Source organism: Schistocerca americana, chromosome 5 (genome assembly GCF_021461395.2).
Source record: "Schistocerca americana isolate TAMUIC-IGC-003095 chromosome 5, iqSchAmer2.1, whole genome shotgun sequence".
NCBI lineage: Eukaryota > Metazoa > Arthropoda > Insecta > Orthoptera > Acrididae > Schistocerca > Schistocerca americana.
Window position 1 is genome coordinate 241,524,821 of NC_060123.1, and position 461,485 is coordinate 241,986,305.

At 41.4% G+C, this 461,485-nt stretch overlaps 1 protein-coding gene across 2 annotated transcripts; it reads left to right on the forward strand.

Moving 5' to 3' along the window:
* The first annotated feature begins 112,697 nt into the window (after positions 1 to 112,697).
* Positions 112,698 to 400,564, forward strand: LOC124615460 (potassium/sodium hyperpolarization-activated cyclic nucleotide-gated channel 2-like). Of its 2 annotated transcripts, XM_047143365.1 has the most exons (10): positions 112,698 to 112,862; positions 199,150 to 199,286; positions 222,215 to 222,352; positions 285,732 to 285,833; positions 331,365 to 331,514; positions 360,930 to 361,148; positions 361,232 to 361,378; positions 381,862 to 381,979; positions 383,425 to 383,701; positions 398,140 to 400,564. In XM_047143365.1, the coding sequence occupies exons 1-10, from the start codon at positions 112,718 to 112,720 to the stop codon at positions 398,468 to 398,470; spliced, it is 1,764 nt and encodes a 587-aa protein (XP_046999321.1). In that variant the 5' UTR covers positions 112,698 to 112,717; the 3' UTR covers positions 398,471 to 400,564. The 2 variants fall into 2 exon arrangements, with proteins under 2 accessions (XP_046999321.1, XP_046999322.1); XM_047143366.1 differs by lacking the exon at positions 285,732 to 285,833.
* Positions 400,565 to 461,485: the final 60,921 nt, after the last annotated feature.

Below are 461,485 nucleotides of genomic sequence, written 5' to 3' on the forward strand. Positions count from 1 at the left end.
GAGTTCACAAATTATTCTGGTATGAAATACCCAGCTCAAACCTCTAATTGATGATTAGATCCTTGACAAAAATGTGTAAACGAGGCGAGTGGGACACTATTCCTTGTAGACACGATGGACAGTCTGCGTTGACACACCAACAGATTGGGCAACTTCAGTCACGGTGTGGCCATGAGCACGTCCAAACACAATAACACCTTTCTGCTATTCCGTGATGTCTCGACGTCGAACACTCTTACAGTGCTGACTTCATACAACCGACTGGTCGTACACACGGCTTCCCAGCCGTAACTTACGTCTGAGGTGGAGGGTCACATGACTGCCCACAGTGGGGATCGAGAACAATGGCGATTCGCACAGGTCAAGGCACAGACGGGGATTTCACCGTTGTCGGTTCCATGCGACAGTTGCAGTACGCGCATAAACGTGCTTTGCGCTTGAAGAAAGCGTGTATACCGCAACTTATGTCTCTCGCTTGCTTACGTGGTATTTGTCGATTACCATCACCATCACCATCAACGATGACAGCTCGTAAAACAGTTGAATAAAAATGCACTAAATAGTTCGCTGCGACTACATGTAATGCTCGCGCTGGCTACGACGTTCGCAAAAGGATGCTCAGAACGCTATTGAACACTCATTGACTGTCGGAAAATGTGGAACGTGGGTGCACAAAACAAGCCTAAACTCGACCGCATCGTTCGTGGCTTCAGTTATAGTACCAGTTCTACACTACCCATACTCGACAAAGCGACCAACGAGCTCGTTTCGGAGAATAACTAATATTTTTTTTCCTGTGAGCTTAGTTCCTTAGTAATGAAAATGGTTCAAATGGCTCTGAGCACTATGGGACTTAACAGCTGTGGTCATCAGTCCCCTAGAACTTAGAACTACTTAAACCTAACTAACCTAAGGACATCACACACATCCATGCCCGAGGCAGGATTCGAACCTGCGACCGTAGCAGTCGCGCGGTTCCGGCCTTAGTAATGCCAACAGTCTCGTTTCTTCTTGTGCGAATGACGGGTTCGAATATGGATGTAGAAACTTAAGGAGGACTAACACAAACTAATTAATAGTAAATATCTGATCACTTTTTTTACGACTAGGTAGTACTTTCGGATAGAAATTCTAAACTACATGCTGCTCATGAATTACAGATACCGAGCTAGATGGGCCAGTGGTAAGTCACTGAAATTTCGTTAGGAAAGACCGGGGGTCGGCTCCCGGTGTAGCCTCCCACATAAGCTCTCCAGTGCTTTCCCTAAATCGTTTTTCCCATTCACAGCAATCTCTTTTTTTTTCGAGTGAGAGACGTTAACGTACGGTAATTTTAATTAAATTTCGCAGTCAGAAGTAACAACAGGGAAAAAAAATCCCGGCTACTTGAAATTCCGATGTGTGAACAGATGGGTCAAACAGGGTTATACGTAAACCTCTGGAATTTTACGAGACGACTTTCAAGACATACAGACACACATCAGCGTTTAGAGCATCTCTCTACGTGTTTAACTCACACTACAGGTGCTCAATATGGCCACCGTTTGTGATGCAGCAAACGTCTATAGGTGCGTGTAGTTCTTTGACAGAAATTGTCTGGGCACGTCGGCAACCCGCCTTGCAAATCTGTTCATTTGGTCGCCTACCTGCAGGCGAGATCTAATGCGATGCGGTAACACAGAGCAGTTTGTAAACAATGAAACATGAAGACAGCACAACCTTCAGGTGCGGGCTGTAATTCTGCAAACCATTAGCAAGCTTCTCTTTATCTGTGGGACAAAGATACACGGCAGTAGCATGTAGCAAATTCCCGCTGGTTCTCTAATAACCTATTGCAAGACATCTACGTCACAATAGCAGCGAAGGAGCTAAGCAAAATAGTACCACTGTTTCTCTAAAAGGCACAGGCTCAGTTTTCTCCCCCATCTGTGTCCAACCCGAGACTGTGTTCATCTCTAATAGCTACGTCGTCGATGAGAACTTAAACCCTAGCCTTCTGTTCATTGTGAACACCACTTGATAGCTGCCAAGGGCGAGGTTTACGCTTGGGACAAGAAGACTGAACCTGTGGTATTTAAGGGACTAGAACCATTTACCTGCAATACAATAATAATGGAAAATAAATTAATTAAACCGGTACATTCAGTCAACTTCTTAGAATACTCTTTATCTTTTCAGTCAGAAGCTTACATTGGAAACAAAATAAGAAGATTCAGTTCATGGTATATTTTCAGTAATTTTAAAAATAGAGGCGAGGGTTAATTCCTGCAAATGCCTGGTTACGGTTGCGATGCTGCATTGAAGTGAGGTATGGGTTTACGCGAAAGAGAAATGAGTTTTTTGAGGAGAGTAGAAATTTATACGAAAACAGAGAGGATGAGAAACATAAAAATAAGAACTGAGTCACACGTACACACACAAACAATAAGAGGTTACTTGTTGTCGCTGTTGTGGCCCTCAGGTCTTCAATCCTGAAATCTGTGTAATTGGTTGTTAAGCTACAAATATTTTATTTTTGTATATATATTGTATCATGGAAGCATTTTTAATTAAAATTCTTACACGTATGCGATTATGGTTTAGCACACACATTTTATTTCTCCGTGCGCTAGGGAGCGCAGTGAACTTTGGCCGCCTACAGAGAAGGTGCTTCTTGCTCATGGAGTGAACGAAAACATAAAGGACATTACTAACTCCACTCAAAGGAAAATGCGAATAGTGTGCGTTTTCATGTATTTCAAGTGGACTTTGGGTATACGTAGAGATCTTTCCATGAAATCACGTAATCGACTAAGTGTTAATCATAACCTGTTTAGTTTAAAGTTTCCTTTTTTATCATAGTATGTTTGACATACTGTAGCAAGCGAGGAGCTGGGAATACTAAGGTACCAAACCACAAAACACTGTCTTTAGTGAAAATTTTAAATTTCTTTTTTTTTCCTTTTAAACACATGAGCTCTAACAATTCCAATTACACGTAAGAAAGAAGCCGAATAATTTAGTAATTCTAAAATGAGAAACATTCAGTTAATATTTGGAAGCACTTTAATAATTCCAATTAAATGTAAGGAAACTAGGAAGAATTAATTATAGAAAATTTAGACACTTTCTGTGGATATTTGACAGCACTAGATAGAGTGGACATTCTATCAAATAATTTCAAACATACAGAATAAAAACCAGGCGTTACAACGGGGCTGAACTGAAAAGTAATGCCTCAGAATTTTTAATGAAAATTCTTAAAGCTTCTTAAATAAAACAAGCGTTATTAACATTCTCCATCTTAATCCATCGTGTCTCCACTAAGAAGCACAGATTTGGATCTCTCCACACAGAGAGAGGAATGATGCCGTTCCTAGTGGCGAAATCAGCACTTTCGAAACTAATGGTGAGACTGTTCACTGATGCTTTGCCAGCAGTGTCTCAAAACGCTATCCAGCGAAGTGTGTCCCACCGACACCTCTCAAGTGTGTCTCTCAAAATCACTGTCTAGCCAAGTGTGTCCTACTGACGCCCGCCAGTGTGTTCCCTCATCGCAAAGAACCCAGTTTAGAGCAAACCTCACCTCAGTACCGTGAACTCTCCTTGCAGCCAATCATCGCCCCCTTTTATAAACGAAATACCTCCTACTCTATGCGTCATAAAGCTGTTAGCGTGAACTCTCCTTGCAACCAATCACCGCCTCCTTTTATAAACCGAATACCTCCCACTCTATGCGCCAAGAAAGCAGTCAGCCAACCGCCTCCAACTCACACTCAGTTCGGTGTAAACTTCTAGAACAAATTGCGATCACTCCTCCGTCTGCAACTCAGCCAATCAGGTACGTTTCTGTGTCTTCTGATAGGTATACGCCTTAGCAGAGAATTTCTGCAATCATTAGCCTGCATCTGCGGTAAGCATTCAACGTGCATTCTTCGTATTAGAATAGGCTGGTCGCGGCTCTTGTAGGACGCTATCTCTACAAACTTACGATTTCAGCATCGTATCGCCCCACCTCCTTAGCGACCACGTGACTGTAGTGAGAAGCCCCTTTCCACCGGCCTCACGACGTGGTGGCAGTCTTGGGCACTAAACGCCCGGCGTTCTCTTTACAGACTCATAACACTGCCCTCGCTGCAGCCTTTGTTCCATGTCGATCATGGAGCCACGAAGGCACACATTCGCCCTGCTGTCAGAGCCAGCGTGAAGTTGCACTCAAAGCATACATATCTACAGAAATTTTAGTATGAGGCTACCGAGTATCGACCAATAAATAATGAATAATTGGATACACCACCTAAAAATGTGACCCCATACTTAGTACATGAAATATTAACTGTAAAAATTATTCATGTATGGCGCCAAAATCTTGGCACCTTACAACCCGCTTGTCACAATTCTGCATGTCACTTTAGATAGTTTACCATACAGCCTTGTTATGCATTTTACTTGACCTGGATGGTGGTTAGTGGTTTGCTGAAGGATCACAGAGACTGTAAAAGGTAGCAGCAGAGTGGGAATTTGCGATGGGGAGGGCGGGTTGGTGGATTGCATGGTGGTGGGGGCACTTTCGTGATACACACACACACACACACACACACATATATATATATATATATATATATATATATATATATATATATATTCAGTACCAGGATATCGCCAACATACTGGGATCGAAATAGGCAACGCAGTCTCATGTCATAATAACAGATGAGAGGACTCACCCTCCAGCTCATAAAGAAAAGAAATTAAAAATGTTTAATGAATAAAAAGGAACTAATTGAACTACAATATTATCACTTTTTACAACTCAGCATACAAAATAAAACATGAAACAAGAAATACTTATAAAATATACAGGTATGTAACTAAAAAAAGGAAATACACACACACATATATATATATATATATATATATATATATATATATATATATATATATATATATAATAGAGGGAAACATTCCACGTGGGAAAAATATATCTAAAAACAAATATGATGAGACTTACCAAACAAAAGCGCTGGCAGGTCGATAGACCGTTTGTTGCGAAAGCTTGAATTTTGTGTGTGTGTTTGTGTTTGTGTGTCTATCGACCTGCCAGCGCTTTATATATATATATATATGCATGTGTATTTCCTTTTTTTAGTTACATACCTGTATATTTTATAAGTATTTCTTGTTTCATGTTTTATTTTGTATGCTGAGTTGTAAAAAAGTGATAATATTGTAGTTCAATTAGTTCCTTTTTATTCATTAAACATTTTTAATTGTTTTTCTTTATGAGCTGGAGGGTGAGTCCTCTCATCTGTTATTATGACATGAGCCTGCATTGCCTATTTCGATCCCAGTATGTTGGCGATATCCTGGTACTGAATGTTCAGCTTATATGGAGTTGGTAAACTTACTGTTGAGTGCCCTTATGCGTTATTTTTCTCTATTACTCGAGTTTCTGGCTGTGGTCCCATTAAACATGGAGCTACAGCTATTAGTTTTCTTGAGCAGCTATTTTATATTTTTTTCCTGCAAGACGTAGGCTGTGTGGTGTGTTACTCCTGACTGATGGTGTTAGTGTCTCGATCACTGCGTTGCTCTTCTCACCTATCCTGACGTGTACCAATGAGGAGGTTGGTCCTTAACTACAAAAATTGGTTCAAATGGCTCTGAGCACTATGGGACTTAACATCTGAGGTCATCAGTCCCCTGGAACTTAGAACTACTTAAACCTAACTAATCAAGGACATCACAGACATCCATGCCCGAGACAGGATTCGAACCTGAGACCGTAGCGGTCGCGCGGTTCCAGACTGAAGCGCCTAGAACCGCTCGGCCACATCGGCCGGCTCCTTAACTACAGGCACAAACGTTGTTAGGCGTCTGCATTTGTAACATGGGATAGAAAACATCATACGAAGAACATTGTATGGTAACTCGTAAAACATATTAAACGACCCACACTACAACCAATAACGTGAATGAGAGAAGAGAGTAATTCCATGGATCATGTTCCTTTGTTATTTTATAGCCTTTAATAGAGTCATAGATGCATAGGTTTAGCTGTGGAACGTGCAACACACGGCCCCCCTGTCACCCACGCCAGCCTCAGTGGAGCACAGATGAGCGCGCAATTTTCTCCTCACGTAGCGCGACCTGCGTCTCATTCAAAGCTCGCCGAGCGTTGCAACTGATACAGCCAACATTATTCACAGAATTGCTCTTTCACCTCACGCAGGCTGTTAGCTAAAACCATTTTAGTTTGTGATTGTTAAGCGTGACTACTACCTTTGCAGATGATTATGCAACGTGGTTTATACGGTACAGTAATGGAATAAAACTCCACACGGTTACAATCACATTAGCTGTTTTACACCAGTATTTATTTAAAAATCGGTTTCGAACAAGGTTCATTTACATGTGAATTCGTAACAAGGAAGTTCAAATTTTACAACAGAGTAAATATTTCTTTTAAAACATTCTACAAAACATAGTTAATCACTCACACATTTACGAGTGTTCTTGAAAATGAGCCGTGTTGGAAGATAGTTGTGAACAATAGCCGTTTAATACCAGCTGGTTGTAGCACTGTGTGTTATCTTCCATTACCGCTTAAACGACTCTTTCATCTGAAATTTTGTGTCTTCAATAGCGCCCTGCTCCCTTCGGATAGTCAAAGAGAGTTTTGCAGACAATATTGCCAAAAGCCTTCTCTAAATCTACAAATGCTATAAACGCATGTTTGTCTTTCTTCAGTTTACTCCTGCTACAAGTCGTAGCGTCAGTACTGCCTCAGGTGTTCTTACATTTCTTCGGAACCAAAACTGATCTTCTCCGAGGTCGGATTATTCCAGTTTTTCCATTCGTCTACAAATAATTAGCGTCAGTGCTTTGCAGTAACAACTTCTTAAACGGATAGTTCGGTAATATTCACATCTGCTTTCTTTGAAATTAGAATTATTACATCCTTAGTGAACCCTGAGGGTATTTCACATGTGTCATATATCTCGCGTACCAGATACGAAGTTTTGTCAAAACTTTACGTACGGCACCGTATAATATTTTGTATCTTATTTTGGGCCTATTTATACCTTTAGATATGAACCACTCCGTATGTGTGTAGAGTGTGTGTCGTATCGATGCAATTACATTTGAAAATAGTCCGAGCCCGAAAGAGAGCAGTAGCGTAATACATAATGTAATAAAGTTCATCTGTATTAAAAATTTCTGAAAGTCTCTACAGTGGAGACAAAAATGATTTTAGCACTCAAAAATTATGTTGAGGCTGTGGTCCACATATAAGGTAACCAATGACATGCAAGAGTTAAAAACTGTAGACTTCACATCTAGGAGGTAATCACAGTATGACACAACAGAGTATACCTGGCTGTGTACGCTTGTCAAAAAGTGCCACAACTCTACTGTAATAGCGCACTTATTTGCAAGTTTGCGCACTACTGTAATAGGAAGCTTCGAGACTTGGTTGCTAGTTTGTTTGGTGCCATGCAGAACGCTGTTTACTCAGGAATCTTACTGCTTATGATTCCGATTGTGGAAAGTGCCACATGCATTTTTTTTATCAAAACTAATGAAATGAGCTAACGTAAATGTCATCTCATCTGATCAGTAACGTTTATTACGTACTATCTTTCATCATTTTGGCATCTTTGAAATAAATCAAAACGCTTCATTAATTTTAACTTACAAGGGGAGGCCGCCAATTGTGAAATTCAGATTCGATTCATACTGCGCATAATAAAAGCTCATGGCCAGAGGTGTAATGTGGCAAAGCACCAAGATGCACTTCTCAGCCGTTGTCGAGAAAATCGACAGTTAAAAGAAACCGTTGCGGTGAAATACTCTCTACGATTAATAATTTTTCACAGCGTCGTGGCGCAGCGGTAAGCGCTTGGGTTTGTAATCCGAAGGTCGCCGGATCGAATCTCGCGCCATGCGATTTTTATTATTATTAGTTTTTTGTAATTCAAATATATATATATATATATATATATATATATATATATATATATATATATATATATATATTAATGAATTGCTTATGCATGTTGGTGAAGGCGGATCGCTCTCCAATTGTACCGCCTCCATTTTTCCGTTTTTTTGACAGGGTGTACCAAAGCTCTCCCGTCCGCACTGATTTTCGACGATGTTATAAGTTGCGCTAGGGACCGCATCTACCTTCTTTCGAAGTTAGCAGGCAACTACGCTGTTATGCGGCGGCTCGTTTCGGCCCATTCAACATCTGTCCTTCAAGTGTAACGAGCGAGTAACGTAGTTTATATTTCATACCTGCCACAGCGAATTTGTGTTCGTGGGGTCTCTATTCTAATTCGAACGTTTGACTTACTCTATACGTATTCGTTTCGGAATATCGTTTCTACGTCTTCCGTTAACTATACGTGGTTAACATTATGAAGACAATAATATTTGTGAAATACAACTTTGTTTGCGGAAAACATAATGATGTTCGAAGTCGCCAGTTTTTCCACGACAAACGACATTCAACAACTTATTGTATGCATAATTGTTGCAACTGATTTCCGGGAATTATATATATATATATATATATATGTGTGTGTGTGTGTGTGTGTGTGTGTGTGCGTGTATATACACATTTGAATTACAAAAAACAAATACAAAAAAAAGTTGCATGGTGCGAGATTCGATCCGGCGACCTTCGGATTACAAACCAGAGCGCTTACCGCTGCGCCACGACGCTGTGGAAAATATTTAACCGTAGAGAGTATTTCACTGCAACAGTTTCTTTTAACTGTCGATTTTCTCGACAACGGCTGAGAAGTGCATCTTGGTGCTTTGCCACATTATTCCTCTGGCCATGAGCTTTTATTATGCGCAGTATGAATCGAATCTGAATTTCACAGTTGGCGGCCTCCCCTTGTTAGAGCTACACTATTCGACGCCATTTGATTCCGAGCTACAACTTGAATCTACTGGCTAGTGAAGATTCCACATTCGGCAAAAAACTTGAGGCCCAGGAGCTTAACGTAAACCCTATTAGTAGAGTTTTTCTTGTTCGCAGCAACCTTTGGCTCCGCTGCAACGTGACAGTCGAAATGACTGAGCAACAGCAGCTGTCAGGGACTGCCACTTCTAGGATGTGCCAGTGTCGCAAATAGCTGGTGGCGTCTTAGCACAGTGACGATGCAGAGGAGTATAGTGTTGTTCGTATACTTTTTAGTGCCATTTGCGACTGAATTCACCCCCTTTACTGCAATTCTCGCGGAATGTGGCGCACGATTTGCATTCGGTGACATCAAGTCACGTCCAAGTCGAGATTTACCAGTCACGCCGTCTAATAACCATAAGTTGCACGTTCTGGTTATTGTGCTGTTGCTCAGGCGCATAATAAGGCTGTTTGCTCACAATATCCCAACGCGTAGCCGCTCGATTTGGAACAATTCTGTAGAGTAATCTCGGGCTGTTTCTGCAACGAATGTATTTGCGGGCGTCGTGAACGCTGTTTTTTGCAGTATTATTATGCGCCAGTCACGTCTGGCTGTGTCAACAGTACCATACTCCTCATACAGGTATTTTTCCGCACACAGGCGTACTGGCGTCTGGCCTGAAGATAGCCAGGTGAAATCCAGGTGATAACATAAATTAAGCGCTCGGCAGAAGAAATTGCTAACCCACAATTTTGGAAGGATTAAACCGGTCGCGGTATCTTAGTTACGTGTCCCAAGATCATTTAAACGATTAGTTTATCGAAATGATGTGGGACGAGACAGCTTACAGGATAGGTATAAATGATCAGTGTCTGCATTAAGGAACACATGTTTTTGTCTTACTTATGCAACTGTGGTTAGAAGCACGTTTTCTTCAGGCTACCGGTTTTTGGATAGAAATTCGTCCACGGAATAGGAGTTGTCCAGGAGAAATGATTTTATGCTAGGTTTAGGATTCGCATGGCTACCTGCCAGACCTTTTATTTATTGGGACAATGATCAAAAAATTTTGTTACCGCTTATTGAGATTTTTTTCTGTACCACTGGCAGCTTCAATAATGGGCAATAACAGTTATTTTTCCTTCTAGTGTTTTACATATGGACATCGCTGTGCTTCTCAAATTGTCATGGATTATTTATGACAATTAGGAAATAGATGTATTGTGAAGACGAAGTTAGAGTGCCTAGCTCCTTGAAGAGATACCTACAGGACGTCCATGGCTAATCACCACACATTACTCTTACTGTTCGCTTTTGTGCAATCATTACTTTCTTTGTAAGTGGTGAGATATTTCCAGAAAATTATTTCATAACATGTGGAAGTATGCAAAATATATCACGATGTTTATTCGTTTGTTTGCAAGACTAGCAATTATACGAAGAGCATAAGAAGTTGAACTTAATTGTTTGAGAAGCTTAGTGATATGCTTCTTCCATTTCAAGTTTTCATCAATATGTACACCCAAAAACTGGGACATCTACCCTATTTACTTACTACTGTTCATATGCTACATCAGTTGTTAGTATAACTATTTCTTGAATAGAACTAAATGCGGTACGTTTTTTTCAAAACTTAGAGAGAGAGTCCATTTTCTGAGAACTAGTTAACAATTATTTTGGAAATATCATTTACCATCTCTTCTATTGCCTTTTTCCTAAAGGGATTTACTTTAACACTAGTATGGTCTGCAAAAAGTACCAATTCTGCTTGTTGTGTTGAGAGGAAGGGAGTTCACGTTTGTAAGAAAAAGGAGTGGGCCCAAAATTGAACGTTGTGGACTCCCTATGGAATTTCTCCACACTCACAAAAATTTTCTACTGTTCCAACATCGTTTGACTTATGCAGCACAACTCATTACATTCTGTTTGTTAAGTACACAAGTTATGTGTAAACCCATCAATTCCACAAAACTTGAGCTTTTTGAGAGTGTAACATGATCAACACAATTAAACGCCTTGGAAGGATCACACAAATACCAGCTGGCAGTATTTAATTATTTAACGCATGAAACGTTTGATGAAATTGTGAAATGCTATAATTGTTCCTAATTAAATGCAAGACTGCTCTTGGACACATTAATTTTTCGAATATTTTGGAAAAAGATGTCCGTAAGGAAATTGGATGATAATTATCCAAGTCTTCCTTGTCACCTTTCTTCTAATATATACAGCAAAATTCCTTTGTGCCGTTGCTGTATCACGTATGTAGCTGAAGACATTATTTATTAAATTAGAACAACTTTTCAGGATTCTGTTTGAAATTCCATCAAAACACAGGAAATTTGTTTTGCTGACTTTTTATAATTCTATCAATGTCACTGAAGGATGTTGGTGCTACTTCTACTTGCCTAAAGATTTGTGAAATGACATTTTTAATATGTTATCCTGTTTCTTACGTTTAGAAAGCGATTGTTGAAAGTTCTCATAACTTGTGAATTATCAGTCACAAGATTTTCATTCAGTTTAATTATTGTAGTATCTTGTACACTGATTGGCTGTCCTATCTTCTGTTTGACAATATACTATGTAGTATTAATCTTATTATCTACATTATTAATTTCTGTCAACTGTGTTGTCGAATTCGGCACATGCTGGCAGCAAGCAGATAGACAGAAAGCACTGTTCACTATGTGAATTGTTCTGTATTGTTGAATTTATGTCCTTGTACTTGAATTTATCCAAACATACAAGAAGAAATAGCTCAAAGGATGCTCTTGTAGGTTAGCACTTTCTTCCGTCAACCCCTTCAATTTTCAGCAGTAGTGCATCATATGTTGGCCCAGGAAAGGAAGGTCGTGGGTACATAGTTCACAATCGTCAATCCAGTTCCAGTGTCCTAGGTTAAATCCCAAACCTCTCCCTAGTACATTTTGGAGGGAGGGCACATAACATTGTTCGTCCTCATCATCATCATCATCATCATCATCAACAACAACAACAACAACAGCCGGTCACTCCAGTCTCCTGATTCCAACAGAAACTAATGGAGGGCTACGAAGTTTTTATTTGCAAAAGAAGCATCCGACTGTACACTGGTATATTTACTGCATGTAGAAACTATCTTTCTCGATTTCGAAGCCCCTGTTAGTGTTTTTTCCGTGTTTGCGAATTAAATTGTTTTTTTTAATTTTTTTAAAACTCCGCCTAATACAGAACAATGTACTTATCTTTCTTTCACCCGAGCATGTTTCGGCACCTACGTGTTATCTTCTTTGGTTTTCGATCTATTTCTGTAAAATATCATACAAAGTTCATGGTTGTTTTCCTGTTTTAGTCCTAAAAACTGTAATATATGAATTTTGTTTAATTTGTGTCGATTACTAGCCTGGAATAACATTGTCTGTGAAAATTGATATATAGAAGTGCCTTTTTGGGCCTTCTTATCGTTTTGACAGCGTGTCATTAGCAAAGTAGTTATGAAGAAATAGGCTTTTTTTTTAAAAAAAAAAACTTTTTAGTGAGTAGTGGTTGTACATGTCACTGTGCTTACATTTCCGTCGAGTTTTTACATCACTGTAGATTTCCTTTTTCTATTGCTGTCCACCACAGACGCACAACTGGACGGAAAATGCAGGTAACAGTGACATATACAACTTTTACTCACAAAAAAGTATTTTAAAAATAAGCGAATTTCTTCGCGACTACTTTGCAGATGACATGTGTCAAAACGATAACAAGGCATAAAAACATGCCGACCTGCAAAAATCCATTTTAGCAAGCAACGTAATTCCAGATGAGCAATCGAAACAAATTAAACAAAACGCACATGTTGTATTTTTCAGGCATAAAATTCAAAAAACAACCATGAACTTTGTGTGGCATTTGACAGATATAAATCGAGACCCACAGAAGACGACGCATAGGTGTCGAAACATGTCTGGGGAAATAAAAAAGAAATACATTCTGTCCCGCATGAGGCGGAGTTGAAAAAATAGAAAACAAATTTATTACTTGTATCACATACAACCTTGCGGTATTTTTCACAGTTACGTTTAGGATCAAAGTTTTCATGTACAGCTGACAAATGTTCATTGTTCCCACCACCTGACGCACGACAAACTTCCAGTCTCTAGCCAAACTCGTGTTGTGCTTTTGTAAGCATTTCTGGAGCCACTACAGTCATTGCTGTTGCCGGGCGGCATCGCAGTTCACCCAGAGTTGTTGGAAGGGGAAGCCCACAGACAGTCTTTCACAAACCCCTTCCCTCTCAAAGAAAAAGGAAGTGTCACCTACCGTGAGACCAAGCGACCTTGAAGGCCTACGGCGAAACGGCGACCTTGAAGGCCTATGACGAAACGCGAGATTCGTACACCTCTTACACAGCGAAAGGGGCAGTGCCGTGCTAATGACGAAAATAATACCGCTCAGTTCTAACTGAAATACACCTCTTAAAACGGGCAACGCAAAACGTATTTTTCTGCTGTGTTATCTCCAACTCGACTCGACACTAACTGGGTAACGAAAAGGAGAACGAGCGAACTGCACCAGGAACCAAATGAACCGGCAACTTAACTCACATGCCCAAGTAAACTTTTAGCTAAAATGCGTCACTTACAACTTACTCCAAGTTTCCATCTACATTCGTGTAGATTTGTAGAAGGTGGCCGGTGAAATCGGATGTATGTTTGTGAAATATCTACATATTTAGCGTCGAAAGATTCCTATCAGAAAGGCCGCAGTTTATAGCAACTGACAGAAAGTCATCGAGTCAAGTAGTTATATCTGGCGTTCCCCAAGGAAGTGTTAGAGGCCCTCTTCTGTTCCTAATCTATATAAAAGATTTAGAAGACAATCTGAGCAGTCCTCTTAGGTTCTTTTCGGATGATACTGTCATTTACCGTCTCTGAAAGTCATCGGATGGTCAAAACCAATTTTAAAATGATTTAGACATGGTCCGAAAGTGGCAGTTGACCTTAAATAATAATAAGTGGGAGGTCATCCACATGAGTACTAAAATAAATCCGCTAAATTTCGGTTACACATAGATAACGGCATGCGGAAAGCAAATTAAAGACTGCGATTTATTGGCAGAACAGTTAGAAAATGTAACAGGTCTACTAAAAAGACTGCCTATTCGACGTTTGTCCGTCCTCTTCTGGAGTACTGCTGCGTGGTATGCGAACCGCATCAGATATGATTGAGGGAGGACATCGAAAAAATTCAAAGAAAGGCAGCTCGTTTTGTATCATCGCAAATAGGGGAGAGAATGCCACGGATATTACAAGCGAACTGGAGTGGTAATCGTGAAAACAAAGGCGTTTTTCCTTTCGACGGGGTCTTTTCGCAAAATTTCAATCAGCTACTTTCTCCTCCAGAAGCAAAAACATTTTTTTGGTGCCCGCCCGCATAGAGAGAAATTATCATTGTAATAAAATAAGAGAAATCAGAACCCATTCGAAAAGATTAAAGTGTTCGTTTTTCCCCGACGCTATTCGACTGTGGAATGTGGTTCGAATAACCCTCTGCCAGATATTTAATTGTGAATTTCAGGGCAGTCATGTAAACGTAGATGTAAATGTAGATCTTATACGATGTGGATCAGTCCTCCAGGTAACCATTTCCATGGACAACGATTGGTTAAATTTCAATATGTAATTCTACTATGTGTTTCCCGAAACGCAAATGAAGTTTCTTTACATTTCCCACAATTCTGTTTATCTCTTATTGTTATCAGTCCTCGCCGATGCTGTGAATCAGTGTTGCACTGAGCCGCGAGTTAGCCTGTGACAGGCCTATCAGGACCCAGCTACCATCCCCCACCCCCAGCCTCTCACTGCAACCTGCCACGCCCAACCCCCTCCCCTTCTCTGCGAAATCCGAGAGCGAGACACGGGCTCTGCCGGCAAACTAACTCCCAGTTAGAGTTGTGCCATCGCAGACGTCAAACGGGAGGCCACACAGCATGCCTCTCCGCCAGTCCTCCTTGATTCCGGAGATGTTTATCTTGCTTGCACCTAACGACAAAGTGAAGCAACTTAGGGAAATTCAGAAAGCAAACAACCCTAATGCAGTAAATACTAGGGAAATATCTTATTTTACTATCCACTTGTCAAGATTCACGACTAAGCATTTGTTTGTTTTTCCAACACGAGCGACGCTTTACGATTCACAAGTGGCAGCAGTCTATTCGCTCTTCCATAACTGAAATGAGCAGGTGCTGTTGTGTGTCGGTTATTCTAATAAATGTTTTAAGTTACTTGTATCTGCTTCCAGCTCAGATACATCAATGTCGGTCACACTCTGTTAGTCATGAAGATAGTATAATATTAATAACGAGTCAACTCACATAGTCTCCTAAAACTCTAACAAAATTTTTGTTGCCAAAAGCGCGCGGTAATTGCTCTAGAATTATACTGTGAAGAATCTTTCTAACAGCTGCAGAGACTGTGACTTAAGTTAACCGACAGCATTTATTACCATGTAATGTCGCCACTGATTTTATTTTCTGCACTCTCAGTCATATGGTTTTAAATTCAGTGTTCGACTGATGTAAAGGTTGGAACACGGACTATCGGCATTATAAGAGATTGGCACATCTGAAAATTTTGAGCCCGAATTTTGTTAAATGAAAGGAACGTCGAAGTAAAGTAATTATATCAAAATATTGGAGAGTTAGAAAATAAAATTGAGATACTTCTGACTTGTGTGGAAGCTAACACATGAAGTGCCTAGAAGCTAAAAAGAGCCCAAAATATAGCAACAGTAACCTTGTTTGGCTGAATTTAATCTGTTATGTAATGCGGTTTCCACTAAACCAGCAAGCTGAAATTTATGCCGAAGACTGAAGCCCACTGGATCTATTCTAAGTTGACCATGTTAGGGAACTCCTTGGCAGTGCATTGCACTTATTTCCTTTGGCTTCAATGTTTTAAATCTTAATAGCATAGTAAGTACATATTTCTTTTATATTCTGGCAAAAATTGACTCTGACAAGGAACCCTTGAGTTCGAGGTCGCAAGTTCAATTTTTAATAAGGCTCATTTGAAAGTGTTGTGTTAACCATTATGACACAAAAAAATAATAGCTGTTAATGGCCCATCACGCCCATCATGAGGGCGACAGAAAATGAGTGCAGGGGTGCAGAGATCAACCATCTACGGGATGTATGTTTTACTCTCAGTGATCTCTATATAAACTGAATGGAGAAATCTGGTCTCTGAGTAGGGAACTGCAGCGTCTCTGCAGATTCATGTGCTTTGCATCGTCCACCATATTGTAGCTTGGCAAACAAAATTTCCATCGGTCTCTACGTGACAAAGAATTGCAGACTGATTTCTTACTTTGAACTTTATTGCAACATGTTATGTAAGAGGCTGATGTGGTAGTGGTGTTCTAGTGACATTTCCTAACAGCCATGCTGTGGTTTGGCAGGAAACGAAATATGAGCATCTATGGCTGGCCTGATTAGACAGGTGAAGTTCAACATCCAGGTTGTATAGAGATCACTGATTACACTTTACAAAACGGAAATCGTAGACATTCAAGAAATGTGCAAAACGACGCGTTAACTTGCACCATGAACACCTTATGAAAAATTGCGCTCCACAGTGATCACAAAGATTCGCATCATCAAGATTGGAGGCGAACTGGAGAGTTACAAACCGTGCAGGACGTTCAGCTAGGAATACCCTTTTGATGGATGCATATAGAATCTTATTCTGAAGCCGTATTGACCATTAATCGACCGTGACTGTTTCAAATATATGAAAATGTTTTCAGATACCGCTACCAGCCACAAAACTTATTGATTACTAAATTATTTATTTACCGACGTGTTTCGAGGTGATACCTCATTATCAGGCTACATTGGCATTACAAAACATTTAACATAAGTGTACATATATAATAAAGGGTCGACAGAAGCGTCCGATCCCACGCGTCGGTTTTGACCCGTGACGTAAGGCTGTTGTCGTGAGTGACGTCATGACGGCGCGGAGTTTGGTTTGAGTGTGGCTGCCTCCAGTTCTGTTTTATCTTATTTTATTTACTTTTCTGATCTGTTCGTTCTATCTCGTGAGATTTTTTTTTAAATTTAAAAACACTTATTACTTATTTTAATTATCTGTTTCCTCCAATTTCTGTTTTAGTTTATTATATTTATGTTTCTGATCTGTTCGTTCTATCCCGTGAGATTTTTTTTAAAAAGACAAAAAACACTAATCAGCTACTGAAGCATCTTTATCTTCCATGGGTTGCAGGGGTTACGACTCCTGTGGAGGTGGGTGGGTATTCATGCATGGCTGTCTTCACTTACACGTTGTAGCTACGCAAGGCGTCTAAATTTGTTTACATTTAGTTTGCCCCCCACCCAAAAAACCCCATTTCCCGCGCTTGTCCCTTAGTGTCAATAGGCTTCTTGTGGAAAGTGTGTGTGTTTGTTTTTGTTTCCGCCATATTTGTGACGTCATGGGTCAAAGCAGACGGGCGGGATCGGACGCTTCCGTATTTCCATAATAAAGTTTCTTTACATGACTGTTGTGAACATACTGTGGAGAGGGGGAAGGATAACCTAACATGAAGCAATGTCTCTATGTATACTGGTCTGTTGTTCACATGAAAATATTTGTACAACAATCACTCACTTCGTTCTTGTGGTGTGGACTTCTTCTTGTGATGTCCTGAGGTACCGCTATTTCCAAGGCTCTCTTCGATTTCTTCAACGTTGTTCACCAACTGCACAAGAGTGACTTTATTACACGATAACACAAAACAAATGAGCAGTGCAGGAAACAAGATGGCGGTCAAAACAAGACTAGTTTCGATTTGACTATCGATATGTCGATCGTGGTGTTGTTAGTAGCATCTTGTTTTCTCAACAGCCGATTTATTTTTTCTTGTTGTATATAAAGTCACTCCTGAGAAATTTGTGAACAACAGTGAAGAAATCCAAGAGACCCGTGGAAATAGCGATACCTCAGCACATCAAAAGAAGTATGCCACATCACAAGAATAAAGTGAGTGATTGCTTTATAAAAAATGTTCATGTGAACAATAGACCAATACACAAAGTGACATCGCCTCATACTAGCTTATTCTTCTTTCTCTCTCTCTCTCTCTCTCTCTCTCTCTCCACAACATGATTACAACAGTCATGTAAAGAAATTTTAATATATGTATACGTTTATGTTACATGTTTCTGTAATGCCAATATAGCCTGATGATAAGGTACCACCTCGAAATATGCCACTAAATAAATAGTTTAATAGTCAATAAATTTTGTGACGTATCTGAAAACGTTTTCATAGAGTCTTATTAGTGAAATGGGGTGATGAGAACAGATGGAATGTTATGACATGCAATCGAAACAGTGTGATGTGGAGTTTACCGTGAAGCTGTCTATCGTTTAAGGCGTAGCTGCAGATAGTGCGATAATACGTTTTATAGGCACGGAAAAAACAAACATCCAAAGAGAATTTGTCTATTGGTTCCAGGTGGTAAGAACTGCAATGTCACATTTTTTCAGGAGGGATAGTTTGCTATAAAGGAGTATGATTTTTATACGCAGACCAGGAAGCAAACAAAAGAAAGTTATTTTAACCAGCTATTGGCCAAAAGCAGTGCTCATACCCCACTCTTGCTTGCTGTGACGTAAATATTCGTTACTGTCATAGCAAGATCACGCACACGAGAAAGAATGTTGCGGGGCAGAGCACCCCCAAATTCTCGCAGCACATTAAATGACTTTCCAGCCAATTTACCGTCCAGATTAACAGTCGACATCATTGTATGCTGCTGTTAGTTGATCTCGATACAACTCTATCGGTACCACAAATTTCCAGGATTCCTTTCATATGCATTTCCTCTTCAAATCCCGATGGTGAGCGTAGAAAACGAATTTTCTTACTCCATGAAGGGATATATCCCATCAACAAATTTTCAGGCCGATTCTATAGTTTTCTGTGCATCATCAAGTTGAGACTTTGTTTGAAATTTCGTTATCTTATCTCTTTCAATTCTGTAGCACTGTTTGAAGTTAGGCAACCATCACTGCTTCCTTTGAAATCACTGTAATCTATGTCGCGCGCAATTTGATGTACGTAACGTCGGCATCAGGCATATCCAGTAAATTGTGTTTAACATCCTTGAAACGTGCAAACTTCAGTTTTTGTAACAAGTGTACCCTTTCCTCCCTTGAATACGGACTTTTTCCGAATTTTTTCATAGTTTTTATTTCACTGTGCTGCGGATTATCTTCCACATACGTAATTATGTTTAGTACTCGGTACTTGGACAACGAGGGATTGGTGGCTCCCTGTCCGACAAGGATAATGAAACTACATGGCTCGACACCTGTGTCAATACCACTTTCATTTGTTAAGCACATATCGTCATTATTGTGCTCCTCATGTACATTGTCTACACAGACGAGCGTATAAGAAACCATACTTTCAAACGACTCATCTTGCAGAAATGCCAATATTTCATCTGCTACTTCTTTCTCACTCTGCGAAATTCCTTGGGTTCCCTTGTGAGCAAGTGTCAACTTCGGCAACTGTTGTTGTAGACATAATGCAATGTTTGCTTCGTTTATCTTTGCCGTTACTGTGCTTTGTATCAACTCCACTAGCACTGTAGCACTGCTGTGAGTTTCTCGTCGACTATGCAGTTCAACAACGCTCCGTAGCCTCATGCTGTGCTCACGATGGGATACCTCCAGTCCCGTCCCCTGTTGTCATGTAGCAAATATGTTGAGCGTCGATTGCCATAAACGTTGTTGGCCTTCTGGTACCTCGTACTCAAGGGGTTCTTCGTGAGCACCTGTAATGTGAGTTTAAAACCGCGTGAGATGTTCTATAAAGAGATATGTGTGTTTTCGCATGCTTGGAGATTTAGCACAGTAGTCTTCTGCAACTGGAGACGTACTACGAACAACGCTGGATGCCCACCCCTCCCTATCTTGAAAAGCTGTACGGCTATATAAGGACAAATTGTGGTTTAGCGTTGTAACTGAACATTTCAGAAACTTCTTGGCATTTTGAGACGATATGTGCAAGTTGCTCCAGGCGAACATAACCTACATATTCATTGAAACTGAGGCACAAAACATTATTACAATGGCCTCGAACAGTTTCGCAATTTATTCCCTGCAAGCATTTAGGGCTTCAACGTTTTTTAAACTATAATGTACAGGTCGTCCGTTGAAACCGACTGCGAGAAATAAAATGTGTGCTGTGCTGTGGAAACGTGTGGTTTTGATCTTTCTCAAACAGTCAATTGTGACCACACTAATAGGTCATTTGAACCATTCGACAAATTGTTTCTCTCGTATATTTTCTTTTTATTACATTTGATTTCAAACAACAATTGTATATACGGCAAGGTGCTGTTTAGTTTTCTTCCTTGCGTTCGGTTTTACAGTAAACAGGAAGGTTTATTTATGGCTTGTTTGTTTATGATTACAATATTACTACATGTTCGGAACTGCCCGAAACTTTGTAGATTAAAACTATGTGAAATACTGTCGCTGAAGCTACTATCCTCATAGACGCAGCAGTTGCAGAGGTGTGTCTCACACCCCGTACACCAGTGATACTAACCGATCTACCCATTCATTTTAAATGACGTCGGTTCTCAATCAAGGTTCCGTTTGCCTAATAATAAACAAGGTTCAAGGTCAGTGAGAAGAGTAAGAAGATAGAAAGGGTGGGAGGGGGGGGGGGTGGAGTGGACATAGAGAGGGGAGAGCAGGAGATGGACGATGAGGGGGAGGGAGGAAGGAGGAGATGCGCAGAAAGGGAGGGGGGGGGAGTTTATGAACAGAGAGGAGGGGAGAAGGAGAGGGTCAGAGAGAGGAAAGGGAAAGAGTTTTGGATATTTATCCAATTCCCGTAGGGTACGTATTAAGCAGTTGGGAAGTATTTCAGGGTTCGCTAGTTATTATTATACTGATGGAAAAAAGTCGCAGCACAAAGTAGTTGTGCGGCATAAACGGAAGTTGGTGGGCTTGGTTCTACATCTGAAAGATGTCGCGTAACAGTCGCGCTAGCAGCGCCACTATGAGGATGCAGATCAGATTTGCTTTAAATACACGCTGTAGCAGTCGTGAGCATTAGTTACCTTTGAGACTGGACGTGATGAGTTAAAGTGTTAAGAATCCCTTTAAGGCGATAATGACGCTATTATCAACCCATCACAGAGTTTGAACAAGATCGTGTAATATGGGCACGGAAAGCTGGAGGTCCCTTTTCGATACTGCAGAACGACTTGGCAGGACTGTAGCCACTACACATAACTGCTGGCGCGGTGTTCACGAGAATATACGGTTACAAGAAGACCGAAGTCCGGATGGCCACGTACCACTACCGAGAGGGGAGATCATTATGTTCGGCGTATGGACCTGGCCCACGGTACTGCAACTGCAGCAGCACTTTGAGTAGCTGTTGGCACCACAACGAACTGTTAAAAATGGGCTACTTAAAGGGCAGCTCCGAGCCGAACGCCCTGTACCATGCAGTCCGCTGACCACAAACCACTTACATTTGCGACTTCAGTGGTGTCAATCGAGAACTCATTGTAGAGTAAGGTGGAGGTCTGTTGTCTTTTCTGAGGAAAGCTGGTTCAGCCTCTGTGCCAGCGATGGCCGTGCGTTGGTTAGGAGGAGACAAGTTGAGGGCTGCAACCTATCTGTCTGCATGCTAGACACACTGGACGTACACCTAGAGTTATGATCTGTGGTTCGATTTCGTATGACAGCAGGAGTGCTCTCGTGGTTATCCCACGCACCCTAACTGCAAATCTATATGTCAATCTGATGATTCAAGAGCGGTTCTAGGCGCAACAGTCTGGAACCGTGTGACCGCTACGGTCGCAGGTTCGAATCCTGCCTCGGGCATGGATGTGTGTGATGTCCTTAGGTTAGTTAGGTTTACGTAGTTCTAAGTTCTAGGGGACTGATGACCTCAGAAGTTAAGTCCCATAGTGCTCAGAGCCATTTGAAGTATTTGATTATTCAACCTGTTGTGCCGCTATTCATGAATAGCATTCAAGGGGTTGTCTTCCAGCAGGAAAACGCTCGCCCAAATACCGCTGTTGTAACCCAGCATACTCTACATAGTGTCGACACGTCATCTTGACCGGCGCAATCACCGCATCTGTCTCCAGTCGAGCACATATGAGACTTCACCGGACTCCAGAGTCATTCGCAACCACCATTAACCCTCACTTTATTTACCGATCGAGAGCAACAGGCATGGAATTGCACCCCAAAAACTGACATCCGGCACCTGTACACCACAATGCATGAACGTATGCACGCTTCCATTCAACATTCTGGCGCTTACACCGGTTATTAGTGTATCAGCATTTCGCATTTGCAATGGCATTTACGTTAACCTCTGAGCTTGCAATGTTAATCACTCAAATATTTTACATATGCTCGAAATTTCATGACTCTACATTGTAAAGTATGTATGTAGAACTGTAAATGGATCCTAGCCAAGGCTCGACGTACGTTAGGTACCAAGAATAATGCAGACGTAACACTTGTGCGCACTTTCTGGTTAAGCCACCTCACAAAGACAATTATAAATTTAAAATTTACAGGGTCGCCACCAGCCCAAGCCCTTCCTAACAATTAAGGAAAGACCGAACTGGAAATCAGCAGTTTAATTAAATTAAGAATTTAATTATAAGAATGCAATTTTTTTAAAGAAACTAACAAGATGAACAGCATTGTATGTCGTACATCAATTAGCTTGTTTAATTAAATGTGATAATGCCTTAATTTTGAGACAGTACACCGTTCACTTTGATTTTTCCTCCCATTTTTGTTCATCACAAGCAACCAGATTAACTTAAAAAAATCAGAGAATAGAAAATTAATTTGAAAACTGCCATCAATGAGAAAGACAAAGGATGCAGTCCGCCTTCTTAGCTGGGTGGTAACGTGCTAGTCTCCCATGCAAGCGGGCCCGGGTTCTATTTCGACCAGGTTGGAGATTTTTCTCCGTTCGTGGACTGGGTGTTGTGTTGTCCTCATCGTCATTTCACCCTCATCACCGGCGCGCAAGTCGCCCAATGTGGCGTCGAATGAAATAAGACTTGCTCTTGGCGGCCGAACTTCCCCGAATTGGGGCCTCCCAACCAACGATGCCATACGCTCATTTCATTTCATAAAGGATGCAGAGTTTATCTCCTACGTAGCACATTTATTTCATTACTGAATTTGATGCACATCCTATGAATACACATGACTGGTGTCTGAGTGAAAAATTTAACTAAATAATTCGCCAAAAATGGTAGAATAGCGCATTTAAAAAAGGAAAAAACACACAAAAGGGAAGTGGAACACAATAATTCAATCATTCCATCTATATACCCACGACAGAAATACTTCAGAGAGATACCTATCACCATTACGCTCATGCACTAGCTTGGAAAGAGCTTTTTCCGATTCGCAAGGCTTGTATAGTAGATATACGAAATGGAATCCGCGCCTGCTGATTACGAACGGCCGAACTTCAGCACGTGGTAAACTTGATTACGAGTTAACTGTTCAGAAATTAGACATTAAACCAGGCACAAATGTAAGAAATTTTAATGGTGGAATAGCAGAATGATTTTGCCGTCACGAAATAAAATTAACTCGGCAAGGCAGACCTACGAACTGTACTCACCAACCGCTAGCCGCAGAGTGTCCTTTCTCCACCGAGCTTCGCCGAACTACCGGTGCAACGGAAGCTACCAGATGGGTAGGCTTCCGCCACCAACCTGACAGACAAACCAACCTCAGACTAAAAGGGGTAAACCTCTCAGTCCAGGTACTGGGATCCTAAGCTAGTCATCCTGTGCTGCCCTCCAAACGAAAAGCAAACATCACCTGCTCTTAGCAGACAACAACCAACTCAGCGTCCCCCATAAAAGAAACTTGAAAACACTCGTAAAAACACTCGTTCAGTCACATATACGCACACATAGGGTAGGATGAAGGGAAAAACGTAATAAATACAGGTCATGATTTCCTATGAAACACAAAGAAAATCAACCACAATATCATTAGTAAGCCCTACTTTGATTTCTCAGTCTTTCTGGGAGAGTTAATAAATTAAACCGCAATCAGGCGGTGAACAGAATAGGATGCACAGAATGCAGTGAGACAAGCGTCTATGAAACGACTCCACAGAGACGTTTCAACATTAATTACTTGTTGGTGTTGCGATTTTTTTTTTCGTCAATGTACTGGGTGATCAAAAAGTCAGTATAAATTTGAAAACTTAATAACCACGGAATAATGTAAATAGAGAGGTAAAAATTGACACACATGCTTGGAATGACATATGGTTTTATTAGAGCCAAAAAAAAAAACAAAGTTCACAAAATGTCCGACAGATGGCGCTGGACAGCAAAACGTCAGTGACTGCGCGTGACAATCGTGTATAAAAGGAGCTGTAATGAGAGAGAGAATCAAATGCGCCAGCAGTCGCAGCATGTTGACGTTACCTGAAAAGGCGCTTTTAGTGAAGCTGTATTATCAGAATGGGGAATGTGCTAGTTCAGCGTTACGACCCTATCGCCATAGTAAGGGGATTCGAACGGGTAAAGGTCCGTTGACAAATGCAGCAGTGGCGAGAATGATTTCGAAGTTCAGAGCCACGGGTTGTTTGGACGATAGACCCCGTAGTGGCCGACCGAGCACAAGGCGTAATGCTGCTGAGACAGTTCAGGAAGAAATGGAGGCTGTAGCGGGTTCGTCTATGCACGGGGAAGTCAGCGATCGTGCAGTCGCACTCCGCACCGGCATTCCGTACACTACTGTTTGGTTGGCACTTAGGCGTACCCTCCGATGCTATCCGTACAAAATCCATCGGCATCGTGAACTGTTACCTGGCGATTTAGGGAAGTGGAGGGCATTTGCGGTGTGGGCGTTTCAAAAGATGGCGGAAGATGACGATTGGTTGAGTAACGTGTTGTGGACCGACGAAGCTCATTTCACGCTCACAGCTGCAGAATTTGGGCTACCGAAAATCCTAGAACTGTCGTGGAAACTCCATTGCACGACGAGAAAGTCACGGTATGGGTTGGATTTACCACATCTACCGTTATCGGGCCTTTTTTCTTCGAGGAAATGCGTCATTCTGGTTTTGTAACTGCCACCGTGACGGGTGATAGGTACGCCGATAGGTTACAGATTCGCATCATCCCCAGCCTGGCTGATAAACACCTGGTGGAACGTACGATGTTTATGCAGGATGAAGCTCCACCCCATATTGCTAGACGCGTGAAAGATCTCTTGCGCGCGTCATTTGGTGATGATCGTGTGCTCAGCCGCCACTTTCGTCATGCTTGGCCTCCCAGACCTCAGTCCGTGAGATTATTGGCTTTGCGGTTACCTAAAGTCGCGAGTGTATCGTGAACGACCGACATCTCTAGGGATGCTGAAGACGACAACATCCGACGCCAATACCTCACCATAACTCCGGACATGCTTTACAGTGCTGTTCACAACTTTATTCCTTGACTACAGCTATTGTTGAGGAATGATGGAGGACATATTGAACATTTCCTGTAAAGAACATCATCTTTGCTTTGTCTAACTTTGTTATGCTAATTATTGTTATTCTGATCACATGAAGCGCCATCTGTCTGACATTTTTTGAACTTTTGTATTTTTTTGGTTCTAATAAAAACCCATGTCATTCCAAGCATGTGTGTCAATTTGTACCTCTCTATCTACATTATTCCGTGATTTATTCAGTTTTCAAATTTATACTGGCTTTCTGATCACCCGGTATATTAACATTTTATTGTTACTGTTATTATTATTAAAATTCTGGGTGTCTGTGCCACATTTCAAGCGGCAATGACAAATTGTATGTGTCGTGTGGGGGGAGGGACCAATGACGAACAAGACTCCCCCTACGGAGGCCTGAACGTGGGCTCGGTACCAGGCTCGGAGCGCCGTGGCAGGGAGCCAGCCACCATTTTAGGAGTAAGGCACTCTGTCTCGCGACCTGATCCTCTGAGATATACGTGCCGAGAGCGAGGCAGAGGAGAGGAGAGGAGTTCGCTGGCGCCTGTGCGGCCATCATTCTGCGGGAAGCGGAGCGCACCTGCGCCTGTGGGCAGCCCGCGCAGTGTCTGTGGCGGCGGCCGTCAGACGTCACTCCCTGTGGAGCTTCTCCTTCGGGCTGATTGTTCTCAGCGACCGTCCGTGTCTGGAGGGGTAGTGTCAGAACTTCTCGGTTCTCCTCGTCTCGCTACAAGACAATATTTTTATCAACGTTAAATGCTAACACTGCTTCACTTTCAAGTACCTTGCTCAACACTACCGTCCACCGTCCTTACGTAGCATTAGCTGTTCCCGGTCGCGCTTTGCTGTTCCTCCATTGCTCAAATGGAAAAGAAAGAAAAGAGAAAGCATTCGTGTCTAATATGTTTGGGAACTGGAGGTACGTCCTAATCTCCTTTTCTTCCCTGTCTCCGTCCACCTCCCCCTCACCTTTTCTTCGTGCATCTCCTCCTCCTTCCCCTCCTTCTGCCCATCTTCTCCTCTCCCTTCTCTCTCCATCTCTCCTGTCGCCTGTCTCTCCATCACCTCTTTCGCGTTTTCGATGTCCATTTCCTCTCACCTCTCTCACCATCTCCTCTCCCCCTCCTCCCCCTCCTCCTCTCTCTCTCTCTCTCTCTCTCTCTCTCTCTCTCTCTCTCTCTCTCTCTCTCTCTCTCTATGTGCTGAGTCTTGTTTAGTGTTATCGCAAATTCAGATTCTGTATAGTATTGTAATCACTAACCAATAAGCCATAAATACAACTTTCTTGTTTGCTAACAACTTTTCGCTACTGTATATTTTACACATATATTTATATACTAAAAATTATGTAGCCTATACGTGTCTAAACATTGATTACAAAAATGGCTCTGAGCACTGTGGGACTTAACATCTCAGGTCATCAGTCCCCTAGAACTTAGAACAGCTTAAACCTAACTAACCTAAGGACATGACACACATCCATGCCCGAGGCAGGATTCGAACCTGCGGCCGTAGCGGTCGCGCGGTTCCAGACTGAAGCGCCTAGAACCGCTCGGACACTGCAGCCGGCCATTGATTACAGTAAAGTGTATAAATCTGAAGTAAATCGGAGAGATACGTGTCGAGATTTTTCCTTATCAATCTCTCTCTCTCTCTCTCTCTTTCAACGTTGTGCCAAAATTTCAAAGCTATCATTCAAGAACTTTCGGGATCGTCGATTTTGAACAAACCAGCATTTACATTTTTATAACGTTTCCAATTATTCTTGTATGTATAATCAGTTGGCGTTCCAATAGCTGTACAGGGCGATCAAAATAATGCATTGTGTATTACACTAAGCACCTAGAAACGACGGAGAGGTTTCGTCTCACCATAGCCCTCAGTGGTTCACAACCCCGCAACAGGCCACAGCAGTCCACCCACCCCGCCGCCGCCGCATACCGAACCCAGGGTTATTGTGCGGTTCGGCCCCCAGTGGAGCCCCTCCCCTCTCCCCCTCCCCCCTCCCCCACCCCTTTGGAACGTTTCATACCAGACGAGTGTAACCCCAAATGTTTGTGTGGTAGAGTAATGATGGTGTACGCGTATGTGGAGACAGTGTTTGCACAGCAATCGCCGACATAATGTAACTGAGGCGGAATAAGGGGAACCAGCTAGCATTCGCCGAGGTGGATGGAATATCACCTTAAAAGCCATCCACACGCTGGCCGGTACACCGGACCTCGACACTAATCCGCCGGGCGGATTCGTGCCGGGACCGGCACGTCTTCCCGCTCGGAAAGCAACGCGTAAGACTGCGTGACTAGCCGGGCGGACTTGAATAATGCATACTTTCTGCGATAAACACCTCTTGACAAGAGGTATTCAACGTGATGTCCATTCATGATAATGGACTCCTCTGCCCTCCAGCGTAAGGAATGACGCACCCCTTGTAGTATACCCGGTTGTTGTTGTACCTTCTGGAACGCATTGAAGACGTGACCCCTCTAGTGCCTGCGCATCGTTGATTGGCGTGGCGTAGACTAATTCCTTCAAGTGTCCCCGTAATCAAAAATCTAGGCAATTGAGGTCTGGGGAACGAGCATGAGCATGTGCGGCCCTCTCCCCCCCCCCCCCCTCCCCGTCTATCCCCCCCCCCCCCACGCTGCCGACCAATCCACGGAGCCATAATGCATAATGCATGATCCAAATTTGTATTCGTTACTGCAGTGGCACAGCGTCCAGCAAGATAGGCATTTTATCAATGAGAAAGTCTAGATAGTGCGCTTCAGTTAACCTTTGTGGTAGCACGTATGGCACTATTAATCAATCGCCAAGTGCGCCTGCCCATACGTTGATTGAGAATCGGTATTGATGCCCTCTTTCCTGAATTGCTTGGGGATTTACATCTGCCCATACATACTCGTTATGGAAATCCACAACACCATCTCCTGTGAAACTTGTCTCATCGGAAAATAGAATCTTGGGCGTGAGCTGTGGGTCTGCGGATACTTCCGCAATTCTGCAACAGCCATTGACAGAACTGCCGTTTGTCATGATGATGCTGTGGCCTTCGAGCGTGAACGCAGTGCAGATGATGTGGGTACAGCAGTTGTTGATGAAGTATCCACTAGGTAAGAGAATGAGACACGCCTTCTGCTGCTGCTAATTGTCGCACACTGGTCCCAGGAGTTTTTCCACCGAACGTAGCACTCGCTGCTCCACGGCAGGCGTGCCGACTGTGCGGGGCCTTCCACTGTCAGGCTTCCGAAGTGGAAGGGTGTCCCTCAGATGCTGGAAAAGTCTACCTAACAGCTTATTGGAGGGCACTCTACGCTGTAAATATTTTTCAGAGGGCACGAGATCGTAGGCATTTGCTAAACCGTAGCAGAATATCCGCCATTTCATTTGTCGAATAGTAGGATTCCATTGCTAACAAGTCGCGGAAGAGAGAAAATGTGAACGTACTTCATGAAACGTACCCAGGGTTGGCAGTAACATGCAATAAGGCACACAAACAAGACGGAAACTAACTTAGCCTACCAAATGACTCGGAAACCACACAGCTGACTGCAGACCACCTAATGGCACGTAGAGTACTGTGAGTAAGACATCATAATACACTGGTGACACATGTGACAGAACGCCAGTGCAACGACTGTGCTAATATCCGCAACCAGGCGTCGCGCAGCCATTCCTATAAACACGTTTTTATCTCGTAAAGTATGAGTTTCCGGACCTACCATCTCTCAAAGTAATAGACTTTTTTTTGAACACCCTGTATAAAAACACGTAAGTATTCGAATGCAATGTTGGGGTCAAGATTTCAACGCAATCCGTGATAAACTTTCGCAAATTTGATATCTGAAGGAACGAACATCTATGAATGCGCTTATATAGAAATTGTAAATGTTCCTAATCGCAAATCTCCAAAAGTTTTTTACCAAATGTTTTGAAATTTTGACACAACGTTGCAATGGAATAGGCGTGTGTTTTATACACCTATCTTTAATAGATGTAGTATATTATTCTTTAGAAATATAACAATAGGGAAACGTTGTTACAGAAAAATGTAGATATACAGTGTAATTCAGTGATGTTACAATCTGTCAGGAATGATGGAGAAGGATATATGTATCAGTTTGAGGTAAGAGATCCCGAACCGGAAACGGCTGACTAGGCAACATGACCAACTTGACCTCACATTTTAAGAAGAAAAGTGAAAATTTGCAATATATCAACCCCAGAAATCCATCCTAAGCGAAAACTTGGGCCATTATTCTGAAAGTAAGCAGTTATGACCTTGTGAAACTTCAAAGCTTCTAGCGCAACGGCTGTTCGGCACTCGCTACGCCTCACTGCATTTGCGGCAAGTAATGTACAGAGGAGTCACAACCACAACCCTCCTTTTAGACGGATGTTGAACGCGAGGGAAGAGGTGGGAGGAGGCCAACTCATCTGCCCAAAGTTTCTTGAAATCTCGTTTGAGAAAACATGTTATTCTGCATCAAAAATAATGGGTGTACGTCTGAGTATGTAATGTCAATCTTTCGCACATATATGTTCAATATTATTTCAACAACATTCTCGTATCGATATTCTGCAGAAACGTAAACACATCAAAATTAATAAACCTAGCTAACTAAAGGACAATTATGAAATTAATTTAGTGAGTTTCGATTTACAATTTAATAATGCTAGTCACGCGAAGACTAGCGCATCTTCTGTAAATGTAATTCGCTTTGATAGTGCCAGCCTTAAAATACAAAGACGTATATAATTAAATAGCGCTACGCTACTTTTTTAATGACACACTAGTTCATTTCAACTCCCTTAATGAATCGCAACATAAAAATGTTCAAAGCATAGAGGCCTGTAGCATCAGCTACAGGTTAGAAACCACGCACTTTGACACAATAAACACAGCGTGTTACCAATGTCAAAACAATATTTCAGAAACGTCCTACGCTCTCCACTGTACAATACTTAGCACTCCTGCGTTAATGACTGGGTGTTGTGTGATGTCCTTAGGTTAGTTAGGTTTAAGTAGTTCTAAGTTCTAGGGGACTGATGACCATAGATGTTAAGTCCCATAGTGCTCAGAGCCATTTTGAGCTCCTGCGTTAGACGGGGGCGAGGGAGAGTGAGTGAGAAACTGTGCGCGGGGCAGAGTAAAAGCTCTACTTTCAGACGGTCATAACAGTGTAGTGTCAGAATTATGCGCCAAATACTCCCGCGGGATCGACTGCAGGGGCTAATATCCTTAAAACATGAGATCGAGTTGGTTGTGCTTCCCTTAGACTCGAAAGGTATAACCGAAAATCTACTCATGTTCCGCTTTAGCCTCGCGCAACGCTGAAACTGAGGGTCCTAACTTTAATTGCTGAATACTTACCAATACCCCCTGATAGTTTCCACTGACGATGGACTAGTAACGGTGCACGTAACTTGACGTCAGAGAGACCCAAAATTCTAAGTCTGCAGTACAGTAATAACGAATTTCATTTACATACACAAGTTTCACAAGCTGCTCCACTTACAATAGTTGCATAAAATGGCTCCCCCCCCCCCCCCCCCCCCCCCCCAGCGTCAGTGCAGACATGGAATCGTTGCACTAAGTTCTGTCGGACCCGTTGTAATATCCCCACTGTCGTTTGAACATTGCTGCAGCCAATGAGGATTCTTGCTAGGTAATCCTCTTCATTTTCAACGGCCGTCCCGTACACAAGACTTTCCACGTTGCCCCACAAGAAGGATCAAGTGGGGTGAGATCAGGTGAACACGCTGGCCACGAAACGGGACCGGGACTCGTCTGAAATGATGACACGCTATGACGGCTGTGACCTGTGTTGTCGTCAGCTCGCCTTTCTCTATCTCTCTAGCTGTCTATTCCTACCGCTCTCTCTCTCTCTCTCTCTCTCTCTCTCTCCTGCCGCGCCAAGGGAAGCTTCCTCGAGAAGTCTTTGTCGCACTGTCCATGTGGGCTCTTGTTCTCTTACAAGTAAACCCATTTCCTGACTCGAGGTACGTGACGCTGCTGAACGATCCTGCATAGCCTAGCGAATAATATGGCTGTTTTCTCGGACGTTATTTGCGAGGGGCCGTTGAGAACCTTTACAGCATTGAGTATGGCCCTCCTGAACTCATATACTACACATTCGAATGACAGCCGTAGGATCCCGACCAATGCAAGCAGCAGTATCGCGGAAGGGTAAACCGCTATCTCGAAAGGTCACGCACTATCCTTTCCCTGCCGAATTCCGTCACTGTTCGTACGTTCCTCCTCTTTACAGGAGGCACAATACCATAGTTATAACGAACAAACAACATTCAGATACTATCGCTGGATGAAAAACCCTCTGTGTACTCTTTTCTTGTGTACAGAATGTAGATGACTTTACTGGTACCCACTGCACGCTGAAGTGCTGATCATTTGTATATAGGAGGGTGTACTACATTTAGTGCAGGTTTGACGTTTGTTACAAGCCGCCTTCACCGTGTTGTAATTTTAGAGGTCAGCATTGTACTTAGTTGTTCTCGAAGCACATGTAAAGTTGGAGATGCACTGCAATTAAATCCACGACACACGTAACTAATTTATTAGGAAGGTAGCATGAGACATCGGATGCCCCACTTCTAAGTCTTTTAAATAAACAAGAACATACTCGGATTTTACTATTTTTCCGCTGGTTACTTTTTCTTCAATAATTGCATGTGCGAGAAACCTGTTCTGTGAACAGTTTAGAAAGTAAACACTTTCTACCAGCTTACGATCACTGCAAAAAAAAAAAAAAAGAATGTATTATATTGTCGTTATGTGGACAACATATTCATTGTATTTGATGGCTCTTTGGAAGATATATCTTTAGTGAAAGATGAATTTAACGCTTTACATTCTAAAATGTCTTTCACTTATGAAGTAATGAGTCCAGACAAAGTGCTTGATTATTTGGGCGCAAATCTTCAGCTCACCAATTATGAAATTATTTTTGATATCTTTCGCAAGCTATCAGCGATTCAATAATCAATGCGTCATCATTCCATCCATATCAACACAAAACCAATTTTTTAGAGCCATGACAGACCTCCTATGTTAACTTTCTTTAACCCCGACCGCTGTTGACTGTGAACTAGCCAATTTATAGTTCGGTGACAGTGGGAATGGATACAACCTGTACATTGTCGATAAGCTGTACAAACAAAAAGCAAAGGAAATTAGTAGTTTAACAGAGCATACTTTGGTAATTTTTTTCCTCCTCTTCTTAGTCAGCATTTCCTATCACCTCGCTAGGCTGTTTAAGCGATGTAATGTAAAAGTAGCTTCCACCGCTCATGACAAGATCCAATACCATTTTATGCGTAATGAGCACCCATTTAAAGACAAATTCTCTCGTTCTGGCATTGATAAATTAGCATGCTCTCAGTATCCTGTATCTCATATTACGCAGACTGGCCTAGATTTCAGCACCATATGCTCGCTAAAAAAGTCAGAATTGAAAATAATTCCTCGTTCGCCGTCCATATGGAAGCTAGCGTACACGTAGAACCCGTATTCGAATCGCTCCAAACTTTGCGTCGTGTACTCAAGAGCAAAAACTTGACTTTGCTGGAAGAACTGGAAATCGTGAAACGCTCTTGTGTAGCTGAAGATTTAAGTCTTAATGGGAGGCTGATTACCAAGAATCAGACCTTTTTTCATTCAATTATGTCAATTTTTCAGAGTATGGGTAAATACTGGCATAGCTCTTCTCAGCAAGATCTTAATTTATTTCTATGTCCTATATTTTACATTTGACCCTTCAAAACTTTTTATACATTTTATTCCTGTTTTGTTTAGGAGCTGTGCTGCCTGTATATTTTTTAAGTACATTTTATCTTTACTCTTGATGCCAACAGATGTCGCCATGAGTTAGATATTTTATTCCATCTTTCTTTCTATACCTGTTTTACTTCTGTCACCCATTTTATATCTATTTTTCATCTGCATTGACTTTAATTAGCACTATATGTTATTCTTCATTCTTGTTTATTGTCCTTTCTAACATTTAAACGCCGCCTAGCGGAGGTTGCACCCGTTACTTCGGCTGCTTCCTACTTCCCAAACTCAGGTAGTGTGTTCATATGTGGTCATGTATTCACGGGCACTACGTCTTGTATCACAGTGTTTCTGTTTCGAGATTACAAGTGTAGCTCTGTCTTAGCATAGCTGCTTTCCTTGCCCGAGGATAAGAATTGTCACCTCTTACGTTTCGACTAGGAATTTCACTTTTCATTGCAAGTGTATGGCATCATTTTTTAAAATTTTTTTACTTTTCCTTTTTAGGTGCACATCAAAATTTTGACTGTTTATGACTAATGCGTTACGCGCAGTTCCTAAACGTAAGTCCTCCTTCACTCCGCTAAATATATAGGAAAAAATTGTTTGGAAATTTGCGGTAAGTTCCTATGGGTCCAAACTGCTAAGGTCATCCGTCCCTAGGCTTACAAACTATTTAAACTAACTTAAGCTAAGGACAAAACACATACCCATGCCCGAGGGAGGGCTCGACCCTCCGACGGGGGTGCAAATGGTTCAAATGGCTCTAAGCTCAATGGGGCTTAACATCTGAGATCATCAGTCCCCTAGACTTAGAACTACTTAAATCTAACTAACCTAAGGACATCAGACACATCCATGCCCAAGGCAGGATTCGAACCTGCGACCGTAGCAGCAGCGCGGTTCCGAACTGAAGCGCCTAGAACCGCTCGGCCATAGCGACCGGCTCCGACGGGGGGAGCCGCGAGAACCGTTGCAAGGCGTCTCAAACCGCATGGCCACCCTGCGTAGCTTTTACATAGGATTTAAAAATGTTTGATCACCTAATGTTAGATAGGACCATACACTTAATCTGTTTTTATGTCTTTTTCCCATGTAGAGATACTGCAGATGCGGCAAAAAGATGAAACGCGTCAATAAAGCCTCTGCTGTCATTGTAACGTAGACAAATAAAAATTCTCTCCTGCTTAACGTTAGTCTGTATTTAGCAACTGATTTGTAAGTAACAGTTAGGCACCTGATGATGACAACAGAATGCCGAAACACGCCCTGCCGAGAATTGCTGGAAAAGAAATGTAACTGAACCTGAGGAACTGTTATTTTATAAATTAAAATAAAGTTTGCAGAGCACATTAAGAGATTTCACATCGAATGAAACGGTGCAGCGAGTGGGTGCGTTATGGGAACTGCACGATAGTCTCTCAGATGAAAAAAGAGAGAGAGTCGCGTTGACATGATAGGTGGTAGGCCGCAGCACGTGCCGTGCCGGCCTAGCGCCTAGCCCTAGCGGAAGCGCCGTGATCGGCTTTCGGGCAGTGGCGGCGGCGTCGACGGTATCGCTTACCAGAAAAACAGGCCCTTATCGCGGCAGACGCGCACTCGGCTCTGCTGACCTTCCCTTCCCTACCCTTGCCTTCCGCGGGGCGAGCATCGACCGCCCTGCCCGCCTGCAGCCCTCAAGGTATTGGGCCAAAGTGACGTCACTTGGGGTACGCCCATCGACCTGCGATTCGGGTGGGCCTGACCCACATCCCGCCACTGTCCTAGGTCTCCGGCACACATGCGGCTGCGGGAACTCCTCTCACTCGAGACTGACGCCAATCCCTCTTACCCCACCACCAACTCACCCATCTCGATATGTGCAAACACGTTCACACCGTGCAGAATAGAGCACGGGATATGTTGGAAATGTCTCCTACCAATATTTTCACAGACAAACATACACACTCTGAAAGGCACCATGCAATGCACAGCTCAGGGTACCTTGTGTCACTACTAATCGTGTCTGTCGCAAATGACGGCTCTTTAAACTACCTCAGTAAAGTTTCGCGATAACAACGTCGTATTCCCTTCAGGGATTCCCATTTGAATTCACAAAGAATCTACATAATACCAGAGTGTTGACCGAATCTACCAGCACCCTTATGAACTGCTTCGATATCCTCTTTTAATCCGACCTGTTGGAGATCCCAAACACTCGAACAATACCCTAAAAGGAGACGCACAGACGTTCTGTACGCAGTCTTCTTTATAGATGAACTGTGCCTTTCTAGAATTCTCCCAATAAACTGAAGTCGACCGCTCACCTTCCCTACTACCGCCATTACATGTTCGTTCCATTTCATGTCGATCTGCATTTTTAATCGACGCGACTTTGTCAAGCAGCACATCAAGGGATTGTTTTTCCTTCTCATTTGGATTAGCTTACATTTTTCTAAATTTAGTGCATGTTGCCATTCATCACATCAACTACAAAATCCGTTGGTTGGCTGATAGATTCGGGGAAAGTGACCAGACAGCGAGGTCATCTGTCCCATTGTATTAGGGAAGGATGGAGAAGAAAGTCTGCCGAGGCCTTTAAAAGGAACCATCCCGGCATTTGCCTGAAGCAATTTATCACGGAAAACCTTCAGAATGGCCGGATGCGCGTTTGAACCACCGTCCTCCCGAAAGCGAGTACACTGTGCTAACCACGGCGCCACCTCGTTCTGTCTGGACTCGCATTCGGGAGGACGACGGTTCAATCCGGCCATCCTGATTTAGGTTTCCCGCGATTTCCCTAAATCGCTTCAGGCAAATGCCGGGATGGTTCCTTCGAAAGGGCACGGTCGACTTCCTTCCTCATTCTTCCCTAATCCGATGAGACCGATGACCTCGCAGTTTGGTCTCCTCCCCAAAATAACCCAACCCAACCACGCTCTGTACAAATTACGTCTGTCATCCTACGTATATCCTACAGTCACTCGACAACGACGCTCTCGTATAAAGCCTTCCTGTAAAACAGAGCTTCTGCACTCAAAATCCGTAAATCACTGCTCATCCTGTCCGTCAGATCGTTTACGTATACAGAGAACAAGACCGGACTTATCACACTTTCCTCTCCCCTCTCTTACAAGGAATCGCTTGAGTGCAAGGCCGTAAGCTCAGTCATTAGTAAGGCTCAGTTGAAAGTGTTGTGTTAACAATTATGACAGGAAAAGTATTAGCTGTTAATGACTCACCACGTGCATCAGGAGGGCGACAGAAAATGAGTGTCTAGTAGGTGCAGAGATAAACCTTCTTTAGGGTGTATGTATGAACCTGACAAAATGGACATCGTCGACATCCATAAGTGTTCAAAACAAACCATTAACTTGCACCATGAACACCGAATGAAAAACGGCACGCCACAGTGATTACACAGGTTCGCGCCATCAAGATCGAAGGGAGTTACAAAAGGGAGTTACAAAACATGCTGGACTTTCAGCTACGCATCCACTCTTTAGGTAACGCATACAGAATCATATTGGTGTAACGGGGTGATGAGAACTGATGGAATGTGATGTTATGCAAACGAATGCGAAATAGTCTGTCGTGGAGCTTATTGTGCAACTAACTATCTCTTAAGGAGTAGCTGCAGATAGTGCGATAATATGTTTTATAGGCACAGAGAAAACAAACGAGGTTGAATTTGTCCAGTGGTTCCAGGGGATATGAACTGCAATGTCGGGAGGGATAGCTTGGACAAAAGGAGTACGATTTTTATACGCACACCAAGAATCAAGAAAAGGCAAGTTATTTTGACCAACTATTGGCCAAAAGCAGTGCTCATACCGTGGCTGTAGTTCTCTTACACTCAGGTTCCCGCTATTGCTTGCTGTGACGCAAATATTCCTCACTGCCTTTGCAAGATCACGCACACGACAAAGAACTGTCGGACGCAAAGCACCTCCAACTTCTCGTAGCACATGTAATAACTTCCAGTCAATTTATCATCCAAATTAACAGTTGACATAATCGTATACGAATGCGTTAAGTCATTGATGTTACTTGATCTTGATACAAATCTCTTGGCACCTCTATTTCCAGGGTTCCTTTCAAACTCATTTCACTGGATTCGCAGTCGGGAGGCTAGCGTGTGGCTATCCTGATTTAGTTTTCTGTTATTTGCCTAAATCGTTTCAGGGAAATGCCGGATGGTTCCTTTGACCGGGCACTGCCCATTTCCTTCCCCATCCTTCTCTAATCCGAGCTTCTGCCCCGTCTCTAATGATCTCGTTATCGACGGTATGCTAAACACTAATCTACTCCTCTTCCTCATATGCATCGGCTCTTCAAATCCCAATCGGTCGAACATGAAAACAAATTCCTTGCTGAACGATGGGCTAAATTTGTTCATCTCATCTACAAATTTTCGGTCCGATTCCGCAGTTTGCTCTGTATCGCCAAGTTGACGCTCTCTTTTGAATTTCGTTTCTCATGTCTTCTAATTCTCTAGCTCTATTTGAAGTTATGCAATCATCCGCTGCTTCCTTTGAAATCGCTGTAATCTATGTCCAACGCAGTTTGGTGTGCAAAGCGTGGTAGGTCATTACCACGCACATCTTGTAACTTGAATTAGCATCCATGAAACGGGCAAACATCAATTTTTGTAACAAGGACGCCTTGTCCTCCCTAGTATATCCGTAGCTTTTCTTGTGCACTACACGGCCATATTGCTGTGGAGGTATTAGAAGTGTGTTCATAATTTTTTTTTTTTTTACTGTGCTGCAGATGGTCTTCCATGTACGTAATTTTGTTAGTACCCGTGTACTACGTTTCACAAGAGATGGAATTTGTGACTTTCTGTCCGACAAGAATGATGAATTAATGGCTCGACATCTGTTTCAATAACACTGTCACTTGTTAAGCACATGTCGTCCTCATTGTACTCCTCATGTACATAGTCCGCACAGTCGAGCGTATACGACTCCATGCATTCCACTGAGTCATCTTGCAGAAATGTTACCATTTCATCTGCTACTTCTTTCTCACTCTGCGAAAATCCTTGGGTTCCTTTCTGACGAAATGCCACCTTCGCAGTTGTTGTTGTCGATATAATGCAATGTTTGCTTTGTTTATTGTTTCAATTGCTCTGCTTTGTATGAAAACCAGTAGCACTGTAGCACTGTTGCGAGTTACTCGTCGACTAAGCTATTCAACTACGCTCCGTAGCCTCATGCTGTGGTCACAACTGGACACCTCCTGTCCCGCCCCCTGTCGTCATAAACAGCCCATATTGTGGTTGCGTGTGAGATGAAATGTGTTGCGCCCAGTGCCACAAACATCTCTGGCCTTTTGCGACCTCGCCCTCAAGGGGTTCCTTGTTAGCGGGGAATCACAAGGAAACATGACCAAGGTAGTCCGTGAAGCTTTGAGACTGCAGCCACATGACGTCGACATTTTACGACGATAGTTCAGCTGACACCCATTCAGCCATCATCAGAAGAGCGTCTTCCATTGGAGATAGCTGGCAAACCCATGTGACGCCAATTACTGATACTATTAAATGTATCGTGGCGACATGTCGAGTTTCTGCAACAAGACCCCTCTTGCATTATGCACAGTTTGCTTGAAAGATGGCGGTCGCGATCTTCCTCGGACTATCTTCCCTCGTAATGTTCCTTCTCAGATTTTTACGAGGAACTGGTAGGGTCGTATTGCGTGATAAGTCCACTCGTATCTTCTTAGCTCTCTTGTTCTCCTAAATGATCTTTCTTCGCCAGTTGATTGTTGGAATTCCTAGTCTGCTGTTTTATCTATCCATTTTATCTTCAACGGACTTCTCCAGCACCATACCTTAAGTACTGGGAGAGGCTTCATTTCATCCGTACCTATTTTCTATCTTTCACAGCGATGAAACGCCACACTCCAAATGCAGCTCTGAACCACTTTTTTACTCGCTTCATTATTTATGTTGTTTGAACGAAGTATTTTTCTTTTATTCATGATGATCGGTTTGCATAATCTTGTTCGTTTTGTTTTATTTCCTCTAATTTTAACGCATATTTTTTCTAATTCCTGGGAGCACAAGTGTATTTATGTTTTTTTTTAGTTAATTTCCATTTTGTATTCATCCTTTAGTACTGTACTTCTAAGATTCTTTGAAGATTTCTTTCATCTTGAGCTATAACAGCTATGTCACCTTCTTACCTAAGCATCGTATTCTTTCTCCATTTATTCCGATACCAATACAGATTCTTTGCACTCGTGAACTTTTTCAGGTTTCCAACAAACTCATTGTTCTTGGTTTCTATTAACGCAGCGAATCTCGTCCACTTTATAATAACTTAAATATCTTGAAAGCATGTGTTATTCATTGTAGAAAGTCAACACAGAATGATCACAAAGAAAACCGGCCAAGAACGAAATAAGCTGTTAATTGTAAGTTTTGAGATGAACAGACGCTCGAAATCAAAGCTGTTGCCAGCGCTATAAAGGTATCACATGTTTGAACCAAGTACTGCATACAGCACTAAATTCGAAGGCAGGCTGAAATGGCCGATAGTTGTTGACTGTGCTGTAGGGATAGGTGTAGGGAGTACTATGATATACCCTGTCAGTCCAAAAAGTTTTCAGAGTGGATTAATAAAAAATAGAGAAAAGTTACGATGGTGTTGTTAGTGATTCAGTTTTTCCACGCAGTCTCCCTTCAACAGAGTAGAACACAAAAAACGTTCATACAACCGTATGAAACAATCCGAATCGTCCTTCTTTGGGATGTTGTTCAACTCGTGCGCACATTGGCTTGAATGTCAGTTACGTTGTCAAAGCGTTGACCCTTCATGTGAATTCTTGCACTTTTCCGTTTTGTGGTAAGTTCGTACTGATGACACTAAGTCTCGTCAGCTGTTATGATTTTTCCAGAAAAGAGATGTCCGTGTTTTGCAAGGCGTGCGGGACGCACGCTGCACACTATCTTCTCTTCTTCAAAACATTTTGGAGAAAGTATAGAACACTTGATTTAGGGACGTTATTCCATTGCGACTTGTGATACAACCACGTTGACACTACTATCGCACGTCCACTATTTATCACCGCCTTCTTGAAACTGACTTGTCGAATGCACAGCTGACGTTTATAGTCGTTAGTTCAAACTCCCACCGTAATTACTGCGTTGAAGTCACTTATGCGCCAGAAATACAATGTCGTTCGGAACTTTATGGACGGACGGTGCATATGCGGTGCTCCTGAAGGAGAGACCAGTTGAGCAGACTGGACAGTGTTTTCAAAAGATATTGTAAGACTGATGTCAACAATAGAAAACAAGGCCAATGTAGTGTAATCGAATTAAATCAGTCATTTCTGAGGGAATTATATTAGCAAATGACACACTTAAGGAACATAAGTTTAAGTCCGGAGATTTCTCCGTGTATTTGTTCATAGTAGAGCCTTGTGCGGAAGTGAAGTGAGGACGATAAATAGAATACTCGTGAACAGAATATAAGTTTTTGAAATGTGTTGCTACAGAAGAATGCTGAAGATTAGACTGGTAGATCGAAGAACTCGTGAAGCAGAACTGTATCATTACATACAGAAAAGAAATAAAGACAGAACTTGAGTAAAAGAAGGGATCGATTGATAGGATACATCCTGACATATCAAAGAATTGTCAGTATGATAACTGAATCAAATGTAGGGTCATACAGAGATCAAGAGACTTGCACAGGATAGAACAGTATGATAAGCTGCGTCAGACCACTCTTCAGACTGAAGATCACAAAACATTAACATCTGGATGCACTAGGATGTGGTGTCAGTACGCTGTTGTGGAGTAAATTGTCAGTATCAATGAAATTCTCCAACAGCCGTGTAATTAAGATGTTATTTTATTTTATTTTGTTATGACGACAGTTAGTTCAGGTATTCCACAATGTCATCTTCTGGCTCCATTTGTATACCTGAAAATAACGGATAATGCCATACAGTGCCATATATCCCTGGATTGCGTGAGTTGGTAGAAGCTCTGCCAAGTCTTCGACGAAGCACTTCGGAAACGGTTTGAATTCACGAAATCCTGGGACATGTGGCACTGTATGGCATTATCGTTTATTTTCAGAGATGCATATGAGGCCTGAAGATGGCATAGTGAAACGCCGAAACTGACTGTCGTCAAAATAAAATAAAATAACATCTTAGTTAAACGACTGTTGGATACTTTCACTGATATTTAGACAATTAATTAACCAGCTGATGTCCCCTGTCCATGACGGAGTTTCCTGCAGTGTGACATAGTAACAAACATTTAAAAAAACTGATGGGCAAAATATTCTCTACAATTCAACTTTGTCGACCTGCTTCGTGTAACAAAGGTAATACATAAAATTAAACATGATTACTACACGGTAATAAAGCTGGCACGCTGCTCTCCCACCCGATAATGCCAGCTTCCGTAATTCGGTAATTAAGGCATTAATTGTCTTTCATGTAGACTGTCATTTGTCCTCAAGAAATTGCGAGGGCTCTGTAAAATTTCTCCCTCCGCTGAAAACGTCTTTTCTGACTTGGGGGGGGGGGGAGGGGGAGGGTTCGCTCTAGAGACCTCCGTCTGGCAGCAGCACTGATCTCGCAGCTATAGAGGCGGATCTTGGAGCAGCAAGCTTCTGCGAAGTATCGTGCTGAAGTTAGATGTAACAACCATGCACAGGGAACACCGGTTGTATACTTGTACATACGGAGGGGAGGCTAGCGCACATGAGGAGGGAGATCTAACAAGCAGACAGCTCGTCGCGCGCGGCGGGTTGCGCATCCACAGGGGCAGCCGCAACTGATGAAGCAACCGCTGTCAGTTAGGGTTGGCGGTTGTCACAGAAAGAACCGGTTTTCGGTTTCACTGATTCTTTCCGTCTCCAGTATAACCTGACTGTTAAAACTGCCCGAAATAACAGGTTTCTGAAATAGCTTCCTGCAATAAACGTTAGACTTCCAGCAAAGACTGAAAAATTCTAATGAAGGTGAAGGAGTGTGTAAGAGGTCCATGATTAAGGAATTTGTTGTTAGCGCACTCGAGCAGATGTAATCTCGATGGATTGCTCGCGCTGCCTGCGATATGTAAGCTATAAGAGAGTCTCAGACCAGAGAGCAGTGTTGTATGCAGTAGGAACTGTGTAGCAGTTGTAGTAGCTAGCAGTCGTGTGTATGAAGTCGGCTGGGCCGGTTGTGGGGAGCGATGGCGGAGCCTGAGCGATATAATATAAGGTAAAAGGAGCCTCGCGCATATGTAGTATTGTTATATCAAGTCCCATGTAAATGTTTAAAAAATCTCTTAATAATAATCTTTTTTATAAAAATTAACTTTTGACAATCATTCATCTCAATTTAAAGAATTTACTAATTTCTCCAGTCCATGGTCATCCCGATTATTGTAAAGAAAAATCAGTTGTTTCCTTTTATACATGACAAATCTATCGGCCAGCATTGCACTGTGCTGTGCCAGAAAAATTTATTATAAGAGCAGATATATATATGTGTTATCCGGCGACTTAATTGAGGTAAGAATTTTGATTTTTTTCTTTTTTTTTAAATTTTTATATTTTTATAAGAAAGATTATTATTAAGAGATTTCTTTTTTAAAATCATTTACATGGGACTTGATATAACAATACTACATATGGGCGAGGCTGCTTTTACCTTATACTACAACGCTCAGGCTCCGCCATCGCTCCCCACGACCGGCCCAGCCAACTTCATACACACGACTGCTACCTACTACTACTACTACTACTACTACTACTACTATTACTGCAACTGCTACACCGATCCTGCTGCATACAACACTGCTCTCTGGTCTGAGACTCTCTTATAGCTTACATATCGCAGGTAGCGCTAGCAATCCATCGAAATTACATCTGCTCGAGTGCGCTAGCAACAAATCCCTAATCATGGACCTCTTACAAGTGGATCACGATCGATATGGTGTTGAGGCTGCGGTAGGAATCTCCAGGAAACATTGCGAAGGTGAAGGAGACGGGCGTAGCGTCAGCGAGAGCGAAAGGTAGCAAGCTGATGACTGCCCCCGGTAGTCGCTTTTGAATGGTATCAATTTTTCAACCTGAAGCAACCAAAAATTAAGGGCTCAGTAATTATCCCAAGCTCACAACGTGACAACAAAATTGTGTATCAACCAAATTCATCTATTCTTGCAAGGTTATATTGTGAATGTTTTCCCCTTAAATGATGTCTCAAGTTTGTTGTGCCTCCTCCTTGTTTTGGTCTTTTAAACCAAATCAAGCATTGCACTTTACTGTTACCGCACTTCGTAAAATACTTCCAAATTAGGCATGGAAGTACAACTTCTCCATTACAACTGCAGTACAACTGACGTCTGAGGACGATAGCGAGAAAGTACAGTATCGTCCAGTTGCGGGCAAATGCTGCACACTGCATGTACTCTTGTACCGTCTAATAGGCCACGCCACACGGCAGCAGGTATACTACCTCTGCTACGCTTAGCGATTCTTGTGACTTGTGTTTGTTGCTAGTTTCAAACTGTAGCTGTTGTTATTAAAACAGTGTTGATCACTTTCCCCAATTGCTAAAATATTCAATATTTCAAAGCAATGAAAATCTTACAAATAAACATTACACGTTTTTAAAAAAGTTTTACGTATTTATAAACCAAACATTCTGGCACTGCAGGTATGGCAAATGTATATGCCGGATTTTTACCCAGTTATTAGTAAAAAATGAAATAAACTTGTTATAATCGAGAACAAACAAATACCCAAAACTACCGATTTATTCTGATCTAAAACACCGGTATCGGTTTGAACTGGTCGGTTTTTTTCATCCCTATTGGCAGCATTCAGAGCCGAAGATAAGCCGCGGATAACAGCAGTGGCAAACGTATTGCCGCAATGCAACCACAAACCACCTGAGGCGCCTTCTTTCCAATCAGTGTTTAGTTAATAGATAATAGCTAATTAGTCAGAGTTAATTAGATGCCATTGATTTCCCAAAAGTGCAGTTCAGCACACATTGCTGAAAATGTCGAACGGCGGCAGGGAACGATGTCACAACAACATAATAAGTACTTTTACAAATAATAACAAACAAGTCTATGAATCCTACACAACAGGTTTCAAAACATATTACGTAAAAACGTAAGTCCCATGTTACTTACCTAGGTGATGGAAAATAAATAAAAATGATTAACTAAAAACCACGTATATATTATACACTGAAGAGCCAAACAAACTTGTATACCTGCCTAACATTGTGTAAGGCCCACGCGAGCACGCAGAAGAGTCGCAACAAGTATGGCATGGGCTCGACTAATATCTGACGTAGTGCTGGAGGAAACTGACACCATGAATCCTGCAGGGTTGTCCATAAATTCATAAGAGTACGAGGCTGTGGAGGTGTCTTTTGAACAGCACGTTGCAAGGCATCGCAGATGTGCTCAACAATGTTCATGTCTGGGGAGTTTGGTGGCCAACGGAAGTGCTTAAACTCAGAAGAATGGAGCCAGTCTGTAGCAATTCCGGACATGTGGGTGTCGCATTGTCCTAATGGAATTGCCCAAGTCCGTGGATGCAGGTGATCAGACAGGATGCTTATATATATGTCACCTGTCAAAAGTCGTATCTAGACGTATCAGGGGTCCCACATCACTCCAACTGCACACGCCCCACACCATTACAGAGCCTCCACCAGATTGAACAGTGCGCTGCTGACATGCTGGATCCATGGATTCGTGAATTCACGAGATTGTCTCCACACCCGTACACGTTCATCCGCTCGACACAATTTGAAACGAGACTCGTCTGACAAGGCAACATGTTTCCAGTCATCAACAGTCCAGTGTCGGTGTTGACGGGCCCAGGCGAGGTGTAAAGCTTCGCGTCGTGCAGTCATCAAGGGTACACGAGCGGACGTTCAGCTGCGAAAACCCATTCGATGATGTTTCGTTGAATGTTTCGCACGCTGACACTTATTGATGGCCCAGCAGTGAAATCTGCAGCAATTTGCGGAAGGGTTTCACTTATGTCACGTTGAACGATTCTCTTCAGTCGTCTTTAGTCACGTTCTTAAAGGATCTTTTTTTGCCGCAGCGATGTCGGAGAGTTGAAGTTTGACCGGATTCCTGATATTTACGGTACACTCGTGAACTGGTTGTAAGGGAAAATCCCCACTTCATCGTTACCTCAGAGATGATGTGTCGCATCGCTCCTGCGCCGACTATAACACCATGTTCAAATTCACTTAAATCTCGATAACCCGTCATTGTAGGTGCAGTAACAAGTCTAACAACTGCGCCAGACACTTGTTGCCCCATATAGGTGTTGCCAACTGCAGCGCCATATTCTGCCTGTTTACATACCCGTATCTCTGTACTTGAGTACGCTTGCCTATACCAGTGAAGCTTCAGTCTTCATTGTGTAACATAATATGACCCAATGAACAGAGGAGAAACATCTCCATTGCGACGCGTCAGGTACTCCACCAACAAACTTACAAATCTGGGATGCAAATGGGACCAACTATCTTGAGCACGTCCTCTCTTTGAGCAATACTCGTGACGTACGGTTCTACTTTTACACAGAGAATATTTTCACAGCTGTAGGGTACTCAGATGACAACAATTTTCAAAAAAATTGCATTCTCAAGGTTTTCTCTGCGTGAAAAAAGGCGACCTGGCCCCTGGTGTTTGGAGACCGTATTTACAGCCGCATCCTTGGCAAACACATTCCACCAATTAGGATGAGATGTTTTCTTTCCTCGAAAGAGCGGAGCCGTTACAGAATAGGCATCGCTCTCCCCCCCCCCCCCTCCCCCCTCCCCCTCCTCCCCCCGACAGGACGGAGAGTAATAATGTACAGAGATACCACTAAAATCGCAATACGTCGTGAAGCAACAAATGCTAAATTACGAATTATTAGTACAGTGAGCACATCTAGTGATTAAAGGGAAGGCGTACGCTACCAGTACGCATACAACAGCATGCATACCAACATGTTCCGAAACCCCGCGCATAAAATCTGGATTTTTCTGGGGCTCAGGTTCTATCGGTGATAGGAAAGGAGGGTCAATAGCTCTGGATAGGGACCGATTGTGTACCCAGCAGAACGATCGTCTTAGTGTACTAACCTACAGTATAGCTATGAATATTACACATTTTCTCAAGATTCGCCAAATGGAGCAAATCGGTTGGTTCTTTTTGCATTTGATGTGGTCAACGGTCAACCTTATTATCGAGAAACATCCCAAACACGTGGTTTTGGGTCCAAAACCGAGCCCCGGATTCCAAGACGGCTATGAACAGTAAATGAGTGTATTTTTTACGATATATTCCTACGACTCCGTCTCGAACAGCTTTGAAAATTTTTTGATATGTTTATCCGTTTCCGAGACACAGAGGTTCAATGTTAACCTACTTGTACACGTAAAAGGCGCACGTAAAATCTGGTGTAAGGCGAAAAAATAGTTTGTCAATTGACGTAGAACGGCGAAATGTGCTGTACAGTGTCTCCGTTATCATCACAAGGTGTCTGGGAACCTCACGTTGTAGTACCGAATCATAAGCAATTTTTTTTTAATTTTTTTGCATGTATAATGCGATCTGACATATAAAATTTGTGTTGCGTTTTTTGAGTTTAACATGAGCAAACCATAAAAATTTTACTGACCAATGGATGTCTTTTCATATGAGTTATGGGCCCTCCAGCAGCAGGGAAGGAAGGGAACCAGCGGAAAAATGCTCCTGTCGGAGCACAAAAATTGCGAATATGCTCCTCTCTATAAACAGACTCGACTGAAAAGTGGGGTACCAGCTGCCTCATCCTATCTTCCTCAGTATCTTAACAAATTTTCCCAAAAACTTTGGCTTGAGAACATAGTCGCACTTTTTACGCTGAGACAGATGTAGACAGTGACGGGGGGGGGGGGGGGGAGGGGGGGGGAATACGGAAAAGTAATAAATGCTGGAAGATAGTAGACAGTGCTTGTGCTAATAGAAAGAGCGAAGGAGACAACGGCAGTGTGAGAGACAGAGAGAGTTACAGTGGCAGTGGAACATAATTGACAGTGACAGAATTGCGGAAGAAAAAGTGTGAAGGAGACAGTATAGTGCGAGTGGAATAAAGAGAAAAACTAAGTGGATGTTGTTGAGAGCCAGTGATAGTGAGTGACAGAAACTATGACAGTTATAACGAGGTAGAGAGAGATAGTGACTGTGAGAAGAGACAGCATCAGAGGGAAGGAATGGATGAGACAGAAGCAGTAAGAGGGAGACAGTGGCAGTGAGAGGAAATAGTAGTAGCAGACCAGAGCGAAGGAGTCTGTGGCTATGACACAGGACACAGTGACAGTTAGATAGACACAAAAAGATAACGACAATGAGTTGGCCTGGACGAGTAAGTGAGAATTGGCAAGTGGGAATGGGTCGGTATGAGCACCTTACAGCGATGAACTAAGATGTAAGTGAGCTACATGTAGGAGAGTTTGTGGGAGTTGCAGGTGAGCTGCTTGTTAAAAAGAGCGTGAATGTGTTCGCATGCCAAAATTTTTGGGAAATATTTTAAAGATGCTGCCAAGGAAGGTAGAATCAGACAGCTGGTACCCGACTTGTCACTCAGTCTTTTAAATGAACGGGATTATATTCACATTTTTTTGTGCTCCGATAGGGAAATTATCCCACTGGCAAATACTACGTAATTGGCTGTATCCAGCCACACTTTGCTTAAATGGAAAAGAAAGGAAAGAGAAAGCTCATGTTTCTAATATGTATGAGAATTTGATAAACGTCCTTATCTCCTTTCTCCCCTGTCTCTTTCATCTCCTCTTCGCCATTTTTTTGTCCACCTGCCCCCTCTGTCCATCACCTCCTGCCCCTCTTCTCCTGCCTCTCTCCATCTCCTCCTACCCCCTCTCTCTGGCCTTGAACCTTTTTTATTGTTATTGCAAATTCAGATTGTGTGGTACTATACTAATCACAAACCATTAAGCCACAAATACTACTTTCCTGTTTGCTAATACCGTTCACTGACGTGTATTTTATGTGCACAGTCATATGTTAAAAAGCATGTAGTTTGCATACGTCTAAATGTTTCTTACAGTAACGTGTAAATATGTGAAGTAAATCGGAAGGGTATATTATGAAATTTTTGGTATAATGTTTTTCCTTATATATATATATATATATATATATATATATATATATATATATATATATATATATATATATATATATATAGGATATTACAAAAAGGTATGGCCAAACTTTCAGGAAACATTCCTCACACACAAATAAAGAAAAGATGTCATGTCGACATGTGTCCGGAAACGCTTAATTTCCATGTTAGAGCTCATTTTAGTTTCGTCAGTATGTACTGTACTTCCTCGATTCACCGCCAGTTGGTCCAATTGAAGGAAGGTAATGTTGACTTCGGTGCTTGTGTTGACATGCCACTCATTGCTCTGCAGTACTAGCATCAAGCATATCAGTACGTAGCATCAACAGGTTAGTGTTCATCACGAACGTCGTTTTGCAGTCAGTGCAATGTTTACAAATGCGGAGTTGGCAATGCCCATTTGATGTATGGATTAGCACGGAGCAATAGCCGTGGCGCGGTACGTTTGTATCGAGACAGATTTCCAGAACGAAGGTGTCCCGACAAGAAGACGTTCGAAGCAATTGATCGGCGTCTTAGGGAGCACGGAACATTCCAGCCTATGACTCGCGACTGGGGAAGACCTAGAACGACGAGGACACCTGCAATGGACGAGGCAATTCTTCGTGCAGTTGACGATAACCCTAATGTCAGCGTCAGAGAAGTTGGTGCTGTACAAGGTAACGTTGACCACGTCACTGTATGGAGAGTGCTACGGGAGAACCAGTTGTTTCCGTACCATGTACAGCGTATGCAGGCACTATCAGCAGCTGATTGGCCTCCACGGGTACACTTCTGCGAATGGTTCATCCAAAAATGCGTCAATCCTCATTTCAGTGCAAATGTTCTCTTTACGGATGAGGCTTCATTCCAACGTGATCAAACTGTAAATTTTCACAATCAACATGTGTGGGCTGACGAGAATTCGCACGCAATTGTGCAATCACGTCATCAACACAGATTTTCTGTGAACGTTTGGGCAGTCATTGTTTGTGATGTCTTGATTGGACCCCATGTTCTTCCACCTACGCTCAATGGAGCACGTTATCATGATTTCATACGGGATACTCTACCTGTGCTGCTAGAACATGTGCCTTTACAAGCACGACACAACATGTGGTTCATGCACGATGGTGCTCCTGCACATTTCAGTCGAAGCGTTCGTACGCTTCTCAACAACAGATTCGGTGACCGATGGATTGGTAGAGGCGGACCAATTCCGTGGCCTCCACGCTCTCCTGACCTCAACCCTCTTGACTTTCATTTATGGGGGCATTTGAAAGCTCTTGTCTACGCAACCCCGGTACCAAATGTAGAGACTCTTCGTGCTCGTATTGTGGACGGCTGTGATACAATACGCCATTCTCCAGGGCTGCATCAGCGCGTCAGGGATTCCATGCGACGGAGGGTGGATGCATGTATCCTCGCTAACGGAGGACATTTTGAACATTTCCTGTAACGAAGTGTTTGAAGTCACGCTGGTACGTTCTGTTGCTGTGTGTTTCCATTCCATGATTAATGTGATTTGAAGAGAAGTAATAAAATGAGCTCTAACATGGAAAGTAAGCTTTTCCGGACACATGTCCACATAACATATTTTCTTTCTTTGTGTGTGAGGGATGTTTCCTGAAAGTTTGGCCGTACCTTTTTGTAACACCCTATATAAATATGATGGGAAACATTGTTACCATATATATATTGCTTTGAAATTTTGACACAACGTTGAATATAATACGGGCGTGTTTTAGATACCTAATTCTTTAATATGTAAAGAATTAGAATTCAGCGTTGTGTCAGAATTTCAAAGTAATCAGACAAGAGCTTTCGGAGATTAACGACTTTGAACAAAATAATATTTAAATTTTTATAACGTGTCCCGTTTTGTTTATATATTTCATTTAGTTTTCCAATAGATATGTAAAAACACATGAGTATTCGAATGCAATGTTGTGTCAAAATTTCAAATCAATCCGTGAAAAAAATTCTGAAGAATATTCTGAAAAAACGAACATCTACGTCTGTACTTAAACAGAAACTGTAAATATTCCTAATTGCAAATCTGCTTTTATATGTCTATTTTTAAATTACGTAATATATAATTTTTTTATAAATTCAATAATAGGGAAAACTTTGTTATAAGAAACCTCAAAAAGTTATACACACATATCATATATCAAAGAAAATGGTACCTAAAGACACGCCTGCGCTAGAATGCAACGCTGTGTCACAATTTCAAAGCAATCGCTGAATAACTTTCGGAGACGTTCGATTTTGAACAAAAGAACATTTATATTTTTATTTATATAGGTAACTCAGTATATGCAGGAAGTTGGGGAGGAGTGGCCTGACTTGCGGTGGGGTATCTGGCGTAAGCTGATTTGCTCAGTTGAAAATCGTGTAATTAAGTGTGAGGCGGATCCCAGCCCGCCAAAGCCGCTGGGCAGGAACTCACTCTCCTTTGTGATCTGACAGGGGAAGGACTTGGCTTAGGTGCTCCATGGGACTGTCTGAGAATAAGTTCCATGGAAGTACAATAGAAGGCACTGATCGTCTGTAGGATTAGCTGTGTAGACACTTTACTGTTATTAATTTACCTGTTGTATCATTTGTAAGATTTTTTGGATTGTGCTAGTAATAAATTTATTAAATACCGATGAATTTTAGTGTGACTCATGGAAAGAATGTCTTGTTATAACTTGTAGGTTCTACCAGCAGTTGGCATGTGGTTAGAAAAGTAGAGTCGTTACTCTGTCGTACACATAAAGAGCAACAGATCTTATTCCTTTCTCTCCAAATATTAAAGGCTAGTGGAAACCCTGTTATTCAGTTCTTAATTTATTTTTATCATATTCCAGAGTTACCAGCTGAATTACAACAGGGTCTTAGTTAAACTGCAATGGCAAGCTATGGGAAAATGTGGAAAATCAGTGGAAGTGCTAAGATAATAAAATAGCTCATACTGTGAAGGGCAGTACATAAACAGACACTAAGAATATCCGCCCAGCTCCACACTACCCGATAGTGATGCTACGGAATATGAATTAACTTCCAGATTTTAGGAATGTTTAAAAAAATATATACACACAGCGCTTAGCATCTTGAGCAGGACAGCAAACTGGTCATTATACAACAGAGAACCCCGTGTGAGGAAATGCACAGTTTGGTCGCTGTCGTAATTAGAGTTTTCTGTACATCCAATATGCATTATTCATAATAAGAAATCAAATACTGAGCGCCACCGACAAGCTTATCATTAAAAGTTGATGGGAAGTTTTCGGGTTTTCAGTCACGCTGACGATTCCACATTTCGAAAAATATTTTGACAGCTGACCTAGTCACCTTGTTTAGGTGCTCCGAGGAAAGTGACAATATGATTAGAAAGCCTCTCGAAATAAGGTTGTACAGGGACGGACGTTTCAATTTGTGCAAGACTTGAGATCCGGCAGTCAATTCGTTAAGGTTTCGCTGTTTGTCCCGCCCGTCAGAGGCGGAAAATACCGAGATGATGCGCGTTTCACGGAATAACGACCAGGGTGCACGAAAACAAATGCAAATCAAAGGACGTAGTAGGAGCGGCGAGACACCTAAATTACAGTACCTGAAGGCATATGAAAAACAGTAATGATTTCACAGCGACTCACAGACGGGTTGGAGACTAGGCTGCGACCACTCGTAAGACCACTGCTCGGAACTCCTAAAGGCAACCAGATCAGTCGTCTAAGCACTGGGTCCAAAAATTGAATCACATACTGCGTTAAACACCTGAGAACTGACCATCACTTAACAACACAGAGAAAATCTCAGAAATTAAACTGTCTAACGTGTTACGTACTGATTATGACAGCGATCTGTTCATCCAGCTTAATTCATAAATCGCAAGCACGCTACAGCCACACCAGTAACGAATATGTGCACCACCTTAAACTCCGGTTGATGTGTGTTGTAAGTAGGCTGTTTAGCTTTTTTTTGTTGGTAACGACACGTAGCGCTCTGTATGAAAATCACTGGCTGTGCTGTGTGCAGTCTGTGGCTGGTTGGCATTTTTGTATGTTATTGTAGTGTTGGGCAGCTGGATGTTAACAGCGCGTAGCGTTGCGCAGTTGGAGCTGAGCCGCCAGCAGTGGTGGATGTGGGGAGAGAGATGGCTGAGTTTTGAGAGCGGATGATCTGGACGTGTGTCCATCATAAATGGTAAATTTGTAAGACTGGATCTCTTGAACTGCTATATATATTATGACTTTTGAACACTATTAAGGTAAATACATTATTTGTTCTATATCAAAATCTTTCATTTGCTAACTATGCCTATCAGTAGTTAGTGCCTTCAGTAGTTTGAATCTTTTATTTAGCTGGCATTAGTGGCGCTCGCTGTATTGCAGTAGTTCGAGTAACGAAGATTTTTGTGAGGTAAGAATTCATGAAAGGTACAGGTTATTGTTAGTCAGGGCCATTCTTTTGTAGGGATTACTGAAAGTCAGATTGCGTTGCGCTAAAATTATTGTGTGTCACTTTAGTTAATGTCTGAGTACGTTCAGTTTTGCTCAGCTGTTTGAAAATCAAATAACGTAGGGGTTTATCAGCACAGTAATTCATTAAGTTTTCTAAGGGGACGTTTCAGTGTGATTCTAGCCGGTTTTCCACTATTGCGTAGGCAAATTTTGGGCTGTTTCTCCATGTCCTCCTAATACTTATAATAAAAAAACACACTAAACAAAATTGATAAGTTTGGCTGACAGGTTTTTTATGCGAATTTTCCTGTCATTTTGAGCCAAACGTAGACGTTACGACAGAGTTGTCAACAGGGAAAATCCACGTGGCTCCAGCACAAAAGACGAATTGAAGAAGGTCCCCATTTTTAAGGTAGACGATGTGAATGCATGAAGTGAGAACGAAGCATTGTAATCTTGGTTGTCCAGTGTGTATACCAAGAAACCTGACTGGCTAAAATATTGAAAACGTCTCACTTCGCCCAGAGGAGAATTAGGTCATCTGAAATCCTTCTGCAGCTCCCGCCTATACTCGTTTTTATTCTCTCCGAAACACTTGAGACTAAAGCTGAGTTTTTCCCTTGACGAATTCTACGAATGAGTCTCTTCCATATTCGCGTACAGTGTAGTTAACTCACCACCTGTAAAGCTTTCGATGTTGCGACAGTGCCTGACACTGCTTGAGTGTAGTTGCTCTTCCATACAGCATCCCATAGGAGCAAATCAGTTGCGTCTTCACCTGTGATTACTCGTGCGGTAGGTACAAGGGATATGCACGGCTCTGCCCAAAAGAATAGCTCGATGTAGTCATAGGGTTGAGCCGCGAACGTCTGCTGATGCGCAAAAACGAAGTCCATTTCGTGCTCACAATATACGAAATATTCACCAGCTCAAAACAGTTCAGAGTTCAACATAATGATTCGCAACATAACAAATGCGATGCAAAGAACAGTACGTCATACTCTGTCTATTCTCAGTTCCGTAAATCAAGTGGAAATAGTCCTACTTTGGAGCACATTCAGATCTCCCGAAATAAAGTCCCTTTAGAAGTTAAAGTATGGTGTCAGCCGTTCACCGCCCAGAATCAGAAACCTCTACTATCGAGTATTTCTCGTTACCACAGGCAGGTCTGCCTCCTTCCAGAACTCGCGTAAAAGTTATAAGTTTCATAGCGACCGTACACCACCGAGAATCTATCAGCTATACGACCGAATAAAGTATTATGTCACAGGCGGGTCTGCCTTCTCGAAGAATGTAAAGGTGTCCATAATCGCTTCCTTGTGCAATTCACTCGAGAAATGTCAGTCTCCACTTGAGTTCTGTATTGTTCCGATACTGTCCGCTTTTCCATTTGCTAAAGGCCATCCTCAAGAAACATAGACCGTTTTTACATGCTACAGTCGTGATCTGACTCATCTTAATCACTTCCCGGGCTAAACTAAAATATTACAACAATATTTAAATAAAGAAATGTTATAAATATTCGGTCACACTGACATGCTAGTATTTTTGCAAAAGAGCGCTCGAGTTAAATGACAACGAACGGTCGTTAAACATTATTTAAACTTCTTGACAGAGGCATCTTTTGGATCTCTTTTCGATTGTGGTATCCCCTAACACATGAGAGTGACTACTTTTAAATTAGCACGGACTTGTAATAGCATTTGCAATCAAAATTCGAATAAAGTTATTGGCAAAATAGTAAACTATTCATTAAGTACACAAGTATGACCAACTATGAGATACTCATGCTGTATTCATTTTACACAACGGGCTAGCCTACGATCTCCACGTTATGTGATTATACGCGGACGTCCAACAACTTATCGCTTTGTAATCTCTCCCCTCCTTCCTTCTTCCATCTATTGTCCACATTAAACAAGTGCCAATCCAAGTAATTAATAAGCAAAGTCTTTTGTGAAGATTTGAAAGAAGCGAAGATTACAATAAACTTGTCCGGCCCCGGTAGCCGAGTGGTCAGCGCGACAGAATGTCAATCCTAAGGCCTGGGTTCGATTCTCGGCTGGGTCGGAGATTTTCTCCGCTCAGGGACTGGGTGTTGTGTTGTCCTAATCATCATCATCATTTCATCCCCATCGAAGTGTAAGTCGCCGAAGAGGCGTCAAATCGAAAGACTTGCACCTGGTGAACGGTCTACCCGACGGGAGGCCCGAGTCACACGACAATAAACTTTAAAGTTTACTTAGCTTTTCATGTTCAGATGGGTCCAGTTCTTCTTGTCTATGGGTCTGATTCTTGAAGGTGAAAATCTAACTTCGGGTCCTAACGGTTGGTTTGAACTACATAAATTGGAAGATTGTTGTTGCAGAATTTTTTACATAAATACATTTTCCACTGATTTTCTCACATTTTAGTATATCATACAGTATTTTGATTTTTGACATTAACAAAGCCGAAATTACATTGTTCACACCTATTATACAGAAATACGTCCGATCGCACCATAGGCAAGCTTACGACTCCCACACTCTGCGGAAATAACAATATTCCAAAGGGTTTACAGTTTTTCTTAAAAAACGAATTCCTACTAGTTTTCGTTACATTATTAATTTCGATTATTATTTCATAAATGAATCCACAAATAAACATCGTAAACAGTACAGGATTGCGCAGTTAATAATAGAAATTTTAAGTGTACAAATAATTCGTAATTTCGAATGTTTCTCAAAAAAATAATTTTAACTGTCCATTCAGAATTAATGTTTATCGATTATAACATCCAAAGTAAAATATTTTATAAGGTAATTTATTTTCATAAAATTTAGCTTGAAACATAACATACTGTGCATATATGAATGTTTTCAGAAAAGCAACTAATATAATATTGACTTCTCCAAAATTCGAAAAACTATACGAGTATCGACAGCTACTGTTGAGGAAAAGTAATGTTAGAGAATGAAGGCCCGTCACCGCTTCCTCGTAGTTTCACCGCTCTTCAGTCACGCGAACAGCCGACCAGACTCGCCGTTTCCGAGATCCTTTTTCCTAGGCGCTGAGCCTTAGCATCTTGTCTACTGCACTACAGAATTGTTTGTCATAGTGTTTCCAAGTTACTGCTATATTAGTGACAATTTATGAACAGTGACCAAAAGAGCCACGGAAATGGAAACACCTCAGCACATCACAACGAGACTGCCACGCCAGAAGAACAAAGATGACCACATTATTGTAAAGTTGTTTTTGTAATGCCATTTAGCCTGAAGATGAGGTGTTCCCTCGAAACATGTCGCTAAATAAATAAGTAATACAATAGTTGACAAGGTTTGTGAGTGGTAGCGGTAATTTAAAAAAACCTTTAAATATTTCATGAGACAGTCACGGTCGAAAAATGGTCAAAATGGCTTCAAATTGGCCGTTTCTCAATGTCGCGTACTTCAGCACGTTTCCCCATTTGTAACCCTTATCGTTGCTAGAAAAATTTCCTATTCGTCTCTTCTCCGCGTTAATACTTTGCCAACGCTTCACGTTTCCGTAAAACCACCAAGTGGCATTTATTGTTGGAGGGGCAAAGATCGTACTGTTTCGCTCATCAGTACAGGACTACGTGCTACTTATTCAAGTTACTGTGTGTCCGTGAAATTGGTTTTAATGGTTTTAGAACTTTTCCCGAGTTGTCAGTCAGCCCAAAGAACTACTTTTCCCTGACTGGAGGGAGAGACGGGAAATTTCCGTGGGCTGTAGCCGGCAAGTTGGGGCGAGGGCGGCCGAGCTGCGGCAGCGGGTATTTTGGCGCTCGACATTTCAGTCACGTGTTCGCCGCGCCGGCGGGGCCCGGGGGAGAGCGAGGGATCCTGACCACAAGGCCCTCTCGATCGGCGCACACCGACCGGTTATTCGGCTGCCGCTCCACACTCACTCCCTTTGTTTCCGCACTGAACTGGTGCTACCAAACGTATTTCTTTCAGGTACCGGCGTACGACCGTAACAGAACTTGACATTTACTCGAGTTTCATTAATTTTACCGCCACCGTAATAAAATACCCCTCACTCTTTAAAAAACAGTTACTCGATTTTTTATCTTTACAGCCGATAAGCGGAAAGGAATTTCGTGCTTCTGCACACAAACTCATGAAATTAAAGATATCAGTGACTGTGCAGGAAGGTCGATGCTCTGTTCTAAGAAAAGTGACGCTTACAGAGCGAACTCGGTGGTGTATGATGTTTACACATCACTGTAATCCCGAATGTCACGATATACCCACCTACTGTGCTGGATCTCTTATAACTACTGGCCCGGATTCCGTATTTCGACGGAGAAAGTCATTAATCCTACGACGCTACTCTTAGCGACGACATTTGGTACTGGGATGTGACAAGCGTTAGGCATTTACTACGAAATGCGAAGAGACCAGCTCATGATTGGTCCTGGTGCAATGGTTGACTGCTGACAAAATACAACCAACGATCTGTCCCGGTCTCACACGAGCAGCACTAAATGTTTATAGCTGGAAGACTTGTTTGTAATATGTAGTGATATAAGCAAACCTCGGTCGTGAATCAGTCTATCTGTCTGAACCAAAGCAAAATCCCTATGCTAGTTCCTCAGTTTAGCAATAACGTAAAGACAGAAAATTGCGGTCATGGAACTTTATAATATGTAATACAGTGTGACCTAGACATGTTACGACGAAATTCGAGGGGTTGTAGAGAGTGTCTTGAGGAACGAACAGAGGATAGCAACCCGTGTTTGGAAACGTCGTCCAACGACACTACAAAGCTCGAAGTTATAGGCGCCCATCCTGCCACTAGGCGACCCCTTCGGCAAAAAACGGGACTTATACTAACACGAATTCTTTACAGACGAATGGAAAAACTAGTAGAAGCCAACCTCGGGGAAGATCAGTTTGGATTCCGTAGAAACACCGGAACACGTGAGGCAATACTGACCTTACGACTTATCTTAGAAGAAAGATTAAGGAAAGGCAAACCTACGTTTCTAGCATTTGTAGACTTAGAGAAAGCTTTTGACAATGTTGACTGGAATACTCTCTTTCAAATTCTAAAGGTGGCAGGGGTAAAATACAGGGAGCGAAAGGCTATTTACAATTTGTACAGAAACCAGATGGCAGTTATAAGAGTCGAGGGACATGAAAGGGAATCAGTGGTTGGGAAGGGAGTAAGACAGGGTTGTAGCCTCTCCCCGATGTTGTTCAATCTGTATATTGAGCAAGCAGTAAAGGAAACAAAAGAAAAATTCGGAGTAGGTATTAAAATTCATGGAGAAGAAATAAAAACTTTGAGGTTCGCCGATGACATTGTAATTCTGTCAGAGACAGCAAAGGACTTGGAAGAGCAGTTGAATGGAATGGACAGTGTCTTGAAAGGAGGATATAAGATGAACATCAACAAAAGCAAAACAAGGATAATGGAATGTAGTCTAATTAAGTCGGGTGATGCTGAGGGAATTAGATTAGGAAATGAGGCACTTAAAGTAGTAAAGGAGTTTTGCTATTTGGGGAGCAAAATAACTGATGATGGTCGAAGTAGATATAAAATGTAGGCTGGCAATGGCAAGGAAAGCGTCTCTGAAGAAGAGAAATTTGTTAACATCCAGTATTGATTTAAGTGTCAGGAAGTCATTTGTGAAAGTATTCGTATGGAGTGTAGCCATGTATGGAAGTGAAACATGGACGATAAGTAGTTTGGACAAGAAGAGAATAGAAGCTTTCGAAATGTGGTGCTACAGAAGAAAGCTGAAGATTAGATGGGTAGATCACATAACTAATGAGGAAGTATTGAATAGGATTGCGGAGAAGAGAAGTTTGTGGCACAACTTGACCAGAAGAAGGGATCGGTTGGTAGGACATGTTCTGAGGCATCAAGGGATCACCAATTTAGTATTGGAGGGCAGCGTGGAGGGTAAAAATCGTAGAGGGAGACCAAGAGATGAATACACTAAGCAGATTCAGAAGGATGTAGGTTGCAGTAGGTACTGGGAGATGAAAAAGCTTGCACAGGATAGAGTAGCATGGAGAGCTGCATCAAACCAGTCTCAGGACTGAAGACCACAACAACAACAACGCTGACGGATCGTAGGCGGAACGTCTTGCAATGTTGTTTACTATTCAGTGTCTGCGACTGATGACCACGATTGCCAGCAGAGAAGATGGAGCTGTTGCTGCTTAGAAAGGCGTTGTCTCCTATGATGCGATGACCTTTTGCCTTGATGGATGTCGGTTTCCAATACGAGTTTCCAAATACATTTATTTTTCTCCTGGGGCCCTCTAAAATCTCCAATGCTTTTCGGTATACAACAGAAAGCTAAACTGCAGAGGTAAAGCTATGTCCGGAACCGTCACCCACTAAGACAAAAGAGCATCGAATTCTATCTTCTTCACTGGCAGTCGTAATCATCAGTCGCGATGACTGAATAACGGACAACAATGCGTGACTTCTCCCGCGGTCCATAAGCGTACGAAGTCACGTTTGCTGCAGAAGGGTGGTCTCGTGGCAGGCGCCGGCTCCTATAACTTCGTTGCTCTGCAGCATCGTTGGATGACGTTTCTGGACACGGGTCCTCAGGCTCGATTTGTTCCTCAAGACACCCTTTACAACCCCTCGAAGTTTGTCACAACATTTCCGGTACACCCTGTAGATGTAATGTGATCCGTGTAAGGAAGGGCGAAATCGTACCTCTTTTGATAACGCGATGACCGATAGTTTCTGGAATCTGTCAACACCTTCAAAAATGTACTAGTTTGTATCAGGCGAATTAAATGCACTGAAATGAAGTTAACGGACTGGTGCGTACGAAATCAGTGACGATGCAAGACTTGTGATATCGGTGCAAACCGTTCAGATACGCTGAACCTGCGTTTGAGTGAAGGCTCGAGGCGCACTCAGAGAGCCCAACGGTTAAAGCGAGTGTCCGCGCGAAGCAGGAGTTCCGAGTTCGAGTCCTGGAGTGACACAGATTTTCACTTGTCACTTTATGTTTATCTGGGAGTTTCTGTTCCAAGTGATATAATGTGGAACGATGACATGAATAAATCGCGCACAAAAGAGCTCGCTTAGTAAAACGTATTCGACAAATCCATGCGTATTTTTCGTTGGTCATCTACATCTACATGGTTACTCTGCAATTCACGCTTAAGTGCCTGGCAGAGGGTTTATTGAACCATTTTCATACTACTTCTCTACCATTCCACTCTCGAATGGCGCGTGGGAAAAAGGAACAACTAAATCTTTCCGTTCGAGCTCTGATTTCTCTTATTTTACTATAATGATCATTTCTCCCTACGTAGGTGGGTGTCAACAAAATATTTTCGCATTCGGAAGAGAAAATTGGTGATTGAAATTTCGTAAATAGATCTCGCCGCAAAGAAAACCGCCTTTGTTTCAGTGACTGCCACCCCAACTCGCGTATCATATCAGTGACACTCTTACCCCTACTGCGCGATAACATGAAACGAGCTGCCCTTCTTTGCACTTTTTCGATGTCCTCCGTCAATCCTACCTGGTAAGGATCCCATACCGCGCACCAATATTCCAGCAGATGACGGACAAGTGTAATGTAGGCTGTCTCTTTAGTGGGTTTGTCGCATCTTGTAAGTGTTCTGCCAACAAAGCACAGTCTTTGTTTCGCCTTCCCCACAATATTATCTATGTGGTCTTTCCAATTTAAGTTGCTCGTAATTGTAATTCCTAGGTATTTAGTCGAATTGCCAGCCCTTAGATTTGTGCGACTTTTCGTAAACGCAAAATTTATCAGATTTCTTTTAGTACCCATGTGGATGACCTTTCACTTTTCTTCGTTTAGTGCTATTGCCACTTTTCTAATCGTACAGAAATTCTCTCTAGATCATTTTGTAATTGGCGGAAGAGATAGAAAAGATTCCAGGAAAGCTATACTATTCGTCACCGGTTTCTTTATTCTGTGTGAAAGTATCTCAGAAGTGCTCAACGACCTGCAGTGTCGGTCGTTACAACAAGGATATTGTTTATCACGGAGAGAATAGCCCCATTTAAGAAGTTCCGAGAACCAACATTCCAAAATGAGACAGGAAAAAATTTACTTCGTGCAATACGTACAGGCTGATTCAGGTGGAACACTAGACACATATACAGAGGTTCTAGCATGGACTAAAAGGAATAAAATATTCCATGTATCTTGTGTCCAATTTTCATTGGATACTGAGGTAAACAACATCGGCGGAAGGAATCGCTTGAGATTGAAACTGCTATCAGTAGTCCAGCTAGCACAGTGGCTGTGCCTAAGGTGTAAAAAAGAATGGAGTACAATGATTGAGTAGCTTCTCCTAAGCTACACGTTTCTGTACTGATCCTGCTGTGCGTTTATTTATCGACTCTCGTTTTTGTTCTGAAGTTAAAGATGTGAAGCCGATGTTTGAGTTTACATAATTTCTATTGTATCATTTGAGCACGCAGCGCTTATTTACATTATCTGGTCAAGAGTATCCGAACACCCATAAGTAATGCGGAACTAACCGATAGATGCCAGAAGAGGCGGACCCACCGCTATAAAAGGAGGTAGGGAGTACTGTTTTTTCTGTACAGAAACAGTAGCAGCAGAATCGGTCGGTCACGTGAGCTCGGTGACTTCGAATGTCGACTGTTCATCGGATGTCACTTGAGTAAGAAATCCAACAGGGACATTTAACTCTTCCACCGCTGCCCAGGTCGACTATTGGTGATGTAACTGCGAAGTGGAAACGCGAAAGAACAACCGCAACTAAACAAACACCGGGCTTACGCCATTCACTGACGGACAGGGGCCGTCGAGCAATTAGGAAATTGGTTGTAAAAAACAGCATAACATCAGCAGAAGGAATCAGTTGAGTGCCGAAGTGCTACCTGTAACCCACGTAGCAAAGTGACCATGCGAAGGGACTCAAAAAGAAAGGGCTACGATGATCGAGCAACTCCACCTAAGCGATGTGAAATAAACGTAAGTTAGTTACAAACTACGGCGTGTACACACCATATTCATCATTTAAACGTCACTACACATATGCGTATTTAGGTTATGACATGTACGATATGCCTGACATCATTGGTGGTGATGTAGCGCAGACTAATAGCGAACTTCTGCATGATCCGCTGAAGTGTCGGAACATCGCTGCTACTACGATCTCCTCCAGAATGGCTGTTTTCTGCTCAACAATGGTTTTGAGATTATTTATGTACACCTTGTCTTTCATATAGCCTCACAAGCAGAAGTCGCATGAGTTCAGATCCGGAGAATATGGCGGCCAATCGAGATCCATGTCAGTGGCCCCTCGGTACCCCAGAGCCAGAATGTGGTCCCCAAAGTGCTGCTTCATTACATCAAACACTCTCCTGCTTCGCTGGGGTCGAGCTCCGTCTTGCATGAACCACATCTTGTCGGATTCAGGGTCGCTTTGGATAATGGGGATGAAATCACCTTCCAAAACTTCACGTAGCGTTCGGTAGTAGCCGTGTCATCAAGGAATATCACATCGATTATTCGGTGACTGGACATTGCACACCACACAGTGACCCCTTGTGGGTGAAGAGACTTCTCGATGCGAAATGCAGATTCTCACTCTCCCAAATGCGCCAATTTTGCTTATTTGGAAATCTGGAAGTTAGTGGTAAGGACCATGGGACCAAACTGCTGAGGTCATCGGTCCCTAGGCTTACGCACTACTTAATCTAACTTAAACTAACTTACACTAAGGACGACACACACACACACCCATGCCCAAGGGAGGACTCGAACCTCTGACCGGGGGGGCCACGCGATTTTGCTTATTGACGAACCCACCCGAATGAAAGTGAGCTTCGTCGCTAAATCAAGCCATAACCCTCACACTAATTCCCATCATGCCCCGCGGCCAAGCGTGCAGTCTGATCGTCCTAACGCAAACTGTTCAGAAGTTATTACTACTTTATTTCATACAGTTCAATAAATGTCACCCTGTATTTCTGCAGTCAGTGCTATGACAATAGCTTCTATTTATTGACTGTACCAAAATAGTCTACACAGGACTTCTTCTATTTGTCTAAGTGTCTTATAGGAACCAGACAAAAAGTTCTATCTACAAGGAAATCGATTTATCGTCGTTCGAATTAGCAAGAGTCGACTATAGCTACAGGTGAAGGACTGTGACCTTGGGAAAGCTCAAGAACTCATGAAGGCCTCACGAACAGACACACGTAGTCAGTTATAAATTGCGATTTTTATTTCAGGAACGAAGTTCTAATTTCCGACGTAGTCACGAGTAAAACTAAATTGATTAGTTCTCGTTATTCACTTCTCACTTTAAAGACATGTTTGTCATCTGACTTCCAGTTGTTCCAGCCTGAAAATAAATAATCCGTAAGACCATCCGTCCAGACAAGGTGGTCATAGCTCGATCGCGCGGCGCACAGCTCACGGCTAGGGCTAGGGACGGGCTAGAGAATGGAACAGCCGCTTACACCTTCGAGTCACGCTCCGGCATCGTCTTACAGCCCTGATAGATCTATCAGCCCACCCCATTTCGTCACATCTATTTCTCCGCAACTGCGACACGACTGGAATTACACTGTTCGTAGTCCATCTTTCAGCGAACCTTCCTATTTACGAAAACTACCTTTAAGGGAACGAATCGTTTACAAGTTCTGCACTGAAACCAGACTTACTATCACAAATGAACACATAATAAATGTACACATTTTGAAAAGTTTCAATTAAACGACCACACTTGTGCTTCGATGGGTTTTTCGCACAGGCAGTTTGTGATTTTTAACACGTATTTTACGAACCCCACTGAATACTGAAGACCGCCGTCTGTCATTTAAGATAAGCAGCACTGTTGCTAATTTTTGGAAATAACATATATTTTTAAAACTTTATACGAAAATTAGATTTCGTGATAGCTACAAAGACAATCATTGGTAAACCGAGACGGTAAAAAATATGGTAATCTCAGTAACAACATCTGTCTAATGTTATTTCTAACGTTTTCAGCACGTTAATGTAGAATCTGAAGTCACAGCTTCATCATCAGACTTTCTGTTGTTATGTAAGGACCTCAATTGTGATGTCAGCATGCTGAAAAAGGGTGTCTGCGGAAACAATCACAGATACGCATTTCTTGCGTGTTGAAATCACAACCGAGATCCTTACGTAACTACAGATACTGTGACTTCGAAATGTACACTGGCATAGTAGGAACAGTATAGAAGACATTAGACAGATTCTATTATTAAGTTTTCCGAAAATAGGTGTTTGTGTTAATTAGTTTTGGATTACAGTGTTCTGCAACTATTGTTACTTTCCTCGGACTATAAATGCGCAATCATTGTGGATTAAAACAATTATTTTACAACTTGGCAAACAGCTCGATACAAACATATCAAATGCTTGTGTTTGGACGACTCTGAAGAGGTCTTCCTGTAACTTCGGTTCATCTCATAATACCATCTTCTTGAGAGTGATGCCGATACACTCTTCACATATAATCAACTACATGAAGGGACTTAGCGTAGTACTGGATAGCGCTGTTTCTGAATTATAGTCGGCCGCTGTGGCCGAGCGGTTCTAGGCGCTTCAGTCCGGAACTGCGCTGTTGCTACGGTCGCAGGTTCGAATCCTGCCTCGGGCGTGGATGTGTGTGATGTCCTTAGGTTAGTTAGGTTTAAGTAGTTCAAAGTCTAGTGGACTGATGACCTCAGATGTTAAGTCCCATAGGGCTCAGAGCCATTTGAACCATTTGAACATATCTCGATTTGCTTAATAACTTTCTTTTCCCAAAGTTGCAAACTGATTCGAACGATTTCATTTACCAACAGGATGGGACATCGCCACTCTGGCATCTGGAAGTGCGGGAATTTTTGAATCAAAGGACTATTGAACGATGGATCGGTCGCGCTGGACCAAATCAGTCAGCGTTACATTACTGGCCTCCAAGGTCACCGGACCTCACTGTATGTGATTATTTCTCGTGGGGGTTTATAAAAGACTCTGTTTATGTGCCTCCGTTACGAACAACAACTGAGGCGTCCCGTAATAGCAGTTGTGGAATCTGTAACTCAAGGCAAGTTCGCTGCAGTGGGGGAACAATTCGAATACTGCATTGACATATTCCATGCGTGTGAAGGGGGGCCATATTGAACATCTGTGAAAGGGTATGAAAAAAACTTTTTGAGTTTCCCGCTCATCAAAAAAATAAAATTCATTGTATGTGTTTGTTAGTTTCAGTAATATAGACTTGCCAAATCGGATGATTCTTAGAATGAGATTTTCACTCTGCAGCGGAGTGTGCGCTGGAAGGTAGGAGACGAGATAGTGACAGAAATATAACTGTGAGGACGGGGTGTGAGTCGTGCTTGGGTTGCTGAGATGGTAGAGCATTTGCCCGGGAAAGACAAAAGTCCCTAGTTCGATTCTCGGTCCGGCACACAGTTTTAATCTGCCAGGAAGTTTCAGATGATCCTTTATGATACACCCTATATTTGCTTCGGCTGACTCCAACAACAGAATGCGGAAACGAAATCGCAAGCATCTGCTGAAACACCAGAGAAAATGCGCATGACGACTCTTAGGAGACACCCAGTATACTCTTAAGACATCGAGTTTTTGAATTCTGTTAGATAAATTATCATTGTATTGTTTAGTGTGTGTAAAATCTTGTGGGACTTAACTGCTTAGGTCATCAGTCCCTAAGCTTACACATTACTTAACCTAAATTATCCTAAGGAGAAACACACACACACACACACACACACACACACACACTAATCCCGCGTGGCGTATTGTTTAATGTGAAGAACGTTCCAATGCAACCTTCAGAAAACAGTATAATTTCGAACAATCTTACGCGTCCGATACTATCCACCCTTCCCCTATAGATGTATTCACGTTACACATACGTTGTAAATTTGCACTCAGTTACTCACAGTAGATTAACAATTGTTGTACTTTCGACAGTAGGTAAAAGATAATTTATACTCAGTAACAGTAGATTAACAATCGTTGTACTTTTGACAGTAAATAAAAGACAACGTGAGCCGTAGACGCTGTTTTTTCCTATTCATGGAAAGCAGTTTAAACTTAAATTCTTATCCCGGTTGAGAGCGGCTGCGGCCAGACGCGCAGTGCGCGCGCTGCCTCGTTGTCTGGTTCTCCAGCGAGGCTCGCGGCGGCACCAGCTGCGCTAATTCGAGTCGGTACGCGCGGCAATGACCGTCTCGTATCTCCATCCTTTTTCCTCGAATCTTCTCTTGTTGTGCACCCGTCATTGAGGAGAGACTACCGCGTCGTAAATTCTCATTATTCCCACTTACAGAGGTTAAATCCTTGAAAACGATCTTCATTGGCATTAAGTAGCTTTTTAAGCACCCGCGGCGCATGCGAATGTGTCAAGTGCGCTGTTTTTGCATTCCACAGACCTCTGGACTTCCCAAGACCCGCTAGCCAGCATTACAGCTTCCATTATCTTGAAAGGATCTAGCCTCTAACGTACTTTCGAGGCAGTGCTGAGATGATACTGAAACGCCTCAACTTCCCGTCAGCTTTGGATGTCAACGAAAGGAAAAGCGGCATATAGAAAAATTGTTTTGTCCTACGGTAATGATGTAGTAAATTCTAGGATCACCTGTAGTAGTGGTAGCAATGGTATGGAAAGAAACACAAATGAATGTGTAAGAGAGAAACCGGGAGCAGGTGACTTCTCTTTGTTTTTTCTGTTTGTTTGTTTGGTTGTTTGATTTGCGTATAATTAGAGCCGCATATCATTCAGTGCTACGCCGCTGTGTATCTTATATCCTTATAGAATATAAATTGTATTTTACAAGCAATAAAAATTAGCTGATCGCGTAACTACTGCGCCTTTATGTAACTAGAGCAACTGCTTTTGATGCAAGTATAGTTTACATACACCAACATAAAAAATATGTACAATTACTGTTATTTTGTATTCAATAGAACGTTCTACATCATGATAAAAGGCTAGAGTTTATTACTGATACTACTGATAGTGCGAATGTTGTTTATGAGTAGCACAAAAATGTATCGCGTATGTCGACGAAGTATTGAAGCGATGTTTGACATATTTTTATTTGCGGTTATTTAATTTTACCTTTTATTGGGGACATTGCGTTTCTAGCGCTATGTGATAAATGCGTATCGTTAAAAATCACAATTTTCGAATAAAACCTGAATTAAACATTGAAAGTTTAAGTTTTACTACAAATAATCTTTAAGTAACGAACAGCAGGATAACATTCTAGAACAAAAATGTTCCTTGTGTTACGTGGCCCTTTATATATCGTCACTCAGTTTTTAGACAGTTCACTGCATTCAGTTTTTAGGGGAATCCGGTAATACACGTGTAAATAAAGCAATCGTTATCAGATAACGCCCGATGGATAAGCAACACACCTAACGTACATGGCCTTAACAGACCACAGCTATTAGGGAAAGTAACGTAGTCTACGCTTAGATTAGATTAGATTAGATTAGATTAATACTTGTTCCATAGATCATGAATACGACACTTCGTAATGATGTGGAACGTGTCAGGTTAACAAAAGATGTCTGTACAAGATATTACATTACACAAAATATTGCATATGATAGCCTACGGCAGCCTTATAACTCTAACTGAAAGTGATAGAAAGAACATCGAGCAATAATGAAAAACCCTTATTTTGTATTTCATTCAGAGGAAAAAGCCTCCTCGGTACAGAAACTTTCTACTTGTATTGCAAACAATCACGGGTGACGCTACTGAAGCCATCTAGATTGCTTTTTTGGGCCTCTGCAATAGATCAGTGCTGTTGAATGCCGGGATGTCAGCTTCAAAGACAATACGGACAATTCGTGGTCGTCTTTCTTGTCAAAGCAAATGCACACATATAATGGTCTGCCTGTCGACGAAAAATTCATCTACATCTACATCTACATTTATACTCCGCAAGCCACTCAACAGTGTGTGGCGGAGGGCACTTTACGTGCCACTGTCATTACTTCCCTTTCCTGTTCCAGTCGCGTATGGTTCGCGGGAAGAACGACTGTCTGAAAGCCTCCGTGCGCGCTCGAATCTCTCTAATTTTACATTCGTGATCTCCTCGGGAGGTATAAGCAGGGGGAAGCAATATATTCGATACCTCATCCAGAAACGCACCCTCTCGAAACCTGGCGAGCAAGCTACACCGCGATCCAGAGCGCCTCTCTTGCAGAGTCTGCCACTTGAGTTTGTTAAACATCTCCGTAACGCTATCACGGTTACCAAATAACCCTGTGACGAAACGCGCCGCTCTTCTTTGGATCTTCTCTATCTCCTCCGTCAACCCGATCTGGTACGGATCCCACACTGATGAGCAATACTCAAGTATAGGTCGAACGAGTGTTTTGTGAGCCACCTCCTTTGTTGATGGACTACATTTTCTAAGGACTCTCCCAATGAATCTCAACCTGGTACCCGCCTTACCAACAATTAATTTTATATGATCATTCCACTTCAAATCGTTCCGCACGCATACTCCCAGATATTTTACAGAAGTAACTGCTACCAGTGTTTGTTCCGCTATCATATAATCATACAATAAAGGATCCTTCTTTCTGTGTATTCGCAATACATTACATTTGTCTATGTTAAGGGTCAGTTGCCACTTTCTGCACCAAGTGCCTATCCGCTGCAGATCTTCCTGCATTTCGCTACAATTTTCTAATGCTTCAACTTCTCTGTATACTACAGCATCATCCGCGAAAAGCCGCATGGAACTTCCGACACTATCTACTAGGTCATTTATATGTATTGTGAAAAGCAATGGTCCCATAACACTCCCCTGTGGCACGCCAGAGGTTACTTTAACGTCTGTAGACGTCTCTCCATTGATAACAACGTGCTGTGTCCTGTTTGCTAAAAACTCTTCAATCCAGCCACACAGCTAGTCTGATATTCCGTAGGCTCTTACTTTCTTTGTCAGGCGACAGTGCGGAACTGTATCGAACGCCTTCCGGAAGTCAAGAAAAATAGCATCTACCTGGGAGCCTGTATCTAATATTTTCTGGGTCTCATGAACAAATAAAGCGAGTAGGGTCTCACACGATCGCTGTTTCCGGAATCCATGTTGATTCCTACAAAATTTCTCACCGACGACGATTTATGCAGGGAACGTACACAAAGTCATAGTTTTAGTCTTTGTTTCCCAATAGAGAAGAGATGAGTTTATATTACCATATTTATTGTTTCGTGCAGTGAATGAATTTGACATTTACCTGCTGCCATTGTGTTATTCTGACGCTTACTGGGCTATGAAGGCTATGAAACTGTTAAGACTATGCGCCATCAAACAAACAATGTTCACATCGCCCGCGTTCCTAGACATTTATATTTTACTGATTATGGTTCCGTTTCTAATTTACAATTACAATGGAAGACTAAATATTGTGTAAGACACTCTGTAGTGTAAAAGGCTGCTCTTCAGCGTCATTTCACTGAACCTAAAGGTGTTTTACTGCTCAATCCCCCACCTGCATTTGCAAGAGTGAGAGGCCGGAAGGCACGCACGCCATCTCTCAGTGAATCTGAAAACTTTGTTCTGTGCGTGTTTTCTGTTTTTGTCTAAATGAGTGCGCAAAACGGCAAGAAAACCACACTCAGGCTGACCAGTACATCAGGTCAATAATCGTTAACCCGCCACGTGGATTCGATCCAGATATTGGTCCTCGTCGCTATACGAGCTGTTCAGCATCTCTCTCGTCATCAATAATCTAAAATATCTTCGCGCATACAACTGTTCATATCTGCTGCCTCTCCCAACTCCAGAGCAACTAACTATTCCGGGATGTTTTACCTCGCGATCACAAACCGTTCCCCTCCTCTGATAGTGATTTTCCATAAACTTTTAGCAGCGTTCTATAGCAACACATTACGCAAGCTCGCAGTTTGTTCTACCGTGCTGTTCCCACGATTTACGTGTCACTGCTGTGGTCCCAAGAAACTCTCTTCTCTGAATTTATTATTAATGTACACTGAGGTGACAAAAGTCATGAGATACCTCCTAATACCGTGTCAGATCTCTTTTTGCCCGGCGTAGTGCATCTACTGGAAGTGTCATGGACTCAACAACTCGTTGAAAGTCCCCTGCAGAAATACCGAGCCATGATGCTTCTATAGCCGTCCACAGTTGCGAAAGTGATGCCAGTTTAGGACATTGTGCACCAGCTGACCTCTCGATTGTCTTATAAATGACCAATACGATTCGTTACGGGCGATCCGGATAATCAAATCATTCGCTCGAATTGTCCCGAATGTTCTTTAAAACAATCAAGTCATCCATAAAAATTCCATCGTTGGTTGCGAACATGAAATCTGTGAATAGCTGCAACTGGTCTCCAAGTAGCTGAACATAATCATTTCCAGTCGACGTTACACGCAGATACAGCCCACACCATTATGGAGCCACCACCAGCATGCAGAGTGCCTTGTTTACAACTTGGAACCATGGCTTCGTGGGGTCTGCGCCACACTCGGACCCTACCATCAGCTCTTACCAACTGATATCGGGACTCATCTGACCAGACCACACTTTTCCAGTCGTCTAGAGTCCAATCGAAATGGTCAAGATTCCAGGGACAGGCGCTGCAGGCTATGACGTGCTGTTAGTAAAGGCACTCGTGTTGTCTAGCTGCCGCCATAGCCTATTAAGGGAAAATTACGGCGCGCTGTCCCAACGGACACGTCCGTCGCACGTCCCACATTGATTTTTGCGCTTACGAGGTACGACAATAAAGTAATGAGACTGATTTGAAAAAAAGAATGTTGCTTACCGTTTTAGTGAAGTTAAGTGTTGTCTCCTTCAAAATAGTTCCCTTCTGATTGCACACGCTTTTTCCAGCGCTTCTGCCATTGATGGTAACAGTTCTGGAACTCATCTTCTGTAATATCCTCCAAGACCCTCGTCACAGCTTTTTAGACATCTTGTGTTGTTTGAAAATGGTGTCTGTTGACCGCCGTTTTGACTCTTGAAAATGGAAAAAAGTCGCATGGAGCGATATCTGGTGAATAAGGTGGCTGTGGTAGTACTGAAATTTGTTTTGAGGTTAAAAATTTCTGTACTGACAGAGCAGTATGGAATGGCGCATTATCGTGATGCAGGATCCAATTATCAACAATGTTGGCACGGACACGAACCGTTTCTCAATTGATGTTCAGTTCTTCTGCAGTCATTTTCACAGATAATCTTCGATCAGATCGTACGAGTTCACACACCCTGGCCAAGTTGACAACTGTCTGTGAGGTTGATGGTCATCCACTGCGGTCTTGATCTTCAATATTCGTTCTGCCTTCACTAAACATTTTATGCCAACGAAAAACTGGAGCTCTTGACATAACCTCCTCTCCAAAAGCCTTATGAAGCTTACCGTAAGTTGTCGTCTGGTTTTCACCCAATTTAAAGCAAAAAGAAATGGCATACCGTTGCGTAATATTATACGGTTCCATTTCCGTGACGAGAGACACAAATACGTGTTAACTTATTACAGCACAACTCACGACTGAGCAGTTGCGTCGATGTGCTGCTTGGACCAGAAGCAGCTTATAGACCAAGGTCAAAGATATTGTGCCTATGCAAGCCTGCAGGGTTGCCACATCTTGCAAAGAAAATCAGTCTCATTACTTTATTGTCGCACCTCATATTTCATGCAGTGATGATTATCTGTGAGCATTGACAACTCTATGCAAACGCCTCTGCTCTCGGTCGTTAAGTGTAGACCGTCAGCCACTGTGTTGTCCTTGGTGAGAGGTGATGCCTGAAATTTGGTATTCTCGGTACACTCTTGACACTGTGGTTCTCGGAGTATTGAATTCCCTAACAATTTCCAAAATGAAATGTCTCATGCATCTAGTTCCAACTACTATTCCGCGTTGAGAGTCGGTTGATTCCCGTCCTGTGGCCATAATCACGTCCTAGACCTTTTCACATGAATCACCTGAGTACAGGTCCGCCAACTCACCGGTGTTTTACATGTTGTGTAAGCGATACTACCGCCATCTGTATATGCATATCGCTATCCCGTGACTTTCGTTCCCGAAGTGTATTTAAGGGCTAGATATAAAAAAAGTTAAATTGTTCATTATTTCAAAAGTAATCGCCATAACTGTTAATACATTTATCCCACTGTGGGACAAGACGGCCAATGGCCTCATGCAAAAATGTCTGCCATTGTCTACAGAACCACTATTGTGCCCAGACATGCACCTTTTCGTCCGAAGCAATTCGACGCTCACGAATGTCTTTCTTCAGGACACCAAATACATAAAAATCACTTGGGCAGGGATTGGGACTGCATTGGTTATGTGTAAGGGCTTTCCAACGAAACGTCTGCAGCATAGTCGAAACAACATTGGCAACATGTGGGCCGCCATCTACTTTCCAAGTTGTTTCGACTATGCTGCAGACGTTTCGCTGGAAAGCCCTAACACATAACCAATACAGCCCCAATCCTTGCCCTTGCGATTTCTATATATTAGGTGTCCTGAAGAAAGACATTCGTGGGCGTCGATTTGCTTTGGGCGAAAAGGTGCGCTTCTGGGCACAATCGTGGTTTCGCAGACATTTTTCTATGAAGGCACTGGCCTTCTTGTCCCACAGTGAGATAAACGCATTGCTGATAATTGGATCCTGCATCACGATAATGCGCCATCCCATACTGCTCTGTCAGTACAGCAATTTTTAACCTCAAAACAAATTTCTGTACTACCACAGCCACCTTATTCACCAGATATCGCTCCGTGCGACTTCTTTCAATTTCCAAGAGTCAAAACGGCGGTCAAGGGACACCATTTTCAAAACAACACAAGCTGTCCAAAAAGCTGTGGCGAGGGTCTTGGAGGATATTACAGAAGATGAGTTCCAGAAATGTTACCATCAATGGCAGAAGCGCTGGAAAAAGTGTGTGCAATCAGAAGGGCACTACTATGAAGGAGACAACACTAAACTTGACTAAAACGGTAAGCAACATTTTTTTCCCCATCAGTCTCATTACTTTGTTGTCGCACCTCGTGCTTCAACCACAGGGACACCTGAACAGATTACAGACATAGTGGTTTCGGAAATGCTTCCGGCCTTGGCCCGAAAGCCGATGATCATGCCATTTTGGACTTCTGATAAGTTAGTACTTTTCCGCGTGACGACAACGACTGCACTGTATCCGCATCCCCCCCCCCCCCCCCTCCCCGACACGCTTTATATACCCTCCACTGCTAGTACTGCCACCTGCTGTGTCTGAGCGGTTATTGCACGTTGAAATCGAACGACGGTGATCACATTAATGTGACTGGGCCATGTATAAAATCTAGCGAGGGGAGGGCTGCGAAATTCTTGGACATGGTATCTCTGGCTTCGCCCCATTACTTTGAGATTATCAGAATTTTCATGCGGTGACGCAGTAGCCGTGGGAATGTCGCATTAAAAAGAAGCGCGCGGCTAATAATGTTAACATACGCTGCGCCTCGCATCTCATTAGGCTGCCGCCAAATGGCGGTGCGGGACATTAAGCGCATAAAAGCATCCGGAACGGGCGGCGCTGTCTCGCTAAGAGGATTGTCTCTGCCCAGACAGAAGTGCCTCGGTCCGCGACACGGTCCCACCAGCTCCACGCCGCGTGTTTCGTGTGTACTAGAGCACTCCTAAGCGTGTTTGCTCACTTTTTCTGACATTCTTCCTGCTACTGTCACAGCAGAAAGTTCCCAGCGTAAGCCAGTATACAGTAACCAGCTGATCTTACTCATTGTTTCCTTCACATTCAACGCCTTTGTAGTGATAAATTAATTAGCAGCTGTTTCGAGACTCTGTGTGTCATCGTTTGCTGAAGTCATGCTGAACCACTCTTCCATCGTTCCTCGAAAGATCAGTTTTATAATTTCAAACACAAACATTGTAACTCTTCATTGAGTGGCAGCCTATGGAGGTTCAAATGGCTCTGAGCACTATGGGACTTAACATCTGAGGTCATGAGTCCCCTAGAACTTAGAACTACTTAAATCTAACTAACCTAAGGACATCACACACATCCATGCCCGAGGCAGGATTCGAACCTGCGACCGTAGCGGTCGCGCGGTTCCAGACTGAAGCGCCTTTAACCGCGTGGCCACACTGGCCGGCAGCCTATGGAGGGTTACTTACTTTCACTAGCAGGAGCTTCTTTTGATTATTATTATTTCTTTTGTTCCAGCCTGCTATAATGGAATATCCTGTCCACATTCGTTCTTATTTTTCTTTGGCTACGTAACCTCCCCTGAATAGTTTTTCCCGTTATTTGAAATAGATTTAGGCCCATTTAAATTTTAGGAACAATTCCTTCACTGATTGAATTCATTAAGCTCGCAACGGACAACGCACTGGTATTCTATGGGACAGTCAGAGAATGCTACGTACCGTTAGCTAAACTTGGGCCAAGCATTTTGGATTTTAGGAGCGTAATCATCAATACTACAAACGTGATGCTATTTTCAGATATATTGAAAATAAATTAACGATCACGGAAATAGCTTCAAATGATAAAACATTTATTTTTGACTAATATTTCGCATGTTAACAGTAATCTTTTTGTATTTCATAGATGGACAAAAAATTCCTGGTACATTTATATACGATCCTATGGCTTTCTCATACGAGAATAACAAGCCACGTTGGCCTTTCTGTGGAGTTCTGTGGGGTGGGAAAGTCTGGGGAGCACGTGGTCACTACTCAAGTTTGTAACACAGACATTCACATGCACTAATTCACACGGAAAACAAAATGTCGACAGCATTTATTGGTGGGAAGAATTGTATGCACCTCGTGGCTGGCGTCGAGCAGGATTTTGGTGGCTGCATATCTTTCCTTGAAGCGCTTGGAATCAAATCGATTCATCTTTTGCCGAATATACGCTCGGTACAGTTTTGTTCATAATTTAAAATGTCCCGCACAAAGAAAATAAAATGGCAGACAGTATATTTTAAGACTTGGGCTGCACTTTGAATCTATAGACCACGCGGTCGCGCCTAACGGAAATCACACTATTATGACACTGATTAACTGAACTAAAAATTGTAACCAGAACCTAAATGGTAATTCAAAAAAAATGGCTAGGAGAATAAATTGTTGAGATTAACAAATTATTATTAACAGATTCAAATACCTTTTGTCTCTTGTTCGACACAGACGTTCTGAGGGAACGTCTGGTCGCTTACCAGTCTTCAGAACAACTCAACCTGTAACAGTCGCGCGGAGCTCTCTCCGAACCGCCCGAGGTGGTGGGGGAGGCCCATGACCAACCTCTGCTAGGAAAACGTTTTGCTTTACTCACCTTAGGCCAAGCCCTCCTGCTCATGCTCTCTGCCTTCCACCGACACCGTTTAGGTTGGAAGAAGAGTAAGAAACCCACCACTTCTCTGGTTCGTCTGCTACTGCAGTCAAATCATTCACACTTGACCACACACTTTCAGGAAGGGTGAAAAATGGAAATCAGGACACAGGACGTGCACATAAGAATGAAAATGAAATGTTTAGACCCTTATTGCTTCTACAGGCATGCGGTTGTTGGGGCTGAGATTAATTAGTTGCATCACCCATTTTTTTAAATCATGTAACGACACCTATTGTGATGTTACAACATGAACTGTAACTATTTTACAGTATTTATTTATTATGTTATTGCTTTCTTGGCTTGTTGGCGAATTACTTCGGAAATAAATAATAGCCGACGGTTGTTTAGAAAATTTGGAGAATAAGAAGTGGTACTTCGCTGTGCAAACAAGTCAGGGCAGATAACTTACACGGTCCACTCACATTAACATGATCACCGCGTATGTTCGACGTCAACGTGTGACAACCAGTGAGACACCAAGGAAGGTGACGCAGTGGCTACCGTACTGTACACCCATTCGGGAGGACGACAGTTCAAACACGCGTCCGGCCATCCTGATTTAGGTTTTCTGTGATTTCCTTAATCGCTTCAGGCAACTGCCTGGATGGTTCCTTTGAAAGAGCACTGCGAATTGCTTTCCCCATTCTTCCCTAATGAGAGCTTATGCTCCTACGAGGCGTTAAACACTAATTTGCTCCTCCTCCTCCACCTCCACCGCCAGGGAGCACCATAGCGCAACTTTCCGCGGCGCTGGAGTCGGCAGGGCTGCACATCGCTGTTGGTATCTTCCAGAACTTCATTCACTCTCGACCTGTGCAGCTCGCAAATGTTCGTGCAATGAATGGTGGTTTCTCAGGCTTCCGACATGATGTCACGTTAATGTCACTGGAAAGTGTGTATACATCTACAGCCATTTTTTTCATTTGCTACTCCAGTGCTGTTTATCTTACGGAGAAGAATAACTGTTTCTGTCTTTTGCAACTGTTTTTTATCTTTTTTAATCAAACATGTTTCCCATATTTCTATGAGACATCTTTAGTAATCTACAAAGAAATACAAAACATATCTGTTTGCTTAAGTATTCTCTTTTAACTCTGGTACGACAACTTATGTCCAGTCTATATTTTACGATATACAAGTATTTGAGACTAAATAACAATATCTCCATCCAGTTATCATCTGTTATAACAGTAGGACTAGCAATTGTTTATTGAAATCTTTTGCCAAATCACACTACATGCTGTGCCTGCAATGATTACTTCATGGTCAGTTTTCTTCGTGAAATTCTCACCTTATGCCTCGATCTTTCTTCGTAGATGCTGTCTTTTTTTTATTTTTTTTTTACAACCTTAGTAAATGACGATAAAACTGAAAACAAAATGACATGCAAGAGAAACAACAGATGCTTCTAGTTCAATGCAACGTACTAAAATTAATTTATTTTAATTCTCTCCAGTGCTTGGAAAACAGTATACATTCAATTTAGTTCGTCAGATTCCGTGGGACCATGTGAGCCCCATCTGTTTGATCGTGGGAAGAGCCACTACATAAATCACAGAAAGCTGATAAAAAAATGTAAAAAACTAAAAAAGGATTTTATCAAAATTTAAAAAAACACACACACAAAGATTTACAGTAGTATATACAACAAATAGTAAGTTACAGAGCAACGCTCGAAACTACAGCGATGGCCGAGCGGTTCTAGGCGCTTCAGTCTGGAACCGCGCGACCGCTACGGTCGCAGGTTGGACTTCTGCCTCGGGCATGGATGTGTGTGATGTCCTTAGGTTAGTTAGGTATAAGTAGTTCTATGTTCTAGGGGGCTGATGACCTCAGAAGTTAAGTCCCATAGTGCTCAGAGCCATTTGAACCAAACTATAGCGAGGAACACTTGTGTACAATGAAAGGACTGTGCCGCAGCCTTTCCTCTCCCTAAAGGGCTGTGCAAATGACTGTAATCGGTTGGGCCTAATCTGACCAATAAATAAGGCAATCGTTTCCGGAATAATAACTGATTAGCGGAGCAAGGGTACAACATGTCACTTCTACAAATAACTTACTCCATCTAATTCTTATGTAAATTTTGAATTCTTTTTTTTTTGTTTTTGTTTTTTTTTTTTTTGTTTTCGCCTTTGTCCCGAATCTACGCAGGGTCAGCATGGTTTATATCGACACCCCTGTCAGAGACTATGCGTCAGGGAACAGTTTTTCTGTATCGACAACGGCCTCTCAATTCGGAAGTTTAAACTGAAGTCTTACGGATCGTATCGATGGTGCTGAGACGACGCCATTGCCGTTTTCGACAGTCCTCCGTTTTCTCCGGTCATTACGAGAATACTCTGGTTAACTCCAGACGAATTTCGGACGGACTCTTGACGTTGTTTGGAGCGTAATTCATTTGCCCGCATACGTAGCCCCCCCCCCCCCCCCCCCGCCCCCACTGTTGTCTTGTGCAGTATGACTTCTTGACCTCACATATCCAATTTCTCGTCTCGTATGGGATACACAAAACCACTCTGTATCCTGACTAGTATTCAACTGCCGAGCGCAGACGTTGCCACCATTACAGTTTACTCTCCGACAAACAATATTAAAACTTGCTAATGTTTGGTAAATTTATATTTATTTTGGTCACCTATTTTTCCCTACCGACATGACTTAGTGCACCAGTATTAACATAATACGAAAAACATGTTTTGCTTTACTCACAAGCTAAATATTGAAGTTATAGGAAAAACTATATCTCTGCTTGTACAAAATTAGGTAGCAATAAAGAAAATATTTTTAATGTCGTATTTGTGTTATATTGTTATAACCTTCCTTAGATTTGAATATTCTGGGCCAGCCGCTCAATGTTCTTCGGGTCTGCTGGAAAACTACTGAAAATGAAACCTGCGAGATGGTGCACATTTTTCTGTATGATGATTAATGAAGTACTACCCAAGAACAAATCGATTTTGCGTCTAGCGTTCACTCATGAACGTGCGGTCTGTTCAGAATGAATCAGTGTTGTAAACAATAAATTCCCTGATCAAATATACACACATCAAAAAAACTTTTGCATCACCCCGGTTCCCAGAACTCCTGACGATAGACATTGACTATGGATATTGTATCACAGACACAGTCCCTTTGACTATTCAGATATGTCACTAAACAACCATGCATGAGAAACGCCTTTTAGACGGAAGGGGTCCGACAGCCGATCAGTTCCAGTCATTCCACCAGGAAGGAGGTACACAGCTCGTGTTATTTGTAGTTCAATCATGCCTAGACGGTCAATACCGCGGTTCGATCGCGTCCGCATTGCTACTTTGTGCCAGGAAGGGCTCTCAACAAAGAAAGGGTCCAGGAGTCTCGGAGTGAACCAAAGCGATATTGTTCGGACATGTGGGAGATACGGAGAGTCAGGAACTGTCGATGTCATGCCTCGCTCAGGCCACCCAAGGGCTACTACTGCAGTGGATGACCACAACCTACGGATTATGGCTCCGAGGAACCCTGACAGCAACGCCAGCATGTTGAATAATGGTTTTCGTGCAGTCACAGGACGTCGTGTTACAACTCAAACTGTGCGCAATAGGCTGCATGATGCGCAACTTCGCTCCCGACGTCGATGGCGAGGTCTATCTCTGCAACCACGACACCATGCAGCGCGATACAGATGGGCCCAACAACATGCCGAATGGACCGCTCAGGATTGACATCACATTTTCTTCACCGTTGAGTGTCGCATATGCCTTCAACCAAACAATCGTCGGATACGTGTTTGGAGGCAACGCTGTCGGGCTGAACGCTTTGCACACACTGTCCAGCGAGTGCAGCAGGGTGGAGGTTCCCTGCTGTTTTGGGGTGGCATTGTATGGGGCCGACGTATGCCGCAGGTGGTCGTGGAAGGCGCCGTAACGGCTGTACGATATGTGAATGCCATCCTCCGAGCGGTAGTGCAACCATGTCGGCAGCATATTGGCGAGGCATTCGTCTTCATGGACGACTAATAGAGCCCCCATCGTTCACATCTTATTTTATTTCTAGTGGCTGAACTGTGTCATTGACGTATATAATTTATTTCGTCTGTAGATTACGATACGTCTAAAGCAGCGCTCGATCTCAGTTACAGGTTGGGGCTTACAACGGCTTCTAGGGACAACAAAACTTTGCTTTTCATAGCATCATTGACCGAACAGAAATTTTTAATATGCTGTCATAACCTACTCATGAACTTTTATTATCTTAAGTTACATTTTTAAGACTATAAGCCAAGTATAAAACTTAGAAACTGTGTATGTGTCTTGAAACGAAATGGGCGTATGACATTGTTAGCGGGGAATCCCGTCCTTGGGAGTTGGGCCGTCTGGTGCAAGTCTCTTTATCTGACGCCACTTCGGCGGCTTGCGCTTCGATGACGAGGATGAAAGGACGATGGCAAAACACCCACTCAGCATCCAATGGATAAATATCTCCGACCCGACTCGGCTTCTAACTCGCGGCCCTAAATCGAAAAGTCAGCAACGGTAACCACAGGACCCTGAGGCGTTGACAGTATGTATCCTCAGGCAGCGCAGCTCATAGCGCGTAAATTACCCACGCACTGTTCACCGAGTGTTTGAGAATGACTTCCAACAAACTTTACACATAATTTCAAACCTTTTCGAAACTCTTCCCGCTTGCTTGTCTCACAAAATAAAGAAAGGAAGAAAGATTATTGCTTAATACATTTTCGCTGTGCATGCAGTAAAACTTCGGGATGAGGCATGACGTTTTAATTTGTTACTTCTCTACAACTGAGTCCATTCGCAACACTTTTGTAGACAGTATCCACGTATGCCACTGGATGTACCCGCAAGTTATCATTGTACGACACATAGTTCAGGAGATGTGACGTCATAAACATAGAGAAGGGTGAAAAACTAGCTCTTCTGAAAATGGAGCGCAAGTTACCCAGACTATACTCAACCAGTGTGTGACAATGGGAGCACCTAGCGACGTCCAACCAACTTTAAACGTAACTTCAATATTTTCTAAGCCTTTTCTCGCTTACAGCCTCACAAAATAAATGAAAAAAGTTTCCTGCGTACTAAATGCTCGTCGTTCAGACGGTATAACTTCAGCATCAATTATGACGTTGTAATTTATTATTTATTTACTGATAAATCAGTCTCTACTCATTTTTCAGACAGTATCTACATCTACCAATTATCATACCCACAAAATCATTTCATTGTACAGCATATAATTTGATAGTTCGATTATTTAAATAATATGGGTTGGGGGGGGGGGGGGGGGAGGATACGGGGGATACGGTACAGTCAAATGCTAAATGTAGAATTTAAATAAAAGTAAACAAAATTGTGAAAATGCGAGTAGGACTCACGCACTGACAATCTTGGCTATGCATGGGAAGTTCGTCCATTCCACGAATCGAGAATCTCGACAATTTTTTCCCGTTATCTACATTGATACTGGCAAGATATCGGCCACAGTGGTTCCAAGATTTTCCAGAATTTTTTAATTTCAGTAATATAAATGTGACCTAAACTCATGCAGGTCCAGGCGACCATTATTATAATAATCACCAGTTCCCCTTCAGGCTGACTTGGCCGCAGTGATAAAAGCCAAACATCAGGTAAGGAATGACTGTACCGCTCTTATGACGCGTTTCAGAATTTATCCATCATCAGATATCCAGAAGCGATTCCCAGACGTAGATATTGTGCTCCAAGTTGTACGTGAAACAAACATTCGCAGACTAATTACAGATTAACAATTCTCGATTTTTTTCTTTTCTTGTACTGTAAAACCTTACTTTTTGCCAAATTTCATCATTGTAAATCAACGGCAAGTACCCTACGAATTCTAATTAGTTAACTTGCGAGTGTCAAAATATGTGACATAAATTACCGTACCTTTTTATTGCATTGGCCTAGAAGCTACTGTTTTTCATAACGCCAAGGAACCTGAGACGTCAGTATATGGCATAAATTTCAACTTGATATGTACACCCGTTCCTGAGAAAAGGCGTTTTTAACAGTCGGACAGACAGACAGACGAACAGACAACAAAGTTATCACATAAGGATTCCGTTTTTAGTGATGGAGGTACGGAACCCTAAAAAAATCATGGTAACGAGAATAATCGAAGCAGAGACTAGATTAGAAAAATGTTTACGGTACGCACTCAGCTACCAGCAATTACGTTAATACGTTTTAAGTATAGTTAATACTGCTGTAAATCTTCTAAGCTTCAAAGACGATTTTTTTTATTTAGAAATGCATCGTACAGCTTTAGAAAATTGACGTCCGCGCACTGACCTTAAAATCTTATACGTATGGAGAAACTCGAATAGAGACAACCATACAGTCCCCTTGTAAGTGATAGTTAAAATATCTCAAAGTGTCGCGGACTTTCGAGGGAAGTGCCAGCGAAGCAAGCGACCTGGCCCTGAGGCGCGTCGTGTGTAGCTGACCGCGAACGGGCCAAGCCGGCCGCGAGGGCAACTCGAGGCTGCCGCAGTAGTGGCGGGACGGCCTCTTTAGAAAGTGCTGTGCCAACTCTGCAGTCGTGGCGCCTGCACCCCGTGGCCCGTGGCAGCGGCACTTAACAGGGAGAGGGGGGGAGGGGCGGGGGAGTACTGTGTGCTGGCCTTGGAGCTGCCGTCTTCCACTCACAGCAGCAAAAATCACCTCGCGCTAGACTCGGAAGTGTAATAAGGGAAGTAAAGTCGTAGAAGAGCCTGTATTTCCGACAATCAGAGTCTTGCAGGCACATTAATTATTCTATTTTTAATCTACCCCCTCCTTGCCGCTTCCATCTATTGTCCACCTTTGAGAGGAGCGAATATTTCAATAAACTTTCTAGCCTACTTAGCTCTTTATGTAGGGTTGGCTCCAGTTCTTCTTGTCTAGGGGTCTGATTCTTGAAGCTCACATTTTACACAACTGGCCATTAATATTGCTACACCAAGAAGAAATGCAGATGATAAATGGATATTCATTGGACAAATATATTGTACTAGAACTGACATGTGATTACATCTACACACAATTTAGGTGCATAGATCCTGAGAAATCAGTACCCAGAACAACCACCTCTGGCCGTAATAACGGCCTTGATGCGCCCGGGCATTGAGTCAAACAGAGCTAGGATGGCTTGTACAGGTACAGATACCCATGCAGCTTCAACACGATACCACAGTTCATCAAGAGTAGTGACTGACGTATTGTGACGAGCCAGATGCTCGGCCACCATTGACCAGACGTTTTCAATTGGTGACAGATCTGGAGAATGTGCTGGCCAGGGCAGCAGTCGAACATTTTCTGTATCCACAAAGGCCCGTAGAGGACCTGCAACATGCGGTCGTGCATTATCCTACTGAAATGTAGGGTTTCGCAGGGATCGAATGAAGGGTAGAGCCACGGATCGCAATACATCTGAAATGTAACGTCCACTGTTCAGAGTGCCGTCAATGCAAACAAGAGGTGACCGAGACGTCTAACCAGTGGCACCCCGTACCATCACGCCTGGTGATACGCCAGTATTGCGATGACGAATACACGCTTCCAATGTGCGTTCACCTCGATGTCGCCAAACACGGATGTGACCATCATGATGCTGTAAACAGAACCTGGATTCATCCGAAAAAATGACGTTTTGCCATTCGTGCACCTAGGTTCGTCGTTGAGTACACCATCGCAGGCGCTCCTGTCTGTCAAGCAGCGTCAAGGGTAACCGCAGCCATCGTCTCCGAGCTGATAGTCCATGCTGCTGCAAGCGTCGTCTAACTGTTCGTGCACATGGTTGTTATCTTACAAACGTCCCCATCTGTTGACTCAGGGATCGAGACGTGGCTGCAAGATCCGTTACAGCCATGCGGATAAGATGCCTGTCATCTCGACTGCTAGTGATACGAGGCCGTTGGGATCCAGCACGGCGTTCCGTATTACCCTCCTGAACCCACCGATTCCATATTCTGCTAACAGTCATTGGATCTCGACCAACGCGAGCAGCGATGTCGCGATACGATAAACCGCAATCGCGATAGGCTACAATCCGACCTTTATCAAAGACGGTAACGTGATGGTACTCATTTCTCCTCCTTACACGAGGCATCACAACAACGTTTCACCAGGCAACGCCGGTCAACTGCTATTTGTGTTTGAGAAATCAGTTGGGAACTTTCCTCATGTCAGCACGTTGTAGGTGTCGCCACCGGCACCAGCCTTGTGTGAATGCTCTTAAAAGCTAATCATTTCCATATCACAGCACCTTCTTCCTGTCGGTTAAATTTCGCGTCTGTAGCACGTCATCTTCGTGGTGTAGCAATTTTAATGGCCAGTAGTGTAGGTACTCACGGTTGAGCTGAACTAAATACATTTGAGGATAGTTGTTGCAGAATTGTTTATACGTAAGTGTATACAGTATTTTGTTTTTGACATTAACAAAGCCAAAATTAAATTGTTCGCACAAAATAAAAGAATACGCCCGATCACATCAGAGGCATGCTAACGACTCCTTCACTCTGCGAAAATAACAATATTCTAAAGGGTTCATATTTTTTCTTAACAAATGAATTTCTATTCGCTTCTGTTACATAAATAATCTCGATTATTATTTCATAAATGAATCCAGAAAAAAAATGTAGTAAACAGTGTAGAATTGCGTAATTAATAATAGAAATTTTAAGCGTGCCAGTAATTCGTAATTTCAAATGTTCCCAGAAAAAATAATTTTAAATGTACATTCAGAACTGCTACTTACCGATTATAACATCGAGACTAAAATACTTTATAAAGTAACTCCTTTTCATAAATTTTACCGTGAAATATAACATAATGTTTATAAAATTACATGAAAGTTTTCAGAAAAGCAATTGAAATAATACTGATCTGTCCAAAATATGAAAAATAATACTAGTATCGACAAATACTGTTGAGGAAAAGTAATCCTAGAGGAAGATGTCCCATTACATACTGCAATCGAAAGAAATTTTTCAATGGCAAGGATTCTGGCACTACGATTTTTTTTCAATCTTATGAGACTTAACTGCTAAGGTCATCACTCCCTAAGTTTACACACTACTTAACCTAAATTGTCCTAAGGACAAACACACACACACACACACCCACGCCCAAGGGAGGACTCGAACCTCCGCTGGGATCAGTGGCACAGTCCATGACTGCAGCGCCTTAGACCGCCATGGATCATTAATGAGATTTTGGAACACACAATGTGTTCCAACATTATGAAATACCTCGTTGAAAACGATCCATTGACACATAACCAATAAGAATTTTTTTTTAAATGTCGCTCTTGTAAACACTACTGGCTCTTCATTCACACTAAGTAATGAGTGTTGACGACGAAGGAACTTAAGCTGATTCCATATTTCTAATTTTCCAGAAAGGTTTTGACACCGTTCCTCTCAACCAACTTCTAACCAAATTTCTTACCTATGGAGTATCGTCTCAGTTGTGTGACTACTGATTTCCTGTCAGAAACTTCTTTTTTCTGGTGACTTATTATGTCTTGCAACGAATCATACATAGTGAATATTAATAAAACAGACAAACTGCAGACAAACAGGAAAAAGGTCGCATGAACATGTGTGTGGAAATGCATCGCTGCCACGGTAGATGGCGCTGACGAATGACACTTCCTCTGACCAGGCCACGTGTCGTGTGTTCCTAGTCTGTTGTAGGTGGTAGCTATAGTAACGGTTGTCATGCAGGATTTACATAATTGTACTTTGGCTTACACGCTGTTGGCGGACCATTTGCCTGGAGCTTGTACTAGGGTTCGTCTCAATATCCGATCCACCAAATCTGGTGTACGCGCAGTCCGCCGCCTCCTTGCACTTTCGTCTTTCTGAAAGGATCCATGATCTCACAAACGCCTAAAAAGAGGTTGAAATGTTCTGTGATGCGGTTGGTGCCTGTGGGGGTTCTTATTTTGGTATAGCCGTGCTGCCTCCCGATCGTTTCTGTCTGCTTGGCCGTACACAAGCACCATCTCGGCTTGTACCTGACATGAGTACCGGACTATTCTGCTACTTGCAGTACGCCGCATCAGTCACACAGCCTGCATGAGACAGGGAAGACACGGCACGTGATAAGAGGAACTACCATTCGTCAGCGCTATCTACCGTGTCAACGATGCATTTGCGGACATACATTTATCTGACCGTTTTTCCTCCATTCCCACTCAGGAATTCGTCCCTGCAGTTTGTCAGTTTTATTAATGTTCACCCTCTATTATGCTTAGTTTCTTCCCGACATACTCAGTTTCTTAGGTCGCAAATCAGTTAAATTTACAGTTTCTTGGGCTGTAATGGGATACATGGCGTTGAGAGGTAGAATTCTTTCACTTTACGACTTCTTAATTACTATTTAATCCCAATTAAAATGGGATACAGGGTCTATAATCGAACATCTTTTCCACGTAATCTCATGGCAAACTGTTTTACACTTCGTCAATCTGAAATTCTAAAATGCATGCGAAAAACCTCATTAGACTCTACCATAACTACAAACGAAATACAATGAATCTGTTTTGTTTGGTAACTGACGAACTATGACTTTCAGATGGTACGAGCAAATACCGTTGACGATGTACAGTTTAGTGACTGGAGCTCTGATATGTGTTGTGGAAGCTGGTACCTATATCCCGTTTGTTACAAAAGAAAGCTAGCAGGGCGGACACCAGTAGCATACGACAAAACTCACAGGGACATCGGTATAACTTCCTTGCTAACAAACCAAGAACTGAGAAACCAAGTACTATCGTTAATGTGATAAAAATTTAGGCAATAGGAAAAATTATCTAGTGTGTCACCATTTTGGGAGTACTGTGGTACGCTCGCATCGATTTCGCATTTTGTGATTTAGCCGCCAAGGTAAATAGGGTTTGATGTTACTTAAGACTCACTGTTATTACGAGTCCTCTTTGGGAATGATTCGTATATAGTATGAAGCACCACTTGCGAGAAACGTTTTATAGTGCAGATGCCTATAAAGAAAGTGATGTAAAATGTATACCTGGAATTCATTATGTGACGATCGGAGGGAGCCACATGGCGGACATCATCCTGAAGGGGCTGTGTGGGAGCGACATCAAGGTGTTTTCCTAGATAGCGGGGATGGTTGGTATATACTCTTTCCTCGCGATCCACGACCGACTTGGGACCCGCACTCGGGAGGACAGTGCTTCAGATCCCGGTCCGGGCAGCCATGTTTAGGTCTCCCGTAGTTTCCCTAAGGTGAATACAGAGGTGATTCCCTTGAAAAAGACAAGGCCGATTTTCTTTCCCCCACTGCCCTAGATTCCGGATACATGTAGTAATACACGAGGCGGTACTGACCGTGCGACTGATTTTATAAGACGGTTTAAAGAAAGGCAATCGTCACGTTTACAGCGTTTGTAGATTTAGACAAGGTATGAGCAGTCGGGTGACTCTCGGACCTGATTCACTAACTCACTTTAAGATAGCTGGCCGCCTCGACACACGACACGACAGCAGCGCTCCCAGAGCATGCAGTCAGAACTATACCGATATGTATGGCACGCCTTTCCCGATTATATTCGTTGTATGTTCACTCATCCTTGAGCTGTTTACATTCATTTGCACGTTGTGAACGCTGTTTCTTTGCTTACGACGATTTACAATAGATGTCTTAAAACTTCCGTTGCAAAAATTTTGCAACCCCGTTAGTAAAGAGCAATGATTGCAACAAGTATCGAAACACCTGAAGATCGAATACCAGGCATCTTGAAATGCCATCGTGGAAAAATTATAGCCTATAACAGCAACTGATCTCAATTAATTCATTATAAACTACCTTCAATGTCAACAGTTGAAGTGTTCTAATACATCCGAAAGGCACAAGAATTATTTACAACTGTTAGTAAGGGAAAAAAAACAGAAAAATATAAAAATGAGGTAGAAAATCCCAGTCGGCAAACACTTCGGAATAACTTTGCGGTTTTTGGCCAAAGACAGATAATTGAAGTGTTAATTTTCACAAACACTAATAGCAAGCTTTTTTTAAAAATATTTGTCAAAAATATTTTTGATGATCGATCGTGTAGCTAATGGTTGTTTCCGTAACTTTAAATAAATTAAACAATCATTTCTCTGTTAACTTTAAAAATTTTAAAAGGAGAAACGGAGAAACGCTTGAATTTAGCATATGTCGGCAGTATTACAGAGAGGGCATGCTTCAAAAATCCGAGCAACAGAATGGCGTATTGTCAAATTGCTAAAACTCCCCCTCACACTGTCAATATGTATTGGTAATACTGAGAACGCTTTGGTCGCCATCAATATTTATCGTCTATATTTCTGGCATTGACCATACGACAATACTCGTGCACAGACGATCATCATATTGACTTATTGGCAATAATAGTACACTAGAAAATGTGTGAGGGACTCTTAACTAGTTCTCTCTCTCCCTCCCTCCCACGAATTTCTTCCTCGCGGCCGGTGAGGCTCGCGGGCCGTCGGTTATCACCTAAGATTTATACAAACACTTGACAATGTTAACTAGACTAAGCTCTTTGAAATTCGGCAGGTAGCAGGGATAAAAGATAGGGAGCAAAAGTTTCTTTACTAGTTTTAAATTAAACTTCAGTTATAAGACTCCAAGAACAGAGGGGGAAATCAGTAGTTGACGAGGGAGTGAAACAGGGTTCTGGCCTATTCCCGATGTTACTCAGTCTGCAAATTGAGCAAGCAGTAACGGAAACGAAGGGGAAATTTGGAGAGAAAATTAAAGTTCCAAAAGAAGTAATAAAAACTGAAGGTTACAAATGACATTGTAATTCTGTCAGAGAGGCGAATTATTTGGAAGATCTGTTGAACGGAATGGACAATTTCTCGAAAAGAGAAGAGATAATCTTCCACAAAGGAGAAGCAACGGTAACAGAATATATTCGAATTAAATCAGACGACGCTGAGAAACTTGGAATAGAAAGTGAGAGAACTTTAAAGATGAGTTTTTTCAATTGGACAACAAAATAATGATGGTCGTATCAGACAGGATATAAAATGCAGACTGGTAATAGCCAGGACATCATTTCTGAAAGAAAGGGCTCTTGTTAGCATCCATTATAAATTTGTGCGTTCAGAGATATGTTATGAGGGTGTTTACCTACAATGTACTCTTGTACGGAAGTGAAACATGGGCGATTAACAGTTCAGACAAGGAGAGGATAGAAAGTTTTTCCTTCATGGTAGTTACTCTTATGCGTATTGCAGTTTGAATAATCTGCAGTATCCATGGTTTGCAATGTTTTGCTGGAGGGATGTCCCGATGAACCAATAATAAAACATAAATTTTAATACTTGAAACTTCCACAGACTTGCTCGTCGTACATTGAAGTAATCAAAGTCACTGCTTATTTGAATAATGAAAAACATTACAATCTGTGTATTGTACAGATATTTTCCACGATTCCTGACACTAATCATTCTGTAAACCGAGAAGATAAAGTAAGTCGTAATTCTGAGTGTCCGCGTTTAGTAGCTCCCATACGTTCGATAATTGGTATGAATTTGTAATTCGTGATTTAATTTCGTAATCGACCGTCTATTTTCGACGCAAAGTCGATCGCGTCACCTAGTAACAAACCATTTGACTCTAACCTAAATATATATAAAGTGAATTCTATTTTTTCTTATACATAAGGCATTTTTTTAACTACTGCACAAAAGTACTGATGACATGCTGCTTTGACAAATATCGTACAAGCCTTCTAAAATTGTATTTCTGGAGTCTTCTAAGAAATTCATATTTCTAATGTTGAAATCAATTTAATAGGTGACCCCATAATTTGCTACAATGAATTTTGGATGTGCAACAACTAAAGACAATAGTAGTTCACTTGCGGGACCTAATCATTTAGCTAATTCCAAAATTGTTTCATATTAATAAAAAAAATTTGCGCAATATTAAAATTCAATAAATCGTTTGTTCTGAAAAGTAACATTTCTTCAGCCGATGCTGGAAGACAAAAGATCATCTATTACACATGCAAGTATAGCCCAAACGCATCAGCTGAATTAATACAACTAAAATATAAGTCATAATAGTTAATTCTCCATAAATTCTGCAATACTCTCAAAATCTATGACGAGTGTTGGAATCAGCACGAAAATTCCTTTAAGGCGAGATACTTAGCATATCAATTCACAATCGTTTTTAAATTCGTAAAAATTTAATTTGTTGTATGCTGGTAAGATAATAGTGGACACAAGTATCATTGCTAACTCAAACAAATTTTTTATTTTAAGTTAATACTAAAATATAGCTTAAAATATCGCAAGCCTCCAGGCAACTTAAATCTATTATTAAATATATAAGAATGAGATTTTCACTCTGCAGCGGAGTGTGCGCTGATATGAAACTTCCTGGCAGATTAAAACTGTGTGCCGGACCGAGACTCGAACTCGGGACCTTGGCCTTTCGCGGGCAAGTGCTCTACCAACTGAGCTACCCAAGCACGACTCACGCCCCGTCCTCACAGCCTTACTTCTGCCAGTATATTATTAAATATATGTTTGCACTCAGCTTTCGGACTTCACATCCCCTAAATTGGGGGGAAGTGACACTAGTCTTGTATTTTGAGAGTTTCTAGATTTTGTAGAGACGCCAAATAGCAGTTCAGAAGGAACAAATGCTGCTGTACGTCGTGCAGAACTGCATTACTTTTAATTTCTAGGAAGTCATCCAAACGTAGGTTAACAGCGCGTAAACATGTTTGATGTCAGTTGTCACTGTGAAATTGTTTTGTGGGTTTTTTCGTAAAAAATATTATGCTGTGAAGACATATTATGATTTGTCAGTATTTATGCGGCAAATAGTTACTAAAGCCAGATAGCACAAGTGAATATTGGAACCATATCTCTGGAATTGACTGCAGCCTTTAAATTCCTCTCACAGCAATGATGAAATCCACCAGTTTGATTTGCGGTATGATTTAATAGCAGCTCAGACTTTAGTTTATCGACCCCAAATGTACTACACCTCACAACTTACAGATCACCGACGTCCGACTTGCTTCCATTGTTCGCAGAGATCGAAATGCGTTGAAATTTTTTCACGTAAAATGCTGTTTATGATTTCAGACATGTGTGTATGCTATATACATAAATGTGATGATACGATTCCTAAGTACATACCTGAGTGATTAACTGATGACATGTTTCGCATTTTTAGCTCACAGTATTCTGACTAGTTACCTGGTCAGACACTGCGAGTGGCGGTCTCGTGTGAGGTCGGTATTTTGACGCCAGTATCTTTCTTGGAGTTGAGATAGCGTGTACGCATTGAGATCACTGCTCAGACTAGCTCAAGAGGACCGTCAATAGATCAATAGATCTAGAGGCTTAAAGAAAACCATCTCTGAACTGGGAACAAAAACGCGATTGCATAAAGTCGACGGTGAAAACAGAAACACGAGTAGTAACTGCGAAAATGATTATAATAAAATATTCACGAACTACCTCTTTTGCAGACGTCGCCAGCGCAAATAAAAAGGCACGCGACTATCTTTCATTGCGTTATACTTAGAATCTCCTTTCCTGCCTAGTGAATGATGAACTACAGTAACAATGTAGGTTGTATCTCTGCAAATCTTACTGAGCTCCTTAATCTTGGACGTTGCAAACTTGTCCTTCTTCGTAAAGAATGATGCTGCATGCTGGATGTTTCGACTTGTAACCGAATTACCCTTCTCGATCAGAATTTGTGAGAACCAAAAAACAAAAAACTTATATGAAGTTAAATTTACGATATTAGTCCTGATTATCACACATTGCCTGTGGTGAAATTCACACTATAGTGCTCTCTGTATCTATAGTTTCCAGGTAATAATATTTAATCGCTGTAAAATAATTAAATCTTTCTTTAAGGCAGTAGTAGAATTTAAAACTTGATCCGAAGTAGCTTTGTTGGGCCTGTCCATGAGCTGACGACTGTACCATTCCACATCCATTCACAAATACTTTAAGGAAAAAAAAGACAAAGATGGTGAGTAATCAGGAAATATCTAATTACAAAATTTATTGGTAGAAACCTGAAGTATTCTCACCGTATCCATATTTTCAATGTTTTCTTTGATACCGAATGATTACAATTCACTCGACACAAAATGGCTGTCTTACATCCTTTAAAATTGCTTCTTCTTTGCGACGTCAAGGAAGAACAGACACAATGTAGCAGCAGTGTTTTAGCATGAAACTAAGGAAACAATGGAATGAGGCAATGATGCTTTTACGCGCGGTGACGAGTAACATCTTAGCTGCTTAAATATATTCTGTGACTTGCACGCGGCCGAATACGGATAATAAGTATTATGCAGCCGGTCTCAGTGAGTAATTACCAAGGTATGCTATAGACTGTAATCACTACGGTTGCTTCTTGTCGGCAGAAATTGGAGAATGGTTAGAAATTGAGCTCTCTCCCTTCTTCTCTTTTGGAGCGATCCTGTTCTGCTACTGATTGTGCTACCTGGCACAAGTTAGCTGGTACGATTTTCAGTCGTGTAACTACGCACTGGCATAAAGTAATAAAATCTATAGGGTATGGATTTTATTGGGAGGAGCCCAGCGGTTCTGGATTCCGGAGTCGTCGCAAGCGGAGTTTTCGGAACTGTACCCCTGGGACTGGGTCCTGCGGCCTTCTCTGGACTTCCCGCTCCCGGAAAGTGGCGGTTACAAAATCTCATTTCTTCCCTCAGGGGAAACGGCCCACACGGTGTCCAGAATACGGCTGTGACCCCTGTACACTGTACAGCGGACTCTCCACGGAAAACTGTCTGTTTGCTGAGTTGACGTGACAGTAGTTCGCAGGTAGTGAAGTGACTCAGCAGGGTGAGAAGGGTCAGTAAATACACATAACGTTATCAGTGTTTCCGCTTGGATGATTAAATACAAGGATATCGTCAGGAGGGCGCTATGGAAGTGTGATACGACTGCTATTATTTTTTATGTATATAAATGATCTGGCGGCCAGGGTGGGCAGCAATCTTCGGTTGTTTGCAGATGCTACTGTGGTGTACGGGAAAGTGTCGAAGATGAGGGACTGTACAACGATACAAGATGACTTAGATAAACTTTCTGGTTGGCGTGATGAATGGCAGCTGGCTCTAATAGTAGAAAAATGTAAGTTAATGCGGATGAGTGGGAAGAATCAACCCTTTATGTTCGGATACAGCATTAGTATACGCCGTTTAAATATGTGATTGTAACGCTGCAAAGCGATATGAAATTGAACTAGCATGTGAGGACTGAGGTAGCGAAGGCGAATGGTCGACTTCGGTTTGTTGGGAGAATTTTGAGGAAAAGTGGTTCATCCGTAAAGGAGACTGCATGTAGGACGCTAGTACGACCCGTTCTTGAGTATTGCTCGAGTGTTTGGGATCCCCGCCATTTCGGACTAAAAGAAGACATCGAAGCAACCCAGAGGCGGGCTGCTGGATTGTTAACGGTAGACACGAGCAATGCGCAAGTGTTGCGGAAATGCTTCTGGAACTCAAATGGGAATCCGTGGAAAGAAGGCGACGTTCTTTTCGAGGAACACTGTTGAGAAAATTTAGAGAACCGGCATTTGAAGCTGACTGCAGAACGATTCTACAGCCACCGACATACATTTCGTGGAAGGCCCACGAAGATAAGATGTGAGAAATTAGGGCTCGTACAGAGGCATAAAGACAGTCGTTTTCCTCTCGCTCTGTCTGCGAGTGAAACAGGAAAAGACATGACTATTAGTGGTACAGGTTACCATCCTCCACGCATCTTTCGGTGGCTTGCGGAGTACGTATGAACGGTAGTTGATTCGAAATTTTAAACAGTGCATAGGATATATCCTGTTCAAGAGGTCACCTACTATAACGTCCACTCGTTGAGAGTAAACATAGACTATATAACAATACACCCCTCCTTAGAACAAACCACACTTGAAGAACCACCTCATAAGACACTTTTATTGGATCCTAGGTAATTACAGGAAAATAAGTAACTGCGTCCAGTGAGTCAAAATTTTGAAAGCTCAGTCATGGTATGTAGGAGAGAATGTTCTACCATAGTAGGCTTATCAGGCTTTCGTCTCTAGCCAGCCCTGTAATTGACGTTTAACGTACACTGACGGAAAAAATCGCATCACCAAAAATTGTTAATGTAGTGTAATTAAATTTCCAGAATACATTAATCCAGGTAATGTATTTAGGTGATTAATACTGCAAGATCACAGGTTAATGTAAGCGCGACATCGGCCATTGCAGATGTGGAATGCTGCGACATTAATAATTGGTGTAACCGCCAAAATGTCGAATGCAAGCACGCAAATGTGCATGCAGTGTGCTGTCCAGGTGCCGGATGTCAGTTTGTGGGATCGAGTTGCATGCCTGTTGCTCTTGGCCGGTCAGTACAAGGTCAGTTAATGCTGATTCTGGATGACGCTGGAGCTGGATGACGCTGGAGTTGTCGTCCGATGATATCCCATATGTGCCGATTGGAGACATATCTGGTGATCGAAGAGGCCAAGGCAACACGTTGCACTCTATAGAACACGTTGGGTTACAGAAGCGGTATGTGGGAGAACGTTATCCTATTGGAAAACACCTCCTGGAACAGTGTTGGCAAATGGTTCAAATGGCTCTGAGCACTATGGGACTTAACATCTGTGGTCATCAGTCCCCTAGAACTTAGAACTACTTAAACCTAACTAACCTAAGGACATCACACACATCCATGCCCGAGGCAGGATTCGAACCTGCGACCGTAGCAGTCGCGCGGTTCCGGACTGAGCGCCTAGAAGGAACAATGTTCATGAATGGCAGCAAAGAAGGTCGAATCACCAGACTGACGTACAAATTCGCCGTCAAGGTGGTGGGATAACCACGAGAGTGCTCCTGCTGTCATACGAAATCGCACAACATATTATAACTCTAGGTGTTGATCCAGTGTGTCTAGCACGCAGACAGGATCGCTGCAGGCCCACAACTGGCTCATTCTAATCAACATACGGCCATCACTGGCGCCGAGGCAGAACCAGGTTTCATCAGAAAACACAACAGGCCTCCACTCTGCCCTAGAATGAGTTCTCCCGTGACATCGCAGAAGTCGCAAGTGTCGTTGGTTTGAAGTCAGTGGAATACAGGCTACAGGGCGTCTGGCTCGGAACTGTGCTTGAAGTAACCGACTTGTAACAGTTCGGTCACTGAGGAGCCAATTGCATTTCAGATTGCTGCTGCAGATGCAGTGTGATGGATCAGAGCCATACAACGAACACGATGGTCTTCCCTCTCGGTAGTGACATATGGACGTCCGGAGTCCGGCCTTCTCGCGACCGTATGTTCCCGTGATCACCGCTACCAGTAATCAAGTACATTCCTACCAAGTCTTTCTGCTGTAACGCAAAAGGAACCTCCAGCTTCTCGTAGCCCAACTACAAGACCTCGTACATAATCAGTGAGGTGCTGATAATGGCGTCTTCGTCGCCTTAAAGGCTTTCTTGACTAATATCAACTCACCGCGTCCGTGTATCTAACGCTCAAGACCGTTACAGGGTGTATTTAAAGTAAACCTGCTTGTATCCTCATAGCAGCGCTACTAGCACCACTGTTATGCGACTGGAGCGAAATATAAATAGGTATAAATATTAATAGACACCATCTTTTAGATGTATAAACACTCCTACCAACTTCCTCTAATGTCGCACAACTCCCTCTTGTTGTTGCAGTTTTTTTTTCTCCGCTAGTGTATTTTCTTACTCCATTTTTAAATTAGGTTAAAAAAATGGTTCAAATGGCTCTGAGCACTATGGGACTTAACATCTATGGTCATCAGTCCCCTAGAACTTAGAACTACTTAAACCTAACTAACCTAAGGACATCACACAACACCCAGCCATCACGAGGCAGAGAAAATCCCTGACCCCGCCGGGAATCGAACCCGGGAACCCGGGCGTGGGAAGCGAGAACGCTACCGCACGACCACGAGATGCGGTCTTTTAAATTAGGACATTCAGTTTTTATATTACGTAGTTTTTTTCTGAAATTGCAAAATTTACTCCGGTAAATTAAGGTTCCTCCAAAAGCGAAATGGAGTCGCATACGTGAGGACGAAGGTTCAATCCCCGCGCCCAGACATCCTGATTTAGGTTTTCCGTGATTTCCCTAAATCGCTTCAGGCAAATGCAGGGATGGTACCTTTGAAAGGGCACGGCCGACTTCCTTCCTCATCCTTCCCTAATCCAATGAGACCGATAACCTCGCTGTTTGGTCTCTTCCCCAAACAACTCAACCCAAACGCGGAAACATGCTCCAAGGTGTAAAGGCCAGTCAAATGAAAACGAGACGGAACGAAAAACGCAAGTAAAATGTTTATTATTTCAAAACTAATAGACATAGCTGCTAATACATCTAACCCAGTGTGAGACAAGACGGTCAACCCTTCCATGGATAAATGTTTGCAGCTGCCTTCGGAACCATGATTGTACCCAGGCGTGTACATCTTCATCTGAAGCTAATGGGCGGCCACGGACTTCAAACATACGGAAATCGCATGCGAAGAGATCGGAACTGTACGGAAGGTGGGCAAGAAATTCCCAGTGAAATTTCTACAGAGTAGTCGAAACAACGTTGGCAACACGCAAGAAAAGTCATGTAAGACATTGACAATCTTAAACGAGATCTACACTTGCAGTTCATGCAATATGTGCAACGTCTTAAGGCTGAACCGCAATGCTGTGTAAAAATATGTAAAACAGTATTCTGTGAGACATTTTTAGATGCTTCACTGTTGCTCCGTCGTTTGGCGACACTCAGTTCCAATCTTCGATGTGATGAGAACAATTCGTATCTACCTACATGTACGATGAAGTTTATATTCTGACGTAAAAAAAGATGTTTCACCCTCGGCATATATACAGAGAATGTATGTGGAAGTTCCGTTCTTAAAACACTGAAGTCGAGTCTGTCTCTGGCAAACACTGGTCTTCGTTCCCTTCCCGTGTACACATCGTTAGCGTTTCTATGGAACAGCGCGCACCCGCTGTGCTGCCGTCGATCCCACGGCAGCTCTTCTACCACTGAAACCTGTGCAGGGACCACCATAAGAACGGGAACAGCTGTAGTCTTACCGACAGACCAGTATGCTATAAAGTAATGACCAAATAAAAGGATGACATACGGATGAACTAGCAAGGAGACTCGCTGTAGCATATCGGGATAAGATCGAGGGGTATCGGGCAGTGTATTATATTGGACAAGAGCTGTTACTAAATTCTAGCACTAGTGGAAGTACCTGTCGCGCAACTGCCGTATCGCTATGGAGGAACAACACAACTCATGCGATTTTGAACCAGAACAACAATACGTTTCAGAGTTGTAACAAGTTATTTGCCCCTAATGAGTTCTTAGGGCTACTAACTTTGGAGTTTTCTTTTTCCTTTGAAGTAAGCTCAGGGACTGGGTGCTGTGTTGTCCTAATCATCATTATTTCATCCCCATCGACGCGCAAGTCGTCGAAGTGGTGTCAAGTCGAAAGACTTGCACCCGGCGAACGGTCTACCCTACGGGAGGCCCTAGTCACACGACATTTACATTTTAGTAACAGAATATTTTTATTAGATGAAACTCATATTATTCTCTACAACGTGTGTTGTGACAACGTCTAGTTCAACTAATAACGCTCGGAGTGTTAAGTTACCACACCGGTGTAACATAACTGTATCGGATAAATATGGAGAATTCATGGCATAAATGGGATGAAAATAGCACGGAGAAATCCGTAGAAAAAGTCAGACTTTTGAAACGACGCTCAGGGAAGGGAATGAGAAATATTGACTTCCAAGAAGCATATTAAGTGAGAGACTTAAAACTTTTCGGGATAACAAGGCGGTGGCCATTGAAACCCTTTTCAGGAAACAAGCTTTTTTTCCGAGAATATTACTGATGAAGAAGCTCGGTCAAGTTAAAAACATAAACTGGAGTGACAAACGCCGTGAGATAGCGATATGCATATGTGCAGATGGCGGCAGTATCGCATACACAAGGTATAAGCGGCAGAGCTGTCATTTTCACTCAGGTGATTCATGTGAAAATGTTTCCAACGTAACAATGGCCGCTGGACGGTCTTTAACAAACTGTGGCCTTTGAATGGTAGTTTCCATTACGGAAATCGTTACAGAATTAAATATTCTGAGATCCATAGTGTCAACCCAACGTTCAGGCATTACCTCTCACCACGGACATCGTAATGGCCGACGGCCTTCACTTAACGACTGAGAGCACCGACGTTTGCGTAGAGTTGTCAGTGCTGACAGATAAGCAACGCCGAGTGAAATAACCGCAGATATCAATGTGGGGCGTACAACGAACGTTTCCGTTAGGACAGTGCTGCGAAATATGGCGTTAATGGGATACGGAAGAAAACGACATACACGAGTGCCTTTGCTAAAAGCACAACATCGCCTGCAGCGCTTCTCGTGGGATCGTGACCGTATCGGCTGGACCCTGGAAGACTGGAAAACCCTGGCCTCGTCAGGTAGGGTCGAATGTCGCGCAGACTGCACGAGGTTATGGATAGTGTGGGCTGTGTTTACATGGAATTAATTATGTCTTCTGGTCCAACTGATTCGATTATTGACTTGAAATGGGTGTGTTCAGCTACTTGAAGACCATTTGCTGCCATTCATAGATTTCATGTTCCCAAACAATGATGGAATATCTATGGATGACAATGAGCCATGTCACTGGGCAACAGTTGTTCGCTATTGGTTTGAAGAACATCCTGGACAGTTCGAGAGGATTATTTGGTCACACTGATCGCCCTTGAATCCCATTGAACATTCATGGGGCATAATCAAGAGTTCAGTTCGTGCACAAAATCCTACGTCGGCAACACTTTCGCAATTACGGGCGTCTATGGCGGCAGCAGGGCTCAATATTTCTACAGGGGACTTTCAACGACTTGTTGAGTCCGTGCTATGTCGAGTTGCTGAGCTAAGCCGGGCAAAACGATGTTCGACACAATATTAGGAGGTATCCCATGACTTTTGTCATCTCGCTGTAGGTAGCTAGCTTATGCCTTCCATTATAAATGGATCCTTAATCTACCGTATAAATAGACCTATGCAGAGCACCTGAAAATAAAGAATCGATTCAGTAAGACAAAAATTAAAGTAGGTTAAGATTTTACTATGAATTTATGAAAAGACCACTGAATTCATGAGTTTGCAGATAGCAGCGTAGTTCAGCAAGGAACAAGCAGACAGATTATTTATCAGATTAGCTGAGCCGATGGAAAAATTTAATTTTATAACCATTTGCCACGCGGGGTAGCCGCGCGGTCTAGGGCTCCTTGTCACGGTCCGTGCGCCTTGTCACGGTCCGTGCGGATCTCCAGTCGGAGGTTCGAGTCCTCCCTCGGGCATGGACGTGTGTGTTGTCCATAGCGTAAGTTAGTTTGAGTTATATTAAGTAGTGCGTAAGCTTAGGGACCGATGACCTCAGCAGCTTGGTCCCATAAGACCTTACCACAAATTTCCAAAAAGGAAAACAATTTTCATAACCATTTACATTGCAATCAAAACTTTTTTGGACCACAAATCAATTTTTACGCATTACACTTTCATGTCCAACGTAACCCTCATAAAATTTAAACTATCAAAATTCAAGGTGGAACAAATATTTAAAAAATTGACGAACGGGTACTGTATTAAATAAAGTGTTTTATTCACTGTGAAAAATGTTCCAATATGGCCTTCAGAAACTATTGTAATCTCAAAAAAGCTTACGTGCCCGATGATACTCGACTCTCACACAGATCGCGTTAAGTGTTCTCCGACTCTTCCGGTAGTTGTACACTCCTGGAAATTGAAATGAGAACACCGTGAATTCATTGTCCCAGGAAGGGGAAACTTTATTGACACATTCCTGGGGTCAGATACATCACATGATCACACTGACAGAACCACAGGCACATAGACACAGGCAACAGAGCATGCACAATGTCGGCACTAGTACAGTGTATATCCACCTTTCGCAGCAATGCAGGCTGCTATTCTCCCATGGAGACGATCGTAGAGATGCTGGATGTAGTCCTGTGGAACGGCTTGCCATGCCATTTCCACCTGGCGCCTCAGCTGGACCAGCGTTCGTGCTGGACGTGCAGACCGCGTGAGACGACGCCTCATCCAGTCCCAAACATGCTCAATGGGGGACAGATCCGGAGATCTTGCTGGCCAGGGTAGTTGACGTACACCTTCTAGAGCACGTTGGGTGGCACGGGATACATGCGGACGTGCATTGTCCTGTTGGAACAGCAAGTTCCCTTGCCGGTCTAGGAATGGTAGAACGATGGGTTCGATGACGGTTTGGATGTACCGTGCACTATTCAGTGTCCCCTCGACATTCACCAGTGGTGTACGGCCAGTGTAGGAGATCGTTCCCCACACCATGATGCCGGGTGTTGGCCCTGTGTGCCTCGGTCGTATGCAGTCCTGATTGTGGCGCTCACCTGCACGGCGCCAAACACGCATACGACCATCATTGGCACCAAGGCAGAAGCGACTCTCATCGCTGAAGACGACACGTCTCCATTCGTCCCTCCATTCACGCCTGTCGCGACACCACTGGAGGCGGGCTGCACGATGTTGGGGCGTGAGCGGAAGACGGCCTAACGGTGTGCGGGACCGTAGCCCAGCTTCATGGAGACGGTTGCGAATGGTCCTCGCCGATACCCCAGGAGCAACAGTGTCCCTAATTTGCTGGGAAGTGGCGGTGCGGTTCCCTACGGCACTGCGTAGGATCCTACGGTCTTGGCGTGCATCCGTGCGTCGCTGCGGTCCGGTCCCAGGTCGACGGGCACGTGCACCTTCCGCCGACCACTGGCGACAACATCGATGTACTGTGGAGACCTCACGCCCCACGTGTTGAGCAATTCGGCGGTACGTCCACCCGGCCTCCCGCATGCCCACTATACGCCCTCGCTCAAAGTCCGTCAACTGCACATACGGTTCACGTCCACGCTGTCGCGGCATGCTACCAGTGTTAAAGACTGCGATGGAGCTCCGTATGCCACGGCAAACTGGCTGACACTGACGGCGGCGGTGCACAAATGCTGCGCAGCTAGCGCCATTCGACGGCCAACACCGCGGTTCCTGGTGTGTCCGCTGTGCCGTGCGTGTAATCATTGCTTGTAAAGCCCTCTCGCAGTGTCCGGAGCAAGTATGGTGGGTCTGACACACCGGTGTCAATGTGTTCTTTTTTCCATTTCCAGGAGTGTATATTGACAACAAACAAGACACACAAATGGATAACTGTTATTAAGCATAGTGCTCTTAAGTACCCACTGCACTTATTTAGTGCATATAAATGCCCAGTGGGTTCACATAGCACTGTTATTTTCTGCTATGCTCGTTGCTTCATTGTTGGTAGGCCCAATTGGATGGCACGAACACTCACTAATCTTAGCAAGCTGATGGTTCAAAATGGCTCTGAGCACTATGGGACATAACTTATGGGGTCATCAGTCCCCTGGAACGTAGAACTACTTAAACCTAACTAACCTAAGGACATCACACACATCCATGCCCGAGACAGGATTCGAACCTGCGACCGTAGCGGTTACGCGGTTCCAGATTGTAGCGCCAAGAACCGCTCGGCCACCCCGGTCAGCCCTTAGCAAGCTGAATCTGTTGTACAGTTTCATGGATTGATCAACACTAGAGAAGGATAAAAATTTGAAGGTTACTTATCTTTTATTCTTTGTTTTATAAAATACTATAGTGGTGTGGATATATTTAGAGACAAAGCTTTGTACGAAGCATCTTTATGAGCATATTGGCTTGTTTAATTAGGTTGTTTTTACTAGGTTGCAAATGGACACACTAGGAATAAGTGTATGTAAAATGATGTTTCAACTGGAAATGTTATAGTTGTTAAGTGATTAGTTACATTACTTCCAGATGTCAGAATTATTGGATAAATAGATTCTGGAGCATTTGCTGAACGGCGATCTTTGTAGCGGACACCTGTCACACGCACGTGACCATCAAAATAGTCAAACAAACAGGATTTTAAATGATCATTAGGCAAGCACGAGGTTCGACCTCAAAATTGAACTGCTTCAATGGGTAATAGATTCCTGCTGCTACTTAGACCAAAATAAGTGCCAGTTGCTGGACATCACCTGAGATCCCGTGGGCAATGAAGTGCTTTTCAAGGTAGCCAACCTAGTTAGCCCATGGCTGTGCCTTGTTGCGAAATGCCTGGAACAGCGGGGACGCCATCCGGAATCCTTTTACCAACGAGTCGTTGTGAGACACCGTACAAGGATTCACGGTGCCGTGGTGATGATGGCATCTATCTTCTCTAACATCAGCTCCTGAGCCTTTGCGCGCTTTGTAGAGTCAGTAGGCCTTGAGTGCTCAAGTCCATTGATGTAGACATACTGGAACAAAGAGCAAACTTTATTCTACCAGAAAGTTGGAAAACACACGAAGAAACGCCGTCTACATGGGGCGTAGCACAAGCGTGCAGAGTGAGTCCACAGAAAACAACGTCAACAAAATGGTTCAAATTGCTCTGAGCACTATGGGACTTAACAGCGAAGGTCATCAGTACCCTAGAACGTAGAACTACTTAAACCTAACTAACCTAAGGACATCACACACATCCATGCCCGAGGCAGGATTCGAACGTGCGACCGTAGCAGTCGCGCGGTTCCGGACTGAAGCGCCTAGAACCGCTCGGTCACCGCGGCCGGCACAACGTCAACAACTGAAGTAGCCCACAGTATATTCAACGCACAGAAACTTAAGTCTAGATAGACAATGGAAAGCAAGTTTATTGAAATGAACGTAACATTCAAGTTCTCCTTCTTCGGAGCATAATTACACAATGGATTCAGATAGTTCGACAGTAAAGTCTCTCTCTTGTAAGTGAGTAAGGTGAGTGATTCTGGTGGACTGTCAAGCACGGATATGTGAATCACGGTTGCTAGAGTCAAAGTACTGGTACACAAGGAAGTAACTGTCATTAATTACACGAACACTTTGTCTGGCTAGAAATATTAAATCCCGGGAGGTTCATGCTGTAGAGGCCAAGTCTCAGCGTAGTTCGAGGACGACTGCTAGTGATTCCGTGTAGCGGCAGAGGCGAAGATCCCGGGCTGGTAGATTCGCGCTATATGACAGGTCGTGGGAGGAGCCCTGAGAGCTTGTCCGTGGAGAACCGACTCACCGTAGGTGTATGTTAGCCCAATACCGTTGAGGCTCCCGGATAAGGTGAGACCTGTTTTGGGGCACGTGACCCTCCGGAAGCGAGCAGCGATGTCGCTGCCGCCTGTTCACAAGGCGTCCGCTCGGAGCTGAAGGAGCGCTGTTCGGCGTTGTAGCCGCTGCGACTTACGTCATAGTCCACCCACGATGCAGCACTCACACACACATGGCTCTGAGCACTATAGGACTTAACAGCTGTGGTCATCAGTCCCCTAGAACTTAGAACTACTTAAACCTAACTAATCTAAGGACATCACACACATCCATGCCCGAGGCAGGATTTGAACCTGCGACCGTAGCGGTCGCGCGGTTCCAGACTGTAGCGCCTAGAACCGCTCGGCCACACAGGCCGGCGATGCAGCACTATTATGCGGGAGGGGTATGAGTCCTGTCATAGGGTATAGTTAACAAACAAAAGTATAAATAAGTAATGAAAAATGTAGATCAAAAGTTAATAAAATAAATTAATTTTTCTGTATCTAAACATATAATAAAACTGTAACCGCCCGATGTCCGTACATAAGAGATATTTAAGAGAACTTAATATGAGGGATCTTTATACTTGTAATAGAAGGCAAAACAATTATTTTTAGAAGTTTTGTTTGTTTGTCTGTACGCGCATCACGCAAAAACTGCCGCACAAAATTCGATGCGTTTTTCATAATTGTATTGTTGGAGATCGAACTTAAAATTTGGTACATGCTTCATTTTGATACGCCGCCTAGAGGCCAAGTTATCTACACATGCATAATGTTTTCTTTAACTGAGTCAGTAAGGGGAAATCGGAATCCATAGGAGATAGAGGTAAGCTGTCTTAGGAACCTTTAGGTGCTGATTTTGTGAGAACAGTTTTGCCATAATCAAAATGTTGGTTAAGTGTGAGTTGTCCATGAAAATGAGTCAAATTGGTAAAAATTTTTCTTGATCTGGAGCGACTCTGTTTCGTGTAAGGATCATTTCACTGCATTGGAAGAAAAAAATAGGAACAGCAAAAGTTTTATAAAACTAAATTAAATAAACCATGATTGAAATAGTAGACTCCGTGAAAAATAGTATTTTGGAACGTTTTGTCATAATAATAATAATGTTAACAGTTTAATGCCGTTATCCATAGATATTCTTGAATCCACTCTCGAATCGCGGTAATTATTATCTTTGATACGTTTGTCGAGTTGATGCTACATTATCGTTGATAAGTTTGTCGAGATAACACTAAAAATCTCCGTTGCGCTCTTTTGACATCTTTACCTGCAGTTTTTTTATGTCTGTTTTTCTCGCCGATAGTAAGCTTGACGATTTTTCAAAATTTATGCGGGTTCGAATTCAATGCGGACGAATTCGTTGGCAGAAGCTAGTATGCAATAAATATTGTGTGTTAATGTCAATTTCGACTTCATCTAGTGCCATACTCGAGGTTACAAGGAGAAATACACTCCTGGAAATGGAAAAAAGAACACATTGACACCGGTGTGTCAGACCCACCATACTTGCTCCGGACACTGCGAGAGGGCTGTACAAGCAATCATCACACGCACGGCACAGCGGACACACCAGGAACCGCGGTGTTGGCCGTCGAATGGCGCTAGCTGCGCAGCATTTGTGCACCGCCGCTGTCAGTGTCAGCCAGTTTGCCGTGGCATACGGAGCTCCATCGCAGTCTTTAACACTGGTAGCATGCCGCGACAGCGTGGACGTGAACCGTATGTGCAGTTGACGGACTTTGAGCGAGGGCGTATAGTGGGCATGCGGGAGGCTGGGTGGACGTACCGCCGAATTGCTCAACACGTGGGGCGTGAGGTCTCCACAGTACATTGATGTTGTCGCCAGTGGTCGGCGGAAGGTGCACGTGCCCGTCGACCTGGGACCGGACCGCAGCGACGCACGGATGCACGCCAAGACCGTAGGATCCTACGCAGTGCCGTAGGGGACCGCACCGCCACTTCCCAGCAAATTAGGGACACTGTTGCTCCTGGGGTATCGGCGAGGACCATTCGCAACCGTCTCCATGAAGCTGGGCTACGGTCCCGCACACCGTTAGGCCGTCTTCCGCTCACGCCCCAACATCGTGCAGCCCGCCTCCAGTGGTGTCGCGACAGGCGTGAATGGAGGGACGAATGGAGACGTGTCGTCTTCAGCGATGAGAGTCGCTTCTGCCTTGGTGTCAATGATGGTCGTATGCGTGTTTGGCGCCGTGCAGGTGAGCGCCACAATCAGGACTGCATACGACCGAGGCACACAGGGCCAACACCCGGCATCACGGTGTGGGGAGCGATCTCCTACACTGGCCGTACACCACTGGTGATCGTCGAGGGGACACTGAATAGTGCACGGTACATCCAAACCGTCATCGAACCCATCGTTCTACCATTCCTAGACCGGCAAGGGAACTTGCTGTTCCAACAGGACAATGCACGTCCGCATGTATCCCGTGCCACCCAACGTGCTCTAGAAGGTGTAAGTCAACTGCCCTGGCCAGCAAGATCTCCGGATCTGTCCCCCATTGAGCATGTTTGGGACTGGATGAAGCGCGTCTCACGCGGTCTGCACGTCCAGCACGAACGCTGGTCCAACTGAGGCGCCAGGTGGAAATGTCATGGCAAGCCGTTCCAGAGGACTACATCCAGCATCTCTACGATCGTCTCCATGGGAGAATAGCAGCCTGCATTGCTGCGAAACGTGGATATACACTGTACTAGTGCCGACATTGTGCATGCTCTGTTGCCTGTGTCTATGTGCCTGTGGTTCTGTCAGTGTGATCATGTGATGTATCTGACCCCAGGAATGTGTCAATAAAGTTTCCCCTTCCTGGGACAATGAATTCACGGTGTTCTTATTTCAATTTCCAGGAGTGTAGTTTCGTGTTGGTGAAAATGTATCAAACAAAATGAGATGGTTATTAACAACAACAAGAAGTGCTCAACAGAAAATAGTGGATGCTGTGTTACAGTGTCGAACAATATAAGACAAATTATTTCAACTTTATTTTGTAAGATGAGAGTCAAGGCAATGAATGGACATAACTCTTTTTAAGAAATTAGAGTCCCTGTTGAGAAGTTAAGATACGTTATAGCAGGAAAGAAAAAAATCAGAACTATATCTAAAAGAGTCCAAATAACAATCCACATGTTAATGTGAAGTAGGACCAAAAATCATTGTGGGAATTCCCGTTGAGATCATACCTGAAGCAAATGTGTCTCCGAACTTCAGGAACATTAGATCTTCCAGTGTTCTAAAAGACGCTGCATCCTCCAGCCCCTCCAAGACAGTAAATTACAAGAAGGGTTTAAGATTTTGTATGTCCATCCTTTTAGCAGGAGGTCTCTCAGACGACGGCCGTTTACTATTGCGACAAAAAATAAAAACACCTTCAGCCGTACTTATGATTTTATTTTATTTTGTCGCTACCAGTTTCAGCGCTCCATTGCGTCACCTTCAGGCCTGTATGCATAAAACATTAAAGACAGCATTATCAACTTCTCAATCAAGTTACCATTTTCATACATAATTGATTTCAATGAAACTGTGACTCATATTTTTGATACTGGATTGTGAAAACAAACTATCATCGAGTGAGAACAACGAAATAAGAGAAAAATTTGATAATATTTGGGATTTTGTTTATCATATGGGCCCCATCTTTTTGTCTATTAAATTTTTTACATCAAATTATTACCACGATGAACTACACAAAGGCACCAATTTTCGTCAAAGAAGTCGTATTTCTTTCGAATTTAGTTCGCCATATTGAATCCGCCATTTCTAGTCTCTCAGTGCAGGTATCAGATCCGCTATCATCAAGGTCAAAAATCCCATTATAGCGATTTCTGTCCACGATGACCGATGTTTTGAATTTTGGCCAGATTTTTGCAGCTCTGGTCCTTTTTACAGAATCATGGTTACTGCTCCATGGCATAATTACCTCACGAGCTGAGCCACTATGCTGAGACGATGGTCCTCACTTAAAGTAAAATGTACGCACGGTGGCAGAGCAGAGAAATGTTCCGTTACCACCTTACCGTGGGCGCTTTTATGTGGGTAGGTTGCTTGCCACCTTAGCTTCTCTGACTAAAGCATTTCCGCGACTTCCCGGCTTCTGGCGAAAGTCAAGGGGATGCGCACTGCATGGATATTAGCCGCATCTTGACGTCACAGTACTAGTCAGAATTGCTTTTGAGATTGCTTAGAACTGAGTCCCTCGGCCCAGACGGACGTCTTTTGTTCCCGTGACATTTTAATTAAGCGTTTTTTGTTGGAATGCGCTGCTCCCGCGCCACTCCCCTAGTTATTAACCGCATTTCTGAAGGAATTGCCCGCGACCATGCCAACTACGTCTTCCGTCTGTGACGACAGATAGCAAAGTTGCTGATCCTTAATAAACACTTAAACAGTATTTGAATTATTTTTATATAGCTCCTTACTCAATGAAAAGATAAATATAGGAAAAGGCCTCCAAGAGAAAGTCAGAGAACTTAAGAGTTCATGCGAAAATTTACTGGCAGTCATTCTGCCCTAGCACCGTTCGCGAACGGAACAGGGAAGGGTAGAAAAGACAGTGATGCCAGAAGTTTGCCCTCCACACACCGTAAGGTGGCTTATAGATTATATGTTTTTTTTTCCTTGGAAGCAAGAACTCATCGTTCCCCTAATGGTATTTTTTTTCTTTACTTTAGCACATCTCAGCGGAAACACTAATCGCCAGTTTCATTTATTTAACAGATAAAAACGCAATATACGTGTTACATTACGTATCATTACACTTTTATTATCAAATAATGCCTTTGGGATTGCTTACACTTAACACACACACACACACACACACACACACACACACACACACACACACTCGAATTAAAAAAGATTTTGCTTGTATAATGAACAAATGAAAACACCTGTAACATGTACTGTTTCTTGTTTAAGAGTCATCTTAATTTGTGGTGTATCCTCCAGACGCGCATCTGCTTATATCGTTTACAAATCTAGCGCCTGATGAACATTGCTTCTGTTCTGATAACAGTGTTTTGATTGAAATCGGCGACTAATACTGCAGTTCGCCAAAGTCCCATAACCAAGCACTGATAAAGACTAAATGCCCTGGTTACTTACTAAACAGGTTGCTGACATCCTCCTCTTCTCCGCATTTCAAAATGGCTCTGAGCACTATGGGACTGAACATCTTAGGTCATAAGTCCCCTAGAACTTAGAACTACTTAAACCTAACTAACCTAAGGACATCACACACACCCATGCCCGAGGCAGGATTCGAACCTGCGACCGTAGCAGTCCCGCGGTTCCGGACTGCAGCGCCAGAACTTCTCCGCATTTCCCTGAACTTAGAACAAGATATTCACGATTGTTAGGATGGGAAATGACAGTTCTATCTTACAGGGGAACGTTTGATAAATATTAATGGCAAGAGTACCTTTCACTCTAGTATTCCCTCTTCTACAATATACACACATCGAAAACGGTTTTGCATGACCTCGGTTCCGAGAGTTCCGGAACCCGTACAGAAAATGGGAATACAGATGAACATAAACATCATTTCCGCCCTTTTTATTGCTCATGAAAACCACACATTTCATACGGTGAGATCTTCAAAGATGGTGGTCCTTATTGCTATACACACCGGTACCTCTAATACCCAGTAGCACGCCCTCTTGCATTGACGTATGCCTAGATTCGTCGTGGCATACTATCCACAAGTTAATCAAGGCACTGTTGGTCCAGATTGTCCCACTCCTCAACGGCGATTCGGCGTAGATCCCTCAGAGTGGTTGGTGGGTCACGTCGTCCATAAACAGCCCTTTTCAATCTATCCCGGGCATGTTCTATAGGGTTCATGTCCGGAGAACACGCTGGCCACTCTGGTCGAGCGATGTCGTTATCCTGAAGAAAGTCATTCACAAGGAGTGCACGATTAGACGTCCATGAAGACGAATGTCTCGACAATATGCTGCCGACATGGTTGCACTATCGGCCGAAGGATGGCATTCACGTATCGTACAGCTGTTACGGCGCCTTCCATAACCACCAGTGGCGTACGCGGGCCCCAATATAATGCCACTCCAAAACAGCAGAGAACCTCCACCTTGCTACATTAGCTGGACAGTGTGTGTAAGACGTTCAGCCTCACCGGGTTGCCTCCAAACACGTCTCCAACGATTGGAGGCATACACGACACTCATCGGTAAAGAGAACGTGATGTCAATCCTGAGCAGTCCATTCGGCGTGTTGTTGGGCCCTTCTGTACCGCGCTGCATGGTGTCGTGGTTGCAAAGATCGATCTCGCCATGGGCGTCGGGAGTGACGTTGCGCTTCATGCAGCCTATTGCGCACAGTTTGAGTCGTAACACGACGTCCTGTGACTGGACGAAAAGCATTATTCAACATGGTGGCGTTGCTGTCATGGTTCCTCTGAGTCGTAATCCGTAGGTAGCGGTCACCCACTGCTGTAACCCTTGGGCGGCCTGAGCGAGGCATGTCATCGACAGTTCCTGTGTCTCTGTATCTGTCCACTGGGGGCCGAACCACACAACAACCCTACGTTCGGTGTGGGGCGGCGGTGGGGTGGGTGGACTGCTGGAGCCTGTTGTGGGGTTGTGAACCACTGAGAGCTATGGCGGGGACGAAGCATCTCCTTCGTTTCTAGGTCCCCAGTTCCACACGATACAATATAACATTCTAGATAATTGACTCATTTTTGTAACATCAACCGACATTGCCTTGTCTTGCAGGTACTGCGAAAGGCTGAAAGCAATGGGAAACGTGTGTCGTTATTTTTCCGAGGGCATGCAAGTCTACTGTACTATTAAATGGTAATGGCATCACCCCACTCCAATCTCCGGGTGTGAACTACTCTGGAGGATGTCATTATCAGGCAAAAGAAAACTCGCATTCTATGGATCGAAGAGTGGGTTGTTAGATCCCTTAATCACTCGCGTAGGTTAGAGACGTTAAAACAGAAACGAATAAATTGGAGACAGTTACGGTGGAAATTTGTGAAGTTCGATGGGAGGATGAACAGGATTTCTGATCAGGTGAGCACAGAACTATAAGTACGCAATCCAATAGCGGTAATTTAGGAGTAGGTCTAATAATGGCGTGGAAAATAGGAATGCGGGTCAGATTCTATAAACAGCATTGTGAACACATTATCGTAGCCAAGAAGGACATGACGCCAACACCCGCCACAGTAGTACAAGTTACCATGTCATGATGAAGAGATTGAAAAATGTATGATGAGACAGAAGAAATCCGCCAGATAGTTAAGAGAGAGGAAAATTTAATTGTGATGGGAGACTGGAATTCGACGGTATGAAAAGGAAGAGAAAGAAGAAAATAGTAAGAGAACATGGACTGGGGGAAAGGATTGACAGGGGAAGCCACCTGGTAGAATTTTGTGTAGAACAGAATTTAATCATCGCTAACACTTGAGTTAAGGAACATGAAAGAAGAATGAATACATGTAAGAGATCGGGGGACAATAGAAGGTTTCAGATTGATAATATAATGGTAAGACAGAGATTCTGAAATCAGATTTTAAACTGTAAGACATTTCCAGAAGCAGATGTGGACTCTGACCACAATTTACAGATAATTAGGACTATGACCACAATTTACAGGTAATTAAATGCATATTAAAACTCAATCAAAACATAGGAAATTAAGGAGATGGGACCTGGATAACTTGAACGAAGCAGAGATTGCTGATAGTTTCAAAGACAGCAGTAGAAAGCGGTTGACTGAATGGGTGAAAGAAATGCAGTAAAATATGAATAGGTAAATTTGAGAAATGAAATAATGAAGGCGACAGAGGATCAAATAGGTCAAAAGACAAGCCCTTGAAGAAATCCTTGGGCGTCACAGGAGATATTGAATTGAATTGATGCAAGGAAAAAGTATAAAAAAAGCAGCATGTAAAGCAGTTAGAAGAGAATACAGACTTCTAAAAACGAGATTGACAGAAAGTGCAAAATCCCTAAGCAGGAATGGCTATACGAAAAAAACAAGTCTGTAGAAGCGTGTATAACTAAAGAAAAGATTTTGCCTGTAGGAAAATTAAAGAGGAAAACAGTGCTAATCAAAGAAGAAAAAGCTGAAAAGGGAAGGATTATATGGAGGGACTATATAAGGGAAACCAACTTGAAGGCAGCATTCTAGAAAGGTAAGAGGAAGAAGCTGAAGACGAGATGAGAGATACGACACTGCCGGAAGAATTAGAGCGCTGAAAGACTTATGTCGAAACAAGGCGCCTGTAGCAAACGACATTCACTCAAAACTACTGATACCCTTGGGAGAGCCAGCCAAGAAGAAACTATCCCGTCTGCCATGGAAGATGTATACCCAAAGACTTCAAGAAGAATGTAATAATCCCAGTTCCAAGAAAAACAGAGGTAAATATTACCGAACCATCAGTTTGATAAAGCATGGTTGCAAAATACTGGCACGAATTGTTTACAGAAGAAGTTAAATGCTGGTAGAAGGCGACCTCGGGGCATATCAGTTTGGTTTCTGGAGAAATATAGGAACGCGCAAAGCAATACCGACCCGATGACCTATCTTAAAAGATAGACTGAAGAAGGGCAAACCTACGTTTATGGCACTTGTAGTTTTAAAGGAAGTTTCTGACCATGTTGACAAGACTACACTCTTTGTAATTGTGAAGGTAGCAGGGGTAAAATACTGGGCGGAAAAGGTTGTTTATAACTTGTACAGAAACTATAGTTCAGTATAAGAGTCGAAGGTCATGGAAGGGAAGCACTGATTGAGAAGGGAGTGAGACGTTGTTGTAGCCTATCCCGGATATTAACCAAGATGTACATAGGGCAATCAGTAAGGAAACAAAAGAAAATTCTGGAGAAAGAATTAAAACGCAGGTAGAATAAATAAAACTTCTGAAATTTCCCAATGACCTTGTAATTCTGTCAGAGACAGCAAAGGACCTGGAAGATCAGCTGAACGGAATGGACAGTGTTTGAAATGTATTATAAGTTTAAAATCAGCAAAACAAGGGCAACGTAATATAGTCGAATAAAAATCAGGTGGCGTTGAGAGAATTAGATTAGAGAAAGAAACACTAAAAGTGGTAATTGAGTTTTGCTATTTGGGCAATAAAATAACTGATAGTCTAAATGGATAGGACATAAAATGTAGACCGTCAATGGCAAGGAAAGTATTTCTGGAGAAGAGAAATTTGTTAGCATCGAATATACATTTGTTACGAAGCCTTTTCTGAAGGTATTTGTCTGGAATGTAGCCTTTTAGGAAAATGTATGCTTTTTTTAATGTGGTGCTATTGAAGACTGCTGAAGATTAAATGGCTAGATCATGTAATTAATGAGGCGGTACATCTACATCTACACACATAGTCCGAAAGCCACCACAAGGTGCATGGCAGAGGGTACCGCGTACCACTACTTGTCATTTCCCCTCCTGTTCCACTCGCAAACAGAGCGAGGGAAAAACGACTGTCTTTACGCCTCCGTGTGAACCCTAATTTCTCGTATTTTATCTTCGTGGTCTTTACGCGCGATGTATATTGGTGGGAGCAGTATCGTTCGGCAGTCAACTTCAAATGCCGGTTCTCTAAATTTTCTCAGTAGTGTATCCCGAAAAGAACGCCGCCTTCCCTCCAGGGATTCCTATTTGACTTCCCGAAGCATCTCCATAACACTTACGTTTTGCTCGAACCTACGGGTAACAAATCTAACAACCCTCCTCTGCAATTGCGGTCAAAAGAAATTTGTGGCATAATTTGACCAAAGGAAGGGATCGGTTGATGGGATAGGGAATCACCAGTTTAGCACTAACGTGTCAGTGGGGAAGAGAGGGGGGAGGGGTCAAAATTGAGGGGGACCACGAAACGAATACAGTGAGAACGATCAAATGTAAGTGGATTGCAGTAGTTATTTGGAGATAAACAGGCTTACACAGAATGGATTAGAAGTAGGACGTTGCATCAAACCAGCCTGCGGACTGAAGAGCAAGAAAAATAACAACAAAAGTGAAACAACATCGTTCTAAATGAAATTGGCATTTCACGCATAACTGTAGTGTACTGCCTTGGCCAGACATTTCTGTAAGATTATGCTCCGGCAGAAGCTGATTGCTCGTCTGAGTTAAAATTGAGACCTTTTTTCAATATTCCGTGGAAAATTAGATATCTGTCATGTTTGTTGTATTACGGCGTGCCCCGCCACCCTCTAACGGAGGCGCCTCTGCCGTGTTGCAGGTTTTACTGGGACCTGTGCATGCTGCTGCTGCTCGTCGCCAACCTCATCATCCTGCCCGTCGCCATCTCGTTCTTTAACGACGACCTGAGCACGCGATGGATCGCCTTCAACTGCCTCTCCGACACCATCTTCCTCATAGACATCGTCGTCAATTTCCGCACCGGTGAGTACACACATACGCGCTGCCGCCGAGATAGCAATCTGCCATTTCTTCCGCTCGCTGAGCTCGTCAGTAGAAACGCACGTCAGCAGGAAAAGCCGTTTCGTGCGTGCGTTAAATGCGTTTTGTCCCGTTAACCTCTTCCAGATGGTTGCTTGCAAGGGAAGCTCCCCATCGCAGATCCCTTAGATTTATTGGTAAGAAGTCCCAGTGGACAGCCAGGCAAAAACTGAGCATAGATCGAGCATGAAAACAGGGAGAAGGGTACTAAATTGTGAAAAAAAGCAACATGGCAACAGCGAACGGTCCAATCATAACAGGTGTAATATTGAGGGATGCTAATCAGCAGCGTGGTCGCGCTTTTAGAAATCTAAAGCGGACGAGCCGGGTTCGAAACTCCCTCGAGCCATTTATTTTTATTTTTTTCCGCAACCTGTCCATCCGGTCATTGAAATGTTTGTTCTCTTTCTGTAGTCTTGGCACCTGTCATACTATACATTGGCTGTAGAATATGAGTCGTGTGGTAAGAACACGTTACCGTCGCAATTAAATGAGATGAATAGTGTGAGCAGGCTAGATACCACATAGACGTCTCACAGAAATGAGAACAAATAAACTGGTATGAACTACGTCACAACAAAGGAATCTAAGAGTCAAAACTTACAAAACGGAACTTCAAAAACGTTCAAAACATATGTTTTGACAGAGCGCAATGAATCTGTATGATTGTGAAACTGTTGCGTTCATTTGTTGCAGCTTATGTGACAAACTATTGTGTTTTCATCATTTCATTGGCAGTGATCACATTCACATTCGTACGAACACCTAAATCGGGCAAGAAGGCATATGTCAGTCACTTTACCAGGTGTACAAATTAAGTGCGTCGGTAAGAGGTTCTTTTCATATGACACACGTACTCTCACTAGTGTCGTGTATGTATAGCACACCAGGCGTGTTTTCCGGTGGAGGATTCGGCTGACTTGTCACCTTGTCACCAAAAGATTGCGGTTGCCACTCGAAAGCCAGTTCCTTACGGCTGCTAATAGAGTAGTTGAGCAGAATCAACTGTCATTATAGCTCCGTTCCTTACACCTCGATGTTACAAACGGACGTTACACCACGACACAGACACAAATTTGAATTCATTGAATAGCGAAAACAAAATAATTGATGTGAGAGGCTTTGAACACTGCCCGCCCGCTTGGCAGTCCAATGCCGTGATCACATACGAATGGCGCCGTCGCTCTGGCATGCTGCCCTCTATTGCTCTTGGACCATTCAATGTTTCTATTTTGCTATTTTTTACAGTTCGATACACTTTCTTCCTGTTTTCATGTTTGACATGTGCTAAGTTTTTGACGGGCTCACTGGGCCTTCTTACCACTGAATCTGAGGGGGTGCGATAGGGAGTTTCCCTAGTTAGAAACCTCAACAGCTGTCAGTAAGTTTAATGCCATATGTTTCCACATAGCAGGTATACAACGGAAGATTTTCACGAAAGTTTCTATGCTATTCAAAAACCAGTCATCTCTCTGCTATCTGGATATACATCTCTGGTCTCTGAGTACAAACTACAGCAAGTCCGCAGATTTCTGTTGCCAGCTTCATCTGCCACCTTGTGGTGTTGCAAAACATTTCGATCGATCTTTGTGTGGTTAAAAATTATTTATCTAGTTCAGATTATAAATCTTATGTCATGGACTACAACAGTGACTGAAGCAGGAAATTGTCATTTCAGGTCGGAATTGCAACACTTCACCAGATGACATCTACGTAGCCACACAAATTGCTACTGTCACATAAATTACGAATTTCAGAACCTCTCGCGTGTTTTTTTTTTTCCCTGCAAATGATAACAAAATTTATTGCTCAGGAAATATTTCATGGGCTTCGTACCTTTATTGTTCGATTCATCCAGGCATTTGACGAGCGCTTCCAACCCTATTCCCGACATCCATTATATTTCAGCTTGTATATGAGTTTTCAAAACATGCCACCTCCAGCGACCATAAGTGCAGATCATTTTCCTGGAAGCTTGATATTTAATGGCCTGTTGAAGAAAATATATTGTTTCATTAGCAACACCTGCCTGTGACATTAAGTGGCAATGTAAATTCTAGTAGTCAGTGCATAACTTTAGATACGAAGTACATACAAATGTTATGCTGACAGATACCACTTTGGATCCGGCTAATTACAACTGACTTGTTGGTGTCCTTCGTGTTTCGCCTTTATTATTTCAAAGACGTCAAGAGTAGCGTAAAACGTATACAGTTTTGTTATTATACAGTTTTATTTTACATAATGGACATCGTCCGTTGAGATTATAAACAGTCCTGGCACTTTCTGATTTCCTATGACGTAGTAATAGTTTAAATTTCTACTACAAATTTAGTAGACGTTGCTCTATGTGTGTTCAAATCCAGTTCTAGTGCTATTCTCCGGCTTGTGACAGTTCGAAATTTTATTTGCACAGAATTACGAAACTAACACTTTTTTTTCATTTTATGTTTTGGAGTTCATTGGTGACAGTGGACTTTACTGCCAACTGTCGAATGTGTGCTTGTGATATCTCTGGCCAATGGGTGAGTGTGTGCTTGCATGTGTGTGTGTGTGTGTGTGTGTGTGTGTGTGTGTGTGTGTGTGTGTGTGTGTGAGAGAGAGAGAGAGAGAGAGAGAGAGAGAGAATTTGTTAATTTTAGTATGGTAACAAACTGGTACAGTGTTATTTTCTGTACATTATAATTTCTTTTATTAAGCTTACTAGACAGTTTATATTGATATATTTTTGGTCTTTTATCACTTTTTTTCTGCAGTGGATTTCTGGTTGTGGTAGTGTTCCTGCATTGATATAAGGTGTGGTTATTTATCTCGACGATTTTCATACCTTGTTCTAAGTTGGTAGGACGATTGTTAGCTGTGATTCACATGTGGAATGGTTTGTTTCATACTTGAACACCTAATGTGCTCTTTTCAAGATGTTTTAAAATTTCTGCATGTGATCCTTATATAAGCTGTACCACAACTTTGACATTGAAGTTTGTTTATTCGTAATCCCTGGAATTTGTCCTCCTTGACTGTTGCTGGCTTAATTTTGTTTGGAGAGTTTGCGCAGTTTTATCTCTACATCTACACAGATACTCTGCAAATCACATTTAAGTGCCTGGCATAGGGTTCATCGAACTACCTTCACAATTCTCTCTTATTCCAATCTCGTATAGCGCGCGAAAAGAACAAACATCTTTCCGTACGAGCTCTGATTTCCCTTATCTTTCCGTACGAGCTCTGATTTCCTTTATTTTATCATGGTGATCGTTTCTCGCTATGTAGATTGGCGTCATCAAAATATTTTCGCATTCGGAGGAAAAAGTTGGTGATCGAAATTTCTTGAGAAGATCCCGCCGCAACGAGATGTGGAGGCCCTGTTTCTCTATTATGTTTACCATTCTGTGTGTCAATTTACATGTGTAATTCACAGTGTGCTATGTATTTTGTTTCTGCGTGGTATTGTCATCGTGTATGTGTGTTGCGCGTATTTGTGGGTTTGGGACTTGTGTGTTTTCCTGTAATCTGGATATATTGGACGCGTCGTGTTTGGTTTGTATTTGTGTTTTAATTTTTTAGTCAAAGGAACGGTAAGGTTAAAAAAAAGAAAACTGTAAACAACATGAAGAAAATGAGTGTTCGTTTCCTAATGCTATGTAAATAATATTTCTGACAGTAGCAAGCAGAAGAATAACATTAAACCGGAACACGGGCACATACCGAACATTCACAAAATTTGTGAGTAAAAAGTTAAACTATTATTGCGTCGTAGAAAATCAGGAAGGGCCAGAATACAGTACAAAATTACAACAGTATATAAAAAAATATATATCTTTCGGGCCACTGATGATGCTTTTCGAATAATAAAGACTAAGATGAATGCCACGAAAAGTTTGTTTTATTCAGGTGCTATTAGACGGATCCAAAGTAATAATTATCGACATAATATTACACGCAACAGAGGCAACAAAAGTTACAGCTGTAAAAGTGTATTTAAGTTTAAATTGAAATGACCCTTACTCATTTTAATATGATTTATTCGAAATAAGTACTTGCTTTGTTAATACATAATATTTTACCGTATCACTAGTCAGTTTCACATACGATTTCAACTTTATTCAAGAAAGATTGAATTGTTTACATCTCTTTATTTTAAGAATGACTGGTATTTAAGCGGTTTGTTCTTATAGAACCTAATTGATTGAATTCTGCTGCATGTTGTGTAGTACTTTTGCACCACAATGGAATGCATGAGTAAAATATAAGTGAAATAACGCGAAATCAATTTTCTGATCACCCTGAAATACTAGGGTCAAACGAGATTTTTGAAAAGATGAAGCAGAATTATCACCGTTATTAGGGATCTAGTCTTGAGAAATAGTGCAAATAATGGTGATAATTCATGCACAACCTTCTTGAATGAAGTTGACATTGTTTGCTCATTTTGTTCTTCTCCAGAAAAATGCTACTAACAATGTGCTAGGCTAATCTGGGCGGAGAATCGGGCATGATTTTCTTTTGCTTTCTAGTGATACTTCGTGGCCGCCATATTGTAGATGAGCAAAATACGAAATATGAGGGTTTTTGGCTGGTACGCTTAGGCAGCTGGAGTTTGATATCCTGTTTCGATAGAGATCACTGGTAAAAACGTATGAAATATTGCAGGAAATCACAGATGAAATAATATTTAATTGGTGTAACTGTAGTAAACAAACCATATAAAGGAGAGTTCTGACACACTCCTTGCATAAGGAATGCGTCAGAGCTCTGCATTACAACCAATAAAGTTAAAACATCTTCTGTTACTGGCGTGTTTTGTAAAAAAAAATCCTTACGATGAGTCGTGAAATCTTCAAGATGATGTTACAAATAATTTCACGTGATACTTCAAGATACACCCCATGCGAAACAGAATGAAGGACTTAAAAGCAAAATACACGTATCGCTTCTGCACAGAGTGGATGTTCAGTCTATCAATAAATTTATACTCTCAAAGAATTTTCGCTGATTGGCTTGGAACGTGATACGAAAAGTTTATCCACCAACTGCTCGCTATTAAGCAATCATCTGTTACTTTATTGGAGATGTAATGTCTCCAGGGCCATGCCGAGAAATTTGTATGTGAAAAGTAAAGATACCGATCCATTTCATAAGTTATGACAAGTGTAGTGTAGTGCAGAAGGGGATGAATAACCTAACTCGGAAAACGAAAACCATGAGTAATATAACAACTGTTAGGAAAACCGCTTACATTGTTATTAGGCTGATGTTCAATATCTTTTCTTTTTACGTTGCTCCAGGAACTGACACAAATGCTATTGCACCTCCTGAGATTTATGTATTTCAGCAACTGCGACCACCCTAGCAAAGAGTAGAGTTCCTTTTGTCTATCGGCAAATGATGTTCGAGTTAACCCTGGAACCAGCACATCACAAACTATCTGTTATTTTCTTGACTGTGGCGTTCTGCCTTGAGGGTGAAGATGAAATAGGACAATTATACTTTTTTGTCAACAGCGTGGATTGTGGTGTAATGGATACATGTTTGTAGATGCTGCACCGTGACGTAAACAGCTATTACGGTAGTTAATGTAAAAAACCGAACTAAATTATCTTTCTCCGCAACGAATCTTTACAGCCCAGAAATCACATTCGTAACCATGTGAATGACCCCTCATAGTTTTCCACAAATTCCCCTAAATATTACTGAACTTTCGTTGAATAATGTGTTTACAGTTTTCTAACAAAATATTTATACGTTACAGAAGTTTTAAAACTAACTGGCTTTTGTATTTTGTACACAGTAATCATGTAGTTCCAAACAGTTTTTAACGTTTCAGCATGTCTGTGTTGATTTTGACACATAACTATGTTGTTAGAAACCTAAATATACATTACTGCATGTAACTGTAAGTATGCTTCAAGCACATCTGATGTTTCAGATTTGTTGTAAGCAAACCATCTTATGCCCACACCCACTAGCTATTAATCACCTCTCTCCCTCCCTCCCTCTCTCTCTCTCTCTCTCTCTCTCTCTCTCTCTCTCTCTCTCTCTCTCTCTCTCTCCGCGCGCACGTGTGTGTAGCTTTGCATCTTCTATTACGCATAATGTATAATGGAGTTTCGATCGAGTGTAAACGAATGTAGTGTGTAGTGAAAGTTACAGAGTTGAGAAGCGATAAAAATAGCGACTTCCTCTTGTATTCTTGCAGGGTTTTAATAGTGGAAACTTATTTTTCTAAGCAGAACATGCTGAAATGCTTTGACATTGTTGGGAGATAATCTGTAAATTTCATAAATTCTTCCCGAAAATTTTAGGAGTACTCTAGAAATCCTAGGAATGTTTTAGAACTTACTCTGATGTTCTGGAATAGGGCATGTGAATGCTTTCGGAGGTTTTTGAATGATCTTCAGGGCTTAGAACTGGGAATATTTAATGATATGTTCTATAAGTTTCCATGTTTGAGAGTACATTAGGTGATACTCTTTTCGATTAGGTCAACAATAAAAGAAACTTCAGAGTGACTATTTAAGTGAGATTTTCAGTGAACAAATATTTAAATGCTATTTAGTGAGTGAGTGACATGCACTACTCAGTACACAAACAGAAGAGATTATTTACGCAGTTACAAGTGAAGAAAAGAGAGAGGCGCGAAGAAATGAAGAACAAGAAGGAGAAAGACGACTTCTCAGAGACCGGAAATATCGTAAACGAATGAGAGTGGGTCAGATAGTTTATTTTGTTGGCACTTAATGTGTCAGAAAAAAGAAAAAAAAAAGTTATTTTCCATCTACACAAAAACATGTAAGATTTGGCGAATGGCTTAGGTTGTGTTCCAGACGTCACAAAATATTCGAAAAGCTGAGAAACCTAGTAATTATTAGTTTCTCCGTGTTCGGTGGGAACCGATTTCGTAGTTGGATGTTCAGTTTACGAAAAACAGCTTGCGACGTTAGGATGTCGGCCCACATCACATCGTCGAAATCTCTACACTTGCCAGTATACCTATAAGACGGTACCAATGAGCTTCTTAAGTAGACTGGAGGCCTGGCACTTGCATATCGAGGCACGTAAAACTACCTAAGCCTACACCACAAATGGGACATCATTTGAGCACCTAGTCAATCTTGAATTAGTCATTCTGTGGATCCTCAAGCACCTTGGAAGCCTGAGGTCTCAAAGTGACACACGTTCAGATAGGGAATAATTTTCCTCGACGTAGAACTTTTTTTTTTGTCTCAAAGGTTGTGAATTTCTTTGAATGGTAGATGTTCATTCCGGCTTTATCGACGAAATGCTGTAACAAGTTGGCATGGTATGGGAAGACGAGAATTTGCATTCTTAATGCTGAATTGCGATGACGGCGACGGAACTGCCTATTTAAACTTACTTTCGGGAAAATAATAATTCAAACAAAATAATTCTAAACACCTTTTATTCGATATCAAGATAATGTGTCTTCTGTCGCGTTCGATTTTCAAGATATTACATTGTAGTTCTGGAACACAGAACCGACCTTTTAAGGCTTTCAGGGCAGACCAACATGATAAATAAATTTCATCAAATGCAGGTCTTTTTTTAGCAAATACACAATGTGTCTGAGCTAAAACTGTTGTGGTACTGTTCGTTATGGAAATATGACGAGTTCTTTGGTGTATAAACTGGTAAAAATATTCAGAAACATTTACAGAGCGATCCCAGCCACTAACATTTTTCTAGTTTAAAACAAGGTGCAGTTAGCGTTATCTCGCGATCAATTAACATGTGTTAATTGGCAGTGAATTATAAATGCTGACCGCAGGTGCTGCATTAGCGATAAATGATGGAATATAATTAGTTCTTCTCCCCCCCCCTCCTCTCTCTCTCTCTCTCTCTCTCTCTCTCTCTCTCTAATGTCACATGAACAAGCGGCAAACGAATTTTGTTGTCAGTACAAGAAAAACAACAATCTTGCCTTTACACAGTGCAGATACGAACCTTAATACACAACAGAAATATCGGGTGATCAAAAGTCAGTATAAATTTGGAAGCTTAATAAACCACGGAATAATGTAGATAGAGAGGTAAAAATTGGCACACATGCTTGGAATGACATGGGGTTTTATTAGAACAAAAAAAAAAAAAAACACCCCATATTGCTAGATGCGTGAAAGATCTCTTGCGCGCGACGTTTGGTGATTATCGTGTGCTCAGCCGCCACTTTCGTCATGCTTGGCCTCCCAGGTCCCCAGACCTCAGTCCGTGCGATTATTGGCTTTGGGGTTACCTGAAGTCGCAAGTGTATCGTGATCGACCGACATCTCTAGGGATGCTGAAAGACAATATCCGACGCCAATGCCTCACCATAACTCCGGACATGCTTTACAGTGCTGTTCGCAACATTATTCCTCGACTACAGCTGTTGTTGAGGAATGATGGTGGACATATTGAGCATTTCCTGTAAAGAACATCATCTTTGCTTTGTCTTACTTTGTTATGCTAATTATTGCTATCCAGATCAGATGAAGCGCCGCGCCATCTCTCGGACATTTTTTGAAATTTTGTATTTTTTTTGGTTCTAATAAAACCCCATGTCATTCCAAGCATGTGTGTCAATTTGTACCTCTCTATCTACATTATTCCGTGATTTATTCAGTTTTCAAATTTATACTGACTTTTTGATCACCCGGTACATCGAATAAAAAGAAAGCGGTCATCTTATTTCACTAGTCTATTTTCCGTCCCTATTTCAACCCGTACATAGTTTCACAACAAACAGCCTTTTCTTAGAACGGAATTTTTAAGGTAAAAATATTCTTTAAATTCATGTAAGAAACTTTAAATTCCTTAGGTTTTAATCTTTACTGAACTGAAACATTTTTAGAGAATTTAACGACTGTTGCACACCTATGTTTCGTTTCAAAATATGTGTGGTTGGTTGGTTTGGGGAAGGAGACCAGACAGCGTGGTCATCGGTCTCATCGGATTAGGGAAGGATGGGGAAGGAAGGCGGCCGTGCCCTTTCAGAGGAACCATCCCGGCATTTGCCTGGAGCGATTTAGGGAAATCACGGAAAACCTAAATCAGGATGGCCGGACGCGGGATTGAACCGTCGTCCTTCCGAATGCGAGTCCAGTGTGTAACCACTGCGCCACCTCGCTCGGTCAAAATATGTGTGAACTCCAGTCCACTCACAAAGCTGAGGCGCCTTCAATTCGAATCTCCCTCGTTTGCTGAGAATTTCAGTTCATTTATGACGGCGTCAGAGCTTTCAGAGTGTTTGCAACCAACTCTACGTCACTGCAGACAGGTTTCAATCAGTACAGTGTTCACCATTTTGAGGATCTTTTAACGTGGAAATAAGTCTCAATGGAAGGACGGGAACCTAAACCGATAGTGCGCAGTTAAGTGAAGAGCTGGCTCGTTCTTAATTCATGATTACTCTCCACTCGTATTTTATGTAAAAGACATAAATCCAACGACCGTCGTCGTTTGGATCATTAATGACAGATTGCTGCTGGAATTTGAGCTGCAATTCGTGGAATTTTGAGTCAACACGACTATTTTAAATTCACAAAAGTGTCACAGCTGTCTGGTGAATCGTGGCACTTAATGCAATAGCATTAACACAGTATTACCAATTGTAAAAAGTAGCGTCCCTTCCGTTTTCATTAGAATTGTGCATGTACTCTCGAAAAAACATTCGTGCTTTTAAATTCTCTCTTCTAGGTGCGGGAAGTACACATTGGAACCTCTTTCATCCGTCCCTCATTAAACTGGATTTCTGCTTCATTCGAATCGTTGTTTTTGGAAGTATTGTGACTGTACAGTATTTAATACTCCGGGAATAATAGTGGAAACAGTAGATGACGACCATCATTAAGTTTAAATTCAGCTAACCGCCTTACACGAATCCTGGGACTTTGTCTGTTAACAAGTTAACACTGTGTTCCACAGTACTCCAATATCGCTGTTTGTTGCAAGTGTAAAATGACTTGAAAAAGGTAGAAGCTGGCAGCATCCATAGACAAAAATGCACTAGCCCAACCGTTGTTGAGTCCACTGACACAGTTTGCGCACGGATTATGGAAACTGGTTCAAATGGTTCAAATGGCTCTGAGCACTATGGGACTAAACTGCTGAGGCCATTAGTCCCCTAGAACTTAGAACTAGTTAAACCTAACTAACCTACGGACATCACAAACATCCATGCCAGAGGCAGGATTCGAACCTGCGACCGTAGCGGTCTTTCGGTTCCAGACTGCAGCGCCTTTAACCGCACGGCCACTTCGGCCGGCTGGAAACTGGTGGCAGCAAATCGTCGAAGTTCGTTGAAACCCGGCCGTTGTGGCCGAGCGATTCTAGGCGCTTCAGTCTGGAACCGCGTGACCGCTACGGTCGCAGGTTCGAATCCTGCCTCGGGCATGGATGTGTATGATGTCCTTAGGTTAGTTAGGTTTACGTAGTTCTAAGTCTAGGGGACTGATGACCTCAGATGTTGAGTCCCATAGTGCTCAGAACCATTTGGACCAAGTTCGTTGAAGTATTTTCAAACATACAAGGATGCTCATACATAGATGTTAATGATTTCAATGACGGTATGATGTTTGACGAGAAAATTATCGCCGTTTTTCATCTGCAGACGATGATGATAATGATGACGGACTAGCTGCCGAAGCTGGCGCTCAGTTTGAAAACGTTATGACCCACAAAGAGATAAGGAAATAATGGTTAATTTACAACACCAGATAGAATAGTGATGGTGAAATGCCTGCTTCGTCATGCTGCACATAAACGAAAAACGTATCCCTCTCAAAATAAACTTGCTGATTGTTTCAGCTTTTTTCAGTGTTTTTTTTTTAATTTCCTGTCACAATATGTGAAAATAAATATACTGTTTGTTCTTATGGCATTTAATCAATGTTATTCCAATTTTTTTCTGAATCTGTGGGTTGTCTGGATTTTCGATAACCTGGCTGATCTACGATTCCATTTATTCGAGATAAGCAAGGCTCGACTACAACTCCAATTTCCACAATTTTGCGAAGACAAAGAAACATAAATATAAAATGACACTTGGTAAAATTTTACCGGCCAATTTTTTTTATTTTTACTACTCTATGTTGCCGATCTCTAAATCCCATTCGCACTGGCCGGCCGCTGTGACCCAGCGGTACTAGGCGCTTCAGTCCGGAACCGCGTTGCTCCTACGGTCGCAGGTTCGAATCCTGGCTCGGGCATGGATGTGTGTGATGTCCTTAGGTTAGTTAGGTTTAAGTAGTTCTAAGTCTAGGGGACAGATGACCTTATATGTTAAGTCCCATAGTTCTTAGAGCCATTTGAGCCATTCGCACTGCTTAGCATACCATTAAACTCGTAGACTATTTTTGCACCACTCGAAGTCTTTAAACAAGACAGTCCATCCCACTTACTGACATCTTATTGCGCTGTATGGGAGAACATTTACATTAGTTTCATACCGGGCGTCGCCTAGCAATATTATGAACAACAATACGAAGTTAATGATGTTTTGAAATCGTTGATATGTAAGTTTTCATGCAGGTTAAATTCATTTCACTTATGATCTACCCGGAGTCCTCCGATGGGTCGTCTGGAAGAGCGTTGCTAGCATCGCGCGAATCTCGATAAGGGTGCAGATAACTTCGCTTGACATTGGAGTCGCTTAGCGCCACTCGCGGAGCAGTGCGGCAGAACGGGAGCAGCGTGCAGACGCAGCTATCGGCGTGCCGTTTGTCCGTGCTGCCGCCGCCATTACGCGCTGATGTAAATTCATTGGCCGGCTGGCTTTACGGCGTGTTTTACGCGCGGGCAGAGCGCCAGACAGGGCCAGGTGGCGGGGCAGCCCTTTGCCATCTCCCTCACACTCTTTCGCGGCCTGCTCTCTCTCTCTCTCTCTCTCTCTCTCTCTCTCTCTCTGTTTCCGAGCCCGATACGCAGGACACACGACTTCCGCGGCCAACGCCGGCCCTCGGAAGCCGCTAACGGCTGCGCCCGCCGCTTCACCACGAGTCTAAGCCCTCTGATCCGCTCTCCGCAACAACATCCTTGCTTCCAAACAGCGCACAACTTGCCACTGCGCCTTCGTTCGCGTTTTTATCGCCTTTTCAATTTACCGCAGCTCTCTTTGTTTCTTTCTCTTCGCTACCGTGCTGTGTTTCTTTCTCTCAGTCAACGATAATCTCTGTGCTCACCCCCTCCTACGCAACAGAGGCACGGCGAGTTCACTAACGTCCTCAGTTCCTGTTAGACCTCTTTTGTTAAACCCTTTAGCGGTCTTTAAGTGTTTCTCCGTCCGTCGGAAAAACAATTTGCATAAATTATGCACATCGCCTGGATTTCGGCTGGTAGCCGGGTTTTCTATACCTACTGGTGTCCGCCCCATTAGCTGGCCTACTACATAGCACAGGTTCTCCCTATTCCATCATTGGTGCCAAACACGATCATATCCACCTTAGCAAAGTTTTTGTGAAAAGGGGAATTGTTTCGAGTGCCGGTTAAGACAGCACTTTTGGATCCAGTCAATGGCGGAATGGGACTTATCGACATCAAGTCTAAAGCGATGGCATTGTATGTCAAATGAACATGGTCCAAGATGCTACTCTAGGCGGATGTAAAATGAATGTGCGCAACGGAAAATAATAAACGCTAAAGGAAGATTTGTCCTTGTCGGACTACCCCCTAAGCAGATCTTAGGATCTCTTAACTCTCTAAATTACAATCTAAACATAAACGAATAATGAAGACAACTAATCCTGCTAAATGATAAACGTTGTTCCTGCTTATATATATATATATATATATATATATATATATAAATATATATATATTGTAGATTTAAAAAAGCTTTAGATTACAAAGTTTACATTTCCTAAGTAAAATTACTAATCAGTTGCCCAACTCTGCCCCTTATTATGACTGCGCAGTCTAATAGCAATAACGCAAAATGACTGACAACATCTACATACTGAACACTAGAAGACACTACTTTCAAAGATAATTTACGGTAGCGTGGAACCTCAGTGGAAATAAACTAACGTGATCAAAGCTCTTTAGCTTTTATAGCCCTAGTAAGCCGAAGCAATTTGCGATATCACCGTACGTACTGCGTCCGGTGCGTCGAAGTGATGGTTCTCGTACTCGTCTGCGACGATGGAAGAACTCCAGCCACAAGTAAACTCTTTCAAACACTAGGACGGCAGAAGACGGTCCTCTGACTAATATACTCTAATACTGTCTTCTCCTCTCTGTGTTCTATAGACGAGAAACACAAACTCCCAGCTACATGGACGGAGTTCAGATAACGTCTCAACGTACGTATAGTTACATGCAGTGCTGTCAATTACTGAACGCTGCGTATTCAACGACGACTTCCAGACCGGAGGTGAAGTCCAGAATCGTATAGGTTCGCAACACTACAGTGCCTAACTGTTCTACCTACAATCTCTCCTGAGAGCAAGGACAGCAAGTCCGTCTGTATCAAGAAAGCTGATATCGAGCGACCGTCATACACGGGCGCTCATAACGGAAGACCTCGTCTCTCCATCGCTGGCTTTCCAGCAAGGCTTGCCTCCACACCATCGTAATTCCGTAAACGAATCATATTCCCGAAATCACGGAATATTCTCCCTCTCTACAGATTCTTCCGAACGCCGACCAACCATATTTTAATCTTTTGTCGTCCAACGCGGAAAGTTTGTGAAGAAAAGCCCATACTCGTACAATGGTACGCTTCTGAGCAAATATCCTCCGAAATAACCCAGCCTGCTTGGTTTGCGAGGTGCCGCTTCTTCGTTCCTCTCACCTACGTCGAAGATTTGCAAAGTTCGGAAGTATTATCCGGTTATCCTTCCGGCCCTACTACAATAGCGGCCGGCCGTCACCCTATTGTGCTCCAGAGTTCAGGTGCCACGACGTCCGTCTAGCTACTTCCTGTGTTTAAGCAGGACCAACACCTGTGCGGGCCTTCCACCCAGAGCTTGAGTTCTGCCTGCCGTTTCATCTCCACTGGCATTCCAACCTCTACTAGTATAGGCAATCATTCATTACGCCGTTTGTATAATAAAGACACTCCGCCACCTTCCATGCAAAAAGCGTTGACAATTATTTACAAGACGTACGTGAAAATGTCAGTCTCCTTTATATATTCATATATACGATGTACACCCTATCACATGGTACCTAATTGTGTTTGTAGATCACGGCAAAGTATGTGGATGAGTTCTTGTAAGGTGCGAAATTGAAGCCACCTTACAATGGAGCATATTGTGTAACGATCCAGGGTGCATTACAGCAAAACTATACGACATTGTCAGGCACGAAAGCGTAGAGCCGCCGATAAATATACCAAAAATAAGTTTTAAACTAAAACATATTCGGAAGTATTATCTTGAACTAAGCTATCTCAGCAAAAAGCTTTTAAACTCCTAAAATGTCACAGCAAAGGCGATTTTAGCTGAAAGACGGAAACATGAAAGGAAAAATAACATAGAAACTCAATATGCTGGAATAGCATGGAATGTGGTCTGGAAAAACATCATTAGTATTGTTCTTTTGTCTGACGTGAGAACAGCATGGTGCAAGGTAGTCAGTAACATCACCAGCACTAATGAGTGTCTCTTTGCTATCGGTTTAAACAACACTAACCTCTGCACAAAATGCAACCTTGTTGATAGTATGCCTCATCGATACACATGTGGAGATCGGCTTATCATCTGGAGGTGGACCAGGGAGAAAATTGCCCATATAACAAGAACTTCAGCAAACAATATACCGACTAACATTTTCTCCAGACCAGAAGAAAGTTACTACTCTCAGGCAAAAAATAATGCAGTGATTTGGTTAACGGGCAAATATACAAGTTATATTTTTAACAATATTGGGAGCGATGAACATATTGAATACAAGATGTATATGGAAAATGAATTCGAGAAAACACTTAAGTATCAGAATCACAATGACAAATATGTTAACATGCTCCGAATTGCCTTCAACAGAATGGGCAAAGGTTAGGAACACATTGGATTCCTCGTGGAGACGGGATGGGTTGGGTCACGTTTCCGACCCTAACCTCACGTGTAAGTCACACATGAAAAATAAATCAGTACTACTGCTGATGCAGGAATATGACGGCAAACTTCTGGTGTCTGTTATAAAGGAAGATCTTGAACTCCCTAAGGATGCGTTGAGAAGGCTGGATCTGACAGAAATAACAAGGCAGTGAAAGACTTTGCGATGTCGCTGTTCGGGACTGCTCTTCTGTCCACGTATTTACCCTGGAAGGAACACACATCAAGGATTTACTGAATGAGTAATTTGGGTCTGGAAAATGATGATGAGGAACCTCAGGCTGCAGAAGAAGAAAATGTGCATGATGAACTGCCACCAGTTGAAGGTGACAGTGAAGATACTAAATGTGTGCTACTGCTAAAGACTGAATGTTGTTGTGGTCTTCAGCCCTGAGACTGGTTTGTTGCAGCTCTCCATGCTACTCTATCCTGTGCAAGCTGCTTCATCTCCCAATACGTACTGCAGCCTACATCCTTCTCACTTTGCTTAGTGTATTCATCTCTTGGTCTCCCTCTACTGTTTTTACCCTCCACGCTGCCCTCCAATACTAAATTGGTGATCCCTTGATGCCTCAGAACATGTCCTACCAACCGATCCCTTCTTCTAGTCAAGTTGTGCCACAAAATCCTCTTCTCCCCAATTCTATTCAATACCTCCTCATTAGTTATGTGATCTACCCATCTAATCTTCAGCATTCTTCTGTAGCACCACATTTCAAAAGCTTCTACTCTCTTCTTGTCCTAACTATTTATCGTCCATGTTATCATTCCTCATTCTATGAATGCTGTAATTTATGATTGCAATTATCTGTCACCTTATTTATGTCACTTAATTGTAAGCTAGCCATTTTTGCTTCTGTTTTTGTGAAAAAAACCCCATGACCCATGGACCTTGCCATTGGTGGGGAGGCTTGCGTGCCTCAGCGATACAGATAGCCGTACCGTAGGTGCAACCACAACGGAGGGATATCTGTTGAGAGGCCAGACAAACATGTGGTTCCTGAAGAGGGGCAGGAGCCTTTCCAGTAGTTGCAAGGGCAACAGTCTGGATGATTGACTGATCTGGCCTTGTAACACTAACCAAAACGGCCTTGCTGTGCTGGTACTGCGAACGGCTGAAAGCAAGGGGAAACTACGGCCGTAATTTTTCCCGAGGGCATGCAGCTTTACTGCACCACCTCGCTCGGTAAAGTATAGAAGCGAAAGCAGAAAGGTGGAAGGAGTATACAGAGGGTCTATACAAGGGCGATGTATTTGAGGACAATATGATGGAAATGGAATAGGATGTAGATGAAAATGAAATGGGAGATATAATACTGCGTGAAGAATTTGCGGACTCTTTACAGACGAATGGAAAAACTGGTAGAAGCCGACTTCGGGGAAGATCAGTTTGGATTCCGTAGAAATGTTGGAACACGTGAGGCAATACTGACCCTACGACTTATCTTAGAAGCTAGATTAAGGAAAGGCAAACCTACGTTTCTAGCATTTGTAGGCTTAGAGAAAGCTTTTGACAATGTTGACTGAAGGTGGTAGGGGTAAAATACAGGGAGCGAAAGGCTATTTACAATTTGTACAGAAACCAGATGGCAGTTATAAGAGTAGAGGGGCATGAAAGGGAAGCAGTGGTTTGGAAGGGAGTGAGATAGGGTTGTAGCCTCTCCCCGATGTTATTCAATCTGTATATTGAGCAAGCAGTGAAGGAAACAAAAGAAAAATTCGGAGTAGGTATTAAAATCCATGGAGAAGAAATAAAAACTTTGAGGTACGCCGATGACATTGTAATTCTGTCAGAGACAGCAACGGACTTGGAAGAGCAGTTGAATGGAATGGATAGTGTCTTGAAAGGAGGGTATAAGATGAACATCAACAACAGCAAAACGAGGATAATGGAATGTAGTCGAATTAAGTCGGGTGATGCTGAGGGAATTAGATTAGGAAATGAGACACTTAAAGAGATAAAGGAATTTTGCTATTTGGGGAGCAAAATAACTGATGATGGTCGAAGTAGAGAGGATATAAAATGTGGACTGGCAATGGCAAGGAAAGCGTTTCTGAAGAAGAGAAATTTATTAACATCGAGTATAGATTTAAGTGTCAGGAAGTCATTTCTGAAAGTATTTGTATGGAAGTGAAACATGGATGATAAATAGTTTGGACAAGAAGAGAATAGAGGCTTTTGAAATGTGGTGCTACAGAAGAATGCTGAAGATTAGATGGGTAGATCACATAACTAATGAGGAAGTATTGAATAGGATTGGGGAGAAGAGGAGTTTGTGGCACAACTTGACTAGAAGAAGGGATCGGTTGGTAGGACATGTTCTGAGGCATCAAAGGATCACCAATTTAGTATTGGAGGGCAGCGTGGAGGGTAAAAATCGTAAAGGGAGACCAAGAGATGAATACACTAAGCAGATTCAGAAGGATGTAGGTTGCAGTAGGTACTGGGAGATGAAGAAGCTTGCACAGGATAGAGTAGCATGGAGAGCTGCATCAAACCAGTCTCACGACTGAAGACCACAACAACAACATTTTGTGAAAGAAACGGTCAGCGCGTTGGAATGCCACGCACGGGGGCCCCGGCCGGCCGCGGTGGTCTCGCGGTTCTAGGCGCGCAGTCAGGAACCGTGCGACTGCTACGGTCGCAGGTTCGAATCCTGCCTCGGGCATGGATGTGTGTGATGTCCTTAGGTTAGTTAGGTTTAAGTAGTTCTAAGTTCTAGGGGATTGATGACCACAGCAGTTGAGTTCCATAGTGCTCAGAGCCACGGGGGCCCGGGTTCAATTCCCGGCTGGGGCGGGAGATTTTCTCCACTCAGGGACTGGGTATTGTGCTCTCCTCATCATCATTTTCATCCCCATTGTCGACGCGCAAGCCGCCCAATCTGGCGTCGCACTCAATAAGACTTGCAGCTGGCGGCCGAACTTCCCGCCTGGGAACTCCCGGCTACTGACGCCGTACGCTCATTTCCATTTCCATATGCCTACTGGTGACGTTATCCAGCAGGTACAAAGTACATAAACTATATTTTGAAACATGGTATTTTCATGTAGATCACATGTATACGTATTTTATTAATTTATTTGTCTAATGTGATGAGACCGAGACAATCAAGTCTTCCGTAATTCTTTTAGGAAACAATCACCGGTTACAAGATTAATGACGAACATCTGGAACACGTTATACTGTTGAAAGTTTTAGGGTTAAACTAAGAACTGATTTGAAATTGGACGCCGGCCGCCGTGGCCGAGCGGTTCTAGGCGTTTCAATCCGGAACCGCGCGACTGCTACGGTCGCTGGTTCGAATCCTGCCTCGGGCATGGATGTATGTGTTGTCTTTAGGTTAGTTAGGTTTAAGTAGTTCTAAGTTCTAAGGGACTGATGACCTCAGATGTTACGTCCCATAATGCTCAGAGTCATTTGAACCATAGATAGCATCTTTGTTTTGCTGCTTTTCCTAGTCCGATCCAATTTGTACTTTCTCCTCTCACTTTAACTGAGGCTTTTTGATTATTCAGAAACAGTGAGTTTACAAGTCTCAGCTCGTCCCAAGCCACATTGTCAAATGCCTTTTCTAGATCGATGTAGCTCATATAGAGGTCTCTTCCTTTTTCAATAAACCTTTCTCCATATATTCGTAGGAGCCCCTAGATATACACTCCTGGAAATTGAAATAAGAACACCGTGAATTCATTGTCCCAGGAAGGGGAAACTTTATTGACACATTCCTGGGGTCAGATACATCACATGATCACACTGACACAACCACAGGCACATAGACACAGGCAACAGAGCATGCACAATGTCGGCACTAGTACAGTGTATATCCACCTTACGCAGCAATGCAGGCTGCTATTCTCCCATGGAGACGATCGTAGAGATGCTGGATGTAGTCCTGTGGAACGGCTTGCCATGCCATTTCCACCTGGCGCCTCAGTTGGACCAGCGTTCGTGCTGGACGTGCAGACCGCGTGAGACGACGCTTCATCCAGTCCTAAACATGCTCAATGGGGGACAGATCCGGAGATCTTGCTGGCCAGGGTAGTTGACTTACACCTTCTAGAGCACGTTGGGTGGCATGGGATACATGCGGACGTGCATTGTCCTGTTGGAACAGCAAGTTCCCTTGCCGGTCTAGGAATGGTAGAACGATGGGTTCGATGACGGTTTGGATGTACCGTGCACTATTCAGTGCCCCTCGACGATCACCAGTGGTGTACGGCCAGTGTAGGAGATCGCTCCCCACACCATGATGCCGGGTGTTGGCCCTGTGTGCCTCGGTCGTATCCAGTCCTGATTGTGGCGCTCACCTGCACGGCGCCAAACACCCATACGACCATCATTGGCACCAAGGCAGAAGCGACTCTCATCGCTGAAGACGACACGTCTCCATTCGTCCCTCCATTCACGCCTGTCGCGACACCACTGGAGGCGGGCTGCACGATGTTGGGGCGTGAGCGGAAGACGGCCTAACGGTGTGCGGGACCGTAGCCCAGCTTCATGGAGACGGTTGCGAATGGTCCTCGCCGATACCCCAGGAGCAACAGTGTCCCTAATTTGCTGGGAAGTGGCGGTGCGGTCCCCTACGGCACTGCGTAGGATCCTACGGTCTTGGCGTGCATCCGTGCGTCGCTGCGGTCCGGTCCCAGGTCGACGGGCACGTGCACCTTCCGCCGACCACTGGCGACAACATCGATGTACTGTGGAGACCTCACGCCCCACGTGTTGAGCAATTCGGCGGTACGTCCACCCGGCCTCCCGCATGCCCACTATACGCCCTCGCTCAAAGTCCGTCAACTGCACATTCGGTTCACGTCCACGCTGTCGCGGCATGCTACCAGTGTTAAAGACTGCGATGGAGCTCCGTATGCCACGGCAAACTGGCTGACACTGACGGCGGCGGTGCACAAATGCTGCGCAGCTAGCGCCATTCGACGGCCAACACCGCGGTTCCTGGTGTGTCCGCTGTGCCGTGCGTGTGATCATTGCTTGTACAGCCCTCTCGCAGTGTCCGGAGCAAGTATGGTGGGTCTGACACACCGGTGTCAATGTGTTCTTTTTTCCATTTCCAGGAGTGTATTATGGACGTAGCTACTTCCTGCAATTGCTGTCTGATTGTGTAATCATACAATAGAGAATCTTTATGTCTATGTATTCGCAATACATTACTTTCGTTTATGATGAATATCAATTGCCACTCACTGCATCACTAATGCGAAACCACAGGAAAATAAGTGCAAGACCCCAGTGTGACCGATTCTAAAGCACTGCTAGCGCATTTGGAGACACTGTCTAGTAGATATGACAGCAGATATGGAACAGACTCAGAGACACGCCCTAGGATCTCAACACATCGTTGTACGCAGTACGAAAGTGTAAAAGTTGCTCGTCAAACTTAATCGGGATTCTTTGAAAGAAAGGTAACATAGTTCTGGCGAGAACCTTTTGTAAATTTGGAGAAACTGCACATCGCCGCCACCATCGTATCAGGGTGCTACACAATTTCTGTTACAGGCTTCTAGGGGTTGCATAGGGGACTTAGAACATAAAAATTTTATGTGGAACCCGTTTTCAGAAATGAAGCGTTTGGATGTGTAAGTAGAATATATCTGAAGGACATCCTTACAAGGTCGAGAGTGCAATGTTCCGTGGACAACCATCGTCAAACCTCCTAGTATGTAATTACAACAGACACTGACGATGACGCACTCTTCCCAGTTTGTGTGCATATTGTCAAGCGGGAGATTTGAAAGTGATTAGATCTTCAGCTTATTTTACATCCCAACGGTACATTTCCGGATATGGGTTCGTTGTCAAGACTGCATCTACTAAGTCCTCTCCAGAAACTCTACATGTTTGCAATAGCAGTTGAGCAACACCCCATACATTGCGTGGGAATGATGAGAATATAAGCAGAGACATTGCTACCCATACAGTAGCGTACTGACGGCCGCTTTTCCCTCGGTCGATTGAGTTTGCAATAAGGCAGAAAATATTAGGTTGGTATGTAAGTTCGTAGCGTTTTTGTTTTGCGCGTTCGTAATGTGTTTGCTATGGTTTAGTTATCGATCATCATTTTTGATTTGTTGTTCACTGGTGCTATTTGAGTTTATATTTCCTCATTTTGTCATTTGAGATACTGAGTGGAGCTGTGGACGCTAGAAAATGTAGTGTCAAGGCTAGAAACTTTTCGACCCCCGTCGTACGGTATAGATGAAGTATAGCACAAGGTCTTTAACACGTCAGTGAGGAAATCCAGATATAACTTTGTTTTCGCTATAAAACGTTCCTTGAGGTACTACGAACTGTACCTTTCCGACTGAAAATCACGAACTCAGTCGAGCATTTGAGACGTTTATCTGTAACTAGTATTAAACCACATCGTGGACACGTCATAGACGATTTTGTGTTGTTTTCAAGGTAGCGTCACCGCCCACCAGAACGTTGCTGGTTGTTCTAAAACGTAAGCAGTTCACAGAGCTGCATCTCAAACGCATTGCACATTTAAGATCTCAGGACTCTTTGAAATATTCGTTTTAGGTCACTGCTCCCCAGCTAATATTATTTAATTCAGGATCCTCTACCGTCAGGATAATTCTAATTGTAAAAGTTTGGGACAGCCTGTACGTTTTACTCAAATATTTTTATTCTACCAAGGATTGTGCTGTCTTCTGTTGCTTTAACATGATGCACTGAAAAAATGACTTTTTGGACTTCTTGAATGTACTTTTTCAATGAAACTAATGTTATTAAGAGGGTGTGCAGAAGAATGATGCCTCCGATTTTTTTTTTATGTGAAAACTCAAAGCTTTTAAATAAAACAAATATTATTAACATTTTACACCTTTGTTATTCATGTCGTCGCAACGGTCTACCACTAGAGGACTCCAAATTGTAGCGTGTAATTGGTGGTGTGTAATGTAACTACAGTATGTCGGTGTTTGAGAAACGTCTTGCTGTAATCGAGTTTCGTCCACACATGGAGCATCCTCCCGTTCAGCATAACAATGCCAAACCACGCAAGAGTGCTGCGACATCAGCAACAGTCCGACGGCTTGGGTTCTCTGTCATCGGTCATCCCCCATACCGTCCCGACTCCAAGTTTCCACAAGTTAAACAGCACCTTCGAGGAGTTCACTTTGACAGTGATCAAGTGGTCCAAGTAGTGGTGAGGTGTGGGTGGCTCTGTCAACAAAGTGGAAAATTCTATAGTGACGGTATCAACAAACTGGTGCCTCATTGGAAGAAATGTGTTCGTCCTCGGGGTGATGATGTTGGTAGTAAATATGTTGATATGAAGAATAAAAATCCAGAATCTTAATAATATTGATTTCATCAAAAACTATTTTCACATAAAAATTTCTGAGTCATTGCTTTTCAGTACGCCCTTGTATTAATCAGTACCCCGTCAGCCGGCCGCGGTGGCCGCGCGGTTATAGGCGCTGCAGTCCGGAACCGCGAGACTGCTACGGTCACAGGTTCGAATCCTGCCTCGGGCATGGATGTTTGTGATGTCCTTAGGTTAGTTGGGTTTAAGTCGATCTAAGTTCTAGGGGACTGATGACCTAAAATGTTAAGTCCCATAGCGCTCAGAGCCATTTGAACCATTTGAAGTACCCCGTCATATGTGAGCCCTCATGGATTCAATAAAACGGCGTCAAACGTTTGAAAAAGCACTTAGAAGTACATAAACCTTCAAAATATTTAAAGGACGTCTCAGTCCCCTACTGGCTGTAAAATGTTTAATGCAGTGCTGACGATGATTACTTTTAAACAGCTTATTACACTACTGGCCATTAAAGTTGCTACACCACGAAGATGACGTGCTACAGACGCGAAATTTAACAGACAGGAAGATGATGTTGTGATATGCAAATGATTAGCTTTTCAGAGCATTCACACAAGGTTGGCGCCGGTGGCGACACCTACAACGTGCTGACATGAGGAAAGTGTCCAACCGATTTCTCATACACAAATAGCAGTTGACCGGCGTTGCCTGGTGAAACGTTGTTTTGATGCCTCGTGTAAAGAGGAGAAATGCGTACCATCACGTTTCCGACTTTGATAAAGGCCGGATTGTAGCCTATAGAGATTGCGGTTTATCGTATCGCGACATGGCTGCTCGCGTTGGTCGATATCCAATGACTGTTAGCAGAATATGGAATCGTTGGGTTCAGTAGGATAATACGGAACACCGTGCTGGATCCCAACGGCCCCGTATCACTAGCAGTCGAGATGGCAGGCATCTGATCCGCATGGCTGTAACGGATAGTGCAACCACGTCTCGATCCCTGAGTCAACAGATGGGGACGTTTGCAAGACAACAACCGTCAGCACGAACAGTTCGACGACGTTTGCAGCAGCATGGACTATCAGCTCGGAGACCATGGCTGCGGTTACTCTTGACGCTGCATCACAGACAGGAGCGCCTGCGATGGTGTACTCAACGACGAACCTGGGTGCACGAATGGCAAAACGTCATTTTTTCGGATGAATCCAGGTTCTGTTTACAGCATCATGATGATCGCATCCGTGTTTGGCGACATCGCGGTGAACGTACATTCGAAGCGTGTATTCGTCATCACCATACTGGCGTATCACCCGGCGTGATGGTATCGCGTGCCATTGGTTACACGTCTCGGTCACCTTTTCTTCGCATTGACGGAACTTTGAACAGTGGACGTTACATTTCAGATGTGTTACGACCCGTGGCTCTACCCTTCATTCGATCCCTGCGAAACCCTACGTTTCAGCAGGATAATGCACAACCACATGTTGCAGGTCCTGTACGGCCCTTTCTGGATACAGAAAATGTTTGACTGCTGCCATGGCCAGCACATTCTCCAGATCTCTCACTAATTGAAACGTCTGGTCCAAATGGCTCTGAGCACTATGGGACTCAACTGCTGAGGTCAGCAGTCCCCTAGAACTTAGAACTAGTTAAACCTAACTAACCTAAGGACAGCACAAACATCCATGCCCGAGGCAGGATTCGAACCTGCGCCCGTAGCGGTCTTGCGGTTCCAGACTGCAGCGCCTTTAACCGCACGGCCACTTCGGCCGGCTCGTCTGGTCCATGGCGGCCGAGCAACTGGCTCGTCACAATACGCCAGTCACTAGTCTTGATGAACTGTGGTATCGTGTTGAACCTGCATGGGCAGCTGTACCTGTATACGCCATCCAAGCTCTGTTTGACTCAATGCCCAGGCGTATCAAGGCCGTTATTACGGCCAGAGGTAGTTGTTCTGGGTACTGATTTCTTAGGATCTATGCACCGAAATTGCGTGAAAATGTAATCACATGTCAGTTCTAGTACAATATATTTGTCCAATGAATACCCGTTTATCATCTGCATTTCTTCTTGGTGTAGCAATTTGAGTGGCCAGTAGTGTATAATGTGAAGCCGTAAGTCACGGAAAAAGAATGTTACATTCTTAAGAAAGACTTAGTTTGGTAACATACAGTAGGATTTCTGCGTCTACGTGCATCACGTGACTTAGTGAATGAGGTGATATGCAGCAATATGGGTCTGAGCGAAAGTGATCGAGGAGGCGCAATAGCAAGACGCTAGAATCGCATTTGGAAAGACGGCGGTTCAAACCTCATCCGACCACCCAAATTTACGTTTTCCATGATTTCGTTAGATCACTTCAGCAGTTGTCGAAACGGTTTCTTCGAAGTAGATGCGGTCGATATCCTTCTCCAATACGAGCCTCTTCTCCTCCCTAATGATTTCGCCGTCGACGGAACGTTAAACCCTAATTTTCCCTCCATCATGCTATCATAGAGCACTGAACGGCAAATTTATTAATACAAAAGACTCTGTATGTCGAGACCAGCGCTAACTATCTTAACGACATCGGCGCCGCCCCTTTGTTAATAAGGGCGGAAGACGAGCAGAAGGATGAAGCATCTTCTCTGTGGCAGAACTGGTTCATACGAGTAGGAACTGCCAATAGCTAGACGAAACTTGAGTTTACAGCTGTTGTACGTCGATATCACCGACGTTTACGGCGCCGTAAATTGAAATATGTGTCTCAGAGCCTGTAATTGTACAGCGACCGACGCAGGTCACCGTACCATTCTTTTCCACGACATTAGTTCCAGAACAGTAAGCGCATAAATCTTTCTATCTTGGCGTTTACTTTCAGTAACAGTTGGAGTGCATAATTCGCTTAGGTTCGCACTACAGTAAGTGCAGGCTGCCTTTTATTTCAAGTAGAGAGATGAAATAAAGTAAGAGAAGAAGTTTATGTGGTACTTAATCTCTCTTGTCCACCCAAGAACGCGCCGAGAATGCAAAACTTGGCTCACTCGCTGTGAAAAATATGTAATTCATACGAAAAACACAAAACGCACATCTACTCCTCTCTCTCTCTCTCTTTATCGCTCTTCGCGTGTGCGCGCGCGCGTGTGTGTGTGTGTGTGTGTGTGTGTGTGTGTGTGTGTGTACGGACAGAGTCATTTTCTGTAAAACTTAAAATTAGGAATTAGATTGAAACCACGCTTTTGATAACACCGAAAATTTGTGTGAGTCAATTGCTGATCAGACAAAATGTATCAACATTATCGTTTCTCTAAAAAAAAAAAAAAAAAAAAAAAAAAAAAAAAAAAAAAAAAAAAAAAAAAATCATCGTCGTCATCATCATCATCATCATCATTTAAGACTGATTATGCCTTTCAGCGTTCAGTCTGGAGCATAGCCCCCCTTATACAGTTCCTCCATGATCCCCTATTCAGTGCTAACATTGGTGCCTCTTCTGATGTTAAACCTATTACTTCAAAATCATTCTTAACCGAATCCAGGTACCTTCTCCTCGGTCTGCCCCGACTCCTCCTACCCTCTACTGCTGAATCCATGAGTCTCTTGGGTAACCTTGTTTCTCCCATGCGTGTAACATGACCCCACCATCTAAGCCTGTTCGCCCTGACTGCTAGATCTATAGAGTTCATTCCCAGTTTTTCTTTGATTTCCTCATTGTGGACACCCTCCTGCCATTGTTCCCATCTACTAGTACCTGCAATCATCCTAGCTACTTTCATATCCGTAACCTCAACCTTGTTGATAAGGTAACCTGAATCCACCCAGCTTTCGCTCCCATACAACAAAGTTGGTCGAAAGATTGAACGGTGCACAGATAACTTAGTCTTGGTACTGACTTCCTTCTTGCAGAAGAGAGTAGATCGTAGCTGAGCGCTCACTGCATTAGCTTTGCTACACCTCGCTTCCAGTTCTTTCACTATGTTGCCATCCTGTGAGAATATGCATCCTAAGTACTTGAAACCGTCCACCTGTTCTAACTTTGTTCCTGCTATTTGGCACTCAATCCGTTTATATTTCTTTCCCACTGACATTACTTTCGTTTTGGAGATGCTAATCTTCATACCGTAGTTCAAAAATGGTTCAAATGACTCTGAGCACTATGGGACTCAACTGCTGAGATCATTAGTCCCCTAGAACTTAGAACTAGTTAAACCTAACTAACCTAAGGACATCACATACATCCATGCCCGAGGCAGGATTCGAACCTGCGACCGTAGCGGTCTTGCGGTTCCAGACTGCAGCGCCTTTAACCGCACGGCCACTTCGGCCGGCTTCATACCATAGTCCTTACATTTCTGATCTAGCTCTGAAATATTACTTTGCAAACTTTCAATCGAATCTGCCATCACAACTAAGTCATCCGCATATGCAAGACTGCCTATTTTGTGTTCACATATCTTAATCTCACCCAGCCAGACTATTGTTTTCAACATATGATCCATAAATAATATGAACAACAGTGGAGACAGGTTGCAGCCTTGTCTTACCCCTGAAACTACTCTGAACCATGAACTCAATTTACCGTCAACTCTAACTGCTGCCTGACTGTCCATGTAAAGACCTTTAATTGCTTGCAAAAGTTTGCCTCCTATTCCATAATCTTGTAGAACAGACAATAACTTCCTCCCAGGAACCCGGTCATATGCCTTTTCTAGATCTATAAAGCATAGATACAATTCCCTGTTCCACTCATAACACTTCTCCATTATTTGCCGTAAGCTAAAGATCTGGTCCTGACAACCTCTAAGAGGCCTAAACCCACACTGATTTTCATCCAATTGGTCCTCAACTAATACTCGCACTTTCCTTTCAACAATACCTGAGAAGATTTTACCCACAACACTGATTAAAGAAATACCTCTGTAGTTGTTACACTCTTTTCTGTTTCCATGTTTAAAGATTGGTGTGATGACTGCTTTTGTCCAATCTGACGGAACCTGTCCCGACTCCCAGGCCATTTCAGTTATCCTGTGTAGCCATTTAAGACCTGACATTCCACTGTATTTGACGAGTTCCGTCTTAATTTCATCCACCCCAGCCGCTTTATTGCACTGCAATCTATTGACCATTTTCTCCACTTCCTCAAATGTGATCCTATTTCCATCATCATTCCTATCCCATTCTACCTCGAAATCTGAAACATTACTGATCGTATTTTCACCTACATTGAGCAACTCTTCAAAATATTCCCTCCATCTGCCCAAGGCATCCACAGGATTCACCAGCAGTTCTCCTGACCTGTCCAAAATGCTTGTCATTTCCTTCTTACCTCCCTTTCGAAGACTGCTAATTACACTCCAGAATGGTTTTCCAGCAGCTTGATCCATAGTCTCCAACCTGTTTCCAAAGTCTTCCCACGATTTCTTCTTGGATGCTGCAATTATCTGTTTGGCTTTGTTTCTTTCTTCAACATAACTTTTGCTGTCTACCTGGGTTCTGGTATGTAGCCATTTTTGATACGCCTTCTTTTTCCTTTTACAGGCTGCCTTGACTGTATCATTCCATCAAGCTGTTTGCTTCATCCTCCTTTTACACACTACTGTTCCAAGACATTCTTTAGCCACTTCTAGTACTGTGTCCCTGTACCTTGTCCATTCCTTTTCCAATGACTGTAATTGACTACATTCAACTAACTGGTACCTTTCTGAGATCACTGTTATGTAGTTGTGCCTGATTTCCTTATCCTGGAGTTTCTCCACTCTTATCCTCCTACATATGGACCTGACCTCCTGCACTTTCGGCCTCACAATCCCAATTTCACTGCAGATTAAATAATGATCAGTGTCATCAAAGAATCCCCTGAATACACGTGTGTCCCTCACAGCCTTCCTGAATTCCTGATCTGTTATTATATAGTCAATGACAGATCTGGTTCCCCTGCCTTCCCAAGTATACCGATGAATGTTCTTATGTTTAAAAAAGGAGTTTGTGATTACTAAGCCCATACTGGCACAGAAATCCAAGAGTTGTTTTCCCGTTCCTGTTGGCTTCCATATCCTCTCCAAATTTACCCATAACCTTTTCATACCCTTCTGTTCGATTTCCAATCCTGGCGTTAAAATCACCCATGAGCAGAACACTGTCCTTGTCCTTTACTCTAACAACTACATCACTGAGTGCCTCATAAAAACTATCCATCTTATCTTGATCTGTCCCTTCACAATGCGAATATACTGACACAGTCCTAATTTTCTTGCTAGACACTGTCAAATCTATCCACATCAGTCGTTCGTTTACATACGTTATTGCAACTATGCTGGGTTCCATTTCTTTCCTGATGTAAAGCCCTACACCCCATTGTGCTATTCCTGCTTTGACTCCTGACAGGTAGTCCTTGTATTCTCCCACTACCTCTTCTTTCTCATCCCTTATCCGAATGTCACTAACAGCTAAAGCATCCAGCCCCATCTTACTTGCCGCCTCTGCCAGTTCTACCTTCTTCCCAGAGTAGCCCCCATTGATATTAATAGCTCCCAATTTCATTACCATTTGTTTGCCAAGTCGTATCTTAGGAGTCCCTGGTTTGTCAGTTAGAGGTGGGACTCCGTCACCTCCAAAGGTCCGAGGCATTTTGCTCTGATTGTTGCCAGCATCATATTTAAAGTACCAGGGAAGCCGGTTGCTAGCCTTACTTGCCCCGAGTCCCATTGGGTTTTACCCCTAACGGCTGAGGGACTAACCGGTGGATTTGGTAGTCTTTGCCGTATGAGCACAAAGGTGACCACGACTCAGAATATGTCCGAGATGCCCAGCCTTATTCCAAAGCAACTGGTATCCCGACTGTCGGGACCACTTACTTGGCCACTCATACGTTGCCTGTGGTTCATGAACTAGGACATGACTACAGGAACCCACACCGTGAACCACAAAAAAAAAAAAAAAAAAAAAAAAAAAAAAAAAAAAAAAAAAAATACAGCGAATGAGCATCGTATTATACAGAATATTCCGTACTTTCACCTGAGAACGATTTTAGCAATTGAATGCTGCAGTTTTTCATTCGGTGACAACTGTATCTTTCTCGTAGTTGGGAAGGGTAGAAACAAGCCGTCAAACGCCGTGTTGATAATTTTCAACTCTACTGCGTTCTTAGAAGTAGAGACTGTTTATATAATAAAACTTTTTTACACCTGTAGCACAGATCCAGACGAATATTGATCATCCTGGCGGCTAATACACAATTCTGTTGAAACTAGAAGTTATCCTATCTTTCTCCTAGATACATTGTCTAACAGATCAGCTAATACCTTATGATCACCCGTCTACAGGCGTAATCTTGCGCAGCGTAGTCAGCAGCAGTAACCGGCCGAGACACAAACAGCAACAGAGAAGTAACCGATTTCGTGACTTTTACGAGTTTCTAACCACGAGCAAATTTTAAAATATCATCTGTGTGCTTTAATAGTTTAGTTTCCTGAGTTTCTGCGTGTTTGTTTAATACCTAATAGCCACAGCTCTCGCGTATTCGTTTACGTCGGAAAGTAAACCGATTTTGTGACATATTACAAATTCTCAATAAGGGGCACGTTATTTAGATTCACCTGACTGCTTCGGTAGTTGGGTTTTTGAATCTCTGCGTATTAATCTAATTTATTAGATACAGTTCTTGCGTTTTCGTCAGACTCTACAGTAGAGTTGTGCCGCACGTGCCGATAGTCCGTTTATCTGCATAGTTTAGTTTTCCACGGTCTTTAGTATGGACAGGGACTGGGATTGTTGTGGGCGGATGCGAGCTGAGCCGAGTTGGTGACACTTCGCTCTCAGCTTCAGGCTGTGATGGCTTCGGCTACGCAGCTTGAGGCTGCAGTGGATGAGCACCACTGTTGTGGGACGGCCGTGGGGATCCAACGGACGTCCAGCACGTCCGAGTCCTCCGGTCGGTTCTCACCGGTAGCCAGCCCAGTTACTGCTCTCATTGCGATTGACCCCTCACCTGTGGTCGAGTGGGAGGTCGCCCCGGGGCGTATCAGGCGGCGAAAGACTTCCCAGGCGGCCGCACGTAAGGCCTCCCCGGTTTGTCTGACAAACAGGTTCCAGGTGCTGTCTGTGGCTGACAGCGGTGGCCGTGCGGTTCTAGGCGCTTCAGTCCGGAACCGCGTGACTGCTACGGTCGCAGGTTCGAATCCTGCCTCGGGCATGGATGTGTGTGATGTGCTTAGGTTAGTTAGGTGTAAGTAGTTCTAGGGAACTGATGAAAAAAAATGGCTCTGAGCACTATGGGACTCAACTGCTGAGGTCATTAGTCCCCTAGAACTTAGAACTAGTTAAACCTAACTAACCTAAGGACATCACAAACATCCATGCCCGAGGCAGGATTCGAACCTGCGACCGTAGCGGTCTTGCGGTTCCAGACTGCAGCGCCTTTAACCGCACGGCCACTTCGGCCGGCAGGGGACTGATGACCTAAGATGTTAAGTCCCATAGTGCTCAGAGCCTTTTTTGTGGCTGACACTGTCGCTGAGGCGGATGCTGTCACCTGTCCTGTTTCAGAGGAAACCTCTCAGCCTGCAAGATCCAGACAATCACAGAGGGTGGGATTATTGATAGCTGGGAGCTCCAACGTTAGGCGCGTTATGGGGTTCCTTAGGGACATGGCTGCCAAGAAGGGTGAGAAAACCAATGTGGATTCCGTGTGCATACCGGGTGGAGTCATTCCAGATGTGGAAAGGGTCCTCCCGGATACCACGAAGAGCACCGGGTGCAGTCAGTTGCAGGTGGTTGCTCACGTCGGTACCAATGATGTGTGTCACTTTGGATCAGAAGAGATTCTCTCTGGTTTCGAACGGCTAACAAAAGTGGTAAAGGCTGCCAGTCTTGCTCACAAGATGAAAGTGGAGCTGACAATTTGCAGCATAGTCGACAGGACCGATTGCGGACCTCTGGTACATAGCCGAGTGGAGGGTCTGTATCAGAGGCTCAGACGGTTCTGCGACCGTGTAGGCTGCAGATTCCTCGACTTGCGTCAAAGGGTGGTTGGGTTTCGGGTTCCGCTGAATAGGTCAGGTGTCCCCTATACGCAGGAGTCGGCTACACGGATAGCAGGGGCTGTGTGGCGTGGACTGGGCTGTTTTTTACATTAGAAGGTCACGGGAAATCACAAGGCTTCAGTCACAAACGGTGCAGGCCGAACACAGGAATAACGTTGATACAGAAACCATCGGTATAACAGTCGTAAATTGTCGTAACTGTGTTGGGAAAGTATCGGACTCCAAGTTCAAATTCAAATGGCTCTGAGCACTATGGGACTTAACATCTATGGTCATCAGTCCCTTAGAACTTAGAACTACTTAAACCTAACTAACCTAAGGACATCACACAACACCCAGCCATCACGAGGCAGAGAAAATCCCTGACCCCGCCGGGAATCGAACCCGGGAACCCGGGCGTGGGAAGCGAGAACGCTACCGCAGGATCACGAGCTGCGGGCGGACTCCAAGTGCTGGTGCTCAAATCGTTATCGGCACTGAAAGCTGGCTAAAGCCGGGGATAAGCTCAGCCGAAATTTTTACGAAGAACCGAACGGTGTTCTGAAAAGATAAGCTAACCACGGTTGGCAATGGCGTGTTTGTTGCTGTTAGATGTAGTTTATCTTGTCGCGAAATTGAAGTAGATAGTTCTTGTGAGTTAGTACGGGAGGGTAAAATGGTTCAAATGGTTCTGAGCACTATGGGACTTAACTTATGTGGTCATCAGTCCCCTAGAACTTAGAACTACTTAAACCTAACTAACCTAAGGACATCACACACATCCATGCCCGAGGCAGGATTCGAACCTGCGACCGCAGCGGTCGCGCGGTTCCAGACTGTAGCTCCTAGAACCGCTCGGCCAGTACGGGAAGAGGTCATTGTCGGCAACCGGAATAAAATAATAACTGGATCCTTTTACCGACCTCCCAGTTCAGATGATACAGTTGCTGTAAGGTTCAAAGAAAACTTGAATTTGATTTCAAACACGTACTCGAGCCATACGATTATAGTTGGTGGTGACTTTAATTTACCTTCGATATGACGGCGAAAATACATGTTTAATTCCGGAGGTACGCATAAAACATCATCCGAAATTGTACTAAACGCATTCTCTGAAAATTATTTCTAGCAGTTCGTTCATGAGTCCACGCGAATAGTAAACGGTTGTGAAAACACACTTGACCTCTTAGCAACAAATAATCTTGGGTTAATAACGAGCATCAAAACGGATGCAGGGGTTAGTGAACATAGGGTTGTCGTAGAGAGACTGAATATTGTAACTCCCAAATCCTCCAAAAATAAACGAAAAATATACCTATTCAAAAAAGCAGATAAAAATTTACCTGACGCCTTCCTGAGAGAAAATCTCCACTCCTTCCAAATTAATAATATAAGTGTAGACCAGATGTGGCTTGAATTCAAAGAAATAGTATTGGCAGCAATTGAGAGATTTATACCAAATAAATTAACAAACGACGGAGCTGATACTCCTTGGTACACAAAATGGTTCAGAAATAACGAAACAAACATGCCAAATTTAAACAGATGCAAAATCCAAAGGTTGGCGATCTTTTACAGAAGCTCGAAATTTAGCGCGGACTTCAATGCGAGATGCTTATAACAGTTTCCACAATGAAACTTTGTCTCGAAACCTGGCAGAAAATCCAAAGGGATTATGATAGTATGTGAAATATGTTAGCCGCAAGAAACAATCAATGCCTTCTCTGCGCGATAGCTATGGAGATACCATCGAAGACAGTACTGCCAAAGCAGAGTTACTAAACACAGCCGTCCGAAATGACTTCACAAAAGAAGACGAACTCATTAATCCAGAATTCGAATTGAGAATAGCTGCCAACATGAGTAACGTAGAAGTGAATATCCTCGGAGTAGTGAAGCAACTTAAATCACTTAATAAAAGCAAGTCTTCTGGTCCAGACTATATACCAATTAGGTTCCTCTCAGAGTATGCTGATGCATTAACTCCACACTTAAATCATATACAACCGTTCGCTCGACGAAAGATCCGTACCCAATTACTGGAAAGTTGCACAGGTCACACCAATATTCAAGAAAGGTAGTAGGAGTAATCCTCTTAATTACAGGCCCATATCATTAACGTCGATACGCAATAGGATTTTGGAACATATGCTGAGTTCGAACATTATGAATCACATCGAAGAAAACGGTCTATTGATATACAGTCAACGTGGGTTTAGAAAACATCGTTCTTGTGAAACACAACTATCTCTTTAGTCGCATGAAGTGTTGAGTGCTATTGACAGGGGATTTCAGGTCGATTCCGTATTTCTGGATTTCCGAAAGGCTTTTGACACTGTACCACACGAGCTGCTTGTAGTGAAATTGTGTGCTTGTTGAATATCGTCTCAGTTATGTGGCTGGATTTGTGATTTCCTGTCAGAGAGGTCACAGTTCTTAGTAATTGACGGAAAGTCATCGAGTAAAACAGAAGTGATATCTGGCATTCCCCAAGGTAGTGTTATAGGCCCTTTCCTGTTCCTTATCTATGTAAACGATTTGGGAGACAATCTGAGCAGCCGTCTTAGGTTGTTTGCAGATGAAGCTGTCGTTTATCGACTAATAAAGTCATCAGAAGATCGAAACAAATTGCAAAGCGATTTAGAAATGAAATCTGATTGGTGCGAAAGTGGCAGTTGATCCTAAATAACGTAAAGTGTGAGATCATCCACATGAGTGCTAAAAGGAATTCGTTAAACTTCGGTTATACGATAAATTTTAGTCAAATCTAAATGCCGTAAATTCAGCTAAATAACTAGGAATCACAGTTACGAACAATTATATTGGAAGGAACACATAGAAAATGTCGTGGGGAAGACTAAACAAAGACTGCGTTTTATTGGCAAGAAACTTAGAAAATGTAACAGATCTACTAAGGAGACTGCCTACAGTACGCTTGTCCGTCCTCTTTTAGAATACTGCTGTTCTGTGTGGGATCCTTACCAGATAGGACAGACGGAGTACATCGAAAAAGTTCAAAGAAGGGTAACACGTTTTGTTTTATCGCGAAATATGGGAGAGAGTGTCACTAAAATGATACAGGATTTGGGCTGGATATCATTAAAAGAAAGAGCGTTTTTCGTTGCGACGGAATCTTCTCACAAAATTCCAAACACCAACTTTCTCTTCCGAATGCGAAAATATTTTGTTGACACCGACCTACATAGGGAGAAACGATTACCACGATGAAATAAGGGAAATCAGAGTTCGTACGGAAAGATTTAGGTGTTCTTTCTATCCGCGCGCTATTCGAATGCTTCAAATGTCTCTGAGCACTATGGGACTTAACATCTGAGGTCATCAGTCCCCTAGAACTTAGAACTACTTAAACCAACTAACCTAAGGACATCACACACATCCATGCCCGAGGCAGGATTTGAACCTGCGACCGTAGCGGTCGCTCGGCTCCAGACTGTAGCGCCTAGAACCGCACGGCCACTCCTGCCGGCGCGCTATTCGAGATTGGAATAATAGAGAAATGTGAAGGTGAAGTGTTCATCTTGACTAAGTGTCTCCTAACTCCTTGATGCCTCATCGACAATATATGGCTCCAGATGTTAGCGCAACGACACACAATCCGTATCTGTTGTAGTACAAGGAGGAAGTTGTTGAGTTTTAAATTGGTATTCGACGGTACACGATTATATCTCACATCTGTTTGACTTTGTTAATGTCGCGTGAATTTTGTTAACCATAGCGTGGGCTGGAATTATGATGATGCTCTTCACACGGTCCGTGGTACCCAGAATCAGTGATGTATTTCGTTCCAAAGACGGACAAACAAGCTATTAAGTAGGTGATCATAATGTTTTGGCTTATTAGTGTATATACAAATGAAGGTTCTCGCACCATGTCGATTCAGTAACATCTTCTTGGGTTTCTGACGAAGAGGAATGTGCAAATGTGCCTTCTAAAACGTCGCGGGTACTCGTTATTCCGGATTGGTCTGCCTGTCATTTGATGCATCCTGCCTCTGTCTCAGCCTGCTTCGACCTTCGGCACGAAAAGGCAAGAAGCTTATGTATCATTTGCCTGAAGATCTCACTTTCATTGTTTCGTGATCTAACCAGTATGTTCTGACGCCCAATACATTCGTAATTAACAATATAGTGTTCTCCTTAAGAACACTACGAATCCATGCAATGGAGCCAAAATTTTCAACATGTTTCATCGAATCGCTTCGTAACATTTTACGTACAGTTAGCTGGTTTACATTTTAATTTTACCACAATTTGGTATTGTTTCACATATTGTATGTCAAGAAAGAGAGAAAACTGGACCATGTCTAGAATTTAGAGACATTATTTTTTTTTCCAATCGTATTGACCAACTAGGATCACGTTAACAACTTCAATCCCTCTTCTTCCTTTGTTGTTGTTTCCTATTTTTCCAGTATACCCTCATTTTCTCCCCATGTAGTCCCTTCCTTTCTTCTGTCCATGTTGTTCCCGATTTTTTATTTCTTCTGCTTTGAAACCCTTCCAAATTTAGTATTTTATTTTTAAAACGGTTTCTTTCCGCTATTTCTGATTCGTTGGTGTTGTTTCTTTCTAGATCTTTCCTTACTTCTGTAATCCACGCTATTGCCGATTTCTTCTTCCAGAAATATAGGATTATTTGTTTTGTTAGTCTGTTTCCATCCATTTGGTAGAGGTTTCCGAGAAAGGTTCATCTTCGTTTGTCCATTAAAATCAGTTGTTTTGTTTTTTGTTGAATTACATATAATGAGTACAATTTTTTGCGTATGATAATGAATGAGTTTCCAGAAACTCAGAAAATGTGAACAGTAGTTTAGTATCGCCCCAGGCTAGAACGAAATCAATCAAGTAAGTTTCATGGACGTTATTATTTTTCAGTCGACTATGGTTATGTCTTTGCGTCATGTTTGTTAACAGCAGAGATCTTTACTAACAAAAAATGTTCAAATGTGTGTGAAATCTTATGGAACTTAACTACTAAGGTCATCAGTCCCTAAGCTTACACACTACTTAACCTAAATTATCCTAAGGACAATCGAACCTCCGCCGGGACCAGCCGCTTTACTAAAACATTCATATTCATCTATCATGATGGAAATCTGAAAAAAAACTACAAAAACCATTTACAGTAGAACACATAGTACAGTATATACATACAGTCCCTCTCTTACATCATATATGAAACTAAGGTCGTACTATAAATATTTGAAGGTCATATTGAAACGGCGAGCAGTTATTATAAAGAACAACTTAACATTATCAATAAAGGTAACTTCTTGTATTATATTCTCATTGTCATCTGCTGTATTACTATTACTAATTTTGCCTGTTAACATATTTTGCTGAAACAGAACTTGAAGTTAGGTCCACACTCCCAACAGCCAAAATAAGATTTTGTCTCCTTTGCCAGTGCGTGTGATATTGTATATATGTTCTTACTGAGTAATTCCCACTAAGTGTGGTTCAAATGGCTCTGAGCACTATGGGACTTAACTTCTAAAGTATCAGTCCCCTAGAACTTAGAACTTCTTAAATCTAACTAACCTAAGGACATCACACACATCCATGCCCGAAGCAGGATTCGAACCTGCGACCGTAGCAGTCGCGCGGTTCCAGACTGAAGCGCCTAGAACCGCTCGTCCACTCCGGCCGGCACACATATTTCATGTATTTGATAGTGGTCTTAGCAGATATGAAAACTAATTTCTCAACAATGTTTGAACCAATGAACTTTTTAAAAATTTCCATGGTAGATAAACTGCCTACAGCAAAGTATTTTATTATTTTCCAGTTTTCTAGTTCATCACGTTGACGGAAATGCAAACGGCTGCCCCAAAACGCAGCGGAAACGTAATTGTTCAGCAACACGAATATTACTGTGTAATATGTATCAACATTCCAAAAACAAAGTTTCATTGGTATAAATCCCATCTCTGAGTGAGGTCGATATTTTTTTCCCCGTGATGCTACACTTTCTCGCGCCAGTTAGGTAAGCGTGATTCCCTTGTTTGTATCCACTATATGTCCCTTGATGCTGTAACCACATTAAATTCTTATATTGCTTCCGTCTTATAAACTGCTCGTCGTCAAGGAGACGACTGATTGATCACTCATCACCTTGTGTTCATGTGGAAGGAGCCAACGTCTTTTTGCAGGTTGCGAGTTGTACACACTCATCTAACCCATGGCTTCATCCTGCGTAATGAAACGACAATCCTCCCCCCCCCCCCCCCCTACCCACCTCGCCACTTTGTTAATGGTGCCGCCACACATAGCAGGAGAACGACCTCTTCTTACAATACGCCGGCGAATGCTCTAAGGATTCCATATCCTTGATAATGGTCAACGCCGAAAGAACAAACAGTGTTTCATGCATTCTCCAATAGACTGAGTTTTAATCCCAGCTTTAATGTATTTGCCATAACGGATCGAGGTGTGGGCCACTTGTGAGAGGTGCCACCCAATACACGCTAAATACCATGTCTGACCTCCCATATCAGCCCGGTCTCTTGTCTTTTATTTTGATCTATTGTCATCTGAACCTTTCTAATCCTCGTTATGATGTCAGACCCTTCTCTTTTAATATGACTGCCCCCCCCCCCACCCTCCCCCCAACCACACCTTCCAGCGGTCTAGAGGAATGTTGTTCATTACATAACTGTTCCATCTCTGCATCGCACTGGCTAGAGATGGGGCTTTCTGGGAGTCTTCTCGTCTCAGACGGGGCCCGAGGATTCCTCATCTGCTCCCCGGTTTATGAAATGACCCGACCCTACATTCACTTTATATCTCGTGCAAACCCCATGCATCGCTACTACCCCTAATATTCCGGTACTGCCATTAGCACGCCACAACAATCCGACCATATGGCCATTGCCACTAGCCGGTGACATTAAAATTTTACAGCTTATTTTCTGAACAAGGAACTGATGACCTCATAGTTTTCTCTCTTAACCCCTAAAATAGCGCGACGGGACATCGTTTTTCTGTTATTTTCACTAATTTTGCAGCTGTCGAAATGCGAAGCTACTAGGGCGAATCAGACCTTTGGCCCAATGTTTTTCAAAAATGGCTCTGAGCACTATGGGACTTAACTGCTGTGGTCATCAGTCCCCTAGAACTTAGAACTACTTAAACCTAACTAACCTAAGGACATCACACACATCCATGCCCGAGGCAGGATTCGAATCTGCGACCGTAGCGGTCGCGCGATTCCAGACTGTAGCGCCTAGAACCGCTCGGCCACTCCGGCCGGCCCAATTTTTTTATTAGGTGAAATAAGGTACATATAGGTAATTACAAATACACATAGCCTAGTAATCTACGTACCTTACACTATTTCTCCACATAGTTCCCACACCGGTTCTGGGATTTGTCCTATTGCAGCACTACATCTGAGATGCCCCTATGGTAGAATTCGTCCGGCTGACTGTGGAACCACCGCCGGACTGCTGCCTTGGCTTCGTCGTTGAACGTGAATCGCTGTCCTGTGAAACTTCTTCAGCCGACGGAAAACACGGAAATCACTAGGGGCGAGGTACAGACTGTATGGTGTGGGGTCCAGACTCTCCTAGTGAAATGAACGGAGTTTGTTGGCGGATCTGATTACTAGAAGCGGCATTGCATTGTCGTGGAGGATAACCACGTTCACCACATATTCAATCTCTAGGCGCTTCCTGCTGATGGAAGCCCGCAAATGTGACAGTATGGAACAATAACCGTCGGAAATTATGGTTGCACCTAGTGCACGAAATCCATCAGGAGCGATCCACGGCGATCCCAGCAGACCTTAATATCACTTCCCGAACAAATGGTACTGAACGGAAATTTTGCCACAGGCGAACTCGGATATGCCCACACCATGTTCTGCTGCTTCCATTCTGGCGTGAAATGCAGTATCCATGTTTCATCGCCAGTAACGATGCGGTCCAGGAAACTCACCATTCTCCGCATACCGCTGGCGATTATGTAGTGAAGCAATCACTCCCTCGACTTTCATCATGCCTTCCAAATATTTTGATACCCACTGACATAAAAACTTCCGATGCCGTAAGGACCTGTGAACGGTATCGTAAATACTCACGTACAAAATGCCAAACCCTCGGGAAATGTCCTTGAGGTGCACACGACGATCCATCCACACGGAAAATGTTGTCAGCCAGCGACGAGCGTGACCTCAGCAACGCTTTTCAAGAAAGTCTTCGCGTCCTCTTACGAACACCACCACCTCATAAGGCTCAAACTGAAACACTTTTCCCCATATGTGAGCTGTATTTACCTAAGGATTTCGATGGGCGTTCGTTCCTCGCTGCATAGAAAACTAATCACGTTTCGTTGCTTTTTGGTCATCAGTCTACTGACTGGTTTGATGCGGCCCGCCACGAATTCCTTTCCTGTGCTAACCTCTTCATCTCAGAGTAGCACTTGCAACCTACGTCCTCAATTATTTGCTTGACGTATTCCAATCTCTGTCTTCCTCTACAATTTTTGCCCTCTACAGCTCCCTCTAGTACCATGGAAGTCATTCCCTCATGTCTTAGCACATGTCCTATCATCCTGTCCCTTCTCCTTATCAGTGTTTTCCACATATTCCTTTCCTCTCCGATTCTGCGTAGAACCTCCTAATTCCTTACCTTATCAGTCCACCTAATTTTCAACATTCGTCTATAGCACCACATCTCAAATGCTTCGATTCTCTTCTGTTCCGGTTTTCCACACACTACTTAACCTAAATTATCCTAAGGACAAACACACACACCCATGCCCGAGGGAGGACCTGAACCTCCGCCGGGACCAGCCGCACAGTTCATGACTGCAGCGCCCTAGACTGCCCTGCTAATCCCGCGCGGCGGACGTCTGTTGCACAACATCCATCTTGAACTACTGAAGGCAATGCCTCGCCGCGGAGCTACCGGCAAATAAAACCGCGCCAGTCCAAGAAAGATTCACCTCTAGGAATAGATAATATTTCCCACTCGCAGCAGTCATTTGGCTAAAAAAAAAAGAAAAATAAACAATCTGGCGGCTAAGACTTTGTAATTCACTCTACAATCTCCAGTATTCTAGCAGTTTAGCATACAACTAGAGGTGGAAATAACCGTTATATTCTGTGGCCAAATCGGCGTTATTTCTTGCCTTATTCGGTGTTATTTCTTGCGGCAGTCGGTGTTATTTTTTGCCACATTCGGAGTTGTTTTTTTCCACTTTTAGTGTCATTTTTCTTGCCAAGGTCATTGTAATTCGTTTCTCAAATGCGGCGTCGATATTGCCAAATTCGGTGTTTCTTTGTCAAATTGAGTGTATTTTTTTGCCATTATCGATACTTTTTGATCAAATTAGATGCTGATTCTGAAATTTTGGGCCAGCCGCTGTGGCCGAGCGGTTCTAGGCGCTTCAGTCCCGAACCACGCGACTGCTACGGTCGCAGGTTCGAATCCTGCCTCGGGCATGGATGTGTGTGATGGCCTCGGGTTAGCTAACTTCTAGGGGACTGATGACCTCCGATGTTAAGTCCCAAAGTGCTCGCAGCCATTTGAACCATTTGAAATTTTGTCCTGTTTGTTTGCCAAATTCTGTCTTATTTTTTGCCAATTTTGGGTTCTATTTCATCATCATATCAAAGTTCGTTACACGGGAAATGAAATGTCATTTTTAAAATTATACATGAGCCTCAGTCTTGAAGAGATTAGAAGTCAAAATGCAAATTTAACATTCGGTAATGATCAGCTACGAATACTGACAAACTACAGTACTCAGATTTATACTACCTAGTATGCCGAAATTACAAATTTCAACGTTTCTGGTAAAAATCCGCGATATAGTGTTATTTCACGAAAACCGGTAATTTCGTGTCTTTTTTCGCGTTTTTAGTTTTCGCGAAATGTTCCTGTCCCTACATATAACCTTTATCTCACGGCTACGTATTTGTTTCTTCACGAAGAACATTCTGCATTGCTGCGAGACACATTCAGGACCTCCCCCGTTCAATAACAGTTGCTTTGACGACACGTAGCACGCCGTCTACATTTGTTGGCGACTCGGCCGGGCGCTGCGGGGAACGCGGCGCTATAAGAAGTGGTTATCGGGCGGAGTAAGGTGCGGCGGCAGCAGCGGCACAATCTCCCGCGGCCCATAAAGGTCAAGTGCGGGGTGCCGGGCTGGGCACCGGCCGGCCGCGCCTCCCTCCCCTCCCCACCCCTTCTCATCCCGCTTATTACGCCCGCTGCCGGCTGCCGGCTGCGGCGCAGTCGATGCCGCCGCCCAGCAGCTATCGACGCGGACTGGCCGTCGACGCGCGCGGCGGAAGTCTCACAGCAGCGGCTCGCGTCCCCGCCTGCCGGACGCAGCGTAGGGAAAATGGCCGGCATTACCGTCGTGCTTCATTACCGACCACCTAAATTAACTTAGTCCCCCGCCAGTCGTTACAGGAACTTGCAGACACGCGTTTGTCGGTATACATGTGACAGCATGCGTACTTACAAGGGAACCTCTCCATCGCACCCCCCTCAGATTTAGTTATAAGTTGGCACAGTGGATAGGCCTTGAAAAACTGAACACAGATCAATCGAGAAAACAGGAAGAAGTTGTGTGGAACTGTGAAAAAAAGAAGCAAAGTATACAAACTGAGTATTCCATGCGCAACATAGGCAACAACAAAGACAGTGTGAGCTCAGGAGCACCGTGGTCCCGTGGTTAGCGTGAGCAGCTGCGAAACGAGAGGCCCTTGGTTCAAGTCTACCCTCGAGTGAAAAGTTTAATTTTTTATTTCAGACAATTATTATCTGTCCGTCCGTCCGAAGCGAGGTAATTGCTCTTATGTTTTCATCACTTTTTTGGGAGCGATTATCACATCCACAAGAAAACCTAAATCGGGCAAGGTAGAAGAATCTTTTTACCCATTCGCCAAGTGTACAAGTTGGGTGGGTCGACAACATATTCCTGCCATGTGCCGCACATGCCGTCACCAGTGTCGTGTAGAATATATCAGGCGTGTTTTCGTGTGGGGTGATCGGTTGACCTGTGACCTTGCGATCAAATGTTTTCGGTTCCCATTGGAGAGCCACGTCCTTTCGTTTACTAATCGCACGATTTTGTGGTGCGGTCGCAAAACACAGACACTAAACTTATTGCAGTGAACAGAGACGTCAATGAACGAACGGACAGATCATAACTTTGAGAAAATAAAGAAAGTAAACTTTTCACTCGAGGGAAGACTTGAACCGAGGACCTCTCTTTCCGCAGCTGCTCACGCTAACCACGGGACTACGGCGCTCCTGAGCTCACATTATCCTTGATGTTGCCTATGTTGCGCATATACTACCCAGTTTGTATATTTTGCTTATTTTTTCCATAGTTCCACACAACTTCTTCCTGTTTTATCGATTGATCTGTGTTTAGTTTTTAAAGGCCTATCCACTGTGCCAACTTATAACTAAATCTGAGGGGGGTGCGATGGGGAGGTTCCCTTGTTAGTATGTTCCAAAACGCCGCGCATAAAAATGGTATTTTTCAGTGCTCATACCACGTGTTCTCTTGGTGATAAAAACGATGCGTCATAGCCCTTTGCCTACGTACCATTTGTCTACACAAAATAAGGATCGTCTTATGTTATGTTATGTTAACCAGGGACCTAGAACCGGCGGAGAGGCACCGTCCCCGCCGCAGCCGCAGTAGTCCGCAACCCCAAGACGACTACCGCAGTCCACTTCACCCTTCCGCCGCCTCACACCGAACCCAGGGTTATTGTGCGGTTCGGCCCCCGGTAGACCCCCCTTCTCCCCCCCCCCCCTCCCCGGGAACGTCTCACACCAGACGACTGTAACCCCTATGTTTGCGTGGTAGAGTAATGGTGGTGGTCGCGTACGTGGAGAACTTATTTGCCCAGCAATCGCCGACATAGGGTAGCTGAGGCGGAGTAAGGGGAACCAGCCTGCATTTGCCGAGGCAGATGGAAAACCGCCTAAAAACCATCCACAGACTGGCCGCCTCACCGGACCTCTTAAACACAAATCAGCCGGGCGGATTCGTGCCGGGGACCAGGCGCTCCTTCCCGCCCGGAAAGCCGTGCGTTAGACCGCGCGGCCAACCGGGCGGGCTAAGCATCGTCTTAGTGTCACTATCCTACAGTACAGTGTCAAAGTTCTTCCTGATTATGCAAATGGAGCGTTTTTTTCTGCATTTGATCTTGTCTACGGTGGGCTTCATGGCACTTATGTGCCACAATTTGTTCATGGGCGGTTTCTCAGAAACCCCCCCTAAAAAGTTATACAGAGTATATAAAAAAAATCATTCGATTTGGCACAATATACAATGACTTGTGTTTTTTGATGAACGGGATACTCATAACGTTTTTTCATGCCTTTCCATATGTGTTCAATATGCCTCCCTTGAAATGCACGGTACAGTCTTGAAGCGCGCGACCGCTACGGTCGCAGGTTCGAATCCTGCCTAGGGAATGGATGTCCGTGATGTCCTTAGGTTAGTTAGGCTTAAGTAGTTCTGAGTTCTAGGAAACTGATGACCTCAGATATTAAGTCCCATACTGCTCAGAGCCATGTGAACCATTTGAAATGCACGTCATGTGTCAGTGTGGTGTTCGAATTGTTCACACACTGCAGCCAGCATGTCTTGCGTTACAGCTTCCACAGCTGCCGTTATGCGATGTCTCAGTTCAGTCAATGTCGTTGTTAAGGAAGACACATAAACAGAGTCTTTTTATAAACTCCACAAGAAATAATCATATACAGTCAGGTCCGGTGACCTTGGAGATCAGTAATGTAAGGCTGAATCATTTCGTCCAGTGCACTGATCCGTCGTTCAGTAATCCTTTGATTTAAAAATTCCCGCACTTCCAGATGCCAGTGTGGCGGTGCCCATCCTGTTGATTAATGAAGTCGTTCGAATCAGTCTCCAACTGTGGGAAAAGAAAGTTCTCAAGCACATATAGAGATGTGTTTCCTGTAGCAGTGTTCTCGGCAAAGAAAAATGGACCATACACCTTTTCCTGTGAACTGCACAAAACACATTAAATTTTGGAGTCCCTCTCATGATGTACAACTTCATGCGGTTGTTTCGTGCCCCATATTCTCACATTACGATGGTTCCTCTTTCCATGTAAATGGAATGTTGCCTCGTCACTAAACACTAATCGCGGAAGAAAACTGTCATCCTCCATATTGCCAAGAACGAAATTACAGAACTCCACACGTTGTTGTTTGTCACCTTCACGAAGAGCTTGCAGTTGATGAATATTGTATGGTTTCATGCGTAAATGTCGACGCAACACACGCCAGCGGACATCGGGGACATGTTGAGCTGTCGACCTGCGTGGCGAACGGATTTCTTCGGACTCCTTGTGAAGCTATGGCGGATGCGTTCGACGTCTGTGTCTGACACTCGGGGACGGCCCGGCGATTTGCTTTTACAGAAACAACCTGTTCCTCGGAATTGTTCGTGCCATCGTCTAATGCTCTGTGCTGTAGTAGGATCCACACCATACCTAGTAGGAAAGTCACGCTGAGAAATTATTACTGACCCCCACTGCCCAAAACGTAAAACACAAAACGCTCCCTGTTGTCCCGACACCATTTTTAGTAGAACTGAAGTGGGCGCACACTGCTGCTACCCAGCGGGAACCATGAAAAACTCGAGAGTCTGCTTTTTTCCAACAGTATGTTGTTCACGCACGTGTCTCAACTAACATAAGAGTTATGATTTTTTTTAATTGGATAATTCTTTTTGTTACACCCTGTATTTTTTCGGTCACCAGTGGACCAAAACCCAGCCGAGGATACCAAGACGGAAATGCACAGTGAATGGCTGAAATTTTTATGGTACACTCCTAAGATCCTGGCCTAAAACAACCTTGAACACTTACTCGATACATTTGTCCGTTTCCAAGATACAAAGGTACAAACTTACCCTACTTCTACACCTAAAGTCCGGTATGACGCGTAATATAAATAAAATACAACAGCAGGAAATTGCTCAAATGTTTCCGGTATATTCTCTAGGCATTTATTTAAAAGAGTCATTTCCCCGTTATCAAAAATGCTTATTCGTTATCGAGAATCATCCCAAAAACTTGATTTTTGGCTACCAAAACCTAGATGCGGACTTCGAGATGGGCATGCACAGCAAATGACTGTATGTTTAACGATGTATTCCTGATACCCAGTTCTTGAAAAAACTTGAAAATTTTCTTCATATCTTTATCCGTTTCTGTTGTACACGCAAAATATGCATGTAAAATGCAGTGTGAGGCTAAAACGCAATTCATAAATTGACATAGCCCGGAGAAATATGCTGTAAAGTATCTTCATTATCATCAGAGAACCTTATTTTATAGTACTGAAGCACAGGCAAAAATTCTTTTGCATGACAAATCCGGCCTGATGTGTGAAATTAGTTTTCCGTTAGTTCAGTTTCACACAAATACACTAGCCAAATTTTATTTACCGGTAATTTTCTTTTCCTATGAGTTACGTGCCCTGCTGCAGCAGAGAAAAGAAGGGAACCAGCGGGAAAACGCTCCTACTGGAGCACAAAAAATATATTCTGTTGCTGTTTATTTAGAAGACTGTGATTGAAAAAGGGGGGGGGGCGTACTAGCTGCTTCATTCTACTTTCCTCAGCAGCTTTTAAAAATGTTTCCAAAAATTTTGGTATGCGAACACATTCAAGCTTTTTAGGATGAAGGAGAAGAAGAGAGTGGCATTGGCGAAAATACGAAAAAGTAATAAATACTGGAAGGTAGGAGACAGTGTTGGTGGTATAGAAAGAGCGAAGGAGGCAACGGTAATGTGGGAGAAGGATTGACAGAATGGCAATGGAACATAGTTGACAATGGCAGAACAGTGCTACGAAAAGAGTGAAGGAGACAGTAGCGGGGTAGGAGGCGGGGGGGGGGGGGGGTGGGGGGGGGGGGAGGGAGAGAGAATAAAGACAAAGAGAAAGTGGATGAGAGTCAGTGATAATGAGAGACAGAGTTTATGACAATGACAACGAGGAAGGGAGAATCAATAGCAGCAGTAGGAAGGAAGGAAGGAATGAGATATTAGGAGTAAGAGAGAACAAATGGAAGGCAGTAACAGTGAGTGGAGACTGTAGTAGTAAGGCAGAACGAAGGTGATTCTGGCTGTAACACGGGAGATAATGACAGAGAGACACAAAGAGAATGACTATGAGAACGTCTTAATGTCTGAGTGAGAAAGGGCAACTGGGATGGATGGGTGCACAACGATGGACTAGTGGGTGTGAGTAAGCTATAGTTAGGGGAGCTTGTGTGAGTTTGAGGTGAGTTGCATGTTAAAAAAAAGCGTGAATATGATAGCAAGCAAAAAGTCTGGGGAAAATCTTTGAAGGTGCTGAGGAAGATAGGATGAGGCAGCTGGTAGCTCACTTTTCAGTCAGAGTCTTTTAAATAAACAGGAACACACTCGCATTTTTCGTGCTCTGATAGCTGCGTTCTTCCGCTGGTAATGTACACTCCTGGAAATGGAAAAAAGAACACATTGACACCGGTGTGTCAGACCCACCATACTTGCTCCGGACACTGCGAGAGGGCTGTACAAGCAATGATCACACGCACGGCACAGCGGACACACCAGGAACCGCGGTGTTGGCCGTCGAATGGCGCTAGCTGCGCAGCATTTGTGCACCGCCGCCGTCAGTGTCAGCCAGTTTGCCGTGGCATACGGAGCTCCATCGCAGTCTTTAACACTGGTAGCATGCCGCGACAGCGTGGACGTGAACCGTATGTGCAGTTGACGGACTTTGAGCGAGGGCGTATAATGGGCATGCGGGAGGCCGGGTGGACGTACCGCCGAATTGCTCAACACGTGGGGCGTGAGGTCTCCACAGTACATCGATGTTGTCGCCAGTGGTCGGCGGAAGGTGCACGTGCCCGTCGACCTGGGACCGGACCGCAGCGACGCACGGATGCACGCCAAGACCGTAGGATCCTACGCAGTGCCGTAGGGGACCGCATCGCCACTTCCCAGCAAATTAGGGACACTGTTGCTCCTGGGGTATCGGCGAGGACCATTCGCAACTGTCTCCATGAAGCTGGGCTACGGTCCCGCACACCGTTAGGCCGTCTTCCGCTCACGCCCCAACATCGTGCAGCCCGCCTCCAGTGGTGTCGCGACAGGCGTGAATGGAGGGACGAATGGAGACGTGTCGTCTTAAGCGATGAGAGTCGCTTCTGCCTTGGTGCCAATGATGGTCGTATGCGTGTTTGGCGCCGTGCAGGTGAGCACCACAATCAGGACTGCATACGACCGCGGCACACAGGGCCAACACCCGGCATCATGGTGTGGGGAGCGATCTCCTACACTGACCGTACACGACTGGTGATCGTCGAGGGGACACTGAATAGTGCACGGTACATCCAAACCGTCATCGAACCCATCGTTCTACCATTCCTAGACCGGCAAGGGAACTTGCTGTTCCAACAGGACAATGCACGTCCGCATGTATCCCGTGCCACCCAACGTGCTCTAGAAGGTGTAAGTCAACTACCCTGGCCAGCAAGATCTCCGGATCTGTCCCCCATTGAGCATGTTTGGGACTGGATGAAGCGTCGTCTCACGCGGTCTGCATGTCCAGCACGAACGCTGGTCCAACTGAGGCGCCAGGTGGAAATGGCATGGCAAGCCGTTCCACAGGACTACATCCAGCATCTCTACGATCGTCTCCATGGGAGAATAGCAGCCTGCATTGCTGCGAAAGGTGGATATACACTGTACTAGTGCCGACATTGTGCATGCTCTGTTGCCTGTGTCTATGTGCCTGTGGTTCTGTCAGTGTGATCATGTGATGTATCTGACCCCAGGAATGTGTCAATAAAGTTTCCCCTTCCTGGGACAATGAATTCACGGTGTTCTTATTTCAATTTCCAGGAGTGTATTTGCGCAGGAGGTGTACGGAGAGCAGTGTCTGGCATGGTGCACAAAAGTCCGGTGGCGTAAGCGTTACGAGGCGGAGGGTGTAAGCATCAAGGACATGCCACGCTCTGAGCAGGCGCACCTTGTCACCACCGCTGCTACGATTTCGGTTGCGGATGAGCTCCTCGGATCGCCACAAGTGACATTCGATAAGCAAAGGATCTGTGCATGACATACTCCACGAGAAACATCGATATTAACGACATAGGAGACAATCTGAGTAACCGTCTTACATTGTTTGCAGGTGATGATGTCCTTTACCGTCTTGTAAAGTCATCAGATGATCAAAGCGACTTGCAAAATGATTTAGATAAGATATCTGTATGGTGCGAAAAGTGGCAATTGGCCCTGAATAAGGAAAAGTATGAAGTTATTCACGTGAGTACTAAAAGAAATCAGCTAAATTTCGATTACGCGACAAGTCACACAAATCTAAAGGCTGTAAATTCAACTAAATGTTTAGAGATTACAATTAGAAGTAATCTAAATTGGAACGATCACATAGATAATATTGTGGGTAGAGAAAACCAAAGACTGCGATTGATTGGCAGATCACTTAGAAGGTACAACAGGTCTACTAAAGAGACTGCTTACACCACGCTTGTCCGCCCTATTCTGGAGTATTGCTGTGCGGTGTGGGATCCGCATTAGGTGGGACTGACGGATGACATCGAAAAAGTACCAAGAAGGGCAGCTCGTGTTGTCCAAAATGGCTCTGAGCACTATGGGACTTAACATCTGTGGTCATCAGTCCCCTAGAACTTAGAACTACTTAAACCTAACTAACCTAAGGACATCACACACATCCATGCCCGAGGCAGGATTCGAACCTGGGACCGTAGCAGTCGCACGGTTCCGGACTGAGCGCCTAGAACCGCGAGAGCACCGCGGCCGGCAGCTCGTGTTGTATTATCGCGAAATGGCGGAGATAGGGTCACAGACATGATACGTGAATTGGAGTGGCAATCATTAAAACAAAGGCGTTTATCGTTGCGACGGGATCTTCTCATGACATTTCAATCACCAGTTTTCTCCTCCGATTGGGAATACATTCTGTTGGCACCCACCTACATAGGGAGAAATGAAGAAATGATCATCACGATAAAATAAGAGAAATCAGGGCTCGCAAAGAAAAATTTAAATGCTCGTTTTTTGCTGAGTGCCGTTCGAGAGTGGAACGGTAGAGAGACAGCTTGAAGGTGGTTCAATGAACCCTCTGCCAGGCACTTTATTGTGAATAGCAGAGTAATCACGTAGATGTAGATGTATGTGCGCAATGAAAGCACTTTTCAGAGAAACAGAAGAATCCGATAATGAGTCTTCGGCTGACCCATCTGTTGCGATACGCGAAGCATGGAACGGATTTCATTTGTCGGATGGTGGTATGTGATAAAACATGGTGTCACCACTTCGACCATGAAATCAACCGGATGAGCGTGGAGTGACGGTATCTCGGCTGAAAAAAAAAACACTCAGGCTGGGCGACCGGAAAAGTGATGCTCAGTTTCTTTTTCGACAAAACTGGATCTCTACTCATCGACTTGCTACCACGGGATGCAACAGTCAACGCTGAGCAGTAAGGCAACGCGTTGCTGAGGCTCAAACAGGCCATCAAGAACAAGCGTAGAGGCAAGGTCTCTAATATTACAGTGCTTCTCCAGGACAACACAAGGCCGTATGTGGACAATAAGACCCTCGAGCTCCTCAAAAAATTTCGATGGGAGGTCCTGGAACATCCTCCTAACAGTACTAGATCTTCCCACGTGATTCGCATATCTTTGGCCCCTTTAAACAATCTCTGAAATGTTAGAGGTTCACTTGTGACAAGGAAGTGCAGGACATCGTGGAAAACTGTATGCGTCAGCAACCCAGCAGTTTCTACCCTTGTGTCACCTCTGCCTCGTGATGGCTGGGTGTTGTGTGCTGTCCTTAGGTTAGTTAGGTTTAAGTAGTTCTAAGTTCTAGGGGACTTATGACCACAGCAGTTGAGTCCCATAGTGCTCAGAGCCATTTGAAGCTTGTGTCACCCCCTCTCTTTCAATGCGCTGGGATTAGCGTATCAATATCAACGGCAAGCAATGGTAGATTTGTACCGTTCCACATGAACCGTAATTACAATATTGTTATTAAACTTTCTTTACACGTACCTGTAGTCTCCTTTTTATTTGAGCGCGCCTTAATACACTCTGCTGGTCATAGGCGTCCGCTAAGGTGTCACCTGCCCATCCTGGAATCAGGGTACAGCAATTTTATGCAACTCAGAATTCTCTCCAATATCTAGCAATCCTTGTCTGTCACTCCACTAAACCGCGAATTTAATATTGCCGATCGCGACTAGAAATACTGTTGCTTCAGTAATCACTACGATTTTGGGTTTTCTCAGTTAATACGAGACTATGCCGATTCCTAGATGAGATTGCAGTTTACAGAACCGTGCTAAAATAACGTCTTCAGTAGTTTCAATCGCTTCCTCGTTTTGCCCTAACCGAGCTGCAGGAAGGAGCTGCTGCAACTCCGTGGCGAACAGATTCCATCACTGATACTCTATACCTAAACATTGCATCAGGACATGTGGCAGTCATCTGTCCCCTTCATGCACAACGAAATCACAACAATAGTTTACCATTTTTCTATGGAAAGAGAAATCCCTTGACGGCTGTCTCATTCTTCGTTTAGTTCTACACATCAGTGCGTTTGTAATGCACTCGAAAAAACATAGCTACACGATACTGTAGGTGTGCACAGCTACAATTAATCTCTAATAATTGAGTCGAAAAAATAAAATACTGTTGTCTGCGCTAGACGACAGGGAAAAATGTTTGAAATTTCAAGGTTGAAAATATCCTGTGTCCAATGTCGCTGCGCCTCTGCCAGGTGCTGCGGGAAAGGTAGTCGGCGACAACGGACACCGTGCTGACAATCCATCATGCTCAAAACGTCTTCTCTTTGTCCATGTGAGATCGTGTATGCTGTTGAATATTGCCCTCCTGAACCTATCGATTCTATAGTCGCCCGACAAGCCTGGGATCCCGACCAACGTGAGCAGCAATATCGCGCAGTGATAAACCACATCCTTGACAGGCCACGATCCTAGTGCTATCGAATTCTGGCACATTCTGGTACATGTTTTGCCTGTTTACCTATGTCGTAAATTGATCTTCTCGCAAACAAACCAAATTAGAATGCAAGTTACGATTGAGACACCCGCAGCACAATCTTTCCTTATCACAGAATGACGATGGGGTTACTCCTACCTGCTAGTTGCAGTTTTGCTGAAATACTAATTATTTTGATATCCAAGAATGATGAACACTTCATGCCAATTTGACGTTTGTTGTTATTTTAGTGGCCAGCAGCATACATTCATCAATTTACAGACTCTTTCTTCAGGGAGGTGTGTGGAAAATTCTGTTCCTACCTATACAGGGTGATTAAGCTGCCCCTACCGATGGTCTTTATGCAACCCGCAACGCCTTCAAATACCACACACACAATTTTTCATATTCTCTCACGCACTACACGCAAACTGTTAGCCCCACAAAAAATGGACAAGACATTATTGTAAGAAATTTAGTGTAAAATTTTGTATTGGGATAAATTTTCGCTGGAGGCCATAGTTTTCAAATTATTCAAGAAAAATGAACAAAAGTGACCTTCAAACGAGCTTTTCTTAAATAACTCGAAAACTGGGAACTCCAGCAAAAATATATCACAGTACAAAATCTAACTACATTAAATTTCCTACAAAAACGTCCTGTTCATTTTTTTCTGTAGGACTAATAATAATTTGTACTTAGCGAGCGAGAGACTATGAAAATCTCGTGTGCTCTTCTTGAACGTGTTGTGGGTTGCACGAAACCCATCTCTAAGGGGTATCTCAGTTAGGAATCATCAGCAAACCCCCAATTCTTTAAAGAACCTAACTCCAGTGTACAAAACAGCTTGAAACGTTTGATTACCTTACAAATGAGTTAACGTGTTTAATATTTGACGTTCAGTTATGTAAGTGAGAAGTAGTTTAGGAAAAGTTTGAAGTGATATTTAAAATTCGTTGGAAATCACTAAGTACTCTTATTATCAAAGACTGGATGACTAGTCTCGGTAATTTTCACAAAGTATTAAGCATAATATATTTCGTCACAAGCGATAAACTTTTTTCATTTCTTCATTTTGTGGTCCAGTCAGCGACAAAAAGTTTCGTAAATGTTTTAAATTATATGTAAAGTTTGTTGGAAATGTCTAAGTGCTCTCATTCTCAACTATTGGACGAATAAGGTCATATTTGTGCGCCGTCAGTTACCCTGTCTGAAGACAAACAAAGAAACGCTGTCGGAAGACAAACAAAGAGTTTCTATGTGTAATACTTATCTTACTGTGTTAAAAATTTAGCAAAAGATTATACTCCTTAATGAGTGGATAATGACAGCATATTCGGACAATAATTACGTGAAATATTGAAAGTCTGATTTTTGTTTCCCCTGGAATCCGTTAGATAGGCAACCTGCGATTGGTTTTGTGATACCGGATAGCGGTTTAGCAATATAGATTAGTATGAGATAAAACAGATAAAGGCGCGCTCAGAAGCGTGCAGATAGTCATTTTCCCCTCACTCAATACACGAATGGGAAAATGTAGAAGGCTTTCAAGTACCCTCACCCTGCACTGTACACTGGCCTGCTGATTACCCAGTGCGGAGAACACTTGTGGAACAACACTCGCATCCCTATACCATAAACAACATGTGTGCAAGCAAATGACTGTAGGACTTTGAACACAGAGTTCAAGTCTGTCTCTGGATTGGTTGCAGTTACAGTTGCGTTCTACCAAAAAAAAAAAATGGTTCAAATGGCTCTGAGCACTATGGGACTCAACTGCTGAGGCCATAAGTCCCCTAGAACTTAGAACTACTTAAACCTAACTAACCTAAGGACAACACACACATCCATGCCCGAGGCAGGATTCGAACCTGCGACCGTAGCGGTCGCGCGGTTCCAGATTGTAGCGCCTAGAAACGCTCGGCCACCAGCGGCCGGCCGTTCTACCAAAACTACGGTTCGACAGTTTCGGTACAGTACAGAAATGACGTAGTAAATGGTAAGATTACCGCTAACACTGGTAGCATTGGTGGGAAAAGAAACATAAATGAATGCGTAAGAGAGAAATGGGGGGCAGACGACTTCTCTTTCTTCGATTGTTTGTTTGCTTGGTTGGTTGTTTCGCATATAACTAGAACAGCACATCATTCAGTGTTAATCCACTGTGTATTTTATATCCTTACAGAATGTACACTGAAGAGCCAAAGAAATTGGTACACCTACCTTGCTTTCGCTCGTCCTGCAGTCTGTAATGTCTCATATCAAAATGGCTCTGAGCACCATGGGACTTAACTTCTGAGGTCATCAGTCCCCTAGAACTTAGAACTACTTAAACCTAACTAACCTAAGGACATCACGCACATCCATGCCCGAGGCAGGATTCGAACCCGCGACCGTAGCGGTCGCGCAGTTCCAGGCTGTAGCGCCCAGAACTGCTCGGCCATCCTGGCCGGCTGTAATGTCTCCAAGACGGGTATTTCCATTGTAATTTACTCTCGTGATAGGAATTATAGTTTACTAAGATATATTCCGTTTTTAGGCATTTAATTTTTCATTAATTTTCTCCAGTGTTTGATGTGAATGTAGAAATTTGAAGTAAAGCGGCCAAGAACTTTGAAGTACAACGGTAAAGTACTTTTAGAGATGTTTGGTAACAACGTTTCTTATGTAGTGCATGTTTAAAAAATGTAAGGCCTGTGTCCTCCAAAATGTTCATCTGGAGATAGCGTAGATAACTTAAAGTGTTTTGATATCCAATAGTGATGTACATTTCATGCATCTAATGAGAATTCCGCTGAAAATGCACCAAATATAGCGATTTATTTTTCACCTGAGCCGACCGCGGTGGCCGAGCGGTTCTAGGTGCGTCAATCCGGAACCGCGCGACTGTTACGGTCGCGGGTTCGAATCCTGCCTTGGGCATGGATGTGTGTGATGTCCTTTGGTTAGTTAGGTTTAAGTAGTTGTAGGGGACTGATGACCTCCGCTGTTAAGTCCCATAGTGCTCAGAGCCATTTTTTCACCTGGTTTTTCAACCATTTGTACCTTAAGAGAAACGTCATGAGTGGTGAATTTTGACTAAAACTTACATTTATCTTGAAGCCATGTTAAAATCTGCCTCATTTGCCAAAACACAGGGGTGTTCACACACTGTCACCTCATTAACATGTTGTGCAGACACAGCTGCGAAAGGATTCTGAAACAGTGGTTCATTAATTTTATTAATTGAGGAAGTGAGTAACAGAAAGGTAAATAGATTATGAAAAAGCACACCCTCGGTACAAAAATTACTTGTCATGTCTTCACGTATGTTATTTCAAAACCTACAAGAATTCCTGTTTCACCAACTATTGATGGACCTTAAAAATACATTCTTTTACCTAAGAAGTCTGTAGTTATTGCAGTAATACGGTAGATAATGAAGTTTCGCATAATAACCATTTGGAAAAGTACTCTCCTCTCTGCGTGCCATCATTCGACAAAATCGTATTTCGATATCTCAAACCATTTGTGAACTACGAGGCATGTCGTGGATATTTTATTCTGCCTTTATCGATGGCGGGCGTGATTTTCTCGAGACTGGTGACAGGTAGAGACCTCTACCCAAGTCTAAACAAAAATTCAGCATGTTGGCTAAATTTCACAAGCAGCAACGTGTCATGCGATATGCACCAAACGCAAAATCATAGCGACTCCCGCTTTTCATTGCAAACTTTTGCGAATTTTGCGTTGTGTCTTACTTCAGTGCAAATATCAGAATAACTATTACCTTTAATGACATGATGGGCACGTCGTAATGAAGCTGACGTATAAAGCTATGAGTAACGCAAAAATGGAACATTTTACCGAATCTAGTCTGTAAAATCGTTTGAGAAAGATTGCAGGGCGTGCGCCTCGAATCTGTCATCGCAGAGCGTCGCCGACCGGCCGTAAGCGGGTGTTGGTCTCCCCTTTCGAACAGCCCAGTGCTGTAGACAAAACCTCGTCACTGCGTGTCGGCCACTGCACCCTGCGGGACTCTACCACCAGGTCTCGTCCTTTACTATGACTATTTTATGTAACAATATATCAATAGCGCCTTTCATACTTGTTGCCTTCTACTCTTCATTCAATTTGTGTTTTTTACGACAAAATTCGGGAACAAACCTATCACTTACCTTAATAACGACGTTAACACCATATTTATAAATCCCCAGTTTCTGCAACACCACAGTCTCCTCCAAAACTGCCGGCAAGAACATCCCATTGAATGTGCTTCTTTCATCTACCAGAGTCCTGAACCGACTCCCCAACTTCACGATTGCAGAGCAACTCCTGAAATTTTGGGGCTCTTAGCCATTCAGGGCTGTATGCACAGAATGCCTGGCTTTTTTTTCTAGTCCACAGTTCTTTCTTTGATATACTCACCATTATAGCTAACAGTCACACTCAACACATGACCAACTATAGATAAATGACAACCAACAGAGTTCCTGTAACATGACAGAAGGCCCTCCAAATACTTCACGCAGTAGAGCTACACTAAGCCACAACTATCACATTAAATTGTGTGGAGGTTGTTACCACAGGACAGTTGGAGAGATACTAGCGCCTCAAGCGGCAAGAAAGCTGGCCCGCTCTTCACCTCATACATGCAATAAGAGTAATGTCTGTGTTGAATTATTTTTCTAGATAATGCACAAAGTAGTTGTTATATTTTTGTGCCACAAGCGTTGGTAAAATATCGCGATACATGAATGATCGTAAAAAACTGTAAACAGAAGCAAAAGACAACAGTAAAATGACATAACCTACAACAAATTCGTGAATAAATACTTTTGAAGCTGTATACAATTGCAGCTTACCTCACTGAAAGCAATAGAATATAAACACAGAATTTGATGCACAAGAAGCATTGCAGGGCTATTATAAATAATTCATTTGTTTTCAGAGCTATATATTTTCCTAAGTATTACATGTACGAATGTGAATGAGGAATGAATAGAACAGTGAACTCACCAGGTTTGCATTTAGCACCCTACAAATGTTCTATGAATGCCCTTCTGGTCACACGACACACGTCCAAGAGATAGTGAAGTTCGTTCCATAACTTATGTAGCAACGTCCTGGCAGTAGTCATCACAGCACTGATGCGTTCTCTGAGCTATTCCAGTGTTTTTTGTAGTAGGAGTACGTAAATACGATCATACTGTACCCCCAAAGCGAAAAATAAGAGGGCGTCTGGTCAGGTAACCTAGGTAGGTGGTGAACTAGGGTAGGGGTGGCAACGAAATAGAGCTATGTCTTCACCTGTAAGCTCACTCCAGCGATGCAGAAGTTCGTCTTTTAGGTAGGGACGAACATCGATGCTCTAATGAGGGAGTGCCCCATCTTGTTGTAAGATAAAGTCTTTGGATCAGCAGACAGTTGTGGAATCAACCACAACTGCTACATATCAAGTCAAGAGGATACCCTTCACAGTCTTCTTCCAGAAGAAAACATTAACCTTCGGCAAATCTCGTTCATGCGCCACAATCTCATAAGGATTTTTAGTGGTAAATGTGGCAATTAACCTTTCCAGACAAGTGGAAGGTTGCTTCGTCGCTGGACATCAGCTTGGAGGCGAAATATTCATTCTCGAATGGGTCCTGCACTGTGATGCAAAATTGAAGGCATCGGCCATAATCTTCCGGTTTTCATTGTTGCACAAGCTGCAAAGGGTACGATTTGAAATACAACCGCCGTAGCAAAATCTTCCACGCAGTTCACTGCGGTATTCCAAGTTCGTGGCTTGCGCGACCGTTGACTCTTTTAGACTGCGTACGAAACTTTCTCCCACTCTCTCCACGGCTGTATCTGGCACACTTTGTCGATCGTTATTCTTCTTTTTACAGAAACAACCAGTGCCCCTAAATTGTCGATAGCAACGCACAATGCTCTGTTTACATAGCGGTTCTTTTCCATAATTCCTTCTGAATGCACGCTGCACTATTGTAACAGACAAACATCTCTCATATTCCAACGCACAAAAACTCTTTTCTTGCCTTGTTGCCAATTTGTCGAGGCACTGCACTCGTAACCCCAGTTAGTGATCACAATGTAAACTCTGCGAGTTTACCATTCTATTCAGGTATCAGTCATATTTGTGCTTGTAATATTTCAGAAAATATAGGGTTTTCAAAACGTAATATTGTGCTGCCGTTTATTCAAATTTTTTTGAACTGCTTAAGTTAACCATATTTAATTTTCTGTGGAATGTTCTTGACGTTCCATTATACAGCAGCTGATTGATGCCATCTTGCTATTTGACACGCCATTTTCCTTGGGGATGCGATTCACATACTGTCCATATACATCAGTGGATGATCAGATGGCGAGTGGCACCAGCGTTCCGAATTGCATCCATGGAAAAATTTTCATTCGTCTGCTGAAGACTGACAAATCTGTGCTAGTGCACAATACGCACAGTGACGAAGTGGCTCCTTCCTTCTGGTGTTCTGTTCCCAGCACTACAGCGTAATTAAGAGCAGCTGTTTCCCGTCCGGAACTCTGAGGTATGAATAATTCAACGTTTCATTCTGCGCAGTCCTTCAGGGCGCAGTTTATAAAACAGGCTGAAAGCCACGCCGCACGGAAAAGGTGGAATGGCGGTATCGCGCTGCATAAATTCATTTACAAGGTAACTGTTGTAACCACAGCACTCAATCTTGCAAAGTATGGGGAACAAGGTATAGAATGCGTATAGAATGTAAGTCTGCACCAGAAGGAAGGAGCTACTTTTTGCCACAATGCGTATTGTGCACTAGAACAGATTTGGCATTCATCAGCAGCAGAATGAAAATTTTTTCATGGATGCTAGTCGGTGTCTTGCTTTGAGCATCTTCGTTCATCTGTTCGTATGTCAGGGCGCTTCGAATGTCATCTATCACTCTAATTCTCTTTCCATCTTTTTGTCTCTATGACTCTTTGTTACAGACAATTCCTATACAGTATATGTCACAGCCAAGATTTCTTCCTCTTTTTGATGGCTTCGAACAACCTTCTGTCTTACTCTATTCTCTTCATTGCTTCTTCAGTTTTGGGTCTGTCAGACCAAATCACCTTAAGCATTCTTCTCCAACGCCGTATTCTACAGAACAAAACACCATTCATGGTTTGTACATTTATTCATTTACAATATGGTTTTATGCCTTGGTATAGATAACCTCCGTTTCTTATTCCTGAATGAGGAAAGCTTAGCAGATATGAACCGGGATTCTGGATTTGTACACTTTTGGAGGGAGTGACCCACGTTAGTTCCCACTTATATATTTTCTTTGCAATCGGGGAAGTTTTTGCATGGTTGTGTATTAAAACCAAGTCGCCGATTTTATGGTCAAATAGTTGTGTGACCTTTTTATCGAAATGCATTTTTTGTTGATACGTCTGTTTAACTTTATCTAAACGCAATTTTTGTCTCTGCCAATTTGTGGAATGGGTTTACACTATTCGTTATCTACTGAGTTGTCACACAACAACATACATGGGATAAAGCTTGTAATTTCGTTTGGTGGATCACTAACAATTTTCTCATATGTTTCTACATATTCAAGTCATCTGCACGTTCACGTGCACGTGCACGTGCACGTTCACACATGTACGTTCGCATAAAGCGAGATAATTCCTGAAAGCATCTCCCTGCAGGAGCACTTTCTGGATGGTATTAAGAATTAAAATTTTTTTGATGCTATTGTCCCTTAAGAAAGTTTGTCACTTATTGCTTGTTGACCGACTATCCTCATTGGAGAGCAGTCTCTCAGTCTTGCCAATGCTCGGTAACTAATCTGATCGTATGCACCACATGATAGATGTTCTCGACAGATTAAAAACTGCAAACAAACCTAAACATTTCTGAAAATATTGTACAGGTCTACCATATATCGCACTCCAGCTTTCATTCACAGACGTGTCCCATAAATGTCAATGACAGCAAGCTCCAGTGGTTTCATCATCCTAGATGATTCAGTTACACCCCAACATAGCATCTGTTCTACTTCTTTGGTTACTGCAGGTCTTTTTGCCCAAGGGGTGGAGCATGATAACAGATTAATTGTAGATTAAGCACAACATCTAGTTTGCGCTAATAACATTTGATGATTCCAGGCTTCCCCTCGAAAATGTCACTGCTTCAAAAAAAATGGTTCATATGGTTCTGACCACTATGGGACTTAACATCTGAGGTCATCAGTCCCCTAGAACGTAGAACTACTTAAACCTAACTAACCTAAGGACATCACACACATCCATTCCCGAGGCAGGATTCGAACCTGCGAGCGTAGCGGTCGCGCGGTTTCAGATTGAAGCGCCTAGAACCGCACGGCCACACCGGCCGGCATGTCGCTGCTACCAGTAAGAACTTGGTGCGGATCGGTTCTTTGGTGGTCACTAATTTGAATTGCCTCATTAACTTTGTCTTCAACGGCTGATGTTAAATCAATGCCATTGCAAGCATCTGAGATGTGTAGGTCCAGGTTCGATTCCCTTTACCTGTGTCTATACCAGTGGACAGATCGGCTGCAGCCTACAGCTGAAGTTAACGATGGTACCTCTATCACACAGCCTCTGGATCTTAATATCAATATTCCTACAGAAAAGTCTATTAAAGTGTATGTTTATATACGGAATTCGGCATCTAGTACAGAGTTAACAACCAGATTGTCAACTATTAGGAAGGGCGACACACATTCTGTTCCATAAGTTTTACTATCAGATGGGTCTGTCTGTAACTTTACAGCTTTACTACACATTCCAGAATTTTACATGTACTGACAGCTGAAGTCAGCACTTTCTTATGCTCAGTAATTCGTCCGAGCGGAACAGAAGAGACTACTGTCGTTTCCACGCCAAAATTAGCAACTGTTGTTGTGTCGATTCCTTCCATTTGCAGAGCTACTGCCGATTGCTTATCGTTTTGTTCAAACTGCGAACAGCTTTCAGGAATAGCTTCTAAATCATCACGCATGTCCACACTATCACTGCATCGTAATAAGTGGACATCAGCATATGCGCTCCTTGGATCCATTTTCACCAATCGCTATTTTGTATGGTCGAAATTAGATTCCCAGATGCTCGCAATCTATGGGTTCGCTTGATCCATGATACAGATTGTGATCTCTGTTGTTATAACTGACATGGTAATCCTTAGTCTTCCACCGTCAGTTGTTTTGTTTCCTTGAGCTATATTACTTTTTATTATTGTTATTATGTCACTCACCATAAGGATTTTGTCGCTATGGAGATGAGTGTTGATCTAGTAAAGTATCACGGGAATTCGGACCATTTTGCTTATGTTTGTGTCCATGGCTCTTACCGTGTGACTTGTGAGCATTGCATTTGGCACTTCACCTGGTTTCTTTAAGGAGGTCATTCGTGTCAACCATCGATAAAAATTCATCCACATCATGGTCTGTAACAGTACTTAGATTTTCCCTGACGTGCAACGGGAGCTTTGCTACTAGCGTTTTTAGTATGTCAGTGAAGCCATTTCTGAGTTCCAGTATTTAGTCTTATTCAAATATTTTTGAAGTACATACGCAATGTACCTTGTTTCAATTTTTATGCAGCAGGGTTGAAAAATTCTTTCCTTAGAGTTTCCTGATGACCCTTCAACAAGTACCTGGCTAGGGATGTCTTTCCGAAGTCGTTACACATTGAACATTATTATGATGCTTCGGTGGCCTGTCGTGCATTTGCGTCGATCGGAAACTCACGGAATGCCGGACTGCTAGAAATATTAACTTCAATAGAAAGAGACATCTTTGAAGAAATAATACATTCAGGTCGCTAGGTACAAATGAGACAGCCGTATGAGTCATTTACCTCGATTTTTATGGCTCTAAGAATCCGTCCACATAGTATTACATGAATTGCTACGTCCCTGAGAGATGTACACCGTGGTCTAGCGGTTCTAGGCGCTCAGTCCGGAACCGCGCGACTGCTACGGTCGCAGGTTCGAATCCTGCCTCGGGCATGGATGTGTGTGATGTCCTTAGGTTAGTTAGGTTTAAGTAGTTCTAAGTTCTAGGGGACTGATGACCACTGATGTTAAGTCCCATAGTGCTCAAGCCATTTGAACCATTTTTTAGTTGTACACTACTCCGCTGTACATATATTATTTGTACAGTGTCTGTAACTTTACAGCTTTACTACTCATTCCAGAATTTTACATGTACTGACAGTTGAAGTCATGTGCCAATACGAGATCGGAAAAAAGTGAAGACAAAAGACTAACAACTCGCACGTCGGCAATAGACAAATGCTACACGAAATTCAATCAGCGATGCAATATTAGAAGTTCTAGCAGCTTATGTGCTTCAAAGTTTACTTAGTGAATACAATACATTAATATTCAAGAAAAATAGATTATGCTTTAGATGTTATGAAGTGAAGTAAAATGGTGGGCTTTTAATAAATGAGACAATACTTCTAGCACTGAAGAGTAACAAAGCGTTTCCCATTCACATTTTTTATTTTTATTTTTTTCATGGACGAACGAACTTGTATTTGACGATTATGATCCCAACGTATTCTACACAGACAGTGTGATACAAAGGGCATCCCAAATTGCGGCAATTTTCATTACCATATGTTCGAAAATACTTGTGATCTCATTTCTGTCCCCCCTCCTCCCCCCAAATATTGACGAAATATTAACTGCTCTGATTCTAATAGAATGGAGGGCTACATTTATCCAGCCATCTAGAAACGTAACACTCGGTCTGAAATCAAGGATATAAAAGACTACCACAAAGTGACGAACAAAGCAACTTCAGGTTCCCAAGTTCGGGACTTTCGATGTCGACAGTCACACATCTGAGTGCCGCTTTTCAATTCTGTATAAAAATTACGGATGCTGCAGAGATTAATCGCTTTTTGACTCGCAGTAATGTGATCCTATCGTAGTCTCTTCCTGATAGTTGGAAATATACCATCATTTATTCTCGCTTATACACAGTTCATTCACATTAAAGTAATCACCACGTTCGACGTCAACGTACAATAATCACTCACAGGCTGCAGGTGACAGTACTAGCAGTGGAGGGTATATAAATCGTGTCCGGCCGACGCGGAAGACAGTCCAGTCGTTATCGTACTGTGGAAACTGAGCGATTTATCTGACGTCCAAAAGGGCATGATCATTGGCTTTCATGCCAAAGGTGAAAGCATTTCCGAAACTGCTAAGTTTGTAAACTGTATGCGTGCCGCCGTGCTTACACTATACCGTGCATGGCACCATCCAAAACCGGTGCCGAGGCAATTGTAGTGCACCAAGGGCCGTAGATGGGAGGGATGAACGACAGCTACGAAGGTGTACACGGGCGAATAGACGTCAAACAGTTGTGCCCAGATAACCCAAGGGGCTACCAACAGTGTCTTCTCAATGACCTTTGAGTGAACGTTGCTGCGTTATGGCCCTCCGCAACAAGTGCCTGGTTCATGCACCCAAGCTGATTACTGATCATCGGCGATGAAGGCTGAAGCTTCTACGCCAGTATCGCAACTGGACGTTCACTGTGTGGTGACAGGTGGCTTTTTCAGATGACAAATAATCGTTGGCGTGGACGGTGCGAAACACTTGAAATCAAACACGCTACGAGGATCTTCAGAAGGATCCGTGCCGGAGGAGGGGGCGTTACGATCTGATAATATTTTCGTGGCATTCCCAGGGTGATCTCGTCATTTTGTAAGGCACAATGGGTATCACAAGTACGCATCTATCCTTGGGAACCATGTCCATTCCTATATTCATTTTTACCTCTCTCCTATGTAGATTTATTTTAGTTAAAGTTACGTCACGTTCCGTATATCATTTTCCCGATTATTTTATCGAAATGATGTGGAACAAGTCAGATTACAACATATACACAACTGACCATTAAAATTGCTACACCAAGAAGAAATGCAGATATCTTATACTAAAACTGACGTGTGATTACATTTTCACGCTATTTTGGTGCATAGATCCTGAGAAATCAGTACCCAGAACAACCACCTCTGGCCGTAATAACGGCCTTGATACGCCTAAGCAAAGAGTCAAACAGAGCTTGGATGGCGTGTACAGGTACAGCTGCCCATGCAGCTTCAACACGATACCACAGTTCATCAAGAGTAGTGACTGGCGTATTGTGACGAGCCAGTTGCTCGGCCACCATTGACCAGACGTTTTCAATTGGTGAAAGATCTGGAGAATGTGCTGGCCAGGCAGCAGTCGAACATTTTCTGTATCCACAAAGGCCCGTACAGGACTTGCAACACGCGGTCGTGCATAATCCTGATGAAATGTAGGGTTTCGCAGGGATCGAATGAAGGGTAGAGCCACGGGTCGTAATACATCCGAAATGTAACGTCCACTGTCCAAAGTGCCGCCAATGCGAACAAGAGGTGACCGAGACGTGTAACCAATTGCACCCCATACCGTCATGCTGGGTGATACGCCATTATGGCGATGACGAATACACGCCTCCAATGTGCGTTCACTGCGATGTCGCCAAACACGGATGCGACCATCATGATGCTGTAAACAGAACCTGGATTCATCTGAAAAAATGTTTTGTCATTCGTGCACCCAGGTTCGTCGTTGAGTACACCATCGCAGGCGCTCCTGTCTGTGTTGCAGCGTCAAGGGTAACCGCAGCCATGGTCTCCGAGCTGAAAGTCCATGCTGCTGCAAACGTCGTCGAACTGTTGGTGCAGATGGTTGTTGTCTTGCAAACGTCCCGTCTGTTGACTCAGGGATCGGGACGTGGCTGCACGATCCGTTACAGCCATGGGTATAATATGCCTGACATCTCGACTGCTAGTGATACGAGACCGTTGGGATCCAGCACGGCGTTCCGTATTATCCTCCTGAACCCACCGATTCCATATTCTGCTAACAGTCACTGGATCTCGACCAACGCGAGCAGCCAAGTCGCGATACGATAAACCGCAATCTCTATAGGCTGCAATCCGGCCTTTATCAAAGTCGGAAACGTGATGGTACGCATTTCTCCTCCTTACACGAGGCATCAAAACAACGTTTCACCAGGCAACGCCGGTCAACTGCAATTTGTGTATGAGAAATCGGTTGGACACTTTCCTCATGTCAGCACGTTGTAGGTGTCGCCACCGGCGCCAACCTTGTGTGATTGCTCTGAAAAGCTAATCATTTGCATATCACAGCAACCTCTTCCTGTCGGTTAAATTTCTCGTCTGTAGCACGTCATCTTCGTGGTGTAGCAATTTTAATGGCCAGTAGTGTATATACACAAATGAATAGTGCTAATATTAATATTACTGAAATTTTTACTTCTACACATGCTACTACCTTTATAGGTACGTTTTTTTTTTTTACCAGTTCTGAAACAGAAACTCGTCCATGGAATAGAAGGAGTTGTCCAAAAGAAATGATTTTAAGCTACATTAAAAACTTGATCTTCCACCTGCCAGACACTTTATGTTGTTGGGCAAATTATCAAAGATTTTTGTTGCTGAATAATGTACTCCTTTTTGAGCAACTGACAGCTTCAATAACGGATAGGAAAGGTCATTTTTCCCTCTAGTGTTGTATGCATGAACATCACTGTTCTTCGCAAATTGAGATGGATTATTTGTAACGAATTTCATTAGCGAATTTATGTACTCTGATGGTGCAGTTAAAATACCTAACTCCTGGAAAAGGTGCCTACATGACGTCCTTGGGTGAACACCACAAATTATTCTCAAAGCTTTCTTTTGTGCAATCAATACTTTATGTCTAAGTGGTGAGTTACCCCAGAAAACTATTCCATAAGACATTATTGAGTGAAAATATGCAAATTACGTTAGGAGGCTGATCTATTTATTACCAAGACTAGCGATTATACGAAGAGCGAAAGAAGCGGAACTTAATTGTTTGAGAAGCTCAGTAATATGCTTCCAGTTCAAGTTGTCATCAATGTGAACACCCAAAAATTTGGAAAAACCTACCCTGTTAACTGAGCCCTGATCATATGCTACATCAATTGTCGGTATGACTCTATTCGGTGTACAAAACTGGATATAGTGAGTTTTTTTCAAAATTAAGGGAGAGTTCATTTTCTGAAAACCACTTACTAATTCTTTGAAAGACATCCTTAACAGTATCTTCAGCTGCTTTTTCTGGAATGGGATTTATTATAACACTATTGTCATCTGCAAAAAGTACTAGTTCCTCTTGCTGAACGTTAAGTGAGAGGTCATTCACATGAATAAGGAACAGCAGATGACCTAAAATTGAACCCTGTGGGACTCCCTTTGTGATAATTCCCCAATTCCTCATTCATTAGAATTTACCACCCTCCCAACATTATTTGTGCTATTCAGCTCAACTTTTTGCTTTCTGTTCATTATGTACGATTCAAACCAGCTGTGTGTATAGCCTTCAGTTCCATAAAACCTGAATTTTTCTAGGAGTGTGACATGATCCACACAGTCAAATGCCTTGACATGATCCGCACAGTCAAATGCCTCTCCTCTCGTCATTCACAGTGCATCAACACAAGTATGCATCCTTCCTTGGGGACTATGTGCACATTTAAATGTAGTTTTTTTCCCCCTCAGCACGATGGGATCTACCAGCAGGATAATACAATATGTCACACAGTTCGCAAAGTACGCGCGTGGTTCGAAGAGCCCCAGGATAAGTTTACCGTACTCTCCTGGGCATCGAATTCACCGGATTTAAGCACAATCGAAAATCTGCAAGACAGCCTCGATCGGGCTGTTGGCGCCTTGTATCCTCATCCGAGAAACCTAGCGCACCTGGCCACGGTGCTGGAGGCAACACGGCTCCACATCGCTGTCGGTACCTTCCAGAACGTGGCTGACTCTCTTCCTGCGCTTCTCGCAGAAGGTTACGCTGTAAAAGGTGGTTACTCACGTTTTTGACGGGTTGTCACGTTAATGCGACCGGACAGTGTATAAGTTCTTCCACTCACGTTGCCACACATTTACTTTCCTGAAGTATAGGATGTATTTTCTCATAATTATGAAGTCTAGACCATTATGCCGTAACCACTGCGACGTAGCCACATTTTTTTTTATTTTCATAAAACGCAAAAACATAGTATCCTATAACTAAAATATCGATATGCTACATTTAGAATCAATCTTACAAATAAATTAGTGGAGTAATTTATAGAGGTATGAAATGGAATGATCATATAGGCTCAATCATTGCTGAAGCAGGTGGCCGACTTCGATTCATTGTTACGATATTGGGAAAATATAGTCAGTCTACAAAGAAGATCGCATAAAAAACGCTCTTGCGACCTACCCGAGAACGTTGTTCAAGTGTGTCGACTCCGAACTAGATAGGACTACAGGAAATTATGAACATATACCATGAACGACAACAGAAATATTCACAAGTTTGACTCAGGCGAGAGCCAGGTGGCAACGCTGAAGTACTTCATCCAGGCGGCAGACACGTGAGAAAACAGGTCAACTACGTCGTGCAAACCTCCTCACAAAGTTTCAAAAGTCAGTATTAAGTGAATAATCTAGGAATATACTACACCCACTGCATGTCACTCACATACGGGCTGCGAAGACAAGATTAGGTTAATAAAAGCGCGCTCAGAAGCATTTAAGAAGTCGTTCTTCCTGTGCTCCATAGGTGAATGGAACAGAAAGAAACCATAATATTCGGAACAACGTGATTTCTCTGCGGTTACAGGCTGTTGATGTAGATGTAGTTATAAGGACTATACAAAATCTAACGATCAAAAATAGGGCTGCAGCCGATGTTGTCCTGAAATCTCCGGAAAATCTGAGGAGTATACTTCGTTGCATGACAGACATCAGAATACATCCCTTTGCGAGATCCCTCCATGCAGTTGTCCCTAAGCAAAGTCACTGCACGGACCCACAGACTGTGCCTACAACGCTTGAGTGTTGTATGTTGATAACACACGTCTTGCGCTTTACCCTGAGCAGGCAGACAGATTGCGGTCTCATCCATACTTATCTAATTTTCTTTTCGTTTTTGCAGATGGAGAGCTAATTGGAAAAATTAAGTGGAATAGTAGCTTTCTTTGCTGCGGGCCTGACTTATTACTGAAGTTATGCGGAAGTTCTTGATGCCCTTTCGAAAATTAATTCGGATTAGCGATCTTGCTAAACTCAATTTTTAACATCTACATCTGCATCTACATGATTACTAAGCAGTTCACAGTCAAGTGCTTGGCAGTGGGTTCATGGAACCACCTTCAGACTATTTTCTACTGTTCCACTCTCGAACAGTACGCGGGAAAAACGAACACTTAAATCTTTCCGTTGCGTGCTCTCACTTCTCTTATTTTATTACGACAATCACTACTTCCTATTTACTTAGGCATCAACAAAGTATTTTCACATTCTGCGGAGAGAGTTGGTGATTGAAATTTCATTTCTCCCTATGTACTTAGGCATCAATAAAGTATTTTCACATTCTGTGGAGAGAGTTGGTGGTTGAAATTTCGCGAAAAGATCTCGCTGAAATGAAAACGCCTTTAATGATTGTCACCCCGAGTCGCGTATCATATCCGTGACATTCTCTGTCAGTATTTCTCAATAATACAAAACGACGCAACAGTATTGGACAAGAGGACGGACAAGCGTAGTGTAGGCAGTCCCTACACTAGATCTGTTGCGTCTTCTAAGTTTTTTCCCAATAAAACGCAGTCTTTGGTTTGCCTTACCCTCAACATTTTCTGTGTGATCGTTCCAGTTTAAGATCTTCGTAATTCCAATCCTTTGGTATTTAGTTGCATTTTCATATTTATGTAACCGAAATTTAACGGATTCCTTTCAAGTACTCATCTGGATAACCTAACACTTTTCATTGTTTAAAGTTACTTGCCATTTTTCCTACCGTTGACAGATATCTTGCCTATATAGTTTTGCAATTGGTTTTTATCTTCTGAAACAATCTAAGAGAGCTGTTCAGAATGTCTCTTAAATCGTTCACGTAGAATAGGAACAGCAGAATGCCCATAACACTTCATTGGGGAAAGCCACATATCACTTTTGTTTTATTCGACAGCTTTCCGTCAGTTATTGCCAGCTGTGACATTTCTGACAGGAAATCATGAGTCGACTTGCACAACAGTGACTTTTCTCTATAAGTAGGCAATTTGGTTAGAAGCCGCTGGCTAGGTACGGAAAGGTCTAAAGCCTTCTGGTTATATAGAAAAATGGAATAACTTTGAGATCCCCTGTTGATAGCACTCATTGCTTAGTGAGAATAATGAACTAGTTGCGTTTCACAAGAACGATATTTTCTGAATCTGTACTGTGTGTCAATAGGTCGTTTCATTTGAGGTAATTTATAATGTTCGAAAACAGCCGAAAATGCTACTCCACAGTCCAAAATCCGTACTCGAGCAAGTGCTTGTACATGGTTGTTAAGTATGAAGCTCCTACACGACGATTTTTCCACAGTGTACAAACTCTAGGGGTTGGTCGACAAGTGGACACGGAATAATAAAGGTATAATGCTCTTAGGCCGGCCGTTGTAGCCGAGCGGTTCTAGGCGCTTCAGTCTGGAACCGCGCGACCGCTACGGTCGCAGGTTCGAATCTTGCCTCGGGCTTGGATGTGTGTGATGTCCTTAGGTTAGTTAGGTTTAAATAGTTCTAAGTTCTAGGGGACTGATGACCTCAGAAGTTAAGTCCCATAGTGCTCAGAGCCATTTGAACCATCGTACAGCCACAGTCACAGGCATAGTTTCCTCCTAGAGGGTGGAAATGTTCCTGATACGTCATGCCCTAGCGCCCTCTCCTGCCATAATAACTGGTATTGTTGTGACCGATTCACTTGTCTTGCTGACTCACCTTGCAGCGTTGTACACAATCGAGAGCTTTCCGACATAGTGTTTACTTGCGGAAAGAAAAAATTACTACGGGCGGCGGGCAGCAAGGTTGTATCAGGAGACCTATCCCCGCCGACAACAACCACAGCATTCATTGTTGGCAACAGTGTTTCGCCGTTTGTCTGAGACAGGGTCGTTTCAGGAAGCAGGAAATCATGAAGGAAATTGGAAATTTGTTTTAAGTTCCTATGGAACCAAACTGCTGAGGTCATCGGTCCCTAGACTTACCCACTACTTAATCCTACTTTAACTAACTTACGCTAAGTACAACACACACCCATGCCCGAAGGAGGACTCGTGGCTACCCCGCGCGGCAAATCATGAAGGACGTACCCGAAATGTTCAGACACCAGACATGGAGGAAATTTGATTAACGCTGTGGAAGGCGACCGCCGTCTCAGTACCGGGCATTTGGCCAGCCGGTACAGTGTAACTCAGACGACCATGTGAAACATTCTCCATGACAATTGTTACTACACTTATCACTTACAGCGTGTGCAGGGCTTACTAGGGACAGACTTTCCACGTCGGGAGCAGTTTTGACCTCGGGTTCTGCACGACACAACCACGACTCTGGAATGTGTGTCATCCATCCAATTCATAGATGAGGCCACCTTTACGAAGAGTGGTATCTTCAACTTTCATAACAGTCATCTGTGGGTTAGTGTGCAGAACCCCACGGTACGATGACAGCGAATTATCAGCATCGATTTGTGGGCCGGGATATTGGTGACCGTATTTTGCGACCATTCTTTTCGCGTCGCCTAACAGGCCAGAACTATCGGCGTTTCTTGCGGGTGGCTTTGTATCCCCTGCTGGAAGAAGTGCCGTTGATGATTCGAAGGGTTATGTGGCTGCTACATGCCGGTGCTCCAGCCCACTTCGCCGCTAACGTCCGGACGCAGCTCAATAGCGTCTTCCCTGATCGATGGATCGGACGAGGGGGTCTACTTGCATGGCCTGCTTGCTCACCGGATCTCAACCCATGCGATTTCTGGTTATGGGGCCATCTCAAAAGTGTCGTGTGTGCATGGCCCAGTCCATATGTGGAGACAGTGGAGCAGCGTATTCATGCTGCCTTTGACACTGCTCGAATGCAACGGGGACGATGTGAATGTGTGAGACAGATCATGCTACTGCATGTACACGTAGGTGTTGAGGCACACGGAAACCATTTTTAACACATACTGTTACTGTGGCTGCATATTACAGTGCGTATTAGGCCACAGTCTCTGTAACAAAGCAAGGTTGAATAAATGGTCTCTAGCATGGAAAACATGCATTTTCGGATCTTTTTTATTCGGTAGAGTTTGTACACGGTGGAAAAAATCACCATGTGTATCAGCATACTCGTAAAGGAACCTAATTAATACACCAGAAGACTTGCATTTGTTAATTGATTTGAGTTTCTTCGCTATATCGAGGATATCTACCTCTAAGTTATTCATGTTGGCATTTGTTCTTGATTCGAATTCTTGAATAATTACTTCGTCCTTTGGTGAAAGAGTTTTGGCAAACCGTGTTTATGAACTCTGCTTTCGTAAGACTATCATCCTTAGCAATCCCATTGGTATCGCACGGTGACTGTATTGATTGTGTCTTGTTGCTGGTGTACTTGACATGCGTCCTGAATATCTTCTGATTTTCTGCCAAATTTCGAGACGGTGTTATCTTATGGAAATTATTAAAAGCGTCTCGCACTGAAGTCCGAGTTAAATTTCGAACTTCTGTAAAACAACGCCAATCTTGAAGATTTTGCGCTCTTTTAAATCTGGCATGTTTTCTTTTTTCGTTGCTTCTACAACAGTGTTCTGACCTGTTGTGTGTGCAACACCAATTACAAATAAAATAACTCAACCCTGAAACAGCGCTGCTACTCACATTATCCACGGAATCGGTATCATAAAAATCTTTAAATCTAGCGTGGGGAGACGACCTGAACACGGGTTCAGTTCCTCCACTGAGTCGATCCACTATTAAGCGAAGTTTATAGTGTACCTCAGTCGGTTCAACGTATTTTGGCTGCGTGTATTTTATTTTCTGACATAAGGACAAATCTCCGTTTGGCTGGAGACCTGCCCACCATCCTCACCAACGCCGACACCAGCATAACACGGGTTTTGAAATTTTGTGAACTTTCAGGCCTCACCCCTAAAGCGCCTGACGCGGCAGGTCAGCGTTCTCTGGATGTATAGCTTGTCCAGGCAGTTTCATAATTTTATCGAACGATTTTCATTGTCACTGTTTAGCGTACCATGACTGCTGTGTTTTTTAACTGCCAGGTGGACTTTCAGCCATTATAACTGAGTCCGTCTATGCTGATGACTTTGCTCTTGAGCGCCCCATATCCAACATCATCATCATCAGATTTCAATGCTACTCACCTAACTGAATAAAATTCCCTGCCGATACAGCTTGCGATAGCTTGTTGTCTTACAAATTAGCAAGTCTACTTCATTTCAGAGATTCTGCAATTATTGTTTGGGGCATGAGTGGTAGTAATAGCGTCGTACGCAGCGATCAGTTAGTGAGTGCTGGACAACACGAGATCTGCATCGTGCAAACGGATTTTACTGCTTCGGTCACGGTGTTGGCTCGACGTGGGAACGCTGCAACAGGTGCTAACATAAACTCTATTTGCGTCGTAGGATCGAAGCTATCTACTGCGGAGTCTCTAGGCTGGTGACACGCATACCAATGTGTCCGTCTCCATTCTCAAGAAGGCACAAACGCCTCTGAGGGCAAAGTCGCTGACGTGCTGAACAGCGAAATGTATCGTTGTCAGCCGGGCCCCGCTTCTGCACGACTTTCAGTGATGGCTGCAAAAGTATGGGCCATTTCGCGTGGTAGCTGCAGTTCAGCAGTCTATGATATCGAGCAGCATAGGGGGCGAACACCAAGTTTAATGTCTCGGAGCACTATTTGATACAGCATGCGACTTCATCTACATCGTATTCGGAGCAACATCTACTGCGACCGCTGCAACATGAGTACGGTAGAATCTGATGTACTACCCAGTCTGACAATTCTCCATGCCGTATTTCAGCTGGACAACGCCTGGCTATTTGGTCCAGAAATGTGTATATCTTTTTCGACGAGTGGCGGGCGCTACTGTTTCCCTGCCAGCGCGATCGCGTGACATGTCTCCTATCAAACGTTCTGGAATGTGCTTTGAGGGTAACTTGGTCGTCAACCATTGTTGATGCTTGCTGTACCACGTAGATGGAGATAACCCAGGATGTAATGTAGAATTAGCTTCACTGTTTGTATTGTATGTGAAGGTTGCTTTTTAATTTTTTTTTTAACAAACTGCTGAGATCATCGGCCCCTAAGCATACACACTGCTTGATCTGACTTAAACTACCTTTCGCTATGGTCAACACACACACGCATGCCCAAGAGAGAACTCGAACCTACGACGGGGGAGAGCCGCACGGACCGTGATATGGCGCCCTAGACCGCGCGGCGAAGGTAATTAGTTACGTGATCCGTACATCTGTTCACGATAAACATTACGTATAAAGTTTCAAATGAACAAATTATAGAACATGCACTTAAAAATAAAAAAAATGTGGCTACATGCTGACCATTTACAGGTTTCTTTTCTGTACGGACGACTTTTTCTATTCCCCGTATAACGATATGGTTCAAAAGGAATTGCTATGGACAAAACTTTATGTTTCCTTTCAAACAATTTATTTCCATGGTTGGTTTGTCAGACAGTTTTATAGCTGCATATTTCACCCCTTTCTTTGCGTAAGTTAGTCTCATTAAAATGTAACGTAGATAATTTTCCTTCCGGTAATGTGCTTGTGAATATCTTTGTTACTTTTAAACTCAGTTGGACTGTTAATAACAATTGTGATAAGCCAGGCTGCGGTTAATATTTCCAGCTGCTTAAAGAGATACCTGTAGTATGAATTTGTGCGAAACGTCACACATAATTCTAATTACTTTCTTTTGTGCAGTGAATTCTTTTTGCCTAATTGAGGCGTTACGCGGCAGTATTATCCCCTAACATATCAGAGAACGAAACGGCAAAATACGTTAGCTAACTGACTTCTATATACGTAACTTCGCAATCACTCTTATTGCAAAAGCAGTCAAACGCAAATGTTTTAGCAGGTCCACAATATGATTTTTCGAGTTTAAGTTTTTATCAGTATGCGCACCTAAGAACTTAGAACTTCCTACCCTAATCATTATTTTTTGTTGGTGTATTTCTGACAGTTCAAAACTGAATGCGCTGTGCTTTTTTCAAATTTTAAAACAAACTCCTTCCTGCAAAATCATTCAGTAACTTTAAAAAAACGCAATTTACTGTTTTCTTTGTCGATTCTCGGCTCCACTACAATGCTCGTATCATCTGCGAATAGGACTAGTTCTGTCTCCTGATTCAAATATCACGATAGATCATTAACACAGAACAAGAATAGTAGTGGACCAGTGGTTCACCCCTGTGAGATTTCAAATGGTTCAAATGGCTCTGAGCACTATGGGACTTAACTTCTGAGGTCATCAGTCCCCTAGAACATAGAACTAGTTAAACCTAACTAACCTAAAGACATCACACACATCCATGCCCGAGGTAGGATTCGAACCTGCGACCGTACCGGTCGCGCAGCTCCGGACTGTAGCGCCTAGAACCGCTCGGCCACTCGGGCCGGCCCCCTGTGAGACTCCCATTGTAATCTCTTCCCAAATTAATGACCAGGCAGACAATATTAATAGTAACTTAGACTCTTTGTAGATAATGCAGTTATCTTCCTGAAGCACTATCTGAAATCTGTACAAATTTGCAGGCAAGTCTTCACAACATTTCAAAGCACCGCAACGAATGGCAACTGGCTTGAAATGAGTATAAATGAAGGTTGTTCATTTCAGAAAGCGTAATCATACTTTCCTGTCTATCAGTGAGTTACAACTGGTATTAGTCAACACAACACATACCTAGTTGTAACAATTTGCGAGTACATGAAACGGGATTGACACATAGAGCAGTCGTAGGTAATGCGGTATATAGACTACAGTTCATTGGTAGGATATGGGAAAAATGCAGTCTGGTTGCAAAGTAAATAGTTTATGAAAGACACATGTGATTCACTCTAATTTATCCTACGCTACTGCTCGAGTGCGTCGTGCGCACGCCGTATAGGACATCGAGGGGATATCAAATGTGTTCAAAAAAGTAGAGCACGAATGGTCATAGGTTTGTTTGACTCAAAGTCAGAGCGTTGTCGTAATGCTAAAGAACTTGAACTGGCGGACGACCGAGGAAGACGCCAAGGACCCCGCGAAAGCCTATTTAAAAAAAAAATTGAAGAAACAATATAAAGCGAGAAATCTGGAAATATACTACAGCCCTCTACGTATCGTTCCCGTAGGAACCGCAATGACAGAGTTAGACACATTACAGTGGTTTACAGAGTATGGACGTATATGTAGATGAAAATATAGAACATACATTCACTCTCTTATACCTTATCACGATGTTCACTGTTTCCGATTGCAGACTGTAACTATGCAAGACGAAGTCATACAGGAAATATTTCTGCGCATGCAGTACATTTTGAATGTATTCACAGATATCTAGAAGAAAGGAAAAGGACATTCAGATATAGATTTTCCGTAGTTTATCGAAATCCTTCACAGCAGATGCGGGGAGGTTTCCTTTGAAAAGGACGCGGTCGATTTCTTACCGCAACTTTGTTCTATCCGAGCTTGTGCTTCGTCACTAACGACCTCGTCATCGAAAGGATGCTAAATTATAATATTCCTTCCCTTCTCCCTTCACCTGTCCTTTTTCCCTTCCTTCTTATCAGCAAAATCCGGTCTTGAGAGAGGGTAGCGTCTCTCACAGAATTGTACTGCATATGTTCTTATCCATCGCTGTCAGTAGCATAACTTCCTCAGTAAAGGCAGGCTAGAATCTTAGCTCCTAGACGATCTTTATCACGTAAAAAGTAATAAAAATCATTAGTATTTTGCCATTGAATTTGTTACTTTTTTACCAGTCATGGTTCATCTAATTACATTAGACAGCCTGTAATTTACAAAGAAATAAAAAAAGTAATTGTTTAACTATAAATAAGTTTTGTGAGATATGTTATTTCCTGGAAGTACATTTAGGATGTCTTACTATTTACAATTACAGGACCGTTCTTTGGAGCTTTCTTTTATGTCATCGTAAATGTAAACGGTGTGAATGCTAATATAATCTAAATGTGCTGTCAGGAAACACGTTCTCTCAACAAAATGTTTGTAGGCGAACTATTATCTCTTTCGTCCTATGTTGTCCACTGAAGACACGTATTATGTTTAGATGAAACATGTCTGGTAAAAATAGTAATAAAAATTCAGTTTCAATAGACAGATAATATTTATTCTTATGCACATGATAAAATTCACTGAAGTAGCAACCCAGAAGAATGATTGCTAATATTAATAATAAATTCTAATCTTCCCCAGTTCGCTGTAGAAGGCACTGTGAAGTACTTTTTATTTGTGGAAGATCTCTTAGTTCGTGCTTTCTACTATCATTGGCGTGGCATAGTTGTCACCCATCTCAGGCTGCCTCTTTAATACATCGAGTCCCTACAAATGAGAAATAATTTTTATGATGAGAAGTTAATTTTGACTCCATGTCTCACGCAAACAGTCCGCAGCTTGCTCTGAACTACCCATGAAGCTGGTATGTCTAGATCGATGAAGTTTTACGAGATGTTTATTCCATCCTGACTTGCGTATGTTTTTGCGATATCCACATCAGTATTAGCCTCCCTAAATCAATTATAACGTCAGTGGACAAAGGAGTTACTTTCTGTTGGCTTTCTATAGCTTAACTATTCTATGGTGCATAATATGATTTTGACCGTCAGGAATGAAACTGAGGCTGTGCACACAAATATCAGGAAACTAAAATATGTTGCATGTGAAATTCTGTGCTGTTGCACTAAATGGTCTTCTAAGTACGTCACAGTTTTCTTTACGGTACTCGTATTTCAATATATTGATTTGCCGCCAGTTTTGGTTTTCATCCAGAAGGTTAATGTACCAATATCTCTGTCTTTAATCATCTTTTGGATCTTCTTGCTTTCTGAGCTTGCTAAGCAAAAGTAGAGATAAATTCTGTCTTATTCAAGACACCATTTGTTTATTTTTGCTTTAACTAAACAAGTTTCAATAGTTCTTGAACTGTCTTCGATGAGTTTTTGCTTATTATTTTTTCTGACAATTATTATAATGTGCTAACATCCGCAAGACGGCATGTCGTAATCATATTCAGACAGAATAATAAACAGAAACCCACGGAAAATTTGGGTAATGGCAAAATAAACAAACGATATCTTAGACAAGGCGGAATTTCTCTCCAGTTTATCTATGTCTTGATTTACAGAATTATTGGTAATTACACATCTGTCCATATGTAAAGAAAACTGTTATCGGAAATGGACTACAGATCACGCAGTAAGCTTAAGACACGAGCCGTCATGGCGCGCCATATTACGATTCCGCGCTACACGACGAGTCCACCGCTTCGGCGCTCGCAGCTGCCGCTAGAAGATATTCTACGGCGCCTATAGGAGCAGTCCGGAAAGGCATTCATATTGGATGGCCGGCGATGCCACATCCCGCCACTGGCGGCCAGTAAAACTCCGCTAAGTGCTGATACGGGCAATCTCGGCGGCGGTTCCTTTACCAATTCAGCAGGCGTTCGCCTGGTCGAAGTCATCTGCCAGAATCCAGCGGTCCTTCCGGGAAATCTAGCGGAGAATTTTAGGACGCCGCTACGAGTGAGGTCATACACTTCGCCTTAAATATACGGACACAAGGAAACTACACTACTGGCCATTGTAATTGCTACACCAAGAAGAAATGCAGATGATAAAAGGCTATTCATGGGACAAATATATTATACTAGAACTGACATGTGATTACATTTTCACGCAATTTGGGTGCATAGATCCTGAGAAATCAGTACCCAGAACAACCACCTCTGGCCGTAATAACGGCCTTGATACGCCTGGGCATTGAGTCAAACAGAGCTTGGATGGCGTGTACAGGTACAGCTGCCCATGCAGCTTCAACACGATGCCACAGTTCATCAAGAGTAGTGACTGGCGTATTGTGACGAGCTAGTTGCCCGGCCACCATTGACCAGACGTTTTCAATTGGTGAGAGATCTGGAGAATGTGCTGGCCAGGGCAGCAGTCGAACATTTTCTGTATCCACAAAGGCCCGTACAGGACCTGCAACATGCGGTCGTGCATTATCCTACTGAAATGTAGGGTTTCGCAGGGATCGAATGAAGGGTAGAGGCACGGGTCGTAACACATCTGAAATGTAACGTCCACTGTTCAGAGTGCCGTCAATGTGAACCAGAGGTGACCGAGACGTGTAACCAGTGGCACCCCATACCATCACGCCGGGTGATACGCCAGTATGGCGATGACGAATACACGCTTCCAACGTGCGTTCACCGCGATGTCGCCAAACACGGATGCGACCATCATGATGCTGTAAACAGAACCTCGATTCATCCGAAAAAATGACGTTTTGCCATTCGTGCACCCAGGTTCGTCGTTGAGTACACCATCGCAGGCGCTCCTGTCTGTGATGCAGCGTCAAGAGTAACCGCAGCCATGGTCTCCGAGCTGATAGTCCATGCTGCTGCAAACGTCGTCGAACTGTTCGTGCAGATGGTTGTTGTCTTGCAAACGTACCCATCAGTTGACTCAGGGATCGAGACGTGGCTGCACGGTCCGTTACAGCCACGCGGATAAGATGCCTGTCATCTCGACAGCTAGTGATACGAGGCCGTTGGGATCCAGCACACCGTTCCGTATTACCCTCCTGAACCCACCGATTCCATATTCCGCTAACAGTCATTGGATCTCGACCAACGCGAGCAGTAATGTCGCGATACGATAAACCGCAATCGCGATAGGCTACAATCCGACCTTTATCAAAGTCGGAAACGTGATGGTACACATTTCTCCTCCTTACACGAGGCATCACAACAACGTTTCCCCCGAGCAACGCCGGTCAACTGCTGTTTGTGTATCAGAAGTCGGTTGGAAACTTTCCTCATGTCGTCTGTAGCTCGTCATCTTCGTGGTGTCACAGTTTTAATGGCCAGTAGTGTATCTCCTGCCAAAAGTACGTTCCTACACTATTCCAGTGTTCATGTGTTCGTTTCATCTATTTGACCGAAAAGAAGAAGTTAGGTATTGGAAGGACGATTTGGAGGGCTATGCAGTGACGCAGTATTCTACATTCCAGCTTCAAGTAGTTGCAAAATGAACAACCTAAAAGGAAGGTAAGAGTTTAACAAGATATTAAAAGTGCAACAGTTTCTCTTATTAGAAAAGATCTGCAGAAGAATCGTTCGTCCCCTCATCGAAGGAGCTACCTCAGCAGTCACTCTCAAGTGATTTAGGGAATCCACAGGAAACGTCATCATGGTTGAGCATAATCATTATTGATATTGTAGAGCACCATGACTGTAGTGTGGTTCAATATAAGTACAAGCAACTGCGAGTAGTCACTTAAGTTTTTATATACAGAGGGGTCCCAAAAAATGTATCCACTGTTTAAAAGTCCATTACTGGCAAACTAATTGACGGAGTTGTCTCATTCTTGGTTAAAGTGTAGCGTAAAGTCCATCTTAAAGATATCACTGTAGGTGTTCGGATTGGCCACCATTAACATCCACACACAAACGATACCGCCGAACTGCAGCACGAACTACTGACTGCAACGTGTTCAGTTGGATATTTGCACATGAATGTACGATGGATTCTCAAAGTTCATCCAATGTGCGTGACTTTTGTCGATAAACGATGTCCTTTATTGTTCCCCACAGGTCCAGACGAGTAAGGTCTGGGGAACGTGGTGGATACTCCACAGCACCTCTACGGCCTATCCACCTTCCTGGTAGATTTTTGTCGAGATACGCCCTAACACGATTTTGGTAGTGGGCTGGGACACCATCTTGTTGAAAGTAAACTCTTCCGTCTCCATACAAGTCTCGGATGGCAGGTAAAATGGATGACTGAAGCTTCTGAAGGTACACCTCACCGGTAACTGTGCCGGTGGAAGGTGGATAGGCCGTAGAGGCACTGTGGAGTATCTACCACGTTCCCCAGACCTAACTCCTCTGGACTTTCACCTGTGGGGAACACTAAAGGACGTCGTTTATCGGCAAAAGCCACGCACATTGGATGAACTTCGATTATTCACCCTACATTCATGTGGAAATATCCAACTGAACACGTTGCAATCAGTAGTTCGTGCTGCAGTTTGGCGGTATCGTTTGTGTGTGGATGTCAATGGTGACCATTTCGAACACCTACAGTGAAATCTTTAAGTTGGACTTTAAGCTACACTTTCACAAAAAATGAGACAACTCCGTCAATTAGTTTGCAAATTATGGACTTTTAAACAGTGGATACATTTTTGGACCCCTCTAATAGACTCAGGAACATGGAAAATAGCGCACCAAGAGCAGAGAATCTGATCGAAATGAAATTTATTACACATAAAGATACAAATGAGGAATTCACTTGAACCCAGAATCAAGACATGTGAAGAAACACAGTGAGTACAGGTACGTAAGTACAATGCAATATCAGTAACCTGTTGGACCACCTTTTGCTGCAATTCGTGCTACAACACGGTCCGGAACCGAGTTGATTAGATATCTGATGTATCCTGAAGCAGAATGGCTCACAAATCTTGAACAGCTACCTCCAAATCATGTACAGAGTGAGACGGCGACTTCTGGCGTCTCAGCTGGCGCCACATGTGCTCTATAGTGGGAAAGTCCAGGGAGCAGGCCGACCACAGAGGAGTCGGAACATGAAGTAGGAAGCCTTGATGAACTCGAGCTGTATGAGAACGAGCATTATCTTGCTGGAAAGTGGGGAAAAATCCCGCATGAGATTGAAGAATTTCCTAAACATAACGCTGGTGCGTTAAGGTTCCACGTAACCGGCTATCGTTGGCTGTGCACGTGTTTTTGCGTGCGACAGCGTGGGTGGAGCTGTACCGTTGACCAGGCTGCCTCCACAAAGGCATGAGGTTATCAGCCGTCCCCCAAACGAATCGTGACAGTCCCAGTCGTTCTGGCTTGGCATCGTTGTAGGCAGAGTCGTCGATGTCTCGGTGTCAACGGCAGTACACCACAAGGGCACATGGGGTGCAAATTCGCATCCACAAGGCGTCTGGAGATGGTCTGTGGAATAATTTAGCACCCTTGCATCTTCTTGTATCATGGAGGCAGCCCGCCCGGTTGGCCATACGGTCTAGCGCACGGCTTTCCGGGCGGGAAGGAGCGCCTGGTCCCCAGCACGAATCCGCCCGGCGGATTTGTGTCGAGGTCCGGTGAACCGGCCAGTCTGTGGATGGTTTCTAGGCGGTTTTCCATCTGCCTCGGCGAATGCGGGCTGGTTCCCCTTATTCCGCTTCAGTTACACGCCAACATAGGGGTTACACTAGTCTCGTGTGAGAAGTTTCCTGGGGGGTCGACCGGAGGCCGAACCGCACAATAACCCTGGGTTCAGTGTGGGGCGGCGGAGGGGTGAAGTGGACTGCGGTAGTCGTCGTGGGGTTGTGGACCACTGCGGCTACGGCGGGGACTGAGCCTCTCCTTCGTTTCTAGGTCCCCGGTCAACATACAATACAATACAATACAATCATGGAGAGAGTCACTACAGAATCCTTTATCATCTGCTGCACTACCCTTTGATCCTCTCTCCTCGTTGTCTTCCTGGTCGTTCCAAGCCTGGTATGTCCCACTGGGGTGTCACCTCCTGTCTGCTCCTCCCATTATCATTCGACGAATCACTTCGAGCAATCGACTTGGTGAGCTACACGGTGTGTCGACCAGGCTGTCGTTTCATGCCGATGACTAGCCCCCTTTCAGAGTGGCTTCGCTTTGATAAATGTCATCTAATAGGTCGACCTGACATTCTGCGCCTCCTAAAGACCTCCTCGAGTCGAGATGTGATCGTCTCGTGTATGAATCGTACACTATGCGCCGTTTAAATAGGATCCACTGCCCGATCGTAGCTTCACTGCAGGGCATGTGGTCAAGCGCATTGGCAGCAAACTTGGATCATTCGCATATCGAATTTCACTGCACTTATTTTCGCTATTTTCGAGGTCCGTGAGTGTAGTTTTCCAAGCGGTCAGACTTATCTTTAGATAGGGCGTGCAGAGGTTATATCTTTTCCCTGTTGCGTGATGCTGGGTACTGACTCGCGGAAGTGTGGGCAGTATTGTTGTTAATAACCATCTGGCAAGGTCCATTTTCATGGTCTATCGGCAAAAGAATTTTCATTGTTCACGATAAACACTGAGTGGCGCTAAAAATCCGCTAGCACCCTGAATATGCTACACAACTGATATATTAGTAGTAACCGTCAGCAGTTTACTAACACTGTACATCAGATATACAGGACATTCTGTTCATTCGTCTACGAGGGTTGTTCAATAAGAATTGCCCCACATATTTTTAAAAAAGCTGTTAGTATACATAGACAAACGTCCTTGTTGGTGCTTCACATTTGATGTTTGATCTGTGAACCGGTGAACTTTCAAACCGTTCTGACAGATGGCAGAGCCTTAGTACAGCGTCAAAATGGCATCTACATACGACTCACGTTACAAGCAGCATGCTGTTATTGAATTTTTGTATGCAGAAAAAGAAACCGTGGTGAGCATCCTTTGTGTGCAGTCTATAGCGATGCTGCAGTTGAAAGGAGTGCAGTTGGGCTACGGGTAAAGAAAGTTATAGCCTCAGGAAATGCAGAAGCAGAGCTCCATGATCAGTCACGCTCCGGAGGTCCTGTCACAGCCACTGCTCCAGACATGCTGAATCGTGCGGATGCCATTATTTGTGCCGACCGGCGCATCACAACCGTACGGGGAACACACTTTGAAGATGACGAGAGTGTCGATCATGCAATGAAAAGATGTCTACGCCTACAGGACAAGAGATTTTATCAGCAGGGAATACATGCTCTTCCAAAACGTTGGCGTGCGGCCATAGGACGTGATGGAGACTACGTAGAAAAATAGGATATGGACAAGACATGTTGATTTATATTGTCAGCAAATTATGACTCTGAATAATAAATATGTTCTGAGAAAAAAAAATTGGGGCTTTAGTTATGGAACGACCTTTGTATTTTGTTAGTCAAGTAATTGCTGATTTTATTGCGCGCTTGTGTTACAGATGTACTCGTAGGGGAGTGTAACAGAATTACGAGAACATCTGAACTAGGTAACAGATGTATAAAACTATCTACACTAAGGGTTCAAACCGGTGAGGTCATCGGTCCCTAGACTTACACACTACTTAAACAAACTTATAGTAACTTATGCTAAGAACAACACACACGCGCATGCCCGAGGGAGGACTCGAACCTCCGGCGGGAGGGGCCGCGCAGTCCGTGACAGATCCATTTGTCACGGTCATCAGTGATCAGTTGGCGCCCTGGAGGTCTGTCTGTTTTGACTCTGCAGGCAGTAGCTACGCTGAGTTTAAAGGTGAAAAGTGTGTGCAACAGTTGTTCTAGGGTGCAACAGTGCCCCGCCGATGAGTACGTACGCATGCTGAACAACTTCATCCATTTGAAAAGTGTCGCATTATGGGCCTGCGGGAAGCTGGTTGACGTATCGACGGATTGCTACGCTTCTAGAGCACAGTGTATCGGTGGTGTTTCACTACTTTCAGCAGTTATCTGTGGAACATTCTCACACACGCATACGTCAGGTTATGGCCATTCACGTAGTACAGAAACACACCAAGAGCGACGTGTTGTGATAGCAGGAGCGACCGACCAAACTTCATACAGGGAAGAAATCGGGGCACATGTTGCACCTGATGTGTTGCCAGGGACCAATGGGAACCGTATGCTTGCAGCAGAACTAAGATCACGGCTAACACTGGCCAGATTTTTACTGACACCACGACAACGACAAGCACGGCTACTCTGGTGTCTGGAAAGGGTCCACTTGAGAGTACCGAGCGAGGTGGCGCAGTGGTTAGCACACTGGACTCGCATTCGGGAGGACGACGGTTCAATCCCGTCTCCAGCCATCTTGATTTAGGTTTTCCGTGATTTCCCTAAATCGTTTCAGGCAAATGCCGGGATGGTTCCTTTGAAAGGTCACGGCCGATTTCCTCCCGAATCCTTCCCTAACCCGAGCTTGCGCTCCGTCTCTAATGACCTCGTTGTCGACGGGACGTTAAACACTAACCACCACCACCACCATCACTCGAGAATGGAATAGCGCTTTGTCGTCTTCAGCGATGAGAGTAGTTTCTGTTTGTATGCGAACGATGGACGTAACCGTGTGTGGCGTATACTTGGTGGGCTGCGTATTCGAGAGTGTATTCGCTCACGATTCATAGGTCTCATTGTAGGCTTCGTGGTATGGGGTGCCATCAATAACAACTCGTGGACACATTTGTTTTTCTGCAGGGCAAAGGAACCTGTACCCGCTACATTGCGCAGGCTGTTATCCCTTTTCTTCGAGAAGGAGGTGCTGTGCTTTTTCACGGGACAGCGCACGTCCACATACGGCGACTGAGAAGCTACGTGCTCTGCATGGTGCCCAACTGCCCTGGCCAGCAAGATCGCCAAATCTCTCGCCAATGGAAAACGTATGGGACGTGGTGAATCGGGAACGTACTCGTTCTCCATAGCTTGCGGAAACCATTGCCGAATTGCAGTATAATGTGCAAGATGCTTGGGAAAAACTATTGCAGAATGGCAATCGGCACCTTTAGGATCGTTTGTATGCCAGAATACACGCCTGCGTTGCCGCCAGAGAGGGTCACGCTATGTAATGATGTCACTGCTTCGGCAGCGTTTACTGTTACAAGTTTTCCAAACTTGGTAGAGCACTTCCCCGAGAAAGGCAAAGGTCCCGAGTTCGAGTCTCGGTCCGGCACGCAGTTTTAATCTTCCAGGAAGTTTCTGAAAAGTTGTTCCAACTTAGTAAATTAAGTTCAAATGGTTCAAATGGCTCTGAGTACTATGGGACTCAACTGCTGAGGTCATTAGTCCCCTAGAACTGAGGACTAGTTAAACCTAACTAACCTAAGGACATCACAAACATCCATGCCCGAGGCAGGATTCGAACCTGCGACCGTAGCGGTCTTGCGGTTCCAGTAAATTAAGTCTTTAGTGATACACCACATATTATGTAATGCTTCATTGGCACAGGGAATTGTCCAGACACATTAAAAATGCAGTTCTTCAACCATTTGGTATTTTTGCGATCTTTCCAAGGCGTTTGATTGTGTAGATCATTTTACAATTTTTGTGGGACTGATGGTTTGAATCATACTTAACAATCAGAACGCAAAAGATTGTGCTGAATAATTCAGACAATGTTGGAAGGATAGAAAATTTCAGTGACTGGTGAGAAATCACGTTTCCCTCGGACCTTCCACGTAAAATTCAACAATCAGAATTGGTACATTTTGTAAACGATACAAGAGCTGTAATAAAGCCCATTAGAGTCTAGACAGCAGGAGAAGAGATGGCAATCGATATTTTCCAAAGAATTGTGAAGTGGTTCTCAGGAAATGGACTCTCCCTATATTTTGGAAAAACGTACTATACGCAGCTCCACACAGCGAAAACTCATACCAACAGCTGATGAAGCACATCAGGAGGAGTTAGCATCTAGGTCCGAATGCTCCAGATTTTTGGGGTTACATTTTGATGAAAACTTTAACTGGAGAAAGCATATTACAGAGCTTCTCAAACAATGAAATTCAGATACTTTTGCTCTTCATATATTTGCATACAAACAAATTAAGCTCCTGACATCTTTTGTGCATTTGCACTCAATAATGTCTTTTGAAACAATTTTATGGGATAACTAATCATTTACAAAGAAAGTATTCATAGTACAAAAGCGAGCAGCAAGAACAATAAGTTATGTTCCCCCACAGATGTTATGTAGGTACGCATTTCAATAAAGTTCGTCATAAATAGTCCATCACAATTTGAGTAGAACGGTAATTTCCACCCCAACAACACTAAAGGGAAAAATTATCTTTATCATGCATTATTAAAGCATCAATGGCTCAGAAAGTTCAGTATGCAGCAACAATTTGACAATTACCCAATACCATAAAATGTCTGACAGTAGTAAAGTAAGCTTCAAATCCAACTTAAAATATTTTCTCTTCGGTAACTCCTATTCCATTAATGAATTTCTGTTTAAAAACTGGTAGCCAGTAAAACGAAAAAATAATAATGTGTTAATTAATGTTAACACTAATCATGCATACATATCCTGTAAACTGACTCGTTTCACACCATTTAGATAACAGAATCGTACACATGATCTATGGAACATGTAACTCCGTAAGTAACTGAACTGGAACTGTTTTGTACACAGAGTTCGATTGTTTCAAGAATATGAGGTGGGCGGCTGTATTACTGGTCACTTAAAAAACATTGAAGACCGTGTAAAACAAAAAACAACAAAAAACAAAAAAAGAAGAGAAACTAAACGATTAAGAGATTCAAAGAAAGCACTTTATTGTTTCATCGTTGGAGCAACCTTTTCAAGTAATGTTCGAGCGCTGGACCGTCGGCGCGTAAAAAGTTTTTATAATCGTTTGTCTCGTACAACTGTTACTCCTTCACTAATTTTCCGTGCGTGAGTTTTTGACATTCCTAATACCAATTTTTAATTTACCTTTTTTTTCTTCTGCTAGCAATTAAATACAACACTTACAACAGCAGTAGCAGCTTGATCGTCCAATATTTCGAACCAGACTTAATATTCCACAATTTTATTGTACATGTTTATTGAGCAGTTTAGGGGTATCCTCAATAACAATGCACAGTATTATTGTTGAGTAATGTCGACCGTCTAGGGACCGCTCAATCCATGCAACGATTTACTACAGACGGCCATACCTTGTTTCAGGTATCATGCAGCAGGACAACGCGGAACAAGTCATCCTTGACCCAAAGCTCATCGCGAAGCACTACCTGAGGACGTGGTTCTTCCTCGACCTCATCAGCTCCATACCATTAGATTACATCTTCCTCATCTTCAACCAGGTAAGCATCAAAGTTTGCTAGCAGGCACGAGTGCGAGAATGCGATGCACACGTCTTGCACTTCCTTCTTTCCCACGCCAGAGCAGCCGCACTGACGGTCGATGCACCAAGAAGGGTGCTCCAAACCGCCCTCTCCCTGGGAGTGGCCAGTGCGCCCGGTTCTTTCGCAAATCACCCAGTCGCCATGTACATAGGCTTTTGGATCTATTTTCCGCACATTCTCGCTGACTTTTCTAAATTTTTAGTAGTACTGCACATCAGTAAATAAGAGCTGAAATTATTGCTTTTTCCTACTTTTAACTTTCCGAGCTTCTCGGGCTCGTTTTCAAACGAACAGCATGAAGAAACTTTGCTCTCATTTTGAAATTTATGCTTAACATTAAATTCTTCGCTGGCTATCTTGGCTCTTCTTTTAAAACTAACACAGAAAATAATTTTTTAACTCTCACAAAATTGTTGCACTGTACATAAAAAGCACATTCGGCACCGTATTATGCCTAGAATACAACTTACTTCGCCAGCAGGCAATCAGTACAGTTGCGGGACTGTGCTCTCATGCTGGCTACGTATATATACTTCCTCACCAGAGGGTGTCGGTAACACCTATACCTTTGGTTCGGGGGCACTTTCTTCAGCATATTAACTCACCAGAGTGGATGACCACAGCATGATAGTCTGACTGACATGGGAGATGCTACGCGACTGTGGCTCAAATCTGTAACTCCAGTGAAAGTGGCATTGGTGGGCGTCTCAGACGGAATCGAATACTCTGGCACTTCCACACTTTAGACTAGTAAAGAAGTGAACGAATTCCGCTTTTCACATTGCTGACTCTGTTTACGCAGTCGTCGTTGTGAGGAACTACTAGCATCATTTCAATAAAATTCTTATGAGTGTGTGACCGCATCACACACCGTTTGATCGAAACAATCCGGCCACCTATTACACTACTGCCCATTAAAATTGCTACACCAAGAAGAAATGCAGATGATAAACGGGTATTCATTGGACAAATATATTATACTAGAACTGACATGTGATTACATTTTCACGCATTTTGGGTGCATCCTGAGAAATCAGTACCCAGAACAACCACCTCTGGCCGTAACAACGGCCTTGATACGCTTGGGCATTGAGTGAAACAGAGCTTGGATGGCGTGTACAGGTACAGCTGCCCATGCAGCTTCAACACGATACCACAGTTCATCAAGAGTAGTGACTGGCGTATTGTGACGAGCTAGTTGCTCGGCCACCATTGACCAGACGTTTTCAATTGGTGAGAGATCTGGAGAATGTGCTGGCCAGGGCAGCAGTCGAACATTTTCTGTATCCAGAAAGGCCCGTACAGGACCTGCAACATGCGGTCATGTATTATCCTGCTGAAATGTAGGGTTTCGCAGGGATCGAATGAAGGGTAGAGCCACGGGTCGTAACACATCTGAAATGTAACGTCCACTGTTCAAAGTGGCGTCAATGCGGACAAGAGGTGACCGAGACGTGTAACCAATGGCACCCCATACCATCACGCCGGGTGATACGCCAGTATGGCGGTGACGAATACACGCTTCCAATGTGCGTTCACCGCGATGTCATCGCCAAACACGGATGCGACCATCATGATGCTGTAAACAGAACCTCGATACATCCGAAAAAAATAGCGTTTTGCCATTCGTATACCCAGGTTCGTCGTTGAGTACACCATCGCAGGCGCTCCTGTCTGTGATGCAGCGTCAAGGGTAACCGCAGCCATGGTCTCCGAGCTGATAGCCCATGCTGCTGCAAACGTCGTCAAACTGTTCGTGCAGATGGTTGTTGTCTTGCAAACGTCCCCATCTGTTGACTCAGGGATCGAGACGCGGCTGCACGATCCGTTATAGCCATGCGGATAAGATACCTGACATCTCGACTGCTAATAATACGAGGCCGTTGGGGTCCAGCACGGCGTTCCATATTACCCTCCTGAACCCACCGATTCCATATTCTGCTAACAGTCATTGGATCTCGACCAACGCGAGCAGCATTGTCGCGATACGATAAACCGCAATCGCGATAGACCACAATTCGACCTTTATCAAAGTCGGAAACGTGGTGGTACGTATTTATCCTCATTACACGTGGCATCACAACAACGTTTCACCAGGCAGCGCCGGTCAATTGCTGTTTGTGTATGAGAAATCGCTTGGAAACTTTCCTCATGTCAGCACGTTGTAGGTGTCGCCACCGGCACCAACCTTGTGTGAATGCTCTGAAAAGCTAACCATTTGCATATCACAGCATCTTCTTCCTGTCAGTTAAATTTCGCGTCTGTAGCACGTCATCTCCGTGGTGTAGCAATTTTAATGGCCAGTAGTGTAGAAGACATTAATGTGGGATGTGTTTACCCTTCGCCTTTATGATGGCTTGAAATCGGTTGGCGGCGCTTTGAGTGACCTATCTGAAAATCTATGGAGGAATGACAGCCCATTCTTCCTCAGTAGCTGAAGCCAGAGAAGGTAATAATGTTGGACGCTGGGGTCTTGAGCGAAGTCGACAATCTAATTCATCTCAAAGGTGATCCGTTGGGTTCAGAGCAGGACGCTGGAGGAGCCAGTCCATTTCAGCAATGTTGTTGTCTACGGATCATTGCCTCAAAAAATGGTTCAAATGGCTCTGAGCCCTATGGGACTTAACTACTGTGGTCATCAGTCCCCTAGAACTTAGAACTACTTAAACCTAACTAACCTAAGGACACAACACACATCCATGCCCGAGGCAGGATTCGAACCTGCGACCGTAGCAGTCGCGCCATTGCCTCAAAGGTGCTGCATTATGACAGGGTGTTTTGTCGTACTGATACAGTCTTGTTCCTCTGAAGTACGCAAAGCACAGTGCTGTTGAATGTCTATATATCCTTCCACACTTTAAGTTTTTTAAGCGCATTATCGGTAGCACACCCTAACCATGCAAAACGCCCCACTACACTTCACTACTGGTACTATACGGCGAGTAACGTTCTCCAGCCATTCGGCAAACTCTCCCACACTTCGAATCACCCGATTTAAGTCATACACTGACCAGTAGTATTGCTCTTTACACTAACCCAAGCGTCTCTTAGCGCTGACTGCAGAAATGTGTGGCTTACGAGAAACTGCTCGATTATTGTACTCCATTCGTAACTCCCTACGCACAGTCATTGAAATGAAATGTTGAGTGGCTAGGGCCTCCCGTCGGGTAGACCGGTCGCCTGGTTCAAAATGGTTCTGAGCACTATGGGACTTAACATCTGAGGTCATCAGTCCCCTAGAACTTAGAACTACTTAAACCTAACTAACCTAAGGACATCACACAACACCCAGTCACAAAAATTTGTGCTGGATCGGATTTCCCGCTTATCGCGAGTCGTCCTCTTACCATTTTTTTTTTTCCTGATCTCACTTTGATCGTTATTGTTCGTTGCCTTTGTTCGGAGCAGACGTCCCACGACACTTCTTCTACTTCATTGTTGATCCGTTCGCTCAGTTTTTTTTAAATATTATTATTATTATTATTATTATTATTACAGAGGGCGGCTAACCCTCTGGCCGAACACGCTGAGCTATCGTGCCGCCTATCTTTTGGCTATCCGTATACAACTCCCGCCCACAACCAAATTTCCTTATGTCGTCAACCAGTGACTACTCCACGTTCGAAGTCACTGAGCTCTCTTGACTCATCTATTCTGCTGTTGTTAGTGCTTGTCTTCTGACAACACATTACTCGCCGCCTACTTTTATGCTGGTGTGTTCGCCTCTGGTGACATCTAGTGGTCAGTTCTGAACTCCACAGGGGTATCTGGATATTTCTGATCATATAGTGTATGTTACACAATAACCAACGTTTCGGCTTACGTCGTAGGCCTGATGAAGGCTGCCTGCAACAGTGTCGCTAATTTTATCACATATGACGCAGTCACACACCCACAAGAATTTTACTGAAATGGACTCCCGCCCGCGAAAACCTACGCCGTTGTAAACCGACAACTTATTTTCTGCTTAGTTCAGTCGAAACGCGAACCTCTACTGTTCATGAACTGCGACTTTAGCAATGCGACTACTTGTCTGAAAAACAAGGTCTGTGGTACAAAACGGTAAGGGCGACATTAGATGTGTTGTTTCATGCTACTCTGCAGCAACGGCGCGTTACAGCATAAGTCTTTCTCCTCGTTACTCGATTCATATGTGAAACAGAACCCTAGGCACAAATCGGTCATTGCCCGTTCAGTGACCTGAACTTGACACTTATGACGTCGTAGAAAGCCCTTTAGGTGGTACTAGTCTCGGTATAACAGCTTCGCACTGGCCATACAAGAACAGTCCTCGCAGGAGAATTTGCTTTAGAGTGCGCTGTAAACCAGCCTGACGCCGGAGCCGAGTCCGCGGTAAACATAACCCTAACGCAGCCTTTACTGCCGTCTGGATCGTTCCGCTGCTCTGTAGTGTCTCCATATTGCCAAGTACTCGATTTTCGGCGTAGAAAAAGAATAGAGAAGGGAAGACATTAACAGACACCCCAATAAATGCAAGCTAAGAGACGCACGCGTATTACCACCGCAAAGCGTCATGTAATTAACAAGTATCCTACGAGAAAAACAAGATCGTGCCATTCGTGTGAATGTACCTGAAATCAAAAGTGTGTCTGCAGCAATAGCAGACAAGATGAAAACAGCGATCCACCTATAAATATTTTTTTTATTATGTTGGAAGTATATAACAGCCACTTTCCAACTGAGAGCGTAGTTTTAAAATATTAAATCATAAAATACTAATATTTTTTTGGTTCGTAAAGTGACGGCTGTAAATTGAAGATTTCTTAAACTGTCTATCGTCTTTTAAAAATACAAATATTGATGGCAATTAAAAAAAAACGAAGACTTCAGTTCACCTGCACTGCATTAAGTTGCAGGACCTGCATTGGGAATCAGTGAGTTGGTTGTAGGAAGGTTGAGAGATGGGAGAATAGATGACAGCTGGCGTCAATTTACAGTAGGGCTGACGAGGATGGAGAACAGGCCTTGGCTGTGGGGGAGAAAAAATTGGATTACGAGGATGATAAGTATTAAGCAAAGCGGAGTGCTTGACGGAAAAGGCTTTGAAGGGACTGATAGAAATTAGATGGAGCGGATATGTAGGCGACATTGCAATAGGACACTATGGGTTAAATCAACGGTTTGTAGTTATGGAGAATAGTGGAGGAACTCAGTCCTCACATTCGGCCTATTAGTAGCTTTAGTCTGTTGTGGCTTTGCTGTGGGATGCCTTGCAGTTAATATCCCCATTTTACAGTTGAGTGTTAGCCTAAGGTATTTTAGTATGTTAGATCATTGTGTGAGACGGGCGTAAATGGTGAGATAGTAATCATGGGGGAGGAATTGCGTGTTCTTCATCCCATAATCATTACCTGGGCTACGGAAAGGTTTATTTAAAAGAGCCATTGGTGAAGATGGAGGTGGAGGGATCGTTGAGACTTCTGGAGTGTAGCATGGAAGATCACAAAGGTGGTGAAACTCCCACACCGTATGATGGAAGGTGAACAGAAGAAGACAGTTGCAGGCATATCGTCGGTGTAAGGGATATACAAGAGAGGAGAGAGAGCAGAGTCCTGGGGTGTTATTTCTTAGAAAATACGACAGTTGCCATTGTTCAAATGGCTCTGAGTACTATGGTACTTAACATCTGAGGTCATCCGACCCATCGGCTTAGAAGTACTTAAACCTAACTAACCTAAGGACATCACACATCCATCCATGCCCGAGGCAGGATTCGAACCTGCGACCGTAGCAGCTGCGCAGTTCCGGACTGAAGCGCCTAGAACCACTCGACCACAGCGGCCGACGCCATTGTTAATAGTGACAAATAATGGTCAGTGCCGTCGATATTAACTGTTATAACTGACCTATTTGTACAATTCGCTGAAAATGGAATGGTGAATCTACACTCCTGGAAATTGAAATAAGAACACCGTGAATTCATTGTCCCAGGAAGGGAAACTTTATTGACACATTCCTGGGGTCAGATACATCACATGATCACACTGACAGAACCACAGGCACATAGACACAGGCAACAGAGCATGCACAATGTCGGCACTAGTACAGTGTATATCCACCTTTCGCAGCAATGCAGGCTGCCGGGTGTTGGCCCTGTGTGCCTCGGTCGTATGCAGTCCTGATTGTGGCGCTCACCTGCACGGCGCCAAACACGCATACGACCATCATTGGCACCAAGGCAGAAGCGACTCTCATCGCTGAAGACGACACGTCTCCATTCGTCCCTCCATTCACGCCTGTCGCGACACCACTGGAGGCGGGCTGCACGATGTTGGGGCGTGAGCGGAAGACGGCCTAACGGTGTGCGGGACCGTAGCCCAGCTTCATGGAGACGGTTGCGAATGGTCCTCGCCGATACCCCAGGAGCAACAGTGTCCCTAATTTGCTGGGAAGTGGCGGTGCGGTCCCCTACGGCACTGCGTAGGATCCTACGGTCTTGGCGTGCATCCGTGCGTCGCTGCGGTCCGGTCCCAGGTCGACGGGCACGTGCACCTTCCGCCGACCACTGGCGACAACATCGATGTACTGTGGAGACCTCACGCCCCACGTGTTGAGCAATTCGGCGGTACGTCCACCCGGCCTCCCGCATGCCCACTATACGCCCTCGCTCAAAGTCCGTCAACTGCACATACGGTTCACGTCCACGCTGTCGCGGCATGCTACCAGTGTTAAAGACTGCGATGGAGCTCCGTATGCCACGGCAAACTGGCTGACACTGACGGCGGCGGTGCACAAATGCTGCGCAGCTAGCGCCATTCGACGGCCAACACCGCGGTTCCTGGTGTGTCCGCTGTGCCGGGCGTGTGATCATTGCTTGTACAGCCCTCTCGCAGTGTCCGGAGCAAGTATGGTGGGTCTGACACACCGGTGTCAATGTGTTCTTTTTTCCATTTCCAGGAGTGTATATCCGGATCAAACTTCTGCGCCAGGTTAAAACTGTTGATAAGGTGCACCGGCCAATCCAGATGTTAATTTTAAGCATGTTCCTACAACTGATTAGAAAAAGCGCATACTGATTTCCCGTCTCCGCCTAAGTAAGGCACGTGCACTGAGTCAATACGAAACTCATAAAATAGACCTGACTCGATCTGCAGACGGAAGGCTTACAGTAAATTCATCCCTTAAGGGAAAGGTCCTCGTCGTCAGTGGGACGTTAAATCATAGCCTTCCCTTTTTCCCTCTGCATAAAGTGACGCCGTACACCCGGCTGCAGCAATACTGACAGCTGTCAGATTCACTGCGACCAAAGACTCGTCATGAGCAGAACGTACTGTGGAAGTATGATGGATATGGAAAAGAAAAATATAAAGCTTTCGGACCTCTCCTCGTGCCATCACATAACAGCCAATACCGTATCACGTCAAAAACTGTAATCTTGTTGCCTGGGTGAAGTTGGTCTATTACACATTCATTGAAACCTTATTTTGAGTATAATACATATAATAACAAGAAACAGATATGTGACAAACGTTGGTGTTTCTAAGACTTGTTTTGTAGAGCAGGAATGTGCTTTCGGAGGAAGCTCTTGATGTAACGTTCATTCATTATAGTGTACAGCTCCACAGAGCATCATCATAAATATTAGAATTACATGTAACATGTCTGGAGTGGGATATCGAAAGCCACTGCATCTTGAAAAACTGTGCGTACTTTCAGTATCAGATTTCTCGTGTATATGTTAGAGATACTACATTATCACACCCCTGTCTGACCAGATCAGTTAGAGGCTCGCATCAAACTTAGGATGCTTAGGCTAAAATTTCCAACTTAGGTTTCTGTATTTGAGGATATAAGGATGAGTTACAATGAGTGACCACAACATTGACCATTTCCTATGCGTAGGTTTTGGTGCCTCATTAACCGTGGGTTGTTCAAGCTATGGCCCACACCCCCTCCCCTCCTGCCACCAAAAGAATCCGGCAACTTCGACAGATATCACACAGTAGGAAAACACGATGACGACAAGCGGCCAGATGTTATCAACAGCCAAGCTTGGTGGTCATACAGCATCCCTTATTTTGTTCTCTCAAACTTTACAGTGTATTTTGAATTCAGTACTCGCTACATACTCTCGTATGCGTAACTTTCTAACTTTCCATTTGTTGAAGTAGAACAAATGCGCCCTCTAAGAAAAAAATGTGGTGGAATTTTTAATTTTACTTTTACTCTTACATTTTCTTACATACGTGGTATTACACCTAAGAAAAAATATGTATGGAGCCCTTTTGTTACTGTTGCGAGGAATTAAGTAGTGTTTGATTACATGCAACACCATACTGATTAGTATATGTGACTCTACCAAGAAACTATGATCACCAAATTATAAAACGCGTTAGTGAAGAGATCTGTCTGGAGTGTAGCCTGCACGGAAGTGAATCGTGGATGGTAAACAACCTGCCTCGCCATGAGAACGGTGTTAAAAATGTGAAGTAGCTAAAACTGAAAACTATGGAGACCGAAGCAGAAGGAAGATTACCATTCCTGGACGTCATGGTCAAGAGAAGAGCTGATGGTACCCTGAGCCACGGTGTGTACAGGAAGAAAACGCACACTGACCTGTACCTGCATGCAGACAGCTGCCACCACCCTTCTCAGAGGAATGGAGCACTAAAAACACTAGTACACAGGGCGCGCAGCATCTCAGACGCAGAGTATCTGCCCCAGGAACTGGAACACCTGAAAACCGTGTTCCGAAAAAACGGGTACTCGGAATGGCGGATTAGACGCGCTCTCCGTCCCACTACCGCAGCACAACCTGTGGAAACGGATGAAGTCACGGAAAAAGAGTAGCCACTGCCTTTATTCCGTACAATGGCGCACTATCGGGGAAAATCGGCCGTGTATTAAAGAAACACCGAGTTAAAACCGTCTTTTGCCCGCCCAATAAAACACGGGCATTACTAGGAAGTGTGAAAGATGACCTCGGTTTGAGGAAGGCCGGCATATACCAAATTCCCCGTGAGTGTGGGAAGACTTATATCGGACAGACAGTACGCACCATCGAAGATCGTTGCCGAGAACATCAAAGGCACACTCGACTTAAATATCCAAGTAAGTAGGCGGTAGCAGAGCACTGTTTGTCCGAGAAACACGAGATGGATTGAGAGCGGACCAAGATCCTGGCTCAGACCTCTAAATATTGGGACAGCATTATAAGGGAGGCTATCGAAATTCGCACCAGGGAAGATCTTATCAACCGAGATTGCGGCTACAGTATCAGCAAGGCTTGGGACCCGGCACTGAATGTAATTAACAAGACTCTCAGCAAGAAGTACGAACTGGCGGCCAGGGCAGACGTAGCAAGCACATCGACGCTACGACAGATTCCGACGGCCACGTCTTCGTGTTCACCGGCGCGCGGGCGCGGACGGCGAAGAGAGCGGCCCGCGGGGGGAGGGGATTTAAATCGGCCGCCCGTCCTCAGGAGCTCAGTTCGTCAGCGCACCTGACGATGGCCACATGTCTGATCGCCGAAATATTGTGCCCGTTGGACGCTATGAACCGGCAGTATACCCGTGGACTGTTCTTGCAACAAATACGCCGGGAGAAACTGAAGAATCAGATGTTTATATCGATCTCAATTCCAATTTTCTGTACAGGCTCCGGAACTCTGGGAACCGAGGTGATGCAAAACTTTTTTTTATGTGTGTATATGCACCCGTTTTCAAAATATACTTTGTAATTTTGAATTATTCACTGTCGTAATTAGTGAACTGATCATTCAATAATTACCGTTCACAATAACAATTATAGTATTCAATTATACAGTGGAATACAATGAACCAACGTGATATTTTTATAGTAACGCGTAACGGGTGGAATGATTGAACATTTACGAATGTGTACGTGAGGTTTCGATTGAGGAAAAGGCCGGCCGCGGTGATCTCGCAGTTCTAGGCGCTCAGTCCGGAGCCGCGCGACTGCTACGGTCGCAGGTTCGAATCCTGCCTCGGGCATGGATGTGTGTGATGTCCTTAGGTTAGTTAGGTTTAAGTAGTTCTAAGTGCTAGGGGACTGATGACCACAGATGTTAAGTCCCATAGTGCTCAGAGCCATTTGATTGAGGAAAATTATTTCTGTTGCAGCTAATACACAGCAAACGTTAATGTAAACAACTGTAGCTAGAGGGTCAGAAAGGGTTAAAAACAAGCTGCATCGACTGAACCAGATTTATACATACTTAGTAAAATGTGTGATACTGAAATGTGTGTACTCATATAAATAAACAGTACTGAACACCGATCAATAGTTCGACTTATGCGTACAATGTTCTCACGATTAGTGCTGTCTTTTACAAAAGAGCATCCACAGAGCAGACCTCATGCGATTAGTGTATATTCTGACATGACAAGCGTTAAAGTGTTCCACAACAGTGTTCCGATGAGTAGGCAACCTTAACGGACGTGCAGTTGATGCGGTTGCCTAATGTTAGGCGTCCTGTCTCCACTTTGAAATGCTTGAGCCCGGAATTTTGTCGACGAAAATTTCTGCTATTACCAGTATTCGAAATGGGTTCTTACATCTCTACGTCATTGTGATTTCGCGACCTCTACTGCTGATGGTATTATGTACGAAGAGTAAGAACGGAGAATGAAACTTTCGAAAACTTATCTACAACTGAATTTTATCCATAGTGGAATCTACAACGTCCGTCAGAGATGGGCCTTAAAGCATCTTCAACGATTATTAAGGAAGTGTCTGAACCTTTTCTACTGATTCTGTGTACGTTTTATAGCAACAGATCATATTTTATTTGTTTTGCTTCTTATGGTCGTGACACACTTTCTACTAAAGTTCTCTAAAGAATAGTCTTGCAATAACCTCAAATCTCTTTAGGGGAAGCTAGAATTTTTTTACACAGACAGTTGCAATTTTCCAGAACGAATTTTCACTCAGCAGCGGACTGTGCGCTGCTTTGAAACTTCCTGGCACTTAAACCCGATAGGCAAAGGTCCTAAGTGGAAGTCCCAGGTAGGCACATAGTTTTAACCCGCTAGGAAATTTCATTTGCAGTTTTGTTTTGATTTTCATTTATTTCAGATTTGTTGCGGTCGTATGACCGTGACATACTACTTCATGGCCAGCATAACTCTTCAATCTGCTTACATTTTTAAGGATGGTGTCCTCGTTTATCTCAGCTAGGTTTTTCGAGTTCTCTATGATTTCCCTTTCAGCAAGAGACACACAGCTTTTTGAATCAGTCAATGGCAGGTTTGTTCCCAAAGTATGACTTTTTCATTACATATGGAACAGGCTTCATTTGCTTCTAATTTCGTTCTTGAGTCTCCCGCAGTCACAATTAATGGATTATATGTAGGGCACTCTATGTCCGATTCTTCACAGCAGCGATTTTATTTCGATAATTCAAAAATCTCAGGTCGTATAGAGTACTCTGTGAATATCATTTCCTTAGCTACACATAGTGTATTATCCAAAACTGTCGCCATCCATTCTCTTTAAAAAATATAAATTCAAAAATGTCTTTGCTACTGTTTCATGAACAGTTACCAAGATTTGGAAGGAGACAGTCGTAGAGATCGACTGTACGGCTATCTCACTCCCCACTCTTGGGAACTGTTCAAGAAAGAGAATGAACCACGACAGTTTCGCATAATACACTAAATGTAGCTAAACTGATATTTCAGGTCAGTTACACGAGACAGAAAAGAACTTTGATCCCCACTAAAATGAATAGGATTACAGAACTGTGCATAAACTCTCCAAGGTTTAGTATACTGTGCAGCCTTCGTGCGCTTCAATCAGAGCTTCTAAACGCAATGGTTTGGAATCAAAAAATCTGGATACGTATAAAATATTCCCGGTCTTCTTACCACGTCAGATTAGAGTAAAAACAACTGGATATGTTCCTGAGAAGACTACTTTCCAGAAGAAGGCGAGCACATCACTCGCGTCAGTTAGCTGGACTCTGTCACACTAAAACATGGAATGTGGAGACCCCGGAATGAAGGACAAATGTGTTGTTGTTGTGGTCTTCCGTACAGGGATTGGTTTGATGCAGCTCTCCATACTACTCCATATTGTGCAAGTCTCTTCATCTCCGAATAACTACTGCAACCTACATCGTTCTTAATCTGCTTACTGTATTCATCTCTTGGTCTCCCTCTACGATTTTTACATTCCATTCTTCACTCCAGTACTAAATTAGTGATCCCTTGATGACTCAGAACATGTCCTACCAGCCAATACCTTCTTCTAGTCAAGTTGTGCCATAAATTTCTCTTCTCTCCAATTCTATTCAATAACTCCTCATTAGTTATGTGATCTACCCATCTTATCTTCAGCATTCTTATGTAGCACCACATTTAGAAAACTTCTATTCTCTTCTTGTCTAAACTGTTTATTGTCCATGTTTCACTTCCATACATGGCTACACTTCATACAGATACTTTCAGAAAAGACTTCCTGACACAGGAATCTATACTCGATGTTAGCAAATTTCTCTTCCTCGGAAACGCTTTCATTGCGGTAGCCAGTCTACATTTTATATCCTCTCCATTTATATCATCATCCGTTATTTTACTCCCCAAATAGCAAAACTCCTTTACTACTTTACGTGCCTCATTTCCTAATCTAATACCCTTTACATCACCTGATTTAATTCGACTACATTTCAATATCCTCGTTTTGCTTTTGTTGATGTTCATCTTATATCCTCCTTTCGAGACACTGTCCATTCCGTTCAACTGCTCTTCCAGGTCTTTTGCTGTCTCTGACAGAATTATAGCGTTGCCGGCAAACCTCAAAGTTTTTATTTCTTCTCCACGGATTTCAATTCCTACTCCAAATTTTTCTTTTGTTTCCTTTACTGCTTGCTCAATACACAGATTGAATAACATCGGGGATAGGCACAGCCCTGTCTCACTCCCTTCTCAACCACTGCTCCCCTTTCATGCCCCTCTACTCTTATAACTGCCATCTGTTTTCTGTACAAATTGTAAATAGCCTATCGATCCCTGTGTTTTACGCCTCCCATCTCAGAATTTGAAAGAGCGTTTTCTAGTCAACATTGTCAAAAGCTTTCTCTACGTCTACAAATGCTAGAAACTTAGATTTGCCAGTCCTTAATCTTTCTTCTAAGATAAGTCGTAGGGTCAGTATTGCCTCGCGTGTTCCAACATTTCTAGGGAATCCAAACTGATCTTCCCAAGGGACAAGAGTATCGGCCGCTAAAACCACCCTGAGGTAGCAGGCACATTGCTCCGAGTACTTGAAAGTCGGAATCACATTCTGCGCTTTCACTCTATGCTGTCCTACATCGCAGACTGGTAGTGTGCGGTCAGGATGGCAATATATAAGTTCGGCATAGACAGCTTGGAACGGAACTGGCCCGAAAATGTTATGTGACACCACTCGGCAAGCCACGTATGGCGCACGGATGCCCGTTGCAGACAGATGCCGTGGTGAGTTCCAGAGGATGGAAGCCGACGCAGTGCATCCGTGCCAGCCCACCGCAAAGAGCGTCGGACAGAAACAGTTGCACATCCCTGGTAGTGCTCCGTGTCGAGCTAGCATTGTGGAAGAAGTTGCCCTGTCCGTTAAGACTAAGTTGTCATCCTGTACCGTGTTTGGGTCAAGAGGGATCTTTGATACTAGGTGTAGACTGCAACCAGTGATATAATGTTAATAACTGCTGTGACGCCACTTACCGATTCGTACTTTGAATTCTATTTCTCTAAAGCAATGTTTTATGTTTTCTCTAGTTTCGAAACAAGTAATTTCCTAATCTCTGCTGTGTATCATAAAAATGCTACATCTTCTGCTTAGCGGTAATTCTAAGATTTCGTCCAGATGTCAGTCTTTATTTTATTGCGAAATATAAAAGCGGTCGCAGGTCCAAGCTCTGCGCCTGATCGTGCTGGAACTTTTGAAGTTATCTGGAGGGTTAATCGTGTGATTTCAGGAGTGCGCTTCAGTGTTTTGTAAATGATTGAGTCAGTTACAAGCCTGATGACTTAGCTTACCGAAACACTATGTCTTAATAACTGGAATAAGCTGTAAAAAATAATCGTTTCACTTTCTGCCAACGGTTAAAAATATGGCACTGCAAGCATTCAGAAGGTGAAATGTTGCCTGTTGTGACGCCAGTATGCTGTTTGTCCCTTAGCGACGCAGGTCGATTTCTTTTGTGAAACCGGCCGGAGTGGCCGTGCGGTTCTAGGCGCTACGGTATGGAGCCGAGCGACAGCTCCGGTCGCAGGTTCGAATCCTGCCTCGGGCATGGATGTGTGTGATGTCCTTAGGTTAGTTAGGTTTAACTAGTTCTAAGTTCTAGGCGACTGATGACCTCAGTAGTTAAGTCGCATAGTGCTCAGAGCCATTTGAACCATTTCTTTTGTGAAGTGACTGTTGCTGCAAAGGGTTAAGAAGGTTGAAGTTTTCCATATGAAACGTAATGGCTACAGCGGAGAAAGACCGTGCACTGCTGGTAAAGTTGCTTTATCAGAATGGCAGCAATAGCAGCGCTGTATTGTGAGAATATCGCCGACAGGAACAGTTACCAAGGGGCCATGTGTCAATAAATGGACTGAAGAATATGATCAAGACATTTTTAAGACACAGATGAGTTACATTAAAAATGAAGAAATTCCTCCAGCTGTATTTAAGGTGTCGATTTTATTTTGGCAACTAGTTTCAGCGTTGTAACAACGTCATCTTCAGGCCCATACACTTGTTGACGTCAACTCCGTGCGGCTGATACTAGAAGTCATTGGTGAGATATGGACTTGCTCCGTGTGGAAGGTGGTTAGTAACTGAACTCAGCGGAGCACGTCCGTATCTCACTACTGACTTCTAGTATCAGCCGCACGCAGTTGACGTCAACAAGTGTATGGGCCTGAAGATGACGTTGTTACAACGTTGAAACTAGTTGTCAAAAAAAATCGACACCTTAAATGCAGCTGGAGGAATTTATTATTTTTAATATGAATTTATACCAGCTGACGTCCCACTGTCCATTTCAACTATGGGTGTATGAAGACAAATGAGTTAGGTGGTGCAGCAGGGAGAAGGAGGCGGCCCACTCCCATGGCAGTTGTTGATGAAGTTTCTGTCGTTATATCCGACCATGTAGCACATGCCTCAAATCCTGCATGCAGCAAGTGCTCGAGCTGTGTCACGGGAATTGTTTCTTCTCTGGTAAGTAGTTCAAATGATTTTTCTACACATTTTACATTGGCATTCCAACAAGATTCAAAATATGCAAGAGACGAAGTCCCAAGATAAGGCTACAACGCCAAGACTTTGCCCTTTATATTTTGGCACGGGTGGAAATGGATGACATGTGGCCGGAGAATATTCTTTGCGCAGACGAAGCACATTTTACTCTGCACGGTGACGTGAACGCACAGAGCTGTCCGCCATATGTTGTACAGGAACGTCAACTGCATAGGCTTATGTGACTGTGTGATGTGGTTGCGTAAGTTCCTTCATTGTCGTCATCCACTTTCCTTTTAGGAGATTACACTTCTCAGGTCAGTTACGTGTACAGTGACATCTGCATGTTGTAAGGACCTCCCTGTGCAACATGTGATTCCAGCTTCGTAAGAACGCAGTTGTGTCGACACCACAATTTTCATGCAAGATGGGCTGTCACCATAGGTTGCTTGCCAGGTGAAAGTTTTGCTTCGAGAACCTTCGGTAACGACTGTATCACCTCTAGGCACTTTCAAGATCTGTGGCCTTCCAGATCCCCCGACCTAAATCCATGTGGCTTCTGGTTGTGGGGACATCTGACAGATTGTGTCTATCAGGTTTGCGTCCAGAGTCTTTCTGATCCCAATGATAGCATACGACGACGTACGACTCTGATCACACCGAATATGCCGCGAGCAACTGCCGCCCATGTCATATTACGGATGCAGCATGTTGCTGAGTCGGAAGACCATGTAGAACACACGTTGTAACTTGAGGCCATACCCTAATAAACGAACCGGAACCTCCGTTATCATGTATTTGATCGTTTCTCTCCTTTCCTGCACCCACACCACATTCTGGCTGCTTACAGCGCCATATTTTCGCCTGGTGGCACAAAGTGGAACTTTTTTTAACATAGTCTGCGAGTACACCAGCGATGTCTCAGCGTCCTGCTATGGATACAGCCCGCACTGCAGCACTCAAAAAACCATATCTTTAATTATAAACATATAAGGAAATGTATTCGCAGTTGCGCATATGAACCATCATTGGCTGTATATTTGGAATGACGATCATTAAAGTTTGTGCCAGACCGGGATCCGAACCCACAGTCTGCACTCGTACATTACGTAATTCCCGTCCAGGAAGGACTTATTTATTGAGTGTCGATGGGCTGGTACTGGCGAATAAATACGAAATTGCAGTGCCTTTGTTATTAAGAAGTACGATGCAATATTCCTTCGCACATGCAAGAATGCATGTCCGAAAGAACATTCCGTCGTGAACCTAATAACACGGCACTGCTGTTTCGTAATTATAACCACTCTGTATTTAGACTTATACCCATAACACCACATAGAGAGAGTTCAAAAATTCCAATTACAAACGTCTAGGGCTTGTAGAGAGGAGTGAGCAGATAATATTTTGAACTGGAACCCATGTCCGGAAAGGTACAGTTTCCGTGCTACAACCATTTGAAAACATGTTGGTAACGCGACCATTTTTTCAAGTAATTGCTTGGGTGTGACCCAATACACCACTTGTTTACCGTTCCACTCACTAATATCCAAAGAAATATCCCGTGTACTCGTTCAAGTAAGAACATAATTTTGTCCACTGTTGACAGTGTTGTCGTCATTATCATACATCTTAAGTAAAAAATTTTCCAATAACAATATAAGTTAATATATGGGGTGTTCAAAAAGTCTCTCCGCAGTGCCGTATAATTCTTAGCCGCGCGTGCCGTATGGTTGTTCGCCTGCCTGGGTCGACGTATCGCTGCACGTCTTCAAATAGCTACGACACTTCAGGAGGTCTGACAGGCACTGGTGCAAGAATGGGAGGCTATACCCCAGCAGCTGCTCGACCACCTGATCCACAGTATGCCAACCCGTTGTGCGGCCTGTGTACGTGTGATCATATCCCATATTGATGTTGGGGTACATGCGCAGTGTCGTTTTGCAGCAGATGTTTTTCGAGACCGTTTTCGAAACTTATCATCAATACATCTACTACATCTATACTCCGCGAGCCACCTTACGGTGTGTGGCGGAGGGTACTTATTGTACCACTATCTGATCCCCCCTTCCCTGTTCCATTCACGAATTGTGCGTGGGAAGAACGACTGCTTGTAAGTCTCCGTATTTGCTCTAATTTCTCGGATCTTTTCGTTGTGATCATTACGCGAGATATATGTGGGCGGTAGTAATATGTTGCCCGTCTCTTCCCGGAATGTGCTCTCTCGTAATTTCGATAATAAACCTCTCCGTATTGCGTAACGCCTTTCTTGAAGTGTCCGCCACTGGAGCTTGTTCAGCATCTCCGTAACGCTCTCGCGCTGACTAAATGTCCCCATGACGAATCGCGCTGCTTTTCGCTGGATCATGTCTATCTCTTCTATTAATCCAACCTGGTAAGGGTCCCATACTGATGAGCAATACTCAAGAATCGGACGAACAAGCGTTTTGTAAGCTACTTCTTTCGTCGATGAGTCACATTTTCTTAGAATTCTTCCTATGAATCTCAACCTGGCGCCTGCTTTTCCCACTATTTGTTTTATGTGATCATTCCACTTCAGATCGCTCCGGATAGTAACTCCTAAGTATTTTACGGTCGTTACCGCTTCCAATGATTTACCACCTATGGCATAGTCGTACTGGAATGGATTTCTGCCCCTATGTATGCGCATTATATTACATTTATCTACGTTTAGGGAAAGCTGCCAGCTGTCGCACCATGCATTAATCCTCTGCAGGTCCTCCTGGAGTACGTACGAGTCTTCTGATGTTGCTACTTTCTTGTAGACAACCGTGTCATCTGCAAATAGCCTCACGGAGCTACCGATGTTGTCAACTAAGTCATTTATGTATATTGTAAACAATAAAGGTCCTATCACGCTTCCCTGCGGTACTCCCGAAATTACCTCTACATCTGCAGATTTTGAACCGTTAAGAATGACATGTTGTGTTCTTTCTTCTAGGAAATCCTGAATCCAATCACAAACCTGGTCCGATATTCCGTAAGCTCGTATTTTTTTCACTAAACGTAAGTGCGGAACCGTATCAAATGCCTTCCTGAAGTCCAGGAATACGGCATCAATCTGCTCGCCAGTGTCTACGGCACTGTGAATTTCTTGGGCAAATAGGGCGAGCTGAGTTTCACATGATCTCTGTTTGCGGAATCCATGTTGGTTATGATGAAGGAGATTTGTATTATCTAAGAACGTCATAATACGAGAACACCGTGGACTTACAGATCTGTGTCGTGTCTGTTCCCAATGTGCCTATGCTATTAGCGCCAGTTTTGTGTAGTGCCTCGTTGCGTGGCACCACGTTCTGCAATTATCCTTAATTTATGAGTATGAGTGTAGTTAAGGAGTCGACTATATTCAAGGTCCAGTCAGATTAGTGCGACCACTTGTCAAAAGCTTGAATAATAACGTTTTGCACCGCGGACTGCTGCGAGACATACAGGAAGAGCGTCAGTGAGTTTCTGTACGGTACCGACAGGGAAGTGAAGCCACGCCGACTCGAATGCCGTGGCCAGCTGCGTTAGGTGTCTCTGCTGATGCTCCATGCTACAAACAGCCCGATCGAGGTGGTCCAACAGATTCTCAGTTGGGTTTAAATCCTGGATGTTTGATAGCCACGGCACTACAGTAAACTCATTCTGGTGCTCTTCAAACCACGCACGTACACTGCGAGCTGTGTGACACTTTGCATTGTCCTGCTGGTAGATGCCATTGTGCCGAGAAAGAAACCAACTGCCTGTAGAGGATTGGGGGGGGGGGGGGGGGGCATGGTCTCCTAGGAAGGATGTATACGCGCGTAGATCCACTGTGCCTTCCAGAATGAGGAGATCACCCAGGAGATGCTGCGAAAATATTCCACCGAGAGCAACGCTCTCTCCTCCGGCCTGAGCCTGTTCAACGATTGTTGCAAGGTGTTTTCTTTCAGATGTTTTACGCTGCACACGCCAATGGCCAACTGCCCTATGGAACATTAAGCGTGATTCATCTGAAAAGTCGACATGTCGCCACTCAGTGAGCGTCTCGTTGCAGTAGTGGCAAGCAAAATCCAATCTTCGTCGCCGATGCACAACGGTCAGCGTGGGTGCACGAACAAGGCACCTGCTGTAGAGGCCCATACGCGGCAACGTTCGCTGAACTGTCGTTTGGGAGGCCCTGTTGGTAGCCTGTTGGTTTATCTGGGTGGTCAGTTGCTCAACAGTTGCACGCCTATTCTTCCGTACACATGTCTATACCACTTGCCGACCCTTGTCATCTGTGGCCTATGGTGCACCACAGCTACCTCGGTGCTGGTTTTGGAGAGCGCAATTTTGCCATGCATTGACTGTTTTTTTATGAAATAGAGACTGGGGAAAGAAAGGGAAGGGATGGGTGGGAATTCGTGACTTCCACGAAATCTGAAAATTTGTGCTGGACCAAAACTCGAACCCGGATTTAATGATTCTCGCAAGCGGTTGCCTAAACCGCTTCAGCCATCCGACACAGTCCCTGACGACAAAATTTCTACCTTATCACAAGCTGCAATGCAGCATCCCTCTTCCACTTACCACTACACGAAAATTATTGATTCTCCAGGAGTTCGGGGGGGTATTAGTGCATCTGAACTGAAACAAACAGCAAGGAGCTGTCGCGCTGTTACAGAAAAGTGTACATTTGTGTTTTGTCTGTCTTGTCGGACGTTCCCGACGTAACAGGCACCACCCAAATACATACATTACTGTATACTTTAACCATGGCAGCACCCGACCAGTTCTAAACTTAGCTGTTTCGAAAATGCTTCCACCCTCGCCCCGAAAGCCATCAGATACACTCTCAGATAAAAAACGCACCACGGAGAAATTTTCCGAATGGGATGGAAATCAACAGCTATGATGTACACGTACAGACAAACATAATTACAGTATCAGAAAAATTGAACGTGTTATTCAAGAGAAATAGCGTCACTAATTGAGCAAATCAATAACGTTGGTCCATCTCCGATCCTCATGAAAACAGTTATTCGGCTTGGCATTGCTTAAAAACAAAATGGTTCCAAGCACTATGGGACTTAACATCAGAGGTCATCAGTCCCCTAGAACTTAAAACTACTTAAACCTAACTAACCTAAGGACATCACACACACATCCATGCCCGAGGCAGGATTCGAACCTGCGAGCGTAGCGGTCGCGCAGTTCCAGACTGTAGTGCCTAGAACCGCTCGGCCACTCCGGCCGGCCGGCATTGGTTCAAAGAGTTGGATGTTCTCCTGTCATGAGGGATGGATATCTTCCCAAATTCTGTCCAACTGATGCATTAGATCGTCAAAATCCCGAGCTGGTTGGAGGATCCTGCCCATAGTGATCAGGTGACCTTGCTGGCAAAGGCAGAGTTGCGTAAGCAAGAAGACAAGCAGTAGAAGCTCCCGCTGTGTGCTGGCGGACAATATCTTGCCCAAATGTAAGCCCAGGTTGACTTGCCTCGAAGGGCGACAAAACGGAGCATAGAATACCGTCGACGTACCACTCTGATGTATGGGTGCTGTGGATGACAACCAGACCATCACTCCTGATTGTCTCGCCGTATGGCGGCGACACTCAGGTTGGTATCCCACGGCTGTCCAGAATGTGTGCAGACACATTTTCGCTTGTCATCGGGCCTCAGTTCGAAGAAGGACTCATCACTGAATTAAACTCTTCCGCAATGAATGAGATCCCTGGCCGAATGTGCCCAACAGCACTGCAAACGGCCATATTGGTGTACAGAGGTCTATGGTAGTCGGAACAATGGGCGCTGTGATCTCGTCCTCCTTTGTGTGAGGCGCCTATTAACTGACCTGGCCGGCCACTGTGGCCGAGCGGTTTTAGGCGCTTCAGTTTGGAACCGCGCGAATCTACGGTCGCAGGTTCGAATCCTGCCTCGGTCGTGGATGTGTTGCGTGGGGGCTTAATTATTCTTTTAATGCAAATATTTTTTAATTTTAGTCGCTGTATGTTCGATTACGCTGTGTCTCGTAAACAGTTGGCCCTGACTAGTATTTGTACCCAATCTGACTGCACAGAACAACAACAAAGAATGAAATGAAATTTCCGTTAACACAATTAATTAATTAAGTCCCCAGCAACTATGAAACCTACGAAACCAAAGCACAAGTATACCTGTTCTGTGTGTGGAAGTATGACTCAACGTACACATCTGGCACGGTTCTTCTTCAATAAGACAAGAAATTTCAAATACCATTTATACTGAAGTGATAAAAAAATTAGAAATACTATAATTGCGCAAGAAAACCAGAATTACACTCTAATACAAGAACACAAGCCAGATGCTTTGTTGACTGAACCTGTAATGACGCGTTATTCAGGACATTGAAATAATGAGAAAAAAAAGAAAAGTAGTTTGTTACCTTAATTTATATTGATGAAAAGCACTTTAATCATTACAATCTCTCCACACCGACTCGCTACTGCCACATCTCAACCAGAACTCTCCAATATCACATCTCAGCAAGCACTTTTCACTAGCACATCTCAACAAGCACTCTCTGCTACGAGTTCTTAACAAGCACTGACTACTACGAGTTCTGCCCACGCACTGACTACTACGAGCTCTCCCCAAGCACTCCGTGGAGGCGGCTGAATAATACTCTTTGGCGCAATCTCTGGCGCAGTGGCGCAGTGTAGCCACCTTTCAGTATATAATGTCCTTAGGTTGGGTAGGTTTAAGTAGTTCTAAGTTCTAGGGGACTGATGACCTCAGATGTTAAGTCCCATAGTGCTCAAAGCCATTTGAACCATTTTGAACTTACCAGTGACTGAAGGACCAGTTGCACGTCAGATCGGTGATAATGGAGGATTCGGGGCTATGAGTACCTCTCTGATGACTGCTCGGTTCTCTCTTTCTGTCTAGGTCGACCTCTTCCTTGTTGTCACCGTGTCCGGCCATGGTTCATCCATTCCTGCCAACGTCGTCGAATAGTGACATCGTTCTTACTCAGACGTCTAGCGGTTCGCCGATTACTCCAACCGGCTTCTTTGAGCGCAACTACACATCCTCTCTCAAATGCTGACATCTGCGTATATTGTTCGTTCACCTGTCTGTGAAGTACAGTTAATGTCCAACTTAGCACCGGATGAAACTCGCAAAGACTTTAAGCCCTGGTATCGACATATCTTCTGTTAACTATCGTTGTCAGCTGTATGGTGAAATTGCGCTACAAGGTCAACATTCATCATCAGCCGCCAAAGTGAAGTCGACACTTGCGTGAGTATCAGTTCGTGACCAACTCCTTCGTGGTCCTTTTTTTAGTGTCGATCGCTCCATTTCCACTTTACGGCAATGATTGTATTGTTTTGCTGTACTGCCCCAACACGCTTTATATACCCTCCACTGGTGCTGCTGCCACCTGTGAGTGGTGTGGTTACTGCAAGTTGACATCGAACACAGCCGGTGGTCACATTAATGAGACCGGACAGGCTTTTGAGCTACGGTTGGGTTTTCAGATTTGAGCCACGTCGCATAACGCTTTCCCAAATCCACGAAGATTACCGTGCTGTGCCTCCCTCTGGTAGCGGCCGCTTCGAGGTCTGTCGAGCCCCCACGGGAGAAACGGCCACGGAGAGTGAGAGGCGGGAGCGGGAGTGGAGGACAGGGTGCTCGCAGTCGCAGCTCTGGTAGACCAGTGGGCGGATGCCACCACTTGTTGCAGGATTTCAGCGAGAGCTTCCAGATCCTGCACGCCGGCCGGGCGCTGCGCATCCTGCGGCTGGCCAAGCTGCTCAGCCTGGTGCGGTTGCTGCGGCTGTCGCGCCTCGTCCGCTACGTCAGCCAGTGGGAGGAGGTCTATGTAAGTACCGCGCCGCCACGCCGCCGACAGAGCCTGCACGCCGGCACGCTACGCCACCAGCTCACAACTCGTCCCGCTGGGCAACGGGGCTAGAACTGAGTTCGCAATTTCTTACTGCGCCTCCCCTTCGCTGTCCCTCAAATATAGTTTGCTGCCACGCCCCCTTTTAATGTGCCACAGATTCCTAGGATCTGAATAACAACGACAATGAAATATACAAAGTATTATACGAGGGCTATCCACAAAGTACATTACGTTTTGGAATTAAAAATAAATAAAGTATTGGAAATTTTTTTATTATATACAGATGAAAGCCAAATGTAAATACTACTTTTCTACATAGTTGCCGTTTAAATTAAGGCACTTATCGTAGCGATGGACGAGCTTGGAAATTCCTTCGTCGTAAAATTCGGCCGCCTGCGCCTTCAACCACGTGGTTACCTCTTCTTGAAGCTGTGCGTCGTCATCAAAACGCTGCATAGCCAACCACTTCTTCATTGCTGGGAATAAGTGGAAGTCGCTCGGTGCCAGGTCGGGACTGTACGGCGGATGAGTAAACAACTCCCACTTAAAAGATTCGAGAACTTCACGAGTGGCATTGCCGTGAGGGCCCGGGCGTTGTCGCTTACGAGAAAGATGGCGACTCATTACTCGATCGCATCGTTACTGGTCACGAAACATGGGTTAAGCATGTGAACTGCGAGACAAAATTGCAGTCAATGCACTGGGGGCACACAAATTCCCCCCAAAAACCCAAGAAATGCATGCAGACAATGTCGGCAAGGAAGGTGATGGCGACTGTCTTTTGGGACAGAAAAGGTGTGATTTTTGTGGATTTCCTGGAAAGAGGCACTACAATAAACTCTGAAAGGTATTGCCAAACTCTGCACAACCTCATAAGAGCAATACAAAACAAGCGCAGGGGAAAGTTGGGGTCAAAGATCTTGCTGATTCACGACAACGCCCGGGCCCACACGGCAAATGCCACTCGTGAAGTTCTCGAATCTCGTAAGTGAGAGTTGTTTCCTCATCCGCCGTACAGTCCCGACCTGGCACCGAGCGACTTCCACTTATTCCCAGCAATGAAGAAGTGGTTGGCTATGCAGCGTTTTGATGACGACACACAGCTTCAAGAAGAGGTAACCACGTGGTTGAAGGCGCAGGCGGCCGAATTTTACGACGAAGGAATTTCCAAGCTCGTCCATCGCTGCGATAAGTGCCTTAATTTAAATGGAAACTATGTAGAAAAGTAGTATTTAAGTGTGGCTTTCATCTGCATATAATAACAAAAATTTCCTATACTTTATTTATTTTTAATTCCAAAACGTAATGTACTTTGTGGATAGCCCTCGTAATACTGGGTGATCAAAAAGTCAGTATAAATTTGAAAACTTAATAAACCACGGAATAATGTAGATAGAGAGGTAAAAATTGACACATATTCTCGGAATGACATGGGGTTTTATTAGAACAAAAAAATCCCATATTACTAGACGCGTGAAAGATCTCTTGTGCGCGTCGTTTGGTGATGAACGTGTGCTCAGCCGTCACTTTCGTCATGCTTGGCCTCCCAGGTCCTCCCAGTCCGTGCGATTATTGGCTTTGGGGCTACCTGAAGTCGCAAGTGTATCGTGATCGACCGACATCTCTAGGGATTCTGAAAGACAACATCCGACGCCAATGCCTCACCATAACTCCGGACATGCTTAATCACAATGTTCACAACATTATTCCTCGACTACAGCTATTGTTGAGGAATGATGGTGGACATATTGAGCATTTCCTGTAAAGAACATCGTCTTTGCTTTGTCTTACTTTGTTATGCTAATTATTGCTATTCTGATCAGATGAAGCGCCATCTGTCGGACATTTTTTGAACGTTTGTATATTTTTGGTTCTAATAAAACCCCATGTCATTCCAAGAATGTGTGTCAATTTGCACCTCTCTATCTACATTATTCCGTGATTTATTCAGTTTTCAAATTTATACTGACTTTTTGGTCACCCGGTATAATAATTACTATACTGTGTTTAGTTACGCAACGCAATAGAATTAAAGCATCATTTTTTCTAAATAACGTAACGGCCTCCCATTGTCACATGTAAGTTTGCAATTTCGCTCAAAGGTGCGTACAACCAGCCTCTGTAAAGGTGCAAAAGCATGGCACCCTGCGATGTCACCCGCGGCCTCTATGACGCTTCAAACGGCAAGGTGTCGACACACGCGAAAAAAAGGTCACAGCTCACAAGTTCGTGTGACGTGTAAAGTGGGTTAATGTTGAAACATTGGCGAGAAATTTCACCACAGTTCTGTCCAACGGCACCGTGGAAGCTCGTCACGGCCCCTCTTACCCACATTTCACCCCTTCTCTTGACGCCACTGCAATAGAACTCAGTACGGCGATGCCCAGCGATGCACTAACGCAGTTTCTTATGAGTGGTCGAGGGAAACATTTCAGACACATCGTCTCTCAGACTCAGTAAGTGGCATGAAGGGCGTCAGCGAAACCACTCCTATCCTCGGGACGTTCATTCCCACACATTTCGCGATCGAAAACGACAGTTTGCAGTGCGATGAGCAAAACGACGATGTTTTTGACAACCTTTCGCAATTTTGACACCTCCTGAGCGATTCAACCCTTCTCTATGGACATCACAGGGCTGCAACCCCATTGAATAAGATCTTATCTCTTTTGTGTGCTAAGTATCCACAATTTTGCTCTGATGTACAGAATAGAACCAATAGGGACCACACAAAACTATTCGACGAAATTTGAACGTGATCCAAAGTAGCGAAGGGTTCTTATGCGTTTTCGGTGCTCTGTTTCATGCCCTCCTGTTGCACGATCATGGAGATGTGCATCATTGACACATGTGTGAATAAAACGATAAAGAGTCCCTATAGGGACCCTCAGTTTGGCAAAAGCCTCTTGGCACCCATCCACATTTATTGAGAATTTTAAAAATGTGCCTTTACAGAGAGAATCTGCTAAGTAGTCTGAGGCGCCTGCAGGTATGCAACCATTTGACACACCTCCACGCCAGTTGCTTGCCTGAAAGTAGGCAACCACATGACACACTTCCAATGCCAGTTGTCTGTATGCAGGCTACTGGACTACTTCCCAGGTTTTCCCTGTGAAGGCACATTTTTTAAAAAAATTCTCAATAAATGGCAGCAGGCGCCACTGAGGGTTTTGGCAAACTGAGGGGTTTTAGAGGGACTCTTTGCCGTTTTATTGAAGTCTGTATCGATGTCATGTGTCTCTGTGAGGGTGTGAAACAGCAGCACTGAAAAAGCATAACCACCTGCTGCTGCTTCAAATCATGTCCAAATTTCGTCGAATGGTTTTGAACGGTCCCTAGTAGTTCCACGCTGTACATCAGAGCAAAAATTTCAGTCGCACTGCACTCCAAAGGCGTGAAATAAAGTTCTATGGGGTAGCATCCCCATGATATCCGTCGAGAAGGGTTAAACTGTCCAAGAGGTGTCAACAGTATCAAAGGTTATCAGAACATCGTCTTGTTGCTCATCGCACTGTGAACTGTCGTTTTCAACCGCAAAATGTGTGGGAATCAGCGTCCTATGGAAAGGGATGGTTTCATTAACACCCTTTTTGTGACCCCTTGAGGCCTTTTCGTGTCCATTCTGAGAGGTGTCGTGTCTGAAATGTTTTCGTTGGCCACTCATAAGAAAACCGCGTTATTTCAACGCTGGGCGTCACGTTTCTGACCTCCATCGTAGAGGTGTCAAAGAAGAGTTGGAATGTAGGCAACAGGCGCTGTAACGACCTTCTCATCGTGTGACACGTTCACGGTGGTATTTAGCCGAATTGTGGTGAAATTAATTGTCAGTGTGACATCATTAATCCACTTTATACGTCACATGAGCTTCTGAGCTCTGGCCTTTTTGTCGTATGTTCCGACACCTTGAAATTTCAAGCGTCGTCGAACCCGAGACTGACGTCGTAGGGTGCCACGCTCTTGCACCATTACAGAGGAATGTTGTAAACACCTTTGAGCCAAATATAAAACCCATGCCTCGCAATGGGTGGTAATTACGGGGTGAGGCTATCAAATTCCTCTTTTTTCCGAATTTCTTTCCTTGGTACTGCCAGTGTGCATTTTATATCGTCGCTACTTCGACTAAGATCAATTCTTTAATTATGTTACGCTGTGTACAAGAAATTCATAGAATGCTTTTGACAGTGATGACTGTAATACACTATGAAATTATGAAGGTAGTAGGGATGAAATAAAGCGGGCAGTGAAAGGTTGTTCGCCGGCCGGTGTAGCCGAGCGGCTCTAGGCGCTACAGTCTGGAAACGCGCGACCCCTACGGTCGCAGGTTCTAATTCTGCCTCGGGCATGGATGTGTGTGATGTCCTTAAGTTAGTTAGGTTTAAGTAGTTCTAAGTTCTAGGGGACTGATGACCTCAGAAGTTAAGTCCCATAGTGCTTAGAGCCATTTGAACCATTTGAAAGGTTCTTTACAACTTATACTGAAATGTTACTGCAGTTACAAGCGTCGGAGGATGTGAAACGGAAGCAGTAGTTGAGAACGGTTGCAGTCTATCGCCATTGTTATTCAGTCTGTACACTGAGCAAGCAGATAAGGAAACTAAGGGGAAATCTTGAAACTAAATTAAAATTTCAGAGTGAACAAACAAAAACTTTGAGGTTTGCCGATAATGTTACAATTCCCACACACTCGGCAAAGGGCTTGGAAGAGCAGCCGAAAGGAATGGATAGTGTCTTGAACAGAGATTATAAGGTGAACAATAACAAAAATAAGGTAAGGACATTACAGTGTAGTGGAATTAAATCAGGTGATGCTGGGGGAATCAGATTAAGAAGATGGAAGGAAAGAAAACTAGAGGTTAATACCCAGTTGTCAGCGCGGAATTAGGGACCCAGCGCAAGCTCGGTGTCGAAAGGACGAGGTAGTCCATCGCCGATGTTCTTTTCTAAGGATACATCCCGGAATTTGCCTGTAGCGATTTATGGAACTCACGGAAAACATAAATCTGGATGGTCGGACGGGTATTTGCACCGACGTCCTCCACAATGCGAGACCAGTGTACTAACCATTGTGCCACCACGCTCGGTCAGATTATGAGACGAGACACTAAACGAAATGGGTGAGTTTTGATGTCTGGCAACTGATCTTAGCACAAGTAGCGACGGCACAAAATGAACACTGGCAGTACCAAGGAAAGAAGTTCGGAAAGAAGAGGAATTTTATAGCATCTAATGCACATTCCAACACAAAAAAAAGAAGAAGACCACGAAGGAATTACCCGAATGCTACGGAATCGGTAGATGTTATGAACATCTATAGACAAAAAATTATTACAATTTCAGAAAAACTGGATCATTGATTCAAGAGGGAGAGCTACACAAATTGAGCAAGTCAATAAGGCGTTGGTCCAGTTCTGGCCTTATGCGAGCAGTTATTCGGTTTGTCATTGAATGATAGAGTTGTGGTGTCCCAATCCTGTTCCGTGGGCGCGTTTATCCTTACGATGGGTAGAGGACACTGCCCATAATGCTCCAAGAGTTCTCAACTGGGGAGAGATGCGGAGATTTATCTGGCGAAGGTGGGTTTGGTAAGCACGAAGACAAGGAGTAAGAACTCTCGCCGTGTGCGGGCGGGCGTTATCTTGCTGAAATGTAAGCCCAGGATGGTTTGCCTTGAAGGGCAACAAAACGGAACGTAGAATATCATCGACAGAGGCATATGGACAGTCATTTCCCCACACTCAGTACACGATGAAATAGGACGCAAAATAAATAATACTGGTGGGGTATACCCTCTGCCATACACGGAGTACAAATGAAGACTTACATGTAAATAAGAACGTGTAATGACATATTTATGCCTTCTGGCAGAAAAAAGTGTTTCACAGATACTCGATAGGAAAGTATTCTTCGCATTTCATCGATAATTTTTGCAGAGACAGTTCCAAACAAATGCCCTGAGAGGGCATACCATTACTTTCGCTTGTTAACCGTTCCATACAGTGTTTCGACAGTCATACTTACTGGAGTCTAGGCAGTGGTCACATTTAAGTCCATAGCTCGCAGCACCTGATGGAAATGAATATGTCAAGCTTCGAAGCATTACGCATGAAACTGCAGTCGTCAACTTTACTTCAGAGAATTTTGTCGACTAACGATCGACACCTTCTGTTACTCACACCCTCAAAAACCTAAGAAATAAAAATCACGCAGGGCTGTACTGGAGCTTAGAAGCAGTCCCAAGAGACACACAGCAGCCCAAACAACATTAGGAGCATGAAGATGCCGAGCAATTACTCTCCTACTTATGAAATGAGACAGAAAGGTAGATTATAAAAATTAAGATAACTGAAGGATATTAAACAAATTCATAACGGGTGAATTAATTTCATCGGATTATGAACACTTGACCGAATCAAAAATTACACATTTATAGCTGGTCAGTCACGTTAGCCGCAAACATTAACGGGAGCATTATATATATCAAAATTAGATTCTTGTCAATACATAACTACAGTTTTTTAACCAATATTTGTATCTTACTTAACATCTGATGTAGCAGTGAAAGTCGGATTCTTTTAGCAGACGGACATGTCCTTATCTCTACGTATTTTCTATTTAATGGAGAATACTATGTACTATGAGCAAACGGAGGGAGTCGCATGGCAGCCCATTCTCAGCCATGGTTGCGAATTTGTATACGGAATACTTCGAAGAAGAGTCCCTGACATCATCCAAATGGAAACACACCTGCTTTTTCCGTTATGTGGATGACACAGTCATTACCCAGTCCCATGGAAAGGACCAATTCCTTGACTACCTTGTACAACTGAAATGCATACATCCCAAAATCAAATTCGCTATGGAGATCGAAGAAGAAGGAAGACTCCATTCCTGGTCATCATGATCAACAGAAGAGCTGATGGCACCCTGAGCCACGGTGAGTATCGAAAGAAAACGGACCAGTGTTTGCACGCAGATAGGTGCCACCAGCCTGTGCAGAGGAATAGGGTACTAAAAACACTAGTACGAGTACACGGGACGCACGCCAACTCAGACGCAAACATCTGCCCCAGGAACTGGAACGCCTCAGAACCGTGTTCCGAAAAAACTGATACCCAGAATAGTAAATTAAGAGCTCTCTTTCCCCCACCATTACGGTACAACCTGTGAAGACGGAAGACGTCAAGGAGGAACGGGTAGCGACAGTCTTTATACCGTACACGGGCGCGCTATCGGGAATAGTCGGTCGCATATTGAAAAAGCACCGCGTAAGAACTATCTGATACCCACCCATTAAAACACGGGTACTATTGGGGAGAGTCAAAGGTGACCTCGACTTGAGGGAGGCGAGGTATATCAGATTTCGTGCCAACGTGGCAAGACATATATTGGACAGACAACGTGCACCATCTAAGATCGACGCAGAGAGCAGCAGAGGCACGCTCGATTAATATACCCTAACAAGTCGATGCTAGCAGAGCCCTGTTAGTCAGAGAATCATGCAATGGAATACGAACGTACCAGCATTTTAGCGCAGACATCCAGATACTGGGACAGTGTCGTTAGAAAAATAATCGAATTTCGCACCAGGGATAATACACTACTGGCCATTAAAATTGCTGAATCACAAAGATGACGTGCTACAGACGCGAAATTTAACCGACAGGAAGAAGATGCTGTGATATGCAAATGATTAGCTTTTCAGAGCATTCACACAAGGTTGGCGCAGGTGGCGACACCTATAACGTGCTGACATGAGGGACGTTTCCAACCGATTTCTCCTACACAAACAGCAGTTGACCGGCGTTGCCTGGTGAAGCGTTGTTGTGATGCCTCGTGTAAGAAGGAGAAATGCATAACATCACGTTTCCGACTTTGATAAAGGTCGTACTGTAGCCTATCGCGATTGCGACATTGCTGCTCGCGTTGGACGATATCCAATGACTGTTAGCAGAACATGGAATCGGTGGGTTCAGGAGGGTGTTCCACCGTGCTGGATCCCAACGGTCTCGTATCACTATCAGTCGAGATGACAGGCATCTTATTCGCATGGCTGTAACGGATCGTGCAGCCACGTCTCGATCCCTGAGTCAACAGATGGGGACGTTTGCAAGACAACAACCATCTGCACGAACAGCTCGACGACGTTTGCAGCAGCATGGACTGTCAGCTCGGAGACCATGGCTGCGGTTACCCCTGACGCTGCATCACAGACAGGAGCGCCTGCGATGGTTTACTCAACAACGAACCTGGGTGCACGAATGGCAAAACGTCATTTTTTCGGATGAATCGAGGTTCTGTTTACAGCATCTTGATGGTCATATCCGTGTTTGGCGACATCGCGGTGAAAGCACATTGGATGCGTGTATTCGTCATCGCCATACTGGCGTATCACCCGGGTTGATGGTGTGGGGTGCCATTGCTTACACGTCTCGGCTACCTCTTGTTCGCATTGACGGCACTTTGAATAGTGGACCTGGCTCCACCCTTCATTCGATCCCTGCGAAACCCTACATTTCAGCAGGATAATGAAAGACCGCATGTTGCAGTCCCTGTACGGGCCTTTCTGGATACAGAAAATGTTCGACTGCTGCCCTGGCCAGCACATTCTCCAGACCTCTCACCAATTGAAAACGTCTGGTCAATGGTGACCGAGCAGCTGGCTCGTCACAATACGCCAGTCACTACTGTTGATGAACTGTGGTATCGTGTTGAAGCTGCATGGGCAGTTGTACCTGTACACGCCATCCAATCTCTGTTTGACTCAATGTCCAGGCGTATCAAGGCCGTTATTAGGGCCAGAGGTTATTGTTCTGGGTACTGTTTTCTCAGGATCTATGCACCCAAATTGCGTGAAAATGTAATCACATTTCAGTTCTAGTATAATATATTTGTCCAATGAATACCCGTTTATAATCTGCTTTTCTTCTGGTGTAGCAATTTTAATGGCCAGTAGTGTATTATCATACGGGACTGCGGCTACAATCTCAGCAAGGCTTGGGAGCCAGCACTGGGTTTAATTAGGAAGAAGCTCGGGAAACACAACGGCCTGGCGATCAGGGCGGACAGAGCAACTACGTCGACGCTACAAAAGACGCCGACGCAAGCGTCAAAGTCGGCCGCGCACCCTCTGGAGCTCAGTTCGTCAGCACTCCTAACGATAGCGACGTTTATGATCGCCGAAATACTCTGCCCGTTGGACAGTATGGACCAGCAGTACACCCGTGGACTGTTCGAGCAACAAATACGCCGGAAGAAACTGAAGAGTCATGCTCTTCAAATTATTCGTAGTCATATTTTTTTAAAAAAAAAGAAACAACATAGTTAGTTCAGTATCACGGTAGATAACAAAGTTATTTACATTACCAGTATGGAGAAATATTCACCCCTTTTCACGCTTTCCTGTCGACAACTTTGTTTCAACATCTTAAAAAATTCACGAGACATTTGAGGTTAAAAGCGTATATACATTTAGATTAACATTATGTAGGTTGGTACTAATACAGAATAATAATGACAGATTACTTATCCCAAAGAACTGATGAAACCAAAAGTGTGGTTCATCACAGAATCTAGGCAATGGGAGTTACTATAGCAAAGACGAAGAGCAATAATTTAGAATAACAAATATTGAATAAGTACGAAAGTTCATAGCTTCTTTGTTAACAGATGTAGACTGGTCATACTGCACTCGCAGTTGGAATACTTTTCCTATGCACGGTCGCAGATGATGCTCTCGCGTTTCTAATGCTGTCCACCCCTTCTCTAAGCAACTTCAAAAATGGCTCTGAGCACTATGGGACTCAACATCTGAGTTCATCAGTCCCCTAGAACTTAGAACTACTTAAACCTAACTAACCTAAAGACATCACACACATCCATGCCCGGGCAGGATTCGAACCTGCGACCGTAGCTGTCGCGCGGTTCCAGACTGAAGCGCCTATAATCGCTCGTCCACAGCGGCCGGCTAAGCAACTTCATCCACCTGGGAGCATACCCTTACGAATTACGTCGTCCACATATACATTCTGTGTTCCTTAAATATCAAACATCTTGCACCCCTCCTTGATGAAGAACTCAGTTACAGTCCGTAGCTTCTACTGGAGATCAGCATTTACTTGGCAGGAGAATTAAAGGTTCTGGAGCATTCGCATAGAGGAAGCATCACTCTTCATTATAAGTACTGGCCTTAGAGCGCCTTACCTGCTATAATTCCCTCTGTTCAGTCGACCGGCCGAAGTGACCGAGCTGTTCTAGGCGCTACAGTCTGGAACCGCGCGACCGCTACGGTCGCAGGTTCGAATCCTGCCTCGGGCATGGATGTGTGTGATGTCCTTAGGTTAGTTAGGTTTAAGTAGTTCTAAGTTCTAGGGGAGTGATGACCTCAGCAGTTAAGTCCCATAGTGCTCAGAGCCATTTTTTCTGTTCAGTCCAACATAGAATCTGACACTTGTTAACCAGCACATGGAACCTTTCATCCAAAAACTGGAGGACGTTTGGACTACTTGCAGAGTTGGTCAAAACTACCAGTTGTTCATTTTTTGACCAGGACGACCTTTCGGGCACAACACAAAAGTACAGCTCCGGTAGTTGTGGGTGTTGGAGCTGTACCTTTTTTAGATTGAAGTCAGCTGATAGGTATTCCTGCTGAAGGGAAGACTCTCTAACAAAGAAACCACTTTCTACAAAGCTTGGGTATCCGATTAATGAGGGAATTAGTATATTTCATCAAAATATACAAGGTATTAGAGATAAAGTTAGTGAACTGCTTATAGATGTTGACTCTGAAATTATTGGTATATCTGAACACTTCTTAAATAAGGAGATAATTCAGAGGCTTCCTTTACCAGGATACAGGTTGGCTGGCAGCTTTTCTAGGAGCTCTTTGCGGTGTGGGGGAGTAGCCATGTATGTGAAAAACGGTATCCCATTTGAGTCAATTGATGTTTCAAAGTACTGCACTGAAAAGGTGTTTGAATGTTGTGCAGGTGTGGTTAAATTTAGTGGAGCAAAACTTCTTACTGTTGTTATTTATAGATCCCCAGACTCCGATTTCACAACATTTTTGCTAAAGCTAGAGGAGGTTCTTGGTTCACTTTATAGGAAATACAAAAAGTTAGTTATATGTGGTGACTTCAATATTAATTGTATAAGTGATTGTGCAAGGAAAAGGATGCTGGTAGACCTCCTTAATTCATATAATCTTATGCAAACCGTATTCTTTCCAACGAGAGTGCAAGGGAACAGAACAACCATAGACAATATTTTTGTTCATTCGTCATTATTGGAAGGGCATTCTGTTAGCAAAAAGGTGAATGGCCTTTCAGATCATGATGCACAAATTTTAAGTCTAAAAGATTTTTGTGCTGCAACACATGTTAAATATAGTTACCAACTTTTTAGGAAAGCTGATCCAGTTGCTGTACAGACTTTTGTAAACCTTATCAAGGAACAAGAGTGGCAAGATGTTTATAGTGCTGATACAGTAGACGATAAATATAATGCTTTCCTCAAGACTTTTCTCGTGCTCTTTGAAAGTTGCTTTCCGTTAGAACGTTCAAAACAGGGTACTAGCACAAACAGGCAGCCTGGGTGGCTGACTAAAGGGATAAGAATATCTTGTAGAACAAAGTGGCAATTATATCAAAACGTTAGAAACAGTGAAAATCTAAATGCAGCAGCCCATTACAAACAGTATTGTAAGGTGCTTAAAAAAGTTATTAGGAAGGCAAAAAGTATGTGGTATGCAGATAGAATAGCTAAGTCTCAGGATAAAATTAAAACCATATGGTCAGTCGTAAAGGAAGTGGCTGGTCTGCAGAGACGGGTCGAGGATATAGAATCAGTGCGTAGTGGGGATGTCCGTGTTACTGATAAGTCCCATATATGTACAGTACTTAATAATCACTTTCTGAATATAGCAGGTGAACTAAATAGAAACCTAGTCCCAACAGGGAATCATATAGCGCTCTTAGAAAAAAGTGTTCCGAGACTGTTACCTGAAATGCTCCTCCATGATACTGACAAGAGGGAGATTGAGTTAATAATTAAATCACTAAAGACCATGAACTCTCATGGATATGACGGGGTATCTAGCAGAATACTGAAGTATTGTTCCACGTATGTTAGCTCAGTACTTAGCCATATCTGTAACTTTTCCTTTAAGAGTGGTCGGTTTCCTGACCGATTAAAGTACTCGGTAGTGAAGCCACTTTATAAAAAGGGAGACAGGGATAATGTTGACAATTATAGACCTATTTCTATGCCATCGGTGTTTGCTAAAGTTATCGAGAGGGTTGTATATACAAGGTTACTGCAGCATTTAAATTCACATAATTTGCTGTCAATTGTACAGTTTGGTTTTAGAAATGGCTTAACAACTGAAAATGCTATAGTCTCTTTTCTCTGTGAGGTTTTGGACGGATTAAATAAAAGGTTGCGAACGTTAGGTGTTTTCTTTGATTTAACGAAGGCTTTTGACTGTGTTGACCACAAAATATTACTGCAGAAGTTGGAACATTATGGAGTAAGGGGAGTAGCTTACAATTGGTTCGCCTCCTACTTAAAGAACAGAAAGCAGAAGGTAATCCTCCGCAATATTGAGAGTGGTAATGATGTTCAGTCCCAATGGGGCACTGTTAAATGGGGCGTTCCCCAAGGGTCGGTGCTGGGGCCACTGCTGTTTCTTATTTATATAAATGATATGCCTTCTAGTATTACAGGTGATTCAAAAATATTTCTGTTTGCTGATGACACCACCTTGGTAGTGAAGGATCTTGTGTGTAATATTGAAGCATTATCAAATAATGTAGTTCATGATATAAGTTCGTGGCTTGTGGAAAATAATTTGATGCTAAATCACAGTAAGACTGAGTTTTTACAGTTTCTAACTCACAATTCAACAAGAACTGACATTTTAATCAGACAGAATGGGCATGTTATAAGCGAGACAGAACAGTTCAAGTTCCTAGGCGTACGGATAGATAGTAAGCTGTTGTGGAAAGCCCATGTTCAGGATCTTGTTCAGAAACTAAATGCCGCTTTATTTACCATTAGAACAGTATCTGAAATAAGTGACATTTCAACACGAAAAGTAGTATACTTCGCATATTTTCATACGCTTATGTCATATGGTATTATTTTTTGGGGCAATTCTTCTGATTCAAAAAGGGTATTTTTGGCTCAAAAACGGGCTGTTCGAGCTATGTATGGTGTAAGTTCGAAAACCTCTTGTCGACCCCTATTCAATAGTCTGGGAATTTTGACATTGCCCTCACAGTATGTATTTTCTTTAATGTCGTTTGTTGTTAGCAATATTAGCTTATTCCCAAGAGTTAGCAGCTTTCACTCAGTTAATACTAGGCAGAAATCAAATCTGCATGTGGAATGCACTTCCTTGACTCTTGTGCAGAAAGGAGTACAGTATTCTGCTGCATTCATTTTCAATAAGCTACCACAAGAACTCAAAAATCTTAGCAGTAGCCCAAACTCTTTTAAGTCTAAACTGAAGAGTTTCCTCATGGCTCACTCCTTCTATTCTGTCGAGGAGCTCCTGGAAGAGCTAAAAAATTAAGCAAATTCCAGTGTTACATTCTTGATTTTCTTTATTTAAACTAACGACTTGTCGCCTGAATATGTTTCTTATATTTCATTTTATCTGTTTCTACAATCGTGTTATAATTTCATGTATTGACTCGTTCCATGACCATGGAGACTTCTCCTAAATGTGGTCCCACGGAACAATAAATAAATAAATAAAAAATAAATAAAGCAAGAGCTCACACACTATTGTGACTGCAGTGCAGGACAGGACTTGTAGGCCAACTTCCGATAAGATGGCACTCATCGGTGGTGTGAAAGAGTAAATGTTTTCCTAGTACTCTTTGCAAATATACCTCATGTACTATGTAATACAGATACATCTGAAGTACTTGCTACTATCTTCGTTTCCTTGGCGAACATAGTTCCTTTGGAAAGCTGTTAGATGTAAGACTAGCGATGACTCTGAGAACGTCTTGCGTAATCGCCCTACAAGCGCTCCATAAGCACGTACTTCTGTTTATTGCTTTAGATAATTAATCAGGAAAAGAAACTATCTTGAATAATTTACGTTACTCTAAAACAATCAAAACACACAGATTCTTCGGAGGTTTTTAATAATTTGTAGACAGCAAATGAGGTAAACTACTACTTAAAGTGTATCTGTTTTGCTGTTCCACGTATTCCATCGGTAGGCTCTACGGGGAGCGACCTTTACCCGCACGTTTAATAAAAATAATTACATCGCGTTCATATTAGAACTGAAAAGCGTGATTAAATTTGCTTCACGTGTGCTCATATGAAGAAAGTTTAATAACATACTCCTCAAACCACGGGCTCAATGAATGACACAGAAACCACTCGCGGACACACACACACACACACACACACACACACACACACACACACACACTCACACACTCACGCACGCACACGCACACGCACACGCACAGAGAGAGAGAGAGAGACGAAGCCACGCGTGCGTGTAGAGAGAGAGAGAGAGAGAGAGAGAGAGAGAGAGAGATGCGTTATGCGTTGCTGTAAGCAAGATACAACTATCTTTCCTAGTTTCGTCTATGCATGAAAAGACACGATCTATTGTAATAGATTTCTCTTATAAAACTGAGGATTGTGTCTAGCTGAGTAGTGCATATTACGTTTAAAATGGTATAATGAATTGCTTCGAACACTGAATACCGTGCAGCCTGAACAAATACCATTAGTACTACTTTTAGCCTAGAAGCTAGACATTATTACATACAGGCGTTTGTAAAACGCCAGTCATCCTTTGAATAATATCGGTTTATTTCGTTTCTGTTCTTAAAAGAAAGCATTACTTATAAAAAATACACTTAAACCAAGGGGGAAAAAATGAATTTTTCATGATTGGTAAACTGCAGATACATATACTGCGGTAGTTTAACAAAAGACATTAGCTATTATATGCAACGTCATTCTAATCACTTTATTTGTTCGTTCTAGTTTAGTGGTTCTAATTTTCACAAATACTGTAAAACAAACGGTAAGGCTGCATAGTCTAACACTCTTGTATCCGATATGTTCCTCACAGATGGCAATTACGGGATTACGATGCCGTTACAAAAATTATTCCCAGATTATAAAAACATTTAGTCCTAAAATTACAAATACGTATATAAAAGAAGTAATGTTTTCAAAATTTTCCGGCCTATGAGCAGTTGCCCAATGATGTAGGCGGCACAGAAGCAGCTGAAAAAGTAAACCCATATGAGTGAACTCAGTTAATACACAATCGTTTCAAGCAATGACGAGAACTCTTCAGTTGATCGATCAATAAAATATTGTGTAGGACCCTATTTGCTACCACATAAGTTTCACCGACTGTGAGTCCTACATGCGTTCTCATGTGTCTACTTTTTAATACTGAAAGAGTTGTTAGCTGGTGGCTGACGCCCTGCTCTGAGCTTCACCTTACATTCGTTCAAATAGAAATGCCACGTTACGCCTACAATTTTTGTTATGCTTACTTAATGTGCATGGTGTTTTCTTTGTAAATGTTTTACATTTTCTTGTAACTATACTTTACTAACGTTTTTACTTGTGTGAAGTAACTGTGCAAATTAAGTTTTGTGTTGCACTTGGGAAGAACACGGTAAGGCATCTGGCAGAGAACTGGTGTACAGATGGCGTAATGAAAGCATACTCCAGTTTAATGTTGTACAAGAAAATTTCCAAAGTTTCTGTCTTTGTGACAGCTGGTGACATAAACTGATACTGATTGTAAAAAGCGGCATATTTTCACAATTGGAGCAGGAAGTGAGTACCTGACGTACCGCCGACGAAATTGTTGTTGTTATTATTGTTGTTGTTGTTGTCATTGTTCAGTTGGCCTGACTGTAGAGCAGGTCTGCCAACTGTGCACGTGCACGTGTGTGTGTGTGTGTGTGTGTGTGTGTGTGTGTTTAGCTCCCGCGGTGCCTACGAGTGGCACGCGTGAGGAATTGAGCTCTTAGGTTTAGAGGTTGGTATCTGCTTGTGCGGCGCTCACGTATCTTTGTTTCTCTAGATGCCTCCGCACCCGCAGAGCTGCAAGAGGACCGACTACACATCCCAAAATTGCAATTACACGGACGCAAGTCGTAAGGTGCTTACACACAGCAACGCTGGCAGCGTGCGATGGAGCTGTTTAATCTTTCTTTCCTTATTTTTATTACTACTATTGTTGTTGTTGGTGTTGTTTGTTGTTGTTCTTGGTGTCTGCGTCCTGTGAACGTGAACCTGCAGTCTTTGATTTGTTTTCTTTACTGTTTTCCCCTTTAGTAAGTGGAGATTTGTTACCAGAGAGCTTGATCTAGGCCAGAGCGCTGCCGACGGTCTGTTGACAGCATGGCTTTACCGTTCCAGTAGCTCAGAGGACAGTGTGTTGTACCTGTTTGCATGCCGGACTGGACGCTCAGCGGGTATAAGCTGATCACAGCCCGTCGGTATTCTATCTTTTTTAATATTTGTTATTGTCAACCCCTTCAGTGTTATAGTCGTAGTCTGGGACCATCACCAGCGCAGGCGCCAAAGGATATTCCGTTAAACGTACCTTGTATCAAATGTACATCGTGTTATAACTTTTCCAAACATTCGCACTTCCAATTTTTACACCTCTCTGTCCCTGGGTAAGAACCTCTCTTACAATTGGCGATGTCATAACGACATAATAGCGAGTTCTTTGACGAAAGGGCTGTTTGTCTACTGCTTGTTTCCTGAGACAGATGAAGTTCTCTTAGGTCACAAGGACGCCTGCGCAGGAGTGAGTCCTATAGGTCAGTTGTAGTGTACGTTGCTGCCCTGGAGCCGCTGATGTCAATATCGCAGTTGACGCAGATCTCTTTTTTATTGCTAGCAATAGCGTACAATTCTCGTAAGAGGAATACTGGTACAGTCAAGATAGTAGAAAGTTTTTAAGAAAGCTTACAGTGTCACTCACAGTGTCGGTGCACACAGTCACCCCAGCCCCCCCCCCCCCCCCAATTCATCTGGTGTAACCACACTATCCAGATAAGCTCACAGCACAAAATATTACTCACACATTGTGAGAACACACTGGTCGCTTTGGAACGCTGTGGATGCTGCGAAACTGGTTACCCTCCACCCCTACTTGGCACTGAAGCGGTGTGTACGTGCCAGTCAGCTGTGTGTAGTCAGCACAGTAAAATGGGTCAACGTGACAGAATGTCAAAAAGGAGAGATAGTGTTTCGACGTGCCAATCGCCACACCGTCAACGAAGTTGCCCCATTTGTTGGTGTATCAGCGTGGGCTGTCCAACGTGTGTACAAGCTGTGGTACACCCCACATGCCGCCATGTACATCGGGGTAAGAACAGTAGTCTTAAAATGATCCTAAACGACAGATACTGGAGACGAGTATCACAATCGGTTTCACACATGACTGGCAATACCGCTCTCACTAAATACAAGTCAATTTCAACCAACTTCCGAGCGAACTTTGCGAACGTTATTGTTTACAATGGATATCTGAAGTTCGGAACCTCGCGAAAGGTTCACAGCGACACATAGAGCAGAACGTCTGCAATGGATCAACAGCACAGAAACTGGAGCGTTCCAGAGTATAAGGAGCAGTCAAACGAAAACCGAACACCAGATACAACGGGACCATGGAATGGTTTCACTCAAAAGTAATCACCAAAAGCCTTAATACATTTATTCCTCTGAGAGACGAGACGATCAATTCCAGTTTAGTAGAACGCAGTTGGCCGCTGTTGGACCCACAACCGTACCCAGTCTTGCACTTCCTCGTCCAGCTGAAACCGATGTCCGCTCAGTCTTTCTTCAGGTCGCCCCGCAAAGATGTTAAAAACACACGGTGAAAGATCGGGGCTGTAAAGAGGAAGTTGCAATGTTTCCGAGTCAAATCACTTCTGTGTAATTGGCAGCGTGGTGGCGGGCGTTATCGTGCAAAACGATGATTCCGTCCGACACCATTGCTGCGGATTTTTGTTTTATGGCAAATCACAATTTCTACGAAGTGCCTTCATAGCGCTGCGCATTGATTGTGATTTCGTGCTCGAGGAATTCGACGAGCAGAGGGCCCTTCAGTCGAAGACGAAGATCATCATTACCTTATCAACACTTGTGTGAACAGCTTTGAATGTCTTTGGCTGACAAGTTGTGGTATGTTTCCACTGTTGGCTTTGCCATCTGCCCTCGGGCTGTCGGAGTGCTGTGAGAGGAATCATCCAGCTGCACTATGACGCCTGCCCCCGCACTGTCAATCGGACAAAGGCTACGTTTCAGCGATTTGGGTTGAAAAGACTATAAGATACTCTGTACAGCCCGGATCTTTGGCGACTTGAAGAAAGACAACGTAGACGTCGCTTTCAGTTGAACAATGAAATACAAGAGTGGATCCGTCAGCTGCTGACCTCGTTCTGCTACACAGGAATAGATCATTTTGTTTGCTAGTGATATATATGTCCTAACGCATGCAGTGATTACTTTTGAATGGAATCATTCCGTGGTCCAGTTGTGGCAATTGTTCGGTTTTCATTTTACTGCCCGTCACAATCTGAATTTTGCCTCTTCTCAAATTGTGCAAAGCATCGAGTACACGAACGGCTCAGTGAGTCATTTAACCCACACAGTGTGTGGAGGCTGCAGTTCAGGCCGGAGGAGCTCTGTCGAGTTTTGGGGATGCTTCTCGTAGAGTAACTTGGAGCCAGTCAATCAGGTTGCTGTGAACGTTCCCGATGACACAGAGTTTTCGTTTCTCCTGCGTATTTCTGATGAGTTTGCTGTCGAGGTTGTAATGATCTTGTTGTCGACAGGATGTTAAAAGCTAATCTCCACTTCATCAGTTTGCTGTGAACACTCCGCTCCTGTCTTCGAAGATGACAACAGCTGTGTTCCGACCTTAAGACCATAGAAAATATCTGTGACTATCTGGAACAGCGTGTGAAACGTAGCAACTAACATTCCTGCAATTTAGTAGTTCTGCGGGATATGATCATTAACGAGTTACTTCAGATGTATATGGCACACCTGACGAAACTTGTGGACACACTTCTTCATCAGTCGAGACCTATATGGCGTTACATGGTATCATTCTATTATCTCCAGGGGGTGATTAATATTTGTCCAGTGTGTTTATTTTGCTTGTTACACTACACAACTCACCAATCTCTCTCTTACAGTAAGCTATGAACTGAATTCTAGAGAGAGAAACGACTCTGAGTGATGATCATTGACAGAGACTTTCATCAGCGTATTCCACTGGTAGCTACGCTGAAGAACAATTAGAGATTGGTGCTCTTAGAGAGAGAGAGAGAGAGAGAGAGAGAGAGAGAGAGAGAGAGTAAGGGAGGGTCAGACAGAGGTATTCTGTCTCACTACAGATAATGAAAGAATAAAAGAGTTCATTGTGTCACATCAACCACATGTGAGTTAACCTTGTTTAACCTTAGACGAAGGACGTTTCTTTTCCACTTCCTTTACCTGTATTCTTTGGCGTACTGTTACACGCTATCGATTTCGAAGGGAGATTGCTTCAACTACTGGTGCCTCCATGGTCCACATTGATCATTCGAGATCCGCTTGCCTGCGGTGCCTCATACAAATCCTAGGTACCCGCTCCCGGCCTGTATGCGCAGCGTTATTCGTAATTACCTCTGGGGTTTCAGAAAACGACCACAAGGCATACTACAAAATAATACGCATCAGCGGACAGAACATCACTCCAAGTTTCGATTCGTGATACGTACTGTGGTGTGGTTACCCGGGCAGATGTGACAAAAGAATCTACACTGCACAACAGAATTAAAGGATCAGTTTTTCGAAACCCCGTAATTGCCACCCATTGGGAAGCTTAAGTTTCAAATTTGGCTCAAAGATACATACAACTTCCTCCGTACACCCTGTCTCACCCACATCTCATCCCTTCTTTCAACTCCTCTGTGACAGAGGTTGGAACCTCGACTCCCAGCGTTGAAATCATGCTGTTTTCTTATTAGTGGCCGACGAAAATCTTCTAGACACATCGCGACTCAGAATCGGCAAGAAAAGGCGCAAGGGGTTGTATAAAGGACCTCAATGAAACCGCCCCTTTCCAAGAGGCGTTGATTTCCGCACATGTCCTGTCGAAAACGACGGTTGTCAGTGCGACGAGCAACAGGAACAATTTCCAGACAACCCATGATATTGCTGACACACTCAGATGTTTCAACCCTTGTCTAAGGTCATTGTGGTGCTGCATCTCCTTTAAATATGATCAGAGCCCTTTGGCGTGCAGTGCGACCACAGTTTTTGCCTTCATGTATGGGCTGGAACCACTAGAGATCGTTCAACACCATTCCATGAAATTTGCACGTGATCCGAAGCAGCAGAGGGTGCTTATGCTTTTTGATCCCTCCTATTTCATGTCCTCCTGTGTCGTGAAGACAGGAACAAGCCACATTGACGCATGCAAGAATAAAACGGCAAAGGATCCTTCTAAGACTTACCAGTTTGGAAAAATCTTCAGTGCCACCAACCCCCTTTGATGAGCACCTTAAAAGTGTAGATATACAGAGAGAAACCATGACAAGAGTTCCAGGCGCCTGCAGGTAGACTACACTGCTGCTCTTTGTCCACTGCACTGCTGCTCTCGTGCTTGATAGGCTGTCTGGAATCGGAGGCTGTCGAAAGGGTTGCCAGTCTGCAAGCGCCTAGGACTTCGTCATAGTTTCTGTCTGTATGCCAATCAACTTTCTCAAAAGCTGTCTCTAAATTTACAAAGGCTATAACGTAGGTTTGTCTTTCCTTAACTTGTCTTCTGATGTGAGTTGCAGAGTCACCATCGCCTCGAATTTCCAACGTTTGTCATGGACACAAACTGAATTTCCCTGAGGTCGGTTTCTACCAATTTTTCCATTCTTCTATTAGTAATTTGTGTTAGTATTTCGTAGGTATGACTTATTAAACTGATAGTCCAGTAATATTCCCACCTGTCAGAATCTTCCATCTTTGGAATTACCATAATCACAGTCTTCTTGAAGTCAGAGGGTACTTCGTCTATCTGATGTACCCTGCACACCAGGTGGAATAGTTTTGTCATGGCTGTCTCTCCGAAGGATCTCAATAATTCTGACTGAACCTTATTTACTCCATGGTCCTTGTTTCCATTTGGGTCTTTCAGTGCTCTGTCAATTTCTTCTCGAACTATCATATCTTCCACCTCATCTTCATCTACTTCCTCTTCCCCTCCTACAACATTACCTTCAAGTTAATTTCGCTTATATATATATATATATATATATATATATATATATATATATATATATATATATATATATGTGTGTGTGTGTGTGTGTGTGTGTGTGTGTGTGTGTGTATATATATATATATATATATATATACTTCTAACTGCCAGTGAAGCAGTTATATAATGCAAAAAATGCAGCGTGACAGCGATAATTGTACAAGGAGTACAATCGGCCATTGAGACGTTTTTACCTTTACTTCTAACTAAAGATCATGAGTTGTCACGAATCTCTCTTCCCTAACTTAGACGTAACTTGTAATATTAAGAGTCTATATTTCATAGTGCACTGACGGAAAAAATCGCAACACTAAAAAATAATTAATGTAGAATAATGAAATTCCAAGCATACATTTTTCTAGGTAACATATTTAAGTGATTAACATTGCAAGGCCAAAGGTTAACTTAAACAGGAGATAAGCCACTGCAAATGTGAAATACTGGTACATTAATAACCGGTGAACCACAGGACTGTTGAAAGCAAGCATGCAGATGTGCATGCATTGTGTTGTACAGGTGCCGGATGTCAGTTTGTGGGTTGGAGTTCCATGTTTGTTGCACTTGGTCAGTCAACACAGGGACTATTGATGCTATTTGTGGATGATGCTGGAGTTGTCGTCCAATGATGCCCCATATATGCTCGATTGGAGAAACATCTGGTGACTGAGCAGACCAAGGCAACGTGTCGACACTCTGTAGAGCATGTTGGGTTACAACAGCGGTATGTGAGCGAGCGTTGTCATGTTGGAAAAAAAACTCTTGCGTGCTGTTCATGAATTGCCTCATATTAGGTCGAGTCGTCAGATTGACGTACAAATTTGCAGTCAGGGCGCATGGGATTGCCATGAGAGTGCTCCAACTGTCATAAGAAATCTCATCTCAGACCATAGCTCCAGGTGTAGGTCCATTATGGCTAGCAACCAGACTGGTTGGTTTCAGGCACTCAACTGGCCTCGTCCTAACCAAAACACGACCATCACTGACACTGAGGCAGAACTACCTTTCATCAGAAAACATAGCAGACCTCCACCCTGTCCTCCAATGAGCTCTTGCTTGACACCAGATGGCGATGGTTTGGGGTCAGTGGAATGCACGCTAAAGGGCGTCTGGCTGGGAGCTGTCCTTGAAGTAACCGATTTGTAACAGTTCGCTGTGTCACTGTGGTGCCAGCTGCCGCTCAGACTGCTGCTGCCGATGCAGTACGATGTGCCAGAGCCATACGTCGAACACGATGGTCTTCCCTCTGATAGTGCCAATTTTCCGTCTCGAACCCGGTCTCGTTGTGACCGTACATTCCCGTGACCACCGCTGCCAGTAGTCATGTACAGTGGCTACATTTCTGCCAAGTATTTCTGTAATATCGCAGAAGGAACATCCAGCTTCTCGTAGTACTATTATTTGACCTCGTTCAAACTCAGTTAGGTGTTGACAATGGCTTCTTTGTCACCTTAAGACATTCTTGACTAACATCAACCCACCATGTCCAATTCCATAGGCTGTTGTTGTCGTGCTCTTCAGTCCAGAGACTGGTTTGATGCAGCTCTCCATGCTAGGTTCTTCGTCTCCCAGTACCTACTGCAACCCTATATCCTTCTGAATCTGTTTAGTGTATTCATCTCTTGGTCTCCCTCTACGATTTTTACCCTCCATGCCGCCCTCCAATACCAAATTGGTGATCCCTTGATGCCTCAGAATATGCCCTCCCAACCGAACCCTTCTTCTAATCAAGTTGTGCCACAAATTTCTCTTCCCAGTACCTCCTCATTAGTTATGTGATCTACCCATCTAACCTTCAGCATTCTTCTGTAGCACCACATTTCGAAAGCTTCTATTCTCTTCTTGTCTGAACTATTTATCGTCCAGTTTCACTTCCATACATGGCTACACTCCATACAAATATTTTCAGAAACGACTTCCTGACTCTTAAATCTATACTGGATGTTAACAAATTTCTCTTCTTCAGAAACGCTTTCCTTTCCATTGCCAGCCTACATTTTACATTCTCTCTACTTCGACCATCGTCAGTTATTTTGCTCCCCAAATAGCAAAACTCATTTACTACTTTAAGCGTCTCATTTCCTAATCTAATTCCCGCAGCCTCAACCGATTTAATTCGACTACATTCCATTATCCTCGTTTTGCTTTTGTTGATGTTCATCTTATATCTTCCTTTCAATACACTGTCCGTTCGGTTCAGCTGCTCTTCCAGGTCTTTTGCTGTCTCTGACAGAATTACAATGTCATCGGCGAACCTAAAAGTTTTTATTTGTTCTCTATGGAATTTAATTCCTACTCGGAATTTTTCATTTGTTTCCTTTACTGCTTGCTCAATATACAGATTGAATAACATCGGGGATATGCTACAACCCTGTCTCACTCCCTTCCCAACCACTGCTTCCCTTTCGTGCCTCTCGACTCTTATAACTGCCATCTGGTTTCTGTGCAAATTGTAAATAGCCTTTCGCTCCCTGATTTTATCCCTGCAATTTGAAAGAGAGTATTCCAGTCAACATTGTCAAAAGCTTTCTCTAAGTCTACAAATGCTAAAAACGTAGGTTTGCCTTTGCTTAATCTATTTTCTAAGATAAATCCTAGGGTCAGTATTGCCTCATGTGTTCCAGCGTTTCTGCGGAATCCAAACTGATCTTCCCCGATGTCGGCTTCTACCAGTTTTTCCATTCGTCCGTAAAGAATTCGTGTTAGTGTTTTGCAGCCGTGGCTTATTTATAGTTCGGTAATTTTCACATCTGTCATTTTCACATCATTCCACAGGTAACTGACGCTAAATCTGGATAGACATCATCTTTCAAACGTATAAACACGCCTGCCGACTTCCTTTTACGTCACACGACTCCTTCTTGGTGTTGAGATTTTTTCCGTCAGTGTATTTCGTTGGTTCTATCCTATTCTCCAAGGACGGACTGTCGGACAATTTCAGATTATCGCTAGGATCGATAGCTTCTCCCTAGATAACAACGCTACAATATGCACTGCCAGTTTTCAGCCGCTATTTAGCGGTTATGTTGATTATTTCAGGCTTCTCCCTGTGCCTAACTAATGATTTATCGAGTATCGGCCTCGGCAGAGATAGAATCTGGTAGCTCCAGACCTCAGCTTCGCAGACGGAGCTAAGAACTAAGTCGCACGTCGATAGCTGAAAAAAATTCACTCATTGTACATACATATATTTTCAACAAAAAATCACGTCTCTATTATAGGATAAACGTAATCAAATTTTCTAATAACTGTGTTTGTCTAGGTGTTTCCACAACCAGCAGTTGGAGAAATAAGTCCCGGTATGACAAATTAATGGGATGATTAGTTTGAATACTGCAATTTTTGAATTTGTTAGACTGGTCTCTCTCTCTCTCTCTCTCTCTCACACACACACACACACACACACACACACACACTCTGTACGTACAAATATAACAGTATGATTCGTGGGACTGTCGGACGTATGTGGTGGCGCAGAATCTTAGGGAAAACACTATCAGAGCAAAGAAGGGCGTAGAAAACTTAAAAGCGGGTAATAGAGATGGGCGTAAGTGGAACAACCTGGAGTGACACCGTAGCTGATCCGCATAGGTACACAACCATGCGTTAACTAAGTTATATTTGCTTGTACACAGAAAGTTGTCATGACGTCAGCAACATACGATGATGACATGTGATACAACTACGCATATTCTGGAAACTCCAGCGTCGCTGCAGCGCCATCGCATGTGGCAGTTATACTCGGCTTCCAGGGCGCAACGACCAGATGCATTTTTCATGTTAATTGTCTATAGTCTAGGATGACAGTCATAGTATGTTTCGATGTTAGACCTTAGTATTATTGTTACAGTTTTCCACAGAGACCCTTCCGGTGAAACTGTGCTAGGTACTTGGTGTTGAAAGGGCCCAACCGCTGGCTTTGACCTGCCTGTCGATACGTTCCGCTGTTCGCGTTTCCTTTGTTTCGCGCCTTACAACGAGGCGGCAACGAGGCAGCGGTCAGGTCCTTTTGTCGTGAGTAGATACCCGGCTCTGGGACTCGGCAACATTTTCGAACGGAGTCCCAGACCGGCAGTAGTGTTTTAACTGCCTGTTTCTCACATCTGTTATGTAAGTTTTTATTTCAGATGAATGGTGAATGTTATTGCTAGAAAAGTGTATGTCAGACGAATTTCAGTGTTAGTTGGAGATCCTGTGATATATGTTCCGCCTGTTTGTGCTATGACATACCCCTCAGTTGCGCTCTCCGAAATATGTGTCTTGGTTGTTAGTGCCTACAGGCTGTGGCGGTTATAATACAATACGGGCACAGAACGGCCTACTTTGGACCGAGTTTGTTGAGTAAATTTTCTTGTAGGTGTCAGTATTGTTGCTTCTTTAGAATGCAATCTTCGGTATCGAAATGGGTCGGTTGAAGTTTTTCGCACATACAAAATCTGTTAGAGACACAATCACAGAAAAAAAATGCGAGAAATGCAGGTTCTGACCGACATCTCAGTGTTCTGTGTTGTTCTTGTTGATTAAAAGTCAGTCGTCAATACAGCTACAGTGGAAATAATAAATGTAACGAGTGTGTTTAATCTTTCTGAGATTGCGAGAATGCAGCGAATTAGGTTTCGTGGAATGATGACAAGGAATGTAATCATATATTTTTGTTAACACGAGCTACCCGCTTTATTATAAAATGTTGCTGTCTTAAGTTGATCGACACATGGCGACATCATTTAAATAAATTTCTACAGGCTCCTTCTAAAACATTTTCAACTGTGCCAACAATATTATAATGACCTAATAAGGCTTTCCAAGGAATATGTAAATGATGCCTAGAAAATTCACCATCTCACCGCAAGATCTGCGAAAACAAAAAAATCACAGTACTACTTATTGTTTGCATTACTGCCACTTGAATCCTTTTGTAATTTACATGTATTTTTCATCAGCATAGACAAACTTAAAGGTAACCATAAAGCCCAAGTGCAAGATTTCAGATATTTTTGTTACGTAGTCCGACATTTTCGCACGTCATCATCAGCAGGAAATTTCTCTGTTCTCTTACTTTGTCGGGCAAGATAATAACAAGCCAATGCAGTTCGACCAAATTAACTAAGCTCCTAGATTAATCCTCCAATACGTGATTTGTTTCGGCTTTTTACGTAAAGAACGTCGTGTAGGAATGGTCCCAGAAGAAAAAACAGGCTTCTTTATCATTCAATTTTTCAATGTGGTTAGACCCAAGAATAATTATTTCTGATATACAGCAAGAATATGGTACAGAAACTTTCAAACACAATTCTTGAGCAGCATCCTGATTGCCATACTAGCCATAACAGAACTCACTCATTTCATGACCGAGATTCATGTCCTGGAAGTCGCAGTGGAGCATCAGAACTCTTTGAGACACTCAGGAGCTCAAGAAACGTGAATTACTGTGACTTCTGGATTGAGTTGTGACGTTGTGACCAAAATCGACGTTAAAATAAGCAGTCTGCAGTAGCCCTAGTTATTAAACCCGGAGTAGAAATCCGAATTAGCAAAATATCTGAAATTCCAAAATCACACAACAGCATAGGCAAACTTAAAGGTAACCATAAAGCATAAGTGCAAGATTTCAGATATTTTTGTTATGTAGTTCGACATTTTCGCACATCATCATCAGCATTGTGTAGCTTACAAATTTTCCGTCCCTTGTATACAGAGCTTCTTTCTTGGATTATTTATTTTTCGATATCCTCCAGCCTCGACAGTTACCGCCTATATTAGTTTGTGTTCACATTTATAATTCTATATTAGCATACTATAGTTAAGATTTATTCCATGGTAAACTCGTATGAAACTGTGATCGTAGCCTGACAGACCCTTCTCTCCTCTTTATATGCAGCTATACTGAAAGATATTTCAATAGACCGTATTTGAAGACACAGCAATTGAAGACTCGACGAACGACGCAGTGCAGTGGCAAGGTGTGGCATAACTACTTCGGAGATCGTGTTGTGACAGCAATTCGCGTCTGGTCACTTACGAGTATTTTACTTTTCAAGTGACTCCCCTGATCCGTTTGACACAATGATTCTTACAGAAAACCATGGTCGATCTCTTTCTCTATATACCACTTAGTCTGTGATATTGAATACTGTAGTTTTCCTCTCGCCGTGTTACTTTAAATAGGCAGTTGCATCCTTTTCTTTCAATTCGTGAATGCTCTCTGGCTCAGCTGCGCCGCCGCCTGCACATTCTTGAGCACGAGCTCTCAGTTGGGAGCAGAGGCCCCAAGCACGAGCATGAATGAAAACACACAGTAGCATGCCGCCACTCAAGCTATCATTGCACCTGACAGTATCAGCCAGTTAAGAAGAAAGAGCTTTCGTCTTGCGAGACGGTACGATTTCTAGCAAGTAAAGGTATACCTCGGTGTTTATTTTTTTATTTGTTTAATATTGAAGTCAGACTGGAGCTTCTTGTATGTATGTACACAGCTTACTGCTTCCGCTTCTTTTCGTATTCATAATTACTTCTAGCGAGGAATTTAATCTAACACACTCAATAAGGACTTTTTACCGTCTGTCTACAGAATGAACACTTATGTAAATAAATTTGTGGCAGAGAAGTAAACAAAGAGAAACCAGAGGAAGCAGTGATCGGAGTTCTGTTGGTATTTAGAGTTATTTGTCATGGTATCATCTCCTGCACATGTTATCCTTACGGTCTTTACCATAAATAAAAGTGTGGTGCATATTTATTTAAAACCTGACATAACAATTTCTACTCAACTGGCCATCCCACACTGCTTGTGTGAGGTGTCGGTCGAGCAGTTTGGCATACCACTAAGATTCTTGAAATCCGATCCGCAAGACCTACAGGGGAAGGAAGCTCCCCATAAGATCATGTAATTTTAAGGGAAAATATGTCGCACACTGGATAACGTCTTAGTAAATAAAAATTGCAAGGATTGTCCCAATTAAACATGAAAGTATGGGTACCACACCTCGCACGGAGGTATTAACGAAGGGATTCATCTAACGACCAAAGGAAACAAGCAGACAGTACAACAGTTTGATCAAACAAAATTATTTATCCACCGAAACAAGCATATAAATATTTAATAAGTGAAAAGAGATTGCAAATACGAGCTATGGCATTGGCGCAAGTTGGTGGACGCATGAAACATAATATGAAACCATATTGCAGCTAAAACAATGACAGTGAAAAGGATTACTGATTTAAAAAAATACCCGAAGAGAAGCAAGAACAAACACCAATACAATCGCCAAAACGCATTATGGGTGCATTTAACTAGCTTTGAATATTAAATCTGTATAAAGAAATCCTGAACCAAATTAACTAGCTTTGCACCCCCCCCCCCTCACTTCAGTGGATGCATGGATAGTACATGCTTACCACATGGAGTTAATGTGGAGGACGATTGAGGGTTGTAGCTGGAAATTCTAAATCCTGTTCGACCTTGTATTCTGCTCGAAGTCGGAGACATGTCTCTTGTACGGCTGACTAGAGTGATGAGTGTTCTCCATAGCGTATCTGAAATAAGTGCTTCAGACTTTACTCTCCAAAACTTGACTGGTTCTGCCATCTTCGGAATCTTGCTGGGCAGTTGCAACAGACCTTTGCGAGTTCTGACCAATAATAATTTTATAAGCACGTTAAATAGTTTCCTACTCTCATGGATTTTGTCATGGTTAACCAATGAGATATGGTACGGGAAAGAAGTCATAAAATCTCTCCCGCTACACGACGGATTTCCATCAGTGGCCAACCAAAAGCCTTGCATATATGCACACATGGAAAATTGCCCGTCCCACTGAAATAATTTGTGTGAACCAGTCACAGAACTCCTTACTAGAATCTGAACAAACATTGCTGACAAGACGTCCAGTGGGTGGTTCCTGGTCTGAAGCTGTGTATCTTCACCTGGCCTTCAGATCTTATCTACCCAAAATGATTTCTTTTAGCGTCTCAGAAAACGCAGTTCCTCACGAGATGCAGCTCAGCTTCTACTACGTTCCTACTGTTCTATACTACTCGGAGATGGCTTTCAGCACCAAACAACTTTACGACAGTCCAGTCCTTCTGAGTTAACCTCCCTGCCATGAGCCAGCTAAAGAAGGACCCCAAGGCTGCAGAAATAGCAGGTCTCCCTCACCATATTAACAGAAGAGGAGAAGAAGAAGTGAATACTGTCTGCAATTTCTGTGCAGCGTTAAAGAATTTACTGTACTGACTATTTGGATCTGCATATCCTTATATATAAAATTCTCGCGTCACAGTGTTAGTTGGCATACTCCTCCGAAACGGCTCCATCGATTCTGATGAAATTTTACATGGATATTCGGTAGGTCTGAGAATCGGTCGAAATCTATTTTTCACACCCATAAGTGATAAGGGTGGACCACCCCAAAATTTGTTTTCTTATTTTTTGGACAGAACTTTTTATTTTTATTTTTTATGATGTGGCATTAAAAAATACACACAACCCTAAATTTTCACCCTTCTACCACCAACCCTATTTGTAATAGCGATTTTAGTAATTTAATAATTTTCAACTCCGGTCGATAACTGATCAATTATCACTTGATCAGTTATCCTCGTCAGGTGTCTACCGGTGATAGTCTTTCACTATTCGATAGATAGGTAACTGAAGAAAACGTACCAAAAGCAACGACTCTTTGAATCGACGTAAGTAGACCGAGAAGTTTAACTAGGTATCACTTGTCATTCGCCAAACCGACATTTAAGCCTAGCGCACACGCATCGATTTTTATCGTACGGAAATATATCGTACGATCAAATTCTTTTAGTGGAACAAAGAAGTTCCTTTACTCTTCTTTGTTACTCCAAAAGCATTTAATCGTACAATATTTTTACGTACTTCATAGAATTTGATGCTGAGAATACGCACTCATTCAGAAGAATCTGCGCCGTTCATTCGCTAGACGGATAAACGATACGCACACGGACAACCCTTCCTTAAGCATTACACAGAAATGTGTGCTTTAATCAGCAGGTTTCGTTTTCATTAGGCTTCCACAGAACTAAATAAATCGAAAGATAAGCCCCAAGTATTCAAATCCAAGTTCAATGGCTTCTGTATGGCACACTCATTCTACTCTGTACTGGTGTTTCTCGCAATAATCGAGAACTTTTCTCTGTAATGTGTTATTTATTCGTATACAGTGCCACTATTTTTGTTTTACGTTCATAAATTTTCTAATCAGCATTCTGCAAGCTACATACCAAGCAGGCTTGACGAATTAGCTTTAGCTTACATGGCCCAAGGTAGCTTTATAAATAAATACGCGTAAATAAATAAACAAACAAAGTATTTCTGAAGAACGTAGCACCCTGGTCTGCATCGAGCCGATGGGTCGCTACTATCCTCTAACGGGATTATCCATTGTACGCCAGAGTATTGGGCGACTACTTCTTGTTTTGCCTTCGACATTCTCCTGGGGTAGTAGCCTACAGATCGGCTGCAAGAGGCTTTATCTGAAAAATTATATCCATCAGTGCTCTGACTTGTACCGGTGAGACTGATCTTTCGTCATAGAATTCTACCAACAACCCCGACACACACACACACACACATATATATATATATATATATATATATATATATATATATATATATATATATATATGGTGATGTGCATGGATATCGCGATGTCCTCTGGGAATCACACTGTCACCAGATTAGGATCGGACAATACACCACATCAGTGCAGAAATATTAATAACCAAAGGGACGCCTCAGTGGCGTTACCGCAACACGCGATGCTAGATAAATCAGCTTTCTCTCCTGATGATACAAACAGCAATCTGACGAGGTTTTTCGTCACACAAATTTTCAGTAACGTCCCGAGACACATTGTTTCATTATTCTTGCAGATACAATCATGGCTCTTCCGATATCTCTACCGGTAGCTGACGATAGAATAGAATTTTACGATTCTTTGCCGGGTTAAACAAATATTACTCATGAATCGACATTACAATTATTGGCAAACGTCGAAAGTTCCATATCCAGATACGAGTATCCAAAAAGACGCTTTGCTGTGCTTAAATCTAACGAAACGACTCGAAAGTGAACATATTTATATTTCTAAGAACGATGACTTTGGCCCGTTTTTTCTCGCCAAGAGAATTGTCTCAGGATGCACGTACCGGGATATGTTGAGACATTGACTAAGGTCACATATCAAAATGAGGGGGAATAAAAGGAGTTTATTTTTCAACATCTGTGTTGCCACAATGGCACACATGGGAATGACTAAATTCATATACTTAGGTCGATGAGTTGGTTGCTCACCGGTCTGCAGAGAACTTCTATGGCACATCGTCAATATATCCTTCACTTGCAGCAGTACAGCCAGAACTAAGCTGGTGGTTTACGATAGGCACAGATAACATCACATGAGACGTTGTTGGGGGAGTTTAATGAGAATTGGACAACCGCCGAGGGCGTCTGACGTTTCACACGTAGAATAAATTTGAGGTCAATGGAAAAACTTCAGTTCTCCTAACAGACATTGTGTTGAGATCCTGCACATATGATTTAATGTTAATGAAAATTTCATTGTCAGCCATTTGATATCCACTGCTAGATAAAGATACAGAGTTTTCTGTGCTTTAAGTATGGTCTTCACAAGTAGCAGAAAGAAAAATCTTAGCAGACTAAAGACTGGTATATTTCCTCGTTCTAGGAAGATTAGCAGTGAACTGCTAAAAGAGATGCCGGATATCTTAATGGAAGTACTTGAAATCATTTTTATTAAATGTGTAAATGATGAAAATCCTCCCGTTAAATAGAAGACAGTTCTAGCCTCTGTGTTTAAGAAAGGGAACAGGAAGTATTGTAGAAATTGTAGAGGTGTAAAGTGTACGCCCACTTCCAGGACACAAGGAGACATGTGCAGGATTAAAGACGGAAACTGGTGTGCTGGGCAGCCTGGATGTGGTCTTCATGCGGTTTTCCACATACATTTAGGTAAATATCGTGTCGGTTCCCACGTTCCGTTTGTGATACGATGAGCAAACACTTCAAAAAACGACGTGGCATTTGACAAAGCAAAATATACTAGACGCAGCAGAAATAGTACACGGATTGATCCGGGGGGGGGGGGGGGGGCAAGGGGAGCAGAAGCCAGTCCCGACATGAAATTGCCTCAATACGGGCTCAGTATCTGGCGTAATGGTACGGGGTAGCATCGAGAACATAATGCGATCATCTCTAAGGCACATAGCCAATGATTTACACAGCTGTCATATTTCTGACGTATTAAGGGCGGTGGTAGTGCGCTGCCTTCGATGTCTTATAGTGCGTTTAAAATTAGTTGCGACTTTTGACGTTCGGCTTAGCGGCGAAGACGTGACGCCGTTGCCCAGGTAACACCACTGGTGAGCCAGCTTTCCCTACCACGCCGCCAGCAGTTCGTTTGACAAAGCGCCCCTGTTGCCACACCGTAGGTAAACAGTACGACATGGTGTCGCACATCCGGCACCTGCGTACATTACGTCTCGTTTTAAAGTGATATCTTCTGGCGTTGAAGTGCTCTGCAGTCGTCAGGTATTGTGAACGAGCGTTTCGTGTTGGCGCTGCATTAATAACAGCTGCGGTATGTCTGAAAACGCAAGATTCACAATAAAAGTGGACGTTCAGGAACATATTCATTGGCTGTGAAAATCATGTTCTGCAGCAAAATATTCCTCCGAATTCGACAGTAATTATGGACATTGTGCCGTACCACTCTGCTGGTACAGATAAAGCTACATCAATGCAGTGGATGAGAGCGGATATTTGGCTCTGGGTACAAAGAAATGTTCCACAGGACAAAGTTGAACGTAGCATGTATAAGGCGAAGTTAATGGAATGCGAAGTGCTGTACAAGCCAAAAGCCCCACGGCTGACGCTAAAGGACATTGTTTAATCAGACTTCGTCCGTATCACGCTAATTTAAATCCGACTGAGAATACGCTCAGTGAAGCTAAAATGCTGAAAGAAGAAGCCATTGGAAATGTTACACCACAGGACGGGTCTCTGGTTGTCAGCCGTAACAAGAAGGTAGTTGAGGCGAGACGGATTCACAAAGGACTATGACGAGTTTTGAGTAATAAGTAACTTCTCTTGTTGCCACGTTAAAATCTGCTTCTTTTGCGAAAACACAGTATTCAAATATTCCTCTCACTAACATTCGAATGCAGTTGAAATTGCGATAGAATCATGAAATAGTGTGATATTAAACTAGTAATGAGGGTAAGTCAGAGCAACAACTTATGAGACAACCCATTCTCAGAAAAAAACAAACGCGGAACTTCTTCACTTACATTGCCACAAAACCCACAGCAATTCTCGTTTCACCAGCTATCTATGGTCCTTAAAAATTACATTATTGCATTGAAAAATAATCTGTATTTGCTTGACTATCGCGGCCGATATGAAAGTTTCGGATGTTAGTCATATGGCAAAATATTCTGCTCTTTGTGTGCTATCATTTGCCAAAATCTTGTTTCGATACCTCGAACGCTTTGTGATGTACGTGGGATTTATGACTATTTCTTTCTGGCTTTTACGCTGACGCATGCATTCATGACGGAGAGGTTTATATACATTCCATTTTCTCGAGGCTACAGACAGATCCCTTGAAGTTTAAAGAATAATTCAATATGTTTTCTACATTTCATGCGAAACAACATGGACCCTAACATGCACGAAACGCAGATTCATAGCGGCCCTTATGTTTCACCGCAAATTTTAAGAATTTCTTGCAGTAGTTTACCTAAGATGGAAATATCACAATAACTACGAGCATTAACGGAAGTGGCGTCAACTCGAAAGACTTGCACCAGGCGAACGGTCTACCCGACGGGAGGCCCTAGCCACACGGCATTTCCATTAACGTGATTTTCTAACCGTCTGTATGGCAATAATGATGAACTAAGGATGGGCCCGCCTCTTTACACGTATACAAATTACTGTTTTGTTTTATCAACCAAATATGTGAGGAAATAAATCTCACATCACCACACCTGATGATGGCAACAAGGTCGATTGCCGAAATATTGTGTCCTTTGTACACTCACACCAGGCCGTTCACCCGAGATTTATTTCGTCATGAAATGCGCCTGGAGCAATTGAAGAATCACAACCAAATATGTTTCACCACAGTTGCGGCATCCTCGGTGGGCTTTTTTATTTTCCTGAAATATATAGAAACAGATTAGTTTTAGGTTAAGGAATATGATGCATCAGATTCTGTTGACATTTACATTATATATGTACATCACCTTTTATTTTACGTTGTGTTGTCCTGTGGCTGCCACCCAAAATCACTCGAAGTTCTAAATTAGTACGCAATGTCATATGCAAACGTGAGAGATGTTTCAAAATCGTCTGCATTGAATTTTTTGTTTGTTATCCAATCTATAAAATGTATATTCTGAAAAACTTCGAGACATTGCCTGTTTTCGACCTTACCACTGTAGTATTTTGCTAGTCCTTAGCTGCGACGAGTTCGTTTTCATGCACCAAACGTGTTTTTTTATGTAGCTGAGCTGAACCTGTGGACATTGATAAAAGTTTTGTGAACCTTAGATACGCCGAATTGTTTGGTGTAGTTCGTTATTCATGGATTATATTTCGTATTTTTACAGTGTTTACTCATGTATTCTCCTGTTCGCTTGTGAATACTGCGTCCTGGCCCACAACACCCCAGGAATACACAGTATTCACAAAAGTGCTATATTGATGTGGACACAGCAACACCGCATATATGTTTTTCAGGAAACTAATAAAAAAACTCACTGAGGATGCCACAACTATGTTGAAACATACTTGGGTTAAATAAAACCGTAATTTGTGACTTGCAAAAAGGGATACCCACGATAAATGATCGCTCGGGGAAATCCGTTCTTTGTCTTCTCTGGTCACCTGCTTTTGGTTCAGAAAGTATAATGGTTCAACTGGCTCTGAGCACTATGGGACTTAACATCTGAGGTCATCAGTCCCCTAGAACTTAGAACTACTTAAACCTAACTCACCTAAGGACACCACACGCGTCCATGCCCGAGGCAGGATTTGAACCTGCGACCGTAGCGGTCGCGAGGCTCCAGACTGAAGCGCCTAGAACCGCTCGGCCACACTGACCGGCAAAGTATAATGGTGGACGAAAATTTTTAGTGAAATGTGGTAACATTGCAGTAGCAAGAACGAAGTTTTGTGTTCATGCAGAAGGTAATAGGCTTGTATTGTACCTCGATCAAATTTGCGCTTAACAAAACCAACAGACAAATATATTTTGCTCTTCCTCAAAGGAAGTAGTAGACCGAAAGTACTTATGAGTACTATTGTATGGAGTATATCGGCTATTTGGTTGATGAATGCAATAAGGAAGGGTCAATAAGAGATGCAAATAAAAATTTTTCTAGAGGTATTTAATATTTTCGGTCGTATGAAGGCGAGTCATCGGAATAAAAAACATGGCGGTGTCACACGAGTATTCGCGCGCTGCCGCGTAAGGAGTCTCTCGCAAATAAAACGCGTTCATGGGTGACAATAAACAATAATGTAGTCTCAGATGTTTTCTTAACAACATCCTCGCTGGAAGTTTCTACGACAGAACGCAAATTCACCAGCGATGACATCTTTCGTTGGGCATACTGAACAGTTGCACACCTCTTACGGTATTTTATTTTTTATATCGGAATACTTTTATGTTTCCACTATAAAATATATATCACATGCATCTATAGGCGTTCATAAAGTGCTTTTTTCCCCTTACAGTCCGAATACATCAGTGGTTCTGTTTTATCAACAGGTTGAAGTAAAAAGTTATTTTCCTTCAAAATTTCTTGTAAGTCAGTTTTTTTCATAGCAGCTCACAAGAATGTTCTTTCAGAAAGCACTCCATCAAAATCTAGACAGAAAATAGAGATGTCTAATATTTATTTCGGAATTTTTACCAACATCTGAAATTACCGCTAGCTGGGCAATGCAGTAAGACGGTGAGATGACCCTGAGGTGCCTATTTTCGTGACGGCCGCTACGATAGCTCTGCTTTGTGTGCGATGTCGAAATAAAAAGAGAACGCACAAAAAGTATTTTTAGGTACATTCATTCATTACTGATCGTGACGTAAGCGGGTTACTTGACACACTATACAATGATTTCAGAAATCACAGTTATAAATTTTTCAGTTTACATGAGTATGCCAGTACGTTGCTTCGACGTATTAGCGGAGATCTGCACAGATGAACTGAATGAAAAGCACACTATTCTAAGGAAAGCCATCTCAGCGAAGAAAATGTACCTGGCTAACTAGTACGGTGATATAATTTTAATTGCAATTTTAACAAATATATAAAAGTGATTTTTCAGCCTCGGATCCACTAGCATCACTTGCTGTAGCAGGAGATGAGGTATGCTATTGTGGTCTGGAAGTAGGTTTTGAGGAAAACTTCCATCTGCTAGATAGTAATATTCTTTGTCTGTGTTGTAAGTTCTTGTGATTAGTGAGGAGCATCGAAATAAGCTGTGAGGAAACTGAGGATCCTTATTGTCCACGTCTTCCAAACAGCCAGTGTCCTGAAAATACACTACTGGCCAATAAAATTGCTACACCACGAAGATGACGTGCTACAGACGCGAAATTTAACTGACAGGAAGAAGATGCTTGTGATAAGCAAATGATTAGCTTTCCAGAGCATTCACACAAGGTTGGCGCCGGTGGCGATACCCACAACGTGCTGACATGAGGAAAGTTTCCAATCGGTTTCTCATAAACAAACAGCAATTGACCGGCGTTGCCTGGTGAAACGTTGTTGTGATGCCTCGTGTAAATAGGATAAATGCGTACCATCACGTTTCCGACTTTGATAAAGGTCGGATTGTAGCCTATCGCGATTGCGGTTTATCGTACCGCGGCATTACTGCTCGCGTTGGTCGAGATCCAATGACTGTTAGCAGAATATGGAATCGGTGGGTTCAGGAGGATAATACGGAACGCCGTGCTGGATCCCAACGGCCTCGTATCACTAGCTGTCAAGATGACAGGCATCTTATCCGCGTGGCTGTAACGGACCGTGCAGCCACGTCTCGATCCCTGAGTCAACTGATGGGTACGTTTGCAAGATAACAACCATCTGCACCAACAGTTCGACGACGTTTGCAGCAGCATGGACTATCAGCTCGGAGACCATGCCTGCGGCTACCCTTGACGCTGCATCACAGACAGGAGCGTCTGCGATGGTGTACTCAACGACGAACCTGGGTGCACGAATGGAAAAACGTCATTTTTTCGGATGAATCCAGGTTTTGTTTACAGCATCATGATGGTCGCATCTGTGTTTCGCGACATCGCGGTGAACGCACATTGGAAGCGTGTATTCGTCATCGCCATACTGGCGTATCACCCGGCGTGATGGTATGGGGTGCCATTGGTTACACGTCTCGGTCACCTCTTGTTCGCACTGACGGCGCTTTGAACAGTGGACGTTACATTTCAGATGTGTTACGACGCGTGGCTCTACCCTTCATTCGATCCCTGCGAAACCCTACATTTCAGCAGGATAATGCACGACCACATGTTGCAGGTCTTTTACGGGCCTTTCTGGATACAGAAAACGTTCAACTGCTGCCCTGGTCAGCACATTCTCCAGATCTCTCGCCAACTGAAAACGTCTGGTCAATGGTGCCCGAGCAACTGGCTCGTCATAATACGCCAGTGACTACTCTTGATGAACTGTGGTATCGTGTTGAAGCTGCATGGGCAGCTGTACCTGTACTCGCCATCCAAGCTCTGTTTGACTCAATGCCCAGGCGTATCAAGGCCGTTATTACGACCAGAGGTGGTTGTTCTGGGTACTGATTTCTCAGGATCCTTGCACCCAAATTGCGTGAAAATGTAATCACATGTCAGTTCTAGTATAATATATTTGTCCGTTGAATACCCGTTTATCATCTTCATTTCTTCTTGGTGTAGCAATTTTAATGGCTAGTATTGTACATACGTGTGAGCAGCGGGAAGTGTGTGGGAGATATGCCGGCGTCCTGGTGTGGGGCCGGCCATAAGCCACCGTGCCTTCCATTGGTAGTGCTGGCAGACCTTCCGGCAGATCCTAGGTGCTGGAGGCTCCAGTCAGTCCTGTGCGTTGTGCCTGGCGTCTCTGCCAGCACAGCTGTTGTGGCAGCCCAGTGCAGTTGGGCCTTTACTCTACTCATCATAGTCCCCTATGACGGACCAGTACATTCTCACACTTTGCGAAAGAAAGGCATCATTGCTCATAAAGAAAGAAAACTTTTTCCAGTAAGATTGAAAAATCTACCCTTCGGGGTGTCTCAGACAACACTACTATACAACTGTTTTCTTTTTTATAACTCCTTCCTTCAGTCGTTAAAAAAGGAACCCTTACAGGATCGCTTCGTTGTCCGTCTGTCTGTCTGTCCGACCGTTAAAAATAATTTTTCTCGGGAACGGATAAGCGTATCAAATTGATATGTTATGTCATATACTAGGGCCTACTTTCCTTTGGCGGTCTAAAAAGTAGAAGCGTCTACGTCAATGCAGTCAAAATATACACCATTTATGTCACTTACCTTGATCCTCACAAACTCACTCATCAAAACCTATAGGGTACTTCCCGTTGGCATAGAATCATGAAGTGTGGCAAGAAGTAGGGTTTCGCAATACAAGTAAAGGGAAAAAACCTGAAAATTTTTAAAAATGGTTCAAATGGCTCTGAGCACTATGGGACTTAACTTCTGAGATCATCAGTCCCCTAGAATTTAGAACTACTTAAAGGTAACTAACCGTAGCGGTCGCGCGGTTCCAGATTGTAGCGCCTAGAACCGCTCGGCCGGCGAAAATATTTAATTTGTAGCTATATGAAACGAAAAATATATTTCTTCTGTCATTTGTTGTCTGATAACAAACTTGAAATTAAAACAATCAGTAGCTCTGCATCAGGTTTACTGGGTCGCAAAGTTAAAAGTTAGATATCAGGCAAGGAATGACTTCATCGCTCACATGACCCGTTTCGGAATTTATCCATCGTCAGATATCCAGGAGCGATTGCTGCAAGCAGATATGGTGTATCAAAAAATGGTTCAGATGGCCCTGAGCACTATGGGACTCAACTGCTGAGGTCATCAGTCCCCTAGAACTTAGAACTACTTAAACCTAACTAACCTAAGGACATCACACACATCCATGCCCGAGGCAGGATTCGAACCTGCGACCGTAGCCGCGGTGGTCTAGCGGTTCTCGGCGCTCAGTCCGGAACCGCGCGACTGCTACGGTCGCAGGTTCGAATCCTGCCTCGGGGATGGATGTGTGTGATGTCCTTAGGTTAGTTAGGTTTAAGTAGTTCTAAGTTCTAGGGGACTGATGACCACAGATGTTAAGTCCCATAGTGCTCAGAGCCATTTGAACCATTTGCGACCGTAGCGGTCTTGCGGTTCCAGACTGCAGCGCCTTTAACCGCACGGCCACTTCGGTCGGCTATGGTGTATCAAGCTGTAAGTGAAACGAACATTCGCAGACTAGGTCGCTCCTGCATACCTGGTGATGGATAAATTCAGAAACTCGTCATAATGAGCAATAAAATCATTCCTTGCAAGACGTGTGATTTTTGCCGATGCAACCCATTCAGCCTGAATGGCCTACTGATTATTATTGTAATAATGGTCGCCTGCCTCTCAGTGGCGAGTCCGACTCGCGCCTGGCGGTCAATTTTTGTATTTCGAGTGCCTTAATCTCGTCTAATTTCCGATAAAATTCGCTGCTAATAAATCACACCCAAAAAATTGATACAGTATGGTATTATACATTAAAAAATACAAATTCGCCTTCATTTGGGAGACACAAAGGCGATATTGTGTCACTGCTAATAAGGTTTCAAATTAAGACTCATCCATTACTTTATACACCGAAGAGCCAAAGAAACTGGCACACCTGCCTAATATCGTGTAGGGGCGCCGCGAGCACGCAGAAGTGCAGCAACACGACGTGGCATGGACCCGACTAATGTCTGAAGTAGGGCTGGAGGTAACTGACGTCATCAGTCCTGCATGGCTCTCCATAAATCCGTAAGAGTAGGAGGTGTTGAAGATCTCTTCTGAAAAGCACGTTGCAAGACATCCCAGATATACTCAATAATGTTCATGTCTGGGGAGTTTGGTGCACAGAGGAAGTAACTCAGAAGAGTGTTCCTGGAGTCACTCTGTAACAATTCTGGAAGTGGGGTGTCGCATTGTCCTGCTGGAATTGCCCAAGTCCGTCGGAATGCACAATAAACATGAGTGTATGCAGGTGATCAGGCAGGATGCTTACGTACGTGTCACCTGTCGGAGTCATAACTAGACGTATCAGAAGTCCGATATTACTCCAACTGCACACGCCCCACACCATTACACAGCCTCCACCGGCATGAACACTTCCCTGCTGACATGCAGGGTCCATGGATTCATAAGGTTGTCTCCATACCCGTACATATCCATCCGCTCGATACAATTTGAAACGAGACTCTTCCGACCAGGCAACATGTTTCCACTCATCAACAGTCCAATGTCGGTGTTGACGGGCCCACGCCAGGCGTAAAGCTTTGTGTCGTGGAGTCATCAAGGGTACACAAGTGGGCTTTCGGCTCCGAAAGCCCATTTCGATTATGTTCCGTTGAATGGTTCGCACGCGACACTTGTTCATGGCCCAGCATTGACAACTGCAGCAATTTCCGGAAGGCTTGCACTTCTGTCACGTTGAACGATTCTCTTCAGTCATCGTTGTTCCGGTTCTTGCAGGATCTTTTTTCGACTGCAGCGATGTCGGAGATTTAATGTTTTAGCGGATTCCTGATATTCAAGGTACACTCGTGAAATGGTCGAACGGGAAAATCCCCACTTCATGGCTACTTCGGGTATGCTGTGTCCCATCGCTCCTGTGCCGACTATAACACTACGTTCAAACTCACTTAAATCTTGATGACCTGCCACTGTAGCAGCAGTAGCCGTTTTAACGACTGCGGCAGACACTTGTCTTATGTAGGCGTTGCCGACCGCAGCGCCGTATTCTGCCTGTTTACGTATCTCAGTATTTGAATGCACATGCCTAAAACAGTTTCAGTGTATAATGTCTATGGTCAAACTAGTTAAGTAGCAAATAGTAACTGAAACTCCTATAGATCAGAAAAAAAATTCATTCTTCACTATTTGTGTCTATTTTAATCTCTAGAAGAGATGCCATATTTCCTCAATAGCTGTAATTTTGTATATTCTATGCTATAACCAAAGAGTTGCCAAAAACATATCTCTCTAATTCTTATAATGTTGAAGTTTCGCTCTCAGCACAAAAACAAACAAACAGCTTCATACTGAAGTCAAGCGACACTTCCGGGTTGATAGTGCTGACATCCACATAGCTGTAAGCTTATTTTCTTGCTATCGTCAGCTACTTGACAAGAAACTAAAAAAGAAGCACGCTGCCTCGTGGCTTGAGTCATGTCAGTTCGAGGTCCTTTCGCGACAGAGAAAGAGATAAAAGCACCTCGGATTGGTGCAGCTGAATTAATTTCCAAGCCTGTTGCTGGATGGACAAAACTGTCACGAAGTTCTTCGCACATCACTCTGTCGTGTTCAGTAATTACAACTGGCACCTGCAAAGCCACCATTCGATTCGGTGGTCGCAACACTTGAGCTATTGCTCGTGAACAGACGGGCGGCGCCTCCGTTGTGACTCGGGACGTGGGCTCGCAGAAGGCCGCACGGGAGCACCACGGTTGTCCCCGGGCGCAGGCGAGAGGTAAGTGGAGCTGCGCTTGGAGCCGCTTCGCAGTCGGCACGAACACGCCTCCGCAGCACGGGCGACTAAACGCTTCGCAGGCAGCCCAGAGCTGACACTAACCGGCAGCCCGCATACAGACTGCCCACCTAGCTAACTTCTATACGACGGCTTACACAACGTTACTGCAAAAGCTACGTCACAAAAGTCCGTACTCCACAAAGTGTTACATCGACTCCGCGGTCGAGGTCACTGATGCACTTTAGTGCGCTCTCATTCAGTCTCACGGTAGCTGGCTCAAATTCTCGTCGCTGAAGGAATTTTCGCCACTAGTCTGTGGCCGCTTTAATGGCCATTACATCACCAATAAACTTCAAACTTGCAAAATTATAAGAGCAGCAGCATTTATTTATACTGTTGTCTTAAAAAATTACATTTTTTCTGCTATGAATGCGTAGTGATGTGTCTGCTTTGGCTGTAGAATAAGTGACTATAAGATTTCAGATACTTTAGCGAAACGAAAAACTTTCTAAGCATTTCAAAAATGCAATCAGTCATCCTTATGTACGAGGGTAATCCCAAAAGTAGGGTCTCCTATTTTTTTATAAGTACATAGACCTGTTTATTTCTACAATGGTTAACATCAGTTTACAGCTTCAACATTTAGCTATATTTCGACATAATCACCGTTTCTGTCGAAGCGTTTTTGTAGACGCTGTGGCAGTTTTTGTATGCCCATGTCATACCAGCCTGTCGCCATGCTGTTCAGAAAGTTATGATCCTCTTCTTTCACCTCGTCGTTGGAGCTGAATCGCTGGCACCACAATTAAAGCTGACACGTACTGTGAGACTCTGAAAAAACTCAAACGGGCAATTCAGAACCGGAGAAGAGGAACGTTGAGCAAGGGCGTACACATTCTCCATGACAACGCTCTCCCACACATCGCTCGACAAACCGTTGCTCTCCTGCAACAGTTTCAGTGGAACATAATCACCCACCCACCCTATAGTCCTCACTTGGCGCCCAGTGTTCAATAAGTTAAAAGAACATTTGGCCGGAAAGCGATTCAGATCCGACGACGGCGTGAAAGAAGAGGTTCATAACGTTCTGAACAGCATGGCGGCGAGCTGGTATGATATGGACATACAAGAACTGCCACAGCGGCCACAAAAATGTTTCGACAGAAATGGTGATTATGTCGAAAAATAGCTAAATGTTCAAGCTGTAAACTGATGCAAACCATTGAAGAAATAAACAGGTCTATGGTTCAAATGGCTCTGAGCACTATGGGACTCAACTGCTGAGGTCATTAGTCCCCTAGAACTTAGAACTAGTTAAACCTAACTAACCTAAGGACATGACAAAGATCCATGCCCGAGGCAGGATTCGAACCTGCGACCGTAGCGGTCTTGCGGTTCCAGACTGCAGCGCCTTTAAGCGCACGGCCACTTCGGCCGGCTAAACAGGTCTATGTATTTATAAAAAAATAGGAGACCTTACTTTTGGGATTACCCTCGTAACACTGGTGCAAATCGAACAATGGAAACAAATAGTTAAGCGCTATAAACTGTTCTCGGTGTACTTGTCGCGTTAATTCTCTAAGGAAATCAAAGCTTGCGACGGTAACCATCATTGTCTTCCTCAGGAAAACAACTGGCTCCCGAAGATGTAACGGTATCATACATACGTAATAGTGCCCACTGTGACCGGAATTACCCTGGTGCGTAAGATGAAGTGTCGCTGGCAGTGTCTTTGTCTCCATCACGACTTCTAATAAGGGACGTACTTCGACACATATAACGGACAACAGCAATAAATTAAAATAGTTCCAGTTCCCCAGTCTGACCGACGTTTTCGGGAGGCTAACCTTTGTCATCGGACGAATGTCGAAACGGGAAACCCTCTCCCACACACCCTCAACTAGGAGTCCATTTACCATACCTCTAGCCTGCTGGGACATTTGACTCAAAAAAAAAAAGAAGAAAATTCTACATCAGTCCATGCTGCTCACACGAGATGGTTCAAAAATGGGTCAAATGGCTCTGAGCGCTATGGGACTTAACTACTGAGGTCATCAGTCCCCTAGAACTTAGAACTACTTAAACCTAACTAACCTAAGGACATCACACACATCCATGCCCGAGGCAGGATTCGAACCTGCGACCGTAGCGGTCACGCGGTTCCAAACTGAAGCGCTTAGAACCGCACGGCCACACCGGCCGGCCACACGAGATGGGAATGGATGTTGTAAAATAAGAGGAGAGTGGATTTGGTACACTACGCTCCATGTAGAGCGAGGTACCGACTTTACTCTGTACACACATGAACAGTGCATTAAGATTTACATTTTTGGTCCGAGAAATATCGTTCCAGTACCAAATGGAAACAGTCCCGATCTCCCGGGTCTGACCAAGGCAGGTTTCCCATGGTCGAAAGGCAAATGATGGAAGTGGAAACCTCCCAAACATTCTAAATTGCGACTCCCTCTGCCCGCCAAACAGCTCGTCTGCTGTTTGACTGCAAAGTTCCTTATTCTCCAATGATCATTACTCTATCAGAACACTTTATTTTTAGGGATAGAAAATGAAAAAATAGTATATCTACCTATACATTTGTGGGGAAGGGAGCGTTATTGTTGAAAGTTCGGACTGTAGTAGAAAATTCATGTGACAGGAACTTCTACAACAAATCCGTCGTGAAAGCCTTTGTGGTAAAGACAGTGCAGTAGTTTCTATGAAAAACTCTATATTATAAATTCTAAGACATAACAAACGACGCACCACGAAGGAATTATCCGAATGGGACGGAAATCAATAGACCTGATGAACACGTACAGACAAAAAATTATCAGAATTTCAGAAAAAGTGGAAGGTTTATTCAAGAGAAAGAGCTTCACAAGTTGAGCAAGTCAATAACGCGTTGGTCCACCTGTGGCCCTTATGCAAGTAATTACTCGACTTGATATTGGTTGCCGGCCGAAGTGGCCGAGCGGTTCTAGGCGCTGCAGTCTGGAGCCGCGTCCGCTACGGTCGCAGGTTCGAATCCTGCCTCGGGCATGGATGTGTGTTATGTCCTTAGGTTAGTTAGGTTTAAGTAGTTCTAAGTTCTAGGGGACTGATGACCTCAGATGTTAAGTCCCATAGTGCTCAGAGCCATTTGAACCATTTTTCACCATTTCTGTCGATGCATTTTTGTGGACGCTGTCGGCTGCAAGGCGATGAAGTAATGAGCGGGAAGCATCAGTTCGTTGCCGCATGTGGTCCTCAGTCAACATGCGTGTCACTCATCTTGCGCACAGCTTCCGGTAGTTCAATGTCTCCGTTAAAACTCTGTGAGCGGTGCTTCGGGAAACCTCAGGAACCAACGTACAGAGATCATCCAGAGTGATCCGCCGATCTTCACGCATGCTCTGCTCAACCTTCAACACTGTCTCCTCAGAAACTGACGGTCTCCGGCTCCTTTGTTCGTCGTGAATTTCGGTCCGACCAGTTGCAAACACTCTGCACCACTTACCAACATTTTTGACATCCATACACGACTCAACATACACTTCCATCAATTGCCGATGAATTGCCGGCCCGAGTGGCCGAGCGGTTCTAGGCGCTTCAGTCTAAAACCGCGCGACCGCTACGGTCGCAGGTTCGAATCCTGCCTCGGGCATGGATGTGTGTGATGTCCTTAGGTTAGTTAGGTTTAAGTAATTCTAAGTTCTAGGGGACTGATGACCGCAGATGTCAAGTCCCATAGTGCTCAGAGCCATTTGAATTATTTTTTTGCCGATGGATTGCAATCGGCGCAGAGCCCTTTGCGTTCAGAAACCGAATAACTGCGCGCAATTCGCACATCCAACGAGAGCTCCATTCTCAACGGCTGCCAAGCCAAGACTGAGCGCATGAGCACGGCGTGCGCATGTTTACACACAGCGCGTGAAGCACTCTTCATGACTGTGTTACCAACGGCCACACAAACAGAGTTCTGTACTAATAAAAAAAATAGGATACCTTTCTTTTGGTTCAAATGGCTCTGAGCACTATGGGACTTAACATCTGAGGATCAGTCCCCTAGAACTTAGAACTACTTAAACCTAACTAACCTAAGGACAGCGCACACGTCCACGCCCGAGGCACGATTCGAACCTGTGACCGTAGTGACTGAAGCGCATAGAACCGCTCGGCCACATCGGCCGGCCCTTACTTTTGGGTTTACCCTCGTAATCCCTAGATGGTTAGCTGAATCGACAGCCTTTAAGATCGTGTGGTTTATAGTCTAGCCGAAAATCAACGGATTTTTGTTTTTTTAGCGTTCATATGGATGACCGCACTTTTTTTTGTTGTTTAGGGTCAATTGCCACTTTTCGCACCATGCTGCAGCTATCACGTGTAAATGATTTTGAAATTTGTTTTGGTCTTTGAGCTGATCCCTTATGCGTGCTCGGGAGAATCCATCGGAAGATAACAAAAGGCAGCTCCCGGGTTCGAACCACGTTCCTGCACACCTCTCAAGTTTGTCACATCCTGCTGTGATTGACAGCACATAAACAGTAAGTCCAACATACCGTCGAAGCTACTGACAGTGAAGGAATTCTAGGGCCTTCTAAATAGCGCCAGTGACGCTTTCTGTAGCTTGCAGCCATTTTCCCAAATCCTATGAAATACAACTCATTACGTCGTCCTCAGTGGAAGATATCATCACATGTGAAAATAACTTCTGGTGCACCCGAAGGAACGCAGTGTTAACTATATATGCGAATCGCTTGGTAAAAATTGTCACCATCTCCAGAGACGCTTGTCGGACGTAGTGTCAAAATGCCAGAGATTAGTAGCATTCCGCAGAAAAAAACTACAGTGGAGCAACGTCTGGTGCAGAGACAGGCTGCTGATCGTCAACGTAAAAAAGCGTAATTTATTGTGCATGCACAGACCACAACAGCCACCTTAAATTTGACACTTCATTGCCATATTTTAAAACTGCGATTGTCGATCCCAAAAACGAAATTGTCTTTTCTTTATGGAGCCTCTATTCTGTCACATTTCGAAGCTGGTTGTTTCTTAAGAGTAAGAACGGAAATATTAAGAAAGAGAAACATAGTGTTGCGCCTCTAATGAGTGAGAAAATACTTGTAGCACTGAAAAGTTAGCATGGGTTTGCTACAAAATACTTGAGTATGTTCTGAGTCCGAATATAAAAAAAAATTCCATGAGACAGAAAAGCTTCTGTCCACAAATCAGCACGAATTTAAAAAGTGGCAACAGACAAATTCCATATTCCTGGATTTCCGGAAGGCCTTTGACACACTGCCGCAGTGTAGACTATTAACGAAGGACCGAGCATACCGAGCATACGGAATAAATTCTCAGATGTGAGAATGGCTCGAAGATTTCTTATGTAACAGAACCCAGAAGGTTGTCGTGGAACCCAAGTGTTCATCAGTGACAAGGGCATCATCAGGAGTGCCCCAGGGAAGTGTCGTAGCATCGCTCTTGCTCTCTGTACAGGGTGGTCCATTGATAGTGACCGGGCAAATTTCTCACGAACTAAGCATCAAAGGAAAAACTACAAAAAACGAAACTCGTCTAGCTTAAAGGAGGAAACCAGATGGCGCTATGGTTGGCCCGCTAGATGGCGCTGCCATAGGTCAAACGGATATCAACTGCATTTTTTCAAAAAGGAAACCCCATTTTTATTACATATTCGTGTAGTACGTAAAGAAATACGAATGTTTTAGATGGACCACTTTTTTCGCTTTGTGATAGATGAAGCTGTAATAGTCACAAACGTATAAGTACGTGGTATCACGTAACATTCCGCCAGTGCATACGGTATTTGCTTCGTGATACATTACCCGTGTTAAAATGGACCGTTTACCAATTGCAGAAAAGGTCGATATCGTGTTGATGTATCGCTATTGTGATCAAAATGCCCAACAGGCATCTGCTATGTATGCTGCTCGGTATCCTGGACGACATCATCCAAGTGTCCGGACCGTTAGCCGGATAGTTACGTTATTTAAGGAAACAGGAAGTGTTCAGCCACATGTGAAACGTCAACCACGACCTGCAACAAATGATGATGCCCACGTAGGTGTTTTAGCTGCTGTCGCGGCTAATCCGCACATCGGTAGCAGACAAATTGCGCGAGAATCGGGAATCTCAAAAACGTCGGTGTTGAGAATGCTACATCAACATCGATTGCACCCGTACCATATTTCTATGCACCAGGAATTGCATGGCGACGACTTTGAACGTCGTGTACAGTTCTGCCACTGGGCACAAGAGAAATTACGGGACGATGACAGATTTTTTGCACGCGTTCTGTTTAGCGACGAAGCGTCATTCACCAACAGCGGTAACGTAAACCGGCGTAATATGCACTATTGGGCAACGGAAATTCCACGATGGCTGCGACAAGTGGAACATCAGCGACCTTGGCGGGTTAATGTATGGTGCGGCGTTATGGGAGGAAGGATAATTGGCCCCCATTTTATCGATGTCAATCGAAATGGTGCAATGTATGCTGATTTCCTACGTAATGTTTTACCGATGTTACTACAAGATGTTCCACTGCATGACAGAATGGCGATGTTCTTCCAACATGATGGATGTCCGGCACATAGCTCGCGTGCGGTTGAAGCGGTATTGAATAGCATATTTCATGACAGGTGGATTGGTCGTCGAAGCACCATACCATGGCCCGCACGCTCACCGGATCTGACGTCCCCGGATTTCTTTCTGTGGGGAAAGTTGAACGATATTTGCTATCGTGATCCACCGACAACGCCAGACAACATGCGTCAGCGCATTGTCAATACATATGCGAAAATTACGGAAGGCGAACTACTCGCTGTTGAGAGGAATGTCGCTACACGTATTGCCAAATGCACTGAGGTTGACGGACATCATTTTGAGCATTTGTTGCATTAATGTAGTACTTACATGTAATCACGCTGTAACAACATGCATTCTCAGAAATGATAACTTCACGAAGGTACATGTATCACATTGGAACAACTGAAATAAAATGTTCAAACGTAACTACGTTGTGTATTTTAATTTAAAAAACCTACCTGTTACCAACTGTTCGTCTAAAAGTGTGAGCCGTATGTTTGTGACTATTACAGCGCCATCTGTCACAAAGCGAAAAAAGTGGTCCAACTAAAACATTCATATTTCTTTACGTACTACACGAATATGTAATAAAAAATGGGGGTTCCTATTCTAAAGAAACGCAGTTGATATCCGTTTGACCTATGGCAGCGCCATCTAGCGGGCCAACCGTAGCGCCATCTGGTTTCCCTCTTCAAGCTAGACAAGTTTCGTTCTTTGTAGTTTTTTCGTTTGACGCTTATTTCGTGAGATATTTGGCCCAGTCACGATCAATGGACCACTCTGTATACATAAACGATCTAACGGACAGGGTGAGCAGCGTTCTGCGACTGTTTGCTGATGACGCTGCAGTGAACGAGAAAGTGTCGTCATTGAGTGATTGTAGAAGGATAGAGGATGACCGAAACAAAATGTCGGCTTGGTGTGACGAATGACAGCTTACTCTAAATGCAGAAGAATGTAAGGCAATGCGAATGAGTAGGAAAAACTACCTTGTAATGTTCGAATACAATATTGGTGGCGTGCTGTTTAACAGTGTCACGCCTACTAAGTATCTAGGCGTAACGTTGCAAGGCGATATAAAATGGAGCGAGCACGCAAGGTAGGTAGTATGAAAGGCGAGTGTTGAACTTCGATTTACTGGCAGAATTTTAGAAAAGCACCGCTCATCTGTAAATTTGATTGGGTATAGAAGACTAGTGCGCCCCATTCTTGAGTGCTGCTTGAGTGTTTTGGATCCCCACGAGGTCGGATTAAAGGAAGTCGTTAGAGCAATTCACATGCGTGCTGCAAGGTTACTTACCAATAGGTTCTATCAACACGCGATTTCTGCGGAGATGCTTCGTGAACTCAAATGGGAATCCCTGGAATGGAAACCATGTACTTTCCGTGAAACACTATTGAAAAAATTTGGGGCACCGCTATTTGTGGTTCGCTGAAGAACTATTCTACCGCCGCCAACGTACATTTCGCGTAAGGACTGCGAAGAAAAGATAAGAGAAATTGTACTTTTCTTCACGGTCCATTTGCGAGTGGAACAGGAAAGGGAGTGCTAGTCGTGGTACAAGATACCCTCCGCCATGCACCGTCCGTATGTAGATATAATTCAAAGTACTATTACCATAAAATCGTTTCCCGTTATCATGGCTGTTTCACGCTCGAATGGAGCTGTATAAAATGTATAGCGTCTATGAACTCAACATTCACTGATGAACCAAAACATCGTAATCACCTGCTTAACAGCTTGTTTGTCCGTCTCTGGAACGAAGTACATCGCTGATTCAGCGCCAGCCGGAGTGGCCAAGCGGTTCTAGGTGCTACAGTCTGGAATCGCGCGATCGCTACGGTCGCAGGTTCGAATCTTGCCTCGGGCATGGATGTGTGTGATGTCCTTAGGTTAGTTAGGTTTAAGTAGTTCTAAGTTCTAGGGGACTCATGACCTCAGATGATACGTACCATAGTGCTCAGAGCCATTTTGAACTGATTCAGCGTTCAGGGATACCGCAGTTTGTTGGTGGTTTTGGGGAGGTATGTGGCATTAGATGTCTACGCTCAGGTCATGTAATTCGCGTAAATATCGGGACGCTGATTTGCGCAAGCGGTGATGGCGCCCGACAGTGACTCACATGGATCCCATAGGATGAGTCTGGTTATCGATTGCAGAGTTTCCCGTCTTTTCGTTCTGTAATTCCTTTCTGCACTTATGTGTTTTGTTCTCTCATCATTTACTTCTAATCCACCTTCCTTTGCTTTTTGAAAGTCTTCTTGCTAGTATTTTAAGGTCATCCGGATTTTCACCGATTAGTGCTACATCATCTGCAAAGACCGGTACTTTAATTCCCTCTTCTGCTTCACTGCTGCGTCCAGCGCTTCCTGCATTACAATGTTGAACAAGAGGGGTGATATTCCATCTCCTTGCCTGACTCCTGTTTTTTTATGTCAAACGCCTTGGAATAATCTCCACCCATTTTCACTACCCCTTTCGAGCCTTTCAGGCCCGGTTTCGATTCCCGGCTGGGTCGGAGATTTTCTCCGCTCAGGGACTGGGTGTTGTGTTGTCCTCATTATCATCATTTCATCCCCATCGACGGGCAGTTCGCCGAAGTGGCGTCAAATCGGAAGACTTGCACCAGGCGAACGCTATACCCGACGGGAGGCCTTCGTCACACGACCACTAAACAGTGCCACTTTCATAAGATTTATAATCTTCTTCGGTATTCCGAACCTCTGCACTTGGGTGTAAATATAGACTTCGAAACCACGCTCGTAAAATATCAAGCAATTTGCTTCCGAGGCGATCTAAAATGGGTCGGCGACACGAAAATAGTTGCAGGCAAGGCATATGCCAGGCTGAGAATCATTGGAACAATCTTAAAGAAGTATAAGTCATCATAACGAGGTTTACTAAACCCATTCGACCCTTTCTCCAGTACTACTCGTCACGGAAGAAAGGAATGAAAACAAAACTTGCTTTCACTAGAGATGTGACACAGGTTCTTAAACGACAAGGATCCCATACCGTCCAACGATACTCCACAAGAAGACGGACCGTTTCAAAGGAATTATCTCAATATTCACATTAACACGTTTTAGGAAACCACGGGAAACCCAAATCTCCGCGGTCGGGAAGGGATATGAATCCCGCCCATTCAAAACCTGCGCCATTTTGCTCTGTGTTTTCGTGACGGGTTCGTTTGGATCGAGAAAGTTACTGAAATAGTCATCCAACTCCAGTGTTAGACACTAAAAGAGAAGCAGTATTCATCATGGTAGGTCTCAGGGTTAACAGTCCTAGCCTGCCCTATCCGAGAAGTCAGGCAACGCATCACTGCGTCCTGTATTCAAGTTGTTAAAAAAACTGTGGAATATTTTAAGAGGTGGTAGTACTTACCGAGACAGAAAAACAAGTCGTCTAAACATGGCTCCGAAAACGCATGCTTCTTGATATATGAGCACTTATTCACGGGAGAGGCTGAAAGACGTTTCATTGCGGGCACGAGTGCAGTCGTTGTATTGGTGCTTGGTCAACAGTATTCTAGTGTTATATTCTAGGTATTCATTGGCCTGACCATTTCGTAGTTCGCGGTCAATCGTGTGATGCGAGTTGGGCTGTATGCGTTATTGTATGGTACACGATAGGAGTGTAGATTTAGTGAGATCATTGCTCTTTCCCTCGTGCGCCCAAAACACACACACACACACACACACACACACACAGTCAATTACTTCCATAACTTTCTATTTTCTGTAATTAGGATATAATGTCATGTCTTGACGTACAAATGCTACAAAAGCATTAGTTACTCTTGAAGTGTTTGTATTCATTTATGACTATCCTATTTATTCATTAAAGTGTTGATAAAATCGTAATATTTGATACCTCAGGGTCATTCACAAAACCATTTTACTGCACCCCTGACGGCCCCTAGCGTTGCAGTTTTCCATAAGATACGTAGCACCAATTTCTCGTTTTCTCGCACTCATATTACTCTCCAATAGAACTAACATACGCAGATGGTACAACACGGCATTGATTGGACGACTGTGAACTGAAATGAAAATCCAAAATTCGATAATTACTTTCACATGGCAAAACTTATCTTAGATCTCCGTTGTAGTGTCATAGTATTTTAGTTGTCATAAAGAACAATCATTCTTCATGTCTTCAGACCCATTTGAAAATAAGTTTATACAATACTAATGGGTTGAGGAGTAGTTGAATGTAGTATAAAAATATATACTGTTTCATGGGGAACTATTTTTATGTGAAACCAGGACTCTTTTTCTGGTTTTGCATAAAAATAGTCTCCCATCAAACAGCGTAAAGGATGATATTACGTAACGAAGATTTCACAAAAAAAAAATTGGCGTGATAACGAAGTGAAAGCTGTGGAGAATAATCTTACAAACATGCACTAAACCGACGTACATGAACTGTTTTTTTACAACCATTTAGAAAGTAAACTGCTAACACAATCATACCTCTAAATGGAACCAGAAAAAAATAATTGTTGGATGATATAATAAAAAGAGAGAAACAGCAAAAGGAAATAACAGACTGAGCAAGGGGGAATAAAGTTTGATAGAAACAAACAACCATAACTGCACAAGAGAGAAGTTGAAAAAAAGACAGATGCAGAAGATGTGTGCTGATGAGAATGACTGGGAGAGGAAAACGACTTCAGGAATGTGCAGCAAATCTTCCGTTGATATGTAACTGTTAATTCCAAAAATCACAACGGAGTTCTTACAAACTTAAGCTGCAGAAAAAGGGAAGGCATCTAAAACTAAAGTTTGGCTTAATGACGTTCTCATTAGACATGGCTTGGCTTAGAAAGCTAGGACTTCATGGCATGTACGTGTGGAACTATTAACACAGAAATAAATTGTTATAGTGATGAAGAATGTTTTTATGTTCTCAAATTCAGAATGGTAAGGCCTTAAGGATTGTGATACAAAAGAGTCTAGGCTAACGTATTTAAAATAAAGAAGGAAAGTAATTTAATAACAGGCAGAATGATGAAGATCAGTGGTTTTGAGGAGAGTGGGAATAATTCACCACCAATAACATCGAAAAAAAATCGATAAGAAGATGAAATCTACAGAAGGTGTATTGCAATTTGACAGAGAACAGACCTACTGTCAAGACAGCATTCGAAAAATAATAAAACAAATCATTGATTAGCGGGTCATTTTCTTACAAAAACTTACATATTTCTAAGAATAAAAATAAAATAACGGTTTAAATGTTGGCGATGTGATACAAAATATAACAATAAGCGACAAAGAAAAGGAGACAAATATGGATTGAATACATTCTGTGAAAAGAATTGTACCATCAGAGAGAAAGAGATAGAGGCTGACACTGAAAAAAATTATAATTTGCTGTTTTATGGTATAACTTCGGTAACTATAAATAGAAACAAGAGTTGTCATGGGTAGGCCTTGAAAATGGTACATAATAGCGCTTCAAATCTCTTTAACGGACACTACAGACCTTGCTATTGTGTGCCCTCATCACCATCGAATCACTCTTTCAGAATTTGATCTGTGTATCAAAAAAACAAAAAATGTAGCTACAGAATATCGTAGATCACGAAATTAAGAGAGAGACAATACTGTGAACTACTGCAGGTTTCATCACTGCTAGAGCTTCAAGTAAGGAAGAATTACATGATGGGTTAGATTGACAGATTAGCTAAAATTCCACTTAAAGAAACCAAAAAAATTACGTTAAGAAAAGCAACAAAAACAAATATAAGTAAACATCATGAGAGAACACAGAGTCGGATTGGAAAAGAAAGAATGTACGTATAACTAAGGAGGAAATTGCAGTAAAACCACTGCAACGATAAACAAGTGTACAAAATTTGTTTTGTCACCTCACTAGCATCAACATTATCTTGTGTAGGAAGAATGGGTTCTTAGGAATAGTCTTTGTTTTTTCGTTATGAGTTCACTCAAACACTTTATCATCACCAGATTGTCCCATTGTTGCCTGTTGTAAAAGGTGATGACAAGGATTATTTTCAATACATGAGGTCTCTTCTAGAACAGGAATCACATGCAATTAAAAAAGAAATGCAAGAGAAGCAAATGCATTAGTGAAAGAAATGGTAGTGGTAACATGCATATAACTCACATTTACAGTAGCGTAATTGTAGGTTTTCTGGTGTTTTTTCCAAACGTTAAATCAGCTTTCATACCACTGTGTAGGAGCTTCACAGGCAATTTCTTAAACCAGTGTTGATATGTTTTCAGTGTTTCAAATCAGTCTAATGTGCCATATTTCATTAAAGTTCAGAGCATATAGGTTACAGATGAGGCACCAGTCTGTAAATTGATTATTCTGACAGCATTTATGAAAATGAACATTTTTATTGCGCAAACATACGTCAAAGGAATAAACTCGAAACGTGATCTCCTGTGACATAATTTAGGTACAAATTAGTTTATCATTCTAAAGATTTTTTTTAAGGTAAATTAGTTTTGGAGAAGCTACTCAACATCAGACACAACAAAACACGATACCACAAGGCGAAACGCCATTTTATAGAGAATGTATACTTCTGGTTTATCTGTTGAGGTGGTTCACTTCACTATAATCTGAAATATAATGTGGGGGAGGGAATAGTTGCTAAATTATTTGAGAAACTAAAGTGCTTGAAATAAACTAGGAAAATGGAAATAGCAATGCAAATAAACGAAAGTGTACAATTCCTTAATCTAAAACAAGGCTTAAGCATTTTGTAATGCACTATACATTGATGAGTTGCACCTGCTCCATTTTCCTTTTGTTTGTTCTTCAATTGAGAAGATGCAATTAGCATTTTGACCAACAATGTAATGGGATGAGGGACAGCAAGTAGTTATCAACGAAGTTAACTGAAAAGAAAATGAATGCAAATATTCTTTTGAACAGCTACCCTCTGTTTTGTGGCTGAATAATGGGAGATATTTAACACCTTAAGCATGCAAAATCAGTTTCAAACACTCTTGGCCTCATGATGAGTGCATTTTTCTATCATTGTGTCGCCAATTCCGTAATACAACCTATATCAGCAATCCTAGGTTAGTTAGTTAATTAGATACATTTTCAATGGATCATTTTGCATGACAGATCATAATAATGTGGAATGAATCATTTTAAATTCATATCGAAAATTAATTTGTACATATGGTTACATTCTGGACATCTCAAAGTTGTTGTTTTTTTTTTCAAAAAGAAAACGGATGTACAGATGTGAATTAGTAATTCTTGCTATCAATTTTTACTTTGCTGTCTGTCAGACATTTTATATCACTGGGTAAGTGATCAAAAATTTTTGCTACTACACTGTGCACCCTTATGTGCTAAAGACGACCTTATAGTGGAATAGTGGGTGTCATTGTTCTTTCTGGCATTGTAATTACATACCTCATTGTTCCTTTTGAACTGTTGTGAATTATTTACTATAAACTTCATGAAGGAATAAATATATTGTGAAACAGTAGTCAGAATGTTCAACTCCTTAAACAGATTTCTTCAAGATGACTGTGGGTGAGCACCACTTATTATCGTTACAGTACATTTTTGCGCAATGAATACTTTCTTTCTTAGAAATGAGTTACTCCAGAACATTATTTCATATGACATTATCGATTGAAATTATGTAAAATATGTCAGCTTACTAATTTGCCTCTCCTCAAGATTCTAAGCGCAAATGTGGCTGAACTAAGGTGTTTTAGGAATTCCAGATTTAAATTTAGCTAGTTAATTTACATTCTCATCAGTTATGGACCCTTAATAATTTCGAAGTTTTCACCCTATTTATTATTTCATCGCCATATGTTACACTTATAACTGATGCAGTACCTCTAGATGTGCAGAACTGAATATGTTCTGTATTTTTAAAATTGAGGGTGAAGCCATTTACAGAAAACCAGTGAATGGTATTTTTAAAAACTTTGTTTATCATTTCTTCTGTTTCTATATGTTTGCTTGGATTGATTACAATACTAATGTCATCTTCAAAAAGAATTAATTCTGCTTGTTATATAACAACAGAAGATCGTTTACATATATGATGAACATACCCTAAGACTGAACCTTGGGGCTATATGATGAACAGTACTCTAAGACTGAACCTTGGGGAATCCCATACGTGATTTCTCCTCAGTCAGAATTATATCTCTGGACTATATTGCTTGAATTACTAAGTACAACTTTCTGCAGTCTTTTGGTTGGCTATACTACCAATCCCATAAAATGTCCATTTATCTAGGAGAATACTGTGATTAACACAGTCAGATCCCTTAAAGAGGTCACAGAAAATACCAACTAGCGGTATTTTATTACGTAATGCTTGTAAAATATGCCAGGTGAATGTGTAAATGGCATTCTCAGTAGACCAACCCTTCTGAAAAACAAATTGTGGTTTGCTAAGGAAACTATTGTTGCTAAGGTGAAATCTATTCTATTCACCTTCTTAAAAATTTTGGAGAATGATGTCAGCAATGAAACAAGTCAGTCGTTGTTGACATCTCTCTTATTACCTTTCTCTCTAGAAAAATGGAGACTTTCTGTCCTGTAAGAGCTCGATGATATTGAATGCTTTATTATCAGATACAGCTTAAAAGCTGCTAGTGCTGTGTGAGAAAAACTTTCTATGTGAAAATAAGTGCTGCTCCTGACTAAAGACCACTAGCATTACTTGTAATTTTGCAGGCAGGTAAATAAACCTAACACCTACATTACAACAATGTCAAACTGAAGTGTCATCATCAAATATAAGTTGGAAACATGCAGTGTTCAATCAAAAACAGAAGAAATAAACATCTCTTCATGCACCGTAAGCACGTCACATGAGTTTATTAAGACAAGTGGATGATATACAATGAATGAAATGAAACACGTGTCAGTGAAGATGTAGACAATACGTTTAGAGTAGAAATCAGTGTGATAGATGGCAGCGAGGTGGTGATGGGAGTAGCTGAACTGATAGCAAGCGAATGCCAGTATTCAGTTCTTTCTTATGACTACCAGTTTTCGCTAGCGGATCACATTGCGTTTCAGGGTCTAGCATGTCAATAAATAAGATGATATCTAGCTCAGTTAACATAACATATCAGCGATCATTAATATCGTGTGTTGCTTCTCCTTTCATAGACGCAAACACATTGTTTTCTGAAAACTATTACATATACCACAGACAAATTTGAAAAAAAAATTTGGGGAAATAATTTAGAAAGTTTTGAAACTTTGGGAAAACACTCACAGGGGATATAGTAGTAAGAAACACAATAGTTCCCTCCCCTAGCGGGTGAGCATTCCCCTCCATGATCCCTTAATTAATTTTTTCGTTTTTCTTCACTTTATACAAAAAACGGTTCATTTTTCGAAGATATTTATTATGAAAAAAATATTCCTAGTAAAATTCTCCTCATAGGAGTTCATATGAATGTTGTAAGCAAGATAAACAATTTTCGATACATTCTATCTCAATCACTAAAAATTCATTAACCTTTGAGTTTGGTATATTTTCCAACTTCGATTTTAATTCAGTTAAATCTTCCGTTTCTCAACAACTACTTGTTTTCTATGCATACAGAAACATATATGCAGCACATAAATATTAGTACTAAAATCTGATGATAATGTAAGAATTATTATCGAATTAATCAACAATTACTGTATTAATGATACATTTACAATCATCATATGTACAACAACTACACAACAAAAACACCACAATATCTGTTGAACAAATGAACTGTTGTTTACAATTACTTACAGCAAACCATCCTCCAAGTCTTCTGTCAAATCACTACGAGTCACGTTAGTACAGCTTCGCCCTCAACAGCTATTACACGTTTTTATGCAAAGTCAGCCTTCATATTCTTGCATTTTCTTCCGCAACCTTGAGTGCAGCCACATGAAATCAGCAGTAATCTTCTCTTGAGCTAGCGATCGTTTCATGTGAATTGGAGAGAGGAATGAGCTTGATTCCCTCCAACCTTGGTTTCTGATGTCCAAGCTATTCCCGAACTATAGCTGGACTTGTAGGTATACTTGGTAGGAGTGGAGGTACACTTTATCATTAGTGGGTGCCGAATAAGAGATTGACAGCATTGCTTGCCAGATCCACAAGTACATTAAACCTTTAAAATACGATATCACCGTTGTGTTTAGTTAATTTGTTTTTTCGAGTTTTTATGGTCATTATATATCCTTCTGGAAGACATTCATTGACATTCTTCTAGAACTTGTGCAGTGAAAATCGACATTCCTCTGTAGATTCTTCATAACTGCATAGTTATTGAAAAGCAGCATCAAAGTTGGTATCATGAGGGCAGTCTCTTTTTCGATCAGAGGAGGGGCTCGACACTAATTTAGAGCGCAATCGTGATGATAACGGGCTTCTGCAGCTACTAAACACAAACAAACTATTGATCTGTTTGGCAACATTTCAACTGAAATCATCATCTATTTGTGCAGCTTTCTAGTTAATTAGCTTATTTAAATTATGCTCCTTAATATATTTGTAGAGACTATGGTCTCGAGATAGGAGTTATGTATAACAACAACTAGCAGGTCGTATGATTTCATAATTTTTTTTTTATTTTCCTACAAGGCACGAAGCATGCTGTGACAAACATCGATCAGAGCGAACTATCTGCAGGTCCAGAGTTGTTAGCTGAGTTACCTCAGGGCGGCGGTATTGTTCCAGGCGACTCCACGGAGTTCCCCCATATTCGTGTCGACATACCTGATGCACTTCAATTATTCCAATGTTTTCTTGGAGAGAATGGCCCTCATCCTTCCATTCCATGCTAACACTTATCAACCCCTTTGTTATTTCTAATGTCTCTCCTTCCGAAATAGATTTACCGCAAATAAAACAGATGGTAGCGTTCATAATTATTCTTCTCTCAGTCCACATAAAAGCAGAGTAAAAGAAAATACTATAAAAAACAACAGAACCGTCCTGCACGGCTTTAATCAATTTCACGACGTAAACTCTACTAAACTGGACATGCGTAGGGATGTCGTAGGGGAACAGTGAGTGAATGGGTAGGGGAACTTTCCATTTTCATTGTTGAGCACCTAGTCCTGATTTGCACAACACTGAACACACAATAAGTTTCATCAAATTGGAAGTATTTCCATATACTATACTACTCTTTTCATTTATATAATTGGCTAAGCAACAAATGGTGCAAAAATTATGCATTAAAAGAATCCTGTTCCAACCCTTATATCTCTAAAACTATTCATCTGACTCAAAACATTTCAAAGACCTGTCTTGTGTTGAGTTTACGATGAATATTTTTCGTGATTACAGTTCTCTTTTAAAGACGAACCATTTTGTCCAAAAAATTAACAATTAAAGAAATACGCTTTTGATACAGGGAATAGGAGGGATCGCCGTCTGTGCAGGGGGGGGACTTTTCTGTTTCCTGCTGCTACACACAATACCAATATTTTACCAAAGTTTCAGAACTTTACAAATTATTCTCCATTTGCTCTTCTTTTAACTAATATGCTTGGGGTAGTAGCATAGCCAACTTCACGTGGGCTCTGGTAGTAGGCAGCGACCAGAAATCAGTCCGGAAGATTTCTGTCGATTCATCTGCCATCATCGGCCACCTAGCCAAGAATCTTCTTGGTGTAAGTACGCAGCAAATTGAAGATGACATTATCTTGATGATACTTCTTTTCGTCTGATTGGCGGTGAAACTGTTTACGTTTTTATATATGTGCTATTGAAGCGTGTCCAGTTGTAAGCTGTCACAGGGAGCGGAGAAAGATTTAAGATGAAAGTACGCTGCACGCATGCTTAATACGACTAGCGAAGTAAGTTTTTTAACAATATCCGTCGTATTGTCAGAGTATTAAATGACCCAGTGTTGGTAGTTCAGGCTGTAGCGTGGGCTCGAAATGAAATATTCTACACGCTGCTGTGACTTAACCTGAGTACCGCTTTGTGGACATCGTCAGGTACACAAAAGAAGCCGACGACTATAATGGCTTCAACCCAGACATTTTCAAAACATCGTTCGAATGGATTTTTGGTAAAAGAAACGTTATGTAGACGGTTGTTAAGCGCACAAGTAATGAAAATGTTGTCTGCATTATACAAAGGCATTTCAGAAGGTCAACGACAAGTGTTGGGTATAAAGAGAGGCCATAACATACTGGTGTCAAAATTCTACTAGCAAATATGATCGGAAGTCAGTTTATGACCAGATTGCAAGAATATAGTCCACGTGATCCCTTTTAAGGAATACCGTATGGTAGCCGGTATACAATTTATTATCAACTAAGTGTAGCATTTACCCACAAATTTTTTCTTTAAATCTAAACTCCCTGGCCATCAATCAGTAGAAGTGGGAAAACTTCTTACAGGTGACTACCAACCTTTTGCGATTTACTAACACCTTTGGACAAATGGCCCACATAAGCATTGCCAGTGATCGGGAGTGGCATAGGTAGTCGTCAGATGTCAAGCAAGTCATCACATTCACATACTGTGGGCTTACATTTTTTGTCTAGGACATATTGACCAAGAATTAAATTACAAATAATTCCAATATCTTGATGCTAACCAAGGTTTTTGTGATGTTTCCCTTGACTGTAAGGCAACTGTTGGAACTGGAAAAACAATTCCAAATATTTTCAGGCAGAGCTGCCTGTGTCCCATAGCCATCTCTCGTGGTATTTGGCTGAAAAGTCCCTGACCTACACAGGTCATTGCGTGAACAGCCCAGTCTACCTATAGAATGAAAAGTATCCCCTCAAAACAGGCAGCCCCCACACCCCCTTGGTGAATGGTGTGTGTCATTTAATAACATATGTGTAATTTGATTTATGACATCATTAAAATGGTGGACATAAACCAGTCATTGAAATCCAATATGTGTCAGATAGGTGTCACGAGAAGAATGGAAGTTATTCGTATAAATCAATCGTGTTGGCTTTGCCTACTAATGACAAAACTGTCACTGTCCAGTCTAACGAAGACACCTGGCTAGTGTACAGTCTCGTGCCACAATGTACATTCCAAAAAATAATGTAGAAGCAAGATAATTATCACGTGTTCCATTCTGTCTCTCTTTTCACAGGAATGACGACACACACCAGATCATTATCACATCGTGCGCCAAAGCCGATGTCTAATATTTGAATGTTCTACCCGGCGTCTGTCTGAAACAGCACTAGATCACATTTGAAACTACCACACTAAGAAAATCAATGTCTTTGTGCAACACTCAACACATTCATAGTAAAGACAGGCTTTGGGACCATTGTCACTCACTGGCTAAGGTTTTTGTTGGTGAACATAAGTTCCTAGTTGAGAGTTACTTCATATTGCCCTACATTTTTCATGTTTAACAACAACTGTCAAACACATTTGTATGACCCAAAGCTTTTTTTGTAATCATGATGGAAAATTGGGTCTAGTCCATCGTCACCTGCAGTATTCATATTACAGAATGAAACCACTTAGCATTCAGCTGTTTATGTGGAATAACGAACACAGAATTCTCTTCAACAGTATCTTAGTAAACACCGTAATACTCATGTTTTGCATTTCATAAGAACTAATCTTTTCTCTACATTTCAAACTATATATGTACATAAACTTAACAATCAATGACATTGCCCCAATTTTTTAAAGTGGAATAATGCTCACTGTTCTGAGTTAAAAGGCCAACTGGAGTTCGTTGTAGTATAATGATTACATTTTTACTCTAGGGTGAGGAAGCTCATGGTGGCAGTCCCTGTCACTGTCGATAACCCACATCTGGAACATATTTGGCAAGGTATTAGAGTGCAATGATCACTTACGAGATTAAGTTTTCATTTCCGAGTAATGTACCACAGCAAAGACAAAGGTAGGCCCGTGGAAGTAAGCACGTCACAGCCATGACAGATGGGATACTGTATTCCTGTCTGAGGTACAGTTGTTTATTAGCTACCTTGTGCTTGGTGCAGACAGTAGACACACTTTGTATTTGCTGTGCTGTAGCTTGTTTGATGGTGGGCCTAGCAAGACCAACTGGCTGCACTTGCATTGCTCGAGGACCGAACGACAGATCGGCTGGCTTAGGCGCGCAGAGAAGTGAGATGGGATAAGAAATCTAGAGAGCGGGTCGCAGGTGGTAGGTGATAGGCAGCAGGGTGCGCGCTGAGGGGGGCGTCGGAGAGACAGCCGCCTGCGCTCCTTCCCTCACTGGATGTGCTTGCATGCTCTTCTCCGCCCGTTTGCACTGCCTTTCGCATGGGGTTGCTTGATGTTTCCGCCCTGCCCTAGTCCTCCCAGTACCTATCCCCACATAAATGGTATGAAATGTACTTGTATGTTTTGCCCTCCCTCTCAAACATTCCTACTAAAACTTAGAAAATAGCTGGATGTTGCATTCATTAAAACGCATAAATCTCTTCGACAGTGCACATGTCTCCTCTAAAACTCTGCTGTGCTCTTTCACTGTCTCTTAACTGTATTCTATCTCTTTTTGATAATACCTGTCACAAATTTCACTTTAAAACATTAAAATTTCTATTTCAAAAATGCGTTTAAAAAAATCTTCCCCGATACCTACCAGTTCAGTGTATGTTTTTCGTGATGGCTTGAGCTCTCTATCGTGTGTTTTTCTCCTGCTTCTTTTTTTCTAGATCTTGCAGAATCTCCAAAAAAAGCGCACTGAAAGGAGGGGACGCCTCAGCACGGATGCCCCAAAGAAGTCAAAGTTCAGCAAAAGCAATCTGATTTTTAAGGTAACCTTGGTGCTGGTGTTGGCTTGGCCGGGCTGCCTCTGCTGTTTCTGTTGCATGGCCTAACGCCCGACGCCTGCATGTTGCCACCGGCTTATCTTTCGCTAAACCCTTGTCTTTTGCCCATCACCTCGTGCTGCTTGTAGCTAGGACGCGATGGCAGATTCCACGCCGGCCGGAACAGCACCGACAGTTGCGAGTTAATGAGACTCGCTTACTGGTACGACAGAGGTATATCCGTAAGACGAAGCTCTGTATGCTTGTAAGTCTAGGTACCTGACCTTTTGTGGTCACTGCAGAATCAGTTCCAGAATATTTTAAGTGCTGACATTCAAGTGGAGTAACTGTGTTGTATGCCAGAGACCGTGCCACATGAACACACTCCAGAGGATGTGTGACAGATCATATACCAATGCGCCATAGAGATGCTTTGAATTAGACATTTAATATATATGCTCGAGTATTGAGACTATCCTTTTTCTTTGTGTGGAGAAATGTCACATTACTTGTGACTTCTGTATTAATTCCATTATAAGCTATAAATGTGAACAGTATTGATGGTAAAATGTAAGGAGCATATACATTCAGTAACTGAAATATCAGTCGTTGAATATGATAAATTTGAAAAAGCAACTGGTTTGTTCACTAGCACTTGTCATCTAAAACCATAAAAATGAATGTTAAGTCAACATTATTAAAAGTGTAGAAAGAAGACAAACTATTCTGGTGATGAAGAATGCTGTTTATGGTCAAGCCCCAGGTATTCGAGTATGCTTTTGTGTGTGTTACCAGGCAACTGATGGCACGTCATTGGCAATATAATTGTTGTATCTTCATATTGTCTGCAAATTGTAAGATGTTTTATGTAACTTTGTACTTCCATTTATTTCATGCTGCTCTTTTTGTTATTAAAAAACGCTTTCTATGTTGCATTCAGGGTAGTTACTCACACGTCATATCGAACATCACATAACAAATGATGTGTTGGACTACATACAATATGCTTTATGAAGTGACTGTCTACACACACACACACACACACACACACACACACACACACACACACACACACACACATCGAACATCACATAACAAATGATGTGTTGGACTACATACAATATCCTTTATGAAGTGACTGTCTACACACACACACACACACACACACACACACACACACACACACACACACACACAAATATTAGTACACCTACACAGGAGGCATGTTTTTTCCCTCTACTAGAACTGCACTGACTTTTCACAGAGTTGATGTTTTCTGTTTCAACCAATAACCATGTCTGTGGCACAGGTCAGTAATGTGTGTCAGTGTAATGCAGTGAAGTGTGGAGATCAACAGTTCAAATCCTTGTGATGGGAGAAATTTGGATCTCTGCATGTGGTCCTGCCTGGTCATCAAATAAACACCACTTCGCTGGGTCACACTCCAAGCATTCCTGCAGTGCCTTATGATAGGAGGGGTAAAGTGCACTGTCATTGGTGATCCTTCCATCAAATTATGATGCTATCACCAGCAGATTTTGTTCCGTTTTTACAGAAGTACACCATGTAGCATCAAATTCTGTGTATTCCCTTTCTCTCGTTTCGCACTCTATCATAAAGCACAACAAGAACTTCACAAGCACTCATCATACTCATCATTATGGTGCAGGATACTAAAAAGATGATTCATCAACAGCAATATTTTCTTTTAAATCTCCACTTGGAACTTGACTAATACTCTGCTCTGAAATTCCTAGACTACATTTTTTGCAACCGTTACCCATGGCTGTTGTTGATCTTTGTAGAATAACATGAATGAAATCATATTATTTACATTCTGACTGTCCATCATAAATAGCCATACATTTTTACTGCAATAAAAGGAAGTACTGAATGTTGTTAATGATATTTGATTTTCCACAATTCATGATATTTACATACTAGAATCTTTTCCAATTAAAAACCGTCAACTGTTCCTCCTTTTTCTTCTTCTTCTTCTTCTTCTTCTTCTTCTTCTTTGTCTTCTCCTCCTCAAGGATTAGGCCTAAAATAAAGGCTATTTTGATGCTCTTTTCTTCCTCAGTATCACAAAATTAAAATTTTATTATTTTTAATCAATGTTTTTGCTTCTACAAATATAAGAAGTATGACAATTGAGAAACTGCAACATGATCTTGAATTTAGAAAGCACTGGTTAATCTAGAAGGGATTAATGATGTTGATGCTTCAAGTTACAGTGCTAATGTGCGAGAGATTAAATGTTTAATGAAGTTCCAAACTTGCAGTGTAACTTCATTTATGTTCCTTTCGTCTGCATGTAATTTCCATCCTCAGGCTATATGAGGAAGATCCACAAAGATGCAGACAAATTTGTAAAATTAAGATGCTTCACTGTGGGAGAATCAAAATCCATAAACAGATACCTAGGTAAAATTACTTATAAGTATTTTATATGTCACCTGTCCAACTGAAGCCCTAAAGCATTCCTTGGCAATCATGTCATCTTTACTTCGTACTTAAAAAGTGCCTTGACATTTGAGGGATTGTGATGTTGTTCTGATCGACAGCCATCATGATCTGGCTTTTAGATTTTGTCTTGTGGTTACATAAAAAGTCTAACAAAGTTTCTAAGTTGTAACAACAGCCATTTTCTTTCCATAATGTAGATAAAATCAATAACTTCAGCCCTAGTTTTGGCATTTTGAACAGCAGCTTCTTAGGCCAGGAAGATACTTTTTCTTTCAAATAGTTCTCACTTGTGAACAGTTCTGAAATTTCCAAATCAAAATTGTAAGAGTCCTCAATGAAAAGTTAAAGCAATTCTTTGCAAGTCATGTGATGTGTATTAAGCAGTCAGATTACTACTTTTTTACATGTGACTCCTGTGATTATACATAGAAATATTCTCACATGTAAATCAATTTCACAACCAATGTTCTAAAGCACAACCACGAAGAAAATTAATAATCTCATCATTTCAGAACTTTAAATGGTTGTAATAGAACTTTTGTTGAACTATTATATTTTGCACACTTCGAGCTGCAAGGTTAGATTGATGTGTATGAGAAAAACTGTTTGTGAAGTTACAGACAAAAGTAGAACTGAAAGATTTTGAACTTCTCATATAAAAGGTAGGCTCCCACACTTACTCACAGAAAATAATGTTTTGATAGCTTCACTTAGACATTTTATTCCTTTTCGTGTGTACCACATCTTGTGAGCCCTTTGATATTGTCATTATTATCTGTAATTCATTGCTTTTAACCTTTCTTATAACATTGTTTGAATCACTCTACCAACTCTTGTATTAGTAACTAAACTATCCAAAATTAGTAATCACTGCCTTACTTAATAGAGAGGTGAAGCTATCCTTATTTTATAGCAGCAACGGTGTGAGGCTATAGATTTATGAAGATGAGTCTAAAGACACAAGGATTGGAAGATCCTAAGACATATAAATAGATAACTTCTTTTTGCGGGGTACAACCATAGTAGATCCCTGGCATTCATTCATTAATTAGTTCATAAACAATGCTCCATACTTCCTATCACGAAACAGAATCATCAGAGCCATGAAAAAAAATTGAGACATGCATTACCACAGGGAAGTATCTATGATAAACTGCTACTGTAGCTATGTTAAAAACTAATAATTATTCTCGTTGACAGCTAATTGGTTGGCATGCCCGCATAAAATGCTGAACAGTGGCTGCCTTTCAAAAGGTATGTGACATAGACTATTAATAGGTGGCCTCTGATTGGTGGAGTAGGATTTACCACTTACTGGAGCAGGTCTAGAATAAGATTAATGATGTGAGGCTTACATTGTTTATTAAGGGCACTTTATTTGCTATATTCACACTAAAAAGGCTGTATTTTATTATTTTATGTAAAGCAGCAGGAAAGCTGTTGCACTGAAAAAAGAACTTTTTATGATATTCAACAGTTGTTCACCTGTTGCTACATACTTTGAGAATACTAATTACTATTGGAAGCTAGCAGTTATTATGTACTGAATGACTGGAACATTGTTTAAAGTTTACATTGTTTTCTAAAGTGCCTGCAGGACTTGTTAGTCCAATTTCATGATATTAAGGCATTTTATAGAAAGACTAAGTAGTTCACTCCCTGATTCAGATTACTTGAAGTATCTTTTGAATATGTCATCTATTTCATTTTATGCCTTTGATAAATCTGCTGTAATAACTTTTATTAATTTTTTAACTAATATTCACAATACTGCAATAAATATCAAAATATTTGCCTATACTTCTGATACCAGAAAACATTTTTAGATTGGTAAGTTGAAACTGCCCTGGAAGACTGGAAGTTAAAAAAGTGGAGTATTAAATGTTGGAAAACAAATTACTAGTGACAATTTTTAAAAAGTGAAAATAAGAATTTGCTTTGAGTTCCTCCTTGCCAATTAGATCTTGTGATACATTTCAGTGTAGCATTTTTTTAACCATCTCAAACGTTTCTTCACCTTAGTTCAAAAGTTTTGTCCATCTAGAATACCTCTGAACTTTGTTAACGAAGGACAGTATAGCAGGAGACTCCATCTGTATATTTCCTAATAAGCTACATGTGCGTGATACCATACACATTGCTCTGGGCTGAAATAGAGAACATCAGTCATTTTCTGTCCCCATTATGAATTTAAGAATACAACCAGTAATTCAAAAAGTAGGCTACTATTGTCAAGCAGTAGCACAGTTAGTTACTGATACAACCACAATGGTTAAAATGAGAATTTTTAGTGCATACCCTTGTCTCTTCCAAATTTTTTTTGTTTCCTCTGTAGCTGAGGTTGCTAATGCATGCCTGTGTGGTGGCACTTGACTCAAATGTAAACAACTTCAAATCCTGGTGGCGGATGAAATTTTGATTGTCAGTATTTGGCAGGGAAAAGGAGGAGAGGTGGTGATATTCCTGACTGCCAGTCTTGCACCAATGTCCAAGATTAAACCTCTTCACAGTCTCTCACAAAGCAAGAGCATGTGACACTGTTGACGGTGATCCATCCATTGGATGGGCACATTAAGCTTGGTGTATGGCTTGGTGCTATTCGAGAGCACTAGGCTATGTGGTGGGTCGAGATTTCACCCTCTCCCTTCAGTTGTCATCTTCATCGTACAACACAAGCATAAAAATACACTATGCACACATCCATTACAGTCACCTACACTGTACAAATATGCCCTCTTATATACTCAAGGAAAGAGGCCAATATGCAAGAAGAAAGAACACCGTTTCCAATAGGCAGCTGAATCCATCTTATGAGATACCCCAGCCAACAGTGCTATATGACAATTACATTTTTTTCTTGTCTATGAGTTATCTGATCCCTGAAATCAACACAATTTTTTGCATGCTGTAGTTGAAAATATTTTCTTTTAATTATCCCAAGGAAACTTGGTTTTCAATGTGCATCTCTATTGCAGTTAGTTATGTGTATTTTTCACTTGTCTTATAAGTAATGTGTTTCCTGTTTCAAGATTTTAAACATCTGGCTGAACAGCAACTGTTGAAATTCTTCACGGTAAATGATAACACCCAAACAGTTGCAGGATAAAGATTTATTAAAATCCTTGACCACAGTTTTGGGATATCTGAATATACCTTCATCAGTACCAAAATACACTAAAATCACATCCTGCAGTGGAGATACATAAAAATGGAGATGATATTTTAACTGCTGATGATGCCTTTGGCACAATTGCTTTATGTATCTCCACTGCAAGATGTGATTTTAGTGTATTTTGCTTCTGATGAAGGTATATTTAGATATACCGAAACTGTGGTCAAGGATTTTAATAAATCTTTATCCTGCATCTGTTTGGCTGTTATCATTTACCGTGAAGTGTTTCCTGTTGTTGTTTTTCAGTACCTTGAAGCATAAACTTCACTTTTAAAATAAATGGTTTTATGTGACCCCAGAGGTGTCACAGATATTTGTCTCTCTAGAACTGTTACATGGACATCTTTAGTTGCGGGGATATCGTTGTTGTGTAAATCTGCAATATTTCTTTATTACCACAGGGTGAAAACATTTTTATCTCTGCTGTTTTCTGCAATTACTTAAATATAACAGGTCTGTGTGGAAACATTGATTTTAGTAATGATATTCCTCTTTTTTGGGTCACATTTACATCTTGTTCCTTTATCACTGAATCTATTTTGAATTTTTTTCTTATTCTGGACTGCTGGCATTGGTTTTGCTTCTCTTCCTTTAGAATCTTTTCTCATGACATTTCTGATGAATAATCAAACCATTTCTCACCCTAGTGCATTATATCAAGTGAATAACAACCTTCTTCTCTCATGGCATTAATGCCTGAATTTCAATTTGGTCATTAATGTTAACTGTTTTAAATCATATAGTCAGTCACATTGCCCTCAGAATCAAATCCACTGGCTAAAGCAATATTTATGTTATATATCATTTTCACATAGGCAAACAGTAAAAGTTCATTTTATTTATTTTTAGTATTCACTGTAAAGGTATGCATTTAGTTACATGATCATGATATTTCAATACCATTTTCCTCTTTCTTTCTTTCTACATTTGCACAAAAATCTCAAACCTTTAGTTTCTGTAATGATTTTTCTCTGTCAGTTTTTATTATTTGTAGGTCCTTCCATTCATAGCTACATACTACTTAGATGTTTCACATGTCTGGCTGTCTGACATTGAGTGAAATTACTGTTATTATTGCTGGAAAAACTGTTCTGAATATCACACAATTATTATCACAGTTACAAAATTTATTCATAAATAAAAAAAATAAAAACCAGGACAATGCAATAAATCTCTTTTCCATAAACATACAAAAACTAGTCCGCATTATTTCAGTGCTTTGGCGCATCACATGCCTCATTGACAGGAAGAAACCATTAACCCCCCACCATTGTTTCCCTTCCTCTTCAGTTCACTTAATAACATAATGTCTTTACTCAGCTTTCAAACTTGATCATTTCACATTTCATAGTGCATGAGTCACTGAAATCCTTCCTGTGTTGTTGAACTTGAAAAGAATTCAGTCTCTCTCCAAAAAATGCCATAAGGTCATTCTTTGAAGATCTTGATTACTGATTCTTGTGCCTACATCATCTACTATATTGTCACATATTGGAATAGCGAGTTGTTATAAATATCACCTCTCCTTATGTTACGAGAAAATACTCATGACGAGACTCTCCCCATTTCTCCATTAATCAAGACAGCAGTTGTGGATGTCTGCAGCACTAATCTTCATCTCAAATTCTTCTTGCAAAGCTTTTGTTATTGCAACTCACAACATAAGACTCTATGCACAGTGAATGAAAACAGTATCCAAGTCTTTAAGCTGCTTTTTCTTTTGTTACAAGAATGGACATTTGCAGTTGTTTCAGACACATCAAAAAATTTGTTTTCTCAATGTCTAAGATTCACTTTTTAGCTGACTATCCATCACAGACACCAAATGACTTATGACCATCATCAGCATTGTGAAACAACAGTAGAATCTACTCTGGTCATGTGGCCAGGGTGTGAATTGTGCTTTATTGTCTGTTCATGAATCACCATCTTTTTCTCCAGTAAACAGTCATCTATCATCACTGTACCTTTTGAGATTGAATCTCCTTCGTCACTGTCAGCATCATCTTCGGTCTCTTCATGATCTATGTTATAATTAACTTTTAATGCAGATTTTTCTGTGTTGGATAAATGATCTACACCTGCATTTACATCTATACTTTGCAAACCACTGTGAGGTGCATTGCAGAGGCTATGTCCCATTGTGCTAGTATTAGGGATTTTTCCTGTTCATTCATGTATGAAGTGTGGGAAGAATGATTGTTTGAAATTATGTAGTTATTTCTATCTCTACACATTGTGTTCCAGATAACTCCTAACTCCACTTCTCAAAATCTTTGGTAAATGATTTCTTCCTTTCATGTTCACCATTTTTGTGTCATCTAGAACTGTTTAAAAAATTAAGTTACATGAAGATTTAATGACTTTAACTGGTGCAGTGGCTATATTTTAACTTACCTTTTTTGATTCCACCTGAAATAACCATTTCTAGGCATTTTAGCAGCAAGCTTAAGTTGACAACAGAATTTACTTTTGACAATATTTCTAAAATATCCCAGCTGAATCTGTTATAATGACTCAAAATGGATTCAGAGGCAAATCTGGTAAAAGTTACAACTTGGCACTCCATGTTCAAAGTTTCTTTGTTGAGTAATTTTATGTTTCATCAGTTATTTCTCCTTTCATCACACTGTATAAAATTTCTCTTGTGTTGTTGTGCTACTGGTAGTCAACATTAAAATGTGAATTCTTGTCAGCGATCCAAAATCTACACAAATACAGATCGCTTGATTGCAGCACACAAAACAGCAGTCAAAAAAACTCTTCATAAATGTTGTAGACAGATGGCCAAAAATCTTATCGTCAGTCATTTTATTGATCTTGCCTGAACCTCTAAGATTTGTAGTAAAAGTGGTTCTGACTTTCACACAAACTATTTAGTGTTACCACAGTTACAAACTCTATTGATAAATGAAATAGAAAAACAGAATAATGCAACACTCTTGTTTTCCACGAATGTAATTTTGCTGTGAACATACAAAAAACTCCACTTTGTTCAGCTACTTTGGTCATCACCTGCCTCATTGGCAGGAAACCATTTAATTCCCCCATCCAAATCATATATTATTATAGCATACAAAATTATAACAATGACTCAAAATTAGGTAGATGTATTTGCATAGCCTTTTCAAGTATTTATGGCCAAAGTAAATAACAACGTCTACATTTTATAGTTAACTTATTTCAATTCTTTGAAATAGAAAAGAACAAATCAGCAGCAGAACTACATGAAATGACAGCAGTACAGAAAAAAGTGGAAGTAATGCATTGCACGATATGTTCAGGATAGGTATTAGTAAAGTTCCATGATTAAAATAATCAATGATACAGGTGTGTGGAGAAGATAAACTGAGTGAAAAAGGGTGAACAGGGTTATAGATGGACAGAGATGGAAAAGAAAAGAAAAAGAAAGTGGTGAAAAAGTGATGATTAAAAAATCAGAATGGCAAGATATGACATATGCAAAATGAGAGGGCAGAGTGGGAAAGAGGAAAGAAAGATAAAAGAGAAAATTGAAATGACGTTAAGTTATAAGCAGAAACTAGAAAGTGGATGGGACAAAGAAACAAAATTAAGAAGATGGGCTGGTGTAGATGCATGTATTACGAGAGAAAAAGTGAAAGAGAGGAAAATGGTGTTATAAAAGCAGCAAGTAGCTGATGTCAGGTTGGTGTAAGTATTTAAGTCCAAGGAAGATAGAAAATTCCCCTATGCAAGTTTTCAAATACTTATCCTTCAGATGCCTGGTGTGTTCATCAGTTACTAGAGTCCTTTGTTGATCAGGTTTCAGTGCGTGCTAAATTTTCTCACTGTTGTTTCTACAAAGAATCGTACCACCTCTCTTCTCTTTCATCTTAGTCAGCCTATTGTGTCTAGCCTCCTGGAACCTAATGGATGTATCTTCCACAGTAAATCAATATTGATAACTCAAACAATGGCAAATTCATGACGTTTCTCTATCTATGTTGGAATGTAACAGGTCTGGCTTCAGCTGCCAGAGTCTGTGGCCGTGTGTGTGTGTGTGTGTGTGTGTGTGTGTGTGTGTGTTTTCTATTTTTGACAAAGGCCTTGTTGGCAGGAAGCTCATTTTGTGACAGTATTTTTTCTGTGCCTATCTGCAACTCAGCATCTCCGCTACATGGTGAATATTTACAATTCTTTACACAAAAATCTTCAGTTACGTATTACATATATTACATTTCCTGAATCATCTACAATATGTGCCAATCCCACATCCAGTCCATTGCCTGCTTGTTGTTATAGACTCTGTGTCTTCTTAGGCTACGATTCACTAAAACACAAGTTAAGAAACCAGATTAATGTTCAGGATGAGTGGTCCTGAAATTTGTGTCTCGCTTACCTTATTCAAGTTTTATGTGGTTTTTCTAAATCATATTCTATAATTGCTGGGATGGTCATTCAAAGAGTCATATCTCATCCTTGTCTAGCTAGGCTGGTATGTTGTCTGTAAACACCTTGTTAAAATCCAAGTACTGCCTACAAATATAGGCTGGACATTTTACCTTCTGGCATATATTTAGTCATTCTTTCACATATTGTGTTCTCTAGATCCTATCATCTGGAAGGGTCATCAGGAATATGGTACAATCTAAAATATACATAATTATACTTAAGCAAACAATGGGAACTCTGGGCTGGAACATAAACAGTATAAGGAAAAAAATGGTTCAAATGGCTCTGACCACTATGAGACTTAACTTCTGAGGTCATCAGTCCCCTAGTACTTAGAATTACTTAAACCTAACTAACCTAAGGACATCACACACATCCATGCCCGAGGCAGGATTCGAACCTGCGACCGTAGCGGTCGCGCGGCTCCAGACTGTAGCGTATAAGGAAAAGATGGAAATTATTTTTGTTTCTTCTGTTGTTGTCATGTACATCCCAAGTCACCTCAAAGTGACTTATATCATTTGCCACTAATAACATTAAAAAGTAAACACACTACAATGTAAGAATTTGTAGGGATTTGTAGAGAACTCTAAAACATATTTACTCATCAGTATGCATAACAGTGTTGTTGCACAATTTTGCATTGTAAATACTTCATTCGTGTTGGATGTGTTCCCTTACAAGATTACCACATGAGATATTATGGAATGAAACTATGCAGATATGTTAGCAATGTTCATGAATATCTAAATAGTGAGAGATATTTCTTAACACTAAGCAGACTGAACTGAATTTTTGTCACTTTATCGGTACTGTATATTAATCCTATTCCAAGTTGCCTATTTGGACACAAGCAATTTTCCACCTGATGTTTTTATAATCACCTATTGTTGTTAGTTTTTCATACAGCAAAACATGGATTCTGATGCAAAATTAAAAGGTTTTTTTTCCGTTTTATGTGGGTAGGGGGGCAAGCAGCTTGAACATTTTATTCTCAAGAATAATTGTTACATTTTTGTATGATAAAATGTACAAAGAGGAGAGATGAACAACCAGCCCCCTTTTATACCACCCACTTCATAGCTAACATAACACTGTCTATTGACTGTTGATACATTCACCATTAGGTTTTGACAAAAAAACTGAACTGTTAAATTTCACCACAAAGCACACTGCTTTTTTTAATATATGATTCTTTGCCATCATTCTCACTTTTGATGTCTGTTTCAGCTTACAATTCAGTACAGTCCATGCTGCATATGCTAAGAAGTAATAATATTTCTGTCTTTTGTCTGTTTTTATTCATATTGTGTTAAATGTTTCTTGCCACAGAGTGTAAGCTTCTTCATTAAATGACACATTTTGGAGACTGATTCTACCACAAATACATCTTTCCTTTCCAAATAAACCTCTTGCAATATACACACAAATTTCTCATACTGTCTTTGCCAGTTTCTGCAACTGAACAATTTTATCTAAAACACCTTAGAAATATTTTTCTTCTGACATAATGTTATCTTTCTTTTGATTGTTTACAAATGGCTATGATTTTATTTAACCACTTTCTATACTTAATATAACCCACTCGATATTGTTATAATAGAGGGAAACATTCCACGTAGGAAAAATATATCTAAAAACAAAGATGATGTGACTTACCAAATGAAAGTGCTGGCAGGTCGACAGACACACAAACGAACACAAACATACACACAAAATTCAAGCTTTCGCAACAAACTGTTGCCTCATCAGGAAAGAGGGAAGGAGGGGAAAGACGAAAGGATGTGGGTTTTAAGGGAGAGGGTAAGGAGTCATTCCAATCCCGGGAGCGGAAAGACTTACCTTAGGGGGAAAAAAGGACGGGTATACACGCGCACACACACACATATCCATCCACACACACACATGTGTGTGTGTGTGTGTGCGAGTGTATACCCGTCCTTTTTCCCCCCTAAGGTAAGTCTTTCCGCTCCCGGGATTGGAATGACTCCTTACCCTCTCCCTTAAAACCCACATCCTTTCATCTTTCCCCTCCTTCCCTCTTTCCTGATGAGGCAACAGTTTGTTGCGAAAGCTTGAATTTTGTGTGTATGTTTGTGTTCGTTTGTGTGTCTGTCGACCTGCCAGCACTTTCATTTGGTAAGTCACATCATCTTTGTTTTTAGATATATTTTCCCACTCGATATTGTATATGAATTACCTACTAAAATATTAGTAATATACTTTACACATTGTCTGTGCATCTCATTGTGTTAGGTTTCTGGGAAATTTGTCATTTGAATCTCAATACTGGAAACTACTTCAAAAAGATTGTCACATATGGGCATCTGCACATTTGGACTCCCCCATGCAACATATGCATAAACATTACACAGGTTCAGGTTCCTAAATCACAGTCAAGAATCTGTCAGTAAGAGCAAATTGTCACAAGCATGTAGTATTTAGTGTTAGTACTGTTGTAAAGCATTTCTGTCACATAAAAGTAAGATCTTGTTATTTTTGTTACCATTCATATGCTCTGCATCCTCTCCTCCCATTAACTGATCTTAAGAATTTTGCATGTGCCTGAGCTGATCCTCTGCTTCTCCTTACTTGGTAACTATCATCTAGGAAGCAAATGATGGAAAGTCCAGGATGAAATAATGACAATATTTTAAAAAGGACATATTGCTACCCACCATATAGAGGAGATGTTGGGTGACAGATAGGCACAACAAAAAGATTGCTATACATTTGAGCTTGGGGTCAAAAGGCCTTCTAAAGTAGGAAACACACACACACACACTATTACTGTCTCTGGCCACTGAGGCCAGCTGTGAGCAACTGGGAAGAAGCAATCCGTGGATACTGATACTAATGAGGAGACTGGGGCGGGGAAGTGGAGAGATAGCAGGGTAGAGGTGGGAAAGGGTGTAATGCTCCTTGTGGGAACATTAAGGGACATGGTAGAGACAGGGTAGGGCTGCTAGGTGCAGTTGAGAGGTTGAGGGGCAGGGGATGGAAGACAAGAGAAATAGAGGAGGGAAAAGATAGTGAGTGTGTTGGTGTATTAGAAGGCTGTGCAGTGCTGGAGTAGGAGCAGGGAAGGGGACAGGTGGTTGAAAGACAGGGGCAAGTGAAGGTCGAGGCCAGGGGACTAACAGGAATGTAGGATATATTGTAGGTAGACTTCCCACCTGCACAGTCCAGAAAAGATGCTGTTTGTAGGAAGGATCCAGATGGTGCAGACAGTGAAGCAGTCATTGAAATGAAGCACAATGTACTTGGCAGTGTGTTCAGCAGCAGGATGGTCTAGCTGCCTCTTGGCCACAGTTTGGTTGGTGGCCATTCATGCAGAAAGACAGCTTGGTTGCCATGCCCACTTAGAAAGTTGCTCAGTGGTTGCAGCTTAGTTTGTAGATCATGTGACTGCTTTCACAAGTGGACTCACCTTTGATGGGATAGGTGAAACATGTGACAGGACTGAAGTAGGTGGTGGTGGGAGGATGTATAGGACAGGTCTTGCATCTAGATCTATTGCAGGCACATGAGACATGAGACAAGGGATTGGGACCAAGGGTGGTGTAGGGATGGACAAGAATATTGTGTGGTTTTGGAGGTGGTGGACTATCATTGTTGAAGGAGTGGGAAGGATAGTGTGACAACAAGAGGTAATCAAAACATTGCCTGTCAACAGATTCAGATGCTCCAGTCCTGGGTAGTACTGGGTCATTAGGGGAGTACTTCTTTGTGGCTGGACGGTGGGAATGTGGGAGGTGGCAGCTGACTGGAGAGACGAGGCATGGAACATCTGTTTCTGTACAAGGTTGGGAAGTACTCAGTGAGACCTTGGATATATTTGGAGAGGAGTTGTAATTGTGGGTGAGAACATAATTGGTCTTGGTGAGAGAATCTCTGCTGTCATGACCCAACACCTTCAGCCTACTACCCATACTCTTCTCTTGTGTATAAAAGAAACCAACCATTTCCTCCACCGACTGTCTATAGTTCCTGTTCCTTTATCACACAGTGCACTGCTCATCGCTGTTGGTGCCACCTCCCTCTACACTAACACCTCAATGCACATGGCCTTGCCACTATTGAACACTACCATTCTCAGTGCCTACAGCTTCCTTCATGGTTATCATAACCAACTATATCCTCACTCACAAGTACTTCACCTTTGAAGGCATAACCTACAAACAAATCTGTGGTACAGTAATGAGCACCTGCATGGCACCATCCAATGCCAACCTATTTGTAGGCCATCTAAAAGTATCCTTCCCAACCACTCAGAATCCCAAACCTGTCACCTGGTTTACATTAATTGATGACATCATTGTGATCTACATTAAATGAAACTGAGGACATTTTATCCATATTCCTTCTGAATCTCAGTACCTTCTCCCCAATTCACTTCACCTGGTCCTCCTCAGTCTAACAAACCATATTCATTGATGTTGACTCCACCTCATCTCAGTACCTCTGTCCATATCAAACCTACCAACCACCAGCAATACCTCCACTTCGACGGATGCCATCCATTCCTTACCAAGAAGTCATTTCCATACAGCCTAGCCACGTGTAACTATCACATCTGTCATGATGAGAAGACCCTCTCCAAATATACAAGGCCGTCACTGAGGCCTTCACAGACTGAAATTACCCTCCCAACCTTGTACAGAAACAGATCTCCCATGCCTTGTCTCTCCAGTCATCTACTACCTCCCATATTCCCACTGTCCACCCACAAATGAGTACTTCCCTCATGACTTGGTACCACCCAGGACTGGAGCAACTGGATCACCTCCTCTGCCACAACTTTGATTACCCCTCGTAGTGCCACGAAAGGAGGAATATCCTACCCACTATCTTTCCCACTCCTCCCAAAGTGTTGTTGCACTACCCAGCAAACCTATGCAGAATCCTTTTTCATCCCTACTCTACCACTGCTGCCAACCCCTTACTCATGGCTCATGTCCCTGCAACAGACATATATGCAAGACCTGTCATATACAGCATCACACCACCACCTACTCCAGCCCAATCACAGGAACCACCTATTCCATCAAAGGCAGAGCTACCTGTGAAAGCAGCTGTGTGACCTACAAACTAAGCTGCAACCACTGTGCTGCTTTCTACATGAGCATGATAGTCAATAAACTGTCCTTCCACGTGAATGGCCACCAACAAACTGTGGCGAAGAGACAGCTAGACCTCCCACTTACTTAACATGCTGACCAGTACAATGTGCTTTACTTCAATTACTTCTTCACAGCCTGTATCCTTTCTACCAATGCCAGCTTTTCTGAATTGCAAAGGTGGGAAGTCTCCCTGCAACATATTCAACGCTCCCATTAGCCCCCTGGATTCCCTGCAATATATCCTACATTCCCATTAGCCCTCTGGCCTAAACCATTGCTAGTCCCTGTTCTTCAACCACCTATCCTCTTCCTTCCTCCCACTCCAACACTACACAGCTTTCTAAACCACCATTGCACTCACTGGTCATTTTCCCTTCCTCTATTTCTCTTCTTCTTTTCCACTACCTTCCCCTTCTCTACCCCCCCCCCCCCCCGCCCCCCTCCACCCTAAATCTCCCAACTGCACCTAGCTGTCCTGCCCTATCCCCATCATGTCCATGCTCCCATAAGGAACGTTACACCCTCCCACACCCCAGCCCTGCTATCCCTCCCCCTCCCCTTCCCACCCCGCCCCAGCCTCCTTCTCATTTAGTCCCAGCACCTGCAGACTGCTTTTCCCATCAGGCACAATTGCTTGCAGTCTGACCTCAGTGGCCAGAAATGGTGGTCATGTGTGTGTGAGTTGTGCTTGTGTGAATGTGTTTATGTCTTCTACCTTTGCCGAAATTTCAAATACGAGGGTGGTTTGAAAAGGTCTCGGAATCACCATGAAAAGTCAGCACCAGTGCAACCAGTTGTTTGTGTGATATTCATTGGACTGTTGCAATCGAGATTCGAGCATTGATTAAGTACATCATAAAGAAAGGCATGAAAGCAAAGGACATTCATGCCGATTTCCAGAATACTCTGGGGGACTCTGCTCCTTCATATTCAACTGTTTCCAAGTGGACAAATGAATTTAAATTTGGTCAGAAGAGGTTAGATGATGATCTGTGCAGTGGTTGGCCAAGATGTGTCACTACGCCAGAAACTGTTGCAAAAGTGCACAAAATGGTCATGGAGGATCGCCATTTGAAAGTGCGTGAAACTGCTCATGCCAGATGTCATCTCAAAGGATATATCACATTTTAACTGAAGAATTAGAAATGAAAAAATTATCTGCAAGATGGGTGCCACAACTCTTGGCACTGGATCAAAAATGCATGAGACTGAACATATCGGAACAATGTTTGGCGCATTTTAGGAGAAACAAACAAGATTTTTTGCGCCAGTTTGTGATCACAGATGAAACGTGGGTGCACTACTCTACCCCAGAGACAAAACAACAGTCAATACAGTGGGAACATGATTCTCTGCCACCAAAGAAAGCAAAGATAATTCCTTCAGTGGGAAAGGTCATGCCATCAGTGTTCTGGGATGTGAAGAGGATTCTGTATGTAGATTATCTTCCTCCTGGGCAAACGATTACTGGAGAATACTATGCTAACCTCCTGGACAAATTGCAACAAAAGATACGCGAGAAAAGGCCAGGTTTAGCAAGGAAGAAAGTCATCTTCCATCAAGACCATGCGTGCCTGCACACAGGTGCCGTCACCATGGTAAAATTATAAGAACTAAATATGAATTGTTGCCACAGACACCTTATTCATGTGATATGGCTCTGTCAGACATCCATCTCTTCCCAAAACTGAAAATTTTTCTTGGTGGACGAAGATTCACTTCAGACAAAGAATTGATAGCCAGAGTTGACAACTATTTTGCAAGCCTGGAGGAAACTCATTTTCGAAATGGAATAAAGGCACTGAAACATCATTGGACCAAGTGCATTAATCTACAAGGAGACTGCATTGAAAATAAAAAAAAATCAGTGGTGTAAGTAATTTTTTTCTATTGAATTCTGAGAAGTTTTCAAATCACCTTTGTGTATAGCAGTCCTTTTGTTGTGCCTGTCTGCGACTCATCATCTCCTCTGTATGGTGGGTCGCAATCTATCCATTCCATAATGTTATCATGTATGAAACACTTTCTTTGTGCTCAGTTCCACAGCTGTTAAAAATTTGCTAGTAATTGAAACCATTATTCTAGCCAGTCAATAAACACTTTGTTAACAATTTTGGGCAATGGGTTAATATGCTTCAACATGAATGTTGACACTCTGCCTGGAGGTTATGACTGAAGTGGAGTGATGGTCAGTATCTCCACTTGCTTAATAAGTCTAAGGCATGAAGTTTTTGGCTCTCCACAGATAATTCTGACAACCTCTTTCTGCATGGTAAATGCTTTTGTTGATTCTGGTGAATTGTCCCATATGATGATTAAATTATCACACAGTTGAGTGGAAATAACTGAAATAGGCAGACTTTGCGATACTAATATTTCCAATGGAATCAATTATCCGTGTGGTAAACCTTTTCAAGATTTGGGGAATGTGATGTTCCCTACTAAGCTAGCGATCTACCCTTTGAAGAATGTTGTATTTGTACACTGTATATCTGCTGGTATTTGTGTACAATAACAAACTACTGGGAGCTTTTACAGTCAGAATGGAAAAAAAATGGCTCCAAGCACTATGGGACTTAACATCTGAGGTCATCAGTCCCCGGTCAGAATGGAACTAGATGTAGTTGAGGCTTATAAGACGTGAATTTACTGTGAACTGCTTCAGAATACCTGCAAGCAGCTAGTTTGCATTGGTCTGTAGGTTAGTGGATATTTTGTTATCAGTTACGAAACGTGTACCATTGACAAACATTGCGTAGCTACTTTCTTTGTTGGAGGACAAAGATAGATCAATTATGTATATGAGAAATAGTAGAGGACTAAGGTTTATATCCTTGTGGTGCTCCATAGTGTGCCATAGTTCAACCAGATGCTGTTATTTGGTCTACAAGCTGTTAGCATCTTTATAACAAGTGTGTGTTACAAGGCACACTTATTCTTTTTGTATTCTCTTTACCATGCTCACAGTAAAAATAAAGAGGTTCCAGCATTTACTCAAGTCAGCTGTATTCTGAGCAACTAGTTTATTAACTTTCCAGCAAGTCCCTAAAAGGTAGATAGCTCAGAAATTTTCTACTTCAACATGTTCAGAATAAGCTGCAATTCACCTTATCTTTCAAAGTTTCAGGAATTAGCATTAAGTGAGGAATCTAAGAATATACTACAATCCACTACATACTAATCCACAAGTAACCACAAAGGCAAATTTAGATTAATTGCAGAGGCACTTAAGCAATCATTTTTCTTGTGCTCCGTACATGATTGGAACTAGAAGAATCTCTAAGAAGTGGTATGACTGAAAGTACCCTCTGCCACGCACTTCACAGTGGTTTGCAGAATACTGATGTAGGTGTAGAGAGGTATGTAGATGCAATTGTAGACAGGAGACCCATATTCTAGAGAAGTGAGGTTCATGTCCTTCTCTGTCAACCTATATTTACGTCTTTTGTCAGGCTGCTCCGAGGTTGCCCCATGGGCACAAAATCCCATGAAAGCCTTTCATTTTGCCACAGGCAGGTGCAGGTAGTGTAGGCTATACACCAGCCAGCCAGCCCAGTGCACATGTTTGGCGGTGCATGAGCCACATGGCCACCCCTGCTCATGGACGCACAGCCACATAGGTTGTATCTCGGCTGCCTTACTTGCCACACATCAGCTGTTTGCCCACAAGGGCCCAACTATCCACAGATGGGCACTCGAGCTGAAGCCTGTTTTGTGTGGTTTCTTTAAAAAACTTCAGGTGATTACTTGGATGGCTCTTTTGCGAACAGGCCACATCTGATTTCATTTTCAATGCTTGTCTAATGCACCACACCCTGCACTCAATCTCTCTTGGCCTTGTTGATGATGGAATGTTAAACTATTAACCTCTCTTCCCATTCTAGAACATCATTTTCTGAATAAGGGGGGCTTCATGATTATAAAACAGAAGTACAACAAATTTTGCGTGTGTAGTTGTGTAAACAGGAGTCTGCACTGTATAAAGAAACTATGAATATTTTGTGTGGGATATCCACAGTGCCTTGCAATATAGCAAGAATGAGATTTTCAAGATCAAGTGGTCAAACAGTGAAACCCAATGTCATGTCAGATTTAGTATTACATAACAAAACTCCTTAGTCTGGCACAGCAGACCACAAGACATTACCAATCATTGCACAATACGATTGAATGAAGTGTTAGAGGGATATGTGGTTTGTGTCCCTGTTCTTCTAGCTATTGAGACCATATTTTGAAACTGAAGCTGCTACTTCTTCTCTAAGTAGCTCCTCAGTCATTCTCATAAGCCTGAGTGAAACTTGTTCCATTTGTCGCACCAAGAAAAAAATCCATATTAGTGCTATGGATCAAACATGGACCCGCTATGTTATAGGCATGTGCTATTCAGATATCAAGACTAACTTCAGCATTATGTAAGTGAAAGAAATAGAAAAGTCTATCAAGAAACACGCTATCATCTGAAAATGTGTATCCCAGGAATCTCTGTGGCGATATAGCAGTACAGTATTAACTAACTAGGGCCTCGCAAATTGCAGATGATCCCAGTGATCAATGAGACAGAAATTGTGGAAATTCCCAGACCTGCCAGGTTTGATGTTGAGTTGATATTAGCAAGAGATGTGTAACAGAAATATGTTTGCTGAAAAAATATACCTGCAACTAATGTTGACTGAATGACACTGTCTTCAAGAGATGCACTACTATAATACTGAATCTGTAATAATGCAATCAGCATTCATAATTTAACAAGCCCCTCCTGCAACGAGACAAATGACACATTGTGAATGTGCTCCTTAAGGGCTTTTAGGACAAATCCTAGTCTTTAACATAGATTATAAGTAAAAACTAAAATTATGTTTTTGTTTTCTTTCAAGTAATTTATTTGATATTGTAAAATTAGTAATAAATTCATTTAAGGCATCGTTACATTAGTACAAAATGATACATCATTTAAGTGAGACCAAACTGGAACTGAAGAAAGAAAGACACAGGAAAAATATATACTTGGTCAGTTGTACAGAGATGTTCCTCATAAACATATACCACAACACCACAGGTGGTGGTGACAAAATGCAAAAATGAATGACAAATCCTGTAAAAAATGCAGTTTATAGAGAAAGGAAATGACAATCAGCTAAAATAGCGATGATCACATTCTTGATAATCCTGTGGCCCTTCTTTGAAATATGTTGTTAATTTTATTTGGAAATTGAAGACACAAGCATTTTTACACTCCTGGAAACGGAAAAAAGAACACATTGACACCGGTGTGTCAGACCCACCATACTTGCTCCGGACACTGCGAGAGGGCTGTACAAGCAATGATCACACGCACGGCACAGCGGACACACCAGGAACCGCGGTGTTGGCCGTCGAATGGCGCTAGCTGCGCAGCATTTGTGCACCACCGCCGTCAGTGTCAGCCAGTTTGCCGTGGCATACGGAGCTCCATCGCAGTCTTTAACACTGGTAGCATGCCGCGACAGCGTGGACGTGAACCGTATGTGCAGTTGACGGACTTTGAGCGAGGGCGTATAGTGGGCATGCGGGAGGCCGGGTGGACGTACCGCCGAATTGCTCAACACGTGGGGCGTGAGGTCTCCACAGTACATCGATGTTGTCGCCAGTGGTCGGCGGAAGGTGCACGTGCCCGTCGACCTGGGACCGGACCGCAGCGACGCACGGATGCACGCCAAGACCGTAGGATCCTACACAGTGCCGTAGGGGACCGCACCGCCACTTCCCAGCAAATTAGGGACACTGTTGCTCCTGGGGTATCGGCGAGGACCATTCGCAACCGTCTCCATGAAGCTGGGCTACGGTCCCGCACACCGTTAGGCCGTCTTCCGCTCACGCCCCAACATCGTGCAGCCCGCCTCCAGTGGTGTCGCGACAGGCGTGAATGGAGGGACGAATGGAGACGTGTCGTCTTCAGCGATGAGAGTTGCTTCTGCCTTGGTGCCAATGATGGTCATATGCGTGTTTGGTGCCGTGCAGGTGAGGGCCACAATCAGGACTGCATACGACCGAGGCACACAGGGCCAACACCCGGCATCATGGTGTGGGGAGTGATCTCCTACACTGGCCGTACACCACTGGTGATCGTCGAGGGGACACTGAATAGTGCACGGTACATCCAAACCGTCATCGAACCCATCGTTCTACCATTCCTAGACCGGCAAGGGAACTTGCTGTTCCAACAGGACAATGCACGTCCGCATGTATCCCGTGCCACCCAACGTGCTCTAGAAGGTGTAAGTCAACTACCCTGGCCAGCAAGATCTCCGGATCTGTCCCCCATTGAGCATGTTTGGGACTGGATGAAGCGTCGTCTCACGCGGTCTGCACGTCCAGCACGAACGCTGGTCCAACTGAGGCGCCAGGTGGAAATGGCATGGCAAGCCGTTCCACAGGACTACATCCAGCATCTCTACGATCGTCTCCATGGGAGAATAGCAGCCTGCATTGCTGCGAAAGGTGGATATACACTGTACTAGTGCCGACATTGTGCATGCTCTGTTGCCTGTGTCTATGTGCCTGTGGTTCTGTCAGTGTGATCATGTGATGTATCTGACCCCAGGAATGTGTCAATAAAGTTTCCCCTTCCTGGGACAATGAATTCACGGTGTTCTTATTTCAATTTCCAGGAGTGTATGATAACAAGGTAACTGTTGAGGGTGATGTGAATGTACACGAAAACTTATGAAATCAGTGCAATTTTTCAAAGTAACTCTCAGAAGCACTGGTTTGGAGAGAAAAAAAAACCTGCTTATAAGAGAAGATTTGTTAGGTAGAACAATGATTTGGAGATGTAGGCTAATTTTGTGTATGAGTTTGCTTTCATTTCATAAAGCAAAACATATTAAGAAAACTTAGCAATATGATTGGTACATAGATAATATATTTTGCAAGATCTATAGTTGGAGCTCATGTTTGGTTTTTACATTATTTCTGTGGAACAATGTAAAAAATTCAACTAAATGAACTTTAAGACAATTGTGACAAAACATGAATTTAAGAAATCTGTATGATGTTGTGAAGAAACTGTAGAATACGGTGTAAACAAAAGCAACATTCTAAAAAGTACAGTTAATGAAAGTAATATTATTCTCAGAATATATGGAAAACTTCACACGTAATGTGGAAACTAAGACTTGCCCTTGTACACTAACTGAACCAGTATCAACAGTGCTATTTTATCTCATTCAGTCTTGATGGCAAAAAAGGCTTCCTGCTTGATGTAACCTGTACCATAGTTATTGAAAATTGCAGTAGGAGTGTGTCCTTCCACTAGTGCTTATGTAGAATGCTTTGCTTTGTGCAGTGTCTTTGCTTTTATTGTAGACTGCATTACTGTTGTCGCTTTCTTTTTTGAATGGTGTTTAGGAAGACTGACAAACATCTTAACTTAGAAATTTTGTAGTGGACATTATCATGGTAAACATCTCTGTGGAACATGTTTATAACTCACATTGGAATGTCATCTTTGAGGTACATAATATTGGCACTGAAAACCAAACTGCTGTTAGTTTGTATGACAAAATTTTGACTCCACTTGTTGTTCAGACTGTAAATAGGCAGTGAAATGTTGCTTTGTGAAAACTCCAGAAACAATGTTAATTCCCTCCCTGCTTTTGGTGTATAAACTGTAGTCATATCTCTTTAAATTGTTGCAATATTACAGTAGTGAATTTATTTTGAATGTATTTAAAAATTCTAATAAGATTACTACTGTGTAATTCCTACAGGTGTCAGTTTCTCATTTATAAAAGAAATGTTGCAGCCCATGCTGATTCACTCAAGACTAAATTCTTTCTTTTTCTGTGTAGTTCTGTTTTTAAAGTGATGCTCCAACTCCATGGAGGTAATGTCTCCTTCATATTTGTACAACTGCATTGAATTTTTATTCATTTTTTTCATGCTGAGAACCAGGCTCAGGTTCCATTTCACATCAGAAATAGATGATCTACCAGAAATTACAAACTTCATCCTCATTTACATTTTCTGTTGTTTAGTTTCTTTGTAATTACTCATTATTTTGATGTGTGCTGAAACAGGGTTTTAATGCTGCATGGAGAAGAATAAAAGGCAACATTTTGTCGTAAATTGTAGCATCATACTTCGAAAGAAACAGCAAAATATGGGTAATTTTCTGATCTGAAAACTAAATGGTAGTTCATTTAGCAAAGTATAAGCAATAGAAAGTTTATAACTAATAGACTGAATGTATACCATTAAAAGCATTTTTAGTTTTGATTTATCAAATGAGCTCTTATTTCCATTACATCTAAATGTTTCCAAAATACTCGGCTGCTACTTTTTATCACTAGTTAAAATGCTTAGTTAGAGGATAGCTCCTCTTCAGTTGCGTTACACAGGGCCGATACGTTCAACTTTATTGCATAGAAAGTTGATTTTATAGCATCTTCCAAATACAAGTTTTTGATTGATTCCAGTGTCAGTTAAGATGATTGGAAGCATGTGTCTTTTATCGCCCTCCTCCTAAAAAATCTAATGATATAAGTAACAACATCCCCCTTCTTCCTCCTCCTCCTGTTTCATCTCCTTGTGAAAGCTCATTTCTTCTGTACTATGTAAGAAGAATGTATTTAAAGTTGCTTACTTAAGGATTTCAACTTTTGTCTTTCTGCTGTTGTAAATAGCAAAGATTTGTTTTGTGAAATAATTGTGAAAATCGTCAGTTGGCTGACCTATAAGAGATTATAGAGAAGTGTGTAAACACATGACATGTATGTACTAATGAGCAGTTAAATGAGGTAGCATGTAATACCAGTGCTTTATTACTATGACAGTAGAAGTTCATAGTGTCATGGAGTCTACTACACAATGGAGGTATCGGTGAGCCATATTGATCCATGATCCATGGTGCACAAATCGTGGAGTTTGATTGGAGCATGGTACGAGATATATGCATTTCCTTAAGTGCCATCCTCGATGCACTCATTAACATTGAGGTGAAATGATCTCAGGGTCCTGGGAAGTATATTCTCAGCTGCTGAGTGTTCATTTGCTGCTCTGATGAATTTCTGAACAATATACCACAGCATTGCTTTAGTGAAGATACAGTTTTCAGCATAGTGCTGTAGATATCAGACAAGTGCACATTATCTGCCAGTTGCTCCCCCCCCCCCCCCCCCCCCCCCCACCCCCCTGCCCCTCCCCATTGTTTGCTTGTGATGAACAATAAGAGCAGTTGAAACCTCCTGACAGATTAAAACTATGTGCCAGACTGAGACTCGAACTCAGGACCTTTGCCTTTCTCGGGCAAGTGCTCTACCATCTGATCTACCCAAGCATGACTCATGACCCATCTTCACAGCTGCAGTTCTGCCAGTACCTCGTCTCCTACCATCCAAACTTCACAGAAGCTCTTCTGCAAACCTTGCAGAACTAGCACTCCTGGAAGAAAGGATATTGCGGAGACATGGCTTAGCCACAGCCTAGGGGATGTTTCCAGAAAGTTTGGAAGGTAGGAGACGAGGTACTGGCAGACTCAGTCTGGAAACATCCCCTAGGCTGTGGCTAACCCATATCTCTGCAATATCCCTTCTTCCACGAGTTCTAGTTCTGCAAGGCTCGCAGAAGAGTTGTGAAGTTTGGAAGGTAGGAGACAAGGTACTGGCAGAATTGAAGCTGTGAAGATGGGTCGTGAGTCGTGCTTGGGTAGCTCAGATGGTAGAGCACTTGCCCACGAAAGGCAAAGGTCCTGAGTTCGAGTCTCAGTCTGACACACAGTTTTAATCTGACAGAAAGTTTCATATCAGTGCACACTCCACTGTAGATTGAAAATCTCATTCAATAAGAGCAGTTAATCTCTTAATAAACAAATGCTTACAGTCAAGATTGACAAACATGATTTCCGAATGGAATTAGATATAGGTTCTACGTGCAGCATCATCAGTGAAAACATATTACGCTCAGCAAACATATTTGTGCATAAAAAGTCATCAAACCCATCCATTGGATGTCTTCCAGTAAATGCAAAATTAAACTGTTTGGTTATCTGCTAATGAAAAGGAGTGACTGGGCCAGTTACATTTGCTTGTTGTGAGGATGTGTTTAATGTTTTAGTACACAATTTAGTGTGCCTTCCAGTGCACTACACCTTAAGCCAGGACCTATACTATTATTTCCTTGTGTTTGTGAAGTATCTTTAGCCCTTTAAAACAAATGTCCACAGGAAACTAAAGCAAATCTAGCATTGAGATTCTTTGAAAAAGTCAAATATTGCAAATGGGCTTCTAGGACTCATATTGTTGTCAAGAAATATGGAAAATTTGGTATTACTGGTAGCTACAAGCCAACTTTAAATCCACACCTCATCATTGACAAATATGATATTCCAAAACTTGAACTGTTTGTTCAACTGGGTGAGAAAAGGAAACATCTTTTCTTGCTACTTGGCTATTAATGATTTGTATCCATACCTACCAATGGACAAAAAAATGGGGCATGTGTTAACACTGATTATACCAAAATATACTTTACTTCATTCCAACAGCTGATGTCTCAACATAAACAAAGGTTGTTAGTGTTAGTACTACTATCTGTGTTTGTTGGTGCATGTGTAAAGCTACAGTTGTTTCAAAGCCTGTAGCTCACCTGAGAACATCAGATAAAGCCACAATTGGCAACTTTGCAAAGTTCCCGGCACCTCCAAAGGTGGAGTCTGGTAAACAGTCCAACAATAGGATTAAGAGTTAAGCCCTTTTGCTGTGAACCAGCTCTTCACCTGTGTCTAGTTAGGGCGCTTTATCAGTTCATTTGTATGAACAGCAAACGCCAGATTTTTTAGGAGACGTCTGATGTCTTTAACAGATCATTTTTGTAGATCAAGAAGTGGTGTGTGTCAAGCACTAAACCTCGCAGTTCATCATATTTAATGTTTCCTCACTCTGAATGTTGTTATATTTCTGTAATGTCATTTATTAATGTGATCCTCTGTTTTCTGTTGTTAAAATACAACTTTCCTTATTCAAGGAAGATGCACTTAATGTGATATGTTTTAATTTACCTAGGGCCTAATAGAATTTTATGATCTGCACTACTGATTGTTTGGCAGTGTCACATAAAGTACAAAAATCATAATTTTCCTTTTTTAGTTTTATCAAAACTGTTTCATGGCACATATTGCTTTCTTTACAAAGAACTATCCAAGTTGAGCAGTTAGTTAAATGGTTATGACCTGAAAACTTGAAACTGTGTGATTCCAATCCTCAGCTCTGAAACATATAGTCATGAGTTTTCAATGTGAAGGAAGTAAGTGGCCCATTATCAAATGTCTTCTGTGGTTGTCTTATTAAGTTTCATAAACTATGTTGCTTATTCCAAATATATTATGATTTCTGAGGATGTATTTTAGTATTTATTTTTTTGTACTACTCTGCCTACTTTAGCTGTAAGGGGTAATCAGGTGAAAACGAGACAGACAATATAATGAGCATGGTGCAGACATAGGTAATGCAGGTAGGTGTGCATATAAAAGTGCCCTCTACTGGGAATCAGGAAGGAACAGCTCGAACATTCACTGCTGTGCCCTTTGTCTGTTAGATATGCTTGTTGTGAGGTCAGCAAGTTGTGTGTGCATCCAACTTCACTATGGAGGGCAAGAAAGAGGAACAGTGAGGTGTAGTGCAGTTTTTAACTGTGGAATGAGTGTCAGGAAGTGAAATTCAACCACAAATGTCTGCTGTGTAAGGTGAGCACAATGTGTCATGTTTGTGTGGAATAAATAATTTCGAGAAGGTCTCATGTTATTGAAAGACAGCAGTCAACCAGGATAGGCTCAGAATGTCATTAGCCCTTCTGTCATTATTTTGCAGTGCATGCTGCTGTCGGAAATAACTAACAGTGGATGGTGGAAAACATCCTAGCTGTCAGTTCCATGTTTCATTAGTTTTCAAGATTTTTAACTATATCTTTTTCTTTGGAGGTCCTTATATTACATTTTAATTTATCCATATTTTTCATGGTTATCTTGCGAGTTTCCATTTTTATTTTTAAGAATTCCCATGATTCTATAATTCACTATTACATTTTAGAGCCATGGAAACATTTACAAGTATTGGTCACCATTTTGAAATCTTGTGTATGTTGCATCTTTGGGTCTTGTGTGATGTCTCTGGCCAAAGTTGACAGGTGGAATCATAAGCCAGAATTTATCCAGACTTCACAGACATTGTGTGTATTCTGATGGCCCATTTATTCAGGCTAGGCTTACAACAAATCAGTGGATGCTTCATTAACACAACACAAGGCTTCTCAGGCTGTTTCTCTTGAATTGATATCTTGAAATGCTGCCCAGAATGCAAGGCCTGAATCTCTCCTCTAACAACGTGGATTAATAAGCATTAATTAGTATCCAGAAGTTTATGGGTTGGAGCAACATCCACAAGTAAAAATCAACCCATACATGTTATAAGCAAAACAAAACCATCTTCCAATGATACACAGAGTCTATATCCACACCCAAAGAAAAAAAAATGTTGTTTAAAGCCCTGCATGGCCCAATGTGCAAGTAAATGTATAGCTTCATGTGAATAGTAACAAAAAGTTTACTCTAACATGTTTCATTTCATTAGACCATATATTCCTTTTAAGCAGTATATGTCACATCTATCTCTTCAAGTTTAGCGTAGGAATAATTTTGCACTCTGTGACCTACTGTAATTATCTTTTGTGAATTTAATAGACTCCATAGCAATTTGTAATCCAATTAGACTGGAGTACAGTTTTAGTAACATGTTGTTGTTGTGGTCTTCAGTCCTGAGACTGGTTTGATGCAGCTCTCCATGCTACTCTATCCTGTGCAAGCCTCTTCATCTCCCAGTACGTACTGCAACCTACATCCTTCTGAATCTGCTTAGTGTATTCATTTCTTGGTCTCCCTCTACAATTTTTACCCTCCACGCTGCCCTCCAATACTAAATTGGTGATCCCTTGATGCCTCAGAACATGTCCTACCAACCAATCCCTTCTTCTGGTCAAGTTGTGCCACAAACTTCTCTTCTCCCCAATCCTATTCAATACTTCCTCATTAGTTATGTGATCTACCCATCTAATCTTCAGCATTCTTCTGTAGCACCACATTTCGAAAGCTTCTATTCTCTTCTTGTCCAAACTATTTATCGTCCATGTTTCACTTCCTTACATGGCTACACTCCATACAAATACTTTCAGAAATGACTTCCTGACACTTAAATCAATACTCGATGTTAACAAATTTCTCTTCTTCAGAAACGCTTTCCTTGCCATTGCCAGTCTACATTTTATATCCTCTCTACTTCGACCATCATCAGTTATTATGCTCCCCAAATAGCAAAACTCCTTTAATACTTTAAGTGTCTCATTTCCTAATCTAATTCCCTCAACATCACCCGACTTAATTTGACTACATTCCATTATCCTCGTTTTGCTTTTGTTGATGTTCATCTTATATCCTCCTTTCAAGACACTGTCCATTCCATTCAACTGCTCTTCCAAGTCCTTTGCTGTCTCTGACAGAACTACAATGTCATCGGCGAACCTCAAAGTTTTTATTTCTTCTCCATGGATTTTAATACCTACTCCGAATTTTTCTTTTGATTCCTTTACTGCTTGCTCAATATACAGATTGAATAACATCGGGGAGAGGCTACAACCCTGTCTTACTCCCTTCCCAACCATTGCTTCCCTTTCATGTCCCTTGACTCTTATAACTGCCATCTGCTTTCTGTACAAATTGTAAATAGCCTTTCGCTCCCTGTATTTTACCCCTGCCACCTTTAGAGTTTGAAAGAGAGTATTCCAGTCAACATTGTCAAAAGCTTTCTCTAAGTCTACAAATGCTAGAAACGTAGGTTTGCCTTTCCTTAATCTTTCTTCTAAGATAAGTCGTAAGGTCAGTATTGCCTCACGTGTTCCAGTGTTTCTACGGAATCCAAACTGATCTTCCCCGAGGTCGGCTTCTACTTTTTCCATTCATCTGTAAAGAATTTGTGTTAGTATTTTGCAGCTGTGGCTTATTAAACTGATTGTTCGGTAATTTTCACATCTGTCAACACCTGCTTTCCTTGGGATTGGAATTATTATATTCTTCTTGAAGCCTGAGGGTATTTCGCCTGTTTCATATATCTTGCTCGTCTTAGTAACATATCTATTCAAAGTGTATAGGTGCTTTCTTTGTTAAAATGCATTTGTCATAATTCTTCAACGTATTTTGCTTGTCTCTTTCTCTTCTTTCATAAAACTGACAACTGCCACACCTGCAAACATTACATTTAATGTATTTAAGGTTTGCATCTGTAAATATGATACAAAAATATTTTACATGTTAAACATGTGTGAAACTCTTCAACTTTATTACTGACTCTATATGTACTGGGCATCCCATTCACATTTCTCTGTAGCTTTAGACAACAAGCAGCCCCTTCTTTATGTATTTGGTTCAAATTTATTTTCTTGTTTAATTATATTATTAGCCCCATAATTAGTCTGTGTGAATAGAGTATAAACACACCATTTGACTAGCTCACTTAAATACAATAAGGGAAAAGTGTCTTGTTTGTGCCAGAAAAGTCAACATCCTCATTGAAGATTTTACTCATTTCTCTAGTATTCCGTATTCCTTCATCATGTTGCTAATTGAATACTGTTCACTGTTTTTCCATACGGGACACCAACACGCATAAAAAAGTGTTAAATAAAGATTTGAACTTTGTGTGCTGTTAATATGTGACCTTTAAACTGTCCACCCATCTTGAGAGTGAGACGGAAGACTGACAATAAATATAATGGAATGATTAACTATGTGCACATGAGTACATAGAACATCTTATTGGAAGAAAATCACATAGACAGTGGGTATATATGCTAAAATGACCCCTCTATGATGATGTTGTTACACCAATTCTGGTCAAAATAGGGACGGTACCATCATCTGGAAGAGTTCACTACTGCCAGTGCTGGATTTCACATTTTGTTTTGGTTAAAATCGTCATCGTGGTTAATTAAATCATTGGTCAAGCGTATTTCAATAGCTTCCCTGAAAACTGAATCCCAGAAGGGCAAAACAGATATTAAAATTCGTCCAGGGAATTCATGTGTTAATTTATATATTTGTTTCATCCTAATGGGATTCAGCTCTCAGGGAAAATACTGAATTATGTTTGATGAATTATTTACTTAATCATGATGATGGTTTACACCTTGACAAAATGAATCTTTAACCCAAGTAGAAGCCAAAGTATTTGAATCTAAGATTTTTGGTACCAAGAGCAAGTCCAAATCATAGACAAAAAGGAGAATGCCACCTTATTTGACAGTAGATGTGGAGGTTCCTGTGCACAAAAACATTACAGTACCATTGAAAGAGTGCCATGGTTACTTACTTAATGAGCCTGATACATCATAGACTCCACACCAGTTACCTGTTTGACATGCCCTGTGTGAGAGCACCTCTAAGTCATTGACTTGGCCAGAAGTAAAGTCTCTACCACCTTGTACATGTCAATATTGCTATGATAGGTTTTAAGCCCCTATTTGTAACAGGCACATAACCAATAGTTGCCAGGTCGTATCTGAAGTCAAAAGTGGAGGGCAGTGTGGGAGATGAGCTCATGACCCACAGGATCCAATCGCATTTTATGTCTGGGCTGGCTGGTTGCAGTGAAGAGCATCAGGGAGTCTGCAGGCTGGAAAGATATTGCAGGGGTGCACATTTGGTGTTGTGTAAATTGGCAGGGGTCTGGGCAGTAAAACAGACTCTGGCAACATTAGTGCTCATCTCAGTTTGGCATGGATGGGAGCAGGCAACTGTGCTTTATGGCAAGTTAAGTCATACTGTGGCCAGGGTTCAAGCATGAATGAGGCACATTGATCAGCTGGTGGGAGTGTCTCTGATCAGCATAAGCATAGTTACATCTTGTGATGACTGTTTCAACTAAATCTTATTTCCGTACCGTATCAGTGAGTCATGACTGTTCATAACTTCAGCAGGTTGCATGTCCTATTGGGAAAAGGGCCCCCCTAGTTTAATATAGAAGGTGAACCACATGTCATTCCTGATGAAACTTCTCATCACTGGTAAGTGAAGGCTAGGTTAAAGGCTGACTGAAATAGTCTGTGGCCCAACTGGGGTTCAATGCCATGATGTTTCATTTTCCAGTTTCCACCAGACCACCAGGTCTGACGAGGCCTCCTGTTAACAATGATGATGCCATATGTCAGCCCTGGGTTTCAACCAACTTGAGCTCTGATTGATAGTGGTGGATGTGCATTGGCTCTGGACATATGAGGCTGGATACAGGATGTTGAACAACATTCAGGGTCTCAGTCTTTGCTGGATTTGTGTTAATATTTGTCTGTGAATTTGTAGATGGTGACTATGCTGCTCGATGCATTGTCACAAGACTGCCTTCCACATCTGCATCATGAATGTTCTAACCATCCTCGAGATGGAGAAGTGTGCTGTATTTCATTATGCTGGCCAAAGAGCTCGGAAACAGAAACATTTAACTGGGGGCTGTTTTCAGACAGTGTGGCATGGGGAATGTCTCAGTGACAAAGCTGGTGGCCAGGGCACAGTGTTTTGTTCATTGAGATAGTTATCATCTGTGCTATACTATGGAAGTCTGAGAGTGCAGTCATAACAAGTGGCAACATAGCTCTGTGGAATGGCCCAACAAAATCAGAATGCATGCAATCTCATGGGTGCTCAGGCTGTGGCCAGTTTAAGAAGCTTCTACCTCTACATTTACATCTGCATACATACCCTGTAAGTCATTGCGAAGTGGATGGCAGAGGATAATTACCAATGCACCATATGTTAAAGCTTCTTCCCATCCATAAATCACATATGGAGTGCAGGAGGGAGGACAGCTTAAATGCTTCTGTGCATATTGTGATTAGTCTAATCTTGTCTTTACAGCCCCTAATGGAGTTATATGTAGGGGACTGAAGTACATTTCTAGATTCTTCACTTAATATTGGTTCTTGACACTTTGTAAGTAGACTTTTGCAAGATAATTTGCATTTATCTTCATGTGTCTGCCAGTCCAGGTTTTTCAACACTTCTGCGACACTCTCCCATGAGTCAAACAAATCTGTGATGATTCTCGCTGCCCTTCTTTGAAATATTCAACATCCCTTGTCAGTCTTGTTTAATTTGGATCCTATAAATGTAAGCAATATTCAAAGATAGGATGCACATGTGTTTTGTAAGCAGCCTGCATTTTGCCATTATCCTACAGATGAACCCAAGTGTGCCACCTAATTTACTTATGGCTGGGCCACTCTGTTTTATGAAGTGTGCAATTTTACATTTCTGTACACATAAAGGAAGTTACCAATCTTTGTAGCACTTTGAAACCTTATCAAGATCTGACTGAATATTTGTGCAACTTTTTCAGGAAGAGTGTCATTATAGATAATTGCATCGCCTCCAAAAGGTCTGAGATTACTATTAATATTGTCTGCCAGATTATTAATGTATAACATGATCAACAAGGGATCCGGTACGATTCCCTGGAGCATGTTTGAAGTTACTTTACTTCTGTTGATGACTCTCCATTCAAAGCAACATGCTGCATCCTCCCTTTTAAGCAATCCTCGATCCTGTCACATATTTTGTTTGATACTGCATTTGATTGTTCTTCTGTTAGAAATCATTCAAGTGGCACCAATCAAATGCTTTTCAGAGGTCAAACATTATGCTGAGATTGACTGATATTGGGTGCAAGAACAACAGGCCTGCATAGTATGTTAGATCAATGTGTAATTTATGAGCTTATAAATGTGAGGATATATTAATGCCTTCATCCTGGTGATCCTCCAGGATGCAGGTGTAGAATAAGGGTGGGATAACGCCACAACATTCTCCTTCCTTAGTTGATACAAGAAGAACGCTGTTCATGGCATACAGACAGTACCATAATGAGAGAAATTTCCTAAAAAACCTTTTAGGTAAATGCCGTGGTAACTTTTCCTGAATCGACAGCACTCTGTGAAGTATGAGCCTTGCCCTTTGGTTGAGGCTACTTAATGAGCAATTATCAGGAATTTGTTTATGGTGTTGTGCAAGTTATCACCAAAATTGAAACCCACAGTTAATAGGTTATAAAATTTGACTGGATTCAAATGCACTGAGGTGGGCTGACAGTGAATCTTGTAGTTATAGTTACTTGATATTAGTGCCCACCTTACCAGTCATTGTTTTATCTTTTCTAGGAGTTTGGTGTGGTGCCAAAGAGGGTATCTGGAACTTATGGCTCATAATCCAGTGAAATAGTGTTCCCTACAAACAGATGTGGAACTTCTGAACCCCATACATAATTTTTTGGAATGCATGATACACAGTTGTATTAATAATCTTTTATTGCATTATTACTCTTTTTTGTTTATTACATCATTATTTATTTTTGTAATAAAAGATTGTTAATACAGCTCTGTGCCATGCATTTCAGAAAATACATTACTGCTGTTGAGAGTTGGCTGCAAGAAATGTTCCATATACGATTGCCAGCTTTTTCTAAATTTGGGAATTAGGGCACTGAGATACTGTCAGAATCATTTACGTAAATGCTTTGTCTTTTATGTGCTCGTATGGCAGTACAGCACCTATTCTATATTGTGACAATTGGTTGCCACAGTGAGATGTTTGCCTGGCATAAATGCTGTTGTATGCAAAAGCTTACTTGCGGCATTTTCTGAGTTTAAATCACTTGCTAGCAAGCTTTGGACCAAATCTTTTTATGGAGTTGGCTCACTGGGTGCACAACATGGACTCCACACTATACTAAGTTGCCGTAATAACTGGCCTTGTCTAGAAATGATTACAACTGGTTTGCATTTTGTGACTTTGGCAATTTGTAAATTTTACTGAAATGCTACACTGTGGGCTTTAGCCCCCTTGCTCAAAATGTGTTCCAGCCTGCCTCAGCTTTAAGAAGCTGCACTTACTGAGCTAGCAATGCTAACCATTCTGTTTCAGGCTGTCAAACAATGGTTAGGGATGTATCATTCATGGGTAGGAACCAATGCAACTATATCATTAAGTTATTTAGAACACCTTGAATTAATCGCTCAAGATATCTTCTGAGGATTGTGGGAGCACCGATCACTTGAAATGACAACTGGTTGGATTGAAACATGCCAAATGGTACGTGTATGTAATTCCAATATATACTTTGTTTCCTCATCTAGGAGGAACTGCAAATACATTGGTTGGCTCAGTCTTTGCAAAACACCAACCCACATCGTTTTGCCAGCAGTTCTTGCAGTCACAGGATCAGATACAAACTGGTTCTACACAAGATGTTTCTGGTAAGCTTGAAATTGCCACAGACTGAAATGTAGTCATTTACTTTTTTGACTACACCTAAGAGGTGACTATATACATAAAATCATTTCATACTTGTTCAACAGTTCTTATACTGTAGTTTATACCACTTATTCCATACCAAATTTGCCCAGTATGTGGTATGCAACTGGTATTTGGAGCCATAGATTATATTTGAGACAATGTAAAGTACCCGTTAATTTCATCGACAGGTTCCATATGCATTGGAAACCATATTTTCAAAGTATCCTCCCAAATTTCCATGAAACAATTCCAGAGTATGGAAGACATGTAGTTCTGGCTTTTGTTTGGTAGTGTTCCCTCTGCGGTCGGTGTCAATTTATACCGTAGAGCACACTCAAGATGTTTTTCTCAGAATCATACTTCTTAAAAACTTTCTCAGGTACCTCAGTTCTTTAACAAGGCTTTCTTCATGTCTGTAGACCAGTTTTTGAACCACGTAACTTCTCTTTGATGAGTGATGGTGCTCATGGCACTCAGGCAGGAGTTGATGTGGATGGGCTTCATATAGACAGTGTGTCCCAGGATCCCATCCGGTCTTCTCTTAGCCAAAGTGTCATGAAAAGGCAGCTTTCCCTCTCATTCTATTTCTGTCATGAATTTTATATTTGGAGGGATTGAATTTAGAAACTGCAAAAATTCTTGAAATTTGTTCATCTCATGTGGCCAGATTACAAATGTATGATAAACATTAAGATATTGATAGAAACATGCCGTATTTACGTGAATCTAATGTGCCATCGAACGTAATGCACACGCCAATTTTAAAAATTAAATTTAAAAAAAAGTAATTTTGGCAAATAACTAGTAGGGTATTTTTGTATTGTTGAAATTTTGTTTTACAACGCTAACTTTATTTCAAACAGTAATGAATGTACACATGAACAATAAAAAACAGCAATAATTTATTTTCAAGTTATTCATTATGGTAATAAGTGACATTTACATTATTAAAGAAGAATGGCTAGCTTGATTATCTGCATGACATACAAAGGAACATTCTGCAAATTACAGGTGTTACTCACCATTATTCACTAATGTCATCATTACTGGAATCCGTCGAAAAGTCTACATCAGAAATAGATTAATTTCCTCCTACCCCGCCATCCTTGGTGTCATTACAGAGCACATAATCTTCACTGCCATCCAGACTACTTGAAATACAGTATTTCTTGAATGATTTTACAATCATTGGTGCTTCAGTGCATTTCCAGGCAGCCAAAACCCAGTGCGAAATAATGTAGGGTGCGGCACGTTTAATTTTTATTTTCGGAGTCAGCTCACGATTGGTTTGCAAAACCATTTTTCGTACTGTTCCTGAACATAATCTTAAAAAGGTTTATTTATACTTATGTCTAGGGGCTATAATAAAGAAATCATTCCTCCAGGAATGATAAATGGGTCACTGGGTAGGCTGTAAATCTTCTTTTTTACATCGTCAGTGAGATGACCACGAAATGCATCAAGACAGATCATTGATGGTTGCTTGGAAAGCCCCCCAGGACGGAGTTCCCACATGTTTCAGAGCCAGTCAAGCATCAAAGTTTCAGTCATCCATCCCTTCTCTTGATTCTGAACAGTGATGTCATCAAGGAATAGCTTTTCATTTTTTGGAGTCTTGGGGCTTGTTTCTCACTTGAAAATTAAAAAAAGGGGGAAGTTTGTTCCCCTCTGCTGTGATTGCCAGCATTACTGTTACGCGCTGTTTTTCACACCCAGATGTTTTGATGGTAACTTCTTTTGTACCCTCTTTGTCAATCGTATAATTATGTGGCGTATCAAACCAAATTGGAGTCCCATCAGCGTTGACAATTTGGCCCATTGAAAAATTCTTCTCTTTCCGAAGTGTGATAACATACTGCTGAAATTCTTGAAGTTTCTTCTCAAAATCCTGTGGAAGCTTTTTGCATATTGTTGTACGGCATTGTAGATAAGCCCGCTTATTTCATAAAGCAATCAACTCATCCCCAGCTAGCCTTAAACTCTTGCCTCTTTATATTAAAAGCTGCAGCCACCTCTTTTGCTTTTTTTTTTTATTTATAGTGTCACTGGTCACAGTCTTGGACAAATTCGAAAATATTTACTTCAATGTCAGGATGTCTTCCTTTGTGAGGTCCAGTGAATTTCTTTCTTGTAGCAGTAGTTGCAAATAATCCCAATTTCTGTTTCTTCCATAAGTGAACATTACCCTCAGCTACACTGAACTGTCTTCCTGCCTTTCTGTTACCATATTTTTCAGCATAAAAAATTACTTTATGCTTGAAAGCAGCTTCATACTATATTTTTCTCTGCTTGCCTTCCATTTCGTGACTGTGCCTAGTGCAAACACAGTGTGAAGTATTGTAGTAGGCCACCAATAATGAAACGAGGTTGAGAAGTACAATACAAACAAAATTCAGAACTGGAAACATTTACCAGCTCTTTTAACTCAATAACCTCTTGCCCGATTTACATTTTCCTGTCTTTGATTCACAGATATCATACCTATATTTTCTTGCTAGAGTAATGTTTTGCTACTTCAGATCACATAAGGTAAAAAATACCAGTGAATGGTTCAAGTTTGTACTTGAATCTAATGCGCTATCGAATCTTATGTGCACCCCAGTTTTGAGAACTTCGTATGGTAAAAAAAAAGTATGCACTAGATTCACTTAAATACACTATTGGCTTGCCACTAGTGAACTATCAACATGAATATTAGTGTTCTAGCTACATGTTTATAGCTTACTTTCCTGTTGGACCTCTGAAGGGTATCAGCTTACTGCTATATGTGACCACATTCCACTGTGGAAACATTAGCCAATGTGTTAATATGTGTACATATTTATCAGGAGCATACCAGCTCCTTTGTCTACCAAGAACTGCAACTCATGATTATTGATGGCAAGCTAGATCATCCGTTGAATAAGAGCTCTGTTAACTGCTAGAAATAATGTTACGGGGTGCACACTGGCCAAGTGGTCTCAGTGTAATTAGTGAAGCATTGTGTGTCATGGTTCAGGTAGTGAACCCTCATGGTGACTCATGATATTGCTGAGAGGTGACGAAAAACAAGCCTCAAGACTCCAAAAAATGAAAAACTATTCCCTGATGACATCACTGTTCAGAATCAAGAGAAGGGATTGATGACTGAAACTTTGATGCTTGACTGGCTCTGAAATATGTGGGAACTCCGTCCTGGGGGGCTTTCCAAGCAACCATCAGTGATTTTTCATGAAGCATTTCATGAACATCTCACTGACAGCGTAAAAAAGAAGTTCCACAGCCTAGCCAGTGACCTACTGAGTAGATTACAGGGAACTTGGCAGACTAGATTACAGGGAGACTGAAAATTTCTATGGTCCAACTGGGATTTGATCTTGCAATCTCTCAGTCTCCAGGTATGCATTTCACCAGCAGGGCCAACAACTGTTATTAAGGTGGCTTGACAGCATCATAGGGCATAGCTTTTATGCACCACTCATCCTGCCCTACAATCTCTTATCTTCAAGCATCTATGGAGATTGTGGAGGATGGTTTACTAATTCCTTATTATTTGTTTGATCCAATTCGCCAGAATAACTTGCAGTGGGCTTGCTGAAGAAGCCTATAATGGTGGTGATGACTCTTTTATGTCATAAGTTCATTTGTGACATCAACTAAAGGAAAGATTAGCAATATCAACACTGGTATCAAAAGTTTAGTAAGCAGGAGGTAGTATTTCAAATGCTTGTGCTGTCTGTAATACTTCATTGAGAGAGTCAGACATCCCAGTGCTCTAGCTCTCACTTGTTTGTCTGCAGACAGTCTACATCTTGAATAAGAGACTTTGTGTAGGATACATTTCAAGATTTCATGAAAAATTCCTCTACATAGTCAGACTCTGTAGTTCAATGATCCACGCCACATCAGAGTGACCTAGTTGTTTAGAACATTGATTAATTTGAGCCTACAGTGTAAGTTTGCTGATAATAGTGATTAGAAAACAAATCACAAATTTTAAATGACGGGACCTACTAACAGGTGTAACTTTAGAACTAACTCATATGCTATACTGTTTGTTGCTTGAAGAAAATAAGATAGTGCTCTGCTGAATGAGGTCAGTAACACCACTTGCCTTGCAATGAAGAATGAAGTGACCCAGATCAACTATATAAGTTTCCTCTCCGCAGCTATGATTTACAGAAATATCTGGCTGTGATGGTTACAGACTTGTCAACTCTTACGGTTGTTGCACTAGCTTTATTAGCTGTTGAGTTTCTTGCTGTAGACTAGCTGCTGCTCCTGTTGCTGAAACTATTCTGGGTGGTTGGCTGACTGCTGCTGCAGCATCTGAAATTCCAACTTTTATTTTCAAAAATTTAAACACTGTCAATCACTGCTGAAATAGTCACATCGTTGTAGGAATTTTCTCCATCACCACTTTATTATTGGGCACAATAATAATACAAGTTTTTAATGATGGATACAATATTTCACAAACGTGTAAGAGATATTGTACACTATGACATTTTAAGGAGATGGGATCTGGATAAACTGAAAGAACCAGAGGTTTTAGAGACTTTCAGAGGGAGCATTATGGAACAATTGACAAGAACAGGGGAAAGGAGTACAGTAGAAGAAGAATGGTTGGCTTTGAGAGATGAAATAGTGAAGGCAGCAGAGGATCAAGTGGATAAAAAGGCGAGGGGCAGTAGAAATATTTAGGTAACACAGGAGACATTGAATTTAATCGACGAGAGGAGAAAATATAAAAATGCAATAAATGAAGCAGGCGAAAGGGAATACAAACATCTAAAAAATGTGAACTACAGGAAGTGCAAAATGACTAAGGAGGAATGGCTAGAGGACAAATGTAAGGATGTAGAACCACAAATCACTAGGGGTAAGATAGATGCTGCTTACAAGAAAATTAAAGAGACCTGTGGAAAAAATAGAACCATCTGTATGAATATCTAAAGCTCAGATGGAAAACCAGTCCTAAGAAAAGCAGGGAAAGCAGAAAGGGGGAAGGAGTATATAAAGGGTCTACACAATGGAGATGTACTTAAGGGCAGTATTATACAAATGGAAGAGGACATAGATGATGATGAGAAGGTAGATTGATACTGCATGAAGAATTTGACAAAGCACTGAAATACTTAAGTTGAAACAAGGCCCCGGAAGTAGACAACATTCTGTTAGAGCTACTGGTAGCCTCGGGAGAGCTAGCCATGACAGAACTCTTCCATCTGGTGTGCAAGTTGTATGAGACAGGTGAAATACCCTCAGACTTCAAGAAGTGTATAATAATTCAAATTCCAAAGAAAGCAGGTGGTGACAGATGTGAAAATTACTGAACTATCACTTTAATAAGTCACAGTTGCAAAATACTAACACGAATCCTTAACAGAAGAATGGAAAAAACTGGTAGTAGCTGACCTCAGGGAAGATCAGTTTGGATTCAGGAGAAATGTAGGAACACGTGAGGCAATACTGACCATATGCCTTCTCATAGAAGATTGGTTAAGGAAAGGCAGACCTAAATTTACAGCATTTGTAGACTTAAAGAAAGCTTTTGACAATGTTGACTGAAATGTTTTCTTTCAAATTCTAAAGGTGGCAGGGGTAAAATACAGGGAGCAAAAGGCTATTTAGAGTTTGTACAGAAACCAGATGGAAGTTATAAAAGAGTCGAGCGGCACGAAAAGCAAACAGTGGTTGAGAAGGGGGTCAGACAGGGTTGTAGCCTGTCCTCGATGTTATTCAATTTGTCTATTGACCAAACAGTAAAGGAAACAAAAGAAAAATTTGGAGTAGGAATTAAAGTGCACGGGGAAGAAATAAAAATGTTGATGTTTGCTGATGGCATTGTAATTCTGTTAAAGACTGCAAAGGACTTGAAACAGCAACTGAACGGAGTGGACTGTGTCTTGAAAAGAGGATATAAGGTGAAAATCAACAAAAGCAAAATGAGGATAATGGAATGTAGTCAAATTAAATCAGGTGGTGCTGAGAGAATTAGATTAGGAAATGAGACACTTAACTGGTAAATGAGTTTTATTGTTTGGGAACCAAAATAACTGATGATGGTCAAAGTAGGGAGGATATAAAATGTAGACTGGCAATGGCAAGAAAAGCGTTTCTGAAGAAAAGAAATTTGTTAACATCGAGTATAGATTTAACTGTCAAAGTCCTTTCTGAAAGTATTTGTATAGAGTGTAACCATGTATGGAAGAGAAACATGGACGATAAACAGTTTAGACAAGAAGAGAATAGAAGCTTTTGAAATGCGGTGTTACAGAAGAATGCTGAAGGTGACTTTTATCAAACAAATGCCAGACAGAATAACATATCGAGATCAATAGAATGGCCGTGACTTTTCTTGTAGGTATGGGTTAGCTATCTGTGTGCCAGACAGAAACATATAAAATACAATGATGCGGACGCACATGCCACATAGGAAAGTACAACTACTCGATAACTCAATTCAGTCGAGTCAACTGACAAAAGAAATGAACGAATAGCGTGCGGGCTGACTGGTGGGTGGCAATGCGAGTTACCCTGGAATGGGGAGGGGAGGGGAGGGTGCTCGTACCCTGCATGCCCACCATATGTATCTGCCACTGGCTCGAGGATAGATCACGTAACTAATGAGAAGGTTCTGAAAAGAATTGGGGAGAAGAAAAATTTGTGGCACAATCTGACTAGAAGAAGGGGTCGGTTGATAGGACACATTCTGAGGTATCAAGGGATCACCAATTTAGTATTTAGTACTGGAGGGAAGAGTGGGGGGAAAAAACTTTATAGGGAGGCCAAGAGATGAATACAGTAAGCGCATTAGAAGGATGTAGGTTGCAGTAGCTACTCAGAGATGAAGGGGCTAATACAGGGTAGAATAATGTGGAGAGTTGCATCAGACCAGTCTTTGGACTAAAAGCCACAAAACAACAACAACATAAAGCTGAGCAACACACTGTTCAAGTTAGTGGGTGTACTCACAGAACAAACCTTTGTCACAGGCAGAAGCTGTACTACCAAATACCTTTGTGAGCCTAAATATAGTGACCACCATCCAGTGCGAGCTGAATGCCATGTGGTGGCATTGCAAGCATGTAATACGGTAAGGCTCCACAGTGTATTACCCTTACATTATCCCGTGTTGACTGAACAACTGTGTCAAATACGATTGTAGAGAGCACAGGAATACCAATACTGGACTTTGGATCAGTGGAAGTGTCACCCGGTCAGATGAATTAAATTTCTGGTTTCACCACTTAAGTGGTCATGTCCAGATAAATGTCATCCAAGTGAATGGCTGCTCAAACCACACACCATGTCACAGTCACAACTAATGCCAATTTAAGGCCCACATCATAAGCCGCCACTTGAGGCCCCAAGCTGAGATGTGCTCAGAGGTGTCTAAGTGCAAAATTTGTATACATGGTATATCATAATTAAAAGAACCTGACAGAGGTGAAACTATGCGACAGTGGAACCAAAAATCTCCCAGTAAAAATGTGCCTGCAAATCAGCCATTTGTGAGATAATTATAAATGTATGGTTGCAACAAGCCACTGACATCAGTATTAGATATTGTTCTATTTAGTATAACTGCATTTGAATTCTAAACTTCTTGATTTGATTCTCATCTACTTGGGCTTGCATTTCACCCAAGGTCTACCTTAACTAGAAATACAATACTACTTCAGCACATTACATGAAGTGAAAGGAGTTTTTCAAACCTCAAGTTGATAAAGACAAATCTTTGGTTAACTCTTTCTCAATAATGACTGTGTGGACTGCAAACTTTAGCTGTTGAAAGAGATAGCCTGAAGTCTGCAGAATGAGATTCTATTCTGGAAGATTTTGCTAAGTTAAGAAATAGAAAAATTTCAGTATCATGTTTTATGGAAGTGACAAATTGTCAGTACATGTAATTAACAACTGTACAAATTAAACAGAGCTCTTTTAATAGTGTTTCTTGTTCATATCACAAGGAAATTTGTGTTTTCCTTTTTAGTTCACACTTAAAAGATTTGACCCTGTGTAATTTTCAACTACTTTCAGGCCAAATTTTCAAAAATATGGCTATTTGCTGGTGAGTTTTCCTCACATGCAACACACAAATTATGCAGTTAAATAATGTCTTAAGTCTAAGACATTGATATAAAATTAGATGACATTTTTGAATTTCTCTCCCAACGTTTTTCTGTTGGAAAGTGAAATAATTTGTGAATTATAGAATCGAAAACTTTTTTTGTTATCCTGTAAATATGAAGAAATTTATATTTTCATTCTTTCTGCACAGTGTAATAGATAGGACATATGTACTGAAGCTGCAACTTTACAATAGATCTAGTTCTTTCTGCTTCTAGTAAAAACTTTTAAAGATCTCATGAATTACCTTAAATGGAAACAAGTTGTTGTTTATTTTAATATTTAGCACTGGAATAAGACTGAGAAATTAATCGATGTTACAGGGACATGTCTATACAGAACTTATCTCCAAACAAAGAAACAACACATTTCCATGAACACAATCACTAGATTAACATCCATTTTTAGAAGTCTTACAATGAGCCGAGCCCAAAGAAGAGCAATTAATGTCTCATGGTGGAGGGAGATGGGGGCATATGATATGAGAACTGTTATTGAGCGAGCCCAGGGCACAGGCCAATGAGGTCAGTATTATGTGTGGGGGACATTCACCTGCTCAAAATGACATACAGCTCCACAAATAAGAGGTTTCTGATGCAAAAACAGTTGATAAGAGCAAAAGTAAGCTACGAATTCGTAAGTGCATGCTCCACAACATGCGTTCCCAGTAACTCTTGGGTCACAAAATAAATATATGTTTATGTCTATATACATCTAAAACTATGAGGAGACAGAATGGCTGGCTGCCAATACTCACCATCAAGAGACAACATTCTAGTACTATTGATAGACACACATAAAAGTACAAAAAGATTGTCTTAATGCTCAGAACTATTAAGTCTTCCTCTGAGAGGAGAGAGGAATAAGTTGATGAGAGATGGATCCCCAGGATGAGAGGGACCCACCTTTTGTGGGGACAAGAGGAGACAACAGATTATTTTCCTAACTCGGAAATTTCTGTTTTGACTAATTTCTAATATTATTTTGTTGACTCAGAAACTTGAAAAAAATTCTTCTTTTCAGATAGTACTATTAAGAAAATTTATTATGCATTATCTTAGTCAAACATAACTGAAATTATAATAACATTTTGGAAAATCAGAGATGACAGAGATAAGTCTCAGTGATTTTATAGAAATGAACATGTAAAGTGAAAGAAAATAATAATGAATCAAAATGTAGAGCTATCTCACTGATGCCTGAGATACAGCATCTTTTTACTGGCCTGTAGCACCAACAAACAGTTGCGTAAAGTAACATTAGGGAATGACATTCAAAAATTGATATGGATTGCTAAAGAAATTACAGATAGATACTGGTACCTGAATTATCATGGGGTGAGATACATCTGAAACAAAGGAGTAAGCAAATAGCAAACTTATAATGCTGCATAAATGTGAAATATCTGATCAATGAAAAGTAATTAAAAATCACGAAAGTACTTTGGTGAGCAAGAGTGACTCATAATTGTACCGAGATAATTAACATGCAATTGAAGGAATAACTGAAACGAAGGACAAAAGAAATGCAACACAGTTTGGGGAAAACAAATTAAACTAATGGAGGTGTGCAACAGTAGGCTAGTTGGACGACCTATCTGGCCATTTTCATCTCAAATCTCTGGAAACCCAGTTTCATATTTTCATTGACTATCACAAATACATTAGAACTGTATATTTTGGACACTGACATGCTATGATTTACATGAAGATACTCTCATTTCTAGCTCTCTAACAAATAAGACATACTACCATCAGAGCACTTCCTTATTTGAGTTTAATGTTCTGTCAGCACTGGCACCTGCTTCCTTCCTTATTTTCCCAGCTTACAAATTTTCTCCTTCAGATGTATTTACCTTGTTGATTGCTCCTATCTTGAAAATCATCATTTGTCCTATGCAGTCTGATTTCCAACACTATACCTGCCCTGTTATCAATTCCCAATCCTTCCACTCTCTAGAAAATGAACATATATCACATAGTCATTCTTGACTTGTGGCTGCGTATCTCCTTCCCTTTTTGCAGAGGCCCTGGGAATGTTATTGGTTCTGCAGACTACAGTATCCATTCACTTCAGTTTATATATTCAGTTTTACCATTCTATTGTGTGCAATGGATGTTGGCATACACTTATGCCAAATATTTTTGTTTTGTTAGTTTGTTTTCTAGACGTGAAAAAGGCTTTTAAGAAGTAACTTTTCTGCATGTACAGGGTTCTGTCATGGCAGAACATCACGATAATGTGTTCAAAAGCAATTTTTAATTTTCATACTATACCTTTCTATTTTTGTGCAGGTGATGTTATTTAGATATTAAGATGATTCACATGGAAAGTGCTACTGACATATGAATTCTGCATTAAATTCTTGATTTCATAAATACATATTCTCATTGATTTACAGGTTCATAACCATTCCAACAGTAGTTAACAGGATGTTTATATTTGATTATGGCATAAAACTTCTGCTGTGATCACATGGATATCATATGTAAGCAGTATTGTATTCGGCAACAGTGAAATGTTGGCTGCCTGTTATGTACTGTACTTATAAAGTAAAATAATACTGAACAGTGAAACAATGTCATCTCAATACTGAACAATTTTTCCTTCTTCTTCCAGTGAGTAAGTCACCAGCCAGTGAACTTAAGATGCAAGTGTGATGTAGCTCAAAATAATGATATATTTTATTACAGGAAATGTCTTTTTTCCTAATTTACTGAAATGAAATTTATATAAACTATGTAAAGTTGGAGAACAACATATGCAGGGTTGAAGAGAGAATGTTTTGATAGGCACTATGCAAATTCCTTGGTAGAAAATAAAATTCACAGCAAAGCCTTTGTTCTCTTACAGGCTAAGAAAGCTTCTTTGATTCTGTGTTACAGTTCCTCAACATGGCCAGTGTCTTCATGCGAATTTTCAACCTCATCTGCATGATGCTCCTGATTGGACATTGGTCTGGCTGTCTACAGTTCCTTGTACCAATGCTTCAAGGTTTCCCATCCAACTCATGGGTTGCAATCAATGAGTTACAGGTACAGTAGTTTTCTGCACTTCAGATTAGGTATTCAGCTGAATGAGCTTACCAGCATTAAGCACATTCATTTCAGTTTTAGGTAGTTACTTATTTAATCACTGCGAGCATCAGAGATACCCGAAAACATTGTTGCTGGTTGTTTTACATACTTCTCATCAAATGAAGAAGATACGCTGAGGTGACAAAGTCATGGCATGTCCTAATATCATGTCAGACCTCCTTTTGCATGGCTTAGTGCAGCAACCTGATGTGGCATGGACTCAACAAGTCACTGCAAGTTCCCTGCACAGATATTGAGCCATGCCGCCTCTGTAATCATTTATAATTGGGAAGGTGTTGCCAGTGCAGGATTTTGTGCATGAACTGACCTCTCAGTTTTGTCCCATAAATGTTTTATGGGATCCATGCTGGACAATCTGTGTGGCTACATTGCTTGCTCCAATTCTTCAGAATGTTCTTCAGACCAATGATTAACAACTGTGGACCAGTGACAGGGCACACCGTCATCTATAAAAATTCCATCATTGTTTGGGAATATGAAGTATATGGAAGGTGCCAAATGGTCTCCAAGTACCTGAACATAATCAGAATCCAGGCCACTCCATGTAAACACAGCACACACCATTATGGAGCACCACCACCATGCACAGTGCCTTGTTGACATCTTGAGTCCATGGCTTTGTGGAGTCTGCATCACCCTTGCCCCTACCATCAGCTCTTACCAACTGAAATCAGGACTCATCTGACCAGGCCACAGTTTTCCAGTTTCTCAGGTCCAGTCGATAAGGTCATGAGCCTAGGAGAGGTGCTGCAGGCAATGCCGTGCTGTTAGCAAAGGCATTTGCGTCAGTTGTCTGCTGTCATAACCCATTAATGCCAAATTTTGCTGCACTGTCGTAATAGATAGGTGTGCCATACATCTCACAATGATTGGTTATTTCATACAGTGTTACTTGTCTGTTAGCAATGCGAACTTTGCGTAAACGCCGCTGGTCTCGGTTGTTAAGTGAAGGCTGTCAGCCACTGCCTTGTCTGTGGTGAGAGGTAATGCCTAAAATTTGGTACTCTCTGCACGCTTTTGACACTATGCATCTCAGAATATTGAATTCCCTAATGATTGCCGAAATAGAATATCCCATGTGTCTAGCTCCAATTATCATTCTGTGTTTAAAGACTGTTAATTCCCCTCATGCAGCCAGAGTCATGCCAGATGCCAGATGAATCACCTGAGTACAAATGATACCTCTACCAATGCACTGCCCTTTTATAACTTGTGTACAAGATACTACTGCCATATGTATATGTGCATATTGCTATACCATGACTTTTGTCATCTCAGTATAAGTTTCAAAATTTTTTGCTGTGTGCAAATATGCAGTCAAATTCAGGGGTACCAGTAGAAAAATCCATGACTTAGGCAACAGTAACATGCCAGAGCATTGTCAGATACGAAGCTTTTTAAATAAAAGCCTAATTATTGGAACGAACTAGGTTCATTCGAATGAAAATATCATGACCATTACAACCATTTCCAAACCGTCTCCACTGCAAACACAGTTTCGTGATTGTTGTGATCATTGTGACATCTTTGTCGAGCCATATTTAGTGTGTTTCAGTGTATGGCCACTTGGAGCACTAGTTGACACCTTCTTTCACTTTGCGTTGCTCAGATGTTTTTAGTGTAAACACAACACTGATTATGTATTTTATTCATGCTGAGCAAAATGTGTTTCGAGAATTTATTCTCATCATTAGGTGCAGTATTTACGTATCTATTTTTTTGGGATGTTACGCAGACAGACAATGTGAGTGATAATTTGAGAGAGAGAGAGAGAGAGAGAGAGAGAGAGAGAGAGAGAGAGAGAGAGAGTGTGTGTGTGTGTGTGTGTGTGTGTGTGTGTGTGTGTGTGTGTGTGTGTGTTTTCTACATAACTAATGAGGCACAGTACCTGATAACCTCAAAAAGATGACTACAGTACAAGAGATCCAGGGTAACACATATTCAAACACCACACAAAATACTTAAGTACATAGTTTCACGTGACAATGAGAAAAAAATTCTCGAAACGCGTTGTGCTAAGCATGAAAAAATATGTAACTGGTGTAATATTTCATTATTGAAATAATGAATGACAGCTGCAGGCTTTCAAAATCATCAATTATGACATATGAAATTGAGTGAAATGTTCCTATTTCCCAGACAGTTATCAGTTCCAGTTACGTCAGCGGTTTGTATTGGATAATAAACCTTCATTAGATAATAAGCAAGTCCCTCACAAGTCCTTTGATGCCAGTTATCTACAAAGATCATACATAAAGTGCCAAGGGGTATCCTATACGTAACTTTTATAGCTTAAAATGTTATTTCCCACATCTTACATTTTCCCGCATTTTACACCATTTTTTTGGAAGTTCTTGATAAGTACAAAAGTAGGGTTTCACTGTAATTAATTAACTGAGGTCAGAGAGATGTATATTGAAACTGAGTCAAGTAATTAATCTAATAGCCTGTGGCCTTGCCCCAATGGTAACACCAGTTACCATCATATTGCCAAAGTTAATTACTGTCAAGCTAGGCTAGCCCTTGGATGAGTGACTGTCCAGGTCTTCTGAACGCTGTTGGCAAGCAGGGTGCACTCAGCCCTTGTGAAGCCAGTTGAGAAGCTACTTGATTGAGAAGCAGTGGCTCCAGTCATGAAAACTGACATCAGCTGGGAGAACGGTGTGCTGACCATGTGCTCCACCATATGTGCGTCCAGTGATGCCTATGGGTTGACAATGATCTAGCGGTCGTTCGGTACCGTTGGGCCTTCAAGGCCTGTTTGGACATGATAATAATCCAAACAGAAGGAGATTGAGTGAACTGGAAACAAATATAAGTACAGACAAATTCCTGAAAGGAGGAGAAAATAAAGAGACAGAAAATACAAATTAACATGCAGAATCAGACTATAGAATAGTAGATGAATCAGTTTCCACAGCATCTAGGCTGAATGTACCCAGTAATAGCACTACAAAAAAGCTGTGATGATACAGAACGATAGATTTGGGCCCATATATGTTTTTTGTTGAAGTTACAGAAGGGAATGTGAACAAGTTACGAGTCATCCACAAAGTAAAGAATGATTGCATACCATACCCAGCACTGATCCCCCACCACCACAGTCACAAGAGTGCCAGTTAGATTCTTCCCCCATCTCAGTGTGAGCCAAGTTTTGTTGTTGAGCAGTCATGCCTTTTTATTCTGTAACCTTTCAAAATAGTTGCACCCATTGAAAACCCACCAATTGAAAAGTCCCAGTCCCTGAGTGGAGAAAATCTCTGACCCAGTTGGAAATCGAACCCGGGCCGTTATGTATGACATTCTGTCGTGCTGACCACTCAGCTACCAGGGATGGACTTCAGTGATGTGGAATGTTGTCAGCAAAGGTGTTTTTTGATTCATGACAATGTGCTGCCTCATGCATCAGTTCAAACACAGCAAGAACATCAGCATCGTAAGTCAGAAGTATTTGGACATTCTCCTTATAGCTCTGACTTGGCACCATGTGATTTTCACTTATTCTCAAAAGTAAAGGAATTTTTAGGTGGAAAACACCTCACAAATGATGAAGACCTCAAATAAGGAGTGATATCCCGGCTCAGATCTTTGGTGGTAGAGGAGTACAGCATGGAAATTGAAAAATTGGTCCCATCGTGACAACTAGTGTCTCAACAGTTATGGCACCTACATTAAAAAATAGAGTAAGGTGCTATAAATTGGTAAACAGTTGATTAACTTCTCATGATTGGGATTCACAGTCCTATAATATTTCTTAAAAGACATTAAAACTGTGTGCCTGACCGAGACTCGAACTCAGGACCTTTGCCTTTCGCGGGCAAGTGCTCTACCATCTGAGCTACCGAAGCATGACTCACGCCCGGTCCTCACAGCTTTACTTCTGCCAGTATCCCATCTCCTACCTTCCAAACTTTACAGAAGCTCTCCTGCGAATCTTGCAGAACAAGCACTCCTGAAAGAAAGGATACTGCGGAGACGTGGCTTAGCCACAGCCTGGGGGATGTTTCCAGAAAAAAAGATGTGTGTCAGCAACAGCAGCTAATTATGTAGTCATGTCGTGTGTTTTAAAAGTAAAGATTTGGACTCTAGAATGCCCCTTGATGCAGTCTGTAGACAAGTATTCATAAGGAATCCATACATATGGGGATCCAGATGAGCTTAAACAGGATATTGAGTTTACAGTAAACATATTAGAAGTTAATAAGCTTACTAAATATTTGATACAAGGCAGTACGAGAACTGAAATTACATTATAAACCTGAATTCTCTTGTAAAACACAGGGTGTGAGGTAATCCAATACTCTCTGCATGGGTGCATCTGTTACAATTGCTTACAGTTTGGCCTCATGAGTAAACAATGAAAATGACAGCCATAGCAGTATATGTGCAAGCAGTATTACAAGATGGTGAACTGCACATTGAAGGTAGTACTAACTGCAGACTACTCCCACAATGCAAAAAGCAGATTATGCAAAATGTATGTTTGGCGTATCATATCCGTTAAGGAACCATATGCCCAGCTTAAGTTCAATCATACACATAGGCAGTGAGATGGCAACGAAAGTATAGGCATTATTACCCTTACTAAAAGTAGTCCTTGACTGTTTATCAAAGCATGAGTTTCCACATACGATGCTGCAAAGCAGATCTAATTCCTGTAACTCACAACAGGAAAGACTTGGGCCACTGTAAATTGCATTCAGTAAACAATGTACAGCACTCATGCAAGCAGTAAATACCAGTTTCCACCCACTTATCCAAAGCAAAAGGCCACTGAATGAATAATGGTATGGATTGCATAACAAAAGGAACTTCACTACCGTTTATCAGTACGTGCTAGACAAAGCAGTTGTTTGCTGACCTATCTCAACCAGCATGTAATGAAGAGCATATCCAGAGAGATAACAGTGTAAGACAATACATAGTCGAAGTAATACTTAAAGAACTAGAACAAATTCAGGGGATGAAAAGTTAATCCTGTTGTTATTAACAGTGTAGTGTAATCTACATCTTGGAAAAAACTACTAATGTTAGCATTCTCCCTTCCAAGAAATAATGTGACTGATATTTTACTACAGCAGAATGCAAAGTCTGCAAAAGGTAATAAAATTACCATTTTACAGTACAGTACATCAGTTCAGTAAATATTTCCATCTGTTTATCAGTAAACATAGCTAATATTCCCTCTCCCCAGACAGTATCAGATCATAAAAGCAGATAGAGAGAACGAATATTGTGGTGCAGTGATATTTATTGAGAAGTATCTCCACCGCACCCAAATTCCAATAAATAATGCTCCAGAAGGGTTAGAATCTTATGCTGTACTATAGGGGATACTCAGATAGAAATTCATGAACTTGGTGTTATGGAGCACACAATACATTATCTGCTCAAAAGTTTCCAGATTCCTATTAGTGGACATTAATATGGGGTGTGTTCATCCTTTGCCTAAACTCTGTCAGAGACAAGTTGTGAGGTGTCTGTGGAAGAATGGCAGTCCATTCTTCCTTGAAAGCTGAAATCAGAGAGATTGCGATGTTGAAAATTGGGGTGTGGAATGAAGCTGATGCTCTTAACTCATCCCAAAGGTGTTGCATTTGTCTCAGATCAGGACTCTGGGCAGGCCTGTCAATTCCAGGAATATTATTGTCCACAAACCAGTGTCTTACAGATGCTGATTTATGACAGAGTGAATTGTCATGCTGTTACAAACAATCATCATCTCTGAACTGTTCCTCAGTTGTATGCAGTACACAGTGCTATAAGATGTATTGATATCTTTCTGCATTTAGTGTTTTCTTGAACACAATAAGGGGACCACATACTACCCACGAAAAACACACTCATAGCATAACAGCACCTCATCTGTATTTCACTGTACATGATGGTAGATAACATTCTCCAGATCTAAACATTTCCATCAGATTGCCACTGAGTATAAAGTGAGTCATCACTCAAAGCTACTCATTTCCAGTCATCCACTGTCCAGTGGCATTGCTCTTTACACCATCTCAATTGTCACTAAACAGTGACTACAGAAATTTGTGGATTTTGGGAGCTGATTTCATATGATTTTCTGCAACCACCCTTATAAAACTATTTAGTCTATTTTGTTTATCAATTTTTGTGACTATCAAACACAAGTACTAAATGAACTTGACCATATGCCCATTATGGACCCATGTCTCTTATACACTGACAGAAAAAAACACCAAAAAATAATTAATGTAGAGAAATGAAATTTCAGGAATACATTTGTCTAGATAACATACTCAAGTGGTTAACTTTGCAAGATCACAGATAAGTGTGATATATGCCATTGCAAATGTGAAGTGCTGATACAATAATAACTCATGTAACCACGAAAAATGCAAGCATGCAGACATGTATGCATTGCATTACGGGTGAAAGGCTTTAGTTTGTGGGGTAGAGTTCAGTGCCTGTTGCACTTGGTTAGTCAATACAGGGACAGTTAATGCTGATTGTGGATGATGCTGGAGTTGTCATCCGATGATGTTCCATAGTTGGCAGTGTAGTTTCAGCTCTTCAGTTGCCTGAGACTGCAGTTGTATGTGTGATTTGCATTTGCGTGAGTGAGAGAGGGTTGCTCTTGCTATCATATGAAATCACACCCCAGACTGTAACTCCATGTTTTGGAGCATTGTGTCTAGCACACAGACAAGTTGGTTGCAGGTCCTTAACTGGCCTCCTTGTAATCAACACACAGCCATCACTGGCCCCGAGACAGAATAAGATTTCATCAGAAAACCCAACAGACCTCCTCATAGGTTCGAATCCTGCCTCGGGTATGGATGTGTGTGATGTCCTTAGGTTAGTTAGGTTTAAGTAGTTCTAAGTTCTAGGGGACTGATGACCTCAGATGTTAAGTCCCATAGTGCTCAGAGCCATTTGAACAACAGATCTCTAACCTACCTTCGAGTGAGCTCTTGCTTGATACTACTAAAGTTGCAAATGGTAGTGCTTTGAGGTAAGTGGAATGCATGCTACAGGGTGTCTGGCTTGGAGCTGTCCTTGAAATAACTGATTTTTATCAGTTTGTTGTGTCACTGAGATGCCAACTGCTGTTCAAATTGCTGCTGCAGATGCAGTACAGTGTGCCAGAGCTATACATCAAACACGATGGTCTTCCCTGTCAGTAGTGCCATGTGGCCATCCAGAGCCTGGTCTTCTTGTGACCATACATTCTTGTGTCCACTGCTGCTAGCTGTGATGTACGATGGCTACATTCCTGCCAGTTCTTTCATCAATATCACACAAGAAACATACAGCTTCTCATAGTCCTATTACATGACCTCTTTCAAACTCAGTGAGGTGTTGATTATGTGTCTTTGTTGCTTTAAGGCATTGTTGATTAATATCAACTCACCATGCCCACTCACAAAGGTAATCACTATTATGGTGTGTATTTAAAGGAAACCTGATTTGCAGCACTCTGATGTAACTGGCGTGAAATATAAATACACATCATCTTTCAGATGTAGAAACATGCCTTCCAACTTTTGTTTTATGTCACACAACTCCTTCTTGGCACCGTGACCTCTTTTTCCATCAGCGTGAAGAGTTTGACAGAGCACTGCAAGACCTCAGTTGCAACAAGCCCCCGGGAGTAGGCAATATTCCATTAGAAATACTGATAGCCTTGGTAGAGCCAGCCGTGACAAAACTCTACCATCTGGTAAGCAATATGTATCAGACAGGCAAAATACCCTCAGACTTCAAGAAGAATATCATAATTCCAATCCCAAAGAAAGTAGGTGTTGACTGATGTGAAAACTACCGAACTATCAGTTTCATAAGTCACAGCTGCAAAATAATAATACGAATTCATTACAGATGAATGGAAAAACTGGTAGAAGCCGACCTCGGCGAAGATCAGTTTGGATTCTGTAGAAATGTTGGAACACCTGAGCCAATACTGACCATATGACTTATCTTATAAGATTGATTAAGGAAAGGCAAACCTAAGTTTCTAGCATTTGTAGACTTAGAGAAAGCTTTTGACAATGTTGACTGGAATACTCTCTTTCAAATTCTGGAGGTGGCAATGATGAAAAATACAGGGAGCGAAAGGCTATTTACAATTTGTACAGAAAACAGATGGCAGTTATAAAGAGTCAAGGGGCATCAAAGGGAAGCAGTGGTTGAGAAGGGGGGAGACAGGGTTGTAGCCTATCCCTGATGTTATTCAATCTGTGTATTGAGCAAACAGTAAAGGAAACAAAAGAAAAATTTGGAGTAGTAATTAAAATCCATGGAAAAGAAATAAAAACTCTGAGGTTTGCCAATGACATTGTAATTCTGTCAGAGACAGCAAAGGACTTGGAAGAGCAGTTGAATGGAATGGACAGTGTCTTGAAAGGAGGATATAAGATGAACATCAACAAAAGCAAAGCGAGGATAATGGAATGTAGTCAAATTAAGTCGGGTGATGTTGAGGGAATTAGATTAGGAAATGAGACACTTAAAGTATTAAAGGAGTTTTGCTATTTGGGGAGCATAATAACTGATGATGGTCGAAGTAGAGAGGGTATAAAATGTAGACTGGCAATGGCAAGGAAAGTTTTTCTGAAGAAGAGAAATTTGTTAACATCGAGTTTAGATTTAAGGGTCAGGAAGTCGTTTTGGAAAGTATTTGTATGGAGTGTAGCCATGTGTGGAAGTGAAACATAGACGATAAATAGTTTAGGCAAGAAGAGAATAGAAGCTTTCGAAATGTGGTGCTACAGAAGAATGCTGAAGATTAGATGGGTTGATCACATAACTAATGAGGAGGTACTGAATAGAATTGAAGAGAAGAGAAATTTGTGGCACATCTTGACTAGAAGAAGGGATCAGTTGGTAGGACATGTTCTGAGGCATCAAGGGATCACCAATTTAGTATTGGAGGGCAGTATGGAGGGTAAAACTCCTAGAGGGAGACCAAGAGATGAATACGTTAAGCAGATTCAGAAAGATGTAGGTTGTAGTAGGTATTGGGAGATAAAGAAGCTTGCACAGCATGGAGAACTGCATCAAACCAGTGTCTGGACTGGAGACCACAACAACAACAACAACAACAACAACACTATAATTTGTGAATATCAAAGTTCCTTAATTACAAAATGCTGAACTAATTGCTGCTGCATTACATTTACACTTAAACTTAGCAGGTTATTGCTGTTCATGGGAGCCATTTTGTATCTGTTCAAATATCAGTGTGTTCTATCAACAGAAGTTACTGAAAAACAGCCATGATGCTGTTTCTTTGACAGATTTCACATAGATTTCCACACTCCTCTCTTCAAATAAACCAAATAACGAAAATAATTTTTCTATATAAACTGCCATATTACTTTCAACTCATAATCATACCTTACGCAAATGCTTCAGACATGACAGCACACAACAGCTCCGTACAAAACCAAATAGCAACTTTCTCTGCAAAAATTTCTTTATCCAGTAGCACTTGGGCACTGTTGACTGTAAATAGCAAGACAATGCCCCTGCTGGGACACACACACTCATCTTTGAAAGTTTCAGAAACCGGTGATATGTAATGAGTACAAATTAACACAGCTTAATATCAAAGGCAGCAGTACTTCTTACACTCTGTCTGTCAATTATGAAGTTTGCCTGGTCTTGTTTTAGGTGTGATTGTTCTTGCATGTTCCTGCTTCACAATCCCATCACCAACAGTTGACTTGTGCCACTTAAGGATTGAAATGTCTCTGATAGATTTGTTACTCTTTTGACATTCAGTGATCAGTCCACATTCGAAGTTACTGAGCTCTTTATACTGGCAGATCAGCCTCTCATGACATCTAGCAATCAGTTCTGCATTACATGGGAGTGTCTGGGTACTTTTGATCAGACAGTATTTTCAGTATTCATTTTATTCACCATTGACCACTTGTTGCAGAATAAGTTAGAACATTAAATGGATAATTAAAAATAATTTTTAATGTGAAGTGTTACAATTTAGTTCCATATCTTTTAGAAATATACCTACATACTAATGTCAATCATGTTTATTTCTAATACTTTGGCTATCTTGTAAAATGGGTGTTTGAGTAATCAGTCATATCTCTTAACTTCGAAAATATTATCGGAGCAGATACTAAATGTTTGTTAAAAAACTTTAAGTGTGTTACTTTGTGTAAGTTTGTGCCTCAGTACGCCTGTGGTATTGTGAGGGTGTCTAGTCTCTCTGGTGCTGAACTCATTTAAGTTTCTTTTGACATAAAGCGCTGCTGTGTAGATGTATAGATGAACAACAGTTAACATCTGGAGCTTGATAAAGAGGGGCAGCAGTATTCCTTAGGCTTATCTTTCCTCATTATTCTCATCACTTTCCTTTTCTTCAGGATTTCACTTACGTAGTAGGAATGTGCCCATAGCAGTAAGCTGTAGGAAATTTGTGATTGAAATAGGCCAAAATATGCCACCTTACAAATTCACCAGTGGCTGCATCTGTCAGTTTCCATGTGAGATAGCATACTCTTGCTATACTGTCAGAAGAAGGCTACTATGTTTCTCCCAGTTTAATTTTGAATCAGTGTGAAAGCCTAAAAATTTTACTGATTTACTTTCCACAGCTGTAGCCAAACCCAGAATCATAGTTCCTGTGTTTTATCAGGATTATGTAGGAGTTCATTGGAAGAAAGCCAATTCTTTGGTAGTTCTTATTTTGCCAGTGTTGCCGGATGCAGTTGTGTCATGTCATGGTGGTTATTTGGTACTGTTGTATCATCTGCATAACGCACTGTTGAATCTGCTCCGACATGGTCAGGCAGATCATTAACTGCATTGATAAACAGAAAGGGACCTAGGACTGAGCCCTGTGGCTCTGCAGTCCATACTTCTTTCAAAGAGGAGCCTATATTTTTAACTGCTTCAAACTGCTTCCTGTTGCTTATCAGTGACTTGATTACTGCTAAAGATGGGTTGTATATGACAGTTTTGCAAGAGGGGTTTTAAATGGTACACAGTCAAAGGCTTTGCTGAGATCACAAAGTACAACTGATACTAGATCCTTGTTTCAAATGCAATTAATAGTTGGTTAACACTTTCACTGAGAGCAGTAGTGGTATTTTTGCCATGTTGGAATCCAAACTGTCTGTTAGAGATGGGATCACACTTTCTGAAATAGTTATTTACCTTGTTGCACATTAGATTCTCAAACATTTTGGAGAAAATTGGGCCAGTAGAAATCGGTCACTAGTTTGGGGGCACATGCTTATCTCCTTTTTAAAGACTGGTATCAGTTTAGCCATTTTGAGTGCACTGGAAAAAAGCTCCAGATTGTAAACGCATATTAAAGATGACAAAAAGAGGTTGATAGATGTATTATTTTTTAATTACGTAGTTACAGAACCAATAAAAATCAATACTTCTGGATTTTGAAAACCTTGACATAGCTTTTATAATGTCTGATGGTGGTACACTCCCGTTTATTGGTAGAATACTGGGGAAGTTCAACCAGTCTACAAAAGGGATTACTTACAAATCACTCATGTGACCAGTTCTAAAATATTGCTCAGATGTGTGGGATCTGTACCAGATAGGACTAACAGGGTATATTAAACATATACAAAGAAGGGCAGCACAAATGGTCACAGATTTGTTTAACTGTGGGAGAGTGTCACAGAGATACAAAAGCAACTGAACTGGTGGACTGTTGAAGACAGGTGTAAACTATCCCAAGAAAGTCTATTAATAGAGTTTCAAGAACCGGCTTTAAGTGTTTACTCTGGGGATATTCTGAAACACCCTATTTATTGCTCACATACAAATCATGAGGATAAGATTAGAATAATTACTGCATGCACAGAGTCATTCAGACAATCATTCTTCCCATACTCCATATGTGAACGGAACAGGAAGAAACCCTAATAACTGGTATAATGGGACGTACCCTCTGCAAACATTCCCATGGAAGGCATACCTCTTATGTGGCTCAGCAACCAGAAGTACTAAATCACAAGTGCCATTTTGATTAATTTTGCCTTTAAGCTCACTAATCATTTACTTCTTCTGGGTCCAGCACTGCATCTGGTTTGTGGGTCTGAGACTTTTCTTGACTGACTTTTTCCCATACTCCTTTATTTATTTATTTTTTTTTATTTTTTTTTATTTTTTTTATTTATTTATTTATTTATTTATTTTGGTGGGGGGGGGGGGGGGGGGGCACCTTCTGTGTAATGTCCACAGGCAAGTTTTTTGGCTAGGGTCAGTTTGTCTTTGTAGTTCTTTTTACATTGTAAAAATGCTCTACAAAAAGTGTCATCCAGCTCAGGTCCTTGTTTACAAGAATTTTTATATATTCTGTACAGTCTGAACATCTCGCTCCTAATGTGAGCCAGTTCATCTGTATACCATTTTAGCCATTTCCTTTTCTGTTTATACTTATGCTGATTTTGATTAGTGGTGAACAATAGTACAATAATTCAATGAGTTTTTCAGGAAATTATCTAACACTGCTTCCCCAGCACACTTCCCAGGTTTTATGTTGTATGCAAAGTGCCAACTAACATCAGCGAACCTGCCTCTTTTCCATGTAGTATTAGATGTGATACTGGCTGACGTGTCAGGCTTTGAATACTGATCACAGCAGAATGTTAAAATTAAAGGTTCATGATCTGCTAGTTCATCACTAACGAGTCTGATATCATATGTATTTCTGGAAAAGTTAACTATAATATTATCCAAGCAGGCATTATTCTATGTAGATCTGTATCTTGTACACTGTAAATTTAGATACCTCTATTAAAAAATGTTCTTGTTAACATGCTCATTGTTGATCATTTCAGTGTTGAAACCAACATGGATAATGACTTTTGTTTTAGAGTTTAAAATTTTCCTTAGAAGCAGCTCAAATCTTTCAAAAAATATATTACATGTACTCCTGGAGAGCTTTATAAACTAACAATTATGGTATTCTCTGTACTAAGATTCTCCATACAGTTATGTACAGTATGAGCTAATGTCTATCGTAAAAAACTTTACAAGTATGTGACCATCAAAGAATGAACTGTTATCATATTCGGAAAAATTACATTGTCAATGCACACCACTTCGTATGGGGATTCAGAAAAACAGATAACACCAGGTAGATGATTCCAGACCTGATTATAGAAGAGAATGTAGTGCTTCTAAGTGACTAGTGACATGTATTGGTATTCTTAGACAGTTGTGAATTGTGCTTTGTGTGTCTCATAACATACATAAGCTAATCATTTGATTAGAGTACAGGAGACATGTCAAAATATGGTTTAGATGTGGAATGGCATGTACAAAAAGACTCTCTAGCATCCAGCCATCTGGCAATCACACTGTTTCCATGTATATTAGTGGTCCTGAATGTATCCTTTGCAACTGTAGATGAGATGCCAGAAAGGCTGTACAATACCTGTGGTTAAACACACAAATGTATACACCAGTTATGTGGATTCTGACCCATAATGAGACACTGACTATCACAGGTTGTGTTCAAAATTACCACTGGCAGCAGCAATACACACTTCCATTGTGGTATGGAATGACTGTTGCACACATGCTAGCATTCAGCAGAGATGGTCCAAGCAGGCTGCTGTAGTACATCAGTGCACAACATCTGGTGTAGTTGGAATGCCCTTGCAGAAAACGTGCTTCAGCTTTCCCCATAGAAAAAAGTCTACAGGCATCAAATCAAGGGAATGGACCAGCCAAGGTACAGGTCCATTGCATCCAATCCAACAATTTGGAAACAGTTTGTGAAGACGTGCTGTAGTACTTCGTGGACTATGGGCTGGACAGCTGTCATGTCAGTACCGTAGGTTCCTCTTAGTCTGCAGAGGAACGTCTTCCAGCAGCCATGGAAGATGGTCTGTGCTCTGTTAGGAGGCTGTGATACTTGTGTGCTTTCAGTATTTTGTCTATGGAAAATGAACCTATGAGCCGATGGTTCACTATCCCACAACCCACATTTACACTCTATGGATGCTGAAGTTCCACCTGACAAAGTCAACGGGGATTGTCAACAGACCAGTAGTGCATATTTTGATAGTTTACTTGGCCATGATTGGTAAATGTGACTAAATCACTAAACAAGATATGTGATACATCAGGAGCATCCAATCTTAATGCTCATATACAGAATTCAACATAATTGTCATAATCATATACATGCAGCTCTTGATGGAGAGAGATGTGATAGGAATGGAACCTATGTCAATGTAGAATGCGTAGGACACTTGCCTGAGTCATGTCACTTCATTGTGCAACGACACAGGAGCTAATGTGGAGATCAACTGCAACAGCAGCAAGAACATTAATTCCCCCCTCTTCTGATCACTTGTTTTCTTCTGTTACATTGTCTAGGTGTTGCATTACCACTTTCATGTAACTGGTTGAAGAGGTTGGTAAATAATTGCTTAGATGGTTGACCTCTATTGGGATATCTTGCCGCATACACCGTACAAGAACAAACTGCATTTTCCCTACACTCTCCATACACCAAGAGCTTATTCGCTTTTTCTGCATTGTTAAATCCCATCATACGCTCATGACCTACTGCTTGGACTGTCACTCACTAACTGACCAGAAAGTCACAATGCATTCAAAGAACATACAATCACACTGTAAGCAAACATAACAACATCATAGCTAGCAACTACACAGGCTGAATGGTACAAACAAGTGATGGTATGGTAACTTTTCAAAATACAATATCTCGTAAATGTCTCACACTAGAATCCTGCAATTAACACCACTGACATTTTAATTTACCTACTTCTAGTTTGTTAATGTCAATAAACATTGTTCCATTTTAAAAAAGTGTATTTTTGCACAAAAATACACTTTCTAAGTATTCTTACAATCTGTTTATTGGTTAACAATATGAGCCCCTGACTGCCAACCCATTCCATGAAAACTGCACATCAACAGCACTCTCCAAGTTTTAGGTGATTCATGCTGTATACTAAAGACACAACATTAAATGTCTGTTTAATGAAGTTTGACATGGTTAACTCATGGCTGGTAAAGAAGGAATTACAAATATCACCAAGTGAAACTAAGGCATTAATCTTCTGTAGATATAGCTACCTTATTATAACAGATGTCCAGAAGAGCCCATTTATTTTTCTATTTAAAATGTAATAATACACATGGGAATGAATTTTGATAGTGAACTGACTTGGGCAACAAATGTAAGAGGCGTAACAGATAAATGCAAATGATTGTTAACTGCCATGAGACCCATCACAAGCCATAAATGTAGGAGACAACTACTAGTGTATCTGAACATTTTGTAAGACAATAATTAAACCACATACAGACTCCAGTGATAATTTGGTCAAAAATGAAATCACCAACAGAGTGCAAACAGGATCTGAATTCTACCAACAAGTAAGATCACTTTTATGGGGTGACTTGATTCCAAAACTGGCCAAACTGATGATGTTTAATAGCTATTTCATACACCTATTTACACCTACAGTGAAAATGTACTTAATTCATTAAATAACAAGTTACAAGCAGCAGGTATTTTCTGTGATTTGTCAAAGGCATTCGATTGTGTGAACCACAACATCCTTTTAAATAAATTAGAATTCTATGGTGTCACGGGCAGTGCTGCAAAATGGTTCAAGTCATACCTCACTAACAGGAAACAAAGGGTGTCAGTGCAAGGGACTAGTGAATTAATTCATCAGTCATCATCAGAATGGGAAGAAATTACATGTGGTGTCCCACAAGGATCCATCTTAGGGCCGTTGCTTTTTCTTGTGTACATTAATGATCTCTCATCAGTTACACTGCCAGGAGCAGGGTTCGTTTTGTTTGCAGATGACACAAGCATTGCAATAAATAGTATGTCGAGTATAGTTCTAGAAAGGTCTGCTAATGATATTTTCATGGATATTAATAAATGGTTTAAAGCTAACTCACTGACATTAAACTTCGAAAAGACTCACTATATGCAATTCAGAACCTGTAAGAGGTTTCCACCCAGCATATGCATAAAGTATGAAGAAGAGCAGATAGAAGGGGTTGACAGTCTCAAATTCCTGGGATTACAACTTGATAATAAATTCAGTTGGGAGGACCACACCACAGAACTGCAGAAACACCTTAACAAATCTGTATTTGCAATTCGAGTGTTAGCAGACATAGGTGACATAAAAATGAAAAAGCTTGCATACTTTGCCTACTTTCATTCCATAATGTCATATGGTATAATATTTTGGGGTAACTCTTCAAGTCAAACAAAAGTTTTCAGAGTCCAAAAGCATGTAATACATATTATTTGTGGAGTAAATTAACGGACGTCCTGTAGAAACTTCTTCAAAGAACTGGGTATACTAACTAGTGCCTCTCAGTATATTTACTCCTTAATGAAATTTGTCCTAAATAATATATCTCTTTTTCCAACAAACAGCTCAGTTCATACATACAATACCAGGAACAAAAATGATCTGCACAAGGACTTAAAAGCACTTACTTTAGTTCAAAGAGGGGTCCACTACTCAGGAACACTCATCTTCAATAATTTGCCAGCAAACATAAAAAATTTTGTTACAGATAAAGATCAGTTTAAAAGGAGTCTGAAAGACTTAGTAGTGGCCAACTCCTACTCCATTGACGAATTTTTTAATAGAAACAAATGATGTATTGTACATATTCATACTATTAGTATTGTTATTTCAGCTTAAAATTGACATGTTCCACATCCACGAGGATCTCACCAGCACGGATCTATAGAACGAAAAACTAATCTAATCTAAACTCTAACAATGTTGAACTATGGTATTGAAACACGTACCCTCACAAAAAGAGAATCATCAAGGCTGCAAGCATCAGAGATGAAATTTCTTAGATCCACCATCCAGAAGACCAAGATGGACAAGTTCTGGAATGAGGAAGTGAAGAAAGAAGCTGGAATAAAGACATTCCTATTAGATCGAATTGGCGCATCTAGACTTCTATGGTACTGGCATGTGATGAGAATGGAGCCAACTATAATAGCCAAAATAAATTTGGAAAGACAGGTGGATGGGAAAAGACCTCAAGGAAGGCCTTGAACCCAATGGATGGACTTGATTAAGGCTGATCTAGTAACCAGAGGCTGGACAGTAGATGATGTTCTCCATGAACAGGTGTATTTGGACAGGACAAAGTGGAAGAGACTCATTACCAGTACCCGGGAAACTGGAACTGTTAAATGATGATGATGATGACAGACTGTGGTGTGCAACAGACACCACTGACATTCTAATTTACACTACTTCTATTTTGTTAATGTCAATAGGCATTGTTACATTTAAAAATTGTATGTTTGCACAAAAAATAGTGTTTAAACAATTCAAGGGAGTGATAGTCTTATGGATATGTGAGGTCTGCATAGACTAATTCACTGGCTGCTACAAGATAAATAAGCGGACACAAAAGCAAACACTGAAAAGGACTAACTGCTTCTCAGTGCAATGTGCAGCACATGTGAATCAATTTTTCGATGTCTGATGAGAGATGTGGCCAGTTCATGTCCTGCCAAGCAAGACTATTGGTACACCTGCTCCTTCAGTGACCTTTGTCTAGCAGCTCCAAAAAATACGGTTGTAAAGAATGTCGGATGGTCACTGTGTGTGAACATATTTGTTGCTGATTAACAGGACCTATTTAATTCAGCAACAACAAAGAAGACCTTGTGTTATTGGTACATAACATTACTTTGAGAGTATTGGATCACAATCCATGGGGCTTTCCAGCAATTTTATGGTGTAATCAAAAAGGAGTCTGTGACCACTGGAGGCAGTGCCACAGTGTTACCCCAAGTCAGTCTCTCTCTCTCTCTCTCTCTCTCTCTCTCTCTCTCTCTCTCTCTCTCTCTCTCTCTCTCTCAAACACACACACACACACACACACACACACACACACACACACACCTTTTGTAAACAACCCATGTGTAGTAAGTATTAATGAGGGAGGTGTAAACCTCTGAACCGTGTAGTGGAAATAAAATAAATTGTGGCTGGCAACAGTAAGCTTTTAGTTTCAATTAGTTTCAGTATTTTGTCTGTGCACCTGCCAGATGTGCATTTTGCATATATGTTGCGATTATAATTGCAAGACTGACCACACTGCCTACAGGCAGTGTCCTGAGTGGATAATGCAAAACTCATTATTTAAGAATGCTTGAAGATAAGCATGTGGAAAACCTTATTAACAAAGACAGTGGATATCAGTTTAAATTGCAATTCTTGGCATCCAGTTATTTTCATGGTTTGTGTTTAGTGAATATGGCAGACTACACTGAGGGCCACAGGGAGCACCAATCCACCAGAATACTGAGTTTTGCCTTTCCTCCATTGAGGGCACTGTCCGCTGCCAATGTGGTCAATTTTGCAATTAAGTTCTTGACATGTGTTCAAAACACATACAATATGCTAACAAATTGTGAAATTTGGGTGGTCAAGATCAATCTTTGATGACTCACCTGGGGAAGTCTGGTAGATGCACAGATGAAATATTGTGAATGATAGAAAATGACAACTGACAGCAGTTCAAAAACATTACTGATTATGTAAGAACTTGTCAATGGGCTAATTACTCCAGAACCAACAATTTATTAAATAAGTATAGTTACTAACACCAGGCACAAAATGAAAATGAACTGAGTATTCTGGGTGCACACATATGTTTATTGACATTATCACAGTAAACTGTCACACTCAGATGGTATAGAAAAGCATTATAAGTGGCACATTTCTAGTAATTTCCAAGAACAAAGTCCAAAATCGCAAACAGAATTAACAGTCCAAGCAGTAGCAGTGAGCATAGTACTCGCAGTATTCTACCAAGTAATGAGTGTCCACTGTGCTGCCCTGTTTAAGATTGCACAGTCACTAGGGCTGAGCTCAACAAAAGTGCTGAAGTGATGACTTTGGTGCTGATGAGAGTAATGTTGCTGTGTCACCCATAGTTCATAGTCTCCATAGGACCCTCAACCAGAAGGATTTCCAAAGATAAGAGAGGTATGATTTGCAAAGTACACACATTTTTAATCAAGCATTAAAGCATGTATCATTATTCATTTCTCTGTATCACTTTCTTGTTCTGTTCAACAACCAAATGATGTTGAGTGATGAATTTTGTACAATAACTGCATATATGGACTGTTAGTGGCCTAGTGTAGTCATTAATAAAAGTTGGCCTTTTCTTATCCTCTGTGTATTAGCTAAATATGAAGTTCTCTGAAGTCAACGATGGAGGGTTCTGGTGACTGGTTTGTACACCCTGCCTCAGAGTTGATGAGTTTTGATTAATTTCAACAATACTTGTATTCAGACATTACCAAATAGTCTTCTTGAAATGAATAGCCATAAGTGTAATATTTGTATCACCGATGGGCTATCTCTATGATTACATTTATGAGTTTGTGTTGTTATATCCATATCTTTGAAGGCTCCTTCCATTGACTCAATCGTACAATTTGTTTCACTGACCTACTAGGTAGAGGAAAGGGTACTTGTTCTTGTGCTTTTTACCATCAGCAGCTACAGAACTGCTTAGGGTTTGTTGGCTTCATCTCAGATTATTTGTTTAATGATTTTTCCGATGTTTTGCCAGAATTATTATCTGGCATTTTCAAAGGTTCTCTCTCCATTGCTGGCAGTCAACACTGCATGCAATAGAGGGTGAACTTTTGATAATGCCAGCCACTCCTGCTGGAAAAACATCAGAAAAATTATTAAACAAATGTTGGCCAAATATCAGAAGCCAACAGGCAATACATCAACGGTAGTAATCAGCTGTTCTTGCCATTCACCCACATAATATATCAAAATAATTCAATAATTACACACAGTGTGTTTGCTTTAGCCATTTTATTATGTTCTTTTCAGTGGAAATTAACTGTAACTCCTTATTTTTTGTCAGTGTTCAATAGCGAATTCTAATTTGTTGGGGTTGGAGCCAATATTTTTCAAGATCTAGAGCATTCGGGAGGACGACGGTTCAATCCCGCGTTCGGCCATCCTGATTTAGGTTTACTGTGATTTCCCTAAATCACTCCAGGCAAATGCTGGGATGGTTCCTCTGAAAGGGCACGGCCGACATCCTTCCCCATCCTTCCCTAATCCGATGAGACCAATGACCACACTGTCTGGTCTCCTTCCCCAAGCAAGCAAGCAACCAACCAACCAACCAAGATCTAGACTTGAAAATAGACAGGGGTAACTCATTACTGGGAGCTTCAATGTTAGGGAAGCAATGAAGCCCCACAGAGAAACTGCAGCTAGATCATGAAGCAAATCCAGAGTAGACTCATTATGCTCACTACATGGTCTTGTCTGAATTTGGAGACAGCTCTGCCAAATGTAAATAGTGGCTCATATTGATACCAGTGATAACTGCTGCCTCAGTTCCTTTCAGCAGCTGGCTGAAATGGTGAGACTAAAAGCATCACTCTGGAGATGAAACACATCTCATAATTTGTAGCATCTAATGGAACCCTCTCCTGCCTATAATTGAAATATTCTTAAATAAATGACATAACAGCAGTACAGTTGCAATTCAGTCAGTGGGTACCAGACATGGAATTGATTAAGACCAGTTACAAGACAGTAGGTCAAGAACTATTCTATTAATACAGCTCCTTGTAAAATGTGAATAGTTGATAGCAGTACTCATCTTTCTGTTTGTCACTGATGTTGTTGTTATCACTTGTTATCATGCAAATGAATGATATATGATTTCACCAAGAGCGTTCTCAGGTCTTGAGACTGTTTAGGAACAATATGTTAGTCTTCCTCGTGGTCTCAGTACTGTGGCTTAATTCTTTCATTAGTAAAGTTGTCAACAATGTAGATCAAAATGATGTATTTCAAGTATAAATAAAACTCCTTTAAAAGTAAACACCAGTTTAAATCAGTTTCATAAGTATTCTTCACTTTTGAGTAACCACAAAACAGTTTTTTAACACTTCTTGAAACTTTAACAGCATAACCCACAAGGGTACATCAGAGACGAGTTACATTTTGACTTCTCTCCATCACAGCTCACATCCAACTTTCTACTCCAACAATGACAACGACAACTACTACTACTACTACTACTACTACTACTAGCCAGAGAAAACATTAACCAAAGATGCATAGGATTTGGATTGACAAATCATTGAGTCTCATTCGTAACAATTTTCAACACAAATGACACATATGTGAAATAGCTTTCACCAAATAATTACTGTATTTTGTTAAGTTTGAATAATCAATTTTAGTCTTTCATAATAAGAGGAGATAAATAAACATGATCTAAACAACATGAGTCCCCAAACATCAAAATAAATCAGTAATCTTGTATTAAAAAATATGCACTACCAATGTTACAAAATACTCTCTAAGACAAAAACTGATGCACTGTGAAGGAGTTATGCAAATTGGTCACAATTTGATATAAAAATTATAATCAGGGCAGCTGGTAGGTGAATGTGTGATGGTGCATAACTTCACCATGCTGCTGTCAAATATAGTAAACAGGGAACATGTCAATATGAGGGCATAAACTCTTGACGAATTTCATTCCATGTACTCAGCTAAACAATTACTAAGGCTTGGAGACAGATGTGTGAACAATGTACACAGATGTCTGCATTTGACAGAGGATGTATAGTTTTGCTCAAAGAAGCTGGTTGGAGTAATCAGTAAGCAATGTGACATTTGAATAGGAGTGATGCCACTATTCGACACTGTTGGCAGGGGTGGGTGAACCATGGACAAATGCAGCGTCAACAAGAAAGTGGTCGGCCTAGAGAGATGACAGAATGCAAGGACTGAGCAATCATCAGAGACGCACTCAGAGCCCTGGATTCATCATTATAATCAATCTGATGTGCAGTTGGTGATTCAGTGACCACTAGGACCATTAATAGGCAGCTCACAGAAAGGTCACTGAGCTCACGGCATCCGTTATGCCAACTACCGTTGGCCTCTGTACAGCAAAAAACCAGTTTGCAGTGGTTTCAGGCATATTTGACCTGGAGTCTCATTGAATATGAGTATATTATGTCCTGCTTTGAATTAAGCCACAATGACCAGCAAAGACATGTCTGGAGAGTTCCCGGACATTGGCGGAATATTACCCTGTCTGTTGCCCACCATATCGCCTGACAACCAAGAGTGATTGTCTGGGGTTCCATTTCATTTCATAGCACGTAACCTTTAGTTGTCATGTACAGCATCCTTACAGCACAGTGATATGTCATTGCAAGCCTGGGCTTATATTTTAGCAATATATTTCAGCAATAAACCCAGACACGTCGGCAGTGTTTTCTGCCAGGTCATTAATATAGAACATGAACTACAAGGGTCCTAAAACACTTTGCTGTGACACACCTGAAATTGCTTCTACATCTGTTGATGATTAAAAATCCAAGATAACATGTTGTGTCCTCCCACCCAAAAAATCTTCAATGCAATCACAAATTTTGTTTGATACCCCATATGCTCATACTTTCGGCAGTAATTGTTGGTGTGATACTGAGTTACATGCTTTTTAGAAGTCAATAAGTACTGGATTTGCATTGCTGCCTTTGTCCATGGCTTCAAGGATGTCATGTTAAAAGTGCAAGTTGGGTTTTGTATGGTCGATGTTTGTGGAATGCATGCTAGTTGGCATGGAGATGGTCAATCCGTTTGACATACTTCATTATCTTTGAGCTCAGGATATTTTCTAAGATCCTACACCAGATAGATGTCAATTATATTGGATGGTAGTTTTATGAATCATTATTGCTACCTTCTTGTAGACAAGTGTGACTGTGGTTCCTTCCAGTTTCAAGAGATCTGTATTACATTACAATTAAAACTGGGGCTTGGTCCATGGGCTTTGTTCAGTTTTAGTGATTTCATTTATTTCTGAACCATAGTGACACTTTACCACTCATCTTTGCAGTGGTACAAGAATTAAATTGGGAAAATACTTCTCGATTTTCCCTTGCAAAGGAATGCTTCAAGACACAATTCAGCATTTCTGATTTCGCTATGCTGCCATCAATTTCAATTCTTGTGTCATCTACGAGTGTCTGAACACTAATTTTTGTGCCATTGACAGCCTTTGCACTGACTAAAATTTCCTTCGGTTTTGTGAGTGGGCTGTCAGTATAATTCTGCTATGGTAGCCATTAAAGGCTTCATGTTTCCTTTAGTGTCTCTCCACCTGTAGCTCTATTGTGCAATAGATTATGTTTCTTTAGATGTTTTTTTACAGAGACTGTATACCATGGAAACTCCTTCCAATCACAGGCTTTTCACAGCTAACTAGTGTCTTGGTTTCTGAGTGAACAGCAACATTGCTGTGCAACAAGATCCATTGCAGGTCTACCACTGTCTGCTTCTGTCAGATTCTCTGGAAGAGTTTAAGAAGACAAATTGTAACTTATCAGTCTGCTGTTACTGTGCTTTAAGAGTGACTCAGTCAGTGTGTGCATTTACCTAAAAAATGCACATCATACTTTAGTAAATATTCATTGCTCTCTTCAGTTTTTCCCAATTAGCAACAATCATAAAGTTCCAGAAATGAGTGTCATTTTTTTTTCTTTTAGTAAAATCACTACAACCAGGTTTCATTGTCAGTTATGATACTGAGTACTGATAGTGTCCTGGTAGAAGTACCTCTTGAGAGAAATCAAAATGCCAAGCCTTCTTTACTTCATTATATGGTGTGATATTTATTGATGGGAATCCTTTGTGACTTGACGACTTTCATGTAAGCCCTTTGAGTCTAAAGCTGATCCAATCCTAAGAGTATCTTGAATGTAATGGTATATGCAGTAAATTTTCTCTTTCTTCTATCTCAGGTTTATTTCTCCTTTTCTTTTTTTCTTTAATAATGTATCCTTGCTGCTAGAACAACTGTGTCTGAATACATAAGAACAACAAAGACCTTGGCCATGAAAGGAAAAGAATTTCCACTTGACAGAAGTAACTGTTCAAGAAAGTGATTGACTGTCAAACCCATTTTGAAAGTAGAAATTTTTTTTAACAATATATGTTCCAGTTACAACCAAAAAGATTAATAGCATGTCTTGCCCAGCACTTGCAACCCTTTCACAGTTTTAATAGTCATACATTGTGTCAAAATGCAAGTATATATTGTGCAAAATAAAGGCAATCACTTACCTTTAGCTGACTGCCGTGTGGCACATAGAAACACTCAACAGAATACAGTATTCTTTCTCTAGCAAAAGTACACACATTCAGAGACACATACACAACCTCACAGACACCCAACCATTTACACCCTCAGCCATGGATGGATTAAAACTTTGTGGCAAAGTGAGACTCAAAACCATACAGTGGTCTTTCACTAGGAATACTCTTACCTTCTAAGTTACTCCAGTGTCATTAATTGCCACACTCAATGCTTATAGAAGGAAACAGTATGGGCTCACATCCTGGTAAATAACACAGCTTTAATGGAACTGCAAGTACAAAATTGGGAAATTGATAAATGTTGTATACATTGCAGTCAATGTTTAGTCATCAGATGTGGTATTTTTATACATTAGCTGAACCATTTGTCGAAATGACAGTCCCATTATTATTCTTGTTGTTGTCGTGTGTGAAGACTGATTTGATGTTGCTCTCCATGCTAGCCCCTTTACCTTTGCATAATTCCACTATGTACATCACTTTGAACATGCTTATTGATCTTTAGCATTCTTCTATGGCATCACATTTCAAAAGCTTCTGTTCTTTACTGAACTGCTTATCATTCATGTTTCACTTCCTAACTTTTAAATTGATATTAGATGTTAACTAATTCTTTTTTTTTCAGAAATGCTTTTTTTCCTATTACCAGTCTGCATTTTATATCCTCTCTGGTTCGGCCACATGATTTATTTTACTCTTCAAATAGCAAAATTCATCTACTACTTCTAGTTTCTCATTTCCTAATGTAATTCCCTCAATAGCACCTGATTTAATGCAATTGCACTCCATTATTCTTGCTTTACGTTTGTTGATTTTCATCTTATAATCTCTTTTCAATACACTATCCATTCCATCCAACGATTCTTCCAAATCCTTCACCCTCTCTGACAGAACTACAATATCATTGGGCAATCTTCAAGTTTTTATTTCCTCTCTGTGAACTTCTTGTTCAATGTACAGAATGAATAACATTGAGTATAGGATACAATCCTGTCTCATTGCCTTCTCAATCATGGCTTCTCTTTCATATTCTTTGACTCTTACAACTTACTAAACCAATGGTTCGGTATTATTTGGACCTGCCAGCACCTGCCTTCCAGTGAGTTGGAATTACTACATTAATCCTGAATTCTGAAGGTATTTTGACTGTCTCATATATCTGGCACATAAAGCTGAATAATTTTGTCATGACTCTCTCTCACAAGGATCTCAATAATTCTGAGGGAATGTTATATACTCCAGGGGCCTTGTTTCCACTTAGGTCCTTCAGTGCTCTGCCAAATATTTCGCACAGTATATATTTCCCACCTCAGCTTCATGTACTTCCTCTTCTCTTTCTATAATATTGCCCCAAGTTTATTTCTCTTAGATAGACCCTCTCCGTTTTCATTCTACCTTTCAGCTTTCTCTTTTTTTTGCTTAGTACTGGCTTGCTATCTGAGCCCTTGATATTCCTGCACCTGCTTTGTTTTTCTCCAGAGATTGTTTTAGTTTCCCTGTAGGTAGCATTTATCTTTTCCCCAGTTATGTCTGCTGCTATAGCCTTGCTTTTGTCCTCTAGCTATTCCTGCTTTGTTATTTTGCACTTTCTGTTAATCTCATTTTTAGACGTCTGTATTTCCTTTCTCCAGCTCCATTTGCTGCATTTTTTTATTTACCCCTTTCACTGATTAAATTCAATACCTCCTATGTTATCCAGGGATTTGTACTAAGACATCCATTTTTATCATGTGAGCTCCTGCCGCCTTCTCTAACTCATCTCTAAAAGCTACGCATTTGTTTTTACATTGCATTCCTTTCCCGTTTCAGTCAACTGCCTGGTGCTCCCTCTGAAACCCTCAACAACATCTGTTCCCTTTAAATTATCTAGGTCTCATCTCCTTAATTTCGTATATTTTTACAACTTCTTCAGTTTCAGTCTGCAATTCATAACCAATAAATTACGGTCTGAGTCCACATCTCTTCCTGGAAATATCTTAAAGTTTAAAGTCTGATTTCAAAATCTCTTTCTTATCATTACATAATCAGTCCAAAAACTTTTAGTGCACCAGGTCTCTTCCACATATGTAGTCTTCTTTCTTAGATTACGTTTCATTCCTTTCCCGTAATCTGCATTCTCCTGATACTTTTCCTTCTCTCCCTTTTCCTACTGCCAAATTCCTGTCCCCTTATCACTATTAACCCTCGAGTTGGGATGCCATTTTTGATAACACAAGCAGGAGCACAGTGCACTTTGTACACATGTTTATGTTATCAAGGTTATGTGTATGAGCAAAATCACAGTTTACTCTTTATTTGATTAATCAAAGATAAAATAAATTTGCATTATATGAGCTAAATCACTGTATAATTAAACAATAATAAAATAAACTGACATCTTGGATATTCGGGAATCCAGCCGGATGTTCGCGTCGTTCTCGCACGATATTTCAACAGCGTGCCTTGCTGTCTTCTTCAGGTGCTACCTGAGACTGGTCCTTGGGTCGATCGAGTCCAGTATTTATGCCTGGGAGGAGCTGGGCGTTCCCTAATCGGTCCGTGCCGGGTCGAGTGTTCCATCTGTGGTCCGCACCCACCAGACTCAGCTTCAATGGACCCCTCCAGTCGCGGATGTTCTGACTGCCATCGGCGCCCGTTCTGGCCGTCCTCAACGGATGTGGTTGTCATCTGAGATGTGTCAGACCCGATCTGAGATGTTGGGTACTCTATCTCCTGACTGTTACTATGATTTCCACTCTGTTTCGTGCTGGGTGCTCCCTAATCGGTCCGCGCCACATCGTGTGTTCCGTCTGAGGTCCGCGCCCACCAGACGCGGCTACATTGTCCGTCTCTGGTCACCGGTGTTCCCTCCACCGTCCACGCCCGGCCTGGTCGTCTTCTGAAGTCGAGTTCATGATCTGGGATGTGTCAGATCTGGTCTCTAATGTCCGACACCTTATCTCACGGCTGTTCTCTCGGTCTCCACTTCTATTTCTTGTAGAATCCCGGAGTGTCCTGCGTTGAGTTTTCACAAGCTCAAGCGCTGGATTCCAGGCAGTGCTGATTTGGTATCCCGAGTCACGGTTGATTAGATTGTCTGTGACCTTAATCTCAATGGCTTCTTTAATGACACTGCCCCAAAATCTTGAGGTCTGTGTTGCAATCTTGGTGTCATTGTAATCCATTGAATGACCAAGTTCCAGGCAATGCTCTGCGATGGCTGATTTAGTTGCTTGCCTGAGTCTGGTATGTCTCTGGTGCAGGCAACTAAATCAGCCATAGCAGAGCATTGTCTGGAACTTGGTCATTCAATGGATTACAATGACACCAAGATTGCAACACAGACCTCAAGATTTTGGGGCAGTGTCATTAAAGAAGCCATTGAGATTAAGGTCACAGACAATCTAATCAACCGTGACTCGGGATACCAAATCAGCACTGCCTGGAATCCAGCGCTTGAGCTTGTGAAAACTCAACGCAGGACACTCCGGGATTCTACAAGAAATAGAAGTGGAGACCGAGAGAACAGCCGTGAGACAAGGTGTCGGACATTAGAGACCAGATCTGACACACCCCAGATCATGAACTCGACTTCAGAAGACGACCAGGCCGGGCGCGGACAGTGGAGGGAACACCGGTGAACAGAGACGGACAATGTAGCCGCGTCTGGTGGGCGCGGATCTCAGACGGAACACACGATGTGGCACGGACCGATAAGGGATCGCCCAGCACGAAACAGAGTGGAAATCATAGTAACAGTCAGGAGATAGAGTACCCAACATCTCAGATCGGGTCTGACACATCTCAGATGACAACCACATCCGTTGAGGACGGACAGAACGGGCGCCGATGGCAGTCAGAACATCCGCGACTGGAGGGGTCCATTGAAGCTGAGTCTGGCGGGCGCAGACCACAGATGGAACACTCGACCCGGCACGGACCGATTAGGGAACGCCCAGCTCCTCCCAGGCATAAATACTGGACTCGATCGACCCAAGGACCAGTCTCAGGTAGCACCTGAAGAAGACAGCGAGGCACGCTGTTGAAATATCATGTGAGAATGACGCGAACATCCGGCTGGATTCCCGAATATCCAAGATGTCAACAGATCGCCGGGAAAGCATGAAGAATTACATAAAATACACATTCCATTATATCACTCTGCTGCCACATTCAAGTGTTTCTCCACAGTAATGACTCAATCACAGCATTAAACAGTGCAGTCGCATCAGGTCCCTGCCATCTGATTACTAATTATCTCATTGACAACTGCCTGATAGTGGGATCATGTTGCTAACTCAAAATCTGGGTAATTTTCCACCCCAGATCTTAAATATTTTTCTCGCATAACTCACTGTTTATTTTATATTGCTGTTGCTTACTTGGACATATGACAGCTCAACTTATTGCTGTGTTAACAGAAGCAATAATGAAGGAATAGGAGTGCGCTTGCAATTGTAAAGCAACAATGGAATGGTACAAGACAATGTTATTTGCCATTGGTACACCTGCTCAGGGGTAAAGTTTCATCTTCCTTAACTATCTGAATAATTTCTTTTACCTCATCATATACTCTTTCAATCTGTTCATCAACTGCAGTGTTAGTTGGCATATAATTTGTACTGTTGTGGTGGGTGTTGGCTTTGTGTTTGGCTCTGAGCACTATGCGACTTAACTTCTGAGGTCATCAGTCGCCTAGAACTTAGAACTAATTAAACCTAACTAACCTAAGGACATCACACACATCCATGCTCAAAGCAGGATTCGAACCTGCAACCATAGCAGTCGCTCGGTTCCAGACTGTAGCGCTTAGAACCGCACGGCCACTTCGGCCGGCTGTTGGCTTTGCATTTATCTTGGTTACTGTAATGCATTCACTATGCTGTTTGTAGAATCTCACACACTTTCCTATTTTCTTATTCATTATTAGGCCTTCTCCCACATCATTCCTGTTTGACTTTGTATTGATGAATGGCCATGATAGTAACAATATAAATGTGATATACTTGAGACAGAAATAAACCTACCTCCATTTAAGTTGTAATTCATTTTTACTTGCCTCTGATTTAGATTACACTTTTTTAAATTATGTAAATACTGAAATAATTACTGTCAAAGAATTGAATTTTATAGATAACATTTTTACATGTATTCACAGTTTACTATAGAGAAATGTTTGTTCCAGGGGGCATTCTGGTTGGAGCAATATTCTTGGGCTTTGTTCAAGGCCATGTCACATATGTTGTGTATTGGATATGGCCGCTTTCCTCCTCAGTCATTGACTGATATGTGGCTTACAATGCTGTCCATGATCAGTGGTGCAACGTGTTATGCACTGTTTCTTGGTCATGCCACAAACCTCATACAGAGTCTGGATTCATCGAGGCGGCAATACCGTGAAAAGGTAATGTTCATGTGATGGCAATATTTTTTAGAATGCTTAATTATTTACCAAGAAGTCTAAAAAGCTAATACAAATATTGACAGGTGAAACAAGTTGAAGAATACATGGCGTACCGGAAGTTACCAAGGGAGATGCGGCAAAGAATAACTGAATACTTTGAACACAGGTACCAAGGAAAATTCTTTGATGAAGAAGCAATACTTGGAGAATTATCAGAAAAGCTTAGAGAGGTATGTTGACAATACACTTTTGTTTGTGGATTTGTTTCACCTTTTTGTACCATGCAATAAGCATAATCTGTTATCCTTTTGCTTTGAATACTGCTTGCAATAATCTGCTATGGGTACAATTACTGTAAAATCGATCCCAAATCTGAATTCCATGATGATGATGACAATAATAATTAAATAGTCATTCTTGGAAACCAGCATAACTGGACAAAGTGTTTGAAACATAAATCACACAATGAAGATGTTTAAATGATAATGGAAAGTCTTGGTGCAGTAGTACTAACCTGATGAGGCACAGGCCTCTCATAGCGATCTTCAGTGCGTAGATGTCATGAAGCTGCAAATATCATAGTGGATATTAGAAGATTTCCACTCAATAATGCACACAACAATTTTAGTTTCAGTGATTAAGACTTTTATCCATCTTTAGCAGACTCTGTCGTGTTGATGACTAGTTTACCAGATATAAAAAGAATAATTGGCGCACACATCAGGGTAGCCCCTACAGTACCTAACATACACAGTTCAGTGGTGAAGTAAATTGTTCTGTTGTGGCACCAAAAACCCATTGTGCATTTACACGAATCAACACAAGTTGTACTGAGCACTGTCTGGAGTAATTTATTGGAGATAAATGCAATCAAGTCAGTCAAAAATGAGATTTGCCATTTCTGACAATAGCTTACTCCAATGACAATGACATACTACACTCATGTTAATCACAACACAGTTCAATCCAAATGTTTCTTAATCCGAGGTGTCATAATCACTCAAAAATTATCAGACATTAAAGTTCTTGAGTTTCATGAATGTTGGTGCACATATTTTTGCATACACAACATCCATAGTGGTGGTGTGAGAGTGCATCCAATATACATCTTACTCGTAAACACTCAAACTACGAACTGGCAATTTTGCATGATGTCTGACTACTTATAGATGTTAGACGGGCATAAGAACAAACTTATTTTGAAAACTACATAATGCTCTGAAAAATTAATAACTTGGTTTTTACTGTTTTGGATGAACTACTAGACCTATAGCAATTTTTATTTTTTTTAGATTTGCTGGTCACAAATTTATAAAAATGCATGGACACTATGTTTCTTATGCACTGTGAATCCCCTTGTTTATACTTATGAGAGGTGCATTGCAAATTATAGTAAATTACATGATATTATTAATTACTGAGTTAATCAATCAATGCTGTATGTTATCTTATATGGGAAATTAATGTGAGAAAAGTATGTAGTAAAACTTCAGAATGTAAGAAAAATGGCAGTAGCTTGAAACTTTGTCATTAATTGTTATGTAAGCTAATTAAATTTAGGTAATCTGAAATATTTACTGGAAAGACATAAGCTTAACTTGGCATCTCTTTGCATGTAGCAAACTGTAGTACTAACATCACTTATCAATTAATTGTGTTTTTAATTATGAGTGCCCTGATGAAAATTAATTACACCAATGGAATCAGAACAATCAAGATAAGAATCTGCATAATAAATTCCAATGAAATTAAAGCTAAATAATAACTGGAGATTTTTTTGTTTTGCTTACCAGTAGATAAATTACTGAAAATAAGATAAACATTACCAAAAAAATTGGTTATTCATGGGAGTAGAAAAACTTAACAGATGGGAAGACTCGACCTGCTCTCGTTACACTGGCTGACATACATATAATAGAATGGGTAATGTTAAGCACTCTCTGTACAATTGAGGTGTTGAGCTGTCAACAGGTACCAGGCAAATAAAGAAGATGGAAAATGTGGCCAAGCTATCACACACTACAAAACACACACACACACACACACACACACACACACATTGTCCCTGTAAATCATATTATTCCAGTGGTGGTGCTCGACTTAGGTGGTGTTGTATTGGGCAGAGTGGAGGAGTGAGAGGGGGTGGAAGGGGTGAGAGAGTTGCTTATAAAACTTGATGAAATAAAGGAGGGGCCAGAGGGGAAGGAAGATAACTGTGGAGAGGAAAGTGTGATGTGGGTTTTTGGGGTGAAGTGAGAGGCATGGGGAGAGGGTGGATGGGGTGTTGGGCAGAGGATAGTGGAGATGACACAAGGTTGCTGCTGGATAATGATGAGCTGTAATGATGGTTCCCATTTATGTTATTCAGAAAGGGTGGTATGGGGGGGGGGGGGGGGGGGGGATCCATATGGCATGAGTTGTGAAGTAACCATTGAAGTTGAAAATGTTGTCTTCAGTGGGATGTCCAGCCACTTGGTGGTTTCCTCTGCTCATGTCCATTCTTTGGTGGTGGCCATTTGTTTGGGTGAACAGTTGGTTGTTGGTCATTTCCACAAAAATGGCTGACCAAAAGTTACAGCAGTGCTGGTATACCATGTAACTGCCTTCACAGGTGGCCCTGCCTGTGATCAGGTAGGATATGGCTGTGACGGGAAAACTGATGTAGGATGTGCTGAGTGGGTGAAAAGGTGCACCTGGGTCTTCCACAAAAATGTGCACTTTGTGGCAAGGGGTTGAGAGTGTGGACCAGGATATTTACTAGACTGCGTGGGCAGGGAAAATACTGCTGTGGGAGAGATGAGAAGGATTGTAGATAGGCTGTTCCTCATTTCCCAACAAGATGATAGGGAGCCTCTCCCTACCAGCTCTCAGCCACCCCCTCCCCCACCTCCCCTCCACATCCCCTTTTTCCTCTCACCTACTCCATTCAGTACAACCTCTTACTGCAGTGCCAGGATAATGTAGTCAACTGGATCAATATAGCTGAGTGTGTGTGCTGTATTATTTAGCTCTGAAGAAGAACAGTGTTTCCATTATTTTTTTTTTTTTTTTTTTTTTTTTTTTCTATCATTTGCTCAATGAATGTTTGATTTTCCTTCCCGTTACCCAACAACCAAAGGGAACAGGGGTGGGGATGATGCAACTGATGTATTAATGTACAGGAAACATCATAATGCAGCCAAACTCTACTATACAAGGCATCACAGATACAATAAGAAAAAGGTGTATGTATGATTCATGCTATCTCGAGGAGTCCTTTCCAACTAATCATAATACGCACTTGGTTCAGATTCTTTGATGGCATTTTTGGGATGTGGTTCCAACATCTCAACAACTTCTTTATTGAAACTCCGCTGCAGAGTGAAAATCTCATTCTGGAAACTTCTTTATTATTTGTTTCAACCGTTTCTCTTTCTTTCTGGGTGCTATCTATCTCATTGATAGTTCATATATAGGAAACCCATCAGTCAACAACAATACCTTCACTTAGCTTGTCATGGAATTGACCTGATTTTCATAGATTTGTACTCAGTAGCACCAGTCTGGATCACCTCAAACCTGAAGACTTAAATGCATGTGGGAGAGTGTTTGCTCAAAGATGTACACAATACCATATTTTAGATGATATTAATGCACACATTTTATTCTATGCAAAGTTCAGTTACTAATTGTGGTGACCAGTTTTACACTATAAAAAACAATTAGCCAGGTCTTCAGGCCAGCATCCACAAATTTCTGGGGTGAGGTTGAATGTTCAATTGTGGCACAAAATTGAAAAATTAAACTAACAAAAGAATGTATTCAAAGTTCGGAATAAGCAGATATCAACAAATAGCTGACGGTATAATCCAATGTCTATACAGTTAACAACATGAGTTCTAAAATAAACCACAGACAAAAAAGAGTGTTCAATTTTCATAAAGCCCAAATTTACAGTTGTATCTATGCAAATTCAATATATCATAAAACTGGTCACCAGCAAGAATTACAAAAAATACTCATTTCATTTTCACGCAATTATATACGCTAAATTCTTTAAACAAGCAACAAGCTTTTACACTCTTTTTTACAAAGTTTGACATCCACAATTTTCATTAAGATAACTCATGGACTTCCTGGTTAGAATGCTTAATCCACAGTCATACATTTCTATTCACAGTCCACCACATTCTTTTCCAGCACCCATGGCCAGGCTCAGCAATCCGTTATTTGAAAAAATACATACATGATAATATATATAATATTTCAAATCTGGTCATTCAGTTGGTATATGTTATTGATATACATAATTAACCTTACATTACAATGAAAAACATTTAAATTACTGTAAAGAAAATGGAATTTGTTTTACATTGCCCTGTACCATACCTCAAAGTACAATACTCACTTTATTGAAAATGGGAGTTAAACTCCAATAAAATTTTCAAAGTTCTACCATCTCTTTCCCAAAATTACAACCGACAAGTATTAAATCCTGTCAGAATATTCATAATACTTCTAATTTATTGCAGTTAGTTACTTAGCAAAACATTTGTCTCTAATGCATTAATGTTTGGGATCATTGGTATCAAAACTGTAAATGACAGATTTGAAAGGGAAGGAAGAAGGATGAAGGAAAATGACTGGAGAGATTTAGGAAAAGGGGTAGATTCTGGAAAAATCACCCAGAACCGTGAGTCAGGGTAAACTTACTGGAAGACTTTCCTTCTCATCCCGTCCAGTAAGTCTACCCATGACCTGCAGTTCTGAGTGACTTTTCTGAAATCTGCCCCTTTTCCTAAACCTCTACAGTCCTTTTCCTTCATCCCTCTTCTGTCCCCTTCAACCCTTCTGCCGGAAGAAGGAGTCATTGGCTCCGAAAGCTTGCATAAGCATAACCTTCTGTTATGTGCATGTTCCGCCGCTGCTTGGTGAGTAGATTTTTTTATCTATACAATTCCATCATATATATTTCATTACCTTTCTTCCTTGAAGTGCTATAAGTTAGCTATATAATAGATACATGTTTCACCACAGCAAAAACCATATTTGTTAGTCCATAGTTAATATTATACCATTTAATCATGCCTGTTGTCCTCATCACATTCTTTCTTTACCAACCTAGTTAACTGTAGGAGAGCATTTGCAAAAATTAAGCTACTACAAAGGCAGATTCCCTAGCCATCACTTCTTTCATGTAATATTTTGTCATACCATTTTACAACTAATTCCTTGCTACTTATACTTCACTTATTCCATTATACTTCATAACACTGTTAATTCATTACTATCCCATTACTTCATTAAACAACAATTAAATGCCTGCTTTTCTTAATGTACATAAAATTACTCTAAAGAAGTACACTCAATGCTAACTGACTATAACATTATAAGCAAAACTCAATTTTCCATAACATAATAGACAAAATACCAATTACTGAAATTATTACTTCCCCTTATGCCAACATGTTATTTTGAACTGAGGCCTGAAGGGCACTACAGAAACAAACCCTTTCTTTATATCAGTGTTACTAAGGCAACTCTATTCACTTTCTTTTTCTTTCAACTAAAGATGAACTTTTTCCGAAGTGCTGAATCACGTAATTAAGATGTTCTTTCTTTCTGCTGCTATATGAACTCATTGACTCACACATTTGTTGGTTACTTTATATTTCATTATTATTTTAAAATATTTCAATCTCCTCTTATATCCTGACATATTTTACATTTTATTTTTTTTATTACCTTTTGGCAGAAAGAAATTTATTATTATAGACACTATGTATGGTCTTCCAACTTTTGATACACAAGTCTGGAAATAGTAAACTTATATATGCATATGAACTGAGGGAAGTAGAAGATAATTACTGTTCCCTTACAAATTATTGATGGGATGGTAGAAGAGGTTGAGTGAGTCCAGAAAGAGAAAGGGTGAAGTCACTAAGCTCAGGGAACATTATCACAACATTATGAATTCACTACAGGACAGTGAACTCCTACTTACCATAAGGGTTACAATAAATCTGACCCCCAGCAAACTCCAGCACATTGCACCTCATATTGACAGTGAAGTTTATTTCTTTGACATTTACATTCGGAGTTTTCCCATTGGATTTATATTGAAAATTAATTCCTGATTCTTATTATTACAAACTGACTTACACTCTCACTGAAAACTGTCCTTTGCATACAAGTATTGAAAATTACAGTATTTTTGCATGCTCTCATCAAATACTACTCTTTGTGAACTAGTCATTTCTTTATATCTCTAATTTTCTGTTACATATCAGTCATTAATAACTCTTTACTTGGGTTACTTTTTTCTTCTCAGCAAGTTCAAACTCAGCACAACATTTCTTACATTGACATTTACCAACTGTTTTTCACTCACTTGATTATTAATTACTAACAAGTCATTTTAATTTGCACATTGGTACATATTAATATTCTCACCTCTTTATCCAAAACATCGTTCGTCAGTGACATGCACTCTACTTCCCTCTCACCCTTGCACTCATCGGTATTTACATTCACGTCTGTCTGCACAACCGCCAATTCCCAGAAATTATCACTAGAAGCACTATTTTGTGCTTTGTCTGCTAATTTAATTTTACAAGTATCGACATTATTTACATGCTTTATATCAGAAATCATTTCATGACTATCATTGAGGTAAATTTACTTGATGCTTCAGTTAGATCAGACTGACAAAAACCAAAAGCTTCTGTTTCATTACACAATTGCTCAGTTACATTTCCCCTTGACTGCATTTGCTGAATCCTATTGATGTTCCACACAGATTTTTACAGACTCAGTTTTTCTGTCTGAGTTCTTAAGATTAACATTAATTACAACAATTTCTCTATTATTTTTATCCATTTTTTAATCTAACCTATGAATATCATTTTAGTTTCTTTCATTTCAACCTTTGAACTACCAATGTTTTTTAAATTCTTTTTTAATATCCCTATTATGTTTGTCCATTTTTGAGTTCATTTCTATCAAACCAACAATGTCACTTTAAATCTCTTTCAAAAATTTGAACAAACACTGATTACTCTCATTCATTATGACTATTCCCTGTGCCACATATATTTCTGGTTGTTTCTCCAATTTTATCACCATATTACTCATTACTTGTAGTATATCATTCTCATCTATCACAGTAATCAGTAGGTGAAGCCCTTGACATTTGATCCATAATTTGCCTTGTAGTAACCTCACCATAAAAACAATATTCCAGCAGTTTTGTTCTACTGTCATCATCAAAATCATTTTTAACTAGTACTTTATATTCACATACGTATTTTAGTTTTTCCTCCCTATTTTGAAACACATCTTCATCACAAGCAAGGCTCTTTCTTAATGTTCATCACCTGCTCATCATTTTCAAACACATTTCTTCCTTCTCCCTTGTCATTCATTTTGGCAAACAGTCAGTCAGTCACATTTCAACTACAAAACCTCTTTATCTCCAAATTACTTCTGTACCATTCTCTGCTGCTGTTGGAATCCATTGCTGTTGCAACTAGTAACTTCTATGCCAAGGTTTTCGTATTTTCACACCAGGCTGTAGTGTTTACATTTCTAGACTCCACGCTGCTGGTCCCTCATTGGCTAGTGTCCAAGATGGTGTCGGTGGTGACTTAAAGCAGTCCTGCTCTCCCATTGGTTGAAGTTCTCTCTGTGTAATGCCATCTGCTTGATGCCCTTATCCCAAATAATAAAATTTATACTGTTCCAAATATTGTTTACGCACTGTTCCATTTTGCAGCCTACGTGTAATTTCAATTCACTTGTACCACACAAAAAAATATTTCACTGTCAAATAGTTACTTACTTAAGTAGTACACCATCACTTTTAATTGTTCATAAATTCAGTGTTTCACATGAGTCCTTTCACACCACACTTTCATTGCAAAGTGTTCCAAAAACCATAGGGCACTACATGTGATGAAACCGACCTGAATTTCTTAGACTCATCCTCAGTAGCACCAGTCTGGATCACCTCAAAACTGAAAACTTAAATGCATGTGGTTTGGTGTTTGCTCAAAGATGTACACAATACCAAATGTTAGGTGATATTAATACACACATTTTATCCCATGTGAAGTTCAGTTATTAATTACGGTGACAGTTTTTACACTGTAGAAAATAATTAGCCATGTCTTCAGGCCAGCACCCAGAAATTTCAGTGGTGAGGTTGAATGTTCAATTGTGGCACAAAATTAGTTCCTGTTTATACAAAAATATCATGGCTCTCACTTAGCACAGTTCCTGTCAAAGACAATTACACCCAGATGATTCATTTAAATGAGTCCATCACATGAATCACTGACTCTAACAACAGTTCTCTTTGATGACAACTGCGTTTCACACTCTTGGTAATTATAACACAGTTCATTTCAAACGTACATTAATTCATGCTACAACGATCACCTATAAGTAATTAAACAGTAAAATTATTTAGTTTTGTGATGGTCTGAGTGCATATACTTATGTACAGAAGATACATAATAGTAACATACATAATAGTAACACAAGTCAACATCGAGAGGGTCTCCCAGAAAGATGTTAATTGTTTGCTTTCAAATCATGACTTTCAATTCTTGGCGACATATGACTATTCATAGAAGGGCATAAGAATAAACTATTATTTTGAAAACTACAAAATACATTGAAAAATGGCTAGGTTAGTATTTAATGTTATAGCTGAATTACAGAAACAAATAGAATTTGGGGATATAGAAAATGTTGCTGGTTACAAATTTATAAAAATACATGGACACCATTTTTCTTCTACAATGTGAATCCCCTTCTTTGTATGGCTGAGTGCCATGTTGCAAATTACAGTGAATTACATGAAATTATTAATTGTTGAATCAATCAATCAATTCCATACGTCATACTGTACAGAAAAATTAATGTAACAAAAGCACATAGTCAGGGCTCAGAACCTTAACAGTGATTCTGATGAAACTTTAATGGAAAATGGGGATGGTTATGAACTTAAGTTTAATGGCTGTTGAAGATAATTAGTTTTAGGTAATTTAAAATACTTGATTGGAAAGTGGGATGCTTAACTTTGGTTGGGTTAGGTTATTTTATGGAGTTATGCTGAGTAGCTCATATGTTTTTGAATATGCAGAACTACTGTACTAACTTTGATTAACTGTAACTTTTAATTAATGAGAACTAATTACATGAGTGGAATCAGAACACTTGAACTGAGAATCTGAACGATAAATTTAAGTGAAATTAAGTCTAAATAGGATCTGGAGATTTTAACAGTATAAGGAAAATACAGATTGGTACTCACCGTAAAGATGACACACTGAGTTGCAGTTCGACACTACGAAGAGACAGTTACATATTTAGCTTTTGGCAAAAGGGAAGGAAACACACACACATTCATTCACACAAGTAAGCACACCTTACACACACATTACTTACATCTCCGGCACCTCGGACTGGAATGCAACTGCCATGTAGGACAGAAGCAGCAATCTGGAGGGGGGCAGCTTTTTATTTTGGGATGAGTAGCAACCAGCTGCCCACCAGGATGAATAGCCACTTCCAAACTGTGGTCAAGAGCAAAGTAGACCACCCTGTGGCACAACATGCACCTGAAAATAACATGCTTGATTTCAATGGCTGCTTCATGATCAAGGCCATCTGGATCCTCTTCTCCACCAGCAGCTTTTCTGAACTGCGCAGGTGGGAGTTATCCTAACAACATATTCTTCATTCTCGAAATTATCTTGGGTTCCACCTACTGTCCCCACACCCTCCACCCGACAGTTTCTGCCCCCACTGTCACGTCGCCTCTTCTCTATTCTTGTTCCTTCAACCTCTTTGTTTGATATCCTCTGCCAATGCATCTGCCCATTTTTCCCCTTCCCCACTTCTCTCCTTTTTCACTCATTGTTACTCACCTCTGCTGCCCAGCTCCATGCCCTACAGCCTCCTGGCACTGCACCTGTTGGCAGCCTAATCCTTGCAAACTCCCCTCACCTGTCCCCTACTATGCCTTCTCTTTCCCTGCTTCCTACAGATAGCTGCTTCCATTATACATGGCAGTTGCATCACATGAGATGTGTTATGATACAGTAAGGAGCCTGTGACCACTGGAGACAGTGCCACAAGTTACTCCAAAATCGTAACACAACACACATTATATCATACTACCATGTGTAAACCCACCTGATGATGGAAGTTTAAACCTGTGAAACATGTTGTGGATAGAAATAAACAGTGACTGGTAACAGTAAACTTGTTGTTTCATTTGATGACATAAAACTAATTATAAACCATTACCTTGAAAAATTGCAGTACGCAAATTTTATTTGAGGAGTTCCCCAAGGATCAATGCTGGGGCCACTACTCTTTATAATATTACGAGGGTTATCTGGAAACTAAGGCTGTGGAAGGAACAAGCACTCCTAACAATCTGTAGTTTGTCAATTAGTGTTGTGGTCACTGTGAGAAATGAGTGTTCTCATTCTGGCTCCTGCCAAGTATGAAGTGTGCACTGTAATTCACTGCCTAAATGCTAAGGGCATGAATGCCACTGTGATTCATCATGAAATTGTTTCAGTTTATGGAAATGACGTAATGTCAAGGCAGCATGTGATGAAATGGGTATGGGATTTCAATTTGGAAGGATGGTAATTCACGATGAAGACAGAAGCAGAAGGCTGTCTGTTGTGACTCATGATGTAGTGCAGAAAATTGAAGAACATCTTCTCTCTGATCGCCATTTGACAATTGAAACCTGCATGCAGTTTGTCCAAACATTTTACAAACTGTTGTTCATGAAATCCTAACTAATCGACTAAATTACCGCAAGTTGTGTACGGGGTGCCAAAGATGATTACCGAAACACACAAAATGAAAAGAGTTAGTGCCGCTCAACTGTTTTGAGACTGAAGGCTGTAGTGAGAGGAGATGGAAATTGGACTTGTCATCATACTCCAGAGAGCAAATAACAATCAGTGCAGTGGCACCGTACTCATTCTCCTTCAGCTAAAAAATTGAAAACTCAGCAAACAGTGAATAAAATCATGGTGTCAGTGTTTTGGGACAGAAAAGTGGTTCTACTTATTGATTTCTTGGAAAGAGGTGAAACAATAAATACTGCAAATGTCGTGGGATGCTGACAATGGAAGTCTGTCTCCTTCATGACAATGTGCATCTACACACCATTCATGCAACACAAGGGTTGTTGACTTCGTTTGGTTGGTATCTTTTGAGCCACCTCTCTTATGGCCCCAATCTCGCACCTAGTTACTATCATCTGGTCACTAAATTAAAGTAACACCTTGATGGAAAATACTTTTCTGACAATGGTGAGGTGAAAACCGAAGTGAAGAACTGGCTGAAAAAGGCAGCAGGAGTTGTCTATGACATAGGAATCAAAAAACTCGTCTCATAGATGACAAAATGTATTGAGGTAAATGGTGATTATGTGGAAGAATAATGCAAGACCTATGTTGCAATGCATGTAATTTTTATTAATAAATTCATTTTATACTTCAAAAAAATTCTTATAGCCTTACTTCACAGATTAGCCTTGTAGCAAATGATCTGCTCAGTAGTATGCCACATAAATTTGTACTTTGTGCAGAAGGCACCACATTCATAAACTCCAGAAAATATGTGAACAGACTGAAACTACAAAACAAAGAGTGCCTCAAATTATCCAGCACCGAGGTATCCACAGATAGTAGTCATGCGTGCCTGAGTTGCGTTTGCATGTATGTGTATGTTGTCTAACTCAGAAAAGACCTTTTGACCTAAAACTTACTGATTAACATTCTTTTAGTTGTACCTACCTGCAACTCAGCATCTCTGCTATATGTTGAGTAGTGATCTATTCTTTTCACAGCATTACCATAATTCCATCCTGGATTTTCCATTGTTTGGATAAAACCTGTACTTTGACAAAACTACTCATCTTAAAACAAAATAGTTACCTGCATCTGTCAATAAACATCTGTTTACATTCCCAACTACTTGTCATGAAACCTAACAACAAAACACTACCAGGTATCTAACATGTACATGCAGTCAATGAATCTAGATACTGGTAATCAGATAATCTGAAAATGAATTAGGTATGTTTTCAGTTTTTTTTGAATTGGTAGGGACTTGCATTTTCTTACTTCATGTAAGATGGAAGCTTGTGGAATAACTTTGCATCCCCAAACATAATACCCCCCCCCCCTACTCTGAACTCTTGATAAAGAGGCAAGGCACATCAACTGCTACCTCCAACTACTTTAGTCAGACTGCAGCTGTTGCTTTGAACAAAAGTAGCAATTGGGAGTGGGGCAGAGAAGGGGTAGGGATAGCAAAGTACAGCTGGGGAAAAAGAAGAGCTCTGTCTGACGGAGCTTGCAGGAACTAGAAGGCAGCAGGACAAGGCTGCCATGGGCAGCGTCAGGCAGCTGTGGCAGAGACAAGAGGAAGGAACAGGGAATGCAAAAGGACAGCAGCAGCGAGGGAAAAATACTGGTGGGTCAGTTGTTCTGGTACAGGGTGGTATTGGCTGATGTAGAGGGGCCACTTCCTTTATAGCTGATTCTTAGGGGTGGCGGGAAGATTCGAGGTGTGTGGGGATATGACACAGGAAATCTGTTTGTGGACTACGTCCAGGGGTTAGTGCCTGTCTGTGAAGGGCTTTGTGCGATGGCAGCTGTCGAAATGCAGGTAATGTTGGTTGTTGAAAATGGTTCAAATGGCTCTGAGCACTATGGGACTTAACATCTGAGGCCATCAGTCCCCTAGAACTTAGAACTACTTAAACCTAACTAACCTAAGGACATCACACACATCCATGACCGAGCCAGGATTCGAACCTGCGACCTTAACAGTCTCGCAGTTCCGGACTGAAGTGCCTATAACCGTACGGCCACCACGGCCAGCAATGTTGGTTGTTGGTGCTTTAATGTGGACAGCTGTGGATCCACACACCCATTACAGAGGGGGAGGTCAATGTCCAGTAAGAGAGTTCACTGGGTTTAGGAGGACCAGGTCAAGTGGACGGGGAGAGAAGGTGTTGAGGTTATGAAGGAATGAGGATAGTGTGTGTTGGCCCTGTGCCGAGATCATGAAAATATCATCAGTAAATGTGAACCAGGCTAGGGGTTTGGGGCTTTCAGAGGCTAGGAATGTTTGCTCTAGGTGGCCCATAAAAACGTCAGCCTAGAAGGGTGCCTTGGGTATGTCTATGGCAGTGTCACATATTTGTTTGTATACCTTCTCTTCGAGCGAGAAGTAGTAGTTGTTAGGATCAAGTTAGTGAGGTGTATTAGAATAAGGTAGTGAGTTTGAAGCCTGAAGGATATTGGGGCAGGTAGTATTCAATAGCGGCAAGACTATGGATGTGAGAGATATTGGTTCATAGGGAAATTGTGTTGACAGTGACGAGTAGTGATCCTGGAAGTAAAGGAGTGGAGATGGTAGAAATTTGGTGCAGGGAGTGGTGATATCTTTGATGTGAGAGGTTAGATTTGTTGGAAGTTGGTTGGAGGTTTTGGTCAATGAGGGCCACAGTTCTTTCAGTGGGGGCACAAATCCAGCTTCAATGGGGTGTGCAGGATTATTAGGTGTGTGGATATTGGGGCACATGTAGAAGGCGGGTGTGCATGGTGCTGTTGAGGCGAGGAGGGAAATAGATTCAGGGCAGCGGTTCTGAGGTAGTCTCCATGATTCATAACAACAGTGGTGGAACCTTTGCCAGTAGGATGAATAGGAGAGGATCTGTTCTGAGACTGCATATGGATGTCCTTTCTTCTGCTAAAAGATTGGTGTTCTTATGAAGGGACATGGGAAAGGATGGTATGGCCAGTCTGGAAGTAAGGAATTCCTGGAAGGTGACCAGGGGGTGTTATGGGGGTGGGGGAATCAATTGTCATACTGTGGTATGAACTGTGAGAGGCAGGGTTCAGTGGGGATTAAGTTGGCTTTTGTTGCAGGAACTGATGGCAAAGAAGTGTGTCCATTGTAGGGATCAGGGGGAGGGGAGTATATCTTTGACTCCAACATGGTTAAGTTTGGGTGTAGGGCTAAAGGTGAGGCTTTTGGGTAGGACTGAAACTCCTGTGGGGCTGAGGATTTTGGTGGAAAGCTTAACAACAGTGTTCTGGGATTGCTTCAGCTCTGGATTTGGTGACAGATGTGGCAAACTGAAAAGGTTAGCTAGGCAGGATCGGAGTGCTATGAGAGGTTGATGAGGAGCAACTCAGGTGGGTAGAATAGGGGTTGTATAGATGTGACCCAAGGTGGTGTTAGGATGTCATGTTCCCAACTAAATATGCCATCCATTCAAAAAATTCCAGGACATACACAATTTCACTCCAATGATGTGTTGGAGCGAAATGCACTTGGCATCCCTGCATACATTTGTGTTTAATGTGTAACTGGCAGAAGTTTCATTCTTGTATGTCTTGTTAGTTACTGTTCCTTGCTGTACTGAGTACAACATTGTGTCGCACAGTTTTTGAATTTTGAGATGGCAGAGTTAGAGGAGCAATGCTTCTGCATTACATTTTGTGTGGAACTCAAGAAAACCTTTACAGAGACACATCAAAAGATACAGGAAGTCTACCGTGATGAGTGCCTAAGATGACTCAGTGTTATGAATTATTCATGTGGCTTAAAAATGGTTGGATGGAAGTTAAAGGTGACCCTCATTCAGGACGCCCTTCAGCATCTGTGGACAACGCTCATGTCAGGAATGTCAGCGAAACTGTCCATGACAATCAAAGACTGACTGTCCGAGAGATTGCAGAAGAATGTAATATTTCAGTTGGATCATATAATGAAACCCTGATACAGCATCTTGAAATGCATCATGTTGCAGCCAAGTTCATCCCATGGCTCGTGAGTCAAGACCAGAAAGGCCTTTTCCTAGCAATCTGTGAAGAGCTTTTGGATCATGCAAATGAGAGCAAGATATTCCTTAAGAGAATTTTAACTGGTGTTGAGATGTGTGTATGTGGTTATGATGTTGAGACCGAGGTTCTATCTTCACAATGAGCCAGGAAAGGTTCTCCAAGAACAAAAATGCTCGTCAGGCTAGGTCAAATGTCAAAGCCATCCTGATAGTTTTCTTTGACTTTGAAGGATCAATTCATCATTAATTCGTGCCCTGGGGACAAACTGTTAATCAATGGTACTATCGAGACATGTTGTGACACCTGCAAGAAAATGTGAGAAGGAAACAACCTGAAATGTGGTGAGATAATTCTCAGATCTTGCACCATAATAACACACTCGCGCATTCATCCCCATTGTGTGTGACTGTTTCAACAAAAAAAAAAAAAAAAAAAAAAACACGAAATCACTGTGCTGCCTCATCCTCTATACTTTCCAGATCTGGCCCTGTGGACTTTTCTTTTTTAAAAATTCAAAATAAGAATACCCCAATGAAAGGATGAAGATTTGCAATGATAGATGAGATAAAAGAAAATGTGCAGACAGTGCTTCATGCGATTCAGCAAGAGGCTTACCAAGACAGCTTCTGGAAGTGGAAACAGAATTGGGAGCAGTGTATCAATTGTGGAGATGAGTATTTGGAAGGATACCATGCACAATAAGTAATACTAAACGTAGAGAAATTCTGTGAACAAAATTCTGCAATTTTTTGAACAGACCTCATACATCTACTTTAAAGGAAACAACAGGATACTTACTTTCTGGGTGCACCTCATACCTCACTCATTGTTAAGTAGTAGCTCAATAAATGAACTGTAAATAAGAAATATCATTAACATAGAAAGGGAAAATACATATTGAAGTGAAAGTAAACTATTTATAAATGGAAAGAAAACAACCTACATGAAAAGACTTACAAAGAGAACAATAAATGAAGAGAAACTAAATATATGAGGAGCGTTCAATAAGTAATGCAACACATTTTTTCTCTGCCAGTTTCAGTTGAAAAAAATCTAGAATTTGTTGCTGGACATCATGGAATATTCCTGCTTCAGCCCCTATAGTTTCATGAAGTGACGATGGGTGGTAGCACTATACATAGCCTTCGAAATGGTGTCTGGAATGGAGGTGCATTCCAAGCAGAGAGAGTTGTCATTGAGTTTTGTTTGGTGGACAACCAGAGCATTGCAGATATTCATAGGCACTTGCAGAATGTGTGTGGAAACCTGGCAGTGAACAAAAGCTTGGTGAGCCATTGGGCAAGGCATCTGTCATCATCGCAACAAGGTTGCGTGAACCTCTCTGATCTGCAGCATGCCGGTCGCCTGCACACAGCTGTGACTCCTCCAGTGTTGGAACATGTGGACACTCTCATTGAAGGTGATCAACGTATGACAATCAAACATCTCACTGTGCAACTGGAGGTCTCTGTTGTTAGTGCTGAAATACACATCCATCAGTTTGGGTACGCGACGATGTGTGCCTGCTAAGTTCCTCACCACCTAACACAAGACCATAAAGAACAATGAAGGACAATCTGTGCTGAGTTGCTTGTACATTGTGAGGCTGATTGTACAATTTTCTGTTGAACATCATCACAGGTTATGGAACGTGGATTCATTACTTCAAATTGGAAACAGAACAGCAGTCCATAGAGTGGCACCTTGCTATCTCTCCTCTGGAGAAAAAGATCAAATCTGCACCCTCAGCTGAAGTCATGGCGACAGTCTTCTGGGGCTGTGAAGGTGTTATTCTAGATGATGTATTCCCTCATGGTGCAGTAATCAAATCTGAAGTGTATTGTGCTACACTCAGGAAATTGAAGAAACAACTTCAGCGTGTTTCTCGCCTCCTCCTTTTCCATGACTGTGCAAGCCCTCACACAAGTCTGTGCAGCTAAGAGGAGCTCACAAAACTTCATTGTACTGTTGTTCCTCATCCACACTACAGCCTGGACCTCATACTTTCTGACTTCCATGTGATTCGCCTAACAAAAGATGCGGGAAGCAGTATGTGGATGATGGGAAGTTATTGACACAGCAATATGCTGGCTATGGTGTCGACCAGCAGGTTCTCCCAGTAAGGTGGTGTAAGGCTGTTGCATTGAACAGGGATTACAAAATAGGATTTTGTAGCCAAAAGAACGGGGAGTAATACGACACATTGGAATCCTGAATAAAACCAACCTGCTTTCAGAAAAAAGTGTTGCATTACTTACTGAATGCCCCTCATAAGACTTAGGGGTGCATTGATAATAGAAGGTGAGAGTAACAAGTTCATGGGGTTGACAGTAGACAGAGTTATGACTTGGGAAAAAAATATAAAAAAGATCTGTTCAAAAATAAGCAGCAGTGTATTTTTAATAAAGAAAATATTCCACACTGTTGATATAGATACACTATTAAAGATGTATTATAGGCTTCTTCATCCACATTTAGAGTACTGTACAATAATACGGTGCAGGGCAGCAAATGTGTGCATAAACATACTGCTGAAGCTGCAAAAAAACAACAATCAGATGTTGTTTTGGAAGGCTGTCAACAAAAGTTTTCTGCAAAATCAAATTTTGATAGTCCCCACAATGTACTGGTATGCATGCATGTATGTATGTTTGTATATAAGTAAGTACATGAAACAGTCATATAAGTCAAAGTAAATTATGCACTGATGCTAAATAGAGAACTACACAATTGAATCTTGAGAGTAACTATCACATCAACAGTATCAGACCAAAACTGGCTGATGCTGATCCTGTTAAGTTTGGGTGCTTATTATGCAGGGTGAGACAGAAGTTAAGCAACCATAAATTCAAAAAATTCAAATCTTTATTAATGTACTTATAATGTATGCACTCACAATATACATTTTCTCATAATATATGCTGAAAATATCCTCCTTGTGCTGCAACACACACTTCAACATATTTTGGATGGTCACTTCACTTATGCAGTATATTTCAACTTCAATGTTGTGCTTCAGTTCTCAATTGTGTGAAGTTTTTTCTTATAGTAGTTACAGCTACATCTACATCTATATTTACTTAGGTACTCCACAAGCCACCATATGGTTGTGGCGGAGGGTGCCTAGTTCCACTACTAGTCATTTCCTTTCCTGTTCCACTCGTAAGTAGAGCGAGGGAAAAATGACTGTCTGTATGCCCCCAAAGAAAAAAGTCTTGCGGAGATAAATCTGGTGAGGCAGGCAGTGAACTCACACATTGTCATGCTGCTATTCGCTGTGCACAAATTTGCACCCTCTTGCTGTGGCCAGCAGTGTCATTCATCAGCATCTAACAGATCTGTGAATTGCATGTTGATATCCTAGTAACATTCAGCCGTTATCGTTTCTGAGATTAAAAAATGGGCCTATAGTTATTTCGTGCAGTATTTCACACCCAACTCCAACCTTTTGCAAATGTGATGCAGGTGTCATAGAAAACATGAGGGTTTTGTGAACTCCAATATCTGTCATTCTGGCTGTTTATGTAGCCACATAAATGAAACCATGCTTCATCAGAGTAGAAAATATAATCCAACACCTGAACACCATTGTAATAAAACACAAAAAACTCTGACGATAATGTAGTCTTTTTCCTATATCAGGTTCTCAAAGCTCCTGTGCAAATTGAATGCAATACAGACAGAGTTTCAGCTTCCTTGTGGCTCTGCGAACACTCCTGTAAGACATTCCAGTTTGCTGACACAGTTTTGTTATCGAATTTCTTGGTGAACATAGCAAGGATGTGCAGATATTTTCCAATGAGGCATCACTAAATACACAAGGTCAGCCAGAACGTTCACATTCAGTCACATTACCAATTTTTCTGTAACAAGCAACTGTGCAAGAAATTCCTAATTTGTTAGGCAGTCTTGTTCCAGGAAAGCCACCTAACCCAACACTGATATCAAAAGGGCGGGAAACTGCTTCTTGGATATCAATTCCTATGTGTCTACCACAAGGTCATCCACTGCCAATATATACATTCCCACAAATAAGAAATTCAGTTTTCCACCATACCATTTCTTTCTTTCTTTTTTTAAGAGAGTACTTTAAAAGCACATGTTTGTTTAGTGTTAAGGAATATTGGAGAAGAACTTTAAAAAAACTGCAAAACTAAAGCAGTATCCTGAGAAATGTACTACACACACTATGTCATTTGAGAAGCACCCAAGACAAATTCTATGTTTGATCAACACTCAAGCATTGTAGCATAAAACAAAATTAGGTGCCTGTATGTATTAAATTAAATTAATAATAATGTTATTAAATCAAATTAATAATAATGTTTTACTCTGTTTTTGTTTTCATTCATTTGTTATACATGTATGTACACATGTCTATATTGTAAAATAATATAACTGCTGAAATTGTAATTTAACCTGTAAGTTGCAAATAAATATTGATACATCCAATACTGACAAATGAAAAAATAAACATGTACAGTAAGAGAAACTCTCACAGTATCGATACATAATTTAGCTTATGTATTTCCTCTTATAATTGCCAGTTTTATCTTTTATACTGTTTCTTTGTCACTTTCCATATGGAATACCTCTTCAAGTGATTCTTCAGTCTCTTGTCTTATATTAATTTTATTGTATTGTGATTCTTATAGGGGCTTTTAGTTGCTTTATCACATGTACATTTTCTCTTCTGTTGAGTGTAATTCTTTGCTAATTTTGTCCTCATCCTCTTCCATCTCATCAAACCAAAACATACAGCACAGTGGCAAAGGAAATTGACTCACCGTCAGGAGGAGTGATGTTCTAAGCCTCATGTGACCCTCTGGATTTAGAGGTCACTTAAGGCATATATCGAGATGGTTTGTTTGATAAGGCTACAGCAGATGCATTCCCTAGTCCGTCATACACACTAGTATTCCATCTCTAATGACTTTGCAGTCAATGTAACATTACAACATGAACCTTACTAAATGGCGACACACAAGGAAAATTCATCCATCAGCTCAGTTAGCTGGACTATAGTATATCTCTTTGCAGTCGCAGAACAACAAAAGGGAAAATTAAGTTGTGCCAGTCATGACAATTTTATAGTTACAAGTTTTCATATTTCTAAGACTCTGATGGTACTTCAAATTCTATGTAAATATGGCTACACAGATTTATGCAATTTTATGAAAACAGTATTCAGGCCAGTGTTCCATTATTTTCTACAATTGACAGTGACACAATTTGTATTGAAAACCTTACAAATTTGACACTCAGTCCCAGTTGCATCATTTAATGTGTAAAAGGTGAAATGATTTTGACTTTCCAGATGTTAAACAGAGTGATCATAGTAATAGATCTCCTTTCTCTCGCAGAAAATGTTACAGGAAACAAATAACAGCAAAACATGTTAGATTGGCCACATTGACTCCAAACAAGAGTCAAAATGGTACTGGAATTAGTTTTCTCCTCTACACTTTCATTTTTAGTAGCACAGGTACACAGAATTCTGAAAGCAAGCAAAATACTTATCTCATTCTTTTGTGATATATAATTTAAGATATCTATGAAATTAATGTATAATGAGAATACATTCTTGTACTTCTGTCTGTGTACCAACAGTACAAAGAATTTTGCCTCCCAAAGTTTAGGCTTGACCAATGATTCCCTCCTATAATTTTATAGTTTTCTAAAGTGAATTTCTCTTTTGCTATAATTTAACATAATTTCATAATAAAGCTATTGTATAAAGTTATTTGTCTTTTATGTTGTAAATTGTAATATTGCTTTATATTAACAATCTCATGTTTATCAGTGTGGAATTTAAATTTTAAATTTCTTTTTAGGATGTAATCAATTACAACTGCCGGTCTCTGGTTGCGTCTGTTCCATTTTTTGCTAATGCAGATTCAAACTTTGTATCTGATGTTGTTACCAAACTTCGATATGAAGTGTTCCAGCCAGGTAAAGTTCATCAGTATATACTCCAATGAATATATAACAGTCATAGTGTGAACGCCTTTAAAATAATATTATTAATTATAACCATATGCAACTATTGCATGACTGATTATGTGCAGATCCAGTCTGTAGCAGTTTATGGATTTCTTACCAAATTATCATAATAAAATAACTGCGGCAATCAGTATCAACACATGGCAAATTTGCTCTCACTTGGTTTTAATAATGATTATGGAGCTTTGGATTAAAGTAATTTATCAGCAATATTAGCGTGAAATTATTTTATCAAACTATACAGTTTTAATAAATCACATAACAAACATGAATACTGCTACTGTTTCAATTTTCAAGTACTGTTAAAGTCTTTTGGCTTTCTAAAAACTATCATTGTAATACCTTAATTTTTCAGGATAGGTGTCCAATAAAATTACAATTCTGTGGCACTCTTTTGGTATCATCATCAGTAGACAGGAGCTACCTGTACAACTAAATATACATTGTGATTATATTTCAGCACATCTGCCACATCATTAGAATTTATATTTCCTACATTGCATACATCCATTCTGGAGCAAACAATAATATCTTTCAAAAGTATTTTCAGTCTGTATTTTTAGTTCAACATAAAATGTTAGAGAGAGAGAAAGAAAGAGAGAGAGAGAGAGAGAGAGAGAGAGAGAGTGTGTGTGTGTGTGTGTGTGTGTGTGTGTGTGTGTTCACACAGTCATATAGAATTTTTTGTAATTTCCATCATTTGATTGCTAACTGTTCATTTATTGTACACAGTCATTATTTCGGCCTTTGTAACCATTCTCAAGTGCATGTTAAAATATGTTAGAACAAATAAGCCCTCGGTCATAAATATTTAGTCAAAATTGACCAGGTTTCGACGCTACTATGAGCATCGCCTTCAGAATTAAACTAACTGTTCTAAAACATAATAGGTATATAAGACATTAATAAACTAAAGTATGTACTGACTGGAAAGAGATGCAGTACTAACAAGTCACATTCTAAAAAAAATCTAAGCAGGAAAGGCAACGTCATGAAAAGTTGTAAATAAGATAAAATGGCAAGCCGCTAAGTGCTGCTTGTACCTGAGTGAACACGGGTTGCAACAAAAAGATGTCTGACTTGTGACATGTCATTGTCAAAAATACAAGACCAGAATATGAATTTTCTATGATGACTCGTTACAGACTGGTCAGACATATTTTAACATTTCAACACGCACTTGAGAATGGCTACAAAGCCAAAATCATGATTTTGTACAGTAAATGGACAATTAACAGTCAAATAGCAGAAATTTTGTTCCAATAAATAAATAAATGAAATGTATATTGTGTGCAATGCAGAAAAAGACAGCAAATTTTTAGTTTGTTTCAATAATTTTAACATAATTTTTATCTTATGCTAACATTTAAAAAATAAACACATTTTCTGCACAGGTGACATCATCATCAAGGAAGGAACCATTGGTACCAAAATGTATTTTATTCAAGAAGGTATAGTTGACATTGTCATGGCAAATGGAGAAGTTGCTACAAGCTTAAGTGATGGCTCTTATTTTGGGGAAATCTGTCTGCTGACGAATGCACGTCGTGTTGCCAGTGTGAGAGCAGAAACTTACTGTAATCTCTTTTCCTTATCAGTGGAACATTTCAATGTCGTTCTAGACCAGTATCCTTTAATGCGTCGCACCATGGAAAGCGTGGCAGCAGAAAGGTATGGATAATATTATTTATCTCACTTTTTTAACAATTAATTTGGGTTTTGTGGTTTACTAGTTCCATCTTATCTAACTAAAGTGTTGATTAATGGTTAAACCTGATCAGGATGTGCAGTGACAGTCAGAAAGGTGAAATAGTGAAACATGCAATGATTAAATCGTATTTAATCAGTACAGTAACTAGTACAGTAAAGAATTAGAAGGAACTAAATCAAATCTCCATTGAGATAATTCAACACATTTTGACATGAGATGTGAGTGTGAAATGAAATTTCTGGTGAATATTTTTGCATGAGTCATTGCAATAACAGTCAGAATTCAACCTTGGATTTTTCTTGAACCCATTCCAAGTGTGTTTAATTATCATTCATCATTAGTGAAAGCCTTGTGATAATTAAAAAAATAGTAGGGTAGCTAAGGCTCCTAACTCATGTAGTGCTATGGCCCACATGGCAAGGGTTTGGGAGTGTGACTGGCATAGGAATTGAGTAGGACGTTGTGTAGGCTGGGTGGGTGGTGGATTACCAATGTAGAAGGGGTGATAAGGAACTTTGGTTGGATGTCCCTTATTTATGGGTAGGATGATAGATAATCAAAGCCCTGATGAAGGATATGGTTCAGTTGGTCCAGCCCAGAATGATGCAGGATGATGATGGAGGCACTTCCTTGTAGCTGGTTCTTGGGCATCGGTGGGAGGATTGCGGGTGCATTTGGATATGGCATGGAAAATCTGAATGCAGACTAGGTTTGGTGGGTAGTGTATGTCTGTGAAGGCCCACGTGAGACCGTCAGCATATATGGCAAGAGAATTCTCATCACTATAGATACGCCGTATGCTGTATGGGAGCAATTTTTTTGGTGTGGAAGGCTTTTGACAGGTAGTGACTGCTATTTGTCATTACAGTGGGGGAGCTATTGTCAGCAGGGAGAAAGATTAGGTCAGGATCGGCTTTGAGGATTTGAATGGCTGTCATCTCTTCTGTTGAGAGGCTTGTGTTCTTAGTAAGGCCTTAGGAATGATAATGATGCATAGCTGGAAGTAAGAAATTCCTGGAAGGTGACCAGGGAGTGGTTAGGTCGGAGGGGGGTAAGGTCACTGTTGGATGGTGGTATGAACTGGGAAAGACAACCTAACATTCCACCTTCCTGGATGGTTGCCTCCATCTCTCTAATGGCTCCATCCACATCTTCGTCCACAGTAAACACACTAACCATCAACAGTACCTGGATTTTGATAGCTGTAACCCCTTCCACACCAAAAAAATTGCACCAAATGATAAATTTTCACAAAACACCAATGAAGGAAAATGGCTAATTATAAACAGTTCTCAGAGTCAGTGACAGAAACCTTACTAACACATTAACACAGAATTTATATAGATGACTACAGCCAAACTATTCACTTAAGTTCATAAAATATTTACATGACTAATTGTCACACTCAGGTCTGCACAAATTAGTGACTTTGACATTCAGATGTTAATTAGATAAGAGCAAACTGGAAGTTTATACTTTGAGATATTAACAAACACAAAACTTGCTAATTGCAGAGACCACCATTTAGTTGTTAACCGTGTGAGTAACTAACACAGATTTCTGGATCTATTGACCATAGTTGGTGTGTATGTAAAGATCAAGTTTAGAAGTGATTGCATCAGAGCAAACCAAGTAGTAATTTGGTTTAACTGTATGTAATAATTATAAAAGTTATAAAGTTAGACGAACTATTTTTTAACATCATATACACAGCCACTGCCTTTACCAAGCTTCATGTAAAAATCAAAGGTTTGCAGAGTAAATGAAGTTTGGAAGGTAGGAGACAAGGTACTGGTGGAAGTCAAACTGTGAGGACAGGTCATGAGTCATGCTTGGGTAGTTCAGTTGGTAGAGCACTTGCCCGTGAAACACAAAGATCTCAAGTTTGAGTCTCGGTCCGGCATGCGGTTTTGAGCTGCCAGGAAGTTTCAAAGGTTCGCAGTTTTCCTAACAATACCAGAGAAGGAAAGCTGCTACTCACCATATAGCGGAGGTGCTGAGTCGCGAAAAGGCACCAACAAAAAGACTCACACAATTAAAGCATTTGGCCATTAAGGCCATTGTCAGCCGTAGACACACACACACACACACACACACACACACACACACACACACACTCTTATGTAAATGCAACTTGCACACACATCTGCAGTCTCAGAGAGCTGAAACCACACTGCGAACAGCAGCACCAGTGCGTGATGGGAGTGGCGACTGGGTAGGGATAAGGAGGAGGCTGTGGCTGGGAGGGGGAGGGATAGTATGGTGGGAGTGGTGGACAGTGAAGTGTTGCAGTTTAAACGGAGGGCAGGAGAGAAGGTGCGGAAGGGGGAGGGGATAAGTAGTGGAAAGGAGAGAAATAAAAGAAATTAAAAGACTGGGTGTGGCGGTGAAATGATGGCTGTGTAGTGCTGGAATGGGAACAGGGAGGAGACTGGATGGGTGAGGACAGTGACTAATGAAGGTTGAGACCAGGAGGGTTACGGGAACATAGGATGTATTGCCACCACTCCCACCATACTATCCCTCCCCCTCCACACCACAGCCTCCTCCTTACCCCCGCCCGGTCGCCACTCCTATCATACACTGGTGCTACTGTTCGCAGTGTGGTTTCAGCTCTCTGAGACTGCAGAGGTGTGTGCAAGTTGCGTTTACGTGAGTCTGTGTGTGTGCGCGCGTGTGTGTATGTGTGTCTACTGCTGACAAAGGCCTTAATGGCCGAAAGCTTTAATTGTGTGAATCTTTTTGTTGTGCCTGTTGCAACTCAGCATCTCCGCTATGTGGTGAATATCAACTTTCCTTCTCTGGTATTGTTACATTCCATCCTGGATTTTCCATTGTTTGATTGCAGTTTCCTAACTTACTTAATTTCTTAATTAAAACATTATGCTAACCAAAGCTATTTTCTAGTTTCAAGAAAGCGAGACAACAACATTATAAAACCAGTTCTTAAAATTTAAAATGTTTAAAGATCCAGTTAATGAAAGTATTTTCTGGATGGTGGAAACTTTAATTGTAAACAATTTTTTAGTTAATGACTTTTCAAGAAGAGTAAACTGTTTACTAGAAAAAGAGAAATAAGAAATTTTGAATGAGCTATATTGCTTTGGAGATAAACAGTCATTAGCTCACAACACTTTTACAATCGCATGGCAAGTAAACATTGTAAATTACACATTTCTCCTAAAAGAAAAGTTTTTTGAAAAACTATCTATGGGTTTTGAATTGGCGTAACTTAGATAGACTACTAATAATAACCGAGCGAGGTGGCGCAGTGGTTAGACACTGGACTCGCATTCGGAAGGACGACGGTTCAATCCCGGGTCCGGCCATCCTGATTTAGGTTTTCCGTGATTTCCCTAAATCACTCCAGGCAAATGCCGGGATGGTTCCTCTGAAAGGGCACGGCTGACTTCCTTCCCCATCCTTCTCTAATCTGATGAGACCGATGACCACGCTGTCTGGTCTCCTTCCCCAAACCAACCAACCAACCAACTAATAATAATGTTGAATGAAGTATTGACTAGATAAGAATTTCGATATTTTAGGCAGATATGGTACAGTTACTACCACTAGGATCGTCATCTTCTTAACCCTATTCTTTCTTGACTTAGCTAGCACTGTAAGATTGCTTTTTAACTAGTTGAGCTGCATGAGTACCATGATCTTGAAGGAACTGAAACTATTGGAGATCCAAAGTGCTAAAGATGTGAAGCATATTTCACTAATATTTTCAGATCTCATTGGACTCACTCCTTGGTCTTCATTTCTGTCTTACTAATCATGAACTTCAATTCATAGAGAACTTTTTATTTTTATGTTTTGTTGCTGCTGTTATGAGCAGTTTCTTTATCTTCTTATTTTCTGAGCAAAATTCTCATTTCACATTCAAACTTGTGCAGAAACAAACATTGAGCAGTGGCTAATATGTTTACTTCATGATATCTGATCTGCTGATCTAGAAGTAAAGCACATGCCTGGAAAACCAAGAGGTCACAGGATCAAATCCCAGTCGGGCTTTTAATCTAGCCTTCCATCTCTGGAATGACACATGGTTCAGATTCTAAGTTAAATTATAGGTCCACTTTCCCCAACTGGATAACTGGGGTAGCTTAAGGACACAAAAATCACCAAACTGACATCCAATTGAAAGACTTTCACTTGGTCACTGAAATGAAATTATTATTATGAATTTTTATGATAGTGTAAGTTTCATGTTCTGATTACCAGTTTGATGAATTAAGCACAGCTGTTATGAACATCTTTCAGTAAACAATGACATAACCATAAATTATACAGACAGGGATTGAAAGCAAAGAGCTCAGAGTTTTGTTTATTTCACCATCACGTATAACATTCCCTTTTTAGCACTCTTTTCTGATGTCATGCCTTTATAACATATTTGAATTGTCATTTAACATGTCTAAATCATATGTACAGGAATACAAAGGTTTATTAGCACCATCTGAAGTTGTACTTTTTTTCTCCTGGAGGTTGAATGGTAGCCAGAAAGACAGTGGTGAAGAGTAAACGTAACAACAGTTGAAACAGGTACTAACAAAAAGAAAAACTGCAGTTTAAAAAGAAAGAAAAGTAATTTGGATCAGAAAGAACATTCAGTCAGTATCTTCCATTAAAACATGACAAGCCTCATAAATAAAAAAGATGAATGTTCAGATTCCATATAGAAAAATGGTAGGACAAGTAGGATGTTAGCAGGTGTGTAATCTGTACCACGACATCATTTTGAAACCACTGAACCCAAACAGACACATCAAAGAATGTAAAGCTAATACTTCATTATTGCTCTAACAGTTAGTTCATTTTAAAGATGGTTTTTATGAATAATTCCACATAGCAACTCATCATAAGTATATACATATATATACAGACAATAATATAAAAGTTATATAACACCTCTTTTTCACAGTCTGTACGGAGCACTCATTGATGACATCTTGACTCCAGTTGCATAAAGTTTTATGTATTTGTATATACAGGGTTAGTCAGGAGGAAGGTACATGCTTTGAGGGGTAATAGTATTGGTGATACTGAACAAAAACTTCAAGTGAACATATGCCCTTCTTTTTAACTGTATCCAACATACAGGTGCTTGAAAGTCGCGTTAGTCACATGCCCTTCACCATCACTCACATTGGGTACAACCAAAGAGACAATAAGTTATGTAGTTTTGTCTTTACTGGCCATTTCAGCATGATGGAGATCCTGCACATCGTGTACAACATGTCACCGAAACATATCCTGTGTGATCGATCGGTCACCATGGAGTCATTTCCTGACCACTGAGGTCACCCAATCTTACTCCATCAGAGTAGTATTTGTGGTATTGGGTTCAGAACAAAATCTATAAGTACAGAATGGACACAAAGGATGATAATCTCACTTGTATTTTAACGTGCATGTGCTTAATTAAAGGACCATGTGAATCAGATCAGATCAGCAACACTGCAGATTTCGACAAGAGCTGCCTGCAAAATGCATCGCAGCTGATAGTCGACTTTTTGAACATCTTTTGAGAGGATACACACAATTAAAAAGAAAATGTTAGCACACAATGTTTCATTAGTATCAGCTGCATTTATCCTGTTTCCCACTGTTTCCATTACATTCCTTGGAAACTGAAGTCAGCAGTACATTTGCTCATATGACGTTTTTCATTCAAAATCACTAAAACCCCTCAAAGCACACACCTTTCCTCCAGACACACCCTGTATAATGTGTATTCAAAAAGAAATGAGCTGAAGGCTGTAAGGCAAAAGTAACTCAAAGTATCGTGATCTCATTACCTGCAGAAGAAGGTGCAGTTCCTATACAATCACTGAGGTCCCAAATGCACCACTTGAGGGACACGGGTGTGAGCCATGTGGCAACAGAGCAAGCAAATGTATACCTCGATCATCCACTGTGCTCAGTTATGCAGAAGACAGTGAAATGAAGGCTTCAAAAGAAATCACTCGTGATGCTATTGTCCAGCAGGTGGATGCCCTCACTATGCAAGACTGACAAGCTGCAATACAAAATAATGCTACAGAGATCAGTGTTGGAAGTGTTCATGCCGTCATTTAGGACAGAATGAAATTTTGCAAAATGTGCACCCAGTGATCACCTCATAGTCTTCAACCAGCACAGGAAGCACTATCTGCACTATCTCTTGAACATGTGCAGCTGTAAGCCAAGAAAGGGAATGATTTCCTGTCATGGATGGTCACTGAATATAAGACATTGTATCATCACTTTGCACTTGAGCCAAAATGACATAATCTCCAGTAGAAGTGTGCAGGGTTGCCACCACCCAAAGAATCAGGTGATCCACTCAAATGTGGGGAGGATTACGTCTGAGTTATTCTGTGACCAAAAGGATCCCCTTCTTATTGACTTGTTGCAACAATGGAAAACAGTGAATGTGTAGCAATATTCACTAAACTTGACCATTCTCAATGCAATCAAATCAAAATGATCAGGGCAGTTCATCTGAAGGTTTATTCTGCTCCATAAAAGTGCAAGGCCCCTTACAGCAAACGCAGAAAAGGAGCTCTTGCAGACATTCAAAAAGGAGGTCCTCAGTCACCTTCCATAAGTCTTGACTTGTCTCCCTTTAATTTTGCCACTTTGGTGAACTAAAGTAGGTTCTTAGAGGCAAAAAATACATCTCGGATGAGGATGTCAAGCAGTACAGTCTGAACTGGTGTGCAGTACAGTCAGATTGGTAATGATAGTTGCAAATGTTCTATATCCAAGATGAGGCGCATGTTCGACCGAATAATAATTAGTGTTTTGTTGAAAAATAACAGTAAAGCTGGAAACATCCAAGCTGGTGATACTGATACTTTACTGGTCACCAGCATGGTGCAACTTACATTTCATCTCACAACTGGAGGGAATATTAAGTCAGGTTTTATGGACAGAACTATATTTTTAAATTTTTTTAAATGTAGACTTTCCGTCAGGTAGTACTGACCAAGGACATTTGCAAATGCTCATTTCAGCTTAGAAATATGTTCCACAGGTAAGTTCCAAGTAAGGATTTAAATGTAAAATTGATACTCTCTGTCAGAGATGGTCAAATGTTGGCATGAAACAATTTGGTTCATGTTGTAAAAGAGGAATACCTCACAAAAGGATTAACCAGAGCATTTCACTGGCTGAACCTCAGTCAGTACTGAACATATACATACATCACAAAAATGGTGCACAATAGGGTTACTCATTTATAAGCAATTAAAGGTATCTTTTTACATACAGTGTTTTTCTCTATCATTGGTTTCATTCCAAATGAAACACATTCACTTTGTCCCATTACAGTACCTGTACCAAACATTTCCAGTTGAAAAGATTACACGGTGGTATATAGGTTGTTAACTTATAGGTGGGAAACTTCTGGAAAATAGACAGCACTAAAAAACAAGCAAATAAGTGAATACATACATGTGGTCAATTTTTTTGTTTTCCTAGTTACAGACACTTTTTTGTTGTTAAATGTTTTCGTTATTTCTGTCTTTTTATTTTCAAGTTTCCAGTTTGGTTCCACTTTTTTTTTCAGTGTTGTCTTCTGTTGGGTATACTAAATACTCAAAATGTCTACCATTAGCTCTAACACAAGCATCTAAAATGCCACATCATGGATTCTCTTACTCACTCCAGTATTCAAGATGTCTGCAAACCCTCTCTGAATGTGCTGGTGAAGAATATCAACATTTGCAATAGGTCTTGAATGTTCCAAAAATAAAAACTCAATTAATTGAGATCAGGAGATCACGCTGCCCCACAATCTACGCATTTATTTTGGAAACACTGTTTTAAAAGTGTATTTCCTTGCAGAGCGAACTTAGTTGGTGCCCTATCATGCATGAACCACATGATCTGACATAAGTGCACTGGTATGTTGTCCAACAAAACATTTAAATATTCCATTAAATATTTGCTTTACGTCGCTCCAGTCAGTGTTCCACAGAAAATGAAAGGCCCATTTAATCTGTCTCCAATTATGTCAACTTATACATTAATGCTAAACTGTTTTTGATGTCTTGTTTCCAAAACTAGAGAAGGATTCTCATACACTCATACATGTAGTGACCACAATGAGCAGTGTAGCACAATGCAGTGCAGTGCAGTTTGGTTCACAAATACATCACCTGTGTGTCACACCGCAAGTATTTTTATTTTGCGTGAATAAACTGATTCCACACCGGCCGCCAGGAGTGCTGTGTTGTGTCTGTTAGTCCGTGCCATTTATTCTTTATATATAGTTTTTCCATGTTCTTGTTTTCTCAATGTTAATTCTTAAGTACCATTTTTATACTTAGTTCTTTAGAAACCAGTCAACAAGTCACTTATTTGTTTTCATGCAAGTCTTGCCTTGACGGTCACTGTGTCTAAAAGATGTCCTGTATTAATTGCCGAGTGGACGAATAAAGATCTTGCCATCTCAGCACTAGAGATATCATGTGTTATTTATCACAAACTAGCAGGCTGACCGGTCAGACGGGCCAGAATCTAGCTCTATGGCCAAATTCATAAGTGTTGTGAAAATTCTGCACTTCTTTCCTAGTAAACTCTGCTTCTTCAGTGAATAGCATGTTAGACAGAGTGTGTTGGTCCTGAGCATGTATCCCCAGTAACTAAGTACAAAAAGCTTTTTGTGGTTGAAAATCTATTTCAGTAAGACCTTGCACTCTCTGTAGATGGTATGGGTAAAGAAGTTGCTCTCTTAACAGTTTCCACACTGTTGCATGACTCACATTCTCTCTGCCTTTTCTCTGATACTGATACCATTGTTGTCCTCACTATGATGAAATAGCAGATCTTCTCCATCAGGTATTCTAACACTACTTGGTCTCCCAAAAATAATGACCCTTTCTCAAAAGAGTCTGTTTTCACAAGACATTCTTGTATTCTTTCAAAGGTCTTATTGTTCAGTAAATGCCTATTAGGAAATCTTTCAGCTTACAAATATCTAGTTTCAGGTGTAATGCAATTTGCAAATCCATACACCAGGTACATACCTGCCATGCACTGATTATAATACATTTTAGCCAGAAATGTACAGAACACTCTAGTCAAATAAGAATATGGCCAAGCAGACATCATGCCCATGACTGGAAGTCAGGCACAACACATCACTCTCCAGCTGAGATCACTAATGTACACTTTTTTGGTGGCATTCCTCTTGGAAATAGCTGATTCGATTCCTGGTGGGGGAAGAATGTTCAGCACACACTACATACTAGTCCAGTAAAAACTGTGGAGTAGGTTTCCATTATTGACTATGTTCTCAATACTAAAATTATTTGTTTACTTACTAGTACCATGGCAACTATGACAAACAAATGAGGGCTTTAACTTAACATTTCCCAAAACAGAGACAGAAATGAAGCAAACAAATAACAACAAAAAAATGTCTTTAACTACAAAAATTAAAGAAAAAAGTGATCATTTGTATACCTGAAATTTTTCATTCCTTTTTAAATCCTCTATCCATTTGCCAAAGGTTTCCCACGTATTACTTAGCACCCTGTACATAATCATGGGAAAGGCAGCTGCTAAATAGGTATTTATCATTCATTTATTCATTGTATACCATAGTTTCCAACAAGGAGAACTTTTAAACTTATAGAATGAGCCAGGATATACATTAACAGAAGAAAAACAGAAAGAATATTTCCCCCTGAGCATCAGAATGTACGTTGTTCTGACAGTTTCTAACACTTTAAAACTGTGTGCTGAACTGGTACTCAAACCTGGAATGTAGTTTATCAAGATCAAGGACTTTCTTCCTGGAGTGTTTGTCCTGCAAAGTATGCAGGAGAGCTTTTGTGAAGTTTGGAAAATAAGAGAGAGGTTATAAGTCATGCCTTGACAGTTCAGTCAGTAAGAGCACTGGCTGCAAAACTCAAGGTGTAGCATATAGTTTAAATCTTCTAGAAAGTTTCAAATGACAAGCAATTCATAAAAACTTAATCTGTATGGGAAATCCCCTCCTCTGAAAAAACTAATGCATCCTCATTTGTTTTATATACCTGCTGTTCATCTTCTATAGGTAACTTAGAATTTACTAGATTACATTGGTATTCTTCAAAGAAATTAATTGCCTACAACTGTAACAACAGAAATCTGTTTACAACAAACTACTATTACTCACCACCCTGCCTTACAATGATCACTGATACTTGAAACATGTAGCTAACAGGTGTTTCAATCTTTTATTCTGGATAATCAGATAATTTTTAGGAGTGGCTCATAAGACATACTTGCTTTCAAACTGGTAATGATTCCCAAGTTTTTGCTTTATGTTAGTTGATAGCTTGTGAATCCCTTTGCACCAGAGTATGTAACTCGCTAGAGAAGAGGGAAAAGCCCCTGCATGTTAACTCCCCATTCTGAGGTTAGGTTCATGCCTGTGAGACAGTCCGTCAATAAGACCCTCTTCTTTCTATTATGAAAGAAAGGCTCAGTCCATGCAATACAAGTGCCTTACTGTCATATCATTATTTTTTTCGTTTCAAATTTTGTGATTCACACAAGCAAAGGTTTCTGTAATGTTACAGAATATACCAACAGGATAACTGCTCTTGTTTACTAGGTGTACCGGTATGAAATGAGCATTAAGATACAAATGTGTCAATAGGGAACATTTGTTGTGAACGAGCCTTAATTTTTTTTGTTTGGTTGGTATGACATCTGTCAAAGATATTTAGTCATGGAACAAACAACATCATATGTTTTTATCGTGTTAACAATGTCGAATTTTGTACCAGAAAGTGATGATTTGCGGAAAGCATTAATTTTTTGTTTTCATTTGAAAAAAAAGTGCTGCAGAGTCACATCAAATGCTTGTTGAGGCATATGGTGGTCATGCTCTATCAGAAGCAACATGCAAAAGATGGTTTCAACAGTTCAGAAATAATGATTTTGATGTAAGAAATGAAGATCGTGGCAGACCACCAAAAAAGTTCAAAGACGCCGAATTGAAAGCAATATTGGATGAAGATGATACTTTGAGTCAGAAGCAAATGGCAGCAATGCTAAATGTTGCACAACAAACTATTTCTGACCGTTTGAAAGCTATGGGAAAGATCCAAAAGTGTGGAAAATGGGTGCAACATGAATTGAATGAAAGACAAATGGAAAACTGAAAAACCATTTGTCAAATTTTGCTTCAAAGACATTAAAGAAAATCAGTTTTGTATCAAATTGTTACTGGCGATGAAAAATTGATTTATTTTAAGAATCCTAAATGGGAAAAATCATGGGTTTATCTGGGACAACCGTCAACATCAACTGCAAAACCAGATCGATTCAGCATGAAGACAATGCTCTGTGTTTGGTGGGATCAGAGAGGTGTGGTGTATCATGAGCTTCTAAAACCCAGTGAAACTGTGAATACTAATAGCTACAGACAACAAATGATCAATTCGAACTATGCATTGATCGGAAAAAGACCAGAATGGGCCAGAAGACATGGCAAAGTAATTTTTTTACACGACAACGCACCTGCACACAAAGCAAAACTGGTTCAGGATACAATCAAAACACTTGGCTGGGAGTGTTACCCCATCCACCGTATTTACCAGATTTGGCCCCTTCCGACTACCATTTGTTTTCATCAATGGGACACGTATTGGCTGAGGAACGCTTCGATTCCTACGAAGAAGTCAACAATTGGGTGTCTGATTGGTTTACTTCAAAAGACGAACATTTCTATTGGCGTGGTGTCCACAAATTGCCAGAAGGGTGGTTAAAATGTATAGAAAGCAATGGTCAGTACTTTGAATAAAATGTTTTTACGTTTCAATTCAAAATTAGTGTTTCATTTTCACAACAAAAAAAAACGCTCATTTCATACCGGTACACTTGGTAGTTGTACCAGAACTTCATTTGTGAGGTCCTGTATGGATTTCCCTTTGGAGGATCTTTTATGAAAGTGAAACTGAGAGGCATTTAACAAATTCTGTTCAGTTATGTGAATTAGTACACTATCATGCCCACTTGTTCAAAATATTTTGAAAAGGCTGGAAGGATGAAATATGTTTGTAATTAGATGTAGTTTTCTCGACTCCAGTTTTAAAGATAACTTTTACAATGGCACATTTAACTGAGTAGATATTCTTTGAGCTGATGACTGATTACAGAGCATAAGTAAGTTGCAACACCTTTTTAGAAACAACATCATAACTAACAGAAGTACTACTAGACCCAATTAATTTGATAATTTCATTGAGGGTGGGTGTTGCATTTTTCAAACTAATGTCTGTTGGTGGAGCATACAGTGTCTGTTGAAATAAATCTAATGCATCAGTTTGGTTGTTTAGTAGTGGAAAATCCTAAGGAACTGCAACCCATCCATGAAGGAGATCACTCACAAAAGTCTCATTTGACCAAGCCTTGAGTACTTTTTTACTGCTGGAACTCTTTCCAAGCTGTATTATCAGCAAAGCTGTAAAAAAATCAAAAAATATTTGCACCATTTGTTTATTTAGTCAGCATGATAGCATCACAGAAATATACAATAAACTACTACAGGAGGCACTACCCAAAATGTGGCAAATCTTTACTCTCAAAATTCTCAGAGCCCACATAATAGCCATGAAACACATTAGTTCCTCCAACTTATTCCTCTCTTCTTGACAATGAAAATAAAATTAAATAAATTCTGCCATGTACACAGACGGATACAGAAAAACCTTTCTACCCACATATCGCCCCCAAATGGAACATGAAGGAACAAATACGATTCTAGTATACCATGTGCCACTCCACCACAACACTTACGGTGGTTTCTGGAGTGCAGATGTAGATGGTTGGCTTCTGTACATCTTTCATAACTGAAATTATTTTGGATGAATCAGGTCTCTCATAAAATGTTAACAGGAACAAAGTAAGCCATAAAACCCAGTCACTTATGTATTGTACATGAAGAAACACACGTCATTCTGGTATACCATGTGCCACTCCACCACAACCCTTATGGTGGTTTTTGGAGTGCAAATGTAAATGATAGGCACTAGTACGCCTTTCTTAACTAACATTATTTTGGATGCATCAGGTCTCTCATAAAGTGTCAACAAGAACAAAGCAAGCCATAACACCTAGTTACTTACATATTGTGGACAACATCAATATCTTTACCTTTTAGTAAAGATATGTCTTAACCAGGAAGTTATATTCTCTCACATGGTCACTTATATATTACAGCCTTTTAGTAAAGATATGTCTTAAGCAGGAAGTTGTATTCTCTCTGGTGGAACTCTTCATAACCATTACGCCTAAAAATTTTTCCTGATCCAATTAATTCCAAACTTCCTCTATTACTGTTTACTGTTGGATGGTTTTCCTATATCATTCTTAATTCTCAGGCATGCTGGAGTTTATTCTAATAGATTACGATAGTATTTCCCTCAATTCATCTCTAGCTACAAAGAATATATTTCTGTTTGCCCTACAGAAGAGGTGCTGAGTTGCAGACATGAATAATGAAAAGACTGCTAACATTTAAGCTTTTGGATAAAAAAGCCTTCCTTCTGAAAGAGGGCGCACATGCTAACATACACACGCTGGGGTTCCAGCAGCTTTTCATTGTGCCTGTCTACAATTCAGCACCACCTTTATGTGGCAAATAGCAATCTGTCTTTTCATACTGTTTTGAGGATGTATTTCTATGCTATTATTGGCAAGAAACTTTCACTTTATTATTATTATTATAGTTATTATTGGTTCCATTTTTCTGCTTTAATTACAACTGACACAGAGGGTGTACTTACAACCATTAAAACACAAGTAAATGAAGCAGGGTTGACAGTTAAATTTAAAAACACATTCGATCTTGAATTTTCTTCATCACTGCAAGGAAAAAGTAACTAGTAATGTAGAGTAAGGAAAACCTACTCCATCCCATGACAGGTAGCAACACAATCTATGTAGACTGAATAGGAAGTAAAACTGGACTAAAAGAGTAGAGTAGATTCAGTGAAGCAAACAAAGATATAGAGGAAGAGGGACAACATGTAAATAGAAAACTGAAGGAAAGGAGGCATTTGCTGTATGAAACATAGTTTTCCAATTCCTGAACACAGGATACTTTTTTGTTAGTTAAATGAAATTTTCTATCAGTTTGTATTAATATGTGTGTCTACTGCCACCTGAAGAGCAGAGTTTTTCAAAATTAAAGTTACTGGTTCCCCACTTATGTTTAAATTTATATGAACCGTTATCACTATGAAATGTAGTAAAATCAATTTTTTTTTATATTTCAGCATTACTTTTTATTGAGTGCAACACTTCAGACTTGCTATACTGATAATTTTTAAAGATAAAAAACAAATAAAGCTACATTACATGTGATACCGTATGAATTATCTCTCATATAAACTCTTTTTTTTTTCAGACTGAACAAGATTGGAAAAAACCCCAATCTTGTCTCTCACAGAGAAGAAGATATGGGCAGTGAAAGCAAAACCATCAATGCTGTTGTGAATGCTCTAGCAGAACAAGCAGAACACGTAAATACCTCAGAAGAATCCGTTGAACATGGTTCGAGTGACAAAAGCATACATGAGTTGGGACGTAACTTGCACGAGTTAGGAAAAACTTTACATAGACTAAATCTTCCTCGTCCCAAATCTGAAAATAGTTTTGCTGCATCACAAGAGTTGCCGATGAGTCGCCCAGCGTTCCACAAGTCTGATACCTTCCAAAAGGATACTGCCTTCCAGTGACAAGTGCGCGTTGCTGATAGTCCGTTTTTCTGCCAGGTTCTCTGGCTCATAAACAATAGTAAAACTGAGATGCTTAATTATCTTTTTCATTATTTTTTGTTTTCATTTAGACAGAAATAGTGCTCTATTCTTATTGACTTTCAGAGACTGCACTGCAAAGCTGTAATTCAGATTGAATTGTACATCATTTTCTGGTGCTCGGACAGTGATTTAACCAGATTTTTTCCATCACAATGATTTTGCCAATAGTAACTGTGAAAGACATATGTTCAGGTGAAAGCTAGAAATTGTGCAATATTAGAAGATACAAAATAATATAGCTTTAACTTAGGGTGCTCAATAAAGTTAATAGGGAGCTGCGTTTTTACACCCAACCTGTTTTACAGTACATGTGGTGTAATAGAATATTTTACTAGGTTATATTCATAGAAAAGTAAAACTAGGCCTAAATGTAAAGAGAATATATACACAAAAATATATATTTATCCTTAATGGCAGGACCATTATTAGGAATAGATACAGAGTTCTTGTTGAGATGGTTCTATATTTGTTCATAGATATTTTCAAACAGGCAAATGTTTATTAAAAAAATGAAAGTGGCTTTTTTAAATAAAAGAATCCACTATATATTAAGATCCATTTGGGATGAAAATGTTTATAACATAATAATTTAATCTCAATTTATTTTGAAGTTTATTTCATTACTTTAATATTATATCATTTTCAGTGAAATTGTGGCACCTGGTATGCAACACATACTTCCTTTTTGTTTACTCTGTGAACAGTTATGGTAGGCAGCAACATGAATATTAGATGTGGAAACTGACTGCTCAGTCTGAATTTACTTGAAAATTTTCTGCCATGGAAAACTTGGAACACATGCTAGCTTTCATGTTTTTTATATTACAGCCATTTTTATAATACTCAGAACTGCTTCTGTAAATAATATATCCATTACCTTGAAACAAATAGTGAGAAAATCAAATCCTTTAAATTACTGGCATAAAGCTAGGCAGATTTAAAGCAATAAATGAATTCTCAATCACAAGCAGGTGGACTCCTACCAGATATTGTTTTTAAAAAAAGAAGAAAAGAAAGTAGACACTACAAATATGTATGTGAACACCATGTGTAAATAACAAAGAATGTTTTGTAGAAGAAAAGAAGTTTGACAGTTTCTTGAAGTGTGTAAGGTACAATATTGTCTTAAGCCTTAAAAATAAAATAAAAAAATGTGATCTAGAGAATACAGATATATTTAAAAGAATATTGTCAATGACACTACATTCACAGTCAACACATTAGCAGTAAATCATCACAGCAACTGATCCTGTCAAAGGAAAATGTGGAAGAAGTACATTGATTTTTTTGTAACTAAAATATTTATTTCGCAAAAAAAAAGTCTTCATGTTAACTTGCAATTTTAGATTGTATAACTGTTTTCATGATACTTATTCAATGTAGTGTCTATGCTATTTTATCTTATTTCTTTTTAATTCTGTGGCAAAGAATTTGCAGCATTTCATTAAGAAAAACACAGTCTAAAATACAGCAGCTAGTAATACTAGTTTCAACTAGTTGTTGTTATAGCAAAATTCTTTGCTCTTTAAGTGTACTTAGTCACTTTTGTTTTCTGACACATTTACTGTATTATTTATTGAAAGACTGCTTCCTGTTATCAGAACAGCATTTCTTAAAATCAACTAGCACATAAGTAATTTAATAGAGAGGTGTGTAAAGAATATGTGTACAATGCGTGTAAAAGATGTGAAAGTGTTTGCTAGTAAGTCTCATGAAATATGTCGTTGGAATAGGTGAAAATAAGTTGCCGATATTTTTTACCAAAAGTGCTCATTGTTGTTAAATAGAACTGAAGAAGATTGTTTATGTAGTTTTAAAAGTGCCGATCGTATGCAGTGAAAGTAATGCTGATACTCTAAACTAAATGTAGCTGGACTCTGATGCTACTCTGTTGCTACATTATTTCTCCAAGGATACTGAAAGCAATTTTATGGTATTGTTAAGATGTTTATAAACAAAAAACTCTATTTTAAAAATCAAGACAAGTTGTAATACAATTGTCATACAAACCCATTATCTTTTATCATTTGTTATGAAACCTGTGTAAATTTAAAAAGTGTGACTTTCCGTTCACAGCATTGCTGTTAAACAAACTCAAGTGAAAAAAAAAGGAAAAATCCTCAGTCTTTGAAAAAAATTAAGTGACTCAGAAACTTAAGTTTAAAATGAACACTGATGAGTTCATGCAATAAAGGAAGGAGTATCATTCAACACTAAATATGTGATAGAACTAATCTTCATCCTTTCCTACAAATCACCTGTTACATATTGCACCTGTTTTGAGTTAAATGTATTTGCTCAGTAATTGAAAAAAAAAAAAAGAAAAAACATTCATACACCCGAGTTTATTGGTTGGACCATTAGAGGCACAATTTTATTCTTAATATATTGAAGACAACGTACATAAATTCAATTTGAATATTTTGTAACCTCTCACACACTTTTGTTGTTATTCTTTGCTAATGTAGTAGTGTGAAATTACTCATTTATTCCTTATTATAAAACCTTGTTGTCATACTTATAAAAATAGTGAGAGTTTGCGAACTATCTTTTCATTTTGATAAGTGAGATAGAAGGCGCTGCAACAATGTAATCACTGAAGGGGGTGAGAAAGAAGATTACAGTTTTGCATCCCAAGCCAACAACAAGATTAAGCTAGAGCATGAATTCAGATTGGATGAAGAAGGGATAGGAAATCAACCGTCTTTTTAAAGGACTCATCCTGACATTTGCCTGAAGTGAATTAGGGAAACTCGAATTCTCCAGCAACTTAAGCAGTAATATCATTCAGTTCAGTTCACCATTTGTGCTGGCACGCATGTAGGATAAGTAGGGACCCTGCACTCAGTGTCTATTAAGATTATTTGCACTTAAATGCTTTGCCCCTCTTTTGAAATTAAAATATTGTCATTCATATATTTTGAGTTCCAAAACTCCCACTCCCATCACCTACCATGCATACACAGACTATTAACTGCCGAAGCAATTCTGTGTACTGTACACCCTCCCATGTGATGAATTTTAATGATTAGTGAAGCCCATAACATCTACAACATGCTGTTGCTATTGCTTTACATTTGTGTTCTTTGTGCATGTTCGAAGGGTGTCAGTCTCTTATAATTTTGTTTTCTACTACTACTACTGCTACAGAAATTTGTTTAAGCTATATGCACCGTAGTAGTATGTTTTGGTGCAGATGCCTGGATGCTAGTGCAACCACTTAACATTTCCTAACAGCAGAATGAACAACAGTTCAGTTGCAGAAGTATGGGGAAAAGATAATTAATTTTTTAGTACTATGCTGGTGTTTCTCCAGTTTGATCCAGGAAAGAAAACAAAGCCAGGAAAATTATTATCTATTTAATTATGATTGACTCCAGACTTTGAGCTCATATTCTGGTTACACCACATGACAAAAATCAATGTATTGTGCCTTGCCAGAATCATGGAAATGTCTACTTTTATTTGGTGTATTAACATTACATTTTAGTTGTAAAGGGGGTCAACATGCAAGGTAATATTCAAGAGAAAGCATGTTTTTTTAGCAATCTGTAATTGAGTGTCTTTTCTTGCCCAGTTTAAAGATACAATCTTCTTCTATTTGCCGGCAGATTTTCATTATTTTCTAATTACTTGTTTCATTGCTATAATGTCAAAAACAAGACGCTGTGGTTGAGCTTCCTGGTGTAGCTATTGTGATGAAGAAAGCCCTGATATAAAGCTTGAACTTGTGTTAATTGTGTAATTAGTAATGAATACTCCATGTTTTTGTCAGTTAAGAGTTTGTAAAGCAGCCGTTTTAATAGCTCGAATCTGTGGGAGCATGTTGTGGTGCGTAGTTGTCATACAAGCACACTGTCACTGTGGTAATGCAAAGTTAGAGCCTGTTTACTGCCATGTTCAGCAGCTGTTGCAAGTAAAAGGCAATAAAATGGAAAATTGCAACTGAACACTTGATATACAAGCAGCTCTCAATAAATGAACAATTTAACATAGTGTACATTTTAACAGTAAATGAAAAATCCATTAGCTCGAATAAATTTTGCAGGAAAGAATGACAAATAAAATAAATCTACCTTAATGGCTTTTGTTGCTGGTTGGAATTTCACTGCGGCTATTACAGTCGCCTATTTGCATCAGCAACAGTTTTGTTGCAGTATCGAGATTGTGTCTTTGTCCATATTAGTTTTTAAGTTTGCTCACGTGACTTGAATTGCTCCAGATACTCAGGGGAACACTTTCCAGAGTGGAGCGACATAGTTGTAACATATCATTTATCTCAAAATTCTTGTTCCCTTTTGCTATCTTGTTTTTGGCAAAGGGCCAAGTAAGGCCTGCTTCAGAAAATTCCTAATATGATGTGGCATTAGATGAGAGCTCTACATTCAATAACAGAATCCTTCCTCCATTTCATAGATGGCTTTCATGATACTGGATCTGTCACCATGTGATAAGGAGCCTGATATATTACAACCACAGATCTGTTTATTATCAAAAAACTAAAAACCCGCCTTGATTGCAAAAAAAGCACCTAGTGTTAAGTGTTAACCCAGGTTTCGGTGTAGGTAACTACACCTTCTTCAGAACAACAATAAAACCCACAAGTGCCTAAGAAGACCTTTGTCAATGATTAAAAGAACACCATAGCTATACATTTATAAACGAATTAGAAAAGGAAAACACAAACAGTACATATGTACAGTCAAAACCACTACTTAACTTAATGGTGTACGCTCCACCTCACACCGGCCTATGTTCGATGGGCCATGTCCCCTCCATAAACTGCAGCTACAAACGGTCGTTCACTTACAAGCCTGATCCGCTATCTATGCACATGCGCAAGACAAGGGAAGTTACTTGAATGCGCATGCGCATACAAATACGAGAAAGTTTATACATGGGTCAGAGCTAAATATTCCATATATTCCCAACCCTGGATCAACGTATATCAAAAAATGAAATGGATAGAACAAGAGATGAGCTAAATAGGAGATGAAACCTAAAAATAACCACACATGGTTATTTTCTTGTTATACATCTGTCTTACCAACTGAAGCATATAGCCATTATTTATAGCAATATTCTCAAGTGTGACCAGTTCAGTTTCTACAGCATCTGGTTCAAGAGGGATAGCTGTAACTAGATGAATATTAGAATGAAAAAAGGCCATCTTATGGGTGTACGGATGGGCCGAGTCTGCAGATATAATATTGTCGGAAAACGGGTTTTTCCGAAAAATATTAAATTCAATGCAGTTATCAACCACAGTTAAAGTGAGGTCCAAAATATTTAAGGACCTAGTTTCGTAAAACTGATATCATACTGAAGCTCGTATAACAAGAAAATAAATAAAAATAATATTACGTCTTCCACCCTAGAGGATGCCTTAGATGACAAACAGGTGGCAACGATATCTATCCCTTACATAGGCAATATAAGTTGCAAATTGGGGCGTTTACTCTGAGCCCATAATTTCAGAGTCGGCTATTCTACTAATAATAGTTTACATAGGAATTTAATTCACTCCTTGCAGAGTAAGAGCGATAAACATTCCCAATCAGGAGTATATAAAATTACATGCGGGGATTATCCAAAATTTTACATTAAGCAAATGGGACGAGCTCTGGGTCTCAGGTATAAAGAGCATATTTCTACTAGAAGTGTTGACGGTACTAAGGACTCTACTTATGTGCAAACGGGTCACGTGCCGAGCCCTCCGGCTAATATCGAGGTACTTCATGCCGAGGTTAAGGGCTTAAAACTGCATGTTTTGGAAGAAATGCAGATCTTTAAGCATCTGCAACATGTTAAAGACAATATCCTCTATGACCAACTCCTACTAAGAAATAGAAAATTTTTTGAAGGTTTCGCGCCTCTACTTTGTTCTTCATACTTGTAAATCTGATGATTATCAGATGCGCGCGCTGATTGGCAAGCACAGTTGGTTAAGCTGTTCATCTTCTTGCTTTTTATCCTTAGTTTCCTTTTACAATGAAGGTGATTTTAGCCCATTGAACACCTCATGTTTTATCCCTATATATTTATTACCACGAAGTCTTTGGATTACGTCCCCTCAGCCGCCCCCCCCCCCCCCTCTCCACAGGCTAACTACTGGCTTTAGTTATAGTTTTCCTCCTGTTTCATAGGTAGCTTCATATATAAGTTTCTTCACTAGCATAAGCAACCATGTGCGGTTAATTTTAGGTTTCATCTCCTATTTAGCTCGTCTCTTGTTCTAACCATTTCATTTTTTGATATACGTTGATCCACGGTTGGGAATATATGGGCTATTCAGCCCCGACTCATGTATAAACTTTCTCGTATTCGTATTCGTATGCACATGCGCATTCAAGTAACTTCCCCTGCCTTGTGCATGTGCATAGATAGCGGGTCAGGCTTGTAAGTGAGCGACCGTTTGTAGCTGCAGTTTATGGCGGGTCATGGCCCAATGAACATAGGCCAGTGTGAGGTGGAGCATACACCATTAAGTTAAGTAGTGGTTTTGACTTCATACATATGTACTGTTTGCGTTTTCCTTTTCTTTTTCATTTATAAATGTATAGCTATGGTGTTCTTTTAATCATTGACAAAGGTCTTCTTAGGCACTTGTGGGTTTTATTGTTGTTCTGAAGAAGGTGTACTTATCTACGCCGAAACCTGGGTTAACACTTGACACTAGGTGCTTTTTTTGCAATTGAGGCAGGTTTTTAGTTTTTTTAATATATTAACTAATGACTGCTGACATGCTGCAATGATGAAGGTTGTTACAGATCTGTTTGATAATATTTTACGGACACTCCTAAACCACTCTTCATTGTGTCTAGCATTCATTTCAGAATGGTAATCTGCACCTCTTTTTTGCCCATTAAAATATAAGCCAGCATTTTGCACAGATCCACCTTCATTCCCAATGTGGCCCATTAAAATCCTTTTTCCAGAAGTGGATTGTGTTTGAATTCTGCCTGTCATCCAAACTTTCTGGAGATTTCCACCACACCAGCTCTCATCAGTGTAATAAATAGTCCCTACATTTTTTCACAATTTCCTGCAAGAACTCATCTCTTTTTCTTGCTCCTTGGTTATTTTCCTTCAGCAAAGGCTTTTTGTTGAACTTTCTGCATCTGGAGCTCAATTTATGAATAGCATGCCAAAGGGTTGTCTCACTCTTATCAACCTACAACTTTTCCAGTACTACTACTACTCGTGGATATCTGTTTTCTGCACATACCCTTCTTATGACTCCCCATGTAAACTCATCCAATGCAAACGTTTGGTGGTCTGCCAGAACTCTTTTTGGTGATACAAGACATAAATTTTCTCCACACACTCTCAAATTCATTTTATTGTATTCTCTCTAAATCTGAGACTCCTCATGCTCTGTTCACTTTTGGGTTCAAAGCAAAGCATGTGCACTTTCCATTAATTTTTCACAACTCTGTAAATGATACATTGTTTCACACCAGTAAAAGGCAATTAATAACAACACAAGGACTGTCTCACACAAGTAAAAGACAACTAATGACATCATGATCATTTCCTATCTAATGGGTAGTGTTGAAGCCAACACTGCAACAGTGAACCATCAATAATGAACTGGAAATACTGTTCATAGGCATGGCAACATAGCATCTGAAGATTTGATAATTGGTATGACCTCAAAGATATGTGACCTGAATATCGAAGGAATTTCTAAAAGCAAATGCAAATATCGTCTGTGTTGTGAAAACAACATGGATGTAATTACTCTTCAAGAAATACACTGAAAAGATGACCGAGATCTCCAAAGCAGAGAAAACATCCTAGAATATAAGCTGGTAGATGCTCTTCATGATGAGCATTGTCTCTACAGAATAGCAACATATGTTAGGATGGACATGGCTGATTACAGATTGGTGCTCAAAGACTCTACAGGCAATATTTCTGTCTTGGCAGTGATGGCATATGGAACTACTGTCATCAACATCTACAAACATCTCATAGTGGCCTGGTCAACACCTCTGCTCAGACTTTTCACTAGCCATTTATATTGGAGACATTAATAGTCACCACCATGTTTGAGAATATAAGGAAAAAGATGTAAATGGCATCATATTTCATGACTGGTTATCTTCAAATAATATCTGATTTCTAGCACAAAAGGACACAGAAACGTTCTGATCAGCAAGGTGTCACTTTATCATTCATTACTGGTCATGCTAATGGAAATGAACTGGCAAATAGGAAAATAATAGACTTTCCCAAACAGTCAACATAGGTCCATTTTTATCGATCATGATATCCAGATAACACTAGTAAGAGCAGGTGGTAAAGATCAATAGAATTTCAAAAAAGCAGACTGGCAACAATACACTGATAAATTCGATGAGATTGTTGAAATGATTCTAGTGCAAATTAAGAACTATGAAAGTTTTACTAAAGGTGCCAAAGCGATAGCAAAAGGAGCAATAACCAGGGGACACAGGAAACAATACATCACAGGATTGTTTGATCAATGTGATGAGCTATCTGAGCAATGTGAACTTGCACATTTAAATAAAACAGCAAATGAACTTCTTAAAGCTCTAAACAACCACAGAAGAGGAAATGACAAGAATCTCTGCAGATTTTCGATTTCACGTATTTGAGTTGTAAAGCTTGGTAACTAATGAAGAAACTCGATGCACATTCTTAGTATAAAGAAACGCTAACACAACTTCTATCCAAACAGAGTCATGACATATTTATTGCAGAACTCTAAAGCAGCTATGAACAAGAACGGCACTGGACTTGTAAGGACACAGTTACGCCTCAAATGCTCTCAACTAGTAATTGTCCAGACAAGTCAAGCAAGTTCACAACTGATGAGTTGGAGGAAGTGTGCATGTAAACGAAGTGGCTGGTTTTGATGCAATGTATCCAGAGTTCCTGAAAAACAAGGGTCCCAAAATTAAGCAGTGAGTGTTACAGCTATGTAACATGATCTTGATTACTGGAAAACTGCCAACAAAATTTAGGGCTGCAAAAATAATAGCTGCCAAAAAACCTGGCAAAAATGATGATGAAGCTTTAGGTTACAGACCTATATCACTACTTAGTGTAGTTTATAAGCCACTAAAAAGAATATTGCTAAATCAGTTCTATCCTTTAAGTAGTTCTACTCCAACAAGCCAGCTTTCAAAAGAATAACAGTAGCTGTGATCAGTTTTTGACATTAACATTTTTTATTGAAGCACATTACCAGTGTAAACTAAAGACTGCAGTAGCATTTGTTGATCTTGCAGCCCCATTTGATACCACAGGGCACCTTGGCCAACTACTTAAATTTGCAGAAATCATACCAGGAAAAATACTGATTAATCTAATGGATAGCTTACTTAGCAAGAAGTGATCCCAAGTATTCCATGAAGAAGAAAGTAGCAGATGGCATAGACTGAATTATGGATTACCACAGGGCTCTATGCTATCACCAAATCATTTTAATCTGTATACCAGTAATATGCCAAACATTAATGCTAGAAAGATACAGTTTAATGATGACCTAGCATTAGCTTATCAAGCCAGAAACCTGGAAGAGCTTTGACCTCAGATTTTACATATAAAGGATGATTGCTTCACGAACTGGAGATTGAAGCTAAATCCACCTAAAACTAAGGTAAACGCTTACCATCCAAGTAACCATAAGGCGAATCACAAATTAAGTGTAGTCTATTAATGTATTCCTCTGGAACATAAGCCACACCCAAAATACTTGGGGGGTCATTCTGAAAGTGAACATCAGAACTGGTATTACTAGAAAACTAGGTGGGTCAGCATAGGGTGCAAAAACAGATGCCCTTCGTAGTGCTGCATTGGCGTTGGTTTACTCTACAATAGAGTACTGTGCTCCAATATGGAGAAACAGTGAGCCTGCACACAAAACTGATGTTAAACTAAATCAAGCAATGAGAACAATTAGTGGCACTACTAAATCAATACACTTCCATTCCTGTCTGCATTATGGTTGGTTGGTTGGTTGATTAGAGGTCAAGGGGCTAAACAGCATGATCATCAGCCCTTGATCCAGCATTAGTTCATCTGAGGTTAGTGGTATCTGGCAGGAATGTGTTCTCATGACGAAAGTACATAAGAACAGTAAAACTGAGGCACTGAAGGCAAAACTGATCCCAGAGCTGAGAAATAACTTAGGGAAAAGTGTGCGTATCAGGCCAGTACATGGCTTAGAGCTGACAAGGAGATCTACTAGGGCTTATCCACTGTGAGAGAAACCCCACATTGCATCACACCCACAAAACCAAAAAGGACAAAGACAGTTACAGAGCAATGAATGCCTTCTATATCTTGTACATTTAGTGCTCTGCAGCTTGTAGAAACTGTAAATAAGTCATATTAAGCTTTAATTGCTTGACAAAAGCTGCGTCTATCAAGCAGTTAATTATTAATGACATATTTAGAATATCTTCTAGTTGGCAGATTTTGTGCAGTAAAAGTAAAAAGGCCACGTAATGGACATCAGTTGGACCATCAACAACAAAAACAAGATGAGAGAAATAGGTAAGGCAGCAGACAGATGTCTCCAGGCTATGCATGTGAGGGACTCATCCCACTCACTGCCATCCCACTACTGATTCATTATAGTCAAGGCATTAAAGAGTACCCACTATTCAATATAATACATCTGAAAGCAATTAAAACTGAGTAAAAGCAGGATGAAATAGTGAACCTCGTCAAGGAGGTAGTGTCTAGGGTCCTGCACACCCAGCATGCAGTGGGGGACACACCAGCCCTCACCCCGAAGGTAGCTTAAGACCTTACATTTGAGAATAAACACATTGTCGTGGAGGAAATGGAGAATCAACTCACCTGCCTGTGAATAGTCTGCCAGTATTACAGCCAAAGAATTTGGAAGACTATGCTTAAAATGGTTGACCAGGAGGAGGGGTGTTCCACCAGGGATATGGGCTACTCCCTGTAAGGTCCCACAACCACACTATGATGATGGCTTGTTACACAAAATTATGAGTTAGCCTAGAATGACCGATGTGGAGGTGACATATGACAATGGATTCCTTCTATGAGGAACAGTAGGAAGAATGCCATGTATTAGTAATCACCTTGATAGTGCAAAGTTTGTCAGAAGGAGCAGTAGCCCACGAGATGTCATTCCATCTCTTGAGTGAGTAGAGGTCTTACTTGCACCTGCAAATCTACATCTGGGATTGTCAAAGCAAATGGGATGGGGGGTGGGGGGAGTAATTGCTTCTCTAGTTAAGCAGTCAGCCAGTTAATTCCCTGGAATACTCACATGATTTAGGACCCAGAAAAAGACAAGCAAGCAGGCAGTATGACGAAGTTCTGTGAAAAGGTCATGACAGTCAGAGTCCACAGAGTGACAACAGTAAATCAATCAATGGCCTGAAGATGGCTACTGAATCACTACATACTAAAACATAGTCGAGTAAGCCCCGTTTAATGAAACTGAAGGGCTCTGTTAACAGCTGTCAGCTTCACTTAAAAAACACTACATGTTCCCGGCAACGAATGGTGTGCTTGACCAGTAAGAGATGTAAAAGCTATTCTGTCTTATCCATGGTTTTAGAGTTGTCAATGTAAAGGATGGTAGCACTTGAAACTCCTGAAGAGCTGAATTTGTTGCAGAACAGATGGCAAATGATCATGGGGGCGACAGACTTTAGGACATTGAAATAGATAAGTTCTAATTTTTGGCCTACAGGGTGGAGGGGGCAGCATGCAAGAAAGAGAGTACATTCTAGGGAGGAGAGGTGGAGGTCCTGGTAGACAGCTCTGAAGTGCATTCCAACTAGTAATCCCATCTGAGGATGGGTATTGGGGGGTCGATTCACCTCACATGCAAAAAGAATGGAATACATTCGATAATCAGGGAACTGTCAAATGGCGGTTACAAAAGAGTTGGTATTGTCAGAAATGAAGAGGGAAGATCCCCACTTTGGCAAGGAGTCCATCTATAGGACTAGTCTTGAAGGCACCAGTAACCAGCCGCACACCACGATGATGGACTAGGCCTAAAAATTTCAAATCTGAAGTTGCCGTCAACCCATAAAGCTACCAACTATAATCCAGTTGAGACAAGACCAGGGTAGGCCGGCCGGGGTGGCCAAGCGGTTCTAGGCGCTACAGTCTGGAACCGCGCGACCACTACGGTCGAAGGTTCGAATCCTGCCTCGGGCATGGATGTGTGTGATGTCCTTAGGTTAGTTAGGTTTAAGTAGTTCTAAGTTCTAGGGGACTGATGACCTCAGAAGTTAAGTCCCATAGTGCTCAGAGTCATTTGAACAAGACCAGGGCCCAGTAAATGCAGAGCAAAGTAACATGATTCCCACCCCAAAAGGGGAGGGCAAGGGAGCACAGATCATTAAACTTCCTCATGCAGCTGGTCTTTAGTTGACAAATATGGGGCAGCCCAGTCAGCTTTTTATCAAAAAGGATGCCCACAAAATGGGACTGTGTAACAGCGTCCAAGTGCTGGGTACCAAAGTAGAGTTCTGGGTCAGGATGGTCTGTTGTATGATGATAGAAAACTGTGACCCATATTTTTGGTGGAGAGAACTAGAAATCATAGGAAAGTGTCCAGGCGGAAGCACATTAGATGGTGCCTTGGAGTTGGAATTCAGCCAAGGCAACTGAGTGGGAGTTGTACCAAACGTAAAAGTCATTGACATACAGTATAAGGGTGACCTGTGACTTGACAAAAGGTCAGTAGCCCATTGGTGGGAATGAGGAAGAGTGTACCACTCAGTACAGGTCTCTGTGAGATACCATTCTCTTGGACCCATAGACAGTTGAGTGAAGTAGCAACTTAAAATTTAAACAACTGGTGGGATAAAAACTGATGGATAAAATCAGTAGACAGCTTCAAAAGCCTCAGTCATGGAGGGGGAAAATGCAGTCGCACCAGGTATTGTCATATGCCTTGTACAGGTCAAAGAAGACTGCTACAAGATGTTGGCGTTTGGAGAAAGGCTGCTGGATTGCTGTTTCAAACCAGAGCAATGGTGATTGTGGGTCATCTCTCCAGGAAATTACACTGGTAGGGGGATGAGAGGTCCCGAGATTCAAAAAGCCAGCATAACCTACAGACAACCATAATTTCAAGCAGTTTGCAGAGGACATTGCAGAGGATCAGTTGGTAGCTCTCAAGAGATGTTGGGTTTTAGCCCCTTGCTTAAGGAATGGGATGGTGATACTATCTTGCCATTGCAAAGGGAAGACATCTTCGAGCCAAATACTGTTGAAGTTCCAGAGTATATATATATCTTTTGAGTAATATTCAGGTGTTGTATCATCTGCTTATGAAACGAATCAGGGTCTAGGACCATATTGTAAGATGAGGCCAGAGCCTGAAACAGTTAACAGTCAGTGAAATGTTCATTATGCAATACAGCTTGATGGCGGCAGGAGGAGGAGGGAAGGTATGGAACACTGGGGGATGTCTTCCACCTGTCGTTTCTGCATTGGAAAGGTACCTGAGGAAGAACAGGATGCCGATGCTGTCACAAAGTAGGTTGCAAGGTGTTCAGCAAGGATTGATGCATCAGAACAAAGACCAACCTGAAGGACAAGACCCAAACATTTGTTTATCTTCGGCAGCTCAAAAGATTATGGAGCTTGACCCACACTTGGGAGGAAGAAGCATACATTCCAAGGAAAAAACAGTCCTCCCAGCCCTTCTCACTATGCTTAAGTAAATAGCAAGCTTCAGCACAGAGTCACTTAAAAGAGAGGACAACCTGCTAAGGATGCCACTTGGGACATTGCAGAGCCCTATGATGATCCTAAATGGCTGTTGCAATGTCTCTGATCCGCCAAGAACTGGCTGGCGATGGAGAATGGGGAATGGCAGTGTCGGTGATTATGCTAAAGATGTCTTGCAGAACCTTATCAATGAAATCTGACAGAGAAGGGTGAAGTTAATAGCTGAGGTATGCACCTGCCAAGTGGCTCTTGGAAGCACTCAGTGTGTAAGTCGGTCCATCTGGTGGTGGAAGGAAGTGACAGGATCACTGGAAAGTTGTCACTGTCACAAATATTGTTATGTAATGACCAGTGTGGTGAAGCCAATAGATGAAAACTTTTAATGGACGGCACTAAAGTGGGTAGGAGTACCATCATTGAGGAGACACATATCATGGTCAGTAGGAAGCTGGTCAATCAGAAGACACCTACAAGAAGAAGTGGTACTCCCCCCCCCCCCCCCCCCCCAAGGGGGCGGTGTGCATTGAAATCCCCAAGTAGGAGAAAAGGGAGGAGGGTGGGAAAGTTGTTGAATTAAGATGGTCACCTAAATTTAAGTGACCCGTCTGGAAGTACGAAAAAAACATTACAAATGGTGATTGCTGAGGTCATCTGCACCCACACTGCTACTGCTTCCAATATGGCATGAAGGGGGCATCCACTCACTGACAACATCTATGCTGACCAATGTACAGACCATCCTGATGCACTCTTGTGGCCAGCACAGTTTTGCATGATAACCACAGAGTACTGAGGAATGATCATCAGTGAAGCAAGATTCTTGTAGAACAATGCAAATTGTGGAAGAGGAGGAAATGAGATGTTCTGGCATGTGGCGATATACTGGTGCCTGGTTTAGGTGTGAAGGGGCCAGGAGGACTAGTCACACTCCTGGATCACCTCCTGTCACCTCTCCACCCCCACCCCCCTGTTCCCCTCTGCAGCTTTGGTGGTCAAGTTTCTTGTGAAGATCTATCTGCAGCAAGTGTGGGGGCAGATAAAGAATGGGCAGCCTGAGACCTACATCCTACAGTTCCTTCAGTCATTGGTAGGCATTGGACCTTTGATCTACCAGTTACCAGGGAGAGGGGTCCTGAGAAGGAGCCCAGCCACTGGTAGACACAGCAGGAGGAAGCTGCTTCTTGGGCTGGTTGAAAAAATTGGTTCCTGATGACGGTGCTTTGGGAACGACAAGAGATGAGGTTGGTGGGAGAGCTAGTTTGGAAAAAAAATTGAATAGGGGGAGGAGGTGGGGGTGACTGCTGTGACTTTCACGTAACTGATCATGTCAACAGGATATGATGATGATGAGATTCCATACTCCGAGGAATGTAGGGAACAGTAGGGGAGACCCACACTGCCGACTAGGCAAGATCCTAGCTGAGGTGGTTTGCCATTGTCTTCCTCTGACTGTAATGGGGATGAATGATGAGATGAAGACGACACAACAACACACAGTCACCTCAAGGCAGGGAAAATCCCTGACCCCGCCGGGAATCGAACCCAGGACTCTGTGCGCGGGAAGCAAGAATGCTATCGCAAGACCATGAGATGCAGACCAACAAGATACAGACATTCATATTTTTATGACATGTGGCCAAACAGACTTATATTTTTGTATCTTCTTTTCTTTTTTAAAGACTGGGCAAACCAGTGAACAAGGAGACTGGTGTTCCATACAATTGACTCACAAAGGTGGTTGTTCACAAGGATAAGGACAGTTTCTGCACTTTTGAGCCTGCAGTGCAGTAGAATGACACATGACCAAAGCATAAGAATCAGATACCTGTAATGGGTAGCAGCACATAAGGTTCCGTGTCACAACTGCACACCACGATTTTAACTTTTCTCTGGGAGCGCATTTCCTTCAAAGTCAAAGGAAAATTCTTGTATCTTTTAGATTATCCTTGCGACCTTTCTGTATGTGCTATTGGAGATTAGCTCGTAGCTCCTTGTCTGTCTGGAGTGAAAGTTTTCTGTGGATGATGACTACTTGGACTACATTCAAAGTTTTACATGCAGCAATGGTCACTGGTAAGTCATCCAGTCATTCACACACCTGCAGAACGTGCAGCAGAGGAGGCTGTAATAAGTAGTGATGCATTGTGCATTTTTCCAGTTACTCAACTTCTATAATTTACCTTCAATCTGTTCTTCAAAAAATAAAGTATCTCCATCTGTTCAAGTACAAGCCAGGTACTGAGTAAACTGTTTCACTTCCAGTCATGTGGCTTGTCACTCTTTCCACGGATTAGCCAGGGAAGAAGTAAAATTCTAACCATCCACAATGAAATTTCGATACCTGTCTGATGAGATGGCTGGATCAGAATAGCTGTTGGTTTGGTTTAATTTGATATGTTTCATGTACAAAATGTCTGCCATGATGCCTGCCATCTTCTCCAGTCAAAGTATCTCCCAACAGGTGCTGCACAGCCACAGCAAAGATCATCCAGTGCAATGACCACTGCTAGGAATCCCGATGCCCCAGGATGCTGGGCATCTACTCCTTGACGTGCATTGGGAGTTAGCACCTCAGGCATCACCAGTTTAATCCCTGCGTCATCAGGGGCTCTACTGAAAAGAAACAAAATGACCCCACCAAGTCAGACTGGCTACCGCAATGGATTTTAAGTGCATAAATGAGACTGGACGGTGTCCAGATGACTTGAACACTGCATGCAGTAGGCACAATTTAAGAGGCTCTCTAACGTTTTGTTGACAAAGTTTGAAAGCAGGTGTGAGTTATACTGATTTATTTCCCCAAACCACATTCCACTTCTTTAGGAGGTGACTTACTTGGAATTTTGCAGCCCCTCTTCTTTATGGGATAGTCGGCTGCCGGAAAATCTCTCAACTTCTTCTCCGTTGAATAGCTCTAGGTACAGGAACTTTTAAGCCTCTTTCTACTTATAAAATGAGTAGATGTACAAACTTTTCTTTTCATCAGTTAACGATGTATTTGACTTTCATGCACAATATAATTCACATTTTCAGCATACATATGTAACTTTCTGTAATCACCTCATACCGTTGAACTTTAGAAACAAAATGAGTTACAGTTAAAAGAAAGTTGGCTTGACTACCATGACTTTCTTAAAATTTATCAGAAAATACTTCTTGCCTCTACCAATGGTGAGTCAAGAGTCTACAAGAGTACTTTTTCAACTCTTCTTGTTTCACGTAACAATAGTCAATGACACAATTAGTACAGAGGGGCATAAAAACTCCATGGTTCTTCCTTACACACACACTAAAACCTCTACGGATAGCCCGACAGGTACTTGTCAGTGCTGTTCGACTGCTGCATCTACCTTCATCCTGCGATTGATTTTAAACCTGCACACACAAACATGTGACGCGCAGTAGGTAGGATTCTACCATCCCACACACCTATCTAGAATATCGTGTGTTCGAGATGGTAGAAGGCTGAGTGTTTCTAGAATTTACACAGAAATTCTCGAATCACTACATATCCCCCCCTCACACCGAATGCATGATATTGCATACATTATCATTATGAAATGTTGGAACATGAGAGGCAATATTGACCCTATGACTTATCTTAGAAAATAGATTAATGAAAGGCAAACCTATGTTTCTAGCATTTGTAGACTTAGAGAAAGCTTTTGTCAATGTTGACTGGAATACTCTCTTTCAAATTCTGAAGGTGGCAGGTGTCAAATACTGGGAATGAAACTCTATTTTCAGTTTGTACAGAAAGCAGATGACAGTTATAAGAGTCGAGGGGCATGAAAGGGAAGCAGTGGCTGGGAAGGGAGTGAGACAGGGTTGTAGCCTCTCCCCGATATTATTCAATCTGTATATTGAGCAAGCAGTAAAGGAAACAAAAGAAAAATTCGGCGCAGGTATTAAAATCCATGGAAGAGAAATAAAAACTTTGAGGTTCACCAATGACATTGTAATTGATTCAGAGACAGCAAAGGACTTGGAAGAGCAGTTGAACAGAATGGACAGTGTCTTGAAAGGAGGATATAAGATGAACATCAACAAAAGCAAAACGAGGATAATGGAATGTAGTCGAATTAAGTCGGGTGATGCTGAGGGAATTAGATTAGGAAATGAGACACTTAAAGTAGTAAAGGAGTTTTGCTATTTGGGGAGCAAAATAACAGATGATGGTCAAAGTAGAGAGGATATAAAATGTAGGCTGGCAATGGCAAGGAAAATGTTTCTGAAGAAGAGAAATTTGATAACATGGAGTATAGATTTAAGTGTCAGAAAGTCATTTCTGAAAGTATTTGTATGGAGTGTAGCAATGTATGGAAGTGAAACATGGACAATAAATAGTTTGGACAAGAAGAAAATAGAAGCTTTCAAAATGTGACGCTACAGAAGAATGCTGAAGATTAAATGGGTAGATCATATAACTAATGACGAGGTATTGAGCAGAATTGGGGAGAAGAGGAGTTTGTGGCACAACTTGACTAGAAGAAGGGATCGGTTGGTAGAACATGTTCTGAGGCATCAAGGGATCGTCAATTTAGTATTGGAGGGCAGCGTGGAGGGAAAAAATCGTAGAGGGAGACCAAGAGATGACTACACTAAGCAGATTGAGAAGGATGTAGGTAGTAGTAGGCACTGGGAGATGAAGAAGCTTGCACAGGATAGAGTAGCACGGAGAGCTGTATCAAACCAGTCTCAGGACTGAAGACCACAACAACAACAATCACTATGCATATAATATCACTCATAATAACATTCCATATCTTAATAGTACACATTTCTTACATATGTTTATATACATATCTCTACTTTCCATAACAATAATCTTTCTCTTATTGTTTCTCTATTCTTTTCTTATTTTACTTTGTTATTAAGACATGAAAATTTACTCGTGGTTTTAGTCAACTTTACTAGTATTTAGGAATTGTTGAGGATGCTTTTTCTTTTCTTTATTTCCTTTTTTAATCATAGACTTCAGGTGTTTATTACACATGAGTAATCTATTTTCTATTCTTATCTTTTGTACTACCTTTTTCCTTGTATGTACTATTTTCATTATTTGTTGCTTGGAGGAACTCTGGGTGAAATGGAAGTGTTCTTTTGACCCTCATTTACTTACACGAAACATAATAATGCTTGTCGTTCATAGAATTTACACTTTCCAGAATAAGTCCTATAAAATTTGTGACTTTTGTCACGATACTGTCCCCTTCTCCTAGGATCAGCACGTATTCCTTGCTTGTGGGTTGACCTTATGAGAGCACTTCCCCTTTCCATTCTGGTAGGTACGCCCCTCACAAAACATCTCTATTTTTAGGCCACAGATTATCCTATCTCCACATAAGTACATCTGCCCTTTATACTTCGTGAATGTACACCCCCTTTATCCTTTCTGAGTAGGTCTCATGATTCATTACCCTAATACACATTTCTATGTATACCATAATTGAGTATCTTCTGGTAAAGCTATAAATCTATTTTAAACTTCGCATTCATTCTTTAATATATCGTTTATTCCCTAGAGTCCTCCTCCATTTATCACTTCTATATTTTCAATAGATATTATGTCTACATACACTATTTACGTCCTACTATCCTTCAATTCATTAGAGCGTTTATTACGCTGACATTGCTCATGCTTTTTTCTTATTTATCCATTACTCATTACTATTTTATAGTTGTTCGTTATGTATGGGCACCTCTCCTTATGTATATTCGATGTAGAACTGTCATAGCTCCCCATATATGTGCGCATAATTCCCTATGTACACACCTTTTCCCCCAGAACACCTAGCAGTTCTCACATCATGACTGGCTTTTCCTTATATAATTTAATGTTAGCGTAGAAGTGTGTATTTGTGTATATGTTAATGTGTGTTCGTGTAGTCTGATTCTTTGGCCTTCTTATATAAAGATAAGATGTAGGTTATTAGTAACCATGAAAATAAGGAAGCACTTCAGCGATAGAAGTTTATGAATATGGAAAGAGGGAAAAGAGAGATAGGTCCTCAAGATGAGAAGTAAGAAAGGAAAAAATAGATGTGGTTGCTAGGATTGAAGAAGAGAAAGAAGATAGCCCAAAAGACAGGAAACCCTTCCCACCCTCCTTCCCCAGGATCCCTACCTCTCAGGTACTTGAGTGAGATGCTGGAGGAGGTTTGGTGTTAAATCATCTTCTACAGAATGGACTTGTACCACCTCACCCTTTGAGGTCCCCAAAGAGAATCATAGCAACCCTATGGAAATGGCTACTTGTTTGTGAGGGTTGTTTGAAAGGTGTGATGTGTTTTTTGTGTTAGTCATGATTTATCTGCTCTTGTACATCAAGCTTTTAGCTACAATACTCACCCCTTTCAAAATTTATACAAACCCTCCCATCTACATCACATCTCTTAAAAGGTATAAAATACTCTATACAAAATAGAAAATCTATACACTAAGGTATAACAGCTTTTCAGCTAGTCACATCTTATTATATTTTTCACAAATTTAGTTTAGTTTATTTTGTCTAGATAACATTTTTTTGTGATTCTTTTAAGTTGTTCTCTATTTTATGGTCATATCCAGTTTTCTAAGCAATAAGATTTTAGGGTAGTTCTAGATCTTAAAGGAATTCAATGCAGGAAACTATTTGGTAAAAAAAAAAAAAAAAAACAATTAATGATCCGATGGTCGTCACTCCACCCGTTAACTCAGAATGTTAACATCCCTGGGGGATAGATGACTCTGCCTGGGTCCCATGGATCTGATATCAACTTTTCTTGATACCTGCAGACCAGTATTTCTCTTTAACTTTCTTTTGAGTGTCTCCCCATTGCAAATCAGTCACCACTTCACTAGTTAGCACAACACTAGGTAAAGTTACCCTTTTTTATACCTTGTCTTGGATAAGCTTAATCTCTTTCCACAGGTCGTCCATACCCTTCCTGGTATCATTGAGTTTGGAAGAAGGAATAGATGATATGATCCCAGATGTTATTCTCTTGGTAACTTTTTGATCTATAATTCCCCCAAATTGTTCCTCCAAACTAATTACATTTATAATATCAGAGTTAGCTATTTTCTCTTTGAGATTCTGTTCTACATTATCCACTCGTGTACTGACACATGCAATTTGTGATTGAATGAGTGGCATTAACTTCTTATGCTTATCTACACTCTCTTTAAAAGTATTCATTCCCTGTCTTACATTTTATTTATTATTTTGAGCTTTTCCTCATTACAGAGGCTTATCTCCAACATAATAATTTACCTGGAAATGACAATACAAACAATAAATGTTCTTAAACTATACTCTCAAAATATTTCTCCATGTGTTTCGATCTTGCGTGTCCTCTTCCTCTGCGCCCATTCTCCTCATTGTGTGCTGTACATTTTGGAGCCAGGTGGTCACAGGTCGTCCTCTTCTTCTTCTCCCCTCCGGTTCCCACTCCAGAGCTAATTTGTGATTGAATGAGTGGCATTAACTTCTTATGCTTATCTACACTCTCTTTAAAAGTATTCATTCCCTGTCTTACATCATTATATTTAATATTGTACATATTTTCAGAAGATCCTAACTTTTCAATAAGTTCTGATTCTACATTATTACACTTGTTCTCAATGTCAAGTTCTAACCTTTTTGATAAATCTTGAAATGTATCATTCTGTTTCTGACTAAGGTCGGCAAAACATATGATTTATATTAGTGGTCAAAGAATATGTGAACTCGTTCTTTAAATCTACTGTTAAATTGTCTATTTTATTACTTATGGTGTCGCATTCAGTCTTCAAAGCACCCATGCCTTCACATAGATTACTAGATTCTTTGCTTTGATCATCTACTTTGATGTTTAACAAACCTATATTTGTTGTTTGAATATTTAGAGTTTTATTCTGAGCATTTAATTGAGAATTCATTAAGTCTAGGTTTTTTCTTAGAATCACACTCTGAGCATTTAATTGAGAATTTATTAAATCTAGGTTTTTTTTCTTATCATCTCACGCTGAGTATTTAATTGCAGACTCTTAGCTTTAATTAAATTTATCAACTCAGCCCAGTCGGTCACTTCTTTGCTAATTTTCACGGCCATAGCCGGTTCTGGAGTGTCCCCAACCTGTTGTAAATTTTCGATACTCTTGTATGCTTTAGCTCTTTTAGCATTTAAAACTAACTTTAAATATGATAACTACACAAATAAAGTTCCCCCAACAGTATCTTGTACCACTTCTTGCTAAAGTAATGAAGTTTTGTTTCTCGCTCACCCAGCGTAGAATTCTCGTAGCATAGGTGAGCGGATGTGGAGGCAGGTCAGCACCGATGAACAGCAGCTGGTGCCGGCGGCATCGGATATATGTTGGTTTCCATGTCCGCATCCCTGCGTCGTGTGTGAGAGCTCTACACTCCTCACACTGGATCTTCTTGGTTGAAGCGTTCTATGCATATTTCTTCTTAGACAAATATGTCGAAATCTTCTTTGCTGTTTTATCGTTGTGAATTTTTTATTCAAATTTTGCTCCATTAGACACTTGCACATATTCCAATGTCTCAGAGTAAATCCCTTGTCGTATTATGTTTGGTTGCTATGGCAACACACAATAGCTTCTTTTCTCATTTTTTACTGAAAATTCCTTTTTTTTTTAAAGGTTTTGTAATGACTTAAAGTGTGAAAGTAGACATACAAGCTTTGCTTTTCGTCAGTTAATGATGTATTTGACTTTTATGCAAAATATAATTCACATTTTCAACATACATTTGTAACTTTCTGTAAGTACCTTGTACTGTCGAACATTAGTAACAAAATGAGTTACAGTTGAAAGAAAGTTGGCTTGACTACCATGACTTTCTTAAAGTGAATCAGAAAATGCTTCTTGCTTCTACCAACGCTGAGTCAAGAATCTACAAGAGTACTTTTTCAACTCCTCTTGTTTCACATAACTATAGTCAATGACACAATTAGTACAGCATGGCATAAAAACTCCATGGTTCTCCCTTACACATGCCCTAAAACCTCTATGGATTGCCCGACAGGTACTTGTTGGTGCCGTTCGACCACCATGTCTACCTTCATCCTGCAACTGATTTTAAACATGCACACACAAAACATGTGACGCGCAGAAGATAAGATTCTGCCATTCCACATTCATATCTAGAATATCGTGTGTTTGAAACAGTAGAAGGCTGAGCAGTTCTAGAATTTACACAGAAATTCTTATATCACTACAGCTCTTCCCCATTCAATTCCTACTATAGAAAAAAAATATGAATATGAAAGTCAAACCCAGAAGGCACCAAAAATTACTTCAGCCAAAAGGTGATGTAAAGTAAACGAATGAATGTGTTGAGAGAGGGACAGCAGAACCTAGGGGGATACCCATAACACATCAAAGGCTGCCAATCATGTGAAAATAAGTAAGAGAAGGAAGGATCATGTGAAATGAGAGATTGTAGCACAAGAAAGGAAGTAGGTGGTGCAATAGCTTGGGGTCCCATGCTTGTCACACAGGTAATTACAAAAAAGTCATGTAATATTGGACTGACTTCCATATAATCAGCTACAGAACATACTTGCCAGCCAACTTAAATACAGACAAGCATCCTGACCAACACAAGATGCGCCCCTTGTATACGATGCGTGCCAAGAATGGAAAGAGATTTGGCGGAAGTTTCCTCCCTCAAATTCTTCCTTTATTATTGATCCTACTAAACATGTGAATGGATTTGGTCTTCGCAGGGGACTATGGACAGCTCTGAATCAATTCTGTACAGGGGATGGAAGCTGTGGTGCCTGATTGTATGAATGGGAATACTAAGATACCCAGTGTGTGACCTTAGGGTGGCTATACAAATTACATAGCACTAACTAAAAAGTGTTTATTATGGAAATTTTCTGGCATACAGAATGAACTGCATTTGGTGACAAATATCTGTCAACTGGTTAGGACACCTAGATATTCAGTTATAAAATTTGTGTGTGTGTGTGTTTTTTTGTTTAAATTATTATTTTTTTATGTGAAGTCTCTAAGAAAGAATGTCAAATGACCATGTAAGCCACACGATGGTGGTGGTGGTGATAGTGATAGCATCCACAGGTATGGAGCACACAAAGACACAAAAGGAAATAAATTAAACATGTGGCGTTAGCACAGTATGTTGGTATGTCTGGATAAAAATATAATAGCTGTGAAAGGCAATAACAGAGCTTGGATTTCACTTTTTGTATTGCTCATTTGTATATTCATTAGGCAAAATATCTAAATTTACATCTGTCGTTACTATGACAAATGAACAAGTTTGAAAGCAATGAAAGTCCATCTGTAAGTAGAGAATGGTTATATCTTCAAAATGTGTAAAGGAAATTGTTAATTTAATTAAGCACTGGCATCTATGACTCCTCAAAGTAGACACTCACCGAAAAATACAAAAGCGTGCTTTCTCTTAACTATCACTGCATAGGTCACCCTCTTTTCAACAAAATGTAATATTCATACATTAAATAAAATTAGACATTTCTATAATTCTGGCAATATGACATCTCAATATTTGTCATGTGATGCAACCAGAATATGAGCTCAAAGTCAGGGGTCAGTCAGTTTGGAAATCGACAACAGATTTTTCAGTCTTACAGAAATCCTTTGGTGTATCCTGGAGGCCACCTTATTTAGCTTCTTCAGTACTTTCTTGTCTATCAACAAGATGATATGTGTTATGCACATGATAAGTATAGCTTCTTTTTTATCAGTGCCCTTGCACATGGGCTTATTTGTAACTCCCACCCATCAAAGTTTACACAAACCCACAGTCTATTATGACTTATCTTCTTTTGTTATCCTGGTAAAATATCACAACAGGAAAATTTTGTCCAGTACAGAATTTGCTCAATTATCGAGCCTTTTCAAAGAAATGCTCCCAACCTCATTGTTCATCATTTATATAATGAAACCCCATCAAATTTGAAGTGCTGACTGCCATGTAAGCTTATAATGCTTTGTTAAATAAAAAATAGGAAACTTACTTTTAGATATTCCATGGAAGCTGAATGTTTATTTTGACATATTGTACAACTTTTAAGGTCAATATAAAGTTACAAGTTACCATTTACGAGCTGAAGACAAGAACAGGAATGTATTCCCATAATGCTTACTTCTTTTCCATGTTTATATCCCAGTTAATGGTACAAAGAGCTTCACTGCTACTTTAAGCTATTAAGCTGCTTAATGGCATGGTTCTGCAGCTGAAAACTAGAGTACCTGGTTGGTCATGCAGCATGCTGCTGTGTCAGTATGTTGCATGATGCACACTGGCATCCAGCACTCAATCTGATATAATACACTGACAGGGGGAGAAAAAAAATGCAACACTAAGGAGGAGTTGTGTAGCATAAACAAAAGTTGGTAGGCATTTTTCTACATGTGAATGATGATGCCTATTCAGATTTTGTGCCAGCTGCATATGAGTGTCCCTAGCAGCGCCACCATGAGTATGCAAATCAGGTTTGCTTTAAATACACACTGTAATGGTCTTGAGTGTTAGTTAACTACGAGATTGGACATGGTAAGTTAATGTCAGTCAAAAATGCCTTTAAGGTGACAAAGACGCCATTATCAACATCTCACAAAGTGTGAACAAGGTTGTGCAATAGGGCTATGAGAAGCTGGATATTGCTTCAAACAAGACTGCAGAAAGACTTGGTAGGAAAGTAGCCACTGTCCATGACTGCTGGCAGAAGTGATGAAGAGAATGTATCGTTCCAAGATGACCAGGCTCCAGAAAGCCATGTGGCACTGCCAAGAGGGAAGACCATCATGTTCAGTGTATGGTTCTGGCTCATCATACTGCATATGCTGCAACAATTAGAGTAGCGGTTGGCACCACAGTGACAGAATGAAGTATCACAAATTAGTTACTTCAAGAACAGCTCTGAGCCAGGTGGCCAGTAGTGTGCATTCCACTGACCCCAAACCATTGCAATTTGTGACCTCAGTGGTGTCAAGTGAGAGCTCATTGGAGGGCAGGGTAGAGGTCTGTTGTGTTTTCTGATGAAAGCTGGTTCCCCATTGGTGCCAGTAATGGCCATGTTCAGTCACAATGAGGCCAATAGAGGGTCTCAATCAACATGCCTGCATGCTAGACACACTGGAGTTATGGTCTGGGATATTATTTCGTATGACAGCAGGAGATCTCGTGTTTATCCCATGCACCCAGACTGCAAATTTGTATGTCAGTATGGTGAGTCAACCCATTGTGCTGCCATACATGAACAGCATTCCAGGGTGTGTTTTCCAACAGAATAACACTCACCCACATGCCACTGTTGTAACCCTACAAGCTCTGCAGAGTGCTGAGATGTTTGCCTCGTCCTGCTCAATCACCAAATTTGTCTCCAGTGGAGCACATATAGGGCACCACTGGACGGCAACTCCTGCGTCATCCACAAACAGCATTTCCCTGTATTGACAGATGAAGTGCAACATACACGAAACTCCATCCCACAAATTGACATTTGGCACCTGTACAATGCTAAGCGTGCACGTCTGCATGCTTGTATTCAACATTCTGGCAGTCACACTGATAATTAATGTATCAGCTTTTCACATATCCAGTGGCTCATCTTGCACTTACATTAACCTGTGATCTTACATTTTTAATCACTTCAATTTGTTACCTAGACAAATGTATTACTAATATTTCATTACTCTACATTTCTTGGTGCTGCAATTTTTTTCTGTCAGTGTATTAGTAACAAAAAAAATTAATTTATTTTGTAATCTTTCTCACTCAACAGAAACCGTGTTTACAACATATTTGCAGCCTATAATATTTTAAGCCTTGATGTATAGAGGCCCTCTACTGTAACATTAAGACTGATGTTCATAGCCTACCTGTAATTTAACCTTTTCCCATGAATGTTGATATGCACCAAGAATTTACATTCTTGCCCCCCTCCTGTTTCTCCTGCATTCTAAGTACAGTGACAGCAGATTTTCAGACACTCCATTCTCAGACGATGTTATGAGCTTCTCATGTGTCTCTTGCCAAACAAATCCACAAAGACATAAAAAAATCAGGCCCTGAAATGGTCTGAAAAATTAAACAGTAATGGCTTGAGGTTAAACTTGAAGGAAACTGAGTATTTGGAATGTGGATCTCAGACTAATGGCACCAGCATTATGGAGAAATAACTACTAATGAAAACTACAATTTAAATAACTTGGTTCTGTTACAACTTCATATGATGAGATGTTGCTAGATCCTTGGGTATGACTTGACGTTATGTTAATGAAAAGGCACCCACTCACAGGAGTGTGTACATACAATTTTATTTTATTTATTTATTTATTTTAACAAGAAAATACCCATTAAGGAGAAAGTTTATAGATCATTTCCCCCACTATGCTCGCCTCTTGGTGGTTCTACACAGCTAAGAATGACATGCACAGCCAAGTGTGGAAAGTATTACATGAAACTGAATGATAATGTGCTAGTCCATGGGTGTCACAAGGCTGGGCCACCTGGAAAATAGCCACCTGGAATAGGTGAGAGTGAGATTAATTACCAACAAATTAAGAGAAATGTGCCTTACATGGTATGGGCACATCACCAGAATCAATGACCACTAATAGCAAAAGGTGCCCTCATTATGACCCAGAACAAAGTTGACTGCATAGCTGTCCTAAGAAGTGATGGTGAGGGAAGGTCAATAAGTAATGCAAGTGAAAGGCATCAAAGCCAAAGATGTGTCTGAAAAGAGTTGTGGTGAAATGCAACTAGGGAAGTGGATGTTACTTCGATGTGCGACACTGGCCAGGAAGAAAGAAGTATAAAGAAATATGTGAGGTCAAAATTTACTGCAGAAAAATTTAAAATAACTAACCACTGTCAAGGTTATAAAATTTATTTTATCGTTCTGTACCTTTTGTGTGTGTTTTCTGTAGAAGTTGCACATTAAGTGGCCCTTTAAGAATCGTATGCATTTACAGCTGAAATACAGGTTTTGGAAGACATCCAGGAAAAATAAATACCTGTGTCTTCCTTCCGGTACTTACATAATTAAGGGCATAAGCCCTTCTCCCACGATAGGTGTGTGCAAGTAAGAAGGCAGGTGTATGATGCATTTGTGGAGAGAGGGATGGAAAATACTTTGTGGCAGCACTAGTGTTCCCTCTGTACCTGTCTGACACTACACACTCCAACCATTGCTTCTCCTGGTAACTGGCACTGTTGCCACATCACTGTTTCTGCTTTTGATTCTCTGTAGTAGACTTTATATGCTCAGAAAACTATTGCTATAACTTCTTTACATAATGTTTGTTACACTTGCTTAATGCCTTTCATAAAGAACCCTACAATTAATAACTATCCTCACCATACCTACTAGCATGAAAATCAATGCTAAATGTTATATGTTTACCCCAGATTGCTCACTACAGAGGGACATGGTAGACTGGCACTATTAGCTGGGGTGTCATGTGGTACACCACCGCTTGTCACTGTGCATCATCCCACCACATGCCTTCTTATGTGCACATGAACATAATTCTGGAGCACTGGTTCATGCAAGAGGTTTATGTCAAGAGAAATCCCTCTGGAACCTGTTTGGCTTTTGTGATCAGGCTTTCAATTACAGTGTGGTCCAGCTCAGGTCCATACAACAACTGTACCTGTTGAAATTCTTGACAAAGATTTACAAAATAAAGTGAATTAATATCTTGAGATGTCAGGTGTTCTGCCAGATATCAGCACCGTTCTTGCACAATATTTCAAAAATATGACTCATTACCTTCCTCAGGTGCTACTTGAGCCTGCTCGTTGAGTGAAATGAGTCCAGTTGACTCGTTATCTTCATCAGATGCTACCTGAGGCTGCTTGTTGTCCATTATTTCTACCTACACTCTTCCCTCTCCATCACTGGTTCCAGGCATTCAATCGGCAGTTCGCTCCCACTAGCAGAACCCTTAGGTATTCCCTCTTCAGTCCAGAGTGCCTATCTTTGGGTTGTCATTGCATTTTCAGTCCAGTGAGCAGCTGGTGCTCTCTCTGTGATACGCTCACACTAGAAATGTTCTTAAGTGTTCCCACTTCTATTTGGTGTGGCAAGCCAAGTGATGGTGCTTTGTCTTCAGACCCATGCTCCTGTCTGCAGGCTGGTGTTCCATTTTCAGTCTGATGGGGTTTCAGGTGTTCCCTTTGTGGTCCACTCTTGCTAGAAGCGCTCTGAAATGTTCCATCTTCAGTCTGGTGCTCTATCTGGGGTTTGTTTCCCATCTCCACACTCTCCGTTGTTCTTTTTGTGGAGTTCTGCTGCTGCCCCCATTGCATTTTCAGCAACTCCAGTGCAGGATCCCACACTCTACTGAGCCCCATTTCATGAGGTTTTCCATCACCTTATCTCTATGGACACTCTTTATAACACTGTCCCAGTATGTGGGGGTCTGAGCCAGAACAGTCGTTTCATCATAGTCCAGGGAATGATAGAGTTCTAGACAGTGCTCGGCAATTGCGGATTCCGTTACCTGTCTTAGTCTGGTGTGCTTCAGATGTTCTTTGTATCTGATGTCCACTGTCCTAGTTGTTTGGTCAATACAGAACATGCCATATTGGTAAGGTAATTTTTTTTTTTTTTTTTTTTTTAGGTCAACAGAACACACCCTTAATGTTGTGCTTCCTGAGAATCCTGCTGATTTTGGCAGAAATATATCCCTCATAGAGCAGGTACACTACAGTCTTTGCCTCATCTCTCTCTTCTGCTTCTAGACCTTCTTAATCTGTTTGACTGTGTATCTACTCTTGCAGAACACTGCACATGGAGGCTCTGTTTCTACTGTCACACTATCTGGGTCTGAGAAGGTGAGTGCCCTGTGACTAATGTCTTCAGAACTACTTTCGTCTGCACTGGGTGGTGACAGCTGCAACTTGCAGGTACAAATCAGTGTGTGTAGGTTTGTGAGACTACGTGTCCGGATGAGTATCTGCTCTTGTTTTGACAAGTACAGTCAGGTGCAGCAGTCAGCCATCCTTTTTCAGTTCCATGGTAAATTTTTTTGTAAAATTTGAATGGAATGAGATGTTCCATAAACTTACTGAGCCTATCCCTTCCATGAGGCCAGATCACAAACGTACCATCCATGTACCTGAAAAAGCATGTAAGTTTGTATCTAGCTGTCTCTAATCTCTCCTCTTCAAAACCCTCTCTATGTCCGTTCCAACAGTTTCGCAGGTGGAACGAGCACTTGGGAGCCCCTGCTGCAGTGGCTCGGAGCCCATATGGTGAGAGATAGCAAACTCATTGTACTCTGACCGCATTAGGCTGTGGTCACATTAGCTCCGATATCGGTGGATCCACCACCAACCGGCATCGGCCAGAAACAGCTGATCTTTTCAAATCAGTATATCACTACATACGCAGTCTCACTATATCTGAACTTATCTCCCAAATGTACAGACTTCGGGTGACAATTGGTGAAATTCAAATCAGTTTGTTTTCTTCTGTCAAATTGACTGATGTCCCCACACATGAAATATGGAGCATGAGAAAACAGTAAGTTTAGTCCATGAAAGGAGGAGTTTGTGGCATCCTGAGGATGAAAATTTCATAATCTGGATGTAGTTCGGAACCTATGGACTGAAATTGCAGGTTTATTCAAAACATCAAATAGGCAAAATATTTATTGAAAAATTTAGGCATAGATTATAACATCAAAAATTTATTTGTTCAAGTGAAATGAGTGGTGTATCATATATGCTTATGCTACTGTACTGGATCTTTTTTGTGGTAGGTATTAGGCTGTCAATAGTTGTCTACAAATTATTATTACTGATTACTGGCGTTTCATACCAACATGACAGTGACTCTGTTAACATGAAGCGGTTTGCAAATGCAATGTATGGTATGTATTTCCACTTTTAAGTGCTTTAGGTTTTCAGAGTATATTGTGCTACACTTTATGCTTGTCTTCCACCTTGTGTGCTAAATGACAGTCATTGATCGTTAACTGACGTACAACTGCACAACTTATCTTGAGTATGTAACAGAACTTTTCTCTCGTCATCTCATATATTTGTAAAACTTGTCTGTTTACTCTGATAACTCAGGACAGAGTGTACAGTACTTGCCATGTTCTTTACAAGACAGGAAAACACATTCACATGCATTTGGTGTCTCTTTAATAGCAGAAGCCACTACGCAATGCTCTTATCCAAGCACAGAGGTGTCGCAGTATCCACCCCACACTAAGAAGTTAAAATCTGACCCACTTCAGACATAGAATAACCTCCTTGACCCTGACATAAACTGATGAAGGAGATCGGATGCACTATGACTACACTGTTGGCTGATGTTATCGGGAGACCTCTGGTGATGGTATCCAACAACTGTTGTCAGTGACACGGTGAACACAGTCTTCAACTACAGCTGATGCGACAATCTGTGTTCACTGGCAGCTGTGGTCAGTTGTGGAAGTCCTGTGCCTCAATTGGAAGAGACATTTCTGTTTATTGACAGGAACGAATGTCTGCCATGTATTGTATGTCATAAAGGACTTAATTCTGCTAAGAAGTACAACATACAGCATCATAACACCATCTTCCTGCAGACCATAACGAGTTGATAGAAGGCAAAGCACACAAAGAGCCAGTAGCCAGGCTTAAGAACAACATGCCAGGAGATGTTAACTTTAAAAAAGTATCCTTAGCACAGAAGTTATAGAAATATTCAGCACAGCTCACTTACTGTAACACATTTATACTTTTCAGGTGAGTGACAGCGAAGAAAACTGAACTGGAGCAGCATTTCATGCAAGCTACAAAGTCACTCACACTATAGCAACAAGAGGCAAGCCTTTTCCTGTATCACCTGTCGTAAAATCATGTGCGGTATCAATTGCAGAATGTTTGTTTCCGAGGGAGCTGCAGGCAACTGAAGGGATTTGCCTTTTGAAGCAAACAGTGTTTTGTCAAATCCTGGTCCTCACAGCGAATTTTGACACAGCTCAGGAAAAAAGCAACGAGCTTTGTTGCATTTTGCTAGTACGTGACGAAAGCACAGATATATGTGACTGTGTTCAACTTCCAATGTTTGTGCATGGTGTTGATATGGTGCTGCAAGTAATTGGATGTGGTACTGTTCGATTACAGTGCAAGATGACTAGATATTTTTCAAGCTGTTTGTAAATAAGAGGACAATATGAATCTGCCTAGGGCTTAGCTCCAGTCTGCAGCCATGGATGGTGCACCACATAATTTGCTTCTCATTTAAAAATAAACTCAAGAACAGTTTCGGAAAAGACATTTTGACTGTTCATTGCTTCCTTCACCAAGAAGTACTGTGTGTTGAAACAGTGGAACTAGGTGATTTAATGAAAGTTGTGGTCAAATGTGCGAATTTTGTGCATCATCACAGTGTAAATCACTGTCGATTTAGAAGATTCGTGAAAGATATGGAAGCAGAATGTGGGAACATACCTTACCACAGCACAGTTAGTTGGCTGAGTCGGGGAAAAGTTCTTGATGTTTTCTTTGTCATTCTTCAGGAAATAGCTCATTTTTAGGAAATGAATGGGGAAGAATGATTTAAAACTGACATCCGACCCAGTATTCTTAGCTGACATAACTATGTCTATGAATAATTTAAATCTGTCATTGCAGGGCAAGGAGCAGCAAATAGTTGATATGCACAGCCAAATCAGAGCGTTCATAGAAAGTTACATTTGCTTGAGAGGCAGATGGGTGAAGGAATTTTAACATTCTTCAATCGTTTTGGTGATTATCAAGCCAAGACAAGGCAGCTCATCACATCTTTTGAATCAAGATTATGAGAGCTCACAACTTTTGAAATGTAAATGAAATTGTTCAGCACTTCTTTCTTGGTTTTACCCAGTGATTTACCACGATTACTCCAGTTAGAAGTTATTGATCTGCAGAATTCAACTTTTCAGAAAGACAGATACAACAACACACTAAATTTGTCATGGTGGTATTGTACATTATAACAAAAACATATCCCAAGCTCCACGAAAATGCACTACATATCATGTGCATGTTCGGATCTATGTATTCTTGTGAGCAACTTGTCTCACAATGAAAAGAATAAAAACCAAGGAACAATCTTTTCTTTGGGATGCAACGCTGAAGGCCATCTTCCACATTAACGCTGCAAACACTTGGATGCCCAATATTTCTACTCTGGTCTAATTTCAGATACCCCATTAACGTATGTAATTGCTTTTAAAACAGTTGTTTCCGGTTTATTTCCTTAATTTCCTAGTTTGCCTAGGTAGCATGTCGCTATGTCATTGTTGCTAAGAGTATGACATCTGCGATCATGTAAGGTGTGGCAGGCAACTCAAATGGCTTTCTGTGCACCTGCCATGCCACGTGCCACCGGCCTATTTGTTCTCAGAGTGTGACAATGCTTCGAGGAGCAGGAGTTCTTTGCACAAAAGCACAGAGCTAATTATCAATCGACAAATATTTCTCAATAGAAATAGTTATGGCAGAGGATCACAGCCTCCAACTACTCAGAGTCATTGTTGTTTCCTTCAGTTCAAAGACTGGTTTGAAGCAGTTCTTCATGCTAGTCAAACGTGGGCAAGGCTCGTCGTATATACATAATACTGCAACCTATATCTATCAAAACCTGGTTCCTTTAATGAAGTCTTGGTTTCCATCTACAACTTTTACCTCCAACATTTCCTTCCATTACCAAATTGAAGATTCCTTGATGCCTCAGAATGCATCCTAACAAACAACTCCTTCTTTTAGTCAAGTTATGCCATACATTTTTTTTATCCTCAATTCTATTAGTGCCTCCTCATTATTTTCATCTAATTTTCAACATTATTCTGGGCCATCACATTCAGAAACTCCAATTTTCACCTGAACTGCTTATTATCCACATCTCACTTCCGTACAAGTGTGCACCCTAAACAAATACCTTCACGAAAAACTTCTAAACACTTGGAGTTATTAGACATTAATAAATTTCTCTTTTTCAGAAATGCTTGTCTTGCTATTGTCTGCCTGAAATTACATATCCTCTCTATTTTGGCCATTGTAAGTTATTTTGCTGTCCAAATAGCAACACTCATGACTACTACATTTATCTATTTCATTCAACTGTTTTTGCAAGCTGTTTACCACCTCTGACAGAATTACAACGTCATCGGCAAACTGCAAAGTTTTTATTTATTTTCCCTGAACTTTAATTCCGTTCTTAAAATTCTCCTTAGTTTCCTGTACCCTGCTGCTTGCTCAGTGTACACATTCAATAGCATTGGAAAGAAGCTACAACCCTGTATCACTTCTTCCTCAACTACAGCTTCCACTTCATGCCTTTGATTCTTGCAGTTGTGGTCTGGTTTCTGCAAAAGTAGTAAGCAAGTTCTTGTTCCTTGTATTTTACCCTTGATACCTTCAAAATTTCAAAGAGTTAATTCCAGTCAACATTCTCAAAAGCTTCCTCTAAATCTACATATGCTGTAAATGAAGGTTTATCTTTCTTCAGTCTTACTTCTATAACAAGTCAAAGAGTCTGTGTGGCCTCATATTTAGAAATTTAGACTGATGTTGCTTGAAGAAATTTCGATGTGCGATCCATAGACCTGAAGTTACGTTTATGCTGGATTGTGTGATATGCGAAGACACTCTTAGTTGCTGCTAACCTCTCCTCCTGACCATAGTTTCTCAGATTTAAAGAATAACTTTAATGTAGCAATAGAAGCTGCTCTTTCATGTTTGTCACTTCTTAAATCCCCAAGGAGATCTCTTTCAAATTCTGTCAGGTGCTGATAACATTACTTCACAAGAGAACTTGGCATCTCCATGTCTTTCACAGTTATCACTCCATAACTTGAGCTTTTCATACCACTTACATATGCTACCAGGCCAAGTAATAACACTAATGCTCTCTGGTGGCTGTTCCACTTGTCAAAGAAAATTGCAGTTTGAATCACTTACATACTTGCCACCATTGTGTTTGTGTATGAAATTATATTGACATCTGACCATGTCTCCCGTGTACTTCACGCCCCCCCCCCCCTCCCCCTCTCTCCAGGCAGCATGTAATTCATGCCAGTGTCTACGACTTAAACTGATAGTCCGGTAATACTCACTCCTGGCAGCACCTGCTTTCTTTGGAACAAGAATTATTTCACCCCACCAATATATCTTTCATATCAGGTAGAATGGCTCTGTCATGGCTAGCTCTCCCAAGAATATCAGTAACTCTGATAAAATGTCCACCCAAGGAGACTGGTTTCAATTTAGATTTTTCATAGGTCTGCAAAATTCATCTCGCAGAATCATCTGTACCATTTCATTTTCATTTACTACTTCTTCTGCATATCTCATCTAATCATTCTTGCTTTGCCATTTTGCATTTCCTCTCAATCTCACTTTTTAGTTATATTTATCCTCTTTTGCTTGCTTCATCTGCTGGGTTTTTATATTTTCTCACTTCATTGAACAAATTTAATCTCTCATGTGTTTTCCAAATACTGTTACTGTGCCTCATCTTTTTGCCTATTTCATTCTCTGCTGTTTGCACTATTTCACCTCCCACAACTACCCATTTATGTTCTATTGCTTTCCTTACCTCTGCTTCACTCAATCATTGTTGAATACCCCCTTTGAGATTCATAACAATCATCAGTTTGTTCAACTTACGCAGGTCCCATTGTCCTAATGTTTCTCAAATTTCTTCAGGTTTAACCTCCTCAGAACCTGCATCTGCCCCTGAGAATTATTTGCAGTCTAGAATGTGATTTAGAAATTTCTGTCTTACCATAATACAATCAGTCTGGAACCTTTCAGTGTTCTCAGGCCTCTTCCATATGTACAAACTTCTTTCATGAAACTAAGTGTTCAAAATAGTTCAATTACATCCTGTGCAAAACTCTACCAGGCAGCTTCCTCTTTCGTTCCTTTGCACCAGTCCATGTTCTATTTTTCCCTCACACCTTTTTCGTAGAGGGAGACCAAGAGATGAATACACTAAGCAGATTCAGAAGGATGTAGGTTGCAGTAGGTACTGGGAGATGAAGAAACGTGCACAGGATAGGCTAGCATGGAGAGCTGCATCAAACCAGTCTCAGGACTGAAGACCACAACAACAACAACAACAACCTTTTTCCTACTACTGAATTCCAGTCCCCTAACACAATTACATTCTTGTCCATTATCAGATCTCCTCCTGCATTATCCCTATTTGATTTTCTATTTATAGCCCTATACTGACCTGATCAAAAGCCACGTTCCTCCTGCCACTGCATTTCACTATTTACCACTGTAACTGCAACCTACCCATTCCTTGTTTAAATTCCCTGACTTATTTATCTGATTTAAGGTGTCTAACATTACTTTCTCTAACCCCTAGAACACCAGATTGTTTTTCCTGATGACACCATCCCCTGAGTAGTTCCTGCCCAGAGATCTGAATGGGGGACTATTTTAGCTCCAGGATATTTTGCACATGAGGTTGCTCCCATAATTAACTTGTACAGTAGCATCACATATCTTTGGGAAATAAAGGCTGTAGTTTATCCTTGCTTTCGGCCATTTGCAGTACCTATGCAGCAAGGCCATGCAGACTAATGCTGACAATAGATCAGTCAGACCCATGTCCCTGCAACTACTAAAAAGGCTACTGCCTCTCTTCAGGAACCACATTTTGTCTTGTCTCCCCACAGATACTGATAAGATGTGATTGTACATAAAGTATGTAATCTGTACAGTACAGGTACACAAGGTCCCCTATTCTCCTCCCCCCTTCCTCCCCCTCATACCATGGCAAAGTCTATAGTTGGAGTGGGCATCCACTGTTATCCCTTGTCATTCTTGCATCTACAAGCACCTCTGTCGTATAAAATTGACTCCAATCCACGAGCTGTCTATTTTACCTCTTCCTTGGCGATAGACCCTCCTACAGTTTTCAAGCTCAGCACAATTTGTTCTAAGGTCGTGGATGGCCAAAGACCAGGCGAAAACATAAAAGGTTGTGATATAAATGGAAATGTCGTGTGGCTAGGGCCTCCCATCGGGTAGACCGTTCGCCTGGTGCAGGTCTTTCAATTTGACGCCACTTCGGCGACCTGCGTGTCGATGGGGATGAAATGATGATGATTAGGACAACACAACACCCAGTCCCTGAGCGGAGAAAATTTCCGACCCAGCCGGGAATCGAACCCGGGCCCTTAGGATTGACAGTCTGTCACGCTGACCACTCAGCTACCGGGGCGGACAAAGGTTGTGATTTTGCACAGAGGAACTCCCTCTGCCTTGAAAACTACTTGCTGTATAACTGGGAGATGTGGCAAGGAGATGTTGCAAATTGATGAACTTTAAGGAGAAGCACAAAAGGCATTCTTCTGCACCTCTTGCAGCCCTCTTGTATCTTACAAGCTATTTTCACACATAATTTGATATTTTAGAAATTTCATTCTGCCAGTCATGTTCATACAGAACATATTTAATTAATGAAATAGGGTGAAAACTCATTAATAAGTAAGCTATACAAATATGGGAAAATTTAGTGTTTTCAGACTATTTTCCATAGTGTCAAAATCTAATTTGATTCACTTAAGATTTTTATGATCTACATTTTGTAATAATATACTTACTTGTGTGAAATGAACAGTCCTTGAGCCGAAAACAAAATCCGGAACCCACAAAGTACCTGTGATACACTAACTATAGCCAGTGGTGGGTCACGAGTATACATTCTGGGTGTCCACAAATTTTTAGATTGAGATAAATTTGAGAGTGTGAAATGAATAGCATCTGCTATATAACAGCTATGATTATCATCAAGTTTATACAAATACAACCACTGCTAATAATAATAACAGTAATTATTATTATTATTGTAAGATGTATAACTTATCTGAGAAAAAAATAATTGTTTTGTAGAATTTTGTTGTTTTGTATGTAATTAAACACAGTTTAGGACAATAACAAAATAATGTGTAAGCTTCCACAACTCTCCAGTTCACATTTTAGTGTAAGTGGGAGTTTTAATGCTTTTCCATTTTTTTCGGCAAATGTACAAGATCCATAAAAGGCGTATTAGTTCACAAATTTACTTCTGGGCTGAAAATCAGGTATTCTTACATGGCATCCACATAACAACTGGTGCTAACTCTGCACTCCCTTGTTAAATATTCATGCTTATTTGATTTCATCACTCTCTTAATCAAAGGATCTGTTCTCAGAGGCCCTTTTCCCGGTAATTTACTTTTTTGTTCCCAGAATGAGATTTTCACTCTGCAACGGAGTGCGCACTGACATGAAATTTCCTGGCACATTAAAGCAGTGTGCCGGACCGAGACTTGAACATGGGACTCTGACCTTAGCGGGCAAGTGCTCTACCAACTGAGCCACCCAAGGACGACTTATGACTCATCCTCACAGCTTTACTTTTCCATCAGCATTTAAAATAGACTCAACATAGTTCATAGTTACACTGCACATGAAAGGCAGCTACTACACAGTAAACAACCCAAGCACAAAGTGCCATTTGTGGAAATGATTAAATTCATGTAGTAATGGTCACTTGAACAGAATATAAATGAGGCACTCAGATACATACGGGCCTAAAGTACACCACCACCGATCCCACATTTGAGTTAATATCAGAGACGCCAGTGATACAGCTTTTTGTGAAATTTCATATATACAATGTGGGCCTACAGCACAGATAAACATGACTCACCATAACATCAACAGATTTCAGAAGGACAAATAAATGTTGCAATCTCACAATCGACGGTGATGTGTTTAGGCCCATATGATTCTCACCGCCTCAAATGGATTACTGTATGAAAAAATTCATAACTTAATATACTATAGATCATTCAGAAACCCACAAAATAGGTTTACTGTCACTACAGGTTTGACACACACTGATGTTCAATATAATTTTGCTACAGAATATAATGAGAGTGAATTAGCATATCTGAGGATTTATGCCGAGTTAATGGGGGTAAAAGTCTGCCACAGTGTGCTGCCACCTGGTGACACTTAGGTAATCTTCTAGTCGAGTGGCAAGGGCTAGCTGTGCACATTATGAACCGTGCACGTTGTTTATCAAATCCATATGTATTTGGCCCACAAGGCAATTGCATCATGTGAGTTGCGAACGTGCATGCACAAAAGCTCCTTAAAATGTGCACAACTGAAGGTGTGCTTGCGACACTGACATCAAATTTCGTGGAGTCCAGAGGAGCAGTAGCGCGGCATGCTTAAGTACCATACCTTTCAGATTGCAGCATCCATGTTATGTTTAACAGCATTCAAAGAAAAATAACCAATAAATACACAATGTGTCGAAAGTTAGGTTGTTCACTTGCTATTGTGCTCTAACACAGCAGCTGCCACTGACATTAGCATAAATAGAACATTTGTGCTATACATTATAAACAATATTTACAACTGGGTAAAGCAATTAAAATGATTTCCGACTTCCCACAAATTATTTCCTACTACAGACTTTTCTGGCATTTGTTTCTTGGCTTAATTATATGGGTTTAGATGCCTTCATTTGTTGTTAATTTCTTCCAGTCAAATCAGTTTTTCCAAGTTAGGGCGTTGGAAGAAAGCACTTGAGCTTAAATACGGAGAACAAATTTGGCGTGGAGCAATATTTTACCTCAAGAGATGTAACTTCACTGCTGTCACGCAAAGTGAAACACTGTGTAGCTGCATGTTCTTGCGCATTAATCTCTAAATTCCTGCTGTTTCACACAGCCTCAATAATGGAGTGTTATACAACCTAGTTTCTACCTCTGCACAAGAGGACTACCAAAAGTTCCCACCAAAAAGTTAGCCAACATCCAACAATCACAGCACACAGAAGGCACATTTTTTCATTTACTACAATATCAGTTATCTACCCAACTTCACTATATGATCTTTCATTGTCATACTCTGAAACTATTTTGATGGTTTTCAGTGTCCCAGTCTCAACTGGCTGGTGAGAATATTTTCATTTCTCTGTTTCTATTACACTGTTTAATTAAAAAATACAGAAATAAATGTTCATTAGTTCCAGTGCAAAATTCACTCAAATTTCATCTAATTCATGTTTCACTTACACTTACAGCGTTCCATCTTTCAAATGAAAGTGTTTAGTAACAGTAGGAAATATGATTCTCCTCCTTTCTCTATACCAATTGAATGAGTAGTGATCTTAAATTTTAACCACCAACTCAAAAATAAAAATAAAATATCTGCAAATTGAAATTCCGATGCTACAGTCACATAGCACGCTGCTACAGGGGGAAATGGAGAGAGGAGAAATAAAATAAAAATGAAAAAGTGTGGCAAGAGGGGGGGGGGGGGGGGGGGCGGCAGAGGAGGCACAGTTGTAGCTGTGTTAGACCAATCTTGATGATTTCTTCAGCTGTCTAGATTGGCCTGACTACTGCAAGATTCCAGCTACTGCCAAAAATGAATTGTCACAATATACTCTGTTTTATCAATGGACTGCAAGATTTTATTTTGACTCCTCTAGTAGAATGCTGCAGCACTGTGTTGCAGGAGACTGCCTATAGGTACTTGCTAAGCAACAAAAAAAATAATTAGCCTACAAGAGACATTCCATATTGATTTACATTTTCTTCTCATCACTCAAGGTGCGTAATTTGACTCATTACAGTTGCAATATGTAATACTTTGGTCTAACCAAAGATGGCAGGACACTCACTAGTAGTGCAATCCCTCCACAGTCAGCCCAGTTTCCAAACTGCTGTAATTACATAAGTGGACAACCTGGACAACACAGTTTCTGTGGAAGGAGAGTGTGAACATTGTGGCAATTGATGGAAGTGTGTGGAGAACGTGTTCTGTCACAAAAAGCTCTCTTGCAACACAGCACTCGTCCCCATATGAGTTGGAAAATCATGGCAGCCACTGCTGAAATGAGGTTCTGAGTACCGAACATGTTCTGACTTGGCCCCCTTCTAGGTACCACCTATAAAAAAATCTCTGTTCAGACATCGTTTCACAGACTTTCAGAAATTGTGAGCAGCTCTCTCGCTGTTGGTGTGACAGGCTCCAAAAAAGTGTTTCGAGGAAGACCTACAGAAGTGAAAAGAGGCTATATCAGAGGAATATGATAAGTGTGGCAGTGTCTGGAACTCCATTTCAGCAATGGCAGCCACGATTTGCTGACTTTTATGGGCTCAAGTGTTGCCCTGTTGTAAAAACCACTTTTTTTTGTGATGATGCACTCTCTCCACACACTGCCATCAATCACCTGTGAATATTCGTAGTGTTTACACCCCCTTCCACATAAACCATGTCGTCAAATGCAGTCCTGGATGATCAGACGAAATGTCAACAGTTGGGACAATGGGCTGTGCTGTGCAGTCACTTCTAGTGACTGTCCTGCCACCTGTAGTTAGACCAAAGTACCACATACTACCATCTTAACGAGTCAAATGCTACCACCACGAATGACAGGTAGAAGAAAGCAGAATCAATGTGGAACACCTCTCATTTTTCCCCCTCTCAAGATGATAGGTAAATAAAACTTTTTGAGTGCCACTCGTATTATGCACCCCTTGACATAGTTAACAAGAGCTCTGTACCACAAGCATTGACATTACAACTGATTCAATATAATATACAGTGTTCTAAATTCCTGCTTCTTTGTATAAATCTCATTGGTCTATAAAACCATCACTGTTATTCAATAGATACTGCAGGGACTTGTTTGCCCAGAAAATATTTAAAAGTCTGCCAAGGTAAGTTACCCCAGTTGAAGAACAGTAGAATTTTATTTCATTGGCAAACTGTACAGAGCAAGATCTCTAAGGTCAGGAGGTTTTACAGTTTGCTGGCTGTCCTCTTCTCACAGAACCTCATTAACTCGAGCCAAATTTGCACATACGTGATGAGTACTGTTTCTTCATCTTGCTGAAAATATCTGCAAGGTATTCACCTTTATCAGACTGATATACCAAAATAACTTTTTGGATTAATTTTATTTTCATAACTCACTACTTCAGCTCATAATAATCTCTATCCTTAACATACAGTATTTTTAAATACTTTGTCATGGTGCATTAGGTACATAGCTTTTTTCATAAAGACTACCAGATTTACTGTTAAATGTAATCATTTTTCAATTCAGAAACTACACTTAGATGGTATGGTAAACTAAGGTAACAAAAGTAATGGGATAGCAATATTCACATATACAAATGGTGGTAGTATCACATACACAAGGTATGAAAGGGCAGTGCATTGGTGGAGCAGTCATTTTTACACATGTGATTCATGTGAAAAGTATGTAAAGATTTTTTAAATTACCGCTACCAGTCAGAAACATTGTTAACTATTGTATTATTTATTTATTTTCATGTTTCGAGGGAATACATCACCTTCAGGCTAAATGGCATTACAAAAATAATTTCACAATAAGATTATACTGATGTTACATAGTCTTTTCATAAATGCTGTGGTTATCCTGTATCCCTCGAAATATGTAGCAAAATAAATAAATAATACAATAGTTAACCATGTGTGTGACTGGTAGCGGTAATTTAAAAAACCTTTACATATTTCTTGAGTCAGTCATGGTCGAAAAATAGTTAAAGTGACTTAAAATTCATGTGAAAAGGTGTCCAACATGATTATGGCCACACGAAGTGAATTAACAGACTTTCAATGAGGAATGATAGTTGGAGCTAGACACAAGGAACATTCTACTTCAGAAATCATTAGGAAATTCAATACTCCGAGACGCAAAGTGTCAAGTGTGCTGAGAATACCACATTTCAGGTAATACTTCTCACCATGGACAAAGCAGTGGCCGATGGCCTTCACTTAATGACCGAGAGCAGCAGCATTTTTAGTGAGTTGTTAGTGCTAACAGACATGCAAGAGTAGGTGAAATAACTGCAGAAATCACTGTGGGATGTGCGAGGACCTTATCCGTTAGGACAGTGTGGTGGAATTTGGCATAAATGAGCTACAGCAGCAGACTGTGATATTTCTAGCTTTATAGCAGTCATATTCAGTTCCAAGAGGCTGTTCTTAAAGCAGTTGAGAAAGTAATCTGGGAAGATGATGTGATGCAGTGTGGGGTACCAGTGACGGACCGTTTATTCGGTATGTGTATTGTGAAAAAGACCATTTCAATTGTGATCCTTCTCCGTGATTAGCTGTCATGTTCAAAAGTAGCATGCAAAAATGATAAATTTGTGTTATTAACATTAGGCAAACTAAACAGTGAATTTACTTGCATTTCATATAAAAGCATCTCTCAAGAGCAGGCTACCATTCCATTATTTAAAAAGCATTAATTACCAGCAGAATAATAAACAACTGCTGGACAAAAAGGCACCCAAAGCGCTTCAGTGATGTTAGGAGCATGCCTAACTTGGATGGCGGGCAAGTTGGTTTGGCTGTCAAATCAACTCGATTGGCAGTCTCTCAGGACAGACATGATGTCTGCCATGGTCAATAAAAGTTAAGACTTAATTAGCACTCTCTGGTTTTTGAGGATGTAACAGAGAACTAGTTTGATAGCAATTATACAAATATGCAGATCATTATTTTGTTTGTTCTCTGTGAAAGTGTGTGGAATGGAAATTGTTTGAGATTCATAAAGTGGACCGTTATAGTGCAGTTTCTCGTATTCTCCAATAAAAAGCGAGTGGCATCCGATTTAAACAAACCAACCCATAATTTTTTATACAATACCAGTTACTAGCTAACAGTTTATTGCAGCCTCAGGATAATGGATTCACAAAAACTATAGAAGACTGCAGGCTGATGAACATTATTCAGAACTCATGCTTTCCACTCAGGGTGGTGGAATAACTAGGCACCTTGCACATACTGCAGTCTTAGTACAAACGATATCAGTGACATGTCATCTGTGGTAACAGAGGAGGTATGAAGGAAGGAAATTTGAGGGAAGGGATTTATCACACACACATAAATCCCTCTCGTTCTCTCTATACCTTTCACTTGACGAAATGACACTGCAAGAGACTTTGCTAACAGCACAACATTGCCTGCAGTGCCTCTCCTGGGCTCTTGACCATATCAGTTGGACACTAGGTGACTGGAAAACTGTATCTTGGTCAAAAGAGTCAAGATTTCAGTTGGCAAGAGCTGAGGTATGGTTTGAGTGTGGCGGAGACCCCATGAAGCCATAGACCCAATGTGTCAACAAGGCACTGTGCAAGCTGGTGGTGCTTCCATAATGGTGTGGACTGTGTTAACAGAGAATTGACTGGGCACTCTGGTTCAATTGAACTGATCATTGACTGGAAAAAACTTTCGCACATTTGTAGGCTATAGAGGCAGCATGGCTCAGTATTTCTGCAGCGAACTTCCAATGGCTTTTTGAGCCCATGCCACATCAAGTTGCTGCACTACGCCGGGCAAAAGGATTTCTGACCCAATGTTATGATGTATCCTATGACTTTTGTCACCTCAGGGTATTACTTATGTTATTGTTATTGTATATCATCCTACTTAACCCATGTCAGATGAAGCAATTTTATTAGGATTTTAACATCATTATATTTTAAATCTCCTTCACTAGCTTGTAATGCTTCTTCTGAACTACACCTATTAACTTTTAAATTCCTCAGCACTTCTCAAACTGAGACAATGGGTGAACAAATCCCTATTGGTCATCTGGGCTAGTCTAATAAGGCAATTGTGCACTTCCTCTGAGCCATTTGCATCCTTAGCCTGGAAACCATGAAGTAACTAATCCTGCATCTTCGTTTACCCCAGTCAGGACCCCCCCGCCCACTTTTTTTTGTCATCTAACTGGTCTGATGTGAGCCATCACGAATTCCTCTCCTGTGCCACCTCTTCATCTCAGAGAAGCACATACACCAAATGTATTCAATTATTTGTTCATTCTTGCCCCACAGTTTTTATCCTCTATAAGTCCCCCTAGTACCATGGAAATTATTCCCTGATGTCTTATCATGTCACGTCATCCTGGCCCTTTGGTGAAATTAAAATCAAAGGTGTCAAATTAAGAGTGCAACGAGGAATGCCACTGATAAATGCACAGAAGACAGGTGGAAAGAGTACCTTCATGGTCTCTACAAGGGGGAGGAATTGTGTGATGATGTGACAGAAGAATTGGGAGTTGATATGGATGACACAGGTGATGCAGTATTACTTTCAGAATTTAACAGAGCTTTACAAGACCTACAAGCAAATGAGGCAGAAGCCATGGGTAACACTTCTTCGGAATTTCTAAAATAGGTAGAAGTGGCAACCAAATGACTAGAGATGTTGGTGTGTAAAATCTATGAGCCTGGAGATACACCATTCAACTTTTGGGAAAATATCAACCACACAATCCCATGATAGCAAGGGTGAATAAGTGCAGAAACTATCGTACGATCAGTTTACCAGCTCAGACATTACAGTTGTTGACAAGAATGATATATAGAGAAATGAAGAAGAAAATTGTGAATCTATTAGGTAATAAGATGAGTTTGGCTTTTGGAAAAGTAAAGGCACCAGAGAGACAATTCTCATGTTGCACTCAATAGACATGTTCATAGGATTTGCTAAGATAGAAAACGTGTTAAACACCATAAAATGATGCAAGATAGTTGAAATTCTAAGGAAAATATGGGTAGCTACAGGAAAAGACAGGTAATATATAGTATATATGAGAACCAAAAAGGAATAACAAGAATGGAAGAGCAAGAACAAAATACTTAGAATAAAAAGGGTGTAAGATAAGGATGCAGTCTTTCTCTCCTACTGTTCGATCTGTAAATCAGAGAAACAATGACAGAAATAAAAGGTAGGTTCAGGAGTGGAATTATACTTCAGAGTGAAATACTGTAAATGATAAGATTCACTGATGACATTGCTATCCTCAATGAAAGTGAAGAAGTATTAGAGGATCTGTTGAACAGAATGAGCAGTCAAATAAGCACAGAGTATGGATCAAGGATAAATCTAAAAAGACGAAAGTAACGAGGAGTAACAGAAATGAGATAAGAGACAAAATTAACGTTAATGTTGGGGACCATGAAGTAGACGAAATAAAGGAATTCTGCTACTTGGAAGCAAAACAATCTATGACAAACAAAACAAGAACACTAAAAGCAGACTAGCACAGGCAACAAGGGCATTCCTGGCCAAATTAACTCTTGTAGTATCAAACCCTAGCCTTAATTTTAAGAGGACGAAATTCCTGATGATTAAATATGAAGTACAGCACTGTGAAGTGAATCGTGGGCTACGGGAGAAGCTGAAAAGAGAATCAAAGCATTTGAGATGTGGTGCTATAGAAGGAGACAGAAAAATAGGTAGACTATTAGGATACGCAGTGAGGTGTCTCTCTGCAGAATCGGTGAACAAAGGAACATATGGAAAACACTGACAAGAAGAACTGAAATGAGTTTTACTTCGTCCTGTAAGATTATACTGCATATAGTAAATGTACATAAAATATAGAAAAAAAATCAAAAACAGACAACATACATTATCACTTTTTTTCAAAATGAGCAACCATTTTGATTTAATTTAAAGCTGTAAAATTCCTTTCTCAATAACTGTACGTTTAATTGCACTTCTTAAATTTGTGTTGGCTAATTACATTCTCCGCACTATACAGTTTCAGTCATATAGATTACTTAAGCGTTAAAATTCTAGTATTGGATTGATTTTTTGTGAGTTAAGAAATCAAAAGGGCACACAAAGAAAATGTTTCCATCTGTGTCTTTCATTGTTTAATCTCTAAATTTTCTGTTGAATATAAATTCCTGAATATTGAAAATATTTTACACAATTGAAGTACAATTATTTAATTTTTTCAGTATTTGTTCAAAGTGAAACAGAACAAAACATTAGACATTAACACTCAAATCATTATAAAAGCATTATTATCTAGGCTGGTATAAAGACAAGGAAAAGAAATCTGAAAGATCCACTGGCTTCAATTGTGTACATTAATTATTATTGTCTCTTAGCTGCAACAGGAGCATTTTTTCCTCAGTGTGCACCTCATGTACACAATTGTGAAAAATATTCAATCTTTTCAGCATTCACAAGTGCTGACACCTGCTGGGCATCTATAAAGATGTACAACAGCTTGTAACCACCAGAATACACAGAAGTAATTGGTTAGATATATTCCACTGTATAACTGAATAACAATATTATTATAACAATATTATGAGAAGGAAAGTTGCTATTCACCATATAGTGGAGGTGCTGAGTCACAGATAGGCACAACAAAAAGACTCACAATTATAGCTTTCCTCCCGCACACACACACGACTGCAGTCTCAGGCAACTGGAACAATGCGTGACAGCGTGTTTTCAGTTGCCTGAGACTGCAGTCGTGTGTGTGTGTGACTTGTGTTTGCCTGATTGTGTGTGCATGTGCGTATATTGTTGATGAAGGCCTTAATGGTCGAAAGCTTCAATTGTGAGTCTTTTTGTTGTGCCAATCTGCGACTCAGTACCTCCATTATATGGTGAATAGCAACTTCCTTCTCATAATATTGTTACATTCAATTGTTTAATATTATTATTGTTATTTTGCATGATAATTATTGAATTATCATTTTATTTACTGCAACAGTGCATACTTCAGAATTAATTATTTTAGTCCATAAAAGGAAGCCAAGTGCACAATGTCTGAAAATTGGTACATGTTTTTGTTAAATAGTGAATCTAAAATCATTAAAAAATCAATTAAGAGCAGAAAGAATTTCCTTCATACAGAAAAAGAAATCAGATCTGAAAAGGTTAAGGGGAACCACTAAAAATCCACATTAGGATAACAAGAAGATATGCATGGTAGTTACTGAATTAGCAGTTTAATTACGCAAGAGTGCATACTTCAGAGTTAATTATTTTAGTCCATAAAAGGAAGCCAAGCACACAATGTCTGATAACTGGTACATGTATTTGTTAAACATTGAATCTAAAATCATTAAAAAAATCAACTAAGAGCATTAGGGCATAAAGAAAAAATTCCCTTCATACAGAAAAAGAAATCAGATCTGAAAGGGTTAATGAATCATACTGGCCTTCACCATATGAGATTTGGGGAACCACTAAAAATCCACATTAGGATAACAAGAACACATCCCTGCCAAAAGAATAAATTACTTCAAGTCAATAAAGTAGGAGTAAATGTTATAATGCATTGAATAGTAATGTTGAATACACAGTTAACACATTTGTAAAAAGAAATTCTAATCGGGATGTGCCTGTTCATTATTTTAGTTCTCTTTTAAATCACAGGAGCCATGACCTTATACTTTTCACATCTGCAAGTAATATCTATTTGTAGGAAGTAAATGAAGCTCTTGCGTGGACTAAGTGTATTCCACAAACAACCCCCCCCCCCCCCCCCCCCCCGTCCCCTAATACCAAAGATATAAAATCTAACATTAGTTAAATGCAGGATGAGGAATCGCCACACAGAAATAAAATGAATGGTTCAATGGGAGATGAAATAAATGAAGATGCAATGACAAGAAATGGTATCAGTCCAAGCCATACAATGCAAGAAGTGTTTGCGCCATTGCTCTTTCCTGTATGTTATCTACAGACAAGACATTTATAGATTTTCTCCCAGGAGATTTTATGTTATTTCCACTGAAAAATTCATTCCCTGTTAATTTATTCCTACTATGTCCAGAAACATAGAGAAAACTGCCAAAAAGACACATTCTAGTGATGAGTGCTATGGCATAAGTACAGCCCACCAATTGATCCCCATAACTCTCTGTTTTTCCTTTCTTCAGGTACAGCTACGGTGTATTTCTAACTTTTACATCTTTTCATATAACTCCATCCTCAACTATTCTTTTCCTGTGTCTTCCTCTGGCATCAGTCTCCGGCATATAGGTTGGCAGGTACTTGCTTCTCCAATTTTCCTTCCCCAACTCTGACCAATCCTCCTGAAGTTCAACAACCCACTGATTCCTGTTTGTACTTCTGCCACTATTGCACAGCAGTACATTGACAATATTCCATACCCTGTTTTGTTGCCCATCATGGTGAGGCATTCTAGGCTTACATTTCAGCAAGATAACGCCTGCCCACACACGGCGAGGGTTTCTACTGCTTGTCTTTGTGCTTGCCAAATCCTACCTTGGCCAGCAAATTTGCTAGACGTCTCTGCAATTGAGAACTTTTGGACATTGTGGGCAGCTCAAGATTTTGACAATCTAATGCACCAGTTGGACAGAATTTGGCACAATATGACTCACGAGGACATCCAACATTTACTGAATTTTTATATTTTCTCCTTTCATCAATTAAATTTTTACCTACTTGATCCTCTGCTGCCTTCACTATTTCATCTCTCAAAGCTACCCATTCTTCATCTACTGTATTTCTTTCCCCTGTGTTTGTTAATTGTTCCCTAATGCTCTCTCTAATGAAACTCTCTACAACCTCTGGTTCTTTCAGTTTATCCAGGTCCCATCTCCTTAAATTCCTACCTTTTCGGAGTCTCTTCAGTTTTAGTATACAGTTCATAACCAATAAATTGTGGTCAGAGTCCACATCTTCCCCTGAAAATGTCTTACAACTTAAAACCTGGTTCCTAAACCTCTGTCTTACCGTTATATAATCTATCAGAAACCTTCCGGTGTTTCCAGGCTTCTTCCACATATACAGCCTCCTTGCACGATTCTTAAACCAAGTGTTAGATATGATTAAGTTATGCTCTGTGCAAAATTCTACCAGGTGGCTTCCTCTTTCATTTCTTACCCCCAATCCATATTCACCTACTACGTTTCCTTCTCTCCCTTTTCCCACTATCGAATACCAGTCCCCCATGACTATTAAATTTTCGTCTCCCCTCACTATCTGAATGTTTTCTTTTATCTCATCATACATTTCTTCAATCTCTTCATCACCTGCGGAGCTAGTTGCCATATAAACTTGTACTACTGTGGTAGGCGTGGGCTTCGTATCTATCTTGGCTACAATAATGCATTCACTATACTGTTCATAGTAGTTTACCCGTGCTCATATTTTTTTTAAAATTCATTATTAAACCTACTCCTGCATTACCGCTATTTGATTTTGTATTTATAACCCTGTATTCACCTGATCAAGTCTTGTTTCTCCCGCCACCGAAGTTCACTAATTCCCACTATATCTAACTTTAACCTATCCATTCCCCTTTTTAAATTTTCTAACCTACCTGTCTCATTAAGGGATCTGACTTTCCACAATCCGTTCCGTAGAACGCCAGTTTTGTTTCTCCTGATAATGATGCCCTCCTGAGAAGTCCCTGCCTGGGGATCCAAATGGGGGACTATTTTACCTCTGGAATATTTTACCCAAGAGGACACCATCATCATTTAGCCATACAGTAAAGCTGCATGCCATTAGGAAAAAATTATGGCTGTAGTTTTCCCCTTGGTTTCAGCCATTCACAGTACGAGCACAGCAAGGCCATTTTTGTTAATGTTACAAGGCCAGATCAGTCGACCATCCAGACTGTTGCCACTGCAACTACTGAAAAGGCTGCTAACCCTCTTCAGGAACCAGACATTTTTCGGGCCTCTCAACAGATACCCCTTCTTTGTGGTTGCACCTACAGTACGGCTATCTGTATCACTGAGGCACGCAAGCCTCCCTACCACTGGCAAGGTCCATGGTTCTTGGGGAGGATTAATTCAATACATTTTCAGAAAGTAGCACACTCATTTCCGGAAGTGCTAGAACTTTTAACTGTCAAGACTGCACCAATTAATCGCAATATCCTTTACTGATCCGTTTAAAATTCAGACATCCCATAATAAATGAAATCATAATTAAATCAAGACCCTAAGCTGCCGACAGTCGTTGATATACATCAAAGGGGACAGTTGAAAATGTGTGCCCCGATTGGGATTTGAACCCAAGATCTCCTGCTTACATGGCAGATGCTCTATCCATCTGAGCCACTGAGGGCACCTAGCAAGCTCTCCGTGAGACCAACATCCCATAATAAAGGTTCTACTAAATTATATAATCAATTAGCTCTGTTGAGACCCTACACTACAAATTTGTTTTTTCCTCTTTTGAGTTAGTACATTACTATTTGTGAATTAAGTCTATCCTCACAAAAGTGGTTGATGAATTGTTGTCATGAAAAATTCATCATTACTTCAATATTTATGTAGAAAATTAAGTTCAACAAGACATTTCGGGTACAGCCTAATAATTATTTCCCCTCCTCTTCTTCTTTCTCATTTTTAGTCTGGCTTCTTCCCCATTTCCCTTCCCTTGTTTATTTCACTTATTTCCATTTTCATTTCCTTTTATCTTTCTTCTGTTTTGCATTCTCTACAAAGTGCTAAGAATTGACTCGTCCGCATTTTGCATCACAAAAGGTAGTGTAATAATGATGGTACTTTTTACCAATAAAGTAAAATATTAGCAACACTGTCATCAATCACCGTAAATAATAATCAAATTCAATATAAATGTGTGTCACCCTTTGAGTAATTAGCTAAATATGAGGGTTGCAGCAAAAGTCATTGCAATTACTTTGATTAGATTAGATTAGATTAGATTTACTTTCATTCCAATTGATCCGTAGTGAGGAGGTCCTCCAGGATGTGGAACATGTCAGAAAAACAACAATACATGACAAATATTTAAACTAAAACAAATAAGCTAATGTACCATTCCACAGGTCCCAAGTGGAATGATCGTCATTTTTTAATGAACACTAAGAGTCATTTTACAAATACTATTGCACTGAATTTAAAATAAAAAAGTTTTTTATTTATTTATAAGGTAAGAAACATGTAATACAACTACTGTAATACTTATTTACAATGAACACATTACTGCACTGAAATGGTGCAGAAGTTAGATTATACTTACACACACACACACACACACACACACACACACACACACACACAAATTTTCAGTGAACACATTACTGCACTGAAATTGTGCAGAAGTTATGTTGTACTTATATACAAATCAGTTGGTTTTCCTCAGAAATTCATCAATGGAGTAGAAGGAGTTGGCCACCAATAAATCCTTTAGGCTTCTCTTAAACTGAATTTCATTGGTTGTTAAGCTTTTTATGGCTGCTGGCAAGTTATTGAAAATGTGTGTTCCTGAATAATGCACACCTTTTTGTACAAGACTAAGTGACTTTAAATCCTTGTGAAGATTATTCTTATTTCTAGTATTGATTCCATGAATTAAGCTGTTGGTTTGAAAAAGTGATATATTTTTAATGACAAATTTCATTAAGGAATAAATATATTGGGAAGCTGTAGTTAGTATCCCTAGTTCCCTAAACAGGCTTCTGCAGGATGTTCTTGAGTTCACACCACATATAATTCTTACTGCACGTTTTTGTGCCCGGAAAACTTTAGCTTGGCTTGATGAATTACCCCAGAAAATAATCCCATATGACATTATGGAATGAAAGTAAGCATAGTATGCCAGCTTTTTCATTTTTATATCCCCTATGTCTGACAAAATTCGCATTGCAAACAGAGATTTGTTAAGACGCTTCAGCAGTTCTGTGGTGTGCTCCTCCCAGTTGAATTTATTATCAAGCTGTAATCCCAAGAATTTAACACCGTCCACTTCTTCTATCTTCTTGTCATCATATGTTAGACATATACTCTTGGGACACCCCTTACAAGTTCTGAACTGCATGTAGTGTGTTTTTTCAAAGTTTAGTGACAAAGAATTGGCTAGGAACCAGTGATTAATGTCTACAAATATTTTATTGGCTGATCTTTCTAAGACTACACTTGATTTGCTATTTATTGCAATGTTTGTATCATCAGCAAACAAAACAAACTTGGCATCTGGTAATGTTACTGATGAAAGGTCATTGATATACACAAGAAAAAGTAAGGGCCCCAAAATGGAACCTTGTGGGACCCCACATGTAATTAGTTCCCAGTTGGATGATGCCTGATAGCTTGATACATGTCTCTTTCCTAATAACACCCTTTGTTTCCTGCCAGAGATATAAGATTTGAACCATTTTGCAGCATTTCCTGTTACACTATAATATTCTAGTTTACTTAAAAGGATATTGTGATTTACACAGTCAAATGCCTTTGACAGATCACAAAATATACCAGTTGCCTGCAATTTTTTGTCTAATGAATTAAGTACATTTTCACTGTAAGTGTAGATAGCCTTCTCAATATCAGAACCTTTTAGAAATCCAAACTGTGACTTTGACAGTATGTTATTTGAGATAAGATGGTTATAAAGACGACTGTACATTACTTTTTCGAAAATTTTTGAGAATGCTGGCAACAGTGAAATTGGACGGAAATTTGATGCTATTTCTTTATCTCCCTTCTTAAACAGTGGCTTAACTTCAGCATATTTCAGCCATTCGGGAAATATTCCACTGATAAACGACTGGTTACACAGATAGCTTAATATGTTACTTAGCTCATAATCACATTCTTTAATTAACTTTGTTGATATTTCATCATACCCACTAGATGTTTTTGATTTTAAAGATTTTATGATGGACATTATTTCTGTTGGGGTAGTGAGGGTCAAATTCATATTATGGAAGTTACTTGAAATGTCTGGTCTAAGGTAATCCATAGCAGCATCTACCGAACCTGACAACCCCATCTTTTCAGTAACAGTTATAAAATGTTTGTTAAAAAGTTCTGCAACACTATACACATCTGTCACCAATGCATCATTTACTCTTAATGCTATTTGTTCCTCTTCATGTCTGGTTCTACCGGTCTCCTCCTTCACTATATCCCATATTGTCTTTATTTTGTTATCTGATATGACTATCTTTTCCTTGTAATATATTTGCTTTGACATCCGTATTACAGTCTTTAATATTTTGCAGTATTTCTTATAATGTGCTATAGCATCAACATTGGAAATGTTTCGGATTGACAGATACAGTTTTCTTTTTGTTTTACAAGATATCCCTATTCCTCGAGTAATCCATGGCTTCTTTGTAGACTTTGCTCTAACCTTGGTAAGTTTTGGGGGAAAGCAGTGTTCAAATAAGGTAAGCACTTTATTAGCAAAAATGTTATATTTTTCATTCATGCCATGAGCACTGTAAACATCAGTCCAGTGAATGTCTCTGAGGAGTGTCCTAAAATAATCAATTTTTGGCTTACTGATTACCCTCGTGAGCTCAGATTTAACAGATTTTATATCCTGTTCAGTATTAACATTTAACAGAAGGAACTGCATGCCATGGTCTGAGAGGCCATTGACTATTGGTTTTGTAATATAATTTTGTTCATTTGACTTTTCTATAAAGATATTATCAATGGCTGTTTGTGAGCAAGTGGTTATCCTAGTGGGGAACTTTACTGTGGGAATTAAGTTGAATGATAGTGTTACTAACTCAAATAGGTTCTTATTGGGAGAGTCTTTAAGGAAATCTACATTGAAATCACCAGCAACCACTATTTCTTTGTTTTTGGTTGTTAAATGGGCCAGTACAGCTTCAAGGTGGTTTACAAACAGATTAAAGTTACCTGCAGGTGCTCGATATACACTTAATATTATGAAAGATTTTTTGTGAAAATCTAATTCTGTTGCACATGCTTCCATATGCTGTTCTAGGCAAAATTTATGAATGTCTATGTTCTTAAATTTATGACAGTTCCTGATGAATGTGGCAACTCCTCCTTTCTCCATTTCTGATCTACAATAGTGAGATGCTAACCTAAACCCTGTAACACTTAAAAGTTCTATACCAGTGGTCACATGATGTTCAGAGAGGCAGATTATGTCAGCTGGGTTTGAAGACTCTAATTCATCTATGCAGATAGTTAATTCATTAATTTTATTTCTCAGTCCTCGAATATTTTGATGCAATAAAGATAGCTGACATTTCACATTGACTGACTTAAAATTGGATGGAGTTAAAATATCTGCTGACAGTTGAAAATTCTTAACCAATGGCTGTTTATGTTGATGTAATAAGCTGGAATTATGTTTTTTGATTTCTTTCTCAAACTGAAGGTTTGTCTCAGTTCTAACCTCTCTTAAAATTTGTTTTCTTTCTGTCCTCCCTACCCTAAAAAAGGGTCTTTTCTGAATCCTATAACCACTGGTATTTTACCACTCATGACAGTGCCTCCCCCCTTTAACTTTCCTGCTATTTCCCCAGCCAATTTACCCTTCCCCTTCCTGTTGAGGTGAAGGCCATGCCTAGTATAATCCCACCTACTGACAGAATCAACATGAACCACACCAATGTGTGACCCCGCACCCGACATGAGCAGCCGTTCCAGCTCCAAATTAACTCTCTTGACAGAAGAGTTCAAATGAGGTCGGTCATGGCGCCCAAGAACAGATACAAACTCAACACTGGTATGCCTCGATGCTGATGCAATCTTCGCCAGGTCACACTCTATGCTGTACCCAGGATCTCTGTCAATACTGTTACCTGCCCCACCCACTATAACCACGGTGTCTTCCTTAGTGAAATCTTTGCAAAGTGATCCTAAATCCTCTGTCACCTGCTCCAGACCAGTAGACAGTAACAGGTGCAAACATGTAACTCTTTCGTATGGTGAATAAATAGTTGCCACTCTATAAGTTCCAACCCTCGTAGTTTCAATATTAAATTCATCATCTGTTTGTGTGTGTGTGTGTGTGTGTGTGTGTGTGTGTGTGTGTGTGTGTGCGCGCGCGCGCGCGCACGAAAATCACCATATTCACGAGTCGTTTCCTGCTGATCTGCCAGCAAGACAGAAAGGTTTGCTCTGAAATATCTTGTTCACATGTAAGGGGACAGTGAATGGCCATTGAACACTCTGTGGTCACAGAACAAGACATGTCAATTCACAGAATTTTAGAATATGGGCAACACAGAATCTGCTGACACATCAACCACTACCACTTCATTCTGCAAAGGTGACTGTGTGGTGCGGGTTGATGGCACTGCTTATTATAGGGCACTATTTTATTGAGGAGATGAGTCTTGTTACCTATCTCATCACTGGTAAATGCTGTAAGAGTCTTTTGCACAGTAGTGTCATTCTAACCCTTTAACAGGGAGAAATGTGGGTAAAATAATTTTTATGCAAGATCGTGGTGCTCCACACACTGCAGAGCCAGTGAAGTAGCTGCTACAGGGCTTTTCGGAAGTGCCAGAATCACCAGTCATCATTTCCCTACAGCTTTGCCATCTGGATCACCTGATCTCAATCTGCGTGACTTCTGGCTGTGGAGTTATCTGAAAACTGACATATTCAGTGCTCCAACTACGAATGCAGCTGAACTGAAGACATGCACATTGCGCAATGCATTCTGGGCACGACACCCGAGACATTCACATCTGTTGTGAAACATTCTGTACCTCGATTTGTGTGTGGCTGGAAACAGTGGACAGCACATTGAATACGTCTTGCGTCACTCTCATGACAATCATAAACTGATGTCCTTTAGCTTTTTATGTGATTTTTGGCCTCAGGACAATTAACAAGTTTTTCTCATCTGATGCGGTACGACCTTGCCATGGTGGAAGGGCTTATCTAGTTAATAGTGCCCAAACTGTTGACTGCTGAACTTGTGCAGTCATGCACATCGGACAGTACAGATCGTATAATACTCAAGTCAAACCATAGCCATTTTACTGCAATTCACCTACCATTTGTAGTTGACCCTATTGATGTTACGATGCATACAGAACAATCTATTGGTAAGATTTTCAATTTTTGTTATTTCCCTCCTCTCCATGACAATAACATGCTCTTCACATCTGACATCATTCTGTGCAGTGGTTATCTTTTTATAGCATTTTGAAACTGGTAGTTTAATTACGGATAACATAAATTTTAAAATTATAGACAAGATCAACACGTTGTTTTCTTAAAATTAATCTGTATTAGTAATGATAATTTTATGTTACATCTCCAATTAATCTGAATTCTTCTTTAGTATCATGTCCCTTCATCCAACAAGAAACACTTTCTGCTAGGCCAATTCTCCTCCTATCACAGGAATAAGTCACCAATGGTGCATCACTCTGGTATGTAGATTCACCAGAGTCCTTCCTGGAAAATTTAGAAATGTGAAAGTTCTTATACACAATTACATCTCTCTCATTAAAACTTTCAAGGCCAGCCACTGCAACAGAAATAAACTCATAATAGTCACAGTGGTCCAACTATTACTATATTCAACAGTACCTGTGTGAATTATACTGTCCTGACTGGAGCTTGTGTTTTTGTAGTATTTAGGAAGCCTTTAAGTATATTTCACACATGCTGCTGGACATGGTAACGGCTGGACCATTGTAGTTACTGTGAGGTGTATTTTTGCTGCAGTGGCTGGCCTTTAAAGCGTTAATGAGAGACATGTTTGCATCTAAGACCTTTCACATTTCTGAATTTGCCAGTGACAACACCGGTAACAAGATTGTGGTAGTGGTTGATGTATGTGCAGATTCCCTGTTGTTATTCACAATACAAAAGAGTTACACATTTGCACCTATTACTGTCTTTCAAAGTAGTCACCAGTGATGTGGAAGGCGTAGTATACCGTTAGCAGAGCCTGTTCTGTTCATGGTGCAAATGGAGCGGTCTACTGCCTGTCACATCTCTGGAGCAGTTCTGAAGCGAATACCAAAAAATGGTTCTGTCACCTTCAGAATCAAATCGTCCGAGGAGTATGGTGTATGGTACAGTACCTCCCAGACCCATCGACCGAACAGACAAGCCACAGCTTGCACTGTATGCGCCTGCGCATTGTCTTGCAAAATGGTGTGTGGAAGGCATCGCTGCTTCTTTCTCAAAGCTGGTTGCAGGTGATGCTGCAAAAACGAACAGTAATACTGTGCATTGACGGTCTGCCATGGAGGAAAGTACTGCGTTAGTATAACTCCATCACAGTCGTACACGAGAATCACAATAACTTTAGACTGCTCGATCAACAGAACAAGGTCTGCTAACGGTATACTATGCCTTCCACAGTGCTGACAACGGGTTATACACAAAGCTGGTGACTACTTTGAAGGACAGTAACAGGAGCAAACATGTAACTCTTTTGTATCGGTTTTGAATAAATAGTTGCGACTATTTAAGTTCTAACCCTCATTGATAAGGAATAATAGAAAATTTAGCAGCTTAACAGAGATTTTAATTCAGAATGTCTTTCATAAAAGCTGTTCAACACAATCTGAAGATTTTATCTAAGATAAAGTCTTACACCCAAAGTTCTCACTAAAAATCTAGTCCCTCTTAGCAGATTTATGTCCACATGAAATGACTGACTCAGGCAAACTATATATGCTTAAAATAGTAAATTCCAGTGCCCCCCCCCCCCCCGCCCCCCTGTCCCAGTGTATCACCTACAAGTTACAAGTCTATGAGCCAATGTGATGAAAACTGCACACCCTCTAATTGCTACCACTACCTCGCCTGCAAAATATTGCCGTCAATGTAGGTGATTCTGTTTTTGTACCAGATGCCCAAAACAAACAGTCACCATATAAAGATGGTGAGTACTGCTGAGGCAACTTTGGCACTCATTAAAGATGATGGCCGAATTGCTGTTCTAAACTGAGAATGCATAGAAGATATTGCTTCCTCTACAAATTGTTTAGTGTACACAACAACTTTTTCGGGACACACACTTACTCCAGATAACACCACCCAATACAATCGCCACAACTGAAAGCAACAACAATTATTATTTAATTATTTTTGTCCCCTTCTAATCTTCTTTTGGTGAAAAGTGGAAAGAAATTAATTAAATACATTCGTATAGTGTGTTGGTTCAGTTGCAGTTGAAGCATTTGGCATACTTCACTGGTAGGGCATTAGGAAATAGTACAGTTATCAATGATACTGCACATAAAAGATTTTTTATCAGCCACACTGACACACTGCCCAATATTTGGCACAGCATTATCAGATTGGGTACACACTGATATCGGTTATAGAACACTGACACAAAAAAGCAACAGTTCACATTAATAAGGAATGACTTGCAAAGGCATATCTACATCCGCATTTATGTTGTGCAAATCAGCACTGTGAACTGCACTGCAGAGGGTATGTCCCATTGTACCAGTTATTAGGCATTCTTCCCATTACTTTCACATATGGAGTGTGAGAAGGATGATTGAGTACCTCGGTACACACTGTTATTCTGATCTTGTCCTCAAGATCCCTATGTGAGTGATACATAGTGGGTTGTAGTATATTCCCAGTCCTAGTTTAAACCCGGTTCTTGAAACTTTGCTAGTAGACTTTCTCGGGACAGTTTATGTCTATCTTCAAGAGTATGCCAGGTTAGTTTCTTCCGCATCTCTGCGACGGTCTCCCTTAGGTCAAACAAACCTATGATCATTAGTTCTTACCTTCTCTGCATATATTCAATATGTCTGTTAGTCCTACTTCATACAGGTCCACACACTTGAGTAACATTCTAGAATGGGTCACAAGAGTGATTTGTAAGCAATCTACTTTGTAGACTTGTTGCACTTTCCCAGTATTCTACCAATAAACCGAAGCCTACCACGTGCTTTACCCTAAGCCTATGAGATCACTGTATTTCATATCGCTGCGAAGTGTTACACTCAGGTCAGGTGTTACACTTGGCCATTTCCAACAGTAACTCCTTGATATTACAATCATAGGATTCTATAATTTTACATTTCTGAACATTTAAAGCGAGTTGCCAATCTTTGCACTACTTTGAAATCTTATCAAGATCCGACAGTATTTCTGCAGCTTATATGAGACAGTACATCATTAGAGATAACTGCATCATCTGCAAATAGTCTGAAGTATTAATATTGTCCCGCAAGGTTATTAATATACAACTTAAACAGCAAGGATCCAAATATGCTTCCCTGCAGCAAGCCTCAAGTTACTTCTACATCTGATGAAGACTATTCATCCAATCCTGTGTCCTCCCTACCAGAAAATCCTCAATCCAGTCACAAAATTTGCTCGGTACCTCAGATGATGGTACATTTGACAATAAGTGTAGGTGAGGTATGGAGTCAAATGCTTTTCGAAAAATCAAGAAATATTGTATCTACCTGACTGCCTTGATCTAAAGCTTTCAGTATGTCATGTGAGAAAAGTGCGACTTAGTTTTCACATGATGGATGTTTTCAGAATCCATGCTGGTTGGCACAGAGGAGGTCACTCTGTTCAAGATCCCTCATTATGTTTGAGCCCAGAATGTGTTTCAAGATTCTGCAACAAACAGAGGATAATGGATGCTAGTTTTGTGGATCACTTCTACTACCCTTCCGGTAGACAGGTGTCACATCTGCTTTCTTTCAACTTTTGGGCATGGTTTCTTGTCTGAGGGATCTACGATAGATTATAGTTAGAATTCAATATAGAATCTGATAGGGATTCCACCAGGCCTTGTTCAAATTTACCGATTTCAGCTGTTTCTCAACACCACTTACACTAATACTTATTTCATTCATCTTTTCAGAGACACGAGGATTAAATTGGGACAGTTCTCCTGGGATTTCCTTTGTGAAGGAACATCTGAAAACAGAATTAAGCGTTTGCTTTGTCCCCTAATTTCAGTTCCTGTCTCATTCACTAGGGACTAGATACTAACGTTGATGACCAAAATTTTTTTGGGTTTTGTAAAAGATCATTTGATAATATTGTGCTATGGTAGTCACTGAAGGCTTCAAGCTTTACTCTCTTGACAGCCGAACATGTTTCATTCAGGATCCCCCCCCCCCCTCTCTACCCTTCCCAGTTCACCTGCTGAACTGCCAGAATTGTGTGTGTTGCCAGTGCCAACACAATGTAGGCGTAGAGGTTGGTTTGTGCGTATATGTGTGTGTGTGTGTGTGTGTGTGTGTGTGTGTGTGTAGAGGTAGAGGTAGAGGTGGAGGTGGAGAGAGAGAGAGAGAGAGAGAGAGAGAGAGAGAGAGAGAGAGAGAGAGAGAGAGAGTGTTCTCTTTTGCTTATGCCTGTCGACAAATCTAATGTGTCTTCTATTTAGTGGGTGGCCTCTTTAACTCCTATATTACTTACAAAATAAAGTGTGATTATGAATGCTTGCTGCCAAAATGTGCCATGCCAGACAAAACACTGCCATTAAACAAGATAGAAGCAGTGAATTGCATTGATTATGAACTGTCCTGCATTTTGTGGAGCATAGATTATAAAACAGTGTGTGCCAGTATAATTTTTACAACTTTTGATCATCTTCTCCCTTAGCTTATTAGCAGAATTTTATGTATCGACCTGCACCAGGACTACTCTTTCTTACATTTCTTCCTTTATTTCTTTGTCTGCTAATAATTTTGGGATCACAGCCATATCCTCAAGAGATCATTCTTCTTCAAGTCACCTAAGATATAATTTTGGAACTGGAAAATGTCAGTTTATGTCTAACTGTGGGTAGCGATAATGCCAGATTGCCACGACAGCTTCGAAGACACGAACGGGGATGAATACTCGACAGTGGAGCTGTGACCCCCAAAACTAGTAACAAACAAAGAAATAAAAGACTAAAAGTAGCATACATGTTGAGCAGATATTACCGCAAAATTCTTGCAGTTTTAAGTCAACTGACAAGAATGGTGTAATATAACTTAAGTCCTAAAGTTTGTTTAACAAACTTTTATAGCACCTTCTCTGAGTTAATAGCCCTTGTTTGCCTACATTTATATTGTATAAAATGTGTAATTTCTTTTTGGCAATAACGTATTTACTGGAACAAAACTAAATATTTCAATGATCACACTCCCCCTCCCCTCCCCTCCCCTCCCCTCCTAATGGAGAGAGTGATGAAATCTAACGTTTGTGCAAATTTTAGCATATTCTTTGGTTGCAGCTTATGTTTTTCCCTAGCGTCAGTCAGTCATGAAATTATTGAAGGGGCAGTGACATGAAATTAATGCTCATTGTTCAGAATTTGCAATGTAATGACATCTGAAACAAGATATGTTAAAAACTCACTGTTCCCTTCACTATTGCAACAGAGAAGGAATAGGTACGTGAGGTAGGCATCAATGTGTAAATTACATTGATGCAAATGTAATGGGACTGTGACTGAATTACAATAAACAAACAGAGATGAATACCTATACACAAAGAAAATAGTATTAAAAATTTTTGAACAGAAGCTGTCACGGTCTTTGTTCTGTTACTATCTTTTCTTCTGTGTTTCAAATTAAGTATTGATACACAAGCAATGGAAAAATTATTACAAAATAGATAAATATAGCGTCTCAAATAAAAGCTATGACACAGTTCTCTTAGAAGATGTGAAAATACATGTACAGAATGGGCTTAGAGGCAAATGACAAATAACCTGTTAATAATCAACAACAATATTCATGCAGTTTTTCAGAAATCAGTCTTAAGATAGTTTCTCAGTGACAGGAAAAGAGCTATAAAACATCACAATCAGTCATGTACAGATTTTAGAGGTCATAGTATTACCTACAAGAAGGGAATCATTTCAGATAACATGATCAATGGATAAATCGGGAGGCGGAGGAACAGAACTTGAGATGGCTAGATTTTAAAGTGTCTGCCTAAAAAAAATTAACATTACACCTAATCTATTTATTGATTTTCTACTTTTTGATAATACAAGGAGAAATATAATGAACAAAAAGAAAATGTCTTCATTAATTTTTATTTTCAGTTCCTTTTCTGCTTACTAGTTAACGCAGGACTGTGGTAACACTATTATTCCCCATCACCAGTATCACCATCTGCATTTGTAAGCCTACTGACATTTCTTCCTTCCTGGCACTACTTCCATAGTATGTCATCTTCTGAAGCATCAATAGCACTGGATATCCTGCAGCACTTTTTAGAACCTTCCATGATAAGATTCACCTGAGATTCTGCCATGGCAGTAAAGATCCACTGGTCCCACAAGGGTACTGAGATTTTTTTTTTTTATCTTTCCCCTTTGGAGTGTGGGCATGGTCTTCTTCAAGAAGCCAGTCACTGTAAACACATCACAAGTGAGCCTTAAGAGGTCTATTCTAAACATCCATTACTTGAAGTTGTGAGGTCCTGCAAGGAATCATTTCTGAATTTGTGTTGTTATTTGGTATCATATCCATTAACTAGCTAAGTCAGGTGTCCCCTGAAAAACCAACATTCTCCTTCTTTCAAGCAACAAGCCTGGATTTGTGTTCCAAGCACGGTGCAACCAATTTAGCTTCAAGTCATTTGTCATCCATCCCTTTTCCCGGCATCTGAAGATAAGTTTGCAGGCAGTTTCTTTCATTACTGTTTTCCCGCGAAGAATTACATAAGGGAGGAGATCCCTTCCATTTGCTG

Coding starts and splice junctions, on each gene's coding strand:
- LOC124615460 (XM_047143365.1), top strand. CDS start 112,718: ATGCTGCTGCTGCTCGTCGCCAACCTCATCATCCTGCCCGTCGCCATC. Junction 222,353..285,731: donor GCCAGTGGGAGGAGGTCTAT/GTAAGTACCGCG, acceptor CTTTTTTTCTAG/ATCTTGCAGAATCTCCAAAA. Junction 361,379..381,861: donor TATCAGAAAAGCTTAGAGAG/GTATGTTGACAA, acceptor ATTTCTTTTTAG/GATGTAATCAATTACAACTG.